The 576,716-nt window shown below is 42.2% G+C and overlaps 5 protein-coding genes across 5 annotated transcripts; 3 read left to right on the forward strand and 2 right to left on the reverse strand.

The window, feature by feature from the left end:
• Nucleotides 1-3,187: 3,187 nt before the first annotated feature.
• LOC126281227 (la-related protein 7) lies at nucleotides 3,188-83,076 on the forward strand. Its single transcript, XM_049979995.1, has 9 exons — nucleotides 3,188-3,270; nucleotides 4,811-4,994; nucleotides 21,271-21,452; nucleotides 21,572-21,736; nucleotides 34,618-35,134; nucleotides 49,501-49,660; nucleotides 53,021-53,276; nucleotides 65,840-65,981; nucleotides 82,796-83,076. Exons 1-9 carry the CDS (start codon nucleotides 3,268-3,270, stop codon nucleotides 82,942-82,944), a joined length of 1,758 nt encoding a protein of 585 aa, XP_049835952.1. The 5' UTR covers nucleotides 3,188-3,267; the 3' UTR covers nucleotides 82,945-83,076.
• Nucleotides 83,077-93,670: 10,594 nt separating this feature from the next.
• On the reverse strand, nucleotides 93,671-102,849 carry LOC126281232 (zinc finger protein 317-like). Its single transcript, XM_049980007.1, has 4 exons — nucleotides 102,287-102,849; nucleotides 101,988-102,202; nucleotides 94,779-94,899; nucleotides 93,671-94,685 (listed from the first exon to the last, which is right to left on the reverse strand). The coding sequence occupies exons 1-4, from the start codon at nucleotides 102,396-102,398 to the stop codon at nucleotides 93,970-93,972; spliced, it is 1,164 nt and encodes a 387-aa protein (XP_049835964.1). The 5' UTR covers nucleotides 102,399-102,849; the 3' UTR covers nucleotides 93,671-93,969.
• A 37,615-nt stretch (nucleotides 102,850-140,464) lies between these two features.
• On the reverse strand, nucleotides 140,465-174,662 carry LOC126281240 (uncharacterized). The gene is made up of 3 exons (XM_049980020.1): nucleotides 174,306-174,662; nucleotides 143,374-143,494; nucleotides 140,465-143,269 (listed from the first exon to the last, which is right to left on the reverse strand). Exons 1-3 carry the CDS (start codon nucleotides 174,504-174,506, stop codon nucleotides 142,542-142,544), a joined length of 1,050 nt encoding a protein of 349 aa, XP_049835977.1. The 5' UTR covers nucleotides 174,507-174,662; the 3' UTR covers nucleotides 140,465-142,541.
• Nucleotides 174,663-207,788: 33,126 nt separating this feature from the next.
• On the forward strand, nucleotides 207,789-282,679 carry LOC126281244 (U4/U6.U5 tri-snRNP-associated protein 2). The gene is made up of 11 exons (XM_049980034.1): nucleotides 207,789-208,172; nucleotides 235,189-235,344; nucleotides 235,587-235,700; nucleotides 235,785-235,960; nucleotides 253,541-253,766; nucleotides 255,988-256,274; nucleotides 257,261-257,389; nucleotides 264,101-264,162; nucleotides 274,648-274,783; nucleotides 280,642-280,728; nucleotides 281,480-282,679. The coding sequence occupies exons 1-11, from the start codon at nucleotides 207,983-207,985 to the stop codon at nucleotides 281,531-281,533; spliced, it is 1,617 nt and encodes a 538-aa protein (XP_049835991.1). The 5' UTR covers nucleotides 207,789-207,982; the 3' UTR covers nucleotides 281,534-282,679.
• Nucleotides 282,680-284,340: 1,661 nt separating this feature from the next.
• On the forward strand, nucleotides 284,341-475,079 carry LOC126287825 (gamma-aminobutyric acid receptor subunit pi-like). The gene is made up of 8 exons (XM_049984891.1): nucleotides 284,341-284,374; nucleotides 286,722-286,896; nucleotides 311,292-311,383; nucleotides 333,077-333,150; nucleotides 413,648-413,877; nucleotides 441,197-441,279; nucleotides 456,877-457,032; nucleotides 474,877-475,079. The coding sequence occupies exons 1-8, from the start codon at nucleotides 284,341-284,343 to the stop codon at nucleotides 475,077-475,079; spliced, it is 1,047 nt and encodes a 348-aa protein (XP_049840848.1).
• The last annotated feature ends 101,637 nt before the right edge of the window (nucleotides 475,080-576,716 follow it).

Here is a 576,716-nt window from a genome sequence, read left to right on the forward strand (position 1 = left end):
TACTGTACTGAGGTCATGTCTAGATTTGAACTGTGTTCCTTTTCTGATATAAATGCATGATCCTCCACCCCTTGAAGTAGTTCTGCAGTAAGAGTTTGCCCTTTCATACAATGATAATACTACATGTTGGATTTCTGTGTCTCTACACCAGTGCTCAGTAATACAAACTACTGTGCAGTTCAAAGATTGGAGCTCAACTTCTAATGCTTGTATTTTATTTTTTATTGATTGCATGTTTTGATGGAGGATTGTTAAGTCTGTGAAATGCCCCATGTTACTCTTTCCGATGGTTTGTTTTTCTTTGTGACATCTGGTATGTGTGATTTTTGAAGTGTTATAATCTGTCTTGTGAGTGATTGTTTCAGTATTTTTTGAACTGCTAGAGATACTCTTTAGGCAGGGGAACCTGTTGTCTGGATTTATCCTAAAAAAGACCTACTTTTCCTACCTATGACAACAGGTATTTGACCATGTGTGGCCCGAGATCCACCCCCTATACTTTCATGAATCAGCTGTACCAATCTTCCCTTCCCAATCCTGTTTAGGTGTAGGCCATGCCTAGTGAAACCCCATCTGTTGATAGTCCCGACGGGCACCAGAGAAACATGAGCAAAGTTGGCCGTCCTCAGAGCCATCTCCAGCCCCACATTGATTCGCCTCACAGCTCTATCAAGGCCTGGCTGATCATGACGCCGGAACAGCTCAACAAAGTGTACATTGGTGCCATGAGTCAGGGAAGCTATCTTGTCCAGGTCACCACCTATTTCATATGCCCCATCCCTGTCCAAACTGTTTCCCGCCCCACCCACTATCACTACATGGTCCTCTTTTGTAAAATCCTTACATAAAGACCCTAGGTCCTCTATCACATGACTTAGCCCTGCATTTGGTTTGAAGATACTGGTGGCCTGGTACGCTGCCCCTAAACTTTCCTGTAACTGAGGGCCTACACCTCGCCCATGGCTACTACTTAGCAGCAGCACTTTCTTCTTCCTAACACTTTGTACATTCCTAGGCTTCTTGGCCTCGGTTGAAGTGTGCTGCACATTTCCTGCTCCTCGTTCTACCTGAGGCTCTTCTCCACTTAACTCTGGCAGTGGCAGATACCTGTTTTTGGTGTTGTTGATAAAACTATCAGATCGCGTTCTCTTTCTTCCTATCCTCCTACCAGCTGCCAGTTCCCAACCACCCTCCTCCCCCCTATTTCCCTTGATCCTTATCAGTTCCTTCCTTGCTTCCTCCAACTGTGCCTGAAGGGCACAGATTTTCCTTTCCTGCTCCCCAATCAAAATGTTCCTACTGCATACTCTGCAGTTCCAGGAGAGAGCCTCTTCTGTTCTCCCAACATTCTCCCCACTGCATCCCCCCCAGTGAAAATATTTCCTACAAATCCCTCTACTCACTACCCTATAACAGCTCCCATATTTCTCACTCATGGTCAGTTTCGAAAGAATAGTTAAGTTTAAAGAATGTTTTAAATTTGTCAAGGTCGCGAGATTGTATGTCTGCAAGCAAAAAAAACGACACAAAGATCTTATGTGCGGTGGTTGTTGTTTTTCTACTGATTTAGAGATGCAAAAACAGAAGAATGAATTTGTAATTACTTTGCTTTTAGAGAATTTAAGTTATCAGGCGTGTTTGGTCAGGTTTTTAAACGTTTATAACTCGCAAAATTTAGACCTAGATCGCGTCTATCTAACTAGTAAACAATACGAAATGTATTAGTTAAATACGATTTAGAAATGTTTAATTACACTTTTATTGCGACAATAGACACTGATGAAACTAGTAGCTGTCTTTTTTAAACGATTTTTGCTCTATCAAGAAAACTTGAATAGAATTTGTTGTGTTTATGTCACGCAAAATTACGGGTTATGTCGCGATTATCGGGACCTCAGCTAAAGAACAAGTTTTTTCAAGAACAAGCTCTGCTTGGACGCTAATATTCAGTTGTGTGACAAGAACGGACACTACAGCAAGTAATAAAAACAAAGAATATTTAAACTTGGCACTATTTCCTCTTAAATAAGTTATTTTAGCGGACGAAGAAAATACCTGTGATCTCACTCGGCGGCCATCTTGGATTTCCTCCAAAGTTCTCTGCAAAGCTCGCATCAAGCCAATCTTTTGAAGCAATAACAAAACAAAACAAGTTCTACACTTATTGAAAGATGTGGTCGACAAGCTAAACACCGTAGGAGTACACGAAATTGATTGTGAATGTAGACTGGTGTATGTAGGTGAGATGAGGCGGCCAATCAGCACATGACTTGCAGAGCAATCTAAACACTGCACAAGTTTACGAAATTGGTTGAGAATGTGGACTGGTGTAAATAGGTGGAGTGAGGCGTCCGATCAGCACATGAGTCACAGAGCATGAAAGCTGTATCTGTCTGGGACGACGCACCAGATGAGCTGTGGCGTAATGCTAGGATGAGTGCGAACAAGAGACAATATTCCGTGGAACCCGCATACTGCCGAAACGGCCGTTTATAGCGAGGTGAAAGAGTAGATAGGCGATAGAAATAGCTAACAGCATGAACAGAAAGGACAGATGTAAGCTTCTCGGGTCCTGGTTGCCAACAGTGGCAACACTATGGGATGGCAGTGCACACAAACCAACTCACACAGGCGCGTGGGAGATTGCGGCAGTCGTACGTACCCAGAGTACTGGTACGCTGCAGCCCGCACCTGGCTACAAGTAAAGAGTACTACGGCACAGTTACCGCCTGTTTCTAATTCGCCTATATTCACCAAAGGCAAGAAATAATGTATACACCAATCAAGCGCTTCTTTATCCTCCAATGACAAGAAATAGTATGAAAGCCAATAAAGAACGCTCAACACCCTTCTCCCCGTCCTACATACCCTATCAAATTACGTAAACAGCTTCCTCCGCTACTAAATAAGATTTAAAGTCTGTCTCATTTACCTGTCAGGGCAGCACGAAGCCCTGAGGAAAGCCACTTGCTTATTCATAGACAATGCTGTCAACAGCCCAGAAGAATTTAATTGACAGTGTCAACGACCGCGAAAGCCTAGGCTCACATATCACTCAAGTTGTCAATCACTCGGGTATTATGCTAGAGGTGTGGATATACAAACTTGAGCAAATTTTCAATGTATATTGTTTTCGGCACCATGAATTCTAACATCTTTGGTCAGACCGACGTTTTAGCGGCAACTTCTTTGCTACTTGTTTTATGTTAGTAAACACTGTGCACCGTGTGGCGTAGTGTTGTTTCCCGGTATTGAGGAATCATAGTGATGGTATGTGTAATATAGTTCGTAGTGTTTTCTAATTTATTGTCCACTAGTCCATGCAAATTAAAGGACTTAGAGACCAAACTGCTATGTTCCCATGGGTTCAGCTATAATTATATGTCCTTAACGATGAGTAAAACATCGGGAAATTAACATGTTGTGTGAGATGTTGCTGAGCAAATTTTCTTCGTTTCTGATTCGTTGTGTGAAGAGGAGTATAACACTGGGCCTTGTATTGTATATGTGGTGTTCGTTGATAACATTCGGGATATGAAATGTTGTGCACAATGTGAGATTGCCCTGGTGTTCTTTAGAGACGCGGGAGAATGTAACGGCTGTAATATGAAAATCAGAAATTTCCATGATTGCGTCGAGGAGAGAAGTTTGGGCTCATCTCAACTGCTCAACTCCAGAATGTAGTTACAGTTCCCTGTACATTCTTTTGAAGCTGCCTGCGAAGTTGTCACGAAGTGACAAAGTAATAAACTTGCGTGTCCTGATATCATCTTGCATTAGCTGCTGAGAAAAAGAAATAGCGTTTTTAGTAATTAAATTGTGCTAAGCATCCGTTCGTTTGAGTAGTTGTCACTTCGCGAAAATGGTAATGAGTAGGCCTAGTCTTAACTTTTTAGATTACCTAACAATTATTGTATATTCTGTAGGCTTTCCTCCAGTTTCACGTCTCAAATTAAAATGCACTGTGTCGGGAAGAGAACATTACTTTTATGCAACTTATTTTGGTTTTGAATAAAAATATTTTGTCACTTTACAGCTTTAATAGTGAGTCAGGTTATTATGTTCCCAGGCAATAGCTGGCGGCTCACTAATACAAGTTAATATCATTGGCAACTAAATTCATTGCTTGCTCCTTAAGACTCCGCAAGCATAGGAACTTATTGTAACATTACATTTCCTGTACTGTCAAACACAGATTACATGACTAGATATATTGCTAAATATTGTTTCCACTAAATAAATTGTAAAAAATCAGCAGATCAAGAAAAGTAGTAATTCTGATGTGCAAATGTGACTGGTGGAGCATCAGAATCTTTATGTTGTTGTGGTTGTTGTTTAGCTTTCATGAAGTAGTCTTTCAGATCTGGCCTAAACAGTTTTAACTCCTGACTTTAAAAATGGAAGAGAAGCAAAGCACTATTTCTCCAAGTCTGTTTCCCTCCTTCCCTCTTTATTTTCTAGTAGTATCCTCTCAGTTTGGGTTGTGAAGAAGGAAAGTAAAGGCGTAGTAGAAGGGCGATGCCATTGAGAGTGAGATCACCACACATTACTTCTCTAAGGAAGTTCTGACAGAGCTTGATGGGTAATGTTATCCTGTTTGTGTTTTGCAGGCTTTGTTAATGCCTTACATTTAGTAGAGCGTTATTGATATCTTGGAAACTAACATTGGTGGTATTAATTATAACTGCCTTAGGCAATTATGATAGTTAATCATCAATAAACCCTACACAAACTTTTTGTGAAAGTTACTTATCTCCATTGCTGTGTATGTTGCAATGCTCTTCATCTTTGTTGTTTCTTTTGTCTGCAGGCAGACATAGATGATAACATGACAGTAACAGTTGAAGAAGAACACCGTCGGAAGCCTGAAGATGAAGTTCGACGCAGAAAGAAGCGTATATACAAAGCACTGAAGAACCAAATGGAATTTTATTTTGGTGATGCTAATTTAACAAAAGACAAGTTTCTCATTGATTTAATAGAAAAAGATAAATGTAAGCAATATGTATATTCACATTTCTATAGTACAAGTATAATTTAATACCACTATCATTTCTTGTTTACGTGTTTGTGTATGTTACCTTCTTTGATGAGCACATTGATGTCATCAGTGAACATACTCGGGTGGGGGGATACAGTGTGTGAAAAATGGTGAACAACTGTCAGGTATTATAGATGGTCACATTGATTGCATACGTGAAATAATTGACTTACACTGCTGTTCATCTTATCAGCATAGAGTTTCTCAGACCACTTAGATCCTAGGGTCCCATATTTTGTGAAGAAAAGTGGAGGCAAAGATAATATGGTGATTTTAGATGTACTCAGCACCTGGATTCAAACTAGACTACCTGATGATGAGAATGAAGTCAGTGATCAAAGTACTGTATTGAGACATGTAATAGCAGGCTTGAGGTACACCCAGGAATTTAACATCCTATAGAGATAATGCACTAACTGTGTTTATGGTGTACCAGTTGCTGTTTTGTGTACTACCATTGCAGTTTATCATCATTGGTCATAGCCAATTTGTCGTAATATGCAGCAGCCAGCAAGAGTTGCTCAATCTTGTATCATGGTTATAATAAACATTTGCTTTTTTTCTGATTATGTCAGTTTCTGAGGTTATGAGTTAGTTTGGACGTAATAGCACAGCTTAAATTGTTGCAAATGAAACGAGCACCAATGAAACACATATACAACTCCTGAATCCATGATGTTCAGTTGTGTGACCATCGAGCCATGGTGTGTTTGTTATGGAGTGGAGGTGAAATCTTGCTGTAGAGAGTGTGGTGTATGAAGTAGTGCCAGTTTAATGATGTGGTGACTATGTGTTTGAGGGGTATGTTTTTGTCATTTAGTGTGCTAAAGTCATCATGATGTGGAGTGTATGACATTACGGGGTGGAAGAATGGTATGTATTGTTTAGAATGTTGTCATATGAAACAGAATATGTCGTAAAATTTAAGCTATTTTCTTAGGTGCCTGCATAACCACTAAGTAAGTAGATCAGTGTTTTAATTAACTCATGGGAGAAGGTAGGTGGCTCAATGTTTGTTAATAGGCTATATCAGATGTGTGACTCTATTATTAATAAACATTGACCCACGTAACTTCTCTCATAATTTAAGGAAAAATCAGTGATCCAATTCAATAATTATCATAAACTCTTTTCTAATGGGTTCTGCCTTCTTGTTCTATCTGATTCATCATTCACCGCATACACAGTTGCCAACTGCACACATGCAACAGAAAAGTGCCAGTACGTTAAGTGCGCTTTTACTAGAGGGTTTAACTGTATATGTGTACTGGAGATTGAGATACCGGCGTTTGTAGTTGGGGGAGGGTGATATTGGTATCCTGGTCTAGGGTGGAGTACGTTGTTGATATGCAGATTGGCTACCAATTGTTTTAGTTGTTTGTGTGTGTGTGTGTGTGTGTGTGTGTGTGTGAGGGGGGGGGGGGGAGGGTTGAGGTGTATTGGTATCCTGGTCTAGGGTTGAGCTATGTAGGTTAATTGGAGATTTAGTGACCATGATATGATGTGTTTTGTATGGTTTTACTGTTATTTTTTGGCAGTTTTGAGTGTTGCGGAGTGTTGTGTCTTGAACAGTGTTGTTTTTATTGTTGAATTTTTAGTTTGACCCTGCCCAAAACTGCCCTTCTTCTCACAGTTGTCCCAGTAATTTCATTCAGTTTAATCATTGTATTGGTTCGCGCAGTATTTGTATTTTTGTGGGTGTTATGATCAATGTTTTGATCGGCATGTCGGGTATGCTGAAAACGGGTTTCAGCATGGTACTGACATTGGTCAAAGCAGACAGGTGATATCCCTACCTCCAGTAATCCGTATCCAAATGTTGATGATCAAGGAAGAAAACAAATCAGTTTAAACGCATTTCATGCATCCGTTCCTAATTATTCATTACATTTTATTTCTGTTTGGACAAAGAATAAAGTGGTAGATAACTGTAAGCTTGTCTGTATTAATGCCTTAATAGAGGAAAATATTGAAAAAACCGTCTAAAGGTTTAGATCTCTCACAACAAAATGTGGCACCAGTGCAGAAACGCATTTTCATTGTAAGTGCTGTGGACACCAGCCTGTTACTCAGAAGATGTGACTGCTGCAGTTGACTGTCATCTGTTGACCTGCCCACTTAGAACATAATATAAACCGCAAGTGTTCTCACATCATCGGTACGGTGAAAGTTCTTCATAATCAGACATGTTTGTTGATACACAGTGCCATTAAATTTTTGTTGAAAGAGGCAAATGAGGAAGCAAGAATCTCAATAAAACCTATACTCTAGAGAGCTGCAGTAACTGCTAGCTGCTCCAGTCACTTGGTACAGAGAATAAATAAGAAGGGGAGAAAACATGGCAACAGGTATTTCCCCAGGTCTTCACTACTTCGAAAAGGCGTGAAAGAACAACCAGAAAATTTTATTTTTAGGTAATACAGTATGCATACAGTTTCTGACACAAAACTCTGCAGAAACCTAAGTTCTGTTGTCTTAAGGTGGTCAATCAGTCAAGTAGACCATTTTAAATTCTTAGCACTGAAGTATCACGATCAAGGTGATGTGCAGAAACTAAATACTGCTATATACATTGTGAGACTGATCTCTGGTGTCACTGACAGGGAAACACAAAGGCTTACTTGCTATGGTTGCTTCCACTTTTATTATATCATTTGGTGTTTTATTTTGGGGCAGCTCTGTGCATTCATGAAGAATATGCTGAGAGCAGAAAATTGCAGTCATACTGATTTGATGTGTCACTTTGTTAATTTTGTGTATACTGTTGTTCAGATGTCTTGAAATTCTAACTCTGCCATCACTGTACATGAATTTGTTGCTGACTGTGTTGACTCACTCAGCGAACAATTGACAGAAAAACAATTTGCTCATGGATACCGCTTCCTTAACAAATCCTGGTCACTGTCCATAGAAATTACGGGTGCATTGTGATTTCCCTAACAGTCAGCACTTAAAGAATCTCTGAGCATGGGTTACCTGATAGTTACTTCATGATGCAGTATTACTGAGGGGTGACAGCTTGAAGTCAGTTGTTGATCGTTCTAGTACTTCAGAGAGCCCCAAGATGGATGGAAGTACTACGTAACTTGAGAAACATATTACAGGTATGATCTGTTCCCACACATTTGTTTTTGCAGTGTGCTGCAGTAATTGCCTTCTTCGGTACCTGTTTGAATTACAGCGATCGACAGTTTAACATCTGCGTGTCCTTGTAAGCTGCATAAGAGAAGTAGGCTTGTCTCAGCTTGATGGAATAATTTATTAACGAAACCCTGCAGCTGGAACAGACAGTAATACACTGCAACTGATAACTCGTGCGAAGGCATGAGAAAATATCAGTACAGTAAATTATTCCGTATCTAACACACTTGGATTCACGTTTTTTGCCACGGAGTAGAACATGGAACAGAAATCAACAATCAAAGAATATATCACAGAACAAATGTCGCATCCTTGGTGTCCAGCGGGAAAGTTTCACAGCGCTCTACTTTCAAACACCGTGCATGTCACGGCACTGGACGATGACAGAAGACGCCACATCAGCCCTCATGGTGGAAGCGAAGTGTCATTCCAAATTGCGTGCTGGAAAATTGACATGTCGCCCGTATCTTGTGGTGCGTGGTGGCGGGTCAACTGCGGCCCCCTGGCTGCGTCTGTGTCGGCAACGATGTTGACGGAGTGATTGTTGAGTGAGGCGGAAGTCGTGGTAGGTCAGGCGTCATTGCTTCCAGAAAGACGTACGCCGGTTATCGTGATCATTGGACACTGTAGTCGGTTTCCCATTGATCAATATGTCCACGGTCTTGCTTCCTCTGGTTATGACATTGTGTGGGCCGGAATATGGTAGTTGGAGCGAAGGTTTAATACCTTCCGTTCATAACATGACGTGTGTGCAGGAGGATAGGTCATGATGGACAAACATGGCAGGAGTCCCATGTTGGTGAGGTTGCTGTGGACGGAAGCGAGCCACATGTTGTCGCAGTTGGCGGACAAATTCCGGCTGGTCACCCGTAGGGTTCGGCAGATCGTCGATAGCCACGAATTCTCGCAGCAGGCGTAATGCTTCCCCATAAATTCGGATGGAGAAGCATCCAGGTCTGGCTTGAATGTGCTTGGGAGTCCCAAGTAATACCACAGGAAATGCTTTGGTCCATCCGGTGTCATGACACATTAGGGCAGCTTTTAGTTGACCTTGAACTGTGTCCTCACATGTGATATGCTTAATTGAAGTTGATTGGCTTGATGACAGTGAAAGTGCAGTTACAACAAATCTTCTGGAAGAAGGTGAAGCAGCACAGCTCCTATGAATTTCACAGGCCCTACATTGAAGGTGACTGCCATTAATTGAACATGTTTCATGCATACAAAAACTTGTAGTATCAGTGTCATTTATTTTGTGTCAGCAGGGACTGGTGGTAAAAGTCTAGTTCAGCCCCAGTGTTGTACTTAAAGGTTTTTTGTGCTGTAATGTTACCAGCACTGGCCACAAAATGTGATGGTAAGGAAAGAGGATGTGTCAGATGCTGGATGTATGCAGTCAGTGAGAGAGCAGCAGACAGATGACATGTTTGAAAGCAGCGCTGTTACATTCATATATCACTACCTCCAAAAATCGTAACACATTCAGAAGGAATGGGAGAATATTTTGACAACCCAGATTATTAATTTCAGCAGTAGTATTAGATCCCGGCCTAACCACAGCCATGTTATTTGTGAAATATTCAAAAGAAACATATATTGCAACAAGGATTATTAATTTAATTTTTGCGAGTGAAACTGAACTAAGCCTTGGGTTCATCTACAGATCAATCTGTTACTACAACCAGGTATTTTAGCTTTCGCATTTGTTGGCTTCGGCAACTCAAAACTAAACTTTCACCTTCTAACCTAACCACAACCTTGTAATTCATTATATAACTGGAATAAACATGCAACTATTTATGACAACAATGATTATAAATTTAACTGCTGCTCGTTTTACTCGCAGCAATTTAAGCTGTGTTATTAGACCCCAGCCTAACCACAACCTTGTAAGTCATGATATACTTGGTGCTAGATGTTCATTTTCTCACCTCTCATTTATGTGAAAATATCATCCCATTGGCTTCATGAAACTGATGTGTTGCCAGTCCATGAGCAGTACAGAATCCAGGACTGCAGCTGGTCAGCCGGCCGCGGTGGTCTCGCGGTTCTAGGCACGCAGTCCGGAACCGTGCGACTGCTACGGTCGCAGGTTCGAATCCTGCCTCGGGCATGGATGTGAGTGATGTCCTTAGGTTAGTTAGTTTTAAGTAGTTCTAAGTTCTAGGGGACTGATGACCACAGCTATGAAGTCCCATAGTGCTCAGAGCCATTTGCAGCTGGCCCTGTTCTAGGCTTTCCCAGAACTGGCAGTTGTCCCAGAACATAAATGTAATGTATTTTGCGTAAATAGGAAGAGAGATCCTATTGTTTGATTACACTTGTGGCTGAAAGCCCTGCACCGGGCAAGATGTGAGAGTTTTGTGATCTTGTTAACAAAGTCAGGTTTTAGTCATGTTTTTTTTTTTGTTTGTTTGTTTATCTTCTGATGCTGTAAACTTAGGTAGACCCAAGTTTTCCTGAGTCAGAAATGTTGGAAAAGTTGTTGCATGTACGCCAAATTTTTGTCAACATGTTTTTATGTATGTCAGTAATTTAATTGACTTATTCTTACTAAAGTATTATTTTACAATGAATGAAAAGTGCCTGATGTGCTGTAAAACTACCAGCGTATGTTGTGTTAGACTCATTACTTTTTCCCGTTGGGGTGACTGTAATGGCATGGGGATTGGGAAACAGGAGTGAGGGGAACAGGAGGGAAAATTGTTGCCCTTCAGGCTGAATTAGACAAGACAGGGAAAGACTTGGATGGAGAATTGTAGAGAGGGGTGGGAAGTGGCAACAGGTAACACAAGGAATTAGAAAATAAGTTTGATCAGTTGGTGAGCTGCAGGCAGGTGTAGATGTAGGCAAGGCACAAAGAACTTGCAACAGTAATCAGAAAAGTAAACTGATAAAGAAAAAGAAATGTTTGTTGTTTTGGTAGTTCTCTTGCTAGATAGTATTGACAAAGATCCTGGGTACAGTGTAGAATCTGACCTTGTAAAGATTGCATCAGCATCAAGACATGTCATTGTCGAGTTTTGCTATTAGATGCCATTACCTACCTCATTTAAACACTTCTGTGAGGAGAATTAATTTAAGAGTTGGAACAGCTGCTTATATCGGGTGCAGGATGAAGTGCGACGTGACATTCTTAGAGTGGCATGTCCCATTTTGAAGCTTCCGTGTTAATGAAATTAAGTAGTAGGTAAGTGTCAGGATATCCCACTGTGGGAGATATTATTATGATATGTGCAAACGGAAAAATGGATAGACCCCATCACTTCTGCAATGTGAGACAATGAATGTGTGTCTCCACCTACTGCGTGGGGTTGCTTGTTCCTTGGTGGGAGGCTTTGGAGGTGTTTAGAAGACAAGGAGAAAAACACATGGCTACAATAGATGCTGCAACAAATGAAAAACTTACTTCTTGTCTTCCATTTTTATATGTATAAGATGACCTGCCAGCCCACCAAGTATATGATATTGTGTTATTTTAAAAGGCAATGTGAATACAGAAAGTTTAAAGTTCAGTTTTATGTATCATTAAAGTAGCTTGGAGGACAAATAATGCTCTCTATCAGCACCAACCATGTACAGGGAGATGAAATTCCATTTGTATGTAAGGGCTGTCAGTGGCACCAAAGTTAGTTTCCAGTCCCGAGCGAGTGAGACAGAAACTGAAATTGAGGGTAGCAAAGCAAAAGCTGAAATGCTTAACTCTGTTTTTAGATGTTTCTTTACAAAAGAAAACCCAAGAGAATTGCCCCAATTTACTCCTCAGACCACTGAAAAGATGAATGAAATAAATAATAGTGTCAGTCTTGTTGAGAAACAGCTGAAATCGTTAAAATTGAACAAAGTTCCAGGCCCCAATGGAATCCCTGTCATACTCTATACAATATTTATGGCTAAGTTAGCTGCTCTTCTAACTATGATCTATCATAGATCCCTCAAACAAAAAATCATCCCCAGTTCTTGGAAAAAGGCACAGGTCACATCTGTCTACAAGAAGGGTAGTAGAAGTGATCCACAAAACTCCTGTCCAATATCCTTGACATTGATTTGTTGTAGAATCTTAAAACATATTCTGAGCTCAAACATAACAAGGTATTTAGAACAGAATCGCTTCCTCAGTGCCAGTCAGCATGGATTCTGAAACTATTGATCATGTAAAACCCAGCTCACAGTTTTCCCACATGACCTGCTGAACGTTTTGGATCATGGCAGCCGGGTAGATGCAGTATTTCTTGATTTCTGAAAAGCATTTGACTCTGTACCACACCTATGTGTTTTGTCAAAAGTAGGATCAGACGGGGTGTCAACTGAAATTTGTGACTGGATTGGGGACTTTTTGGTAGGGAGGACACAGTGTATTATCTGGGATGGGGAGTCATCATCAGGAAACTTAGTTGGGGCCCTTGCTGCTCATATTGTATATTAATACATTGCAGTCGGGCCGCAGGAACTTCTGCAATCCCTTAGAAGTCGTATACCTTTGCACCTTTTTGCATGGCTCCTGACCAAAAGATAATGAAGAAAAGCAATACCTTTCAACTGATGTTTTTGTTATGATCCTCAATCTCAACATTAGTTTAAATTTTTTTTGAAAGATGTCACATATTTACAGAATCATTATATTTTGAAAATTAGAAGATTCAGAGGTATAAAAAAAGTTTGTAATTGCAATAAATCAGAATGTATTGTAAAATAAATGTACAAAACTATTTCCTTGAATTTATACAACTCTTCATTGAGCAAAATTTGTCTTTGTGTATATTAAATAGAAAGAAACTTCCACATGGGAAAAATGTATTAAAAACAGAGATTCCAAGACTTACCAAGCGGGAAAGCGCCGGTGTGTGTGTGTGTGTGTGTGTGTGTGTGTGTGTGTGTGTGTGTGTGTGTGTGCGCGTGCGCGAGTGTATACCTGTCCTTTTTTCCCCCTAAGGTAAGTCTTTCCACTCCTGGGATTGGAATGACTCCTTACCCTCTCCCTTAAAACCCCCATCCTTTCATCTTTCCTTTTCCTTCCCTCTTTCCTGACGAAGCAGCCGCCGGTTGCGAAAGCTCAAATTCTGTGTGTGTGTTTGTGTGTTTTATTCATTGTGCCTATCTACCGGCGCTTTCCCGCTTGGTAAGTCTTGGAATCTTTGTTTTTAATATATCTTTGTGTATATTGCTTGAAATAGTCAGATAGACACAATCCTACGTTACATTATTGACACCACCATCTGGTTTCCCTTCTCACTCGTTTGCCAGTACTGCGTGCGCCCTTCAGAGAGCAAGCAGTGCAGTATCTTTATGCATACTTCTTGCTTGTTGTCGATGGGATGCGAGTGGGGAAATACCTTGCTGTTAACCTGTTTGTTACTGAACCCTGCTTTTCGTCTTTGTTGAAAGCTTCGCCTGATTTCTCGAGTATGTGTTTTCCCAGGTCCATCAAAAAAGTAATCAAGCTGGTTTGTTTGTGAGAGACAGGCTGAAGTTTCTTGTACAGAATGTAAGAATTGACCACACACGTCAAAAATACATGAAATAATATATTTTTCCACCATTTCATTGTTCGTCGTTGAAAATAATAGTAGGTCACTAGCTGATCTCCATGATCAATACTAGTTTTATTTTTATTATAATCAAGTATGAGATCAGGCTTCAGTTTTGCTACCATTCCAGCCTTGGATTTTGTCTTTGTAACACTACTTGTCATTGTTTAGTAACAACGGGCAAATACATCCCTAGTATCGGCAAATACATCCCTAGTATCTTTCCAGTGAAGTGCTAGCATGGAATTTTTTCTGTTGAATACTATTTCACCTCTTCTTAGCTTATTCTGTTTGAATTTCTGTAATTGGCCTCTTCAGCTTCTCGTTATTGTGGAAATAGCAGGTGTACACTCATCAAACAATCTTTCAAATAATTTTACAGAAGTATAAAACCATTCCATGTACAGTGTGTGACCCTTACATAGATAACTGTTGCACAAATGTAACACCACTGAATCTGCACTGTTGTCTTTTTCACCTACACCATTGTACACTTAACAGTTCAAAACACATCCTGGTGCGGAATCACTTAGTATGAAAAGTTTTATACCATACCTGCAATGAAAAATTTTATACCATACCTGCTCGGTTTGTTCTTGATATATACTTGAAATTGAATTCTCGCTTTAAATGGACATAAACCTTCATCAACTGTGAGATTCCCACCAGGATAAGAACGTTTCTTGCTTTTAAGTACAAAGTTATCATAAATAGGTCAGATTTTGTGTGTAGATCATGGTTTGGTTCACCCATTTGTACGTAAATATCATTGTCACTCACATGAAGCATAAAGTAAATTGACCTAAATCTGTCTCTCTTCATGATTTTTGCAGGTGAAGAGGAATTTAGTATTATCTTGTGGACATCATGTTTCGTAGGGTGGTAATAACACACTTTAGACATAGAATGTACATTTATTAGGCACAGAGGTAAGCGTATTCAACATGGCAGTACAGATGTAGTGTGCCAAGAGAACATAGACAAAGATAAATCAAAGATGATCGAGTCCAAAGATATGGCACCTAACACCAGAGGCACCACATGGCCCACTCCTTCTTGCTACGTTTTTCTTAGGTTTTCCCTTACTATCTTCTTCATGGAGGGGGGGCATCCTGTATGGCATAGCCTTAACCAGTATGTCATCCACCAACTCAGTGCCATATTCCAGCGTCTGTGTGCTCCCAGTTCTCTTGTAAACACAGCAGGAAATTTGGAACATAGAGCTTTAGTCTTTTTCCTGACAGAGATATTAAGTGATCTAATGGTTCGTCACTGATTCCCACTTCAATATGGTTCCTCTTTACCCACAGCTATGGTAACACCTTCACCTTGCTGGCAGAACCTTGAAGAGGATTTGTGGTTTAAATTTAAAATGACAACTCCCTCTATCCCAGTCTGGGATGAAACCCACTTTCTTTATAATAACAGCGATCATCAGATTTCTCACAATTTTCATATCAATTTTCTATGTAAAATCCCCAAAACCTCTTCCACTAGGTAGCGTCCTTTGACTGTTAAAGTAGATTTACCTGCTGTGATAAACAGCCCCCTGTCCACCGACAGTCTTTCCCATTTTGGTGAAACAGTCATAATTAATTGCTGACATAGTACTGCCTAAATCCAGTAATGCATAAACTGGTTCATTATTCAAGGTGATACCGCCAAACGGCACATATGAGCTTATCCTGTCCCCGGTACAGTAATTGTCATAACTCAGGTTGCAAGGTCTTCCCCATACAGTGTCTTTTTCATATGACCTGTTTATTACAATTACATCACTTCACTGCTGAGTTATGGTCTTTCAATGAGCTGGTCTCCTGTGTACTACCTGATCATACCCTTGCCTGCTCAGGTTTTTCGGAAGTGCAAGCGTTCTTAGTTTGCAAATTTTTCCCTGCATGTTTCTTGATCAACATACTGCCTAGCTTGAATCTGCCTTACAAGTTCATTTAGTTTCAAAATGTACCAGGTACCTGGCAAAATAATGCCCTCTGCCTATGTTCAAGATTCAATTTTTGTAACAGATGTCTTACAGCCTGTTCCTCCGTGTTATTAAGAGCCCATGCACTTACACTCCTTTTAGTACGATAAACATAATCAATTAAGGATTCTTTGAAAGCTTGCTCCATTTCATAGTGGTTATACATTACTTCCCTCAATGCTCGAGGTGGAATGACCTTAATTATTTGGAGCCTGCATTCCTACCAGGATTCCTTATGTTGAATGGCTTTCAAATTTTCCTCGCACATCCGATGTTTTACCATAATAGCTGGTAACCTAAATGCCTCCATAACACTTATTTCCATCGCTAAGACTTTCTGCTCAAATTCTAACAAAAATTCCACAATTGAATTGACTTAATCTAGCAAACTGCAAGCATACTGACCCACAACAGCTTCCAACGGATTTTGCAGCCTGTCCCTAATAGTTTGCTCCTTGCCCCCATCATGGACTACTACTTTACTATACGAATTCACACCTGTGATGCTATCATTTTTCTTAAACCATTCTTTAATCGTCGCACTATTATCCTGTATTTCCCTCGCCTGTTGCACATCAACACAAACCAAGTCATTCAGTCTGGGCCTGCACCCAATGCACGTGACTAGTGGAACAACTACTTTTGTTGTTGTTGTTGTTGTTGTGGTGATCTTCAGTCCTGAGACTGATTTGCTGCAGCCCTCCATGCTACCTGTGCAAGCTTCTTCATCTCCCAGTACTTACTGCAACCTACATCCTTCTGAATCTGCTTAGTGTATTCATCTCTTCGTCTTCCTCTGCAATTTTTACCCTTCACACTGCCCTCCAATACTAAATTGGTGATCCCTTGATGCCTCAGAACATGTCCTACCAACCGGTCCCTTCTTCTTGTCACGTTGTGCCACAAACTCCTCTTTTCACCAATTCTATTCAATACCTCCTCATTAGTTATGTGATCTATCCATCTAATTTTCAGCATTCTTCTGTAGCACCACATTTCGAAAGCTTCTATTCTCTTCTTGTCCAAACTATTTATCGTCCATGTTTCACTTCCATACATGGCTACACACCATACAAATACTTTCAGAAACGACTTCCTGACACTTAAATCTATACTCAATGTTAACAAATTTCTCTTCTTCAGAAATGCTTTCCATACCATTGCCAGTCTACATTTTATATCCTCACTACTTCAACCATCATCATTTATTTTGCTCCACAAATAGCAAAATTCCTTTACTACTTTAAGTGTCTCATTTCCTAATCTAATTCCCTCAGCATCATCCGACTTAATTTGACTAGATTCCATTATCCTTGTTTTGCTTTTGTTGATGTTCATCTTATATCCTTCTTTCAAGACACTGTCCATTCCGTTCAACTGAGCTTCCAAGTCCTTTGCTGTCTCTGACAGAGTTACAATGTCATCGGCGAACCTCAAAGCTTTTATTACTTCTCCTTGGATTTTAATACCTACTCTGAATTTTTCTTTTGTTTCATTTACTGATTGCTCAATATACAGATTGAATAACATCTGGGAGAGGCTACAACCCTGTCTCACTCCCTTCCCAACCACTGCTTCTCTTTCATTCCCCTCAACTCTTATAACTGCCGTCTGGTTTCTATACAAAATGTAAATAGCCTTTCGCTCCCTGTATTTTACCTCTGCCACCTTTAGAATTTGAAAGAGAGTATTCCAGTCAACATTGTTAAAAGCTTTCTCTAAGTCTACAAATGCTAGAAACGTAGGTTTGCCTTTCCTTAATCTTTCTTCTAAGATACGTCGTAAGGTCAGTATTGCCTCACGTGTTCCAATATTTCTACGGAATCCAAACTGATCTTTCCCGATGTCGGCTTCTACTAGTTTTTGTCTGTAAAGAATTCACATTAGTATTTTGCAGCTGTGACTTATTAAACTGATAGTTCGGTAATTTTCACATTTGTCAACACCTGCTTTCTTTGGGATTGGAATTATTCTATTCTTCTTGAAGTCTGAAGGTTTTTCGCCTGTCTCATACATCTTGCTCACCAGATGGTAGAGTTTTGTCAGGACTGGCTCTCCCAAGGCCGTCAGTAGTTCTAATGGAATGTTGTCTACTCCTGGGGCCTTGTTTCGACTCAGGTCTTTCAGTGCTCTGTCAAACTCTTCACGCAGTATCCTATCTCCAATTTCATCTTCATGTACATCCTTATCCATTTCCATAATATTGTCCTCAAGTACATCGTCCTTGTATAGACCTTCTATATACTCCTTCCACCTTTCTGCTTTCCCTTCTTTGCTTAGAACTGGGTTTCCATCTGCGCTCTTGCTATTCATACAACTGGTTCTCTTTTCTCCAAAGGTCTCTTTAATTTTCCTTTAGGCGGTATCTATCTTACCCCTAGTGAAGCCTCTACATCCTTACATTTATCCTCTAGCCATCCCTGCTTAGCCATTTTGCACTTCCTGTCGATCTCATTTTTGAGACGTTTGTATTCCTTTCTGCCTGCTTCATTTATTGCATTTTTACATTTTCTCCTTTCATCAATTAAATTCAATATTTCTTCTGTTAACCAAGGAGTTCTACTAGCCCTCGTCTTTTTACCTACTTGATCATCTGCTGCCTTCACTACTTCATCCCTCAGAGCTACCCATTCTTCTTCTACTGTATTTCTTTCCTACGTTCCTGTCAATTGTTCCCTTATGCTCTCTGAAACTGTGTACAACCTCTGGTTTAGTCAGTTTATCCAGGTCCCATCTCCTTAAATTCCCACCTTTTTGCAGTTTCTTCAGTTTAAATATATAGTTCATAACCAATAGATTGTGGTCAGAGTCCACATATGCCCCTGGAAATGTCTTACAATTTAAAACCTGGTTCCTGAATCTCTGTCTTACCATTATATAATCTATCTGATACCTTCTAGTATCTCCAGGATCTTCTATGTATACAACCTTCTTTTATGATTCTTGAACCAAGTGTTAGCTATGATTAAGTTATGCTCTGTGCAAAATTCTACCAGACGGGGTCCTCTTTCTTTACTTACCCCCAATCCATATTCACGTACTATGTTTCATTCTCTCCCTTTTCCTAATCTGAAATTCCAGTCGCCCATGACTATTAAATTTTCATTTCCCTTCACTACCTGAATGATTTCTGTTATCTCATCATACATTTTATCAATTTCTTCATCATCTGCAGAGCTAGTTGTCATATAAACTTGCACTACCGCAGTAGGCATGGGCTCCGTGTCTATCTTGGCCACAATAATGCATTCACTATGCTGTTTGTAGTAGCTTACCCACACTCCTATTTTTTTTTATTCATTATTAAACCTACCCCTGCATTACCCCTATTTGATTTTGTATTTATAACCCTGTATTCACCTGACCAAAAGTCTAAGCTATCCATTTCCCTTTTTAAATTTTCTAACCTACCTGCCTGATTAAGGGATCTGACATTCCACGCTCCAATCAGTAGAATGCCAGTTTTCTTTCTCCTGATAATGACGTTCTCTCAAGTAGTCCCCGCCCGGAGATCCGAATGGGGGACTATTTTACCCAAGAGGATGCCATCATCATTTAACCATACAGTAAAGCTGCATGCCCTCGGGAAATATTACAGCTGTAGTTTCCCCTTGCTTTCAGCCGTTCGCAGTACCAGCACAGCAAGGCCATTTGGTTAGTGTTACAAGGCCAGGATCAGTCAATCACCCAGACTGTTGCCCCTGCAACTACTGAAAAGGCTGCTGCCCCTCTTCAGGAATGACATGTTTGTCTGGCCTCTCAACAGAAACTGGTCCATTGTGGTTGCACCTATGGTATGGCCATCTGTATTGCTGAGGCACGCAAGCTTCCCCACCAATGGCAAGGTCCATGGTTCATATCCTGAATAATTTCTATGATTTCTACCAGTGCGTCATGAAGAGCAACGGCGGCCAAGCTTACCTCATTGGGTGTGGTCACTTTATGTACACCAGCAGATGACTGTGCAGGCATATTTATTCAGTTAACACCTGTACAGTAGCCTTTGGTTCTATCCTACATCACCTCAGTTCGTATACAAGCTCATCTTGACTGAGACAAACCGGATCCTCGACAACACCAGGCATTTTGGAAAACACAAAATAATAGGTATCCACTACTTAACATAGGCAGGCATTTTGGAAAATACAAAATAATAGGTATCCACTACTTAACATTAGAAATAACTGTCCCCCACTCAGTCAACAAACCATGTTCTGCTACCACAAAGTAACAGCAAGCTGGAAGTCAGGGGGCGGAATGATTGATTGAGCATTATGGGATCTTTACTTTTCATATACATTTATTTTAAAAAAAAAAAGACACTCCGTAAATTACATAAATTTATAAAATTCAACATGTAGTAATGTCTTAAATCAATCATTGACAAAAGTTATCCATAATTGTTGAAAAACACAACAGTAAACACATCTCTGTTAAACAATAGACTTGCAGCCCTTAGGCTCCTCTACATACACAAATGTTAAATAAGAAAATATCCCAACTATCAAGTGTAAACTGTTATTTCATGACAGATCGTCAGTTGGCAATAAGAAAATTTACGCGAAGTCCTCCCTGAAATGATTTGGCGACTTCTGTATAATCAAACGTAATAACAGTACAAAACATGACAGAGGAACAGCTTCTTATTCTAGAGTTACCCACTGTATGTCCGTTCAATGGCACCATTAACAGCATTACATGAAAGGCAGAATAGCTTATAAATGTGGTGCATTAAAATCAGTTCTTCAAGAGAAACAGTGTCATTAGCATTGAACAAAAGAAATCTTGCAAGTGGGCATATATATAAAGACAGTATTTTACAACGATTTATGAAATTAAGCAATGTGTCTTCCTGTCTATCAGTGTGTTGCTGTGGAATGAAATCCCTCTGTACAATGTCAATCTTTCTTCTTGGTTCTTGCATCTTTCATCAAAAATAACACTCACACACACCTACTTTAATGCTTGTGGAACAACATAGTGCAATAATATGTCACCTGTAACAAACTTGAGTTAATAACTTGCAGGGTCAATGTAAAAAGGTAGTCAGCTCTACAGCAATCCAAAAGGCCACTTCATTGGAAGCATGATAAGCATTATAAGTGGTTTACTATGAAACCACGACAATTCAAATCTCCGATATCAGAAACACTTAGCAACCTTGGTGGCAGTGCCTATTCCTTTGAACATAATCACAGCTTGGGCACGTAATCATCAGTGCATGTTCCAACCCAGTTGCTGTCAAATATGAACCGAGTTCCATGGCACCACGGTAACTGAGATTGAGGTGTACCATCTCACCACTCTCTTCCCTCGTTTCACGCTTTGTGCGCCACCTCAAATGTGCCAACAAGACTCCTGTCAGCAAATAGCTGCATCCCTCTTGGTGTCGGACACGAACCTGATGCCCTCTGAAGGTGAAGTAGCGAGCCGCAAGCAGTACCAGTGCTGACCTGGCATACTAATAACCCCCATCCTTATTTTCACTCACTGTCCTGTGATAGACTGATAAGTGCATTATTGTGAAAATATGATTTGAAATCTCTTAAAGCAGAACTGCTTTTTGTCTATAATTACAGATGTCGATCTTGCAATTTTTTTGCGCTTCAACAAGATACGATCATTAACTTCAAATATAGAAGATATTGCAAAAGCATTAAGAGACTCTGAGATTCTGTCCGTCACCGAGGATGGGACAAAAGTGTACCGTACAACACCAATACACATCAAGGAAAATGAGGAAGATTGTACCATATATGTGGTAAGCAATCAAGGATTCTGTGTTATTTGCTAAAGTTAAACAAATCTTGAAATTCAGGTCTTGTATAAAGAACAGTAATTTTTGCAAACAATGGTTTACTCATCGTCTGTCTTTTTCAGGAGCAGCTCCCACCTGATGCTGATCATGAGTGGCTCAAGAGAGTATTTTCGTCTTATGGTGAAGTAGTATATGTTTCAATACCGAAGTATAAACCAAGTAACAAAATAAAAGGTTTTGCATTTGTGGAATTTGACACCCCAGAGGCAGCCAACAAAACACTGGAGGTTTGTTGAACTCTCTCTCTCTCTCTCTCTCTCTCTCTCTCTCTCTCTCTCTCTCTCTCTCTCTGTGTGTGTGTGTGTGTGTGTGTGTGTGTGTGTGTGTGTGTGTGTGTACAAAAAGTCACTTTCATTCTAATAGCAGAATAGCAACATATCCTTTGCACGCCTAGATAACTGCTGTGATTCGACTTGGTGTGAATGAGTGACTCAATTCTTGATGTTGGAAACTTGGTTATGTGCATGCCTGCCAGATTGTGTAGATGCAGCACCTAACTTTTGACATATTCAGGCAGTTACAGAGTTTTTGATCACATTCAAGTTGACTACATTTGTGGGTCATTTGACAGCAATGGTTACTCCAGAGTTTTTACCATGGCAAGCAATCACAGTTTTAGCACAATCGACATGAAAACTGTCGTGTTAGAAAATATGAGTTGTAACATTACAGTCGGCATGAAGAAGACAGACAAATGGTGGAACATCTGTGTGAAGCCATACCTGTTATCTTAACCAAATATAGCATGTCTGGTGTCTCGTCACCTGCCATTACAGCTCAGGGATGAACTTTGGTCTCCAATAGATTACTTCAAACTCTGTGTCAAATGTCAATTTTATGGATTTCCATCCAGAGTGTATACAGAAAGTTTGTGAAGAAGCCATATTGATATTCTATGACAGTTTATGCTTCAGAGACTGGGATGGACAGCATGTTTGATGTGAATTTTTTGTAGATCATAACAGTATATGACAATATATTGGGAATATCTGCCACTGCCTGCATTTTATTACCCTTCGTATTGAACCTTTTAGTATCAACAGTTCTAGTATGTTGTGTTCCACTCCACTGATGAGCTCTGACATCATGTTCAATCACATCCCAGATGTGTTCGAGAGGTTCAGATCTGTTGAGTTGGGGAGCCAATATATCATTTGGAACTTGTCACTGTTTTCCTCAAACCACTCCATCACACTCCTGGCCTTGTGACATGGTGCATTATCTCGTTGAAAAATGCCACTGCTGTTGGGAAGCATGATCGTCATGAAGGGGTGTACATGGTCTGCAACCAGTGTGTGACACTCCATGGCTGCCATGGTGCCTTGCATGAGCTCCACCGATACCCACATGAAAGTTCCCCTCAGCATAAAGGAGCCGCCAAAAACTTGTATCCATCCCACATTGCAGGTGTCAAGGAGCTGTTCCCCTGGAAGAAGATGGATTTGTGCCCTCTCATTGGCATGATGAAGGAGGTATAAGTATTCGTGAGACCACTCAGTGTTCTGCCAATGCGACAATGTCCAGTCCTGATGGTCACATGCTCATTTCCATCATAGTTGCCAATGTTGTGGTGTTAACATTGGAACGTGCATGGGTCGGAGGCTGCGGAGGCCCACCATTAGGAGTGTTAGGTGCACTGTGCATTCAGACACACTTGAACACAGTCTGATGATAGTTCCGCCACAGTTTGCCACCAGTCCAGTTTTACCAGCCTATGATGTCTGACACCTGTAATAAGGTGTGGCCATCCAACCCCACGATGTCTGGACATGTTTCCACAATGGTTTTGCCAGATTTTGAACACACACCACAACACAGCACTCGTCAAAAACCCGAAAAATCATGCAGTTTCTGGAGTGTTCATACTGAGCGTCCGTGCCATCACAGTCTGCCCTCAGTCTAACTCGGATAGATCACACACGTTCCCCAATGTACACATCAGCAGCATGCTCAACGATACTACATTCAGTGTGCATGTGTCTGACTTGCAGTCATTCCTCTCCAGGTGATGCTGCTATCACCTGGACAGGTTTATATTGTCATAATATTCTGGCTAATCTGTGTATGTGTTTTTACAGTTTAAGTTTACATCAGTATGCATGTATTTATGAATTTAAAACATTGAACCCTCCTTATCGTTTCTTCTTGGTTTCTAGGTTAATAGGAGGTGGGATATTTTTCACAGAACAGAACTGAAAGATATAAGTATCTGGAAGTTGTTTCTTAAGTATTTCAATGGAGTGTACGGAAGTGAAACTTGGACGATAAATAGTTTAGACAAGAAGAGAATAGAAGCTTTTGAAATGTGGTGCTACAGAAAATGCTGAAGATTAGATGGGTAGATCACATAACTAATAAGGAGGTATTGAATAGAATTGGGGAGATTGTGGCACCCGAAACTTTCAAATCCACACCACTGTTATAACTGCACCAAACCATAGAACTGGAGTTGCCCATGTATTGTCATTGCCAGATTTATAAGTACAGTTCTGTTTGTTCATGTCATCTATTTCTGCTGGGATGAAACTTATGGTCCAATGTACCTTGAGCTGTCAGATGTTTGGAGTTGCCTGACTGACAATAGCTTCAAGGATGCATGGTTTCGTTAAGTCATAACCAAAATTTACTGTCAACACAAACACCAAAGTCATATGTTCTGAGATGTAATATAACTTCATAACTTTTATCACTGGACCTGCTGTAGGTCGTCTGTATCTTTTGAGTAAATTTTTTTGAGGGTAAGGGCAGGCAGAAACTGTATCTTGTTGCTCCCCTCCCCAGGCTTTGTAAGCAGGAGAGGTGTGACTAATAGGTTGTTGTGTACGCTATTCATTATCCACATATACAGAGTAAGTGAACCATCCTACTGTTTCAACCTAGTTTTATGCAGCCCATCATTTTTAGGTATACTATCAACATATACCATTCTTAAGAGAGCAAGGTAATACAAGATGAATGAGTTGAATCCAGGAAGATGCTACCTGTTTCACTCAGAATTCGCCATTGATATTTTTAGTTCTATGTTGGAAACAAAATGAACTCATAAAATTGTCACAAATTCAAATACCCTTTCATTACAACTGGAATATTGTATTATTGTGGTCTACCAGCTATTGACAAGGCTTACTAGAAGTTCAGATGGGAAGGTACATGTGAACAGGACTTGAGTATGGGAATGTCACTCACATAGATGACAATCCACATTCTTAAACATAAAAGTAACAGCTGTTGAATGTTATCCATCCAGATTACATTTTTATGCTGCACTACATATCAAAAACATGTTGTCTAGCTTCTCCATAGAGCAGTAACAGAACTATATATTAGTCGACCAAAATTTTATTGCATCTGGAAGTGACGGCTCTTTTTTGTGAGTGCGCATATTTGCGGTTGGTAATATATGCGCTTCTGACCTGAAAACATTGGCAGTGCTACATGGCCAACTGCAATAATATCATGGTTTCTGTCTTGTTTTCTGTCATTTGCACCAGTAACCAGCTACTCAAGGATGTAGCACAACTGGCACACCTCTTCCATTTGTATTCGTGGCTTATGAGGCATCTGCCCTGTGTGAAAGGTTAAGACCTTATCCAGCAAAAAAGCTTGACACCTCAAAAACAAATTTTCAATTACAAATTATCAAGAGCTAGACATTTTGTTGAACGTGCATTTGGCATTTTAGCAAATACTAAATTGTAGATTCTGCACCACCTATAGACATGAATGTTGTTGCAGACACCAATTATTGCAATGCAACAATGCAGATTTGATTCTGTTTCCACCCAAAAAGTTAATTTTCCAATGCAATCAACGTTTATCTCCACTGGTTTTTTTAGGGACCGACGATTTCAGCGGGAAGACCCCCTGTGGACGGTACTCGAACCCACGCCAGAGTCGAGCAACAGGGCTGACAGAACTTTGGACTCTACACAACAAGAGCAAGTCAGTAGTAACGTATGCAGCAACGAAGTGCAACAAACTGTTGATACAACACTGTCAACATGTCAAGTATGAGCCACAATCCAAATTGAGACCAAAGAGGAAAACTAATACCAAAGTGAAGTTTTTGATTGGTGGTCAGTAGTATGGTGGAGATAGTAATGAACAGTATCAGACAAAGTACATTACTGACTGTGCAGTTGAGGAGTGGCAGTATTTTTGCTGGCTGCCATGGGATGCTATTGGCCAGAGTATTCCCATAGTGAGATGGTTGTGCAGTCACTAATAGGCGAGTGCAGCACTGCAGCGACACTGATTCCTATCGCCCATCGAGTCCATTTGCTCTGTCAGGCATTCAGCTTCCGCACAGCATGATACCAGATCTCCTCCCTGAAACCAGAACATACGGGTGGGCGAAAATGCCCTGGACTGTTCTGTGAAAGGGGGAATGAAGCTACAGGCAAAGGTGTGGTCTTGTCAACTGTAGTCTGTGGAGAGGAATTACACTTCCAGTGTCCATTGCAACAGCGCTGGAGATGGGCGTGCCAGGGGAACCACTGATCCACAGGGAGCCAGCGGAGAGGACGTGCGCAACAATGGGACATCCATGGTACCCGCCAGGGATTCTGGGCATTGTGTCACATTGTCACCAGAAAGCAGTGGAAGAGGGGACTGTGGAGGGAATGCTTGTGTCTGCACCTGAACTGGTTTTATTGACAATGCTCGAGCTCCTTCTGTATTTGGACTGACGTAACTCACTGCCTGTGGGTTGACACTACTGGTATTGGCATCCAAGCCTCAGACGTGCACACCGCTATTCCAGGGGTGTAATTCTGGGAAGGATGCGAGCGAGGTTCCTATGGTGACAGTGTCAGCAAATGAAGCTAGGTCTGAGGCTGGTGACCATGGAGGAGCTGCATGCGGCTATGATTGTTAATCAATGTCATGCGGTAAGTGCTCAGAAACAACGTAAGGTCCACCACAGTGGTGGTGGATTCAATAGCCTTCCCCATCTGCTGCTTAAAACTCTTGACAGACGTTCAGCTTCATCATTGGAGGAAGGACGGAATGAAGGGCTGTAGATGTGTTTGGTGCCATTGGTGGCACAGAAATCCTTGAAGGTAGCAGTTGTGAGTTATGGGCCACAGTCAGAGACCAATGTGTGAAGGAGTAGGCCAGGGGCAATGGACAGAAGAGGCGCCAGCTGGTGCCAGGTGCATTTTGCACGACTACCGACCATCTTTCCGGTGTCACTGTTGATCCTGGGCCAATACATATAGCAGCGTGCCAATTTCTTCAAGTAAGACATGCCGTAACATATTTGATAACCAGCTACAATGGGGTGGCCGCCATGCTGTTCTAATTTGCGCTTGGCCTGTAGGAGGATGCTCTGAACAGCCAGTGTGGATGTGGGAGAGGAAAGATTGAGGACTTTTATTAATGAACACACCCGTCAACTCCTATCCTTAATAAAAGTCCTCAATCTTTCCTCTCCCACATCCGCACCAGCTGTTCAGAGCATCCTCCTACAGGCCAACCACAAATTAGAACAGCACGCCACCCTCCACCTCAAAAAACTATCCAGTCTCCTGGTTTCCCACCTCCGGAAAGGCAGCTCACTCACCCTTCACAACCTTTCCAGCAAACCTCAACCGACTCGCATTGCACACAGACTCAGTCTCTCCCATCTACTCAATCTCCCACTTCCAGCTCCACTCCCCCCCAAAACCTCAAAATTCGAATCAACACAATCTGGAACCACAACACCCTAATTCAGTTGTTAACCTTTCCTCCAAACCTCTCTCCCAATCTGAAACCTCTGTCCTATCCAAAGGCGTCACCTTCAGCCGTACTCCCAGATTCAACCAAATAGCCCTCATCAAAGATTTACTGCCCTAAACTCGTACTCTCTGCTGGAAATATCACTTTGCCACGAAGAAAAATGATCCTTATCCTACTCCTAATGATCCAACTCCCCAAGACACTATCCAAATTGAACCCTGCCTGGAACAGTTCCGTCCTCCGTCACAGCGGGACCCACCTCTTCTTCCTCAAAATCACCCTCTCCAAACCTTCCAGGAATTTCTAACCTCCAGCCTTGCCTCTCAATCCTTCTTAGAAAACCTTAATCCTACTCCCAACATCACCACTGCTGAAGCCCAGGCTATCCGTGATCTGAAGGCTGACCGATCCATTGTCATTCTTCTGGCGGACAAGGGTTCCACGACCGTGGTACTTGATCGTTGGGAGTATGTGGCTGAGGGACTGCACCCAGCTTTCAGACAACAATACATACAGAGTTTGCCAAGGTAATCCCATTCCTGATGTCCAGGTGGAGCTTCAAGGAGTCCTCAGAACCTTAGGCCCCCTACAAAACCTTTCACCTGACTCCATCAACCTCCTGACCCCACCGACACCCCGCACCCCTACCTTCTACCTACTTCCTAAAATTCACAAACCCAATCATCCCGGCCGCCCCATTGTAGCTGGTTACCAAGCCCCCACAGAACGTATCTCTGCCTATGTAGATCAACACCTTCAACCCATTACATGCAGTCTCCCATCCTTCATCAAAGACACCAACCAATTTCTTGAATGCCTGGAATCTTTACCCGATCTGTTACCCCCAGAAACCACCCTTGTAACCATTGATGCCACTTCCTTATACACAAATATTCCGCACGTCCAGGGCCTCGCTGCGATGGAGCACTTCCTTTCACGCCGATCACCTGCCACCCTACCTAAAACCTCTTTCCTCATTACCTTAGCCAACTTCATCCTGACTCACAAATTCTTTGCTTCCGAAGGCCAGACATACCAACAATTAAAGGGAACAGCCATGGGTACCAGGATGGCCCCCTTGTATGCCAACCTATTTGTGGGTCGCTTAGAGGAAGCCGCCTTGGTTACCCAGGCCTGCCAACCCACAGTTTGGTACAGATTTATTGATGACATCTTCATGATCTGGACTCACAGTGAAGAAGAACTCCAGAATTTCCTCTCCAACCTCAACTCCTTTGGTTCCATCAGATTCACCTGGTCCTACTCCAAATCCCATGCCACTTTCCTTGACGTTGACCTCCATCTGACCAATGGCCAGCTTCACACATCCGTCCACATCAAACCCACCAACAAGCAACAGTACCTCCAGTACGACAGCTGCCACCCATTCCACATCAAATGGTCCCTACCCTACAGCCTAGGTCTTCGTGGCAAACGAATCTGCTCCAGTCCGGAATCCATGAACCATTACACCAACAACCTGAAAACAGCTTTCGCATCCCGCAACTACCCTTCCTACCTGGTACAGAAGCAAATAACCAGAGCCACTTCCTCATCCCCTCAAACCCAATACCTCCCACAAAGAACTGCAAAAGTGCCCCACTTGTGACAGGATACTTTCCGGGACTGGATCAGACTCTGAATGTGGCTCTCCAGCAGGGATATGACTTCCTAAAATCCTGCCCTGAAACAAGATCCATCCTTCTTGAAATCCTCCCCACTCCACCAAGAGTGTCTTTCTGCTGTCCACCTAACCTTCGTAACCTCTTGGTTCATCCCTATGAAATCCCCAAACCACCTTCCCTACTCTCTGGCCCCTATCCTTGTAACCGCCCCCAGTGTAAAACCTGTCCCACCACCACCTCCTCCAGTCCTGTAACCCGGAAGGTGTACACGATCAAAGGCAGAGCCACGTGTGAAAGCACCCACGTGATTTACCAGCTGACCTGCCTACACTGTGAAGCCTTCTATGTGGGAATGACCAGCAACAAACTGTCCATTCGCATGAATGGACACAGGCAGACAGTGTTTGTTGGTAATGAGGATCACCTTGTGGCTAAACGTACCTCGGTGCATGGACAGCACATCTTGGCACAGTGTTACACCGTCCGGGTTATCTGGATACTTCCCACTAACACCAACCTGCCAGAACTCTGGAGATGGGAACTTGCCCTTCAGTATATCCTCTCTTCTCGTTACCCACCAGGCCTCAACCTCCGCTAATTTCAAGTTGCCGCTGCTCATACCTTACCTGTCATTCAACAACATCTTTGCCTCTGTAATTCGCCTCGACTGACATCTCTGCCCAAACTCTTTGCCTTTACAAATGTCTGCTTGTGTCTGTGTCCATGCGGATGGATATGTGTGTGTGTGTGTGTGTGTGTGTGTGTGTGTGTGTGTGTGTGTGTGTGTGTGTGTGTGTGTGTATACCTGTCCTTTTTTCCCCCTAAGGTAAGTCTTTCCGCTCCCCGGGATTGGAATGACTCCTTACCCTCTCCCTTAAAACCAACATCCATTCGTCTTTCCCTCTCCTTCCCTCTTTCCTGATGAAGCAACCGTTGGTTGTGAAAGCTTGAATTTTGTGTGTATGTTTGTGTTTGTTTGTGTGTCTATCAACATGCCAGCACTTTCGTTTGGTAAGTTACATCATCTTTGTTTTTAGATATATAACCATAATATGTTACATGTCATTTTGATAAACATTAGGATTGTATTCATTTAATTCTGTTTGTTAAGAAAAGTTCCCTTAGTTTTATTCTGCCACTATGGAAATGTTGCTTTCCATCTGAGATAAGAGTTTTTCAAATGAATTACCTGACAATTGACGATACTTAAAAAATTTGTACGGATATTCCTGTAGTTCCTTGTGTAGGAGAACAAACTTTTCCATCGTTGACCTGTCACTTAGTACAGAGTGGATCTGCCATTTCATCTACTTTCTTCCACAATGGCGACGACCATGTATGACTAACAAACACATTGTGAAAATTGAATTGTTATGTAAGGAAGCACTATCCATTTTTATTCACTTGACATTGCTTCTCTGGCATATGTACTTACTTGTCTGATGGACACTGCTCAACAGTTTTTCCTTCTCCGTGCAGCCACCACTCTTGCTGGAATTCCTGACTTGTTTTTTCCAGCTCAAATTCCACAGGAAAAAATAGGTATAGGGCAGTACCTGAAGTCATTAATTAGATGTAGGAAATCCACACAGGTGCAACTCCCACACACATGGCCGCTGTCGCCTCCAGGCCCTGTAGTGGTGTGGACCTAAAAAGGCAGCAGCAGAGTGCGTTCTGCGCAGAGAGAGCCAGAGAATATTTTGTGGTGGTGCCAGTGTGCTCTCTCTGTATACACCTCACCTCATGCTCCAGCTGTTACCTACCCTGGTTACTAGCAATGCAGGGGTGAGCACTACACCTGGCCACAGCCTCTGCTTCTGCTCATGACTCCACTTAGCAGAATTTATATGCTTGGAACGCTGTCATTGTCACTTCTTAACGTAATACTTGTTATGTGTGCTTTATTTCACCCATAATGAGCACTATAGTAGCTAAGTAACCTCACCATATCCAGAATAACATGAAAAATAATGCTAAATGGACACTGATGCACTTGCTGCAAACAGACATGACAGACTGACGCTATTTGGCTGGAGTTCTACATGGAACACTGGTCCTTGCCACTGCGAATCATGCACACTCACACTTCCTCTGTTCGCACCACTCTGAGGCCTGACTATGACTTACCTGAAGTGAGCAGCCATCTTTGTTGGAGTAGGTAATAGGGGTACAGAAGAGGCATGCGTTGGGCAGCAGGAGGTATAGCAGGTTAGGAATGAGGGAAGATACTATTGCTGCCTCTGGGACGTGGTGAGGACAGCATAGGGCTGCTAGGTGCAGAATTGTGAGGCTGTGCATGGAGATGGAAGGGCGGGGGGGGGGGGGGGGGGGGTTAATGAAAAAGAACAGTGGAGGTGGTTTGGCAGGATCAAAGGCACGTAGTGGGAGCAGGAAATGAGGTAGGCACCGGAGGGTAGGGACTAGTGAAGGATGAGGCCAGGTGGTATTACAGGATTGAAGGGTATTTTACAAGGAGAGTTCCGACGTGCATAATTCAGAAAAGTTGGTTTTGATGGCAAGAATATAGATGGCAGTCATTTGTTTCTACTCCAGTACTACACACCTTCTGTCTTTCCAGTGTACCTCCATAGTCCTTTTCCCCTCTATATCCCCCCTCCCCTCCTCCTGAAGAACAACCTCCTAATGCTGCACCAAGCAGCCCTGTTCTGTACCTACCATGTTCCTGCATGCTCCCACAGGCAGCACTAGTGTGTGTGTGTGTGTGTGTGTGTGTGTGTGTGTGTGTGTGTGTGTGTGTTTTGCCAAAGGAACAGAATGACATTCACTGTTACATATGTCTCAGAATAATCACACTGTATTCAAATACTTGCAACTGTACTACATTAACCATAACTAATTGGAACAGTGCCATCTACATAGGTTCGTTGTAATGCCAAGAAATTTGATTCTACTCTACAAGTTGCCATATTGAATGCAGTTTTAAGCACATAGTTATGTCAATGTATGTTTTATTAACTATTCAGATGTTTAATTACTGAAACAGTGGTGCTGTATGGCTCATGCCTGTACTCCATGACAGAGCAACCGATTTTAGTTTGGGATAAAATATTTCACATGGACAAAAATGTGACAGTTTTGTTTGGAATACTATATTCTCAATTACATTGCGTTTGGAATTACTGGTCAATTTACAAAACTGATTGGGGCCTAACTGAAGTATAGCAAGTTTTTTAGTATGTTGCCATAGCTGTTGGCACAAGAAGAGGCTTCTTTCAGCTTTGTCAGTGAGCAAATCCACACATGCTTAATAGCATTGAATTTCCTCAAGTAATACTATGACCATATTTCCCACAAATATAAATCATCCTCTTGATATTGCCCATTTCCAAGTGCTCAGCACTCTTGTCACATATCAGCTCACATTCCTCACTAGGCAGATTTCTACTTGCAGTGTGTGCATCACACATTGAACAGTTATTTCATAGCTGTTACAATGCCCTGTTGACCACTCACAAATATGTGTTGTTTACAGAAATTTTGCAGTGTAACAGCTTTCAATTATAAGATGACACATGATTCATGTGTATACACATTAAACAAATTCTGAATGTGACAACTTACAAAAACATAAACTTACGAAAAACTAAAACAAGTTAATAAACAGCCAATAGATGGCACTGTAAGTTTGTCAAGTGGCATCTGTGCACTGCAGCAAACATAGTTTGGAAGACATAAAATAATACAAATATTTATAGATTTAGTGTTACAAATTCATAGAGATACAAATGTATGTGTAATGAGGTGTTGATTTCGTTTTGATTGGTCATGCTTAATTTTTCCATTGTAAAGAAATATTACACTGGGGCATGGGCTTAGGACTTAAACTTGCCTAAGTACATCCTAGCCACACTTGCAACACTGACTGCAGTCCTACCAACTAGACTAAGAGAGACCTGGCAGTGAATGGACTGTTTTAGTTTTATGCACTACTTATTCCTGTTCTTTGTGCTCCTTCTGTTAGAACATAGTTTCTAGACATATCAGTGCTTACTTTACTGGTTCATACAGATTTTCAGAATTGAACTAATAGTGACATTGACTGTTTACACTCTATTTTAGCCCAAGAAATGCATATGCCTTTTTCAGATATGTGAAATAAGGTAAATGCAACCACTCACCTATAGCAGTTTGGTATTCGAGCCATAGACACACGTAACAGGAAATACTATTCATACTAGTTTCAAGCTCTGGCTCTTTTTCCAGTAAAAGTTTACATATTCGCTCACATAGCTACAGAGCCACCCAAACACACACTCCTGTAGCCACAGCGATTCATGGAGCGAGGTGGTGTGGAATGAAAGGGGGGCTGACAGCTAAGAGGAGAAGCAGCATGGGAGTAGGATGGGGATGTTTACCACTGGGCCAGCCCTCCTTGCTTCTCTCGACCATTCTGTCTGACACAACCAGTGACCCTAATCAGACTGTAGTGCCGAGACAATGTAGGCATACATGTGAACGTGGGTTGTTTAATAACTCTGAAGAAGGATGTTGCTGGACAGCTCATCAATGTTTTCAGTCCTATTTACACTGATGTGACACAAGTCATGGGATAGTTCCTGGTATCATGTCAGGCCTCCTTTTGCCCGGTGTAGTGCAGCAACTCAATGTGTCGTGGATTCGAGAAGTTGTTGGAAGCCCCCTGCAGAAACATTGAGCCACGCTGCCTCTATAGCCATCCATAATTGCAAAAGTCATGCCAGTGAAGGTTTTGTGCACGAACTGATGTCTGACTTACATCCCATAAATGTGCACTGGGATTCACATCAGAAGATCTCGATGGCCAAACCATTTGCTCAAATTGTCCAGAATGTTCAAACCAATCGTGAACAACTGTGGTGGTAACATGGCTCATTGTACATCTATGTAAATTCCATCATTGTTTGGTCCCCAAGTAGTTGAACATTACCATTTCCAGTCAATGATTGGTTCAGTTGGACCAAAGATCCCAGTCCATTCTTTGTAAACACAGCCCACACCACACAGTAGCTTGTTGGCAACCTGGATCCAGGAGTTTGTGGGGCCTGTGCCACTCTCGATCTCTCCCATCAGCTCTTGCCAAATGAAATCGGGGTTCATCTGACCAGGTCACGGTTTTCCAGTCATCTAGGGTCCAATTAATGTTGTCCCAAGCTCAGAAGAGGTGCCGCAAGTGATGTTGCTCTGTTAACAAAGGCACTCTCATCGGTTTTCTGCTGCCACAACCCATCAATGCCAGATTTTCCCACATTGTGCTAACAGATACATTCACTGTATGTTCCACATTGATTTCTGTGATTATTTCACACATTGCTGCTTGTCTGTTAGCATTGACACTCTATGCAAAGGCTGCTGCCCTCAGTTGTTAAGTGAAGGCCATTGGCAACTGCATTGTCCTGTTGAGAAGTCATGCCTGAAATTTGGTATTCTCAGCACACTCTTGACACTGTGGATCTCGGAATACTGAATTCCACCATTCCATGTTCAGAGTCTGTTAATTCCTGTTATGCGGCCATAGTCATATCGTAAACCTTTTCACTTGAGTCACCTGAGTACAAATGACAGCTCCACCCATGCACTGCCCTTTAAACCATCTGTAAGTGTGCATATTGCTATACCATACATGTTGACCATACAGTGTAAGATGAACAGTTACCTTTTCTCCTTCCATTCTTTGTATTCTGACATTGTTTCTCAACTGTACATACAGCTAAGTTGTGTAATAGTAGAAACACCAGATTGTACAACTTAAAATTATTTTATAGGCTTTTGGTGCCATGGGTTGTCGGTTACCAGCTCAGATGCCACCAGATAACCTTTGCAGCATAGCAACATTTGAGCAAACATCTGAGGAAGATAAAAATGGAGAGGAAACCACAATGACTACAGAAACTGCAGAGAAATCTGATTCTGAACAACCAACCAACCAGAAGAAAAGAAAACTGGAAAATGCAGATTCTAGCATCGATAGTGAAACCGGTGCAGATACTGGTCTGAGCAGAAAGAAAAAGAAGAAAAAGCAGAAGAACAATGAAGGCGAGTTGACTTCTCAAGAAGCTGAAAAAGAGGAGGTACCTCCATCAAAATCTACAGTGGAGAATGCTGGAAGTGGCAAGACTGTGAGGAAAAGGAAATCCAGAGACTCAAATCCACAAATGCACGATGCTGATACAGAAAATGAAACTAGCCATGCCGAAGTTGATAACGAGTCTGAAAGTGTGGCAACAGAAGAAGCAAAGTCAAAGAAACAAAGGCGGGAACAAGAAACAGAAGCTGACAGTGGTGAGTTAATATTATTTTTGTTGAGAGTAAATTGCGTATTGCAGTAAATTGTATATTGTAAACAGCATCACTACAGAAAATGGCAGATTCTTTCAAATGTTTCTGATCTGAGAATTAATCTAGTGGAAAGCTTGTTGTTTTGCAATTACATTTTTTTGTCCACAGCCAAGATGACTACAAGGAAGTATTAGAACACCTTAATTTTCATGAAGTAGTGGTGCATTTGCCAGACAATTTGTTCATACAATTTTTTTTTTATGTGAAAATCTTTTGGAATGGGGGCTTATTTTGTTAGTTTCTTCTTGTGATGCAGAAATCTGTAGGAATGAAGACTATTGATCATGATGGCCAGGCTTTCCACACTTCGCATGTAGTCGTGTGGGAATGCTACATGCAAAACACAAAAAGCTTGCTGCTATGGTGAGACAGGCCTGAAATTTAGAAGAATGTCAGTGCCAGCCAGGGCAGAGTGAACAGAAGGCTATGGGTAACCAATGAGTGACCAGTAAAGAGATAAGAAATTTTGAGTGCTTAAATTGAAAGCATCTGTACTCTTGTAGATTATGTGTAGTTACTTTGGATCATGAAAGATTGCCTTGAATTTGCCAGTGACACACCTTTTTTACAGGTGTTTCACGGTTCCTATTACATGCTACTAGGGGTTGCAGAGGGGACTTAATAGATAAAGTTTTGAGAGGGCATCCATATCTGGAAATGTAGTGTTTGGGTGTAAAATAAGTTTGAAAATTGGATCACTTTCAAATCTCCTGCTTCAAATATGCACAGTTCTGACCTTTGTGCTCTACTAGAGCTACTCTGTATGGCGACCCTGCGGTTCATAGCACAAGGCGTATCTGTGAAACATTCTTTCACACAGTCCACAAATCCTGATGCTCATTCATGGAGCACCACACTTCCTAGATACGATCATATCATTTTTTCTCAGCTGTTGTTGTAGGACAAAAATGATATGTGAGGGTCTGAGGCTATATTGAAAAAGTCTTCAATACATCCATTATGCAGCTCCACAATTATGTACAGGAAGGCGAATAAATAGATTAGAAAGTGATCTGATCTTCAAACTTATTTAATATCCAAACGGTACATATGCGGACATGGATCCTTTATCAAAACTTTATATACTAAGTCATCTGAGCAACATATAGAGGCCTGTAATAGGTGTTGTGAAACACCCTATATATATTTTGGAAGGAGTACTGTAGTGATCGACTGATTTGTGGCATGGCCCAAAGCCAACAAATGTGATCTGAGAATAAGATTGGCTACATTTATTGAGCAGTTCAAATTGTAATTTCAGCTGCATATCATGACAAAAAAACTATTTTTATTGTTATAGTGAATAATTACCTTACCTCCATGTTGTTCATTTTGTACTTGGATCAAGCAGAAGGAAACTAAAGAGAAAACAGCAAAAACTCAAGGAGAAGAGATAACAACATTAAGGTTTACTGGTGACATAATTTTGTCAGAGGTGGCAAAGAACTTGGAAGGTCTGTTGAATGGATTAGATACTGTCTTGAAAAGTTGGTTTAAGATGAATATCGATAAAAGTAAAACAAAGTTGAAGGAGTGTAGTCAAATTAAGTCAGGTGATGGTGGGGGTCTTAGATAAGCGATTGAGATACTAAAGGTAGTTGATGAATTTTGCTATTTGAAAGGCAAAATAACGGATAGTGGGATGAGTACAAGGAGTATAAAATGCAGACTGACAACAGCATTAAAGGTTTTAAGGTAAAAAGATATATTGTAACATCTAAATTAAATAGTTAAGAAGTCTTTTTCTGAAAGCATTAGTTTGGAGCGTACTTTAATATGGATGTAAAACATGGATAGTGAAGAGCACAGACAGTAAGAGAAACAAGGTGCTTCAGAAGAATGCTGAAGATTGTGTGGGGATATTGGATAAATAATGAAGAGGTAGTGAATGAAATTAACAAGAAAAGAAATTAATAGCTAAAATGGAATAAAAGAAGGGATTGGTTGCTAATACACAGCCTGAAGTATCAAAGAATTATCCGTTTTATCAAAGAATTACCAGTTTGGTAGGGAGGGAGATAGATAGAGAGAGAGAGAGAGAGAGAGAGAGAGAGAGAGAGAGAGAGGGGGGGAGAGGAGGAGGAGGAGGAGGAGGAGGAGGAGGAACGTTGGAAAACAGTGTTATGCACTTACACTGTTGTTGTTGTTGTTGTTGTTGTTGTTGTTGTTGTTGTGGTCTTCAGTCCTGAGACAGGTTTGAAGCAGCTCTCCATGCTGCTCTATCATGTGCAAGCTTCTTCATCTCCCAGTACCTACTGCAACCTACATCCTTCTGAATCTGTTTAGTGTATTCATCTCTTGGTCTTCCTCTACAATTTATACCCTCCACACTGCCCTCCATTACTAAATTGGTGATCCCTCGATGCCTCAGAATTTGTCCTACCAACTGATCCCTTCTTCTAGTCAACTTGTGCCACAAACCTCTCTTCTCCCCAATTCTATTCAGTACCTCCGCATTAGTTATGTGAGCTACTCATCTAATCATCAGCATTCTTCTGTAGCACCACATTTCGAAAGCTTCTATTCTCTTCTTGTCTAAACTATTTATCGTCCATGTTTCACTTCCATACATGGCTACACTCCATACAAATACTTTCAGAAATGACTTCCTGACGCTTAAGTCTATACTATGTGATCAAAAGTATCCGGATACCTGCTGAAAATTCTTAAAAGTTTGTGGTGCCCTCCATTGGTAATGCTGGAGTTCAGTATGGTGTTGACCCACTCTTAGCCTTGATGACAGCTTCCACTCTTGCAGGTGCTGGAATGTTTCTTGGGGAGTGACAGCCCATTATTCAGGGAGTGCTGCACTTAGGAGAGGTATTGATGTCGGTCGGTGAGGCCTGGCACGAAGTCGACGTTCCAAAACATCCCAAAGGTGTTCTATAGGATTCAGGTCAGGACTCTCCGCAGGCCAGTCCATTACAGGGATATTATTGTTGTGTGACCACTCCGCCACAGGGCGTGCATTATGAACAGGTGCTTGATCATGTTGAAAGATGCAATCACCATCCCTGAATCGCTCTTCAACAGTGGGAAGCAAAAAGTTGCTTAAAACATCAATGTCGGCCTGTGCTGTGATAGCACCATGCAAAACGACAAGAGGTGCAAGCCCCCTCCATGAAAAACATGACCACACTATAACAACACCACCTCCGAATTTTACTGTTGGCTCTACGCACTCTGTCAGATGACATTCACTAGGCAGTCACCATACCCATACCCTGCCATCGGATCGCCACATTATGTACCATGATTCTTCCCTCCACACAATGTTTTTCCACTGTTTAATTGTCCAATGTTTACGCTCCTTACAATAAGCGAGGCGTCGTTTGGCATTTACCAGCATGATGTGTGGTTTATGAGCAGCTCTCGACTGTGAAATCCAAGTTTTCTCACCTCAGATCTAATTGTCATAGTATTTGCAGTGGATCCTGATGCAGTTTGGAATTTCTGTCTGGTGGTCTGGATAGATGTCTGCCTATTACACATTACAACTCTCTTCAACTGTCAGCGGTCTCTGCCTGTCAGCAGATGAGGGCGGCCTGTAGGCTGAAATATGGCGAAGTTATAACTCAAACTTTCCTCCATGCTCGCTGTTGTCAGCATTCCTGAAAATGGTTCAAATTGTATAACTCTCACAAAAAACTGTGGGTGAAAGTTGGTAAGTGTCCTTTATTAAGCTGACAGTTATCATCAAACTGGGAACTAATTACATGTCGTGTCCCATGAGGTTCCACTTAGGGCCCTTACTTTCTCTTGTGTATGTCAATGACCTTTCATCAGTAACGTTACCAGATGCCATATTGGTTCTGTTTGCAGATGATATAAATATTGAAGTGCATAGCATATCAAGTACAGTCTCAGTTCAGAACTTGTGAGAGGTTTTCGCCCAATACATGCCTAACATACGATGACAAGCAGATATAAAAAGTATTTGGGATTACAGCTTCACAATAAATTCTACTAGGAGGGGCATATGACAGAACTGCTGAAGTGTCTAAACAAATCTCTGTATGAAGTGCAGATAATGTCAGACATTGATGATGTAAAAATAAAATTTCCATGATGTCGTACTGGATCATTTGGTGGAGTAACTCATAAAGCCAAACTTAAATTTTCAGAGTCCCAAAGAGTGTAATGTTAGTTATTTTTGGTGTGAACTCAAGAACATGCTGCAGGTGCCTGTTTGAGGAACTGGGACTACTAAATATTGCTTTCCCATTTTTTTTTTTTTTTTTTCTCTAACGAACTTTGTCATAAATGGCGACAACTTTAATTCACCCCCCTCAAACAAACTGGTCAGTTTGTGGAATGAGTGCTAGAAATAGAGTAGTATTCATAAAACTCAAAAGTCAAAAATGGAAATTCCTGTTTGGAAAAATGCATAAAATAGGGGAAAGGCAACCGCTTACCTATAGAGGATTGGTGCATGGCACACACAAACACGCAATAGAAAACAGTTAATATTAGGTTTCGAGCTCTTGCTCTTTTTGTAGCAAGAGCACACACATTCACTCACACAACCACACACTGTGTATGCGAATTTGTGTACTCTTACTAGAAAAGGAGCAAGAGCTGGAAAGCTCTTATTAACTGTTTTCTATGTGTGTTTCTGTGTGTCACACACCAGTCCTCCATAGATAAGCAGTTGCCTTTCCCTTATTTTACATCAAATTTAAAGTCACTTTTTTTGGCCCAGAAAGGTTTCCATTATTCAAGAACACACATCATGTGTATCATGGCTGCAGCCATAAATGGCTTTCAGCTAATAAAATCCCAAAGAATTTGCTGGTGGCCAGCTCCTCCTACTCCACCGACAAATTTCTTAGTGGAGGCATTTTTTGCATATATTATTAGTAATATCAAACAATGGACTGGTATGTAAAATCTGACTTCTGCACATCTCTAGTACACTAATATGGTCAGTATAAATAAGTGTTATAAGCTCGTTTCCTTTTGATGACTTTTGCTATAATAGCCTAAGAACAATTATGTGCACCTCAGTGCATTATTCATGTACATTTTTTGTGACAAGTTTGTTGTTACCTCATAGATGAAAATATGTTACAAATTTTTGTATAATTTCTTTCAGATCCATGAGAATTATTTCACTTAGAATCTGTGGAAGAAACACTAATGTATCTCCTTTAGTGTGTATGTATAATGTATGGTTTTTATAATTGTTTTATATACTTGATAATCTTCGTACTGTATTTTGTCTAAGAAACTACCTGCTCTTCATTTTTATCTGTAGTGCCTATTGTTGAATCCAGGACTGATCTATATTCATACATTATAAAGGCTCCAAAAAGTATCAGTATGTATAAAATTGAATTATATATAGATAGTGCTTTAAGTAAAAACTATGTTTGTGACTGGGAGCTGATTTTATTTCCCTTAAAACTTCTCTTCACTGAGAAGTTTATGGATATGTTTGAAGGTCATCTAATGTTTATTTAGTGAAGCTCAATACACTGAATGGCAGCTGACACTAGGAACAGAAACAATACAAAGTATACAAGCACAAATAGATCTCAGGCACTGACAGAAATATTGTTGAAGTTGCCCATGAATGATAACTACAAAACATGAACAAGAGCATGCTCTGGAGAAGTATGTGCAAGTAAGTCAATTAAGGGTGGAAAAGACACACAGTTTAATAACAAAATTCAGAAAATGCCGAGGAAAAAGATATTGCTGGACTCTCTCAGCAAAAGAGACTGTGGAAGTGTCAACAGGCAAATGTTGGGAGAGAAATCGTTGCACAAAGCATACAATTTCCACCATCATACCTTAGCAAAGAATCTTGCTGGGGAAAAAAAAATCTTGTACTACATAAAATCACAAATCGAGTTGAATGCTTCTATCCAGTCACTCACTGGTGTGACAATAGAAGATAGCCAATGAAAGCTGAAGTCTTAAATTTCACATTTAAAAAACCACTCACACAGGAGGACCATACAGACATGTGTATGGAGGGCATAGAAATAGACATCCCTGATGTTGAGAAACAACTGAAAGAGTAGAAAACAAATTAAGTCACAAGGTTTAGACAAAATCTCAGTTTGTTTGTACAGAGAGTGCTCTTCAGCATTGGCCACTTGCTTAGATTCCATTTATCATGAATCTGTTGCCAGTGCAGAGTCCCTGGCAATTGCAAAAAAAGGTAAAGGTAATTGCTATAAGAAGGGTAATATAACAGACCCACAAAATTGCAGACCAATATCTTTAACATCAGTTTACTACAAAATTCTTGCACACATTTTCAGTTCAAGTGTAGTAAATTTCGTTGGGATAGGAAAGTGTCTGTCCACAAATTAGCATTGATGTGGAGAGCAATACTCATGTGAAACTCAGCTTACCCTTTTCTCATTTGATATCCTGTGAACCAAGAATGAAGGGGCACAGGCAGAGTCCATATTCCTAGAGTTCCACAAACGGTTTGACACAGTGCTCTACTTCAGACCGAACAAAGTTCCAAACATATGGAACAGGTTCCCAGATATGTGAGTGGCTCAAAGGCTTCTTTAGTGATAGAACCCAGTACAATGTCCTGGACAGTGAGTGTTCATCAGAGGCAGGGGTATTGTCAGGAGTGCACCAGGGAAGCGTGATGGAACCACTCGTTTTCTGTCTACATACAAGGTTTGTCCGGAAAATATGTATAAATGTTGATTAATAACTTTATTTTACAATTATTCAGGTATTACAATATGGTCTCCTTCAAAGTACTCGCTCTGAGACGTGATACACTTCTGCCAACGCCGTTTCCACTGTTGATAACATTGCTGAAAGTCTTTAGTTGTGATGATGTTCAGTTGCCGTGTCGTTTCCACCTTGATGGCTTCCACATCTCCCAAATGCCGCCTCTGAAGCACCATTTTGCATTTTAGGAACATGAAGAAGTCACATGGGGCTAAATTGGGTGAATAAGGCGGGTGGTCTGTCACGGTGATTGAGCTTCGGGCCAAAAACTCGCACATAACGAGCGACGTGTGAGCGGGCGCATTGTCGTGATGAAGGATACACCAGCCCTCTTTTGCCAACTCTGGTCGAACTCAGGCCACACAAGCTCTGAGACGTGTCAGAACTTCAATGTAAAAATTTCCGTTCACTCTCTGGCCGGGAGGGACAAATTCCTTGTGAACAATGCCCCTAGAATCAAAGAAAACAATCAACGTTGTCTTCACATTGAACCTTGACTTTTCACAACTTTTTTGTTCTTGGTTGTCATGCTAGTTTCCATTCCTTGCTTTGAGTTTTGAGCTCCACATCGAATTCGTAAAACTAGGACTTGTCTCCAGTGATTGACTCGGTTGAGAAAGTCCCCTCGTTCCTCTGCTTCCAACCAATCCTCACAGCACTCAACCCTCTTTGCTTTCTGTTATGGTGTCCAGAGCTTTGGTATGATTTTTACGCACAATTGCTTCATTTCAAGTTTTCGTGTCAGGATTTTGTGAACGATTGTTTTGTGGATTGACAGCTTGTCAGCAATTATTCTGACTGTCAATCTACAGTCTTTAAGAACACAAGCCCAAATTCGTTCAACATTTGCATCGGAACTCAATGTCGACGGGCGACTTGGGCGAGGGTCATCGTTCACTTCTTCTCGGCCATCCCAGAACCTTTTTAACCACTTGTTCACAGTTGGTTCCTTCAGAGAATTGTCTCCGTAAACCTGTTTCAAACACTCAAAAATCTCACGGCCATTCTTGCCTAGCTTTGCAAGAAACTTGATGTTGACGCGCTGTTCCTCAATCAGAGAGAGCTCCATGCCGACGACAGGTGAAAAAGGGTAACTGTCAACAAGCTGCCACACACTCCCACCTTCACGCAGAGTGCTCTGACTCAAACTGAGCATTGATGGGATTGATTACAGCAGTAGTCCCACTTGGTGGTGACTGCAACCTGCAACCTGTAACATAAAGACATTATTCAACTTTTATACGCATTTTCCAGACAAACCTTGTAAATGACATGTCGGATAGAGTGAGCAGCAATCTATGACTGTTTAAGATGGTGCTGTAGTATATTGGAAGTATTGTCATTGAGTGACTCTAGAAAGATACAACAACAAGGATAATCAGCTATTGACTATATAATGTAAATGGATAGATAAAAAATCTGCTTGCCAAGTGGTGGCAGGAGCGCCCCCCCCCACACACACACAAAAGGTTCTACAAGCTCTCAGAGCTGTTGACTCCTCCTTTTCCCAGAAGAGAAGGGAAGGAAGAGCAATGAAGGAAAAGGACAGGGGAGGTTTAAGGAAAGGGGTACAGTTCAGAAAAGTGATCCAGAACCCCAGGTTTGGGGAGACTTGCTGAACAAGATGAGAAGTAACTTTTCCTTCTCACTCTGTCCACTAAATCTCCCCAGACCTGGAATTCTGGGCAACTTTTCTGAACTGTGCCCCCGTCTCTAAATCTCTCCAGTTGCTTTCCTTCACCCTGTCTTCCTTCCACTTCAACTCTTCTGCCAGAAGAAGGAGCTATTGGCACCAAATGCTTGCAAAAGTTAAATCTTTTTGTGTGTGTATTTACGTGTCTGTGCTTGGTCAGTAGATTTTTTATCTATCCATTTACATTATATAGAAAGATAGAGGATGACTTAAAATTTCTATTTGCTATGGTGAATGGCAGCTTGCTGAAAATGTAGAGAAATGTAAGTTAACACAGATGACTATGAAAAACAATTCTGTAATGTTTCATTACAGTATTAGTGGTGTCCTGATTGGCAAAGTTACATTGATTAAGTATCTAGATGTCATGTTGCAAAGCAATATAAAATGGAATGGGTGCAGAAGAGCAGTAGTAAGGAAGGTGAATAATTGACTTCGGGTTTTTGAGAGGGTTTCAGTGAAGCGTAGCTCATCTATAAAGGAATCATGCGTCTGTGGGAGGAGGAGTGGTTACGGTTGAGGAATAACAAGCTGTGGTTGATGATACCAACAACAACAACAACCATGTCTTTCCTCACCCTGAATGCTGTGACAGGAGGAAGTACTCTTAATGCACTTCCAGACAGGACACTGTCCTCTGACATGTGGCTTCCTCCTCCAGGAGGAGGATCCATCAGTACATGGTGCTTGTGATGTACAGGTATTTTAATAGAGCGAGCTTTTTACCAAGATTTGTAGGATGCAACCAACTTACCAGCTGGATTGAAGCTGGACTGCTGGAATTACTGCAATCTCATCTGAAATGTTCATCAAACATAAAGAACAAAGATCCATGTCCAAGTCATTCATTGTTATCTCAGTGAGCACCCACTCACAAAACTGGAGGTGCTGAGGAGCATCTTCTGGCCTTAATGCATTAGCAATAGACACTCAGTAGGGATGCATGTGCAGGTCCAAGTGGAGTATTAATCTGCATGATTGCCATGATGTGCTGATCTCTTGCAACAGGCATCTGGTTGATTTGGTAGCACACTGAAGTATTTTGTGCTGAACTGCAGCCACATTTTCTGGTGTGCAGGCAAATTTTGGAATTTATTTTGACTTGTTCGAAACAGATCTTGTCTGATGCCATTTTCGGACTAAGTGTTACATAGCACACTTTGCTGGCACTTTGACACTGTTAAACTTCTCAGCAGACAACTAACCATACCGTACCGTTTTCATGACTTTGTTGTCATGTAACTTTCCACAACAAACATCCACTGCTTCACTGTGAATACCATCACCCCCTTTGAACTGTTCCACTCACACTGACACAGGCCCCACTATGTTTTGTACAGATGTGGATCACAGGGTGAGCGGACACTTGATGTGCATGTCACAGGGTGTGGTTGTATGCATGCATTCACGTCCAATTGTATCCACTCGTCCTGGCCACTTTTATTTGCCCCACCCTGTGTCTTACATAGAAGATTTAAATGTGCTTCAATGGTGATTGCTTCATCTATTATTTACCCATTGTTCAACCAGGCACATTTTCCTGTTGTATTATTTAGATGTTGTGTAGTCGAAGTTTGGTATTTTAATCACAAACTGCCTTTAGGCATGAGTCTTTTGGTGTTCTCTGTGAAAGTGTGTATATGAATGAGTGAGAGTGTCCTAAGGTGGCTGTCGATTACATTTTATGTTTTTCCATTTTTGTGCATGCTTTCAAAAAACAAAACTCACCTTTTGTATCCAGTTAGTCAAGTAAGGTTGCTTGTGACCTCACTGTTGAGTGCCCTATACATACCACCACTACCACCTCCACAACAACTTGTGCAACCATTCTTGAGTACTGCTTAAGTGTTTGTGATCCCCACCAGGTCAGATGGAAGGAAGACATCGAAGTAATTCAGGAGCATGCAGCCAGATTTGTTACTGGTAGATTTGATCAAAACGCAAGTCTTATGGAGATGGTTCGATCGTTTGTGAACTCACATAGGAATCCCTAACGGGAAGACAACACTATTGAGAAAATTTAGAGAACATGCACTTGTGGCTGACAGCAGAATGATTCTACTGCCACCAAAGTACATTTAAAAGTAATAGCAGTAGTAGCAGCAGCAGCAGAAGAAGAAGACAGGAATGCCTAATGAGAGTGCTCAATACAGGAATGAGACTGGGCATCTAGGTAGTAATTAAGGCATCTTTATACCACCGGTTTAGACGGCGTGGCCCTGCATATTAGCTTTTGCAGTAACCCATTGTGCAATATGTTGCAATATTACTTCCGATAGAGCCACCCTCTGCAGGAATATCTGTGAAGGCCTAGTTGATGCCTTGGTGTCTGACTAAGGTTCAACAAAACCCCACCCACCCCTTCCTCCCACAAAAAAGTTACTATGTATGACCACAAACCCCTGCCCAAACTTTTTCTTTCTTCTGTGCAAATGCGAGGTTTCATCATTTTCTCACACAATATCCTGCAAAACGTGGACTAGGCAACACTAAAGATTCCATTGTCCTAGATTTCTGGGAAGCATATGACATAGTACAACACTGTAGACTTTTTAACAAAAGAGTGAGCCTGCAGAATAAGTTCTCAGATGTGTGAGTGGTTCATAGACTTTAAGTAATAGAAAACAATATGTTGCCCTGGACAGTGAGTGTATTGAAGACAAAGGTATTGCCAGGTGCGCCATGGGGAAGTGTGATAGGATTGATCTTCTTCTCTATTTACATAAATGATCTATATTAAAAACAAAGATTCCAAGACTTACCAAGCGGGAAAGCGCCGGCAGACAGCCACATGAACAAAACACACAAACACACACACAGAATTACGAGCTTTCGCAACTGGCAGTTGCTTCGTCAGGAAAGAGGGAAGGAGAGGGAAAAATGAAAGGATGTGGGTTTTAAGGGAGAGGGTAAGGAGTCATTCCAATCCCGGGAGCGGAAAGACTTCCCTTAGGGGAAAAAAAGGACAGGTGTACACTCGCGCGCACACACACACACACACACACACACACACACACACACACACACCACACACACACACACACACACACACACACATCCATCCGCACATACACAGACACATAGCAGATATATGTCTGCTTATGTCTGTGTATGTGCGGATGGATATGTGTGTGTGTGTGTGTGTGTGTGTGTGTGTGTGTGTGTGTGTGTGTGTGTGTGTGTGTGTACACCTGTCCTTTTTTTCCCCTAAGGGAAGTCTTTCCGCTCCCGGGATTGGAATGACTCCTTACCCTCTCCCTTAAAACCCACATCCTTTCATTTTTCCCTCTCCTTCCCTCTTTCCTGACGAAGCAACTGCCAGTTGCGAAAGCTCGTAATTCTGTGTGTGTGTTTGTGTGTTTTGTTCATGTGCCTGTCTGCCGGTGCTTTCCCGCTTGGTAAGTCTTGGAATCTTTGTTTTTAATATATTTTTCCCATGTGGAAGTTTCTTTCTATTTTATTTACATAAATGATCTGACAGAAAGGGTGAGCGGGAATCTGTTTCTGATGATGATGCTGTTGTGTAAGGGAAAGTGCTGTCTTGTAAAGACTGTAGGAGGATACTGAATAACTTGGATAGAATTTTTGTTTGATGTGATGAATGGCAGTGTGCTCTAATTTTTGGAAGATGTAAGTTAATAAAGATGAGTAGGGAAAACAATCATGTCATGTTTAAATACAATATTAGGGGTGTGTCCCTTGATGCAGTTGTGTTGATTAAATAACTAGGTGAACTTAGCAAAGTATCATAAACAGGAATGACCACATAAACTTGGTTGCAGGGAAGACCAATGATTGACTTTTGTTTATTTGATGAATTATAGGAAAGTGTGGTTTATCTCTACAGAAGACTTTGTACAGAAGACTTGCGCAACTCATTTTTGAGTAATGAATGCTCGAGTTCCATGCCAGATCAGATTAAATGGGAATTCTTGGAGAAAAGACATTCTTTTTGTGAAACAATATTGAGAAAGTTTAGAGCATTTGCAGCAGACTGCAGAACGATTGTACTGCCACCAACATACATCTTGCATAAGGACTTTGAAGACTCGATATAAGAAAACAGGGCTTGTACGGAAGCATGTAGACAGTCGTTTTTCACTTGCTCCATTTGTGAGTGGAACAAAAAAAAGGAATGACTAGCAGTGGTGCAAGGTACCCTCTGCTGTGCATCATACAGCAGCTTGCAGAGTATGTATGACAGATCAGTGGGTGACCAGATGCTAATGAATCAGAGTCCTGGTAAGACATTGTTGATGATGGTAGAAAGGTTGATGTGTCTGATCTGAGGCAGTGTCCTGATTGGAGATTAGTGTCTTCTCTAGAGAGATCATTAAAAAAGCATTTCTGGCTCATTTGAAGAAGGATGAGAGAACTAATAGCCCATTAGCATTCTTATGAAATGATATAGAGGAACCACAAAACTTGAATCAGACTAACCAGATGGGCCTTAGCACCCCAGTCATTATAAATACTAATCTACTGTCTATGTCAGTAAGTTTGAATGAAGCATAGAGCCTCTAACGTTTGTTCTGCTCAACTTCCAATGGTCCATCTACAGGTTGTTTCAATAAGAAATATTGATAGAGCATGTGCACATAATAGATAATTATTTCAGGAGATGGAAGCTAAAACCAAACCCACTTAATAAAGAAATTTCAGAATTCCATCTGAGCAACCAGTATGCTAACTACTGTCTGCAGGTAACATTCAGAGACAGTGTATTACAGTGCAACAGAAACCCTAGGTGTCACCTTGTAGTAATCACTTACGTATCGGCACCTTAGATAAAAAATGGCTGCAAAACAGAAGAGCGGTGATAATTTATTCCAGTAGCTAACTGAAGTTTATTGGAGAAGTGATGCAAACACTTTTAGAACAGTAGCACTGACTTTATTTTATTCATCACTGGAGTGCTATTCGGCTGTATGACTCAACAGATTCCACACCTACTTTGCAGATTTTCAGCTACGACATATCACATGGATTGTATGTGCCCGCTTGCCTAAGTCTGCTCAGTGGTGCCCGGTGCTAAGCAGAATCACTGCACCTCACATAAGAAAACTGCAAGTGCTCACTCAGTTATAGAGAAGAATACAGAAGAATCATTCTCTTCCCATGCATGGTATAATTCAGCAAGGTCCCACAGCCTGACTGAAATCTTGTCAACCAGTCTCGAGAACCATCACGAGACTTTTAGCCAATGATTTCAATCCTGTCACTGCTTGGAAATCTGAGTGGTCATCTTCATCCTAGCAAGGCTTCTTGCGATTTGAAAACCTAACTCTCCAACTCCCAGGCTGCAGTGTGTGTGGCACAAATGGAATCCAGTTAGTTGTGGGACAGAGAGAGAAGCTGTTTCTCTCTACAGCTATGAACAGCGAAACCCTTCACGCTGAGTGTAGTGTGGTGGTACAGTGTGTGCTACATCTGGAAAATGCTTTATCATATTTACCTCTTGTTTATTTAACTGGTTGCTTATAATATTTTTGTTTGTAATTAATCAAGACTTGTGATAGTCAAAGAACATCAAAAGCAAAATGAGTAAATCTAAGGATGGATGACAATATTGACTTAATGCTCATTGTTATCTCATGGTTCATGGAGATGCAGTAATTTACTGAAAATTATTCTTGTATTCTTCATTCGTGGCCTGTAAATATTTTCTCTCTATATGCTCCCCCATATTTGTAACCTGGTATTAACATTAGTAAACATGTATACTTGTTATTTATTTATTTTACATGTACTGTGAGTGTATAGCTGCATATTTCTACAAGTTTTTGAAGTAGAAATTTCCATTAGTAAAATATTTGGTACCTATGTACGACTGCTACACTAAGCAGGACATGCACAACGTTATTTATTGGGTAGTAGAAAACAAATGTCAAAATAGAAATTTTTGCAGGTGATGAATGTGAAATGAAGTCAGATGATGCTGCTGAAGAGAGCAAAGATAATAATACAGGTGAAGAAAGAAGAAAAAAGAAGAACAGGAACAGAAAGCGAAAGAAGAAAGTGAAACAAGAAAATGATCCGAGCAAACTTGGATTAAAGATTTTGTCCAAGTAAGTGTTATAAAACATGGAGTTCTTTTGGTGTAAGGAGGCACAAGAAACACCTGTGAGTGTAAGCTTGAATGTAAGACTAACTATTAAAAAGATGAAAAATATGGTACAGTACCAGAACATTGACGTGGCAGAATAGAATTTGGATTTGACTGTCATAAATTCCCCCCCTCCCCTCTCTAGAGACCAAGACTAGTTGTATTGGGAATAAAATTATTTTTTGTTGATGCATCTGAAGCAGATAAAATAAAGCAGAGCAGTGCGGTGCAGAAATTCATATCTGTTCACCAAGGTGGTGATAAAGCTTTATGACTACCCCTCATACATAGCCCAGGTCACAGAAACAAACTTGTGCAGTGGTACTTGACTCAGAGGTACCTGGTTCAAATCATGTTGCTGCTAGAGGCCACACTACTCACGTCTTCATGCTACTCAAGTGTACGCTATGTGCTGGGTCTGTGTTTCACTCCGGACAACCCCCACCACCCGCCTCCGCCGCACCCCCTCCCCTACACTCTCTCTCTCTCTCTCTCTCTCTCTCTCTCTCTCTCTCTCTCTCTCTCTCTCTCTCTCTTAGACACAACTCACATGCTTCATGGAAGGAAAGATGCCATTGTGCATGAAGAATGAGAAATATTTCCAATTAGATGGCTTAACCTATCCATTGGGGTCTCCCAGTCAAATGTGCCTTATGGCTGTACTTGGGTAGGTTAGAACAGGGCCAGTTCTTTTGGGACAGTGATGTATGGTGCTTGTATTCCTACCAGTGTTATTAATATGGGACTAATTGGACTATGACTTTTGACTGCCAGTGTGTAAAAACAACTTTCTTTTGAGATGTATTTGTATATTTAAATACCTGTGAACTATTCACTGTTACACAAATGCAGATAACTGGTAAAGAAGCATCTCTTACTGTGTTCGGTATACTTGCTGTATTGAATAAGTTTTATTTATGGTCATTTCAGTATAATAGATCTGAGCAAGTATTGTCGAGTGATATTATTTGAAAGTTGTTTGAAATTTGATAACTGACTTATGTACTTTTCAGCACTGATTTAAAAAATGCAATCCATTTTTTTCTATCACATCAGATTTTCTTTTAAAAAAAAGGGGAGTATTTTGGGGTATAAGAACAAAATTTAATTTAATTTATAAATCATGTTCTAAACTACATTTCCAGTACACTTCCATTTCTCTTTAAGCTCATAAGTCCTTATAATAACGCTTTCACTTTCTGTCGAAGCTTCTTGTATTGCTTTTGCGGGTGTGGACTCGTTGAGAATCATCTCTTTTTATCATCCAGCAGTAGTCTGCTATCATGTCGAAATTCCATCTTTCTTGATATCTTCTTTCCATTTCTGTGATGTCTTGGTGGAATCTTTTGCCCTGCTCTTCACTTACGTCACCAAGGTTTGTAGGGAAGTAGTCAAGATGTGAGTGGAGAAAATGAACTTTAATGCTCATGTTACAGCCCAGCTTCTTAAAGTTGTCAAGCATGTCTGCGATGATTGTCATGTAGTTTGGATCTCTTTTGTTTCCCAGGAAACAGTTAACAACTAATTTAAAAGATGTCCATGCTGCCTTTTCTTTTGTTTCCATTTTGCCCACAAAGTTTGGATATGTCATTAGTTTTATAATGTCTGGTCCAACAAAGATTCCTTCCTTTAGCTTTGCCTCAGATAAACCAGGAAACTGTCCACAAAGATATCTGAAACACTCCCCTTCTTTTGGCAATGCCTTAACAAATTGTTTCATCAGTCCCAACTTAATGTGAAGTGGTGGAAGTAACACCTTTTTGGGATACACAAGGCTTTTCCTCTCAACATTTTTAACACCTACCTGTAAGGTTTTTTCTCAAGGGACAAGCTTTTTTATGTAGTGTTGCTTTCTGTCTCTACTATTCACAGAGAAAGCAAGGGAACTTTGTATAGCCACTTTGTTGACCAAGCAGCATTGAAGTCACTTTTAAATCAGTGTCCATTTGCGGTCTGAATAGCAGAGTTTGCTTAAAACCAGTTCAAGGTTTTCGTAACATTCTTTTAAGTGAACCGAGTGTCCAGCTGGTATAGAAGAATACTTATTGCCATTTTGTAGAATTATTGCTTTAAGGTTTCTTTTTAAAGCATCAATAAAAAGTCTCTGCTCATCAGGAGCTTATTCTATTTTGAAATGTGCCATTAAGTCCAGGAACATCACTGCAGAACACCAGGTCACTTTCTTGAGAGAAGAAAGATACAAACTCCTTTTCCCTTGATTGATACCAAGAAAAGGATGTACCCGGAACCAACATACGTTTATCTCTCAATCTAGATCCTAAAACCTCTGCCGATTCTTTAGAAAGGCCTGGGTATCTAACTAAATTGTTCAGTTCAGATTGTGAGAATGGAATAGGATTGGTTGAGCCAGTATTGTAGCAGTCTCTGTCTTCCTCACTATCACCTTGCTAAGCCAATGGCTCGTGATCATCTATATCACCCAAAGAATCTGGAGGAGAGGTTATTGGTACTTCATGTCCATTAGGAACAGGGGCTAATGGCTGATTGAATGTTAGGGTAAGAGACATCCTTTTTGTTTTTAGAATTGAAACCTCGTACGTTGCAAGAACAAAAATAGCAGTCATCACTATGATTTTTGAGCTCACTCCAAACCATTGGTATTTCAAAATGTAAGGACTGCTTTTTACATTGAAACCATTGTCTCAGTTCTTCAAAAGACACTGAACAAACTTTGTGTGGGACCCAAGACTTATCTTGATAGCCTAACTTTATACCAAATTAGGCAAAATATACTTTTTCAACAAAATCGGAAATGTTTCTTTGTTGCTTTTTAATGGTATAGTTACCACAAATGTAGCATAAGCAATCTGGCGAGTTTATGCATCCTCTGGTAACCATTGTCCATAAAACAAATTCACAACACAAGAAAACAGTCACTACTTCAAAGCAGTAGTAACAACAACACGTGAACAGCACAGAGTGAAGAGGTACTGTGAACTGAAGGACAATAGCAGAAGCTCACTGCTTGGTGATGGTGGGGGAAGGGGTAGCGTGACAGACAGGCACTGACATGAAACTACTACTGGTTTCTCCTAATTACTTTTTATTTTACCTATATCTTGTATAAAAATAGGTAAGTAACAGTTTATGGAGATCCTAAAAACCAAAATTCAAACTGACTAGAGTGCTGAAATATAGAAAAAAGCTAAAACTAGACAAGCAGATTGTGAAATAACTGTACGTGATGGAATTTTTTCATTATTTTTCCCAAAAACAGCATTGAAAACAATATAAAAATCACTTAATAAATTTGAAACAATTTTTATGTTTAAGACCTTTGTAATTGGAATGTGTGTTGCAGGCGTGAATGGAAACGCCTCCGAAATAAATACCTGGACTTGCAGCGTAGCAAAATGAAGGCAGTGAAGCAGCATCTGGCGAGGGCGAGGTGGGCTTCTCAGACTCCCCGTGCATACAGTGAGGATGGTGAAAATCACCATGAAGTGGCACAGCAGCAAGCAGTTGTGTCTGCAGAACCTCCTCGAACTGTGTTTACTCCGGGCGTCATAGCACATGTTACACTTGACGAGCCTATCACTGATGTGGTGAAGTTCAAGGTAAATGTTGAGGAATCCTTACTGAATTGGTTAACAAATTAAGATACTGAATGTAGGTTCATATTGAATGTAGTCAGCCAAAAGCAATGGCAAGGTGCTATGGTTGTAAAGAGACAGTCTCATCAGTTAGTTTAGTTGCAGGGAGATCTACAGCAAAAACAAATTTTGGTTGCAACCCAAACGTATGTATAGTCATTAGTCATTAAAATGAAGAGGGTCGCTCACTTAGAAGTGAAAGAGCATACTTAACTGTGTAAAGTGACACCTCACTGCCAACTGGTCAGAGTTGTCTAAATCCAGGCTGGAAAGTAAACTGTTGTTGGGGGCTGAAGACTACCACATGTGTGAATATGATGAATTTGTGAGAAGTGTCCATAAGAGGTTTGTTGTTCATTGGACTTGAATTACAATTCTTCAGCACAAAGAATGCAGTGTCTTTATATTTGTTTGTTAGCAGAGTTTCATCACTAACTTTTGCTGAAAAAATTGTTTTCCTGAAGATTACTGTTACTTAAATCCAAGAAAATGCGCTTTTCCTGTCTTCTTGAACTGTACTAGTTTGGCATTCAGAATATCTCAGTTATTGAGTTTTATGCTACATTTACAATATTGTACAAATTTACAGGGTGTTTCAAAAATGACTGTTATATTTGAAACGGCAATACAAACTAAACAAGCAGCGATAGAAATACACCGTTTGTTGCAATATGCTTGGGACAACAGTACATTTTCAGGCAGACAAACTTTCGAAATTACAGTAGTTACAACTGTCAACAACAGATGGCACTGCGGTCTGGGAAACTCTATAGTACGATTTTTTCCACATATCCACCATGCGTAGCAATAATATGGCGTAGTCTCTGAATGAAATTACCCAAAACCTTTGACAACGTGTCTGGCGGAATGGCTTCACATGCAGATGAGATGTACTGCTTCAGCTGTTCAATTGTTTCTGGATTCTGGCGGTACACCTGGTCTTTCAAGTGTCCCCACAGAAAGAAGTCACAGGGGTTCATGTCTGGCGAATAGGGAGGCCAATCCACGCCGCCTCCTGTATGTTTCGGATAGCCCAAAGCAATCACACGCTCATCGAAATATTCATTCAGGAAATTAAAGACGTCGGCCGTGCGATGTGGCCGGGCACCATCTTGCATAAACCACGAGGTGTTCGCAGTGTTGTCAAGGCAGTTTGTACCGCCACGAATTCACGAAGAATGTCCAGATAGCGTGATGCAGTAATCGTTTCGGATCTGAAAAATGGGCCAATGATTCCTTTGGAAGAAATGGCGGCCCAGACCAGTACTTTTTGAGGATGCAGGGACGATGGGACTGCAACATGGGGCTTTTCGGTTGCCCATGTGCGCCAGTTCTGTTTATTGATGATGCCGTCCAGGTAAAAATAAGCTTCGTCAGTAAACCAAATGCTGCCCACATGCATATCGCCGTCATCAATCCTGTGCACTATATCGTTAGCGAATGTCTCTCTTGCAGCAATGGTAGCAGCGCTGAGGGGTTGCCGCGTTTGAATTTTGTATGGATAGAGGTTTAAACTCTGGCGCATGAGACGATACGTGGACGTTGGCGTCATTTGGACCGCAGCTGCAACACGGCGAACGGAAACCCGAGGCCGCTGTTGGATCACCTGCTGCACTAGCTGCGCGTTGCCCTCTGTGGTTGCTGTACACGGTCACCCTACCTTTCCAGCACGTTCATCCGTCACATTCCCAGTCCTTTGAAATTTTTCAAACAGATCCTTTATTGTATCGCTTCTCGGTCCTTTGGTTACATTAAACCTCCGTTGAAAACTTCGTCTTGTTGCAACAACACTGTGTTCTAGGCGGTGGAATTCCAACACCAGAAAAATCCTCTGTTCTAAGGAATGAACCATGTTGTCCACAGCACACTTGCACGTTGTGAACAGCATACGCTTACAGCAGAAAGACGATGTACAGAATGGCGCACCCACAGACTGCGTTGTCTTCTATACCTTTCACATCACTTGCAGCGCCATCTATTGTTGGAAATTGTAACTACTGTAATTTCGAAAGTTTGTCCACCTGAAAATGTACTGTTGTCCCAAGCATATTGCAACATACAGTGTATTTCTATCGCTGCTCGTTTAGTTTTTATTGCCATTTCAAATATACCGGTCATTCTTGAAACTCCCTGTAGTTATACAGTTCAATAGTTTTGTATATTATTGGAAATATAATTTTCACTTCACGCACAGCCCACTTTCAAATTATATATATACTTTTTGTTCTTAAAATTTTCTTAGACCCACATCGTAATTAGTAACTTCACTCTTAGTTTTCCAGGAGCCCTTTAACACATTCCTGTCACTACCAGTAGAAACTACGGGCGTGTTGTGATTCCCCCTAACAGTAAGCGAAGAATTACGTGTGTGCAGCTTTCCTGATTGTTTCTTCATGACGTATTATGTTGGAGCAGTGACTGCTTAAAGCCAGTTATTCGCTTTTTAGTATTTTGGAGTGCTACTAAATGGATGTTCCTGCTTCCATAAAGGGCTACGTGACTTGAAACACATGTTGCAGGCATAATCAGTTCCCTCACATTCGATGTTGCAGTGAGCTTCCATAGTTGTTTTGATCACAAAAGTTTATCATAAAATTCTGAGGCTGCTTGAAAAATCTGATTCTAAAATTGATGATAATGGTTTTGAAATCAATGACAGTTTTCCTGAAACACACAGTAATCTACTTTCCATTGTCTTATAAGCTGGAGCTGCATAAAAAGTTTCCGACTTTGTGGAACTGCAGCAGTCACTGTGGTGTGCCTGGAATGTGTTAAAATACCTCCATAGATCTTTTGCATCACAAACAGCTATAGTCCACATGCTTTACTTTGCATAAAAATTTGGTTTCATTTATAAGATAAGTCTTGAAAATCAGTTCTCTCTTGTTAATTTCTGTATTATCTCCTTTAGCCCTTCATAAGAGTACAACTGCCCATTTTCCATGTGGGAACTGGATTCTGCATTGTGTGGGGCTCGTGATACATCCCCTGGTCAGGATAGAATCCACTATAGCATCCTGCGGTACCTCACAGGGAGAAATAAAGAAATCCTCCTCCGACTTTTAAATCTTGTTTGGATGTCCAGTCACTTCCCCGACTTGTGGCGTGAAGCAATTTTAATTCCCTTTTAAAAACTGGGAAAGACCGCACGTGCCCAGGTAGTTACCGTAGTGTTGCCCTCACTAGCTTCATGGGAAAGACCTTGGAGCGGATGGTCAACCACCGCCTTGTCTGGATGTTAGAATCCAGACAACTCCTTAGTTGCTTTCAGTGTGGGTTCTGGAGGTATCGCTCCACCTTTGATAACCTGGCTCTCCTGGAGGCAGCTATACAACAGGCTTTCCTGCGCCAGCATCACCTCTTGGGAATATTTTTTGACATTGAAAAGGCATACGACACTACTTGGAGGCATCTTATCATCAGGCAACTCCACAAATGGGGTTTTCGTGGATGTCTTCCCAATTTTATTCGGTCCTTCCTGTCGCCACGTTATTTTCGGTACCGAGTCGGAGACGTACTGTCTAGTCGCTTTGAACAAGAGAACAGTGTCCCTCAAGGTAGTGTTTTAAGTGTGACAGTCTTTGCTATTGCTATTAATAGTATTACGTATGTTGTGAAAAGTCCTGTGCAGTGTTCCTTGTTTGTGGATGATTTCTTTGTATTTTGCTCTTCTTCAAGCCTTGCAATGACGACTCGTCAGTTGCAACTCACTCTGCGACGTTTGGATGAATGGGCACAGAAGAATGGTTTTAAGTTTTCACTGATAAGTCGGTGTGTGTTCTTTTTAACCGTTCTTGTTCAATTTTTGACTTGCCTGAGTTTAGGATGAGGCACACCGTTCTGAATTTTAAAGACACGGTGAAGTTTCTGGGCATCACTTTTGATTCTAAGCTTATGTGGCTGCCACACATTAAGGGGGGGGGGGGGGGGGGGGGAGCGGTCTCTTAAGGCGCTGTCTATTTTAAAATGTCTTAGTCACCACACATGGGGAGCAGACAGGACTTGTCAGTTCCGGTTTTACAGAGCTTTTGTGCGGTCCCGGCTTGATTATGGATGCACGGTGTATGGGTCTGCAAGACCCACTTATTTGAAGCTGTTGGATGTGGTGCACCATGAGGGGATTTGGTTGGCCGTTGGGGCATTCAGAACGAGCCCCATACTGAGCCTCTGTACAGAGGCAGGTGAACCACCACTTCACCTCCGGCGGCGTCTACTAATGGTGCGCCAGGCCTATCAAATCTTATTCACACCATACACACCTGCATACCACACTGGAAAGGCTTTTTCGCAACCGGCAACGAGCAACAAGCCCCTTTGGGATTCGTGCAAAGGATTGCATTTTAGAGATGGGTGTGACCGGTTTTAATGTTTCACGTCGAGGTTGGAGCAGATATCCACCTTGGCTCCTCTAGTGGCCCACACTGATTTTAAATTTTTGGCAAATTTTAAGAAAGACATTACATCATATTTTACTTTCAAATCTTTGTTTTTTAACATTTTAGTTAGGCATCATGATTTTACAGTAGTCTACACTGATGGATCCCAACAGGGGGATTTTCTTGACTGCTCAGTAGTGTTCCCCAAACGTGTCATCTGGATTTGCCTTCCCCAGGAATACACTGTTTTTTCTCCAGAACTTCACACGATCCTGAAGGCATTGGAGCAGATACAGTTTACTCAGGGCAAACACTTCCTAATTTGCTCTGACTCACTGAGTGCATAACAGTCACTGCAGAACCTGTACCCAGCGGAGTACAGGTTTTACGACCAACTGTACATCCTCCAACGACAGGGCAAGCAAGTGTTCTTTTGCTGGGTGCCAGGGCATGTGGGTATACAGGGAAATAAACAAGCTGATAGAGCTGCCAAGGACACCTGCAGATTACCGGAGGTGACACAATGTTCTATTCCTTTGCAAGGTGTCGTTTGTGTGGTGCGGCGGAAGTATATGCAATTGTGGGAGGAGGAATGGCTGGCGGTGAGGGAAAATAAGCTGCAGTTGGTGAAACCCACCATCCAGCCGTGGTGTTCCTCCTGCCGGTCACCTAGGCGTGACGAAGTGACCCTTACACTTCTTCGCATAGGGCACTGTCCTCTTACGCTTGCCTTCTTACTATGGCAAGAGGAACCCCCTCTGTCTGATGCCTGTGGCGTACGAATCACTGTACGCCACATTTTAGTTGAGTGTGATATATATCGTTCTGTCAGGGCGGAAGTTAATATTAGTGGGGATCTGCCCTCGATTTTAGCCGATGACGAGGTGAGTGTCAAGAAAGTTTTAAGGTACTGTGATGTTTCTAGGCTTCAGCCTAAAATTTTAGGTTGGAATATTTAGTTTGTTGCTGAGTGGCTTCCCCACTCCTTTTTATTCTTGTAATAGGTCAGTTCCAAATATGTGCTATGTGTTTCATTTTAACCCCTTCCCCTATGTTCTCTTGCAGTTCTCCTCTTTATGTGCTGCTTTCCACTTTGCTACTGTTGATGTGCAGACTGCCTATGTAGACTTTCACCTTTAATTTTAGTCCCATTTTTGCACTTGCTGCATTTTAGTGACACTTGTCCATTGTTGTTTCCGTTCGGGCGCTAAAGACTACACTGTTGAGTGTTTATAATGCCATATCCATCCATCCATTTAGCCCTTCATAATATCATTTTTGAGAGCTACAAGCTGAATTATCAAAATGTATGATAATATAAGGAGCATTCAAATGAAAAGGTACAATACATCATTAACCAGACCAGTTGAAATTTACACGCCACTTCGGGGTAACATAGTGAGACATCTAACGGCACGAAGGTAGTGTCGTCACTTCCCCCTAAAAGAGTCAAAGCTGTGCCCTCAGCAGTCAGGGTGATGCTCACTGTCTTTTTTTACATTCAGGGTCTGATAGTGATTGAATTCCTTGAACATGGAAAAACTGTTAACATTGATGTGTACTGTGAGACACTCCATAGCCTGTGCAGGTCCATCAAAAGCAAACGGCCTGTTCTGCTCATGGAGGGAGTGATTCTACTTAATGATAATTCATGTCCACATATCTCCAAAATAACACAATGTATAATGGCCAAGTTCGAGTGGGAGTAGTGAGATGTTACATGTCATTCATAGAAAGACATGTTCCACATCCTCGATATCCATTGGCCGACAAAAGATATTCGTGGATTAAGGTAGTTAGTAAGAGAGAGTTTTTGATGGTTTGTGCGGATCGGAATTGTGCCAATCCTGTGATGTCAGCCATGTGGGCCACAGTCTGGCAATTCTACATGCTTGGTGAGTCACTTGCTCTGTAGAGCCACAGTGGAAAGACAAGGAGTACATGTGACCTCCATAATGCCAAAGAAATCAACACAGCATCGCTGTTCAGATTTTATCACCCTATTGTTCGGAGACTTGCAGGTGATGGACACATGACAACATGTAGCTGGAATATAATGCATGTGTAGTCAATTCATTAAGAGAAGTTAGAGTTATACATGATAGGAAATACATTGAGTTTAACTTCCTTGGAACAAGAGAAGTGTCTTTCAGCATCTTGCACACAACAGATCAAAGTCTCCATCACAACAGATCAAAGTCCATGGAGAGATGCTGTGTCACAGTTCAAGGGTACTGAATAACAGGGCCATTTTGAAGCATTGGTATTGTATGGTGACCTCAAGAAAGAAGGAAGAGAGGCATGAAGTCTAGCAAGATACGGAAGTTACTGATCGATCACTGGACTTTTCAGCGGCCTATTCCTAATAGCCCAATTAGGGAAATAAAGCCTAAGGAAACATTCCAGCAGCTTGAGCATCTGTCCTACAGCCCAGACTTGTCATCCTGCAACTTCCGTGAGTTTGGTCTGCTAGAAAAACATCTCTGAGGGAAGCACTTCACTTCAGACAATGAAGTGAAGGGGACAGTGGACTGGCTTGTGCTATGGCCACAGGAATTCTGTGAAAAGGGAGTATTTCGACTCGTGAAACGTGAGATAGTTGTTCTCAGGACTCTGGTGATTACTTCTTAATAAAGACTCCAGTTATACCCACAGTATTGTTTTGTACCTTTTCTTTTGAACCTCCCTCATACATAAGTGTCACATTTTATTTTGCTCTTATAATACAGAATTATTTATGTTCTAATTAATGAAAAATCTCATATAAAGATGTGAAACAATTACTAACAAAGAGATAGAGGGGCTGGCCAGTACTTACCTCAGCTCAGTACAGCCGATAGAAACACAAAAAACAACCGAAAATTTAAGTTCCTAGCTTTCGGAATAAATGTTCCTTCATCAGGGAGGAGAGAGGGGAAAGAAAGGGAAGAAGGGAAAGTGGATTTAGTTACTCATAACTCAGGTTATGAAGCAACAGGGAAAGGAAAACAGGGAAGGTAGCAAGGATGGAGGCATGGTTTGTCAGAGGGAAGCCAAAGATATTCTACTGTAGGTACTGTGCCAGCTTCAAACCAAAGAGGATGCATACAGAAGTAAAGAGGTGTATAGTATAAAGATGTAGGATGAAAAGATGCATGAATGGCTAAAGAGGAAAGGGAAAGAGGAGAAGACTGAAAAGTAAATGGGAGTGAGGTTGTTTAACGTAGGTTCAGTCCAGGGGGATGGCGGGATGAAAGGATGTGCTGGAGTGCAAGTTCCAATCTCCGCAGTTCAGAGGGACTGGTGTTAGGTGGGAGAAGCCAAATGGCACATACGGTGTAGCAGGTTCCTAGGTCCCTAGAATTATGCTGGAGGGCATGCTCCGCTACTGGATATTGGACATCTCCTAGGCGGACAGTTCGTCTGTGTCCATTCATGCGCTCAGCCAGTTTAGTTGTTGTCATACCAATGTAAAAGGCTGTGCAGTGCAGGCATGTCAGCTGATAAATGACATGTGTAGTTTCACATGTGGCCCTGCCTTGAATTGTGTGTGTTTTACCAGTAGCGGGGCTGGAGTAGGTGGTTGTGGGGGATGCATGGGGCAGGTTTTGCAGCGGGGTTGGTTACAGGGGTAGGAACTGCTGGGTAGAGAAGGTAGTCTGGGAATATTGTAGGGTTTAACAAGGATGTTGCGGAGGTTAGGGGGACGACGAAAGGCAACTCTGGGTGGTGTGGGGAGAATTTTGTCTCATTTCAGGGGTTGACTTGAGAAAGTCATATCCCTGGCGGAGTAATTTATTGATGTATTCGAGGCCAGGATAATATTGGGTGACAAGGGGGATGCTTCTGTGTGGTCTGAGGGTAGGAATATTGTTGTTGGATGGGGAGGAATGTATTGCTCGGGAGATCTGTTTGTGGACAAGGTCTGCAGGATAGTTGCGGGAGAGGAAAGCACTGGTCAGGTTATTGGTGTAATTGTTGAGGGATTCGTCACTGGAGCAGATATGTTTGCCACGAATACCTAGGCTGTAGGGAAGGGAGCGTTTGATGTGGAATGGATGGCAGCTATCAAAGTGAAGGTACTGTTGTTTGCAAACCCACCAACAAACAACAGTACCTTCACTTTGATAGCTGCCATCCATTCCACATCAAACACTCCCTTCCCTACAGCCTAGGTATTCGTGGCAAACATATCTGCTCCAGTGACGAATCCCTCAACAATTACACCAATAACCTGACCAGTGCTTTCCTCTCCCGCAACTATCCTGCAGACCTTGTCCACAAACAGATCTCCCGAGCAATACATTCCTCCCCATCCAACAACAATATTCCTACCCTCAGACCACACAGAAGCATCCCCCTTGTCACCCAATGTTATCCTGGCCTCGAATACATCAATAAATTACTCCGCCAGGGATATGACTTTCTCAAGTCAACCCCTGAAATGAGATCATCCCTTGACAAAATTCTCCCCACACCACCCAGAGTTTTGTATGACATGACTACTGAATTGTTTGTTTGTTTATTTATTTATTTATTTGCATAGTTTATGCCCACATTGGAGGACTAAAATCAAACATAATACAACAGAGTCTACAATGATTAAGTTTAGGTCTTAGTAGTCAGCAATTTCTTCGTTCTCCAAAATTTCTTCGTTCGTTGTGATCTGGCTGCTCTTTCTTGTGCAGATATGACATACTTCTTCCATTCTGATGGTTTGAATGTCAGCAGTATGTATTTGTTTCTCTTCTCTGTGCTGAATTTGGAGTGTGGTGATGTCCAATTCATCCAGATCAATTTGTACTTCTTTAAACCAGTTGTTTTTGGTTTTACTGTTGCAGAAGTAGTCAAAAAGTTGCTTCAGGAATCTAGTATTTGGTAGGCCAGATGTGTGGCTGAAAAATGCAGTCCTTCTTTTCCGCATCATATCAATAATGAATTCACTTTCTTTCTACACTACTGATTTGGGCAGAAATCTCCATTGCCCATTAACTTGATGCTTTTTACGGATAATTGTTTGGAATATTCTTTTATCAACTTTCTGCAATTTGTCAGTTGTTGCTTGAGTATTTAGTTTTAATAGTGTTTCACTTGCACATGTTGCTTCTGGTTTAACGATGGAGGAGTAATGTCGAAATTTAGCATTTATTGAGAAAGATTGTTTTTTGTAGGTTGGCCATGTGATTCTCTGTGCTCCCTGTAGTTTCAATGTTCTACTCTCTATTAATGCTGTTTCCTTAGCATTACAGGTAATAATCTCACCAAGCTATTTAAACTTTTTTACTACTTTAATATTTTGATCATTATGGAGTATGACATAGGACGTATCAACTGTGAAGCTGGGCATAATTTCAGTTTTCTCAAATGAAATTTGCAATCCAACCTTTGCTGCTAATCATTCTAGTTGTCCTATCTGAACCTTAGCTTCATCAGTATTATTTGCTAGCATCGCCAAATCATCTGCAAATGCAAGGCAGTTAAGTCGAATCTTTTTTCCACTCTTAACAGATGGTGGGCATATTTTGTTCCATTCACGCATGATTTTCTCCGGCCCTAGAGTAAGTCTTTCCACTCCCGGGATTGGAATGACTCCTTACCCTCTCCCTTAAAACCCACATCCTTTTGTCTTTCCCTCTCCTTCCCTCTTTCCTGAAGAAGCAACCGTCGGTTGCGAAAGCTAGAAATTCTGTGTGTGTGTTTTATTTATTGTGCCTATCTACCGGCGCTTTCCCGCTTGGTAAGTCTTGGAATCTTTGTTTTTAATATATTTTTCCCATGTGGAAGTTTCTTTCTATTTTATTTATTCATGAATTCTGAAATACACAACCTTGGAAAAAATTTTATTACTAATATCCAGCAGGGATATAACCCTATAATTATTTGGATCTGATCTATCTCATTTTTTGTGTAGTGGATGGATTATCACAACATTCCATTCTTCTGGTAACTTCTCAGTATTCCTCACTTCTCAGTATTCCAAATGTCAATAAGGCGTTTACCTAAGCCCAGACTAGTTTGTACATTTTCATATTTCCAAAGTTCTGCCACTAGTTGGTTCTCACCAGCTGCTTTATACTTCCGAAGTGAGTTAATCGCTGCTTGTACTTCATCTGCATGTGGTAGTATAACTCTTTCTAAATGCTTTTTGTTTCTTGGCTAGGAGTCAAATTCCAAATGATGATCAGGTGCCCCACTGTTTGAAATATTTAGCTAATATCATTGAAGTGTCATAATTGTTACGTGCTACATTTCCGTTTGTATCCTTCATCATAAGAGTTTGGAGTGTGGAGTGTATTTTGACTGGTACTGTTTGAGTGTCTGATAGTAATCTCTTGTCTTGTGGCGATTGAAAGCATCCTCGATAGATTTTAGCGAATTCTTATGAAATTGCCTTTTGACCCTTCTAATTTCTTTGGCAGTTGACCATCTAGCATTTATTAATTCCTCCCTGGAGCTTTTGGTTCTCTTTTGTTGGTCATTTAATCAGGTTGTTGAATCGCTAAATCGCATTTCTCATTCCACCAAGCGTGTTTCTTGCATTTCTGTACAGGAGCTACTTTTTCAGCCAAGACTTATAATCTATTGACTGTGGCTTCTAGATTGTCACTTAAAGGTATTCTTGATTTCTCGTAATATCTCTGATTATTAATATTATAACTAGGGTCATATGTTCTCTTTGTATCTAAGATTTGAGGTTTGCTTTTTCTTTTAGTTGTCTGTTTGATTTTAGTTTTTGAAATGTAGTGGTCCAAATCAACACCAATGCCTCACAGCACTTTAACATTATAGATTTCCTTATGGAATTTCTGATCCATGGTCACATGATCTATCTGGAACTCTCCTAGCTTGACGTTAGGGCATTTCCATGTCATTAACTTATGTGGTCTTCTCTTAAACCTTGTTGTCTTCAAAACCAATCCATTTGTAGTACAAAATTCTATTAACCATTCCCCATTCTTGTTCGTAACGCTGACCATCGCCCCACCACATCTTGAAATTTCTTCTCTCGTCCTATCTTCGCATTACAGTCCCCAAGCAGAATTTTAATGTTAGTATCTTGTATGGTCCTTACTAGTTTATCAAGTTCATCCCAGAATTTTTCCATTAAGTCCTTGTCAGTTCTGTTTTTAACATGAATTGGAGCATGAAATGTATCAGTGTGTATCTTGTGTTTTCCATCTTAATTGTTAACAATGCCATTCTTGTGGAATTGGATGAAAAATCCTCAGTGGAATCCAATATTCTATTATGTACCATGAAACTTACACCAAATTGGGGAACATTTTCTATTACCCGTTCTCCTGGTGGGCCCTTATAAAGTCGATATCCTCCTGATTCAGTCGGGTCCTGGTCAATATTGCATAACTCTTGAAGGGCTGTGATAACTATGTTCTGTTGATCTAAGACATCTGTTAAATGTTTCAATTTACCAACTTTCATTGAAGAATTAATATTTACTGTTGTAAAATATGAAAATCTTCCTGGTTTGTTAAATTTTAGCACCTTCTTATGTGGGAAATGTTGCATGTTTGTTTGTCCATTCAGTGCATCAGTAGACGCCCCGTTACACCTTTGTCCTCTACGTAACATACCACCGTATCCGAATGGTGACTTTCCAAACTGGTGGATTCTTTCAGTAGAAGACTCCTCATATTTATTTGATTGTCTGATCAGTGATCAAGTATCTGACCAAGGTCTGGGTTAATTGTTTAATACAAAGCTTTACAATGTTTGTCATTTGTTCATTCTGAAAAACTTTTAATTTCATAAAGAAAGTATGTTTGTGCCACAAACCTGTCAAAGATACTGTGGCCAAATCTCCATATACATTTCAAAGATACACTGTGGCCAATCCTCATGTTAGCCACTATCTAAACCTCTCATTTCTCGTAATGTATTGGCACAAGTTGGGAAAAACCAAAGAATATATTAATACACCTGTGGAAAAAAACAGTTCTGCTTGAAAGCTGTGAGTTGAACAGCACACTCTACAGAGAAGTAAGTTTGTTTTGTATCCATACTTTCTTCTGAAACCTGCGGGGCAAAACCATGTCATGTTGCATAGTTATAATCATCAAAATTATGATAAAGCTTGATATTTCTTTATATATATATATATATATATATATATATATATATATATATATATATATATAATTTCTGTCTGAACAGAGTGATGTAAGAGGATATTCTGATGTGCAGTACGTTGACATCTTAGAAGGGACGAATGAAGCATATGTGAGATTCTCTTCACCATCATCTGCTGCACATTTTGTTCAAGAGAAGCCTTTTGGCAGTATGGAGATACTCTCTGGTAAGTGTTGCCTGTAATGATGTAACACAGAATTCCAGGTAAGATCTTTTTTCCTATTTGATATTAGATGTGTGGATAAAAAAGGAGCAATACTGTAAATTTAAAAGGGGTATCAGTAAGGAATTGTGTGCTACATTTAGTCACAGTATTACTTGTAATAATAAGATTGTCACTAAATTTGGTACAAAATTAGTGTCTGATTGTTGTATTTCTCCATTAAACATGTTAACCTTTATGCATGAACAGATTTGTCATCAAAATTAAACTGCAGTCAACAAAAATATTGTGTCTATCAAGGTTGTAAATCAATCTGTCTGTGAAGTTCCTTGGACTGGAGTACCCGGTCTAAATGAACTCAATGTAATCATCGGATGTTTATACCCACGAGCCGATTTCACTGTAACACTTGTAGGACCATTCAAAGAAAGTCTGCATGTACTAATGTGGATATACCCAGAACATGCAGTATTAGTTGCGGGTGACTTTAACTACTGAGTATAGATTGGGATGTCTATTAGATTCATTGTAGGTAGTACAGACATACAGACAGACAGACAGACAGTCTTGTGAAGTAGTTCTTAACACATTTTCTAAAAACTTTCTTGAACAACTAGTTAGACAATCCACACGCCGTGGTGGCAATATAAAAGGTGATCAAGTTTCTATTTGAGTGTGTTGCTTTAGTGTATGTACAACATAGTGCAGCTCCAATGTAGGTATAAAAGCGCATACATTTCAGAAAGGGGTTAATGTGGCATGTATATGGTAAATGCAGTAAATGCAGAAATGTGAACCGTGGCGACTTTATTATGAAATACTTCCAAACAGGCCGAATGTGCTGTTATTCCTTTCTAGGCTGCTGAAGGATAAATACTGGTAGACATCTGTCATAGAATGAAGAATGTGTATGGTGCAAATTGCCTGTTGAAAAGCACAGTTGTAGAATGGGTTGTCGAGTTTGGTGCTGGTTGCGATTAGACACAAAAGATGCCAGTCTGTCTGGGAGGCGAGCCTCAACTGGGAGACTCAAGTGGAAGATACCGAGCACCTGCCCTAGAGTCTTGATTTCCCCTCATACAGGGTGTTTCAAAAATGATCGGTATATTTGAAACGGCAATACAAACTAAACAAGCAGCGATAGAAATACACCGTTTGTTGCAATATGCTTGGACAACAGTACATTTTCAGGCAGACAAACTTTCGAAATTACAGTAGTTACAATTGTCAACAACAGATGGCGCTGCGGTCTGGGAAACTCTATAGTACGATTTTTTCCACATATCCACCATGCATAGCAATAATATGGCGTAGTCTCTGAATGAAATTACCCAAAACCTTTGACAACGTGTCTGGCGGAATGGCTTCACATGCAGATGAGATGTACTGCTTCAGCTGTTCAATTGTTTCTGGATTCTGGCGGTACACCTGGTCTTTCAAGTGTCCCCACAGAAAGAAGTCACAGGGGTTCATGTCTGGCGAACAGGGAGGCCAATCCACACCGCCTCCTGTATGTTTCGGATAGCCCAAAGCAATCACACGATCATCGAAATATTCATTCAGGAAATTAAAGACGTCGGCCGTGCGATGTGGCCGGGCACCATCTTGCATAAACCATGAGGTGTTCGCAGTGTTGTCTAAGGCAGTTTGTACTGCCACGAATTCACGAAGAATGTCCAGATAGCGTGAAGCAGTAATCGTTTCGGATCTGAAAAATGGGCCAATGATTCCTTTGGAAGAAATGGCGGCCCAGACCAGTACTTTTTGAGGATGCAGGGACGATGGGACTGCAACATGGGGCTTTTCGGTTGCCCATGTGCGCCAGTTCTGTTTATTGATGAAGCCGTCCAGGTGAAAATAAGCTTCGTCAGTAAACCAAATGCTGCCCACCTACATATCGCCGTCATCAATCCTGTGCACTATATCGTTAGCGAATGTCTCTCGTGCAGCAATGGTAGTGGCGCTGAGGGGTTGCCGCGTTTGAATTTTGTATGGATAGAGGTTTAAACTCTGGCGCATGAGACGATACGTGGACGTTGGCGTCATTTGGACTGCAGCTGCAACACGGCGAACGGAAACCCGAGGCCGCTGTTGGATCACCTGCTGCACTAGCTGCGCGTTGCCCTCTGTGGTTGCTGTACACGGTCGCCCTACCTTTCCAGCACGTTCATCCGTCACATTCCCAGTCCTTTGAAATTTTTCAAACAGATCCTTTATTGTATCGCTTTTCAGTCCTTTGGTTACATTAAACCTCCGTTGAAAACTTCGTCTTGTTGCAACAACACTGTGTTCTAGGCGGTGGAATTCCAACACCAGAAAAATCCTCTGTTCTAAGGAATGAACCATGTTGTCCACAGCACACTTGCACGTTGTGAACAGCACACGCTTACAGCAGAAAGACGACGTACAGAATGGCGCACCCACAGACTGCGTTGTCTTCTATACCTTTCACATCACTTGCAGTGCCATCTGTTGTTGAATATTGTAGCTACTGTAATTTCGAAAGTTTGTCCACCTGAAAATGTACTATTGTCCCAAGCATATTGCAACATACAGTGTATTTCTATTGCTGCTCGTTTAGTTTTTATTGGCGTTTCAAATATACTGGTCATTTTTGAAACACCCTGTATGACTCTCATGGCTTTGATCCCCTAAGAAAGGCCTTTAATGGTTGACAATTCCTCATACGAGGATGTGTAGCAGACAGTTACGGACTTCTTCACTCAGCAGGACATGGTGTTTTACCAAATGAGTATCTTCAACCAGCTACATCTGTGGGATCAGTACCTCAGTGCTCACAGCAATTTTGCCTGATTGACACACAGTTTCTGGACTGTATGGCCTTCGAACAGAAACTTTTTTACTGCCCCTTACATTTTAGATCTTGTAGCTATGAACAAGCCTGACCTTGACTCTTCAGTATAGAGATTAAGATTAGTGATCATGAAGTAATCTTTGTGATGATGGGTACTGAAGTTTATTAAGCCATCTAGAGGCTGGAAGAGTTTTTATGCTGGAAAAAAACCGATAAGCAGTTGTTGACAAATCTACTTACAAAGAAACATCACCAACTTGACCTCATATTTTATGGAGAAAAGAGCAAACTTGCAAGTAATCAGACCCACAAATCGATCCTGTGCTAAAATTTTGATACACAGTTATGACCTTCTGAAAGTACAGCTTTTAACTTCCGTGTGCACCAGTTGTTTGTCACTCATTCCACCTTACTGCTGTCACCTAATGCCTGAGCACCACGTACTGTGCAGTGGATGACAGAGCCCTCCTATTCATGGGATGTTGAAGGTGAGGGAATTGGAGGAGGGAAATTGGATACATCCACACACACACACACACACACACACACACACACACACACACACATATACCTTCAATATTATTTTAATAGTATTCTTGTATTGATATTCTGCAGCTGTATATATGCCTCAGTATCAGAATTAAGAAACCTAAGTAATTGAAGAATTATTATGAATTGAAGTTAATGATATTCACTTTACAGTTTAATCATTCCTATCACGTTGAAGAATAGCAGATCTCCTGCAAATGTCTTCTGCTTTAACAATGCCGAATATATAATCCAAAGAAAATAACAGAGATGTTGATAATTAAATAGTGCTGCGCTACCTCTTTATTGGCACACTGATTCATTTTATTCATTTAGATTGCAATTACAAATCTCAAAAAAAAAAAAAAAAAAAAATTTCGGAGCCAGGAGATCTCTGACATAACTACAGGTTAGAAACCATACACATTGATATGATAAACAGTGTGTGTTACCAAAATGGAAACAGTATTTCACAAACCTCTAACTCACTCCACTGTACAGCACTTTGCGCTCAGCATTAAGTGACCACAATGGTGCGGACGAGTGACAAACAATTGGTGGAAAAGTTAAGAAGCTATACCTTCAGAGGCTCGTAACTGCGTACTGTCAGAATCATTACCAAAGAAAGTACAGGGTCGATTGCTAGGGCTGATATCTCACAAGTGCGCTCTTTTCACTTTGAAATATGAGTTCAAGTTGGTGATATTTCCTGGTTAGACAATGAATGGCCTCCGTTTAGTTCCAGTATGATGGACGTAAAGGAATTATGGGCAAAGTTTAAACTGATTGTAAATCATGCCCTGAAGAAATGTGTGCTGAGTTAGTAAGTTGAGAAATGAAAGGTTCCACCTTGGTTTAATAATAAAATTTGGAAAATGCTGAGGAAGTAGAGATTGTTGTACTCTTGGATTGGAAAAAGAATTGGAAATCTCAGGAGGCAAAATTTGCAGAATGTGTGGAGCATGCAACTGCCACCACCATAAATTAACGAAGGATCTTGCCAATAATCTGAGAAAATTATGATCCCATAAAAAATAACTAAGTGGGTCAGCTCACTTCAGTCACTCATTGATAAGTCTGGTGTAGCAACAGAGAATAATAAAAGGAAAGCTGAAAGTTTAAATTTCAAATAAAAAAAAAAATCTTTCATGCATTAAAGTTGTACAGTCACACTATCATTGTCATGCATATTTCCTTATGGAGGACATATAAATAGGTATCCCTGGCATTGAGAAGCAACTGAAAAAGTTGAAAACAAGTAAGTTGCTACGTCTGGAATGAATTTCCACATCATCTTGGGAACCGTAGATGAAGGGTAACATGCAGAATCCATTTTTCTAAATTTCCAGAAAGAGTTTGACATTGTGCCCCACTGCAGAATGTTGATGAGATAGTTTCTAAGATTTGGTAGTGATTCGGAAACTTCTCAAGTAATAGAAACACGTACCTTGTCCTGGACAGTGAGTGTTCATCAGGGACAATGATATCTTCTGATGTGCATCACGGAAGTGTGGTAGGAGTGCTCATGTTCTTTGTGCACATAAACAATCTTATGGTTAGTGTGAGCAGCAAATTGCAACAGTTTGGGGATGACACTGTGTTGTACAAGAAAGTGTTTTGTTGTTGAGTGACTGTAGGTTGATACAGGATGACTTACAAGGGGACCATCAGAATTGTAAATAACTGATTTTGGAACCGCGTGATAGCTACGGTGGCAGGTTCGAATCCTGCCTCAGGCATGGGTATGTGTGATGTCCTTAGGTTAGTTAGGTTTAAGTAGTTCTAAGTTCTAGGGGACTGATGACCTCAGAAGTTAAGTCCCATAGCCATATGAAGCATAAGGGATTTTGATGGGTTGTGGATATGTTATAGAGGGGCATGTCCCAAGTGTGAGGCCCATTTTATTTTACAGAATATCAGCAAACAGTGTAAATTGTGTGGAATTATTAAAAAATATTCAGTTTGCATAGTAATTTAATTTTCACATCATTATTACAAAATAAGTCCCATAGTGCTCAGAGCCATTATTACAAAATCTTACGCGCTATTGCCTGCATCGCTTACTATGCCACAACAGAAATTCAGATGTTATTTGTTGTAAAAGCAAGCAAAACACAATGTTTTACAGCACTAAGCACATTTCATAAAAGCTACTGTCTTGCAGGCATATGGAGTTTTCAAGAGCGATACGGGAAAACATTATTCATTTACATTCAAAAAGATTTCTCTTTCATCTGTTAACTTTGATGCGAACCATGTGTATTTGATCATACTTGAATAAGCAGGTGCCCTGAATTGATGCAAAATTAATAAGTGTAGTTTTATGAATTGTCCCTGGACACAACTGCTGTGTTGGTCTTCAACAAATCGGGAGCATTCTGAATTTTCTTCATGAAAATTTTAACCTGTCAGTAAAAGTATACATCGCAAGGCTGCAAAGTGCAATACACTTTGGTGGAATAACTTTTATGGTGCAAGTGCACGCTTTCCTCTCGTCCACTAAGATGTGATCGTATTCAGTCAGATCAGGCTGCCCTCCACGTATCAATAATATACAGAAATTTTTCATGTCTGACGTATGGAAAATCAGGGATTTTAAAAAAGTCTTCATACACCAGTTTCTTGCACTTCCCTGATTTTGTGCAGGACACAATTACGGTTTTAAATATGAGGACTAATTCATTCACTTTTTTCTGAACGTTAGGGCCAAATTTTCCCACCAGTTACCGCATACATAAAACAATATACAGGATCATCTTTCCTGGTGCAGTTAGAGTGTACTGTGCTGTGTACAAATGACTTATCTTGTTTAAATCTTTTCTCTGCATGATAATGGTTCTAGCCCCCTTTCTCCGAGAGGGATCTATTCTATGTTGATCAATATTGACAGCCCATTTGATCAGTGCTGATTATGTAGCTGAGGTTAAAATTACCAATAAGTATTTTCATTTGTGTGCGGAATTCTTCCGCAGCTACTAATACTTCTTCCATCGCTGCACATTCTTTGGAGCTGATGAGCTTCACAATCTTCTTCTGCCTGATTTTATGCTTTTGTTTAAATCTTTTTACCCATGTCGAGCTGGGCACGAAGTTAAAGGTATCCAATAAAAGTGGAACAGCAGTGTTCATCACCCATTGCTATATTTCTGGTTGTCACATGCTCGCAGAAGAAATTATATTATTTTCACAAGCCAATCACTTTTTTATATTGTATTTGACATATGTTTTTTATATGATTTACCTGTTCCAAATTCTGTCTCGTTTCGATGTACCATTCATACATCTCATGATCAATACTGTTCCATTTATCACAACGAGTTCCACCTCATGTCACATCCTGTTTCCATCGATATAGCATTGATTTGTGTGTTAATCAAGAGACACTGTGGGACTGCAAACTCTTTAGGCTCCATTTTGAATGTAGGCTTACTACTGCAAGAGCGACTGCTCATTCTTTGTATGATAGAGGCACATAATCTGCTGGTTCATGTGTACATTCGTCGGCGACAAAATCGCCATCTCTCTCTACTCCTGTATACTGCAAAGTAAATAGCTTTATATTATGTTGATTCGTCCACAAGGAAGAGAACATCCACACAAAAGTGAAACTTACCGCCTCATATTACTGCACCTCGTCTTCTTCGTTGATGTTTATTAACTCATCGTCATTGATGATCCATCTCTTGGCCAACAGGTCTTGTATTGCAATAGATATCTCATTGCCCATTGCAATTGAATTAGCAGAGATTGTGCTGGGTGGTGTATTTGAAAGATTTAGATCACGAAACAACTTTTCGGCTTATTTGATGACGTTACAGATTTCACCTCTCGATTGTTCATTCAACTCCTCTACCTCTGATTTATTTCTTCTGGCTGCACTTCTGTAGACAGATTTGGGTCATCCATTTCACTGTATTCTTCGAAAACATACAGCACTAACGACAGACATTGAAGACAAATGGAAACTAGTGCTTTAGGAGCTAGGCCTTCATTGTTTATTTGACTATGATGATACATTTTCATAAAGCACAGAGGACTGTCCATGCAAACTCTGTGGATCATGAAATTATATTGCCATAGCCAAATATAAGGCGATGATCAGGATGATATACTGTCACAATACACAGAGTTCCCACGGGATGTCTGCACGGACAGTCTTTTTTCTGTTTGACTGAGCCTACACAGTTTAAAATTCTTAATAATGTCACACAATTTACACTGTTTGTTGGTAGTCTGTAAAATAAAATGGAAAAATGTCGAACTATTGTCTTTCTAAAAAAAAAAAAAATAAAATAAAAAACACCACACAACGGACACGACCCGAACGCAGTACCTCCAGCGTGTAAGCTGTAGACCTTAATCAGTGCACCATGCTCACTTGGTTGGGACATGGCTAACGTGACGCATAGTACAGTGCACAGTGACCTTCAAAATCAATTTTCTCAAAAACAAAGCTCATCACTAAAAAAGCGGATAGCCTCATACTCGGGCCATGTTCCTCTACAACATATCCGAGAACTATCAAAATCTTTTATTTACACTTCTGATGGTCCCCTTGTTAGACAGAATTTCTATTTGGTGTGAGAACAGCAGCAATGTAATTTTAACATATGAGTAGGAAATTCGAGTCTGTAATGTTTGAATATAGTATTAGTGATGTGCTGATTGATATGACTGAGCACATAAGATTGGTCATAGCAGAGGTATATTATTGACTTCAGTCTATTGGGAGAACTCTAGGATATTGTAGCTCAGCTATAAAGGAGACCATGTATAGAACACTACTGCCACCCATTCTTGAATACTGCTAGAACGGTTGGGGAGCCCCACTAGGTTGGATCACAAAAAGACATTAACACAATTCAGAGGTATGCTGCTTGATTTGTTACCAGTATGTTTCACATGCATGTGAGTATTATAGAAATGCTCTGTGCACTCAAATTGGAATCCCTTTTGGGAAGACGACATTTTTTTGTGAGAAAATTTACAGAATTAGTGTTTGTGGTTGACTGCAGAAAGATTCTAGTGCCACCGTTGTACATTGCATGTAAGGATCGTGACGACAGGATAAGAGAAATTAAGGTTCATATGGAAGCATATAGACAATAATTTTTCTCACTCCATTTGTGAGTGGGACGTGAAAAGGAATGGCAGATAGTGGTACAAGGTATGCTCCACCATGTACCATATAGTCCCCTACAGAGTTTGTATGCAATTATAGATGTTGATGAAAATAGAATGTAATACCTACAAAACAGATGTTTGCTTTTTTATTGCATGAGAAGCATGCACACACAGTCCCAAAATATTCTAGCTTTTATAACCAGGGACTCCATTTGTCAAATGAAAGGAAAAGGCTTTTGGGATCAAGACTAATATGGGTTGACAAGGAAAGTCAAGATAGGATTGCAGATTAAGGAAGCAGTAACAGGAAAACTCTAGAGGGAAGGGTGCAACAAAATACACTGACAAAAACAGTGAAGCACCCAGAAGACAGCACCCAGAAGACGTGGTCAACTGTCAGTGTAACTTCATACAAATACTATCAGTGGGTATGTTAGAGTTGCAATTTGCTGTATCCAACAAGGTGCATTAGTGTTGTTTGTGTTACGCGTTGTTACTTGGCCTGGTAGAATATATAAGGGACATGACAGCAATCAATGTTGAGGGGTCTCTGTGAAGAGCACAAGAGGTGCCACATAATTTTGTGGCACCGCATTATTAGTGCCTGAGAGAGTTAGAAAGTGGTCTCATTGCGGTTGATCCAGATTTGAGGGACATGCAGATGTGACAGTGGCCCGATGTTGGACTGCATGGGAACTTGGCAGGCATAAGCATAAGGTTCCAGCTGATTGTGTGTGACCACAAAAAGGAGGATCACCCTATTGTGCACCAAGCACATTGCAATCCTTTGACATATGCACCTCCTGTCGGAGAAAAAGTAATGGACTCCCTGCGATATCCTGTGTCATTCCACACCAGTGGTCATAGACTAGCAGCAGTTACCATCCCATGCGTAGAATGTCATTAACACAATAACAAAAGTGGCTGTGTTTGGAGTGGTGCAACTGGAAAGCATGGACTGATGTAAGGCACCGTATTATGTTCATTGACCACTAACGATTCTGCATTACTGTGGATGACCATCATCAGCGAGTATGTCGATAACCTGGGAAGAGGTCCAATTTTTCCAGTGTTTTGGATAAGCACCGTGGTGTTACTCTTGGCATCATGGTGTGAAAAGCCATTGGTTATAACTTCAGGCCATGGCTGGTAGTGATTGAGAGGAACTTTGAGAGTGCAGTGGTACCTCATGGGCAGCCTGTTTCCTCGTGTGTTCTTTTTTATGTGACAGTATTGTGGTGCCATTTTTCAACAGGACAGTGCTCATCCACACATAACAGATGTGTTTATGAACGGTTTGCATGACACTGAGGCACTCTTGTTGCCAGCAAAATCCCCAGATCTGCCCCTGATAGGGTGGGGCCAAGTTGAACGTCAACTCTATCCCAGTGCCAGTGTCCCGGATATCGAGGACCAAGTACAACAGTTGTGAGTTAGCTTGCCCCAGGGGAGGGAACAATGACTTTGACATCCTTCTGAAGCAAATCAGTGAATGCATCCAGGCAAGAGGATATGTACTGTCATATTGATAAGTGGGCTCATATTGCCATGTTTTTTGTAAATTTGATTCAGTTTTACAGTCATTGCTATAACGTCACTTAGCATCTCAACTCATGAAGTTTCACTTAGTTTCCTCTTGCTCTTCTGGGTGCTTCACATTTTCTGTCAGGGAGTATAGCTCATTTCTTGTTTGCTGCCCCAGTTGTCCTGTTTCGCCTTTAGACCAGAATCCTGGCTGGTTATCCTAGCTGAACCTTGATTAATTTCGTTTTTTGTGGTATCGCAAAGTACCTGATAACATATGTTTACCTTTCAATATGGTTCTGAAAAATTATGGAAGCAGTAAAAGTTATCACTCATCATATATTTTAGATATTGACAAGCAAATAAACAAAATTGCAAATATTGCTGAGTGTTCAAAACATGTTCCTTTTTAAAAATAAGCTTACAAGAAACATACACTTGTTTTTATTTCAGTTACAATCACATAATATGATAACAATCACACCCATACGTTGGCCATCTTCAGATACTCTACTAAACAGTATATTCAGTCTGATGATAGACATTGCGAAAGCTTTGATCACCAAATGATGTCTACAATGTATAGTACACTGTTGCAGTTTTGCAGTTCACGTATGCAAACAGATGCACCCGAGTGGGCACGGACATAGGCACAGGTCGGCAAACAGCTGATGTAGGGCGGTTCTGCAGCCAGGCCACAATATGGAGTACCATACTGATTGGACGAGTGCAAGCAAGTAGTGGTGGCAAAGCAGCTTGCGCATGTACAGAACGTGTGCTGTAGGGCTGCCTGGTGGATAGCTAACACTACCCACAGCTGTCTGTGAGCGTACTCCTTGGGGCAATATCAGAACAGTGTGATGGATCTAAATATGGCCAATGTGTGGTCAAGATCAGTTACGGTTATTATATGTTTGTATCGAAAATAAAAAAGAGTACCAAACAGCTGCATTAAAAAAGATTGCTAGATATTATTCTGCTATCGGACTTCGTTCTTCATCAGAATTAGCCAAAACAAAACTCCATTCACATTCACAACTCACATATGTGGCCTCTTGCAACTTCCCTCACCTCTGTCTTGCTATTCCTCCCTCTCCCTGTACCACCTCAGTACCCCCACTACCCACTCCTGCGAAGGTCATTTCCCACCTTAGATGCAGTCATGTCTTAGTGTCCAGAAATGCAGTGGACATACGTGTGGGATTTGTGAATCATGATAATTATGTTTTTTCTACATCTGATGAAGGTCTGCGTCCTTTAGGTGAATAATATCTAATCCTTTAGGTGAATAATATCTAGCAATCTTTTGCAATGTGTCTGCCTGCCCCCTTGTGTGTCCCCATCTGTGTTGTGAGTAGCAATCTATCCTTTTCATATTGTTGTTATTCCATTCCCGATTCTCCATTGTTTAATAAGATGTGTGCTGGAATGTAAGATCCATCTTCTGTAGCTGGTCAAAGCTAATACGGTGTGTTACTTCCACAAATTATCTGTCACCTTGATGATATGACACTAATTTTTACTATTATTATTTTCTTATGGCTGCCTTTTTGAAGTTCCTCGGTGCAGTGAGTCTGCTATGCAATGCCACTGATCCATGCCACTTCACTTCTCCATCTGTAAGAGAGCTCCGATCTGCGCAAGCTACAATATGACATATCAACCCTGGGTTCGATTCCCGGCGGGGTCAAGGATTTTCTCTACCTCGTGATGACTGGGTGTTGTGTGATGTCCTTAGGTTAGTTAGGTTTAAGTAGTTCTAAGTTCTAGGGGACTGATGACCATAGATGTTAAGTCCCATAGTGCTCAGAGCCATTTGACATATCAACTTTATAAATAACTCTTCTGTGTTTTGTTGCTTGTATATAACATTTACAATGTTGGGTAACCAGATTTCTTATTAATTCATAGATTAGAGCAGCAACTCCGAATAGAATCTTAGAACTTAATGATATGTTACAATATATCTCTTCAACTGTTTATCAGGCATTGACTTTATCACTTGCCCATCTGCTCCTTGATTTCCAAGACACTGCCAGGCTGTGAGGCTGTGGCGCCAAAGCCCAATCCAAGCAGGTGTAGACACTCAATTGCTGCCATGCCTTGGTGACGTTCTGTGCTGGCGCAACTTTCTCCAAATCTGCATGTATTGGCTTGGTGCGTAAGTTCGTAGCCATACATTTAATAAATAATAATAAAATAAAACACAACAGAATATATTCTTCTTCACTACTTACAACAGTCTGCCAGTGCTGGGGTAACTTTTCAATTTCATGACTAGAAATCACTTGGTTTTGATGCGAAGAACTGGCCGAGCCGTTTTCAGAGTGTATTTTCACCTGGAGAGGAAGTTCCTCGAAAGTTGTTCGATATATAGTGGAAATGTGAGGGTGCAAGATCAGGTGAATAAAGTGGGTGTGGAATGAATTCCCAACTCAATTTCTTTATAATGTAGCGTTTATCAGTCTAGCAGAATTCAGGTGGGTGCTATTGTGGAGTAGCAGCACTTAACGCAGTCTTCCTGGTCATTGTTCTTGGATTGTGCCTGCAATACATCTCAGTTGTTGACAATAAATGTCAGCAGTGATGGGTACACCTCGGAAAAGCAATTCGTAGTACACCACACCATCGCTGTTCCACCAGATGCATAACATTAACTTTGGTGGATGCGCACAGATCTTTGTGGGGGGAGTTGCTGCTTTGTTTGGGCTCAACCATTGTTTTCTTATGTTAGCATAATGCAGGGTGTATAAGCCCTGGGAAATCATGGAACAATCCAGGAGTTTTTTCATCTGGGAGAAAACTGGCAAAAACCCCTGGGAATTTTTCATTGTTTTAGTTTTCAGTTAAATTTTTGTAATTTTGGTTGGTAAGAACTGATAATCGAATGAAGATTTTCACTTTAGCCTGCTACTGCAGAATGATATTTAGCAATAAAACATAAACGAGAGAAAAACACCAAAATAAAACTTAAGTTGCAAAGAAACTGCTCCATTTACAGCAACAGAACACAGTGCTCAAACAAATGTCTGCTGTCAGCGAAATGTGTCAAAGGCTTTAGGACGAAGACTATGCAATACATAACAATAAACTGCTTTTGATGAGCATGACATCGCAACTGTTTACATTTCTAACAGGTCGTGGGAAAATATTGTGAATGATTGTCTGAGAAGTGTTACTTTCAAAGTAAATTTCCTTTTATGCAAGATGACTTATGCTTTGTGTGAGAATGTGCAATGAATTTCTTAAATCACAGAGTGTTTGAGTCTCATTCAGAACTTAACACTTTGAGGAGCCATAATACCAGACATTTACATCATTACTTAAAATTTTACTGGCACATTTGTGTTTGATATATCTTAGAGGATGCAAAACAAATATCGATATTATATGTGAAAGTGTAGCTTTTCTTATTGCTAGAATCTATATATATATATTAACTTTCCCTATTTGTGTGTTGACACTGTTTAACAGTGATGTTGTTATGGGCTGACTACATCATATGTCCTATGCTCTGAATATCAGCTGCGATTGGCTGACAAAAACACATTGCTAACTCGATCTCAGTGCTTCAGAAACTAACATGCTGTGTTTTGTAGAGTTCGTATTTATACATTCTTAATACGAAAAATGCAGTGTACATATTGCTATGGATCAAGGATCTTCCTAAAAAGCATCTTTTTTATGCTGAGTTGAGGTTTTTAAAGTGCCAGGACATTCTGCGCTGGTGTGTAAAACCTGGACCGATCAAAGAATTGACAATTTTCCCAGTTCCAAGGGAAGGTACTGTCACTTGAAATGGGAAATTATATTTTCACTCAGGAAAAAGTGTCTTTTTAATTGGGAAATCCAGGAAAGACCCAGGAATTTTTTTCCTTGTCCGCTTATACACCCTAACAGAGACACCATTCTCGTCATTAGCAAATACAGGATAGGAATGGTTTATGCTGTTCACGATCCAATTCACAACGAACAAGCATAGATAATTATATGGCCACCAACGGATTTTTGTGATTTTTGGCTTGGAACATGCAGTACCCATACACCTGATTTTTTAATGTTCCTCATTGCATGAAAATGTCGCATGATGTTGAAATGATCACAGTTCATCACATTTGCCAGCTGTTGAGTACGCTGATATGGATTATTGTTTAAACGATCTTTGTCAAACCCTGAAGGTCTTCCTGAAAGTGGAAAGTCACTAACATAAAAACAATCCTCCTTAAAACTAGAACACCATTTTCTTGTTCTACTCTGTCCAATGGCAGGAGCACATATTTCTGGCACTTCCCTGCTGTCTCCCCTCCACTGAATTCAAACAGAAGAATGTGTCGGAAATGTGATTTCTCCACTTAGCACTCCATTTCCTAGTGTCCACAGATCCACTCACTATTTCCAAATCATAAAATGACAATACATAAACTCAGATAGCAACAATGAACATAAAAATGACAGTTGATAAATAAACCAATGACAACAGAAAAGCAATATGGAAAAAAAATGATCTAATGTACCAACCTAATAAATACAGCAACCCTGTGCACTCACAGCGGGGAATTCTGTACAAACTGCGTATTAAATAACATTTTTACTTGAGCATCTTTCATTGGCTTGTGAGGAAGAAGTGAAATGTTATTCTGGATGAATATAATGTCCAACTGCAGTACTCACTCTTCTCCATAGAGAGAACACCCCCCCCCCCCTCTCTCTCTCTCTCTCTCTCTCTCTCTCTCTCTCTCTCTCTCTCTCTCTCTCTCTCGATACATTGTCCCTGCCAACTGCATTGTCTTGCTGTTGAACAGCTAACTTTCACACTAATTTATTTGCCTGGTGAGTATTCACTGTCAACTATTCATTAAATATTTACCTTTACTTTCCATTATATGGTAATCTTTCCAGACAGAAGTGTAATGTAGAAGATAATTTGTGTGTCCCATTTGCAAGCTTCCTCCATGGGCAAATCTGCACTTATCACATTTTTGGTAAGCTATACTGATGTTACTCTGGTGGATTAATTGCACAGGGAGCAGTTTGCCACTCCTTGTCCATTATAGATTTAGGGCTTAACAGCTGAAAATAATGTTTGTTGCATGAGGTTAATATTTGATGGTGAGTTATGATGCAGGTGACTCATATATTAAAAATGGATGTCATTAATTGATATTTACTTGAGGTAGCCAAATGCATGTCAAAACTTGTTCAGAACTCTCATTCCTTTGTGTACTCTGATCATTATGCTAACTACATATATAGTAAAAAATTCACTCATAATTTTAGTCCCATCTCTATTTTCAGTATCACCAATCTAATGGCACATAACATCAAAGTACACCAACAGAAAAAAATCACAGCACTAAAAAATAGTCAGTGTAGAGTAATGAAATTTCAGGAATACATTTGTCATATTTAAGTGATTAACAGTGCATGATCACAAGTTCATGTAAGCACGAGATAAATGTTTGGCACCGTGAAATGCTGGTACATTAAGAACTGCTGTATCTGCCAGGGTGTATATGCCAGAGTGTTGAATGCAAGCATGCAAAAATGCATGCATTGTGTTGTACTGGGCCAGATGTCAATTTGTGGAATGGAGTTCTATACCTGTTGCACTTGGTCGTCAATTTGTGGGATGGAGTTCTATACCTGTTGCACTTGGTCAGTCAATAAAGGGATGGTTAATGCTGTTTGTGGATGATGCTGGAGTTCTCGTCAGATGGCAGACCACATGTGCTCGATTTGAGACGGATTCTGATGATTGAGCAGCCCAAGGCAACATATTGACATTCTATAGAGCATGTTGGGTTACAACATTGATATGTAGGCAATAGTTATCCTGTTGGAAAATACCCCCTAGAATGCTGTTCATGAATGGCAGCACAACAGTTCGAATCACCATGACTGACACACAGTTTTGCAGTCAGGATGTGTTGATTAACCACAAGAGTGCTCCTGCTGTCATACAAAATGTTAGCCCTATTACACAACAAAGTTCAAACTCAATGAGGTGTTGATAGTGGCATCTTTGATGCCTTAAAGGCATTCTTGACTAACAGCAATTTACTATGTCCAGTCTTAAAGGTAACTAACATTCAAGATTGTTATAGTGTGTATTTAAAGCAAACTTGATTTGCATCTTCATAGTGGTGCAACTTGTGTCATTCTTATGCAACTGATGTGAAATTTGAATAGACATCAACTTTCAGATGTAGAAACATGCCTACCAGCTTTTGTTTATGTCACAACTCCTTTTTGGTGTAGTGATCCCCCCCTCTGTCAGTCAGTATATAATCACACTTTCATCATTAAGTAGTGACACTATTCTCAGACCAAACCCAAACCTTGGCTGGCCATATGGCATGCTAAATTTAAGTATTAGATTTTCAACAGTCTTCGTGCCGCCTTTTGACTGTTTCCAGCGCGACAACGTAAAGGCAATTATTTATAAAACTTTTATTTTTAATGTAATAAACAGTAGAATTAATAGAGGAAAGGGATCCCTTGGTCTGTATCTGTGGCACTCGCTTGTTTTGTTCAATATTTGTTATTAAAATATTCCTTTTCTGGCATTCGAAGTTACAGGTGACGTCTGTGTGTGGCTATCTGTGGAAAAGGCCTCTTACTGCCTCTCAGCTGCAGCCCTGCTCACATCTCATACCACAAAACTTTATAGTGCATGTCCAGGTTTAATATTACTTGCAATAAAATGATCAAAAAGCACTAATTGTCCAGTTTGTTATTATGGGAACCGTCACAAGTTCCATGATGTGATTTTTCATGCCAGTCACTGAAAAAAGTATCATTGGTAACACTCATGTAATTGTTTCAGGTGACGAGGAAATGAACTACTGGAATAAAATAAAACAGGACCGAGCAGAAAAATTCTCTCAGAAGATTAAAGTGAAACAGAGAGGAAGAGACAAATTACTGAAACGTGTCGAGAGAGAACTAGGAAAACACATAAGATTTGATGAATAGTTATTACCGTTGTTGGTCAAAACTGAAGCGTTGTGTGTATCTAAGAAAAACAAATCATGATCCATATTTGTACATTCATCATTGTAATTCATGAGAGAAGATAAAATTTTACCAATACAATAATTTATTTTATTTGAAAACTTTTTCTTTACTTAATATTTCATCAAATCCTTGTTGTTTCCATAAACAGAAAAATTTCGTATGACATTAGCATATATTGCAAATATTAAACGTTTTTTGGTAAGTATTATGCAGTGGTCGAATGTATTTTCTCGGTAAATTTATTTCATCATCATTTGCAGAGAGGATCTTCAGGGAGGCCATAGCTTCATTTCACTCCACACAGTGGCTTGCTGCTGTCTTACTATCCCCCTAAACAACTCACGACGATCAAGTTTAATGGTCGCATTAGCTATGTCATTGATGGCATAGCACTTAGAATGCTACTGAATGCTTATTGGCTTTTAGAGAATGCGTGATTGAGTTGTGCAGAACAAGCTTAAACTCGACCACCATTGTCCATGACTCAAAATATAACAGTAAGAAGGCTGATGTTTGCTGCTAGGACTCCACTACGTATGTTGCCAATGTCTGTTGGTACCTTTTGTCTTCCTCTTCCATCACCCCTCTGATTCACTCTGCTTCTGAGATTTGATCTCAGCTGGCCATTGTTGGTTGTGGTTGTACACTACCAGTACCATACGAAGGTGGGACAATGATGTGCTTCTTCCTCAGTACTGGGAGTGTTTCTGGTTGAAACTATATTTTCATGTTTGGCAATCTCTATTGCCTCTCTCAACAGCCCACCATAGTTAAGTACATCACTCTTCCACCATGGAACTGGGCACAAGAAAAAATCTATAAACAGTCTGATCAAATGCCTAAACTTGTGGCCCCATTCAGTCACACCCTACATGACCATATTCAAATGACTCAATTGATTGACTTAGCCAGAAAGTACATGTGATGTTTTTGCACTATGTCCGCTCTTTTTTCCCCTCATGGATTTGTGTAATGATGTCACAGGGACTACATTTGGCGGTGTGTAAAGAGACTTTTGGTCACCTTGTATATATAGGGTGTTTCAAAAAGAATGACTTAATTTCAAAACTCCACACTCGTTGATAAAAACTTGCTACAAACATGGCATAAATTGCAAACTACTCACAAACACTTAAAGTTTTAACTACACTATTACAGATGCTCTGTGGCTATCAGCAGCAGCAGCAGCATGAACAACATCTAGATGATAGCTAAATTCTTCTTAAACTTTATTCAATGTACCTGCTTGTACAGACGTTATGGTAGCTGTTAATCTGTTCTTCACTTCTTCTATGCCATGGGGTAAAGGGGAGATGAACACACTTTCCTTCACATATTCCCAAAAGAAAGAAAAAATCACATGGTGTTTTTTGTGACATTTCTTGTGAAAAAGCTTATGATCCCTTCTTTTTTGAGGAAAGCAGTGACTGGAATAAGCTATCTTCAAGTGATGCAGAATTGGCTTTTTGCACAACTTCAGGAGGACTCCGGTGGCTTCATTTTCCAATAGGATTGAGCTCCTCCATACTGGCATGGCAACATACATCAGTTTTTCAATGACACTCTACCTCGACACTTGACAGGGTGCGCAGGACCTCAAGACACTGTCCTACCTTCTTAGCTTCCAAGACCCCCAGATATGATCTATGATTTTTTTTCTTATGGACATATAAGAAGGAAAGTGCATTTATCTCCTATTTACCTCATGACATAGAAGAAGTAGAGAAGAGAACCACAGCTGACATAACTTCCATAAGTACGTATACATTGTGTAAAGTTTATGACAAATTTAGCTACAGTCTGCATGTTGTTCGTACTGCTGATGGACACACAAAACATCTATAATAGCTTAGCTAAAACTTTAAGATTTTGTGAGTATTTTGCAATCCATCCCGTGTTTGTAGTATGCTTTTGTCAATAACTATGGAGTTTTGAAATCAGGCCATTCTGTTTGAAACACTCTTTATTTGAGGGCTATCTGTTTTCATATAGTAAAGGAGGTAGTGTTGGAAACAGAAAAGTTGCTGCACGGATTTACACAATGCATTATTGTGCTTATAGCTGCGGTAGCCAGTGCTTCTCATTCACCTACTATGTTCAAAATTAGCGATGCGATTGAAAATTTCCATCAGATGTTAAATCTATTCTGTAATATAGTTATAATGGTGTAATATAGTTATAATGGCAAGAATTCTCAGAGTCATCAATGTTGTTCACAAAAATGTGTATGTGGACCAAACATGATGAGGGAAGGTGTTTGTACATCAATGGTGCCACTCGCAATACATCAACTGTTGGTTAACTTCGTAGAGACTACTTTCAGTGTTTTGCTTGACATTCTGACTCAACAATTAGCTTACCCCAGGTTCTGTGGTCATTGAGTTCCAAAACTTCTTTCTTCTCTGGACTTTTTTTTATTGCTATGTAGACAGGAAGATCCCCAGAACAAAATCATAAATACATGTTTTCTACACTAATGCAAACAGCAGTCAGTGATGTGGGCTCTTATCACATCCCCAGCAATTAAAGGAATTTTGTTTATGGATTTTATGTAATGTGGGAGGATGTTCATATCTGAAGCCTACTGTAAAACATTACTAAAACTGAGTAGAGCCACCCAAACCAAGTGATGTGCTCTCTTGACGACCAGTGTGATGATTTTGTCTGACAACTCTTGGCCCCACACTGCCTGACTAACACAAAAACTGATGTGTCAGTTGAAACTGTACATTTTAGGATGTACACTGGCAACCCAGCAAGACAATGCTATTTGACATAGCTGGAAGCAGTTGCAATAATACATTATCGTGGACACCATTGCTATTCTAATGAAGTGATTCACAACCACGTATATTTACTTTTTAAAACTAGCATTGGACTTTATTTAAATTTAAGTAAAGATGGGTTCTGTGTCAACTGTGCAATATGCACTGAAGGCAGCAATAACGGCAGCCAGTCAATTTCATCACTTTGTTAGTAGTGAACAATGTTAAATTTTGCAAGGCTGGAACAGGCTTGAAAGAACATGTAATTCCTTATGACAGGATCAAAATGGGTACTATGACATAACATTAACACATTTTTCAGTAAACTCAATAATTATTAAGAAATAATATACACTTTCACACACTGACATCATGGAGATGCCAGCACAGAGATCTCAGACATAAGCCTTACAGAACAGGAGAAATTAAGTTACTTTTCTTTTGTTTTAAACAGAAGCAGGGAATATGTTCCCTGCACTAACAATTTACAGTATCACTTTACATTATTTGTGCACTGCAGAGGTGTACAGTGCAGTGAATCTCTTTTATGGAGTTTCAATATGACATAAAATTAACCCAATAACAGAAACTATTAAGAATAGACTGATAATTAAGAGTTGGAGTAAAAGTACTAGGAAAATGGACTAGGTAGAAAATAGTTATGTCAGTTACAGCTAGACAAGAGAGAGAATAAGGTACGACAGCAAGGAACGAGAAAAAGGTTTAGTGGCTTAAAGGGTTTCAAATAAGAAAATATTAAAATGTCACTCTAGAAGAGACTAGAAGGAGAGGAAAGGATGGACACAGAATATTGGATGTGAATGAGAACTTCCAGAATAGTTGAACTATACAGATTAACATTGATCTTAAGAGGATGATAAGTATGCTAACGGAGAAATCAAAGGAAGTTAAGTGGTAAAAATGTAGTAGTGAAGGTGAAAGATGAAGTTATAGAGAAGAATAAGACAGAAAAGAGGATGGAAGTGAGGAATATAGAAAGTCTTGAAGAATTAAATAAAAAGAAAAAAATGAAAAAGTTGTAAAAGTATTGAAGAGTAAAAGAAGTAGAATAAAGTGTTAAGAAGAATAGAGAATTATGGAGTTACATTGAGAATATTCAGAAAATATGAGAAGATAATTACACTGCAGAAGTGAAATAAAAGGTAAAGGAATAAAGGTCACCAAAGAAAATGAAAAATGTGTTACAGACAATACCTTTCTGAACATAAGTCCAGTAAGAATAATAAAATTGGGAACCACGGAGGGTAAATTTATGGAAAATAACCACTGAAAAATAATCAATAACAGTATATGTTAACACAAAAAATGGGAAAATTGTAGCAGTAATATATTTAAATAAGCCCAGAGACCTACAAATATAATAATTGGAAATCATAAAATAACAACATGTGTCAATGTCTGAACAAGCAGTCCAAAACTCTAAGTAAGAGAAGTATTTTAACAATGGCTAACCCACAGTGCAGTCGATGTGCACGCCTACTTTAAATTTTGGCAAACATACTAAGATGTGGGAGGGGGGGGGGGGGGGGGGGAGAGGACTGCATATCTAACAGTTTCACTGAATAAAGACTGAAGTTAAATTTTATAATGGATATTAAAAATTTACTAATATGTCATACAAAAACTATGATGATCAAAAGTGTCACCATGACTCCAATTTGCTTTTAAAGTAAGGAGTCTGAAATGATCAGTGTTGATTTTGTGCGATCGAATGAAGATTTCAGTGTCTTCTACGTATGATCAGTCCTTATGGGGTTGCTTTTCAGGATATTGATTAGTGGGGGACAGTTCCTGATAGGTGTCCCATTAGCTGCTTAGTAACAACATTCCACACCAGTATATCTGTCCAGAAAAATGTTTTGTTTGTGCTCGAAGACCAACCCTGAAATCCAGTTACTTTTTTTCCTTGTTTGAACCTAAGAATGTATCAAGTGTAGATTTTTCAATGTTGCCAGCATGAAATGAGGCATTTCTTGTAAGTTCAAGAAGGTTCAACCCCATCTTTGGGAAGTAATCTAAATTTCAGAAGAGTGACAGAATAAATTAAATTAAGTACATACAAGTACCCAGTGAAGAGCAAAAAGTACCAGTTTTCATCCAGGCATCCACAGCTCATGGTCTATAGCTAAGTCAGTTTAAGATGATCCCTGATAGCTGCAGTGGGTGATGTGTGACAGCTTGGTGAGATTATTGTAACCAATAACACAATGTGATTCTGTAAATGCCTTTATGACAACGCCTCATTGTTGTCACAGGTCTGTAGATGGTTACTGTGTTTGCTTGCATTCATTAACGCACCACAGCTGAAAGCTTGCAACAGCACTGTGAGCTATCAGGGACTTCCTTGCACTATCTCGAGTATTGTGGTTAGCGTCATTGCCTCTAGACTTTGTGGTCCTGAGTTCGATTCCTGGCTGGGTCAGAGATTTTCTTCACTTGGGGATTGGGTGTTTGTATTGTCCAAATCATTTCATCTTGTCTTCATCAACCAGTAAGTCACCCAAGTGGCGTCAAATAGAAAGACTTGCAACAGGTGCCAAACTACTAATTAATACCCAGCTTTTTTATTTAATATTTGTTTTACCAAATAGTGTGGACCTAAATTATGATCAGTACTTTTATAGTTAAGTAATAGTGAGTTTTCTTTTTTGATAGGATTTCAAAAAATTAGAGAGTGCATTCTTGATGGATGAAGTTAGGATTCTTGGGTGAATTGCACTTAGTTAATATCAAACCATCAAGAAAAATCATCCTGTTGGAAAATAAGTTATTTCACACAAAACATCCATTACTTTGAGTGAATATCTTAAGGCTTATAATTAAGTTGGTTTGAAATTTTTGATTTAAAGAAAAAGGGGAAAAAATCTATGTTAGCAGATTGTATTACCTAACCTTAGTTCATTTCTTCTCATTATTATGTGAATAATAACATGAAGAAATGTGTGAACATATGTAACGATACCACTTCATTTGTTACTAAGTAATAATAATTTTTCTAGATTTGTTGTTCACAACAAACAATTGTGTAAGCTGCAATCATATAATACAATGTTTGTTGTCGGGACAAGGTTATCCGCGAATGGGAAAAGTAATTGAAGAATAAAAACTGGTAGAAACCTATAGAGATGGGGCGAGTCAAGGATGACATCAGAATTTCATGTTTAGCTTTTGCTGATGGCTTAATCTTACTAGCAGATGATAACAGCAATTGAACAGGTTGAAGACCTTAAATAACGTGCAGAGAAAGTTGGTCTGAAAATATGTTTCCTAAAGTCTGAGTTCATTACCACTTCAACTGACACCCAAAACGTAACTACAAAATATGGTCAGAGCAATAGAGTCCCATATTTTAAATACTTAGGTAAAGTCCTTGAACCTAGGGGTTAAGAGAAAATAACACAAAATGTTCACCTCCAGAAACTAAATAGAGCCTATGGAAGAACCTACAAGGTGTACAATTAAAAATGCTTGTCCAAAAACACTAAAATTAGGCACTATAATACAGTATTAAAACCTGAAGAACTGTATGCCAGTGAAAGCCTGACAGCCCACATAAAGGTGGCCTAGAAAACTTATTAAAGGGAGGACGTAAAATCATCAGAAAGATACTAGACCAAATAAAACGGAAGAGAGCTGTTTTGTCGAACAACTGAGAAATTCCAGAATGAGATTTTCACTCTGCAGTGGAGTGTGCGCTGATATGAAACTTCCTGGCAGATTAAAACTGTGTGCCCGACCGAGACTCGAACTCGGGACCTTTGCCTTTCGCGGGCAAGTGCTCTACCAACAAAATTCTTAAATACATAGAAGGACATAAAACTATATCCTGGTTAAAAGAGGTCAAAAAGGATAAATTATTCAGATATTTTGGACAGAACAGTATTTAAGTAGAAAGCTGACAGATGGGAAGCTAAGTCAGAGAACAAGCTCTGAAGAAAGCAGGAAGAAAATGGACAGAGGAAAGGAAGAGGGCCCATGCAGAAAAAATGAGAGCAGGTTGGACATAAAGGAAAAATAATCAAGAAGCTTTGTGTGATCGAACAGGGTCTAATTGCACATAATAATAATATCTTTTGAAAGAAAAGGTGAGAGAGAAAAAAGAAGCAATAAACAGCCAAAGGGCCTTGTCACGTTGCAAACGGAAGCATCGACAAGGTGTCTCGAAGGACTGGGATGGACCATGGTGAGTGTCAGCTTTGCTACCTCTTGAGTATGTGGAATAGAGTTGGGGCAAAAGATGTTTTAATATTCGTGACAATGATTGTGTGAATTAATCCTTGTATTGTAATTCATGAAAATGTGCAATATTAACTGTCATATACTAGTGGATAATGGTAAAGTGCACAGGAGGAGCAACAAAGTATAAGTTCGTAATGCATGCTCTGAGCCTGTGCAGCAAATGCAAAAACAATGGCTCTCCGAACATAAAATGGTTTCAGTGACTGGTTTAACAGGTGTGGTAGGTGGCAAACAATTATACAAAGGCATTCCTTGGAAACAATGTGCATCTGAGTTTGTCACAATGACCGACAGATATTGTTTTCATGTTAATGGGATCTGTACAACTGGAGCAAAATATTTAATTTTAGACAGTGAAACAAATTTTTACTAGATGTACAGGAGATGTTCATCTGGCATTGTTAATTCTCATGAGAATGCAAGTAAATGAGAGTGCACGGTGACAATGCCATTCCAGCTAGGTACAGATTACTAACATATGATACTAAAGTGACTGCTGAGTTAGCCATAATTGCAGACTGTAGTGCAGGCCAGCATGGGGAAGGTAGCATACGATGCAGGCCTATGGCTGAGAAAAATTATATGGATGTTCAAGGCAGCAAAAATAAAAGGCAGCCATAAAACAATCACTTGATTTATACTGTTCATAACATTTGTCAGTTTGCAATGTGGTCTATAGCAGCTTATGTGTTGTAATTGGAAAGAGCTTAGTTCTCTTGGCTGATTGAGAATTGTGATAAATGAAGTCCAGTTAGCAAAAATAAATAATGAAAATCTGAGAGGATGTCACACACCATGATATTGATCTATTAGTGGCAACTGCCTACATGTTGGCATTAAATATATTATTGTGTAAAATTTCTATATGTTTAAAGTATAAATACATTGAACTGGAGGACAGCTGTTGGTATTCTATTTGGATTTTGTTACTGTGACAGTTCATCATGTCAACTGACAAAACAGAAGTCATTTTCTGTGTCTCATGTTTTACAAAAAAAGGTACACATTTTATGTTGTTTCACACAACTCAATTTTCTTTATTCATATTATTGGTATTTATAAGCATCCATTGTAACAACTAAAAAGGGTCAATATTCAATAATGTTAATGTGTATTTCACAATACCCATGAGAACATATGAGGGCTATTCAGAAACTAAGGAACAATAGGTCGCTAAATGGAAACCACAGTGAAAATCAAAACTGTTTTATTTGCAATGGTTAGCTACACCTTCCAGCTACTTCTCTACACAATCGCCGCTCAGACTTAGACATCTGTCATAGAGTTGTACCAACTTTTCAATTCCCTCAATATAGAAAACTGCCAGTGCTTTTCAGCTATTTTCTGCTCTGGGCTGCAGCTCGTTCTCTGTGTCAAAATATTGTCTTCATATCCAGCGGTACATTTGAGCTGAGATGAACCTCAGGGGTAGCCAATTACAGGCTGTATTGTGGGTGATCAAACACTTCCCATTGAAAACACTGCAGGAGCATCATCATTGCCCGTGCAGTGTGTGGCAGAGAACTGTCATGTAGAACGAACCACATGACAGTTATGTTATGTGGATTGCATAGATTCAGGCAAAATCTTTCACCGGGCCCTCATACTTGGTGGGAGATGCTAATTTCTAACCATCTTTAAGTTCTCACTGTGAGTTCAGAACTGAAAAGAGCGACACGATGCGACTGACGGGTGTACTAGATACTGTGCCCAGCGCTTCTGTGTAAAGCTCCATCAGATTTCATTATTTTTTCCATTTCATGACCGGTCATTCCTTACTTTCCGAATAACCCTTGTACATGCCCATATTTGCGGGCAGTGGCCATGGCGGGAATGGTTGCTCCAAATTAATATATTTTTTGTTTTATTTCATAACAATTAATGCTAGACAAAATCTTTGTCATTTTGGAGGAAAAGAATTAGATTATAGATGCACATATCATATTACAGCCACACTGATCTAAGTTGTGAGTACTGCACTCCTGAAGATTAAGAGTATGAAATTAGTCATCTGATGAAAGTAATGAAGTAAATGAAGAAATGGATAATGTATGTTTTCCAGTAGATATGCAGTTAATAACTACCACCAAGCAAGGCTTCTGTAGACAGTGAGTCTACTATAATCACTTCTGACATTTGCTCTCAAAGATGGGTGCAAAAAATAAATCACAGCTGCCATCCAAGTGCTTGTGGAAGCAGGCCATTCCTTTGACTCCAGAATGTACATGGAACCAAAAACAATGGCTACAGAAAGACTTTTCTCTTTTACTATTATCTGAAATATTTTTTAATGAGGATGTTTGTTTCATTACTTCTTGTACTAAATTTTTGTAAAAGAAAATGTAAATGTGTAGGTGAGGTTACTGAAAGTGATACAAAAGTTTTCATTGGTATTTTGTTTCTTAGGGGTTATAATGCTATCTCCTGTAGAATGTATTTGGAAGGGTCCAGTAATTCTCATCCTCCAGGAGTCTCAAAAGTTTTAGCAGGAAGAAGTTTATGGATATTTTGAAATATTTACATGCCTGTGACAACTCTAGACTTGAATCAAATGAAAAGTTTGCCAAGATAAATCTTTGTGGTCCATGCTAAATGATTTTAATGCTTTCCTTCAGGATGCTAATTTGAGTAGTGATGAAAATATTGTTCCCCAATTTGCTCATCACAGTAAAAAACAGCATACACATGGCAAACCTGTGCATTTTGGCTATAAAGTTTGGAGTTTATGCACTCTTCTGGGATATGTGGCACATTTTATCAAGGTGTCTGTGCAGGTAACAACGCCATCATTAGGTGTAGGAAAATCAGATCATAATACTTTGATAATTTCTTTACCTCTCTCAGGTTTCTAGAAACCCTAAAAAATGGGAGGTCATGACTTAACAGGAACTGTTAGAGTGAAAAAGAGTAGATGGTGCTTCTATCCTTCCATGCAACTTCATGAAAAAAACGAGAATGTGTTTTTTTTTCCATCAGATAAATGATCTGAACTCAGAGATTACTATTGTACAGTATAATAACAATAATGTCGTTAATGTAGGTTAACATAAGCTGATGTTCAGCTAACAGATGGTCAAATGCAGATAAAAGTGAAATAACAGTACCACAACCAGTTCATATTACATCTTCTATTATGTAGATGGGAGGAGAGGATTGTCCCACTCAAGATGTTGATGCCTTTGCATAAGCATTAGGAATCAAATCGTATTGGCCATTACTAGAATATCTCTTAAACTGCAGCATGAAGTAAGAGTGGCTGTGTACAGACAGACTCGTAGATGCAAAGCAAGTGAACTTGGACTTTATATGCTGGGTTTCATCTGGGCTATCGTCAAAGTAATCTTAGAAGATTGTCCCCTGAAGAACCCAGAGAAGTCAAAAAGAAAGTGGAATGTGGCTGACGAATTGGTGTTACATGGAAAAAATCATGTACTGAACCGAAATTTGAGGTGCTTTTTCTTCAAATAATGTATGTAAAAAATGTGGTGTCGAGTGCTGTATTCATTGTTGCGAAAGCTTTCAGCGTGCAAAATGATGCAAGTGTATCTTATAATTTTTTAGTACTTGCACTTCATATTGGAATAACAACAATAATAATAATAATAATAATAATAATAATAATAATGACTGAAATTTGATCTCTTGTCCTTTAAAAGTATTATTTTATTTTATTTTATTTTATTTTTTTTTTTTTGGAAGAACAACAAGAAATGTTTAAGTGTTGTTTATCAGCAAACAGCACTGAATAAATATTTGAATTCAAATTAAGTATCATAAAAGCTGGTTATAACAAGAAATTATAACATATTCCCACTGCTCACATTCATTGTTGCTCTGTTCTGTGGGCATTATTTATCTAAATTTTATCTTAATAACAATTTTGTAGTTAATTAAGATAAGACAACAAAATAGTAAAAATTTTTTAAATCAGACAAAAATTGTTGTGGGTACTAATGGGTCAGACATACGTATGGTCATGTAGAGGTCCAGGGAGTTCTTGTCTACCACTAAAATTCTGTTTCTGAGATGCAATAGTTACACCGACTTGTCGTATTAGTCTGTCCAGTGACTCAATATAATGACCAATGTTTTCATTGCCAACACTTGCCATAATTTCTTTTAGCAGCTGACATCTGTTCTGTGCTGCAGTTTGCAAGTTCTCAATGTTTATAACTGATGATGGCTGTTCCACACTAACTACTTCTTTCCTATTTAAAGAAGTATCTAGTTTATACTGTTTTTTGATATTATAAATGTCTTTCCTTTTTAACATATGCACCCTTTTAAAGCAACTGTCATGGGCACCATCTCTTATTTTATTTAAAATTTCTGTGTCTGTTAGTCCACTTGCAATTAAGTCAGCGACCATTGCTCTATCAGCAGGAGTGAGGTGCAGTGAACCCACAGAGAAGTTGTGGCCTGTGTGTGTCGCATAGAACTGGACACTGACTTTTCCTGATGGCATCTTTGTCACTATCAAAGATGCAGGACACGTGCGGCCAATTTTGACTGACGGCCCCCTCAGCCTTAGACCCATACCTGATTTTATGACATTTCCTGAACGGTGGCAGAAATAATAAGTTTTAAACCTCTCTGGGTCTATTATCCCACCACCTTTCTTTACAAATGAGACACACTTTTCACCTTCCATCATTATTTTCCACTGAAGGAACTCTGAAAAAACAAATGTGGTTTTATTGACAGCAACAATTCTGCATGGGTATATTCTTTTCAAAAGAGATATTAGATATACCACTGTTTCCTTACGTTCCATAGATTCAAACTCCATTTCTTCTCTTTTAATCTTAATTCCATGTTGACATTCTAGATGGTTTCTTAGGTCTCGCATCGAACGGCACATAAAATCATTACACTCTGTGCACGATACCTTAAAGACAAAGAAAAGAGATTAAGTTCTTCAACAAAGAAACCATTACAGAACTTTAAATGTTTGTGTGTGTGCAGAAGGTTTGGAGAGAGGGGCCGGGAGCACATATACATAATTTAAGCAACAGCAAGCAGTGTTGCACACAAAGAAATTACACAGTATGAGTGATGCAGAATTAACTAACAGTTGGGTACAATTGATATATCAGTTTTGACTGTAATAATAATCACTGTATGTACGTATACATTTAAAGACATACAAAGTGTCCTAGTTGCCTGTCGAGGAACAATTATTTACTTAAAAACTGACAGCAGAACTTTGAGAATCATGTCTGTTATCCACTTGAAGTGAAGCTGCTGAAACTAACCTAAAAGGAGACTGTAAATGCAGGGTAAACACACAAGAAACAACCACATACAGAAGACAAGTGGAACACAAGTTCACAAACTACTACTACTACTAGTAGTAGTAGTAGTAGTAGTAGTATTCATTCATGGACCATTTTTACAAGGTTATTGGACATTTCATTTACTTAGTTTTAAAAAAATCATACAAGGTAGAAGCTTTAGTCTTCGACAGTGCTGCAGTGTTTGACACTTATCTCAGTTTTGTTACAATACCACAGTGATATTCCACCACCCACATAACTTTCTCTCCAACCACCTACCAACTCCCACATTTGCATCATCCGCCCACAAAAGGGCATTCTCCTCGTGACTCAGTACCACCCAGGACTGGAGCAACTGTATCACATTCTGCGTCAGTGTTCCAACTACCTCTCATTGTGCCCTGAAGAGAGGAATATTCTACCTGCTATCACATCCACCCCTCCCACAGTGATATTTGTCACCCACCAAACCTATGCAGTATCTTTGTCCATCCCTACTCTGACGCTGCTCCCAACCTATTGCCTCATAGTTCATGTCCCTGCAAGAGATCCAGAGACTCCATACACCCTACCAACACCATTCATTCGAGTCCAGTCATAGCATCACTTATTGCATCAAAGGCAGGGCTACCCGTGAAAGCAGTCGTGATCTACAAATTAAGCTGCAATTGCCGTGCTGCTTTCCACACAAGCATGACAACCAACAAGCTGTCTGTCTGCCTGAATGGCACCGACAAACTGTAGCCAAGAGACAGGTGAACCACCCTAACTAGTTGCTGAACATGCTGCCTACCACGTCCTTATTACCAACACCAGCTTTCCTGAACTGCATAGGTGGAAACTCTCCCTGCAACATATCCTGTGTTCCCCTTATCCTTAGCTAGTGCCGGATCTCCATTCACCTATCCCTTCCCTACTCCCACTCCAGCACTACAACAATCCTATTGTGTCCCACCACATCCCTATATGCTCCCAAAAGCAGCATTATACCTTCCACCACCTCTATCCTGCTATTCCTCCCCCTCCTCTCCCTAGCCACCTCCTTAACCACACCACCCACATATTGCTTCATCCATCAGGTGCAGTGGGCCATATACAGTCCAGCCTCAGAGGCTAGAGACAGTGGTCATGTGTGTGTGAGTTGTGCTTTTGTATATATAGATATACATGATATGTGTTTCTCTACTTTAGAAGAAGGCCTTTTGGCCAAAATCACAAATGTATTGCTGTCTTTTTGTGGTATATGGCCGCAATTCAGCATATCCTCTATACGGTGGGTAGCAATCTCTCCTTTTCACAGTCTGGCAACATTGTAGGTAAACATATCACAAATGCTCAGCTATTCTGGTGGGAAAAGAAATTGTAAAGTGATTGCTGATGCTCTGACAGCAGTTTTTCATGAAGACAAAGGCTCTTCTTTAATACATTATGTCTAACATTTGCTTGTTAAATTTAGTAATAGTATTATATTGGACTGATGCATGTTCCGGAGAACATTCAAGGCAGCAGTATGATAGAGCCTACTATTGCAACTGCAGGTCCACAAAACTGTAATCAAAATAATGTACCCATAGTTTTAGCTAGTGTAAATGTTGAATGTCTATGAACAAAATGTGACCCGTTGTCTATATTTATAGAAGATGCAAAGCCACATGTGAGCACTGGCTTGACAAGAGGGTGAAAATTACAGATGCACTGAATACCTAGAGATAGTGAGCTCATGGTATCGAGAAATTACCATTCTTGGAGATGTGTCTGTGTATGCCAATAAAAACCTCAACATTAGGGATGTGGACCTGAGAAATTACTGCTCAGATATGGATTTAGAACTGGCTGGCTTAGAACTAGTAGATATGAATATGATTATTGTTTCCATGTACTGTTCACCAAATGGAAATTTTGAATACTTTATTACTAACTTGGAAAGTTGTTTACATCGCATAACACACCTTAAACCAAAAATTGCACTGTGTGGCAATCTTAATGTACATATAGGTGCAAATAGTACAAAAGAGAAAGCATTCTTGAATTTAGTAAATAGTTATGGTCTCTTTATAGCAAACAGACTTCCAACTAGAGGTGATGCCTGCCTCGACACCATTATTACAAATATAGGTACCTGGAGTTACAAAATAAATGTAGATGATGCAATGATAGAAAACCACAGTGCATTAGTCATGAAACTACAAATGAAGACTCTGGGTAACTAACAAATACATGACAATCAAATTATGTGTTTCACAGAAGAATAGTGCCAAAACTAGACACTTTCAATGCATCACTGTCCAGTATAAACTGGCAGGAACTAATTATAGAAGCAAAACCCAATGATGCCTTAAATGTTCTTTTCCAGACACTAAAAACCAAATTTGATGAGATGTTCCACTGATACCAAAGAAAAGCCACACAGGTAAAGCACAAGGAAAACAGAAAATAGTAAATGCAAAAACATGGTACATACCTGAGCTAGCCAATCAAAAAAAAAAAAAAAAAAAAAAAAAAAAAAAAAAAAAAAAAAAAAAAAAAATGTCCTAATGTGGAAGACTGTGCCAAAGCAGCCACAGATCCAAATAGTAAACAATTGTTACACAGCAATTACTTAGGGGCCAAGAGATTTTACAGAAAAGCAGAAGAAGCTAAAAGGAGGGGGAATAATAGATTCAGAAGAGAAGCCTATAATCCGTGCAAAGCAGCCTGGACTCTATTAAATGAACATAGGAAGAAGCCTACTTCTCTTCTAATGCCTGCAGTCCTGATGACTTCAATAACTCCTTTATCAAAGTTCTATAAAACACTGCTGCTGGAATCCCAGACTCAGTTATAGAGCCTGCTGTTTACTTACCAAATAAAACTCACAGTAAATTTGAAACATGGAAAAAAGTACATGCAAATGACATAGTGAAAATAGTAAAAGCTTACAAAACTTCAGAGTGTCAATATATCTGTGGGATGTCCTGTACTGTCCTAAAGAAAATTATTGGAGAAATAGCACAGCCATTAGCAACAGCTATAAACAACTGCCTATCTGCAGGAGTTTTCCCAGATTTCTTGAAACTTGCAAGGACAGTACCAATTTACAAAAAATGAAACCCAGATAATGTGTCAAGTTTTAGGCCACTATCAATCATTCCTATACTAGCAAAAGTGATTGAATCCATCATGAAAGACCAGATCCTAACTTATTTTGAAGAAAACAATCTCTTCAAAGATGCACAACACAGGTTCCAGAAGAGAAAGTCCTGTACCACTGCAGCATTAGACTTACAAAGAAAAGTAATGCAGACACTTGAGGAGAGAGAGTTTGTGGTACTCACACTGTGCAACCTATGTAAAGCTTTCGACTGCATCCCCCACAAGATCTTGCTCAAAAAACTAAAACCCTATGGCATGGGAGGAACAGCCCTAGCTACACTTCAGCCTTACTTGGAAAACAGAAGGCGAATTATTTCAATCCAAGGAGCAACATCCCAGGAACAGAAGGTAGCACCTGGCGTGCACAAGGTTCGGCCATAGCTCCACTCCTCTTCCTCATTTTTATAAATGATCTAAGTGAAGTTGGTGAGACACTACAATTTACAGACGACACCACTCTTATTGTCAAAGGGGAAAATTCTGCCCAAGCAGTCATGAAGTCTGATGTACAGTTTGAAAATGCTAAAAAAAATGGTTCATCGCCAACAAGATGAAGAAAATAAATGAAGAAAAAACCCAGTATATGATATGCTGACTTGGAAAAAACACATACTCTGACCATATTGAATCAGTGAAACTGTAAGGTTTCACCTATACCATAAACTCTCATGGAATGGACCACTGTGCATGTATGCAAGAAACTCTCTCATGTAATATATCTCCTATGAAGATTAAAAGAAGTGATTACAGACCAGTTTCTGATAACTGCCTACTATGCTTTGTTCCATAGCCACATTTTGTATGGATTACAGCTATGGGGTCATTCGGCAGGCTGTGAGGATGTGCTGCTATTGCAAAAGAAGGCAATAAGAATTATTACATTGAGCAGCAGCAAGGAAAACTGCAGACCATTATTCAGAATATTGGGAATAATGACTGTTTATAGCCACTATGTATTATTGTCTCATCCACATAAGGGAAAACCTAGACATCTACAGCAAGAGGCATTACATCCATAAACATAATACCCGCAGCAAAGAAGACATAAATCTACCAACCTGCTGACTGTTCAAAACAAGAGACAGTTTTCCGGTGATCACTGTGAGGATGTTCAACAAACTACCTGCTGAATTGCAGACCCTGCCGCTGAACAACTTCAAGAAACAAATTGCTGGAGGCTTATAACAATGCCCACTATACTCAGTCCAAGAATTATTTGACTGTGAAGAAAGTGAATGGACACAATGAACATGACACAGTCTATATACATTACCTGTATAAAGTTTAGATATTATTCTGTAATTCATTGTATTGTAAATCACTTGATTGTAACTCTGAAGCAGTCTGCCCAGCCAGGGCTGGTGAATGACTAAGACCTGGTAATAAATGGTATTGTAGGGAATAAAGCTGCCCTGGAGAGAACCACAGGAACTTGGTCCAAACATCAGCAATTTAGTGTTTTAGTAGTTTACAATGACAGGACCCATACCCAAAATTACTTTATCCAAAATTAAAAAAAAAAAAAATCTATCCCACCTGTTAATTTCAAGGAAGATTATGTATGACTGGTGTACAGTTTTTTGTGACGTTCCAATCAGACGGCTCATCTCAAGGACTAGTACCATGGTTTTATTTTTACACAATTCAAAACATATCGGTGACCAAATTTAATTACATTAGGACTTCCTCTCATGAAATTTTACTTCTATGAATTAATGGAACAACTTGCAGTCAATAACTGGAGCATCAAGTTCCAGGTGTGGAGTCCAAGAGAAATTATAAGTCTGAACAAATAACAAAAGCTACAGAATTTGTCCATGCAGACATCTCTATGACTGCTGCAGCCAAAAATTTTGATGTGCCAAGAGTGACATTTCATTCCAAAGCAAATGGTGAAAGTCCCTAATCATGTAAGTTTTGTCCTCCGACAATACTGAATGCAGATGAAGAAAATATTCTAGTCCGATGGCTTTTTTCAACTGTAGGAGGGCGCTAAGCAGTCAAACAAAATGTTGGTGTACAGTTCAGCAAGCAATAAGTAATATAAAATGACAAAACTCATTTGCTAATGGAAAACTAAGGCAGAAAATGTTTACATCATTTGTGAAAGGACGTTCAGTTCCAAGTGAGATGTAATACAGAACTTGAAAACTTTCTGTGAAATGTCACTAAGCAACAAATTAGTAACAGGTTTGCAGAAATACGAGAGCATCTGACAGAACAAAACATTTTGGAAACAGCAAATGACAAGTAGAGGTTCCATATCAGATTAATGCGTTTATTTTTCCTTGCAGGAAAAAAAGTGATCCGATTTAAGTAGAAAAAAATTGTATACAGTGTTGGGAGTTATGAGAAACAAATTTCCATTTTATTTCAAAAGATCAGACACAGTATCTGATAACTATGAAGCAAAAACTTCAGCCTACCAAGGTGATTGCACTGCTTGATTTTTTTTTTGTACAGAACACTGTCCAAGGTTTTCTTTTGAAAACAGTCAAGCTACTGAGCTCACCAATATTTACTATTTTGTTGAAAATGATCAAGTACATTGCAAAAGTTTTGTGCAGTCAATGACAGCCTATAGCATGAAACAGAGTTTATGATTAACAGAGACCTTCTGAATTTACTAAAACAAAAAGCAACAAATCTGCAGAAAATCATGTGCGGCAATGGTCCTGCAGTACAGTACAAAACTTTTGCCAACCTGTACCAGCACCTCAAAGATTTTTATGTAGCCCGTTACTCTTGGACAAAAAGTCAAGCACAAAGGGTGTAAAGTTTTTGTAATTTATGTCCAAAATGTCACAAGCAACTGTGGATCCCCAAAGTAAGCAGTTTCAACACTAGCCGGTACGTTGCATACATGTATGACAGCAGCCACTGTGCTGCAAGGTTTGCAAACAGTCATATGAACCGAATGATGCACTGATAAATTTCATATATCTTCATGACCCTTGAAGACTCTTTCACTGGACAGCAGTGAGGCACGGATGCTAGATCCCTGGTCATCACAAATCTACTGGTGTCTTCTAAATCATTGGTTTAGCAGTACAGTTACTCACATGCACTGCTAATCCTAAATGAATGTGAATCTGTCACCTTTGAGTCATAAAATACCAAAACATGAGCCTTGGGAAACAAATTAAGCAACCAGCTAGTAGGCTTTTTAACTTGGAAAAATCCCCACATGTGGGTGGAACTGCCTGGCTGTTGAGTGTGTTATAGTTGTAGGCTTAAAAAGCAGCAATTGTGGGACCATACTTTACTGATTAAAACAACTTTTGAGATTGAAGTTAATGCAAGTGTGGTTCAAACATGACTTCCGAGATACAAGGAAGTAGAAGTCACAAATGTTAGCGAAAATTTTTGTCGGTCTACTTCACCCCCTTTAAATCAGGTCGCATCTATCCGAAAATGCAGATTTCATACACAGGGTAAATGGTGAAACGCTACAAATAGGGAGCTTCCTAAACCAGCACAAAGTTCAAAAGACTAATTACATCCTGGTGAGGTATGGATACAAACGTGTTGTAAACATCTGAATTTATTTTCACAACATACTTCTTACCTTTCTGCATGCTATACTGTGTATTCTGATGTGACGACGTAATGATGCGACGCTCGAAAACATTTTGCCACAAATCTTACACCTCTCTTTATCCTTATTATTTACATCGACATTGTGTCGTTTTCGCATATGTTTGTATAAATTCTTCCTGAACGTAAAAGTCTTACCACATACTTCACACAGTGCTTTTAGAGATTCCATTATTTCATAAAACTCTGAAATAAGGAAAATTATTAGACACCTGCTAAAGTTAGTTGACGGACCAAATATTTTGTCACAAATGTCACCAATTTCTTTACCCAGATTTAAATTTACGTCCATGTCGTGGCATTGTCTCATATGTTTGTACAAATTCTTCCTGAAGATAAAAGTTTTACCGCACACTTCGCACAGTGCTTTTTGTGATTCCATTATTTAGCAAAACTCTGGAACACAGAAGAAGTCGCCCCTGTGTGTAGATCAACGTTAAGTATTAAGTAGGAAACGAAAAACCTTACCACTGAAGATGCTTCAACATAAAGCGAAACGCTCATGGTATAAATAAGACTTTGATGACAGTCGCAAAAGACTGTATATATACATCATATATCAGCAATGTATATCTTTGAAGGGAGCCGAGCCCTTCAAGCCATACATATATATAACTAACGTCACGATGAAACTACGAAACGTGACTACTCTACGTTCAAAGATATATAAGCAAGCAAGGCAAGTCAATGTCGCAAACGCAGATCGAGACTGAACGGCTGCGTTGACTGATGGAAGTTCATCAAACTACATAGAACTTCAACAAAAAGCCTCCCTTCCATATGCACCACCGCAAAATCATGGAACCACATCGTACGAAAGGATGTCTTTCCACAAGTACTATATGATTTTCTACTTCCACTGTATTCAAGATGACGTCATCTGAAACAAGGCGTATAAATGCAAATGTGCAGATTTTCGGGCGATTCACACTTGATGGAACGCAACATCGCGCCACATGAGAACTTTCAACAAAGCATTTCAAATGGCGACATTCGCACAGGCCGTCAATTGCACGGAACAGAACGGTACTGGATGACACCGTCGAGTTTTCTCGTGAAGAAAATTTTGACGTTGACGCTTATGAGGGGAACTGTGTAGTCGTCTGATAACATCAGTAATTAATATTTTTGTCACGCACTCTCACGTTATAGCATTGGATTTTGTGCCATTGCATTTGTTAATCTTTATTTGTATTTGTTTTTTTTTGGTCCAATATATCTTCCACGTATTGTACAGCACATCAGTGCCAATATATCTTCATGTTTACATGATTTTGCTATGTATTAATGAAGCCATTTTTTTTACGCTCTGACTTATAATCAAACCTCTTTAACGAGAAAATTACAAATGAAAATATGAGTAAACTGTATATGCAGCAAGAAGATAATAATATTTACACAATATTTTCGTGAGTGATAAAGAATGTGGCTTTTACAGCTAACATTAATTTCTTTAGGCTCTCAAAGATTGTGGAGGCACTCTTCCAGATTATAGAAGCAATGCATTAATAGATATACAGGGAGAAAAGTATTTAAACCGACAAACTCTGGGAGGTTGTAGGGGACATCAAAACAAATATTTTTCCCTGATGTCATTCTTTCCTATGAGGAGTATTTAAATCGGTAGAAGAAGATTTCTCTGGCGGCAAATTAATTAAACCAACAAACGCTTTTCCATTTTTTATGACCAACAGAGAACACATTAACACAACCCAATTTCAATTACAGCAAATTTTCAAAAATGCCTCCATTGACACGTAAACAAAGGTTACACCGTCGGATCGTGTTCGGTCTGACACGGGCAGAAACCCCTGGAGTATCCTGAATTGTTCCTGCTGCTGCTACTATTCAGGCAACCAGACCCTCTTCTGATGCAACAGGAGTTGCGTAAACAAGGTTGTACATCTCTCCCCACACATAAAAGTCCAGAGGGGAGATATCTGGGGATCGAGCAGGCCATGGTACAGGACCACCTCTGCCAATCCACGTTTCTGGGAACCGTTGGTCCAGGAATCGACCCACACGACGACTGAAATGTGCCGGTAATCTGCTAAATGACCCGGTCTCATGCAGACGCTGGTACACAGCAGCAAAGGTCGTATGATGCGGGATACGGCGACTAGGATGTAGTAAACACCAACCATATCAATATACTCACTCCAGGTGTATCGCTTCATTAGTAAACAAAGACAATGCACTATTACACTGGTTGACGGCAGTTGCCTACAACTGAAGAGCGTAATACGCCCTCTAACAAGTGAATATCGTAATACGGCCTCTAACAACTGAAGAGTGTAATACGGCCTCCACCGCTTTAAATAATCCTCATAGGAAAAAATGAGATTAGGGAAAAACAACCTCCCAGAGTTTGTCGGTTTAAATACTTTTCACCCTGTACTTTTCATACTGTTTTCAGTTTTTTAGATCATTTATTACTTTTTTTGGAAATTTATTGTAAATGATTTTACTGTGGTGTAATGTTCCTTTTTGGCAGAAACTGATTTTAATTTGGAGCATGTGAAAGTTAGTTTTCTGTTCTGTGTTATGATCATGAAGTTTTTCATTTTTGAGGAGGACACTAGGATTTGTCATTGCATATTTCTTAATGAACATTGCACTTTCACAGATACAAACGCATGTAACAGAAAGTTTCTCCATCTTTTTAAATAGTGATCTGCAGGGTTTGTTCCTTTTTGTTCCAGCCATTATTCCCACTGTTCTTCTTTGTATCCTGAAGAGTTTTAAGCCGGATGGCGACTTACTCCGAAAGTGATCCTATACCTCAGAACACAATGTATATTGGAATGATAAACGATCATCAGACAGTGCTTGGGACAACAGTTTTCAAGCACTCTCATTATACATCGCATGGTACTTGGTTTCTTCAATATCCCATCAATGTGAGTATCCCATCTAAGGCTACCCTAGGGTCAGATCCCCAGAAACTTTGCATTAGCTACACTTGCAATATCTGTGTCTGACATCTGAATTTTTATATCCTCTTCACTTTCTCTCTTGACATTATTAAAGTTTAATGCTTCTGTTTCACTTTTATTTATTATTAGTATGTTTTGGTTGGACCAGTTTACATCATCATTTAATGTCTCAGATAGTGTTGTCTGTAACTATTATTTTATTTTGTTTTCATGACAAACTACAAATGTTCCTGAACAACTTGAATAAGTTTTCCATTGAGTGTTCTTCCATAAGAAAGGCCAGATAGCTGAAAGTGAAAACTGATTTAGGTTTTAGAATAACTGAACACTGTATGAATAAGATTGTAAATTGACGAAGCAATTTTTGTTAAATAACCTGTAGTCAGCTGCATTGAAGAAGAACAATTTTTATGACAATATTTGTTCTGTACGAAAAAAATAAAATGGACAAAGTAAATAGGCTCTATGTATTTCCTAATAAATATTGGTTGATGTGTTTCATTTGTATATCTGTATTAGCAAATAATGGTTGATGTTCTGAAACTGATGTGTAGTAAGACACTATTTCATCATGCGTTGCAATGGTTTCGCTGGCTCCTGGTCATTTGCTGTGTGTGTGTGTGTGTTTGTGTTTGTGTGTATATGTGCGTGTGTGTGTGTGTGCGTTTTTGTCTTAAATGTTGTTAATAAATAATGCATACCAGAACCCAAACATTTCTGGTGGCCACCAATGCTTTGAGCAGCACTGCTTCGTAAACTCAGAATGGAACAACACATCAACTGCACTGTGGCTTTTCCACATTATGAAACAGAACAGAATTATGTATAATGGAGGATCTGGCACCAACTGTTGATGTCCCTACAAATCCACTCATCAACCATATCATAGTCAAGACTGGATCTGGGAGTGGAGGGTAGGATGGGGGGGGGGGGGGAGGGCAAATGGGCATATCTGCCCCGGGTAGCAATTTCAGGGAGTACCAAATTCATATTCTTGAAGACAAAAACATTGTTTCAAAAGGCACCTAGCATTCAGCACATGTTAGTCTATCTGAAAAAATTCATATGATTTTGAAACGCATCTCTGTTGGCTTTTGAACATTTTCGAACACATCCTAAATTGATCTCTGAATGAGTCATAAGTTGATGTTTGAATGCTTGCACAGTGTATGTGATGTCTTTATCAGGGGAATCACTGTCACATCTAGAAATAAAAAAACTTTCCCACAGACAAAGGTGGGGCTATACAAAATGAGCCAAATAAACACGAATAGGTGAATGCCAATTACTGTTTGTTTGTGTGGTTGGTTGGAAATGTGAAAGATCAGCATTGTTATAATTATTAGTGAAATTCAGGAATTAAGACTGCCAAAGTGGAAATAAATGATTAACAGGAACAACAGGTAAGAAAGATTACACATTCTTTGTACTGTTCTCGGGTCTCAATCCGAGTGCAGTCGTTTTCAAACCACGATATTTCGACAGCATTCCTTGCTGTCATCTTCAGGTGATACCTGCAGACTGAGCCTCTCCGCACCGCACATATAACTGAGGGCTGTACCCTCTGCAGTTGGCGAAGTACTAGCGCAGCTAAGGCGCTTCTCCTTCTTACATGAAGGTTGGTGTGGGATGTCGTGATGGTTTGATGGTTGCTTGACTTTCGTGCTGTTTTTTTTTATATATAAATATTGAAAGAAAAGTCAGAGAGATAGTGGAAGAAATGGGAAAACGAACGGCCCAATTGTCTGGCCCCATTTTTTAAAAATAAAGGTTGAAAGAATAGTCAGAGAGATAGTGGATCATCATCATCATCATCATCATCATCATCATCATCATCATTTAAGACTGATTATGCCTTTCGGTGTTCAGTCTGGAGCATAGCTGCCTTATAAAATTCCTCCATGATCCCCTATTCAGTGCTAACATTGGTGCCTCTTCTGATGTTAAACCTATTACTTCAAAATCATTCTTAACCGAATCCAGGTACCTTCTCCTTGGTCTGCCCCAACTCCTCCTACCCTCTACTGCTGAACCCATGAGTCTCTTGGGTAACCTTGCTTCTCCCATGCGTGTAACATGACCCCACCATCTAAGCCTGTTCATCCTGACTGCTACATCTATAGAGTTCATTCCCAGTTTTTCTTTGATTTCCTCATTGTGGACACCCTCCTGCCACTGTTCCCATCTACTAGTACCTGCAATCATCCTAGCTACTTTCATATCCGTAACCTCAACCTTGTTGATAAGGTAACCTGAATCCACCCAGCTTTCACTCACATACAAGAAAGTTGGTCGAAAGATTGAACGGTGTACAGATAACTTAGTCTTGGTACTGACTTCCTTCTTGCAGAAGAGAGTAGATCGCAGCTGAGCGCTCACTGCATTAGCTTTGCTACACCTCGCTTCCAGTTCTTTTATTATGTTGCCATCCTGTGAGAATATGCATCCTAAGTACTTGAAACTGTCCACCTTTTCTAACTTTGTTCCTCCTATTTGGTCCTCAATCCATTTATATTTCTTTCCCACTGACATTACTTTCGTTTTGCAGATGCTAATCTTCATACCATATTCCTTACATTTCTGATCTAATTCTGAAATATTACTTTGCAAACTTTCAATCGAATCTGCCATCACAACTATGTCATCCGCATATGCAAGACTGCTTATTTTGTGTTCACATAACCTGATCTCACCCGGCCAGTCTATTGTTTTCAACATATGATCCATAAATAATATGAACAACAGTGGAGACAGGTTGCAGCCTTCTCTTACCCCTGAAACTACTCTGAACCGTGAACTCAATTTACCGTCAACTCTAACTGCTACCTGACTATCCATGAAAAGACCTTTAATTGCTTGCAAAAGTTTGCCTCCTATTCCACAATCTCGTAGAACAGACAATAAGTTTCCTCATAGGAACCCGGTCATATGCCTTTTCTAGATCTATAAAGCACAGATACAGTTCCCTGTTCCGCTCATAACACTACTCCATTATTTGCCGTAAGCTAAAGACCTGGGCCTGACAACCTCTAAGAGGGCTAAACCCACACTGATTTTCATACAACTGGTCCTCAACTAATACTTGCACTTTCCTTTCAACAATACCTGAGAAGATTTTACCCACAATGCTGATTAAAGAGATACCTCTGTAGTTGTTACAGTCTTTTCTGTTTCCATGTTTAAGGATTGGTGTGATTACTGCTTTTGTCCAGTCTGATGGAACCTGTCCCAACTCCCAGGCCATTTCAATTATCCTGTGTAGCCATTTAAGACTTGACATTCCACTGTATTTGGTGAGTTCCGACTTAATTTCATCCACCCCAGCAGCTTTATTGCACTGCAATCTATTGACCATTTTCTCCACTTCCTCAAATGTGATCCTATTTCCATCATCATTCCTATTCCATTCTACCTCGAAATCTGAAACATTGCTGATCGTATTTTCACCTACATTGAGCAACTCTTCAAAATATTCCCTCCATCTGCCCAAGGCATCCACAGGATTCAACAGCAGTTTTCCTGACCTGTCCAAAATACTTGCCATTTCCTTCTTACCTCCTTTTCGGAGACTACTAATTACACTCCAGAATGGTTTTCCAGTAGCTTCACCCATAGTCTCCAACCTGTTTCCAAAGTCTTCCCAAGATTTCTTCTTGGATGCTGCAATTATCTGTTTGGCTTTGTTTCTTTCTTCAACATAACTTTCTCTGTCTACCTGAGTTCTAGTATGCAGCCAATTTTTATACGCCTTCTTTTTCCTTTTGCAGGCTGCCTTGACTGTGTCATTCTACCAAGCTGTTTGCTTCATCCTACTTTTACACACTACTGTTCCAAGACATTCTTTAGCCACTTCTAGTACTGTGTCCCTGTACCTTGTCCATTCCTTTTCCAATGACTGTAACTGACTATATTCAATAACTGGTACCTTTCTGAGATCATTGTTATGTACTTGTGCCTGATTTCCTTATCCTGAAGTTTCTCCACTCTTATCCTCCTACCTATGGACCTGACCTCCTGCACTTTCGGCCTCACAATCCCAATTTCATTGCAGATTAAATAATGATCAGTGTCATCAAAGAATCCCCTGAATACACGTGTGTCCCTCACAGCCTTCCTGAATTCCTGATCTGTTATTATATAGTCAATGACAGATCTGGTTCCCCTGCCTTCCCAAGTATACTGGTGAATGTTCTTATGTTTAAAAAAGAAGTTTTTGATTACTAAGCCCATACTGGCACAGAAATCCAAGAGTTGTTTCCCTTTCCTGTTGGCCTCCATATCCTCTCCAAATTTACCCATAACCTTTTCATACCCTTCTGTTCGATTTCCAATCCTGGCATTAAAATCACCCATGAGCAGAACACTGTCCTTGTCCTTTACTCTAACAACTACATCACTGAGTGCCTCATAAAAACTATCCATCTTATCTTGATCTGCCCCTTCACAATGCGAATATACTGACACAATCCTAATTTTCTTGCTAGACACTGTCAAATCTATCCACATCAGTCGTTCGTTTACATACCTTACTGCAATTACGCTGGGTTCCATTTCTTTCCTGATGTAAAGCCCTACACCCCATTCCTGCTTTGACTCCTGACAGGTAGACCTTGTATTCTCCCACGTCCTCTTCTTTCTCACCCCTTACCCGAATGTCACTAACAGCTAAAACATCCAGCCCCATCTTACTTGCAGCCTCTGCCAGCTCTAACTTCTTCCCCGGGTAGCCCCCATTGATATTAATAGCTCCCCATCTGATTACCATTTGTTTGCCAAGTCGTATCTTAGGAGTCCCTGGTTTGTCAGTTAGAGGTGGGACTCTGTCACCTCCAAAGGTCCGAGGCATTTTGCTCTGATTGTTGCCAGCATCATATTTAAAATATCGGGGAAGAGGGTTGCTAGCCTTACTTGCCACGAGTCCCATTGAGTTTTACCCCTAAAGGTTGAGGGACTAACCGGTAGATTTGGTAGTCTTTGCCGTATGAGCACAAAGGTGACCACGACTCAGAATATGTCCGAGATGCCCAGCCTTTTTCCAAAGCAACTGGTATCCTGACTGTCGGGACCACTTATTTGGCCACTCATACGTTGCCCGTGGTTCATGAACTAGGACATGACTACAGGAACCCACACCATGAACCACAGAGAGATCCCGGGGATTATTATTAAATTACAGAATAAAGGAGAGAAGGAGGAATAGTGAGAGTTAGAAAACAACAGGCCACCATTATCCTGGCCTCTTTTTCATCATGGCGGCGTCTTGATGGTGGCAGACAATCTTGAAGTGGTGGGTTGGGCGAGGGGGGGGGGGGAGAGAAAGAAGTCAGAGGGTGACAGATGGAGAAGTGGAAAGTGGAAGGGCCTGTCATGATTAGGCCAACATTGGGGACAGTGTGGGTGGAAGGGGGGGCATGCTTGGTGGGTGGGGTGGATGACATGACATGATGGGGGATGATTGATGATGTGAAGGAGAGTAGTGGACATGAGATGAGGTGGCTTGTGCATGCGAAGTCATGGGGGGCGGAATAGGAGGTCAGGCCGTCGAGTGGTGGCTAGACGGTGAACACGGGTACCGAGGGAGAGGATTAAGGAATTAGGAGAGTGACGGGGTTTGTTGGTAAAAGGAATTGGCTGCGGAGAGGATGCGGGTACGAAGGAGCGGCACCTCAGCCAGGTTGTGAAGCTCTTGGGTTGGAAAGTCGAAGGGGAGGTGGAGGGCACGCCGGAGAGCCCGGTTCTGGACGGTTTGGAGTCGTCGGAGGTGGGTGGGGGCAGCATTGCCCCACACCACCGCCGCGTATTCAAGGATGGGACGAATAAGGGAGGTGTACAATCGAACAGCAAGGTGTGTGGGGCAATGAGAGGGTAGAGCAGGCATAGCCGCCCCATTGCCTTATGACGCACGTCATCGATGTGGGGGCGCCAGGTGAGGCGTTGGTCCAGGGTAACACCCAAGTACTTTGCAGTATGAGTCCAGGGGACTGGGCTACCAAGGACCGTCACCTGAGGGAGCCGAATGGGAACGTGGCGTCAGCAGATGATGAGGGCTTGAGTCTTGTAGGGATTAAATGCCAGACGCCTGGTCCTAGCCCAGTCGGTTAGGGAATCTGTAGCCCCCTGGAGCCGCTGTTGAAGACCTGCCGCACTCCGAGAACGAGAGAAGAGTGCAGTATCATCTGCGTAGAGAGCTAAATGTACCCTCGGCGCAGAGGGCAGATCGGCTGTGAAGAAGGAGTAGAGTAGCGGTCCAAGTACGCTGCCTTGTGGTACTCCTGCCCTAATGCGTCGTCGTGTAGATTTCCCGTCAGGGATCCTAACGTGGAAGGTGCGACCTTCCAGGTATGTGGCTATTAGTCATACATGGGACACTGGAAAGCCAAGGGAAAATAATCTGTAGAGCAACCCTTCATGCCAGACTGGGTCAAACACTCTGGACACGTCGAGGAGTATGGCCCCGAAGTACTCCCTATGTTCTATGGCGTCCAGTGCCTCTTCTACAAGGCGCAGGAGTTGGTGAGTGGTTGCATGTCCCTGCCTGAAGCCAAACTGCTCATCAGGGAGGACTATTTCTCGGGCAATGTGGATGAGCAGTCGTTTAAGGTACAGCCTCTCAAACACCTTGGAAATGGCGGACAAGAGGCTGATGGGGCAGTAGCTGGCAGGGGAACGAAGATCCTTCCCAGCCTTGGGGATGGCGACCACTTCAGCATGTTTCCAGGCAGTGGGATATTGCCTGGTTGTGAGGATGTTGTTGAAGGTGGCCGTCAGGTTGGGAATAGAAGCTGGGGGTAGCTGCTTGAGGAGGGCGTTCGTCAGCTTATCGGGGCCACAAGCTTTCTTGGATTTGAGGTACCGCAATTGCAGTTAAACCTCTTCTTCATTGATGGGGGTGATTTCATCCTCAGGGTCCTGAACGGCAAGGATTTGTGGGAGGCGTACCGTTACCAGGCGGATGTGGTCGGGGTCAATGGGGTCATTGACTGGGGTCAAGTTGTGCGCGAAGACATCTGCCAAGGCATTAGCCTTGGCGTCTGGTTCAGACACAAAATCATTGCCGACCTGGAGGGGGGGGGGGGGGAGGAATCCGTTGCTCTCGTCTCAGAAGGCTTTTTGTGAGCTGCCAAGCAGACGGGTCACTTAGGTCAATGGCAGAGATTTTATTCTCCCATGCCTGATTGCGGTGGTCTTGCTCTGCAGCCTTGATTTGGCGCTGTAATCTATTGATGAGGCTCTTAGTTGCCAGATTGCGAGTGAGCTGCCATTCTCAGATAGTCCGGTTTTTCTCTGTGATGAGAGCAAGGATGTGGGGGGGGGGGGGGGAGTGGACGCAGATGGTCTGGGGGCCAGTGTGGACGGTGAGGGATCGCTGCTGCTGCAGCATCTAGGGCTATGGTGGTGAGGTGAATGAGGGTGCGATCTGCGTCAGTTTGATCGGCAGCAGGGATTGTGGGTAGGGCTGCTTCGAGCCGTCGCTGGTAGGACTGCCAGTCAACACCGCGGATGTTCAGGCCTTCACTCGGCCCAGTCGTGGTTCCAATGAGATCGATAAAACAGATGACCAGCCGGTGGTCAGAGGCTAGAGCGATGTGGGTGGCAGCAGTGATGGGGTGGGGTAGACCTTTCACCACTGTGATGACTAAGACATCTGGGGGACGTTCTCCAGTGGGGTATATGGTGGGGTCGTGTGGGCCGATGGTGTGGGCATGGTGCCGCTCAGCGACCCGGAGAAGTCGACAACCAGAAGTGTTTGTTAATCTACTGTTCCAGGCAGTATGTTTGGCATTGAAGTCACCGCCAACGAAGACGACGTTGCCGAGCGACAACAATGCCTCACGTAGTCTGGTGTTTCAACAAGGCCTCGAGGTGGTCTATAAACAGCCACGAACGTGATGGGACCAATCACCGTGTGGATAACAACGCCAGTGGCTTCCACAGTGTTAAGTTGGGGGAGGGGAATGGGGTGGTGACGGAGATAGTTACGTGCGTACACCGCCGTGCCGCCATAGGCGGTGGGCCTGTCTGTCCTGTAGCAGGAGTAGTTTGCTACACCGACAAAAACACCAGGTTTGAGGTGCGTCTCAGCAACAAGGCAAATGTCAACTCTCTCATCAAGGAGGAACTGACGGAATGCGCCCTGCTGTTTGTGGAGGCCATTGGCATTCCAGATAATGGCTGTCAATCCGTGATGTCTAACAGCTATGACTGGTTGGAACGGGGCTGTTGGTGGGGGACGTGGATTGGGAGAGGGCAGAGAGGGATGGTTTGAAGGAGGGAGTTGAAAGCGGAGGAGATTGCCGATGTCAAGGCCTCAACAACATTGTTGATGAGGTCACCGAAAGGGGTGGGAATGGGAGAGAGGATGGGGAGAGGGAGTTGCTGTGATTGCGCTGGAGTGGGAGAGGGGGCAGCAGAGCTTAACGCCTGTTGCCGGGGTGGGTGAGGAACAGTGGAGCATGACGCCCACTGTGAGGAGGGGAGAGCAGTGCATGACGCCTGCTGGGAGGGGAGGAGAGGGAATGCTGTTGGGGGGAAGGGATAGGGATGGAGAGGAGGGGGGTGGATAGGAGCCCCGAGGGGCAGGATGGGAGCGAGACGCGGGGTGGGGTAAGTCCGTGACGCCGACCCACCCAGGGCACCAGTGTAGCTGGTGCCCGGATGAGCCGCCGCCGAGGGCCCTGAAATACGTTTTTGGATCTGATATGCCCTGAATGACTGGACTTTTGGGCAGCCCATGTAGCTGCCCGTATGATTCCCACCACAGCGGGTGCAAGTGGGGGGAGCGTCCCGGGGTTTGGAACACTCCGAGGAGGCGTGACCACCGGCACACTTAACGCAGCGCACATCGCAGGTGCAGTCACCCGCGAAGTGCGCCAATCCCTGGCAGCGATAGCATACCAGAGTCATCCTCCTGGAGTGGGGTTTCTCCATCGTCACTTTAACGTGGTCGAGGAGAGTGAGGGTTGGGAGGAGGCGGTTCTCCGGCGTGTCAGGAGCGGAGACGAAGAAGAGTGGGGTGGGACGGTGGGTGTGGGGGGAAATGATCCTGGAAACGACTGTGGGGGTAATGTGCAATGAGTTTAGGGCCACCCTCAGGTCATCACCAGAGTACTTCATGGGAAGCCCTCTGACGACGACCCGCAGGCGGCGGGACTTGGTGGGGTAGGAGAAGTATGTGATTTTGAGACTTTGAAGTGTGTGGAGAATTTTATAGAGATCCTTCGGGCACTGAACAGTAAGTCTATACTGGTCATTGAGATTTGATTTGATCTGGTAGGGGGAGGTGATAGCAGTGTTCAGGATATCTAGAAGTTCTTTGAGGGGCCCACTGTAATCAATGACAATGGGTGGGGGGGGAGGAGGGGTGTCTTTGGGTGGGGGTGGAGGGGGAGGTGGGGGAGCGGCGTCTGCAGCACCATCAATGGCCGCAAATTGGTTGTGGATGGGGACCTCTGTTGCCATCGTTGCAGATTGACAGCGAGGTGCCGTTTTGCGCGGTGCTTGGAAGCCTTCCGCGTCGGGAAAGGGTTTTTTCTTCTTGGTTTGCCCGCGTTCAGCGGGCTGTGTGGCCTCCGAGTCGGAGGAAGAGGCTAACTGCCGCTTCCGGCGTTCAGCGACTGGGCGCCGATGGTCGTCGTCGAACTCCATCGCGCTCCCGTCATCGCTGTGTCGGCTGCGGCAGTCATGTTGGGGTAGAGGAGGGGCTGAAGCCGAACACTGTCGACCTGCTGGCGCCCCTCCTCTGCCGCGTCATGGAGGGCAATCAGTTGCTCTTGAAGCCCCTCCTGAATGTCTGTGTCGGACATCAGTGACGATGCGAGTTCTTCTTCAGGTGCCAGAGCTGGTTGTGAGATGCATACAGTGTCTTCTATGTCCGGCAAGTCGAGTGGTGATCTGGGGGGGGGGGGGAGGGGGGAGTGGGATCTAGAGCGCGGCGCATGCGGGCTTGTCCCACGTGAAGGGGGCCCTGGTGTGCAGATTTCCCTATTCCTGGCCCTAGGTGCAGTTTCATTGATGGCTGCATCAATGAAGCTGTGACCGGGAGTGGCAGGGGTGGGGCAGATGACTGTGGATGTGATGGTTGTGGTGGTGATAGTGGAGGTGCAGATGGTGGTTATCGACAATGTAGTAACATCGCCGGCTGCGGCAGTCTTCGTCCTTTTTGTAGTCCCAATGGTGTCCATAGTCGTAAGTGGGGGGCCGGATGGGGCCGCCGACGAAGCAAGCCAAGCCGGACAGCGATCCGCCACACCCATCGCATCAGAACGCACATCCTTCACCCGTGGCATCCCAGCTCGGAATGAGCCTCTCCGCTGAATCTCCTCCCCTTTATACTCTGATCGCTCCCCACCCCTTCCCCCTAGTTCTGCCGCACGTGGCGCTGCGTGGAGGGGTGGTGGGGATGGGCTGGCTGCTGGATGTGAACTGTGGACCATCAGATGTACTGTGGGCTCCGTCGGGAAGCGGAAGTCGCTTTGGGTCGGCACTGTGCTTTTAGTTGGCTGAGTGGTGGGTCCCAGGCTTTGCTGAGGTTGAACCCAGCGTCTCTGTTGATCAGCCCATCAGCTACATGTATTTCAGTCGTTTCCTTCAGAACACAGCCCCAAAAAGACGAGGCCTGCAATAAAACTTCCGTTTTCGCGTACTCCATAGTATCTCCAGTATCCATGTAATGTTCCACAACCGCAGATTTTGTAGGCTGCTTCAGTTCAGTGTGCTTTCTGTGTTCCTGGCATCTTTTTTCGATTGTCTGTACAGTTTGCCCGATGATGCCTTCCTTCATTTACACGGAATATGGTAAACATCCGGTTTGCGGAGCTCCGGGTCATCTTTTACTGTACCTAGCAGGGCACGCGTTTTCAGAGGTGGGCGGAAGGCACATTTGATGTTACACCGTGCCAGAATTCTGCCGATTTTGTTGGATACTTTGCTGGCATAAGGCAGGTACTCTATTGTTTTCTCAGTGTCTTCGTTCTCTCTCTGCTGGGCTTATGCATTCTGCCTGAAAGCAGGTCGAATTTGACTCTCGTTATATCCGTTCTGCTTGTAAACGTCCTAAAGGTGATTAAGTTCTCGTTGTAGGCTTTCCTCATCCGATATTGCAAGGGCCCTGTGTACCAGTGTTTGCAGTACACACTCACGCTGTGAAGGATGATGGCAGCTGGTAGCGTGGAGATACAGATCAGTGTGGGTTTCTTTCCTGTATGCAGTGTGTCCCAAGGTGCCATCCACTTTCCGCTTGACTAGGACTGAAATATTTATTTTACCCATGGATAAAGGAAATGCCACTGTACATGGACATATTTTTGAAAATTAATTTAAAAAGAAATTGTGTTCCTATCTCAAACGTTCGAGGCGGGTTGGGGGTGGGAAGGGGGTCGCCAATATCAAGTTTTTGCCCCAGTTCGGAAATATCGTAGATTCGCGGCTGATCGTTGCTAGACCAGTACTGTTCTGGCAGAAAATACTGTTCTATGATTTGCACAACTTGAAGTCAGTTTCTATTAGCCCATATAACCTCCAAAGAAACCAAGTATAATTACTGCCACTGCATTCAATAAGGGCACAGCCATTACGCTGTCACTAAGAATGCTCTAGTAAGTCGCCTGCCACAGTATCTAAGCCAAACGATCAGAACAGTTGCTCCACACTAAAGTATTAGATGATCGCACTTCATCTCAATTGCTGTTATAGGCACAATGTAGTTAATAAAGATATCCTATTAAACATATGGTTGCCACACCTACCGCCTGATACACAGAAAATACATACTGTATGCACTGGCGACCTCGATGTTCTGCCACAAACAGTGGACCGTATTTAGCTGAAATGCATCTGTCCACATGTGTTGCAGCTGTATGCTGACAATCCCACAATGCCTTAGCCTCATTAAAAGCACAAATTGCTGAGTTTGCAACAACAGTCGCCGCTCTTTGAGCACAACATTCCAATCACCAGTCTCAGGGCCATCACTCACTGGACAGATGTTGTCATTCACTTCCAGTTGCAAAGATATGCTACACTACATACAATTTGGCTGAGATCCACAAATGTTGTTCCCCGTGTAAGGTGGGAAATGTACCTGGAAATCAGTAAGATACCAACTGGCTTCCCAGATGCCAGTTGTCGACTGTTTGCCATGGAACATAGCAGAAAATTGCAATTTTTAGTGGACGCAGGTGCCGATGTGTCAGTGCACCTATCTTCTCAACTACCTCGCTACAACAGTGATGACTGTTGCTTCTTTGCTGCCATTGGTTCCACAATTAATAGATATAGTCATGTGACACTCGCACTGAACTTAAGACATCCTTGTGAGTTTTTGTGGCAATTCATTATTGGAGCCTTTGTATACCCCATCCTTGGAGCAGACATTTTCTATTTTACAGTTTGTTAGTGGACCTTCACCACCACGACCTTCTTGATACACTTACTAACTTAGTTAGCTGTAGACACTTACACTGCCATGTGCATGATCACTGGTGATTCTCCATATTTAAAACTTTTTAAACTGTTCCCAGAGATCACTCAGCGCCTGTACAGCTCTCAGCAGTGCATTGTGTTCTAGCCATGACCGGACCACCAATTTACAATTGACTTTGTTGACTACCACCTGAGATAAAGACACAAAGCGAAGAAAGAACGTTCGTTTACGCTCACCCAAGAAATCTGTCATAAATCAAACAGCAGTTGGATGTCACCTCTTCAAATAGTTACAAAGAAGTCCAACAGACGACGCCCATGCGGCGATTACTGGCATGTTAAAGCCAGAACAATTCACGATCAGTATTCTGTTCCCCATATTGAAGAGTTCTCGTTCAGTACCCCAGTAAACACGTCTCAGTATGAACTTTCAACCAAATACCTATTGCTCCAGAAGACATACCTAAAACTGCTGTCTGTAATCTATTCAGCATATTCGAGTTCACATGTCTTCCAGCATTTTACGGAGGAAGGCACACATGACCTCGGCTTCTGATACATGTGTATTGGCGAAACGAAACATCTGGAACATTTATGGGAAGTCTTCATTCGCCTCTGTTCATATGGTTTACTCATCAGTCCATCAAAGTACGTGTTCGGAGCGTCAGAAGGTCAGTTCTTGGGTCATACCATTAACATCCAAGGAATTCGGTCGCCATTGGAGGAAAAGGTGGAAGGCGTTAACAACTTTCTGCACCCTGTGTCAGTTCACGAGTTGCGAAGTTTTCTTGGTCTTGCTAGCTTTTATCGATGTTTCATGTGCATTTATGGGCTCCTAGCTGCTCCACTAACGACTTCTTACGATGTTAGCCGAAACCAAGTGACAAATTACAGTAGACCAGCGAAGCAGAAATGGCCTTTAACAAGAAGACCATTATTTCGGACCTGCACTTTCAGCACACCCTGCCCTGCAAGATCCTCTCACTTTGCTGGTTCCAACTGCAACACGTACTGCACTTTAACAACGAAGTGACCAATATTGGTAGCCCTGGGCGTTCTTCTGTGAGATACTTTCTTGGTCCCAACACAGCTGGTCAACAAGCATCCGTGAATAATATAGATAATACAGGGTGTACATGAAGTACGGAAGCACTTTCAATTATTTATTGTACAAGAACCAAACATTGTACAAATATCATACATTATGTCATTTTGAAGAGAACCCCTGAAAGTTATTTTTCATGTATACCACCACAGCGTAGTTTGGTAATTTGCCGATAGTCAGTGCTAGTCGCAAACAACTGTTTCATGAAATGGCCTCCGCAATCACCAGACCTCCCCTGTGTGACTTTTTTTCTGTGGGGACACATGTAAGATCTGGTGTATGTACCGCCTCCACCACATGACGTAGCAGAGCTCCGGGAGAGAACACGGGAAGCAAGTGCCACAGTTGATGATGCCATGCTGGGACGGTTATGGCAAGAGTTCGATTATCGTATTGATGTCTGCCGGGTCACTTGTAGTTTGCATATCGAATGTTTGTTAAAAAAAACTTTCAGAGTTTCTCTTTCTAAATGCAATACGTATGGCATCTATATAATGTTTAGTTCTTTTACAAGAAATAATTGAAAGTGTTCCTGGACTTTACGTATATATATGTATATATAGAAATTCCACCATATGCTTGAAGGCCCTCAGTTTACGTTAACCACTGATCACATGTCACTCATTCATGCTTTTCGTCAGACACCAGACAAACCATCGCCACGTCAGCTGTGACACTTCGACTACAAAGTGCAATGGTCTTTCCGTGTAGACGTAGTTAGAAATGAAGTCGATTGTGAAGTACTCGCTTGGGCACAATAACACAGCAGTGAGCTGCAAGACTTACTTGCGCATCCAGTTGGCGTACAGCTTCGTTGCATACAGTTATCTCATTCAAAATAACGTTGTATTGTGATGTTTCTACAAAAAATGCATATCCGTTTGTGATAATGAACTTTCAAGTAAAGGTAGTCCTGTCAGTGTAGGGTTTCTCCCACCTGCGGTCCAGAGTACGACAAGGCTGGTTAAATGAGGTTTTTTTACAGCTGACTGCAAAGCTTTTGGTCACCAGTGTGTGGACTGTCAATGTAGTAAGATCACTTGTCACATCAGTGCACTCCAAAGCACTTTCGTTCCACCCAACCAATGAATCGAACAAGTGCCTGTAGACATTGGTGGATCAATAGTGTCTTTTGAAGGAAATTTTGGATATTTGTGATAAGGACTATGGGACCAAAGTGCTGAGGTCATCGGTCCCTAGGCTTACGCACTACTTAATCTAACCTATGCTAAGTACAACACACACACCCATGCCAGAGGGAGGACCGAACCTCTCAAGGGGGGAGCTGTGCGAACTATGACAAGATGCCTTAGACCGCATGGCTACCCCGCGCGACTCATTTGATGGTTACATCTAACGGTAATCAACTGCTTGACCTGCTGGTCTGGCGTTTTTCTTACAGTCAATGCCACCGCTGAAATAGTTTGAACTACATTCTTTCGCAGACAGATTCCTCGTTTTGGAGTGTCATTCCTTATCACTATTGACAAGACAGGTAACATGAATCTTGTCTGCTCAAATTACTCACTGGTTTGTTATACATGAAGTATTCGAGTTGCAGCTTCTCATCCAACAGAAGTGGCTCAAATGAGTGTTTGTATAAAAGTACCCCTACATTGCCATGCATCACGATATTGAACAGAAACCATGCCAGTTGCCGTACTGGATCTCCGTCCTTCCATCAAGGAAGATCTTAAGGAAAAGGAAAGTCATATTTAAGGCTGATTCATATTAGATGTCAGCAAAATGGAACAAAAGGTTAGGTGACGACAATATCAAATGATGGAAGGATTACACTACTGTCCATGTCATAATGACTGACCCCTGACTTTGAGCTCTTATTCGGGTTACATCGCGTCGTGAACATCGATGCACTGCGACATTATGGCTGTATTGCTTTCTATGATACGTTGATGACACCCTCCTGATATGGCCTCGTGGTGAAGATACACTATGGCAGTTCGTCGATCATATGAATGGTGACCATCCCAACATTAAATTTACTGTCGAGATGGAGAAGCATGGCAAGCTACCTTTCTTGGATGTTTTGGTTGAGCGGATGGCAGGAGGCCAGCTTGGTCATTCAGTATACCGGAAACTAACACACACTGATCGGTACTTGGACGCCATAGCTTTCACCATCCTGTACACAAGAAAGCTGTCCTGAACACGTTGGTTCATAGAGCCAAGATTATCTCTGACGATGACCACCTACAGTCTGAATTTGCAGAACTTAAAACGTGTATTTGGGGAAAATGGATACATCAAAAGAGACATCGCAAACACTTTCAAGGGCCGCCGACGAAAGACACCTGGTGAATCACTAGAAGAGGCCAAACGGACTGTATTCCTGCCATACTGTGGAGCAACTAGCAGCAAGTTAGGATGTCTGCTGCAGAAACATGGGCTAAGACCAGTGTTCCGACCCGCCCCCAAAATACGAGATATGTTGCGCCCTGTTAAAGACGACATTGCTCTTCGAGCGTCCAGTTTGTATGGTGTACCCTGTGAATGTGGCAGCATGTATATCGGACAAACAATTCGCACGGTTGCGGAGCGTTGTACTGCGCACAAGCGCCACATAAAACAAAGGGAGATTGGTAAGTCTGCCATAGTGGAGCATTGCCTAGAAAACGGACATAAAATACAGTTCGAAAATACAAAAGTGTTGGCTCACGCGTCTACATATTGGGACTCCATTATAAAGGAAGCGGCCGAGATTCGTTTAAATAACAACAATTTCAACAGAGACCAGGGATACACACTCAGCAGAACATGGGGGCGGGCGTTGGACATCGAAAGAAAGCAAAGACAGATGCGCGACGCTGGAGCGGCAGTTTCAAACGTGGAGCCTGCCCCTGGCGCTGCGAGAGTAAGCATGATTTTTCGGACATTGTTTGGTGGGTATCAACTTTCAGGAGTTATAGAAGTTGTATCGTAATTAAGAAGAAAATTTCCTTTACACGGTTTAAAGATACAGACTCACTCTATTTGAATGCGTATTTTCGGTATTTTTTGGTCAACTGTTTCGTCGTTACAATTACGAAAGCAACATGCTGCGGTTGACCTTACTATTGTGGTTATTGTGACGTAGAAAGTACAGGTATAATGCTTGAACTTTTGTGGGTTACATCGTATGTCTTTACTAGTGGTTACTCCTTTGGATGATCCGTTAAGAGTCTGTAAGCAGTTGCGTTAATAACTGCAATGTGTGCGAGACTGTGGTGGAGTGTGGTTGTCATAGCCGCGTGTTACCATCGTTGTAATGCGCGATTATAAAATTTTCCAGAAAAGACTGATGAAAGGAATAAAACCTACCTTAATCACTTTCATTACTGCCTGGGGTCTCGCTGATGCTACTGTGATCGCCTGCTTGCATCGGCAAAGGTTTTATTTCCACGTCAATATAGCGAGTTCTTTGTGTATAAGTTTTCAAGTTTCTGTACTTGACTCACTGAATTCCTCCAGACACTCAGGGGAACACATTTGCAGAGTGGGGCCGCACAACTGTAAGGTATCGTTTAATCTTACAGTTCTTGTTCTCCTTTGTTACCTTGTTCTTGACAAATACCCAAATATGTTCAATGGCGTTGAATTTGCAGTGTGTCACAGGCTATCACAGAAGATTAACTTCTTATACCACTGAGCGCAGTACACTTCCCAAAAGGAGTTCTTGTGATCTGAAGTGCGGTCGCGTATGCTCTAGTGGGCCAGCTTTAGTAAATTCCTCGTATGATGTGGCATTTGATGGAAGGTCTACATTATTTCATTCCAGCCGTTCAGTAACATAATCCTTTCTCAATTTCATAGATGGATTTCGTGACACTGGATTTATCATTGTGTGTTATGGATCATGATCTAAAACAATGACAGATTTGTATGGTAATTTTTAGGACAGGCTCTTGAGCAACTCATTGTAGCGTCTGACATTCATCTCAGAATGATAATCTGCACCTCGTTTTGCCAGCATTTGGCACGAAATTATCTTCATTCCCAATGTGACCCACTACAATTCTTTTTCCAGAATCGGACGATGTTTTAATTCCTCCTTTGCAGTCATCCAGCTCTTGAACACTTCCTCTGTGATAATCGTATACGTTTTCTGATGCACAACGCATTTTTTGCTCCTGCCATCCAAACTTTATGGAATCACTTGAGCCACATCAACTCTCATCAGTGTAATAAATGATCCATCCAGTGTTTTGCAAGTGTATTATTTCCCCCAAGAACTGTTCTCTTTCTCCTGCTACTCCATTATTTTTCATCAGCATAGGTTTTCTTGTTGAATTTTTGGTATCCAGTTCCCGAATATCATGCCAAGAGGTTGTTTCATGCAAGTCTTCTGTTAAATCCAGCCTAGTCGTCGATTATGGGGTGTCTAGGAACACTGCTTTCTCGGATCGCTAGACAACATTCAAACAAATCGTATTAATGAGTTTTACTACATATGAAAAGAATACAGTACTCAACTCTGTGTTACACAGATGTGTAGCAAACAAAGAGCGACAGACCAAAAAAAAAAAAAATCTCTTCAGTATAACAATTACCAAGTCCGTGTTACATAGTACAAGCAAGTGATTAGAGTTCACTTCTATCCAAGTTGATAGTCTTAAAGCTCCAGTAGAACTGTGTCACGACCAGTTGGGTGTGGTGGTTATGACCTCTTCACATAGGGGCTACTGCTGTCACGTTGTCCTCCTGGAGAGGGCCCAGTCAGCGTACGATTGGCTGACGTCTTCTCACAGCCATCTCGTCTCTGTCGTTCCCAACTGGCGTGCCGGCGCTTGACTTTACGCCTTAACATTTCGACTTTTCTAATATGGCTGCTACTGAGGGAAACTGCCTTTCCACAAAGAAGTTGTGTATTTTACATCTTACAGCGCCCTGTTCAAACTCATCCAATGTCACATACCAGAACTTTTTTTTGATGATGCAAGACATGAAATTTCTCTGTATTATTACGAAACTCGCTTCACTGTACTTTCACTAACACTGAGGCATTCAGAATTTTCTTTACTAGCCGTGATATGGAACTGTTCTTTTTCCACCTGAAAGTAAGCACGTACACTGATCACTGCAGATCTTTCACAATTCTGTAAACGGTGCATGGTTTCACAAATGTACAAGGCAGATAATTATTTTACGAGGACTGTCTCACCCGAGTAAGCAACCACGAATGGGAGCACGATTTTTCCTGTGTGATGGAAAGCTCCGATGTAAACAATACAACAATGAACAATGAAGTGGAAATACTGTTCAGAGGTCTCGCTGCATAGCATATGTGAGCAGGTGGAGCGTGAAGACGCAAAAGCAAATAAATTAAAGATGTAATGTCAGCGCTTTATGTAGATTTATGTGTATCAAAAATGCAACAACTGTGAAAGGCAACAACAAAGCTTGGATTTACGCTTCTTGTCTTGTTAATACGCATCAGTACTAAGTGAACTGCAACAATTTACATGCACCATTCTTAGAACAAAACGGCTAATCGTTAAGCAATGAAAATTCTGCTGTAAATGGAAGAAGATTGCATTTTTAAATTGTAAAAAGAGATATTTCTCCGACTTCCACGAATCCTCAAAGTTGACAGATATCGAAATATGCTCTGAAAACTACTCTTTCTATTCAATATTCCGGCGTTTGACGTCCTCATTTCAACTAAAACGTAGTATTCCAGCACTAGATAAAAGTAGACTTCCACGATTCTGCCAAGGTACAACACATCGATGTTCGTCATTCGGAGTAACCAGAATATTATCTCAAATTCAAGGGTGAGTCATTATGAAATTGGTAATAGATGGAGGAATCACACTAGATGGAACTGGTTTAATGTCGGCCAACTCGATTTCCAGTGAATTATTCGGCATCAGACTTTGTTCAAAATTACGTTCGCCAACTATATCTAGTCACATTAAGGAACAGTAACACTGCCATTTCATTTTCGCTGATCTCTGGAAATGCATCGAAGTTTTTGTTGGACATGACGCTGTGCAAAAGCCACCATATGATGGACCATATACCGTCCTTACTTGAAATTAGAAGACAATTAGGATCGATGTTAATGGTGCTTGAACTAACATTTCTATCAATCGCCTTAAACATGCTTTCTGCACGTCCAACGCTGGTACCTGAGTACTGCAAAAGCCACAGTGGATGCCAGACAAAATGCCTGATGGATCTACTGCAGACTTGGCATAATTGGCCACCCCTCCACCCATCATCGCAGACAAGATGCGTCATATGCCAGACAAAACGCCCAGCCAACCGACATGGCAGGAGTGCCTGCCCCTCCTCTGTCGTCACCAAATTTGTGGACCATGTGCGTTTCAACAGAAAACACCGTTCGCACTTGGGGGAAGGGGTGGGGAAGTTGAGTGATAAAGTGTGATGAACGCTTGGTTCCAATAAGTGTTGCTGTTTTTCGACTGACTCCTGTTTATTCTCTGTCCTCGTATTTAGGTCTTTGTTTTTTATGTTACGTTCTGGCTCTTGAGTTGTTCACACTTTCACATGTGTGCGTGTGAATAAAATGTTGTTAATAAAGTATTCATGCTGAAGCTGCAACAAAATGTTGTTTCCCTTCTCAGCAATTTACCACATAAAGTTATCAAGAACATACATTATTAAGTTTGTTTTGGCCATTAATAAACTTTGTGGTTGTTAATTTCGATATTGTACTCGAGTTTTTATACTAAAGTTGGAATTGCATAACTTCAGTTTCACCGTTACATGCTGGACTAACTGAACTGACATTTTATTGACATTAGGACTAGTGAGAACCATCAAGGATTTGACAATGGCGTCACCTGACGGTCCATCTGATCTTTTGGCATCTAGCATGAATCGACCTTTTAATTTAAGAGTTTACAAAAAAGATAAAGAAAAAAAAGTGGTCCCACAAATCATCTCAGGGCATCAACCAGTTAATAACTAGTGCTGTCAAGAGATGATGAAGTGTCGTTCAAAAAGTAAATGAATTATCAAAATTACTTCTGCATTCTTGGCGAATTTAATCTTATGGGCTTTAAACTGCAGTGTAACATACGTTTCCATGCCTAAAGCGACATCTTATTTGCAAGATGACATGACAGGTATTGTTAAGTTAAAAGTAATGATGAGATGCCAGGCAACTGAAGACATTAGATTCACTGTATTGCGCTAACTGCATTCCTCAAAGCCCAGTAAGTTGTTATATGGTATCATCGCTATACACGTCAAATGGCAGCAGTCACACAGTCTATGAATAACACAGACTGGGACGTACCTATCACGATTTCTTGGGAAGAAAGTTTTGATGTTGACTTTGGTGGGGAGGAACTGTATTGTCGTCTGCGAACATCAAAAGTTAACCTGTTTTCGCAATGCTCACTCAAATAGTAGTGGTTGAATTCTCATATTGAGTCTTCTTAATCTGTATTTTAGTGTTTTGTTTCGTTTTCGTGATAAATTACATACGTTGCATGACTACTTGGATACTTTTTCCATTTATTACTCTTGTATAGGAGATGCCCGATAGCTGAAATGAAAACTCGGTTAAATTTTACAGTAACTGAATAGCGCTGACACTTACACTGTGTATAAATAAGAGCATAAGTTGATGAAGCAGGTTTCATTAAATAACCTTTTATTAAGCGGAAAAAAAAATCAACTCTATTGGAGGAGAAAAGTACAGTCGTTTGTAATGGTATTTGCTATATAGTAAAAACAACATAACATGTAAATAGGCGCTACATTTCCTTATAAATTTTGTTTGTTGTTTTTGTACATATATATTTTCGCTAGCAAATAAATGTTAATGTTTTTAACTTTTGTTTCACTCCTCAACAATTTACAATGCAAAATTAAACAAGAATATCCATTATCAAGTTTGCTTTGAACATCAACAATTTGTTTCATTGCTGGTTTCTTAATTTCAATACTATTCTACGTTCACTACTTGGTAGTGGCTTAAGTGAAGTAATGTTTTGTTGGTGTTCTGTCAAGTCTGATCCCTCCATCATTTTATACTGACAGCATCTGACATTCTGTTCCATTTTGTTGGTGTCTAATGCAAATCAGCCTTAAATATAATTTTTCTTTTACATATTTTTGTTTCCTAACTTTGTACTACTGTACAGAATCACCAATCATTTGCTTTCAATTTGTGAATGAACACACAAATTTTCTGTTTTCAATTTATTTTAATGTCTACATTCAGTGACTAAAGTAAAAACTTATTAGTATTATGTTGGACTCAACTATGCATCCTACAGTTAAGCAAACCTCACCAAATCCATATCATCATGTACAGTACTGTTGGAATACACCGTGTTTCTGAAAAATACCCTTTGTTATGTGAAAAAACATACTTTGTTACTTTAATACACGCAAGTAGTTATAATGAATTGATGAGGAAGGCAATATGATTCCCATCAAAAGACTTCAGTATTTTTTGCCAGTTTACAAAATATTTAATTGCTTGGTTGAATATAAATCTCAGTTTCTTTGCCATGAACTAACTATTTACGTACACAAACGACTGAAGACTTGTGCTATCAAACAAACAAAAGCAGAATAAGTGCAGATCCACCTACTGGCAGTTGCTGAACTTGTTGGATGATGGTGGAAAAAGGTGCACAAGATCAGTAAGTTGAATGGTAAATGTACTCAGATTGTACAGTTAATGTCTCACAAAATTCGAGTCAGCAACTTTCTCCTACAAATGTGAAAATATTTTGACACTGACCTACATAGAGAGGAACGATCACCACGATAAAATATGGGAAATCAGAGCTCGTACACAAAGATATAAGTGTTTATTATTTCGGGTACGAGATTGGAATAATAAAGAATTGTGAAGGTGGTTCGATGAACCCTCTGCCAAGCACTTAAATGTGATTTGCAGAGAATCCATGTAGATGTATATGTAGATGTTTTGAACAGAACTTGGTTATTAGTGTGCCCCGCAACAGCATGCATACCTAATATTACCAAAACACACACTTAAAATGGGATTTTCCAGTGCTCATACCTCAGGTGCTATTGGTGATAAAAGGCAGGGTCAAGACCATTCGTATACACAACAGAAAATTCTTTTCCTCCTCCTTAGGTAAGTTGAGCAAATCAGTTCATTCTTTTTACACTTGGTGTGGTCTATTGAGGGCTTGATGGGACTTATGAAGACACCATTAGTTCATGGGTGATCCCTCCGAAAACCCACAATAATGGTTTTTTACCACATTTGCGCCGTCACCAGCAGACCAAAACCCTGCCGAGGATACCAAGAAGGCTATGCACAGGCAATGGCTTAGATTTTTACGATATTTTCCTAAGATCCCGATCTCAAAGAGCTTTGAAGGATTTTCTTAGTATCTTTATCTGTCTCCAGGAGACAGAAATTCACATTTACCCAACTTCTACACATAAAATCTGATATGAGACGAAATATAAATAATAAATAACTGCAGAATATTCTCAAATTTTAATGGTATTTATCCAGAAGAGCCATCTCTCCATTTTCAAACATCTTTATCCGTTAACGAGAAATAAATAAAAAAACTGGCTTTTGTGGGTACCAATACCCAGCCACAGATTCCGAAACCACTATGTGAAACAAATGACTGTTATTTTTATAGTGGATTACTGAGATCCCAATCTCGAACGATCTTGAAAATTTTCTTCATATCCTTATTGTTTCTGAGATACAGGTGTTCAAAGTTACCATACTCGTACCCATAGAATCTGATGTGAGGCGAAAGTGTAGTTTATGAAGTGACTTAACCCTGAGGAATATACTGTAAAGCATCTCTCTTATCATCTGGGAACCCCATGTTGCAGTACTGAAGCACATGCACAATGTTTTTTCATGTAAAATCCGGCCTGATGTGTAAAATTAGTTTGCATTATTTTAATTTCACATAAGTACACTATCTAAATTTTACTCAATACATTTGTCTTCATGTACGTTACATGCCCTGTTGCAGCAAGGAACAGAAGGGAACCAGCGGATAAATGCTCCTATTGGAACACAAAAAATGCGAATATATTCCAGTTTATTTACAAGATTGTAACAGTTCATTTTACCTTCCTCATCAGCTTTAAAAATTTTCCCATACATTTTGGCATGCCAACATATTAGCGCTTCTTTATGCTGAGAGAGAAGACAGTGGCAGTGGCAAAGAGACAGAAAATTAATAAATACTGGAAGATAGTGGAAAGAAGTAGATAATAAAAGTGTGAGAGAAAGGGAGGGGGGACAGTGACAGTGGAACATAGTAGACAAAGACAGAACCACGATAGAAAAAGAGTGAAACGAGATAGTGCCTCAGGTGGGATAGGGTGAGAAGCAATAAAGAGAAAATGAGTAAGAGCCATTGATAATGAGAGACAGAGAATATGACAATGACAACACAGAAATACTGACAATGAGAAGACAGCAGCAGTAGAAAGGAAGGACTGAGATATTAGCCATAAGAGAGGGCAAGCAGAAGACAATGACAGTGAGAGGAGACTATAATAGCAGGACAAAATGAATGGGATTGTGGCTGAGACACTGCAAACAGTAACACAGATAAACAGAGAGATAACAATAACTGCGTGTTGGGGTCATTACAGCGATGGACTAATGGATGTGAATGAGCTACAGTTAGGGGACCTTGTGGGAGCTTGATGTGAGTTGCATTCTTTTTTTTTTTTTTTAAAAGAAAATATATATTTATTTGAATGCCAAATTTGTTGCGATAATTTTTAATGGTGCTGATGAAGGTAGAATGAGGCAGCTGGTACTGCACTTCTCAGTCAGAGTGTTTAAACAAACAGGAACATGACGAAAGAGTTCATGGATGAACAGCTGAATGCTAGTGTCTAATGGGCACAATATTTCGTCCAGCGACCACGTTGCCATAGTCAAGTGTACAGATGAACTGACTGCTGAGGTGCCAGCGCCGGGCTTTTATCTCATCTCATCTCCTCTCCCCTCCAGGTGTTCCGAACGCGGCCCGCGCCCAGACGCGGAACGTTCAGCATCCGTTCCTTTCGCAGTCCACGCACAGGGGCATGTGCTGGCAGTGTCTTCTTTGTTGGAGGTGATTAATGCCCAGCACCGGTGTATAGGTGGTCAGTTCACCAGGGCACCAGATAGTGACAAAGTGGTCACTTTTCAAAGTATTCAGCTGTTCACCTGTGAATTCTTTCATCATGAAGTACACAGGGAGAAACTGAAGAATCACAATCAAAACCATATTCCTGTTTTTTTGTGCTTCGATGGGAGCATTTTTCTCCTGGTTACTCTTATGATCCTTTTCCACAGTTTGAAAATCATATTCACCTTTGGTCCATTTGTTCCCTCAAACTACTACTACTACTACTACTACTACTACGTGATCAGGCCCAGTGGACCGCACGCATCTACAAGTTTCCTCCTCCACTGTATTCTGTCCATTGCTGCTATCCGCTATTCGTCCACATCTATTGACATTTGTTTTAAATCTTCATGGAGTCCATCCCTCCAACGCTTCTTGGGTCTCCCTGGCGGTCTCTTTCCTGTAGGTGTGAAATCCAGGAGCTTCCGAGGCCATGCGTGATCCTCCATCCGGGCTACATGGCCGGCCCACTGCATTCGTTTGGCTTTCACAGCTCCTACTATGTTGGGCTGCTGGTATAGTTCCTCAAGCTCTTGGTTGTATGTGATCCTCCATTCCCCTGTATCTGCATCCAGAACTGGGCCGAAGATCTTCCGAAGCACTTTTCTCTCAAAGACAAGGAGCTTATGGAAGTCCTGTTTCCGGATACTCCATGTCTCACAGCCTTATAGAACAACAGGTTGGATCAGGGTTTTGTATAGTCGAATCTTGAACTGCCTGGAGAGAGATTTGGACCGAAGCAGTTGTGCTAGGCTGTAGTAAGATCGGTTTCCTGCTTGTATTCTGGCGTTGATCTCTGTTTCACATGACGAGTTCTCAGTGAAAAGTGCCCCTAGGTATTTGAATTCTTGCACTCTCTTGTAGGAATGGTCCCCAACCTGCAGTGATTGTAGATGATCAGCAGTCTGACAATGACCACGCGTCATAACGAGGTACTCTGTCTTAGCTTTGTTTATGTTTAGCCCAAATTTGCTGGCAGCCTCCTTTAGTGCTTTGGTCATTTGCTCCAACTCCTCTTCCGACCTAGAGAGTAAACAGATGTCGTCTGCATAGGCTAAGTATGCCAGTCTCTTTCCTTCGATTTCAATCCCTTCGTTCTCTTGGAAGGTCTCGCGTATGATCTTCTCGAGGGCAAAGTTGAACAGGATAGGGGACTACCCATCTCCTTGCCGGAGTCCTGTCACAATTTCAAATTCCTCGGTTATGCGATTTCCCATCTTCACCTTTGCATGTGTTTCGTTCAGACAGATCTTTATCAGATTGTGCCAAACTCCCTTAAACAGTTGAGGAGGCTGTTGTGATGTATGCAATCACAGGCCTTCTTAAAATCAACGAATAAAATATACAAATCTTTACTATATTCACCCAGTTTTTCAGTGAGCTGCCAGAGACTGAAGATGTGATCTACTGTTGACCGTCCTGGCCGGAAACCTCCCTGGTACTCCCCAATCACCGATTCTGCCACTGGCTGAATTCTATGTATGAGGCAATTGGACAGGATCTTATAGCAGACGTTAAGCAGGGCGATTCCTCGATAGTTGTCACATTTCAGTTTGTCGCCCTTCTTATGTATTGGACAAATCAGAGCTGTTTTCAATTCTCCTGGTAGTTCTTCTTTGGTCCATATTGCCTGTATCAGTCGGGTGTATTTTTTCTGCAATTTTCTCTCCTCCTGTCAGGATCATTTCAGCCTGTATTCCATCTTCACCTGGACTCTTATTCTGTTTAAGGAGTCTGATTCTGGTTTTTATCTCATCCAGGGTAGGTGGGGGTTAGCCTGCATCGGCTGTAATTGGGTACTGGAAATAAAACTGCAGTTCGGGTTCATCACAATTTAGCAGCTGTCAAAAGTACTATTTCCATCTCTTAGCTATGTCCCTATGATTCGTCAGGATCTTATCACGGGAATCTTTGACAAATTTCTGCTTGGCCTGATGACCTTTGCAGAGGTACTTCACTCTCAGAAACATTTCCCTCGTCTTTTGTCCTCTGAAGTCTGTTTCTGCTTCAGTGATGATATTCCTTATGTATTTCCTCTTTGCTCTTCTCAGAATTGCTTGTGTAGTCTTTCGGACCTCCTCAAATTGTGCTTTGGCCTATGCCAGATTTGTCCCCTTCAGCCATTTGTTCCTGGCTTCCTTTCTCCTTTCCAGGGCATCTGCACATTCCTTTCCAAATCAGATCATCTTGCCCACTGGGTTTCCTGTGAGTGTTTCCTTTGCTGTATCCCTAACTGAGCTCTGGATGTTTCCCCACATTAGTTCGAGGTCCTGATTCGCGTCCACTTCACTGAGTGCTTCAAAGCGGTTACTAAGTTGCAACTGGTATCTGGTCTTCATTGCCTCATCTTTCAGTTTCTCCACATGGTACCTTTCCACTCTTTTTAACTTGAGGCCCTGTTCTTCCTATACACTGTATGTTTAAATGCCCTCTGACCAGGAAATGATCACTCCCACCTTCGGCACCCCGCACTGTCTTAATGTCTAACACCCATCTCTTGGCTCTGAGATCAACGGCAACATGGTCTATTTGATTTACAGTTCTCCCATCTGGTGATACCCAGGTTCCTTTATGTATGTTTTTCTCCTGGTTACTCTTATGATCCTTTTCTACAGTTTAAAAATCATATTCACCTTTGGTCCATTTGTTCCCTCAAAAGGAATGTCAATTAAGAATTAAGTGTACATGTGAATAATATGTAACTACTAGAAACTGCCTGTTACATACTGATCACAGGAATTTAAGGGCATAATATGCTGATCATATTCTGTTTGTAAGTATCATCATGCGTGCATTCACACCACTTCGACTTAGGATCAATATTCACACCTAGAAATTTTGCATCTATCATACAGTCTATAGTGGTGCCAGGCACATTTCATTTAACAGTGCTATTTTCTGCCTTAAAATTGAAATTCATGGCATTAGTCTTCTTTATGTCCATTACCGCTTAATTCCTTATTGATCAATTGTAAACTTCCATGAGGACTGTGTCTGCTTCTCTTGTTCTCTCAGTGATTGTATCACATCAGAACCAATACTGCTCCTGACGGAAATCAGAGGGTACTTTTCGTCATGGGGAAAAGAATCTCTTTGCTGATTACAGCAAAAGCAATCACTGATTTTACTGATTGTTTTGCTGTAATCAGCAAAGAGATTATTTTCCCCATGACGAAAACCACCCTCTGATTTCCGTCAGTAACAGTATTGGTCATGATATGATAGAATGAGGAACCCCTTTATTAATGTATTTTGCTTCAGATAACTGTTTCACAAAAAGTTTAGAATCACTTGAGGTATGTGTTATCTTTGGTCTTGTACCTCGTCTGTCAAGTGTGTCAGAATGAGTCATTGGTAATCCCTCTCATTCCTAATTCTTCTAGCTTATTTAGTAGAAACTTATGGTCAACAGTATGAAAATCCGTAGAAAGATCTAAAAATGTAACTTCCTATCAGATTAAAATTGTGTGCCAGACTGAGACTTGAACTCAGGACCTTTGCCACCATTGTATTTGTTCGGGCCGAATGTCCTATGACACTTGTTGAAGTTCATCGTTGATACATGAACTCAGTTTTTTTTTTTTTTTATTTATTACAGAGGACAGCTAACCCTCTGACCGAACATGCTGAGCTACTGTGCTGGCCATCTGAGCTGCCCGAGCATACCTCATGCCCCGTCCTCACAGCTTCACTTCCTCCGGTACCTCGTCTCCTACCTTCCAAACTTCACAGAAGCTCTCCTGCAAGGAGATTGCTAGTTCTGCAGCATAGCAGGAGAGCTTCTGAGAAGTTTGGAAGGTAGGAGATGAGGCACCAGCGAAAGTGAAGCTGTGAGGACGGGGTGAGAGTCGTGCTTGGGTAGCTCAGATGGTAGTGTGTTTCCTGCTAAAGGTATAGGTCCCAAGTTCAAGTCTCAACCGGCACACAGTTTTAATCTACCAGGAAGTTTCATATCTGTGGACGCTCTGCTGCAGAGTGAAACTTTCATTCTGGATCTAAAAATGTTCCTGTGATACACTTATCTTTGTCAAGAGCATTAAGTGCCACCTTTGTGAATTCTATTATGGCCAACTTCATAGTTCTATGACTTTGGAGACCAAATTATAATTAGTTCGCAGCCCGTGGTCTTGCAGTCTTGTTCTCACTTCCCGAGCACGGGGTCCTGAGTTCGATTCCCGGCGGGTTCAGGGATTTTTCACCTACCTCAAGATGACTAGGTGTCTGTGTTGTCCTGATCATTTCATCACTCATAAAAGTGGAGAGATTGGACAGAGCAAAGGTTGGGAATTTGTACAGGTGCTGATAACCGTGCAGTTGAGAGCTTCACAAACCTAACATCATCATCATCATCATCATCAAATTATAATTAACTTAAAAGGATGTTTTTATTCAAGTAATTTGTTAATATGTACTTCATAATTGATTCTATTATTTGGAGAATGGTGTGGTAATTTTCTATGTCTTCTGCATTACCTTCCTTTAGCAGAGGTACTACTCTCGCCTGTATTAAATTTTTTCCCTGATGTGAAAAGTTTGTTTACTATGTTTGTTAAGGGAGCATGTATACTCTCGACGCTTTGTTTTATTCAGTATACACACTGGTACTTTTTGTGCAGTTTAATTGACTTCATGTTCCATCATGTGTAGTGATCTACACACAGCAAGTATTGCATCATTACAAATGATGATGTATTTGAACTGTACTTTGACCATGCACATCATTAGGTCTTCAGATATTTGATAGTTTTCAGGTACACCTTTTTCAAGATAGGATGGGGCGATAAAGGTTTGTGGCGTCTCTGGCATAAAGGGCCCTATCTTTTTACTCGATCATCTTTGATTTATCTTTGTCTAATGTCTATTTAGTCTTGGCTCACTACATTTGTACTGCCATGTTGTATTCGCTTGCTCCAGTGCTAAATATATGTATATTCGATGTCTAAAGTGTGTTATTACCGCCATACTACACGTAATAGCCACAGGTTAATACTTCTGGTTAAAATTTGTCTGAAATAGCAGTTTATTTGTTGACTGTCTGTATAGCTTAGAAAACCAATGATAAAGCCTAACATGGCACTCCAATGAATTAACTGAGTCTCTGGGTTTTGTGCTATTACACAAATATGAAACAAAATATTTTCCACCCTAATGTACTTTGTGGTACAGTCACATAAAATAACTTTTATTCACGTTCATCAATACTACATTATCCAAATTTGAAGAAAATGTTCAGAGTTATGTTACTCATATTCTAGGTGTAGCCAACAAACTGCAAAACATGGGCAAAACAGTTTATGATCGATTAATTGCCCTCATTATTCTTGGAGGTATACCAAAAGTATACTGGATGGGTATACAGTCCAGTAGAACGGATGAAAATTTCACATCACAAAACATCAAAGCAAAGTTACTAAATGAAAGGGTGGAAGAATACCTCAAGTTGGACAAACATGGCAGTGGTAGTGCCCTATTCACAAAGCATTTTAAGAAATCACAGTAGGGTTTCTCCAAAGACAAGCAAGAAAAGAAGAAAACAAAATGTTTGATTTGTTGTAAATATGGTCACTTCAAGTCCGGCTGCCCCTAGGAGCAAGAATTGTCAAAAAGAGGATTCCAAGTGAGCAAAAATTCATTGTTTTGTGGCACTTGATATGTCTGATTTCAACCAGAATGAGTGGATCACTTATTCCAGATCATCATCACACATGACTTCAAGAAAGAAATGGTTTCAGAATTTTGTACCAGAAACCTGCAAACAAAAAATTATGAAGTGTGCTGATAATGTTGAATTACTAAGTGAAAGGAAAGGAGGCACTGCTGTCAATTCACCAGATATATCTTCCATCAGAAATGTTACTATTGTCCCTGGCTTAGCCACTAATTTTATTGTAAGTTTTTGTTTGGTTCAGAAAACTCTTGTATGGCCTTGACACTCATGATTTTGTGTTCAGCTGCCAGCATCTTCAGAACCCATCATGCATTATGATATCCTAGTCAATCACTCACTATTTCATAAAAAATGGTCTGAGAAACTTCAGGACACAGTCCACGCAGATTATCAATGGCCATAAGATGACCAGAATTAATATGCTTTTCAAGCTTTTGCACCAGTTCCTCAGTCACAGGCATCCACTTCTCTCCAATGTGAAATTCAATTCATTTGAAAGTGAAATTCTGTACCCATTTTGTCATTCATTGATGTGACAATCTTCTCCCCACACACTGGCATGATTTCAGATGAATTGTGGCAGCACTCATGTCCTTGGCGTTCAGGTAGTGTATCACAGCATAAACTTTGCAAGAGATGGCATGAGAGTGCTCATCTTTAATCATCACTAAGAGAGTCGACATCCCCCCATGAACCATGGACCTTGCCGTTGGTGGGGAGGCTTGCGTGCCTCAGCGATACAGATAGCCGTACCGTAGGTGCAACCACAACAGAGGGGTATCTGTTGAGAGGCCAGACAAACGTGTGGTTCCTAAAGAGGGGCAGCAGCCTTTTCAGTAGTTGCAGGGGCAACAGTCTGGATGATTGACTGATCTGGCCTTGTAACAATAACCAAAACGGCCTTGCTCTGCTGGTACTGCGAATGGCTGAAAGCAAGGGGAAACTACGGCCGTAATTTTTCCCGAGGACATGCAGCTTTACTGTATGATTAAATGATGATGGCGTCCTCTTGGGTAAAATATTCCGGAGGTAAAATAGTCCCCCATTCGGATCTCCGGGCGGGGACTACTCAAGAGGATGTCGTTATCAGCAGAAAGAAAACTGGCGTTCTACGGATCGGAGCGTGGAATGTCAGATCCCTTAATCGGGCAGGTAGGTTAGAAAATTTAAAAAGGGAAATGGATAGGTTAAAGTTAGACATAGTGGGAATTAGTGAAGTTCGGTGGCAGGAGGAACAAGACTTCTGGTCAGGTCACTACAGGGTTATAAACACAAAATAAAATAGGGGTAATGCAGGAGTAGGTTTAATAATGAATAGGAAAATAGGAATGCGGGTAAGCTACTACAAACAGCATAGTGAACGCATTATTGTGGCCAAGATAGATACGAAGCCCACACCTACTACAGTAGTACAAGTTTATATGCCAACTAGCTCTGCAGATGGCGAAGAAATTGAAGAAATGTATGATGAAATAAAAAAAATTATTCAGATAGTGAAGGGTGATGAAAATTTAATAGTCATGGGTGACTGGAATTCGGCAGTAGGAAAAGGGAGAGAAGGAAACGTAGTAGGTGAATATGGATTGGGGCTAAGAAATAAAAGAAGAAGCCGCATGGTAGAATTTTTCACAGAGCACAACTTAATCATAGCTAATACTTGGTTTAAGAATCATGAAAGAAGGTTGTATACATGGAAGAACCCTGGAGATACTAAAAGGTATCAGATAGATTATATAATGGTAAGACAGAGATTTAGGAATCAGGTTTTAAATAGTAAGAAATTTCCAGGGGCAGATGTGGACTCTGACCACAATCTATTGGTTATGAATTGTAAATTAAAACTGAAGAAACTGCAAAAAGGAGGGAACTTAAGGAGATGGGACCTGGATAAACTGAAAGAACCTGAGGTTTACAGAGTTTCAGGGAGAGCATAAGGGAACAATTGACAGGAATGGGGGAAACAAATACAGTAGAAGAAGAATGGGTAGCTTTGAGGGATGAAGTAGTGAAGGCAGCTGATAATCAAGTAGGTAAAAAGAAATATTGAATTTAATTGATGAAAGGAGAAAATATAAAAATGCAGTAAATGAAGCAGGCAAAAAGGAATACAAACGTCTCAAAAATGAGGTCGACAGGAAGTGCAAAATGGCTAAGCAGGGATGGCTAGAGGACAAATGTAAGGATGTAGAGGCTTATCTCACTAGGGTTAAGATAGATACTGCCTACAGGAAAATTAGAGAGACCTTTGGAGATAAGAGAACCACTTGTATGAACATCAAGAGCTCCGAAGGAAACCCAGTTATAAGCAAAGAAGGGAAAGCAGAACAGTGGAAGGAGTATATAGAGGGTCTATACAAGGGCGATGTACTTGAGGACAATATTATGGAAATGGAAGAGGATGTGGATGAAGATAAAATGGGAGATACGATACTGCGTGAAGAGTTTGACAGAGCACTGAAAGACCTGAGTCGAAACAAGGCCCCCGGAGTAGACAACATTCCATTGGAACTACAGACGGCCTTGGGAGAACCAGTCCTGTCAAAACTCTACCATCTGGTGAAAAAGATGTATGAAACAGGCAAAATACCCACAGACTTCAAGAAGAATACAATAATTCCAATCCCAAAGAAAGCAGGTGTTGACAGATGTGAAAATTACCGAACAATCAGTTTAATAAGCCACAGCTGCAAAATACTAACACAAATTCTTTAGAGACGAATGGAAAAACTAGTAGAAGACGACCTCAGGGAAGATCAGTTTGGATTCCGTAGAAATGTTGGAACACATGAGGCAATACTGACCTTACGACTTATCTTAGAAGAAAGATTAAGGAAAGGCAACCCTACGTTTCTAGCATTCGTAGACTTAGAGAAAGCTTTTGACAATGTTGACTGGAATACGCTCTTTCAAATTCTAAAGGTGGCAGGGGTAAAATACAGGGAGCAAAAGGCTATTTACAATTTGTACAGAAACCAGATGGCAGTTATAAGAGTCGAGGGACATGAAAGGGAAGCAGTGGTTGGGAAGGGAGTGAGACAGGGTTGTAGCCTCTCCCCGATGTTATTCAATCTGTATATTGAGCAAGCAGTAAAGGAAACAAAAGAAAAATTCGGGGTAGGTATTAAAATCCATGGAGAAAAAATAAAAACTTTGAGGTTTGCCGATGACATTGTCATTCTGTCAGAGACAGCAAGGGACTTGGAAGAGCAGTTGGACTTAATGGACAGTGTCATGAAAGGAGGATATAAGATGAACATCAGCAAAAGCAAAACTAGGATAATGGAATGTAGTCGAATTAAGTCGGGTGCTGCTGAGGGAATTACGATTAGGAAATGACACTTAAAGTAGTAAAGGAGTTTTGCTATTTGGGGAGCAAAATAGCTGATGATGGTTGAAGTAGAGAGGATATAAAATGTAGACTGGCAATGGCAAGGAAAGCGATTCTGAAGAAGAGAAATTTGTTAACATCGAGTATAGATTTAAGTGTCAGGAAGTCATTTCTGAAAGTATTTGTATGGAGTATAGCCATGTATGGAAGTGAAACATGGACGATAAATAGTTTGGACAAGAAGAGAATAGAAGCTTTCGAAATGTGGTGCTACAGAAGAATGCTGAAGATTAGATGGGTAGATCACATAACTAATGAGGAAGTAATGAATAGGATTGGGGAGAAGAGAAGTTTGTGGACCAACTTGACCAGAAGAAGGGATCAGTTGGTAGGACATGTTCTGAGGCACCAAGGGATCACCAATTTAGTATTGGAGGGCAGTGTGGAGGGTACAAATCGTAGAGGGAGACCAAGAGATGAATACACTAAGCAGATTCAGAAGGATGTAGGTTGCAGTAGATACTGGGAGATGAAGAAGCTTGCACAGGATAAAGTAGCATGGAAAGCTGCATCAAACCAGTCTCAGGACTGAAGACCACAACAACAACAACAACAACAACAAGAGAGTTGAGACGCTCCTGATGAATGTTGCCACACATTTGTTTCAGTGTGTGCAACCATACTCAACTGTGGTAACAACTTTAAAAAACTATTCCCTGGTAGAGCTATGGGCCTTGTAGCCCTTGTTTCCAGATATCCCTCATACTTTGACTCGTCTGACATTTCATGTTAACAGGAAGAAATGACCCACTATTTTGGCAACAGCCAGGTTTCTACAATTTACGATACTACCGTACAAAATCTGTGTACGAAATGAGCGCAAAACTTTCAACATTTGTTATCACATCCTGGATAGGCAGTCATTTTATAAATATTGAACACTGTCCTTGAGGAACCTCTATTATGATACTGCACTACGACTGGTGTGCATGCATACAGTATCCAGCAGTGCCTGTATGTGGCAAATTAGCAGTTATTACAAAACAAGAGTCTGTATGTGAGCAATGGGCTGGATTATTAACCCTATTTCAGTTCCAATAGTTATAGCCTTGGATGGATGTGTACAGGTTTCTGACAGATTTGCTCCACATAAAGACACCTGGAGGCAAAAACAACATGAGAGAGACATCTGTAGAACCCAAAGAATTGGTGTTAGTTGTTCCACACTTCAACGTAACAGGCAAGATCAAGCCTTACCTAGGTTTATTTAAAATTGTAACACAGTGCTGACAAAGTCTAATTTGTGAACTGATTATTTAACATACAACGTTATTAACTTACCCTGGGCTTTAGTAATGAATTGACCAATATCTCATATACTTCTACTCCTATTAACTTTTGTCATGAGCTGTATTAATGTTGAAAGTATTTATGTGTAGGGAAACCAAAAATTTAAAGATACCTATGCTGTTTCACAGCTTGGAAGAAAATCACCTTCCTGAAGTAAGTGCATAATATAGCATTACCAAACTTATAGCTGCCTAGGGTCATCTGCAACATTCATAAGCTGTAATTGTTTAAAGTTGATAAATTATATTAATGATCTTATTAAACACTTTAAATTATTTTTTCAAAGTGTGTTCTCTGTGCTTCTGCTTCATAAGAGATTTTAAAATATCATTTTTGGTAAAGGCAGATACAATTCTTTTCTAAATCAAAAGGCATTAACGTTCCAGTTTTTGAAAAGGAGTGTGTCGAAAATTGTTACTTCAGGTGTAAATTCTAAAGGAAAATAGTGAATTCAGTTTCATCACACAGGCACTGGACTTCAGTGATATTATATAGAGTTATTTGAAACATGGGTCCGGAAATGCATAGTTACAGATTTATTCGATCTTCGGTTCCTACAAAATGCACTGTACATCTGTAATTACAGGTGCTACATTCTGGTTACTTATCACAGGAAATGTTCAAAGTGACCTCTTCCTGATGGAATACAGCCACTTCATTGAATTCCACACACAATAAAAAATTCCTGGTATTGTTCGTACTGAAGGAAACACTGTCAAGTGCATGCAATAGAGAGTAGGTTCATCCACAACAATGGTCCAATGCACAAGAAAATGTGTGTCTGTACAGATGAAAGTCCAGGTGTTTTAAGTTAGGTGAAGGAGTTGGCCAAGCAACTGATCCACCTCTACCTATCACATGATCAGGAAAATGTGCATTCAGGTGCCTCCAGGCAGACAAACAAATGTGTTAGAGCATCATTGGGCATGAAATACAGTCATCAATGGGATGCAACAAATGGCATGTATTCTAAGTACTCAGGCAATGCAGTAAGCGAGGAATCTTTGTAGTTCTGTTCTATAAGTCTCCCGGGAAGAACATATGGTCTCAACAAGCAATCACCAACAGTGATGGCCCAGATGTTAATGGAGAACCTCTGATAATGAGACAACTGGATAGCTGCCTGGGGATTTGTGTCTGCCCACACATGCTGGTTATACAAATTCTGGGTTCCGTCCCTTTTGAAGAGACAACAGCTGCAAAGTTCCGCATCATAACAAAATGCGGCAGGAACCACTGGCAGAATGTTACTCTTAAGACGATAATCCACAGGAGACAAAGCTTAGACACACTGTAGATGGTATGAATACAGACATTTTTACGTAACTGTCTCCAGATCACCACATTTGGCACATTCCTCTGTGAGTCAAACTGCCTTGTGCTGATTCAAGGACTTTCCTCCACAGCTTTGAGTAGATCTTTCTCGTCCTCTTGTGTTGCACGTCCTGGCCGGCCCACAGCTCCCAGAAGGATGTGTGAACTCTCGTATTCACAGAGAAAGCAATGAATTCCTTCAAATGTCTTTCGGTCTGGTAATCTGCAAAATGGGTAGCGTTTCTGGTACAAGCAACATGCCTCCAATGCACTGCCGTCCACCAAACTGTATATAGAATGCATGGTCGCAAACTTTTAGTTGGTGTACATTTCCAGACTGCAAACCATAGGCACAGGCACCACCCGACACAAATCTTTGCTAATAATCATGGACACATTTAATGTTCCTAGTACTTATGGATCATTTCAAAGCTGATTGCACACCACAGTTACTAACAATGGATATGCCAAGAACCACTTATTTAACTGGCAATCAGTGTACTTCATCTGCACGTGCTGAAGATTGTTCAGGCCCATATCACACCGATCCACAATTGTATTAATTGTGTAACACTTGTAACTGGCGTCGAAATTTTCTTCCAGGAAGCAGCACTTGTCTGTGTGCACTGTGTAACAGTAAAATGCTTGAATAACTCTGTAACTACTTCTACACCCATGTTGACATATCCTGTTTTTCATGTTGTTATGAGAGGAATCCATTCCTCACGTTTCGCCATGATGTTTCAAACCAGTCTGTACAATGTGGAAAGTAACCAGTACTCGGGTAAGAAGTGATACCCGGCGAAGCACTCCAGGACCAGCCAGAAAGTCAATATGGTGTAATAACTTCACAAAAGATAGCCTTTCTATGAACATTCATTTATTTATGATAGGCTATGCTTAAGATGCACTGACACTCTGTAACAGGGAGCACAAACTGGTTTGATAAGGTATCTGCATCAGCTTAGAGCAAATATAAATGTTAAAGCCACATTATGCAAAGAAACACATTAAGTTCTAAACTTCAGTACACAAGACAACTGCTGAAAGTAAACTTCTCTCTTGTTTTGCATGCCTAGTGAGTTACTAAATAATAACTTAAATGAACATAATCAGGAAAACTGAATACAGACACTGTGAATGTTGTGTTTCTATGTTTTTAAATATTTTGGTGACAGTATCAAATTGAATTCGTGTTGACAACTGGCTGGGCATAGAAAGGGAAGGAAAAAAATTTAAAACTTCCTTTCAAATACATGTACTATTAACATTTCAGCAAAAGCATTAAATATAAATGATTGCCATTACATGGCCATGTTTAGGATCAATATATTCTTGTCTGCCAATAGAGTCCTCTTCCTGTGATGCAACAGTTACACTGGCTTCCTCTATTAGTCTGTCCAATGACTCGATATACTGACTAATATTTTCATCATCAACACTTGCCATCATTTCTTTTAACAGCTCACACCTGTCCTGTGCTGCAGCTTGCAAGTTATCAGTGTTGACAACCGATGACTCCTGTTTCACATTAACTGCTACATTCTTATCTGAAGCGATGTTCAATTTATATTGTTTTTTGATATTATAAATGTCTTTCCTTTTTAACATGTGTACCCTTTTTAAGCTGCTTTCATGTGCACTATCTCTTATTTTCTTTAAAATTTCAGCATCTGATAGACCACTTGCAATTAAGTCAGCAACCATTGCTCTGTCGGTAGGAGTGAGATGCAGAGAACCCATAGAGAAGCTGTGGCCTGTGTGTGTGGCATAGAACTGGACACTGACTTTGCCTGATGGCATCTTCGTCGCTATCAAAGAGGCAGGACATGTGCGACCAATTTTGACCGAGGGACCAGCCAACCTTTGCCCCAAACCCACTGTTTTGAAATTTCCTGAACGGTGGCATAAATAATAAATTTTAGACTTCTGCGTGTTTAGTGTGCCACCACGTTGCTTTATGAATGAAACTCTTTTTTCACCTTCCATCTTTTCTTTCCACTGAAGGAACTCTGGAAAAAAATATTATTTTATTGGCAGCAACAACTCAGCATTGACAGCAACAGCTCAGAATTGATACATTCTTTTGAAAAGTGATATATTACTGTTTCCTTACGTTCCATGGAATCAAACTCCATTTCTTCTCTTTCAATCTTAATTCCATGCTGACATTCTAGATGGCTTCTTAAGTCTCGCATGAAACGGCATTTAAAATCATTGCATTCTGTGCATGCCACCTTAAAAACAAAGAAAAGAGATCAAGCAAGCATTTCAACAAGGAAACCACTAAACAACTAGATGTTAATGTAAGCAGATGGGAGGGTGACCTTGGGAGCACATTTATGTAAGGAAGACTGTGGTCATACAGAAGTTACATAGTGCAAGGTATGTAGAATTAACTAACACAATTAACTAACAGCTGGTAAGAGGTGATATTTTGGCTTTAAATTCTCTCTCTCTCTCTCTCTCTCTCTCTCTCTCTCTCTCTCTCTCTCTCTCTCTCTCTCTCTCTCTCTCTGTGTGTGTGTGTGTGTGTGTGTGTGTGTGTGTGTGTCAAAAATTTGGAGGAATACATTGATTGTGCCAATGTTCCTGTTTAGAAACAATTATTTACTTAAAAAGTAACTGCAGAACTTTGTTAAACATGTTTATTATGCTCTTGAAGATTGCAGACGTGAGAGACAAACATACTCAATCTACTCTATACGGTCTGATAAATATCGTGGAAACAGGAGAGTACCCCAAGAAAGAGATCCAAGCTTTCATTATAACAACTCCTACACAGAGGGAGAAGACAGTGGCATTGAGGAACAAGTGTCATCTGTTGACCCAATGCAAGAAAATTAAACTGCTAGTAGCATCTATCACACACTGAGCTCTAGTGGCTCAACTGATAACTCTCGCAAACAGCATTCGGATCACAACACAATATTATACGAGAAAATGACAGAAAAACCATGCAGAAGTTAAGCCTTATGATGGAGGCTTCCACAATCAGTGTAATAAGTTTTGTAAAGGATGAAATTGAAAGTACATGATGAAAGGTACCAAAACCACACCAAAGACCCAACACAGAGCAAGTAACAAAAAATGTGTTTCACATAATGAATGAAGCTCAAACACTTGCAAAAACAGATATGACACAAAATCAAGAAACAGAAATAAAAGTAAACAAAGAACAATGGATGACAGTAATCTGCAGAAGAGAGAAATGACCGGCTAGACACACGAGTCACTGACATACGCTAGACCAAGAGAGAGAATCCTACAAGCCGCAGATAAGAGGGCTTGGTTCTGCGTAACCCGAGACAATACCAGACCCAATAAAACAATTCCTAAATAAAAAGGCAATCAAAGAAAGGACTCGCACAGAACTGGCAAATAATGCTGAATTCTGGTGAAACAGAGATTACTGTCAGGAACTTTCACTTTCCGCTTTTTTTCTGGGACAGTGGAGAGGTGTTCCTCGAATAAGACACAAGGGGAGACCCACAAGTCCATTGCTGTTTACCCTTGCAGTAGAAGAAATTATAAGAATACCTCAAAGAGGGGGGTTTAAGCTCTTATGCCTTTACAGATGGCATTGTAATAGGCTCAAAATATATTAGAAAGCAACAGGAAACAATAAATGTGACAAAAACAGAAATGGGGGAAAAGCACCTGCATCGGCAGAGATCTTCATACAGCAGAGAAAACTAAAGATTGTAGCAGACTTCAAATATGTCAGCATCACTAAACAAAAAAAGCACAAAATATTTTACAAAACCTGTAACAGAGAAGACAATGTAAGCAATAATGGCCACTCACAAAACAGAACATATCAGATCCCTCAGCCTGGAGACAGTAATAGCACTATTCAGAGCAAAAATCTTACAAATATTATCGTAAGACATAAAAATCATCAGATCACATCTCACAGCGAAAAACCTAAAACCACTAGGAAGAGTAAAGGCAACATACACAAAGAAAGCATTTGGAGTGTCCAAAACTACACAACCCAGACTAGTATACTTGCTAGTGAGGCAATTCTTCCACACTGAAGACCTATGGACAGATCTGATGCTACCAAACACAAGTGCTTTGGAAAGCCTTTTATGCACACTGCAAGAGAAAAAGGAAGACACACTTACAGAATTTTATGGCACAGGAGCCAAGACTGACCGAACATGGACTAAAGAAAGCTTCGAGTTGAGACAAATGATCACCAGAATGGTAGCCCACAGTTTCCATCACCTTATCTACAATACCAACACACCATGAACTAAACACAAAGTATGAGTATAAACTGTTTAACTGAATATGCCAATGTTACCATATAGGATTCTGCTTTAAAAGGAAACATTACCATATAGGATTCTGCTTTAAAAGGAAACAGCCAATAAGTGACTATGCAAACCATGATCTGTAAAATGTCTATTTTCTTATATTATTTCAATCATATTTTGAGCTTGTGCACCTATTTGGCTGCAATAACTGTATTATTATTATTATTATACTACAACTATTATTACACACTTTAAACAAAACTAACTAAAACAGTCAAGACATTAAGGGACAAATTAAGACTGAACATACATACGGGATGTCCAGGCTAGGGGTATACACAAACAAATCCTTATAATGAAAGAACTTGACATTTTATGTTGTTGAGTAAATACGCAATTTATAGAGACACACTCCAAGGTGTGATTCTCAACGTTTCATATACAGCACTGAGTCATGTGGTGAATGCTTGCCAGTAACAGGGCACACCCATCTCCCTATGCTGGCAAACTACGCAGTTCCAGAGATGCCTACAGATGTTTTCCAGGCAGGATGTTGGACAAATAAAGTTATAAACCTTAATAGTACTGAAATATAAACATGTGTTTTGTACACCTCTAGCACAGACACCCTGTAGATAGTGTGATAAATAAGTAATGAGACTGATTTTTTCCCAGGAATATTTTCAAGATACATGCCAAATGTGGTTACCATTGTGATGAACACATAGGGCTTCAATCATGTTGATGAATCAGTCGATACACTCTCAACTGCTGTCAAAGTAACACAGTGCAAATAGCAGTGGCCCAACATACAGAGTCTTGGGTCAATATATAGAAGAGATGCTGAGTCACAGATAGGCACAACAAAAAGACTCTTGCAATTAAAGCTTTTGGCCTTTAAGGCCTTCATCAACAAGACACACATACACATACACACCCAAATGCAACTCACACACACGACTGCAGGCTCAGTCAACTGAAACCACACTGCCTTTTCAGGATTTTCCACTGTTTGGTCAGAGTCATGAGTCAAAGGGCTATGATAAAATTTTACTGTAAATTAGGAAAAATGATGTCAGAAATTTACAAAGACTTGTAAGATGTTTGGGGAGATTATCGTCTTTGTTCTATGCAATTGTTCTGCTTGTCTTCAGTGTTTAAAAAATGGAAGAGAATCCTTTCAGGATAAACTGCATGACCGATGTCCTATGTTTCTCGAGTGGATCAGTATGTGAAAATAAAGCAAGGAAACTGCTGCCAGTCAAAGACAAATTACCATCATAACACTTGCATTGGAAGTTGGTGTCAGTATGGAAAAGGTCAGGTCCAGTTACATCTCCACTGTTGATGAGGATCCTTATGTACTGAAACAAATTGTAACTGGGGACAAAAGTGTTCCATATCATATACCAGCTCTGTTGTAATTTTGGCATAACATTTTTTGTGTGAATGACCACCAACTATCCATCCATCCAAACAAATGGCCACTGCCAAATTGTGGCTGAGAGCAAAGACACTTTGTATTGGAACATGCTACTGAGCACAACATCCTCTATTTTGGTGACCACTTCACTTCAAAGATTGTACCACTTGGATCCTTCCTTCGCCTATAACACTCAAGTTATATTTTGTCAAAATTGTAGACTGGAATAGAAAAAGCAGCTTCAATTTTGTTTATGGCTGTGGCTAATGGATAATAAATATCTGCTTGGAAAGGGAGATGTTACAAAAATATTATAAGACTGTCCGCTAATACTGGGCTAAGTTTAGGTTCAAAATGGTTCAAATGGCTCTGAGCACTACGGGACTAAACATCTGTGGTCATCAGTCCTCTAGAATGTAGAACTACTTAAACCTAACTAACCTAAGGACATCACACACATCCATACCCGAGGCAGGATTCGAACCTGCGACCGTAGCGGTCACGCAGTTCCAGAGTGAAGTGCCTAGAACTGCACTGCCACACCGGCCGGCTAAGTTTAGGTTCCATTGTTGTAAAACTCACTGCTGAGTTTTAACATAAATGTCTTCTGTTTCACAAATTAATAATAATTAATCTCAACATGACAAAATTCAGACATTAACTATTGCACACCATCCTAATGACACATACATATTCACACACTACATGTCACAACAAAATGCGATTCAATAATGACTGACATTGCCCTAATGTTCATTGATTTACTATCCACACAATTCTCCTTTACATCCATTCTTCCTACAAGTATAATTCCCACTTAATTACTGTTATTATGGCTATTATTAACAGTCTGCCTGAGGTAAGAGGGATGTACTCAACTACTATTTTTGAAGACCACAACACTTCCACCTCTGTCCTTAGGTCATTATGTAAAACATAATTCAAATGTGTTATATCGACAGCTGTAATAAACATATGTGACACACTGGTGGCTCCTCTTGATGTGAGAGAAAGCCATGTGCACATGGGCAATGACCCACTAAACTTTGTAAGGGCTACTTCTTCAGCTTTTCATGGTCGGAAGAAAGTAAGCCAAGGTCGCATGTAGGTTTCATTGAACACAACTTATTATTTCTCATTTTCTGCCTTTTCAAGAGAAGGTGAGCGTCCTGCACTTCTTGCACCATCCAATCTGCAGCATACATCTGACCAACAGCAAAAAGGGCACTTTGGGATTCTGAGCAGATGAGAAATTTCTTGTCACCTAGATATCTTATCTGTTCCAGTGTCCACAGGATAGCAAATGATTCTGCAAAATAAATGTGGAACTGCTCTGGATGCCCTATCCTGAGGACATTGTTAGGGAGCACAATGGAGCAACTGATAAAACCCCCTTGCTTAGATCCATCTCTGTAAATATTAATAAAACCCGAGAGGCGATTTACAATCTCCTTAAATTTAAATATATAGTCTTGGGTACAATCCTTACGGTATGCAGTTAATTTCAAAAGTAATCTGGGCTACTTTAGAAGCCAGAGAAATCGCTTACTGCACCTGGCTCTGGACCCTCCACTGTAGGAATCCAAGGCTCTCCCTTGCACAGATTCCAAATGGCCTTGTTGACTGCAGACAGTTACAGAATAAACATTCCAGTGGCAGTTGGGTAATGGAGATGGCAATTTTGTAACAGACAAGGTCCTGTGTGCTTGACATTCAGGTCTCATATGGGAGACATCAAATACAGTGGAGGCCCACCAGCCTCTGCACACAGGCTAGTGACTGGACTCGTGCTATAAACCTCTGATGACAGCCTAATACCTTCACAGTGAATGACGTCCAGCTTCTGAGGTACAAAGGCCTTGCAGATCCATAAACCTGGCATCCATATTAAAGCCAGAGTCACATGAAGGCTTTATAGTGTTAGAGCAGATGTGTCCTGTCAGCTCTTCAAAAACCTGTGATTAATGCATTTGAGGATGTCCAAAGCCTTGAGGCATCTTGTCTTCAGTCATTTATGGTGTGGCAGCTATGTTAAACTGTTGTCAGAAGTCAGCCCAGATACCCAACCATTTCCTTAAGTCAGAACAGTTTGCTCTAGATAAAAAAAAAGTTAATTAAAAAGAGCGCGAGCAATTAAAAGCAACAAAAACCGTTTTCTCAAAAGCAAATTTAGAGCCTGTGCTGCTCGGCCATTCCTCCAGCTGCCTGGTCATCAAAGTTCAGTTGCTGAGTAGCTGTTGCAAGGCTGGAAGAGGGCAAATGCCACGACACTTGTGTCCCTTGAAGGACACCATTCTCCTGCTTAAAATGGTCAGACAGGGCATTTCCAACCTTGTATCTAAAACACCTGTCCAAGAAGAAGGATCATATGAAAGTGGGTGGACGTCCACCAAACCTCACTGATAGAGCCGCAACAAAATATTATACCTCCAGGCAGCATTGTAGGCCTTTTCCAAATCAAACAACACACTGATAATGTGTCACAGAGGAAAGCTTGTTGAATTGCTGCTTCGAGCAGGGTCAGGTTATCGACTGTAGAGCGGTACCCCACAATGGGAGCGACTTACAAGTTAGTAGAGACCTAACTATAGAGGTTAATCTGATCCTTTCCCACTTTTAAAATTGGGATTAAAGTTGATTTTTTCCATGAACTGGGAAGTTTTCAGTCATCCATTTAATTTAAAACCTCCTTCGACAGCGAGTCCAGCTGTTTCAACATGCTGTATATTATCAGGTCATCAACGAGCGCATCACCATAAGCTACTGACAGTGCAGAATCCAATTGTATGACATAGAGAAAGGCTTGTTGTATTCTTCGATGTTGGTGGAATGGAAATCAAAATTAACCTTCCCTTGTGCCTCCCAATAATGAAGGAAAGCTGGATCCTGACGAGAAGCAGCCATAATGATATTCTATGATTGAGTCATTGACCAAGCAATGTCTCTTGGCAATAATAGGAGAGAGACCTTTTCTCGTACAGCTGCTATTAGCATTATTGAGTTCTGCCTCAAGATCTTCTGATGGCTTCTCACACTTTGCTTGCAGATGTGGATCTGACGGACTTCAGGAGCTCTTGCAAAGAGCTCTGCTTACTCTCAAATTGTTCTCCTTACCTTTGTCCTTGCCATTCAAAAGATTGCAAGATCAGCATCTGTAGGGCACTAATTGAATCTTCATATAGCTGCCCTCATGTCTCTGATTACAGAATGATATTCATTTTTCTACCAAGGCACAGGCTGCCTTCGAGGTGTTCCCTTGGATTTTGAGATGGATGCATCAGTAGTGCAGTGGATCATGGCTGTGATGTGATCTACCCAGTCCTGGAGATTTTCATGCTGCTTAAAAACAGCTCACTGCCTGTAAAGCATCCAGTTAGCCTTTTTTGAACAACCATCTTGGAAACTGGTCTCTATCATTATGAGGCAGTGTCTGTGAGGGTAAGCGAGTAGGAGGAGAGGACTATGGCCGTAGACAAACCTATAGTGGTGCTAAAAAGCTTACGTTAACCCATGTTCATAAATATTATGTCTGCAGTTTGTGTCAGATTCTCAAAATCCTACCTGTGAGGCAAATGCTTTTAAGATTCCCGCAGTGCACTGTGTGTACTAAAGTCTCCTAAAAGGAGAAAGTGGTGGTGTAGTTCATGAAGAAGATATGTGAGGGTCTCACTATCAACAAGCTCATGGGGCGGCAAATACAAAGAGCACACTGTTACAGAATGTGGGCCACTAACCAAACAGCAATCGCTTATTAGTGGAGTAATTACGGGCATAGGTGAGGAGCTCTTGATGAACACTGCAACTCCACCTTTCGCCCTATCAATAGTAAGGTCGTCTTTTCTGTGGAAGTACATCAATACAGGTTCATCAGTCTGTTTAAAATGAGGCTCTTGTATGAGTAGCTTCAGTTCTATCAGGTACGTCCTGTAACCATTCATATTCCACTGGAGTAAAGGAGCCATTTAAGGAGTGTATGTTTGATATTCCTTATCCTTGTACCGTGGTGGTGAGGCACTTGTAGAATGAGGGGGCGTGGCGGGGCTGCCTGGATCCAGTCATGAGATTTTAAAGGCCATGATGTCCTCATCATCAGTCAGTCAGATGTGGCAGAAAGCCATCTGATGGTGCATGAAACAGCTTTCGATCTGAATAGCGTGACCAATTCCCTGTACCCTTTCCTTTTGATGATGATGGTGAAAGGGGGGCGAGAGGCACTCTGCTTTCGGGGAAGGGGGGGGGGGGGGGGGTGTCTTCTCGATGTTCACTGCGAATATGTTAGTGGTCTCTTCTGTTGTAGCTGCCTGGATTGCTATGTCTTTACTCATTGGCATGTACAGGTGCTGATGGTGAATAATGGTACACTGGATGGCATTTGTGCCGAGATGTCTATTTTGAGAACAGGTTCCTAAACCAATGAAGCATAAAAGCAGCAAAAACAGGGTTTTGAGTCGCAGATAGGCACAACAAAAAGACTCTCTCAATTAAAGCTTTCGACCATTAAGGCCTTCGTCAAGTCGCACGAGACTGCAGTCGTGTGCGAGTTTTGTTTGCATGAATGTGTGCAAGTGCGTGTTTTGTTGATGAAGGCCTTAATGACAAAGCTTTAATTATGACAGTCTTTTTGTTGTGCCTAAAAACAGGATCTTCTCACCTTAGATTCCTTTTGGGCTTCTTTGTAGGGGATTCGCTTGGTCACTTATTTCCTGAATTTTGCATCCCTCAGAATAGAAAGGGCAGTTATGACTCCAGATTGGGTGGCTCCCAGAGCAGTTTATGCGGACTGCTGGAGACAGGCAGGCTTCATGGGTGCCTTTCCACATTTCCCACTGGTCGCTTCACCTCCACACATCAGCATGTATGGCCAACATGCTGGCATCTGTAGCACTGCAAAGTGTTAGGTAGATAAAGCCTAACCCTAGGTCGTAGAAACCCTGCCATGATGTGTTCAGACAGCATTGGATAACTGAAGGTCATAATGAAGATGGTGGTCTTCTCAAGTTGTCCAGTATTTGTTCGTCTCCTTTGATCTATATTCACTACCCCCTGTGATGCTCATTCTCGTATGAGTTCTGTGATGTCTAAGTCCATAATACCATGGCACATGACCACACCCTTGCCTGAGTTGAAGGAATTACACAACTCAACAATTATGTAATCGTCCCCCAATTTTGGTAACTTCCTACAAAGTTCCACCTGCTGTGCCCTGTTAGTCTCAACCAAAAAGAACCATTGCTTAAGCTCTTAATACACTTTAAAGTACAAGAAACCTAGCCTTTTGAATACAGAAGGGGGAAACTTCTTCGAATGTCTTCTCCTTCCTACTGATCACAACAAACACATTCTGATTTATAACTCCCCGAGTGCAATTACTAAATACAATTTGATCATCAGGATGACTAGCCTCTATCATTCGTTTGAATGAATTGGTGTGACAAGACAGTACACCCATCATGCTGAAAGTTGATAAGCTTAAGTTCGTGGGTTCCACCTTGGTCCCACGAACAGCTAGGGAAATAAGAGTCTACTTAGACAGTGCCCTGCCTGTCTGAACAAGCCTTATGCAACTGAGGTGCAGCAAGTTCCTCCTCAGAGATTGCCTGTCAACAACTGTTCTGCCTCAACAGCCAAGTGACTCATCAGCATGTAGCACACCTTCAGACTGAGGTTTTTTTGATAGGTGTTTTGACCAAACTCACAATCTGAGTAGTACCGCCTACCAGCCCCACGGTGCAATGAAATGATACCCAGCAATTGAGTGCTAAGCTCCATGAGGTGCTCACCATTTACCATGGTCCAGGGGGTACCTGTGCTGTATCAAATGCCATGCCTGTTGCAAGCATTGCCCTGCACCTGAAGCCAGCAAGGCCCCACAGTGCCTACATTCCTATCCTGTGCTGCCTCTCCCTCACAGCCCTCGTCCACTTTTCCCCAACCTTCCCTGTCACTCTTCAAGACATTATCCTTCTTATCCCCTTTACTTGACACATCCCCTCCTCCCGTCAAACCACTATGCTGGCAGAATGTAATTAGCATGAACAATGGAAGCCATTTAGGTGTTACTGTGTATGTATATGTACTCCACAGCTCTGAAAAGGGTTTGTCTGAAAGCTAATGAAATACTTTCTCATTTATGTGCCTATCAACAACTCAGCATCTCAACTATTCAGTGAGTTATCACCTTTTCTCTTTAAATTATTTGTATTCCACCAAGGAGTACCATGTATTTAAATCAGCCAAAAATGTGGGGCACAAACTGTACAAGAAGTAATCACATACAATAAAAGTGTAGAATAAATTGCATACACTTAAAAAAAAAAAACATGATCAGAGTTACCCTACCTGTGTAGGCAAAAAGAATATTTAGAAACCAGTTATTAGGTAAACATTTTCCAAAGATGAAATGCTTCAAATTAAGCTCCAAATGGCACTCAACATTTCTCCAAAAATGAAGTTACTTTATCTCTTTATGTAATTGGTTTAGGAAGCTCCAATAGTGAACTTTTGGTTAGTACATCATTTGTAAAATCTGCCCTTTTATCACTTTTGGATTCATAGTTTTGAGGTCGGTGGATTGAACTAATTCAATGAAAATTTGCTGCAAAAATAATGGACTACTTTCAGTACTAAATGCATGCACAAACCTACCATGCCTTGAATGAAATATGCGGGCAACAACAAAAAAAAAAAAAAAACCTGTTTAACAGGTGCTTACTATTAGGGTTATTAGTGTACTGAATTGTAATAAGATGACAGAAAAGCCACATCATCCTCCATTTTTTGTCTACTTGACACTCAATATTTTAAAAATTACAGTGTTTAGTGATGTGTGTGTGTGTGTGTGTGTGTGTGTGTGTGTGTGTGTGTGTGTGTGTGTGTGTGTGTGTGTGTGTGTGTGTGAGCGAGCGCGCGGGCGCGCACGCGAGTGTACACCTGTCCTTTTTTTCCCCCTAAGCGAAGTCTTTCCGTTCCCGTGATTGGAATGACTCCTTACCCTCTCCCTTAAAACCTTTCGTCTTTCCCTCTCCTTCCTGAAGAAGCAACCATCGGTTGCGAAAGCTAGTAATTCTGTGTGTGTGTTTGTGTGTTTTGTTCATTGTGCCTGTCTGCCGGCGCTTTCCCGCTTGGTAAGTCTTGGAATCTTTGTTTTTAATATATTTTTCCCATGTGGAAGTTTCTTTCTATTTTATTTACATAATTATATATTTAACATTCTATTGTAATTAATAATTAACAGCTGAAATTTCAGTGGGGGTGGTTCTGCTGGCTAGAACATATCATAACTATTATGCCACCTCTTTGATTCTTCTTTAGTATTATCAGAAGCGCAATCAAAATAGTGTGTGTTGGTTCTGACATTCAAAAATGATATTTGATTAAAACTATACATAAAACTGTGCGTGAGAGGCACGCTTTGAGGGAGCTGCTAAGTTGTTACAAAAGAAAAAGATCCATATTATATTTCTCATGCGCCCAACATGCTGGAAATGCACAAGAAATTAAGCTGTTTGACGAGCCTCAAGACTGAATTTTTGAAAAATAAACTTGATTTTATCCCTGTAACCTTTCTTTTAAACTATCGAAGTTCTGCCTGATTTTGTCTTGAGTTCAAAGCCATAACAAACTGACCTCATTTCACCATAATTCACCTAAAACTTTGGCAGTCTTGTCTGTATGTCCTACAGATTCACCAAAATCTGCAGGAGACTATGCTTATGTTTCAATTTGAGTAGTAAGTTGTGCAATTCCTCACCCCCCCCCCCCCCCCCAAATCACCAAATCACGGAGTGACATTTCTTAATTAAAACATTTTTGCAATGAACTTTATTACTTGCAGATTGCTGTTAATTATTTTAAGCTAATTTTGCATACTCTTTGCTATAGTGTACAACATAGCAGTTTACAGCCGACAAAATAGAAAGCACTGCTTTAGCATTAAGCTCATCCCACATATATCTGGGCACACAAGACTTCAACTGATCTTACTTTACCTCCTTTAACGATGCTTAGCAACTATTCGCAAATCACAAGAGATAAATTCCATTTGATACTCTACAATTGAAAAATACACCTGTCAAATTTCTAGATCTGGAAGACTTCGTGCAAATGATGATCTGCCTTTTCCCCTTTATGTATTAAAATCCACAATGTACCTGAACTAACTTCAGAGACTTCCTTAACATGAACAAAATAAACTGTTACTTCAGGAAAAAATCACATTCCCCTGGGACCATCACATGTTGGATGTACTGCAATAAAGTTGTAACAGCTTATGATACACAGGTTTTATTTCTTGAATAAATGGGCACTAAAATACACAAGACTTGCAGTTAACACGGGTAATATGAAAAAGAGTATGCAATTGAATAAAAAATTGTGTACTTTCGAATACATTATGGGAGTAGCAGTGATCAATGAGTTACAAATATTTACTATTAAAAACAGTCTTGATCACGATTTATTTATTAAGGTGACCGGTTTCGACCACTACTGTGGTCACCCTAATAAATAAATCATGATCAAGACTGTTTTTAATAGTAAAAAAAAAAGTGTGATTTTACATTTCCCCAGCTTAGGAAAATCTCAACATATCTTTGGTATACAGCTAGGAGGCATCTTCCAGAAGGCACAATATTTCACCAAGCTAACTTTTTATCATCTTATTCTCCTACTTAAAAAGGTCAGACAGGGTGTTTCCAACCTTGTATCTAAAATACCTGTCTGAGAGGAAAGACCATATGGAAATGGGTATATGCCCACAGAACCCGCACTGAGAGAGATGCAAAAAGTATTATGCCCCCAGGTCGTAATGTAGGCCTTTCTCAAATCGAAGATGTCACTTAAGAGAAAACTTGTTGAATTGCTGCTTCAGGCATTGTCATGTTATCCAGTGTAGAGTGATACCCCCTGGACCTATACTGGGAGTGACTTACAAGTTAACAAGGACCTGGTTTTAAGAATACACACTAGGTGCTGGTTGACATTAAGCTTTAGTGTCTTTGCCACGCAGTTTGCGAAACTAATGCTACAATAACTACAGGGGTTAATCCAATCCCTCCTTGGTTTTAAAATTGGTATTAAAATAAGTCTTTCCATGAACTCTCAATGAACTCCAGTCATCCAAATTTCATTAAAGAGGTTAAGGAGAACCTCCTTCAATCACGACTCCAACTGTTTCCACATGTTGTATGTTACCGTGTCGTGACCAGGCACAGTATCACAATCTACTGACAGTGCAGAATCCAATTTCTATAGAGAGAAGGGCTTGTTCCATTCCTCAATGTTGGTGGAAGAGCAACCAAAGCTAACCTCTCTCTGTTTTTCCCTACAATGGCAGAAAACTGAATCTTGATTAGAATTGGCTGTTATAGTCTTTTATGAATGAGCCATTGTCTGAGCAATATCCCTCAATGATGTTAGAAGTCACCCCTGCACTCTTACAGTTGCTATTGGTGGTTGAGCTTGAGGTCCTTCTGAGGGTTTCCCCACACACTACTTGCAGATGTGGATTTACTGATGGAGTTCAGGAGGTCTTGTCAAGACCTCTGCTCAGTCTCTTAATGCAAAAAAATTTAAAAAAAATGTGTGTTGCTTTCAGTGGGATAAGAAAATTTCAAATCTGTGTCATCCAGAAGGCACGTTATTTCAGAAAGCCAACTATTTGCCATCTTCAGGCATTCCTGATGACCAATTAATTTCTGCTGGGTGCTGCCGTTTACAAATGCGGAGTTGGCAGATGCCCGTTTGGTGTATGGATTAGCACACAGATTTTCTGTGAACGTTTGGGCAGGCATTGTTGGTGATGTCTTGATTGGGCCCCATGTTCTTCGTGCTCGTATTGTGGACGGCTGTGATACATTATGCCTTTCTCCAGGGCTGCATCAGCGCATCAGAGATTCCATGCGACAGAGGGTGGATGCATGTATCCTCACTAACGGAGGACATTCTGAACATTTCGTGTAACAAAGTGTTTGAAGTCACGCTGGTACGTTCTGTTGCTGTGTGTTTCCATTCCATGATTAATGTGATTTGAAGAGAAGTAATAAAATGAGCTCTAACATGGAAAGTAAGCGTTTCTGGACACATTTCCACATAACATATTTTCTTTCTTTGTGTGTGAGGAATGTTTCCTGAAAGTTTGGCTGTACCTTTTAGTAACACCCTGTATACTTTGCCCCCTCCCACAGCTTCCAGCCAGCTGACTCATGGTGCTATCCTGGTGCGGTGGTAGGGGAAGTGCAACATCATGGGTCAATTCAGTGTTCCTAGTAGCAGTGCAGTCAGTGTCTGACATAGGTCTCTGCGACATGGTGACAATGCATTTTCATCATCTTCAGCTGTTATGATTGGAATGGGTTTCTATGTAGACTGCCGCTGTGCTTTAATCAGGCTCAACGCTGAGTCCCAGACCTTGTCGGGAACATATCAGCAAAAATTGTAAAAATACTCTGGAGACACAACATCCAGTGTGTGTTCCACTCACAAGCCAAGACGAAAACCTAACTGGAACCTTAAGGATGACCTAAGATTCTGGAAACCTTGTGTTTACCACATCCCTCACCAGTGTGGAAAAAAATATGTAGCCCAACTATCATGGAAATAGGTGAGATGCACTGAACACAAATGCCACAAATAACTAATGTGGCAGAGAACTGCATCTCCCACGGACATGCCATGAGGTACAATGGCACCGTGTTGTTGCAACAGTCCATCATCTTCTGGGATTGTATTCACAATGAGGCTTTACAGATCAGACTATGAAATAAAAGACAGCAGCTTCAAGGGCTGGGACTCGGCATAGAGCATGACCAAAGAACCAGGGAAATCTACGTCGATATCCACTCCTGTCATTACAACAGAAGAAAATGAGGACATATTGTCACCTTGCCGGGAGGGACCCATATCTGATCCTCAACACTTACGAAACCACTGCAGCAGGTCTGTGCCTAATGGCAGTTGGGCTGTAGGCTTTGGGAGGGGAGTATGATATTAAGGTGGTACACAGCACAAATCAACCAGTTATCATAAATGCTACATAGTGGCTTGCTGAAATATCGCACCTTCTGGATGACACCACACTGCTGAAAAGCTGAGAAATGTTCACGATTTTCCTAAAATCACATTTCAAGTGCCTGAGGAAATGCACAGCAAAAATAAGAAGCCTGACAAGCTTCGGAAAGGAAGGAGCACCTTTTAGTTTCCCTTGTCATGCCACCGAGATGCCGAGCAGACCAAAGCATACAAACTTTTGCGAAGGTCATTCATCGGGTCAGAACTCCAGCCATGAAGCAGATCAGCCAGAAGAACTGCTTTGCCCTGGTCAGGAGGCATGGTCTGGTACACACAACACAAATTCGATGAGTTGTTCTTGATGCACCTGTAGTTGACATCGACTCTCTCCCCACATTTTTGTAAGTGGATAGATGCAGTCAGCTGGTCTCAAGCCAACAGGACATGGTGGTCAGCCACCGGCAGACAAACTGCTAAATATCAATGCCTTGCGGCTAAAGCATCACAAGAAGAACCTCTGAGAACTGTCACCAATTATACAAAGAAAATAACTGACAATGCTACATTATTTGTACTATGGGGCACTGGCACCAACGACTCTACCAAAAGCGGAATTTATGAGTGGCGTGGATCAAAGTTGGTCTTAGTCTTCCATGGGATGCTGTGGAGGAAATATGATGTGAAACATGCTGTACACTTACCAGGGCTGCTCCACCAAAGCCAGATACCTCCAAGAAAGAGAGGGGAGTCCTTAAGCTGCTCCAAAAGATTCTGAGACAAAGGGAATTATACACTCCTGCTACCATGTCAAGTACATGACCAGAAAATGTACGACCTACAACATCTACATGAGAACTGAATTAGATCTTACCAACCAAGTGAAGAGGAAGATCATCAAGCTTCTCCAGCACACATTCCGAGATAAGGAGACAGTCAAAAAAATCTGTCCACAAGCAGCTGTGTCAGCTAGACATCATGAGCAACCTAAGTCCATAAGGAAGGAATGCCACACTATCCAACTGTTTAGCCACACTGGCACATCAAAATGTTAATTGGCAAAACCCATTTGTGATCAAATGCCAGCACCACATGTGGAATTCAGCACGTTTCATCCAGCAGCTCAAAAACTTCCAACTGGGCTAATAACATCTCTTGGTGGAAATTACTACGAACAAACAGATGCAGTAGTGATGGGACACCAGTGATGGGCAATATGTTTTCTTGAAGAAGAAGCCCTGGCACTGACAGTCTAAAAGCCCTTATTCTTTTTTTTCACTATGTAGATGATACATTTGTAATCTAGTCACACTGACAACATCTCCTGCAAAATTTCCAGCAACACCGGTATTCACTGCACCACAATATCTAATGAATGATGGAGATAGAATAAAACTATGGACCTCTTTTTCTGAATGTGCTCATCAATCGCAGACCAGATGGTTGGTTCATTGGTTGGTTGGTTGGTTGGTTGGTGGGGAGGGGACCAAACAACGAGGTCATCAATCCCAGGATCTAATGTGATAGAAACCAAGGGAGGAACAACACAAAACAGCACAGTCTAGTCAAGAGGAAGGGGAAAACGGGCAAAGAGAGATGTAAAAGGAATGTCGAAGCAGCAGGAAGAGGAAACAGCAGCATGGGAGTGGGGGGAAATGGAGAGAGCTGGGGTGCCCCAGAAACACTACATGCGTTGGGGAATTAGTAATTCAATCGAACTGTTCTGGTAGCCAAAGCATAACAGCAGGGGAGTGGGGGGAAATAGAGAGAGCTGGGGTGCCCCAGAAATGCTACATGCGTTGGGGCATCAGTAATGCAATCTAACCGTTCTGGTAGCCACAGCATAACATGATCACGACAACTGGGACAACACAAGGGGAAGAAGACTCAAGAACAGGGAAAACAAAGCTGAACAAAAGATCAGACCAAATATAAAGCAAAAGGCAGGGACAAAATGGCCAATGGAGGAAGCAATGATAAGGCCTCCATAAACAACACTAACTGAGGGACTCCAATTCCAGAGGAAAATTCAAGAACTTAAACCTTTGAGAACAAATCACTTTTGTGAAGAGAACCGAGGACAGATGTAACTGTGTGAGGGCCATCCGCTAATGCCTGGGACAAGGAAGGTGGGAGGACTGACTTAGTGTGAAGGGTCAAAATGTGGGGGCAGTCCAGCAAAATATGGATCACCATGAAGGAAGCTCCGCAACTACAAAGGGGAGCAGAAGAGGGACAGCAGCTCATTGCAGACCATGGGTCTACCTAGTACGGCATATACAAAGACAGCGGGGGATGATAAGATTCCTGCCGTGAGAGGCAGAATGAAGCACACCACAAATAGTTGACTCACAAATGAGCAAAAAGGGATTTGACATAAAGCCGCAAATCCACCCTCGGAGGGGGCTTGGTGGTGGTGAATGTGTCCCCATTAGGCCTAGTGCAGAACAGGTAGCGGGGAAAGTGTTTCACCTCACGTTTGGGAGTCTGGCCCTCTTCCCATGCATATAGCCATGTAAGGGTAGGCCTCAGGATCATAAGAAGCAGCATTAAATGATCTGTTACCACCTGAACATGCACCTATAGAAGAACAGCCAGTTTTTTTTGGAGCTCAATATGTTCATGCACCAAGCATCAGCCCTGATACCATCCACTCGGGTGAGGGGCCACCCAGCCATAGCAAGGGTCGTCCAGCACAGTGACCACTACCGAGAGTTCCGATGCCTCAGAATGACACACAACCACTCCTTGACATACACGAGGAGGCAACAGCTAAATCAGAATTGTGATCTCTGTGTTGTTAGGGTGCTAAACCAGATTACATTAAATGTAAAGTCAGTCAGTCACAAAGCTCAATACGTGTCAACTGCATCTGCTAGTGATTTTCAAGCTGAGGAGTTACAGCAAACAGCAGAGCCTGGTTCAAATGAGAGAGTAGATTACAAGCACTCTTCTGATTATATTCAGCTGTTGTCAAGTCTCCAACAAACAATGCACTCTTCCACAAGTGCTGAGACAATTTCAATTTTCATACTGGCAAAAAGGCATTGGCCTATAAAAAGATCTATACACTGTAACAAGTTTGGCCACTAAAAAGGTTTTTCTATATTCTGTGAACTCAGGGAAAAAATTGTGTTTCATCTTTGGTGTCTGAGGTTTACATTAGATCACAATTCATCAAACTCTCAAGCATTAACTTATGAGAACTGCAGAGGTTTGATGAGTCTGACACTGGACCTGAACATTCACCGGTTTGTTTCAAAAATTAACATACTATTTCAAAGCTGTAAAACAAGACCTTAAGCCCATTAAAGTGATTGTACTGCTTGATTTTTGCTGTACAGGATGCTGTACTTCAAAAATATCCATGCTCCTGTGCTTACCAGTATCGTGCATTTTGCTGAAAATGATCAAATCTACATAATATACACCACAAACTGCTGTACAGTGCATGGTGGAGGGTATATCACACTAATATTATCGATTTTCTTTCCTATTCTATTTGTGTATGAACAAAGGAAAACTGACTATTTATGTACCTCTGTATATGCATTAATCTCTGGTCTTACTCGCATAATCCCTACACAAGACATATGTTGATGGTAGCATAATGGTCACACAGCCTTCACTGAATACTGTACAGGTTCTGTAATATCACCCAACAGGGCTTTGTGAGAATTACACTGCCCTATTCCAAACATTCTTGTTCAAGTTTCCAAAGCATTTCTGCTAAACTTTCATATGGGCTATACAGACCTGTTACAACCTTAGCAGCACATCTATGAAGTCATTGTAGATACTCCAAAAACTGGAAATATACTCAAGAAATGTTCATCTTTTATGCAAGTTAGTTTAAAAATTCTCTGCATTTTCCCAGAAACTTCCAACAAGTTCTATTCACCTTTCTTCATACTGATTTTAAGTGACCATACCATTTCATATTATCTTAAATAGTTAATGTGACAAGCTCAAGATGTCCATCAAAAATCTTTTAATCAGGTATTACTGCATTCATTTTCTTCATTCAAGGCGTTATCATTTTTACCCCCATGTAAAGAGAGCAGCCATTTAATACATTAGGTTGAAATTTTCTCAAAGTCTTAATGCAATTCCTTATGGTCGTCCAATGACAATACTTTCCTGTAGACCTATACATCATCATCATCGTCATCACCATCATCTCACCTGTGAACAATCTGCTGCTGCTGACTTAAAAGAGAAGGGGGGAGAGGGGAAGGACCAACCTCTGACTGCACGTATTGGTAGTGCTGTACATTTGGTGCAGTTTTGGGTTAGCATGCAGGAGGGCGAGGGTTCAATCCTAGGTTGGAGTGCATTTTTTTATTTGCTGATTTCATTCTGACATTTATACTGTTATACAGATAGTTTCTTAGGTCACATATACCATAAATTTACAACATTTTGTAACACTGAACATAACAAATACTGGGTAGACAAATAAGAAACAAATAGTTGAAACAAATAGGACAGAATAACTACAAAAACAATATCAATTTCCAGATACTAAAAGAGATAGCACACTACAAAAACACAACATCTACTTGTCATTTATACTACATGTAATATGAGCACTCAGATATCACGCATTAGCAACAAGTGACAGCAATAATGTTCTTCAGAACAGAATATGTTGTCCTCAGAACAACAAATGCTCAAAGTGATCTCCCTGCATGTCCAAACATTGCGCAACCCGCCGAATCATACAGATCTGGACTCTACGCAGCAGAGCTACATCCACAGTAACAAGAGCAGCATGAACAAGCGCTACCGATTCTTCCACACTCATTGGCAAAGTAGAGTACATGTGCTCCTTCAGCTGTTCGCACAGGAAGAAATCCAGGGGATATAGGTCAGGTGAATGTGGTGACCATACAACTGGACCTCCACATCTGAGCCATTTCCCTGAAAATTTCTACCTAAATACTGTTGCACATTACTTCTTGAGTGTGGAGGTGCACCATCATGTTGGAACCATATCCTCAGCTGAACATGTAATCAAACATCTTCCAGCACATCAGGCAGATAATTTGAGAGGAATGCATGATACCTTCATGCAATCAACTGGTTAGGCAACATGTAGGGCCCAAAAACCTGATACCGAAGCGAACTTGATATTCCCAGTCGCTGATTATGTGCAGGTCGACACAACATCAATGTGAGCATTGTGCATATTGAAGACACCCTCAAGAGTGAACACCGCTTCATCCAACCACGTTACGGTGTTCACGAAGTTATCGTTGGTTTGCTGCTGTTGTTGTTGTTGTTGTTGGAACCATTCACAGAATTGATCTGCCGATGACGATCTGCAGGATGTAGGTGTTGCATGAAAGCATAATGATAGGGGTGCAGTCCATGCTCGTGCAGCACGTTAACAACCGTGCCTTGCTATGCTACTTGCACTTTGCTGAGGTTCTTGGTGCATGACCTCCAGACTAGCTTCCTCAGTAGCCGGATTACAGCAAGTCCGTGGACGACCTCTGTCATGCGATGGTGGAAGGATGATGATGGGTTTGTGGGGTGCTCAACTGTGGGGTTATCAGCACCCATACAAATTCCCAACCTTTGCTCAGTCCAATCTCGCCACTTTCATGAATGATGATGAAATGATGAGGACAACACAAACACCCAGTCATCATGGTGGAGGGAGAGAACCTGACTCCCGAAGCCACAGCTCCAGATGATGAAACACATTTTTGTCTGGTTGGGGTCAACGAGAATATCTAGCAGCATATTCATGAGCGGCAACACCAGCCCGGTTATCAGATGCACCAAGGGCCAGAAGCAAATCCACATATTCATCGTATGTGTATGCCATACATCTGCCACACTGGTTTAGAGGATTACGATGAGAAAATTCGTTATGTGTATGCATGTACATTGGAGTCTGTCTCGGGCGCATTACTCTGCTCGCAACTAGTCGCAGTCTGGTGGACAGTGCATACAGTATAAACAAGCTGTTAGTCCTGCTCACCCAACACACATTACCCCTCTTACGGATATTGTTCTGCATGATTCATCCCGACACTGCTAATTGTGAAATGTTCAGTTTCGAATTACACTGTTTCCCTAACGGTAATAAAGATGTGATATTACCACAATCCCATTGATAGAATAATAATAATAATAATAATAATAATAATAATAATAATAATAATAATAATAATAATTCATTTACATACGTACTAAACAGCATGCTGTTACCAGACTCAACGCTGAAAGGCATAATTAGTGGGACCATGTTGATAACACATATTAATAAGAACCGAGTTTGGACATTATTCGCAAAGCATGTTGCCAGTCCTACTGATAATGTAAGGCCCTAACGAAATGTAATGGACCTGAACGAGGCAAGAATAGTAGTTGGTACTAATCTATGGGACCATTGGAGGAGGGTACAAAGAAAAAAGGTTTCGCATCTAGTAGATGAAGTGGTGCGAATAAATTCATGACCACGGCATGGAAAGGGCTTCTTTCAGAGCTGACCAGTCTTCGATTTCTAAGACTGTAGTATGTCAGTGCAAATGTTTTCTGGAGCACTCGCTGCAATCGCTGTTGATGATTAAGATGCCAGATACTGTGCCACGTGGAGTACCAAATAAAAAAAACATATGCCTCAACTGAGGCTCAAACCATTGACCTCCTGCAAGCTAACGCAAAACTCTATCCACTGCACCAAATGTACATCGCTACTTAGATGTGCTGGCAGAGAGGTCTTTACCATATATGTGGTTACAGTGTTGCCATATTGCCACTCTTTAACGTCCTTTTTCTGCCAGATGTACTCACCGGATGAAATTTTGTGAGACATTTGTTTATCGTTGGAATGTGAGGAGCCGCGCAGCAAAGCCCGAGTGCACGAATTTCACTTCACCCTGTACAAAGTATAGCGGGCCTTTGAGTGGGAAGGGAGAGATGTTATTGTTAACATCAATGAGTCATTCTGGCAAAACAAGTACAACCGGGGGGAACCTGCGGTGGGGTATGGGTTTTGTGGGCTGTAATTTCAGGTTCAGAATGTGACGTAGTTTTTAAAGTAGTTCCTGATCAAATGATGTAAGTGTTGCTGAAATTAATTGAAGATCATGTTGCAGAGGTTCTGTAGTTATTTCAGACTGTTTTCCTTTATATAGGGATTAGGGGACTAGGGGTTTTCAGCATCTTGTCAACAATCGTAATACTGAATTATGATCTTCATCAACTAGGGCTTGTACCAGTAATACAGAAGTATCAACCATGAAATCTGTTGTACGGAGGGCGAAATGATACATTTCGGTACTACAGAGCCATTTAGATGAATATTCATGGAAGTGTTGTGTACCCGACACATATGTGTGTTTTTTGTTGTGTGTTTTTCGTGCACACGGGTATGTGATTTTTCTTGACGTCTTTCAAAGCGAGCTTTGTTTTTTTGCAGATGAGTTTGCGTATGGTAAGTTAAGATTTTTATTTTTACATTGTACTGCATTTGTCTATTTTGATGTATTTCTTCGTCGTATTATATTGTTCTGCATTAAGTATAAGTTTGTCAGCTGCAGTACTGAATATAAATTTTGCAGTTGTTGCTCTTTTCCCTCTCCTACTACTAGCATCACTACGATTTCTTTGAGCCTATACTACCACTACTGAAAGCGAAAAGACCGACACACGTAAAATTTGTATTCTATACTTCAGTTGATGTATACAGGTCAACTGAAGTACAAGATAATCGTGCTAGCTAGAGGAAAAAAGCAACATACGACATTGATGTTACTTACCTATATCGGTCAATTGAAGAACAGCATACAAATGTTATGTATGTTGCTATTTTTTGCCTTTGCTAGCACTAGTGTCCTAAAGTATACGATACGCATGTTATAAATGTCATTATTTCCCATTCGCTAGTACTAGCATCCTATTCTTCAGTTGACCTGTATAGCTCAACTAACGAATGGGATAAAAGTTTTACTGCAGCTGGTTTTTTTATTGTAGCTAGCAGGACTATAATGATATTCAGTCGATACTATTAGTATCAGAAAAAATAAAACCTGTATCCCATATTTCAGTTGACCTATATAGGTCAAGCGAAGCGTGTCTTTTTTCCGCCTTTGTCTAGTTGAACTGAGGTAAGCCTACAGGATACCAGTGTTACATATGTCAATTACTTTTGTTTTCGTTAGCAATAGCATCCTATTCTTCGTTTGACCTATATAGGTCAACTGGAGTATGGGATACAAATATTAGGTATGTAGGTCTTTTCGCCTTCGCCAGTAATACTACCTACGCAAGAACAGAACACTAGTAGTAGCAAAGGCAAAGGAAACAACACCTGTAAAATTTGAATCCCATACTTCAGCTGACCTATAAACGCAATTAACTTATACAGATCACCTGAAGTTTCAGATAAAACTTATATACAGGGTGAGTCACCTAACATTACCGCTGGATATATTTCGTAAACCACATCAAATACTGACGAATCGATTATACAGACCGAACGTGAGGAGAGGGGCTAGTGTAAATTGGTTAATACAAACCATAAAAAAATGCACGGAAGTATGTTTTTTAACACAAACCTACGTTTTTTTAAATGGAACCCCGTTAGTTTTGTTAGCACATCTGAACATATAAACAAATACGTAATCAGTGCTGTTTGTTGCATTGTAAAATGTTAATTACATCTGGAGATATTGTAACCTAAAGTTGACGCTTGAGTACCACTCCTCCGTGCTGTTCAATTGTGTGTATCAGAGAGCACCGAATTACGTAGGGATCTAAAGGGAATGGTGATGGACCTTAGGTACAGAAGAGACTGGAACAGCACATTACGTCCACATGCTAACACCTTTTTATTGGTCTTTTTCACTGACGCACATGTACATTACCATGAGGGGTGAGGTACACGTACACACGTGGTTTCTGTTTTCAATTACGGAGTGGAATAGCCAGTAGATGTTCAATGTGGTGGCCATCATTTGCTGCACACAATTGCAATCTGGCGTAATGAATGTTGTACACGTCGCAGTACATCTGGTGTAATGTCGCCGCAGGCTGCCACAATAGGTTGTTTCATATCCTCTGGGGTTGTAGGCACATCATGGTACACATTCTCCTTTAACGTAACCCCCCCCCCCCCCCCCCCAGAAAAAAGTCCAGAGGTGTAAGATCAGGAGAACGGGCTGGCCAATTTATGCATCCTCCTATGAAACGCCCGTCGAACATCCTGTCAAGTTTCAGCCTAGTGTTAATTGCGGAATGCACAGGTGCACCATCATGCTGATACCACATACGTCGAGGCGTTTCCAGTGGGACATTTTCGAGCAACGTTGGCAGATCATTCTGTAGAAACGCGATGTATGTTGCAGCTGTTTGGGCCCCTGCAGTGAAGTGAGGACCAATGAGGTGGTCGCTAATGATTCCGCACCATACATTTACAGTCCACGGTCGCTGTCGCTCTACCTGTCTGAGCCAGCGAGGATTGTCCACAGACCAGTAATGCATGTTCCGTAGATTCACTGCCCCGTGGTTTGTGAAACCCGCTTCATCGGTAAACAATGCATTCTCTGTTAATGCCCATTGACAGAATTGCACTCGATGATTAAAGTCATCACCATGTAATTGCTGATGTAGCGAGACATGAAACGGGTGAAAGCGGTGACGATGCAGTATGCGCATGACACTACTTTGACTCAGTCCACCGGCTCTCGCAACGTCCATTTACTCACGTGTGGGTTCATGGCAACAGCAGCTAACACACCAACTGCACCCGCTTCTCCTGTGATGGGCCTGTTACGGACCCGTTTGCGTGCTACGACCATACCTATTGCATACAGTTGGGGGTAGATGTTTTGCAATGTGTGGCACGTTGGATGCTCTGTCCGGGTACCGTTCTGCATACACCCTTCAGGCTTCAGCTGCATTTCATCGGCACTCGCCATAGATTAGATTTTCAGAGTTCGAAAACACCACAGTCACAGTTCCTACAACACTACAATATCACAGACGTCTGGTAACACAGTGTACTACAGTTGGTCTGCGGGTGGAGACGAATGCAGAATAACAATAGCAGCAAGCGCTACATGCGAACACTGCGACAGCTAGACCAAACCACAACAGCCACACTCGTAAACACGGCCGTCATCGTAAACATGTCCCTGCAGATGCTGCTCGCCGACCGTGGCCCATGTTCGTTACAACATGCAACTGAACATTGGAGGTTTCAAGTGTCAAATTTAGGTTACAATATCTCCGGACATAATTAACATTTTACAATGCAACAAACGGCACTGATTATGTATTTGTTTATATGTTCAGATGTGCTAACAAAACTAACGTGGTTCCATGAAAAAAAAATGTAGGTTTGTGTTAAAAAACATACTTCCATGAATTTTTTTATGGTTTGCATTAACCAATTACACTAGCCCCTCTCCTCATGTTCGGTCTGTGGAATCGATTCATCAGTATTTGATGTGGTTTACGAAATATATCCAGTGGTAATGTTAGGTGACTCACCCTGTACATCTCAACTGAGGTACTCAATGCTACCATTACCTCTATCCCTTCTTTTTCTTTATTTTTTACATAAGTACTAGGACTCAAAAAGCAATATTCTTAACATTATGTTCGAAATATTACTGGATGCGATATATGTATACCATCTGTTCTCTCTCCTGCATTCCTTCGTTTATGAACCCTAGTCTTTGCTGTTAAATCTGTGTCATAAATCATGTCTGGCAAATTCTCACACATTTGTCAAAGCCAATGGGTTGTATCCAGTTCTTCGTTTTCGTACACGATACAGTTGGAACTTATGTTTTTCTCAGAAAACTTACATATTTGCTAAAATAAAGAGTGATAAATCTACAGAAAATTTTATTTTAGCAATGAGCCTACAGACCCATATGAAAATTTCACCGATCTGTACTATCACTTCACTTCAAAGATCTTGGCACAACTGCTGAGTGGAAACTCATGAAATATTTGCATGTGATGGAACTGAGATTACTGCAAAACAAGCTGCACAAGCTAGCTTAGAGCAACCACTGAAAAACCAAATCCTCACATCATCAGCGGAAATGCCAAGTTTGGAAAGAATCAGTCAGTAATGGTGACAAGAGAATAGGGCTGAGGGAGGGAGAAGGTGGCCCGGGCCCCGGAATTTTTTTTTATTTTTTATTTTTTAAACTAAGTATAAAAATCTTGAACTGAAGCCTAATTGTAACACTTGAAAATTAAAAATTTTACCCCCTAACAAGACAGAGATGAAATGATGCTGGAAATTTCAAAATTAGTTATAAAAGCTTTGTGTTTTGAAATATAAAATACAAACGTTATCTTAAAGCAAAATGTTAGAGGAGTGTGAAATAAGATCAGTTGTCGAAGGACAAAACTGTTAGAAACATTCTATAATGATAATTATAGTAAATGGAATTTTCAACTACAGACTAAACTTTAAGCATTGCTCTTGCATTAATAAAATATATCTCCTGAACTCCTAATTACTCAAAGAATTTCCAGGCTATGTTAAAATGTAACATACAAACAAAACTTGGGTCAATGGAAGCATCCAATTCCACCCCTCAGCTTTGGCCTGTGACATAAGGCTGTTGTGGTGTGTGACACCACAATGGCACAGAGTTGAGTTTGTGAGTGTGCCGTGTTTATAGGTCTTGTTTTGATGCGGATGGTGGTGCCCTCTGGTGGTATGTTTATGGGTTACGTGTTATGTGGTGTAGTGGATTTAGTTTGCGAGTGTGGAGTGTTTATAGTTGACGTTTTGATGCGGTTGGTGGTGCTCTCTGGTGGTGTGTTTATGGGTTGCATGTTATGTGGTGTATTGGGTTCAGTTGCGTGTTACTTCCTGATGCGTTCGGTATTGTTTGTTGGCGTGTGTGGTGACAGGGATTGGTTTCAGAGAGTTAACGATTTAGTTTTTGTTGTGTCTAAGTTATTGTAGTGCTGTTTGCTGTGCGTCGTATGTGATTTTTTTTTTAATTAATTTGTTTATGCCTTTGTTAAGTATGAATATAACCGATAAATTGAATAGTATGCGTTTGCGTATGCAATGTGTGACAGTGCTTTGTCCCTCATCACGTTTCTAAAAGTTTTTGGGCTGTTGGCCCAAGGTGTTAAGTGCAGTGTTTGTCGGGAGGATATGCGATTGATGAAAGTTCCGGCGTCTTGGACCAGGGATGGCTACACGTGGCGGTGCTGTAGGGATAACCTATGGAGCTTCGTAAGGCGAAGTTCCTGGTTTGAGAAGTCTAGGTTGGGCACGCGAGAGATTGTGTTGATGACTTATTATTTTTGTTATAGAGCCTCTCACAGTTTCTGTGCGCATGAGATTGGTGCGAGTGAAAGGACAGTGCTTGATTGGTTTTCATTTTGTCGTGAAGTGTGTTCTGAATATATTAAGTACTGCGGTAAGTTGGGTGGGCCTGGGATGGTGGTGGAAGTTGACGAGTTGCAGTTTGGGAAGAGGAAGTATGGGAGGACTAATCTTTGGTTGGTGTATGGGTGTGGGAGGCTGTTGTATCGGGGTGAGGTTTTTTCAGATGTGTATTTAGGGTTTTGGAGGGGTGGACTAAAAGGGCATTAGTGGGATTAATTGAGGAGCTCATAGAAGACGAAAGTACCATATTTTCAGACGCATTTTCATCTTACACGGGTCGAGTCATTTAGTAGTTAATCATAGTGTTGAGTTCAAAAATTATGAGACCAGGGCTTGTACAAATACCAGAGAGGGGTTTTGGGGAGCCGTCCAGTCTCATTTAGAAGGGTACTGTTGGTGGAAGAGCGTCCCTGAGGGCTATTGTACTTTTAGGACTTTTTTAAGGGCACTTAGTAAGATGTATAGGCCGAAGGTTGTTGGTTAGGAAGGTGGTGTGTGGATGTGGCTTGGGAGGGGGGGGGGGGAGGTTAGTTATTGGTAATGTTTGTGGAGGTAGGTGGGTGGGGGATGGTCGTCGTTTAGTGATTTTGTTGTGGACGATCTGTTTTGTTGCAGTTGTTGCTGTGTGTGAATGAGATTTTTTTGGTTTTTATTTGTTTACGGGTCTTTGATTTTGGGATGAGAGGGGGGGGGGGGGGGAGGAGGTTGTGGATGGGTTGGGAATTTCTTTTCATTTTTGTTGTTGTTGGTGTGCGAGAGAGAGAGAGAGAGAGAGAGAGAGAGAGAGAGAGAGAGAGAGAGAGAGAGAGAGAGAGAGAGAGAGAGAGAGAGAGAGAGAGGAGGGGGGGGGGGGGGTTGGTGACCTACAGCGCAGTGCCAGAACTGTTGTTCTTTTCGATTTTTGCCTGTTGTGATGGTTGGTGGGGTATTTGTGAGTTGTTTGGTTGTAGGTGATTTGGTGTCATGAGTTGCTGTTTACCTATATAGGTCAGGGGTAGTGTTCGATTCCAATGTGTGTTTATAGGTACGGCGTTTTGGTATCATGAGCTGCTGTTGAGCTATATAGGTCAAGGGAAGAGACTGATTCCAGAGCATATTGTGTATGATGTATTTTCGATCAATTTTTGCGTTTGTTGTCATGTTTACGTAATGATGTCATGGGCGCGATATGGGGGTCGTCGTGAATGGTCGTTTCTGTTATATTAGTGATGTCATGGGTCAAATCAGACGGGTGGAATCTGACGCTTCCGTATTCCACAAAACTTTTTCATAAAAAAAGAAAAGAACTGTTGTTAAACAACTAAAATATATCAATTAATGCAATTTTTTCCTGGGCTACCACAAGACCATAATTGTGGTCTAGTAATCACGATAATTACAGACAAATCTTAATATCTGGCATGTCTGCTTCACCTTTGCCCACACTGTGCAAGCAAAACTATATAGGTCGTAGTGCTGCATCCTGAATTTTAGCTGACACCCAAACCTCTAGTTGTAGACACTCAGCTTCCTGCCAAACATTGTACATCAATAAGTATCATCCAAAACACCGATTTACTTCATGCCATGTGCTGTCATCCAGTAGAACATGCGTAAACAGTAATTAAAAGTAACACCAGAACTACGGAGCATGGGAAAAGCATATCTCTGGATAAATTGCAGAACACTCATGGATGAGTTGGTGGTGTTTGAGGTCATTGTGCCAAAGGTCACACATTCAAACCCAACTGATGACACTTTTCTTATGCGTGAAACTGTACGTGAGATCATTTTCCTGATTTGTAAAAGGACTTTTCAGAGCTTGTAGCAATGTGCAACAGAACACCATCCTATCTATACAAATGTATTCTACAGGTTTGCTACTGAAGCGAAAGCAGACTGCTGAAAGAACACTGCTACAAAATTCGGAAGGTCCTTTTACAAGTGTGGAAAATTTCCCCACATAACGCTTCCATACATAAACACAAAAAAAGTCATCAGTTGGGTGTGAATGCAGGAACTTTGGTACAACAACCTCACACTCATCCACGCATGTTCTACGATTTGATTATTCACAGGTATGTTTTTCATCTGCTCCGTAGTTTTGGTGTTATTTTTAATTACCGTTTACGCATGCTATACTGGATGACACAACATACTACAAACTAAATCGATGTTTTAGTTGATACTCTACTGACATACAACATTTGGTACCAATCTGAGTGTCTGACGTCTGGAGCTTTGGGTGTGAGAAGGTCCAAATGAATTATCGAGAGATTATTTATGAAAAATAAATAATTCTTCAGCTTCATAAATTGTTGGGACAAGATGGAAAAACAGTTCATTCCAATTTCATTTTGTGTGTGTGCTCGCCTATACAGGCATTCTAACAAATCACCTCCACCCCACCTTACTACACCACGAAAACAGATAAAACGGTAACGAATGAACCAATTTTAAGTATAAAAACTATACAATAAAAGAGGATAACACCTCTCAGGAACACGTGAGGCAATACTGACCTTACGACTTATCTTAGAAGAAAGATTAAGGAAAGGAAAACCTACGTTTCTATCATTTGTAGACTTAGAGAAAACTTTTGAGAATGTTAACTGGAATACTCTCTTTCAAATTCTGAAGGTGGCAGGGGTAAAATACAGGGAGCGAAAGGCTATTTACAATTTGTACAGAAACCAGATGGCAGTTATAAAAGTCGAGGGACATGAAAGGGAAGCAGTGGTTGGGAAGGGAGTAAGGCAGGGTTGTAGCCTCTCCCCGATTTTATTCTATCTGTATATTGAGCAAGCAGTAAAGGAAACAAAAGAAAAATTAGGAGTAGGTATTAAAATCCAGGGAGAAGAAATAAATACTTTGAGGTTCGCCGATGACTTTGTAATTCTGTCAGAGACAGCAAAGGACTTCGAAGAGCAGTTGAATGGAATGGACAGTGTCTTGAGAGGAGGGTATAAGATGAACATCAACAAAAGCAAAACGAGGATAATGGAATGTATTCGAATTAAGTCAGGTGATGCTGAGGGAATTAGATTAGGAAATGAGACACTTAAAGTAGTAAAGGAGTTTTGCTATTTGGGGAGAAGATATAAAATGTAGACTGGCAATGGCAAGGAAAGCGTTTCTGAAGAAGAGAAATTTGTTAACATCGAGTATAGATTTAAGTGTCAGGAAGTCATTTCTGAAAGTATTTGTATGGAGTGTAGCTATGTATGGAAGTGAAACATGGACGATAAATAGTTTGGACAATATGAGAATAGAAGCTTTCGAAATGTGGTGCTACAAAGAATGCTGAAGATTAGTTGGGTAGATCACATAACTAATGAGGAGCTATTGAATAGGATTGGGGAGAAGAGAAGTTTGTGGCACAACTTGACTAGAAGAAGGGATCGGTTGGTAGAACATGTTCTGAAGCATCAACGGATCACCAATTCAGTATTGGAGGGCACTGTGGAGGGTAAAAATCGTAGAGGGAGACCAAGAGATGAATACACTTAGCAGATTCAGAAGGATGTATGTTGCAGTAGGTACTGGGAGATGAAGAAGCTTGCACAGGATAGAATGGCATGGAGAGCTGCATGAAACCCGTCTCAGGACTGAAGACCACAACAACAACAAAAAGAATGACATAATAACCGAAACACACTCACTACCATTTAGTCCCAAGTAACTAACTCCGGACCTGTACATATATCATTCATAAGCCCGCGGAATACAAATAAGAACACCTCTCAGGAACATACTCTCTTCATCAGTGCTCATGACGTTAACGTTGCACATTGGGAAAGCGATTAATATGACGATGATTTCGATACCGCTCGTGACCAATACCGTCGTCACAATTTGACGGGCGGTGTCGTAAGTATCGCCCCAGCCTATAATCCAGCATGACAATATCTGTCCTATATATAGAATTCCGTCATAAAAATTTATGGTGCTAGCTTTCAACAACACAAAGTTTCACTCTGGAAATATACCTTTCCGAATGATGTATTGTGCGTCCTGAAGTGGCGATCTCGTGCTGCCACATTCCAAAAATTCCTGTGACAAATGTTACAAGTCTCTTTACCCTGATTTCTTTTTACATCCATGTGAAATTTCACTATATGTCTGTATAAGCTCTTCCTGTGCTTAAAAGTTCCACCACACAATTCACATAATCCCCTTCGGGATTCCATATGTCTATAAAACTCTGAAACAAACCCCAATGAGACAGAAAGTGCTAGAAAAACAATTGCAAATTACGATTAAACACAGCGCTATACACCAACACTAATATGAACATTCAATTGTTAGTATTAACTATCCAAGGAGGTTCACTCCTGACTGTAAAGACTAAAGAGGTACACAGTCAGTGTTGCCAACTCTTCAGCCGGGTTCACACATGCAATGATAGTTGACAACAGCTACTGGCATACCGCAGTTGCGATGCGTGATTTTTCCACTTGTCAGGGGCGCAACTTAACAGAAGAAACTTTTGAAACGCAACAAGAAATTCACCTTCGTGGAACTTTATTATGCCAGTTTCCTTCCACCACAGATCGCTGGTAGCCGTATTTGGAAACACGAGCATCCAGTCGTAGTTATCGTGCTGCTGTGCTGTGGTCCATTCGGTTTCGAAGGGTTTTCATTTTATTACTGAAAGAAGCCAAAATGTAGCCGGCAAGTACACCTTCACGGCTTCTGGAACTACAAGAATAACAATTTATGTTTAATTTATGTAGTGGGCGCTCGCGTGTGTGTTTGCAAAGCAATGATGTAGGTCTGTCGTATAATCTCGAAAGATATTTCGAATATTTGGATCAATAAATTAATGAACCCCCCCCATGAACCATGGACCTTGCCGTTGGTGGGGAGGCTTGCGTGCCTCAGCGATACAGATAGCCATACCGTAGGTGCAACCACAACGGAGGGGTATCTGTTGAGAGGCCAGACAAACGTGTGGGTCCTGAAGAGGAGCAGCAGCGTTTTCAGTAGTAGCAGAGGCAACAGTCTGGATGATTGATTGATCTGGCCTTGCAACATTAACCAAAACGGCCTTGCTGTGCTGGTACTGCGAACGGCTGAAAGCAAGGGGAAACTAAGGCCGTAATCTTTCCTGAGGGCATGCATCTTTATTGTATGATTAAATGATGATGGTGTCTTCTTGGGTAAAATATTCCGGAGGTAAAATAGTCCCCCATTCGGATCTCTGGGCGGGGACTACTCAAGAGGAGGTCGTTATCACCAGAAAGAAAACTGGTGTTCTACGGATCGGAGCGTGGAATGTCAGATTCCTTAATCGGGAAGGTAGGTTAGAAAATTTAAAAAGGGAAATGGATAGGTTAAAGTTAGATATAGTGGGAATTAGTTCAGTTCGGTGGAAGGAGGAACAAGACTTCTGGTCAGGTGACTACTGGGTTATAAACACAAAATCAAATAGGGGTAATGCAGGAGTAGGTTTAATAATGAATAGGAAAATAGGAATGCGGGTAAGCTACTACAAACAGCATAGTGAACGCATTATTGTGGCCAAGATAGATACGTAGCCCACACCTACTACAGTAGTACAAGTTTATATGCCAACTAGCTCTGCAGATGACGAAGAAATTGAAGAAATGTACGATGAAATAAAAGAAATTATTCAGATAGTGAAGGGAACGAAAATTTAATAGTAATGGGTGACTGGAATTCGAGTGTAGGAAAAGGGAGAGAAGGAAACATAGTAGGTGCATATGGATTGGGGCTAAGAAATGAAAGAGGAAGCCGCCTAGTAGAATTTTGCACAGAGCACAACTTAATCATAGCTAATACTTGGTTTAAGAATCATGAAAGAAGGTTCTATACATGGAAGAACCCTGGAGATACTAAAAGGTATCAGATAGATTATATAATGGTAAGACAGAGATTTAGGAACCAGGTTTTAAGTTGTAAGACATTTCCAGGGCCATATGTCGACTCTGACCACAATCTATTGGTTATGACCTGTAGATAAAAACTGAAGAAACTACAAAAATGTGGGAAATTAAGCAGATGGGACCTGGATAAACTAAAAGAACTAGAGGTTGTACAGAGTTTCAGGGAGAGCATAAGGGAACAATTGACAGGTATGGGGGAAAGAAATACAGTAGAAGAAGAATGGGTAGCTTTGAGGAGGTTGTACAGAGTTTCAGGGAGAGCATAAGGGAACAATTGACAGGTATGAGGGAAAGAAATACAGTAGAAGAAGAATGGGTAGCTTTGAGGAGGTTGTACAGAGTTTCAGGGAGAGCATAAGGGAACAATTGACAGGTATGGGGGAAAGAAATACAGTAGAAGAAGAATGGGTAGCCTTGAGGGATGAAGTAGTGAAGGCAGCAGAGGATAAAGTAGGTAAGAAGACGAGGGCTGCTAGAAGTCCTTGGGTAACAGAAGAAATATTGAATTTAATTCATGAAAGGAGAAAATATAAAAATGCAGTAAATGAAGCAGGCAAAAAGGAATACAAACGTCTCAAAAATGAGATCGACGGGAACTGCAAAATGGCTAAGCAGGAATGGCTAGAGGACAAATGTAAGGATGTAGAAGCTTATCTCACTAGGGGTAAGATAGATACTGCCTACAGGAAAATTAAAGAGACCTTTGGAGAGAAGAGAACCATGTGTATGAATATCAAGAGCTCAGATGGCAACCCAGTTCTAAGCAAAGAAGGGAAGGCAGAAAGGTGGAAGGAGTATATAGAAGGTTTATACAAGAGCGATGTACTTGAGGACAATATTATGGAAATGGAAGAGGATGTAGATGAAGACGAAATGGCAGATACGATACTGCGTGAAGAGTTTGACAGAGCACTGAAAGACCTGAGTCGAAACAAGGCCCCCGGAGTAGACAAAATTCCTGTTAGAACTACTGACGGCCTTGGGAGAGCCAGTCATGACAAAACTCTACCAGCTGGTGAGCAAGATGTATGAGACAGGCGAAATACCCTCAGACTTCAATAAGAATACAATAATTCCAATCCCAAAGAAAGCAGGTGCTGACAGATGTGAAAATTACCGAACTATCAGTTTAATAAGTCACAGCTGCAAAATACTAACGCGAATTCTTTACAGACGAATGGAAAAACTGGTAGATGCGGACCTCGGGAAGGATCAGTTTGGATTCCGTAGAAATGTTGGAACACGTGAGGCAATACTGACCTGAAGACTTATCTTAGAAGAAAGATTAAGAAAAGGCAAACCTATGTTTCTAGCATTTGTAGACTTAGAAAAAGCTTTTGACAATGTTGACTGGAATACTCTTTTTCAAATTCTAAAGGTGGCAGGGGTAAAATACAGCGAGTGAATGGCTATTTACAATTTGTACAGAAACCAGATGGCAGTCATAAGAGTCGAGGGGCATGAAAGGGAGGCAGTGGTTGGGAAGGGAGTGAGACAGGGTTGTAGCCTCTCCTCGATGTTATTGAATCTGTATATTGAGCAAGCAGTAAAGAAAACAAAAGAAAAATTTGGAGTAGGTATTAAAATTCATGGAGAAGAAGTAAAAACTTTGAGGTTCGCCGATGACATTGTAATTCTGTCAGAGACGGCAAAGGACTTGGAAGAGCAGTTGAACGGAATGGACAGTGTCTTGAAAGGAGGGTATAAGATGGACATCAACAAAAGCAAAACGAGGATAATGGAATGTAGTCAAATTAAATCGGGTGACGCTGAGGGAATTAGATTAGGAAATGAGACACTTAAAGTAGTAAAGGAGTTTTGCTATTTAGGAAGTAAAATAACTTTGGGGAGCAAAATAACTGATGATGGTCGAAGTAGAGAGGATATAAAACGTAGACTGGCAATGGCAAGGAAAGCGTTTCTGAAGAAGAGAAATTTGTTAACATCGAGTATAGATTTAAGTGTCAGGAAGTCATTTCTGAAAGTATTTGTATGGAGTGTAGCTATGTATGGAAGTGAAATATGGACGATAAATAGTTTGGACAATATGAGAATAGAAGCTTTCGAAATGTGGTGCTACAAAGAATGCTGAAGATTAGTTGGGTATATCACATAACTAATGAGGAGGTATTGAATAGGATTGGGGAGAAGAGAAGTTTGTGGCACAACTTGTCTAGAAGAAGGGATCGGTTGGTAGGACTTGTTTTGAGGCATCAAGGGATCACAAATTTAGCATTGGAGGGCAGTGTGGAGGGTAAAACTCGTAGAGGGAGACCGAGAGATGAGTACACTAAGCAGATTCAGAAGGATGTAGGTTGCAGTAGGTACTGGGAGATGAAGAAGCTTGCACAGGATAGAGTAGCATGGAGAGCTGCATCAAACCAGTCTCAGAACTGAGGACAACAACAACAACAACAACAAATTAATGAAATTAATAAGTTACCAAAAAAAGCGACTCGTATAAACTTCATGATTTGTGAGACCAAGCACTGTGTAAATTGTGCGTTGTATGCGGGAAATAACCCAGGAGGGTGATGAAGCAGCTGTGAAACTAAAAATTAGTTATTATAAATGTCCATATTAATTAATACAATAACATTCTTGGAAGAGTGGCGTGCCTGCAGATGATATTTAGTGCACGCCTGTTACAGCTCTGATAACGTAACATCTGCTCATATGTTTTCAGTTGAAAGTTGTGCAACTGTGTAGAATTTGTGGAGTCCTCTGTGACTTCCAGAAGGCTTTAGATACAGTTCCGCACTGTCGCCTGATAAACAAAGTAAGAGCCTACGGAATATCAGACCAGCTGTGTGGCTGGGTTGAAGAGTTTTTAGCAAACAGAACACAGCATGTTGTTATCAATTGTGAGACGTCTACAGACGTTACGTTAACCTCTGGCGTGCCACAGGGGAGTGTTATGGGACCATGCTTTTCACAATATACTGGGTGTTACAAAAAGGTACGGCCAAACTTTCAGGAAACATTCCTCACACACAAAGAAAGGAAATATGTTATGTGGACATTTGTCCGGAAACGCTTACTTTCCATGTTAGAGTTCATTTTAATACTTCTCTTCAAATCACATTAATCATGAAATGGAAACACACAGAAACAGAACGTACCAGCCTGACTTCAAACACTTTGTTACAGGAAATGTTCAAAATGTCCTCCGTTAGCGAGGGTACATGCATCCACCCTCCGTCGCATGAAATCCCTGATGCGCTGATGCAGCCCTGGAGAATGGCGTATTGTATCACAGCCGTCCGCAGTACGAGCACGAAGAGTCTCTACATTTGGTACCGGGGTGGCGTAGACAAGAGTTTTCAAATGCCCCCATAAATGGAAGTCAAGAGGGTTGAGGTCAGGGAGCATGGAGGCCACGGAATTGGTCCGCCTCTACCAATCCATCGGTCACCGAATCTATTGTTGAGAAGTGTACGAACACTTTGACTGAAATGTGCAGGAGCTCCATCGTGCATGAACCACATGATGTGTCGCACTTGTAAAGGCACATGTTCTAGCAGCACAGGTAGAGTATCCCGTATGAAATCATGATAACGTGCTCCATTGAGCGTAGGTGGAAGAACGAAACTAAAATGAGCTCTAACATGGAAGTTAAACGTTTCCGGACACATGTTCACATAACTTCTTTTCTTTATTTGTGTGTGAGGAATGTTTCCTGAACGTTTGGCCTTACCTTTTTGTAACACCCTGTATATAAATGACCTAGTAGATAGTGTCGGAAGTTCCATGCGTCTTTTTGCGGATGATGCTGTAGTATACAGAGAAGTTGCAGCATTAGAAAATTGTAGCGAAATGCAGGAAAATCTGCAGCTGATAGGCACTTGGTGCAGGGAGTGACAACTGACTCTTAACATAGACAAATGTAATGTATTGCGAATACATAGAAAGAAGGATCCTTTATTGTATGATTATATGATAGCGGAACAAACACTGGTAGCAGTTACTTCTGTAAAATATCTGGGAGTATGCGTGCAGAACGATTTGAAGTGGAATGATCATATAAAATTAATTTTTGGTAAGGCGGGTACCAGGTTGAGATTCATTGGGAGAGTCCTTAGAAAATGTAGTCCATCAACCAAGGAGGTGTCTTAAAAAACACTCGTTCGACCTATACTTGAGTATTGCTCATCAGTGTGGGATCTGTACCAGATCAGGTTGATGGAGGAGATAGAGAAGATCCAAAGAAGAGGGGCGCATTTCGTCACAGGTTTATTTGATAACTGTGATAGCGTTACAGAGATGTTTAGCAAACTCAAGTGGCAGACTCTGCAAGAGAGGCGCTCTGCATCACGGTGTACCTTGCTCGCCAGGTTTCGAGAGGGTGCGTTTCTGGATGAGGTATCGAATATATTGTTTTTCCCTTCTTATACCTCCCGAGGAGATCACGAATGTAAAATTAGAGAGATTCGAGCGCGCACGGAGGCTTTCAGACAGTCGTTCTTCCGCGAACCATATGTAGCTGGAACAGAAAAGGGAGGTAATGACAGTGGCACGTAAAGTGCCCTCCGCCACACACCGTTGGGTGGCTTGCGGAGCATAAATGTAGATGTAGATGAAAGGTAGCTCACTATTCTGGTACAAAAAGTCACAAGCTTGGTATTACTTTAATTGCGTGTGTGAATCCTACTTTACTCTCAAATAACGGCTACATGGCATCTTAAAAAAGGCTGTGAGTGCTACAATCCCAGAATCCATTAAAATATTCCGTAACTTTATTTTTTTATTTTACTACATTCAAAATCTCGATAACTCTGAGAAATGAACACACATTAAAAAAACTCCAAGCAAATTGCACAAAATTACTAAATTATAAGATAACAAATATTCTCTTTTTTTGTCTGCCACCTAGGTCCACAGATATTCTACAACACTACTTGCTCTCTTGCTTACATCATCAAATAGTCCTCCTCCTGTAGAGGGAACTCTTTATATATAGGGATACTCAAGTCGAATCATGTGTGTGACACGGTTCAGGTGCCATTGCATGCTGATCTTCACCAAACATAGTTGGTTCTGAAGGCGTGTGTATGTCTGTGGTAACTGACTCCATTAACGCTGTTGGTGGAGTAGTAGTTGACATTACTGGCATAGAGGTTGATGCAGCTGGAAATGGCCTGACTGCAGTTGTTGGCTGACAGAGTGGTTGTTTGTGTACTGTCTTTTCTGTTGGCGGTAGGTGGGATGTCCAAGGGCTCTCAGAATGTCTCATAAACCCTTTTGCAATTAACTCCTCATATTCCATCTATGTAGCCACATATCATTCAGGTGCTAACTAACATGCCTTGCAAGCTACTCGCGGCCCTGGCATCGTAGCTATATAGTGAACGGTATTATGCCGTACCTGAACTTGTGTTACGGTAGTCGTCAACACTAAAGCATTTTGCAGCGTCTTTGAATGTCCATCATTGTCCACCTGCAACATAGTGTCTCATATAGATATGGTGATAATAGTAAAGGTAATCAGCTTCGAGAATGGTTCAGTGACATCATCAATCAGGAAAATCCATCTTCATTTTCGTGGAAAACTTACAGTTGCCACTTGTTGCCATATGTAGGAATCTTCAATTCAGTTGCTGCTGCTAGCCATGATTGTATGGAAAAAAATTAATTGTCGTTGCTGGAAGGATGCTGTCATCCAAGTCTGTGTCAACTAAATACATGAGTTCATTGTACGTATGTTTGACAAAAGTTGGTGTTATGTAGAGACAGTGTGAATTCGAAAGTGCTTGTTAGTCCACATCTAGACAGATACATCGCCAACGTTAGGTAGCACGTGATTATGGCTTCATGATGCAGTATTATCACATGTCAGGTTATCTAGGCACTGTCCACTAGAGTGAGCAGCTGTGCCTAAGTACCGTCGCTGTACCCATTTGGTTAAGCATATGACTGATTCCATTTGTGTGGCCGCTGCAAAAAGTGTACATGTTGGCTAATGTCAGCAAGTATTCTACGTCATTTTAGCTTTCGTCCTATTGGAAGTGTTTTAAACTGCACAGATTTTCCACTGGACAGCGTCGAAGTTGTACTGTAGCACTCTCACCTGTTGCCCAAACGAGAGTTGTTGACTTTTATCCTCAACGTCTGCGTTTATGCTCCCTAAGCTGCGCTGTTCGATTTGTGAAACTTCTCTTGAGTCTGAGAACGCCAGTGCATCATAAAGCGGTGTGCAATTCGTAGTTGCAAGTCTAGCGAAGAGGAGGCGTCAGAAATCACTGCATTCTTAACTGCAAAAGGTAAATGACCCATCCAAACTTGCTTAAGTGTAGCGTCAGAAACGTTAGTTGCAGAAACCAGCGATCGATAGTGTTGCCAAAATACCAAAAGAATATTGTCACCCATTGTTTCTCTTTGAAGCGCTTGCTGAATTCGAAAGTCCACCAGTTTGTGCACTCATTGGGGTACATTGGTTTGGACATGTGTATATTTCTTTCCAGGGTATAATGCAACATGTCCCCTAGTAACATAGTTGTAAGTGGGTATTCTGAGCGCACTGGGCATGTTTTAATGCTCATCCTCTTTTTATGAATTAGTAAATAAATTATATTATGTTAAATAATTTATTTAATTCATAAAAAAGGTTGCTCATTACAAAAAGTTTAAACTGTGGAACTCGATTAAAAGATATGAGAAAAAATTATTTACAAACGTTGTACGACTCGAAACATGTGGTATGTGTTAACATATTGAATTGAATTTTAACCATAAAGACAATGACAATAAATCACCAAATAGTAAGAAAACAAAGTTTAAACCATTAATATCAGCTAAGAATAGGCTAAATGTGGTTAAAAACCCTCATATTGAACATCGTTACACTCTAACATCTAGCAATCAGAATTTGAAACACTTCCTTGTGTGCCAGTGCGATCAATATAACTGTGTGAAGAGAAAGGGCTATTGTATGGCCAAAACAGCGTAACGAGCAGAGCGAATCGGAGGGCATGGCACACATATTCTTCTCAACTGTGCTTACCTCACACACCTGAGAGATTTGCCAGAGGACAGAGTAAGTTTTTGTTCTTATGTAAACACCTCAGAAAGTGCTTACAGAAGTTATATGCTTGTGGATGCAAGCCTTTTGTAACACTTCACATCAAAAGGCAGCTTGACGTTGGTAGAGCTTGGTGAACAAATGAATCTCTTTCAAGTAGTGCCTATTCTCTCCATTTCTAGCAACACTAGCGAAATTGTCAAATTATCATGGCCAAACAATATTGCCGTCCAAAGTGGCCGTGCTGTTCTAGGCGCTACAGTCTGGAACCACGCTGCTGCTATGGTAACAAGTCGAATCCTGCCTCAGGCATGGATGTGTGTGATGTCCTTAGGTTTGTTAGGTTTAAATAGTTCTAAGTTCTAGGGGACTGATGACCTTAGAAGTTAAGTCCCAAAGTGCTCAGAGCCATTTGAACCATTTGAACCAAACAATATTGAAAAGAAATGTGAAGCTAAGAATACTGTATTTCAAACTAATCCGTTATATGAAACTTCCTGGCAGATTAAAACTGTGTGCCCGACCGAGACTCGAACTCGGGACCTTTGCCTTTCGCGGGCAAGTGCTCTACCAACTGAGATACCAAAGCACGACTTACGCCCGGTACGTGCAGCTTTACTTCTACCAGTATCTGTCTCCCACCTTCCAAACTTTACAGAGGCTCTTCTGCGAACCTTGCAGAACTAGCACTCCTGAAAGAAAGGATACTGCGGAGACATGGCTTAGCCACAGCCTGGGGGATGTTTCCAGAATGAGATTTTCACTCTGCAGCGGAGTGTGCGCTGATATGAAACTTCCTGGCAGATTAAAACTGTGTGCCCGACCGAGACTCGAACTCGGGACCTTTGCCTTTCGCGGACAAGTGCTCCACCAACTGAGCTACCGAAGCACGACTCACGCCCAGTACTCGCAGCTTTACTTCTACCAGTATCCGTCTCCTACCTTCCAAACTTTACAGAAGCTCTTCTGCGAACCTTGCAGAACTAGCACTCCTGAAAGAAAGGATACTGCAGAGACATGGCTTAGCCACAGCCTGGGGGATGTTTCCAGAATGAGATTTTCACTCTGCAGCGCACACTCCACTGCAGAGTGAAAATCTTATCCTAATCCGTTATATGTTGGTATTTTGCTCAGTGGGTCAGAACCTAAAGCAGATGATAACATTCAGGCACACTTTAATATTTTTCTTGTATGATTAAAAATGTTGTACATCTAATGTTCTTCCAACACTATTATAGGATGCAGCTACTGTAGACAGTGTCAGAAAGTAGAAAAATTTAGTGTCTGAGATAAAATCAGAATAGGAGTCCACAGGTTTCAATTTAGGTTCTATACTATTCCTTATATGTATGAATGATCTGACACTTAACATTCAACAACAAGCAAAATTGTTACTTTTTCAGATGATACTAGTGTTAAGGCGTGTGTCCACTAGCAAGTAAACTTCCACAAGTCGTTTGTAGAAGCTACTTCTGCAAGGTCTTTGCATGTGGAAACACCCACAGCAAGTTGACTTCCCCAAGTTTCGTCAACTTGGAGAAGTAGCTTCCGCAAGCTAGTGTAAACAGTTCTCCGTAGCTTGGTGGAATTACTTGCTGGATTTGCCAGTTGTGAGAAGTTTTTTGGAACTTGCGGAAGTGTACATTGTGTAGCGCTGTTCTTGGGCGGCAAAAAGAAAAAGAATTGTTATTTTATATTTTTTTTGAATAAATGTTGAAAAAGTTAATATTTTGGTGGGCCACTTGGCAACAGAATCAGGGATTGATTACACTATTATAATAACATATGTTGAGCATTAAATGACTGAATAAGAGAAACATTGTCATTTCTGTGCATTTTTATATTCACGAAGTAGTCATACCTGGAACAACACTAAGGGACCAGAAGATTTATAGACTTTAAAAGAAATGCAACACTACACAATTAAAATAAGTCGGTTCAGAAATAATAGGAAAACGATAATGTTCCTTCTGCCTCATGCTGCGTTCGGCCCATCAGCGTGATCGTAATTTCTGGTGATGAACTAACACAAAATAATTATCAATTAACTAAATGAGGAGATGGAAATCATCAAAGTTAATTTCTTTACATAAGCACAGTTATCTTTAACACGCTTTTTTAATGCTATGTACATTTTCATATTAAATTACAATAGATGACCATTGTGGTTAAATACTTTATACATAACAGTGAAAATGTGCTCTTGATGCTGTCTGTTCGTAATCAGTTACAAGAAACTACCTGTTTTCTGATTAAAAAAAAAAAACAATTAGCATATTCATTCAATATTTTCACATGAAATATAAAATACCGTTGCAGAACGCAGCTAGTCCACATCCGCCTTTTTATATCATTAATCGATACATGTGCATAGAGATTTACAGGCACCGCTCAAGAATGGCAAAGATAAAGTATAATAGATTCTGTCGCCACTATGTGATGTTTCATTTCTTTTACTTACAATTGTTCAATACCTTTCAGCCATCAAACGTGTACTGTTGAGTGTATATTAATGTTTGTGAGGCGAAAGTTACTAATATTACGATAGTACGAACTGTCAGTCTTGAAGTTCGTGTGGACGAGTGAAAAAACACAATGGCATATTCAGTGAGTGGAGTGTTTTCCCGTGTTTTGGGACATACAACAATGCACATTAAAAATCTGTTGAAAAAACAAGACGCATGGGAAATTATTGCGTCAGAATTCGTCAGTACAGCACCAGAAATACGGGAAAAAATCCACAATTTGCGCATGCAGTATGAACAAGAACTAAATAAATCGCAGAAAAGAGAAAGTGGACAAAGTTAAGAACGACTTATATAAAAGTAAATGGGAATTCTTTGATTCCATGAAATTATGTTTCGTTTCTACACCGGTGATGTTATGGTAAGTGAAACAAATTTAATGGTTCATATGGCTCTGAGCACTATGGGACTCAACTGCTATGGTCATCAGTCCCCTAGAACTTAGAACTACTTAAATCTAACACATCCATGCCCGAGGCAGGATTCGAACCTGCGACCGCAAATTTAATGTTCTGCATATAGTATTTATTAATTTTATTGAAGATGTATTTATGTTTACTCTCTCATCAGAAATCAATTGAAATTTAAAGGCATCTGTATTGCCAGGCTACTTCTCCTTCTAGTGAAACAAAGTAATTTGTGAATTCATTTCTGACTTCCTTGACTATCTGTGACCAATTATGTATGTTTATTGGTTCCAGCAGTATATTCGTTTCTGTCCTTATGTCTTTGCACCATTCTCCTTGCGTCTGTAAATTTTGAGAATCAAATGTGCAAGGTGGGGCATAAACGGAATTTCTATATCTTCTGTGAGTAAGGAGTTCTGAAGAACACAAATCGCTTTGACAACTTGCCTCGATTTCTCTGGGTTTAGAAGAATTTGCGTTCGTAATACTCGAAAATGTGTGCATACAAACCTAGAAACGTTTTCAGAAACATTTCTTGCTCTAGAGAGTCGATAGTTAAACAAATGATTTTGTACTGGTTTCCTCTAAAAGGGTAGGGCTTCATAAATTAATTTTTTAGAGCAAATGCGTCATCTGCAACAATGACATAATGTATCTGCACTGTTTCACCAGGTAAATTTCGAGGAATTTGTACATTCAAAGAATTAGACACAAGACATTCTGACAATTATTAAGAACTCCACCATGAGATATTCTACCATCACTGCCCACATCTAAGTATATACCTCTGTAGTCAGGTCCAATCAGTGCCATTAACGCTATACTGTGGTTCCCTTTATAATTAAAGTACACATTGCCTTCTTCCTTTGGAGTCTATATGACTATATGTTTTGCATCCATAGCGCCAATACAGTTTGGAAAATCACATCTATTCTTAGAAACAGTAGCGATTTGTAACCATTCTTCTTCTGTTGAAGATACTTAAAATTATAAAAAACAAAATTATATCTGAAATTTATCCCTTTGAAGATAATGATACATTGCAATGTTTATTTTAGTGATCAGAAAACGCCAGGGAAGATAATGAGTATGTGACAGATACAGTCCAGGAAAAAACACAGGAAAAAAGAATTTTGAAAAGAAAAAAAAATACCGACGCAAATTCAGACACTATTCTAAACAAGGCAATAGAAGCAATGCACAAACCTGTTGTGGAACATCAGGTGTTTGGAGACTATGTGGCATCGGAATTAAGGTTATTAACACAAATGTCAAGTCATAAAAAATTAAGGAGGATAATACAAAAGGCAATACTCGAAGTATCTGAGGAAGATGAAACTATAACTAATTCTTGGATGACAGGTGAAAGCAACTTCATATGCACACCATCAGAGAAAGTAATTATTATTTTTGATACTGCTCAGGTTCATCATTCACAAGGTAACTGTTTCGTAAATTTTCTGCCTAAGCGCCTTATTTGTGTGAGCTATGAAATATCAAAATACTATCCTTCAAATATTCTCTTTTCAAACATTCATATAGAGCCACACAGCAGTCCATAACAACTTAAGAGATTGTGCAAATGGGTACTCACAAAAGATACATCAAAGAGTGAAAACTGTAGCCGAAAAATTTAAAAACAGTAATTCAGTGAAATAAATATAAATGTATGATTATTGACAATAAATATTTCTTTGACACTTACGTGTTTTATTCTCTTACCTGTGAGTAAAAATCAAAGAGTAATTAAAACACGATCTCTTGGTGATATAGCTTGCCACATATTTGTACCCTGTTTACGAGTATTTGATTCTACAATTGACAAGAGGTGTCCAAAAGTTGCAAAAGACATTATCAGAAAATTTGTAATCTCAGAAAAGTCCTCAGATTTCAGTTCGTTCACTAGTGTTTCTTGGAAACTTTAGCATGAACGCCTCTGTATCTATTTCTTTACCCAAACACTTCTGCTTTTCTTAACTTTTCGGTTTTCATCATGCTTCTTCTTTAACAATAACAATACAACAACACTGGCGGCTGCTCTGGTTTGTGCACACGACATTGTAATCTACAACTTGCCTGTCTCACAATGCGAACTATAGTGGATACACTGCCGCAAGTACTTGCAGCAAGCTCGTGAAATTAACTTACCAAAGCGACTTGGAGGAGTCAACTTCGGTGAGTTTTGTACTAATGTAAACGTCTCACCAAGTCCTTGCAGAAGTTACTTGCTAGTGGACACGCGTCTTTATAATAAATATCGTTAAAGAGAAAGCAACAGAAGAGTTAGTAAATGATATTTTCCTAGGAATTATTAAATGGTTCTCTGAAAATGGACTCTCACGTTTTGAAAATCACACTACATTCAGTTCTGTAAAACAAATAGAGCAATACCACAATTGATGTAGGACATGAGCAGGAGTCAGTAAGTAGGATAGAATGTTCCAATTCATATTGATGAAAACTTGAATTGGAAGAAGCATACTACTGATCTTCTCAAACAATTAAGTTCAGCTGCTTTTGATCTTCGTGTAATTGTTAGCCTTGGAAACAAATGTTTCAGCCTCCTGACGTATTTAGCATATTTCCTCTCAATCAAGTCGTAGTGAATAATTTTCTGAGGAAACTCATCGCTTAGAAAGAAAGTATTGATTGCACGAAAGCCAGCAGTAAAAATAATATATGGTGTTCACCACCAAGTGTCATGTAGTCACCTTTCCAAGGAGCCAGGCATTTTAACTGTGCCATCATAGTACATATTTTCCCTAATGAAATCCATCATTAAAAAATCGGAAAACGACTTGTTAACGCTATCAGTGGCTCAAGGGGGAGTTCAGTATGCAGCAATAAAAATATTTGGTCATTTGCCCAATAACATAAAATGTCTGACAAGTACCGAAGCAAGTTTTAAATTTAATGTAATATCATTTCTCTCAGACAACTCTTTCTATTCAACTGACAAATTTCTACTTAAAAACTTATAATCAGTAAAAAACTTATTTTAACTGGCTGCTTTCAGGAGGGTCTCGGAACAGCGCGAGAAATGCATTGTACGAACCTCAAATAACGCCTTACAAGGAAATAAACTCGAGAGGCAATTTCTGGCCAATTAGCGAGCTAAACCAGGGAATAAGTTTTCAAGATAGCGGGGTGAAATATACTGATATGGATGACCAGATTTTGGCTGAAACTATCGTGAGAATGAGGAAGGAAAAGAAAAAGGGGCGACGCCGATTCCGAATTTATATCCGGTTTTTCTCATCAAAGGAAGCCGTAATACGTCTTGTGAAACTGGATCATTTGAGCAGGGAGGTCATTTCCCTGATTTCTTAAGTAATATGCATTCGATTTCAGTACTTCATGAATTCCGTTGTATTATTTATGTAGATCAGGATAATGAAAATGAGGATCCGTACAAAAATAGTCTCGTTTAGCTGACATGTCTTACATTTGCTGCTGTAACGAAAAGGACTGTTTCTTTTTATTTCACAGACAGTGCCATGGTAGACTTAACCAAGTCAGAAAACCACACCAGTTATTTGTTATATTTGTATTAACAGCGTTTTCTGTTTTTGATGAAACATGGATTTTTCTTGTTGCAAAACGTTTTGATAAAACAGTAGTGTCCCAATTCCATGAATAGTAGAAAATATTGTTCACTGTTTTCTATTGGGAATGCCTCTTTTTGTTAATAGCACAGCAGTGTCACAACAACTTCCTGCCTTTTAGTGGAAATATTTGGATCACAGGCCCATTAATGCTTCAGAACATCAACATTGTCTTCCACCTACCATTATTCACTGAAACCAGTAAACTGTTTGTTCTTATTCAGGCTAAGTTTGACACATAAAGATTAAGAGGAAAGTTAGTTTTTATAAAAAAAAAGCAGGTGATTCTTCTGCAGCTATTGAATATAGCTGTTGTTTCTCAGTTATTAGCCTTATCCACAAAAAGCCCACCCATATTTATCATGAAATAACGGCTACATTTATATATGACACGAGCACAAAAGAAATCTGGTTATTGAATCTGCATAGTTGTAGTATGTGGAAAGAGTGCATGGAATGCTACATTTTTAACTTTCCTTGAATATCAAGCTATTTTCAGCCTTTGTGCCATATTGAAGGTAACTTAAATTGGAATACCTTATATTGCACTTGTGTGGAGGACAATTTTCCTGAAATTGGTGGCCAGCCGATGTGGCCAAGAGATTCTAGGCGCTTCGGTCTGGAACCGCGCGACCACTACGGTCGCAGGTTCGAATCCTGCCTCGGCCATGGCTGTGTGTGCAGTCCTTAGGTTAGTTAGGTTTAAGTAGTTCTAAGTCTAGGGGACTGATGACCTCAGATGTTAAGTCACATAGTGCTTAGAGCCATTTGAAACATTTGAATTTGAAATTGATGATTTATTATGATCGGTTAATGTGACAAAAAGTTTTATAGAGCACTAATGTCCCTAGTTCACTCTGCCAAATCTATAGCAGGAAAGATTGTTCACTCCCACTGGAAGAAAGCTTTCCATCTTTTAGTGAATACTTTGGAGTAGTAAAATTGTCTACCACCGAGCATTATTTCCACAAACATGTAGATTATTTGTATTTACTCAGCTAAATTTAACACAGTAAAATTAATAGGACAGTCGGATTTTTTTGAAGAAAAGTATAGCAGATAGCTGTCGTATTTCTCAGTTATTAGTATCAGCCACATAACCACATCTCATGAAGTAATTATCTCTGTTTATAACAGACGAACAGATTGCTGATCTCATACATTTGTTGTCATTGTTAGAAAAATATAACTACTTCGGTTTAATGGCAAACTGTATAAACAACTTGTCGGCCTAGCAATGGGTAATCTGCTAGCAGGAATTTTAGCTGACGTTTTCATCAATTCGCTCAAAGAAAAATTCTTCAGTAGTACGACTCTGCAGAATTAGGTATTTTATCCTATTTGCGATATGTAGATGATATGTTGATTATATACAACTGCACTAATGAAGGAGTAGATCAACTGTTCAATTTGTTCAATAACCTCCATGAAAAAATTAGTTTCACGTGAGAGTTACAAAATGAACGCCGCAAATTAAATTTCCTAGATCTGAAGTTAGCGATAATAGACAATAAAACACTCTCAATCGCATAAGAAAGCTTTCTTTCATTCAGAACTTCACCGTGCCATGTTTACTCCCTTATCACCAGAAAAACTGCAGAAAGAAATTGATGTCCCAGAAATTGATGTAATTAGGACAATAGCATTTAGTAATGGATATGAACCCCCACTAGTGGAAAACATCCTTAAAGGAAAAACTAAAGAAAGAGTCACCACTTTAGGTACTGGTCAAACTAATAATAATGATAAAAAGTACATCTCAATATCATTTTTAGGTAACATAACGTCTATTAACTAAAAAATATGGCTGCAAAGTTGCTTTGTCCACACATAATAGTTTACAAAAAAATTTAATTCATACTCTAAAAGCGTCAAACGAACTTTTACGTGGCTCAGGGGTATATAAAATTTCCTGTAAGACATGTCCAGTATTTTAAATTGGACAGACAGGCAGAGCTTTCAACGTAAGATACAAGTAACATCCTTCAGGCAAAAAGGCACTTATGTCCACAATTTAACATTTGCAGAACGTCTTTTCATAAAAGGGCATAACCCCAAAGAATTAAACGAAATGACAATTCTGCCTAAAGAAAAGAAAGGGAGAAAACTTTAGTCTTGGAAGAACTTGAAATTTTCAGGCACACACCAAATAAAGATGACATCTTGAATGAAGAAGTACAGTTGAAAAATGCTTTTAAACCAGTGCTCTCAGTTTTATGATACTTATAATCCAGGTTCTCTCCTCCTTTTCAGAAACATTATTTTACCTCCGTAAAGTACACTCATTACTAACATATCAGATGACCTCTGTGCCCTAGTTATGCAAGCTTTCTTTTCAAATTTTGTGTCATATAATGAACTGATGTTCTTCATTAGGTAATTCCAGTCGTATTTAACTCTGGTTCTACCTGTGCTACGTAAAATGTAGCGAACTTTGTTCTATTTTATCCCATTTGAAGCTCATTTATAAATGTTACTCAATAATTTGTAAAATTAATTTTTGTTAAAACCTATATTGGTTATACGTATGATTTATAATATACAAAATTATTTTGCTCATGTTACTAGTGGCCTGCTTGTGGCGCGCCCTACTTTACATTTACTTGGCAGTGTAACTAGTTGCCACACAGTCAGTCTCCTCACACCACACCGGTGTTACTTATGTTTTAATGTTTGACTTTTTGAAGAACGTTATGTCTTATATTTTAATGTATGAGTTGAGCAACTCAGCTCTTAAATCACTGTACATCTTTGATGATATGTTCTTCATGTAAGTACTATTTGTTTTACACTCGTTTACATTAATGTAAACTTTTATTAGATAAGATATTTAATGTGACATATTCATTTTAGGTAATTACCTTACCTTCTGATGAAGTCACCCTTAGTGGTGACAAAACCTGGTCAAGGTATATAGAAAATCTATGCAACCAGTTGGCTGATTTTAACATATTTTTCAAATTTGTGTATACAGTTCCTGCAAACATCAGCCATGTTCAAAGTTGTAATTATTTCTGTATTACAAGAACATAGGTACTTTTCATTCATTTAACAGGAAAATCTTTAGTTACTGAATTATGTTTTTAAATTTCTCTTGAATTGTCCCAGGTCATTCTTTTCTTTCTTCCAGAAATGACTCTGTTCCACCAATCAACTAGTTACTACAGACATTCAAATATTTTGCCTCTGGTGATTTCTTCTGTCCATTGAACACTTCATTGGTATTGGCTAGGGGACAGCCAGCGCAATTATTAAAAGAATGTGTATGACATTGGACAACATGAATAAGAACACAATTGTTTTAATTACTTAAGTTGTCTGATGTAAATAAAACAAAATAAAATAAACTCTCCTACATAGATTAATACACTTTTATTCTGAAATTATTGGGTTTAATTTTTATTTTCTGGTCCTAATTTGGAGATTTGTGATCCTTTTTTAACCAATACAGTTCATTCTTCCTTCTCTGGCTCTTGTCAAGATACTTTTGAAGTACCACTGCCACTAACTCTGATAATCTTTTCACATTTGGGAACAGGTATTATTAACCGAAAAACAAAACTCATAGTTCTTAGGTGAGAAGACAAGAAAAGAAGGAAGAACTTCATGTAGTTGTCATGCCTCCGGTTACTTTGTCTTCCACTTCCAGATTATGTACAGCTGCTAGAGATTATTGCACAAGCCAAAATTATCAATGAAATAGTTAGTGTTCCTAAAAAAACCTAGCATGAGATACAACAGCCTCCACTTTGATATGTGCCATAGATACATTTCTACCCCAGGATTATAAAACAAAATTATGGTCACGTATTGTAAATCTTGGCATCTTAGTCTTCATATATAGTCAATATACTTAATAATCACCATATGATAGAAACAGAATTTATGTGTGCCCAAGAACTGCAAAAGTAGATGCACAAATAGTGTTCAGTAATGCAGTAGGGGTATATTCTGTAGTACACCCATTGCTGTTGTAATGAATTAATCATTCTAAGACGTAAATATAACAGCAAGCTGGCCAGTAACAGTTCTCAGAATTTTCAATCAATTCAATCTCCATGATGTCTGTGTTGTCACAGTTTCTTGGAGGGACTGAAAAGACTAACTATTTCACAAAGCAGATCACATTTAATAGTTGCTTCTATTTATGTCCCTACTTATAATTCACCATCTTTCATACAGCTACATTTGACACCTTACTATCATCTGCAGAAATGTTGCATCTGAATCGAAATGACTGCGGAGTCCTTCTGTCGACAACTGTATCAAATCGTGTATTTTGTTATCCTCAATTTGGAACTTACATTCCACATCTGTAGCATCTGCTACCTTTTTGTGCATAATTTTTGCGTGTTTCCTTCTTTAAAATAATAATAATCATGCATATTGTGTAGTTGCTCTGCCGATCAATGTGAAGTTGTTCCTGAATATAAACTGTTACATATTTTTTTCCTATACTTTATTGGGAAATATAGAAAGATCTCTTATTGGTAAAATAACAAATACCTAATCATTTAACTAATTTTAAGATAGCTCGTTATACATATAAGTATCCTACCATTTAAGTTAAATGTTTTGCACTAATATTTTCACTGAATGAATCTGGAGCAGGTTTTGTGATTTCTAGTACACTCCAACTCATTTGAAGTATCTAACAGCCTCAAAGTATCTTCAAGCAAAAACTTTTGCTTTCTATCACTAATATTTGACATGCTATTTCTACAAATGACGACTAAATAAATATGAAGTGTCGTACTCGAAAATACCCAGAGTACTCTTCAGTCGTTTCCTACTTAACTGGGCATGTAGGCTGTTCTGGGAATAACTTACCGAGGAATAAAATGGCTGCATGCAACTCGCACTCCAAGTTACCTGTGTTTAGCGTATTCCTCGGTTAGGTAGCCCTGGATTTATCCTGAGATTGTACAAGTGGCCCATAGTCAGAACAGATTCAGAAAATTTCATTCTTGTGAAAGACAATTGATCTTCCATTCACTCAAAGTAATGAGAACTATCGACAGTGAATGTCAAGTTGAATCCATATCTCTAGATCTCTGGAAGGGTTTTGACACCATTCCTCACTCATAATTGCGTACCTGTGGAGGACTGCATCAGATGTTGTCAATGGGTTTGTGATTTCCTGTCAGAAAGTACACAATCTGTAGTAATTGACAGGAAGTTGTCGAACGAAGAAAAAGTGATATCGCCATTCCCAAGGGAAGTGTTGCAGTCGCTCTGCTGCTTCTAATCTATTGAAACTATTTGGAGACAATGTGAGCAGTCCTAAGCAATTCTTTGCAAACGATGCTCTCATTTACTGCCCAATAAAATCACCAGTAAATCATAAATAATACAAAATGTTTTAGACAAGATGTCTCTGACGGTGGGAAAAGTGGTACTGATCCTGGACAGGACTACTAAAAAGAATCAGCTAAATTTCTGTTACACAATAAATAATACAAATTCAGAGTTTGTCAATTCAGCTAAATACCTAGGGACTACAATTACGAACAACTTAAGTTGTAACCATCATATACACAATGTTGTGGGGGAAGATAATCAAAGAGTGCATTTTATTGGCAGAAGATTTAGAAGATGCAACAAATCTGCTAATGAGATGGACTATGCTACGCTTGTTCATCGGCTGCTAGAGATTTGTTGCATGGCATGGAATCCTTATAGATGGAATAGGTGGACAATTTCGAGCAGAGATGGAAATTGTGAAAACAAATGAGTTACTCGTCATTTTAAAATTCACTAATTAAAATCACCAATTTTCTCTTTTAAATTCAAAAATATGTTTTGAGAAATGACCATCATATTAAAATAGGACAAATCAGAGATCGTATAGAAAGATTTAGGTGTTCATTTCTCCCACATGCTATTTGAGAGTGAAAGGGTCAATAAATAGCCTAAAAGTAGTTCGGTGAACCTTCTGGCAAGTACTTCATTATGGATGGTGATATGATGCAGATGTAAATGTTGATCTAGATGTGCATACTTCTAGTATGCAAACTGTCCTAGTTATCTTGTACCCAATATTTAGTCTGAAAAATCACTATCAATCCAATTTGAATTCATCTTTACACTTCATGGTCACTCCGTCTTGTATATTTTGTGCTTTGCGAAACTATTTGTACTGTGTCTTGTTGTTGAGAAACAGTGAAAGCTTGTTTGATCGGAACCAATTTAGAATCCCTTCATAAATAGATATGCAAGTGCTCTTTCAATTGTTAATGGTTCAGCAGTTGTAATGGTCATGTCATTGAAGAAATAGAATAATGTGTGCTTTCTGATTTGTTCAGGTAGGAAGATAGTTTATACAAATAAGTAAAAGAAAGGGGGGCCAACATGGAGCCTTGTGAAGCTGCACAGATCCTGGTGACTCAGTCAGAGGATACTGATATTCTATCTGCATTATTTTGACTTACCTTCTGATTCTTGTAATTTTAATATGACCCACTCTGCATCGCTGCAGAACGGAGACAGGTATCTGAAACCACAAAATTATTTAGGTTTCACAATACCTGAACAAAGAAGATGCCTATATTTTGTATTAATAAGAACATAAGCTGATGAAGCAATTTTGATTAAATAACGTGAAAACGTCGGCTTTAATGAAGAAGGAAAACGCAAATGTTTTTTAACATGACTATTTTTGATGTATTTGTACTTATATATTTTCACCATATAATAAATATGAATGTTTTAAAGTTTTTGGACAACAGTTTTTCTGTCATTTAACTTCTCAGTAACTTAGTATACAAACTTTATCAAGAGTATATGTTCTGACGTTTGCCTTGGCCACTATCACACCTTATCTTCGGTAATTTCTTGGTTCGAATAATTTATTCCGTCCTTTTTATTCAATGGATGATATCCCATTATCTCGATTTCGCCTGTTGGGGATGGGCTAATCAAAATAACATTGAGTTGACATTCAGTCTAGCGCAAATACACTGTCATTTGATAGTGATGTTGCTTACTCTTTCATTCCATTGAGTCTAGTGTGAATCAGCCTTTATTCTGTCAAAAGCACTACTTTTCCTGTCAAAAGTCGTTTTAACCCTGTAGTTATCCATTTTTACATGGATGTTTAATGTGTTTCTGTTCAGTTGATGAGTAAAGATGTTTTCAAATAATGCTGTGAATTCATCAAAGGATAGGCCAATTTTTATGCCAACATTTGGCTCACTATAAATTTCATTCTCTTTTATACTTTTCTTAAAAATCTTTGTCTTAGAGTCATTAATTATTCTGATTTCCACTGAAAGGAATTTATACTGTAAGGCACTACCTTATTTATTCATACTAACTATTTCCCATTATCAGAAAGATCATTTGTGACTGGATATAGATTTATTTTCTTGGTCTAAGTGTCACCAAAGAAAATATTGTCAATCAGAGTTCTACTATCTTCATCCATGCTGGTTAGAAAGTCAGTTATTGAGATCAAATTGTAGGATCGAAATAAATTTTTCAGACCATTTTTCCTATCAGACTCTTTTAGGAAATTTTTATTGAAGTCACTGCAATCTCTTTACTGGTTGTTGTTATCTGATAGAAAGTATGGTAAGGAATCTATATGCTTCATAAACAAGTTGATCCTCAGGATAAAGGACATGATTACAACGAATATTGGCACAATCCTGACACTCTGTAGAACAAGCTCTACTAATGCTATGAGAATACACAAACAAACATCTGAACATAGTAAAGTCATCAGACCTACTACCTGTCTAGGAGTCTGTTGCACTGGATTCAAGTCCACTGCCAGCATTCTTAGTTCACAAAGCAATGTACCCACAGTCTCTCCCCTCTTCCTCTCCCTTCCATTGTGAGGGAGGTTGCATGGAGAGCCAAGGTGGTTATATGATGCAGAAGTAGGTTGTGCTCCGGGGTGCATGTCATCTGCAGCATTGAAGACATCAGGTGGTGAGGTACAAGGGATACAGACGAAAATCGTGGAGGTTTCCTAGCATATGGTGCAGCCAGTCAAAGCGTGAGTGTGTAGGGGCGTCGGGAGTAGGGGGCGCAGCTGGTGTATTGTTAGGTTGGGCAGTGCCAATAATGCAGTGGTGCCCAACGAAAGGAAGTGTGGTGCATTCCCATGAGGTGTAGGGGGAAGCGAGGATGTCTGCGTCAACAATAACATGACAATGTGGATGATCTTAAGAAGTGTCCCACTACAGAGCCATCTGCAGTTTGGTGGTCTGCCTGTTGCCCTTCGAGGAGGAGGTCGTTGTTTATAAGTTTGATGGTGAGATCCTCAGAAAGGAAGTCATTGATTTCTAGGCGGAATTCGAAGGAAGTCTAGCACTGATAGTGTGAGGGTCACTGGGCATCAGATGGCATATGTCGTCATGTGATGAAGTATCATTTAATGTCCTTGTAGGTTTGGGTTGGTTTGTTTTGGTGGAGGAGACCAAACAGTGAGGTCACTGGTCTCATTGGATTAGGCAAGGATGGGAAGGAAGTCGGCCATACCCTTTTCAAAGGAACCATCCTAACATTTGCCTGAAGCAATTTAGGGAAATCACAGAAAACCTAAATCAGTATGACTGGACGCGGTATTGAACAGCCGTCGTCTGAATGCGGGTCCAGTGTGCCCTTGCACGTTTCGGCCTGTTAATGAACATGGTTGTTGTCTCATCAAAGCGCTTGGTGAGTACCTGTGAGGGAGTGTTGTAATGCAGGTTGTACTGTGTCGTCTTCCAACATGGTGGAGTCACAGAGCTATGTGGATGAACACTTTTGATACAGAGTGTGGAAGAGGTGGCCGCATTTGGAGGTGTGCAAAGTATTTTTAACACTGGTGACTAGGTTCAGTAGATCAGAGGGCATGACTGTCGGCTCTTGAAATACAGGAGCTCAGCCAGCGGTGCTCCGAGGTCTTGGGAGGATCCAAGGGAGCACTTCTGACCAAAGTTCCAAATGGAATGTGACGATCACTTTTAATATGCTTTGTAATCATTCGACCATCCATTACTTTGGATGTAGTATGATGCAGTTCCCGAGGCACCAGTCAAATTACATAGTTCGAAGAAGAGTGCTGACTCAAACTGTCTGTTCTGGCCAGTTGTGATTGATGGAGCAGCTGAATCTTGATTTCCAAGTTTCAACTATTGCTTTGGTGGTGGCTTTGGCTGTAATTTCTTTAAGTGGTGTTGCCTCAACCCATCATGTGACAAGATCGATAGTCGATAGGATATAGTGATAGCCATCGATCGATATGAATGAGCTGGAAGTGTCCTTTTGGTATAATGAAACGGCTTAGCGGTTGTTATGCATGGCACAAAAATTTACTTTTTTCATATAGTATACATGAGCGAAGTCAAAGGGTGAGATTTTTTTTAATATTAGGCCAAATGAACTTTTTTTCATTGGGGCGATTTTAGTGGCGTGGGAATTGAGCGTTACTCATCAGTGGTTCTGTAGGCTATTCAGTAGAGATAGAAATATTGTGGAACAGGAGGGGAAAATTGCTGCCCTCCAGGCTGAGTTAGATGAGGCTAGGCGAGAACTGGACAGGTTAAGGGGGGAGAAGGGTAAAAAGGGGTGGGAAGTGGCAACAGGCATAAGGAACAGGCCAAGAAATTCTTCTGACAGCTTTGTTATTAATGTAGAAAATAGGTTTGACCTGTTGCCTCAGTCAGAAACTAATGAAACTCTCACAGAAGTAGATGTAGACAGGGCTCAACAAGCTTTCAGCAGCAAATTGAATAAGAATGTAGGGAAGTCTGCAAAGAGAAAGAAAGTCTTGTTGCTAGGTAGTTCGCATGCTAGGGGTGTGGGCCAACTTCCGCAAGATGAATTAGGTTCAGAATACCAGGTCACAAGTTTTTTCAAACCTAGTGCTGGACTGGGGCAGGTTACAGAGGATTTAGGTTCACTATGTAGACGCTTTACTAAGGAAGATACCATGGTTATTGTGGGTGGCCGGGCAACAGTATTGACAGAGATCTGGGGTACAGCATAGAGTGTGACCTGGCAAAGATTGTATCAACATCGAGTCATACCAGTGTTGGGTTTGTGTCGGTTCTGGAGCGCCATGACTGACCTCATTTGAGCTCTTCTGTCAGGAGGGTTAATTTGGAGTTGGAACGGCTACTTGGATGTGGTGCAGGGTCACACATTGGTGTGGTTCCTGTTGATTCACTCTGTAGGTGGGACTATACTAGACATGGCCTACACCTCAACAAGAAAGGGAAGGATGAACTGGCTGGGCTGATAGCAGGAAATTTAAAGGGGGGAGGAACTACATCTCATGGTGGAAACTCTTTTTTAGTGTAAGATCAGTGTGCAGTGGGATACTCAGCCAGCCAAGTACTAAAAACGTTAAAAAAGTTCACAAAATAAAGTGAAAAATAATCTTAGTATATTTCATCAAAATATTGGGGGATTGAAGAATAAAATTGATGAGCTTCTGCTTTGTTTAGAAGATATAGAAACTGAGAATGTAATAGATGTACTATGTCTGTCTGAGCATCACATTGTCACTGATATGCAAAAGGTTAGCATCAATGGGTACAAATTAGCTGCACATGTAAGTAGAGATAATATGATAAGAGGAGGAGTTGCCATATATGTCAAAAGCTTCCAGTGTAAAAAATTTAGAAACTAAAAATTTTTGTGTAGAGCAACATATAGTAGCATGTACCACTGAACTAAAACTAAATGATGGCACTTTCATAATTGGAAAAGTGTATAGGTCCCCCTCAAGGAATTTACAGCTATTTCTAGAAAACTTGGATGCTCTGTTGTGCTATCTGTCAGACAGGGGGAAGCAAATTATCATTGTGGGGATTTCAATGTTGATTCCCTGAAAGAGTGTAATAGGAAGAATGACCTTGTAGTATTACTTAGTTCTTTCAATTTGAGCTCCATCATTGATTTTCCTACTCGGATAACAAAGAACAGCAGGACATTGATAGATAACTTTTTTATAGACCAAGATAAGTTTAAGGACATAAATGCTTATCTTGTTGAAAATGGTCTTTCAGACCATGGTGCACAGCTAGTTGCAGTACATGACATAGCTCCATGCAGTATATTAAATCAGAATTTCAAAGCAGTGCGTTCAATTAACAATATAAATATGGCAAACTTTAGGGAAAGCCTACAGCAGCTAGACTGGAATGAAGTGTATAAGGAACCCGATGCAAACTTGAAATATAACTTATTTCACGATACATTTTTAAGGGTATTTGAAAATTGTTTTCCCAAGAAAATAGTTAAACATAATTCCAAGAAAACATATAAAAAAATCTTGGTTAACTAAAGGAATAAGAATATCTTGCAACTGTAAAAGAGAACTGTATCTAACAGCAAGAGGGAGTACTGACCCCAAAATTGTTCAATATTATGAAAACTACTGTGAGGTACTAAGAAAAGTTATCAAAAAGTCAAGAAGCGTGTGTATCATGTCTGAGATCAGTAACTCTGATAAAAAAATTAAAGCAATTTGGAATATTATTAAAAGGGAAACAGGGCAACCAAGAGCACAGGAAGACTTTAGTGCCATAAAACTGAAGTGAACTAATGAACAATCAGAAAAAGAAAATATTTTCAATAATCATTTTTTAAATGTTGTGGAGAAAATAGGATCTAGATCTTCACTAGAAGAGGCAAGGCTACTAATAGAAGAGGCCATACCCGTGCAGTTTGAAACAACTGTATTTCCACCAACCTCTCCCTCTGAAATCAGTAAAATAATAAACTCACTGAAAAGTAAAAGCTCTTGCGGAACTGATGGCATTTCCAGCAAGATACTTAAAGCTTGTTCCCCACTGATAAGTAGGATTCTCAGCCACGTATGTAATAGCTCTTTGGAGCTGGGTGATTTCCCCGATAGACTGAAATATGCCATTGCATAAAAAGGGGGATACGTTGGATGTCAACAACTACCGCCCAATCTCTCTTCTGACAGCTCTATCAAAAATTTTTTAGAAAGTAATATATTCAAGAGTAGCCTCCCATTTTTTAAAAAAGAAAGTACTAACAAAATGGCAGTTTGGTTTTCAGAAAGGCTTTTCAACAGAAAATGCTATATACGCTTTCACTGATCAAATATTAAATTCTCTGACATCACCTAGTGGTATTTTTTGTGATCTCTCATAGGCCTTTGATTGTGTAAATCGTGGTATTCTTTTAGATAAGCTAAATCATTATGATCTGATGGGGGCAGTGCACAAATGGTTTAATTCATACTTAACTGGAAGAATGCAGAAAGTTGAAATAAGTGGTTCATGTAATGTTAAAACAACAGCTGATTACTGAAACTGGGGGGGGGGGGGGGGGCTATCACGTACAGGGTCCCACAGGGTTCGGTCTTAGGTCCTTTACTGTTCTTGATCTACATTAATGACTTACCATTCCACATTGTTGAAGATGCAAAGTTAGTTCTTTTTGCTGATGATACAAGTATACTAATAACATCCAAAAACCAAGAACTAAGTGATGTAATCGTAAATGATGGCTCTCTTTAAATTTTGATAAAACACAGTGTACACAGTACCGTACAGTAAATGGCGCATCTCCAGTAAAAAATATAGACTTTGAACAGAAGTCTGTAGCTAAGGTAGAATTTTCAAAATTTTTAGGTGTGTCCATTGATGAAAGGTTACACTGGAAGCAACACATTGATGGTCTGCTGAAACATCTGAGTTCAGCTACGTATGCTATTAGGGTTATTTCAAATTTTGGAGATAAGAATCTCAATAAATTAGCTTACTATGCCTACTTTCATGCAATGCTTTCGTATGGCATCATATTCTGGGGTAGTTAATCGTTGAGTAGAAAAGTATTCACTGCTCAAAAACGTGTAATCAGAATAATTGCTGGAGTCCACCCACGGTCATCCTGCAGACATCTATATAAGGACCTAGGAATCCTCACAGTAACCTTACAGTATATATATTCACTTATGAAATTTGTTGTTAATAATCCAACACAGTTCAAAAGTAATAGCAGTGTGCATAGCTATAACACCAGGAGAAAGGATGATCTTCACTATGCATGGTTAAATCTGACTTTGGCACAGAAAGGGGTAAATTATGCTGCCACATTAGTCTTTGGTCACCTACCAAACTTCATCGAAAGCCTGACATATAGCCAACCAACATTTAAAAATAAATTACTAGAATTTCTAGATGACAACTCCTACTCATTGGCTGAAGTTTTAAATATAAATTAAGGGAGGGAAAAAAACAGCTTAAACATTAGTGTCATGCAATATTTTGTGTAATGTAATATCTTGTACAGACGTCTTTTATTAACCTGACACATTCCACATCATTATGAAGAACAAGTATTAATCTAATCTAATCTAATCTGTCACTAGACGAGTGATAGAGTGAATGTTGGGGTGTGTCAGAGTGTAAAGCTGTTCAAAGATTGTTCGATAGGAGTGTTGATGTATGAGTGGATGTATCCTATTTTGAGAAGTAACACATGGTATGAGGTGGCTCATGACTGAGATTCATAGCTTTCCTGTCTGGATCATGAGTGAGGGCTCGTGACTGTTGGCGTTTTTTTGCACCTCAGCGAACTGATAATCGATGGTAGATGAGAAAGTGTTGTTGTGTGAGAAATAGTCCGCTACAACATTCTCTGTGTTTCTGAAGTTGTAGATGTCCTTGGTAAACTGGGTTACATAGTCCAAATATTGATACTGTTGAGAGCACGGTGCTTTGATTGGGTTGAGAGTAGAATCTGTGAGGGGGGCAATTATAGTAAATAATCAGATTACGTCATACTACCTCATAGAGCAGCAAGAGTGAGCTGTTATATATAGACCACGTACTGTGGGATGGAGTGAATTAGTGAGAGAAGAAATGGAGTGAATGTGGGATGCCCTTTGCTTCTCGTTGTAACACAGCACCGATAGCAGAGCCGCTCGTTTCTCGTGTTATGACGAGCTGTTTATCAAGGATTGGGTGTGCCAGGGTGATGCTCTGGTGAGGTAGTCTTTGTTGTGTTGAAATCACACCCGCATATGGTTCATCTACATAATTTTGTATTTGCCAGCAGTATGTTTCGCCAGCCAGGGCTTGTGTTAAGAGGTGCTTGCAAAGATGCTGCTTTTGGATGATGTCTTCTGTAAAATCGCGTCTAGGAATGTGCATAATTCTTGGAAGTCTTGTGGTGGAGGCAATAGTTCAACGATTTCGACATATTTTGGCGTCGGCCTTATTCCTGATCGATTTACAATGTGTCAGGCTGTCGAAAACGTCTTTGAGGTGTTTCATGTGGAATACCTCATCAGATGAGAAAATTATGATGTCATCCAGGTAAGCATAAGAAAATGATGACTTGAAGAGTAACCCACTGATGAAGCGTTTTTGTGCTCTTGCTGTGTATTTAAGTCCATACAACATAAACACAAATTTGAATAGAGAAAACAGAATCATTACAGCTGTTTTGGGAATGCCATCTGGGCACACAGATATTTGTAATTACCCCACTTTACAATCGACGATAGTAAAAATAGAGGCGTTTGCCAAATAATGGGTGAAGTTCTGTATGTTTGTAATTGGATAGTTGTCCACGATGGTAAGATTCTATAGTCGCTACACAATCTGACAGATCCATCTACCTTGATGAACAATTTTATGGGTGAAGCCCAGGAAATGTCAGAGGGGCAGATTATGCTTTGTTGTAAGAGTTTGTCCACTGACATGTTGGCAGTCTGTAGTAGGTCTAGCTGTAGTCGACGTGACCTGTGACGCACCAGGGTGCCAGATGTGGAGATGATTTTATGGACTGTTCCATTCTTAATGGCGCACTCTCTGAAAAGTACCTGCAGAGAGTCACTCAAAAACTAAGAGAAAGCCGTGCGGGCAAGTGATGCCATACTATCCATTGAAGTACTTACTGGGAGCAATGTGATGGCTATCTATGTGCGTTGCAATAGAGGAGACAAATCGGCGTGTTGTAAGTCTGTTGTCAAGGAGAAGGTGATGAGTGGAAGAGGCTGGCATAGTCGACTGATGTACTGCCATGTCTCCAGGAGTGCATGTTCGATGTCTTGAACCTTGCCTCTGATGGTGTTGTTTTTGTGGAGTAAATAAATGTTCACTTCCCACATGTCAGAATAAAATTGTTCGTGTTGCAACTGATTGATTGTGCAGAGGCACTCCTGAAGGAGCTGATGCCCGTCAGATTTGTCTGTGGCTGATGGGGGTCAGGGTGCTGGGGTGTTGTGTCATTATGCTGAGCTGTGGAAATGGTGTGACCACAGACCCCAGTGGTGGGGCGTCTATTGGTTGTATATATCAGGTCTGGGACCAAGTTGAAGTGTCAGAGAAAGTGTCACCAATAACAGGCTCTTTCAGATTTGCAACAATAAATATCTTGGTTAATTGTTCAGTGAGACCGACATCGACTGTATGTATCTGTGAGCTATAGACACGATTTGTCAAAATTTTCGCCACACAGAGATGGATGGGTATGAGGATGGGTGTTGGACTTAGTGAAGAGGACGGTAAAGCAGTGACACAGTGACCTTGCAGCCTGTGTTGATAAGGTACAGTCATCTGGTGGTGTATCGACACCCATAAAGTCTGTTATCATGAAGTAAGCACAATAGATGCAACCTGTCATTGTCTCTATGAGTGTCTAGGCGGCTTACAATCCAGCACAGTCTGGTGCACTTCCAGCGAACTGTGCATTTCATTTGGGAAATCATGTGGTGATAAGCAGTTGTGAGTGGTGGCAGCATTTGTTGCATAATATCTGCTGAAGCGGATCTGCTCAGGAGCAGTTCATTCAGGCGTGTGTTGTGATTGTGTGGATACAAGTTGGTTGTCAGTCTTCTACACAAATGTGGTTCAGTGAGTTTAGTGGCATATCGCAGCTATGTGGGTGCAATGCATTTGGCTGTGTTCTATATATGCATGGCATGAATGCAGTGTAGGTGACAGATTTGGGGGTTGGGGTGGGGTGGGGGGTGTTTACTGGTGTCATGTGAAGGTCATCACTCTGATCAGAAGGGGTTATGTCAGAGTGGAATGAAATGAGCTAGCCTTACTTTTCTGTGGGACAACGGCCTTGCTGGAGTGGATGCACCGGGTCCTGTGAGATCACCGAAGTTAAGCGCTGTCGGGCGTGGTCAGCATTTGGATGGGTGACCATCCAGGCCGCCATGCGCTGTTGCCATTTTTCGGGGTGCACTCAGCCTTGTGATGCCAATTGAGGAGCTACTCGACTGAATAGTAGCGGCTTCGGTCAGGAATACCATCATAACGACCGGGAGAGCGGTGTGCTGACCCCAAGCCCCTCCTATCCGCCACTGAGGATGACACAGCGGTCTCATGGTCCCGGTAGGCCACTCGTGGCCTGAAGATGGAGTGCTTTTTTTACTTTTCTGTGAGTACTTAAGGTTATTGTAGTTCTCTGTGTTCCATAACAGGGTGTCTGAATCATGACTCCATCCTAAAAAAGGTACCCCTCTGACACCAGTAACGACAGGGATCTTGCTTTGTGTGATGGTGGCTCCTCATACATTTTCTGCAAGAAGCTCAGCCAGTTTTTCTTTCCTTTTTTTATTCCATTATGTTTAGTATATCCACAAATCTGAAATTGTAGCAACGGGCACAGGACTCATGTGAGATTTCATTTCAGTTACCAGCAGCCTGCTAAACCAAGTGATAACATGGTTCACAGAAGTGTTAAGCCAGGGGCGGTCGTGATACTGCAAAACCACCACTAGACTCACACTTCAGTGTGCAGTTGCTACTCTTATTCCATACAGGTCACCCCATATGCTGTAATTTCTGTCCTCAGTAAGGCTGTTTCTTGCTCTGCCTACTATAATCACCTAATCCTGTTTGTCGAAATCCTTACACATTTTCCTTTATCCTCTGTCATGTAGCTAAATGTAAGACTCATACTCCACCTGGTATCCTGTTACTAATTTGTCCTACACCCCTCACATTGCTACTACCTAGCAGCAAGGTCTCTTTTGTTACTGATTTATACTTAGTTTCCTTGCTAGCAGTCTGCTGCTCCATATTGTGACCTGCTGGTGCATGAGGTTCTTCCCCACCTACGTCACACAAAAAATAAACTTTATTAAACACTGGTAGCTCAAATGTTTTACTTTTGCCTTTATCCACTTCCCACTGTCTTTCCCCCTTCATTGTATCTGTTTCAAATGTCACAAACTGTAAACTAATTCAGCCTCAAGAACAGTTTCTCACTACAGTCCCCCCAATTGAACTCCTACGCAGAAACTTCGCATATTCGCATACCATTCGGACTACCTTATGGCAACGTCCACACTTACTGCGCATTGTAACACAAATTTAATACTGAAAAAGAAGTTGGGCTGTATTGTCTCCACGCAACTTCGTTATACTTCTAGTAATGTCCATGTGAATTTCGTAGCTAATCTTAAATTCACTCTTATTATTAACCATGAGTACCATTGGAGAGTAAATGTATTGGCGTGTAGGAGAGTAAGAACCTACAATGACTTATGAGGCTTTTGCAATATACTTGTTTATCACATTTACGGAATTTTCTTACTGCAAGTTTTTGTAGGATAAATGCCTATTTTACCTAGGCTTTGTTGCTCCACAAGGCAAATCAATGTACCGAGAAAAATTTCGAAATACAAAGCAGGCTCAATACAGTGACTTTTTGGTGTGTTATGACAGCAAATCAGAGAACTGAGTATGAGAATCCTATATTCATTCAGTTGCCATATAAGGACTTTATGCACAATACCAATAGCTATAGTCATCAATGATGACTCAATGACTCGTTTACTCTTGTAGAATGATCACTTTCTCAATTAGAATGTGATCGGAGTGGGGTCCACACCCAACAAACTTGCGCTGAATCATCTTCTCAAAATCTCTTTATTTTCAATAAAAGCAGAATTCAGAACAATGCGTGGAACTATTTATGTCAATGAAGCTCACCAAACTTAAGCCATCGACAACAGTCCTGGATATTTTATTAAAGTTTGTGGTCGCCATGTGTTCAGCAGTATAGCTGTATCTATTCGAAACGGAATTTTATATGTCGCAAACAATATTGGTCAGTAATATGCTGCTAAAATTACCTTGTAATGGCTGAGCCGTCAATAATAAAATAATAGCAAAATAATCGAAATTACAATTACTGAGAACAAAACCGTCTTTATTAACTTCTTTGATTAACAGACGCTACCACAAGTAAGCAGAAGGTAATATTTATGTTTTCGAATGTAAACATGGCAGGAGAGTCGGTAGGGAGTGAAGAGAACGATGGTTCTGTTCAAAATGCAAATGTCAGGAAAAACAGAAGAGACTCTGGTAAAACTGCTAATGACAAGCCTGGTGCTCCAAAGTCCATTAAAAGGAAGCGCGATTCATTAGAAGTGATCGACGACGATGTGGATATCAGTAAGTCTTTGTTTACATTACAGTAACTGTTCAGTTGCCAGTAGTGATTGCCTGTAAAGTCAAACATGCGTAACTTTCTAGCCACTATTGCGTCTCGAGCTCATCACTGTGAATATAGTTACCGATTATTTGCGTTATGATTTCTGGCATTTGTTAATTTTGAACAGGGAGACTGTAATATTTGTAGCGACTTCTTCCTCTCTCAGTTAAAAATGTGATCTCATTGAGTCACTTTGCTGCGTAAATGTTTCTCAGTACAATCAAGATGTAGGCTAATTCAAACAGAGTAATAAGCCTAGAGTTCATTAAACTAACTTTCTCCTTTACTGACTTTTAACTCCAAATAATTATTCAGCTCTCAGTGCTTCTAATAAGTAATTTACGTCGTTGTATTACATGATTCTGCATTTGGCTAGGAGCACTATTTTCTCCCACTGTACACACATTGAGGAGATACATGAAGCACCTGATGTGAGGATGAAGGGAGACAACGGGTGGGTCTCTCTCATCCTGGGAGTTGAGTGACTCGTTCTTACATTGTAATCTTCCCCAACGCATCCCTAGCTTCTACCTTCCGAAACCTATACCAATTTCTTGGACGTCCATAAATGTTTATCAGTAATACTAATAATTTCGTCTCCTGAAGGTAACTGATAGGGAACCTGTAGTATTTTGATATGTACCAATAGAATAGGGGGGATTTGTGTTGAGTATAATTTTGTAGGAGATCATATTTTCAGATGTTCACAGTAGGATGTTAAATGTAGAACTGCTATTTTATTCATTTACTTTTATCAATTAAGGACTCTCATGGTAGTATAGGACCTGTCATGTTAATGCAATGCAAATTAATAGTTCAGAATATAGATATGTGTTGAATACATAAGTATGTCTTGCAAACAAGGTCGGTGGTTGGCCATGACCTTGATTAAAGAAGCATCCCAGAACCTGCCTAGTGATTTAGGAAAAAATAAGTGAGGTAGGCCACACAGGGCAGCTCTTCCTCCTGTATATGAAGCCAATGTCTGAACAGCTGCACTGCCTCATTCAGTTGTACATATTGTACAATGTTCTTTGATTAGCACACAATTTGCTCCGGTATAAAACACAGTTTTGCTATTCATCACTGCACACACTATGGGCACACTCTGGTGATGTGGGCCATGAAGATGCTGCTATGCCCTTGTGCTATACACAGCATGTTTGGGAAACTGATTCCAGGCCCAGAAACATTTAACTATTCTCCATGTGTGTCTTCCTGTTCTTCCCTATGTCCGACTGAAAAGAACTGAGTCGGCATCCCTTCGAGGATATATATGTGAGATGTTAAACCTAGGAGAATAACAAAACATTACTACCACGTACCTCTCTCTCTCTCTCTCTCTCTCTCTCTTTCTTTCTGTTATACCCGTATATTGTGCTGACTGCATACAATGCCATCTCTTCAGATCGGCCAGGTGGTCTGGGGGAGATGAGGGTTGGATCAGTTAGGGTTGGTAGAGGGAGAGAGTGGTGGGAGGCACATAGAGGAGTTGGGGTTGGTGGCTAACAGCTCAGAGGGAAGCAGCCGGTTTGCCTCTAATCCTTCTGGGCTGGTTGAGATTTGTTGATGATATCTTCATGATCTTGACACATGGCCGAGACATTCTATCCTCAAACCTTCTCTCCCAACTGATTTACCTGGTTCTCCTCATTCCAATGTGCCTCCTTACTGAACATTTATTACCACTTCTCTAATGATCCGTCCACACCTCTGTCCACATTAAATCGACTAACCATCAACAGTACCTGCATTTCAACAGCTACCATTCCTTCCACATCTCAGAATCCCTCCCATACAGCCTGGCCACCTATGGAGGTCATACCTACAGTGACGGGACTCACCTGTTAAATAAGTTGAAAGTCACATGAAGGCTTAGTCTGCAAACAGATTTCATGCGCCATACCCATGTATACCTCCAATCTTCCTACCACCCTCAAGAATAAGCTACAAAGGAATGTTCTTATCATCACCCAATATTATCCCGGACTGGAACACCTGAACCACGTCCTTTGCCAGGGCTTCGATTATCTATCATCATACCTTGAAATGGGGGACATCCTACCCAGGATCATTTCCATCCCTCCTAAAGTGGTGTTCCCTCACCTACCTTACTTACAACATCCTAGTCTGTCCCTGTGGCACTCCCACTCTCATGCACTTGCTACAAGTAGCATATCCCAGGTGCAAAACATGTCTTATGCACCTGCCCAGCACTTCCTACTCCAGTCCTGTCATGTTTATCCTACCACACCAGAGGCCAGAACACCTGTGAAAGTAGCTATGACACATACCAACTCTGCTGCAAACCTTTCAGAGTTTTTTTAACAACCAGCTGTCTACCAGGATGAAGGACCATTGCCAAACTGTTGCTAAGAACAAAATTGACCATCTGGTGCCACTACACATAGCTGAGCACAACACACTCAGTTTCAGTGGCTGCTTCGCAACCTGCACCATCTGGACTCTTACTTCCAACACCAGTTCCTATGAACAATACAGATAGATCCTCGTAGCACAGCCTTCTCTCCCATAATCGTCCTGGCCTCAATCTCTGTCCTCACATCCTCCTCTCGACAGTTTCCCATTCCTCTGCCCTATCACACTCTCCCAATTCAAGTCCCTACATCACTGTCAGCATTTACCAATCCCCACTTGCCCTGACACCCATGCATCACATGCCTATCCTGGGCACATGCCACCCCTCCCTCCTGCATTCCTAGATGGCAAACGGACTATCTCTTAACAAGTTGATAGCCACTCTCCCCTAACCCTCTGCCTGCCTCCCACCTCTCTCTGTCCCCCTCACATGACTCATTCCCCAGCCAACCAAGTCCACCTGCTGAACTACAATATTGGCTTTATGTGTCCAGTTTGGGGCCAGTATACTGTTTATGCCCTGCTTCATAATAGAGACTGGAACCCCACCTGTGCCTGCTGACTTCTCATTTTTTAATTTTTGTCTTCAAGTTCGGCGTCAGTGACAAGAGATGATAGTATTGTGTGCGAGAGAGTTGTGCTTGTGTGAGTGTGTTTTTTACTTTAAAAGAGGACCTTTTCGGCAACTTCTCAAGTGTATAGCAGCCTTTTTGTTGTGGTTGTCTGTGACTCAACATCTCCTGTATATGGTGTATGGCAACCTATCCTCTCATATGATTGCTGTTATTCCATCCTGGATTTTCTATTGTTTGACTTTAACTTCAAGCTGTGTTGTGACAAACATCATCATTGTGTGTGCTGTGTAAGCTATTGTGGGTACTATATGTGTTTTAGGAAGATTTTACAGTAAGTAGCAGTTTCTCTTTTTCTACTTCGTTGCTATTCCAATCTAGAGTTTCCATAGGCCTATAGCAAGATGCGAAATGCACTATAGTAATGTCTTCTCACTCTTCTGAGTTCAACATCTCACTCATCAAGGGGCAATGCTGACTCAGTTTTCCACGTGTGCTGCGGGAAGGGTAAGAAGACATTCATGAAGCGTAATGAATGTTGGTGGGCATGGAAACATCTTTCCGATAAGGTTGGAGTTAGTCTAAGTGGTATAGCAGTACTTTGACAGTCAAGGAGCCAGCAGCAGGTGTCTTTAGTGTGTCCAGCATTGAAGATTAGATTAGTTTTTCGTTCCATAGATCCGTGTGGAGGAGATCCTCATGGATGTGGAACATGTCACCTTTTTTTTTTTTTTTTTTTTAAGCTGAAATAACAATACTAATAGTATAAATTTATACAACACATCATTTGTTTCTATTAAAAAATCTGTCAATGGAGTAGAAGGAGTTGGCCACTAGTAAGTCTTTCAGGCTCCTTTTAAACTGATCTCTATTTGTAACTAAATTTTTTATGTTTGCTGGCAAATTATTGAAGATGAGTGTTCCTGAGTAGTGGACCCCTTTTTGAACTAAAGTAAGTGCTTTTAAGTCCTTGTGCAGATCATTTTTGTTCCGGGTATTGTATGTATGAACTGAACTGTTTGTTGGAAAAAGAGATATATTATTTAGGACAAATTTCATTAAGGAGTAAATATACTGAGAGGCAGTAGTTAATATACCCAGTTCTTTGAAGAGGTTTCTACAAGACGTCCATGAGTTTACTCCACTAATAATACGTATTACGTGCTTTTGGACTCTGAAAACTTTTGTTTGACTTGAAGAGTTACCCCATAATATTATACCATATGACATTATGGAATGAAAGTTGGCGAAGTATGCTAGCTTTTTCACTTTTATGTCGCCTATGTCTGCTAACACTCGAATTGCAAATACAAATTTGTTAAGGCGTTACTGCAGTTCTGTGGTGTGCTCCTCCCAACTGAATTTATTATCAAGTTGTAATCCCAGGAATTTTCGTACTTTATGCATATGCTGGGTGGAAAGCTCTTACAGGTTCTGAATTGCATATAGTGAGTCATTTCGAAGTTTAATGTCAGTGAGTTGGCTTTAAACCATTTATTAATATCCATGAAAATATCATTAGCAGATCTTTCTAGAACTACCATCGACATACTATTTATTGCAATACTTGTGTCATCTGCAAACAAAACAAACTCTGATTCTGGCAGTGTAACTGATGAGAGATCATTAACGTACACAAGAAAAAGCAATGGCCCTAAGATTGATCCTTGTGGGACACCACATGTAATTTATTCCCATTCTGATGACTGATGACTTAATTCACTAGTCCCTTGCACTGACTCCCTTTGTTTCCTATTAGTGAGGTATGACTTGAACCATTTTGCAGCACTGCCCGTGACACCATAGAATTCTAATTTATTTAAAAGGATGTTGTGGTTTACACAATCGAATGCCTTTGACAAATCACAGAAAATACCTGCTGCTTGTAACTTGTTATTTAATGAATTAAGCACATTTTCACTGTAGGTGTAAATAGCCTTTTCGATAACAGAACCCTTCAGAAATCCAAACTGTGTTCTTGATAATATGTTATTTTTGGTCAGATGGCTGAGAAGCTGCCTGTATATGACTTTTTCTAAAATTTTTGAGAATGCTGGCAAAAATGAAATCGGTCTGTAGTTTGATGGCATCTCTTTATCCCCTTTCTTGAATAGAGGCTTAACATCTGCATATTTCAGCCAGTCAGGAAATGTCCCAGTTATAATTCACTGGTTACACAAGTAACTTAGAATTGTACTAAACTCACAAGAACATGCCTTAATTAACTTTGTTGATATTTCATCGTAACCACTAGAATGCTTTGTTTTTAAAGATTTCATTATGGAAGTTATTTCTTTTGGTGATGTGAGTGTCATATTCATATACCTGAAGCTATTTGTAAAGGCTAGTTTCAGATATTCAAGGGCATTATTTACTGATCCTGACAATGCCATTCTGTCAGTAACGGATATAAAGTACTTGTTAAATAGATTTGCCACACTATGCCCATCGGTTACTAATGTGTCATCTACCCTTGGTGCTATTTGCTCCTGTTCCTTTCTGGTTCTACAAGTCTTCTCTTTCACTATATCCCATATTGTTTTTATTTTGTTCCTTGACATTGCTATCTTCTTCTCGTAGTGTATTTGTTGAGATGCCTGAATTACTTTTTTTAAATATTTTACAGTATTCCTTGTATTTAGCTAAATCATCAGCATTGGAGCTATTCTTGGTTGACAGATACATTTTCCTTTCTGTCTTACAGGAAATCTTTATTCCTTGGGTGATCCATGGTTTTATTATAGACTTCTTTTTAATTTGAGTAACTTTTAGAGGAAAACAGTTTTCAAACATGGTACTGACATTGTTCATGAATGTGTTATATTTTTCATTCATGTCATGAGCACTATAAACATCTTTCCAGTTTGTATCTTTGAGCAGTTTTCTAAAACACTCAATTTTTGGTTGATTGTATACTCTCCTGTACTCAGATTTAGCAGTCTTGATAATCTGCTTAGAATTTACATCTAAGCCGCATTTCATGATCTGATAGTCCATTTATTACAGGTTTTATGATATGATTTTGTTCCTTTGATTTGTCTATAAAAATGTTATCAATGGCTGTCCTTGAGGATTTAGTGATCCTAGTTGGAAAGTTTACAGTGTGAGTTAGATTGAAAGACAACATTACTGACTGCCGTAAATGTTTACTGGAAGATTGAATTAGAAAATCTGTATTAAAGTCACCAGCAATCAAAATTTCTTTGTTTCTTACTGTTAAATATCCCAAAAGAGCTTCTAGATGATTTATGAATAGATTATGATTTCCTGCAGGTGCTCGATAAATAGTTACTATTACGTAGGATCTGTTACAGAACTCTACTTCTGTTGCACATGCTTCTAGATGCTGCTCTAAACAGAATTTATTAATGTCAATGTTCTTGAATTTATGGCAGTTTTTAATAAATGTGGCAACTCCTCCTCCCTCCATATCTACTCTGCAGAAGTAGGAAGCTAGCTTAAATCCTGAAATGTCTAACATATCTATACCAGTGGTCACTTGATGTTCAGAGAGGCAGATTATGTCAATTTCGTTAGATGAATTCATTTCATCGATACAAATGAGTAGTTCATCAACTTTAATTCTGAGTCCCGGAATGTTCTGGTGTAATAAAGATAACTGATACTGCATACTAATGCGATTATAACTGCTTTGGTGAAGATGAACTGGCTGTTTCTAATTACTTTCTGTTAAACATTGTTTAAATGGAGGCTGTATGCTAAAATCTGACTCCTGTTCATCTATTTTCTCAAACTGAGTCTGTCTGCCAGTCTCTCTTAAAACTCGTTTTCTATCCCCCTTCCCTATCCTAAAAAATGCATCCCTCTGACACCTGTGACCTCTGATATTTTACCCCCCTTAAGTTTTCTGCAATCAAGCCAGACAGTTTTCCCTTCCCTTTCCTATTGAGGTGAAGGCTGTTTTATATTATGAGTTACCTTCAACAAATAGTGTGTAATCAAGGAGCATTGTGCAGTAGGGAGCAATTGAATGAGGGAGTACAGCCTTTAAGAAACAGACATCATATTTGGGGGCTGGAGTCACTGTCTGGCCAACCTGATTTGACTATTTGTGGTTTTTCTAAATCACTCAGGCAAATGCTGGGATGGCTCCTTAATCAAGGCCATGGCTGATCACCTCTCCTATGCTCATAGAGCACCTATCCTATCCTTTTTAAGCATGTTATGTATTCTGTGAGTTGTACTTTTTGGTGAGCTGATTTGCATTGTATTGGGAATTACCTTGACAAATCCTACATCATTGCGAGATGACCCTTGGATAAGAAAAATAAGTAAATAAATAGAAAATTAATTTTGTTAGCTGGCCAAAGAGATTAAGCAAAGCTACTGACTTTTCCACACACCCAACATTAATAGATTCATCCTCCACAGATTTTCATCAGTATACACGCTCAGAAATTTAAAACTGCTAGTTTCTGTTGCCAAGATATTACGCATATATTTTATGTTGGTTTGGTGATAACTATATTTTTACATGCCACCTTGATGCTGTGATTATTGAAATACATAGTTAATTTCATTAAAACATTAGTAGGAAAAGCCTTCAGTCCTTGGTGTCTCTACAGTAGAATAACATTGAACAGTGGGAAATTCACCTATGTAACTCACAAACATATTGCCACTATAGTCTCTAGGTGCTAAGGCTTTACTGTCATTGTGTATATCTGAGAAAAGACTTAGTCCAATAGCTGATAATATCGCAAAACCTTCCCCCCCCCCCCCCCCCTCTCTCTCTCTCTCTCCAGTGTGCCTGCCCGTCACTTGACACCCTCCATCACCTGATATGTTGTGAGCAGCAATCTATCCATTTCATATTGTTGTTATTGAAGATGATGAGGGTGTTATCTGCACAGCTTGTTATGTGGCAGTTAATGAATTGTGCAGTATTATGAACACACATGAGGAAGAGAAAAGAAATTTGTTTTAATGGAATATGTATCCATTACCCTAGTGTCTGAGATTAAAAGATTATGTGACCTTAAGATGTCAATGAGTCTCATGTTTACTCCACGATGTATTTGAATTTGCATCTATAAAGCACCACATATAGTAAGGTGATTAGGACCAGCCTGTGCAACTCCACTATTGATCAATCCTTGAAGCACATTACATCAGTAGTTGGTGAGCAATACAGGTACTGTAATCATGTTATTCTTCATTACTTGGAATACAACCACCCATCATTTCAGTTGTTTACACGTTGGGAGTTCACAGTTTTCTATGTCACTCTGAGCAATGGTCTTTAGAGAGGTATCTAACTCTAAATGTCCATTATATGCAGTTCTCTCTGCAGTGTTCTTTTTCATGCTGAAACTGGTTGAGATGGATTTGCCTTCACTAACAGTAACAATCCATGACAGATTTGAAACCTACTGCCACTGACAAGGTTTGACATCATCTCACTGTCTGTGTTGATACACTGACAACTATGGGCAACTTTATTCATGATGTGCAGTTGCATGATTGCCCTATACTAGTTCTACACCGTCAATGGGAATCCAAAATAACCATTGTGCCCTTCTAAGGGAGTGACTAACCCTTAGTATTGGGAAATTAGCATGTGTTGTCACACAGACTGTATTTAATTTATAAAGTTAGGAGAAAAGTTGCTGATTTGAATAAAAAGGAACACAGCTCCTTTGCAAGTTAAGCAAAATTGATACATTTGTTTCCTACTCATCATCATCTTCATCACCACCACCACCACCACCATCATCATCACAGTCAGCCTCAGGCTGGATCTGTTTGGAATGTAAGCCTCACTATTCAGTCCTGTTTTCCCATCATCATTCTGTGTTCACTCTGGTCCAGTCTTTACTTCCTTTTTTCAACAGGCTCCTCCATACCTTTCAGCCATCTGTCCCCTGGTCTTCCTCTTGGTTCCTTCCCTTGCATCTCCATTTCATGTATCTTCGTGGGAATCTTCTTGTTATCCATTGTCTGTAAGTGCCTGTACCATCTTAGCTGTGATGTTTCTATCCTTCACTGCAAGGCTTGCTCATTCACTTTTTCCCTTATCCTTTCATTTTGTATCCTATTTCTCCTTGTTAATCCTATCCTACTTCTGAGGGACTTCGTTTCACAAGCCTGTAATCTGCTTACGTCTCTTTTCTCCATTACCCATGTTTCAGATGCATAGGTCAGTATTGGGATATAGTGACTTATCTACATTACTTCTCTGTTTTTTTTTTTTTTTATGGGACATCTTTAGTCCAAACCAGGCTCCTAACACATCATAGGAATGCTTCTGCCTGTCTGCCGCATTCAGTGATCTCTTTCTCATTTCTTCCATTTTCCTCTTTCACATGTGCCAAGTACTGAATACTTTCCACCTTACTCAATTGATCACCTCCAAACCTTATTAAAGCTAGTTGATCTACCTTTCTTTCTAATTGTATCCAGGATCTCACATTTGTTTACATTAAATTTGATTCCATACTGTCTCGCAGTTTCTTCACAAGCATCCAGCTGTTTTTGAATCTCCTCCCCCTGTTTCCCCAGATCATCAAGTAATCCTCAAACACCATTGCTTTCATCTTGTCTTCTTCAGTTTTTGCTGCTACTGTAGTCATTATCTCACAGAAGACCACAATGAAGAGGAGAGGTGACAGTGCACTGTGCTGTTTCACACCACTTGTTTGCTGGAACCAACCTGTCCTTTTGTTTCTCATTTTCACAAAGCTCAGACTTCCACAGTATATATTGTCTGGACTGCTTGTTGTATCTTTTTTCACTCCCTTCTTTTCTAGTGCTTCCTAGACCTATTTCTTTTTAAGCAGACACTCTCAAATGCCTTTTCTACACCGAGAAAGGCCGTCACAAGGTCTTTCCCCAATTTCATAGTGGTGCTTCTGGAGCTACCTTACTGCAAATGTGAGGTCAGCAGTTGACCTCGTCATCTGAAGCATATTTTGATCTTCTCTGTTTGTTCTACACCCTTGTTCGGATCCTGCTGTCCAGGATCTTTCCATTAACATTGGCACAGTGTGACTCCTCTGTAGTTTCTACAACCCTTCCTACTTCCTTCTTGAATATATGGACAATTAATGCTCTCTTCCAATCTTCTGGAGTCTTCTCATTCCACACCTACCTCATGACATGATTCAGCCACTGTTTCCCAACCTCCCCTGCTGCTTTATCCATTTTGACATTTACTTCATGAATTTCTGGTACCTTTCCTCCTTTCATCTTGTCCTGTACCATTTCCATTTCTTTCCATGCCAATATCCTATCACTTATCCTCTTTATCTCTTCTTTTAGACCATCCCCACTCCCTTTTGTTTTCCTTCTTCATTTCCACTTGAATACAATTTGTAACCTTTTCTCAGATCTCTACTGTTTTCTCCTTTCTATCTTGTCACTTCCATGCCTAAAATATCTGGCTTATTCTTTTCCATCATATCCACATTCTCCTTTACCTTTCCTGTCAGTGTTCAGAGTTTCAATTCACAATCCGTTTGCCTTTGCAGGGTTGTTATCTTTTATAACCATCATTTCTTTGGCTGCTAATAACTTAATATTTATTTTTACATGTAGCTTTTAAGAATATTTGAAAAAATATATTCCTCTTAAAAACATTTACCAGTGCCACACAAGAAATAATTTTAATTTTCTTTTGTGTTTGCAGTGTTTCCCAATTTTATAGTTTATGTCTAAATGGATATTGTTGAACATTTTTGAAGGAGAATACAGTGTTTCAGTGACACTCTTTCTCAAAACCATTTGACTTTCAATATGCTCCTGTGGCAGAGATACCAGTGAGTAATGACATACATTATGTGATCAAAAGTATCTGGACATCCCCAAAAACATGTGTTTTTCATGTTAGGTGCAGTGTGCTGCACCTACTATCAAGTACTCCATATCAGTGACCTCAGTAGTCATTAGACATTGTGAGAGAGCAGAATGGGGCGCTCTGTTGAACTCACGGACTTCGAACATGATCAGGTGATAGGGTGTCACTTATGTCATATGTCTGTATGTGAGATTTCCACACTCCTAAACATCCCTAGGTCCATTATTTCAAATGTGATAGTGAAGTGGAAACATGAGGGGACATGTACAGCACAAAAGTGTACAGACTGGCCTCATCTGTTGACTGACAGAGATCACTCACAGTTGTTTTGAGGGTTGTAATGTGTAATAGGCAGACATATATCCAGACCATCACACAAGAATTCCCAACTGCATCAGGATCCACTTGTAAGTACTATGACAGTTAGGCAGGAGGTGAGAAAACTTGGATTTCGTGCCCGAGTGGCTGCTCATAAGCCACACATCACACAGGTAAATGCCAAACAACATCTCGCTTGGGTTAAGGAGTGTAAACATTGGACAGTTGAACTGTGGAAAAAAAATGTGTGGAGTGACAAATCATGGTACACAATGTGGCGATCCGATGGCAGGGTATGGGTATGGTGAATGCCCAGTGAATGTCATCTGCCAGTGGGTGTAGTGTCAACAGTAAAATTCGGAGGTGGTGGTTGTATTTTTCATGGAGGGGGCTTGCGCCTATTGTTGTTTTGCATGGCACTATTACAGCACAGGCTTACAATGATGTTTTAAGCACCTTCTCGGCTTCCCACTGTTGAAGAGCAATTTGGGGATAGCGATTGCATCTTTCAACATGATCGAGCAACTGTTCATAATGCATGGCTGCAACAGAGTGGTTAGACAACAATAACATCGCTGTAATGAACTGATCTTCATGGAGTCCTGACCTGAAATCCGTAGAACACTTTTGGGATATTTTGGAATGCCGACTTTGTGCCAGGCCTCACCGACTGGCACCAATACCTCTCCTCAGTGCAGCACTCCGTGCAGAATGGACTGCTGTTCCCAAAGAAACCTTCCAGCACCGGATTGAATGTGGGCCTGTGAGAGTGGAAGCTGTCATCAAGGCTAAGGGTGGACCAACATGAAATTGAATTCCAACATTACCGATGGAGAATAGTCAATTTCATCTAGGTTTCCGGATACTTTTGATCACTTAGTGTATCAAAGGATCAATACATGTATCTTTTAAATCACACTGTAGGAAACTGAAAGTTTCCGCATGATCATACAATTTTTATACAGAAAACCACAGATAATGGTCATTATAAAAATGGTCCTCAGTTTGAGTCTGTACAACTCATAACAGAAGCAGAGAAGTGAGAACTGCTAAGTCTGAATAATGACAAGGTGACATTAAGCTACTGGAGATGGGCCTTCAGGGCATTATACCTAGTATGTGGCCTTTTTTTGGCCACTGTTGTTTTTAGCGCAATACCCACATCCGACCAGTATTCTGAAGCCACTCCTCCTTTGGAGGCTGTTAATGTGCCTCACTAGTACATCATATGTTTTGGACACTGTACTGATTACAAAAAATTTGTTGATAGGCCAAATTCAAGCAGGCATCACCAGGGGCATCATCATCACTCATAGGCAGCACACACAGCAGCAATGGTGGAACCACAGTTGAGGGAACTGTCTTGCATCTTCAGGTCATGTGTCCATTGAGCACATGTGGATATTCCTCTGCCTACTGTGTATTTGTGGCGCAACCTCCAGCAGGCAGTTCTTCACTCATCTCTGTGCTAAGTGCAGGCCAAGTCCTGCAGCCCATTTGTTGGAGCTTTCCAACTAGTCTACATGGCTCAACAACATACTGGACCACAATGCTGCTCTAGCATATTTCAGGGGTGACAATCAACATCTATCGGCCAGCAGTCCTTGTCGAAGCCTCCCACTTTCTCTGACTCTAACCTTCCCAGGACTCCAAGCCTCTGTAGTAGTAGTGGTACTGTGAAATGTCGACTGTGTACATGTGCTCATGTGAATCATTAGATCGATGTCACTACAAACTGTGATTATGTTATTCATATTTGATCGAGGACTATCTTTTCAGTTGTCACTCAAACTATGTTTTATGTGGAACCTAATTTATGTTGTGAAGCTGTAATAAAAGTGTACTTGACTGTGGTGTTTGATGATCACTCATCAGTCATGTGCATGCAGTTTACAGCAAAGGTAAAAGTAGCATTTCCCATTGTAGGCATCTTGTGCCTCTTCTTCCATGTAACTTGCACAAAGTGCTGTTTTTCTCAACTGCCTTGGTACTTCTTCATTTCTTTTCATTCCTGCAAGTGTAGATTTTTCTCGTGCGCTTGCACACACTTCTTTTGTTGCATTTCATTCCTGCTGTGTAGATTCTTTCATGCTCATGTGCACAGTGTCTTTCTTTCTTCTGGGCTTCATAGTGTTTTTTTCCTCCTTTCATGCCCTGCATCAGTTCCTTTATGCTCAGTAGCACTAATCATTCTGTATCTTTTTTTCCATGTTTTTGGGCCTTTTGAGTTTCTAGTTCTCATTGTCCCCTGCACTCCCACCACCTGGCCCCAGCTCCACCCTCTGGGTGTGTCTTTTTCATTTTGTTCACTGTTTTCAGGCATTTCTTTTGTGGTGATCACTGCCCCACTGGCTGATCACTGCCCCACTGGCTATTGTATCCTTGTGTTTCTGGCAGTTGATTTGATTGAATTCCATCTCCCAGTATTACCAGCATGACACTTTCCATTGGCACTGTTAAATTCCTAGTGGCTGCTTTGTTCAAGCGCTGTCTCCCAGTGCTGCCAGGTGCCGAATTTTTTAATCATTTCTGCCAATGTGTGCATGACACTGGTTGGCTCCAGTTGGTCACTGGTTTTGTTTCCATGAAGCACTGGCTGGTCATCTCTAGCCCTGCAGTTGGTTTTTCTGGGATCATTCCACCATTGGCTGCCCACCACCTCTGTGGACATTGCTTCACAACCTTGGGTCTGGGGGTCAGAGTCACAGCTACCAATAGCTTCCCTGACCCTTGGGTATCCTCTGCATTGACTCAGGGGAGGCACCCCTTCTGCTGGACTCCTCCTGGCACTGTGATTTCCTTTGTTTGGCCCCGCCATACTCAGTCCAAGAGATGGTTTGCAGGATCTTTTGGCTTGTTACAAAATGGCACTGCCATCTTTTCCTTACGAGGGAAGAGAGGTCTAGTATCAGGCTATTCATCAACCACTCTTGTTTCTGGACCTTTCTTGATTATGGGAACTTTGCATATGGTTCAGCATTACCCTCACTGTTATGGATACTTTACCTCATTCATTACTGTGGGGTCAGACTTGTGACAGGAGCCTTCCTAACTAGCCCTGCAAACAGCCAACTAGTTGAGGCTGGAGTCCCTCCATTACCTATCAGGCATCAACAACAGCTGCAGAATTACGCTGAACACATTCGTAGCTTCTCTGAACATCCCAACTACCGTATCCTTTTGCCTGGAAGGGAGCTGCATCTCTCACAACAGCAACCTAGAACTGTGTGTACAATTGCTGAACACCTCCAGCATCTCTGTTTGGAACTGCAAATTCCTCCACTCGCACCTCTGATTAGAGAGATATCGCATCTGCCCCATTGGCTTGTGCCCTGACCTCTTATTTGTCCAAAGTCCCCTTTGGTCAAAAAGATTCCATTTTTTGCTGGCTGTTCTTGAAACGAATCCAGGTTTGGAAGTGGTATTCACAGATGGCTCAGTAGTCAATGGATGAACAACCTTTGCAGGCACACAAGCACAGTGCAGTGAACTCCACTCTCTGCTAAGTGGCTGCAATGTCTTCACTGCTGGATTAAAATTAATCACCATTAAACGAGACTTCAGCCATGTTCAGTCTCACACTTGCAAAAATATCCTAATCTGTAGTGATTTCTGTCACAGCCTTCAGGCTACAGACTATTGCTTCTCTTCTCACCCACTGGTTACTTCTATCCAGGATCTTGTCTCTGACCTCCATCAAGCTGGGAGGCCAGTCATTTTTGTTTGGACCCCTGGTCATCTTGGGATTTAAGAAAATGAATGAGCTGACCAGTTGGCCAAGCTGTTTACCAGGATGCCGATTCTGGAAATGGAGGTTCTAGAACTAGACCTTTAGTCATGTACATGCCATCAATAGCTGGAAGTCTGGAACTGAGAGTGGTCTGCCCTGATCTTCCAAAACAAAATGAGGCCAATCACGGAGACCACGACCCATTGGCAGTCTTTCCATGTATGCTTCTTGCAGAGAATCGACTGTCCTATGTTGACTTTGCATTGGCTACACTTGGCTGACCCACGATTGCATTCTCTGACATGAGGAACCTCCTTACTGCCGCCTTATGGTGATGCGCACTTACTCACAGGCTGCCCTAATTTGGCTGCTTTGAGACAGCGTCTTAATCTCTCTGACAAGCTAACGAGGTACCTCTGGTGGTAGAAGGCGATGCCAAAACTGCTGATCTGATGTTACATTCTGCCCATGAAGCTGGTTTTTATTCATCCCTTTAAGTTAGAGCTTTTGGTCTCATTGACTACCTGAGGGTTGGTGGGGCACCCCATCTCCTGCTCGCTTGCACCTCCCTCTCTCCCCCCCCCCCCCCCCCCCTCCCCTCCCCCAGTTGTCCCTTGTTGGCCCTTGTTCGGTGGCCAAGCCTGTTCTGTGCCCTTTCCACCTTTTTATTCTATTTATTCTTTTTCATTTCTTGACTTCAATGCCTTGTCTTAACTGATCCTTTAACGACTTGTCTTCTGTCTTTTTTTGGGTTTTTGTCTGTTTTTTATTGTATTAGTTACACTTAGACTTTCCAGGATTTGCCTTTCGCCTTCTTCCATCAAGAGGCACTCCTGGTTTGCCAGTTAATGATTGAAGGGACTGATGACCTTGCTGTTTAGTCCCTTTCACTCCAAATCACCCAACTAACCAGCCTTGTTTCTGGCACAACATCCATGACAAGTAGTTGGTCTGCTCCGGGGTCACAGCACTCCTTCAGATGTTGTTTATGCACCTGCTAGTACATTGTATTGATTACAGACCAACTGTTGGCAGGCTAAATGCTAGCAGGCACATCAAGGGGTACAACCATTGCTAATAGGCATGCACACAGCATAAGTGGTGGCACTACAGTTGGGGAACTAGCCTGAATCTGCAAACCACATATCCATTAAAAGCTCACGAATATTCCTCTGGCTGTTGTGTATTTAAGTCGCAGCTCAACCTCCAGCAGGCAGCTCTTCATTCAGCTCTGGGCCAAGTACACACTACGTCGTGCAGCCCATCTGTTGGAGATTTCCATCGAGCCTACACCACACTGCAGCATGACAGTGCTCCAGCAGCTACCAGAGATGACACTCCACATTGAGCAGTCAGCAATCTTTGTTGGAACCTCCCACTCCCTTTGACCCTGGCCATTCCAGGACACTGGTTATTCTACTGTGAAATGTTGACTGAGTACTAGTGCTATTGTGATCATTTTATTTTTATTTTTTTATTTATTGTTCCGTGGGACTAAATTAAGGAGAAGTCTCCATGGTCATGGAATGAGTCAATACATGAAATTATAACACGATAGTAGAAACAGATAAAATGAAATATAAGAAACATATTCAGGTGACAATTCGTAAGTTTAAATAAAGAAAATCAACAATACAACACTGGAATTTGCTTAATTTTTTCACTCTTCCAGGAGCTCCTCGACATATTAGAAGGAGTGAGCCAAGCGGAAACTCTTCAGTTTAGACTTAAAAGTGTTTGGGCTACTGCTAAGATTTTTGAGTTCTTGTGGTAGCTTATAGAAAATGGATGTAGCAGAATACTGCACTCCTTTCTGCACAAGAGTCAAGGAAGTGCATTCCACATGCAGATTTGATTTCTGCCTAATGTTAACTGAGTGAAAGCTGCTAACTCTTGGGAATAAGCTAATATTGCTAACAACAAATGACATTAAAGAAAATATATACTGTGAGGGCAATGTCAGAATTCCCAGACTATTGAATAGGGGTCGACAAGAGGTTCTCGAACTTACACCTCACATAACTGAAACAGCCGATTTTTGAGCCAAAAATACCCTTTTTGAATCAGAAGAATTACCCCAAAAAATAATACCGTATGACATAAGCATGTGAAAATAAGCGAAGTAGACTACTTTTCGCGTTGAACTGTCACTTATTTCAGATACTGTTCTAATGGTAAATAAAGCAGCATTTAGTTTCTGAACAAGATCCTGAACATGGGCTTTCCACAACAGCTTACTATCTATCTGAACGCCTAGGGACTTGAACTGATCCGTCTCGCTTATAATATGCCCATTCTGTCTGATCAAAATATCAGTTTCTGTTGAACTGTGAGTTAGAAACTGTAAAAACTGAGTCTTACTGTGATATAGCATCAAATTATTTTCCACAAGCCACGAAATTATTTCATGAACTACTTTATTTGATACTCTTTCAATACCCCCTGCGGGTTCGGGGGTTAGAATAGGCCCACGGTATTCCTGCCTATCATAAGAGGCGACTAAAACGAGTCTCAAACTTTTTGGCCTTATGTGATGGTCCCCTGTTGGGTTTGACCTCCATCTCTCAAAATTTTCCGAAGAGTGAGCCGATTGGGGAAGGGCGCCTTACTTGGTGCATTGTGTCCATCTTGCGATCAGACCTTTCGCCAGCTTATATGCCGTTGAATTGCAGTCCTGCCCGCTCTCCATCTCTTGGGCATGACTCCGTTTCTTTGTGCAGATTACACCTTGCACTGTGCAGTGCCTCTTTCTGCACCGATGGCGACCATGGACCACATGTTACCTAACATCCAGCATGGTAGCCAGTCCGTTGTGGTGAGGCCGCCATGTACCCTGTTGGTTGTAGCCCCCTGACAACACAGGGATCGCTCTACTGATGCCTGCGCCGTTAACTCTCCACGTATGCCAAGGGGTAGATGCCTATCCTCCTGGGGTATCGGGACTCCCGGCAACGGCCATCCTGCCAGGTGGCTCTTGCTGCGGCTGGGTGGCGCCCGTGGGGAGGGCCCTTGGTCAGAGTAGGTGGCATCAGGGCGGATGACCCACAATGAAATGTGGTACATCGTCTCTCGCTGGTGGCCAGCCGCCAGCAGTCTCTAAGCATTCTCGGGCTCGGTTTAACGCTCAGAAGTACGATCCGAAAACGTTCCGCTCCCTGGCCACACCGTGGGAGGAGCGTAAGTCTCAGGATGGGAGTAGCAGTTATTCGCTCCGATTCTTAGTTTGTACAAGAGCTGATGGGGAGTCTTTTCTCTCCACAAAGCCTCAGTTCTTCGTCGAGCATTTAGAGGACAAGTTTGGGTAGGTGGAGGGCTTGTCGAAAATGCGCTATGGGTCAGTCCTGATACAAACGACATCCTCTGCCCAGTCACGACGGTTACTCGCTTGTGACAAGTTGGGGGATGTTGCCGTTACGATCACACCCCATAAGAGTTTAAATGTGGTCCAGGGAGTTATTTACCATAGGGATCTTCTTTTTCAGTCTGATGATGAGCTGCGCGCCAATTTAGAGTGCCGAGGTGTATATTTCGTCCGGCGCGTTCATCGGGGTCCAAAGGAAAATCAGATTGCTATCGGTGCCTTCATCTTGGCCTTCGAAGGGGATACATTACCGGAAAAGGTCAAGGTGATGGTCTACCGATGTGACGTTAAGCCCTATATCCCTCCCCCGATGCAGTGCTTTAAGTGCTGGAAGTTCAGCCATATGTCTTCTCGCTGCACTTCCAGCCTCCCATGTCGAGGTTGCAGACGTCCATCACATCCCAATACTCCATGTGCCCCACATCCCATCTGTGTAAACTGCGGGGAGCACCATTCACCTTGCTCGCCAGACTGCTGAATCTTCCAGAAAGAGCGTAAAATCATGGAATACAAGACCCTGGACTGACTGACCTATACTGAGGCCAAAAGGAAATATGACCGACTCCATCCTGTGAGAATGACATCTTTCTACGCTGCTGCTCCGTTTCTCGAATTGCGGCCGGATCGACGAGTAGTACAACTCCTCCTGCCCCCTCGCCAGTGGGGGGCTCTACCCACCGGGTTGCTCCGCGCCACCTACCTCAGGATCAACACCATCCCACCCATCGGGGACATAAGTCCCCACTTATAAGCCGGAGAAGTGTCCAACTTCTTCGGCTTCTCACGCTCGCAAGGGGTCCCTTGGGTCCCTCCCTACCCAGGTTTCCACCAGCGGGAAGGCTGACGACCGACAGTGGTGTAAGTGCCCACAATCATCTGGTCTTAGGGCTTCAAGATCCTCCTCTGTCCCGGAGACTGAATCGGTGAAGCCCTCCTAGCCAGTGCGATCCAAGGAACGACGTGAGAAAGCCAAGAAGAAGAGCTCTAAGCCCAAGGAACTCGCGATGGCAGCCACCCCACCGCAACCTTCCAGCTCTGCATACAAGGTGGAGATTCTGGCGTCCGCTGAGGACCTTGAACTTGCCGGTCCCTCAGACACCATGGGTAGCACTAGCACAGGTGCTCAATCGGAGACGGCAGGTGATACAGCGATGTAATCTGCCTTCCAAGTCCCGTCACGCCTTTCTCAGACATGGACAATACCATCCTCCAGTGGAACTGCAGTGGTTTTTTCCAACATCTAGCTGAGCTCCGCCAACTTATCAGCCTTCACCCTTTCTTCTGCATTGCTCTACAGGAAACGTGGTTTCCAGCAATGCAAACCCCCGCCCTCCGTGGCTATCGTGGTTATTATAAGAACCGGGCAGCTTATGAAAGGGTGTCTGGTGGCGTCTGCATATATGTCCTTAACTCTCTTCACAGCGAGTCTGTCCCTCTACAAACACCTTTAGACGCTGTCGCTGTTACCGTCTGCAGTCTTTACCTTCCACCGGATGGTGATGTTGCGCAGCATGTCCTGGCTGCGCTGATAGCCCAATTGCCGCCACCTTTCTTGTTACTGGGTGACTTCAACGCCCATAACCCTCTGTGGGGTGGGTCGGTGGTGACATGTCGAGGCGCCACCATTGAGCATTTATTGGCACAGCTCGATCTTTCGCTTTTAAATAACGGTTCCTTCACACACTTCAGCGTGGCGCATGGCATGTACTCCGCCATCGACCTTTCCATCTGCAGCCCTAGCCTCTTACCGTCTGTCCAATGGAGAGTGCATGACGATCTGTGTGGTAGTGACCACTTTCCGATCTTTCTGTCACTGCCACAGTGTCAGTCTTCTGGGTGCCCTAGCAGATGGGCTATGAATAAGACTGACTGGGACTTGTTCTCCTCCAATGCCGCTATTGACCCTCTCCCTAATGATGACATTGATGCAGTGGTTCAATCGGTCACCACCGGCATCGTTACTGCCGCCAAATCTGCCATTCCCCATTCTTCTGGGTCCCCTCGGCAGCGGACTGTGCCTTGGTGGCCGCGTGCGATCGCTGAAGCGATTAAAGATCGCCGGCAGGCGCTCCAGCATCACAAGCACCATCCCTCCATAGACCATCTTATCGCCTTCAAACGGCTGCGTGCGCGAGCCCGCCTCCTTATCCGCCGAAGCAAGCAGGAGTGCTGGGAGTGGTATGTGTTCACCATTGGCCTCCATGTCACTCCATCTCAGGTCTGGGCTAAGATTTGACACGTCTACGGCTATCGGACCCCTGTCAGCATACCTGCGCTCTCAATGAATGGAGCAGTTTGTACTGACTTCAACGTCATTGCAAACTGCTTGGCAGAGCATTTTGCAATGAGTTCCGCTTCTGCGAATTACCCCCTCACCTTCCGCTCCATTAAAGAGTGGACAGAACGTCGAAGCCTTTCGTTTTACACCCAGTGCCCTAGCCGCTTGCCCTGATACCACTCCTGGGCCAGATAGCATCCACTGTCAGATGCTGAAACACCTTTCAGTGGACTGCCAGCGACAGCTCCTCGACCTTTACAACCGTATTTGAGTCGAGGGTGCATTCCCGTCGCAATGGCGGGAAAGTATTATTGTCCCGATTCTGAAACCAGGGAAGAACCCTTTGGAGGTGGACAGCTACCATCCCATTAGCCTCACCAACGTTCTTTGCAAGTTTCTTGAACGGATGGTGAGCCGGTGCTTGAATTGGGTACTGGAGTCTTGGGGCCTTCTGGCTCCATCTCAGGGTGGGTTCCATAAAGGCCACTTCGCCGCCGACAATATGGTGAGCCTGGAGTCGGCCATCCATACTGCCTTTGCCCGCCGTCAGCACCTGGTCGCTGTCTTTTTCGACATGTGGAAGGCGTATGATACGACATGGTGTCATCACATCCTTTCTACGCTTCATGGATGGGGTATTCGGGGCCCTCTGCCGATCTTTATCCGCAATTTTCTGTCGTATCGTACTTTCCGTGTGCACGTCGCGGCCTCATATAGTTCCTCCCAAGTCCAGGAGAACAGTGTGCCACAGGGTTCTGTTTTCAGTGTCTGCCTGTTTTTAATAGCCATTAATGGGCTTGCTGCGGCCGTGGGAAATTCTGTCTCCGATTCCCTGTATGCTGACCACTTCTGCCTTTACTACAGCTCTATTGGCATTGCAGCTGCTGAACGTCAGTTACAGGGCGCAATGCGCAAGGCACAGTCTTGGGCTGTAGTGCATGGTTTTCAGTTTTCAGCTGTCAAGACCTGCGTTATGCATTTCTGCCAGCGACGCACTGTTCACCCGGAGCCAGGGCTTTATCTTGATGGTGAGCTTCTTACAGTGGTGGAGTCACGTAGGTTTTTGGGGATGGTTTTTGATGCCCGGTTGACTTGGCTGCCTCATATTCGCCAGCTTTAACAGGTGTGTTGGTGGCATCTAAATGCTCTGCGATGCCTGAGCCACACCAGGTGGGGCGCCAACCGATCTACTCTCCTACAGCTTTACCAGGCGTTAATCCAGTCCCGTCTGGACTATAGGAGTCTGGCTTATGGCTCAGCATTCCCATCTGCGTTTGCGGGTGCTGGACCCAATATTACACAGCGGGATACGACTTGCCACTGGTGCCATCCGGACCAGCCCTGTGAACAGCATACTAGTGGAGGCAGGTGTCCCTCCACTGCGGTTACGATGCCAACAATTACTGGCTGCTTATGCTGCCCATGTTTTTAGCTTGCCTGGGCATCCAAGTTATCGTGTCCTGTACCTGCAGTCAGTCGTCCATCTGGCAGAACGTCGGCCCCGGTCGGGTTGTCCGATCGCCGTACGTGTCAGAGAGCTTCTCTCCGGGCTTGGGTTTTTCCCTGTTCCACCTCCTTTCCGGGCCCCTCTGCATACACCCCCATGGTGTGTGCCTTGCCCCTGCCTTTGGCTTGACTTGGCACAGAGCCCGAAGGACTCAGTCCCTCCAGAGGCCTTCCGCCGCCGCTTTTATTCCATCTTAGCCACGTATAAGGGCTCTGGCGTTGTCTGCACTGACGGTTCGGTGGTTGCTGGTCGTGTCAGTTATGCGCTAACTCTAGGGGAACATCGTGAACAACGTTCATTGCCGGCTGGCTGCAGTGTTTACACTGCTGAGCTGGTCGCCATCTTTCGAGCCCTAGAGTATATCCGCTCCTGCTCAGGTGAGTCCTTCGTTATCTGTAGCGATTCCCTGAGCGGTTTATGAGCTCTCGACCAGTGTTTCCCTCGTTCTCGTCTGGTGATGGCTATCCAGGTGTCCCTGCATACTCTTGCCCATTGCGGCAGATCTGTGGTCTTTGTTTGGACTCCAGGCCATGTTGGGATACCCGGCAATGAAACTGTTGACCGCCTGGCAAAAGAGGCCACCAGTGCACCATCTCTGGACATTGGCCTCCTGGCGACTGATTTGCGGGCACTATTACGCCGCAAAGTTTTTGATTTATGGGACACTGATTGGCGCAACCTGCCCGTGCCAAACAAATTCGTCGTATCAAGGAGACGACGACTGTGTGGTGGTCATCCATGCGAGCCAATCGCAGGGACTCAGTCATCCTTTGTCGGCTCCGCATTGGCCACACCCGACTGACGCACAGTTATTTACTGTGTCGTGAGGATCCACCTCTTTGTCGTTGTGGGGCGTCCTTGACGGTGGTCCATATTCTGTTGGAGTGCGCCCTTTTAACTGTGCTCAGGCGGACTTTTGCGCTGCCTGATATGCTACCTACACTTTTAACTGACGACTCTTCCATAGCGGACTTACTTTTGCGTTTTATTCGGGCAGGGGGATTTTATCGCTTAATGTAAGTGTGTGTGTTTTTGTGTTGATTCTGGCCTATGGCCTACAATTTGTCTGATTTTTTTTTTTTTCATGTGTTTCTCGGTGGTTGGCTTTTCCCTTTTTGTTTCTATGGTCGGCCAACCACCATCACACTCTGTGTGATTTTAGTTCGTCCTGTCTGGTCTTTGTCTACGTTTCTCTTGTTCTGTGTCGTCTGTCTTCTCGTCTGTTGATCATTTTTATTCTCTGTGGGTGTTTTTAGTATTTGGAAAAAGGGACCGTGAATCACCTGTAATACTAGAAGGCATATCATTTATATAAATAAGAAACAGCAGTGGCCCCAGCACCGACCCTTGGGAAACGACCCACTTAACAGAGCCCCATTGGGACTGAACATCACTACCACTATAAATATTGCGGAGAATTGCCTTCTGCTTTCTGTTCTTAAAGTAAGAGGTGAACCAATTGTAAGCTACTCCCCTTACTCCATAATGCTCCAACTTCTGCTGTAATATTTTGTGGTCAACACAGTCAAAAGACTTCGTTAAATCAAAGAAAACACTTAACGTTCACAACCTTTTATTTAATCCATTTAAACCTCACAGAGAAAAGAAAATATAGCATTTTCTGTTGTTAAGCCATTTCTAAAACCAAACTGTACATTTGACAGCAAATTATGTGAATTTAAATGCTCCAGTAACCTTGTATATACAATCCTCTCAATAACTTTAGCAAACACCGATGGCATAGAAATAGGTCTATAATTGTCAACATTTTCCCTGTCTCCCTTTTTATAAACTGGCTTCACTACCGAGTACTTTAATCGGTCAGGAAACCGACCACTCCTAAAGGAAAATTTACAGATATGGCTAAGTACTGGGCTATCATACATAGAACAATACTTCAGTATTCTGCTAGATACCCCATCATATCCAAGAGAGTTCTTGGTCTTTAGCAATTTAATTATTAACTAAATCTCCCTCTTGTCAGTATCAAGGAGGAGCATTTCAGGTAACAGTCGCAGAACACTTTTTTCTAAGAGCGCTATATGATTACCTGTTGGGACTAGGTTTCTATTTAGTTCACCTGCTATATTCAGAAAGTAATTATTAAATACTTTACATATATGCGACTTATCAGTAACACGGATGTTCCCACTACGCACTGATTCTATATCCTCGACCTGTCTCTGCAGACCAACAACTTGCTTTACGATTGACCATATGGTTTATTAAAAACAAAGATTCCAAGACTTACCAAGCGGGAAAGCGCCCGTAGACAGGCACAAAAAAAAAGAAAAAACCACACAAACACACACACAAAATTTCGGGCTTTCGCAACCGGTGGTTGCTTCGTCAGGAAAGAGGGAAGGAGAAGGAAAGATGAAAGGTTAATTTTATCCTGAGACTTAGCTATTCTATCTGCATACCACATACTTTTTGCCTTCCTAATAACTTTTTTAAGCACCTTACAATACTGTTTGTAATGGGCTGCTGCATTTAGATTGTGACTGTTTCTAACGTTTTGATGTGATTGCCACTTTGTTCTACAAGATATTCTTATCCCTTTAGTCAGCCACCCAGGCTGTCTGTGCTAGTACCCTGTTTTGAACGTTCTAATGGAAAGCAACTTTCAAAGAGCACGAGAAAAGTCTTGAGGATAGCATTATATTTATGGTCTACTGTATCAGCACTATAAACGTCTTGCCACTCTTGTTCCTTGATAAGGTTTACAAAGATCTCTACAGCAACTGGATCAGCTTTCCTAAAAAGTTGATAACTATATTTAACATGTGTTGCAGCACAAAAATCTTTTAGAGTTAAAATTTGTGCATCATGATCTGAAAGGCCATTCACCTTTTTACTAACAGAATGCCTTCCTAGTAATGAGGAATGAACAAAAATGTTGTCCATGGTTGTTCTACTGTTCCCTTGCACTCTCATTGGAAAGAATACGGTTTGCATAAGATTATATGAATTAAGGAGGTCAACCAGCATCCTTTTCCTTGCATAGTCACTAGCTTTTTGTATTTCCTATAAAGTGAACCAAGAATCTCCTCTAGCTTTAGCAAAAGTGTTGTGAAATCGGAGTCTGGGGATCTATAAATAACAACAGTAAGAAGTTTAGCGCCACTAAATTGAACCACACCTGCACAACATTCAAACATCTTTTCAGTGCAGTACTTTGAGACATCAATTGACTCAAATTGGATACCATTTTTCACATACATGGCTACTCCCCCACACTGCAAAGAGCTCCTAGAAAAGCTGCCAGCCAACCTGTATCCTGGTAAAGGAAGCCTCTGAATTATCTCCTTATTTAAGAAGTGTTTAGATATACCAATAATTTCAGAGTCAACATATATAAACAGTTCACTAACTTTATCTCTAATACCTTGTATATTTTGATGAAATATACTAATTCCCTCATTAATCGGATACCTAAGCTTTGTTGAAAGTGGTTTCTTTGTTAGAGAGACTTCCCTTAAGCAGGAATCACTGTCACTGAAGACTTTGATGCTGTTACTCACAGCTGATTGATGTCGGTCACTGCAATTGTTAGTCAAACTGTTTCTTATGTGGAACTTAACTTCTGTTGTGATGCTGTAATAAAAGTATACTTAAATGCGACCTAGGATCATCACTCATCAGTCGTCGTGCAGTGTCAACAAAGAATACAAAACCTTTAAATAAATACTATGATTGTAACTGAAGCAGATGTTTTTACTTTATATATTATGAATGTAATACACAACTATGAGATTTATGAAGTGACAGTGTAGCTTTTAACACACTTATATGGTTTTTTACAACAAGTTAACCCACTGCAGTAGCGTGCAAAGTATATACAAGTATGCAGATGTAGAACCCTGTCTCTGTGACTGATGCATTTTAAGTTCTTTTGGTAGCTGCTTAACAGCAAACACAAGCAGCAAAACATGAAACAACATTTTTTATCAGGGAATAAAATTGTGTAACAAATTTCCCAAGAAAAGACAGCTGAAACTTAACTTCATTTTTAATGCATCCTGCACATTTAAAAGTTACTAGGAGAACTCAGAATAGGGGTTAATAAAGGAAGAAAGCAACTACAACACCATGTCACATTACAGTAGATAACCACAGTGAAATGCTTTTAGAGGGAAATCTGCCAAGATCTGTAGTGCTCTAGCTCAACATCCCTCTTATCAAGTGGGTTGCTGACATGATATTCAAGACAGATTGAAGGGATGATATGGAGATGTACATGTTCATAGTCCTGGAGTTATCAGCAGGTGTCTGTAGTGTATGCAATGGTGCAGTGCAAAACTGTGTTTTTATTATAACATATTTGATGCAAATTGTGTGTGATTAAGAGAACATTGTGCAGCAGGGACCATTTGAATGAAGCATCACAGTCATAAGACACTGACATCATATTCGGAAGGATAGAGTTTGCTCTGTTGTGCCATTCAGATTTACGTTTTCCATGGTTTTCTAAAATCATTCCAGGAAAATGCTAGTATGGTTCCTTGAGCAAGGCTACACTTGACCACCTACCCTATCCTATTAAATGTACTTACATATTTCATGTGTACAGACACTAGACTTATTTATTTTCATTATATTTATGATTGTATGTCCTTGTGAAATGATCACACAACGAATGAATGAATGAATGAATGAATAAATAAATAAATTACTGTTTGGAGGATGAGTGTGTTTGTGTTGCTGTCAGACAATAGTTACTGCCAGACTTTGCTGTACCATGTCACTGCTTATCAAGGTACAGGACTTTTGGACCATAATTACTCTTCCAAAAAAAAGGGACAGTTTCGATAAAGACTTTTGTGAAGGTTATTCATAAAGTGTGTAATGGCTGTGCTGATGGAATATGTGCATGAAGTATTTTATAATTTTCGAGAGGAAAAGTATTATTAAAATAATTGCATATACTGAATACACTACTTGAAAGCAAGTTAACTACAAATAGCAATAGTTTGCATGACAATATTATGACTAATATATACTACCTTTTGCAGAACCTTCCAAAGATCAACTACGAACTCATCGCCTATGTCCATACTTAGACACAATAAACCGACAAGTTCTGGATTTTGACTTTGAAAAATTATGCTCTGTATCCCTCTCAAGGATCAATGTCTATGCTTGCCTGGTGTGCGGGAAATATTTTCAAGGTGAAGTAGCTGAACAAATTGGGTTTTGTGTGTGTGACACTTAAAAGCTCTGTGATAATTATACACTCATTATTATTTTATACAAATTAATATCCAGAAGCATATCACTTTCAGTGCTGTAGAATAATGCAAATAAAATTCCACTCTCCCTCATCATTTGGGTGAAGGGGAATTAGCAGCAATTCAATGTTTTTAATTATTTTATTGAAAATTAATTTTTTTTTAACGAATAACCTTCCTAGGCAGAGGTACAAACACACACGCATATACACATAGTGTCGCTGAAAGCCATCATGTATTTCTCAACCTTCATACTTTGAAGTTTTACTGTCTACCAGACAACTATGAAATTATAGGTAAGTATTGCTAATAACATTTGACAAATGTCAATTTCTATTTGCTGTGGAAATGCTGAATATTTTCAATTTCACTTTCTACAGATTCCTCACTTGATGATATAAAATATGTCCTCAATCCAACATTTACTTCAGAACAGATTAGTGCCATGGACACTAGTGACAAATTATCAAGAGCAATTGATGGAACAATGTACATTCCAGGGATTGTAGGACTTAACAATATAAAAGCTAATGACTATTGCAACGTTATTTTGCAGGTGAATCGAATTTATTTGAATCCTTTAATAACTTTGTGTTTTACATGATCTTTTTTGAAATGTTGCTATAATTCTTTGGTATTTTCTGTTGTTCCCATAATGCATCCTCTCCCTCCCTCATCTCATTTAAGTTTTCATTTAAGGAAATATTCAAATTTCTCTATATTGATTTTTCCTTTTCAGTGTTAATTTGTAACACTACTATAAAGACATTTGTGTCAGTGCTACCTTACTCCTCTCCACATCCATTTCACCAATCGGTCATTCATACATAAGGATTTAATGGGTTAATGATGGATCACAAATTGAATTATTTATTATTGTAATTGTTTCTTCTTCAAAAAAACTACACTTTGATTTAGAAAAATCCTGTATGTCACAACACGTGATTAACTTCTCCTCACCAAAAGTTCAGACACAATAGAAAAATGAATAATTAGAATCAATCTGTTCGAGGTAGGTGCAATTTTATCCCAATAATATTGAAACAAACATGTGTAAATATATCTGTATCTCGAGAACATTTCCTTCCAACTAGGCTGACTGAAATTGACTGATATATTACACCTAGTGCATGTTTGTGTCATAACAATAATTCAGAAAATGTAATCAGCCAGCAAAGATTATTCCTTACTGCTGGATATGGTTTTATCAGCTGTTGCTCTATGACTGTTGATACTCAAAATAATAAATATTGTGATGTGTGAGGATATAGTATCCTCATACATCATTGGACTTCAAAAATAATTTTGCCAGGAAGATTGGGGCAATAGAAAGTTTCAGCGTGAAATCAAAGAAAAAAAAAGGGTTTCAGTAGATAAGAGGAGAACAATAGCTTAAGACTACGTAATGAGAAGAGCAACATACACATAAAGAAAATATGCCCACTTGACAAATATTGTTTCATACAAACACAGCTTAATTTCAAACTGCACATTGATTTAGAAAATTTCTTTGTGCTACAAGACATAATTAACTTCTTCACTCTGAAACTTCAGACGCAGTAGAAACATGGCACAAATACCTAGAATGAACACATGCTCAAGTTGGATGCAATTTTATCCCAGTTATATCAAAACACACACACATGTGTTAATGCATTTGTATCCAACTGGTCTGGCTTGAATATTACATCTAACATGTACACTATGTGATCAAAAGTATCCAGACAGCTGACTGAAAATGACGTACAAGTTCGTGGTGCCCTCCATTGGTAATGCTGGAATTCTATATGGTGTTGGCTCACCCTTAGCCTTGATGACAGCTTCCACTCTCACAGGCATACGTTCAATCAGATGCTGGAAGTTTTCTTGGGGAATGGCAGCCCATTCTTCATGGAGTGCAGTACGGAGGAGAGATATTGATGTCAGTCGGTGAGGCCTGGCACAAAGTCGGTGTTCCAAAACATCCCAAAAGTGTTCTGTATGATTCAGGCCAGGACTGTGTGCAGGCCCATCCATTACAGGGATGTTATTGTTGTCTAACAACTCCACAACAGGCTGTGAATTATGGACAGGTGCTCGATTGTTTTGAAAGATGCAATCACCATCCTCGAATTGTTCTTCAACAGTGGAAGCAAGAACGTGCTTAAAACATCGGTGTAGGCCTATGCTGTAATAGTGCCATGCAAAATAACAAGGGGTGCAAGCCCCCTCTATGAAAAACACGACCACACTATAACACCACCACCTCCGGATTTTGCTGTTGGCGCAACACACGCTGGCAGATGACATTCACCAGGTATTCACCATACCCTCACACTGCCATTGGATTGCCACATTGTGTACCATGATTCGTCACTCCACACAATGTTTTTCTACAGTTCAATTGTCCAATGTTTACACTCCTTAAACCAAGCGATACGTTGTTTGGCATTTACCGGCATGATGTGTGGCTTATGAGCAGTCGCTCGAGCGTTTTCTCACCTCCCATACACATAAAAAATTTTGTGGGATGGTCTGGATACATGTCTGCCTATTACACATTACAACCCTCTTCAACTGTCGGTGGTCTCTGTCAGTCAACAGACGAGATCGTCATGTACACTTTAGTGCTGTATGTGTCCCTACGCATTTCCACTTCACTATTACATCGGAAACCGTGGACCTACAGATGTTTAGGGGCGTGGAAATCTCGTGTACAGACATATGATACAAGTGACACCCAATCACTGACCATGTTCGAAGTCTGTGAATTCTGCAGAGCACCCATTCTGCTCTCTCATAATGTCTAATGACTACTGAAATTGCTGATATGGAGTACCTGGCAGTAGGTGGCAGTACAAAGTACTTGATATGAAAAACATATGTTTTGGGGATGTCCAGATACTTCTGATCACACAGTGTATGTGACATAACCATAGTAATTATTTAGAAAACATTGTCAGCAGATAAAGATTATTTCATACTGCTGAATATAGCTTAAACCAGCTATTGCTGCATGACTATTGATATTCAGTACACAGTGAAACTGAACAAGCTCAGAAAATGCTAAAAAAGTAGTAAATACGGGATCTGTTCAAAAAATTCAGGAGCATTTGTAACCCCGCACCAATGGTGTGTTGGAGCAAAATGCAGTTGGTATCCCTGCACATGCCCGTGTTCAATGTATAACTACTGGAAGTTCATTGTAGTATGTATGTTAGTAATTGTTCAGAGCTGTATTGAGTAGAACATTGTGTCACAAAGTTTGCAAATTTCGAGATGCCAGTCTTAGAGGAGCAATGTGTCTGCATTACATTTTGTGTAAAACTCCATTACATTTTGTGTAAAACTCCAGGAAACCTTTATGGAGACACTCAAAATGATGCAGGAAGCCTACAGTGATGAGTGCTTAAGCCGTACTCGGTGTTACAAATGGTTCACATGGTTTAAAAATGGCTGGACGGAAGTTGAAGAGTACCCTCTTTCAGAGTAATATTTCAGTTGGATCATGTCATGAAATTCTGACACATCATCTTGGAATGCATTGTGTTGCTGCCAGATTTGTTCCCATGGCTCATGAGTCAAGGCCAGAAAGACCTTTGCCTTGCAATCTGCGAAGAGCTTTTGGATTGCACAAATGAGAATGGAAAGTTCCTTAAGAGAGGCATAGCTGGTGATGAGATGTGGGTCTGTGGTTGTGATGTCGAGACAGACCAAGGTACAGTCTTCACAATGGGTCAGTAAGGGTTCTCCAAGACCAAAAAAAGCTCGTCAGGTCAGGTCAAATATGAAAGCAATGCCGATAGTTTTTCTTTTTAAATTTGAAGGATAAGTTCATCATGAATTTGTGTCACATGGACAATCTGTTAATCGATGGTGCTATCAGGAGATATTGTGATGCCTGCAAGAAAAAATGTGAGATGGAAATGGCCTGAAATATGTCGAAAGAATTCATGGCTCTTGCATCATGATAACACATTAACACATTCATCCCTGTTGGTGCTTGACTATTGCACAAAGAATGAAATCACTGTACTGCCTCATCCTCCGTATTCTCCAGACCTGGCCCATGCAGACTTTTTCAATTTCCAAAGTTGATAACCATGTTGAAAGGACAAAGATTTGAAATTATTGGTGAAGTAAAAGAAAATTCACAGATGGTGCTTCGTGTGATCCAGCAAGAGGTGTACCAAGACTGCTTCCAGAAATAGAGATGGCATTAGGAGCGGTGTATAAATTGTGGAAGAGATTATTTAGTAGGAGATCATGCACATTAAGTAAAAGATAAGTGTAGAAAAATTTTGTGTACAAAGTTGTGGAAGTTTTTGAACAGTCCTCCTATTATGACATGTAAGTTTATAGGAGTCTCACAAGTTGATGGTGAATCTAAAGCGTCATATGGCTGTGGTTCATGAAACTTTCTCATTCCCGGTATTCCATTCAGAGCTGCATTGGACATGTTCTCAAAAGTGAAAATGACCATAGTAACTCTAGATGAAACAAAAAAGTTTCATAGATCATGACCATATGACCTTGAAGATTCACCAGTAACTAAGACAACCAGTTGTGAAAGCCCTCATTGAATGATGTTTTCATGGTTCTTGGTCCACCACATCCATTTGCGACCTCTTCCAGCAATACCCCTCACACAGTGGGTGTACTGCTCGAGTGATAGTGTTCACAGAAATCCACTCATGTGGGCAGCTATCCACGAGCCACAGACAGCATGTTGATGAAACGAGACCACAGTGATAATCAGGCAACAGATAACTTATTCAAATACTCTGAGAATCATTAATAATGAGGATAAGATGCAACTCACTGTAAAGATGATTGTTGAGCTGCAGACAAGCATGTAGAAAAGACAATAACACTCTCACAACCAAATTTTCAGCCATAGCTTTTGTCAGAAAACAAGAGTACACACACGTCCACACGGTCACTGAGACACAACTCATGCACACATGACCGCCGTCTCTGGCCAGTGCATCTACAGTCTCTGAGAATCATATCCAAACAAATCACTCCTCATACCTCCCTGCCTCTCGCCGGCAGCTGCTAGGCTAGTTGTAAGAAAAGGTGGCAGCACAGACTGCAAGCTGAGGAGGTTGGTAGGAAGGAGGGAAGCAGTAGTAATGAGGAAGTAGGGAAGCAGCGCCCGTGCTCAGCCGCATCCAGCCTACAACACTGCATGACACCTCAGTAAACACACCATTTCATCTACTGAGACAATGATGTCATCTCTCAGCAGTGTGATTGTCCGTGTCTTAGAGTCAGAACCATGCTACTATGGTCTGAAGAGCCAGTGAACTCATGCTGATGTGTGAGTGACCAAATTTGCTTGATGTAAATCCTATGGAACCCATCTAGATTGGTCGGCCGGTGTGGCCTAGCGGTTCTAGGCACTTCAGTCTGGAACCGCGCGACCGCTACGGTCGCAGGTTCGAATCCTGCCTCGGACATGGATGTGTGTGATGTCCTTAGGTTAGTTAGGTTTAAGTAGTTCTAAGTTCTAGGGCACTGATGACCTCAGATGTTAAGTCCCATAGTGCTCACAGCTATTTGAACCACCTAGATAGGTATCAAGCACCATCACCGTGTATGTAAATCAGTGACCTCTTAGTAATGTGAAATACATGGCCTGTGCATAGACATCTATTGCCACATACCTCCACAAACCTACTGACAAACTGTCAGACCTTTAATGCACAGTATCAGTGATGTATTTTGTTCCAAAGATGGACAAACAAGCTATTAAGCAGATGGTCATAATATTTTGGTTCATCATTGTAATTGTTAGTGTAAAATATAATATTGAACACTGTTTAAATTATTCTCCATAAATGTAGGACATGATTAAATAATATTTAAGAAGGCGTGTTAATTACTGAGGAGCCAAGGAAATATGCATCCGTTATATTATGTTTATAACTCAATTTTGTCAGCATGAACTGTGTGAAATGAGCCTATTTAAATAATTTTGAAGTATTGGGATAAATATCCTCCAATTTAGAAAGTTATGGATGCATATATAACTGTGAGGCAAGGTGGAGAAGAAGTGGGTGTTGTTAAGCAATATTATTATTAACAAGTAAAGCTTTGTGTTTGAGGTGTTGTCTTTCAGCATTGAGCCAGTGGGACTCACTTCCCTGTTTTGGCAAACCTGTTTTGTATGCTGTCAAGAGGGTATGTTAATTGTCAGCAGTTCAAACATACAGCAAATGATGGTACTCTGTAACAGTAGGAAAGGACACCAGATGCACTCAGTGTGAATGCCTGGGGGCCTCATCCAACATGTTCAACAGGCTGTTCTGGGAGCCATTGAGGCAACAGGGTGCAAGCAACTGCAGATTGTGGCACATGTTGGAACAAATGATGCATGTCGTCTGGACTCCAAGGCTATACTTGGACCATTCCAGGGACTGTCAGAGGAGGGTGCCAAGATGAGCCTTGCACGTGGAGTTCCAACAAAGGTCACAATTTGCAGCATTGTCCCCAGAACTGATTGTGGTCCCTTGGTTCTGAGTTGAGCAGAAGGACTGAACCAGAGACATTGGAATTTCTGCAACAAGTTAGGGTGCGACTTCCTGGACTTGCACAATAGGGTTGAAACTGTAGGGTGCCCCTAAATGGGTCAGGCGTGCACTACTTATCATAGGCTACTACCAAGATAGCTGACTGTGTGTGGGATGCACACAAGGATTTCTTAGGTTAGGTGACTCTCCATCCAGTTCAGATAATGATAGTTGTAGGAAACCCAAAAGTATCAGTGTAAGATCGAAAGAAATGCTTTCCATAGGTAAGAGAATTAAAATCATAGTCGTTAACTGCCAAAGCATTCGCAGCAAAGTGCCAGAGTTCGAAGTGTTCTTGAGAAGCAGTGAAGCTCACATAACACTAGGTACAGAAAGTTGGTTGATACCTGACATTGGTAGTAGTGAGATTTTCGGGGAAAAAGGATAGACTAATGGAAAATGGAGTTGGTGTATTTGTTGCAGTAGACAAGAAATTCAAATCCACCAAGATAGAAATAGTAAAAATGGCAGCATTAAGTCTTTGATCAAGATCCTGAATGTGACTTTCCACGAAAGTTTAATATTTATCTGAACACCATCTGGTGAGCAAGATGTATGAGACAGGCGAAATACCCTCAGACTTCAAGAAGAATATAATAATTCCAATCCAAAAGGAAGCAGGTGTTGACAGAGGTGAAAATTATCGAACTATCAGTTTGATAAGTCACAGCTGCAAAATACTAACGCGAATTCTTTACAGATGAATGGAAAAACTAGTGGAAGCCAACCTTGGGGAAGATCGGTTTGGATTCCGTAGAAATGTTGGAACACGTGAGGCAATACTGACCCTACGACTTATCTTAGAAGCTAGATTAAGGAAGGGAAAACCTAAGTTTCTAGCATTTGTAGACTTAGAGAAAGCTTTTAACAATGTTGACTGGAATACTCTCTTTCAAATTCTGAAGGCGGCAGGGGTAAAATACAGGGAGCGAAAGGCTATTTACAATTTGTACAGAAACCAGATGGCAGTTATAAGAGTCGAGGGACATGAAAGGGAAGCAGTGGATGGGAAGGGAGTGAGACAGGGTTGTAGCCTCTCCCCGATGTTATTCAATATGTATATTGAGCAAGCAGTGAAGGAAACAAAAGAAAAATTCGGAGTAGGTATTAAAATCCATGGAGAAGAAATAAAAACTTTGAGGTTCGCCGATGACATTGTAATTCTGTCAGAGACAGCAAAGGACTTGGAAGAGCAGTTTAATGGAATGGACAGTGTCTTGAAAGGAGGGTATAAGATGGACATCAACAAAAGCAAAACGAGGATAATGGAATGTAATCGAATTAAGTCGGGTGATGCTGAGGGAATTAGATTAGGAAATGAGACACTTAAAGTAGTAAAGGAGTTTTGCTATTTGGGGAGCAAAATAAATGATGATGGTCGAAGTAGAGAGGATATAAAACGTAGACTGGCAATGGCAAGGAAAGCGTTTCTGAAGAAGAGAAATTTGTTAACATCGAGTATAGATTTAAGTGTCAGGAAGTCATTTCTGAAAGTATTTGTATGGAGTGTAGCCTTGTATGGAAGCGAAACATGGACGATAAATAGTTTGGACAAGAAGATAATTGAAGCTTTCGAAATGTGGTGCTACAGAAGAATGCTGAAGATTTGATGGGTAGATCACATAACTAATGAGGAAGTATTGAATCGGATTGGGGAGAAGAGAAGTTTGTGGCACAACTTGACCAGAAGAAGGCATTGGTTGGTAGGACATGTTCTGAGGCATCAAGGGATCACCAATTTAGTATTGGAGGGCAGCGTGGAGGGTAAAAATTGTAGAGGGAGACCAAGAGATGAATACACTAAGCAGATTCAGAAGGATGTAGGTTGCAATAGGTACTGGGAGATGAAGAAGCTTGCACAGGATAGAGTAGCATGGAGAGCTGCATCAAACCAGTCTCAGGACTGAAGACCACAACAACAACAACAACAACAGTTTCAGTAATCATATGCCCATTCTGTTAAATTAAAGTGTTGGGTTTTGTTGCATCGTGTATTAGAAACTGTAAAAACTAAGTCTTACTGTGATTTATTATTAGTTTATTTTCTACAAGCCATGAACTTATCTCATGAGCTGCACTGTTTAAAACTGAGCCAATGTTGCACAAAACATCCTTTACTACCAAGCTAGTGTCATCAACACACACATCTGCACATACACAGACACAAGCAGACATATTTAAAGGCAAAGAGTTTGGGCAGAGATGTCAGTCGAGGCGGAAGTGTGGAGGCAAAGATGATGTTGAATGACAGGTGAGGTATGAGTGGCAGCAACTTGAAATTAGCGGAGATTGAGGCCTGGTGGATAATGAGAAGAGAGGATATATTGAAGGGCAAGTTCCCATCTCCGGAGTTCGGATAGGTTGGTGTTGGTGGGAAGTATCCAGATAACTCGGACGGTGTAACACTGTGCCAAGATGTGCTGGCCGTGTACCAAGGCATGTTTAGCCACAGGGTGATCCTCATTACCAACAAACACTGTCTGCCTGTGTCCACTCATGCGAATGGACAGTTTGTTGCTGGTCATTCCCACATAGAAAGTGTCACAGTGTAGGCAGGTCAGTTGGTAAATCACGTGGGTGCATTCACAAGTGGCTCTGCCTTTGATCGTGTACAACTTCCGGGTTACAGGACTGGAGTAGGTGGTGGTGGGAGGGTGCATAGGACAGGTTTTATACCGGGGGCGGTTACAGGGGTAGGAGCCAGAGGGTAGGGAAGGTGGTTTGGGGATTTCATGGGGATGAACCAAGAGGTTACGAAGGTTAGGTGGACAGCGGAAAGACACTCTTGGTGGAGTGGGGAGGATTTCATGAAGGATGGATCTCATTTCGGGGCAGGTTTTTAGGAAGTCGTATCCCTGCTGGAGAGCCACATTCAGAGTCTGATCCAGTCCCGGGAAGTATCCTGTCACAAGTGGGGCACTTTTGGGGTTCTTCTGTGAGAGGTTCTGGGTTTGAGGGGATGAGGAAGTGGCTCTGGTTATTTGCTTCTGTACCAGGTCGGGAGGGTAGTTGCGGGATGCGAAAGCTATTTTCAGGTTGTTGGTGTAATGGTCCAGGGATTCAGGACTGGAGCAGATTCGTTTGCCACGAAGGCTTAGGCTGTAGGGAAGGGACCGTTTGATATGGAATGGGTGGCAGCTGTCATAATGGAGGTACTGTTACTTGTTGGTGGGTTTGATGTGGACGGATGTGTGAAGCTGGCCATTGGATAGATGGAGGTCAACGTCAAGGAAAGTGGCATGGGATTTGGAGTAGGACCAGGTGAATCTGATGGAACCAAAGGAGTTGAGGTTGGAGAGGAAATTCTGGAGTTGTTCTTCATTGTGAGTCCAGATCATGAAGATGTCGTCAATAAATCTGTACCAAACTTTGTGTTGGCTGGCTTGGGTAACCAAGAAGGCTTCCTCCAAGCCACCCATAAATAGGTTGGCATACGAGGGGGCCATCCTGATACCTATGGCTGTTCCCTTTAATTGTTGGTATGTCTGACCTTCAAAAGTGAAGAAGTCGTGGGTCAGGATGAAGCTGGCTAAGGTGATGAGGAAAGACGTTTTAGGTAGGGTGGCGGGTGATCGGCGTGAAAGGAAGTGCTCCATTGCAGCGAGGCCCTGGACGTGCGGGATATTTGTGTATAGGGAAGTGGCATCAATGGTTACAAGGATGGTTTCCGGGGGTAACAGACTGGGTAAGGACTCCAGGCATTCGAGAAAGTGGTTGGTGTCTTTGAAAAAGGATGGGAGACTGCATGTAATGGGTTGAAGGTGTTGATCTACATAGGCAGAGATACGTTCTGTGGGGGCTTGGTAACCAGCTACAATGGGGCGGCCAGGATGTTTGGGTTTGACCAGCAACAAACTGTCCATTCGCATGAGTGGACACAGGCAGACAGTGTTTGTTGGTAATGAGGATCACCCTGTGGCTAAACATGCCTTGGTGCTCGGCCAGCACATCTTGGCACAGTGTTACACCGTCCGAGTTATCTGGATACTTCCCACCAACACCAACCTATCCGAACTCCGGAGATGGGAACTTGCCCTTCAATATATCCTCTCTTCTCGTTATCCACCAGGCCTCAATCTCCGCTAATTTCAAGTTTCCGCCACTCATACCTCACCTGTCATTCAACATCATCTTTGCCTCCACACTTCCGCCTCGACTGACATCTCTGCCCAAACTCTTTGCCTTTAAATATGTCTGCTTGTGTCTGTGGATGTATGGATGGATGTGTGTGTGTGTGTGTGTGTGTGTGTGTGTGTGTGTGTGCGCGCGCGAGTATATACCTATCCTTTTACCCCCCTAAGGGAAATGACTCCTTACCCTCTCCCTTAAAACCCACATCCTTTCATCTTTCCTTTTCCTTCCCTCTTTCGTGACGAAGCAGCCACCGGTTGCGAAAGATCGAAATTTTGTGTGTGTGTGTTTGTGTGTTATTTTATTGTGCCTGTCTACCAGCGCTTTCCCGCTTGGTAAGTCTTTTAATAAATTTTTTCCCATGTGGAAGTTTCTTTCTATTTGGAACAGGAGTGGCCCCAACACTGCTTCGTGGGGCACCCTCCATTTGACCATACCCCACTCCGACCCCACATCAGAGCCATTCTCAATGCTGTGAATTATGGCCTTTTGCTGTCTGGTGCTAAAATAAGAGGTGAACCAATTGTGAGCTTCTCCCCGTATTCCGTATTGGGCCAACTTCTGGAGCAATATTTTGTGATCAACACAATCAAATGCCTTAGTTAAGTCAAAAACTCTGCCTAGCATTCGAAACCTTTTGTTTAATCCATCCAGTACCTCACAAAGAAAAGAAAATATTGCAGGGTAGCCACAGGTTCTGAAAATCAGGGAATTTTCCTTTGCAAAGGAAAACCCGGGAGAATTTCCGCAATTTGATCCTCGTACTGCTGAAAAGATGGGTGAAATCACTAGTAGTGTCAGTGGTGTTGAGAAATGACTGAAATTGTTAATTTGAATAAAGCTACAGGGTGTTATGAAATCCCTATCAGATTCTAAATTTAATTTGTGGCTGAGTTGGCCCCTTTTCTAACTATAATTGATCATAGTTGCCTCGAACAAAAAACCATGCCCAGTAGTTGGAAGAAATCATGGGTAACATCCAACTACAAGAAGGGTAGTAGAAGTGATACACAAAACTGACACCCAGTATCTTTGACATTGATTTGTTGTAGAATCTTATAACATATTCTGAGCTCAAACAAAATAAGTTATCTTGAGCAGAATGACCTTCCCATTCTGCCAACCAGCATGGATTCTGAAAACACCAATCAAGTGAAACCGAACTTGCAATTTCCTCACATGACGTACTGGAAACTGTAGATCAAGTTAGTCATGTAGATGTAGTGTTTCTTGATTTCTGAAAAGCATTTGACTCAGTGCCACACCTAAGCATATTGTAAAAAGTTAGATCATAGAAGGTACCAAGTGAAATTTGTGACTAGATTGAGGACTTTTTGGAGGGAGGACACAGAATGTTATCTTGGATGGAGATTCATCATCAGAATGTAGAAGTAGCTGTGGGTACGCCCCAGGGAAGTGTATTAGGACCCTTGTTTTCACTGTGCACATTAATGAGCTGTGGACATTGTTAATAGGAATCTCAGACTTTTTGGAGATAATGCAGTTATCTATAATCAAGTACTGTCTGAAAGAAGGTGCTTAAATATTCAGTCAGGTTTCAAATTTGTGCAAAGATTGGCACCTTGCTTTAAATGTTCAGAAATGTAAAACTGTGTACATCAAAATGAAAAAAAAAAAAAAACAGTATCCTATGACTATAATGTTGGTGAGTCACAGTTGGAATCAGCCAAGTCACACAAATACCTGGGAGTAAAGTTTTAGGGATATGAAATGGAATGATCACCTAGGCTCTGTCATGGGTAAAACAGGTGGTAGATTTTGGTTTGTTATGAGAATACCAGGGAAACACAATCAGCCTACAAAAGAGATTGCTTGCAAATCACTCGTGCAACTCATTCTAGAATATTTGCTGGAGGGTGTGGGACCCATACCAGATCAGACTTATGGGGGACACTGAATATATACACATAAGGGCTGCATGAATCATCACAGGTTTGTTTGACCCAACACAGAGAGTTACAGTGATGCTGAAGCCACTGAACTGGCAGACTCTTGAAGGTAGACTATCCCAAGAAGAACTGGTGTTAAATGATAACTCTAAGAACATACTACAACCCCATTTATCACTTATATAGGGATCGTGAGACAAGATTGAAACAATGAAGCAGCACGCACAGAGGCATTCAAACAATTGTTCTCCTACACTCCACACATGAATGGAACAGGAACAAACCATAATGAATAATACAATGGAATGTACCTTTACCCTGCACTTCACAATGATTTGCTTATTTATCTAGTATACCGGTAACTGAACGAGTAAATATTTCTATTTGTTTTAGTTGCCCTTTGTACTATAGGTATAATTGTTGCTACATCTGCCTGACAATCACTGATATTTGTTTCAGAGTGGACATCCTCAAAAAAGTAATGGCTATTAGTTGCCATTAGATCTCATATATTTCTGTCATGAGTGGGTTTGCAAAGTATTTCTTCTAAATAATTTTCAAACTAAGTATTTAGTATTTTTTGTGGACTGTCTTGTCACCCCTCCCCTCCTTCTACTAAATTGTAATTATCCTAATGGATTATTAGATGTTTAAAATCTCCTTGAATGATACAGTAAACAGGGACACTTATGTGCTACTGAGCTGAGGTTTGCTCTAAAGTTTTCAATTACATGTGCCCAAACAATTTCATACATGGTTTCAAACAATAAAAAGTCCAGATTGGAAAATCAGCATTAGATTACTATGAACCATGGACCTTGCCATTGGTGGGGAGGCTTGCATTCCTCAACAATACAGATAGCCGTACTGTAGGTGCAACCACAACGGAGGGGTATCTGTTAAGAGGCCAGACAAATGTGTGGTTCCTGAAGAGGGGCAGCAGCCTTTTCTGTGGTTGCAGGGGCAACAGTGTGGATGATTGACTGATCTTGCCTTGTAACACTAACCAAAATGGCCTTGCTGTTCTGGTACTGTGAACAGCTGAAAGCAAGGGGAAACTACAGCCGCAATTTTTCCCGAGGGCATGCAGCTTTACTGTATTGCATGGAGAGCTGCATCAAACCAGTCTCAGGACTGAAGACCACCACCACCACCACCACCACCACCACCACAACAACAACAACAACAACAATAACAGGTCTAGGGGAGGATGATTTCAGGACCAGAGAATTTGTTGTCAGGATAACTGCCATATGGGCAATTCAGAAAAGCTTGTGGTGGAGGGGAGGATCCAGATTGCAGCCATTGAAATCAAACATGTTTTGTTCAGCTGCATGTTGTGCCACAGTGTGATCCACTTTGGTCTTGGCCACAGCTTGGTGGTGGCCATTCGTTCTCACACCCCCTACCCAAGTTTCTGCTTCATCTGTCCTACCACCTCCTCCCAATTCATGTCTCCTCACCGTCATTGTGTACGACTCTTTGCCAGTGCATCCACAAGTCATTTCCCCTTCTCTGCTTCTCTTCTTTTCTGCTCCTTGTTCCCCTACCCTCCTCCCTCCATTACAGCCTCCTGACAATGCATATGGAAGCCTTGTCCTGCCACTATCTAGTCCCTGCATGCTCTGACAGGCTGTGCTGACTTCTGTCCCACCATCTGTATGCTTCTATCCCTCCATCTTCCCTGCCCCAATCTGGACTGCTGCTTCACAACGTGACAGGGTTCCATTTTGGCCAGAGCAGCTGGAGATAGCAGTCTGGTATGCATGATATGTGCTTGCTTTTGTGAATGTGTGTGTTTTCCTTTATGAAGAAGGCTTTGGCCAAAAGCTCAATGTGTAACAGTCTTTCCGTTGTACCTGTGTGCAATTCACTGCACCATCTTTGCGCTGAGTAGCAATCCATCCTTTTCACAATGTTGTTAATATGCAATTTCAATTTCTGTTTTGGTGAATTTGAGGTCTTATGTACGGTTATGGATACACACCTCCATGTCCCGTTAGCCAATACAATTGGTATAGACTGATATCCATCCCAAATTTTTGCAAGTATCAGTTTTTGCATTCAACTAGCTTTCTGTACCTTGTGAGCTCTGCTGCTTTTATGTAGAGCTGAAAAATGTGGCACTTTGTTGTGAATGGTTCTGCAGTTGATCACAAAGATTTTAATACTCTCATCAGTGCTGGGCATTTCTTTGGTGCTTGCACTATGACTTTGTTGCATCCTACAACTGTGCCCTGGATAAGATGGAGAGTTACTGAAATGAAACTCCGTGAGCGAATATGGTGTTTCCAACTTTGTCTGCAAGTTACTGAAATGATAAATACACCAAAAGCTCCCGCTGGTTGCACCGCCTTCCCTCGGTGGTTGTCAGTCAAGCTTCTTCAACATTTTGAATGAAGCCATCCCTTGCTGCTATTTCCCTAATATTATTCAGCATGTGTTCAAACTGATGAGAAATAATAGACCAGTACCCCTTTGCCAACTTGCTCTGCAGATGATGAAGAAACTGATGAAATGTGTGATGAGATAAAAGAAATACAGGTAGTGAAGGGAGACGAAAATTTAATAGTCATGGATGACTGGAATTTGAGAGTAGGAAAAGGGTGAGATGGAAACATGGTAGGTGAATATGAATTGGGGGTAAGAAATGAAAGAGGAAGCCGTCTGGTAGAATTTTGCACAGAGCATAACCTAATCATAGCTAACACTTGGTTCAAGAATCATAAAAGAAGGTTGTATACATGGAAGAATCCTGGAGGTACTAGAAGGTATCAGACAGATTATGTAATGGTAAGACAGAGATTTAGGAACCAGGTTTTAAATTTTAAGACATTTCCAGGGGCAGATGCGGACTCTGACTGCAATCTATTGGTTATGAACTGTAGATTAAATCTGAAGAAACTGCAAAAAAAGGGAATTTAAGGAGCTGGAACCTGGATGGACTGAAAGAACCAGAGGTTGTACAGAGTTTCAGGGAGAGCATAAGGGAACAATTGACAGGAATGGGGGAAAGAAATACAGTAGAAGAAGAATGGGTAGCTTTGAGGGATGAAGTAGTGAAGACAGCAGAAGATCAAGTAGGTAAAAAGATGAGGGCTAGTAGATATCCTTGGGTAACAGAAGAAATATTGAATTTAATTGATGAAAGGAGAAAATATAAAAATGCAGTAAACGAAGCAGGCAAAAAGGAATACAAACGTCTCAAAAATGAGATCGACAGGGATGGCTAGAGGACAAATGTAAGGATGTAGAGGCTTATCTCACAAGGGGTAAGATCGATACTGACTACAGGAAAATTAAAGTGACCTTTGGAGAAAAGAGAACCACTTGTATGAATATCAAGAGCTCAGATGGGAACCCAGTTCTAAGCAAAGAAGGGAAAGCAGAAAGGTGTAAGGAGTATATAGAGGGTCTATACAAGGGTGATGTACTTGAGGACAATATTATGGAAATGGAAGAGGATGTAGACGAAGATGAAATGGGAGATACGATACTGTGTGAAGAGTTTGACAGAGCACTGAAAGACCTGAGTCGAAACAAGGCCCCCGGAGTAGACAACATTCCATTAGAACTACTGATGGCCTTGGGAGAGCCAGTTCTGACAAAACTCTACCATGTGGTGAGCAAGATGTGTGAGACAGGTGAAATACCCTCAGACTTTAAGACGAATATAATAATTCCAATGCCAAAGAAAGCAGATGTTAACAGATGTGAAAATTACCGATCTATGAGTTCAATAAGTCACAGCTGCAAAATACTAACATGAATTCTTTACAGATGAATGGAAATACTGGTAGTAGCCAACCTTGGGGAAGATCAGTTTGGATTCCATAGAAATGTTTGAACACATGAGGCAATATTGACCCTATGACTTATCTTAGAAAATAGATTAAGGAAAGGCAAACCTACATTTCTAGCATTTGTAGACTTAGAAAAAGCTTTTAACAATGTTTACTGGAATACTCTCTTTCAAATTCGAAAAGTGGCAGGGATAAAATACAGGGAGCAAAAGGCTATTTACAATTTGTACAGAAACCAGATGGCAGTTATAAGGGTCGAAGGGCATGAAAGTGAAGCAGTGGTTGGGAAGGGAGTGAGACAGGGTTGTAGCCTCTCCCTGATGTTATTCAAGTTGTATATTGGGCAAGCAGTAAAGGAAACAAAAGAAAAATTCAGAGTAGGTATTAAAATCCATGGAGAAGAAATAAAAACTTTGAGGTTCGCCGATGACATTGTAAATCTGTCAGAGACAGCAAAGGACTAGCAAGAGCAGCTGAACGGAATGGACAGGATCTTGAAAGGAGGATATAATATGAACACCAACAAAAGCAAAATGTAAATAATGGAATGTAGTAGAATTAAGTCGGGTGATGCCGAGGGAATTAGATTAGGAAATGAGACACTTAAAGTAGTAAAGGAGTTTTGCTATTTGGGGAGCAAAATAACTGATGATGGTCGAAGTAGAGAGGATATAAAATGTAGACTGGCAATGGCAAGGAAAGCGTTTCTGAAGAAGAGAAATTTGTTAACATCGAGTATAGATTTAAGTGTCAGGAAGTCATTTTTGAAAGTATTTGTATGGAGTGTAGCCATGTATGGAAGTGAAACATGGACTATAAATAGTTTGGACAAGAAGAGAATAGAAGCTTTCGAAATGTGGTGCTACAGAAGAATGCTAAAGATTAGATGGGTAGATCACATAACTGATGAAGACATTGGGGAGAAGAGGACTTTGTGGCACATCTTGACAAGAAGAAGGGACCGGTTGGTAGGACATGTTCTGAGGCATCAAGGGATCACAAATTTAGCATTGGAGGGCAGCTTGGAGGGGAAAAATCGTAGGTACTGGGAGATGAAGAAGCTTCCACAGGATAGGGGAGCATGGAGAGGTGCATCAAACCAGTCTCAGGACTGAAGACAACAACAACAACAACGTGCTTCCATCTAAAAAAGGGTACAGTAGGTTTCTCCAACAGGTGAAGTGATTCTCTCTGACCAAGTTTCAGTGGACAACAACACATTGAATTTGTTGGATATGGATATGGTTGTATTACTCTGAGCTCTCTGTGGTCCCCATCTACCCTTTACCAGGCCTGTATCTACCATTGACACACCACTTACAATCAAGTTGATGACGTGATAAGTTCTGTATTACTCATAGAAGAGACAGTGTCTGAAGTAGAGGATAGTACTTGTGTCCTTTTTTAACCTTGGTAAGTGTCTCTTGGTAATCCATGCACAGCTACCAATAGCTTTACAGTAGTTAGGGCTTTGTTTTGTTTTTGCAAAATGATATTTACAATTTTTAACCAAAAATTTGAATCCAGCTTGATATGTATTGTTCACCATCTTGTACAAAAAATCGCTGTCGAGATGCCTTTTCCTGTAATTAGTGAGTGAGTTATAAATGTATGTTTTTTCGTTCTTTTTTTTAACACATTCATGTAACCATATGCCCTCCCACTCTCCCCACTCCACATACATGAGCAGTTACTGTGTACATTTATCTCCACCTGACATTGTATAATTATCTTTCAGGCATTGTGTCATGTAACACCACTAAGAAATTATTTTCTACGTGAAATTAATTATGCTCGTATAAAGAGACCACCAGGAGACAGTTCATTCTTACTGGTACAGAGGTTTGGAGAGCTTATGCGAAAGCTTTGGAACCCTCGTAACTTTAAGGCACATGTTTCTCCCCATGAAATGCTTCAAGCTGTTGTCCTGTGGAGTAAAAAGAAATTTCAGTTTATTGAACAAGGTAAGAGACTATACTGATCTATACCTTGTGAAATGCTTACTTTCATGCAGAACTGAACAAACAGGCATGTAGCCAACAGTTACAGTTCATTAGGCTTAGTGATTTTTATTTTATTGTTAATCTCTTGTTTGTAATTTCATCATATGTAGTTATTTTAGACCTCAAATGATGATGTTACCCTTGTGGAAGTCCATTGTCTTGGTTATTATTACAGATATATTTCAAGTTAAAATTTTGGCTATGTTATCCAGCTTATTTGATACTAATTGCAGCTGAAAATAACCAGGTCATCTACTGATAAAATTTCTTCTTCTTCTTCTTTTTTTGTTCCTTTTCTTGCATCAGCACAGTGTTAGCATTGTTGTTAACAGCTTTGGCGTGGCTAATCTAAAGGGCAGCCACATGCTCTTCCTGTCATCATATCTGCTATTAAAACTGTATTTGAAATAACATTGTTCCCTTCAGAATTGTTTATCAGAGTACATTGTTACTCTTGTGTCTGTGTACATATTACATAATACACTCCTGGAAATTGAAATAAGAACACCGTGAATTCATTGTCCCAGGAAGGGGAAACTTTATTGACACATTCCTGGGGTCAGATACATCACATGATCACACTGACAGGACCACAGGCACATAGACACAGGCAACAGAGCATGCACAATGTCGGCACTAGTACAGTGTATATCCATCTTTCGCAGCAATGCAGGCTGCTATTCTCCCATGGAGACGATCGTAGAGATGCTGGATGTAGTCCTGTGGAACGGCTTGCCATGCCATTTCCAACTGGCGCCTCAGTTGGACCAGCGTTCGTGCTGGACGTGCAGACCGCGTGAGATGACGCTTCATCCAGTCCCAAACATGCTCAATGGGGGACAGATCCGGAGATCTTGCTGGCCAGGGTAGTTGACTTACACCTTCTAGAGCACGTTGGGTGGCACGGGATACATGCGGACGTGCATTGTCCTGTTGGAACAGCAAGTTCCCTTGCCGGTCTAGGAATGGTAGAACGATGGGTTTGATGACGGTTTGGATGTACCGTGCACTATTCAGTGTCCCCGCGACGATCACCAGAGGTGTACGGCCAGTGTAGGAGATCGCTCCCCACACCATGATGCCGGGTGTTGGCCCTGTGTGCCTCGGTCGTATGCAGTCCTGATTGTGGCGCTCACCTGCACGGCGCCAAACACGCATATGACCATCATTGGCACCAAGGCAGAAGCGACTCTCATCGCTGAAGACGACACGTCTCCATTTGTCCCTCCGTTCACGCCTGTCGCGACACCACTGGAGGTGGGCTGCATGATGTTGGGTCGTGAGCGGAAGACGGCCTAACGGTGTGCGGGACCGTACCCAGCTTCATGGAGACGGTTGCGAATGGTCCTCGCCGATACCCCAGGAGCAACAGTGTCCCTAATTTGCTGGGAAGTGGCGGTGCGGTCTCCTATGGCACTGCGTAGGATCCTACGGTCTTAGCGTGCATCCGTGCGTCGCTGCAGTCCGGTCCCAGGTCGACGGGCATGTGCACCTTCCGCCGACCACTGGCGACAATATCGATGTACTGTGGAGACCTCACGCCCCACGTGTTGAGCAATTCGGTGGTACGTCCACCCGGCCTCCCGCATGCCCACTATACGCCCTCGCTCAAAGTCCGTCAACTGCACATATGGTTCACGTCCATGCTGTCGCGGCATGCTACCAGTGTTAAAGACTGCGATGGAGCTCCGTATGCCACGTCAAACTGGCTGACACTGACGGCGGCGGTGCACAAATGCTGCGCAGCTAGCGCCATTCGACGGCCAACACCGCGGTTCCTGGTGTGTCCGCTGTGCCGTGCGTGTGATCATTGCTTGTACAGCCCTCTCACAGTGTCCGGAGCAAGTATGGTGGGTCTGACACACCGGTGTCAATGTGTTCTTTTTTCCATTTCCAGGAGTGTATTTGTGACTTCGGACAATCATGTTTTATTTCCTGCTTTATTACCTTTTTGTTCTTGCTAGTAATAAGGCAGGCCCAACCTTTAGTGCAAATTCCTGTATAAGCTTAAAATTATTTTAATCTAATGTTTGGAATGTCCAATTTATGTTATTTCACTTAATTAACTCATCATCCCACAGAAGAGAATTCTTATCATCAGGTAATGTTATTTCAATTTTATTGTGTTTTTATTATATCTGATAAGATTTATTTATGCACGAAAGTTCTGGTTTATTTCTAGGTGACCCTATAGACTTTATGTCCTGGTTTCTAAATGCATTACACTTAGCTCTGAATGGTACAAAGAAGCCTGATTCTTCCATTGTGTATCGCTCCTTTCTGGGATCGATGAGAATTTACACCCGCAAGATTCCACCCATAGAGTTGGAAGAGGAGCAGAAGAGTGCTCTACTGCTTACGGATGAATATCAAGAGAAGGTGACAGATTCACCATTTCTTTATCTGACATGCGACCTACCACCTCCACCTCTGTTCAAAGATGAATTTCGGGAGAACATTATTCCACAGGTATTACAATAAAACATCAAATGCATAATTTCTTATTTCCGTTGTTTGTTGAAAATGCAGCTTCTTTTGTAGTGCTTGCAAAGTTGATGTTGTATTTTACTCATTGTTAGTATTTTACAATAAAAATAAAGAAAATTTCCGTTCAGTAATAAGCCAGTGTGAGAGTGGTGGTTAATTAATTTAAAGAGAATTAATTTCATCATTGTATTGTAACAAAAAATGTATAAAAGGCTCTTGGTAACATAGCTGTGTCATTCATTCTTGAAACTCATTTCACTGAAAACTTCCATTTTGACTAGTAACGTTGCTATATGTGCAACCGTATGTTTTTTAACTTGGAGCTAATCTGAGTACAATATCACAAGTGTTTGATTCACAGATTCCAGCATGGTTAATCCAAAGCATGTTCGTGATAATCAAAACTGTTAGCCATTTCCCCCCTCCCTATGACATGATCACTGAAGACACAATTTACATAATTATTGTTGTATAAAATAAAAATTGGCCTTTGCAAAGGAAAATAACTTTTTCAAGAACCATTTAAAACTTCAGCTTCAATTGAATTTTTTTAATTTTCATGTCTTTGGCAGTTGTACTGCAGTCTTTATTTTTTGACAGGCTGGCAGGTAGAAATATTTCATCATTTTTCAAACGTGCACATCAGAGATATCTCAGATGCACTGCCAAAAGACAATAGAAGAAAATACTTGTATTTTGTTAGTAATGGTAATACTTTTTCATTAGTCATGTCCTCTATCATAACTGCACCCATATCCAAGGTAGCATGGAGACAAGGTTAAATTGATCTCATTGTCTCTCTGGCTATTTCATGTTTCCACACTTTCAAGATTTTATATTTATAATGGTTTCAGTGTTCCCTTTCAGTTCTGCCAAACAAAAATCTCTCCTAATGAGAATTAAAGTACTAAAATAAGTTCTTAAATATGCTAAAACTTTCTTTTTCTCTCATTTTATGTTTCTTCCAGGTGAACTTGTATACATTGCTCCAGAAATTCAATGCACAAACTGAGAAAGAGTATAAGACATACAAAGAGAATTTTATGAAGAGGTTTGAAATTACTAAGCTGCCACCATACCTCATATTATATATCAAGGTGAGTGTTATGTTATTTTCAGATGTTATTTTTGTTTGTACAGCAAAATTATTAATTGTGAATGGCATGTTCAAGTGATTAAATCTCTTAATGTTATTCTGATAAATTGCTGACCCTGAGAAATAGAAATTTCTGATGCTTCTCATTGTAGCTGCCACTAGAAATGGCCATAATTATTGACAAGTCTGTAATTCCAGTTCAGTGTGCTCCTTTTTGTGAGTGTAATTTTGTTTCATGATTGAAAAATATAATCCATTATGGCAACTTATGAAAAGGAATGAACATTCTTGTTTGTCAGTATTTTGTGCCAAATTGTCATTTGTGCAGCTTTATCATTTAAGTCACCCAGCATTTAGACATACAATGATCCATGAGTGATATGAAGTTAATAAGGGCAAAAGCCATTAAAAAGTGAGGCAGAAGCCACTCCACTCTGAGGTTAAATAGAATTGGATGTCATATTTCCACAAGGTGGTGTGAATGGTGGGTGCATGTCCATGTTGCTGTTCATGTGGTGCTCCCGGCTGCTGTGTATGGCTGTCTGTGCCCAGGTCGTGATGAACTGGTGGAGGGCTGGAAATGAGATTGGAGGAGGACGAGCAAGGTGCACTATCATTTGGGAACAGAATAAGTTGAAAACTCGTTGAAGGTGGGAGTGAGGAAGGTGTGCCTGGAGACAGCAGAGGCTGGTCCATCACTTGGTGACAGAGTTGATTGTGGTAGCAGCTCACCAGCCTGTCTTCTGTCTGCAGTTTGAAGATGTGCTGATAGTGCTGGCTGCATATGACTGCAGGAACAAAATTCTCACGGCAACCAAACATGTGAGCCCAAACTTGAGGATCCAGGCATGTAGCACATTGTTGTGGGCCCTAGGAGGCAGGGAGCAGTAGATTCAGCACCAAGTGTTGCTGGCAGCTGTGCAGTAGTTCTGCTGGACTTTTCTTGCCAGTGGGCATGGGCCTGTAGGAACTAAGAAAGCATGTCCATCCGTGTGGGTGTCGCCAATATACTTCATCATTTGCTTCTGAAATTGCATAAGAGGCAGTCTGCCTCCCTGATAAGTTGAGAGTGGGACAAGGGTGTGTGAACACAGTGAATTTCGTGATGTACAAAAATTGTGAAAAGTCTGAGAGATGATTTGCAGACTGTTATCAGTTAACCAGGGTGCAGGACAGGCCTTCGGTGTAAAAAGATCTGAATAAGAGCTCGCACTGTTGTGTCCACTGTGGTGGAATGACATTTGACAGCATATGGAAAGTGGGAGTGGTCATTGATGACAATCAGTCAATACATATCCAAGAAGTGCCCAGCTCCCAACACTGTGACAACTCAGGTCATAGTGAATAACATTGCCGTAGAGAGACATTGTGAGTAGCACATTTCGAACAAACACTGATTCAATGTTCAGACTCATGGTAAATTTGAGGCCAATAGACATGGTGGCAAGCCAGCATCTGTGTGTGCAAGGTATTCTAAATGACCGTACTGCAGAAAATGTAATGTCAGAAAGCTGACAGAACGACTACCTGGTAATAGTGTTTTCTATGGACAACAAAATGGCAGCATCAACGAGTGTGGGTCTGCAGCTTAACAGAAAATAATTGCAGATGGGATCTGATGCACAAGCTGGAGGTTGCTTTGCCCAAACTTACGAAATATATCGTCTCACTTGGCAAAGAACAGGATTGGTGGTGACAGCTTGAGCCACGCGAGAACTGGTAATGTGGAATTCGTCTGCTGTCTGTCAAGTTCCTCATTTAGGTAAAAATAAAGTACTTCATCTGGATTGAAGTAAGGGGTCAGATCCCACCAATAAAAATGAAAGACCTGTGTTTGAATGCTACGCTATGGTATGGAAAAGGCTCTCATAATTATACTTACTAAGGTACAGGGCCTACAGTTGAAGTCTATTTGCTGTTTTATTTGGCAAGTGTGCTGCAAGACTAAAGAGAGAGACTAACATCTTGTGAACAGTCACCAAATACAACGTAACACCATATAGAAAAACATGAAATTTCTTGAGCATAAATAATAGCAAGAGCCCCCTTCTCTGTTTGAGAGTAATTCTTCTGTGCATTGTCTTCGCCACAAAGACGATGGGCTCTACAGAACCATCACTATGACATTGAGACACACGGCCCACACGCCATACTGCAAGACATCCATTTCAATCACAAGCTGAAGCCCAAGCTGATAGGTGGTCAAGGACAGGGTAGAAACCACACCATCTTTCAATGTCTTGAATGTGTGGGCGCAGGCAGGTGTCCATTCAAATGCTGCACCTTTCCAAAGCAGTTGAATTAGAAGATATGAAACCATAGCTGCCTGCAGAATGAACTTATGGTAATATGCGACTTAGCCTAAGAAAGCTTTTAGCTCCTTGACATTCATATAGGTTATGGAAGGGATGCAATAGCTGCGTTGTGACTTTTGGTTGGTTGAATCCCATTGATGAGAAATAACATGTCTCAAGTGTTCTGTAGAGGGTTAGGAGGAATCTAACTTATCCGAGTTGCATATAATACCTGTGTCACACAATGTGCGAAACAAAAAACAAAGGTGAAAGTGGTTATTGCTGGTGGAACTGGTAAAAACAGTGTCATCAAGGTAATTGATACCACAAGGAATTCATTCAGTAAGCTGCTCAAAATGACATTGAAAAATGGTTGGCATGCTTGATGTGCCGAAAGTCAATCAGTTGTACCTGTAGAGACTATACGACATGTTGACAACAAGAAGCTGAAGTGATTATTTATCAAGTTGCAGCTTCCAACAAATCTAGCTTAAAAAAATACTGTCCATCCACCAGTTTCATCACAAGTTAGTCCAAGTGAGGAGTGGAGTATGTATTGACCATGGACGGTGAATTAACCGTCACCTTAAATTCACCACAAACACGGAGTTTGACCATCAGCTTCTTACTAATGACTAATAGTGTAGCCAGTTGATTGGTCGAAATGGGTTTCATGATGCCTAAAGCTGCCAATCTGTCTAATTCTTCCTTCCCTTGAGTGCGAAGTGTGAATGATAGAGGACTGATACAGAAAAAAAAGTGTTGTGCTGTTGATTTGAGAGTGATGTGCACTACATAATCAGTAGCCTTGCTGAGTCCTGGCAACAGACAGGTAGAATTTTCCTCGCACAAATCATTCAATTCTTGATAGGACTAGATCCGACACTAAATGAATTGAATACCAGAAATTATCCAAATCAAACTAATTATGAAACTTCCTGGCAGATTAAAACTGTGTGCTGGACTGAGACTCGAACTCGGGACCTTTGCCTTTCGTGGGCAAGTGCTCTACCGTGTGAGCTACCCAAGCACTTCTCACACCCCCTCCTCACAGCTTTACTTCTGCCAGTACCTCGTCTACTACTTTCCAAACTTTACAGAAGCTCTCCTGCGAACCTTGCAGAACTAGCACTCCTGAAAGATAGGATATTGTGGGGACATGGCTTAGTCACAGCCTGGGGGATGTTTCCAGAATGAGTTTTTCATTCTGCAGCAGAGTGTGTGCTGATATGGAACTTCCTGGCAGATTAAAACTGTGTGCCATACAAAGACTCAAACTCGGGACCTTTGCCTTTGCAGGCAAGTGCTCTACCGACAAACAAATTTTGTGTAAATGGATTACCAGAAATATTATTGTCTGAACCACTGCCTTATATGTTATTTCTACAGTAAACTGGCAAAGAATAGGAATCTGCTGTCTACTGTAACTGACAAGACAACTTGAAGTAGCCGTCAGCTGGGGAAACAAAGTTGATAGTAAGCATTAGAGTGCAGAAATGAGCTGCTGTACCCTAGTCCACTTGGAGGTGTAGGGGAGTACTGTTAGTATGCACATTGATGAACAGTGTGTTAGAAACATGTGCAATATCTCCACGAGCACGAATAATGACATTAATGTCCTGGGTTGAGATGGAAGTGTACAGCGGAAGCTTACCAAATGTTGCACACAGTTGCATTGTGACCTATCCTATGATGTAGAAGATACAACAACACACAATGTTGCAGATAAGTTGGCCAGTCATGTTGAATAAAACAAACAGGTCAGGAGGGCTGGGGCGTGTAGAAATTTTTTTTGGCGGTCTTGTTTGTGTGGAGTGCAGCAGCCAGTTGTACTGTACTGCCACAACCTCCCCTAATGAAGGCTTACTACAATGTGTGCCTGATGCTGTCTGAGTTGACAGTGGCAGTTAAAGAATCTAATTGACAGCCAGTGACACGAGAAATTTCAGATACTTGCACTATCTTGACTACTTCCTCTAAGGAGGGATCTTCAAACAACCACTCCCTTTGGCTAACTTCCTCTTTGGGTGCTGCCCATATGATAGCATCTCCAACTGAGATTTAGCAGTAACAAAATGGTTGCAGTTCCACAGCCCGAGTGCAATAGGAATTGATGGAGTGGCTTTCTGCACTGACAAAACTCCTCTCTTGTCTAAATCACGTGAGTATTCTCGCAGTAATAGAAATTCAGCAAACAACACATTGCATCAGACAACAGAGATGCAGGACTTTTACAGTGTGGGAGGGGGGGAGGAGATCCGTGACAGAAAGAGAGCTTTGATGAACTCAGCATTCATTGCTTTGAAGGCTGTGTGGTGTCATCATAAGTGTATTTCGTATGAGTCCCAGTCTTTGACCACATCATTGCAGGCGGGGGACAGAGGTGGATAGGACAGCAAAGTTTGAGGTGTCATTAACAGACCTGTGAACACTTTGGTTAACTTGGAAGCATGTTCCTGTTACTGCATTTCTAAGCAGTGCTGGTTTTCCAATTGCTGCTGTAGAAAAACTCTATAGAGTGGCTTCCAAGAATGCACTTCCTGACATTGCCATGTAGCTGCACGAAACATGTGAGGAATGAACCTTAGTCATTCCCATTTTTGCAGTAACTCACTTAACTGAGAACTCCAATAAAAATGAAATCACTGTAATTCTGAAATCTTGTGCATAGCTGGGTTGAAACCAGTTTGACATACAGTGATCCATTATAGAAAGAGGCAGAAGCCACTCCACTTCAGGGTTAATTACAACGCATTTATGCATGATGGCACTGGTGCACACCACTCTTGATGCACGGGTGTCAGCACTGTCTGAAAGTGCTCCCTCCTGGTGGCCGAGTGTAGTCATCATGTGTCAGGATAGGATTGAATAACATATGATGGGATGGCACCTTGCTGCATCCAACCAAACTTTGACGGATAGCGAGGTGCCAATGCAGTTGACGTGTTGACTGGGTTACCACATATACCATATTTACCTGATCATAAGACAAGGTTTTTTTCCCAAATTCGTCATTTGAAAAATACGAGGTTGTGTCCTATTCACAGATTAAACTATTGCTCCTGAGGTCACAATTTTTTACATTGTTTCGTAGAATGTATAGGGGTAGTCTTAACATTTAGAGATGAAGGTTTGGCTGTTGAGATCACAAGCAGATTTATTTTGAAGAATTCAGAAGGGCAGGGCTCGGAAAGCAATACTCGCATTCCAACAGGTTTGCGATTTGACCTTCTGCCAAATCACTTGATACAGTATTGAAGTTGCTCGGACAATCACTTGACATAAACCTGTGTGGTGCTGCAAGAGATACACGAGAAACTAGGAACTACTGTATATAGCCACAACAATCTATTGCTCGTACCAAAATTTGATAATTTTGTGAAACACAAGAAGAAATATCATTAAATTCTATCATCCTACAAACTTTCATTGAATCTGAAAAGGTTTGCGATGAAAGTTCTCATACCCGTATGGAAAACGTATAAAAAAAATTAATGCCACTTTTTAAGTAAAGGTAACATACAAGAACAGAAATGTTGTCCATAAAAAACATTAGTTGATTCAGAACCCAAACCAATATTATGTTTGGTTGTGATGTATTGTAATGATTTACTAAGTGGAATGCAAATGAGAAATTCGGTCGCTGTTCACATATTAGAATACCGACTAAAAATGTTACCAGCTTTTAATCATCTTTAAGACATGATGGTGACATTCAGTTGAAACAAGAAAGAAAATTAATCCAGAGTGAAATGTCTAACAAAGGAAATTTGTCATTTTGAATGAGTGTAATTGTTACGCCGAGAATAAATTACAGTGACAATATCTGTTAGGGGTTTGGCTGAATCCGTTTGTACTCCGAATTGAACTAACTTTAAAAGTGAACAAATACTCAACAATGATATTCATTTCTGCAAGAGACAGCAGAAGTCTGGATAGAGGCCTGTGGCATACTTAACATGTTTCTTGCTGCTATGTTGGTGATATTCATGTGAGCTGGTTCTGCACAACCAATGAGAGAGCAGCGTGCAGGCGATATGTGTTGTGACATTCTCACATCAGAATGGAAGAAAAATCCAATATGTATTCATAAAAAACAGCTGTGTTCTTAGGTCCCACTATAAAGACCTCATTTCTCCTTTCCTATTTTGCCTCTGTACCAAGACACAGTATTTTCTTGCCAGCTGGTTTAAAAAAATCTGTCATTATGCTTTAGTAATTTTTCATGTAATGAGTTGGCATTATTCAAGTAACTGTTTTGAGTCTGCACTATACTAAATTTATATACACTGTCTGATCTTTATTTATCAATAAGAGCATGTAGGAATTATTTGTTTTGGAAATTTAATAACAGTGTGTTAAAAATGTATTAAATTATCATAATAAACTGTTTCATAATTGTGATCTTTACTTTTCAGAGGTTTACGAAAAACACATTCTTCGTTGAAAAAAATCCAACCATTGTGAATTTTCCAGTCAAGTAAGTTCTTCTGTTTATTGTTGTTTTTACCAGGTAGCTCTCTACATTGCTTTAGTTCCAATCTCTCTCTCTCTCTCTCTCTCTCTCTCTCTCTCTCTCTCTCTCTCTCTCTCTCTCTCTTTTTCTTTCAGGTGGATGCGCAGACAAAAGTGAAAAGAGGAGGGAAAAGAAAGAGTGACGGGGGGGTGGGGGGGGGGGGGGGGTATTCTTATCTGTGTTTACAGATTCGTGCGGCACTGCATGTGTAACTTTGATTGTTGATTGTGCTTAGGATTCTGTTAGATGTTATCTTTGACCATTTGGTTGATTGTAGCATATTGCTAATACTGAGAAATTTTCGATGGATGAGTTTTTCTGATTCCTGTTGTACACACGGTGTGGTATTGGTACATCTATGAAAATTAAGGGAAAGCATATAAAATACCAAAGGAAATCAAAAGTTATCTTACCAGATCAAATCTTAAATGGCCTATTGATACTTTTCTGAATCCCACAAAATACCTATATTTTTCATAAAATGGTTATATTTCAAAGTATTCAGGGAGCTATTTGCGAAGTAAGATACATTGCTCACAAAACATTGGCAAATTATGAATGAGACAAAAGTGTGCTACAACTTTGGAAACGGGGGACAACATTGCGGTGTGACTTTTAAGTGCTGTGTGGTGTATCTGCCCTTCCTGTCCCTCTGCAGGAGCCAGTATAAGAGAGAGCAGCAGCACTGAAGAAGCATCTGTACAGAGGGACAGATACTTTGTAGAATAGAGGGTGGGGAAAAATTCGCCTCACGAGCTTTGTCCTGGCACGAGTGCCATAGCAATGAGCCTTGCTGCAAATTTGGCCCACCACCATGTCATGCTGTCTGAGTGCTAGGAGGAGAAAGAGTGGGAAGCTGCAAATGCACCACATTTAAATGGCAGTGCAGTTGCACTTCGTTCATATTAGTTTTATATTTCAACAATGGAAAATCTGGGGTGGAAGGCAACAGTATTATGAGAAGGATAATTGCTCCTCAGCATACCAGCATACAGTGGAGATGCTGAGTTGCAGGTAGGCACAACAAAAAGACTGTAAGAAAGCCAGCTTTTGGCCAGCAAGGCCTCAGCAGCCAGAAAGTGCAGTCGTGTGTGTGAGTTGCATTTGTGTATGTGTGGGTATGTATATCTGATGAAGGCCTTGTTGGCCGAAAGCTTACTTTCTGACCATCTTTTTGTTGTGCCTATCTGCAACTCAGCATCTCCACTATATGGGGTGTAGCAACTATCCTTTTCATAATATTGTTAGTTTTATATTTCACTTTTTGTGACTAAATGGATTACAAACAAAACTAATTTTCAGTATTATTAAATTGTTTTTAGCGTGCTGAAGACCTAATACAATTTTTATCTGCTATAAAATGTTGGCATACAGACAGGCACAGACAGTTAAATCGATTTTTACATCCAGGTTGCCACATAATCATGACTTATTTAGTTACATAATAAAAAAAGTATTTCACACAAATTTGTCAATGAAAATATTATAGCAATTTTGCAACCTCATTACAGAGATGTTGAAACTCTACCTAAGGAAAACAACACAGATATCCTGGCAGCTGTAACATAAAAGGATTTGTCATTAAAACAGTAATTACCTTGCAGGTTAGTAATTTACATCTGCACTTGCACAGGGGAACTTTCAATCAAAATGGTGAATGCTCTTAAAAACAGCTCAGAAACAGATGTAAGATTGACATTGTCCTCAAAACATTTAGGAAACTATCAGTGAATTTCTTTCAGTACCACAGTGAATTCTTCAGACTTCGCATTTTCTTTAATGACAGTGTGCTTAGTGAGTTTGACAGAGTGTTTCCCTTCTATAACACAGTTTTCTTTTTAGATTCAGCCCTATCAAATCAGAAAGAATTCGTTTATCACCTTGCAATGGCTTATTGTGGGCAGTGTGCAATCAAGTCCACTTAAAATATGAAGTCTGCTATCCATTCTGGATGTTACAGTTCTAATTCCTGCACTCCTTTATTCAACAGTAGCAAGTTTTAAATTAAAAAATTATTTCACACATGCCTCTTGACTTAACCAGTGTACTGTCCAGTAATGAATAAAGTTGCCATACTCTTCGGTCAGTTCTGGCGGAAACTGTTACAACTGCAAGTGGACTAATGCATCCAATTTCTGAAATTTTACTATTCATACCATCAGTTCCCTCATGTGCTGCACGCCTGCAAATTTAGCTTCTTGATGTAGATAACAATGAATTCCATCTGTTGATAGTTGTAATTTTTTACTCTTTTGTTCTCAACAACTGGGATCTCAAGCTGATTACATATTTGTATATTTTCAGAATGCTTTTGACACTTTTCCTCACAATCACCTTCTAATCAAATTGCCTGCCTATGGGGTATTGCCTCGTGTTTGCAATTGGATTTTGATTCCCAGCCAGAAAGGTTACATTTCACAGTAATGGGAATACATCGAGTACAAAAGAAATGGTATATAGTGTTCTTCAAGGAAGTGTTATAGGCTTTCCACTGTTCCTAATGTTTATAAACGATTTAGGAGAGTAACCTCCTTAGATTGTTTGTAGATGAGCAGTCATTTACCGTCTAGTGAAGGAATCAGAAGATCAAAACAAATTCTAAAAGGAAAACTTATGAAAAGAATAACTTGCTACTCACCGTAAAATGGCACATTGAGTTCCCGACAAGCACAATGAAAAGATTGTCACACACCAAGCTTTCAGCCAAAGCCCTCTGCAGAGCAGAAAAGAAAACAATCACACATTCACACAAGCAGGTAGATCTCGTGCATGTGTGGCCACTACTCCGGCTGCTCTGGACGAACTCTCAAATGTTGTGTTAAATGAAAGCAGCAATCTGAAGTGGGGCAGGGAAGGGAGAATGATAGCTGAATACAGGTGGGGGGAGAGAACCGTGCTGTCTGACAGGGTGTGCAGGGACTAGATGGTGTCAGGACAATGTTGCCAGAGGGAGTGTTGGGTTGCTGTAGAGGAGGCATGTGGGAGCAGAAAAGGAGGGGAGCAGAGAGGGAAAAAGACTGCTAATTGCATTGACGGAGAGCGGCACATAATGAAGGTGAGGCAGCTTGAAGTGGAAGGAGATTATAGGGCAGAGGGGGTGGGGGGTGTGGGGACAGTAAGCTTTAATAGGTTGAGGCTGAGATAATTTCAGAGCAGAGAATGTGTTGTAAGGATAACTCCCATCTGCACCGTTCAGAAAACCTGGTAGTGGAGGGTAGGATCCAGATGGTCAGATTTGTGAAGCAGCCATTAAAATAAAGCATGTTATGTCTAGCTGCATGTTGTGCCACAGGTCGATCCACTTTGCTCTTGGGCACAGTTTGGTGGTGGCCATTTATCCTAAGATGACAGCTATTTGGAAGTTATATCAATATAAAAAGTTGTGCAGTGATAGCAGCAGATCTGGTATATGACACAGCTGCTTTGACAGGTAATCCAGCCTCTGATGGATTAGGATAAGCCTGGCACAGGACTGGAAGATGAAGTGCTGGGTGGATGGATAAGGCAGGCCTTGCACAGGGATATGGGATATAATGATGGACTAGGATGTTGTTGAGGTTGGGTGGGCAATGGAACAAAACTTTTAGAGGAGTGGGAAGAATTTCAGGGGATGATAATAGATACAAGACCTGATGAAGGATGTGGTTCAGTTGTTCCAGTCCAGGGTGGTGTTGGGTGGCGAAGGGGTTTTCCTTTGTTGCTGGTTCTTGGGGATGGGGGGATGCAGCAAGGAAAATCTGTTTGCATACTAGGTCTGGGACATAGTGTCTGTGTATGAAGGCCTTTTCGAGGATGAAGTTAATAAGGTATCTGAGGAATGAGATAGTGGGTTTGGAGTCTGAAGGTTGTTGGAAGAGTTAGTATTCAGTACTGGGAAGACCATGGTCATGAGTGATAATAGTGTATGGGAAAGTAGCATCAATAGGAATGAGTAGTGATCAGGGAGGCAAAGGGGATCAGTGAAGGAACTGGTGGTGTCTTTGATGTGGGCTGCTAGATTTTAAGCAATTGGTTGGAGGGTGTTTGTCAGTGAATACCAAAATTCTATCAGTGGTGACACAATAACCAGCTACAATGGAGTGTCAAGGATTGCTGGTCTGTGGATTATTTTGGGGAGCATGTAGAAGGTGGGTGTGTAAAGTGTCACATGAGGGGGGGGGGGGGGGTGAGGAGGAAAATGTATTCAGGGGAGAGGTTCGGGGAAGGGCCTAAGGCTAAGAAGCATGTAGGACTTTTGGAATGGGATCACTCTGACAGATTTTATAGGCAGAGAAAATTGATAGAGGCTTTCCACCAGGTAGTCACTTTTCTGCAGGTAAGATGATTGGATGAGGATTTATTTTGAGGCTGTGTATGGCTGTCCTTCCTTCTACTGAAAGGTTGGTATTCTTATAAAGGAACTTGGGGATGGATTGTGAGGCCTAGTTGGAGGTAAGCAATTCCTGGAAGGTGACCAGGGGGTGGTTAGGTGGGGGAGGGGCGGGGCTGGAGGATCATGATTGAATGCTGATGTGAACTGGGAGAGGCAGGGTTCAATGTTGGGAATAAGTTGGCTTTGGGTGGAGGGGTTGGTGGCAAAGAAGTGTTTTCATTGCAGAGATCGGGAGAAGAGGAGCGGGTATTTGAGAAGTCCAACATGGTTAAATTTGGGTGTAGGGCTGAAATGAGTGAGGTTTTTTGATAGGGTTGGAACTTCTGGGGGGCTGGAGATTTTGGTGGAAAGATTAACAACAGTGTTCCATGATTGTTTCAGCTCTGAGTTTGGGTGGCAGAGTGTTGGTAGAGTGTTTTGAGGGATGTGACAAGTTGAGGTCAGGCATGCATGGTCTGCACGCTAAGAGGGGTTGGCAATCAGGAACACTGAGGATAGGATAGGAGTTGAATAGTGAAAGGAGGCAATAGGATGTCAGCAAGTTGGATAATAGTGGTGGTGTCTGAAATGCTTTTCCAGGAGCTGAAGAGCAAGGGATTGAGTTTCAGAGATGTGATGTATGTACAGGGTGGCACAGGGGAACGGGAAATTTTGAACATTACAGTTGGCAGCACTGTAGCGCCGGCGGATGTTCGAAACTTTGCACAATTGATGTGAACGCGTTGCCATTTAGTAATCATGGAGAATTGGACTGGTGTGGAACGTGCAGTAGCTGTGACAGCGTTTTACAAAAATGGTGATAGTGCGACTGCCGCGCAGAGAACATTTCGACAGCATTACCAGCTTGGACATCATGGATGTGTCCAATCTGCACATGCGATTACTACATGGATGCGTAATTGTCAAGAAACAGGATCTGCCTTGAAAAAGAAACTTCCAGGTGGCATTCCAACGGTACGTACCCCAGAAATCATTGCAGCTGCTAGACCTGCAATCGAGAGAAGTCCTCGCCATCCCGTTCGACAGCATGCATCTTCGCTAGGGATTAAGCGATGAAGCTTACAAAGAATACTGCACGAATTAGACTTCCATCCCTATAAGTTGCAGATTGTGCAACACTTACATGAACAACACCCAGCGTCACGTATGGAGTTTAGTAGCCAGATATTGGCTAAAATCAACGAGGACGTGAATTTCCTTGATAACTTATGGATATCAGACGAAGCCCATTTCCACCTGAACGGATTCGTGAACAAACAGAATTTTCGTTATTGGGCACAGGACAATTCTTGTGAGTTTCACCAGCGACCACTACATAGAGCCAAGGTCACAATATGGTGTGCTGTATCATGTCATGGTGTTATCGGCCTTTATTTTTTTGAACGTGAGGATGGTAGTGCAGTGACAGTAACATCTGCTCGATATGTTGAAATGCTTCAAACATTCTTTACACTGAGACTGTACGAGCTTAATCTTAACGTCGAAAACATGTGGTTTCAGCAGGATGGGGCCACGTCATACACTGCTCTACAATCAATGGCAGCAGTTCGTCAGTTGTTTGGAAGACCCATTATTTCACGTAATGGTGACATTGCTTGGCCTGCGAGATCCCCTGATAAGATCAGTGTGTGCGACTTCTTAAAGGCAAGATGTACCGTACACGTCCTGCAACAATCCATGAACTGTAGGAGAACATTGAAAACGAAATCACTGCCATTCCCCAAGATTTTATGGACTGTGCAGATCAGACTTATCCTTACAATACATTCTTTGCCACCAAAATCCTCCTGGCTTCAACTTATGATAACATACTGTACCCACAGCCTCCACCAAACAATTTATGCTTCCTCTGCGGCAGGGGTAAAATACAGGGAGCGAAAGGCTATTTACAATTTGTACAGAAACCAGATGGCAGTTATAAGAGTCGAGGGACATGAAAGGGAAGCAGTGGTGGGGAAGGGAGTGAGACAGGGCTGTAGTCTATCCCCGATGTTATTCAATCTGTATATTGAGCAAGCAGTGAAGGAAACAAAAGAAAAATTCGGAGTGGGTATTAAAGTCCATGGAGAAGAAATAAAAACTTTGAGGTTCACCGATGACATCGTAATTCTGTCAGAGACAGCAAAGGACTTGGAAGAGCAGTTGAACGGAATGGATAGTGTCTTGAAAGGAGGATATAAGATGACCATCAACAAAAGCAAAACGAGGATAATGGAATGTAGTCGAATTAAGTCGGGTGATGCTGAGGGAATTAGATTAGGAAGTGAGCCACTTAAAGTAGTAAAGGAGTTTTGCTATTTGGGGAGCAAAATAACTGATGATGGTCGAAGTAGAGAGGATATAAAATGCAGACTGGCAATGGCAAGAAAAGCGTTTCTGAAGAAGAGAAGTTTGTTAACATCGAGTATAGATTTAAGTGTCAGAAAGTCGTTTCTGAAAGTATTCGTAAGGAGTGTAGCTATGTATGTGAAACATGGACTATAAATAGTTTGGACAAGAAGAGAATAGAAGCTTTCGAAATGTGGTGCTACAGAAGAATGCTGAAGATTAGATGGGTAGATCACATAACTAATGAGGAAGTATTGAATCGGATTGGGGAGAAGAGAAGTTTGTGGCACAACTTGACCAGAAGAAGGCATTGGTTGGTAGGACATGTTCTGAGGCATCAAGGGATCACCAATTTAGTATTAGAGGGCAGCGTGGAGGGTAAAAATCGTAGAGGGAGACCAAGAGATGACTACACTAAGCAGATTCAGAAGGATGTAGGTTGCAGTAGGTACTGGGAGATGAAGAAGCTTGCACAGGATAGAGTAGCATGGAGAGCTGCATCAAAGCAGTTTCATGACTGAAGACCACAACAACAACAACAACTGTGAGATAACCTCCTACTAATTCATGTCCCCTAACCCTCATTGTGATGCTCTCCTCCAAAGCACCTACCAGTCTTTTCCCCTCTCTGCTACTCTCCTTTTCTGTTCCATGCCCTCCACCCTTCCTCCTCACAGCCTCCTAAGACTGCCACTACAGCCTTGTCCTGCTGCTTTCCAGTCCCTGCACCCTCTGCCAGTCAGTGCGGTTCGTGGTTTGCTGTCCCTCCATTTCCCCAACCCTACCCATTCACTGCAATCCCTTCCCCTTCCCTGCCCCACTCCCACTTGATGCTTTCATTGAACCCAACAGTTGCAGTCTGGCCAGAGTGGCCAGGGATAGTGGTCATGTAAATGTGAAGTGTGCTTGCTTACGTGAATGTACGTGTGTGTTTTACTTTCTTTTCTGAAGGAAGCTTGGTGTACAATAGACTTTTTGTTTTGCGTGTCTACAAATCATCATATCCTCTTTAGGGTGAGTAGCAGTACATCCTTTTCATAATTGTTGAAATTCCAACCAGGACTTTCCATTGCTTAAATTCTAAAACAAACCAGCCACAGGACTAGCACTCCGAGGGTTCTGTATGAACTTAATTGTGTATATAGATAGCTCATCTATAGGTTTCGATGAGAGAGTTTGCAAGTATCAAAATGTGTGACATAAATGGCAGTATCTTTTTATTGCACTAGAGTAGATACTTAAATTTTTTACACTGCCAACATAAATTTTAACTTGATATCTTCCTGAGAAAAGAGGTCTTCACAGATAGACAGACAGACAGACAGACAGACAGATGGACAACAAAGTGATCCTACAATGGTTCAGTATTTACCGATTGATCTGTGGAACCCTAAAAAGTATTAAAAGGAATTCATTACATTTTGGTTACAGATGACTCACACAAACTTAATGATTGTTGAATCAGCTAAATACCTAGGAATTACAGTTACGAAAACTTTAATTGGAACCACCATGTATAAAATCTTGTGTAGAAATTGAACCAAAGACTGTGTTTTATTGGCAGTGTATTTAGAAGATACAGCAAAACTATTAAAGGGAATGCCTACATCGTGCTTGTCCATCCTCTTCTAGTGCACTGCTGTGGGGTATGGGGTCCTTACTAGATAGGATGGACAGCAGACATGTGAAAATAATTGGTTGACTACCATCTGCTTAAGGAGAGATGACCGCTGTAATTGAATAAGAGAAATCATAGTTTGCACGGAAAGATTTAGGTGTTAACCTTCCCCACATGCTGTTTGAGAGTGGAACAGTCAAGAAGTAGTCTGAGAGTGGTTTGCCAAGCATTTAAATTTGAATTGCAGGGTAGCCAAGTGGATGTAGAACACTCATTGGTGTGAGCAACATTTGGGAAGGAATTGCTCTTGTCTTTTTCAAATGAAATGTCCATGCATTTGCTGTAAGAGGTTTAGGAAAACTGTGGATAGCCAGATGAGGTAATGGACCATCATTCTCCTAAATGTGAGTCCTGTATCTTCATTAATCTGTGGACATTCACACATTCTTGATAGTCCAAGAGCACAAGTTATTGAATATGTTGTTTGTGGTATAGAAGGTACTGGTTTCCTTAAGAATGTGATGAACAATACACATCTGGCCTCCATACCTCATTAGGAATATTTTTAATGTTAATGAGGGAACTTTCTCTACCACAAATGACATGCTCTTCTTTCCTCTAATTAACTGGAACATAGTCCCCCTGTCCACTCCCAAGTGACATGATGAAATTCCACCTCTCAGTGTCTTATTGGAGATCTTAACCACCCATATTAACTTTTACTTTTAAGGGACAAGATGATTCTCTTTTTTTCATAAGGGGATGTAAGATGAATTTTTATTTCATTACATGACTTTTGTTTCACTCATTTGGTCTATGATTTTGCTTTCACTTCTGAACTATTTGCACCAATTTTTGAAAGAGTAATAGCTGCTACACATGAATTGTCTTTTACAATTCTTTCATTTCTTTAACAGAGACAGTGCTATCTTCTTTATGAAAATATGTGCATACTCCTAGACTTTTTTTTACAAATGTTCTTAATATGTTTCAATACTGTTTATGGTATGAAAGTATTTGTGCATACTGTAATTACTTTTTGTGGCTGTCACTTTTTAGATGTGAAGATACTTTTATACCTGTTGTGATATAAGATATGTTTAATGAGTTCCCACTATTACTCTTAGTTATCTTTTTAGCAGACCAACTTTAAAAAATGGATTCACACTCATTAAGCAATATGTTGAAATAAGAGCTAGCATTAGGTTAATTGTAAACTTCACCCCAATGAATAATTTTAAAGCTTTCTTTAAAATCTTCAGTAGTTTTGTCATTAGTTAGCCTTACTGTTTTCTTTGAATGTTTCTGAACCTTCCATGGAACAAAGTTTTGTATTATGACTAAGTGGGCTGTGTGAACTGACAATCCATTTACCACGGAATAGGCATTTGCTTCTTTAACTTCTTCTGACTGTACAAATACATTATTTATAGGGCTACTACTATCTCGAGGAACTTATATTGGAAAATTTATGACTGATACTGCATTATAAGTGGCCAGCACTTGTGGATAACTTTTTCTGTTAGATTCTGTGAAGAAATTTACATCAGAATCACTGCAAATTAATAATCCTATCTTTCGTTTAAAATGTTTCATGAAAATTTCCCAGAAAACTCAGTGGAGACCTGTATACTTTAACAATCACAAGTATTACATTTCCCAGTGTTAACACTCAAGCAAGTGCTTCCATATCCTGACTACACAATGTTTACATATTTCTACATTTTTATATTTATGTTGTAATAAGTTAAAAGCATGTTCTGTACTAATGCAAGCAGAAATTAAACTTGGAAACCCATCTTTTATGGGTTGTGCTTTTTCTGTTTGAGTGTTCCTTGTGAAAAGGAACTAATGCCAGTTTCAACTAATGAGATTTGCATTAAATTCCTGGCCTCAGCAAAATGCAGATGTCTGTGTCTGAATCCAGTGGGGAATGTGGTTTTAACTTGTGACAAATAATTATCACAAGGAATACTTTGCTGGAGGTCAAGATATTTTATCTTAATTATATATTTCAAAGTAAAATAATTGTAATTTGTTGAAACATTTTTCCTTTGTTTTATGTGATGTGATTGTTGGTGCACGATATATACACATTTTTTTTATGATTATTGAAATGGTGTGTTTCCAGGAATGTTGATTTTGGAGATATTCTTACTCCAGAAGTCAAGGAGAAGTATAACAACACAATATATGATCTGGTGGCAAATATTGTGCATGATGGTGAACCAGGCAAAGGCACATACAGAGTACATGTGCTGCACAAGGTATGTAAGGATTGTTTTAGAGGTACAATATGTTTACAGTTACTTCCATTGTGTAATTATTGTTTTTTATCTTCTTAAATCAACATATAAATTTGGGAAAAATCTTTCCATTTAATTACAAAATGAAAACAAAGTTTTCTAGCTATCCACTGGCTTTCACCCACCTAAACACCAACAAGTAGCAACTGCAAATACATTCCAAATAGGGCTTGGTATACTATTTAGAGAAAAAGTAATTTTTTCCGTAAAAACACGTTACATGTACCAGAAATATGAATAGATGTAAGGATTCAGGATGGTTTACTGAAACACTTGATCACTGGTAATAAAACTCTGTGTCATAGCTGCTTTCATGTCATTATTACTATTGGCAAAAATGCAAACAAAAGATAGTTTCAAATAACTAAAGATGTAAGGAGTGTTGAATATTACGCCACAAAAATCTACAGGTAGCTATTTGAATGGAATCACCTACTATACTAGTTCTGAAATCCTTTTTTGTGTGTGTTCCCCTGCCGCTGCTTGGTAAGTAGAGTTTTTATCTGTCCATTTACATTACATTATCAATAACTGGTTATTTTCATTGTTATAATGTAGATTGTTTTTTATTAAAAACTCAGTTTAAAAGGTGTCACTGTATTTTTAATGAAGAGTGGAATCAGTTTGGGATGTTTATAATCAAAAGTCAAAATTGTTATTAGAATTTTTAGTACCTCTTAATATGGGTGCTTTTGTAAAGATGGTTTACACACGTGAGAGTGCAAAGGTTCCAAAAATATTTTCTAACTTTTTGATTGCCACCTGCGTGGTTGTCTTAAGAGGGGCAACCATGAAATAAAACTACTGAATGCATATAAACACATATTTCCCATCTTTGATCTAGGCGATGGCCCTACGAAGTCAACATACGTTTCAATGGTCTTAAGACACAAGACCCTGTTTTGCTGACTTGGCTTGTTAAGGGGACGTACTTGTCAACTTGCTACTCTTTTACTTATTTTGCTATTCATCTGTGATCAAATAAGCTGCCATCTAATTTTTACTCTTGTTTTTCAAAACCCTGTAAATGACTCCCCCCCCCCCCCCCTCCAAGAGACTCATTAAAATACTTAAAAAAGATAGGAACCATTTCTCTGGGTACTACAGTCTTAAGCTCCCCATTCCCCCAGGCCTTACAGCAAATACCCTGTCCTTTGAAACATATGGTTGAACAGATGCCCCTTTCTAGAATCTTCCTTTGATCTCCCTAATGTACTCATTGCTTTCCTGGAACCAGATATATTATGGAAAAGTTGAAATATCTGAGCCCTATGGAAGTTACCGGCCAATTTGTGCTCACTCCTTGCCCATGATTATCATCTCCTTCCATCCCCTCTTGCTCACTGAACATCCAACTCAACCGATCCACTATCGCTGATGACCGCACAAAAGTTTCTCTTTAGATTTGCCTGCAATTATTTGTAACAGTATTAAACATTGAAACAATAACTATTTTCAGAAGCAATTTCTTTTTTTTTTTAAAAAAAAAACAATATTATAATTCTGAAACAAACCTTAGAAAGGACTCAACCACATTTTCATTAAATCAATGAACTTCACAATTTACTAAAGCAACCATAACTTTTATCTTACAAAAAATTTCAGTGGTGTTTACTTAACACATTTATTAAGTTAGTTCCTCTCTTACCCTGACTTATGAGGCCTACATAAACATAGAACAAGTCAGTATCAAGTTAACAGTTTCACACTTTAGAAGAGAAACTATAGCACTATATGTTAATGGTTGCTGAGTAGTACATAATCCAAGCTGGAACATAACTTCTCTTTTTTATAAATGGCTTGGCATGCCCTGGGGCATTAGTCCATGTCAGTCCACAGAAATACAATACTCTCTCGGCTCCTACACCTGTAGCAAATATTGAATCAACACAACAGCTGAATTTCAATTCAGGCATGCGTCTTCCAGGGACACTTTATATGCATGCTGTCTACCATAAGCCACTGTGTCTCCCATGCGAGCCACTGACTGATCTGACCAGCCCTTAGTAAACAGACAGTGGTAGTCTAAACCTGCACCCCGCTTGTGTTAACCAGTGTACTGTCTTCCGTGTTGTCAGAAAAACTGTTACATATGCTGCTACCAACTTCTTTCTCTTTCCCAAAGCTCACTCGTTCATGCAGATAAATCAGTTTGAATCAGAGTTGTTCCCCTACATTGGGACAAGGAAATCTTGCCAACTTGGTTCGGCTGTTGCCAACCTAGATAAAAATGCACTGATAAAAATACCGTACATGGCACACCACAAACAAGGGTGGCACAAAAGATGTACCTGTAACATTTGCTAATGCTTTCATGGCCTGTAATGTTGCTGCCATTTGCTTTTGACAACCCTGCTAGGTTTGTGTTAGCAGTTGCTGCATGGTTGAAGACTCACACGCTTGACTAATCACAAAATGTTCAAAGTCTGATTTGCAAATGACACAGGTCATAAGTAGTTCTTAGAGATAACAAATGAGCTCTGTAAACTTACTTTAAACTCACCTGCTAGGTCCTATGATATCATCTCTGAACTTACCATCTCTGTATACTTGGAAACTCGTCGTGCCAATCTCTGCTGCTGCCCATGTAACTGTCAACACAACACTTGAGTCTGTTGCCAGGTATAAGTGTACTATACCAGCATGGAAAAGAGAGACATACAAGAGTTTTGTGGGTATAACCGAAGACTCTTGGCATTACTACTACACACACAACAGTTGGGCATGACAATTATTCTACATATTACAACTTAGGATCCCACACCGCAGTTTTCTGTCTGTATGTGAAAGCTAATCTCAGGAACTAGTGTAGGGGCTGTGATATTCTTTCAGCTACAGACTAATTCACAAAGAAGATTTGTGTATATACTTTACCACCACTATGCCAGACAAATTGTCTGGCCATCGATATTTAGTGCCACCCATGCAAATCCAGGGCAGCTTGCTGGTTGTTTACTAATACTGTAGATCCTGTAGACACACACAAACAAACACTCTCTCTCTCTCTCTCTCTCTCTCTCTCTCTCTCTCTCTCTCTCTCTCTCTCTACAGCAATCTGTCTGGTTTTACATATGTGGCCAAATGACTTGTCTTGTGTAACGGTAATATATAGGGTGATTACGTGATGGTGTTACAAAAAAATCCAGTAAATAAAGGCTATAAAATACATATGCTGAGAGCTATGGGCTCTTGTCCAGTAGAAGAGATGCATTTCACAGTAGTGAAGATGAACAAATGCCTGCTGCTCTTAAGGTGTAGGTTTTAGAGCTCATAGCTACTAGGCATTTTGTCTTCTTTTGGTCTGTACTGTCTCTTCCAAAAATATGTAAATCAAAGACAGTACAGTTGAAGAAATGTGTTTCATAATATTGAAGATGAACAGGTGCTCAGGCTCACACACACACACACACACACACACACACACACGTACACGTGTTTGTGTCCATGTGCACATAGGGGTACCACATGTGCTGGGTTGTGTGCGGGTTTGGGGACAGACGGACAGGAGCATATGTGCGCACGTGCTTTTGTTGTGTGTGTGTGTGTGTGTGTGTGTGTGTGTGTGTGTGTGTGTGTGTGTGTGTGTAATCTTATGGGACTTAACTGCTAAGGTCATCAGTCCCTTTTGTTGTTGTTGTTGTTGTTTTGTGTGTGTGTGTGTGTGTGTGTGTGTGTGTGTGTGTGTGTGTGTGTGTGTGTGTGTGTGTGTGTGTGGGCACACGCACGCAAAGAGAGTCTAACAATTATGTTGACAAACAAACACCTTCAACAAGTTACCGAATCTGTAATGACAGTACAAGAAAACAGGATACAAGGACGAGATGGTTTCTCTGAATGGTGGCTAAATATTAAAATAAATTTACAGTGATCTTCAAAAAATTACAGAAATCAACAATATGCTACATAACCCACTATTAGCATATAAACACAAGTTACCACTACAAAAAAAAAAAAAAAAAATTACACAAATTGAAGGAATTGACTTATTTGTATGTACTGGAAGTCTCATTCCATTAATATTTTAGATAGCATTCTACCTTGCGCAACCAGAGAGATTTCTTTAAAATGCTTGTTCCTAGCTACATGGCTTAAAAGCCAACCCAGCATCATTACAAGTAATGCAACAATGCTGTGTAGTTGGTTATCACAACTTTAAGAAATTGCTGAGAGATGATGGTCCGCCAACTACACATATCTAGGAGGCAGTTGGAAATAATGATTAAATTTAAATAACATTATGTCATAATATTATACATCTGAATAGTATCAAAATGAAGTAATATACATCACAAGTATTTAATAGATAATAGTCGCTTTGAACCAATTAAATGTCATCCACAAGCTATAGGTCCAGTTGACTGTGACACTTCATTAGAAACAAACCAGCAGCACAGAAGCTGCTCTCAGCAGATCCACTTGAGGCTTCTTAGATACACTTGCTTGGGAAGGTACTGTGTTTTTATGTTCTTTCTACTGTCTCTGCATCTTTATTGGTAGCTGGGACTGAGAAGTATGACAATAGCCTGCATCGTCCAGACTTCTTACATACCTCTGGAACTTCAATGGATGCTGCAGTTTTGATGGGCCTGACATATTTTCGTATGAACCATGAGTAACTAGATAGAATGGAGATTGCAGTTTGTAGCAACATTCACTTGTAATCATATTCCAACAGCTTAGAATTGTAGGCATATATAGTTGCCCAATCACCTGAAATATTTACCCACCTCTCTGAAAACATTATCTTTGTCTTCAGTGCTGAGCATCAAAACAAAATGATATAAGGGACACAAAAAAATTGCATTCTTATGGTACAAGTGCAGTTTAATCTTGTCAGTCCTTCTACCCGTGTAACTTTTGCATCTTAATTTAAGTATTGCCATGGCATCACTATCTAATTCATTAAGGCTCAAGTGCTCATCCAGAAGTTTACATTGCCAGAAAAATACCATATGTGGAGCTGGATAGTTGGGTCAAGTGTTCATCCAGAAGTTTACATTGCCAGAAAAATACCAAATGTAGAGCCGGATAGTTGCCTCATTCTAGATCATTACTAGCTTCCTTGAATGGCTTGAGGAATATGATAAGCTCATTTAGTGTCTGCTCATCTATATTCTGAAGTCTACTTAACTCTTTTTTTGGCATCTAGTTCTTATTGTTGATCAGAGTATCACATACTGAAACCAGCTTGTCTAACAGTATGTTCCATTAGACTTGGACCCCTTGTTTGAGTGATTTTGTGAGTCTCTTTGAAAGACACTCTCTTGCAATGTTCCACAAGTCAAACAATGGAAACTTCAGGTAGGAATATCAACAATGTAGGGACGATAGATGGCTACTTACCATAGAGAAGACAGGCACAATTAAAAGACACTTACACGAAGCTGTCAGTCACAGCCTGCATCACCAAAAGAGAAACACACACCATTCATACACACAAGGAAGCACTCCTCATGCACACATGGCTGCCGACTTTGGCAACTTGCGGCCTGAGCTGGTGGTGGCGGTCGTGTGTGCATGGGGTGTGCTTGCTTGTGCGCATATTTATTTTTTTCGCTGTGGCCGAAAGCTAATGTGTAAGTGTCATTTAGCTGTGCCTGTCTGCAACTTAAATGTGTCGTCTTCACGGTTAGTAATACTCTATCTTTTCCATACATTATTGATATATCAACTTGGAGTTTAAAGTACTGCGATGACAAGAACCATCTGAGTAGTGGTGTCACAGTGGTCGACAGTAATTTTGCCCCGTCTTCTCGGTTTTCATAATGATGATGGGTGGCAGCAGTACAGTCTCTCATGTATTTATGTTATCATTCCAGGGAAGTGGCAAGTGGTATGAGATGCAGGATCTTCATGTCACCGACATACTTCCACAGATGATCACATTGACCGAGGCATATATTCAGGTATTATGTCGTTTATTACAAGATCTGTTAACACTTTGGAGACTGTCCACTTAGAAGAATATTGAGCCTAGGAAACTTGCCATTTATGCTGTTATTTTCAGTGTTATTGGCACATATGTAATTGATGTATTTAAAGCATAATACACACTAAAATGGCTGAGCTTCAACATCTATTTTTAATATTTACTGTAACTCTTTGCTAGATTACAAACTGTAAAATAATCCTGACAGCAAATATAATCATCCTCCCAAGAAAAATGTGCGAGGTCAATTATTGAGCCATTTCTATTGTATTGAGCTTCCAAAATTTCCTGCTCACTCAACAAACATACCATATTTGTAGCAGAATTACAATAAACTGCAAAACCTAATGAGTACCAGCACAAAATTCAATCATTTTGGCTTAGCCATTCATGGCAGTAGTTGTTATGTTTGTTAATGTTTCTTTCGAAATAATTCTAAAAATTGGCAACAAAAGGTAGTACCAGCCAGTGGCAGGTCAGGAGCTGTCTGTATGTTGTTCTCATATGAAGTAAGTACAGTTTTTGAGCACTAGGCGGCTTGTGTCTCAAGCAAATTGCAGTCCAACCCAACATATACTCAGGCACGGTCATTTTTAAATAAAGTTGTGGCTCAAGCTATTCTTGGGCTTGGTTTCCAAAGTGTTAACAATGTTTCATTCCTAATGCTATGAGGTATTTACATTTATCTCACTCATACTCATTATGTAATTGATTTATTTTCATTTCAGATATATGAGCTCAGGAAGGATTTTAAAGATGATATGAAGATGGAGGTTGTATGACATAAGGCATCAAACACTGGCACATTTCATAAGTTTCCCAAGCAAGTACCTTACTGAAGAATTCTTAATGAGAGGAAAATGGCATGCAACAATTGTTCATTGAAATGCCAGAGTGACTTATGTAAATATTGTATTTATAACCTGACTGAAAAGTCCCTACTCCTCTACTACAAAAACTGTATACTGTGCAGCAAATGTCTGTTTGCACCGTCATTCTCTACCTTGTCTCTTGCCCGTGGGTAGGCTGGCAAGTGAAACTACTCATGTGGCACATCACCTCCAGTGCAGACACTCAAATGATGCCATCAAAAGACCACTGTATTAAAATTAAATATTTTAATGAAATTAATTTTCTAATTTATCACTTGTTTTTCATTTCCAAATTGGCCATTTGCTTTCCATTTTTTCTGTTCATTCTGATTCAGTGATTAAATGTCTCTGACCGATCTATAAATCCACGTATCCAGAGGTTGATCTGCATTTGTTATCAGAGTTTTTGTTGCCACTGGAATGCTTTGTGTATGTAAAAAATACTAAGTTGAAGTATGGTTCAGGTTACATATCTACTGTAACCAACTGCTGTCTTGTGGAAAAGAATGGCCCTATAAGAGGGCCATGCACAATGTCTTATGGCATCATATTGTGAGGTAACTTGTTACTGAGGAAAAAGAATGTTTATTGCACAGTGGTGTGCAATAAGGACAATGTGTGCCGTAAGTATAATATGTGCTATTTGGGCTATAATCTTATGAAGACTGTTCTTTAAAGAGTTAGTGATATTAAAAACAGCCTGATATTACATTTACTCCCTTATAAAGTTCATTGTCAATAGTCTATCTCAGTTTGAAAGCAACAGTAACATCCATAACTGTGATATTAGAAACAGAAATGATCTTCACTATCCTTCATTTAGCCTTAACATACAACAGAAAGGAGTGCTTATCTATCAAATGAGATAAAGAATGTAACAGATAATAAAATTAAGTAAATATGCAAATTAAAATCATATCTACTTGATAACTGATACTCTATAGAAATATTTGTGAATGTGTAATAATATTTAGTGTGAGAGGAGGGGGGATTGAAGACTGTTATGTAGAAATCAATGTATGTTAATTTATATTAAAAAATCATAGCTTAATACAATCATGTTGCCATAGTCCTTACTCAGAAAGTGTACTACTATTGTAAAACTGACCCATTCTGCATCATAGCTAGAAGTTGCAATTATGACCCATGGATATGCAGATAACTACCTACCAGAAACTGTGCTGTGGGTGTGACAGGTAATCAACTATCTACTTGCATGAATGGCCACTGTCAAACTGCAAACTTTACAGTCCATTTGCTGAACATGCTGCACACCACAACACAAATGACTTGAGTAGTTGCTTCTCTACACGTGCCATTCAGATGCTCCCTTCAAGCGAAAGTTTCTCTGAACTGCGCAGGTGGGAATTGATTCTCCAGCATATCCTGCATTCTCGGAATCCCCTCTCTCTCATATGCTTTAGCCATAAGAACTCCTTTCATCTAGTTGTGCAGCTCTTGTGTCCTTTGTCTTTCCCACTCTTGCCTCACACTATCCCATCTTTGCCTCATGTGCCTTTCCCTATTCTACCCTACACCAAACACTCAGGCAACTGCATTCTAATAATCAGTGTTGCCATGACTGTGCTAATGTGCTCTTTAGTGTGTGTGTGTGTGTGTGTGTGTGTGTGTGTGTGTGTGTGACATTCTTCCAGGAGAAGAGCCAGGGCTTGAAAAGTAGTTGCGGACTGGGGGATTGGCCATGTACTTAAAAAACAGTATTCAGTTTGAGTCAACAGACGTATCATGGCACTGCACTGAACAGATATTTGAATGTTGTGCAGGGGCAGTTGAATTTAGTGAAACTAAACATCTGATTCTTGTTGTTTATTGGTCCCCTAACTCTGACTTCTGAGCATTTCTGCTCAAGATAAGAGGTTTGTCGATTCACTTTATAGGAGGTATCAGAAATTAGTTATATGTGGTGACTTCAATCTTAATTTTGTATATTATGGTGCAAGAAAAAGGATTTTGGTAAATTTCCTGAATTCATATGCTCTGATGCAGACTGTGTTTTTTCCAACTAGGTTGCAGGGGAACAGTAGCACAGCCATAGACAATATTTTTATTCATTCTTCTTTACTAGTTAATAAAAGGATAAAAGGGTCAATGGCCTTTCAGACCATGATGCACCAATTTTAATATTAAAAGGCTTTTGTACTCAAATAAATGTCACATATAATTGCGAACTATGTAGGAAAGTTAATCCAACAGCATAGAGAGGTTTTTAAACCTCATCAAGGAACAAGAGTGGCAGGATGTTTATAGTGCTGATACCATAGATGACAAATATAATGATTTCCTTAACATATTTCTCATGCTCTTTGAGAGTTGCTTTCCATTAGAATGTTCTAAATGAGGTATTCTCCTCAGAGGGTCACACCTAGTGATTACGTGGCTGGCGACCACAGGGCCCTGAGCTGAGTCCTGGCATTGCTTCCACTTACTTATGCCAGGCTCCTCACTTTTATCTTTCCTATCTGGCCACCCTCAACCAGCTCTTGTTCTTTTCCGACCCTGACGCTATTAGGTTTCAAGGGCTAGGCGTCTTTCATTTTCCAACCTATACTTCTCATGCAGTGTCTGACCCGGAGCGGGCGGCTGCAAAAGGCGTCTGTATCCCATGTTAGGAGCGGCCTCCAGAACTGTGGAAGGCAACAGAATACCACCACAGATTATCTTCCCTGCATAATGCAGTCTCCATTTTATGCACAAAAATGGCTTCCTCTCATGTTAAATCAGTGTCCGGAGGTAAAGTTTACTTTACTTTTTCGTGTCCGGAGATTTGTTTCAAAGCCTTTCAGTCCAATGTAGGGCCAAGTCCAATGTTTCTTTCTTCTCAAGCCATAGTTCGTCAAGGGTACACCTTGTGGGGCAGATGGAACACTGTAGAAGGTGTTCCATATCCTGAACTTCACCACAGTCGCATTTGTGCTCTCCTTCATCCTTGAAGTCCCATTTGACTAGGTTTGCTTTAACTGGTGCTACACCTGTTCTGATGTGGTTCAGTGTTCTCCAAATCTTCCAGCTTGATGTACGGCTGCTGGGTATTTCTCGTGAGGCAGGGTAGTCCTTCGGAAGCTCATTCAATTCACTAGTGAGGAATCTCTTGCAGGATTTAAGTCTGCTACGTCCACATGAAGAACCATGCAGTGGGTGGCGCTCATCGAAAATCTGTTTAAATTTTTCTGTATGTTCGTGCGCAATTCTTCGGGATTCAGGAGATGAGAATCCAGCTGCTTTGTATATTTTCCCAAGTGGAGTGGGTTTCATGCATCCTGTAGTTAGCCTGCATGTTTCATTAAGGACTGTAGTGACTTTTTTGGCATGTGTGGAATGGGACCATACAGGGCATGCATATTCTGCCGTGGAGAAGCAAAGTGCTTGAGCAGTTGTTTGTAATACACTCGGGCTAGCTCCCCATTTACTATTTGTCAGTTTTCTTAAAATATTGTTCCTGGCAGCAACTTTTTGGCAGGTTTTTCACAGTGATATCTGTACGTCAGTGATCTATCCAACACGACACCAAGGTATGTTGGTTTGTCCGTATGGTCCAGTTTGTTGGCATTCCAGGTGACATTCAGCTTCCTGTTTGCCTGTTTTGTGTGGAGGTGGAAAGCGCTAACCTGTGTCTTACATGGATTTGGTTTGAGGGAGTTCTCTTTATAGTATTCAGACATTACGTGTAGCGAGCTTTCTAATTTCGCTTCTACTTCCTCGAAGCTATTTCATTGCGCTGTAATGGCCACATCATCGGCATACAAGAAATTGGTAGTACGTTCTGGTGTTGGTTGATCATTGGTGTATAGGTTAAATAGTAGGGGGGCCAGCACACTGCTCTGGGTGTGACTGTTCTTTTGTCTACGCCATCGGCTTTTCCAGCATTACATAGAACTGTCTGTTTTGCAGCAGAGATTCAATGATTTTTGTAAACTGATGATCCTTAAATGTACAGTACAGTTTTTCCATGAGTGTTCTGTGGTTGACGGTGTCATATACAGAAATTAAGTCCACCAATGCTACACCTGTTATTTGTTTGTTTTCAAACCCTTCCTCTATGTGTTCTGTGAGTGCTAGGATTTGACTGGTACACGATTTCCCGGGTCTGAAACCAGCCTGTTGGGGAATGAGCTTTTGGTCTGCGATATTTGTATGCGGTTTAGGATTATTCGTTCGTACAGTTCGTACAGTTTGTACAGATGGCACAGGAGTGCTATTGGGCGGTAGTTGACCTGCGTCTTTCCCAGGTTTTAGTAGCGCCACTACCTTCGATTTCCTCCACATCTTTGGGATCTTACACGTTTTTAAGCAATGATTAAAGAGCTGCAGGATCAATTGCTTGGCACTAGGTCTGAACTGTTTTATCTGTTCCACACATATATCGTCAACTCCCGCTGCTTTCCCGTTTTTCATTGAGTTCATTCTATGATTAAGATCTTTCATGGTAAATGGTATTTCGAACATGCTTGACTCTTGACTCTGAATTCTGCTGATTTTTTTTTTCTGACATTTCTTGTTGGGTTTTCCATTTAGTAGGAGCTGATGGGCAATTTGATTGGGTGTTACTGAAGAGCATTGTTTAGCTGTCCCAGAGTCACAATTAAGTTTTTTTTTTTAAGTACCAAGCGACTTTGCTACTGTGGGTCATATCCATTCTGTCCAGAGTTTCGACCCATTTCACTAATCATTTCCATTAGTGTTTCTCCACATTGGACTACTACTTCGCTAAAGGGGTCCTGTTCGTAAAGCATTTAGTACTCCCTCAGGATGTTCTTTGATTCGTCAGAGAGATCATTATTCAGGTCAGAGAGACCTTTATTCAGTAATTTTACTCATTATTTTACACGAGTTGGTGAAAGATGGCCACGGACTCCCTAGAAAGAGCCGGCGGACCACACGTTGGGAAGCACTGCAGTAGAGTACTCTCTGTAAAACCGACTTGGAATCCCGTCAGGACCTGGCGATTTATTTATTTTCAACCCATTCAGCTGCTTCACAACCCCAGGGATGTCTATCACTATGTCCTCCATACGGGAATCTGTACGAGACTCGCCTCAGTGTAAAGGCGTGCGCTTTCCGTACGTATCTGTTGTCTAAGTGCGGCAGCGTGACGTCAGGGAGGTGCCGCGCAGCCGCGCCCGGGGCCAGGGTCGCGCGCTGTGGCAGTCGCAGAGTGGCGGAGGCGGCGGTGGCAGCAGCGGCCGAGCCACGGGCGGCAGCAGCATGAGGCGCGCTCCGGACGGCGCCGTGTGCGCGCTGGCGCTGGCGCTCGCGTGAGTGTGTGCGCTGCTCCTACTGCGCCAGTCACAGGCTAGCGCGGCTCAACTACGGACAGGGAAAACCGATACCGGTATTTTAGTTCTGACTAACCCGTTGTACATCCCACACTGATTTCTGCGGTTATTTTATGCAATGTAGCTTGTCTGTCGGCGCTGACACTCTGAGCAAATGCCGCTGTTCTTGGTCGTTCATCTATATCTACATTTATACTCCGCAAGCCACCCAACGGTGTGTGGCGGAGGGCGCTTTACGTGCCACTGTCATTACCTCCCTTTCCTGTTCCAGTCGCGTATGGTTTGCGGGAGGAACGATTGCCGGAAAGCCTCCGTGCGCGCTCGAATCTCTTTATTTTACGTTCGTGATCTCCTCTTGAGGTATAAGTAGGGGGAAGCAATATATTCGATACCTCATCCAGAAACGCATCATCTCGAAACTTGGCCAGCAAGCTACACAGGGATGCAGAGCGCCTCTCTTGCAGAGTCTGCCACTTGAGTTGGCTAAACATCTCCGTAACGCTATCACGCTTACTAAATTACCCTGTGATGAAACGCGCCGCTCTTTGGATCTTCTCTATTTCCTCCATCAAACCGACCTGGTACTGATCCCACACTGACGAGCAATACTTAAGTATAGGTCGAACGAGTGTTTTGTAAGCCACCTCCTTTGTTGATGGACTACATTTTCTAAGGACTCTCCCAATGAATCTCAACCTGGCTCCCGCCTTACCAACAATTAATTTTACATGATCATTCCACTTCAAATCGTTCCGCACGCATACTCCCAGATATTTTACAGAAGTAACTGCTACCAGCGTTTGTTCCGCTATCATATAAACATATAATAAAGGATCCTTCTTTCTATATATTCGCAATACATTACATTTGTTTATGTTAAGGGTCAGTTGCCACTCCCTGCACTAAGTGCCTATCCGCTGCAGATCCTCCTGTATTTCGCTGCAATTTTCTAATGCTGCAACTTCTCTGTATACTACAGCATTATCCGCGAAAAGCTGCATGCATTAAGTGAAGGCCTTCGGCCCCTACGTCGACGCGGTGAGAGGTAATGCCTGGAATTTGGTATTATCGGCGGTATTTGTTTCGTCTCCATTATAACGGGTGTTTCTCATTTTTTACTAATAACTGAGTAACAAACCTAAATATTAATTAGCCATTGCAGCAAGGCTAAAATTTTTTGTTTTTAGATAAATCCTTGCTAAAAAGAAAGCGTAATTTTTCGTATATTTGCATCGGTTTGAAGTATTGATTTATTATAGAAAAAGGGGAAAAGCGATCAGTACTATTTTAATAACAAGCCAACAGAAACGGCAACAAATACATTCCATAAGAATTGGTACAGTATTGCTAAGATAATGACTTTGTTGACGTGTGTAGTTGCTTAAGGTATGTGTGGACGGTGCAATGTGCAGGACTTGCCCCTACCTGGTCTGTACGGTACTTTTCTCGCCGTTGTCGCTGGACATCTGTTGTACTGCAGAATGGCACCCACCCTATTCTGGAAATATTTTTCCGAAGTGACATAGCAGTGAAGTACAAAGCTTAAGATTTATGGGCCTTTTCTATGGAATAAAAAGAGAGGAATGAAATTTCGATACGGGTGACAAATCAAAAGCTTAAGAACCATTCGTTCATAGTGTACAATAAAAATAGAGTAGCTGATCTACTGCCTGCGTCTACATACAGTAGTATGCCATTATCTGCTTGTAACTGTTGAGAACGGGTTCTACAGCCTCAGTTTCGCCCTTCAGCACAGACAATTCGTAATGACGAAACAATTGTATGATCTCCGATTATAACATAATTTTTGAGCAGAGATTCAAAAAATTACAATGAATAGGATAATTCTGGTGATTTTTTTGGTAGTATTCAATCAGTTATCGCTTTTGTGCCCTCTCCCCGATGTTATTCAATCTGTATATTGAGCAAGCGGTAAAGGAAACAAAAGAAAAATTTGGAGTAGGAATTAAAATCCATGGAGAAGGAACAGAAACTTTGAGGTTCGCCGATGACGTAAATCTGTCAGAGACAGCAAAGGACTAGTAAGAGCAGCTGAACGGAATGGACAGGGTCTTAAAAGGAGGATATAATATGAACATCAACAAAAGCAAAACGAGGATAATGGAATGTATTCGAATTAAGTCAGGTGATGCTGAGGGAATTAGATTAGGAAATGAGACACCGAAAGTAGTAAAGGAGTTTTGATATTTGGGGAGCAAAATAACTGATGATGGTCGAAGTAGAGAGGATATAAAATGTAGACTGGCAATGGCAAGGAAAGCATTTCTGAAGAAGAGAAATTTGTTAACCTCGAGTATAGATTTAAGTGACAGGTAGTCGTTTCTGATAGTATTTGTGTGGAGTGTAGCCATGTATGAAAGGGAAACGTGGACTATAAATAGTATAGACAAGAAGAGAACAGAAGCTTTCGAAATGTGGTGCTGAAGATTAGATGGGTAGATCACATAACTAACAAGGAGGTATTGAATCGAATTGGGCAGAAGAGGAGTTTGTGGCACAACTTGACTAGAAGAAGTGATCGGTTGGTTAGGCATATTCTGAGGCATCAAGGGATGGAGGGCAGCGTGGAGGGTAAAAATCGTAGAGGGAGACCAAGAGATGAACACATTAAACAGATTCAGAAGGATGTAGGTTGCAGTAGGTACTGGGAGATGAAGAATCTTGCAAAGGATAGAGTAGCATGGAGAGCTGCATCAAACCAGTCTCTGGACTGAAGACCACAACAACAACTACAACAACAACAACAACATCACTTTTCGAGAAAAGCACCAAACGGTTGATGGACTAAGTTTCCTTTTATCTGTCAGTTTAATTTAATGTATGCATTCTATGTATTTTGTAACTGTTAAAGTTTTTCAGTCTTTGCTTGATTTCTACGTTCATTACAGAAAATAATGGGAATAAAAAACCCCGATCGGTTATTTCAGAAACCAGTTATTTTGAACCGTTTTAACAGTGAGGCTGAACTGGCTACAAAATAAAAACAGGTATAACCGAAAACCGGTTGTTTCAGCGATAGCCGCCATCCCTAGGCTGAACGGTTTCTGACCAGGGCTATCCCCATGTAGGCGGAATCGTTCCGGTTTGCTTGCTGAAAATCCGACTTGCAACTCAATGTCGATCCACGCTGGGCGTCGGCGTAACGGAAGGGTATGGAATCGTCAAATTGTGTACTCACACGCGACGTCGCTTCACTCAGACCAGCACTGAAGGGTGGAATTCAGGTTATGGGCTACCGTACGACGTGATACAAAAGTGGGGATGGATTATCATAAACAATAAGCTAAAAGTGATATAGTTTATTGATGGACGAAGAAAAATTCATAACAGATGTTCTTGACAAAGTTTATATGAGAAACTGCTGAGAAGTGAAGCAAGAGGAGTGTCTTGCAAATATTTCACAACATCTGCGTTTATCTGATAGCGGAAATACGAGTGGAGTTCTATAACTAATACGATACACTTTTTGCTCGGACAATTTCTGTTGAAAAAAGAGGAATTTCTTGTGGGATATCGTGGGATATTCCCTCTTCAGCCCCTATGGTTTCATGAAGTTCCGATACGTGGCGACACTATACGTAGCCTTCAAATTGGCGTCGGTTACGAAGTTATGTTCCATGAAGAGAATTGTCATTCAGTTTCTTTTTGTACAAAACAAAGGCGTCGCAGGTATTCATGGTCTCCGTCATGGTGCAACGGTCAACTCTGAAGTGTAATGTTTTACCCTCAGGAAGTTGAAGAAACGACTTCAGCGTGTCCGTCGCCACGAAAATGCAAACGAATTTCTTCTCTATAACAACGCACGGCCTAAAACGAGTCTGCGCATCCCGGAGGAGCTCGCGAAATTTCATTGGGCTGTTCTCCTTCATCTACCCTACAGGCTGGATCTCGCACCTTCTGATTTGCATATGTTTGGCTCAATGAAGGATGCACTCCGAGGGAAGCAGTGCATGGATGATGGGGCGGTTGTTGATGCAGCAAGTTGTTGGCTCCAACGGGCATAGAGGCCCTCCCCGTAAGGTGGAATAAAGCTGTCCTATCGAAAGGAGATTATGTAGAAAAATAGGATTTTTTAGCCAAAAGAGTGGGAAAAATATAGTTTATAGGAATCCTGAATAAAATCAACCTGCTTTAACGAAAACCAGTATTGCTTTACTTGCTGAACGCCCCTCGTATATACACATAAAACATATTTGGATGTCATTAAACAGAACCTTCTCAAATTCCAGAATGAGATTTTCACTCTGCAGCGGAGTGTGCGCTGATATGAAACTTCCTGGCAGATTAAAATTGTGTGCCCGACCGAGACTCGAGCTCGGGACCTTTGCCCGCGAAAGGCAAAGGTCCCGAGTTCGAGTCTCGGTCGGGCACACAGTTTTAATCTGCCAGGAAGTTTCATATCAGCGCACACTCCGCTGCAGAGTGAAAATCTTATTCTGGAAACATCCCCCAGGCTGTGGCTAAGCCATGTCTCCGCAATATCCTTTTTTTCAGGAGTGCTAGTTCTGCAAGTTTCGCAGGAGAGCTTCTGTAAAGTTTGGAAGGTAGGAGACGGATACTGGCAGAAGTAAAGCTGTGAGTACCGGGCGTGAATCGTGCTTCGGTAGCTCAGATGGTAGAGCACTTGCCCGCGAAAGGCAAAGTTCAAAAAATGGCTCTGAGCACTATGGGACTCAACTGCTGTGGTCATCAGTCCCCTAGAACTTAGAACTACTTAAACCTAACTAACCTAAGGACATCACACACATCCATGCCCGAGGCAGGATTCGAACCTGCGACCGTAGCAGTCGCACGGTTCCGGACTGCGCGCCTAGAACCGCGAGACCACCGCGGCCGCGAAAGGCAAAGGTCCCGAGTTCGAGTCTCGGTCGGGCACACAGTTTTAATCTGCCAGGAAGTTTCATATCAGCGCACACTCCGCTGCAGAGTGAAAATCTCATTCTGGAAACATCCCCCAGGCTGTGGCTAAGCCATGTCTCCGCAATATCCTTTTTTTCAGGAGTGCTAGTTCTGCAAGTTTCGCAGGAGAGCTTCTGTAAAGTTTGGAAGGTAGGAGACGGATACTGGCAGAAGTAAAGCTGTGAGTACCGGGCGTGAATCGTGCTTCGGTAGCTCAGATGGTAGAGCACTTGCCCGCGAAAGGCAAAGGTCCCGAGTTCGAGTCTCGGTCGGGCACACAGTTTTAATCTGCCAGGAAGTTTCATATCAGCGCACACTCCGCTGCAGAGTGAAAATCTCATTCTGGAAACATCCCCCAGGCTGTGGCTAAGCCATGTCTCCGCAATATCCTTTCTTTCAGGAGTGCTAGTTCTGCAAGTTTCGCAGGAGAGCTTCTGTAAAGTTTGGAAGGTAGGAGACGGATACAGGCAGAAGTAAAGCTGTGAGTACCGGGCGTGAATCGTGCTTCGGTAGCTCAGATGGTAGAGCACTTGCCCGCGAAAGGCAAAGGTCCCGAGTTCGAGTCTCGGTCGGGCACACAGTTTTAATCTGCCAGGAAGTTTCCTTCTTAAATTATTCACCACACTTCGTTCTAAGCGCCAAAGCCGGTCGCTGTGACAGAGCGGTTCTACGCGCATCAGTCTGGAACCGCGCGACCGCTACGGTCTCAGGCTCGAATCCTGCCTCGGGCATGGATGTATGTGATGTCCGTAGGTTAGTTAGGTGTAAGTAGTTCTAAGTCTAGGGGACTGATGACCTCAGATGTTAAGTCCCGTAGTACTCAGAGCCATTTGATCCATTTTTAAGCGCTTAATACAATCAACCACAACTCTTCGCCTGGAACAGAACTGACTTTTCACTATTAAGAAAATTTCTTTAATAAATTTTTTTTCACCAATTTATATTCTTATTTCTGCACAATGTAGGCCTTTTCTCTGTCTAGATGCCGCAAAATCTAAATCATTTTATGCCTTCAGGTTTCTGACCTCTTTTGTGGAAGTCATGGTGGAAGCTTTCCAGCTTGTGTAGGTCACAAAGTAAACAATAAAATAAAGGAAAAGAAGGTATAAAACCACTACGAGTGAACGTGGCGTAACAGTTTAACTAGCGATGTAACCAGACGACGCCAGTGTCGCCCTACCAACGTACACCTTGAAATCTACTTCCACAGAAACCTTGACGTTGACGTTCCAGTACGTTGATGCCCTATGTGAATGCCCCAATTTGAAATTCATCGCGAAATCTTTTCACCTTCCGTTCCGTTCTGTGAAGTGTGTGTCGCCATCAATCTCACCTGAATACGTAAAAATACGGTTTGCACCAAAACGGAAATGTGATCTTCTGATTAGGTGAGTGTTTAAACCATAAGAGAGAGCCTTATAAATGAACCTACCATTAAAAATACAGATTCTAGTTCGAAGACAGCTAAGTTGGCAGACCTGCACTCAACAGCCGTTACATCTATCTTACTTGTATTGAGTAAAAATTGGATGTTTTAAAGGACATTTTACTATTCGTGAGGATGTTCTACGAATGGATCCGTTGTCACACAGAGAAATTAAAGAATTTCCAGTGCAAAATAAGCAAAGCAGACGGGGCAAACGGTACCGACCGGCCGCCATGTTGTCCACAGCGATGGCGTCATTTGGACTCGATATGGAGGGGCGTGTGGTCAACACACCGCTCTCCCGGCCGTTATCGGCTTTGCTGATCTTGGAGCCGCTATTTCTCATTCAAGTAGCTGAGCGGACCTCGTGGCCATCCTCAACTAAAAAAACATCTCTGCCAGAAAAGGGAAATTGAATCCAGGCCCTCCGCACGGCGGTCAGACACTCTGACCATTCACCTACGGAGATGGACAGTACCAAAGAAGCAAGAGTTAAAATTGATATTCAAGTTAAATAACAAATGGTGTAAAGTTGACTGATGGTTTAACACAGGTAAAGAAGATTGTGATGCTTGATATATTGTGTCCGCCTCCCACATTAACGTGTCTGACAGAGGCAAAAACGATGTCAATCAATACTCATAAAAAATCCCGACTTCGTTCAGTTTAGATGTGTCAGTTCCGCAAAAATTTCCAACTTTGTTTAGAAAAAAACATGCCATCTTTGCTCCTGGCGGCGGAGGGCATTTCATTACTAGAGTTGGGCTCGCAAGGGCAGGAGAGTTAGCGGTGTGGCATGCTTGATGATCGAAGTATGTGACAGGGTAAATGGGTGCTCATTCATGTTTTTAAAAACGGCGAGGACGCCATTGAGATGTGCCATTACTGTTCTTTCAAAAATCTGTTATTACTAAAACAGTGGCAGCTCAAAAATTGCCCGTGTAGATTGTTTTGTAGGGTTTAGGAAAGCAGTGTTAAGGGTAAAAAACGCGGAACTTCACGTGAAGGTTTCGTTGGATTAGTTTTGATGATTTTCATAAAAGCTAAAGGCAACAAATAGGCCCCAAATAGCTTCGTTCAACTTTTCGGTAATCAATCACATTCAGGGAAGACTGATTACAATAATTGCATTGGAGAATTTCGTCGTTGATCACTTCCGTCAGCGATGAATTTCGTGAAGGTCGATAATAATCGGTTGCTTTTTCAAAAACATAGATGTTATGCGCGATATGTGTGCACACGAAGGGAATATGACTTACTGTGAGATGGAGGCGTACTTAAATACAGTATGTCGATGAGCGCATTACACCCGGCTGTGTGAAAAAGCTCAGTTCGTGACGGATTCTTCACAATTTTATCGAAGCTCAAAAACAATCGTGTGCCATTTGGTGTAGTGAAATACTAAAGAAATTCGACCTTGGAAATGAAAAATTCGTATACAACAGCATAACAAGAGACGGAACTTGGATATACCTGAACGAGCGGGAAGCTAAGCAGCAGTCAGTTGTTTATGCGTTCCAGGATTAACTGAAACCAACGAAAGTGTTTTCTTCGCGAAATGCTACCAAGAAAATTGGCGCTTATTTCTTTGATTACACTACGCATGCGGCGACCAGTTCTTTAGGGGACCGAAGAAGATTTAATGCTGAATGGTATACAACAATTTGTTTGCCACGAGTTGTCGATCAAGTCAGGAGAAAGAATCGGAAATGCCGCGTAGGTGACAATACCTGCTGTCACACAGCCCATCGATTATTTGACGGAAAAACACCGCATTATGGTATTTCACCTAATTTATTGCTTAACCACTCCTTTCCTTTTCTTTTGTAAAACATAAAGCAAGTAGACAGCAATTTTGTTCACCTCGAGAAGCTATCGAATCATTCCAAAACAATACTTTTGAAGAACGTACACCAGAAAGCAAAAAACTGGTTCCAAGGCAAGGCAAAAGTATAAATAACTAAAGCTGTCATCAACCCAAAGATTGGTGTGAACACGACAGTGCTTTTCTAGGCATGCTCCTACTGTAGGTGATAGGCCACTGGATTCTTCTGACTTTTGAACTAACTGCCTCCTTACAAGGAGACATACACTTTAAGGTGGATTTCGTATCACGGTGCAGCTAGGCATTTTTCACATTAATATTTGACTCTGATATATTGCAATTAGTTCTAAGTCGATTAGTTCGATCATAGTTAATAAAAACGTAATTGCCACACTTGCACAGTTTTAGAGTATTGTTAATGGCGTCTAATAGTTGTTAATAACAAAAGGGCGCATCATTCTTGTAGGAAATTACTTCCCTCTTTCTGCCAGAACAGTCATTTTCCTAATTCTCTGCATTTTAATTGTCAGCCCATCTTATAAAACATATATTATGTGTCTGCACCCGCTCAATTCATGGAATCAACACTAGAAATAAGAATAATCTTCACAAGGATTTAAGCCACTTACTCTCGTACAAAAAGGTGTGCATTATTCAGGAACACACATTTTCAGTAACCTGCCAGCAGCCATAAAAAGCATAACAACCAATGAAATTCAGTTTAAGAGAAGCCTGAAGGATTTATTGGTGGCCAACTCCTTCTACTCCATTGATGAATGGTAGGTTTACACTCCATATGAACATCTCGATGAATTGTTAGGCGCGCATACCGAGTACGATGTCATGTATTCCCAAGAAACAGACTATGTGCTGGTACCCGTGATCAGTAGCTTTCTTGTCTCTTTCAGTAACGATAAAAGAAAATATCTGATACTGTTTGATTAACCCATCGCTGATCAATCACTGCCAGCAATCACGCCCGAAAAAAATGCTGGAAAAAGTGGAGACTGTGACAAAACATTTTTAGATTGGACAGTGACATAACGAACAATGCGTCAGACTACATAATCAACATGATGTATGTAAGTCATGTCTTTGCTCGTATTTTGTACGGTAGATGAAACTTTCATTACGGGAAACCGAGCGAGGTGGCGCAGTGGTTAGAACACTGGACTCGCATTCGGGAGGACGACGGTTCAATCCCGCGTCCGGGCATCCTGATTTAGATTATCCGTGATTTCCCTAAATCGTTCCAGGCAAATGCCGGGATGGTTCCTTTGAAAGGGCACGGCTGACTTCTTTCCCTAATCCGATGAGACCGATGACCTCGCTGTTTGGTCTCCTTTAAAAAAAAAAAAAAACAACAACAACAACAACTAAGATGCTCAGTCACAGCGAGATATTTGCGGAAGAGAACGATTCGAATATCGTAAAATCTCTATACTCGAACTGAAGACCATAATTTACAGAATACAAACTATATAAAAAAAGATGTTCTAAAACAATCGAAGTTAGCATCTTAAAATAAACTTTAACTATACTTGTTTACTTGAAGTGGAAGGTTCGATACACATTACGAATATATGTATGTATAAGGAGAAAATCGATGCTGCTATACAAAAAGCAATTGCTTCCCATATTATTGACAGAGAGCACCAGTGAGCATTTAACTAGTAACCAGAAAATTTATTTCCGTCGATGTTAATGTAAATTATTTAAGAACTTTACCATTTCCCTAACATCAGTCATTATCAATAACTTCTAAATGTTTCTCGGCCGATGGCTGTGTCAAAGCATTCTAGTAATCGACATATTTTCATTGAGGCTCCTGGAGGAATGAGTGCATGCTGAAAAATAATGCCTCCTAATTGTTTTTTTGAAAACTATTATAGCTTTTTAAATAAAATAAACGTTATTAACATTCCTCATATTTATTTTTCATGTCTGCATATTTATTTCTCAACATAGTCACCCTGGCGACGAACAGATTGAAGAATCCTTGACGTTGTTGACGGAGCTAGAACCTTACCTCTGCTTGCACGGCTTTATCACTATAAAAGTAACATCCCCTGACGTGTTCTTTAAATTTTGGAAACACATGAAAATAACACGGGGCCAAGTCGGGACACTATGGAGGATGCTCGATGACTGTGCTGTTTCTCACGCATGGGTTCAAATGGCTCTGAGCATTATGGGACTTAACTTCTGAGGTCATCAGTCCCCTAGGACATAGAACTACTTAAACCTAACTAACCTATGAACATCACACACACCCATGCCCAAGGCAGGATTCGAACCTGCGACCGTAGCGGTAGCGCGGTTCCAGACTATAGCGCCTAGAACCGCTCAGCCACCCAGGCCAGCTCACGCATGGACGTAGTTACTTTACACACCACCATGTTACACGCTGCATTTCAGAGCCCACTAGCGGCAAGTGGCTGCAAATTCGTAGACATGAACAGTAAAGATGTAGAATGTTGATAACATTTATTTTATTCGAAAAACTTGAAGGCTTTTAACATAATACTTTTGGATGCATTACTTTTCAGAACGCCCTCCTATAGAGTGGAGGCGTTTTATCACGCTGGAGTTACATTGCGTTACAACGCAGTGCCATCCAGTTTTTCAAGGAAAATTTCTTCTAGATGAATGCAAATACACTGATGAAAAAAACATCGCAACATCTAGAAAGAGTTATGCGACATTAACAAAAGTTGCTAAGCGATTTACTAACCTGAAAGATGATTTCCATTCAAATTTCGTGACAGTCTCATAAGAGTGGCACTAGTAGCCCCTCTGAGATGCAAATCAAGTTTGCTTCAAATACGCCTCCCCAAACGCTGCTTCCCTTCCTTGCCCCTCGACTCTTATAACTGCCATCTGGTTTCTGTACAAATTGTAAATAGCTTTTCGCTGCCTGTATTTTACCCCTGCCACCTTCAGAATTTGAAAGAGAGAGTTCCAGTCAACATTGCCAAAAGCTTTCCCTAAGTCTACAAATGCTAGAAATGTATGTTTGCCTTTCCTTAATCTATTTTCTAAGATAAGTCGTAGGGGCAGTATTGCCTCACGTGTTCCAACATTGCTACGGAATCCAAACTGATCTTCCTCCGAGGTCGGCTTCTACCAGTTTTTCCATTCGTTTCTAAAGAATTCGTGTTAGTGTTTTGCAGCCGTGACTTATTAAACTGATAGTTCGGTAATTTTCACATCTGTCAACACCTGCAATCTTTTGGATTGGAGTTATTATATTCTTCTTGAAGTCTGAGGGTATTTTGCCTGTTTCATACATCTTGCTCACCAGATGGTAGACTTTTGTCAGGACTGTCTCTCCCAAGGCCGTCAGTAGTTCTAAAGGAATGTTGTCTACTCCCGGCTCCTTGTTTCGACTTACGTCTTTCAGTGCTCTGTCAAACTCTTCACGCAGTATCATATTTCCTATTTTCTCTTTATCTACATTCTCTTCCATTTCTATAATATTGTCCTCAAGAACATTGCCCTTGTATAGACCCTCTATATACTCCTTCCACCTTTCTGCTTTCCCTTCTTTGCTTAGAACTGGGTTTCCATGTGAGCTCTTGATATTCATACAAGTGGTTCTCTGTTCTCCAAAGGTCTCTTTAATTTTCCTGTAGGCAGTATCTATCTTCCCCCTAGTGATATGTGCCTCTACATCCTTACATTTGTCCTCTAGCCATCCCTGCTTAGCCACTTTGCACTTCCTGCCGATCACATTTTTGAGACGTTTCTATTCCTTTTTGCCTGCTTAATTTACTGCATTTTTATATTTTCTCCTTTCATCAATAAAATTCAATATATCTTCTGTTACCCAAGGACTTCTATTATTCCTCGTCTTTTTACCTACTTGATCCTCTGATGCTTAAAGTAGTAAATTAGTTTTGCTATTTGGGGAGCAAAATAGCTGATGATGGCCGAAGTAGAGAGGATATAAAATGTTGACTCGCAATTGCAAGGAAAGCGTTTCTGAGGAAGCGAAATTTGTTAACTTCGAGTATAGATTTAAGTTTCACAAAGTCGTTTCTGAAAGTATTTGTATGGAGTGTATGGAAGTGAAACATAGGAGATAAATAGTTTAGACAAGAAAAGATTAGAAGCTTTCGAAATGTGGTGCTACAGAAGAATGCTGAAGGTTAGATGGGTAGATCACATAACTAATGAGGAGGTATTGAATAGAATTGGAAAGAAGAGAAATTTGTGGTACAACTTGACTACAAGAAGGGATCGTTTGGTGGGACATATTCTGAGGCACCAAGGGATCACAAATTTAGCGTTGGAGGGCAGTGTGGAGGGTAAAAATCGCAGAGGGAGACCAAGAGATGAATACACTAAGCAGATTGAGAAGGATGTAGGTTGCAGTAGATACTGGGAGATGAAGAACCTTACACAGGATATAGTAGCATGGAGAGCTGCATCAAACCAGTCTCTGGACTGAAGACCACAACAACAACAACAACAACAACAACAACGCACTGTAATGGTGATGAGCGTTAGTTACCTTTGAGATTGGACGTGGTGAGTAGACGCTAATCAATAATGCCTTTAAGGTGACAAAGACGCCATTATCAACACTTCAGTGAGTTTGAACGAGCTTCTGTACATGATTGCTGGCAGCAGTGGTCACGAGGTTGTGCGGTCTCTTGAAGACCGGGCCCCGGATGGCCACGTGGCTCTGCCGAGAGGGAAGACCATCGTGTTCGGCGTATGGATCTGTCGCATTGCACTGTACCTGCAGCAGCAATTTGAGCAGCAGCTGGCGTCAAAGTGACACAACGAACTGTTACAAATCTGTTGCTTCTAGGACAGTTCCTAGCCAGACGCCCTGTAGCGCGCATTTTCCTGACCCAAAGCACCGCCATTTGTTACCTCAGGGCGTCAAGCGAGAGCTCATGCGAGGGCGGAGTGGACGTCTGTTGTGTTTTCTCGTGAAAGCTGGTGCTGCCTCGGTATCAGTGATTCCCCTGTGTTGGTTAGGAGGAGGCCAATTGAGGGCCTACAATCAACTTGTCTGCACACTGGATCTACACATGGAGTTATGGTCTGGTGTGCATGCACCCTGACTGCAAATTGAAACGCCAATCTGGTCATTCGCTCTGTTGTGCTGCCATTCACGAACAGCATTCCAGGGAGTGTTTTCCAACAGGGTAACACTAGCCCACATATCGCTGTTGTGACCCAAAATGCTCTACAGAGTGTCGACATGTTGCCTTGCCTCCTCGATCACCAGATCTGTCTCCAATCGAGGACATATGGAACGTCATCGGACGATAACTCTAGCATCATCCACAAACAGCATTAACCGTCACTGTTTTGACCGACCAAGTACCACAGGCATGGCATTCTGCCCCACAAAGTGACATCTCGCACCTGTACAAGAAAATGCATAAATGTTTGCATGCTTGCATTCAACATCTGACGATTACACCGGTTATTAATGTACCAACACAGGTCAGTGTGGGCGAGCGGTTCTAGGCGCTTCAGTCTGGAACCGCGCGAACGCTACGGTCGCAGGTTCGAATCCTGACTCGTGCATGGATGTGTGTAATGTCCTTAGTTAGGTTTAAGTAGTTCTGAGTTCTAGGGGACTGATGACCTCAGATGTTAAGTCGCATAGTGCTCAGCGCCATTTGAAACAATGTACCAATATTTCACTTTTGCAATGGCTTATCTCGCGCTTACATTAACCAGTGATCTTGCAATGTTAATCACTTAAATATGTTACCTAGACAAATGTACTCCCAAAATTTCATTGCTCTAAATTAATTATTTTTTGGTGCTGCTAGTTTTTTTTCCATCAGTGTATTTTTGTTCTGTCATTAGTTCCTCCCAAAAAACGAGTACTAGTAACGAAAATATAATGCTCAAGGACTACGTTTTCAGTTGATAGGGTTCAGAATAGAACATACGCTGTCTGATGAAAAATATGCGGACATCTGTTAGTGAACATTAATATGGCGTGTGTTCACCATTCACCTATATGACGGCTTGAACTCCACTGGGGACACTTTCAGTAAGGTGTCTGAGTGGCAGCCCATTTTTCCTCAGGACTCCGGACTTGAGAAGGCAGTGATGTTGGACACTGGACACTGCGGCCTGGAGCGAATTTGACGTTCTAACACATCCCAAAGATCTTGGTAATCAGCAAGTTCAGGTAGTGGCTCTAGGCAGGCCATTTCATTTCAGGAATATCATTGGCCACAAACAACTTCCTCACATCCTCCGTACTTCACTGATGTCACAACACATGATCGCAGGTAAAGTTTTTCCAGGCACCTCCAAACCCAAACCCCTCCCTCGGATTACCACAGGATACCTATGATTCCTCACCTGAAATCACTCGTTTCCAGTCAGCAACTATGCAGTGGCATCACTATTTACAGCACGCCAAGCTTATGAGCAGCTGCTCTACCGTCGCGCCCCGTTCTTTTTAACTTCCTATGCACAACCACTGAGCTAGCTGGACCGCCTGGTAGCACTTTGGAAGTCACGAATTATTGCTTCCGCTGATTTCACGTGATTTTTTACGACCACCTTCCGTAGTGCTCCGGTCCCTGTCGGTTAGTACATGAAATCTGGCTGGTCTTGGTTTAGTCGCGGTTGTTCTTCGCATATCCACTTCACTGTCATTTCACCAACAATCGACTCGGCAGCTTTAGAAGCGCTGAAATGTCCCTAATCGATTTGTTACTCAGGTTCCACCCAATGACTAGTGCACTTTTGAAGTCACTGAACTCTCCTGACCGTCATTATGAGCCGGCCGCGTGTAGCCGATCGGTTCTAGGCGCTTCAGTCCGGAACTGCGCTGCTGCTACAGTCGCAGGTTCGAATCCTGACTCGGGAATGGATGTGTACGATGTCCTTAGGTTTTAGTAGTTCTAGCTCTAGGGGGCTGATGACCTCAGATGCTAAGTCCCATAGTGCTCAGAGCCATATGAACCATTTGAAGTCATTCTTATGCTACTGCTTCTCTACTGAAATACCCTCGCCTCATTTTATAGTGGTGCTTCTACCTCTCGTAACATCTGTTTGTCAATTCCGCATTACATACGGGTGTCCGGGTACTTTTGATCTGATAGCGTGTGCCCATACGCTTAGTTTGCTTCAAACGACAATTTCTTTCAGTTCTTGGAATATTGGCCTTTCCTCCAAAAAACGGACTGTGCGTCTGCTTCAGCTGCACGCATCTTTTTCTTCTATAATACGTTTTCCTTCCGCAGGGGGCTCAGTTTCAGACCTTCTTCGCATCTATCCCACCAACCGCAGGTAGCCAATAGGGTCTAGTTTTCTTCTAGACGACTTGCCATGAGAAACGCTGAGCGGCGACAGTTGTTCCTCTCAAGCGAGTTGCGTGGCCACACAGTACAGTCTTATCCATTGTTGTCCCCAGTAACACTCTGTTTGGACGTAACTTGGACGGTGTCTCCCCTGACCTTCCGTCACGTGTAAGCAGACCTCGCCCCTGCACGCTTTCCTACCGCAGTCTTTCTCTGAACGAGATGCTTCCGAACATGACAAGCATTTTACAGTATATCCTAGATTGAAACAGTACCGCATCAATATTTTGCACATTCAGTCATAGGTAAACGAAATTTTATTTAAAATAAAAAATACTTAGGAATATATGAAGATAGTAACTTCTCGAAAGAACAGACACCATTGATTACCGTGTAGCTTCTCTAGAATAAATAACAGTAAACTGAAAATCTCCGCTGCCGACACGTTTTGTTGATATACCTCGATGGGGACAGCTTAAAATGTGTGCCTCGGCCGGGACTCGAACCCGGGACCTCCTGCTTACATGGAAGACGCTCTATCCATCTTTTTTTTCATTTTTGGTCGATGTAGTTCGTTGCGTTTGGTCTGGGCGGACGTTTACAGGACATCCGTTCAAGTTGATCGTTGATGCCTTGACTTAGTTTTTTTACTTTTATTTTTTTTTTTATTATTACAGAGAGCACGCAGCCCTCTGACCGAACACGCTGAGCTATCGCGCCGACATTTAAGTTCTTCGTTTTTTTTATTGCAGAGGGAAGCTAACCCTCCGGCCGAGCACCCTGAGCTACCGTGCCGGCAATCCATCTAAGCCACCAAGGACACAGCGCGACTGCAGGGACTTATCCCCTGCACGCCTCCTGTGAGACTCACATTCCCAACATGGATGGGCAAATATCTATTAGGTACATTACGTATGTAGATTGTGGACAGTTGGGAATGTGGGTCTCACGGGAAGTGTGCAAGGAATAAGTCACTGCAGTTGCGCTATTCGTCTGTGTACTCGATGGCTAGAGCGTCTGCCGTGTAAGCAGGAAATTCCGGGTTCGAGTCCCGGTCGGAGCACACATTTTGAGCTGTCCCCATCGAGGTATATCAACAACACCTGTCGTCAGCTGAGGGTTTCAATTAATTATTATACTTCGGAATATTACGTTGCAATAATTTAAAAATTACAGCATACACTGATCAGCCAGGACATTGTGACCACCGTCCTACTATCGATATAAACCCGTCCAGGAGATAGCAGCGTCACCTAGCGAGGTATAACTGCTAGTCAGACACACGCACGTTGTGTGTAGCATCAGTGAGCGTGCCGTACGTGTGTGGAATCGGGAACGCGTGCGATCTGTCTCAGTTTAACCGAGGTAAGATTGTCACGAGCATTTCGGAAACAGCACGACTTGTCACGTGTTCGATGAGTTCTATGAAAAGTGTGGAGAAACCAAGGTGAAACCACGTCCAAGCGTCGTGGGACTGGCCGGCCACCCCTACCATACCAAGAGTCATCACTTCGAACACCTTCTGTAAATGGAAGTTGATGCCACCTTTTTGACCTACGTTGACCTTCAAAGACCTTACTGTTACACATCATTGGATTCGCCTCGACATCCGCTATCAGAAAATAAGTACCAAACTAAAGTATCCCACGAACAAAAAATGAAGTTGACCTTCATGTCTCTGACGCGACCACACCTAGCAACAAAAAATCAACGTCATATTATGGCCCCCGTTGTCCCATGCAATATTTGTCCCACAAACTTCTCAGCTCGTATCATACTTTCAGAGTTATTCCAGGTGGCAATAGTTAGTGACTCACTCTGTATACGCACATACCGAGATAACAAGTACAAAACATGAGTTGTGCGCCGAGTACCATTGCACTGCTGCGCTGATTGGAGAAATCATTATGCTCTCTCCAACCGAACACAGTACTGATTACATAAGAGAGAGGGCCAGCCACCTCTTACCACGGACAATTAAATAGCCCCGTCTGATCGTACAATCGAACAGGCTACATTGCTGCCTACAAAGTTGCTAAGTGGGAACAGGCCTGACAGAGAGAGTTAAAGCAAACTGCCTCCGACCACAACCGTTCGGCCAGCCCACTCTTCATAACGCCAGCCAACTGCAATACGGCTGCCCATGCATGGAGTTATCTCCATACGACCCACTTCTCTGGCGGTGTCCCCAGTTCCTTCTCAACGTTTGTAGTTCTGGCAACTCCACAGCTGTCCCCGCACTCACACTAGCGGGTCCAACCTGTTGCCTCGCGGCTGCGCCTATGTTGAGGCGCGCCCGAGGCCCCACAATCCCTTAAAGTGGTCTACTGTGAATAGCGGACAATTGGAAAGGTGACCATTGTGTTGGAAAAGCAGGGCTTTGGCTATAACACATCTGCTTTTGCATAAACATAACGTCTCATTTAAATATATAACTACAAGATAACAACTAATTTATGAACATACAGCAACCAGTCACGGTTTACCGATACTTCTTTTATGTACTATAAGAAATTTTACGAGAAGCAACAGGCTCAGCCCCCTTAACCGTATTAGAATTATAAACAGTTCACTGATCATCCATCCAGCTAATCTTTACATAATGGTCGAGTAAAAGGAACTGCGTTTAAAGCACAAAATATCTAAAGTATGGTAAAATAACAACAACAGCACACGACAGTTCCTTAAACACCATGGTAAATTATAGTCAACTGAAGTTAAGGTATTTCTTAACGGCCGAAAGAAACTTGAATATTAAAACGTGGGCAAATTACTAATGTCAAATCACTTAGTCCAACCAGCTGTTTCATAACGTACACGCTCAGTAGTTCAATCCAGTCATAGAACAGTTTATAATAGCATAACTGTACTGTACTTATACTGTAACTAGACTGCCGGCCGGAGTGGCCGAGCGGTTGTAGGCGCTACAGTCGGGAACCGCGCAACCGCTACTGTCGCAGGTTCGAATCCTGCCTCGGGCATGGATGTTTGTGATGTCCTCAGGTTAGTTAGGTTTAAGTAGTTCTAAGTTCTAGGGGACTGATGACCTCAGCAGTTAAGTCCCATAGTGATCAGAGCCATTTGAACCATTTGTAACTAGGCTGTGGGACACAGTAGAGCTTTAAAGAGCCTTTTAGCCACCAAACCAATCAAACTAACAAACAACATCTTCTGTTTGTGAGCACAAGTGAAAATTGGCCCCTCAGACTCTAGCACGGTACTCCCATCTTACTCAGCGACCACGCTGGCTCCACGCAGTCACAGCGAGCAAAACACGCCCCTCACTGCACTGCCCGATCGCTCTGCAACTCTCCCAACAGCTGCTTGCCCGCCACCTCACTGAGTATCTTCGCACCACGGCGGAACCAAACATGAAGGATTCGAGAGCAACTGACATGCCGCGCATGCTTAAATAGTCCTCCAGTGAAAGACCATCAGACCAATGTCTCTGATTGGAAGGCTAAACCACAAACGATCATCGATAACCAGAGAGGCCCCACTGTGGCCTGTGCACACGGCTCAGTAAACACATTGTCAGATGGCATATTGAATGAATGACAGTTTCGCACCTTACATGAGAGATTTTATACATCATAACAAGAAGCTGAATATGTCACCTGGCATACTTCGGCGGTAATGAGCAGATTTGCCTATCAAAATGTACAGTATGTAAAGCAAATGTATGACACTCAGTTCGTCGGTATTAACACACCCGACCCAAATCTTGCATGTCGATGAGCCAAAGCCGAAAAAAGCTGCTGGAGGAAACGTTTTAGTTTGGGGGCAGACGCGAGTTGCACTGTCACGGCTGAAGTAGAATGGTACGCTTTTAAAAAGGGGTTAGCAACCCGTGGCGAGAGGGACAAGGAACGCATTGGGCGATACATACAGAGAGCATGTAGTCGGCCAGCGCTGCTTGCTATGGCCAACTTCTTTAGAAAACTGTGTTGGGGAATTTCCAGATGGATACGGACAGACAAATAACGCAGTTGATCACTTGAAATGCTCGTGCTACGATTGTGATGTATGTGTGTAACTTTTAGGCGTCATGAACAAGCAAAAAATGTCCGATTGGCGGGAATAAACTAGGAAGGAATAAAAATGGCGATATTTCGACACAGTTTAAAGGTAGGCTCTTTGCAATTGGCTGAGGTAGTTTCCACAAGATGAAAGGAATGCTTCCATTGGTCTGAAGAAGCCATGACATGAAGCAGGAAAGGACGCAGGTGGGGACGGTTTTCTATGAAAGACACAAGACTTTGGGGACTCTCTTCTGAACCAGCCTCAAGTGCAGAACAGGGCGTATCACGCTCTGCACGACGCCAAAAGAGGAATTTTGTGTGAACACTGCGTTCACGTTGGCTGACATTCAGCTAGAAATAAGCTGAAGAGTTGTTTTTGCGAGAACTGAGAGGGCATCGTAGTATACAAGCTGCTCCATCTATGCACGTGTATATCACCATAATTTCCAGACTAGGGATGAGTGCATGTTTTCTCGCCTAACGAGAAACATACGACAGTTTCTGCTGATAAAGTCAGTAAAGATTTTGATTAACTTTTATAGGATTTTCAGAGGGCGAGAGCAGCCATGCAGGTGACAGCTCATTGCAGCTAAGGTAAATGCTACAAGCAGACGCATAAACTTGTTGATTGACCAACTTGTATCTACTGTGAACTCGAACAACCTTGAGTGATCTCTTGCTCAGCTTGTCACAAAAACTAACCGTCCTCCATGGACTTGATTGTAATCCTAAATAGTACCGAACTTAGAACCGGAATCAGATGATCTGTCGTAATATTAGCCAACTTAACGGTGTAGTAGTAAAAATAGTTTAGTAGAGAACCTTCTATTTAAATTTGATATTGTTGTGTTCAGCGTTATTTCAACTAAACAAGACGTAATGCATTATATTGACAACCCTCCTGTAAGTGTCAGGTAATGTCACAATCTACGTAAATTCGTGTACTTCTTTGACAATAATTCTGAAATTAAGCAAATTGTGTGCAGCTAAGCACCAATGTGCTCTGTCCTGGAATAGGGGTCCACTCCTAACGACACTCACTGATTCTAGGGACGATAACGCACTCACTGTGTGTTTTTGCTGCCTGACAAACGTGAAAAGGAGTGGAGTGTCAGAACCTTCATTGTAAGATACAAATTCTTACTTTTTAGTTGTGGATGACTGCTTTCTATCTACTACAGAGATCATCGTAAGATCTACATTCCTCAGCGACAGTAGGAATTCCTCTTGACCCAACCAAGCCGTCTTTCATTCATAGAATACTGCATCCTTTATTTGAATGTTTCAGAGAACGATGACAAGACTGTCATAGCACGTTAAAACAACGAGTAACGACTGAAGGTGTGATAATTAAAAACGCCCGTCACGTTATCGGAAGATCGGGCGAAAAGGAAAAGGTAAAATTACATTCTGTTGCTTAAGGAGCGGGACCGATTCTATCTCGGACATACACTGATAATCCAAAAAATGGCATCCGCGTGCTTAACAGGGTGCTGATCCACATTTGGAACACAACACAGCAATTTCCGGCAGTATATGGCACCAGGTGCCTAAGCACATGTCACGCGATTTCCGTAAATTACGGACTGGTGTTTCGTAGACGCGGAACTGGCGCCCGATAACATCCCAGATGTGTTCCATCAGTTTCAGATCATGAGAATTTGGTGGCCAAGGTATCAACGTAAATTCACTATCAAGCTCCTCGAACAACTGTTACGTGGTCCAGGCTTTGAAACGCGGCAGTTTTCCTGCTGCAAGACACCATCGCCCTCCGGAAAGACATCAAGCGTGAATGGATGCAGGTGGTCCATCACATTGTTCACATAGTGCACAGCCGTCACAGTTACTTTTATTACTACCACAGATCCCTTAGGAAGCCCAGGTGAGTATCTACCATAGGCTAGTGTTGCCACCACCAGACAACGCCCGTTGTGCGGTGCATGTTTCGAGCAGCCATTTACCAGAATAACGACCTATCCAGCCACAACCATCGACCAGGTGTAAGAAGAAACGTGATTCGTCCGAAGATGCGATACATTTCCATGGACCCACAATCCAATATCGATGATTCCGTGCCCGCTGCAATCGTAACTGACGATTTTGTGATAACAATAGAAGGTGTAGGGATCGTCTGCTCTCGTGCCCTGTATTCAACAGTAAGCGTTCGACGGTCTGTTCTGAAGCACTCACTCTTGCACCAACACTGTCGTGAAATCTGCCACAGTCCGCTCTTATCATGCTTTGCAGAGCGGGCAAGCGTCCGACTTCCATGCTCCGTGACGAGGCCTGCACGTCCAACACCTCTCGCCTACTCGTGGACTCACCGTCCTTCAGCCGCTAAGCACAGACACTAACGACAATAGCACGCCAACAACAGACCAGCTTCGCCGTTTCCAAGACCCTCGTTCCCAGTCGCTGGGCCATAACAATCTGCCACTTGTCAGACTCGCTTATAGACAAGTTACAGATTGGTTTTCAATTAATTCTCTTCCAGTTAATATTAAAAAAAACTAATTTTATGCAGTTCCACACAAAAAATAAAACTCTAGAAAATATAGTAATTGCTCATGACAACCAGGAACTAGAGCAGGTGCACTCGACTAAATTCCTGGGGGTTCACATTGACAGTAGGCTCAACTGGGAACAGCATGTGTCCCTTACTCTAAAAAGGCTTTCATCAGCAACTTTTGCTCTAAGAATCATTACCCATTTTGGGGACATCAACATTTTAAAATCAGCTTACTTTGGGTACCTTCACTCATTAATGAGTTACGGAATAATATTTTGCGGTAATTCACCAGCCTCAAAAAATAAACCTTAACTGCTCAGAAGAGATCGGTCAGAATGATGTGTGGGGCTCCTCCACGAACCTCACGTAGAAAACTTTTCACACAGTTAGGTATTCTGACCACAACATATCAGTACATATACTCTCTGATGAATGTAGTTAATAAAGACTATGCTCAGTATCAAACAAATTGTTCATACAATAACTACAATACCAGAGGTAAAGATGATCTACATGTTGAACTAAAAAAATTATCACTTGTACAGAAGGCAGTAAAGTATGCTGCTATAAATACTTGTAATGCATTGCCTAATTATATTAAATGTACAAGAGAAAATGAAACGCTGTTCAAAGGTACGTTAAAGAATACCTGCTTGACCATCCATTGTACTCCTTAGATGAATTCTTTCCCAGAAGTAATGCACTCCCTTAATAATAGACGTATTTAGTCTCTTAGTTATTAGATGGACAATACAATATTATGTTAATGTTATAGTGTTAATGTTATAGTGTGAATTGCTACACTAGTTAAATGACAGCTTGTAAATGAGAAAAAGTGATAGTTATTAATATCTATATCATTGTATTACATTACTATTCTGTAGCATTAATTGTATTTGTACAATTGTATTGACACGTTCCACATCCAGGCGAATCACTCGCATGTACGGATCCATGGAATACGCATACCAAATAAAAATAAAATCAGCGGATTTGCCCATTTGATGCTCGTATAATAGTCGCTAGAATCTTTCCCTATACGTCTCTGCTCCACTTACATACTTTCCTCGCCGCGTAACGCGTCATTGTCGTCACCAGGTGGCATTAAGCCTTAAGGCCGTCAAAACCGCGCGTCAGCGACGTGGTTGCCATCGAAACGGCGTCAGCGGCAGACGCGGCGGTCTCTGCGTCGCGGTTTGACCATGTCGAACCGCTTCCGCGCACCGCGCCGCCAATCACAGAACGCGCTGAGCGTGACGTCAGGTACGGAACCCCGGGCAACACGAACTTTCGCCGAACCGGTGGCGCGGACGCGGCTGCAGCTATGAAATACTTATCATCCGATTCCGAGGAAACTATTCGGTAAAAAACTTGATTCTTGGGCATGTTACAGCCTGATATCTTCTCTCGATAAAGGACCGAGTTTCTTTTCGTTATTCGTCGTGGTTACTTGCTGTATCGCATTTACGTAAACCTTTACACGAAATTTTAATGAGTGTGCAGAGGTAAAAACGCATTGCGTGGACTTTGCGTACAGTTCATTTTAGGTAATACATTATTGCGTATGAAATTTAGTCAACATATCGAAATTGTTTTTAAAGCTGAGAGCAGAACGATAGCTATCACCGTTCTCGAGATATTGAATGATACGTCGGCGGATGGGCTGCGCGGTGACCGCGCGCAGGTCGCTCGCGACGCGACCGATACTTCGTCCTGCTCGTCGTAAACCATGTTGTTGTATCAACTGCATATTTCGTGAACGGTTCAAGAAATCTAAAAGTGTTTTTTTGCAAACGTTAACTTGTAAAAAGCCATGTTTTTCGTCACATGATAAATGTCCTAAATCTGTTTATCTACCGAGATATGAAAGAAACTACAGTTTTTCGGGAGGAATAGATGAATTTTTTTTAAACGGCATTTAATAGCATGTGGAATGAGAAGTTAAACCGAGACTAATTTACTGGTATGCCATAAGATGTAATTTACTAAGTATCTACAGCTATTGATTATTTCCTTTGGAAGTAACAAACGTTTTTTTCTTTATCCAGTGTATTTTATTGGTTCAAGACGCGTTTCGCCTTTTACTTTAAGGCATCTTCGGTGGAATCTAGAATGATTCAGTTTTGTTTTGACATGTGATACTTGCAGTTCACATCTTTTTTTCCGTGAATAACTGATTACTTACAGCGGAAACGCTTGCCGCTTCCGTTACCGCAAGACGAGCTGCCCCGCTCTAGTGGGAACCGGCCTTTATAGTGGGCAGTGGTCACACTGTTTTTGGGTCGTCATTGTACTGTGTTGCTTATTTTACAGCGCGCAGTGCGTGGCGGCGCCGCGCTGTCCACAGCTGCTGCTCCAGTTCCGTCCGTGGCTGTTTCAGGCTGGCGTGTGCCCGGCCGGCCGGTCCCGCCTTCAGCGGCTACTCGCTGCCACAGGACTACGACCGTAGCCAGTCACCTGCCGCCTTCACTAGTGAATACCGTTCACTGGCTACAGTCTGCTGTGTGTCGCTGGTACCCACGTCGTCACTTCGTTTGCAAAACCAGTGTTTCGGCCTTCTTCAGGGTGGTGATGCATTAGTTGATACATTAGCTCCATACTTGACAATCACATACAACCGTTCGCTCGACGAAAGACCCATTGAGGCGTAGCGCCGTATACCGATCCTGCCTTTGAGGCGGTTAAGTGGGAGATGTGTCTCAGAGCTGGAGAGTGACAGGTGGTGACGCGAGACTGGACGCGCACTTAGTGTATGTATCAGCCGATATAGGACAATATTGGATAGGGGGACTGTGATTTTAGTTTCGATTGTGCCCACTAGAGTGCACTAAAGTAATAGAATGTTTTTCATAAACTGTTCCAGTATTTTCATAAAGTGTTATTATTTCTTATTGTGTATGTAAAATATTATAAATGTGTTTTAACAGTATGAATTATGCGTGAGTGTGGTTTAAGGTTAATATGAAGATAATTGTTTAACGAGTTATGTAGTAGGATTTGATGTGGGAACATTTCGAAGCAGTATGGATATGGACGAAGGGGATTTTTGTAGAATAGATTTGTAAAGTAAGTTTATCGTAAAGGGCAAGTTAATTCAGGTATAAATAACAATAGTAAAACAAAGCTTCAGCGTATTAGATAATTACGTTGGCAAAAAGTACAGTCGTTAGGTTTACTATTTTGCGATTGGTTATTGATGAAAAGCGCAGACTGACGCGGGAGAATGTTGTTTTGCTATTGGCTGTTGAGTAAACTGACCAATGGTAAAGCAATATTCTTCGCGCGCCTTTCTCTGCTGGTAGCGAAGACTTAGAGTATTCTAAAGAAGAGTGGGAGCCTAGCCATGAAACAGTTCGGTCGCGTGTAGTAGTAGTTCCGATGGAAACGATAAGTTGCCGGATCTAGCAGTGTTTAATACATCAAAAGTGTGGTAAAGTGACGGCATAATTATTCCGATGGGAGTGTAGAAATTTTCCTAAATTTTGAGTGAATGTTGTGACGAAAAAAGACATATATTCCGCGTGGCGTATTGAGCAGGTCGGTGGCTAAAAAAAAACTGTGACTGCATTTGGTACCGACAGACTTAATATTTGTCGAGCATTCTCAATCAAAAACAATCAGTATTTTTGTAGCTATTACGTTTTCGGGAAATGCAACACCATAAACTTGCTAACGTCAGTGAAAGGGATTATGAGCGACTGTGTTAAGACTAGCACGGGCTTGGCAGTGATACTTGTTCACCTAAGCTTCAGAATATATTAATTGAGTACAAAATTTCCAATCTTTCATTTCGTGTTTCTCCCGAAACGTAGATTAGTGACTTTAATTGCAGCCTGGTTCACGTCGGAGTACAGTAGGTTTCGCTCGGCTTCCCTACTGATGATCTGCTGAGACAATGTTCACAGGTAGGTGCAGGTTCGTCGTAAAGGGACGGAAAGAACCGCTCCGCGTAACCGTACCGAAAGACTGGATAGTTGCACAGGTCACACCAATATTCAAGAAAGGTAGTAGGAGTAATCCACTAAATTAGAGGTCCATATCGTCAACGTCGATATGCAGCAGGATTTTAGAACATATATTGTGTTCGAACATTATGAATTACCTCGAAGGAAACGGTCAATTGACACATAGTCGACATGGGTTTAGAAATCATCGTTCCTGTGAAACACAACTAGCTCTTTATGCACATGAAGCGCTGAGTGCTATTGACAAGGGATTTCAGACCGATTCCGTATTCCTGGATTTCCGGAAGGCTTTTGACACTGTACCACACAAGCGGCTCGTAGTGAAATTGCGTGCTTATGCAATATCCTCTCGGTTATGTGACTGGATTTGCGATTTCCTGTCAGAGAGGTTACAGTTCGCAGTAATTGACGGAAAGTCATCGAGTAAAACAGAAGTGATTTCAGGGGTTGCCCAAGGTAGTGTTATAGGCCCTTTGCTGTTCCTTACCTATATAAACGATTTGGGAGACAATCTGAGTAGCCGTCTTCGGTTGTTTGCAGATGACGCTGTCGTTTATCGACTACTAAAGTCATCAGAAGATCAAAACAAACTGCAAAACGATTTAGAAAAAATATCAGAATGGTGCGAAACGTGGCAGTTGACCCTAAATAACGAAAAGTGTGAGGTCATCCACATGACTGCTAAAAGGAGTCCTTTAAACTTCGGTTACACGATAAATCAGTCTAATCTAAAAGCTGTAAATGCAACTAAATGCCTTGGTATTAAAATTACGAACAACTTAAATTGGAAAGAACACATAGGAAATGTTGTAGGGAAGGCTAACCAAAGGCTGCATTTTATTGGCAGGACACTTAGAGAATGTAACAGACTTACTAAGGAGACTGCCTATACTACGCTTGTCCGTCCTCTTTTACACTCCTGGAAATGGAAAAAAGAACACATTGACACCGGTGTGTCAGACCCACCATACTTGCTCCGGACACTGCGAGAGGGCTGTACAAGCAATGATCACACGCACGGCACAGCGGACACACCAGGAACCGCGGTGTTGGCCGTCGAATGGCGCTAGCTGCGCAGCATTTGTGCACCGCCGCCGTCAGTGTCAGCCAGTTTGCCGTGGCATACGGAGCTCCATCGCAGTCTTTAACACTGGTAGCATGCCGCGACAGCGTGGACGCGAACCGTATGTGCAGTTGACGGACTTTGAGCGAGGGCGTATAGTGGGCATACGGGAGGCCGGGTGGACGTACCGCCGAATTGCTCAACACGTGGGGCGTGAGGTCTCCACAGTACATCGATGTTGTCGCCAGTGGTCGGCGGAAGGTGCACGTGCCCGTCGACCTGGGACCGGACCGCAGCGACGCACGGATGCACGCCAAGACCGTAGTATCCTACGCAGTGCCGTAGTGGACCGCACCGCCACTTCCCAGCAAATTAGGGACACTGTTGCTCCTGGGGTATCGGCGAGGACCATTCGCAACCGTCTCTATGAAGCTGGGCTACGGTCCCGCACACCGTTAGGCCGTCTTCCGCTCACGCCCCAACATCGTGCAGCCCGCCTCCAGTGGTGTCGCGACAGGCGTGAATGGAGGGACGAATGGAGACGTGTCGTCTTCAGCGATGAGAGTCGCTTCTGCCTTGGTGCCAATGATGGTCGTATGCGTGTTTGGCGCCGTGCAGGCGAGCGCCACAATCAGGACTGCATACGACCGAGGCACACAGGGCCAACACCCGACATCATGGTGTGGGGAGCGATCTCCTACACTGGCCGTACACCTCTGGTGATCGTCGAGGGGACACCGAATAGTGCACGGTACATCCAAACCGTCATCGAACCCATCGTTCTACCATTCCTAGACCGGCATGGGAACTTGCTGTTCCAACAGGACAATGCACGTCCGCATGTATCCCGTGCCATCCAACGTGCTCTAGGAGGTGTAAGTCAACTACCCTGGCCAGCAAGATCTCCGGATCTGTCCCCCATTGAGCATGTTTGGGACTGGATGAAGCGTTGTCTCACGCGGTCTGCACGTCCAGCACGAACGCTGATCCAACTGAGGCGCCAAGTGGAAATGGCATGGCAAGCCGTTCCACAGGACTACATCCAGCATCTCTACGATTGTCTCCATGGGAGAATAGCAGCCTGCATTGCTGCGAAAGGTGGATATACACTGTACTAGTGCCGACATTGTGCATGCTCTGTTGCCTGTGTCTATGTGCCTGTGGTTCTGTCAGTGTGATCATGTGATGTATCTGACCCCAGGAATGTGCCAATAAAGTTTCCCCTTCCTGGGACAATGAATTCACGGTGTTCTTATTTCAGTTTTCAGGAGTGTAGAATACTGCTGCGTGTGAGGGATCCTTACTAGGTAAGACTAACGGAGTACATCGAAAAAGTTCAAAGAAATGCAGCACGTTTTGTATTATCGCGAAATATGGTGAGTGTCACAGAAATTATACAGGATTTAGGCTGGAAATAATTAAAAGAAAGGCGTTTTTCATTGCGACTGAATCTTCTCACGAAATTCCGATCACCAACTTTCTCCTCCGAATGCGAAAATATTTTGTTGACGCCGAGCTACATAGGGAGGAACGATCACCACGATAAAATATGGGAAATCAGAGCTCGTACGGAAAGGTATAGGTGTTCATTCTTTCCGCGCGCTATACGAGATTGGAATAATAGAGAATTGTGAAGGTGGTTCGATTAACCCTCTGCCAGGGACTTAAATTTCATTTGCAGAGTATCCATGTAGATGTAGATGTACACTGCCTGACAAAAAAGGTGAAGCACCCAAGAGATATGGCTGGTTGTCAGTGTAACTTCGTACATGTGCAGACCATCGACGGCTATGTAAATGATTACAGTTGCAGTTCTCTCTGAGAGATACAGGGTGACAATTATTGAGCTATTAGTTACAGACTGTGGCGTGCACATACTTTATTCAACATGTAAACGTCACTACAGATATTCGGGTTTAGGTTGTGACTTTATCGATGCGCCTGCCATCATTGGCGATGATGTTTCGCAAATGAATAGCGAATTTCTGGATGACCTGGTGAAGTGCCGGAACATCGATGCTGTCGACGACCTCCTGAATGGCTCTTTTCATCTCAGAAATAGTTTTGGGGTTATTCCTGTACACCTTGTCTTTAATATAGCCCCACAGAAAGGAGTCGCATGTGTTGAGATGCGAAGAACATGACGGCCTATCGAGGCCCATGCCAGAGGGATGTGGGTACTACACAGCCAGAATGCGGTCCCCAAAGTGCTCCTACAGGACATCAAACACTCTCCTGCTTCGATGGGGTCGAGCTCCGCATTGCATGAACCAATCGAGTCGAAATCTGGGGCACTTTGGATAATGGGGATGAAATCATCTTCCAAAACCTTTACGTACCTTTCGGTAGTCACCGTGCAACCAGAAATATCGCACCGATTATTCCGTGACTGGACATTGCATACTACATAGTCACCTGTTGAGGGTCAAGAGATTTCTCGATCGCGAAATGCGGATTCTCTGTCTCCTAAAAGCGCAAATTTTGCTTATTGACGAACCAATTCAAATGAAATTGAACTTCGTCGCTAAACCAAACCAAATAACTCCCATCATGCCCAGCAGTCAACCGTGGAGTTTCAACGTCATAACGCAAACCATTCAGGATTTATGACGATTTCATTTGATATAGTTTAATAATTCTCGCCCTGTCTAATGGTCATCAGAAAGCATAGTATTGTTCGCGTTTACTGTTATTAACAGTCATGGGGCGTCAACAACGTCGGATTTTCAGTGATCACTATGAAGGACATGGAGATGTTGCTTACCCGTGTAAGACAGCCTTATCAGCGCCTGACAGAGTTTGAAAGGGGTCTTATTGTGTGCCTCCCTTTGACCAGCTAGTCGAATCGTGCAAATATCCAGATTTTGGGACACGTGGACGCGACAGAGGCTCAATGCTGGACTGCGTGGGAGCATGAGGGCAAGAATATTCGACTTAAAGGTCCCGGTCGATCCCCACGAGAGTGGATCACCAAATTGTGCACCATGCACATCATAACTCCTTCATATATACACCTGCCATTCGAGAACAAGTAATGGACTCCCTCTGACATTCTAAATCGTCCTGCACCATGAGTCGGAGACCAGCAGTAGCTGGACTCATTACCATCTCACGTGTAGGCTGCTGTTAACACCACAGCGCAAAAGGCAGCGTTTGGAATGGTGTTATGACTGGAAATCATGGAATGCTGATGACTAACATCCCTTTGTGTTCTGCAACGAATTATGGTTGTATGCTAGCACTGGCGACCATAATCGGCGAATATGATGGCGACCTGGGGAGAGGTCACGTTCTTTCAATGTTTAGGAGGGGTACATCAGTGTTACAACTGAAGTCATGGTGCGGGGAGCCATCAGGTATGACTTCAAGTCACGGCTGCTAATGACTGCGAAAACTATGACTGCACAACAATATGTCACCGACATCTTGTAACGTCATGTGTTACTTTTCACACGACAGCATCCTGGTGTCATTTTTCACAGGACAATGCTCACACACACATGGCATGTGTCTCTATGAACTGTCTGCGTGATGTTGCAAAGTTTCTCCCGTAGGCAGCAAGATCACGAAATTTATCCCCAATAGAACATGTGAGTGATCACCTCTGGCGTCACCGAGCGAGGTGGCGCAGTGGTTAGCACACTGGACTCGCATTCGGGAGGACGACGGTTCAATCCCGTCTCCGGCCATCCTGATTTAGGTTTTCCGTGATTTCCCTAAATCGCTTCAGGCACATGCCGGGATGGTTCCTTTGAAAGGGCACGGCCGATTTCCTTCCCAATCCTTCCCTAACCCGAGCTTTCGCTCCTCTCTAATGACCTCGTTGTCGACGGGACGACACTAACCACCACCACCACCTCTGGCGTCAACTCCACCCCAGCGCCATTATACGGGTGTCAAGAATCTTGGCTTAGGAGAGGATGCAGCAGATTTGATACACCCTTACCAATCGATTCGGTGTATGCATGCAGGTCGGAGGGGGTGCAGCGTCAACTGATAAGTTAGCCCATACTTTCATGTCCTTTGTAAATCTCACTCGAATACATTTCGTTTCCTTGTCCCCTTCTGTGTTTTTCACTTTTTATCAAACAGCGTATTTTGTGATAAAGTGCACTTGCACTGGTGACCGAAACATTGGTCTTATAAAGAACTGACGACGTGAGCACTGTGGAGGAAGCGGTTCTCAGGAGTGTGTTTCACGAGACTGTGGATCGTGCATTTATACGAGGTTTTGTTAGCAATAACCTAACTGAGTTATGTCTGATTATTTCTTCCCAGAAGAACTCGTTTTACTTCCGAAATGTGTAGTTGTGGAGAATGCCGTTCACCCTAGTCACTAAATTAAATAAATCACGCACAGTTCTGTTACTAATCCCCTAAACACTATAAGGGTAGACGATACATCCATTCACTTCTGTCTGTAATCAATAGCAACCAGGTTGTTGCTCGTGAAAGTGTGGTAACATGACACCAAGTACAATGTAAGCACAGTCTGCATGGTTTGACGGTTGCTACATGCAGTTTCCCCTCGCTGGGATGCTTAGACCAACAGCGAATTAGCATCTTTAATTCCGTTCGTCGGTGCACAGAAAGGAATGGCGGACGCCGTGATTTACTTCTCAATAGGCACATAAAACATGCAACTGCAGCAACAATTATGTAATAGAACGAAGTACTTCAAGCAGAAGAATACTTATAACTAACTAATGCTGGTTCAACAAAGCCACATTGAATGTTAGTAGTTCATCTCAAGCAGTCTTATTTACGTAGCAAAAATTAAGAAAGAAAAAGAAAGAAATTAGTTTTATAATGAAACAAACGATTTACAATATGAATTGCGAAATTCCGTTAAGTCGATTATAATTATCCGGGCTGTTATGCCGTGGTCGGTTGATGAATTCTGTGTTAATTCCGAAAGTTTCGTCCCGGTCTGTCAGTAGCGAGCCAGTGGGTGTGTTGGAACTTCCATCGAGCTACAGACCCCCTTGAAGATGTCTCCCGCAGACGGGGACGAAACTTTGGGAATTAACACAGAATTCATCAACTGACCACGACATAACAGTCCGGATAATTATAATGGACATGACATTTCCGGCCGTGGAAGTCTACATTTTAGTATTAGAAATTCCGTTAAGTCTTTAACTAGTGAGAGCGCATGGCACTGCACCTTGGTTGTTCGTTGAGATGGGCGGTGGCGTGTTGAGCTGACGGCGGCGGCTTCTGATGTCGCAGTCGAAATTATTACTGCAGCTCTTTTTGTCGTATTTCCACGGGGAAGTATGTTAATGAAGTCTCTTGTCGGTTAGCTGTAAAGTCATTCGCAGTGGAGTTTAACAGGGCTATGGCTGAATAGAAGTAATTTTTGGTGGTACTCTACAGGTTTAGCATCTACACGTTTATCACTCGTTATACACGCTGTGGTCCCGTTTTTACACTGTTCGTGATAATTCCCGACCCCGACATAACTGTTCATCACGTTTACATATAATTAACACGTTTGCGAACTCACAGTCAATAAAAGCGTTCTTGCACCTGATCCACAATTATTGTAATTATGTTCACCGCTACAGTTACGGATTCAAACACTCGGCTGCTCATTAAAAAGACAAATACAACAGGCGTTTTATGGAACCTTGGCTCTCGCGACGCTGTTTCACTCGCAAGGTAGCAATAACTGTAATGTCTACTCTTGTAAGCATTGTGAGTGTCAGCTGAGACACAATCCACTGAGTGATACTCATACCTTTCGATCTTTCTGTTCATAATGATCATTTCATCTTTCATTACGCACTGCGACGGTAATCCCAATCGTCAGTCTTTTAAGTTCCACGATTCACTGTCTCAGCAGGTTTTTGCATCTCAAATCAACTATGCACGTCTCGCCTTACTGCCACACACACACACACACACACACACACACACACACACACACACACACACACGCTGTCTCTCCCTCACCGTGTATCGCTGCACCGCTGTGATCTCAATACTGCTCTTCGTGCTTTCATGTCTACGATTTATACAGCAGGTCTTCACATCACAGTTAATATTACAAATGCAGATAAATTAAACAAAAGAATTTAAGGTCTTTCATATTCAAGTAATATTACGAAAACATATTTATCCGTTGTTGTTGTTGTTGTGGTCTTCAGTCCTGGAACTGGTTTGATGCAGCTCTCCATGCTACTCTACCCTGTGCAAGCTTCTTCATCTCCCAGTACCTACTGCAACCTACATCCTTCTGAATCTGCTTAGTGTAGTCTTCTCTTGGTCTCCCTCTACGATTTTTACCCTCCACGCTGCCCTCCAATACTAAATAGGTGATCCCTTGATGCCTCAGAACATGTCCTACCAACCGATCCCTTCTTCTGGTCAAGTTGTGCCACAAACTTCTCTTCTCCCCAATCCGATTCAATACTTCCTCATTAGTTATGTGATCTACCCATCTAATCTTCAGCATTCTTCTGTAGCACCACATTTCGAAAGCTTCTACTCTCTTCTTGTCCAAACTACTTATCGTCCATGATTCACTTCCATACATGGCTACACTCCATACAAATACTTTCAGAAATGACTTCCTGACACTTAAATCTATACTCGATGTTAACAAACTTCTCTTCTTCAGAAACGCTTTTCTTGCCATTGCCAGTCTACATTTGGTATCCTCTCTACTTCGACCATCATCAGTTATTTTGCTCCCCAAATAGCAAAACTCCTTTACTACTTTAAGTGGCTCACTTCCTAATCTAATTCCCTCAGCATCACCCGACTTAATTCGACTACATTCCATTATCCTCGTTTTGCTTTTGTTGATGGTCATCTTATATCCTCCTTTCAAGACACTATCCATTCCGTTCAACTGCTCTTCCAAGTCCTTTGCTGTCTCTGACAGAATTACAAAGTCATCGGCGAACCTCAAAGTTTTTATTTCTTCTCCATGGATTTTAATACCTATTCCGAATATTTCTTTTGTTTCCTTCACTGCTTGCTCAATATACAGATTGAATAACATCGGGGAGAGGCTACAACCCTATCTCACTCCCTTCCCAACCACTGCTTCCCTTTCATGTCCCTCGACTCTTATAACTGCTATCTGGTTTCTGTACAAATTGTAAATAGCCTTTCGCTCCCTGTATTTTACCCCTGCCGCCTTCAGAATTTGAAAGAGAGTATTCCAGTCAACATTGTTAAAAGCTTTCTCTAAGTCTACAAATGCTAGAAACGTAGGTTTTCCCTTCCTTAATCTAGCTTCAAAGATAAGTCGTAGGGTCAGTATTGCCTCACGTGTTCCAACATTTCTACGGAATCCAAAAGGATCTTCCCCGAGGCCGGTTTCTACTAGTTTTTCTATTCGTCTGTAAAGAACTCGCGTTAGTATTTTGCAGCTGTGACTTATTAAACTGATAGTTCGGTAATTTTCACATCTGTCAACACCTGCTTTCTTTGGGATTGGAATTATTATATTCTTCTTGAAGTCTGAGGGTATTTCGCCTGTCTCATACATCTTGCTCACCATATGGTAGAGTTTTGTCAGGACTGGCTCTCCCAAGACCGTCAGTAGTTCCAATGGAATGTTGTCGACTCCGGGGGCCTTGTTTCGACTCAGGTCTTTCAGTGCTCTGTCAAACTCTTCACGCAGTATCGTATCTCCCATTTCATCTTCATCTACATCCTCTTCCATTTCCATAATATTATCCTCAAGTACATCGCCCTTGTATAGACCCTCTATATACTCCTTCCACCTTTCTGCTTTCCCTTGTTTGGTTAGAACTGGGTTTCCATCTGAGCTCTTAATATTCATACAAGTGGTCCTCTTATCTCCAAAGGTCTCTTTAATTTTCCTGTAGGCAGTATCTATCTTACCTCTAGTGAGATAAGCCTCTACATCCTTACATTTGTCTTCTAGCCATCCCTGCTTAACAATTTTGCACTTCCTGTCGATCTCATTTTTGAGACGTTTGTATTCCTTTTTGCCTGCTTCATTTACCGCATTTTTATATTTTCTCCTTTCATCAATTAAATTCAATATTTCTTCTGTTACCCAAAGATTTCTACTAGCCCTAGTCTTTTTAACAACTTGATCCTCTGCTGCCTTCACTACTTCATCCCTCAAAGCTACCCATTCTTCTTCTATTGTATTTCTTTCCCCCATTCCTGTCAATTGCTCCCTTATGCTCTCCTTGAGACTCCGTACAACCTCTGGTTCTTTTAGTTTATCCAGGTCCCATCTCCTTAATTTCCCACATTTTTGCAGTTTCTTCAGTTTTAATCTACAGGTCATAACCAATAGATTGTGGTCAGAGTCCACATCTGCCCCTGGAAATGTCTTACAATTTAAAACCTGGTTCCTAAATCTCTGTCGTACCATTATATAATCTATCTGAAACCTGTCAGTATCTCCAGGCTTCTTCCATGTATACAGCCTTCTTTTATGATTCTTGAACCAAGTGTTACCTATGATTAAGTTGTGCTCTGTGAAAAATTCTACCAGGCGGCTTCCTCTTCCATTTCTTTGCCCCAGTCCATATTCACCTACTACTTTTCCTTCTCTCCCTTTTCCTACTACCGAATTCCAGTCACCCATGACTATTAAATTTTCGTCACCCTTCACTATCTGAATAATATCTTTTATTTGATCATACATTTCTTCAATTTCTTCGTCATCTGCAGAGCTAGTTGGCATATAAACTTGTACTACTGTAGTAGGTGTGGGCTTCGTATCTATCTTGGACACAATAATGCGTTCACTATGTTGTTTGTAGTAGCTTATCCGCATTCCTATTTTCCTATTCATTATTAAACCTACTCCTGCATTACCCCTATTTGATTTTGTGTTTATAACCCTGTAGTCACCTGACCAGAAGTCTTGTTCCTCCTGCCACCGAACTTCACTAATTCCCACTATATCTAACATTAACCTATCCATTTCCCTTTTTAAATTTTCTAACCTACCTGCCCGATTAAGGGATCTGACTTTCCACGCTCCGACCCGTAGGACGCCAGTTTTCTTTCTCCTGATAACGACATCCTCTTGAGTAGTCCCCGCCCGGAGATCCGAATGGGGGACTATTTTACCTCCGGAATATTTTACCCAAGAGGATGTCATCATCATTTAACCATACAGTGAAGCTGCATGCCCTCGGGAAAAATTACGGCTGTAGTTTCCCCTTGCTTTCAGCCGTTCGCAGTACCAGCACAGCAAGGCTGTTTTGGCTATTGTTACAAGGCCAGATCAGTCAATCATCCAGACTGTTGCCCCTGCAACTACTGAAAAGGCTGCTGCCCCTCTTCAGGAACCACACGTTTGTCTGGCCTCTCAACAGATACCCCTCCGTTGTGGTTGCACCTACGGTACGGCTATCTGTATCGCTGAGGCACGCAAGCCTCCCCATGAGCGGCAAGGTCCATGGTTCATGGGGCGGGGGATTTATCCGTTAGGGAAAACGAAATAAACTGCAGTTACGTTTTAACATTATTAGCAAATACAGCTGTGATACACCATCATAGATATGAATACTTAGTCTAAGAAAGCAAAAGAAGTGACTGAAAAAGGAGAAAAAATTTATCTATCCCCAATGGCTATGTCTTCAAAGCATCCACCCCAGATTGTTTTGTTGCGGAATTTGCTACGTTACTCATCCTTTTGTAATTGCTTTTATGTGAGCTGCTACCTGGACTCCTGTGACCGACTAGGCAATTATGAAATCATCGTCCACAGACATTTCTTCCTCGACAGCTGTTAATTGTCTCGACTTTCTGAAACCAGAGACAGTCCGTTATATTCCTTGACTTTTAACAACTTTTAGTGTGAGCAAAAGTGAGAACACAAGACGCCATGGGGAGCAATTAAAGGGTAGTCATACAAGCAACCTTTGATCCTTGATGAAGGGAGAAGTGAACCCTGGGAACTGATTGTGGTTTTTAAATACTATGGTGAAATTTAACAGATCCTGGAGTGGTAGATAACTGTGATATACTGGGAGGAAGTAAGAGGTTTGCACGAGCGGAGCAGCTTCCGGAACTAACGGAATAAAATTTTACCTCTGACCAGTGGCACAATATTGACAAAACTGCCGACCCAGGAGGTCAGGTGTGGCAAGACAGAGCAAAGACCTTAATCTTATCATCTACTCTGTGTCCCTCATCTGTAATCTGCCCAGACGGCCCTACGCAAAATCGCCCACTCGCATGTCATGCTCTGAGGATATGCACCTCAACGAGATGCGCAGTGCTTTGCAAGACACTGCTTCATACCTGAGAGAGCTGCTTAGTGCGTCAGTGGGGAAAACCGAACTTTGTGATGTGTCGATATATGAACAGAGGAGAGGAAGCATTAAACAACGACAGTCCAGGCGTTTTCCCGAGAGTCACGGTAAGTGCAGAACAGCTCTCCGGCTGCGGTTTCATCTGTAGGCCAACGATAGAGTACAATGAAAAAGCCAGGCCGTAGACCTTTCAAATTAAGATCCATCAGGAAACGGAGTTCTGAGATTCTGAAGTCTGCTCAACCACTTTATAGATGTGTAGCTAGCAGAAAAGTTTGTGGTGGGTGGTACTCTCATGTTTCTTTAGCAGTTTCTTTAGAGGGAAACTGTCCCTCTAAGAAACATCCACTGCTGCACAATAGATAAAAAAAGAAACAGAGGAATGTAGACTCTGAGATGCTGAGGAAAACGAATTTTCCTGTCGGAAGGGGACAGAAGTCCCTTAACGACTAACGTAGCAAAATCTTATCGAAAGATCTATAACAAAATCAAAAGAAATTCTAATCGTATGTGAGGGCTTTGTGTGGCATCAAATATAATGTACAGACACTCGTAGATGGCACTTGTAATGAAACTGAAAGCTGCGAATCATTCAAATATTCCTGTATAAAAAGAACATCCAGGAGTACTGCTCGATTTCAGTACAGAGATGAGTGGTACAGATATTAGAGTCGGTGTGGGAGGATAGCGAGGCCATTTCAGCAATTAAGCTAGTGCAGAAACTGTTATACGTTATAGCTGGATTGACTGATGTGCCACAGCTCTCCCTAACCAAGGGACGAGTGGACGCTGAGTATTATCAGTGGGTGCAATTTCACTTGGCGAGTGGTCGTGGCACAGGGGGAGGAACGCGGTTGGCGCCCTATGTTTTGTTGCTAGGAAAATGTTTAAATTTGATGATGTGGTGGGTGCCAGTGTAATAATAAGTCGGCAGTACTAGAGCGTGCTGAAAAGTAATGCCTCCGAATTTTTATGTAAGAACTCTCAAAGCTTATTGAATAAAACAGCCGTTATTAACTTTCTGCGTCTTTATTCTTCATGTCTAAGTATTTAATTCTCAACATAGCCACCTACCAACGAACACTTCTCTCCCAAATGAAATTTGTGATTTGTTTGAGGATTTTTTGTTAGGGTGGCTCCAGCACATTATCTTATATGGAGAGTTGTCGAGAGGTACAAAAATATACCATCAGACCTTGAGAAGATTACAAAGACGTGCAAACTTTGGAAACGTGGTTTGAATGTTCAAAAATTTAAGTTTGTGCACTTCAAAAAACACAAAAACAGTAAATCCTTTGACTACAGTATAAATGTGGCAATTACAATCAGTCAGTTGGAACAAGTGGGAGCATCAGTTTGTAGGGACGTGAAATGGAATGATCACATGGGCTCAGTCGTAACTAAAGCAAGTAGCGGACTTGGGCTCATTGTTACAATACTGCGAAAATCAGTCTGCAAAGGAGATTGCTTATAAAACACTCATGCACCCTGAAGTGTTGTTCAGGTGTGTGGTACACATACCAAATGGAGTTACACGTATACAAGACTTGCAAAGAACAGCTTGAATGATAACGTTTTCATCAGATCCTTTTGGGAGAGTGTCGTAAAGATGCTCGCAGACACCAACTATCCCCGGGAAGACTACATATAAAGTTTCAAGAGCCAGACTTTAGTGACAGAACTAGGAATATTCTGCAGCTCCCACCTACTGTTTGCACAGGGACCACGAAGACGAGACACAGTAAATACAACGCTCTTGGAAGGATTTAAGCTATCATTCTTCCCGCTCTTCGTGGACGAAAGGAAGGAGGACGAACATTAATTCTAGTGCGATGGGAAATATCCTCTGTCATGAAACTTTCTGGCAAATTAAAACTGTGTGCCGGACCGTAACTCGAACAGAAGTGCAACCATCCGCGAGCAGTGCTCTTATCGACAGATCTTCTCCCCCCCCCCCTCCCCTTTCCCCGCACTGCCCTTGCAATTGTGTCACCTTATAACATATTTTTCAAAGTGAACTGAAGTTCTCATCCATACCCTACATACAAGTCATACCTTTACGAAAAGATATTGCGCACGAAAGCCTTAACAACAGCGTAGGGGTACACTTCGCTGCAGAGTGGCGTATTTACTCTGGAATCCCCTTCCTATGCACATCACAGTGGTTGCAGGGTGGTTAACTACTAATGAAATAAAACGGAAGAGTCTGTTAAATTTTACTACTTCTTCCATACAAAATGAGTGTAGCTACACTGCCTGAAAGAAAAATGAACCATCCAGAATACATGGTCGGACATCATTGTAACTTCGTACATGTACACACCGTTGGCGGGTATGCAAACGATTAGAGTTGCCTTTCTTTGCGACAGCTAGAATGGCCCCCAGAGTGCGTTGTTGTTCGTGTTGAACGTTCTTACCATGCCTGGCAAGTACACTCATGCTCATAAATTAAGGATAATGCAGATACATGGTGAAACAACGCTCTGTTGGGCGGTTTGCGGGTTTAAATCACCTCGGGGTATGACAATGCGGTGCATTTGACCTGCGGTCGTCGCGCGTTGGCGCTGGCAGCAGTCAACATACGCAGCGGTGTGTTGGTGCAGGTCACAGTACGGTGCAGCGTGTAAGTGTGTAGACGTTTCCAGACGTGGTAATGGTGACTGTGTGTTGAAAACGGCTCAAAGAACACATATTGATGACGTTATGAGAGATAGAATACTAGGGCGACTGGAGGCTGGTCAAACACTGCAGGTCGCAGCACGGGCCCTCAGCAGACAGGAAACGTGTCCAGGTGCTACAGTACGGGTCGTTCACAGTGTACAACACCACAAGAAGACCGTTGTCTCACCATCAGTGCCCGCAGACGGCAACGGAGTGCCGAAGGTAGATTTTCTCGGGACCTTACCGCAGCCACTGGAACAGTTGTCTCCAGACACACAGTCGACAGACGACTGAACAGACATGGTTTATTCGCCCGGAGACCTGCAAGGTGCATTCCACTGACCCCTGGTCACAGGAGAGCCGCAAAGTCTGGTGTCAATCACACAATACATAGTCATTGGAACAGTGTTCTCAGGTTATGTTCGCAGACGAGTCCACGTATAGTCTGAAAAGTGATTCTCGCTGGGTTTTCATCTGGCGTGAACCAGGAACCACGTACCAACACCTTAATGTCCTTGGAAGGAAACTGTAATGGGGTCGTGGTTTGATGGTGTGGGGTGGGATTATGATTGGTGCACGTACACCCCTGCATGTCTTTGACAGAGGAACTGTAACATGTCAGGTCTGCCATACGGTTCTAAAACTTTACGTGCTTCCAGTCTTCCTGGTTGGTTGATTGAAGGTTTGAAGTCGTCGATCGAGGAAGTGGCGACAATCACTCATTGTCGGCGGTAGCTGTTGCAGAAGCTGGATGTTGGCGCGCCTTCTTCTCGACACTGTCACCAGGCGAAACGGGCTCTTGATGTGCGCCAGCTAATGCTTCCCGTCCACGACACGGTGTCAGAAACTGTCATAGCAAGTCGAGCGCAATTACATGCTGCCAAACCCCGAAAGCGTGGCAACTCGCGGGAGCGTCACACAACACACCTGCTCCACCGCCCTACTCCCGCTCTGTCTGTGCTCCACGCAGCAGAGTTAACACTACCAAAGAGCCTAAACACTTTGGTTCTCCACACGACCTATCTATGTAATCGTTCTATAGCATAATTTTCCCTAGGCAAGACCCAACGTAAAAATACAAATAATATTTAGAAAAGAAACCAATTATACATCGACATAAATGCATAAACATATATACAGAAATTGTAAAACAATTACAATATATAAAGACACAGAAATTTCATATCTTTAGGTAACAAAATAAGGAAAAATTTATAGTACAATAGATGGAAATAGGAGGATATGCATTTCCGGCAGTACAACTTACAGATCTGTGTCGTGTGTTTCCCTATGTGCCTCTGCTATTAGCGCCAGTTTTGCGCAGTGCCACGTTGTGTGGCACCACATTCTGCAAATATCCTTAATTTATGATCGTGTGTGTACATAATGGGCGTGAACAGCAACTGACGTTGAGCGACGACTGTGAGGCACACGGAGATGCTGCATTATATCGGCAAGAGGCCTTATTATGTGCCTCCAGTTGGCCGGCTGGTCGAATCGTGCAATATGTAGATCTGTGGGGCATTCGGATTTGACGGTGACCCGAGGCTGGAATGCATGGGAACATGAGGGCCTGCATACACGTGCTAAGAATCTGGTCGACCACGTCTGACCACCGCAAGCAAGGATCGCTGTACTGTGCACTGAGTGCATCGTAACACCTTCACATCCGTACCTATCATCCACAAACAAGTAACAGACTTCGTGCAAAATTCTATCATCCCACACTATTGTAGCCTGACTAGGGCATAACTGTCCTTCTCGTAGGCTACTGTTAACACCACAAGACAAACGGCTGCGTTTGGAGTGGTGCCGTGAACAGGAATTGCTAAATGATAGCTTCATACTGTATTCAGCTATGAATCGCGGTTCTGCTCCACCCCGGATGACCATCGTTGATGAGTATGGCAGCGACCTGGGAGAGGTCCCATTCTTCCAATGTTTTGGAGAGGCACAGCGGTCATATTATGGAGAGCTATTGGGTATGACCTCAGGCCACCGCTGTTAGCGACTGAGGAAATTACGATGGCACAACGGTACATCACGGACATCCTGATCCCTCATGTGTTACCGCTCATGCAACAGTATCGTGGCACCACTTTTCAACAGGACGCTACGAACATCGACCATTGCAGGTCTGAATGACGTCTGGTGGCACTGCACGCACGTGACATGTCACGGAAAGTATGTGAACGGTGAACGGTGTAGAAACGAATGACGACTTATTTTAGAGACGGTAGGGACTGCAAATGGGGAAGTCCTCTGATACGACTGACCTTGACAAAGGGCAGATTGTTATGGCTTCCATCGGACCTGTAGTAGAAATCGAAGGTATCAGACAGCTGATGAGCACATGAACATTATTGCAGAACTACATTATTCCCTTCATGCTTAATGTCTTCCCCAATTGGGATGGCACCTTCCAGCATGATAGCTATCCACCTTTCAGGGCCTAAGTTGTTATGCTACAATGATTTGAGAATCATGATTGTGAGCTCACGTTAAAGTCTTGGGCACGAAGTCCACCATGTCTGAATCTGATGGAAAACATCTGACAAGGGGAGGCCACGACGTTTGGAATGCGGATTTACTGCAAACTTAGTACACTCGTAGTACTTCATTAAGACAACAAAATGTGTAAGCAGTTCGGCGTACTTCTCAAGCATTATTGAGAAAATCGCAAGATAATTTAGGTCGTCAAATACACTCCTGGAAATTGAAATAAGAACACCGTGAATTCATTGTCCCAGGAAGAGGAAACTTAATTGACACATTGTTGGGGTCAGATACATCACATGATCACACTGACAGAACCACAGGCACATAGACACAGGCAACAGAGCATGCACAATGTCGGCACTAGTACAGTGTATATCCACCTTTCGCAGCAATGCAGGCTGCTATTCTCCCATGGAGACGATCGTAGAGATGCTGGATGTAGTCCTGTGGAACGGCTTGCCATGCCATTTCCACCTGGCGCCTCAGTTGGACCAGCGTTCGTGCTGGACGTGCAGACCGCGTCAGACGACGCTTCATCCAGTCCCAAACATGCTCAATGGGGGACACATCCAGAGATCTTGCTGGCCAGGGTAGTTGACTTACACCTTCTAGAGCACGTTGGGTGGCACGGGATACATGCGGACGTGCATTGTCCTGTTGGAACAGCAAGTTCCCTTGCCGGTCTAGGAATGGTAGAACGATGAGTTCGATGACGGTTTGGATGTACCGTGCACTATTCAGTGTCCCCTCGACGATCACCAGAGGTGTACGGCCAGTGTAGGAGATCGCTCCCCACACCATGATGCCGGGTGTTGGCCCTGTGTGCCTCGGTCGTATGCAGTCCTGATTGTGGCGCTCACCTGCACGGCGCCAAACACGCATACGACCATCATTGGCACCAAGGCAGAAGCGACTCTCATCGCTGAAGACGACACGGCTCCATTCGTCCCTCCATTCACGCCTGTCGCGACACTACTGGAGGCGGGCTGCACGATGTTGGGGCGTGAGCGGAAGACGGCCTAACGGTGTGCGGGACCGTAGCCCAGCTTCATGGAGACGGTTGCGAATGGTCCTCGCCGATACCCCAGGAGCAACAGTGTCCCTAATTTGCTGGGAAGTGGCGGTGCGGTCCCCTACGGCACTGCGTAGGATTCTACGGTCTTGGCGTGCATCCGTGCGTCGCTGCGGTCCGGTCCCAGGTCGACGGGCACGTGCACCTTCCGCCGACCACTGGCGACAACATCGATGTACTGTGGAGACCTCACGCCCCACGTGTTGAGCAATTCGGCGGTACGTCCACCCGGCCTCCCGCATGCCAACTATACGCCTTCGCTCAAAGTCCGTCAACTGCACATACGGTTCACGTGCACGCTGTCGCGGCATGCTACCAGTGTTAAAGACTGCGATGGAGCTCCGTATGCCATGGCAAACTGGCTGACACTGACGGCGGCGGTGCACAAATGCTGCGCACGCCCCACGTGTTGAGCAATTCGGCGGTACGTCCACCCGGCCTCCCGCATGCCAACTATACGCCCTCGCTCAAAGTCCGTCAACTGCACATACGGTTCACGTGCACGCTGTCGCGGCATGCTACCAGTGTTAAAGACTGCGATGGAGCTCCGTATGCCATGGCAAACTGGCTGACACTGACGGCGGCGATGCACAAATGCTGCGCAGCTAGCGCCATTCGACGGCCAACACCGCGGTTCCTGGTGTGTCCGCTGTGCCGTGCGTGTGATCATTGCTTGTACAGCCCTCTCGTAGTGTCCGGAGCAAGTATGGTGGGTCTGACACACCGGTGTCAATGTGTTCTTTTTTCCATTTCCAGGAGTGTATATACTTGTGCCTGCCCGTTTATACGAGGAAGTGGCGGCAGCCGAGTGGGTAGCGTTCAAGCCCCGTAATCGCTGGATCGCTGGATCGTGTCCCGTTCGTCAGTTTTTTTATTTTTAACACAGTCATTTTCTTTACTATTTATGTTACAATTGATATAATGAGAAAAGTACGTGTAATCGGATGAACTTTTATTAAATTTACTATGTTATTTGGTAGTGTACAAATTTTTATTATCACAAATAATATAATATTCATAACTATCGACTAGTAAACAACCAAACGCATGAAGTTATACTGAAAATGTATGCTTGTCCATGATCTGGGAAATCCCTTACACCTGGAAGGAGCCCGAAACTACTTGTTACCTCCCAAATTTTGACCGGCACAAACGGCTTTCGAAAGATGTACAATTAATTGTCGCTTTCGACATTACGAGTACAATGGCAGGATGATATTTTTCGTAAAAACATGGAAAACATAAAGTTAAACGGCGCCAGCTGCATTGATTAAATGCTGTTTCCGCGTACGCAAGGTCTTTTGAGATTTTCCGTGGAATAACAAACCTCGTTAACATTTTCAAAAACCTCCCTTTCAGCCGATAATTTGGAAGCAAACCATGCATACCGCAGCATTTCCTCAGATATCGGCTCTGATAATTGATCATGCAATATCGAGTGTATTTTAATAGCGCCTTCACGAGAAGCAATTTCTCGTTCTTTTTCGATTAAATACAAACAGTTTTGAAGACACGGACAAGTATACATTTTCAGTATCACTTTATGCGTTTGGTCGTTTACTAGTCGATAGTTATGAATATTATATTATTTGTGGTAATAAAATTTGTATACTGTCAAATAACATTGAAAATTTAATAAAAGTTCATCCGATTACACGTAGTTTTCCCATTATATCAATTGTAATATAAATAGTAAAGAAAATGACTGTGTTGGAAATTAAAAAATAACTGACGAACGGGACTCGATCCCATGATCCAGCGATTACGGGGCTTGAACGCTACCCACTTTTTTTTATTTTTTTTTATTTTAAGAAAAGCTGATTTTGTTCGCTATTGTTCGTTGCATCTGCTCGGGGCGGACGCCGTTTGACATCCGTTTAAGTTCGCTGTTTGATCGATTAACTCAGGTTTTTTTTGTTTTTGTTTTTGCAGAAGGCAGCTAACCCTCTGACCGAACACGCTGAGCTACCATGCCGGCATATAAATGTTTCAAATGTCTCTGAGCATTATGGGACTTAACATCTGAGGTCATCAGTCCCCTAGAACTTAGAACTACTTAAACCTAACTAACCTAAGAACATCACACACATCCATGCCCGATGCAGGATTCGAACCTGCGACCGTAGCAGTTGCGTGGTTCCAGACTGTAGCGCCTAGAACTGCTCGGCCACAACGGCCCCCATAACCAGCAGCAGATACTACAAATCTGACTCGCAAAGAGATTACAGCCATCATGTCTTGGACGACATAGGAAACTCCTCCGTGATGTCCAAAAATACAACAGAGCGTTGTGGCTAAGGCGGAAATCAGCGTACACTCTCTTTCTTCAGTGACTAACTTCTGTGCGAGTTTTCATCCAAACCCATAACTTACAATAGGTGGGGTCACCCTTGTATATTTCATCGAACTGGATAAAGTTGTTTTATATTATTTTTCATTAATTCATGGAATGTAGAGTCTTTAGATATAGATGCAGATAATTTCATTGTGTGGACATTAGTGTCTATCATGTATGAGCAATTCGTGTATCAGATTTTTTCAGTTTAGCTTTCACTTCTTGTACTCGAAGATATTGATTTCGTAATATAGTTGCGTTCGAGGTAAGTGGCTGGGCTGAACTAGTGTTGTCTTTCTGTCCAGAGGCCGGACCGCCGCTGGAGGTGAAACTACGAGCCCGCGTCGTCGACGTCTTGACCATCAACGAGTTCCAGTCGGTGAGTGCGACGCGCTAAGACTGCACTGTGTGTCAACAAGCTCAGATGAACATTTTCCTTTAAAACTTAAGAAGGTGGAAAAACAAGCATTTCTAGCCACGTACGTTCAACTGAGCGCTATGAATAAATTTATCTGCGTAGTTCACCATATCCGTTCAAGTAAACTAGAATATTATGAAGCCACAGGAAATTCCGCAAAATGATTGAAGTCATATTATTCTCACAGGAAAAGATTCCCAGTAGGAAATAGTCGTGTGTTAATGTACAGGTCTTCATCAGAATGAGAAATAATTATGTATGGTGTCCCACAGGGTGATTTCTTAGCGCCATTACTTTTTCTTTGTAATAATATTTCAACAGTAACATTACCACATGCTACTTTTGTTTCGCTTGCAGATGATGAAACCATTATGATAAATGACAAATGAAATGTAGTCTTACAAATAATCGTTAAAGGTAGTTTCATGGTCATTAATAAATGGTTTCTAGACAATTCAAAGTCTTTAAACTTTGAAAAACTCATTTTATGCCGTTTAGAATCCAAAAATGTATCTATAGAATTCTTGTGATTACAGACTGATAATAGGATCACCTGGGAGGAGCATAGAATAGAACTTCCAAAACGTCTAAACGTACCGTGTACTGTTACTTTTTGGAGTAACTTGTCAAGTCAAACGAAGTTTTCTAGGTCGAAAAGCATGTAATATTATAATATTTATGATGTAGATGAGACGCAGAAAGTAATAAATACATTTTGATAATGATGTGAAAAATACCTGACGATGGTACAAGTGAAGAGGATATGAAAAGCGCACTGTCACTAGCAAGAGAAGCTTTTCGGGAAAAGACGAGAATGCTCGCACGGAATGAAAATTTAAGTATTACGAAGCGTTTTCTGAAAGTAACAGTTCACAGTCTAACCTTCTATGTCAGTGAAACATGCACGATCAACAGTACAGGCAAGACGAAAATAGTTGTTTTAAGTAGGGTAATACGGAAGAATGGTGAAGAGTAGATGGGTGTATCGGATTACATCCTCCTTCCCTGTACCATTAGCGAACGGTGCGTTGGAAGCATGATTGTTGGTAAGCCTCTGTATTACACTGAAGAGCCAAAGAAACTGGTGCGTCTGCCTGATATCGTGTAGGTACCCAGCGAGCACACAGAAGTACCGCAATACGACGTGGCATCGACTCGACTAATGTCTGAGGTAGAACTGGAGGAAACTGACACCATGAATCCTGTAGAGCTATCCATAAATACGTGAGAGTACGAGGAGGTGGAGATCTCTTCTGAACAGCACGTTGCAAGGCATCCCAGATGTGCTCAATAATGCTCATGTCTGGGGAGTTTGGTAGCCAGAGGGAGTGTTTAAACTCAGAAGCGTGTTACTGGAGCCACACTGTAGTAATTTTTGACATTTGGGGTGTCGCATTGTCCTGCTGGAATTTCCCAAGTCCGTCGGAATGCACAATGGAAATGAATAGATGCAGGTGATCAGACAGAATGCTTACGTACATGTCACTTGTCAGAGTCGTATCTAGACATATCAGGGGACCCATATCCAACATGCACACGCCCGAACCATTACAGAGCCTGCACCAGCTTGACCAGTCCCCTGCTAACATACAGGGTGCATGGATTCATGAGGTTGTCTCCATACCCGTACACGTCCATCCGCTTAATACAGTTCGAAACGAGACTCGTACGAGCAGGCAACATGTTTCCAGTCATCAAAGTCCAATGTCGGTGTTGACGGGCCCACTCGAGGCGTAAACCTTTATGACATGCAGTCATCAAGGGTATACGGGTGGACATTCGGTTCCGAAAGCCCGTGTCGATTATATTTCGTTGAATGGATCTCACATTGACACTTGTTGATGGTCCAGAACTGAATCTGCAGCAATTTGCGTAAAGGTTGCACTTCTGTCACGTTGAACGATTCTCTGCACTCGTCGTTCTTCCTAACTGGAAGAGTGCGAAAGCTGAAATAAGCAGTTCACATAATATTTAAAAAACTGGTGATTTCCCAAACTGGGGAACAATCAAGAATGAGGTGCCGCAAGGTTCGGTCTTGGGTCCTCTGCTGTCCTTAATATATATTAATGACTTGCCATTCTATATTCACGAAGATGAAACGCTGGTACTTTTTGCCGATGATACAAGATACAAAAAAGAATGACCTGGTGAAATTGTAAACGATGTTTTTCAGAAAATCATTAAGTGGTTCTCTGCAAATGGGCTCTCATTAAACTTTGACAAAACACAGTACATACACTTCCACACAGTAAATGGAATGACATCATTAATAAATATAGAATTCGATCAGAAATCGGTACCTAAGGTAGAATATTCAAAATTTCTAGGTGTATGCATTGATGAGGTGTTGAACTGGGAAAAACACACTGAGGATCTGCTGAAACGTTTGAGTACAGCTACTTTTGCTATTAGGCTCATTGCAAATTTTGGCGATATACATATGAGTAAATTAGCTTACCACACCTATTTTCATTCTCTGCTTTCGTATGACATCATATTCTGGAGTAATCCATCACTGAGTAAAAGAGTGTTCATTGCACAAAAGCGTGTAATAAGAATAATTGCTGATGCTCATCCAAGATCATCCTGCAGACACTTATTTAAAGAGCTAGAGATCTTCACTGTAGCCTCACAATATATATATATATATTCACTTATGAAATTTTTTTATTAACAATCCGAACGAATTCAAAAGTAATAGCAGTGTAAGTGGTTACAACACTAGGAGAAAGGAAGATCTTCACTACTTAAGGTTAAATCTAACTGTGGCTCAGAAGGGAGTAAATTATGCTGCCACAAAAGTCGTTGGTCACTTACCTAATAGCATCAAAAGTCTGACAGATAGCCATATAGCATTTAAAAGGAAATTAAAAGAATTTCTGAATGGCAACTTCTTCTGCTCATTAGATGAATTTTTGGATATAGTAAGTGGGTAATTACCCGAATGCCCACAAAATAATTATTTAAAATATTAAGTGTCATGTAATATTTTGTGTAATTTAATATCTTGTATAGACACCTTTTATTAACCTGACACGTTCCACATCATTACGAAGTGCCGTATTCATGATCTAAGGAACAAGTAATAATCTAATCTAATCTAATCGGTTTTCTCGTTGTGCTCACTTCGTGAGACGCATGTGGGAGGACATAATATGTTATCGAACTCTACCTAGAACGTACTCTCTCGGAATTTCAATAGTAAATAGTGACGCACAACGCCTCTCTTGTAGTGTCTGCCTCCGGAGTCTTTTGAGCATCTCTTTAAGGCTCTCGCACTGACTAAACGATTCCGTGACCAAGGACGTCGCTTTTCGGTGAACCTTCTCTATCTCTTCTGGTAGTCCTACTTGGTAAGGGTCCCAAGTGATGAAAATCGGTCGAACAAGTGTTTTATAACCCACTTCTATGGTGGATGAGCTACATTTCCTTACTATTCTTCCTGTGAATCTCAGTCCATACCTGAATTTCCTGCTTTTCGTGTGTCTGAGGATTTCACTTACGGTCGGTGATAGATACTTTACGATACATATTGTTTCCAGCACTTTGTCATCAACGATGTAGTTACACAGTAGTGGATTTCTTCCCCTATGTTGTTACATTTGCAGATTGCTGCAGCCCTCTGGCGTTGCTATCTCCTTGTAGACAGGGGCATAATCCTCGAATAGCCTTATAAAGTTTCAGACATTTTCTACTAGATCATTTACATACATTGTAAACAATAACGATCTCATCACATTCGCCTGCGGTGCTCCCGAAATTACCGTGACATCTTTCTCTTTTGTTTCGTTAAGAGATGCGTGTTGAGCCCTCTCTGCAAGGACGTCTTCAATCCAGTTACAACTCTGGTCCGATTCTTGGTAAGTTCGTGTTTTTTTTTTTCACTAAACGGCAGGGTGGGATGGTGTCAAATGTCTTCCTGAAGTCTAGGAACGCAACATCAACTGAGCTGAGTTTCGCAAGCCCTCTGTTCGTGGAATTCACGTTGATCTTTGTGGAGGTGATTTCCGTTCTCCAAAAACGGAGTAAAACCTGAGTATAAAACATGTTTCTTAATTATCCAACCGAGTGACGTACTGATAACTAAAAATGTAAATGTCGTGTGACTGGGGCCTCCCGTCGGGTAGACCGTTCGCCGGGGCTAGTCTTCCGATTTGACGCCATTTCTGCAACTTGCGCGTCGATGGGGGTGAAGTGATGAGGATTAGGGCAACACAATACCCAGTTCCAGGGAGGAGAAAAATCTCTGAGCTAGCTGGGAATCGAACCTGGGGCCTTAGGATTGACACTCTGTCGCGCTGACCACTCAGCTACCGGGGGCGGACGATATACCGATATAGACCTATAGTTATGTGCATCTGTACTACGAGTCTTCTCGAAAACTGGAATAACGTGCGCTTTTTACAGTCGCGAGGTACCTTTCTATGCTCCAGCGACCTACGATAAACTGCTTCAAGTAGGGGAGCTAATTCTTTCGTATAATCGCTGTAGACTCTCACAGGCATCTCATCTAGTCCTGGTGCCTTTCCTCTGCTAAGCATTTGTACTTGGGTTTCTATTCCGCAATCGGTAGTCTGAATACCAACTGGTTCGGCTGGTGAGACCAAGGTGAGGGGAGGCAGCTGGGTTGTCAGTGTAAGCCACACAGTTGCCAGACAACCGAGCGCCCAGCGACAGGTAATCGACAGTTTTCCCCAGACCGCAGGGCTTGAGGACGGCAGTTAGCCATCTGAACAGCATGTCTTAATGTAAGTGGCTTCAAAGATGGCGGCATTGGCAAATGAGAGAGAACAAATCAACTTTGTGATATTTCGAAATTCAGTAGTAATTCACAATTTCATCGCAGCACAAAACTAATCACATCAGTATATTCACGGCACTGAGATTCGTGTACTGATATGTTAATATTATGAATATCGTGAAAACTACAGAAGTTAGGTAGTCACAATAAATGAATAATCTTACAAAAATCAACGAAAATTAATCCTTGCTGAGCCCTTCATGTGATCTTAACAAACTAGGTACTGAATGGTAGCTTAGTACTCTAGCTATCATTCCTAGTAACGACTTATTTATATATATTTTATTTATTGAGATACTTTTTCGTATCTTTTTAATTGTGTGAATGTATAAGATCATTGTATTCTCCACAGGCGTGTGGCAAATAAATGCAGCATGACAATCCTTATACCTACCCCTTTTTAAAATTATTACTTGATTTCTAATTTATTTGATCGAATCTTAACACGGTCTTTTTACAGACACCTATCATTTGAAAGTTGTAACTTGCATATAAGATTTGATACCACCCTGAGCAGAGCATAAAAAGACTCATCTATTGAGCAGGCAAACATCTTTTTTGCTTGTTTTAACAATTTTTTTCTTTGCTATTTGTCATTAACATTCATGACCAATTTTCATGTTTTATTTCCTTGTTTTTTGTCTGCTGTGGTTTTTGATTCCCTGTCAGTATGAACAAATTTCTATTTAAGTACAAAACGTGGTATTTCTAATGTATCACGCAGTTCTAAAAACGCAGGAGGTTACTTGAATTTCGGCTTTACGTGTACTACTGGTGAAAATGAAGAACGACCGTAGTGTGTCATTTGTTTCAAACACCTGAATTTGGCTCTGATTTTATTTTTATGCATGAAACCGTGCGACCGCATCAGACTGCAGAGTTGGAGGAGCTCTTTGAGCGAGTGGATGTACGCCGAATGGAATGGCTTGCCCGCTCCGCCGATCACGATAGGACGCATTCGGGCCATGTATTGCGGGACGTCCGCACTTACCAACGACCATCCAGCAGGTGTAAGCCGTACTGATGAGGAATGGGACGCACTGCCACCAGCTCCTTGTCGGCCTGATGCAAATGATGCATAGCGATCACACACCCTGTTCAGAACCACTTCACGCCTTCCGTAATCTCCAGAGGGCCTTCATGAATCGTATTGGCTCGATTGTAATTACTATTTTTGAGTAAAAATGGTTCAAATGGCTCTGAGCACTATGGGACCAAACATCTATGGTCATCAGTCCCCTAGAACGTAGAACTGCTTAAACCTAACTAACCTAAGGACAGCACACAACACCCAGTCACCACGAGGCAGAGAAAATCCCTGACCCCGCCGATAATCGAACCCGGGAACCCGGGCGGGGGAAGCGAGAACGCTACCGCACGACCACGAGCTGCGGAATTTTGAGTAAAAGTGTCATGTCTGTTCGTCTCACTGCGCATTTCTTTTAGCTACCTTCTGTGGTATACTGTATCAAGTTTCATCCACCTGTGCTTCTTGGTGGTGACGTTTCATGAGAAAGTTAGTTTCGTCCTTAAGTTTTGCACGCCAGTGTTTGGTTCAAATGGCTCTGAGCACTATGGGACTTAACATGTGTGGTCATCAGTCCCCTAGAACTTAGAACTACTTAAACCTAACTAACCTAAGGACATCACACATATCCATGCCCGAGGCAGGATTCGAACCTCCGACCGTAGCTGTCGCGCGGTTCCAGACTGTAGCGCCTAGAACCGCTCGGCCACTCCGGCCGGCCACGCTAGTGTGTTAAGCATCTTACGGAATACAAGGCACAAAGGCAATTCGACTTTTTCAAGAAACAAGAATTGTTCTCTTCAACAAAGATAAAATGGCAATGAGCCGCGCTCCGGCTCACGTTGGTGCTATTTGTAGCTTTCCGCCCTCTGTCGGAGGCCAGACGGTATTGTTTAGTTGCCATGGTTGCGGTTGTTTGCCTTCTTCTCGTGTTGACTGGGGCCACTCGGTTTCGCAAGCGTTGCCTGTCCGCTAGTGGCAGCAGCGGCGGTTATAGATATGCAGTAACTGTTGCCCTATCTTTGGGGCGACGTCGTCGTTTTCTGGGTCCTGTGAGTGGGCCAGTTCGGCTGGCGACTGAGGAGGAGCCAGGTCCGCGCAGTGCCAGAACACGCCGGGATCACTTGCGGCACTCGTGGACTGCCGGATGGAAGGGCTGTGGTCACGAGGGTGCACGACCTCGTCGTAAACCGGATCCAGCAAGCTTTAAGATGAGTGCATTTCAACCCAAGTAGAGAAACGTGCACCATTGTGATATGTCGCGATTCTCCAGTCACTTGGGTTCGTGTTGCTACTCGTAGAGTCGCCGAGGCGAAGAGCAGCGAGTGGAGCGCTTATGAAAGGCGGATCTGATTCCTCGACTTCTTATTACTATTTCCTGCGTTCAACTTGTTATAATTTGTTAAGTTCAACCAGCGATAATTTTTCTTGCTTGGTGGCTGCTAACGCTCCAGTTACCTGCCCTGGGGGTTAGTGTATGTAACGGCAGTGTACGATTCCTCGCCTTGCCGCTGCTGTCCGGTAAGGCTTGTAGTTTTAACAGATTTCTTGAGTGTAGGCCGGCTTGTGATTCTTCTACTCTTGTGGTAGTGATTCCTTTCTCGTTCCGGGTGCTCTTAACACAGTTTTATGAGGAGGGGCGGCGGGGTATGTCTACTGCGCTAGAGGGCGGTTACGGCACCTTCTCGCGCACGCGTTGTGGGTCTTCTGCGGCCTATATAGAGGCCGCCGCTTGCGCTGGGAAGTCAGTTCTGGCGAGATCGTGCACCAGCACTCTCACCTGAAGATGGCGGCCAGTTGGACCGCGGAAATATTGTGTCTTGAAGACGTTACGATCCGGCTGCATACCCGAGAAGAATATTATCAAGTCACGACTAAATTGGCAGGCGCTTCAGTCTGGAACCGCGCGACCGCTACGGTCGCAGGATCGAATCCTGCCTCGGGCATGGACGTGTGTGATGTCCTTAAGTTAATTAGGTTTAGGTAGTTCTAAGTTCTAGGGGCTGATGACCTCAGATGTTAAATACCATAATGCTCAGAGCCATTTGAACGATTAAATTGAACTATTAATTGGACCTGCAGCTCTCCAGAATGAATCGCTACGCCACGTCTCGATAGGAGGTGGTAAGAAAATGGAAAAGTCGCTGTGTGTTCCAGCAGCGGAACGACGGTCCATATCGGCCAGCGGATAGAACGGGCCACTTTTCGTTTCTAGTGTTTGGCTTTAGACAGCGAACGCATACTGTGCTTGGAATAAAACGCAGACATCACTTGCTTTAACTTGAGAGATGTTGCTGTTGAATGGGTGTCACAAACTGTATTTGTTTTTTGTGTCGAAGCTGGTGAACAGTGTAATTTTCAGCATTGATTTGTAGTGTTGAAGGTACAATTAATTTTACCTTTCTAGTATTTGTATTTCAGTAGTCTAATGCAGATTGTACTTCAATAATGAAATCCGGTTCAGTGAGGCCGGGTTATGTTTCCAACAAGTTTCACTGTGCAGTTTCAGGTGGGCAGCATGGACCGTAACAAAAGTCGGCTGCTATGGGCCATAAAAGTAAATCTTTTTTCTTGTTGGACAGGACACCAAGATCCAAGACGAAACCTGCTGGTGAGGATCGAGGGAGTGTTCTGAGACTGCAACGAAGCAAGCGCTTTCAAGTCTTACAGAAGGCGAAATGACTGAATGAGTTGCTGTCGATTGTTATAATATTCCTAGAAATACAAAGTCCACTCAATAAATTCTTGGAAAGGTTGTATATTAATATACAGGGTGGTCCATTGATCGTGATCGGGCCAAATATCTCACGAAATAAGAATCAAACGAAAAAACTACAAAGAGCGAAACTCGTCTAGCTTGAAGGGGGAAACCAGATGGCGCTATGGTTGGCCCCCTAGACGGCGCTGCCATAGTTCCAAACGGATATTAACTGCATTTTTTAAAATAGGAATCCCCATTTTTATGACATATTCGCGTAGTACGTAAAGAAATATGAATGATTTAGTTGGACCACTTTTCGCTTTGTGATGGATGGCGCTGTAATAGTCACAAACGTATAAGTACTTATAAGTACGGACGGTATTTGCTTCGTGATGCATTACCCGTGTTAAAATGGACCGTTTACCAATTGCAGAAAATGGCGATATCGTGTTGTTGTATGGCTATTGTGATCAAAACGCCCAACGGGCGTGTGTTATGTATGCTGCTCGGTATCCTGGACGACATCATTCAAGTATCCAGACCGATCGCCGGATAGTTACGTTATTTAACGAAACAAGAAGTGTTCAGCCACATGTGAAACGTCAACCACGACCTGCGACAAATGATGATGCCCAAGTAGGTGTTTTAGCTGCTGTCGCGGCTAATCCGCACATCAGTAGCCGACAAATTGCGCGAGGATCGGGAATCTCAAAAACGTCGGTGTTGAGAATGCTACATAAACATCGATTGCGCTGCACCAGGAACTGCATTTGAACGTCCTGTACAGCTCTGCCACTGGGCACAAGAGAAATTACGGGCCGATGACAGATTTTTTGCAGTCGTTCTATTTAGCGACAAAGCTTCATTCACCAAGAGCGGTAACGTAAACCGGCTTAATATGCACTATTGAGCAACGGAAAATCCATGATGGCTGCGATAAGTGGAAGATCAGCGACCTTGGCGGGTTAATGCATGGTGCGGCATTATGGGAGGAAGGATAATTGGCCCCCATTTTATCGATGTCAATCTAAATGGTGCAATGTATGCTGATTTCCTACGTAATGTTCTACCGATGTTACTACAAGATGTTTCAATACATGACAGAATGGCGATGTACTTCCAATATGATGGATATCTCGCGTGCAGTCGAAGCGGTATTGAATAGTATATTTCATGACAGGTGGAGTGGTCGTCGTAGCACCATACCATGGCCCGCACGTTCATCGGATCTGACGTCACCGGATTTCTTTCTGTGAGGAAAGTTGAAGGATACTTGCTATCGTGATCCATCGACAACGCCTGACAACATGCGTCAGCGCATTGTCAATGTATGTGCGAACATTACGGAAGGCGAACTACTCGCTGTTGAGAGGAATGTCGTTACACGTATTGCCCAATGCACTGAGGTTGACGGACATAATTTTGAGCATTTATTGCATTAATGTGGTATTTACAGGTAATCACGCTGTAACAGCATGCGTTCTCAGAAATGATAAGTTACAAAGGTACATGTATCACATTGAAACGACCGAAAAAATAATCAAACGTACCTATGTTCTGTTTTTTGATTTAAGAAATCTACCTGTTACCAACTGTTCGTCTAAAATTGTGAGCCATATGTTTGTGACTATTTCAGCGCCATCTATCACAAAGCGAAGAAAGTGGTCCAACTATAACACTCATATTTCTTTACGTACTACACGATTGGGTAATAAAAAGGGGGTTCCTATTTAAAAAAGCACTGTTGATATCCGTTTCATCTATGGCAGCGCCATCTAGCGGGCCAACCATAGCGCCATCTGGTTTCCCCCTTCATGCTAGGCAAGTGTCGTTCTTTGTGACTTTTTCATTTGACGCTTATTTCGTGAAATATTTGGGCCAGTCACGATTAATGGACCACCCCATATATATTTCGCCAAAGCTTGTGCTTCTTTTTTTATTCTTTGGCGGGTCCTGGAACTATTGTCAGGTGGGTTTGGCACCCCTGCCTCGCGAACGATATGTTGGGAATCAGTGAAACAAGATGGCGGCACCCTTGCAGGTTTGCACCGAAGCCGAGTAGCGGCTGTTACCCGAACTGCTGAAACCAATCGAAATTCACCGTGAAATGGCATTGCAATATCGTGAAAGTTGTTTGAGTCGAAAATAAATATGCGAATGGGCAGATAAGTTCGATCAGGGTGTAACAATGGTTGAAGATTATCCACGTCCAGGACGCTCTACCTATGCAGTCACGGAGAACAACGTTATGACAGTTGATGTGTTGATATGGGAAAACAGGCGTATTATCGTGAATGATATAGCTGTAACAATGAACGTTAGTCCAATATGACAAACAGCCAAAAAACAAAAAAAACCCGAAACTAGTCATCATCAAGTAACAAAGAGAGCTATTTTGCAACTTTGGCTGATTGCGATACTGAAATGGATTCATACGTTGCTGACCCTTCAACATCCCAGCATGCTGGACATCCGATGAACATTAGACTACTATACTGTTTCTGACTTACTGATGATGTTCAAGAAAGTGTGTACGAAATGGGTTCCAAAACATTTGACATCAGAAACGAAATAAAGGTACATGGATGAGTGCAGGGAGCTTTTACAACAGTACGAGGCTAAAGGGCAGGCATTTATTCACTTTCTTCGCCGTATTCTAACGGGAGATGAAAGCTGGTTGCATTTTTAACCAACCGAAAGAAGCTCTTAATGGCTCAAGGTTCGCTGATGATGAGGAAGTCCAGGCAGCAGTGCATAAGTAGTTACGGACACGACCCCAAAAATTCTTTGCACGTGGAACAGAGCACCTTGTACAGCTCTAGCATAAGTGCATAGAACTAGAAGCGGGATTACGTTGGAAAGTAAGTGTTGTATTACATACTCGTAATAGATCCTTTAAAAATTTTAAGTTTTTTTATTGAATCACTCTTGTACGCTGAAAAGATGTTTAAAATCAGTTGTAGGGAATTAGCAGACTTCTACGACTCCTCAGATGAGGTTTTTTAAACCAACGTTTTTCGTGGAGAATATTTTGAACAAAACTGGATCCAGTGTGAAAGATGTGAGTGCTGGACTCATGAACTTTCTGTGATCATTGAGGATTCGTTGTATTATAAAGAAAACAGTTATTTTGTATTTTCAACTCAGAAAATTAGAGAAGTATTGTTTTCCTAACTTATGTCGTGTGATAAAACCAAAATATTATTTTCCATAGTAGAATTTGCGTCTCTGTTGAAAATGTTTTCTGTACTTTTCTGATACATTGTATTTTTGATATATAAACAGCTTACTGTTTTTTTAGACACGAAGACACTTTTTTATTTAAAAGCCTCTATTTTGTTATATGTCCCAAATTGCCCGACATTTTCATCAACATCTTGAAATTTAAATCATTCATATCTTTATATGCTGTGTGTCATTTTGATTAGAACGCTTTTTTTCATCATTCACAACAAAGCAAATTTTCAACTAAAGGTTTATGTGATTATACCTCAGTTCAAAACAACAATAAAAGTGGCCCGCTGTTCCCCTATCCTACTTTCCACGCAACGTAAAGTTATGTTTTCTCTGAGAATCAAAGTGCGTTTATACCAAGTGTGGACTGTTTTCTTTTCCTTAATCGGTAATGATCCTTATTTCCTCCACGTCAATGTTAACAACACTGTTTTTACAGATTTTCACTCTGCAGCGGAGTGTGCGCTGATATGAAACTTCCTGGCAGATTAAAACTGTATGCTCGACCGAGACTCGAACTCAGGACCTTTGCCTTTCGCGGGCAAGTGCTCTACCATCTGGGCTACCGAAGCACGACTCACGTCCGGCACTCACAGCTTTACTTCTGCCAGTATCCGTCTCCTACCTTCCAAACTTTACAGAAGCTCTCCTGCGAACCTTGCAGAACTAGCACTCCTGAAAGAAAGGATATTGCGGAGACATGGCTTAGCCATAGCCTGGGGATGTTTCCAGAATGAGATTTTCACTCTGCAGCGGAGTGTGCGCTGATATGAAACTTCCTGGCAGATTAAAACTGTGTGCCCGACCGAGACTCGAACTCGGGACCTTTGCCTTTCGCGGGCAAGTGCTCTACCATCTGAGCTACCGAAGCACGACTCACGCCCGGTTCGCAGAAGAGCTTCTGTAAAGTTTGGAAGGTAGGAGACGAATACTGGCAGAAGTAAAGCTGTGAGTGCCGGGCGTAAGTCGTGCTTCGGTAGCTCAGATGGTAGAGCACTTGCCCGCGAAAGGCAAAGGTCCCGAGTTCGAGTCTCGGTCGGGCACACAGTTTTAATCTGCCAGGAAGTTTCACACTGTTTTTAGTTTAGATTCAGTCACGATGAACAGGTCTTTCCATGCCCTTCCAGCACTTTCACCGTCTTTCACAACAAAATCCGCTTATGTCCATCCTACTATACAGGATGTGTGAGAAGTTCCTGTACCCAATTTTAACTTCTAAAATTGGGAAGAACATTGTTTCGTTACTATCCCTGCTTTGACGACTTGCATTGTGATCAATATTGTTTTGTTTCCGTATTGCATTGTTTCGGTTGTGAAGTCATGGCCGATGCGACGTGGATGCAGTTACACTGTTCATTAGCAATTAGTGGCGTGTTTTTGTGCTTATGTGTGTGTGTGTGTGTGTGTGTGTGTGTGTGTGTGTGTGTGTGTGCCCACGAACATTCATAGACAGTGCAAACAGTGAGGGACTCAACTCGTGAAACAACACTACATGATTGAGAGAAACGTGCTTTTATTTCAGGCAGTGCCGAAGAAGTTCATGTAGGAAAATGTGAAAGGAAAGGTGTGCCATTGTGCCATCGTCGCTCGATCAGGTCAACAGTCTCCAAAGCAATCCAATCACAAAAGAGCAGCGAAGTTCACATATCGCTATCAGCAGTGCCTGACCACAATGTTTGCGAATGAATTATCCAAAGTGGATTTTAGAACATATATTGTGTTCGAACATTATGAATTACCTCGATTACCTTGATCTTCTGATGACTTAATTAGTCGTCTGCAAACAACGGAAGACGGCTGCTCAGACGCAATGACGCAACGTGCCGTGATTTGTTCGGACATTTTTCAGATGGCGTGGCTCATTCGAGAATGTTATTTTCTGATAAATGTGAGCGATATCTCAGGTCACCAAGGAGAAATGCGAATTTCTATTTGAAGGAAAATCCTCATTTTGGGCATGATTTGGCAAGCAGCCCATCTCGTGTTATAATATGGACTTGGTTGCCATCACAGTGCCTGTTCGAACCATATTTTTTGAAGAGTATGTGAGAGAATGTTCTTATTTTGACATGATGTGAACGTGATTAATAAGTCTGAGAATGGAATTATGGATTATATCCGATTACAGTAGGATGGAGATCCAACAAACTTTCTTGTTCATATGATTGTGTGAGTTCCTTGACGAACAATTTACAGGCTGCTGGATTGGGTTTTATTAAGTAACTTCTCCAACCCCCTTGTAATTGCCACCATGAAGCTTAGGCCGTATCACACGAGAGAACTCATTCTACGTCTACATCTACATCTACAGCTACATGGATACTCTGCAAATCACATTTAAGTTCCGGGCAGAGGGTTCATGGAACCACCTTCACAATTCTCCATTACTCCAATCTCATTTAGCACACGGAAAGAATGAACACCTAAATCTTTCCGTACGAGCTCTGATTTCCCTTATTTTATCTTGGTGATCGTTCCTCCCTATGTAGGTCGGTGTCAACAAAATATATTCGTATTCGGAGGATAAAGTTGGTGATTGAAATTTCGAGAGAAGATTACGTCGCAACGAAAAATGTTTTTCTTTTAATGATGTCCAGCCTAAATCCTGTATCATTTCTGGGACACTCTCTCCCATTTTTCCCGATAGTAAAAAACGTGCTGCCTTTGTTTCAACTTTTTCTATGTACTCCGTCAGTCCTATCTGGTAAGGATCCCATATCGCGCAGCAGTATTCTAAAAGAGGACGGACATGCGTGGTGTAGGCAGTCTCCTTAGTAAGTCTGTTACATTTTCTAAGTGTACTGCCAGTAAAACGCAGTCTTTGGGTAGCCTTCCCCACAACATTTTCTGTGTGTTCCTTCCAATTTGTGTTGTTTGTAATTGTCATACCTAGGTATTTAGTTGAATTTACGGCTTTTGGATTAGACTGATTTTATCGGGTAACCGAAGTTTCACAACCTCCTTTTAGCACTCATGTGGATGACCTCACACTTTTCGTTATTTCGGGTCAACTGCTACTTTTCGCACCATTCAATTATATTTCCTAAATCCTTTTGCAATTTGTTTTGGTGTCCTGATGACTTTATTAGTCGATAAACGACAGCGTCATCTGCAAAGAACCTAAGACGGCTGCTCAGACTGTCTCCCAAATCGTTTATATAGATAAGGAGAAGCAAAAGGCCTATAACACTACCTTGTGGAACGCCAGAAATGACTTCTGTTTTACTCGATCACTTTCCGCCAATTACTACGAACTGTGACCTCTTTGACAGAAAATCACAAATCCAGTCACATAACTGAGACGATATTCCATAAGCACGCAATTTCACTACGAGCCGCTTGTGTGCCACAGTGTTAAAAGCCTTCCGCAAATCCAGAAATACGGAAACGATCTGAAATCTCTTATCAATAGCACTCAACACTTCATGTGAATAGAGAGATAGTTGTGTTTCAGAGGAACGATGTTTTCTAAACCCATGTTGAATGTGTGTCAAGAGATCGTTTTCTTCGAGGTAATTCATAATGTTCGAACACAATATATGTTTTAAAATCCAGTTGCATATCGACGTTAACGATATGGGCCTGTAATTTAGTGGATTACTCCTACTACCTTTCTTGAATATTGGTGTGCCCTGTGCAACTTTCCAGTCTTTGGGTACGGATCATTCGTCGAGCGTACGGTTGTGTATGGTTGTTAAGTATGGAGCTATTGCATCAGCATGATCCGAAAGGAACCTAATTGGTATACAGTTTGGAACAGGAGACTTGCTTTTATTAAGTGATTTAAGTTGTTTCATTACTACGAGGATATTTACTTCTACGTTACTCATGTTGGCAGCTGTTCTCCATTCGAATTCTGGAATATTTACTTCGTCTTCTTTTGTGAAGGCATTTCGTAAGGCTGCGTTTAGTAGCTCTGCTTTGGCAGCACTGTCTTCGATAGTATCTCCATTGCTATCGTGCAGAGAAGGCATATATTGTTTCTTGCCGCTAACATATTTCATATACGACCCGAATCTCTTTGGATTTTCTGCCAGGTTTCGAGAGAAAGTTTCGTTGTGGAATGCATCTCGCATTGAAGTCCGCTCTAAATTTCGAGCTTCAGTGGATCGCCGATCCTGGGGATTTTGCGTTTGTTTGAATTCGGCACGTATGTTTCGTTGTTTCTGCAACAGTGTTCTAACCCGTTTTGTGTACCAAGGAGGATCAGCTCCGTCGTTTGTAAATTTATTTGGCATAAAGAAATAAAGGGGAGTAATGAGTCACATGTGGTTCAACGTCAGATAATGAAGTCTGATGCTAAATGTGTTGAGCAAACCTTTGAAAGTGTTACTCCTTAGATGCTCCGCAAGATGTCAAGGAGGGCATGGAGACACTTAGGCCTCTGAGGACGGCACGATCGTCCCTTTCAGAGCATTTGGCTACGTAGTTTTCGCAGGCAGCTACTCAAATACAAAATATGCCATTTCGACTTAGGGGTACAGAGACTTCTCAGCCACGCTGTATACCAAATGGTTGTTGTACAGGATTCACTGTCATGTATTTGGATATTCTGTTTTTATGTGTTCAAAAGAAAACAGCAGACACTGAACAATTTTCTTCTTCTCTACATTTGTAATCCATCTGATGCCCGCATACATACGAATATCTTTGAAGATTTTTGCATGCAAAAGCATCGAAGGCTTCTGCCGGAAACACAAGGCAGTCAGTTCAGTGCAACAGTTTGTATCTCCATCCTTCTTGTTCAACTGGACGAAGTCGAATACTTCCACTGCAATGGCGCCTCCGGATAAACATCACCGCGGTCAGCACTAGAAGGACTCATCTTGGCATTTGGCTGAATTATTTTAGAGAAGACGTAGCGCTCTAAGCCTGCCTGGTCAAACAGTAGTTTTATGTCCTGCTACTTTTGTATACATGCCAAATGTAGATATTTATTGAGGAGATGTTCAATGGGCAGTACGATGAGCAATGTGTCCAATGCTGTTCTCTGATAGACATATGGCGAAACTTGATACAAGCCAAAAAACCCTACATGAAAACGCTTTATTATTGCAACTGATTTCAACTGTTAGACTACAGAAAAATAGCTAGTTTAATCTACATTAACCACGGATAAAGTAAAATCATCGACTTCACGGGCAACAATTGTTGGTGCCGACGACTATCGCAAATCTCAGAAGGTCTTTAGTATCTTATATGTCTGCACTCACATAGAATTAAAACAGAAACTCATCTTTCTTAATTACACCTTGTAGGAGGGTCAGATAGCAAGTATTAGCACTTTAATTCTAATTGTCTTTAGAAAGGCAGTACGGCTTAGTGTATTAGCCAGCTGCTAGATGGCACTGTTCTATTAGCTTTTTATGATAGGTTGCAGTGTTGTCACACTAGTTCGGTTTCCGGTCTTACGAAATAACCATCGATGTGCCACTCTCCATTTACACCAATAAAGAATAGCATTCTGTAAACAGCATTCTGTCTCAAAATCCACAGAAATCGATAATCCTGTGCAGTTGTCGAACGTGAATAGCCTGTGTAGTCTCAATCGTCAACACTACTTCTCGAAAGTAACTGAGTACTGTTGTGTATGACTTTGTACGCACTAAGAAGGAGAGGTGGGCTTTAGATTGGTGCGGCAGCTATAGTCGAAGGAGAGTTGGACAGGAGCAGAAATGTTTAGCGGACAAGTTAACACAGCAAAAAAAAGAGTGTTTTAAAACGAATATGCGTATTTCGAATGCATATATTTATTAAACTTTGAGACATATTGACATCCTTCGTCACTGATGTCATGGCAGTACGGATTCGGTTCTTCAACTCTTCCAGGTTCTGTGAGAATGGTGGTACATAAACGTTATCCTTAACGTAACTTCACACGAAGGAGTCAGAGGGTGTCGAATCCGGTGACCGTGGAACCCAGCTGAGACATGCTGACCCGCCAGCTCCTTGACGACCAATCCAACGGTGCGGTAGAGTTTCATTCCGATATTCATGCATTTGGCGACTCCAGTGAGGGGGTACCCCGTCTTGTGCAGCCTCGGAAACAACCAGTTTTGTAACATAGCGAGATACTACTGACCGTTAACCGTGTTTCCATCAAAGAAGAATGGGCCGTAAACAGATGATCGGGATATCGCACAAAACACATTGACTTTGTGTTTGATTATCTGACCACTAACACGGAAAGTCGCTTCATCACTGAACACGATGCGAAAGTGTTATCATTGTCAGTAGCATCAAGAATGTCGTTACAAAATGCCACACGTTTGCGTTTGTCATCAGGACGCAGATCTTGTAACACGTGTAACTTGTACGACTTCATAACCAACACACATCTCAAAACACCCCAAATTGTTGTTGTAGGCAGTTGGAACTCCCGAGTGGCATGACGAGTTGATTTTGTAGGACTACGTTGGAAAGCAGTTTGAATTCGTGCAATATTTCCTTCAGGAACACGAGGGCGGCCAGAACTCTTTCCTTTACATACACATCCTGTATCTAGAAACCGTCGATACCATCTACGAATGTTCCACCCATTCGGAGGATCAATTTGGTACCTCAACCTGAAACATCTTTGCACTGTAATAACGTAATTGCAATTCACAAACTCGAGAACACAAAATGATTTCTGTTGTGGTGTAGCCATTTTAAACATATGACGGTTACCAAGCAAAACAGAAGACAACTGACATCTAGCGGCTATTAATATAAACTAGACTATGACTTCGTTTCTCCAATAGCCGTGCCGAGGAGCAGCGATCGATAGTTTGGACAAAATAATATACTACTAAAAATTGCTACACCACGAAGATAACTTGCTACAGATGCGAAATTCAACCGACAGGAAGAAGACGCTATGATATGCAAAATGATTAGCTTTCCAGAGCATTCACACAAGGTTGGCGCCGGTGGCGACACCTGCAACGTGCTGACATAAGGAAAGTTTCCAACCGATCTCCCATACACAAACAACAGTTGACCGGCGTTGCCTGGTGAAACGTTGTTCTGATGCCTCTTGTAAGGAGGAGAAATGCGTACCATCACGTTTCCGACTTTGATAAAGGTCGTATTGTAGCCTATCGCGATTGCGGTATATCGTATCGTGACATTGCTGCTCGCGTTAGTCGAGATCCAATGGCTGTTAGCAGAACATGGAATCGGTGGGTTCAGGAGGGTAATACGGAACGCCGTGCTGGATCCCAACGGCCTCGTGTCACTAGCAGTCGAGATGACAGGCATCTTATCCGCATGGCTGTAACGGATCGTGCAGCCACTTCTCGATCCCTGAGTCAACAGATGGGGATGTTTGCAAGACAACAACCATCTGCACGGACAGTTCGACGGCGTTTGCAGCAGCATCGACTATCAGCTCGGAGACCATGGCTGCGGTTACCCGTGACGCTGCATCACAGACAGGAGCTCCTGCGATGGTGTACTCAACGACGAACCTGGGTGCACGAATGGCAGAACGTCATTTTTTTCGGATGAATCCAGGTTCTGTTTACAGCTTCATGATGGGCGCATCCGTTTTTGGCGACATAGCGGTGAAAGCACATTGGAAGCGTGTATTCGTCATCGCCATACTGGCGTATCACCCGGCTTGATGGTATGGGGTGCCATTGGTTACACGTCTCGGTCGCCTCTTGTTCGCGTTGAAGGTACTTTGAACAGTGGACGTTACTTTTCAGATGTGTTACGACCCGTGGCTCTACCCTTTATTCGATCCCTGCAAAACCCTACATTTCAGTGGGATAATGCACGACTGCATGTTGCAGGTCCTGTACGGGCCTTTCTAGATACAGAAAATATTCGACTGCTGCCCTGGCCAGCACATTCTCCAGATCTCTTACCAATTGAAAACGCCTGGACAATGGTGGCCGAGCAACTGGCTCGTGACAATGCGCCAGTCAGTACTCTTGAGGAATTGTAGTATCGTGTTGAAGCTGCATGGACAGCTGTACCTGTACACGCCATCCAAGCTCTCTTTGACTCAATGCCCAGGCGTATCAAGGCCTTTATTACGGCCAGAGGTGGTTGTTCTGGGTACTGATTTCTCAGGATCTATGCACCCAAATTGCGTGAAAATGTAATCACATGTCAGTTCCAGTATAATATATTTGACCAATGAATACCCTTTTATCATCTGCATTTCTTCTTGGTATATCAGTTTTAATGGCCAGTAGTGTACTTTGTAATACGTATATTCTTTTTGAAAGACTCTGTACTTAGCTTGTATTCCTCCAAGCATACGAAGACTGATTACAAATAATGCAGCATGAAAAGCCCAGCTATTACAACACCAACAAGAATGAGGCTCTCTGTACTAAAGCACAATTGATGGTGTCGGAGCCGCAACTAGGCGGTGTTTGCATATCGTCACGTAGTGAAGAGGATCCAAGTGCTAATGGGCTGTCTGGCTGCCGCCTGCTGTCCTACATTGTGTCGGTAGAGGAAGATCTTGGTGCAGAGCTGCTGGAGGTGTGGCTCAGCGAGCGTGCTCCATTGGGTCACTCGGATCGCACACGTTTGCTATCGGTGACTGATGGAAATTTGCAACTTCATTACCAACTTTAAGACGCCAGTATGGTCGTATCAAAGCGTGATGCCACAATTCTGTGTCCACATATTGCTTTGACTCCTGTCCACATTCTGAGCGACTTCCCTGGTTGATGATACTTTTGCGTTTAACATGAAGATGCGGACCTGATCATTGGTCATTATTGTCCTTCGTGTCATGATGCAAGTATACTCCACTGTTCCACAGACAGCTCTAATGCGTGCCTACTGGTGCTTTACTGTCAACTGAAATGATGCAGTCCATTTGAGTGCGGCGTTCTAACGTAGGTAGCGTTCATAGTAACTGTTTACAATCAACGCCAGGGATGATCTTCCAACTGTATAACCCCAGACAAAGTTCTTCCACTTCGAGTTCTCAGCGTGGACAGAGGTAGAGAAAGAGTGAACTGCTAAGGCCGATGTTAAATCTGCCACAATTTCGTAAAATGAAAAAATTTGATTAGTTGCATAGTGTCTCATGTTAGCCATAACTTCCACTACTTAGTTTTGTGTTTCTGGCGCCAACCAAGTATCGATTCACACTGCCATATCTTCGGTTCTGGTACGTAGTTCTTCCTTTCATCGAGAGAACTCATGATACACTCCTGGAAATTGAAATAAGAGCACCGTGAATTCATTGTCCCAGGAAGGGGAAACTTTATTGACACATTCCTGGGGTCAGATACATCACATGATCACACTGACAGAACCACAGGCACATAGACACAGGCAACAGAGCATGCACAATGTCGGCACTAGTACAATGTATATCCACCTTTCGCAGCAATGCAGGCTGCTATTCTCCCATGGAGACGATCGTAGAGATGCTGGATGTAGTCCTGTAGAACGGCGTGCCATGCCATTTCCACCTGGCGCCTCAGTTGGACCAGCGTTCGTGCTGGACGTGCAGACCACGTGAGACGACGCTTCATCCAGTCCCAAACATGCTCAATGGGGGACAGATTCGGAGATCTTGCTGGCCAGGGTAGTTGACTTACACCTTCTAGAGCACGTTGGGTGGCACGGGATACATGCGGACGTGCATTGTCCTGTTGGAACAGCAAGTTCCCTTGCCGGTATACGAATGGTAGAACGATGGCTTCGATGACGGTTTGGATGTACCGTGCACTATTCAGTGTCCCCTCGACGATCACCAGAGGTGTACGGCCAGTGTAGGAGATCGCTCCCCACACCATGATGCCGGGTGTTGGCCCTGTGTGCCTCGGTCGTATGCAGTCCTGATTGTGGCGCTCACCTGCACGGCGCCAAACACGCATACGACCATCATTGGCACCAAGGCAGAAGCGACTGTCATCGCTGAAGACGACACGTCTCCATTCGTCCCTCCATTCACGCCTGTCGCGACACCACTGGAGGCGGGCTGCACGATGTTGGGGCGTGAGCGGAAGACGGCCTAACAGTGTGCGGGACCGTAGCCCAGCTTCATGGAGACGGTTGCGAATGGTCCTCGCCGATACCCCAGGAGCAATGGTGTCCCTAATTTGCTGGGAAGTGGCGGTGCGGTCCCCTACGGCACTGCGTAGGATCCTACGGTCTTGGCGTGCATCCGTGCGTCGCTGCGGTCCGGTACCATGTCGACGGGCACGTGCACCTTCCGCCGACCACTGGCGACAACATCGATGTACTGTGGAGACCTCACGCCCCACGTGTTGAGCAATTCGGCGGTACGTCTACCCGGCCTCCCGCATGCCCACTATACGCCCTCGCTCAGAGTCCGTCAACTGCACATACGGTTCACGTCCACGCTGTCGCGGCATGCTACCAGTGTTGAAGACTGTGATGGAGCTCCGTATGCCACGGCAAACTGGCTGACATTGACGGCGGCGGTGCACAAATGCTGCGCAGCTAACGCCATTCGACGGCCAACACCGCGGTTCCTGGTGTGTCCGCTGTGCCGTGCGTGTGATAATTGCTTGTACAGCCCTCTCGCAGTGTCCGGAGCAAGTATGGTGGGTCTGACACTCCGGTATCAATGTGTTCTTTTTTCCATTTCCAGGAGTGTATTTCCAGTAATGGTTTCATGACCTCCTTGTGCGTTTCCTCTTCGATCCTGCAACGAGGGGGAACCGATATAGGCTAGTAAAACTGTTCTAGCTTTCTCTTCGTTCGCCGCTCGGGATTAGCCAAGCGGTCTGAGACTCTGCAGTCACGGACTGTGCGGCTGGTCCCGGCGAAGGTTCGAGTCCTCCCTCGGGCATGGGTGTTTGTGTTTGTCCTTAGGATAATTTAGGTTAAGTAGTGTGTAAGCTTAGGGACTGACGACCTTAGCAGTTAAGTCTAATAAGATTTCGCACACATTTGAACATTTTTCTCCTTGTTGTCCAGAAGATGTCAAGCTAGTTGATTGGTGGCAGGCGTGTCATTTGCATGTCGCTAAATATTTGCGACAGATTCTCGTTGAAAAAGACTCTTCTCGTGTATTTTGAACTTTTCTGTAGGTTCTTTCTCTTACAGAAACTTTCCACTACGAAAGCAGTTTCTGTTTTATGGTCTTCTGCTGCTCATTATGTGGAAAGAGCTACGGCAGTCATAACAGAGATAGCTGCCATCGTTTCTTCACAATGTTGCCACGGATAAGATACAAACCATTCCGATTTACAGTATCTTCCATTCCCTCACGGAAATTTATGACAAGACAACGGAGAATGCAGTTGGAATTACAAGACTTTTAACATTGACTGACAGGTAGTAGCTTCAATGATGCAACCGTTTTATTTAGTTATAAGCGCCATTGGCTTCAATCACCCTTGATATAGCATGGGAAAGTGAGCAGGCAAAATCTAAACCGTGGTGCGAGACACAGGGAGACTCATGTTCGACCGGTGGACACATCGACCGCAAAGCTGTAGCACGTGATAATCACCTGTCACGCCAAGGATCGTTTGCGCCAGATATGTAAATAAGAGCTCAATGGAGTCCGGTATAGCATGTTATTGCCTCCCAGCTTTTGTGAAAATAACCTGACATTTTCGTCCCAAGTACATCAGAATTTGTGACATGTACTGAAATCAGCACTCTGACTTTCCGTAATATACCACAAAATTCGAGCTTTTTTTTAAAAAAAATCTACGTATCGAGCAACTAGGATCACATGATAACAACTCTTCTTCTTCTTTTTTGTTGTTTCCTATTTCTACAGTACTCCTTTACCTTATCTCCATGTTGTCTTTTCCTTTATTATACCATGTTGTTCCTTCCCTTCTTGTTCTTCTTTTGTCATGAAAGCTTTCTAAATTTAGTATCTTCTTCTAAGAAAGTTTTTTTTCTGTTATTCAGATTATATGATGTTGTCTCTTTCTAATTCTTTTCTTATTTCTGTAATGCACGCTATTGTTGACTTCTTTTTCCTGACATACAAGAATATTTGCTTCATTATCCTGTTCCCCTTAATTCAGTAGAGTTGTCCAACCAAGGTTAACGTTCCCTTCCCCATTACGTCTGATTTTCCCTACATGTCATGGCAGGTCTTCTCATTCTTCTCATTTTCCAAACATTTGTAGTTTGTATTACATGTACTTTTTACTGTTTTCTTAATAATTCGTATTCCAGATATAGCTTTTTTTCAGCTTATAGTTTATCGAATTTTCTTATGTTCAGAAAACAGTAGGAACGATCTGTTTCACTGGGTAAAAACTTTCTAAGGCCAAGATCGCATAAATATTTCTTTATTTACACCAACCGGTTTCCAGAGACTTTGCTGTCATCTTCGGATATCCAAATCTTCAATTTTTTTAAAATTTTGTTATAAAACGTGTTCATCTTGAGCTGGAGCTTCACGACAATTTGTCATGTTAGTGGACAAAAGGTAGTACATCATACAAAGGTTTGTCGTAAATAAAACAATTAATATCAAAAAGCACATGGTGCACTTGTCCATATACAGGGTGTTTCACTAAAAGTGTTTGCCTCTGTAAGCTACGAAGTAATAGGCGACGGAAATATTTATTGCGGTAGGTCACCCTAAGAAACGTTACACTGTCTGCGGAGCTATGAACATAGTTTGTTGTGTTATTATCCAAAGAGTCACAACATAGTTTGTTGTGTTATTATCCAAAGAGTCACAACAACTACCCTCCATTTTTAAATGGAGCAATTAGTTGTTTCTATAATGCGCTGGAATCAGTAACTCCAGCAGTGTATACATCAATTTACATTACATTCCTATCACTTTTAGTTTTGGAGCTGCAACCCTTCAAAGTTTCAGGGGCAGATACCACACAGGCTGCGCATAATGCAATGCGTCTTCTAAATTTGGTGTGGCCGAGTTGTAACTTCGCCGGTGTCACGGAGCGAGAAGCTTCCTCGATGTGCTGTTGGATTGCCGACTGTCGCTGCACACGGCCGTATACCCGACAGTTCTAGCCACACAAACAAACGGGGCTCAATACACCACAGTTACTGACATCGAAAACGAGTACGTTGACATGTTGCTGATGCCCGGCTAGTGCCGACACGATGCCACCGAAGCAGCCATGGCGTACGCCGTGAGATATCCTAGGCGAAGAGCTCCGGCAGCCATTACGTTCTTACGTGCCGATTTACGACTTCAGGAAACAGGCAGCTTGGTAATGCGCCGCAGTAACAGACGAAGAACTACAAGAAGTGAGGAGGCGGAGGTGTTTGTTTTAGCTACAGTACACAACGATCCTGATAGCTTACGAGCCGTTGCTACAGTCGCTGGTGTCAGCCTCACACCTGTGCGGCTCTCACATGTGTGGCGTATAGTACACGGCCACAGGTTTCACCCGTACCGCCTGTCACTGACCCAGGAGCTGCATGGGAACGATTTCTGTGCGAGAGCTACATTCTGTGTATGGGCCATGCGTAATTTCACGCCGGAGTCTTTACAGGGTGTTATGTTCTCTGATGAGGCCACGTTCACAAACTGTGGTGCAGTGAATCACCATTTCGTGCGCTACTGGGCTGCAGACAATTCTCGGTTGGAACGACCTGTCGACCGTCAACATGGGTGGTCTATTAATGTATGGTGTGGAATCCTTGGGTATGAAATAATTGGTCCACACTACTTCCCAGGTACACTGACAGGTGAGTTATATCGCGCAGTTATAGTCGACAGTTTGGGTTGTCTCCTTGAACATGTGTGTCTACAAATGAGAGTCCATATCTGGATGCAGCACAATGGTCACTCTGCTGTTGTGGAAGAACTAAACAACAGTTTTGCAGGAAGGTGGTTGGGGCACCATGGTCCTCAATCGCGGCCCGCAAGGTCGCCCGTCTTAACACGATTAGATTTCTTTTTTGGGGGATATCCAAAGGATCGTGTTTATGTCACTGAGCCCACATCGCCAGATGATCTATAACGGCGCATCGGGGGCTCATGTTGCTCTGTGATACCGGCGATGTTACATCTCGTCCGCAGATCCTTTAGAAGGCGCATAGCATTGTGCATTCAGAAACATGGGCACGCATTTGAACATCTCATTTAAATCAACTTCCCACCGCCAGAACATCCATCTCCCACCACACAGCCATATATTATGTACAGCGTGTAGTATCTGCCCCTGAAACTTTGATGCGTTGTAGCTCCCACACTGAAAGTGATAGGAATGTTCCTTCGTTGTCATGTACGCACAGATGGTGTTGCTGATTCCAGTGCATGATTGAAACAACTATTGTTCCATTTAAAAATTGTATCTTTTTGCTGTAACTCTTTGGATAATAACACAATAAACTATGTTCATAGCGCCGCAGACAGAGTAACGTTTCTTATGATCACCTATCGCGATAAATATTTCCGTCGTCTATTACTTCGTAACTCATAGAGGCAAACACATTTAATGAAGCACCCTGTATGTGGAGCATTAAAATCACAGTACACATTAAAGATCACAGTAGCACATCTGTTTATGTTAGCTGGACGTGTTCCAATCAATGGCCGGCCGCAGTGGCCGAGCGGTTCTAGGCACTTCAGTCTGAAACCGCGCTGCTGCTACGGTCCCAGGTTCGAATCCTGCCTCGAGCATGGCTCTGTGTGATGTCCTTATGTTAGTTAAGTTTAAGTAGTTCTAAGTCTAGGGGACTGATGACTTCCGATGTTAAGCCCCATAGTGCTTAGAGACATTTGAACCATTTTTTTGTCCAAATCAATGAAGATCCATTTCAATAATTCCACAGTAATTGATTCTTTAACAGTTCCTTTGTTGTCATTGAGTGTTTTGATGTTCTATAGCAATGTTCTATAGCAATTCTTTCCAGAAGATTTATTTGAGTAACTGCTTCTGTCTGATTTTCTAAAAGTATTACAAATCATCTACAGAAGCCAGACAGTTTAACTGAGTTCGGTTTCCTTCCCGGAGTTGTGCATTCAATGTGATTTTTAGCTCAAAATCCAGGTCCTTTTTTTCTAAAACACACGGATTTATTCCATATGGTTGAAATATTTCAGTCATATATTTTACTTTAGATTTCGTATTTTTTGCGTTTCATGAATTTTGTTTGTTAATTCTGCTTTAAGATCTAATTAGCTAATCATTTTATCTATTATTTCTCTGTCTACATGCTGTCTTGAAATTAATAAATGAGACAGTTACATGTTTGCTGGTAAAAATTCTGTTGCAAATTATCGACTTAAGTTCTCTGTAGGATATTTTCTTTCGCGAAACAACTTGATATTCTCACAGTTTAAGTTTCTTCAGCTCTGGTCAGCAAATTTTTTGATAAAATTTTGTATGCTACTGGTAGAAGTGACATTCAAGTGTAATTGGTGACATTTTGTTTGTCTCCATCTTTAAGTTGTGGTTGAATTAATGCCATTTTCCACGTTCTTCAGGATTTTACCGTTTTCCAAATGTCCTCAAAAATAAATGTGTATCTCTTGTTATCTTTGATTTTGACTATTTCAATAATTCCACTGTAACTGATTCTTTAACACTTGAATTGTTGTTTTTGAGTGTTTTGACGACTTCATCAATTTCTAATCTTCTTGGTTGAAGTCTGCCTCAAGATTTTCTGGTACTGCTACAAATTCTAATTTAGTTGTTGGAACGAGCCAGTTTGTTAGTATTGCACAACTTTTTTGTTGTTTAATGCATGTTTACAGCGCTGTAGCTTGTTTTTCACTGGCGCTCACGTGTATTTTCCATTTATATAACATATAGCTTCTACCAAGTTCACCACTTCACTACGATTCTTGATACAACACACTCACAGTTTCAAACATGCATGCTTGCACCTAATTAGCTGGGAATTTGACAGAAGAGAACAATGGCTCTCCGATGAGCCGGATCTCAAACCATCCGCTGTACTCCTTGGAGTAGGTAACGCAAAGTGCTCCTAAAACGTACAGCAAATAAAAACCAAATTGCAGCGAGTCTAGGATTTGTATTCCTAAAATATATACCTAGCATCTCGTGCCTTACACGAGGCTTTGTACTACTTCTAGACCTTGCCTTTTTTCGAAGTCATCCCTCTGCCGCCTTCACTGTTCCGTATCTCAGAACAACCTACTCGCTCTCTGTTCTGTTCCTTTCCCATGTTTCAGTTAGTCATTGTCTAACTGTCTCTTTGGAACTCTCAACAACTTACGGTTGTTATAAATTGTCCAGGTTCCTTGTACTTATTTTCCTAGCTTTCTTTAATTTCTCTAGTTTTAATCTGATTTCCATAAACAATTCTTTATGGTCAGAGTCAACATCTGTTCCTTGAAATGTTCTGCAGTTTAAAAATATATTGTCGAAATCTCTGCCTTGTTATTGTTGTGCGCCACAGTCCGAAGATGGGTTTGACGTTTCCTTGATGCCTCAGGATGTGTCCTGTCAAAAGTTCTGTAGTTTTAATCTGTCTTGCCATTATGCGAGGGTTATTCGGAAGTAAGGGATAATGGCTCATGAAGAGGCAACCACAGTGAAAATCGGACGAAGCTATGCATAGATGCGTTGTACAGTGTCTCTGGTATGGATAGTGTGAGGTATCTATTCTCGGTTTTGAGCGCAAAGTGAGCTCGTAAAGACGCCAAGAAAATAGTATCTCCCACCAGTGTGGGTGCCTTCCGAGAGATTTCGCCTGATTTTATGCAATCCTACGTAACGAAACTGTCATGCATTTTCTTCTTCATGACAGTTCTCATCTGCACACTCCAGGGGCAATGAGGAGGCTCCTGCGGCGTTTTCGATGAGAAGTATTTGATAACCCACCATACAGCCCGAACTTGGTTTCCTCTGATTTTCATCTCTGCTCAAGTGAACTGCTGGCTTATGAAGACAACAGCAGACAACTAGCTGCAATCAAGCGGTGAACATTATCGGAAAGCACACGTGGCTGCCTTCTACGACGAGGTTATTGCAGAGTTGGTACAATGCTTTGACAGAAGTCTAAGTCGAAGTGGTGACTACGTAGAGAAGTAGCTGGAAGGTATAACTGATATTGCAGTTAAAAACGTTTTGATTTTCACTGTGGTTTCGATTTCATGATCGATCGTTTCGTACTTTCCGAATAACCCTCGCATAATCGATCTAGAACCTTACGATATCTGCTGGTTTCTTTCACATAGACAAACTTCTTTTACAATTCTCAAACCAAGTGTTAGCAGTGATGCAATTGTGCTCTGTACGAAATTATTCCAAGTAGTATCACATTGCATTACTTTTCCCCATCCACTTCTCTCATCTCCTTCTCTTCCTATTATAAAATTCCATTCACCAAACCATTTTATTTTACTTTCCCCTTAAGGTACTAAATTATTTCTTTTATCTCATCACATTTTTTCCCACTCTGTTCATCTGTAGAGTTAGTACACATATATACTTGCACTATTGTACTGGGCTGCATCCAGTCTTTAGTCCTGCTGAATCATTAATCGAGTTATCCATGTTTGCTTGCATAAGATGCCTGTGTAACATTTTCTTGTCTGATCACGTCAGTCCTTCCTATGTTAAGTTGGACTGGATGTGATCGTATACTTCTTCTTGTCGTGGGCTTCATACAGCTGTCGCCACATCTGGTATCTCTGTCGAAAAACCGCCTCGATCTAGCTATTTTTCCTCATACCCTTCAATTCCTCTTCTCCTCATTGTTTCCTGGAAACTCTTAAGCCACCCTTTTTGTGGTTCTCCTCTTCTTTTTCTTCTAGGAGGGTCCCATGAGAGAGCTCTCTTTGCTCATCTGTCTTCTTCCATTCTTTTGACTTGTCCTAACCATCCTAGCTGTCTTTCTTCTGTTCTGTCGTTAATGCTATAATGAGCCTGCGTCCTTTCTCTGATTTCCTAATTTCTCACGGGATCAAGTCGGTAAATTCTATATGCTCAACCTCAAGTGGTCTATTTCTAAGGCTCTATCTTTCTCTTTATTTCTTTGAGTAAGTACCCAACACAGTCTCCCACTACTTATTACTGGTTCCACTATCGATCTGTGTAATCGGATTTTAAACTTTAAACTCATTTTTGACAACCAAAGTACAGGATTTAATTTTTGGATTCTCTGTCACATTTTCCAACATGTGATAGAATACTATCTAGATACTTAATTAAACTCTTTACAGGCTTTTATCTGATGTCCGCCATTTTCCAAGTTACTTCCCCCCCTCTCCGCAACGACCTGATGAACAGCATAGAATTGTGTGTACAAACACTGTTTCCCTACTTCAATCCGATTCTCATGCACCTTCTACGCCAGAGAACCAGTGGCTTCTGCACATATGTATTAAAGGGTGTGGAAGACGGACAACATCCTGATTTCAGTCCTTTAGTTATTCTCAAGGCCTCACTGGGAATTTCTTTCCCCACTTTAATGAAAAATTCTGTCGAATTGGAGAGATTTGTGACACTCCTTACACAAATATTTGTCAGTGCTCACGACCACAGCACGTTGAACAAAATCTTTAGTACCACTGTGTCAACTGCTTTGTCAACATCTATGAAGGCCCTATGGCCGCTCAGATTACTTTCCAATCTCTTCTCCATGATCTGTCTTAGGATAAACATTTGATATATACATGACCCGCCTCTTCAAAAGCCACTTTGCTGTTCCGCATCAGTTATGATCTTTCCCATTCTTGACTATAAAATCCGCATCAGTTATGATCTTTCCCATTCTTGATTATAAAATCCTCCTGCATAGCCTGCTAATTGAACTTGTGACACTTCTGCCACGATAACTGCCACACGTTTTCTTGCTTCATTTTTCTCTGTGTAGGGCTTAGACACACTAAGTTCTACTCTACTAGAGTTTCCTCGCCACATCATACACAGTTGTTAAATAACTTGTTTAATATTCGTACAGAATACTTGGAGATACATCACTACCTATGCAGATACATTTCCAGGTCCTGATAATTTCTCCATTTTTATCTGTGTAGCCGCCTTCTGTATCTCTTTCATGGTTATTTTCTCTCCCTCTTCACCATCCTGGTTCTCTCTCATTTTATTTCCTTGACTTTATCCTGTCTGCTGTTACCATGCTTTTAAAATGCTTCCCTCGCTCTGTCAGACTGATAATCGGTATGTTTACTCTTTATTTTACCTCTGTCCTCAACCCTACAAGTATTTTCAATGCTGCCGCCATGTAGCCTCATTTTTTCTTTTGTAAGTGTTCTTTTTCACTTCTGTACCTTTTCTTGAATACTTCGAGTCTACCATCGTGGGGGGGGAGGGGGGGGGGCAGCTTTACCTGTTGTTTTCGCTGACCCAGTGTTTCAAACGCTGCTTCATGTACTCACTTTGACCGATGACCTCGCTGTGTGGTTCCTTCCCGAAACAACCATCCATGTCCGAGGCAGGATCTTTCATATGATCATATTGCTTCAGTGGTTCAGTTGTTATTAGTTTTTATGATCAAGAGTAATGAAAAAGTTTCACCTTTCATATATTTACCCTAGAACTGCGGTTGAAGTTGCAGTGAATTCGTCTCATTAGCAATATTTCTCTGGTGCGCTCAGTTTTTCTGTACCATGGGTTTACGGTTTATAATGCAGTTTCATTGAAATATCATATTTATCTGTCATTTTATCCACCTTAGCCATCACTGAGTGGACGCTATCCTTCAGACAGCACCCACGCCCTGGAATCGGGAAAAATCTAACATCGATCGCTCAGTCATCAGATTATAGTTCGCGCAGAACGCCAAGCCGTGGCCGGTAGGTGCGCAGAGAGCAAAGCACACTTGGGGAGAGCGGTAATGGTGAGGGTTATGGGAAGGGGTTCTAGGAGAAATACCGAGCGCTGGAGGGGAAGTGCTATTCTATGTTGAAGCCTACGCACACATTTTTTACAAATATTAATTGGAGCCCCTCTACGCCCAATTTTGCCTGGTCGCCGTCCAAGATCATATACTGTTACCTCTGTTTTCATTAGTGTTGTTGTTGTTGTTGTTGTTGTTGTTGTTGTTGTTGTTGAGGTCTTCAGTCCTGAGACTGGTTTGATGCAGCTCTCCATGCTACTCTATCCTGTGCAAGCTTCTTCATCTCCCAGTACCTACCGCAACCTACATCCTTCTGAGTCTGCTTAGTGTATTCATCTCTTGGTCTCCCTCTACGATTGTTACCCTCCACGCTGCCCTCCAATACTAAACTGGTGATCCCTCGATGTCTCAGAATGCGTCCTACTAACCGATCCCTTCTTCTAGTCAAGTTGTGCCACAAGCTCCTCTTCTCCCCAGTTTTATTCAGTACCTCCTCATTAATTATGTGATCTACCCATCTAATTTTCAGCATTCTTCTGTAGCACCACATTTCGAAACCTTCTATTCTCTTCTTGTCTAAACTATTTATTGTCCACGTTTCACTTCCGTACATGGCTACACTCCATACAAATACTTTCAGAAATAACTTCCTGACACTTAAATCTATACTCGATGTTAACAAATTCTTCTTCTTCAGAAACGCTTTCCTTGCCATTGCCAGTCTACATTTTATATCCTCTCTACTTCGACCATCATCAGTTATTTTGCTCCCCAAATAGCAAAACTCCTTTACTACTTTAAGTGTCTCATTTCCTAATCTAATTCCCTCAGCATCACTTGCTTAATTCGACTACATTCCATTATCCTCGTTTTGCTTTTGTTGATGTTCATCTTATATCCTCCATTCAAGACACTGTCCATTCCATTCAACTACTAGTCCAAGTCCTTTGCTGTCTCTGACAAAATTATAATGCCATCGGCGAACCTCAAAGTTTTTATTTCTTCTCCATGGATTTTAATACCTCCTCCGAATTTTTCTTTTGTTTTCTTTACTGCTTGCTCAATATACAGATTGAATAACATCGGGGAGAGGCTACAACCATGTCTTACTCCCTTGCCAACAACTGCTTCCCTTTCATGTCCCTCGACTCTTATAACTGCCATCTGGTTTCTGTACAAATTGTAAATAGCCTTTCGCTCCCTGTATTTTACCCCTGCCACCTTTAGAATTTGAAAGAGAGTATTCCAGTCAACATTGTTAAAAGCTTTCTCTAAGTCAACAAATTCTAGAAACGTAGGTTTGCCTTTCCTTAATCTTTCTTGTAAGATAAGTCGTAAGGTCAGTATTGCCTCACGTGTTCCAACATTTCTACGGAATCCAAACTGATCTTTCCCGAGGACGGCTTCTACTAGTTTTTCCATTCGTCTGTAAAGAATTCGTGTGGCTTATTAAACTGATTGTTCGGTAATTTTCACATCTGTCAACACCTGTTTTCTCTGGGATTGGAATTATTATATTCTTCTTGAAGTCTGAGGGTATTTCGCCTGTCTCATACATCTTGCTCACCAGATGGTAGAGTTTTGTCGGGACTGGTTCTCCCAAGGCGGTCAGTAGTTCTATTGGAATGTTGCCTACCCCGGGGGCCTTGTTTCGACTCAGGTCTTTCAGTGCTCTGTCAAACTCTTCACGCAGTATCGTATCTCCCATTTCATCTTCATCTACATCCTCTTCCATTTCCATAATATTGTCCTCAAGTACATCGCCCTTGTATAGACCCTCTATATACTCCTTCCACCTTTCTGCTTTCCCTTCTTTGCTTAGAACTGGGTTTCAATCTGAGCTCTTGATGTTCATACAAGTGGTTCTCTTATCTCCAAAGGTCTCTTTAATTTTCCTGTAGGCAGTATCTATCTTACCCCTAGTGAGATTAGCCTCTACATCCTTACATTTGTCCACTAGCCATCCCTGCTTAGCCATTTTGCACTTCGTGTCAATCTCATTTTTGAGACGTTTGTATTCCTTTTTGCCTGCTTCATTTAGAACATTTTTATATTTTCTCCTTTCATCAATTAAATTCAATATTTCTTCTGTTACCCAAGGATTTCTACTAGCTCTCGTCTTTTTACCTACTTTATCCTCTGCTGCTTTCACTACTTCATCCCTCAAAGCTACCGATTCTTCTTCTACTGTATTTGTTTCCCCCATTCCTGTCAATTGTTCCCTTATGCTCTCCCTGAAACTCTGTACAACCTCTGGTTCCTTCAGTTTATCCAGGTCCCATCTCCTTAAATTCCCACCATTTTTGCAGTTTCTTCAGTTTTAATCTATAGGTCATAACCAATAGATTGTGGTCAGAGTCCACATCAGCCCCTGGAAATGTCTTACAATTTAAAACCTGGTTCCTAAATCTCTGTCTTACCATTATATAATCTATCTGATACCTTTTAGTATCTCCAGGGTTCTTCCCTGTATACAACATTCTTTCATGATTCTTAAACCAAGTGTTAGCTATGATTAAGTTTTGCTCTGTGCAAAACTCTACCAGGCGGCTTCCTCTTTCATTTCTTAGCCCCAATCCATATCCACCTACTATTTTTCCTTCTCTCCCTTTTCCTACACTCGAATTCCAGTCAGCCATGACTATTAATTTTTGTTTCCCTTCACTATCTGGATAATTTATTTTATTTCATCATACATTTCTTCAATTTCCTCGTCATCTGCAGAGCTAGTTGGCATATAAACTTCTACTACTGTAATAGGCGTGGGCTTCGTATCTATCTTGGCCACAATAATGCGTTCAGTATGCTGTTTGTAGTAGCTTACCCGCATACGTATTAGTATCTAAAAAGAATCCCGTCGAAAATACAGCGATTTATTTTCGCCTGGCTTGTTAACCATTTGTAACTTTCAGAGAAGCACCATGAGTGGCGAATTTTGAGTAAAACCTACGCATTTCCCTGGTTGGTATGTTAAAATTTGCCTCTTTTGCAAATCCATAGCGGAGTTATACAGTCTCACTTCTCTAAGGTGCTGTGCAGACACAGTTGCGAGGGAATTCTAAAACAGTGGTCTATTAAGTGAGGAACTGAGGAAAACTAAGGTCACTAGCTTATGAAAGACCACGTCCTCGGTACACCAAATGTGTTATGTAATGACTTTCACTTATGTTACTCCAAAACCCATAGCATTTCTCGTTTCACAAGCCATCGATGACCATTAAAAATTACATTCTTTCATAGAAAAAGTCTGTAGTTATTGGAATAACATCGTAGTTATTCATAATAACGATATCGTAAAATAATTTCTTCTTTGTGTGCTATCATTTGCCAAAATCGCAATTCGATGTCTGAGACTGTTTATGAAATATGAGGAATGTTGTAGATATTTCACCCCGGATTTCTGCCTGGCGCGACGCGTTCGCGAACGACTGTGCTACATCACATCAGTTGCTTTGAGATTAGTGACAGATAGATACCTATACCCAAGTCTAAACAAACATTCAATACGTTACAAAATTTCACAAGCAACAAACATATTGTGTAAATGCATCAAACTCAAAATCATAAAAAAAAGGTTCAAATGGCCCTGAGCACTATGGGACTTAACTTCTGAGGTCATCAGTCCCCTAGAACTTAGAACTACTTAAACCTAACTAACCTAAGGATATCACACACATCCATGCCCGATGCAGGATTCGAACCTGCGACTGTAGCGCCTAGAGCCGTCAAAATCATAGCGATATCTATTTTTGATTGCACACTTTTCTAAATTTCGGCCAGTGTCTTACTTCCACGTGAACATCACAACAACTATGACCATTAACGAAATGATGAACACATCATACTGAACCTGACATATAAAGCTATAAGTAAAGCAAAAACGATTTTTTTTTTTTTTTTTACAGAATAGTTTCTGTATAATGGTTTGAGCAAGAGTGCAGGACGTGCGCCTTGATTCTGTCATCGTTGACTGGGTGAAAGGTGGGAAACAATTGTCGCCCCCCCCCCCCCTTACGAACAAATGAATGAATTCATACAGAGCTTTGGACGAAAACTGCTCACTGCGCACTGGGCTATACCTGCATTTCGCGCTCAGTCGGCTAGCCGTTGCGAGCTATCAAAATACAACAGTCTTTCTCTCCACTAAATGGCTACTCATAATGTCACGTCACTCATCCCTATTTATTTAGTGTTTTATTCCACTTCCAATTCATCAACAACCTTGGACCTACTATTTCTCATTTTTATTACTCGACTCGTTCAGTTTCTTTTCCAAATTTGATTTCCTCTGTATTTTTGCTGTGCAACTTCGGTAAGTACGTCGTTGCTCTTTCTCGACAGTAACATTGTGTCATGAACAAATTTCATAAAACCACAAGGTTTAAGAGACTGACATTAATGTATCAATAAATTCGTTGGGATAGCAACTGATACTATTATTATCGAGATGAAAGACAGCAGTAAACACAGATTAGGAGATCACTGCGCCGTATTTCGTATTTTATTGCCGTTCACACAGTTTCCAAATGCCTAACACTCAGTGGTGTTGTGACGTGTGATGCTCAGAGATCGAAGCAAACACGCTTTTTGTAGTTGCCAGGTGGCTATATTATGGATACCAGAGGTTTACAAGTACTCCTTTAGATCTTTTGACACTACACACACTGTGCCAAGAAGCACTGGGGCCAGTCGTACTGGTTTACGCAAGAGCCGCTCAAGTCCACTTTTCAGGTATTGACATCTTGTAAACTTTTGCAGTAATTGTTTTTGTCGATCGTCCTACTGTCTCCCGGAATAGGAGTGGCGACAATGCATATTTCCTCATTATCCACGATTTTGATGTCTGGATTATTTTGTTCTAATGATCGCCCAGTATGAAGCTCCACACCGGTTCGGTTTGTTCATTTTCGACCACTTATTCTGTTTTATGGTCACACAAGTTCTTTGCCACCGGTAGCTGGTGTAATGTTATCAGTTTTGTTATAACAAATGCACGACGACATTGTGTCTCTGTTGCATGATCTTTTGGCAATAGCTCAGTATGAGGTCGACTGTGTCACCAGATTCTTTGCAAAGTCTGCACATCACATCTTCTGCTGATCTCTCAATCCCGCTTTTGCAGCATTCGTTCTGATTACTAGTCCCTGTGCTAATAAAATCATTTCTTCTGTCTGCTTTTTCAGCATTCCACTGGCCAGTCACAATCAAATCTTCTTCTTCTTCTCACTACTATTGTTACTATTATTATTATTATTATGTGTTGCTCCTTTATTATGTGCATTGCGGTGTTACCATTCTAAGAATCTCTAATTAGATGTAAGAGGGGGCCTGGAACCTATAATCTTGTCGGGTCAAAGAAATGTTTCTTGTTGTTGATGTTGTGGTCTTCAGTCTGAAGAACGATTTGATGCAGCTCCCCAAACTAGTCTATACTGTAGAAATCTCTTCGTAATTTCAACCTAATTTCTTTGATCTCATACTCCCCCCCTTCACTCCCCCCATTACGAAATTAACCGTTTCTTAATTCCTCAGATTGTCTCCTATCAACATATCCCTTCCTTTAGCTAAGTTGTACCATGAATTTCTTTTCTCCGTGATTACATTTAGTATCCCTTCATAAGTTATCTAATCTACCCATCTAGTATAAAGCTTTCTTCTGTAGCACCATATTTCAAAAGATTCTATTATCTTCTTGTTTGTACCCTTCACTGTTCGTGTTTTCTTCCGTACAAGGCTATAGTGCAGACCAATACTTTCAGAAAACATTTCTAAGACTTAAATTTATGTTAGATTTTAAATCATTTCTCTTATTCATACACGCTTTTGTTGCTGTTGCCAGTCTGCATTTTTTCTCCCTCTGCTTATACCATTGTCAGCTATTTTACTACCAAAACAGCAAAACTCGTCTGCTATTGTCAATGTTTCATTTTCTAACATAGACCCTTAGCATCACCTAATACAGGGTGGGGCAATTAAAAGTGGCCCAAAGAACAGAATTCCAGGGCGCAAAGAAAAAACAGCAGAGGAAAAGAAATACCGTACTATCCTGACTGTAGCAGATGTTGAAAGTGACCATCATTCATCCGGTCCTTGTCAGCAAGTTGCTGAAGGCGGATAGAAGCTGGACTGCTGGAATTGCTTCAGTCTCATCCGATAAGTTCTGCTGCAGTTCTTGAAGACTATGAGGGCTGATGCGATACACCTTTAGACTCGAGGGCTCCCCACACATGCTGCACGAACAACAGACTCCCGGTAGGGATGCATGTGCAGGTCCAGGTGGAGTACTCGTCAGCATGATCGACGTGACGTGCTGGTCCCTTCCGGCAGGCGTCGGATTGATCTAGGAGGACTCTGAAGCATTTTCTGGTGAACTGCAGCGATATTTTCTGGTGTTCAGGCACGTTTCGCAATGTTTATTTTCCTTGTTCGGAACAGATTCTGTCTGCCGCCATTGCACGTGCAGTGCATGGCACTCTTTGCTGGCACTTTGACACCATTAAAAGTCTCAGCAAACAACCGATCACACAGTTTCCACGTCTTAGTTGTCACATAACTTTCCACAATCAAATCCGGCTGCTCCACTGTGAATTCCATCGTCCCCTTTTCACCGCTCCACTCACACTGACATAGTCCGCACTACGCTCTGAACCGGTGTAGATTACGTGGCGGGCGCACGTGTGGTGTGCGCATCGCGGGATGTTTTTCTATGCATACATTCTCGTCCAATCGTATCTACCCGTACGGGACACCTTCATTTGCCCCGCACTGTACAATGCGGCTACATTCTATCCCGTTTGTTTTAATATGTTTACATTAATATCATAAACACTTCCCAATATACTATCGTCCCATTTAACAGAGCTTCCGAGTCTTTTGCTGTCTCTGACACAATCACAATGTCTTCGGTAGATCTCAAAGTTATTATTTTTCCCATGAACTTTAATTCCCTTTCCTTCACTCCTTGCTTAACGTGTGGTAGATTGAATTAGCACTGGGGATAGGCTACTACCCTGCTTCGCCCCCCCCCCCCCCCCCCAATGCTCCTTCTCAGTCATGCCCTTCTACTTTCATAACGTCAATCTGGTTTGTGTATAAACTGTGGATAACCTTCCGCTCGCTGTATTTTATCCTTGCTATCTTCTGAATTTCAACAATATCAAAAGCTTTCTCTAAAATCTCCAAATGCTATAAATGTAGGCATGACCTTATTCAGTCTATCTTCTAAGGTGAGTCATAGGGTCAATATTTCATATTCGTAGATTTCTACGAAACCCATGGTCAGCGCGTTGGAATGACACGCACGGGGGCCTGGGTTCGATTCCCGGCTGGGGTAGAGATTTTCTCCCGTCAGGGACTGGGCGTTGTTCTGTCTTAATAAGATTTCCCGGGTTGGGGCCTCCAGGCCAACGAAGCCATACGCTCATTTCGTCCCCATTGTCGACGAGCAAGACGGTCCTCCCGCCTGGGAATTCCCGGCCACTGACGCCATACGCTCATTTCCATTTCTACGAAACCCGAACTGATCTTCACCGAGGTCGGCTTCTACGGGTTTTTCCATTCTTCCGAAAATAATTCGTGTGTTTTGCATCCCTGACTTATCACACTGATGGTTCGGTAATACGAGTGTAGTAATATAAATGCATGAATAATAAATTCTCGTCACCCCGTATTTCAAGTTGTCTAAACTGGATACAACAAGATTGCCCACGTCCTTTTGTGTGTGTGTGTTAACGCGCTTGCGATGGCTTAGTGGCCCAGTTCCAGCAGAGGTAGAGTGCCGAAGCGTGTTTTCCCTGCAGCTGTCCCTGGAGGCTTTTAACTGTGACTGATGGCATCTCTGTACGCGTTGTGCTTCCCACGTCCTGCTCTGTGTTACTACAGTGCGCTAAAACACGCTCCACTACATGGCCGGCTACCGATTGCTAGTTACAGCAGTAGTCTGTTTCGCAGAGTCCCCTAAAAACGTACGTCACCGTCAGTTAACTCTGCCGGGCTTACAAACATGGTCCGCACACTAAATTTCGTGCTCTCTGTTTCGAATTTACAGAACATTTGCTGGTGAGCATAGTGCTGTGCGATCTGACAAGCTTCTGACAAGCTGGTCCGCCTGTTAAGGTGGGTGGTAACGTGCTCGCCTCCCATGCTAGCGGGCCCGGGTTCGGTTCCCGGCCGGGTTGTAGATTTTCTCCGCTCGGGGACTGAGTGCTGTGTTGTCTTCACCATCGTTTCCTCCCCATCATTGGCGCGCAAATCTCCCAATGTGGCGTCGACTGAAATAAGATTTGCACTGGGCGGCCAAACTTCCCCGGATGGGGCCTCGAGACCAACGATGCTCATTCCAATTGAACTGCGCTCCTAAGGGACTGGATTCGAGATTTCCTGTCAGAGATTTCCCAGTAAGCCCTATGTAGGAGCAGACAGGAACTCGTCTATCGAAACCCGAGTTATACGATTGGAACTTTAATAGTGGCAACTATTTATTTACCGCTCGTACAAAATACGTATTTCAAAGTTTTAATGATCTTCAAAGTAGTCACCAGCATTGCGTATAACCTGTTGCCAGCGATGTGGAAGTCATAGGATACTCTACCAATTGTGCTGACAGTCTAAGGCGCTGCAGTCATGGACAGAGGCTGGTCCCGGCGGAGGTTCGAGTCCTCCCTCGGACATCGGTGTGTGTGTATTTGTCCTTAGGACAATTTAGGCTAAGTAGTGTGTAAGCTTATGGACTGATCACCTTGGCAGTTAAGTCCCATAAGATTTCACACACATTTGAATATTTTGTTGACAGTTCGAGCAGCGCGGTCTACAAAATGGCTCTGAGCACTATGGGACTCAACATCTTAGGTCATAAGTCCCCAAGAATTTAGAACTACTTAAACCTAAATAACCTAAGGACATCACACACACCCATGCCCGAGGCAGGATTCGAGCCTGCGACCGTAGCAGTCCCGCGGTTCCAGACTGCAGCGCCAGAACCGCACGGCCACCGCGGCCGGCAGCGCGGTCTATTGCCCCACAAATTTGTAGCAGGTCTGAAGTGATTGCCGTGAAGTGTTTCATCCAATTTAGAAATCGAGTTGAACTCACGAAGGCTTAAGTCAGGGGAGTGCAGTAGATGGTATAGCACTTAGCAGCCCCATCAGTCAAACAAATCAGTAACAGCTTGCACTGTACATGCTTGAGTTTTGTAATGCAGAATGATGGTCAGGTCCTGCAGAAAGCGTCATCACTCTATGCAGTTGATTTTTGGAACACAACCTACGAGTAGGTTAGAACTGATGACACTTTCTGCAGGACCTGACCATCATTTTGCAGGACAATGCTCAAGCACGTACAGTGCAAGCTGTTACTGATTTGTTGGACTGATGGGGCTGCTAAGTGCTATACCACCTACTGTACTCCCCAGACTTAAGCGCCCGTGAGTTCAACTCGATTTCTAAAATGATGAAACACTTCACGGCATTCGATACAGATCTGCTACAAATTCGTCGGGCAATAGATCGTGCCGCTCGAACTGGCAAAACAACTTTCACTGCTAAGGGTATCCTGCGACTTCCACATCACTGGCAACGAGTTATACGCAATTCTGGTACTACTTTGAAGGTCAGTAAAACTTTGAAACTCGTATCTATTTTTTGCGAGCTATAAATAAATAGTTGCCACTATTAAAGTTCCAACTCTCGTATTTGCCGTCACCATCGAAGTGTGATAGTTCCTTTACTGCTTTTGATCCGTGTAAAAGTAAGAGAATGAGATGATCTGAGCAGTCCTCTTATATTGTTTGTAGATGATGCCGTCGTTTCACCGTCTATTGAAATTAACATACACCAATAAGCGAGAACATTATGACCACCGACCTGCTATCGGTATTAACCCGTCCAGGTGATAGTAGCGTGACCTGACGAGGAATGACTGCTAGTCTGACAGACCCACAAGGCATGTAATATCAGTGAGCATGTTGTCCGTGAGTAGAATGTGCACACGATCTATCTGAGTCTGACTGAGGACAGATATGATGGCGCTGAGGCTAGGTGCGAGCATTCCGGAAACTGAACGATTGTCGGGTGTTCAAGGAGAGCGTGGGTGAGTGTCTTCGACACATGGCGAGATCAATGTGAAGCTACTTCCAGACGTCGTGGGATTGGGCGGCACACCTCAATGAAGATGTAGGACATCGTAGGCTGGGCAGACCGCTAAAAAGCGACGGTAATCCCAAAAGTAAGGTCTCCTATTATTTTATAAGTACAGAACACTGTTTGTGTGGCAGTTGATCACACTGTTATGAAAAGTGCTTCATGCGCTGTGTGTAAACATGCGCACAGTCTTAGCAGCCATTGAGAATGGAGTTCCCGTTGGATGTTACCGCCAAGTGCGAATTGCGCGCAGTTATTCGGTTCTTGAACGCAAAGGGCACTGCGCCGATTGAAATCCACCGCCGATTGACGGAAGTGTATGGTGAGTCGTGCATGGATGTCAAAAATGTTCGTAAGTGGTGTAGAGAGTTTGCAGCTGGTCGGACCGAAATTTACGACGAACAAAGAAGCGGGAGACCGTCAATTTCTGAGGAGACAGTGTTTAAGGTTCAGCAAAGCATGCGTGAAGATCGGCGGATCACCCTAGATGATCTCTGCACGTTGGTTCCTGAGGTTTCCCGAAGCTCCACTAACAGAATTTTAACGGAAGCATTGAACTACCGGAAGGTGTGCGCAAGATGGGTGCCACGCAAGCTGATTGAGGACCACATGCGGCAACGAGTTGGTGCTTCCCGCGCATTTCTTCGCCGCCTTGCTGCCGAACAGGACAACTTTCGGGACTCAATTGTCTCGGGTGACGAAACCTGGGCAAATCACTTTAAACCTGAGACCAAGCAACAATCACGCCAGGGGCGGCATTATTCTTCGCCAAAGCAACGGAAATTCAAACAAACACAGTCTGCCGGTAAAGTCATGGCAACCGTTTTTTGGGATCGGAAAGAGGTGTTGGTGGTCGACGTTATGCCCACTGAGACTCTGAAAAAACTCAAAAGGGCAATTTAGAACTGGAGAAGAGGAATGTTGAGCAAGGGCGTACATATTCTCCATGACAACGATCACCCACGCATCGCTCGGAAAACCGTTGCCCTGCTGCAACAGTTTCAGAGGAACATAATCACCCACCCACCCTATAGTCGTCACTTGGCGCCCAGTGACTATCACCTGTTTCCTAAGTTAAAAGAACATTTGGCAGGAAAGCTATTCAGCTCCGACGACGAGGTGAAAAAAGAAGTTCATAACTTTCTGAACAGCATGGCGGCGAGCTGGTATGGCATGGGCATACAAAAACTGCCAGAGCGTCTACAAAAATGCATCGATAGAAATGGTGATTATGTCGAAAAATAGCTAAATGTTCAAGCTGTAAACTGCTGTAAACCATTGTAGAAATCAACAGGTCTATATACTTATAAAAAATAGGAGATCTTACTTTTGGGATTACCCTCGTAGGACAGGCGGTGAACTGTGGCGGAACTAACATCAGATTTTAATGATGGGCAGAGTACAAGCGTGTCTCATAACACACAGTGTACCGACCGCAGCCATCGGCATTGGACATTGGCGCAGTGACAGAGCATTGCATGGTCTGATGAATCCCGTTACCTTCGTCATCATGCCAACGGGAGGGTGGGAATCTGTCGTCTTCCAGGGGAACAGCTCCATCACAACTGTGCTGCAGGACGAAGACAAACCGGGGGCGGCTCCATTACGCTCTGGGGAACATTCACCTGGGCATCCATGAGCCCAGCGCAGCTCGTGCAAGGCGTCATGAGGGCCGAGGAGTATCGTACACAGGTTGCAGACTACGTACAACCCTTCATGACAATCATATTTCCCGACGGCAGTGGCATTTTCAAGAAGATAATGTGCCATTTCACAAGGCAAGGAGGGTGATGGAGTCGTTCGAGGAACGCAGTGGCGAGTTCCAGTTGATGTGCTAGCCCTCCAACTTGCCAGATCTGAACCCTATCAAACACATCTGGGGTGTGATTGAACGTGCAGTAAGAGCTCATCGTCCCCCTCTTCGGAATTTACAGGAATTTGACGACTTGTGTGTGCAGATGTGGTGCCAACTCCCTCCAGCGACGTACCAAGGCCTCACTGTTTCCATGTCACGACGTTTCGCCATTGTAATCCGTGCCAGTGGACATACCGGCTATTAGGTGGGTGGTCATAATGTTCCGGCTGATAAATGTATAACTTTAAAGTAATGCTCGACTGCTCTCTACGAGTAATAAAGAGCATGAAACAACCGACAAAAAAGTAAAGCTGAAAGGAACATTATCAAATTGTTGTCTCGAGCAAGCTGGAGTGCACTAGCAGATACTTTTAGTACAGCTTCAGAATCGCTGCTGTGTACGTTGCTGTCGATTACTGCGCTCCTGTAAGGGCTGGAAAAGCAGTCTCTCAACAAGTATGTACCCAGGTAAATGCACAATGGAAACTGTCACTGGAACGCTAAAAGTGTGAGAAATCTTATGGGACTTAACTGCTACGGTCATCAGTCCCTAAGCTTACACACTACTTAACCTAAATTATCCTAAGGACAAACACACACACCCATGCCCGAGGGTGGACTCGAACCGCCGCCGGGACCAGCCGCACAGTCCATGACTGCAGCGCCCCAGACCGCTCGGCTAATCCCACACGGCACCGGCACGCTAAAATTTCTAACATTTCTCTTGTGTCTTGTCTAATATAGACTATCTGATCTAAAGTACCCAGAGACCCCTATGTAACTCACCACCATATATCAGGTGTGGCGGATCAGCTGGTATAAAAGGGGGCGGAAAGTATTCTGTTGACCATGGAGAAGCAATAACAACAAAATGGGTCGGTAAAGAGAGATCATTGGCTTCGAAAGTGGACTAGAAACTGGATGTCATTCGAGTAACAGATCAATGAGGAACATTTCAATCCTTTTAAAGCTACGCAGTCAACTGTTAGTGATGTGATTGTCAAGTGGAAATACGAGGCAACAACCATAGATCATGATAGAATGAAGGGTTTCACGACTGGATGACATTGCTGCTGATAAACCTTTCGGGGAGGCCCCCCGGAGGAGCAACACCTCTGAAGACGTCCTGTGCATTTTTGGACGAAACGTAAGGAACAGAAGAGTTTCGTGGACCACGACCTTATACCGCGAAAGGCTACCAGCGGCAATCACAGCAGTTGATCAAAGACCAGGCATACCTCATGTAAACACGGACTGGAACCATTGAACATTGTGGACTATAGTTGTCAGAAAATTGCAGTAGTTCAGCAGAAAGAATCACACGTGAGTTCCAAAGTGCTACAAGGAGTCCGGCTGACACAGTGACTGTTAGTAGGAAGCTAAAGAGAATGGGATACAATGAGCGAGCAGCTCCTCATAACCCAAACGTTTCTGTAGTCAATGCTAAGTGACTCTTGAGCGTCGCCTCTGGACTATGGAGGATTGGGAACGGGTGATTTGGAGTGACGAATGGCGTATATCTTTTGGAATCCGATGGTAGGGTCTGGATTTTACGAATGACTGCAGAACGTTAGCTACCATCTTGTGTAGTGACAACCGTGATGTACAGAGGAGGTTGGGTTACGGTATGAGGATGTTTTTCGTGGTTAGGATGTGGTACAGGTGTTGCACTTAAGAAAACGCTAAATACAGGAGGATATGAACACTTTTTATAGCACTGTGTGCTGCGTACAGCACTGCCAGTATTTGGTCGGTAAGGACAGGAGAGATGGTGCCGTAAAGTACCTGATCACCAGACTTTGCGCCAACTTCTTTTAAATGCCACACCTCTCCGCAGAGCCTCATTTAGTGAGGGCTTGTGACAGTGTTGATGGTGATGCGTCCGTCGGATGGGGACGTTAGGCATGGCGGTCTCCTTGGTGCTACTCGCGAGGAGTAGGTTATGTGCAGGCACCGATTTCACCCCATCATTATCATACAACACAAACATTTGCACTGCACTACACACGCACACACACACACACACACACACACACACACACACACACACAAATAAACAAACACAGACAAAATACATTTATGTAGTATTACAAATACTGTGTAATGGAGCATGTTGTTTGTAAACAAATAAACTCTCGAGGTACCTGTGTCACTGTCTCTGTCTATTACGGTGTGCCTATATGATAGGTGTTCTCTCAATCTGCTGCTGCCACACTTCATATAATGAACAAATTATTGGCAGCGTATGATGATAGTCAGATGTGAAAATTACCGAACAATCAGTTTAATAAGCCACAGCTGCAAAATACTAACGCGCATTCTTTACAGACGAATGGAAAAACTAGTAGAAGCCGACCTCGGGGAAGATCAGTTTGGATTCCGTAGAAATACTGGAACACGTGAGGCAATACTGACCTTACGACTTATCTAACAAGAAAGATTAAGGAAAGGCAAACCTACGTTTCTATCACTTGTAGACTTAGAGAAAGCTTTTGACAATGTTGATTGGAATACTCTCTTTCAATTGCTAATGGCGGCAGGGGTAAAATACAAGGAGCGAAAGGCTATTTATAATTTGTACAGAAACCAGATGGCAGTTATAAGAATCGAGGGACATGAAAGGGAAGCAGTTGTTGGGAAGGGAGTAAGACGGGGTTGTAGCCTCTCCCCGATGTTATTCAATCTGTATATTGAGCAAGCAGTAAAGGAAACAAAAGAAAAATTCGGGGTAGGTATTAAAATCCATGGAGAAGAAATAAAAACTTTGAGGTTCGCCGATGACATTGTAATTCTGTCAGAGACAGCAAATGACTTGGAAGAGCAGTCGAATGGAATGGATAGCGTCTTGAAAGTAGGATATAAGATGAACATCAACAAAAGCAAAACGAGGATAATGGAATGTAGTCGAATTAAGTCGAGTGGTGCTGAGGGAATTAGACACTTAAATGAGACACTTAAAGTAGTAAACGAGTTTTGCTATTTGGGGAGCAAAATAACTGATGATGGTCGAAGTAGAGAGGATATAAAATGTAGACTGGCAATGCCAAGGAAAGCGTTTCTGAAGAAGAGAAATTTGTTAACATCGAGTATAGATTTAAGTGTCAGGAAGTTATTTCTGAAAGTATTTGCATGGAGTGTAGCCATGTACGGAAGTGAAACATGGACGATAAATAGTTTGGACAGGAAGAGAATAGAAGGTTTCGAAATGTGGTGCTACAGAAGAATGCTAAAGATTAGATGGGTAGATCGCATAACTAATGAGGAAGTATTGAATATGATTGGGGAGAAGAGAAGTTTGTGGCACAACTTGATCAGAAGAAGGGATCGGTTGGTAGAACATGTTCTGAGGCATCAAGGGATCACCAATTTAGTGTTGGAGGGCAGCGTAGAGGGTAAATATCGTAGAGGGAGACCAAGAAATGAATACACTAAGCAGATTCGGAAGGATGTAGGTTGCAGTAAGTACTGGAAGATGAAGAAGCTTGCACAGGATAGAGTAGCATGGAGAGCTGCATCAAACCAGTCTCAGGACTGAAGATCACAACAACAACAACATCATGATAGTCGGTCGTGGCTTTAATTTACCTTCGATTTGTTGCCGAAAATAAATGTTTAATTCCGGAGGTACGCATAAAATATCATCCGAAATTGTGCTAAACGCAATCTCTGAAAATTATTTCGAGCAGCGAGTTCATGAGCGCACGCAAATACTAAACGGTAGTGAAAACGCACTTGAGCTCTTAGCAACAACTAATCCTGAGTTAATAACCAGCATCAAAACCGATACAGGGATTGGTGAAGACAGGATTGTCGTAGCGAGACTGAATGTTGTAATACTCAAATCCTCCAAAAATAAGAGAAAAGTATGCAACCGTTCGCTTGACGAAAGATCCGTACCGAAAGACTGGAAAGTTGCACTGGTCACACCAATATTCAAGAAAGGTAGTAGAAGTAATCCACTAAATTACAGGCACATGTCGTGAACGTGGATATGCAGCAGGATTATGAAACATATATTGTGTTCAAACATTATGATTCACCTCGAAGAAAACTGTCTATCGACACACAGTCAACATCCGCTTAGAAAACATCATTCCTGTGAAACAAAACTAGCTCTTTATTCACATGAAGTGTTGAGTGCTATTGACAAGGGATTTCAGATCGATTCCGTATTTCGAGATTTGCTGAAGTCTTTTGACACTCTACCAAACAAGCGGCTTGTAGTGAAATTGCGTGCTTATGGTTATCGTCTCAGTTATGTGACTGGATTTGTGATTTCCTGTCAGAGAGGTCACACTTCGTAGTAATTGACGGAAAGTCATCGAGTAAAACAGAAGTGATTTCTGGCGTTCCCCAAGGTAGTATTATAGGCCCTTTGCTGTTCCTTATCTATATAAACGATTTGGGAGACAATCTGAGAAGCCGTTTTAGGCTGTTTGCAGATGACGCTGTCTTTTATCGACTAATAAAGTCATCAGAAGATCGAAATAAATTGCAAAACTATTTAGGAAAGATATCTGAATGATTTGGAAACTGGCACATGACCCTAAATAACGAAAAGTGTAAGGTCATCCACATGAGTGCTAAAAGGAATCCGTTAACTTCGGTTACACGATAAATCAATCTAATCTAAAAGCCGTAAATTCAACTAAGTAGCCAGGAATTACAATTACGAACAACTTAAATTGGAAGGAATACATAGAAAATATTGTGGGGAAGGCTAACCAAAGACTGCGTTTTGTTGGCAGGACACTGACAATGTAACAGATCTACTAAGGACACTGCCTATACTAGGCTTGTCCGTCCTCTTTTAGAATACTGCTGCGCGGTGTGGGATCTTACCAGATAGGACTGACGGCGTACATCGAAAAAGTTCAAAGAAGGGCAGTACGTTTTGTATTATCGCGAAATATGGGAGAGAGTGTCACAGAAATGATACAGCATTTGGGCTGGACATCATTAAAAGAAAGGCATCTTTCGTTGCGACGGAATCTCCTCACGTAATTCCAATCACCAACTTTCTCCTCGGAATGAAAAAAATATTTTGGTGACACGATAAAGTAAGGGGAGTCAAAGCTCGTACGGAAAAATATAGATCTTCGTTCTTTCTGCGCGCTATACGAGACTGGAATAATAGAGAATTGTGAAGGTGGTTAGATGAACCCTTCGCCAGTAACTTAAATGTGATTTGCAGAGTATCCATGTAGATGTAGATGTAGCGGTATCATTATAAACAATCTACTGCTACTGTATAGAGTATATCGCTAGAAAGATTTACGTGGCAAAAGTGTTCCTGGTTCACACAGCTGCCACCTGCACAGATCGCTCATGTTCAACCCCGGAGATCATGCTGCTATTGCTCTATTGTCTGCGAGCATGCACTGAAGGTAATATTCTCTTTGAACGAAGGCTTCCGATTTTTGCCGGCTGAGGACTGCAACGAGACGCGACGGTGGAGGACGCAAGCAAAAAACGGGTAAGGGGGGGGGGGGGACATGCAAATAACTGACCCTCAAGCAATATTTTTGGGGCCTCGGTTGGTGCGATTCGCAGTGTAAATAAAAAAAAAAAATTATACAGTAAATCTTCTGTGGCTGGTTTGTAATATAATGGTAATTGTTAGCCATTGTGCCTGTATACAACTATAATAGTTCATAATTTTCCTTTTATTTCTGATTTTTATTCACTATTATTGCACCATTAATAATTTAAGCCGAACAAATAAAATCTGTTCTGTACCATATGGCATACTACAAGGAATGTTCATTAGGTGTCAAAAATAGTAATATATTACTCTGTTTTATTTTCAATTTGTTTTAGAAAATGTATGCAATCCGTTATTTACTTACTACTATGCTATGTGTAATATGTTGTGTGCAATATTTTTCACCAATATAGTCATTTAAAGAGAAATTACATTCTGCAACTTGGACTTTTTTTTTTAAAAAAATGTTTATTTCACGTCTTTGAAGTGCTTACTTTATACCCCAAAATGATTTGACTGTATTCGAATTTCAAGAACGTCTAAGAAATGTTTGAAATATGGACTGTGCGAGAGGCCGTGGGACACTGCTGCCAGAGTGGTCAAGATAGTACCTGTCTATTGGAGCCGTGCCTCTGATGCACTAATGATAAGTTGCGCTGACGGTAAGACGGAGAATGCAGACTAAACTTTATGCAATGTCATAAACTTGCAGACTTGCCGACTTGCAGAAGCTGTTTCTCAGTTCAGCATGAAATGTTTTAACACTGAAGAAAACAGGAGCCAAAGCACTCCTTTATCACCTTTCCAGAACAAGATCTGTTTATCTAGAGATCGACGACGGGTCAGGCAGTCCATAAGATGCTGCGTCGAGAAGGAAAATTTCAAGAAAAATGATACCTGGTTTTGAAATTACAAGAAGAAGAAGAAGCGTTACTCGATTAGGAAGGGAAAACAGACATGCTGGTGAATTTTAATGGGTATGTGTCATGTACTAGCATTCGATTTTAATATAATTTTAAAATCCATTTTCATGTAAGTTTGTTTTTCTAACTGTAGTAGCAACTTTTTTATTCTAAATATTAACTAACATCAATAAATTTTTGCAGAAAGTATTCTTGAGGTACTTGCATGCTTCTGTGTATTAATGTTATAGAAAATTTAGTTTGTATATTTTGCTATCACAAATATGAGTAGAGCCCGCCGCCCCTTAAGTAATAATACTTATCTTTTTTTAAACCTACGCATAAAATAATATAATTTGCTAAAAATAAATTCAAAAAATTTGCAGAAATGTAGTTTTACGGGATACAAGGGGGAGGGAGGGGGGGCGGTAGTTGAGGGTTCACTTCGGTACGTGTCTGCATAGAGAACGTGCGAATTACATAAAGCAGATAAGAGATCGTACTGAGGCAACTAAACAACCCTTCGATGAATGGAACGTGAAGAAACCTGAATATACTCTTATTTACAATAGAAAGTACCCTTCGCTGTGCACTGCACAGTGATTCGCGGAGGAATCACGTTGCCGTAGAAAACACGGCAGAGCATCTGTTGGGACACTGCGCTAATGACTGTGTCGATTTACGTTAGGGTGCGTGCATTGCACGGGAATTAATCCATCTTGCCCTTTCTGCCGCACGGGTTATTAACGCGTCGACTGCAGGAGAGTCTGTAATTTGTCTTAATGTGGTGCCCGAGCTGAGTGTTTCCATGTACCTATAAATACCTGGAAGTGGCCTGCGACCAGCAAATCTCATTTTGCTTATTACGATCAGGTCAAGAGTACCCTCCCTCATGCACGGTACTCTGGCTTGCGTTTTATGATTGTAGATGTAGGACATTAACAATATATGATGGTAAGGGGGATAACATATGCACGCAATAAATCGTGCTCATCTCAAGTGTAACTGCACATTTTTTTACAACGATTCTTCTGCGAGTGTATATTGGTAGTTGTACTATGTGGTATTCCTCCCCGTATTGCTCCTTGCCAAATTAGTTATTTCTCCATAATGAATTAAATATAGAAGATTCTCATACAGGAAAACTAATATTTAGTCTAGTTTTATCTACATTTTGCAACTGTAGACGTGACTGTATTCCATTACAGCCTACTGAATAGTAACACCTTCGGTTGTAAATTTTCATGTTTTATTGAACCACACGATGCATTTCGGACCCTGTGGGTTCATCATCAGGAGCATCTGCTCTTGAGCGACGTGATGGGAGCTTTACGTTTTTGATGAGAGAAGGTTATATGTTAAGTTTCGAAAAACTGGAAATTTGCGGTAAGGACTATGGGACCAAACTGCTGAGGTTATCGGTCCGTAGGCTTACGCACTACGTAATCTAACTTGAACTAACTTACGCAGAACAACACACAAACACATGCCCGTGGGAGGACTCGAAACTCCGTCGGGGGCAGCCGCGCGAACCGTGACAAGACGCCCAAGACCGCATGGCTAGCCCGCGCGGCCTAAGTTTCGAAATTCGCGGATCGAATAGCGGAAAATTAAATAAAAAACTTATCAAAAGAACCAGGAAGAACTTTTTAACGCGTGAATGTCAGAAAACATCTAACCATCTCACAACAGGAACACACATTTCGCATCACCTAACTCAACGGAAGAGGTAATGTAGTAAGACAATTTGCGCCTAATGACATCGTCTGATTCGTGCAAACACGAAAATATGTTGCTGAAGGCGTTGTTATTTATACTTCCTGTGTAGTGATATTTTGATTCACGAACGGTAATTTATTAATTTTATTTATCATTTAGCGCCTCGCCAAGGTGCACAAGAAAGCACAATAAACTGCACGCTATTAAGTACCGCTAAGTCTTTTCTCACTGAAATTCTAGATCGCATGTCTGTTCCCGACATGGATGCGCAACTTAAATTTTCAGTCCAGTTCTCTTAAGCTCTATTGAGATATTAATAGAATCATCGGATAACGTTTTTCCACAAGTGCACAACGGAGTGTACGGCCCTGGACAATTCTCCCGTATTTCCCGGGATCTCCCGCATTTGAACATATTTTTTCATAATCTCCCGGATCTTGTATTTTCAGGCTCATTAGGCGTTTTTCTCAAGTTTTTAACTTTTTTTTTACATGCGTACAAATATTTTTCAAGCATTCAAATTTTGCGAGCATTGTCAGTAGTCGTTGAAATGTTGGACAGCAGAGACAACTGGTTCCATATCGAAATTATGTATATCGATTATCTTAGAAATGGTCAACTGACGCTTGGCGGTTAGACGTGATTCATTTCAGTGAAAGTGCTGACCGTGAACTGTTGTTCAAGGTTTTATGATGGGGAGCGAGGACGAAGCTAAAAGGCCACTAAGTATTTGTGTACATACCTTAACGAAGTAGGAAGCTTTGTCTTCCTGGATTGGACCAGCACAGTCAAATGCTTATAAAGCAAACTGCTCAAGGTAGGTTGTGTGAATGAAAATGAATTTTATGAAGAATTTTATAATTCTAACGATGCAGTTAAATGTGCTGTCTCTTTAGAGGGTAGCGTTAGCCAGAAATGGATAAAAGTTTTAACAACTTTAAAATCAAATAATGTGAATTTTGAAAACTTGGGTAAGCTGGTAAGTTATTTCATGAATATGCCAGGAAGTAATGCTCACATCGAGTGGGTATTTATTCTTATGCATAATAAGTGGACAGATGTAAGGAATAGAAGTAGTGCAAACCTAATCAAATGTGAAATGCAAGTTGCCATGACTTTTCCTTATTCATGCAGTGAAGTCTTTGAATTTTGATATAAAACTATCGACCGAGGCAAAATCTGTTGCAAAATATGTGTAAGTATTTGCCATTAAATAGTTTCCTTTTACAAATACTGCTTTCATTTTTCACGAAATTTCACTGTTCTCTTGATTTCCATTATTTTTGTCAAGGATATAAGTACATCCCTTACTTTCTTTTAAAAATGTCGGTCACACTAGTTCTAGCACTCTTTTCGGAGAGGTCGGAAGAAATATATGTATTCACGTGATATATTTTAAAGACAGTATTTCAAAACCAAGAATCAATATTTATTTTAAGTGCTTATGACTGAGCAGTTTTATCGGTGCAATATGTAGAACTTCTTCTCATGCAGCTAAAACATATTTTGGTAAAGAAAATTTTTAATGAGGCAATTCATGCTTAACTTGACAACGTTATATTGTGCGCAGTGACATTGATGTATGGTAATTGATAACAGAAGAAAGTTGTTTCTGAAGCTGTGGGTACCGGTTTTTTTTTGCGATCTTTCTATTAAGGTTATGGTAATTTCAGTTTATTACTGTTTTGTACTTCATAAAAAATGTTCGTACTTCATAATAGAACGGACAATAGCACTTCAGCTTTGGCTGAGAGGCGAGACACCAGTGAGAAAGTGGGAGTATAGGTAAAGAAAAGGCTTATCTGCACGCCTGTCATTGCTACTTGGAATGTGACACACCTCATTAAAAAGACCGACTCTTATTATATCTCAGAATATCGCCTGCAACACGAATAATACGCACGTGGCCAGCGGGTTGCAGAAGTTCTAGCTCGCACCGACAACATAACCTCGTCAGGACTGCACGAAAACAACATTTGGGCCGGCCACAAGAGGCCAGTTGTTATCACGTTGTTATGAGGAAGTCTGCGGAGAAGAAAGAGTGGGGTCCGTTTCGCCAACAGGCAGCGTGGGCCAATCATGTCTCCACCAAGCACTGAAGCGGTGTCTGTCAGCCAGGCAAGTATTTAAGAGGGCGCCAAGCCGCTAGCAGGCACTTCAGTTCGCTGGTACAGGCTGTTCGGTCGTAGAGCTACATCTGCATCTAAACTATGCGACAACGGTTTCAGCTATCACACCAAGCTTGGAAGTTACACCTCTGCAGCCACAACGAGCATCATCTATGAACCTCCAACTCTCTGCCATTAGCCTCCGCCGATTATTACTGATTTTTGTGATTGTGTTCGAGGACTGTCGTGCCAAATTGGATTCATTTTATATCCTCTTTACTTCGACCATCATCAGTTACTTTGCTCCCCAAATAGCAAAACTCCTTTACTACTTTAAGTGTCTCATTTCCTAATCTAATTCCCTCAGCATCACTCGACTTAATTCGACTACATTCCATTATCCTCGTTTAGCTTTTGTTGATGTTCATCTTATATCCTCCTTTCAAGACACTGTCCATTCCGTTCAACTGCTCTTCCAAGTCCTTTACTGTCTCTGACAGAATTACAATGTCATCGGCGAACCTCAAAGTTTTTATTTCTTCTCCATAGATTTTAATACCTACTCCGAATTTTTCTTTTGTTTCCTTTACTGCTTGCTCAATATACAGATTGAATAACATCGGGGAGAGACTACAACCATGTCTCACTCCCTTCCCAACCACTGCTTCCCTTTCATGTCCCTCGACTCTTATAACTGCCATCTGGTTTCTGTACAAATTGTGAATAGCCTTTCGCTCCTTGTATTTTTCCCCTGCCACCTTCAGACTTTGAAAAAGAGTATTCCAGTCAAATTGTCAAAAGGTTTCTCTAAGTCTACAAATGCTAGAAACGTAGGTTTGCCCTTCCTTAATCTAGCTTCTAAGATAAGTCGTAGGGTCAGTATTGCCTCACGTGTTCCAATGTTCCAACATTTCTACGGAATCCAAACTGATCTTCCCGAGGTCGGCTTCTACTAGTTTTTCCATTCGTCTGTAAAGAATACGCGTTAGTATTTTTCAGCTGTGACTTATTAAACTGATTGTTCGGTAATTTTCACATCTGTCAACACCTGCTTTCTTTGGGATTGGAATTATTATATTCTTCTTGAAGTCTGAGGGTATTTCGCCTGTTTCATACATCTTACTCACCAGATGGTAGAGTTTTGTCAGGACTGGCTCTCCCAAGGCCGTCAGTAGTTCCAATGGAATGGTGTCTACTCCGGGGGCCTTGTTTCGACTCAGGTCTTTCAATGCTCTGTCAAACTCTTCACGCAGTATCGTATCTCCCATTTCATCTTCATCTACATCCTCTTCCATTTCCATAATATTGTCCTCAAGTACATCGCCCTTGTGTAGACCCTCTATATACTCCTTCCACCTTTCTGCTTTCCCTTCTTTGCTTAGAACTGGGTTTCCATCCGAGCTCTTGATGTTCATACAAGTGGTTCTCTTATCTCCAAAGGTCTCTTTAATTTTCCTCTAGGCAGTATCTATCTTACCCCTAGTGAGATAAGCCTCTACATCCTTACATTTGTCGTCTAGCCAAGCCTGCTTAGCCATTGTGCACTTCCTGTCGATCTCATGTTTGAGACGTTTGTATTCCTTTTTGCCTACTTCATTTGCTGCAATTTTATATTTTCTCCTTTCATCAATTAAATTCAATATTTCTTCTGTTACCCAAGGATTTCTACTAGCCCTCGTCTTTTTACCTACTTGATCCTCTGCTGCCTCCACTACTTCATCCCTCAAAGTTACCCATCTTCTTCTATTGTATTTCTTTCCCCCATTCCTGTCAATTGTTCCCTTATGCTCTCCCTGAAACTCCGTACAACCTCTGGTTCTTTTAGTTTATCCAGGTCCCATCTCCTTAAATTCCCACCTTTTTGCAGTTTCTTCAGTTTTAATCTACAGGTCATAACCAATAGATTGTGGTCAGAGTCCACATCTGCCCCTTCCATGTATACAGCCTTCTTTTATGATTCTTGAACCAAGTGTTAGCTATGATTAAGTTTTGCTCTGTGCAAAATTCTACCAGGCGGCTTCCTCTTTCATTTCTTAGCCCCAACCCATATTCACCTACTACGTTTCCTTCTCTCCCTTTTCCTACTACCGAATTCCAGTCACCCATGACTATTAAATTTTCGTCACCCTTTACTATCTGAATAATTTCTTTTATCTCATCATACATTTCTTCAATTTCTTCGTCATCTGCAGAGCTAGTTGGCATATAAACTTGTACTACTGTAGTAGGTGTGGGCTTCGTATCTATCTTGGCCACAATAATGCGTTCACTATGCTGTTTGTAGTAGCTTACCCGCATTCCTATTTTCCTATTCATTATTAAACCTATTCCTGCATTACCCCTATTTGATTTTGTATTTATAAATCTGTATTCACCTGACCAGAAGCCTTCATCCTCCTGCCACCGAACTTCACTAATTCCCACTATGTTTAACTTTAACCTATCCCTTTCCCTTTTTAAATTTTCTAACCTACCTGCCCTATTAAGGGATCTGACATTCCACGCTCCGATCCGTAGAACGCCAGTTTTCTTTCTCCTGATAACGACGTCCTCCTGAGTAGTCCCCGCCCGGAGATCCGAATGGGGGACTATTTTACCTCTGGAATATTTTACCCAAGAGGACGCCATCATCATTTAATCATACAGTAAAGCTGCATGCCCTCGGGAAAAATTAAGGCCGTAGTTTCCCCTTGCTTTCAGCCGTTCGCAGTACCAGCACAGCAAGGCCCTTTTGGTTATTGTTACAAGGCCAGATCAGACAATCATCCAAACTGTTGCCCCTGCAACTACTGAAAAGGCTGCTGCCCCTCTTCAGGAACCACACGTTTGTCTGGCCTCTCATCAGATACCCCTCCGTTGTGGTTGCACCTGCGGTAAGGCTATCTGTATCGCTGAGGCACGCAAGCCTCCCCACCAACGGCAAGGTCCATGGTTCAAGGGGGAGGACTGTCGTGCCACATTGGGTTCGTCTGGACTTAGACTTGTATTGTTAGACATTTTCCATTGTCAAACCCAGACATATATACATCAAGTGTTAGTGTAACTGACACACGCTATAGGAAACAATTATTCATTATCAATCATCGACGAAGAAGGTCATTTATTTATGTTCAGCTAGTCCTGCTATACTCTGCCTTCGCGACCCTTGGTTGTGAATCATTAAATTTACGCTCATTAAAATAAAATGTTTATGATTATATCTCTGCCTGGTAATCTTCTCTGGTTTTGTAAACCCATATAAGGTTACCACAGAATCTTCTTGGATTGGCTACCAAATTTCTGTTGCGCCTTTCGGTGTATTCATGCTCGTAGGAATTAATATTGCACACACCTGCTAATTTACGCTGTTCTGTGTATGTATCTAAGTGGAGTTTTATTTTTATCCTTGTTGAGAATTTATTGTTGCCTTTAAAAATCGTTATTTGTGTAAGACGTCCATTGTGTCTTATGTTACTAGTAGTGCAACTAGTTATTAAAAAGTACAGTTCTCGATTCACTTTTGCCAGCCTTAACATTTCTTTTACGACCAACTAACTTTTCATTTTTTTTAGGATACTGTAGCATAGTCGGTACAAACGGAACTGTCATAGGATCACTTAGTTGGCCGTCTATCTCTCTGTCCGACTGTGATAAGCCCTTTTTGTCATTTGTAATTTGAAATTTGTCAATATCGAAGTCTGTAATCCCTTGAAGCTTCTAAGTCAATGCAACGAAAAGATAAGGCCATTTATGTAGTGTTTTTTAATGCTCGTAAACTCAGTCATCAAAATCTACAGGGTACTCCGTTGATCAAGAATCACAAAATTTGAATCACAAAATTTGACGGAAAGTAAGGTTTTACACTACAACCAAAGGAAAACATCAGTAAATTGTCAATTTATCATTATATCACACGAAAAACGTTTTTTCCTCTTTTGTTATCACGTTGTCTGCCAGTCCGTCTGTTAAGACCCCTCTTCCTCAGCATCAAGTTGAAATTTATGTCACATATTAATGCCAGTGGTACCCTGGCTGTATAATGAACGTTAGCTTCTAAGTCAATGCAATCAAAAGATACGGCCATTTGCGTCACATATTTTGATACTCGCAAACCCATTTATCAAAATCTACAGCGCACTTCCCATTGACCCAGAACCATGAAATTTACCAATAAGCAACGTTTCATACTACAATCATAGAAAAAAAGTCCGAAAATTATTAATTTATAATGATATCACACGAATTTTTTTTTTATCATTTGTTATCGGACTACCTGTCTCTCCATCTGTCTGTTACGGCTCTTTTTCTCAGGAACAGACAGGTACATCATGTCGAAATTTATATCACATACTGAGAGGTTAGCTTCTACGTCAATGCAATCAAAAGATGAAGCCATTTTCGTCACATATTTTGATACTGGCAATCTCACTTATCAATACCTATAAGCCGGCCGCGGTGGCCGTGCGGTTCTAGGCGCTGCAGTCCGGAACCGCAGGACTGCTACGGTCGCAGGTTCGAATCCTGCCTCGGGCATGGATGTTAGTTAGGTTTAAGTAGTTCTAAGTTGTAGGAGACTGCTGACCTCAGAAGTTAAATCCCATAGTGCTCAGAGCCATTTTCAGCCAAACACACACACCCATGCCCGAGGGAGGACTCGAACCTCAGCCGGGACCAGCCTCATATCAAAACCTATAAGGGTACTTTCCATTAGTCTAGAATCATGAAATATGGCAAGAAAGAAGTTACTACTATACAAGTAAAGTAAAAATCCTAGTTTTTTACACAACACGAAAAAAATATTATTTCTTTCGTCATTTTTTATGCCGCTTCAAACTTGAAATTAAAACATTCTCCGCCTCCTCTACCTCTCACCTCTTCGTCGACTAACTGATTAAAAGTCAGCCTGAAAACACACATTCTGGCAAAAAGCGGTCGGATACCAATACTTCACGGCTAATGAGTCTGCGGAACGAGATACGAGTGCGAGGGTGGCTCAGAAAGTTAAGAACACAGCTAAATAAAATCGAAAGTTATCAGCGCAAAACATTATTTACGAAGCTACGGTACCTCACTCTATTTTTCTATGCAGTCGCCATAACTGTCAAGGCACTTATTGCATCATGGCACAAATTTAGCAATTCCAGTGTTGTACTTTTCTACCGCCAAACATTTGAGCTAGGATCTCACCGCTTGTTTGAGGTCTTCATCGTTTCTGAACTGTTTTCCACCAAAGAATTCCTTAAGTTTCGGGTATAAATGAAAATCATTTGATGCCAAGTCAGGGCTGTAAGGATGATGACAAACATTTCCCACTGAGGCGTTGGTATTCTTGCTGTGTGACACTGATGTATCAGGTCGCGCACTGTCATGAAACAAAAATACCTTTGCCAACAACGTTCCATGTCAGTTAAAACTTGTTCACTGCACCATCCCAATAAACATTCTTTATTTTGACAGGCCAGAACTTTTTGTGCATAGCTAAAACGATTGCAACTAGATAACGCTCGCCCACATACCGCTGTTGTAACCCAAAATGCTCAACAGAGCGTCGACATGTTGCCTTGGCCCACTCGATCACCAGATCTGTCTCCACTCGAGCTAATCATTTGCATATCACAGCATCTTCTTCCTGTCGGTTAAATTTCGCGTCTGTGGCACTTCCTCTTCGTGGTGTAGCAATTTAAATGGCCAGTAGTGTAATATATTGGTTGCTGTTAACATACTAATTTATGTAGGTTACTAATTAATAATAAGATCGGTTCCTATGCTGCTCGACGTGCCACCCCACAGTGTTAGTATTGGCTTTTGACTAAAACAGTTTGACGTTATCGTCCTACGTTATTATTTCTTACAGATGTAGTTTTTATGCGGTTTCCCATATTCGACTGAACGAACACCGGGCTGGTACCAACGTCTCGCCCGCGTTACATTTAGAAAATGTCCACACTCTTCCACATGGTACAGCATTAGACTCAGATACTCGGGATACACAAATTCCGTGCTGGATTGGTGGGGGGGGGGGGGGGGGGGACAGGAAGGGCATCCGGCCACCCGTATCTACGTTATAAATACCAATAAAAATAAGACGTTAGCATGATGCCTCCTGGGAAAGGCCAATTTTTTCTGTGATGTGCTTAGTTCCTTAGTTGTGCAAGCATTCTCGATGTTTTTGTCACTATACCAATGTGAAAAAAATTCATTCGTTCGGGACCTTTCCTTCAATGTTATCATTTTTCGGTTTCAAACAAATTTGCAATGAGTGAGCTAAATTTTTGTCATCATGTGTACGTTCTACAAAAGATATACGGAAAATTTTGGAAACCACAGCTGTGACAGTATTGAACAGCTCAATTTCCTATGCAGTGGTCTTCCAGAGAGCTTCTTTTGTGACGGCTTACAAGGAACGCTCAGAATTCCACGTTTCTGAGGATGAACGAGCGTCTCGCGTGACAGCTGACCGCATTCATAACTCGTGTGCGGCGGGTAGCGTACCTGCAGTGGCCACGCAACACGCCCTAATGCGCGGCTCCGGCCATCGGCAGTAGTAGTCCAGTAGTACACGGCAATCAGCTCTACCTGTTTGCCTGAATTACTGTTGCATTTGTGCGTCACGCTGTTTTTCTGACTCGCACACTGTCGATGTAATCCTAGGAGGTCAGCCTGCAATTCTGCAGTAAGAACCACTGTAAGAAATAATAACGTAGGACGATAACGTCAAACTTTTTTAGTCAAAAGCCAATACTAACACTGTGGGGTGGCACGTCGAGCAGCATGTGAAACGATCTTATTATTAATTTGTAACATAAATAAATAACTATGTTAAGAGCAACCAATATATTACACTACTGGTCATTAAAATTGCTACACCACGAAGCTGACGTGCTACACACGCGAAATATAACCGACAGGAGGAAGATGCTGTGATATGCAAATGATTAGCTTTTCAGACCATTCATACAAGGTTGGCACCGGTGGCGATACCTACAACGTGCTGACATGAGGAAAGTTTCCAATCGATTTCTCATACACAAGCAGCAGTAACCCGGCGTTGCCTGGTGAAACGTTGTTGTGATGCCTCGTGTAAGGAGGAGAAATGCGTACCATCATGTTTCCGACTTTGATAAAGGTCGGATTGTAGTCTATCGCGATTGCAGTTTATCGTATCGCAACATTGCTGCTCGCGTTGGTCGGGATCCAATGACTGTTAGCAGAATATGGAATCGGTGAGATCAGGAGGGTAATACGGAACGCCGTGCTGGATCCCAACGGCCTCGTATCACCAGCAGTCGAGATGACAGGCATCTTATCCGCATGGCTGTAACGGAACAAGCAGCCACGTCTCGATCCCTGAGTCAACAGATGGGGACGTTTGCAAGACAACAACCATCTGCACGAACAGTTCGACGACGTATGCAGCAGCATGGACTATCAGCTCGGAGACCGTGGCTGCGGTTACCCTTCACGCTGCATCACAGACAGGAGCGCCTGAGATGGTGTACTCAACGACGAACCTCGGTGCACAAGTGGCAAAACGTAATTTTTCGGATGAATCCATGTTCTGTTTACAGCATCATGCTGCTCCCATTCCTTTTTGGCGACATTTCTGTAAACGTACATTGGAAGCGTGTATTCGTCATCGCCATACTGGCGTATCACCCGGCGTGATGGTCACCTCTTGTTCACATTGACGGCATTTTGAACAGTGGACGTTACATTTGATATGTGTTACGACCCGTGGCTCTACCCTCGATTCGATTCCTGCGAAACTCTACATTTCAGCAGGATAATGCACGGCCGCATGTTGCAGATCCTGTACGGGCCTTTCTGGATACAGAAAATGTTTGACTGCTGCCCTGGCCAGCACATTCTCCAGATCTCTCACCAATTGAAAACGTCTGCTCAATGGTGGCCGAGCAACTGGCTCATCACAATACGCCAGTCACTACTCTTGATGAACTGTGGTATCGTGTTGAAGCTGCATGGGCAGCTGTATCTGTACACGCCATCCAAGCTCTGTTTGACTCAATGCTCAGGCGTATCAAGGCCGTTATTGCGGCCAGAGTTGGTTGTTCTGGGTAGTGGTTTCTCAGGATCTATGAACCCAAATTGCGTGAAAATGTAATCACATGTCATTTCTAGTATAACATATTGGTCCAATGAATACCCGTTTATGATCTGCATTTCTTCTTGGTGTAGCAGTTTTAACGGCCAGTAGTGTAGCTATAGCAGGGGGAATGGCTGATTACCTGATTAACAACAGTAGTTGTATTTATACACTGACGGAAAAAATCGCAACACCAAAAAATAATTAGTGTAGAGTAATGAAATTTCTGGAATACGTTTGTCTAAGTAACATATTTAAGTGATTAACATTGCAAGATCGCAGGTTAATGTGGGCGCGAAGTAAGCCATCGCTAATGTAAAATGCTGTTACATTAATAACCTGTGCAACCGCCAGAATGTTGGATGCAAGCACGCAAGCGTGCATGCATTGTGTTGTACAGCTGCCGGACGTCAGTTTTTGGGATGGAGTTCCATGCATGTTGCAATTGGTCGATCAACACAGGTATGGTTAATGCTGATTGTGGATGACGCTGAAGTAGTCATCCGATGATTTCCCATATGTGCTCCATTGGAGACAGATCTGGTGATTGAGCAGGCCAAGGGAACATGTCGAAGCTCTGTAGAGCCTGTTGGGTTACAACAGTGGGCGAGCGTTATCTAGTTGGAAAAACATCCCCTGTAATACTATTCATGAATGCAGCACAACAGGTCGAATCTCCAGATTGACGCATAAATTTGCAGTCAGGGCGCGCGGGATAACCACGTGAACGGTCCTGCTGTGATACGAAATCGCACCCCAGACAGTAACTCCAAGTGTAGGTCCAGTGTGTCTAGGAAACAGGTTGGTTTCAGGCCCTTAACTGGCCTCCATCTAAGCAACACATGGCCTTCACTGGCACCGAGGCAGAATTAGCTTCCATCAGACCTCCATCCTCCTATCCAATGAGTACTCGTTTGACACCACTGAAGTCGCAAATGCCGGTGGTTTGGGAGTCAGTGTAATGCACACTACAGGGTGTCTGGGCTCTCCGGAGTAGCCGAACGGTTCTAGGTACTACAGTCTGGAACCGCGCGACCGCTACGGTCTAAGGTTCCAATCCTGCCTTGGTCATGGATGTGTGTGATGTCCTTAGGTTAGTTAGGTTTAATGATTTCTAAGTTCTAGGGGACTGATGACCTCAGAAATTAAGTCCCATAATGCTCAGAGCCATTAGATCCAGGGTGTCTGGCTCGGAACTGTTCTCGAAGTAACTGATTTGTAATAGTTCGTTGTGTTACTGTGATGCCAGCTGCTGCTCAGATTGCCGCTGCAGATTCAATACGATGCGCCAGAGCCACAAGCCAAACACGTTGGTCTTTCCTCTCGGTAGTGGTGTTCAGAGCCCTGTCTTCTTGTGACCGTACACTCACGTGACCACCACTGCCAGCAATCATGTACAATGGCTAGATTCCTGCTAATATTTCTGCAATATCGTGGAAGAAACATCTTGCTTATCTTTATTACACGACCTCAGCAAGGCGTTGATAATTACGTCTTTGTCGCCTTAAAGGCGTGCTTCACTATCATCAGCTCGCCACATCCGATCTCAGAGGTAACTAACACTAAAGACTGTTATAGTGTTAATGTAGAAGTGACCAGTATTTCAGCACACGGGCCATGCCCGCGCCCAAGTGTCAAAGCACTCAGTCTCGCTACACATTTATACTCCTCCCCCCCCCCCCCCACCTCCCCTCCCCCTACCCCTGCCACGCAGCGCTGTATGAGCATGAGGCGTGGGGAGAGGGGAAAACAGTGCACACGCCGTATTGAAATGGCACTACAGTATGTGACTTGATCTTTTGTTTCCCATTTCTCAACAACAGCCGGCTGATGTGGCAGAGCGGTTCCAGGCGCTTCAGTCTGGAACCGCGCGACCGCTACGGTCGCAGGTTCTAATCCTGCTTCGGGCATGGATGTGTGTGATGTCCTTAGGTTAGTTACGTTTAAGTAGTTCTTCTGGGGGACTGATGACCTCAGAAGTTAAGTCCCATAGTGCTCAGAGCCATTTGGACCACTTCCTCAACAACATAGGCCACGAACAAAAGAAGTGTTCACTATTAATTAATTATTTTTGGCTTCCTGAAACATAATATAACTTTCACCCGGTACAAATTGTTGGCATACGGACAGACGAAGACAATTTCACAGAGTTTTGCAGTCAAGTTGCGACGTAATTGTGACTTATTTTGTTTCGTAATCGAAGAAAGGTCTTTCACAGAAATATGTCGACCAAAGTATTGCAGCATTTTCAAACCTCGTTATGCAGACTTGGAGCACCTACCTGAGAAAAGGAATGTTGACGCCTTGGACGATTTAACGGAAAAAATTTGTAATTGAACCTGGAATTACCTTGCAAGTCAGTCAGTTACATCAGCACATGCTTTGAATTGAAACAGAAAAATGTCTCGAAAACAGGTGTAAGATTAACTGTGTCCTCAAAACCTTTATAAATCTAGTAATACCTACAAGGCCGCAATGAGCACTTCAAACCTCGTGCTTTCTTCAAAGCCAGTGATTTTAAGGAACTGTATTGGCTTTGTCAGCGTGCGTCACTTCTACAATGCGATTTTCTTTTTAAATGCATCCCCATCAAATCAGAAAGAAGTTACCTTGCAATGTCTCACTGTGGGCAGTGTACTGCCAAATCCACTTAAAATACAAAGTCTGCTGTCCTTTCCGGATGTTCTAATTTTGGTTCCTGCACTCCTTTTTCTCCTTTAAAAAGCCAACAATAGCGAGATTTAAATGGGAAAAATCGTTCCAGGTTATCCCCTTGACTTGACCAATGCACTTAACAAGAATACACTATATGAAGTCTCCAAACTCTTCTTCATTTCATTTGAAAACTGGTGCAACTGGAAACGGAGTAATAGATGCGACGTCAGAAATTTTATTCTTCATACCACAAATTTCTTCAAGTGCTCGATGCCTGCAAATTTAGCACAAAGTGCTTATAGATGTACAGAAAAATGATTCCTGTCTGCCGATTACTATAATTTTTTGCCCTTTCTCATCTATAAGTTTAAATTTTTTCTGCGTGGTACTATAATATCGTTTCGTGGCAAATAACTGAGAATTCATATCCCTCTCTTCTGTCATTTCATTCATTTTAAAGGACTGTGACCAACGATCGGTAGACTGCCTTTTTTTAATGCAAACAGCTGTTGGATCTTTGAACTTCCTTCACAGCACGGACAAACAGCAAAGGTTAAACAGGGTTAAATCGGGTGATGCGGAGGGAATTAGATTAGGAAATGAGATACTTAAAGTAGTGAAGGATTTTTGCTATTTCTGAAAAAGATAAATTTGTTAACATCGAGTATAGATTTAACTATCAGGAAGTCGTTTCTGAAAGTATTTGTATGGAGTGTAGCCATGTATGGAAGTGAAACATGGACGATAAATAGTTTGGACAAGAAGAGAATAGAAGCTTTCGAAATGTGGTGCTACAGAAGAATGCTGAAGATTTGATGGGTAGATCACGTAACTAATGAGGAAGTATTGAATAGAATTGGGGAGAAGAAAAGTTTGTGGCACAACTTGACTAGAAGAAGGGATCGGTTGGTCGGACATGTTCTGAGGCATCAAGGGGTCACCAATTTAGTATTGGAAGGCAGCGTGGAGGTTAAAAATCGTAGATGGAGACCAAGAGATGAATACACTAAACAGATTCAGAAGGAGGTAGGCTGCAGTAGGTACTGGGAGATGAAGAAGCTTGAACAGGATAGAGTAGCATGGAGAGCTGCATCAAACCAGTCTCAGGACTGAAGACCACAACAACAATAACAAACAGCACTGACATAACGATTCTGCCAAACTCAGAGAACAGTGCTGGCCGCAAAATGCCGCTCCGCAGTGCTAAATGAAATGTCGGGAACTTCCGAGAAGGACCGAGAGAAGGCGAGTGACAGGCCGGGCCGTGATGCTTTTCATGCCGTGTCCGACTCTGATGTAAAGCTAACTTGATTTGCATTCCCATAGTGACGCTCATAGCGCCACTGTTACACAACTGACGCGAAATTTTAATTAACATCTTTCAGATGTAGAAAGACGCCTACCAACCTTCGTTTATGTCGAACATCTCCTTGGTGCTGCGAATTTTTTTCCTGTCCGTATATCTAAATGCATTTGCAACGTGAGACTTGATCACAAATGTTAACTAAATCATTTAAAGAAGCCAGTTTACTTCTATTCATTTGTGAGCCGTGCTCGACTCGTGTTCAAACCGTTTATTGCTTGGCATATTGTTATTGCGGTTTGGCATCTCCTTTCTTATTCGATTTACTGGCGCCGCTAAGCTGCTGGCTTGCATGCTCCTGGGTGGCGGCAGCAGCGCTTATCGGCACGAGTACTGTGTTACTATCTTTGGAGGGTCGTGTTGTGTGGAGTGAGTGGCGAACGGATCAGGTCGGTTTGGGGCGCAGCAGCGAGCTGGTCCGTGCAGCGCGTGGGCAAGCTGGGGCTGCTGACGGCGTGCTGCCACTGCCGGATCGAGGAGGGGTAGCTGCAAGAGCGGCGACTTCGTTGCACACCGTACCCTGGACGTTTAAGTTGAGTGAAGAGTTAACTGCTAATGCAACCTCGACTATTCTGAGATCTCGCCTTTGGTCGGTGGGTTGTTGCTCCATGGGCCGCAGAGCCTGGCGGCAACAAGTGAAGGTTTCGAGGCGGTGAAATATTCCGGCCGTCTTTCTCTATTTGTTAGCCATCATTGAATTTAGTATTATCCTTATCAGTGAAGCGCAACTAGCAGTATTTTCTGCCATGTGGCCGCTAAGCCCCAGTTACCTGCCCTGAGGTTAGCATACTTTTCCGGCAGTGTACCTTTCCTCGTCGTGGTGATGCTGTCCGACACGGCGTGTAGTTCGACAGCCTCTTGTATTGTACAGTGCACATTTTTTTGGGAGCTCTACCTTGGTTCTAGTGTTTCCATCGGCCTTGGGTGTTTTCTGAAGACGTAGTGCTGTCTGTCTCTTCGCCCTTGCCTAAAAATATTCCATCGCTGTCCCGGTGATCAGACTTTAGGCGGATTTGTTAGTCGGTCGTCGGCACTTAAGCTGCCCCTAGTTTGTGTTGCCGTCCCGTTACGTGAGTACAGCTCTTGGTTGCCTGTCTCACCTTACCTCATGTTTGAGTTACCTTCCCAGGCCGACCCTTGGTACACTTGCTGAGAACCGCTTGTTCTGATTCCTTAGACTGTGATGTTTCTTTTAAGGATACTTGTAATTTCCTAATTATTGTTGGTGTGGCCTTCAGCTGGGCAATGAGTTCACTTCTTTGGTGATAAAAGCTTTCAGCCGTGTTACAGTAAGTTTTTTTAAGGAAACTTGTTTGAAAAAGGAAAGGATTTATTTTAAAAGTGTTATTTGGAATTGTTTTCCTGACTTCTAATTCAGGCCTTCATCCGTTTGTTATTTGAAATTGATTGTGGCCTTTAGCCGAGTAATAATTTAATTTCTTTTATAATAAGGCCCTCAGCCGTGTTACAGTTTCTTTTAAAACGAATTATTTATCTTAATATGTGCAATTTGAAATTGTTCTTCTGACTTCTAATTCAGGCCTTCAAAAAAATGGCTCTGAGCACTATGGGACTTAACTTCTGAGGTCATCAGTCCCCTAGAACTCAGAACTACTTAAACCTAACTAACCTAAGGACATCACACACATCCATGGCCGAGGCAGGATTCGAACCTGCTTCCGTTGCGGTCGCGCGGTTCCAGACTGTAGCGCCTAGAACCGCTCGTCCACTCTGGCCGGTAATTCAGGCCTTCAGTCGTTTGTTGTTTGAGGTTATTGTTGGTGGCCTTCGGCCCTAAAATTTTTTTCTGTGATAAGGCCTTCAGCCGTCGTACATTCAATTGTGATTTTTTTAAGAGATTGTTTTAATTTCTTTAAATAAAGTTCACGTATTTGTTGTGTAACCGAGAGTAACTGATTACGGCCCCATCCACAATCATAACCTTATCCTGCCTCATCCTGAGAAAACAGCTCTCAATTTGCTTTATTACAACGGCCTTAATTTAATTTGAAATTCCTTGTTACAAATATATGAAGATTACTCTCTCTGGAATGTACATTCACGAATCCACATTACTTCCGTATCAAAATTTATACCATATCAGTCAATCATTAAATGCCACTTGGGCTCTTGAGTTGTCAGTGCCGGAAAACAAACAACAAAACATTCTCCCTGACACATCCTCTAATCCCGCAATGGCAGCGCTATTTACTTCTTTGTCTCTGAGATATTAGCACACTGGACTCGCATTCGGGAGGACGACGGTTCAATCCCGTCTCCGGCCATCCTGTTAGGTTTTCCGTGATTTCCCTAAATCGCTTCAGGCAAATGCCGGGATGGTTCCTTTGAAAGGGCACGGCCGATTTTCTTCCCCATCCTTCCCTAACCCGAGCTTGCGCTCCATCTCTAATGACCTCGTTGTCGACGGGACGTTAAACACCAACCACCACCACCACCACCATCTCTGAGATAAGTGGCCACTTTTTCTTATTTCACGTCCGAATTCACCAACGTCAATCAAAATTAAGATCATTTTAAAATATTACTGTCCCTGTAAGTATTTTTGTTTCTTACTGACAAGGAGAACAGCAATCTTAAGGAACTTTTAACGTTAGTGGAGGTTTTTGGATTTGGCTGTTTATTGCTCGATGTATTCAGGGTGTTCGAAAATTCCCGTTATAAACTTCTAGGAATTGTGGAGGTGAGTGAGTACATAATATTTTGAACAGAAACCCATGCCCAGAAATGTACCGTTTTCGTTCTACAACGGTTTCAGTTCGGATGTGTAGTGCGTCCACGTCTGCTGATGGAAAGAGAATAGTGTCAGAGATGCTTGTCCTGGTGTGCCATAGGGTAGACAGGATGACGTGTATTACATCAGACACTCACCTGATGTTCAAAAAATGGTTCAAATGGCTCTGAGTACTACGGGACTTAACATCTGTGGTCATCAGTCCCCTAGAACTTAGAACAACTTAAACCTAACTAACCTAAAGACATCACACACATCCATGCCCGAGGCAGGATTCGAACCTGCGACCGTAGCAGTCGCGCAGTTCCGGACTGAGCGCCTAGATCACCTGATGTCACTTAGCGTCTACCTTGCTGCGAGACCAATGCTAGTGCGTTTCCGATACAGTTAACGTAATATTTAAGTGTTAAGACAAACAAATGTCCTTAAATGATGAATGGGTGTTACGTTATGTTTCCATTCTGTTGTGTACATAGTTCCGCGTAGTCAGCGCGTACACAACTTTCCCACTAGAACGCGCCCCGCTAAGCACAACAGCGCAGGCGTAGCGCTCGTCCGTCTCCGCACTACGAGATGGCGCTGCCATAGAGACGGACCAAATTCTGCTTCCGCCGATCCGCGTATTAATATGTAACACAGCCAATGAGATTGCTGCTAACGTAAAACCTTTTCTCCTCGCAGATCACACTCGCGCAATGATACCTGAACGCGCGAGATATTATAACGAGTGTACAGACCTCCGATTAGTCAGTCTGCAGTCAAGTTTCAGTCTGCGCCTAAGAAGATTATCATATTCCTGTACATAGCCATGAAGAGAAACGTATAGACACTTTGTCAAGTATCAGAGACCAAAGGAACTTCAGATTGTCAATTGTAAATAGCATCCAGAATCAAGTTACGTAAGGCTTATGATTGTTATTATTTTAATAAATGTGTGTGAAAATTAATCAAGTTCTGTTTAAAGTTGGTCACCGTCAATCTGCTACTCTCAGCATGCAAAGTGGCATTTCTATCGTCTGACCTAACGGCAGAAGGCAAACACGCCACGATAAGACCACGAGACATATTGCTGACACTCGCCTACTTCGCTAGAGCGACAAGTCAAATAATCTGATGGTGTTTGTACCAAAGGTCTTACAGTACGCACACCACACATTTGTTACCAAATACTTGTACCACGTCACGCCTAATTCAATTTCTCAACCAGAAGTGGATGAGCTAAACGCGCCGGCCGATGAGGCCGAGTGGTTCTAGGCGCTTCAGCCGGGAAACGCGCGACTGCTACAGTCGCAGGTTCGTATCCTGTCTCGGGCATGGATGTGTGTGATGTCCTTAAATTAGTTAGGTTTAAGTAGTTCTAAGTTCTAGGGGACTGATGAACTCAGATGTTAAGTCCCATAGTGCTGAGAGCCATTTGAACCATTTTGAAGAGCTAAACATCTGAACTGAAACCGTCGTGGAATGGAAACGGTACGTTCCCGGATACTGGCTCCTACACAGAATGTTATGTACCCACTCCCTTATACAAGTCCTAGAAGTTTGCAACGGGAATTTGAGAACACATTATACTAACTACAAAATAGGCCTGAGATCCATGGGCCGTACGAACAGTTGATTCGGGCCACACGCAGCCCGCGGGCCGTGGATTGATTATTCATCTAGCCGAATAATCGCTCTGAGCAGGTCGACGAAATCTGGGTAGTTTCTTTAGACTCCGTATCGCACCGGCACCTCTTAAAGAAAACACTTCAAATAATCACGTCTCCAGCTCGACTGAAAAATCATTGACAAGCAAAACGTCTCTTGTTAACAAGGACGCAGAGTATTCGAGCTCGACCGTCGTACTGAAAGTTATGACAAACCGACTGTCAAGGATATTAATTTTAAATTATTGAACAAACCACGAACACGTTCTTAATTTAAGGCTCTTTTTGTCACTTTATAATACAGCCTTCATTTGTTTTCGATCAGGCTGTGATACCGAGCCCTCACGGGATAGCGATAGCAAGTATGTTTTCAATTAACACTTAGAATTAACTAGAGGAAGTGATCAAAGCTGACGCTGAATTAAACTACGATAATAACTGAGGCGTTGGCATGGGGAAGGGAGTAACTCGTGCAAATCGAATTTGATAGCAGAAGCAAGAAACGGTTTTGTCACTACGAAATACGAATTTGTGTTTACAAAATGGTTACAGAAACTCCAAATTACCTTTTGCAAAAAAGTAGATTTACAGAAAGCTGTCCCATTTGTAAAAGAAATATAATTTTAGTGGACAAACATTGCGGTAAAGTGCGTGGTATTTGATGTCCATGTAGTCCATCATCGCCAAGAAGCCTTCTATCCAGCTGGTCATAGAGAATAGATTTACCTTTTCGTGCACTCTCCATGGTTCCATTTCACTGAGTGAATCTTCTATTTCGATGGGCAGCTAATGCCTCACAATCCAAGAAGCAGAACTAATCTTCACTGGTGATGTATGCAGTAATTTATCGCAAACCGAGATAAAATCATATCAACCTTATTACGTCGTCTTTACAGCACTGAGTGATTGCACATTCTTTGTTTCTCTAATCATATCAGCTATTTCCTCAGGAGTCATTGGTTGTGAAACCATTCGCCTTTTCTGTTGTGCCGAAATCTCGGCCACAATGCGTGTACGAATGCCCCGACACTACAAAATTCTAACTGACATTATTAACTGTGTAGGTTACGCCTATAAGAGAACCCGATTTTTATTTTTACTGGTGCAGTTGTCACACCACGCATTCAGAGTCAGTGACAGATACTTGTATTCTGATCAAAGCATGATCGTCGATTTTACGCAGATTTCTCTGTCCTATCTGGACTACGTTGATTAAACCATAAATAAAATTACCTTGATTTACGAAACTTTGGTTCCAAGGCTTTGAGTGCAGCTGCTGTGCGTCATTATCTTCAGAACTATGGTAGTTATATTTGCGTTTCCAAGTAGCTTACACAAAGGAAGTGTACAAATCGGTTAGACCATAATAAAACACAAAAGTAGGTGTTACCACTGAATGTAATCAAGCAAATTTCGTTGCAGACGGAAAGTAAGACTTACCAGTTTGTATGGAAGTGGTTTCGGAGGCGCTGTGTCATACTGAAAACTCCTTACTAGGTTACTACCTTTTCGATAAAAAGCTGGAAAAAGATTTGTTTTTACTTACTGCCTTTCCCATGTCACTGCCTCAATTGCTAAGCACATAAATTTCAATATTAATTTTATGTATGTTATAGGAGCGACCGAGAGACAACGATAATGTTATGACGTTCCCGGCGTACAGAGGCACTTTTCTCCGATTTTTGTGCCTCAATGAATATTGGCATCAATAACTTACAAATCATCGTCCAGAGACCTATACCCGTAAAACGGAGTCTTTGTGAGCAAGAGTGCAGGGAAATTCCTTCAAGATGAAATCTGTAGTAAAATCCACCAGAACCAGGCAGCCTAACATCACAGCTACAGCTACAAGGAATCATTCCGATATTTTGTCACTCGCGAGTAGCCACAATTCTTCCATTAATTTAGTAGTTCACCCATGTCCAGGGGTAGCGTGATTGCGTACTAATCAAAACGTCGTGGAACCCGTATTCGAACTTCGCCACTGTTTAAACTTGGAATAAAAATCATCATAAATGGTGGCCGAAGACTTCCGGCATAAGAAGTCACACTCGTTCTTCCAATGGCCTTGTCAAAGAGGGTGGAGGAGCGGGAAGAAGTTCAGAGCACTCTCTTACCCTTGAGGTGGAAAACTGCACATAAAAGAGGGAAGAATCAGCAATGATCACCGGATTGAGGATGCAGAAGGCAATGGGAACTACACACCAAAGACATATAATGTTTATCCACAGGACATGTGATCTGTAACTGAAAAAAGGTGTCATCATGACCTCTCCAATGGCAAATGATTCGGGACTAGTGCCCCGTTCTGAGCCCTGGGTGGCGACTGTCAATGGGGAGGCGACCACGAGAAAAAGACTGAATAACCAACGAGAGGATAATGTTCTACGAGTCGGGGCATGAAATGGCAGAAGTTTGTACGTGGTAGGGAAACTAGAAAATCTGAAAAGGGAGATGTAAGACTCAGTCTAGGTATAGCGGGGTCAGTGAGTGAAAAAAAAAGGAATGATCGTATGGCATTGTTGGCCAGGATGTCCCAGTCGGGTCGACCTCCAAATGAAAGTCTTATTTTATACGGCGCCACACTGGGTGACTTACGGCCGGTGATGAGTATAAAACGAGGAGGGGGACAACACAACACCGAACCCCGAAGGGAGAAAATCTCCAACCCGGTCGTGAATCGAACCAGTGTCCATTGCATTGGAGGCAAGCACGTTACCACCCAGCTAACCAGGCGGACAGTGAAGTGAAATGGAAAGAAGGTATGGATTTCTGGTCAAATTAAATCAGGTAGAGAGAGAAAATGGTAGGAGTAGGATTCGTTATGAATAGGAAGATAGCGCAGAAAGTCAGTTACAGTGAACAGTTCATTCATAGGATTGTTCAGATCAGAATCGACAACAAATCAACACCGACAACATTAGAACATGTCTACATGCCGATGTCGCAAGCAGAGGATGAAGAGATAAGGTATATGAGGAGAGTGAACGGGTAATTTAGTACGTGAAGGAAGACGAATGTAATAGTCACGGGGATTAGAATTCGGTTGTAGGGGAGGGTGCAGAAGAAAGGGTTACGGGAGAATATGAGCTTGATAGCAGGAAGGAAAGAGGGGAAAGGTTAACTGAGTTCTGCAATAAATATTAGTTAATAATAGCGAATACTGTCTTCAAGAATCACAAGAGGAGGAGGTATACATGGAAAAGCCAAGAGGTTCCGAATGATTTCAGTTAGGTTACATCATAGTCCGGCAGATCTTCTGAAATCAGATATTGGATTATAAGCAGCAGATAAAAACTAAGATCACAATTTAGTAATGATGAAAAGTAGACTGAAGTTTAAGAGACTAGTCAGGAAGAATCAATGCGCAAAGAAGTGTGTAGCGGAACTTTTAAGGAATGAAGAGATACGCTTGAACTTCTCTGAGGCTATAGATTCTGCGATAGTAACTAGCTCAGTACGTAGTTTAGCTGAAGAGGAATGGACATCTTTAGAAAGGACAGTCGCAGAAGTTGGAAAGAAAGTCGCAGACAAGGAAGGTAGCAGAGTAGACATCAGAAGAAATACTTCAACTGATCGACAGAACAGGGAAGTACAAATTGTTCAGGGAATTCGGGAATACAGAAATAGAAGCCACTCAGGAATGAAACAAATAGGAAGTGTAAGGAAGCTTAAGCGAAATCGCCTGCATGAAAAATGTGAAGGAATTGAAAGACAAAGGCCTGTCGGAAGGACTGATTCAGCGTATAGAAAAGTCAAAAAAACTTTAGGTGAAACTAAAATATTGGTTGTAACATGAAGAGTGTAATGGAAATTCCACTGCTACATGCGGAGGAGAGAGCGGGTAGGTGGACAGGGTATACTGAAGGCCTCTGTGAGGTGGAGGACTTGTCTGCTAACGTGACAGAAGAAGAAGCAAGAGTCGACAGTGAAGACATGAAGGATCTAGTATTGGAATCAGAATTTAAAAGTGCTTTGGACGAATTAAGATGAAATAAGGCAGAAGGGATAGATAAAATTCCATCAGAATTTCTAAAATCAATCGTGGGAGTCGCAACAAAATGACTGTTCAAGTTGGTTTGAAGAATGTATGTGGCTGGTTATATAAAATCAAACTTTTGGATAAACATCATCCAGTTCAAAGACAGCATGAGCCGATAAGTGTAAGAATTATCTCACAATCAGTTTAACAGCTCATGCATTCAAGATTTTGACAAAAATAATATAGAGGAGAATGGGAAGGAAATCTGAGGATCTGTTGGATGACGATCAGTTTGGGCTAAGGAAAGGTGAGGCACCGGGGACGTAGTTCTGACGTTGCGGTTCATAATGGAAACAAGACTGAAGAAAAACAGACCCAGGTGATTTCAATGAGACTCTAAAGAAACAAACATGGGCCAAACGATATCCTGGTCGTCTTTGATGTTGTTTCTTTGTTTACCAACGTACCACTCAGTGATTCTCTGGAGTATTTCGGTTCCATTTCCCGCAAGAGTAAGCAAGCTCTTTCATGAATGCCTGAACACGAGCTATTTAGTGTAAAATGGAACTTCTACGAACAGCTGGAAGGCATCGCCATGGGTAATCCACATAGTTCAATTGTGGCCAACTTCTTCATATAGTATTTCGAAAATCAGGCGATGTGCTTGACACCTTCAAACCCAAGATATGGTACAAAACGTGACGATACGATGTGCAGCCAAGGTGAGAAAATGAGGAACAGCTCAGCGACTTCTTAATACACCTGGACAGTCTCCATGGCAACATAACATTTACCATGGAAGTAGAAGATAACCAGCAGCTATCTCTTATAGATATGCTTGCTGGTCACGAGAGATGTATCGAAAACTATCACGCACGGACCGATATCTGCACAAACTCTCAAACCACCACCCGAGCCGAAAAGAGAGTCATGATTTACAGGCTCGTAACGGGAGCAAGGAGAATATGTGAACCACAGCACCTCAGACGCGAGATGCACCACCTGAGCAGCAATGGGTACTCTACCCACAGAATCAAATATTCGGCGAAGTGACACATTGGAAAAGAAGATCTTGGGTACGGTCTTTCTACCACACACACTTAGCGTGGACGGCAGAATCGGCCATATACTGCGCAAACACGGCGTAAACGCTATTTATAAACCGACAAAGAAGATCATAGAGTGTCTCAGACCAGGAAAGCAGAAAAGGGGCCCGCTTGCAATGTCGAGAACGTACCATATACCCTCTACATGTGAAAGAGTTTGTTTTGGAATGAGTGGACGATCAGTCAACACCAGCATCACAGAACATAAGCGGCATTGCAGTGTGAGGCAGATAGAGGAATTGGTCATGGCGGAGCACTCTCTGTGTGGGACCGACAGCATAGTGAAATTTGCCAACACGGTTGTTGTTGCTGTAAAGAAGAGCTATTACACCCGCTTGCTCAGGGAAGCTGTAGAAATACACCAACATGACAATTGTTTCAATAAAAAAGAAGAAAGCCTCAAGATGAACAGATCTTGGATTCCCGCGGTGCAGAGAACGACCGTTACAGCAGGTAGTTAGGTGGAGAACCGCGACGGTAATGAACAAGGAAAAGCATTTGGACCTTGGTGCCCCAAGTATATACACACTGAGGTGACGAAAGTCTTGGGATGCATCCTAATACGGCGTCAGGTCTCACTTTTCCTGGCCTAGTGCAGCAGCTCGACGTGTCATGACCTCAAGAAGTCGTTGGAAGTCCCTTGCAGAAATATACACCCATACTGCGTCTATACCCGTACATAATTACGAAAGTGTTGCCGGTGCAGGAATTTGTGCACGAACTGACCTCCTGATTATATACCATCAATGTTAGATAAGATTCACATCAGGCAATCTGGGTGGCCAAATCGTTCGTCGAATTGTCCAAAATGTTTTTCAAACCAATCGCTAACAATTGTGACCCTGTGACATGACATCGTCGTTTCGGAACACGAAGTCCATGAATGGCTGCGAATAGTCCCCAAGTAGCCCAACATAACCGTTTCCAGTTAATGCTCGGCTCATCTACACCAGAGCACATGGTTCCATTTAAACACAGCCCACACCATTACGGAACCACCATCAGCTTGCACAGTGCCCTAGTGACTACTTGGGTCCACAGCTTCACGGGGCCTGCGCCACACTCGAACCTTGCCATCAGCTCCTACAACTGAAACCGGAACTCATCTGACCAGGCCAGTCGTTTAGGGCCCAACCGACACGGTCACAGGCCCAGGAGAGGCGCTGCAGGCGACGTCATAGTGTTAGCAAAGGAACACGCGTCGCCGTCGGTCGTCTGCTGCCATAGTCCAAATTTCGCCACACTGTCCTAATGGATACGTTCGTGGTGCGCCGAACATTGACTTCTCGGATCATTTCACGCAGAGTAGCTTTTCTTGTAGCACTGACAACTCTACACAATCGTCGGTACTCTCGGTCGCTAAGTGAAGGTCGTCGGCACTGCGTTGTCCGAAATGTGCCATTCTCGTCGCCGTCGGTCGTCTGCTGCCATAGTCCAAATTTCGCCACACTGTCCTAATGGATACGTTCGTGGTGCGCCGAACATTGACTTCTCGGATCATTTCACGCAGAGTAGCTTTTCTTGTAGCACTGACAACTCTACACAATCGTCGGTACTCTCGGTCGCTAAGTGAAGGTCGTCGGCACTGCGTTGTCCGAAATGTGCCATTCTCTACACGCTCTTGACACTTTGGATCTTGGAATATTGAATTCCCAAACGAGAATGGAATGTCCCATGAGTCTAGTTCCAACTGCAGTCCCAATTTCAAAGTCTGTAAAATCCCGTCGTGCGATCATAACCACATCGAATCTCTTTTCACATGAATGACTTGAGTATAAATGACAGCGCCGCCAATGGAGTGGCCTTTTACACCTTTTGTATATGTATACTATCGCCACCTATATATGTGCACATCGCTATGCCATGACTATCGTCAGCACAATGTACGAGCGTAATCTGTCTCCGCTAGATCGACTCCGTCCACTACCAGCAATGGAAGGTGAAGTTTTGACAATGCCAGCCACTCGTGCTGGCGAAGCGTCAGAAAATTAGCAAACAAACTTCGCCCAAAGAACACAAGACAGAATCCAGCAGGCAACTGTTGCAAACTTTAGTTATTCCGGTCAAAAAATAAAAGTCATGAAAGTAAAGAAGTAAATACATTAACGTAATCAGTTGTGATTTTCTGTAAGCAACAAATAGCACCATAACTGAATAAGCCTTTTGCTGATTTTATTGCTTCTTCCTCCACATCCATGAGTATCAATGCCACATTTTTATTGTTTATTTTTATTGGGGTCCAGCAGTACTTTCTCAGACGTGCTGACGTGTTTCTATTTCAGATTTTTAATCTCCAGTTTTAACATAACACGGATATATGAATGATCTTTTGTGAATATTTTATAGATTTATTTCAAAACTCGGTGGATATCTTTGATTCAGTCGTATGAGAATGAAATTTCGTTGAGCCAAAGAGATATTAAATAACGCGAGACTTTTTACTTTCCATAAACTATTTAAATTTGTGTAGCAGTTTAGTAGAAAAGTAATTTACCTTAAAAATATAAGTAAACAACTATAGGGGACAGTCAAACGAAAACGAGGCAGACGGGCAAAAAGTTAGTAAATTATTTATCATTTCAAAGGTATCACCATAAGTATGCCACTGTGAGACAAGACTGTGCCTCGATGGAAAATTGTTTATCGTTGCCTGCAGAACCACAATTGTACCCAGGCCTGCACCTTTTTTTTCGCAACAAATCGACAGCCACAAATGTCTACCATCAGGACCTTGCCTAGAGAAAGCGCGGGACTGTATAAAGTCTTTGCAGGGAAATCTCTGCACCGTAGTTGAAACGATCTTGGCAGCATGTCTGGTCTCCTGACCATATTGCGTTAGATGTCTAGGTTCTATGCGTATACCTGTCTGCTCTGCAGTGGGCATCGAGGTCCAATACTAATGCCTTTCTACCCACTGAGTCTTATTCTGTTGAACATAGAGGTCCAATGTTTATTCTTAAGCGCTCATTGGCTGCCAGTGTATAGTGCATCCACATACCTGCTTTCCTGACCTTATTCCATTGTCCATCACGGTCCATTGCCAAAGCCTTATCTCCAGACATTCCACTGAGCGTCGAGATCCAGTGCACACATTACCTGCTCTCCTTAGCTTATCCCCATGCATTACCTACGCCTACTTGCTCTTGTGATCTTCTTCTATTAGATTCTTCGTTATGGGGTACTTAGACACTGTGATGCACACTACACTGGTTAATGAGATAAAAAGACTGGTTGGTATTCTGCATCCTTTTCAACAGTCTGGGAGGGCTCAGACATCAAAGTATTGCAAACTGTTAAGATCAGCAAGAGTTCTCGTATGATTAATTTGTTGAATTTACACAACAGACTCCTTTTCAAGAAGGGTCGTCGAGCAGATGCGCAAAACTATAGGCCTATATGTCTGACATCGATCTGTTGTCGAATTTTAGAACATGGTTTTTGCTCGCGTATCATGTCATTTCTGGAAACCCAGAATCTACTCTGTAGGAATCACCATGGATTCTGGAAACAGCGATCTTGTGACCCAACTCGCTTTATTTGTTCATGAGACCCAGAAAATATTAGATACAGTCTCCCAGGTAGATGCCACTTTCCATGACTTCTGGAAGGCGTTCGATACAGTTCTGCACTGTCGCCTGATAAACAAAGTAAGAGCCTACGGAACATCGGACCAGGTGTGTGGCTGGATTGAAGAGTTTTTAGCAAACAGAACACAACATGTTGTTCTCAATGGAGAGACGTGTATAGACGTTAAAGTAACCTCTGGAGTGCTACAGGGGAGTGTTATGGGACCACTGCCTTCCAAAATATATATAAATGGCCTAGTAGATAGTGTCGGAAGTTCCATGCGGCTTTTCGCGGATGATGCTGTAGTATACAGAGAGAAAATTGGAGCGAAATGCAGGTAGATCTGCAGCGGATAGGCACTTGGTGCAGGGAGTGGCAACTAACCCTTAACATAGACAAATGTAATGTATTGCGAATACATAGAAAGAAGGATCCTTTATTGTATGATTACATGATAGCGGAACAAACACTGGTAGCAGTTACATCTGTAAAATATCTGGGAGTATGCGTACGGAACGATTTGAAGTGGAATGATCATATAAAATTAATTGTTGGTAAGGCGAGTGCCAGGTTGAGATTCATTGGGATAGTCGATTAACAAAGGAGGTGGGTACAAAACACTCGTTCAACCTATACTTGAGTACTTTTAACCAGCGTGGGATCCGTATCAGGTCGTGTTGACAGAGGAGAGAGATAAGATCCAAAGAAGAGCGGCGCGCTTCGTCACAGGGTTATTTGGTAAGCGTGATAGCGTTACGGAGATGTTTAGCAAACTCAAGTGGCAGACTCTGCAAGAGAGATGCTCTGCATCGCGGTGTAGCTTGCTGTCCAGGTTTCGAGAGCGTGCGTTTCTGGATGAGGTATCGAATATATTGCTTCCCCCTACTTATACCTCCCGAGGAGATCACGAATGTAAAATTATAGAGATTCGAGCCCGCACGGACGCTACGCTTCCCTGCAGTCGTTCTTCCCGCGAACCATACGCGACTGGAACAGGAAAGGTAGGTAATGACAGTGGCACGTTAAGTGCCCTCCACCACACACCGTTGGGTGTCTTGCGGAGTATAAATATAGATGCAGATGTAGAACTTTATTATTCGATGAGACACACTGCCCAACTGCAAGCATTTTACAAACAGCGCATTCAGCTACACTGACAAAGATAATATATTATGAGCGTCGGAACCACAGTTCAAATGGTTCAAATGGCTCTGAGCACGATGGGACTTAACATCTATGGTCATCAGTCCCCTAGAACTCAGAACTACTTAAACCTAACTAACCTAAGGACAACACCCAGCCATCACGAGGCAGAGAAAAAATCCCTGACCCCGGGAACCACAGTAATCTCTCCAGTGGCAGCTCACAGATAGCACACAGATATGTATTCATCACACACGGTCCCCTCTAGTACGAGCCCATCAGGTGGGTGCTAAGTTGGGATCGGTACAGTACTCGAGTCCTTGTATTTGTTTTGTAAGGTACAGCTGCAAACTTGGAAAGTAGTGTTCAAATGATGCCTTCAGCCACAGTATCTTCGAACAGTGTTTGCTTTCCCGTGCTACTGGCTGGTGCCCCCTTGGCAGCAGTACTGGAGGATGAGTACTACTTACTGTGTTCCAGGACCTCAGCGTGGACATGGTGCTGTACCGGCGCTGGCTGGAGCCCCGCGTGAGCCTCCAGCAGCCTCTGGAGCCGGGCCGCTACTATGCCCTGGAGCCGCGCGACTCTGCCCTCCTGTGGACGCCCGACCTTTACGTGATGGGCGTGCGGCACTTCTCCAGCAGGGACGACGAGATGGCGGTCCGCCACCTGCGCCTGCTGTACGGCGGGTACCTGGAGCACATCATCAGGTACTCGTCTGTACCTTTGTTTCGTCAGGAAACCCACAGCGTGAAACTGCCCCCTGTTTCTTACTTCTTAGCATATCTCCCATCTTGACACAGGGACCACATGCCTGATTGGCTCTGAGCACTATGGGACTCAACTGCTGTGGTCATCAGTCCCCTAGAACTTACAACTACGTAAACCTAACTAACCTAAGGACATCACACACATCCATGCCCGAGGCAGGTTTCGAACCTGCGACCGTAGCAGTTGCACGGTTCCGGACTGCGCGCCTAGAACCGCGAGACCACCGCGGCCGGCACATGCTTGATTGCATTTGCTAAATTTCCAGTTCCAAACCCAGTGCCCCATCTTGCACGTAATGGAGGAGGGGGTGGAAAGAAGGTGGGGAGGCAGAAGTGGCACCGTCGTACAAAACCCTGTGCCCACAAGGCTCTAATGGTAGCAGTGAGGGACCTGTCTTGGGTTACAGATGAAGCCTGACAACAGTGGGCGACCTATATTGGCCGGCCAGTGTGGCCGAGCGGTTCTAGGCGCTTCTGTCTGGAACCGCGCCAACGCTACGGTAGCAGGTTCGAATCCTGCCTCGGGCATGGATGTGTGTGATGTTCTTAGGTTAGTCGTAAGTAGTTCTAAGTTCTAGGGGACTGATGACCTCATATGTTAAGTCCCATAGTGCTCAGAGCCATTGGAACCATTGGAACCTATATTGAGTTACAGATAAAGCCTGGCCGGTAGATCTCGAAGATGGAATAGGAACCGGCATTTCCAACGGCAGAGAGAGCAGAAGAGCCTAGTGATTCATCGAAACAAACAGGCCGCATATGTTGCTTTTACTGTGGTCTTCAGTCCGCAGACTGGTCTGATGCAGCTGCTCATGCTTCTCTATCCTGTGGAAGCCTCTTAATTTCGAAATAACAACTGCAAAGTACATCCCTTTGAAACTGCGTATCTGTTCATCTTTTGGTCTCCCCCTCTACAGTTCTGACTCCGCCCCCACACATCCCTCCAGTACTAAATTCACGATTCCTTGATGTCCCAGAATGTGCCCTATCAACTACTCCCTTCTTTTAGTCATGTTGTGACAAAGTTCCTTTCTCCCTAATTCCGTTCAGTGCCTCTTCATCAGTTACGCGATCAGTATTAGAAACAAGTCTAACAATACACCAGCTGAGGCGGCTGTTTTATGTTCACTCAGAATGGATCCTGATATTGTTATTTTACCTGCGGATAAGAGAAATGCCTCGGTTTTATTGAACAAGCACGATTACATTCAAAAGATACAGTGTCTACTTCGGCGTATCGCAAAATCGGTGCTGACCCTACTAAGTGTGTTGAGGGAAAGATTAATAACCTCCTGAAGAAAATTTCTTTGTCACGGGAGACTATCAAGGGTCTTAATTCTTACTGTGCTGTACCACCTAGATTATATGGCCTCCCTAATGTCCATAAAGAGGCTGTCCCGTTGAGGCTTATTGTTTCTAATATTGGTGCTCCGACATATCGTGTAGCTAAACGTCTTGCTAGTTTGTTGAGCCCACTAGTAGGTAGGTGTGAACACCACATTAAGAACTCTGCAGATTTCTTACGTCGATTTCAGGGATTACGTTTGAATGACTCTGATATTTTGGTCAGTTTTGATGTGGTTTCTCTTTTCACTTGCGTTCCTCTCTCTGATTTGTTGCAGCTAATTAAGGTTAAGTTTGGAGTCCAGCTAACAAATTTTGTTTCGGCATGTGCTGACTTCCACTTACTTTTTATTCAATGGTCAGTACTACGAACAGACTGATGGAGTTGCAATGGGAAGCCCGTTGTCGCCTATTGTGGCCAGTTTGTTTATGGAGGACTTTGAGGAACGTGCATTGGAGTCAGCGACCTTGAAACATGCGTGTTTTTTCAGATATGTAGACGATAGTGACCTACGTTTGTTGTTTGGCCTCACGGTAGTGAGAATTTAAACCGCTTTTGAAACATCTGAATTCAATCCACCCGAATATTCAGTTCACTATGGAGGTGGAAAAAAATGTATGCCTTCCCTTCCTTGATGTGTTGGTCAGAAGGAAGACTGATGGTACGTTGGGACATTCTGTTTATATGAAGCCTACTCATTATGACTTGTATCTGCGAGCTGATAGTTGACACCATCCAGCTCAGCGTGAAGGAGTACTTCGTACCTTCGTTCACAGGGCCCACGTTATCTCAGACCCTGAAAGTTTGGGAGCTGAGCTATCACATCTCAAAGTCACCTATTGTCAGAATAGTTACAGTGAGAGGCAGATCAAGCGTGTGTTGCGCTATCAGCCTTCTGTGCAACGGGTGAGTGGCGATAGCATTTCCAACAGGATTGGCCGTATTTTGCGGAAACGTGATGTGAAATGTGTTTTTCGACCACCTTCTAAGATTAAGGCCCTGTTGGCGTCCGTAAAAGATTATCTTGGTTTGCGTAAGGCTTGTCTCTATCGTATTCCTTGCAGTTGTGGCATGTCATCACTTCCGAGAAAGGCACATTTAACTGGTAATGAGCATTTGAACTAGTTGTAACTCAAGGATCCACAGATAATAAACATTTGTACTAGTGGTAACTCAAGGACCCACAGACGTTTGTGCTTTACCGGATCTTAGCACGTGCAAATGCTTGATTTTTCGCGCTTGACTAACTTAAATGCTAAATAACTCGGAAACGGTGCAACGTATCAATTTTTTTGTCAACAACATCCTTACAAGCATTTCAGGCTGTTTGTCTCTACCCTGTTCGCACTTGCTGTCGCGAGTGGGGAGCGTCGGTCCTATACGGTGTCCAATCGTTCACGCACCTTTCTTGTCAGTTTAAAAACTGTGTCAGCACCTGTCTTCGTAGTACTCTGCTGATGCTATCTGCGCCCATTTTTACGAGTTACAGGAAAACTTTCCTTTTAGTTGGTTCTTTTTCACTACGATATCCACATCATTTAGCACATAGGTCCTATTCGTCTCTTTTTGGAGAGAAGCCTTTTCTTATGGGAGTACAACGGTGATTCTTAAGCGATGGAGCTCTTCCTCCAAGTACTTTAGTTCGATGCACCAGTGGTCAACTTTCTGAGCTTGTATAAGATTGAAAGTTGCTATCTGGGTCATTATAGTCTCTGATGATGTCCCCGACATTAGGAGGCGAAGCGTTAGGCACAGAAATCTGCCTTGGTTATAGCCCAATAACAATGTAACAAAACTCACTAAGGACGCAAGTACCGAGCGTGAAAGCCTATATTGTGCGTTAAATCTATGTATATTTATCTTAAAAATCAGGACGCCATCTTATGTACTAGTTGCTATGCAAAAAGAAAGTGCGAATTGGCTGTCTCCATACTCTTAATTTTAATACAGAGGATGTCGTGACAGCCCGGGAATATCTTGATGTGCCAAGTCAGGTTGATGGTCTGCGCGCACGCAATGTTTTGTGTGTTTCCATTTATCCCAGAGTCTGAAAAAATCGGAAAAATATTTCCTGACGTTGTTTGTGTCGGAGCTCAAACCACGGTGACATTCGCTGGTCTTTTCTGATTGATTTCTGTAACGCTGAGATAAATGCCATGCGCCTACAGAAACATGAATTTTATCCCAGACTGCTGCACTACTACAGTTTCTCTAATAGGTTTACGTAGTAGTTGTCCCATTAATTTCTACGCCGACCTTTCCAATTAGCTCTTACAGATGTGGCCTCTTTAGTCCAAACAGAAAAGGCCATTATGATCTGCACACAAATAATGGATGCAACGCGATTTATCTATTTTTCTTTCCTCATTTTCGTATTAAATGTCTTGTAGATAGTATAATGCACCCGCAAATGACTTCTCGCTAATACAAAATCATAATAACAGTTTCTGATTCATTACTACAGCAAGGTGCAAGCCACTGTACAGTGGATGACGGAGAGAATATCGTACCAGTATTAGAGATTTTGTGTAGGCTCTGCACCACAGCTCATAAATGCTTCGAATAAATCGTACTTCAAAACCGCCAAGAGCTGTTCATCAAACAATTATTTACTAAGTACAGATCTAAAGTTATTTACAACACACTTACTGTAGCGTCAAGTAAATCCTCCTTCACGCCGTAAACAGTAGCAAATGTTATACAGTCAACAATAACACGTACAAACACAGTCAATCAATCTTAGCTTACTGTCATCATTGAGTTTTCTTTGGTGTGTAGTCTGCATATCACCTGTGCTTGCAGCGTGCTGCTTCCTTATCACATTCAGGAATTATGGTATTTCAAATTTCAATTAAAAATCAGATCTGATATTGGCTGCCACGCAAGATTATACGGTGCATGGCTCTTCATCTACGAATAACTACTGCAACCAGCATCCAGTTGAACCTGCTTACTCTATTCATCCTTTGGTCTCTACGCGTCCTTCTATTAACAAATTTACAATTCTCTGATGCTGTGAAAAGTGTTATATCAACCGATCCCCACTTTTAGCCAAATTGTGCCATAAACTTCTTTCTTCCTCACTTATATTCCGTACCTTTTCATTAGATACATGACCTACTCTCATAATCTTCAGCATTATTCTGTAGAACCACATTACAAAAGCTTCTGTTCACTTCTTGGCTGAACGGGTTATCGTCCACGTTTCACTTCCGTACAAGGTGTTAATCCAGGAAAATATCTTCAGAAAAGACTTCTCAGCATTTAATTCTACGTCAAATGTTAACAAATTTATCTTTTCCGGAAACGCTTTTTTTTTTGCAACGGCCAGTGTGCATTTTGTATTTCTGATTTAACTGATTACATTCTATTACCAATGTTTTACTTTTGTTGATGCTTATCTCGTAACAGCTTTTCAAGAAACTGTCTATTGCGTCACACCAATATACAGGAAAGGAAATAGACGTAATCCGCTGAATTATAGCCCCATATCAATAGCATCAATTTCCAGGAGTATTTTGATACATATGCTACGTTCTAACATTACGAAATACCCCAAAGAAAATGATATGCCACATTGTTGTTGTTGTTGTGGTCTTCAGTCCTGAGACTGGTTTGATGCAGCTCTCCATGCTACCCTATCCTGTGCAACCTTCTTCATATCCCAGTACTTACTGCAGCCTACATCCTTCTGAATCTGCTTCGTTTATTCATCTCTTGGTCTCCCTCTACGATTTTTACCCTCCACGCTGCCCTCCAATGCTAAATTGGTGATCCCTTGATGCCTCAGAACATGTCCTACCAACCGGTCCCTTCTTCTAGTCAAGTTGTGCCACAAACTTCTCTTCTCCCCAATCCTATTCAATACCTCCTCACTAGTTATGTTATCTACCCATCTAATCTTCAGCATTCTTATGTAGCACCACATTTCGAAAGCTTCTATTCTCTTCTTGTCCAAACTATTTATTGTCCATGTTTCACTTCCATGCATGGCTACACTCCATACAAATACTTTCAGAAACGTCTTCCTGACACTTAAATCTATACTCTATGTTAACAAATTTCTCTTCTTCAGAAACGCTTTCCTTGCCCTTGCCAGTCTACATTTTATATCATCTCTACTCCGACCATCATCAATTATCTTGCTCCCCAAATAGCAAAACTCCTTTACTACTTTAAGTGTCTCACTTCCTAATCTAATTCCATTAGCATCACCCGACTTTATTCGACTACATTCCATTATCCTCCTTTTGCTTTTGTTGACGTTCATCTTATATCCTCTTTTCAAAACACTGTCCACTCCGTTCAACTGCTCTTCCAAGTCCTTTGCTGTCTCTGACAGAATTACAATGTCATCGGCGAACCTTAAAGTTTTTATTTCTTCTCCATGGATTTTAATACCTACTCCGAACATTTCTTTTGTTTCCTTTACTGCTTGCTCAATATACAGATTAAATAACATTGGGGATAGGCTACAACCCTGTCTCACTCCCTTCCCAACCACTGCTTCCCTTTCATGTCCCTCGACTCTTATAACTGCCATCTGGTTTCTGTACAAATTGTAAATAGCCACATAATCAACTTGGATTTAGAAAATGTCGTTCTCGTGAAACACAACCGGCTCTTTATCCACACGAAGTAGAGTGCTCTCAACCGGGAATGTCTAATTGCTTCCATATTTCTAGATTTCCAGAAACCTTTTGACACCATCCCTCACAAGCAGCAGTTAATAGCATTGTCTCAGTTGTGCTACTGGATTTGTGATGTCCTGTCAGAAAGATCACAGTTCATAGTAACCAATGGGAAATCACTGCGGGGAGAAGGGATCTCCCCACGGAAGTGTTATATGCCCTCTGCTGTTTATAATCTATACAAAGATTTACAAGACAATCTCAGCAGCCTTCTATGGCGCGCCGACACCGCAACAATAAACTGTGTCGCGAGGCATGTGTGTTTGTATGCGGGGGGGGGGGGGGGGGAGGGGGGGGGAGGGGGGGCAGGGGGGGGGGCAACAAGAAGGGCTTCTGACCAGCCTCTACCATTATCGTTGCCAAAGCCAATAAATAAAACGCCGACCTCGTGAAGATACGAGTGAAAGCATAAGAAAAAAGTAGAAGAAAGAAGTTGTGCACGGTGCAAAAAGTGGCAATTGACCCTAAACAAAAAACGTATGAGTTGCTCCACACGAGCACTGAAAAAGATTGTTAAATTTTTGTTACAAGATAGTCTAGTGAATTGCTGCGCGGTGTGGTGTCCGTACCAAATAGAAGTGAAAGAGGATATCGAGAAAGTTCAATGAAGCAAGGAAAGATAGTCACTGATATGATTCGCGCTTTGTAGTGACAATCATTAAAACAAAGACGTTTTCGGCTGCAGCGAGTTGTTTTTGGGAATTTTTCCCTCCGAATGCTAAAATATTTTTCTACTCCTAGCCACATACGGAGAAATAACCGTCGTGAAAAAATAAGACAAATCAGAGGTTGCACGGAAAGATTTTGTGTGTTCATTTTATCCACATGCAATCCGGGAGTGGAATGGTCGAGAAATAGTCTACAAATAGTTATATGAACCCCCTCCCAAGCAACTTAATGTGAACCACGAACTAGCGATGAAGATGCATATGTAGCTCCGACAGGGGAGAAGAAAGGAAATAGGAGTAACCCACTGAATTACAGACCCGTATCATTGACCTCAATTTGCAGTAGGAGTCTGAAGCATATACTGTACTCGAATATTATGAATCACCTTGAAGAAAATGAGTTATTGATACATAACCAACACGGATTCAGAAAATATCGTTCTTGTGCAACACAGCTAGCTCTTTATTCCCATGAAGTAATGAGTGCTGTCGTCCATATTCCTAGATTTCCAGAAGGCTTTTGATCCCGTTCCTCACAAGCGACTATAAATCAAATTTCGTGCATGTGGAGTATTGTCTCAGTTGTGTGACTGGATTCGTGATTTCCTCTTACAGAAGTCACAGTTCGTAATGATAGACGGTAAACCATCGAGTAGAACAGAAGTGATATCTGGCGTTCCGCAAGGTAGTGCTATAGGCTCTCTGCTGTTCCTGATTTACCTAAATGATCTACGTGATAATCTGAACAGCCCCCTTAGATTGTTTGCAGATGACGCTGTAGTTTACGGTCTAGTAAAATCATCAGACGATCAATTCCAATTACAAAATGATCTAGAGAGAATTTCTGTATGGTGCGAAAAGTGGCAATTGGCACTAAACAAAGAAAAGTGGGAGGTTTTTCCACATTGGTACTAAAAGAAATACGAGAAATTTTGCGTATACGATAAATCGCACATATCTAAGAGCTGTCAATTCGACTAAATACGTAGGAATTACAGTTACGAGCAACTTAAATTGGAAAGACTACATAGATAATATTGTGGGGAAGGCGAAACAAAGACTGCGGTTTGTTGGCAGAACACTTAGAAGACGCGACAAATCCACTAAAGAGACAGCCTAGATTACACTTGTCCGTCCTCTGCTGGAATATTGCTGCGCGCTGTGGGATCCTTACCAGGTAGGACAGACGGAGGGCATTGAAAAGGTGCAAAGAAGGGCAGCTCGTTTCGTGTTATAGCGCAATAAGGGTGAGAGTGTCACTGATATGGTACGCTAGTTTAGGTGCCAGTCACTGCGGCGAGATCTACACTCCTGGAAATGGAAAAAAGAACACATTGACACCGGTGTGTCAGACCCACCATACTTGCTCCGGACACTGCGAGAGGGCTGTACAAGCAATGATCACACGCACGGCACAGCGGACACACCAGGAACCGCGGTGTTGGCCGTCGAATGGCGCTAGCTGCGCAGCATTTGTGCACCGCCGCCGACAGTGTCAGCCAGTTTGCCGTGACATACGGAGCTCCATTGCAGTCTTTAACACTGGTAGCATGCCGCGACAGCGTGGACGTGAACCGTATGTGCAGTTGACGGACTTTGAGCGAGGGCGTATAGTGGGCATGCGGGAGGCCGGGTGGACGTACCGCCGAATTGCTCAACACGTGGGGCGTGAGGTCTCCACAGTACATCGATGTTGTCGCCAGTGGTCGGCGGAAGGTGCACGTGCCCGTCGACCTGGGACCGGACCGCAGCGACGCACGGATGCACGCCAAGACCGTGGGATCCTACGCAGTGCCGTAGGGGACCGCACCGCCACTTCCCAGCAAATTCGGGACACTGTTGCTCCTGGGGTATCAGCGAGGACCAATCGCAACCGTCTCCATGAAGCTGGACTATGGTCCCGCACACCGTTAGGCCGTCTTCCGCTCACGCCCCAACATCGTGCAGCCCGCCTCCAGTGGTGTCGCGACAGGCGTGAATGGAGGGACGAATGGAGACGTGTCGTCTTCAGCGATGAGAGTCGCTTCTGCCTTGATGCCAATGATGGTCGTATGCGTGTTTGGCGCCGTGCAGGTGAGCGCCACAATAAGGACTGCATACGACCGAGGCACACAGGGCCAACACCCGGCATCATGGTGTGGGGAGCGATCTCCTACACTGGCCGTACACCTCTGGTGATCGTCGAGGGGACACTGAATAGTGCACGGTACATCCAAACCGCCATCGAACCCATCGTTCTACCATTCCTAGACCGGCAAGGGAACTTGCTGTTCCAACAGGACAATGCACGTCCGCATGTATCCCGTGCCACCCAACGCGCTCTAGAAGGTGTAAGTCAACTACCCTGGCCAGCAGGATCTCCGGATCTGTCCCCGACTGAGCATGTTTGGGACTGGATGAAGCGTCGTCTCACGCGGTCTGCACGTCCAGCACGAACGCTGGTCCAACTGAGGCGCCAGGTGGAAATGGCATGGCAAGCCGTTCCACAGGACTACATCCAGCATCTCTACAATCGTCTCCATGGGAGAATAGCAGCCTGCATTGCTGCGAAAGGTGGATATACACTGTACTAGTGCCGACATTGTGCATGCTCTGTTGCCTGTGTCTATGTGCCTGTGGTTCTGTCAGTGTGATGATGTGATGTATCTGACCCCAGGAACGTGTCAATAAAGTTTCCCCTTCCTTGGGACAATGAATTTACGGTGTTCTTATTTCAATTTCCAGGAGTGTATTTAGGAAATTTAAATCGCCAACTTTTTCTTCCGAATGCGAAAATATTTTGTTGACAGCCACCTACGTAGGGAGAAATGATCATCATAATAAAATAAGAGAAATTAGAGCTCGAACGGAAAGATTTAGGTATTCCTTTTTCCCACGCGCTATTCGAGAGTGGAATGGTAGAGAAGTAGTATGAAAATGGTTTGATGAACCCTCTGCCCGGCACTTAAAAAAGTGTGAATTGCAGAGTAACGATGTTGATGTAGATTTAGAAATGCAAGGAAGAGTAGGGCAATTCTTCAAGGGATTGTTTAGTCATCACGAGGGTGTCGCATAAATGTTGAAGAATTGTGTTGGTAGACGCTAAAACAGTGATTCCCAACATTACTGAGACCATTACCCCAAAAAATGTAGTCAGGTATTGGCTGATACCCCTCATGTCTCCCGCATGTGTTTACATCATCATCAACATTAGCAACTGAAACGTCCCCTTAGAAAAATTTATACAAGACTGTGCTTAAACTGACACACAATAGTTTTTAGCGCAACGCAATCTGACTTTCAAAAATCCCTACGAAAGAATGGCCCTGACTAACATTAACCTATATGTTACTCGAACTACTGCAATACAGCGAGCGCCACTACTGCCAGCTAACTAAAAGATTCAAACTACGGAAGTCACTAACTACTGATAGGCACAGTTAGCAAATGAAAGATTTTAATAGAGAACAAACAATGTATTTACCTTAATAGTCATAATATATATAGCAGTTCATGACACCAATTCCTACAAATTTCAAAACTCCTCCATCTCTCTCCCCACGTCCACCACTGCTGGCGGCTCACCTCCAACTGCGCAACGCTACGCGCTGTTAGCATCCAGCTGCCGCTGCCCGACACTACAATGGCAGACAACAATGCAAACTAGCCACAGACTGCGCACAGCACAGCCAGTGATTTTTCATACAGAGCGCTATGTGGCGTTACCAATAAGAAAACCTAAACTGCCTACTTATACAACTAACTAAACTTTAGAATAAAAAGTAATTTTCTCTGAACATTTTTGCTTTAAAAGGGACGAATGATACATACATAATATTTAGTTTTGCAGGTGTTTCATTAAACCGAAAACTAATGAGGCAATGCAAGAATTGTCACTGTTTATTTAAAACAACTTTCTTGCTGAATGATGACGTAATACTCAGTGGATCGCAAGTGCTACCTACTCATCTCAGGGAAGAAAGCTGACTAAGCACGTGGCAGGTAGACACTTATTACAAAACTTGCTTTCTCTGCACCTTTCCTTTCCCTAGTGACACATGCTTGACCGTACCATGCACTCTCATTTAAAATCAACCAAATTAAAATGTGTGCACTCCATTTAATGTTTGTAAATCTTTTGATTGCTGGGATCCTTGTTTCTGAACTGACAAAAATTGGAAAATTTCAGGCAGCCAATGTTTTGTGTCTGACCAACGCCATTAACAATAACAATAATAATAATAATAATAATAATAATAATAATAATAATGGAGTGTGTAGGCCCTAGAGAGGTGTAGTACTCATTACATAGTGACTGCTCTGCAAGTTAGTTAGTTTATTTGTTGCAAAGTGAATAATGGAGCAATATTTGGTCCATTGCGAGAATTACCTACAACTGGGAGAAGGCATTTTTATTAGATACTTAAGCAAATGCGATATTCATATACCACATTTTACTGTCATAGATGCGTAGTACAAAGTATGTGTGTAGTTGATAGACCATGTAAGGAAGATGTTGCTCATATGTTCGTTTCACTTGCTATACCCTGCACCACATTGTGTCATGCGTTAATGCTGGGATTTGGAAAAGTAACACAATTACTGGTACTCGTGTAATCAGTATTACAGGTTCTGAAATACTTACAATATTAACGATAATATAAAAATAATTTTATTTCGTGACTGAAACAAAATCTAACTCTTCTGTTTTTACCCCTCAGAAAATTTCATTTTACTCCTAAGGGGGTGATTACTTCTAGGTTGGGAACAACGGCGCTAAATGAATGCGTCGTGCATCACGGAGGGCCACACTCACGTAAATCCAACAGCCCACGTTCCAAAACGCGTCATGAGACACCGTGCTTCCTACAACGCGCAATTCATTTAACGACTACGACGCAAAAGCTAAAGAAAATCGGGTCATGCAGAAGCGTGACTGAGTGTCTGTCTCCTCCTGTATTTTCTCGAATGCAATAGGGAGGGGAATAAAGTGAGACTGCCATCCGACACACACCATATACTGGCTTCTGAAGTGCAGATGTAGATGTGAACGCCAAGGCTTAAAAACAATCTTCGATGTACGTGTTATTCCATTTGAAATATGAATACTACTTTAATAACTGGAATCTGTTAACTCGTACGACTACTTGCAAGTAATAATTTGTAAGGGTTTGAAGTGCAGTGGTCATATAGGGTCATCCGAAGGTAAATCAGATTTCGTTCGTTGGTAAGATACCTGGAAAATGCAGTCTACAAAAGAGTCTGCTTATAAAACTCCTGTATGTCCGATTTTGGAATATTGTCCAAGTGTGTGGCAGTCATACCAAACGGGACTATGAAGAGGTATTGAATGTACTTATGCGGTCCGAAAACAAAAGAAGTAGGTTACAGTACACTTGTTCGGCCACTGCTTGAATACTGCTCACCAGTGTGGGGTCCGTACTAGATAGGGTTGATAGAAGAGATAGAGAAGATCCAACGGAGAGCAGCGCGCTTCGTTACGGGATCATTTAGTAATCGCGAAAGCGTTACGGTGAAGTAGAGAGGATATAAAATGTAGTCTGGCAATTGCAAGGAAAGCGTTTCTGAAGAAGAAAAATTTGTTAACATCGAGTATAGATTTAAATGTCAGGAAGTCGTTTCTGAAAGTATTTGTATGGAACTTTCTGGTATTTTTATGGAGTGTAGAAATGTATGGAAGTGAAACATGGACGATAAATAGTTTGGACAAGAAGAGAATAGAAGCTTTCGAAATGTGGTGCTACAGAAGAACGCTGAAGATTAGATGGGTAGATCACATAACTAATGAGGAGGTATTGAGTAGAATTGGGGAGAAGAGGAGTTTGTGGCACAACTTGACTAGAAGAAGGAATCGGTTGGTAAGACATATTCTGGGGCATAAAGGGATCACCAGTTTAGTATTGGAGGGCAGCGTGGCGGGTAAAAATCATAGAGGGAGACCAAGAGGTGAATACTCTAAGCAGGTTCAGTAGGATGTAGGTTGCAGTAAGTACTGGAAGATGAAGAAGCTGTCACGGGATAGAGTAGCATGGAAAGCTGCATCAAACCAGCCTCAGGACAGAAAACCACAACAACACCTTCACCTAAGAGTCAAGCAATATATTGTTTCCTCCTACGTATACTCGCGAAGACCATGAGGATAAAATCAGAGAAATTAGAGCCTACACAGAGACATACCGACAATCTTTCTTTCCACGAACAATACGAGATTGGAATAGAAGGGAGAACCGATAGAGGTACTCAAAGTACCCTCCGCCACACACCGTCAGGTGGCTTGCGGAGTATGGATGTAGATGTAGAAAGAAGGACAACACGAACGGTCACAGTGTGATATCAGACTCTACGGGCGGCGAACAACTCTTGCCACATCTGGATTTGGTTGATTACAGCGTCTGAGGCTATCTAAGATATTTAATACTGACTGTAACTTATTTGTGGTTTATGTGTGTAGCGAAGACGGACGAGAGATACCAAACAGGCAGTGATGATGCCAGAGAAGAGAAGTTTTGTCCATAAATTTTGATGGTCACGATTGCTATTAATTCAGAGGCTGGTAATTTTCATTAAGTTCGTTTTGTTGTTGTTGTTGGAACGGAGCCTTTTATGGCTAGTCTGGACGGTCCTCTGCATAGAGATGAGCCAGAGGGGTAGTATAGAAGCGGGCCCGACTGTTAGAGCACGGCAGTGCTAGCTAGCCTAACGTTGTAGCCATTGATTGCAAGTGAGTACTGTTAGGTTGGTTACGAAAAGTACAGCCTCCCGCTCAGTCAGCCGTTTTCTGGGAAACCCGAGGTGTTAAATAACCCCTGCAGAAAGAAGACGGCGTCATTCGGATCCAACTTTTCTAGCAGTCTAGAAGCGTTTTCGTGGCTGGTACAGTTACCCTACTGATCACACGACCCTAATGTTTTGGTGTCTTGGGGAAGATAGCTCAGGTGGTAGAGTCACCCTGTGGTCGATGTAATATTATCGTTTAGTCGGAAACATAGTCTTGCCTCCTGCAGGTTGCGAAAATTTAACCATCTGGAATTACGATGTCCATTTGTAATTACGACCGCTGTCTGGCAACTAATGCCTCCATGGCGCCGCTAAGGTAATCGGTCTCTATCTGTTGCCGTGTGCCATGATTAGATAATTTCTCTCGCTCGCTGTGACGTTCAAAGTGTTTCATTTATTCCGTTTTTAAGTGTTCTCTAATAAATCTTGTGTGTAGTTTTTCTTGACTGACCGGGCGTTCTCTCCCAGTTCTATAATCATTATTTTGTTCATAGGTAACTTTGTCACCTATTTCAATGGCCTCGCGTGAATTTCTGCATCGATGTAATTGTGTTTTTTTTCTTTAATCTGAAGTCGATTATTATTTCCTCCTGCCCCTTATCTATCATCACGGTATGTCTGCTCCCCTCTGGTCATGTAGAAGAGATCGAATGGCACCTGTACTAAGAAATGAATACAATACTTTAGATCCAGTCAGGACAGAGAAGAGGTAGTAGGTGCTTGCTTCCAAGCTGCACAGCTGGAAATGAAGAACATGTTTTCACAACAAATTTGTTTGAAATGACGAAAAACCTGAATACCCAGACACTTGACGGTGAATGGCAATTACCCTAGGAAAGCGTACTTACGTTGCAAGACTACACTGGTCTTGCAGTATGATTTGAAAGGCTACAGTTGACTCTGAGTTTACGGCTGACAGCAATCACTTTAACTAGTAAGCCATCCACTTGACCCATGCATCTGCTAAATTGATTTTGCCCTTTGACAGTGATTGTTTTGTTAGTCGGCATTAGATATTATAATTTTTTACAGAATTGAAATAAAATTGAATGCTGAAATAATTTAAGGAAATGGCGGTCCTGTCATTATTGTACTCAATTACTGATGGGTCATTAATATAACAAGACAGAATTAACTTCTTTTAAAAAAGCTTATGGCAAACATTTATTGATCACAAAATAGGACAAACAACACAAGTTATGGAAAATAACAAATAAATCGTAAACTGTTGGTAGCACAGACACATGAAGAAACAAATAGTCGACAGTCTACTTGGTGGTGATTGGTTGCCAAAGACTAAGGTATGTCTGATCAAACTATTTACTCTGACTCAAAACATGGGTAATACAATCTGAAAATACCTAACGCTGAACAGACTTCGATGGATTTATTCTACACAGAAGGTGGTGCACCGAGAGCAAGTGGCGAAACTGTGATTGTGTTTGCACTAACAAGTTGGAGCAGCAATACTGTGCCCCTTTCTCGATGTGTAGCACTGTCTCAGGTGGCGGTCGTAGGGCAAGCGTTGCAGACTACTGATGCGCGCCACTTTTAATTCGTTATCGTGGGCACTAAATGTGCAAAGTCCGGCTGGCGCTCTGTTAGACGGTTTGCAATTACTCTCTAATGGAGACCTGAAATCTCGCCAAATTCCAACTTGTGACACTCCCACTAGCCGATCATATCGTGGACGAATTTCACTGACTAGTACGGCAATGCGCACAAGGATATCAAACGTGAAGGCAATAGACCTGACACAAATAAGATGGCCCTCAGCACAGCGAATTGTCTGAGTGATTGAGGTCTAAACTGTCCTTACAGCTATGTCCTCAGCACAGGCTCCCCAGTCAAGACGAATGCCAGTGCAAAGTCACGCCCAGGACGATTGTCCTAAGAGCAACCCACGCATAGCAAGAATCAAGACCAGGATCTCTTCAGGTGGGAGTCTGAAGTAGAAGACCTAGTTTCTCCACTCCTCCCTTTCCATCAAACCTTCGTCAACTCTCAAAGAGGATTTACGCAATTGCCCCACAAGGGTTTCGTGCCAATCACAAGACTCCCTCCTCTAACTTTTCTCCTCTACCCATCGGCCAATACCAATAAAAGTTAATAATATTCTTCTCTTTACTGAAGAACCAGCAAATCTCCGACTCATTAATTCCGATGCAGAGAGAAGAAGACATTGTGCTCCTGACTTGTTTTCTTCCCACAACCGCCGGCCGCTGTGGCCCAGCGGTTCTAGGTTCTTCAGTCCGGAACCACGCTGCTTCTACGGTCGCAGGTTCGAATCCTGCCTCGGGCATGGATGTGTGTGATGTCCTTAGGTTAGTTAGGTTTAAGTATTTCTAAGTCAAGGGGACTGATGACCTCAGATGTTAAGTCCCATAGTGCTTAGAGCCATTTGAACCATTTTCTTCCCTGAACCACTTTAGGCAGTGCATTTTGAGTTTACTTTAGGCCTAACATATTTAATTTTTCCCTCGTGAACGGAATATACCCCACTGCATGGAAAAGAAGCATAATTCGACCCATCCCTAAGATCGAAAACCCGCAACTGCCTAGTGATTACCGACCAATTAGCATACTGCCTGCTGTTTCCAAAGCACTTGAATATATTGTTCATGACCAAATCACTGAACACTTGCATGAATTCAGTCTATATGACAAATTTCAATCCGGTTTCCGTAAACATCACAGCACAAACACTTCTCTAATTAAAGTAACTGATGACCTGAAATATGCCATCGACAATCGAAAGGCAACAATATTGACGCTACTGGACTTCAGCAAAGCTTTTGACACTGTTAACTTTGACATATTACTGAGAAAAATGCAACAGCTTAATTTCTCTGATAGTGCAATGAGATGGTTTGAAAGCAACTTAAAAGACAGACAGCAATGTGTTGTCTGCGCAAATGTAAAATCTTCCTGGAAACATGTTTCTTCGGGAGTGCCACAAGGATCAGTCTTAGGACCACTTTTGTTTTCTTTATATGTCAACGATATTTCGTCGGTTTTGTCCTCCTGTAAACATCATTTCTATGCCGACGACCTCCAGCTCTACCTAAGCGTCAGACCTGAAGACATAAACACTGCAATCGCTCTGATGAATGATGATCTGTCTTCAGTAGTGACATGGGCGAAAAACCTGGGGCTTAAATTAAATGCAAAAAAGACGCAAGTAATCTTAATAGCCCATCAGAAATTAATAAGTTCAGATTTCCGCGAACGGCTACCTCCTATTCTGGTCGAAGGTACTCCAATACCATATCAGAAAACAGTGAAGAACTTGGGTGTAACTTTGGACGAGCATCTCAACTGGGCGGAGAATACAGTCGCAGTGTACCGAAAGACGTCTGCTTGTCTCTATTCTCTCAAAAAGTTTCGGAACATATTCCCACAGGACTTGAAACGCCAGCTCGTGCAAGCACTCGTTCTACCGAACCTCCACTATTGTGATGTGATTCAACAAGGCACGAGTAGTGAAAACAAAAGACGGCTAGAGCTAACCATGAATGCCTGTGTGCGTTACACCTGCAACATTCGCCGATATGATCATGTTAGTGCTTCATACTCCGAGCTAGGGTGGCTGCGGCCGGACAAACTGCGTGACTACCGCACTCTATGTCTACTTCACCGACTCCTCGTCGCGCAAGCACCCCAGTACCTAGCTTCAGAGATTAAAAACCTGTCATGCCATCATAATCGAAACACGAGGTCACTCTTATCTGGTATCCTAACTGTGCCCACTCACAAAACAAAAACTTTTGCAAACTCCTTCTCAGTTGCTGCTGTCCGCCTCTGGAACAAACTGCCCCTTACCTTGAGGAAAATTCAATCTCCTGTTGCTTTTAAGAAGAAGTTGAAACATTTCCTACTATCATCCGCATAAAATTCTCCACAAAATTAATGTGCAAGGCCAATCCTCTCATCTGTCAAATAGCAAAGCTAGCGTCTCCTATCTTGCTCCTGAGATGCCTTCCACTTCATCTATCTCTATTAGCCACGCAGTCTTCTTTTCCTTTATATTTTCCTTAACTATGTTTCATCATGTCTCTCTATTCTTCTCCTCCCTTCACCATGAGTCTCCCTCTTACTCCCTGCTGCCAGCACTCCTATCTAAAATCTTTCTCTTCAATAATGTATTTTTCGAGGTGTACCTTTCTAATTGTTTATCTCACTTTCTGTATTAGATGTAGTTTAACATGCCTACTAAAACATATGACTGTAAAATAAGTAGAATGCCTGGTTAGATGTAAGAGAGGGCCCGAGGGCCCTAATCTTGCCAGGTTAAATAAATAAATAAATAAATAAATAAATAAATAAAGTGAACAACACATTTACCATAGAGATCATTAACTCGATGGGCCGAAAGTTACAGGGTGTCCGAAAAGGGGCCTCAGCTAAACTAGGTGAAGTGCTTTTGTGTTCCAACATATACCATTCAGAGCAGCCATAAATGTTGCATTTTGTTCTAAAATTCTCTCGAAGGCCTGAGGCTCTCCAAAAGACTCAGCAAGCAGAGGAATGACACCACCTGATGGCTTCCTGGATAGTATCTGGTCCACAGTGAACACGGAAACTCACGAATTTTTACGGTCACCATTCCATTTCACTAAGTGCGTTTACGATTTTGTCGAAACACGTTAGCCATGCGACTTTCATTTGTCTTATTTCCCAGCCCCTACCGTAGCGAGAGGCGCCTAACAGGTAGATCCAGGTAGTCAGTTTTTACATCTGGTTGACCGAAAGCATTGTTTGCACCAACTGCACGTGGTTTCGAAGCCCCAGACGTCCACTGCTAGATTTACTGTTAAGTGACCAAACTGCCTGCTTGTTCTCAACTCCAGAAAATACTATTCGAAGGAGAGCCGCCGTAAATATTCCACAAGCATGAACTATGTACATGTTCCCATCAATGCCTGCCCTTGTTGATAACTTCCTGTCGTCTCACAAAAATGATGTCTTGGGTGTAAGATCATCATTAAAGAGTAGGCTTGAATATGAAAAATAGTGAGGCGGTGACTCGTCTTCTCTGAACATCATTGGAGAACCAGTATTAATTGAAAAATCTACAAATACACAGTACTTCAGTCCCTTGCGAATCGCTCCAGTATGGACTATAAGGACCAGATTATCATAAAATTCTGAAGGGTGCGGTTTGAGGGTGGGATCAAAGTCCCCAGTGAAACACTGTTGACAACGAACCACATCGTCATTAACTTTGGTACGTATTGCTATCTGGCTCCCTCAGGCAAACACGCCTGTCGTTGTTGACGGCAGTGACGTATGGGCGGCGTCCAACGGGAATGCTGTATCGGCGCCCACCAAGAACTTAGCGCCTAAGGCGGCGAGTGCACTCCGGACTCGAACCCAAGGCTGCTGCTGGTGGATGCTTCGTCGTCCCACAGCTTAGCTCTGCCCCGGCGTCGTGGTGATACTGCAGAACTCGGCGGCGATACGGAGAAGACGACCGGATGACGAGTCAATGATGAATCTGCCCTGCCCCAAAATACAGCACTTACTCGTTCCTCTGTCTGTTTCCCTAACTCGTGGCTAGTCATGTCGTTTGTAACAGAGACCAGCCTTGGCGTGGTGACATCGCGTCACCCATATCGGCGGCTATTGCGCACTATGTTGTTCCATGCGGCGATTGTGTGCCCTCTCTATGCAATTCGCTTGCCTGCCTGTTTATTCTGTCTTACATGTCGCCACACGGGCGGCTTCTAGCCAGTGGTGACTAATTCAGTCCTTCTTGTGCCTAACTTATGACTTCTTATTACTTGTTCAATAAAGCTTATACCGTGGCGTTACAAACTTAACATGTGAACATCGAAAACTAAAGTACCGAATATTAATATTAATTATACGAGTAGGCCGATAATACTTTATTCGAAAGGTACTTTTCCACAGACGTGCATAAAAAATTTGTGTGTACGTAGCCGTTAAGAGGGTTAAATGAAAGTAGATCTACGCACATGAGAAAAGTTTTCCTGTGTCTCCCACACTGCCACGAACTTCTGCCCGATACAGATCACGTGCTCTGGTAGAAATGACACACGGAACTAACAACGTTTCCTGAGATCGCATTATAGGTACAGTCATTTTTAAATCTCGCAAATGGTTCATTTGCAATAACACACACTCATACCGAGCAGTTGCAATGCTACAACAGCTAGGTCGTTGACGTTGTCATCAGTGGTAAACAAAACATGGCAGTGACAAAGCCTTCGGGGGCAACACAGACTGAAGGTAACGTTGTTTATTAGAGTCGTTTTTCCGCTTACTTTTGTCTAAAGGTAAAAGGAAATAATTTTGTGTTCATTTACCGACATTAACGCAAACTTTCTCTTCACACTTCGCCTCGAAGGACATTTAATTGCCCGCAGCTCTTGGTCGTGCGGTAGCGTTCTTGCTTCCCACGCCCGGGTTCCCGGTTCAATTCCCGGCGGGGTCAGTGATTTTCTCTGCCTCGTGATAGATGGGTGTTGTGTGCTGTCCTTAGTTTAGTTAGGTTTAAGTAGATCTAAGTTCTAGGGGACTGATGACCATAGATGTTAAGTCCCATAGTGCTCAGAGTCATTTTTGACATTTAATAGGGTCGGTCTGAAAGACGAAGAGTTTGAAAAGCACGAGTAATGTGGACACTGATAACGGTATTTCTGTTATTGTTTTGAAGGATACATTTAAATGTTCACTGGACGTAATTAAAATAATTATGAGGGCTGTAATTGTGGTTTGACGAATCTACAGTGACGATTTTGCGCCGCAGAAGGAAAATTAATTTGTCACCATTAACAAAATATTTATTTTTCAACGCTCTGTACCAAGGACGCACTTCAAATAGCCGGCCGTTGTGAGCGAGCGGTTCTAGGCGCTTCAGTCCGGAACCGCGCTGCTGCTACGGTCGCAGGTTCGAATCTGCCTCGGGCATGGATATGTGTGATGTCTTTCGGTTAGTTAGGTTTAAGACGTTCTAAGTCTAGGGGACTGATGACCTCGGATGTTAAGTCCCATAGTGCTCAGAGCCATTTGAACAATTTTTTTGCATTTCAAATGATCCAACAATTAAATAGAAAGAATTATTTCAATAATAGTTGTAGCTCAATGCAGTATTTATGAGGATAAAATGTCAGACAAAGTTTTTTATTCCTCTTTTCCTCATAACTTTCAGATAAGAACTAAAAATCTACAGAATCTGCTTACGATCAAATTCCAGTCAATTAGGTTCTATATAAAAAATTACTTTCATTGCTTTATAAACACAACTGGTCGAATTTCTACCACAGGCTATACCAGTACTAATTACAGCGAGCACAGAGGCATTTGAGCACGCGTTCTTCCTGTACGACTGAAACGGGAAAAAACACTAGCATGTGTCACCGTGCTAACGGAGATGAAGAAATAATTAAAAGAACGTATACCAGGGTCCATTTGAGAGCGTTTCCAAGTGAATTTGTGTTGTAACTGGTATATTATCTCTGTAGACAACAATAACATACAGGAATTCTTTAATGCCTTAAATTAGACCTTTGCTGAACATCATTCGACTTGCATATACAAGCGGTTAATGCGAATTCTAAATGATACCGTCGTCAATAGCGATACCCTAGTACCTCCGCAGTCTTAGTGGCACCTGTGCGTTTGTTGGACATTAATCATCGGCACTCGTTCATTGTATGCTGGCTCGATATTGATTATTTTACTCGCAGGCCTTGTGGTCAACATCGGGACATTTTTCGTGCTTCATCCATGTACATCGAGGACCTGTCATTGGTGTGAGTGGTACGCTTCGAAGGGGGGGAGGGGGGGGGGGAAGGAGAGCAGTCTGCAGAGACATGACGTGCCAGGTGTGAGAAACTAAGTTCTAGAGACAATCGATTTGTCAACATTTACGACCTCATCCCACAACTGTTACATTCCCAAGAGCGTCTGTAATTCAATGTGCGCGCCGGGAATTTTCTTCGTTCAAATGGTTCAAATGGCTCTGAGCACTATGGGACTTAACATCTGAGGTCATCAGTCCCCTAGAACGTAGAACTACTTAAACCTAACTAACCTAAAGACATCTCACACATCCATGCCCGAGGCAGAATTCGATTTTCTTCATCTCTAGTAAAACACATTATAATGACAAATGTCGGAGATGTTATCATTTATATAAGAATATAGGCTGTGAAGAGGGCTTATCTCATTCACAGTTCTGCCTCTCTCTCTTCGAGAGTGTCGCCAGCCACGATAATTAGTATGCTATAAACATCTTTTTTTTTCATTTCATCTTTATCAGTCTCATGGATTATAGGATGATTGCCAGCAGTACATACTACAGATTCCCTTCTGCCCATTGGTTTCATATAAAACGTAACAGGAATTGTTATAAAATACAGGCGTTTTCAAAAACTTTGAATACTGATCACTTACACGAGGTGTATGAGAAAAGTAATAATATTGATAACACTGCGAGCGATCTGGCAGCGTTCTTCTACTTGTGCAGACTAGTGTGTTCATCTCTGCCAAATGACCAGTCCGAGTTTCAGCTCCGTATAGCCATTATGTGATTTTTGAAAGCGCCACCAGTGAAGTTGTGTTTTTGTAGTGTATTTCGAAAATGGAAAAGCGGAATTTGGAGGAACGCCAGGCCATCAAGTTTTGTGTTAAACTTCGAGAATCCGTGAGGGTGACCTTTGCAAAGTTGAAGCAGGCCTATGGGAAACATTCCTTATCAAGAGCACAAGTTTTTCGTTGGCGCAAATCGTATTTGGAAGGCCGAGAACAAGATGAAGATGTACCTCGCTCAGGAAGACCTTCAAAATCAAAAACCGACTGAAACCTGGATCCTGTGCATGCTCTTGTGAGATCGAACCGATGTTTAACATTAATGATGATGTATGAGCTGATAAAGTTAAACACTTTCACCGCACATAAAAGTTTGACGGAACGAATTTGTTCCTCCAGAAAAATCTGTCAACCGAGTGTTTTGTGAAGATTTCCTTGAAAGGCTCAGGAAATGGGAGAATCGAGTGAGACCGGACAATTCGGACAAATGGATGCTGCATCACGACAACGTTCCCTGTCACACGATCATTTCCATCAAGGAATTTTTTTTTTACCTCAGAAATCATTCCTACTGTTCCACAGCTGCTCTGCTCACCTGATACGAGTCCTTGTGACTTTTTTCTTTTCGAGAAATTGAAAAATGTCTTAAAAGCACGTCATTTTGGGACTCTGGAGAACGTGATCGACATGTTAAAGGCAGTAGCAGTTGAAGCCTTTCGGCGCTGCTATCGAGATGGGAAGCAGGACTACACCTGTGTATAGCTGGAACTACTTTGAAGAGGACAATACTGTTGTCTGAAAAAAAATCTTTGGTAGTCTCATTACTTTTCTCACACACTTCGTGTTATTCCTTCAGAAGTTAATGAGCTGATTTGGCATGTGTTAAGAAATGGCGCTGTTGTGGATGATGCAATTTAAGGTGTAAATGATAATTGTTTACAACGTACCACAGTGATGTTGGGGAAGTCCAGACGAAAAATTTGATACAGGGCGCTTGCGGCCTGTCAAGCTGGTTAAGTCGCCTAAGTTGCAGCGCATGCGCGGCACGAGGTTTTCAGTACCCTCTCGTACTCTTACGATCCCAGTTTAGCTGGTTATTTCGTTACCGTTATTAATTTAAACTTTGCCATTATGGTAATGAAAGGAAAGACATTTTTAAACGTTATGTAACAATTAATTACTTTTACAGTACCATCTAAATGTAACGCTTACAAGCGCAGTAGTTTCATAGTAACAAGACCAAACAAACGAAACGATTTAATTGTTAATTTTACGCTGCTAAAATTCACAATAGTCTCAGTTAAAATTTGCCCAAACATCACTCTTACGTTTTGTACGTGGAAGAACAAGGAATTTTCAACATTAGAGAACGACTTTAGCCAAATCTCGTGTCGCGCATACGCCGTAGCTTAGTTTGCTTTTATAGGACAATTTCAGGCTGTTCTGCGGCTTGATACACCACAAACGTCCCATATCAATTTGTTCGTCTCGACTACTGCTACACCACTACGGTACGATGTAAACAGTTGTATAAGGTAAGGTGCAATATAAATCTGTTAAGACAAAATAATGAAAAAAGAAGTTTTAAGAAAACAAAACAAAATTACTTTATAACACAATGGTTAACATACCAAGGGTACAGCAACTAATCACAGAGATAAAACAGCACATGCTGTTGCTGCAAAATTTCTTAAAAGTTTGCGAATTTGGGGGGGGTGGGAGGGGGGAGAGCGTGAATTAGAAATACTTAAGCATGATAAGAAACGTGATGAAAAATATTTCTGTAGTAGATCTGTGCGGATTATAGGTTAAGTACAGCAACGATGTAAATAGTAACGTTTAGTCATTGCCGGTTTTTGGTATTTAAAAATCCATTGGCTGATGGGACTTTCGAGGATTCAGGCTGATGACACAGAAACATACATCATGTAACTTATCATCATATTATTAGTTAATTATGATTAAGAACATTTCCTGAATGATTTTTCAAATTAAAAATCTGACCCATATGTTTATTGAATTTTAAACGAAAACTTGTGACACCATATAATTAACGAGCTCAAATCGAGATTCGACATGAAAGCTCGTGTAAGACCCATCTCTCGATGGATTTAAAAAAAAATCGTTACTGTTAATGGTGAAATGTGAAAAAACCTTTTATGCTGTACGTGTGGCTGTTTTCTGTATTCAGGCTACAATCCTTAATAATGATCATAAGTACATTTTGAAAGTAATACCACGTGATGTGCCTAACAACAGAAGACAGAAAAGACATAAGAAAATGCACACTCGACAGCCTTCTCTCAGAAATGTACTAAATATTCTAAAATCACTAACCGCTTGTAAGAAACGCTGGATTTTAATCAAAGGCAGAGTCAACTTTACAAGTAGATATAGTACAATGGACCATCTGCAAGTTGTGAACGATTTCGCAGAATAGGACACTGAATATGAAATATCAGTTACCCTCGCATTCGTAGGTTTTGAGGAAGCATTTTGCGTGCTTTGCAAACACTGGATTCTCTATTCGTTACTTCAAGATCTTGACAGAGGGCCAAAAATAATCGTTTTCAGTATGAGGTAATGTTGTCCCGCGCGACATATTTGTCCCATATGACCCTAATGCAAAAGTATTTTTCGTGTAAAGTGGAAACGATATCTTGAATCAAGAGGCTTGTTTGAACACATTTGCTCCTTGATGTCAGAAATTTCCAGTTTTCTTGCCTCTTAGTCTTTTTTTGGAAAGTGTCGGTATGAGAGTAAGGTCCATGATTGATAAGAAAAAGTCACATCGTTTAATATTAAGAGTTTGTTCAAGTGTTTTAGATATGTTAGACGACGGTGAGATTGAACATTCTTTTCATTCGTCTTTGTTGAAGATTTAGCGCATCATTCACAGTGAGTTCATTACAGATACAGTACCGATTTCTTTTTGTTAGATAGTCGTGGGTGTAAGAGTTTGCTTAGTTATTTTTGGATGTATTAGAAGATGATGGAATTAAACTTTCTCTTCCTCCGTCTTTCTTGAAGACTTAGAATATCATTTACAGTGAGTTCATTAGAGGTCTAGCATCGACTTCGTTTTGTTAGTTAATTGTTTATTTATCCATAGATCATTTACGGACTGGTAGTAGGCATGTCATGTGAACTGAAAAAGGAAACAGTCTTTTAAAAGATTAACTAGTTCATGCATACACTAATCATATTTTACCAAAAAACTTGCAGTACTCATCTGCGTCACATCGCTGGTCACTGTCCACATTGCACACATTACATTTGTATTTTTTTTTTTCAAAATGAAAGTTTCTCTATTATGGTTAGGTCTGGCCAATGAAGAGTGACAATGACTTTTGTCCTAATTTAATTGAGTATCGAAGTGACTTCGTCTTCATCTCCGAGAATGGCGGAACGCATTGTATACGAAAAGAGCATTAATGAAAACTTTGGATTCAGTGACATCGATTAAATGTGTGGCAAAATATTACCATTCGAAGTGCAACGTAACAATCGCAGTTAGGGTGGATTCCCGAGTGAGTATACAGATGTCAGATGATGGGCCTTCCGGAATTGGCAGACAGGTTGGTCATACTGCAGACGAGAGGGAGAACATGAGTAAAGAAACTGCCGTTTTGGAGAAATATGAGCTCCACGATTGCCACCAAGCAACGAAACGTAACTGTAGCGCTAAAAAGAGTGATTTTTCTAATAGTAATGTGAAAGCCAGGTTTCCGTGAAATCTTTCTTCGTGTGAGTTCGGTTCGTCGTGTTTTTTTAAATTAATCACAAATTTATCTCCAGCATGCTAATGCATACTACGCTAATGATAAAACAGGCGTGACTAACGTTTGTAGAGCATGGCCTCGGTCGATGCTTTTAATTTTATCTTTGAGCCAACCGTAACAGCTGCCCCATGTGTCAAGATCATATGACTCTACATTATAAAATTCTGTCTTTATAGTCTATCCACGTGCTCACAGCAGGATCACGCCGCTGGATGTGAAGACTATGGTATAGACATAGGCCTAATCATCGCTAAATCCCAAAAGGCAGAACTAATGATAAGTTTCTGTGAGATCCCAAATAAAGACAAAATACATTTTCCGATAACTACAATAAATAGTGAAATATGAATAGCATATGGGTGTTAGGATACAATTTCAAGGTCTCAAGGTCTTCAAGGCTGGAATCCCTGTGGGCTAATCTCCCAGTTCCGCTCGTGATGTAATAGAACCAGTTCTCCAACCAGACAGTGTGGTGGGGGGGGGGGGGGGGGGAGTTGGGGGGGGGGGGGGAGGGGAGTGGGGGGGGGGGGTTATTGAGCAACGTAATCAAAACAGTGCCCCATACTAGACATTGACCTACTATCGCTAGTAAGATCATAGGGAAATGCGGTCTTAAACGGTCAAAACCGAACACTAGGATTGCTTTATTAAGTAATAGTGTAGCTACAGATTAAATTACAAATGCAATTCGGTAGATGGCTGCCGTGTAGCCGTACTTTCAGTGAATGTATGAACAGTATCTGAAAACGTACTGGCGCTTGCCACATCGTAGCGATTTTACCCTAATATGAGCTTGCAAATAGCCAAAATCCAAACTAAAATAGAAAAATGGTCTTCGAGCGTTGGAATGACACATACTCAAAAAGTAGCCGGTAATTGCTTGGATAGACTAAGAAATTGTTTCTAATGCTATAAAAGCCCATCTGCATGCAGTACCAATTTTTAAAGGTTCTGTCCCATGACTCATGACTACGCAAATGATTTGATTTTGACCACTTTCCCATTGCTGAACAGATCTTAACATACTTTGTTTCTTTGAAATCAAGAAAGAACCAGGTAAAACACTCGCTTATAATCAATATTTACCATATTATCACGCCACTAAGCTTGATATTGAATAAAATGAGTAAAAAGTAACAGCACAATACCTTTCAAGTTAAATCACCACTGTGGGAAAAACACAGCGAAACGAGATTTAAGCCTACCAAAGAAACGACTGCAGGGCTGTTATCACCCACTTACGCGACAAGTTTACAATCACGAACAATGAACGATATCAGTTTGCACGTTTAATATTCAGTGATCTTTTGAACTAATATGTATGTATTAATCATTATTTCCTCAGTATAAACTTAAAGAGACTGATGAAGAGTGCAGTTGTGTAGCTGCATCTAAAATCTGTACTGTATGTGTATAGTATAAATATCCGCTGTGTTCCAGGGCTACCATCGTCATGAAATGCAGCTTTGATTTCCGGCCCTATCCATTCGACGTGCAGGAGTGCAACATGGACTTCATGTCTCGTAAGTAAATGTTTCATAAAATGTACTTCTGGCTGACGTACGTTAGTGGTGAGTAGTTCACACGTTTGAACAAAATGGTATCAATTAGCTCTTGTATGGTTAGAGAAATTGCATGTAGAGCAATACTCCGCAAGGGATATTTCGGTGTGTGGCACTTCCAATAGCACTGTTGTTTACCCCCTCTCCCGTTCCAATTTGGAATTGTATTTCGGAAGAGTGATGTGCCAATTAGACATCGAAAGAGCTCGGATTTCTGTGACTTTCCTGGCATGCTCCTTTAACGTGATGTAGAAGTGATATGTTGTCGAACTCTTCTTGGGGCTCAAACTGTTGTAATTTTAACAGAAACCACACCGTTATGCACGACGCCTCTCTTCTAGCGTCTGCTGGTGGAGCTGGATGAGCACCTCCGTAATGCTCTCGCATTTATGTAACGAACCCGTGAACACAAAGACCCGCTGTCATTTCGATCTCCTCCATTTCCATTTCAATTATTAATAAAGCGTGATGGATGATGCCCTGTACTGAGGGGCAGTTCTCAGTAACTGATCGAACGAGTGTTTCCCAAACTTGTTCTTTGTTGGATGAATTACAATTTCTTACGATTCTTCCAACTAATATGAGTGTGGAATTTGCTTTCCCTAGCACTTTTCGACTATTCGATACGCATCATCACATGCGAAAAGTTCCACGGAATTTTCTGCGTTGGTCACCAGATCTTCCGTACATATCGTGGACAGTAACAGTTCTACAAAACTGCTTTGACGTGCCCTTTGCTGTCAAGAACGACTTGTTGACAAGAAGTGCTAAATCCAGTCACAAATATAGTACCTCTTCAAGTTCTGACTTGCCAGAATAGTGCAGCTTATATCATGTGTTCAATTTTTATTTATTCTTCACAATTTCAGCCTACTATCAGGGAAGTTATCATAGTACCTAAAGCTCACATTTCGGTGGATAATGAAAAGTGAGACAAAAAAAGTTAAGCATTCAGAAGGATAGGAGGAAACGAAACTTTGGAGGTTGACAGGGTATGTGATGTTACTTCAGTGTTTACAAAATGGAGTCAAAGTTACAAAGCATTTGACAATATGAGTCCACTTATCAGTATGACGTTGGACTCGTTATGGTCTGGATCCACTGAGAAGGGCGTCACAGAGCCATTGGATCCTCTCCTGAGACAAGCTAGCTCACAACTGTTGTAACTTGTCCTTGATGTCCGAGATGCTGGCACTGGGACACAGTTGACGTCCAAGCTTGTCCCGCACAGGCGTAGATATGAAGGGGTTACACTGTTCTCGGTGCTCAATATGGCGATCATCCATTGCGGTGTTCGGACTTGATCGACTGGAATCATGACGACAAGTACACACTAAGGCAAAAACCGACGCACCACGAAGGAAATATCCGAATGGGGCGGCAATGACCAGATGGGATGTACATGAGCAGACAGATAAATGATTACAATTTCACAAAAATTGGTTGATTCATTCAAGAGAGAACGCTTCACAAATTGAACAAGTCAGTAACGAGCCGGTCCACCTCTGGCCCCGATGGAAGCAGTTATTCAGCTTGGCATGCATTCATTTGTTGTATGTTATGCTGAGGGATATCGTGCCAAATTCTGCCCAACTGATGCGCTAAGTCTTGAAAATCTGTAGGTGGTTGGAGGGCCCTGCCCATAATGCTCCAATTTCTGAGATTCAGTTACTCTGTTGGCCAAGGTAGGGTTTGGCAAGCACGAAGACAAGCAGTACAAACTATTGCAGTGCGTGGGGGGGCATTATCTTCCTGAAATTTAGGCCCAGGATGGCTTGCCTTGAGGGGCAACAAAACGGGGCGCAAAATATTGTCGACGTACTCTGTGTTATAAGGGCCCCTCGGATGACAAACAAAGGGTTCCTGCAACGACAAAAAATGGCAGCCCAGACCATGACTCGTGGTAGTCGGGCTGTATGACTGGTGACAGTCAGGTTGGTACTGCACTGCTGTCCAGGGCGTCGCCAGACACGTCTATGCTGGTCATCGGACTTCATATCCAGATGGATCTCATCACTGAAGATTGTCCTACTCCAGCCAATTAGATTCCGGGCTGAATGTACCCGACACCACTGCAAAGAGGCTTGTTGGTTTACAGAGGTCAATGGTAGTCCCTTTCTGAGAGACACCTATTAACGGCGCTGAGTTCCTTTCTGACGAATACTCGGTCCAGACTTTCAGTCCTCTCTCTAGGCAGCCGCTTCCTTCTCGACGCTGTGTTCGGCCACAATGCACCCAGTCCTTGACGACGAGCACGCCGGCCTGACCCCAGGTTCTTATGCAGTCCAGTATCAGGCCACTGCTACACCCAAGTCCTCCATTAAAATGCATACTGCACGATAAGACGAGGTCGCCAAATGGAGACCTACAATGGCTTTCAAACTCTGTCACGTCCTGATAACGCTGCTCACACGAACACACAGCCAAAATCCTTCACAGCGATCACTCAATATCTGACCATGTTTGCGCCCCATATATACCCAACCTGTTCTGGTAACAACTCAGAACACAAACTGCCAGAAAAAAATTAGTAGACCTGGAAAGACGACGTAGGTTTTGTTATGATGACGGCATATGTCACCTGGGGGATTGGCACTGCTACTAGAGCGCCGTCTGTGTCTACCCTCTAATAGGGAACGCTCACAGACAGAAAGCTCAGTGTGATGCAAATGTGCGAAGAAAGAAGGCAACTACACCGTGAAGACGTAATTGTGCTTTCTACAGCCAACTGAGCGAATTCGAAAGAGGTGAAATTGTGGTCTTCCGAGCGGCTGGACTGTTGTAAGTAGGCTGCTTAGGTTTTTATGTTGGTAACGCCACGTAGCGCTCTGTATGAAAATCACTAACTGTACTGTGTGCAGTCTGTGGCTGGTTTGCATTGTTGGAATATTTGCGATTGTAGTGTTGGGCAGTTGGATGTGAACAGCGCGTAGCGTTGGGCAGTTGGAGGTGAGCCGCCAGCAGTGGTGGATGTGGGGAGAGAGATGGCGGAATTTTGAGAGCGGACGATCTGGACGTGTGTCCGTCAGAAAATGGAAATTTGTAAGACTGGGTGTCATGAACTGCTGTACATACTATGACTTTTGAACACTGTTAAGGTAAATACATTGTTTGTTCTCCATCAAAATCTTTCATTTGCTTACTATACCTATCAGTAGTTAGTGCCTTCAGAAGTTAGAATCTTTTATTTAGCTGGCAGTATTGGCGCTCGCTATATTGCAGTAGTTCGAGTAACGAAGATTTTTGTGAGGTAAGTGATTCATGAAAGGTATAAGTTATTGTTAGCTTTGTGGTTGGCAGGAAAGCCAACAACGTTACTAGAGGAGGCCGAAAGGCACGTGATTTAGCTCACACAGGCTGGCGTGAGGACTGGAACAGGACAAGGAAATTAGAATTTAGAAACAACGGACGTAGCTGGTGGAATACTTAACTTTAATCAATTAATGATGAACGTCGGTTTTGACGGTACATAGTTCACAATATCAATAGTAACTGATAATGGCGCCTTGCTAGGTCGTAGCAAATGACGTAGCTGAAGGCTATGCTAAACTATCTTCTCGGCAAATGAGAACGTAAGTAGGCAGTGAACCGTCGCTAGCAAAGTCGGCTGTACAACTGGGGCGAGTGCTAGGAAGTCTCTCTAGACCTGCCGTGTGGCGGCGCTCGGTCTGCAATCATTGATAGTGGCGACACGCGGGTCCGATGTATACTACCGGACCGCGGCCGATTTGAAGGCTACCACGTAGCAAGTATGGTGTCTGGCGGTGACACCACATTCCTCTACCTCAAATCGGCGTACGGTTGAGACATAAAGCTACCGCCCGCCGTCGGGAGGACCCCATGTTGACGTATGGGAGGAGGTGGGGAGCCTAACAACAGGCGAGGCTGTGCCACCCGCACCCTGACATTCGGACCGCGGGGAGCTAGGAAACGTCTGAAAACCTGCTCCAGGGTGCACGCCAACATGCGGTGTATGCGCCCGTAGAGAGACAGGAGGGGCCGAAGGGTCGACCTCCATCGTGCCGGGGCACCCGGCGGGAGAAGACGACATATGGTCTGGAGAGGGGAAGAGTTCCATGTCGGAGGACAACTGGTCACGGGAAGCGATCGGCGGCGCGTGACCCATGGAGGCGCCCGGCGGTTGCAGCGACGCGTCCACTGCGGGCGTCGTCGGCGGGAGAACAGGCGGCAGCGGTGGCGGCGGCGCGTCGCCATGGGGCAAAATGGATGGCAGCGTCGGTAACACCTGGGGCTGATGCGAGCCAGTAGATGGGTCCTCGGGGCGCTGACCGGACGGCACCGTCGCTGAAAGCAGACGGCGAGCGGCAGATCGCGTGCGACGACAGAGGCGCAGCTGATTGAGATGCCGTCGCACCCCACCAGAAGCCCCCAAAACCAGATACATAGCGCTGCCGAGGCAGTGAAGAATGCGCCCTTCTAGCCAACGCCGTGAGCCTCGATAGTGGCGATAGTAGACAACGTCGCCAGGAGCAAAAGCAGGTGTCTGCCGCTGCACAGGAACTTGATGCGGCGGACGTAGCAAAGACAAGAAGGTCCGATGATGACGACCGTGGAGCAACTCAGCCGGCGAGCGACCATCTCGGGGCTGAGAGCGATACGAGGACAAAAGGAGCAATAACGCGTCCTCCCGAGAATGCGACTCTTTCAACTTCAACATCTGTGACTTGAAAGTCCTGACCAATCGTTCAGCGGCACCGTTTGACTGTGGCGAAAACGGCGCGGACGTCAGATGTTGAATACCATTGGTCTTGCAGAATGACTGAAATTCTGCGGACATGAATTGTGGGCCATTGTCGGAAACAGTAGTCTGTGGAAGACCTTCAATGCAAAAGATAGCGGATAACGCTTGGATGGTGGCAGATGACGTCGTGGAAGACATCCGGACAACAAAAGGAAAATTACTGAATGAATCTACCACAACCAACCATCGAACATTCCAGAATGGACCAGCAAAATCGATGTGTAAGCGTTGCCAAGGGGAACTGGCTTTTGGCCATGCAAAAAATTTCCGCGGTGGTGCTGATTGTTGTTCGGCATACACCATGCAAGAAGAGCAGATATTCGTAATCGCGACATCGATTCCGAACCAAGTACAGTGCTGACCAGTAAGTTGTTTCGTTCTCACTATACCCCTATGTCCTTGGTGGAGAAGCTGTAAGACAGAGGACTGTAACGAACTTGGCACCACGACCCTGGACTGATCATTATCAGAACGCAACAGCAAAACACCACGTCGTACAAAGTCTCTCCTTGTGAGCAAAAAATCTGCGAACCAACGGATCCCCGATCCGTGACTTTGACAAGGACCATTGCGTAGCAACAAAATGGAGAACGGGAGAAAGGATAGGGTCGGGAGCTGTGGCTGTAGCTACACGACGAAAATCAATCGGAAACGATTCGACCACGTCATCGGTTTCCGCATCAATGAACATGCAAGCAAGTTCGAAGGAATCTAATGCCCTATCCTCAGCAAAAGGCAAGCGGGACAACGCCTCAGCGTTTCCGTGCTTAGCAGTGGACCGATAGGAGATATCGTAGCGGTACTGCGAGAGGAAAATAGACCAGCGAATGAATTTCTGCGCTCTACGTGGAGGTACAGGCTTGGTCGGATGAAAAAGCGATGTCAAAGGTTTGTGGTCTGTGATTATGGTAAAGTGACGACCATACAAGAAATCATGAAACTTTGTAACACCAAATACGAGAGCCAATGCTTCTTTGTCGACCTGTGAATAATTTCTTTGAGCAGACGAGAGCAATTTGGACGCAAAGGCAATGGGGCGATCGTGCGATCCATCTTTGTGTGCAAGCACAGCACCGATCCCGAAATCCGATGCATCCACCATCAGCAAGAGGGGCTTGTAGGGATCGCATGGCGTAAGGCAAGTATTCGAAAGCAACGCCGATTTCAACCGGCGAAAGGCGCGTTCGCATTCCGTCGTCCAGACGAACGGAGCACCCACCCTTACGGCGTAAGCGATGAAGCGGAGCTGAAATGGAAGAGGCATGCGGCACATAGCGGTGGTAGTAATTTATTTTTCCCAGCACACTCTGTAGCTGCTTCAAATTCTGCGGCGAAGGCAAGTCTTGCATGGCACGAAGGTGCGTGGGACTGGGATGGATGCCTTGGGCATTGAGTACATGTCCCAAGTATGGCAAGTCACGAGCAAAAAACACACATTTGCCCTTCCGCAAGCGAAGACCATTTTGTCGCAAGACCTGAAATAATGTTCTGAGATTGGCCAAATGCTCTTCTTCCGTCTTTCCGGAGATCAAAATATCGTCCAGATAATTTGCTGCAGTAGGGACCGACGCACAAACAGTTTGTAGATATTGCTGAAACAATGCAGGGGCGGATGCACACCCGAATGGCAGTCGTTTGAATTTATACGACCCAAGATGCGTGTTAACCACCAAAATGCGCTGGATTCTTTGTTCACCGGTATTTGCAAGTACGCATCTGCGAGGTCCAACGTCGAAAAATATTTACCCGGGCACAATTTGTCAAAAAGATCGTAAGGAAAAGTTGCAATCACTAGTTGTGGATTCACTGTTGTATTGAAGTCCACACAAAGTCTCAACTTGCCAGAAGGTTTTGGCAAAATTACTAAGGGTGATGCCCAGAGAGAAGCCTGCACACGTTCAATTACACCTTGTGATTCCAAATCGTGTCACGTTTTTGCGACCTCATCACGCAATGCGTGGGGAACATTGCGCACTCTGAAAAATTTCGGTTGCGCGTTTACTTTCAGTTCCAAATGTGCTTTATAGTTCTTAGCGCAACCGAGGCCCGGTGCAAAATGTCTGCAAATTCTTCACTTAGACGAGAAACACTGTCTGAAGGCACCGTCTGGTTCACTGATAGGACCTGATTTACTATTGACAAGTGAAACAACTGAAATAAATCGAAACCAAACAAGTTCACTGCAGAAGAAGAACGAAGGACGTAAAATGACACAAGTTTTGTTTGTGCTTTGTACGTTGCAAGAAGGCTGCAGTGCTAGGAAGTCTCTCTAGACCTGCCGTGTGGCGGCGCTCGGTCTGCAATCATTGATAGTGGTGACACGCGGGTCCGACGTATACTACCGGACCGCGGCCGATTTAAAGGCTACCACGTAGCAAGTGTGGTGTCTGGCGCTGACACCAGTTAGTCAGGGCCATTCTTTTGTAGGGATTATTGAAAGTCAGATTGCGTTGCGGTAAAAATATTGTGCGTCAGTTTAGTGTTGATCAGAATAAGTAAAGAGAGAAATGTCTGAGTACGTTCAGTTTGGCTCAGCTGTTTGAAAATCAAATAACGTAGAGGTTTTCCAGCACTGTCATTCATAATTTTTTTCTAACGAGATGATTTTTCATTGTCCTTTCGCAGAATGCCACACAAGTTGGACGTGCTGCGTCACCCGTGCAACGTGAAAATTCTCTTATCCATACACGTGGTTCTGCACGTCCACGCAGCACAGACACACGTCAGGACAGTCGTATTGTAAGGGCATGAGTGGTAGATCGTACAGCTACCACATCACAGATAAGAGGGCTAGTGAGCCCAGACATGTCAACACAGACCGCTGCAAACTGGTTATTAACAGTTGTACTACGCTCACTCATACCTCTAGCCTTTCTGTGAATCACACCAGAGCACCAACGTGCACTGCTCGTGCCGTCAGAGGATCGTTGGGGGATGCAATGGTGCGCTGTGGAATAACATATCCCAGGACAATATCCACCATATGTACGATGGACTGAATGCAAGATTTAGCGCCGGCATTGCCACCCAGGGCGGCAGTATGGGTCGATTGGTACCTCAGAACCGCTTGTACTACTCAGCTGTAAATGTAATCATTTCACGTACTCCATATGCACTGTTGCAACATTAAATATTGAGTGAATTGTAAACCTCTAAATAGGTGCACCATTTTTTTCGGCGCTTATTTACGTCAATATTAATACTTCAACAATACTAAAAAAAATACCGAATATTACAACAGGGAAACAATACAGGAAAAAGTTACTTTCCACCATTAAGAAGCTATAAACCTGTAAGTAGGCTGTTTAGTTTTTTTTATTGGTAACGCCACATAGCGCTCTGTATGAAAATCACTGGCTGTGCTGTGTGCAGTCTGTGGCTAGTTTGCATTGTTGTCCGCCAATGTAGTGTTGGGCGCGTAGCGTTGCGCAGTTGGAGGTGAGCCGCCATCAGTGGTGGATGTGAGGACAGAGATGGCGGAGTTTTGAAATTTGTAAGACTGGATGTCATGAAGTGCTATATACATTATGACTTTTGAACACTAGTAAGGTAAATACATTGTTTGTCCTCTATTAAAACCTTTCATTTGCTAACTATGCCTATCAGTAGTTAGTGACTTCCGTAGTTTGAATCTTTTATTTAGCTGGCAGTAGTGGCGCTCGCTGTATTGCAGTAGTTCGAGTAACGAAGATTTTTGTGAGGTAAGTGATTTGTGAAAGGTATAGGTTAATGTTAGTCAGGGCCATTCTTTTGTAGGGATTATTGAAACTGAGATTGCGTTGCGCTAAAAAATATTTTGTGTCAGTTTAAGCAGCCATGTATAATTTTTCTAAGTGGACGTTTCATACCCTTAAGCTGCTATGTAGCTTTTTTTAGACAACATAGTTCTATGGAGATGAACAGCGATTAATTTACTTATAATCAATTATTCAAAATGACAGTCACAATCGCATTATTTATTTTGCTGCCAACCGGTTTCAAACCGCGATGTGGTCATCTTCAGGGCGATTTACACCATTTGGTTGCTCGCTGGAGCCGTCACCCTCCCTGTGCACTGTTGGTAACTATGCAACAATGCGCAGGCAGGATGACGACTCCAGCGAGAGACCAAATGGTGTAAATTGCCCTGGAGATGACCCCATCGCGGATTGAAACCGGTTGGTGACAAAATAAATAATGCGATTGTGACAGTCTTTTTGAATAATTGAGCTCTGTATCTACTACTACTATGGTCATTCGATAAGTAAAGCAATACATTCTTTCTGAAAGCAGGTTGGTTTTATTCAAGATTCCAGAACGCCGTATTATTCTCCATTCTTTTGGCTCCGAAACCCTGTTTTTCAACATGATGTCCGTACAAAGTGATGGCCTTACGCCACCATACTAGGAGGGACTGTACACCCACATGCTACCACTCCACTGGTCGACGTCTTGCTACATCAGTAACCTCCGAACCATTCATGCACTGCTTCCTGAGGAATGCACCTTTCATTGGGCCAAACAGATGGGAGTCCGAAGATGCGAGATGCGGCCTGTAGGGCGGATGAGGAAGAACACTCCAATGAAGTTTTGTGAGCTCCTCTCGGGCGCGCAAGCTTGTCAGCCGTTGGGTTTTCTTGAAGAAGGTGAAGCTCGTTTGCTTTTTGGTGGTAAAGAACACGCTGAAATCCGCACGTTACAACATTGCATGAGTCACAGCTGCGTGCGGCCGGCCGCTTCGCGGGAGATCGCACTGGTATGCGCGAGCTTCTGGCGACGATAACCGACGCCTCGAACAACAACTCGCCGTGCTTTTGTTCACTGGCAGGTCTCCGTAGACATTCTGCAAGCGCCTGTGAATATCTGCGATGCTCAGATTTTTTGACAACATAAGCTCAATGACAGCCCACTGCTTCGAATGCCCTCCCCTTACAGACGCCATTTTCGAAGTCTACGTATATCGTCGCCACGTATCGGAACTTAATGAAACTGTAGGGACTGAAGCGGAAATACTCCACGATATCTCATAAGAAATTTTTCAGTTTTGAACACAAATTGTCCGAGAAAACAATGTGTTGCATTACCTACTTAACGCCCGTCGTAACACTTTCGGTACTACAGACTCTATGAGTAAAATCGGCAAAGTTCTGTTTTTGTTCCTTTATTAGACTACACATTAGGTTGGTGCATAAGTTCGTAGAGATTTTGTTTTGTATGTTGGTATTCCTGCTTCTAAGCCATTAAAATTGCTACACCACGAAGATGACGTCCTACAGACGCGAAATGTAACCGACAGGAAGAAGATGCTGTGATATGCAAATGATTAGCTTTTCAGAGCATTCACACAAGGTTGGCGCCGGTGGCGACACCTACAACGTCCTGGCATGAGGAAAGTTTCCAACCGATTTCTCATACACAAACAGCAGTTGACCGGCGTTGCCTGGTGAAACGTTGTTGTGATGCCTCGTGTGAGTAGGAGAAATGCGTACCATCACGTTCCCGACTTTGACAAAGGTCGGATTGTAGCCTATCGCGACTGCGGTTTATCGTATAGCGACGTTGCTGTTCGCTTTGGTAGAGATCCAATGAGTGTTAGCAGAATATGGAATCGGTGGGTTCAGGAGGGTAATACGGAACGCCGTGCTGGATCCCAACGGCCTCGTATCACTAGCAGTCGAAATGACAGGCATCTTATCCGCATGGCTGTAACGGATCGTGCAGCCACGTTTCGATCCCCGAGTCAACAGATGGGGACGTTTGCAAGACAACAACCATCTGCACGAACAGTTCAACGACGTTTGCAGCAGCATGGACTATCAGCTCGGATACCATGGCTGTTGTCGCCCCTCTACTGAACTAGGAATTGTTCCTATTTCTCCTCTTGGAACTCCATTTTATAGTGTCCACAGCTCTACGCGCCACCTCCCAAAGACAAAGTGACAATATATAAACTCAAACGGCAACAGTGAACTACAAATAAAAAATTACACTACTGGCCATTAAAATTGCCACACTAAGAAGGAATGCAGATGATAAACGGGTATTTATTGGGCAAATACACTCCTGGAAATTGAAATAAGAGCACCGTGAATTCATTGTCCCAGGAAGGGGAAACTTTATTGACACATTCCTGGGGTCAGATACATCACATGATGACACTGACAGAACCACAGGCACATAGACACAGGCAACAGAGCATGCACAATGTCGGCACTAGTACAGTGTATATCCACCTTTCGCAGCAATGCAGGCTGCTATTCTCCCGTGGAGACGATCGTAGAGATGCTGGATGTAGTCCTGTGGAACGGCTTGCCATGCCATTTCCACCTGGCGCCTCAGTTGGACCAGCGTTCGTGCTGGACGTGCAGACCGCATGAGACGACGCTTCATCCAGTCCCAAACATGCTCAATGGGGGACAGATCCGGAGATCTTGCTGGCCAGGGTATTTGACTTACACCTTCTAGAGCACGTTGGGTGGCACGGGATACATGCGGACGTGCATTGTCCTGTTGGAACAGCAAGTTCCCTTGTCGGTCTAGGAATGGTAGAACGATGGGTTCGATGACGGTTTGGATGTAGCGTGCACTATTCAGTGTCCCCTCGACGATCACCAGAGGTGTACGGCCAGTGTAGGAGATCGCTCCCCACACCCTGATGCCGGGTGTTTGCCCTGTGTGCCTCGGTCGTATGCAGTCCTGATTGTGGCGCTCACCTGCACGGCGCCAAACACGCATACGACCATCATTGGCACCAAGGCAGAAGCGACTCTCATCGCTGAAGACAACACGTCTCCATTCGTCCCTCCATTCACGCCTGTCGCGACACCACTGGAGGCGGGCTGCACGATGTTGGGGCGTGAGCGGAAGACGGCCTAGCAGTGTGCGGGACCGTAGCCAAGCTTCATGGTGACGGTTGCGAATGGTCCTCGCCGATACCCCAGGAGCAACAGTGTCCCTAATTTGCTGGGAAGTGGCGGTGCGGTCCCCTACTGCACTGCGTAGGATCCTACGGTCTTGGCGTGCATCCGTGCGTCGCTGCGGTCCGGTTCCAGGTCGACGGGCACGTGCACCTTCCGCCGACCACTGGCGACAACATCGATGTACTATGGAGACCACGTGTTGAGCAATTCGGCGGTACGTCCATCCGGCCTACCGCATGCCCACTATACGCCCTCGCTCAAAGTCTGTCAACTGCACATACGGTTCACGTCCACGCTGTCGCGGCATGCTACCAGTGTTAAAGACTGCGATGGAGCTCCGTATGCCACGGCAAACTGGCTGACACTGACGGCGGCGGTGCACAAATGCTGCGCAGCTAGCGCCATTCGACGGCCAACACCGCGGTTCCTGGTGTGTCCGCTGTGCCGTGCGTGTGATCATTGCTTGCACAGCCCGCTCGCAGTGTCCGGAGCAAGTATGGTGGGTCTGACACACCGATGTCAATGTGTTCTTTTTTCCTTTTCCAGGAGTGTATATTATACTAGAACTAACATGTTATTACATTTTCACGCAATTTGGTACGACAACAGCCGAGGCATCCGGAAACATTTGTGTCGCGTACACGGATAACACCACTAAACAGAGCACGGCAAGAAAATGGTTTTCCCTTTTAAGGAAGATCGTTTTGATATTAGTGGCTCTCCACATTTAAGAAGACCTGCAGGATTTGATGAAGATCGTTTAAACGTATTAATCCACAGTGATCCACGTCAGTGTACTCGATAACTAGGAAATGTCATGGAGTATGATCTTTGCACCAGCCAACGACATTTGCATGCAATGGGAAAGGTTCAAAAATCGTGTGTGTTGGTATAGCATTATCTAAGCCATAATCACAAAAGTCAGCGGGTGACTGTGTTTGGTAGTCATCAATTGGCTCTTGAACAACGCCCAAAGCAGCATCTCCCAATACAAAAGCCTGCGTGCATCCACAAAAGATCACGTTATTCATCTTGGGGAATAGTGAGGTGTGGTGTACTACGAATCGCTTCCCCGATTGCTGACTGTTATTGTCTTGCAGCCGCAATCCAAGAACAACCACCAGGGAGACTGCGTGAAGTGATGCTATTCTACGGTAGCGGCCGCCCGAATGACTGACTGAGAAATAAACGTATATAGGAGTTGGGTGGGAAAACATGCCATACGCACTTTATTCACCTGATTCGCACCCTCAGATTTTCGCTTTCTCCGCTCTCTATCGAATAACCTTAAGGAACTTCCTTTCCGCATGCACATGAACTCCGAACGTGTCTCGATAGGTACTTCACCTCAGGACCACGTGATTTATACAGTCGTGGAATTGAAAAATTACCCCAGTGTTGGCAGACTGCTGTAAATAGTGAAGGAGAATATATTATTGACGACTAAAGTCTCCTTTGTGATTATCTGTTGCATTTATTAAACTTATGAACTTATGCACCAATCCAGTATAAGCTCTAGATGGTTGCATCCGCTCCCTCCTCAGGCTATCCCGGCCAACAACCATTGTCTGCCGGATTCCTGGGGGATACTGCAGGTCGTCAGCGGCGTTTCCGCTGTAGCAGTCGATTCCACGATTCACTGTAACGTCTTACAATCCACGTACCCGTAATCACTTGCACTTACGTAATTGAAAGTCTTGGAAACCCTTTTATTTGGTGATCGCCAACGTCAGATGCGTTCTCTGCATACCGAGCGAGGTGGCCCAGTGATTAGTACACTGCACTTGCATTCCGTTCAAACCCACGTCCAGCCATACAGGTTTAGATTTCCCGTGACTTCTCTAAATCGCTTAAACCATATGCCGGGATGGTTCCTTTGAAAGGGGCCGGCCGATTGCCTTCTCTGTCTTTTCCAAACCAGGACGTTAAACACTAATATCCTCCTCTTTCTGTCCATTTGTACAGTATGGTAGTATGCTGACATATGGTCGAATGCTTTCGTGAAGTCGCCCTTGGCCTTCCTTGATGCTGCAAGTGCAGTATTGCCCACGACGCGTCTGGTCTACTCGTTGCCCATTGCTGCTTCTACAGTGAAGCGCCAAAGAAACTGTGAAACGTCCCCTTGGAAAAATTATACATAACTGTGCTTAAACTGACACATAATATTTTTTAGCGCAACGCAATCTGACTTTTAAAAATCCCTACGAAAGAATGGCCCTGACTAACATTAACCTATACGTTTCACAAATCACTTACCTCACAAAAATCTTCGTTACTCAAGCTACTGCAATACAGCGAGCGCCACTACTGCCAGCTAAATAAAAGATTCAAACTACGGAAGGCACTAACTACTGATAGGCATAGTTAGCGAATGAAAGATTTTAATAGAGAACAAACAATGTATTTACCTTAATAGTCATAATATATATAGCAGTTCATGACATCCAGTCTTACAAATTTCAAAACTCCGCCATCTCTCTCCCCACGTCCACCACTGCTGGCGGCTCACCTCCAACTGCGCAACGCTACGCGCTGTTCACATCCAGCTGCCGCTGCCCAACACTACAACGGCAGACAACAATGCAAACCAGCCACAGACTGCACACAGCACAGCCAGTGATTTTCATATAGAGCGCTACATGGCGGCGGCGTTACCAATATAAGAACCTAAATAGCCTACTTACAACTGCTATAGGGATGCGTATTCAAATACAGAGATATGTAAACAGGCAGAATACGGCGATGTGCTCGACAACGCCTATATAAGACAAGTGTCTGGCGCAGTTAGAGCGGTTACTGCTGCCACAATGGCAGGTTATTAGGATTTAAGTGAGTTTGAAAATGGTGTTATAGTCGGCACACGAGCGATGGGACACAGCATCTCCGAGGTAGCGAAGTGGAGATTTTCCTGTACGACCAGTTCACTAGTGTACCGTGAATATCAGGAATCCGGTAAAACATCAAATTCCCAACTTCGCTGCGGCCGGAAAAAGGTCCTAGGACCAACGACGACTGAAGGGAATCGTCCAACGTGACAGAAGTGCAACCCTTCCGCAGATCGCTGCAGATTTCAATTCTGGGTCATCAACAAGTGTCAGCGTGCAAACCATTCAACGAAACATTATCGATATGGGCTTTTGGAGCCGAAGGCCACTTGTGTATCCTTGGTGACTGCACGACACAACACCGACATTGGGCTGTTGATGACTAGAAACATGTTGCCTGGTCGGACGAGTCTCGTTTCAAATTGTATTGAGAGGATGGGCGCGTACGGGTATGGAGACAACCTCATGAACCCACTGACCCCGCATGCCAGCAGGGGGAGACTTCAGGCTGGTGGAGGCCCTATAATTGTATGGGGCGTGCGCAGCTGGAGTGATATGGGACCCCTGATACGTCTAGATACGACTCTCACATGTACGTAAGCATCCTGTCAGATCACCAGTATCCATATATGTCCATTGTGCAGTCTAACGGATATGGGCAATTGCAGCAGGACAATGCGACACCCCACACTTCCAAAATTGCTACAGAGTGGCTCCAGGAACACTCTTCTGAGTTTAAACACTTCCGCTGGCCACCGAGCTCCCCAGACATGAACAGTACCGACCATATCTGGGATACCTTGCAACGTTCTGTTCAGAAGAGATCTCCACCTCTTCGTACTTTTACGGATCTATGGACAGCCTGTACGATCCATGGTGTCAGTTCCCTCCAACACTACTTCAGGAGTCCATGGCACGTCGTGTTGCGGCACTTCTGCGTGATCGCGGCGACCCTACACGTTATCAGACAGGTGTACCAGTTGCTCTGGCTTTTCGGTCTGTAACGCGTATGTAAAGTGGTTGTGGAGCCCACAGCGTGCTGCAGCTGGCGCCGCTGCTGCTGTGCCCCCAGCGCTGCAGACGACGGAGGAGCAGCGGCTCTCGTGGTACGACGAGGCGCGGCCGGTGGGCTTCTACGGCAGGCCGCAGGCCGCGTCCCAGCTGCTGCCGCAGTACGAGGTCGTGCTCACGCACTGCCCCGCCGCCTTCACCACCCCACACGTCTCCGGTAAGTGCCCGCTCTAGGTTATACAGGGTGTTCAAAAGGATTCACCCGACTTCACAGGGGTACAATATCTTCTACTAGCTCGCATCTCGTGGTCGTGCGGTAGCGTTCTCGCTTCCCACGCCCGGGTTCCCGGGTTCGATTCCCGGCGGGGTCAGGGATTTTCTCTGCCTCGTGATGGCTGGGTATTGTGTGATGTCCTTAGGTTAGTTAGGTTTAAGTAGTTCTAGGAAACTAATGACCATAGATGTTAAGTCCCATAGTGCTCAGAGCCATTTTTTTATCTTCTACTATGAAGTTCGCAGAGGTACAATATCTTCTACTATGAAGATTCAAACTTGAGGTAAATTTTATGTGACCCATAGGACTACAAAATTTCAAAAGCACCATCTGATTTTACAGAGATATATCTACACACTCAAGCACATACAAACGAGGGGTGATTTTAAAATTTCCTTTGAGAATCAAGATTCCATTCGCCTTTCACAAATGTTTAATGTGTTCTCCACTCGACGCATATTATGAGTCCAGATGATTCTCAGACCCGTCCAATTGTTTTCGTGCATGTCCAGTATTACTGCAATCTTTCTCAAAACCTCCCAAAAAACCAAACAAAAAACCTGCATAGTGTGAGAACAGGAGACCTTGAAAGATTTTTTTTATGGCCATCCTTGTGGCTGATGGTCCGTGGAACTTCGACTGCTCACTTACGTAAAAAAACACCGGGAGCCTTCGTTTCGATGTGTGTTTTTTTTTTATTATGTGTCAACCAGTTTCGACGACTCACTAACCATCTTCCGGCCTTAGCTCAAGCTGGGAAGGTGAACTCCGATCATACACACGATCAGTGACCAACATGTATGAATTGGCTTTCGTAGAATACTGTAGCAGCGATGTTGTGTCTACAACCATCAACTAACGCGGGGCGGGTATGCGAGCGGATAGCTGAAGGAGGAGTGCACAAGCGGTCCGGATTTCTTTGCCTACTTGTTGGCGAGGCCCCTTTCTCATACTTTTTATGGTAGTGGATTTGCTATTTGCCGTGACAGGCAAGGGATAGGTCATCTCCTTCCTTCAGTAGTTACTCAATCCAAAAATGTATTTATAAGAGAACTATCGATCCGGCAGCGGTAGTATTATCTACTGCTAGACGACTTGACTGGCGTAGTGTACTGTGTTCGGGGCAACGAAAAACGTTGAGTAGGTTAAAATTATCACCTTCACACAACTTAAGCGATATAAGCAGCGGACGCCAGGAAAGTTATCTGGAGGCATAAACGGTACGTGTTCCACAAAAAATTGGCGCTTGGAGTGACAACTCAGATCAGTGACAGCAGCATATCGTGAGGTAAGTAGTAAGTTCGCAATCGATATAAAGATTGTAAGCGAATCGTGGGTGAATGTGTGTGAGTGATTCAATATATACGTCGAAAGCTGACTGACCTGGCATAAATAAAAGGAAAAATAAGAAGAAAACGGACACGATCTACATGTTTAGTTCGTGTTACGGAAATCCTGTTGTGAAGCTTATAGTGTGCTGTGATGCACTGCTGAAACTCATTGCCAGAATTCTTTGTCGTGAACTGTTTGTGGCGGGCTTCTTCGCGTGACACTCTAAGAATAATCGTGTCCACATGTGTGTTTGATTCAAGGAAATTTGCGTCATTTGCTACGTAGTGTGTGTAAACACTACAAAGTTGTTGAATTACTTTTACACTAGTTCTTTTCCTAAAGCATAAAAAATAAAACACCAGCATGTTTTTTCGCTATGCAGTTGTCCTCAAACGATTTCAAGGAAACAATTGGTTAAAAATATATGATTATTTCAAATGTAAGTCTCACATCACAGCCTCATGATTATGTGGTTATCTTTACGTTATTGGTAATATTTGTTACGATACTTCAAAGATGAGTAACGCACTGCCCATTGTTAGAAGAATTTGCAGTGAATTAAGAGTGCGAAATGGTGCGAAATGCGACTGGTCAACTGAGGGAAGCAGAAAACTGTGATCATATTTCAAAGTAAGTCCTGAATCATCTCGAGAAGTGTTTCGAAATCTTGTGTATTCATCTACCATTAATTTGTGAATTACAATGAAGAAGATCGTGTTAATGCCTTTATGCACTTTAAAAAGGCCTTAATCTCTATCTCGCCAGCGGAAATTCGTTTACCTATCTTCTGTATAATCTGGAACTGTCCAAATACACATTACGTAGCTTTTGACCCACCACTCGGAGAATCGTGTTCCCATCTATGTTTGACTCAAGGAATGCAGGAAGCTTAAAGCTGAGTCATCTGCTACGCAGCTGGAAAAGTTTTTTTTATACAAACGATATAAAGCTGCAGCCCACGCGGCTTTTTACTCTATATAAATTGTATAGTATTGTGTTGTGTGGAACCGGGGACCCAGAAACGACGGAGAGGCCTCGCCCCACAACAGGCTGCAGCACTCCACCCACCCCACCGCCGCCCCACACCGAACCCAGAGTTATTTGTGCGGTTCGACACCCAGTGGACCCCGCCGGGAACGTCTCACAGCAGACGAGTGTAACCCCAACGTTTGCTTCGTGGAGTAATTGTGGTATACGCGTACGTGGAGATAGTGTTTGCGCAGCAATCGCCGACATAGTGTAACTGAGGCGGAATAAGGGGAACCAGCCCGGAATCGCCCAGGCAGATGGAAAACCGCCTTAAAAACCATCCACAGACTGGCCGGCACATTGGACCTCGGCACTAATCCGCCGGGCGGATACGAGCCGGTGACCGGTATGCCTTCCGCCCGGAAAGCAGTGCGTTAGTTCGCACGGCTAACCGAGCAGGCTGTGTATAAATAATTGAAGAGCACAGTTTTTGGACTCGCATGTTTTTTCGCTGTGCAGCTGTTCTAAAACGATTGTAGTAAACTGGATGTCTGACGACTTTCATGTGGCTCTGAAGTTGTCACATAGCGAAAGACGAGCTACAGTGTGACGTGCAATCTGTTAAGTTTTGTTTCTGGCGAATATACAAATCATTGAGAGATGAGTGTTAGATTTAAATGCAGAGTGAAAAAAAAAATTGACCCAGGCGGGATAGGATCGTTCAACCATGCGGCTTCTACCCGTCACATAACACCCCTTCAAGTTCACCATTCAACACTCAGTTTACAGAGGACAGGCAGCCCTCTGACCGAACACGCTGAGCTACCACTAGAATGTAACTCCTGATACGGATTAGTTTTCGCTTTCTGCGAACTCAAACCACTGCTGCTCTCTCGAATTAATCGCGGTTGTTTTGTAGATGTGAGAGGAATCGTTTAGATTACTTAACTGTAATCCACTGCCGTTCAGACAATTTGTACGAAATGTTCATAAATTATATAGAAAAACCTTATTCGTGAATGAGTGTATCTATCACTGAAAATCGGATCAAAATGCGTACAACAGTTCCTGAGATCATCCCATAAAAACAGACCGGCGCTAGGAGGAGAGAGACAGAGAGAGAGAGAGAGAGAGAGAGAGAGAGAGAGAGAGAGACAGACAGAGAGAACAAACAAAAGGTGTTTAATGATGCCTATAGTTTGAGAAAATAGTGAAAATTGACCCATCGGAATCGTGTTCATTAGTGTAAAGTTAGCACTTAAGTGTTGGCGTTGGATGTCAACGAACTAAGTGGAACATTGGTCGTAAATTGTAGCGCACACACACACACTCACACGAGACAGTTTCACGTAATAGAAAATGTGCTCACATGTTGGCGCGGCGGCGTCGGTCGAGGAAGACTACTTAACGTATCTTTTAACAACGAGACTCTGGCGACGTTACAGCTTCGCCGTTGAAATTTGTGCGTTGAGTGCCTTGTTCGTCATCTGACACAGGATACCAACTCAAGTGGTGGTGACCTGAAAGATCCACACCCGACTGTTGCCTTGCGCAGGACTAGGGCAATCATCCCAAATAGCTGGCAAGATTTGGTGACATAGTGCTGCTTTGTATTTTGTTCAGAGGCAAACTAATGAGTGAACACGGTCCATGTTTGGTTATTCCGTCTCCCAACAATTCTTTTCCGACTTCGCTGTTCCAGCCGTTGAATCTCTTGAAAATTAGTGAATAAATACGCACACATGTCAAAGTTTGAGAAAAGAAAAGTTATTCTTTAAATGATAATAATAAAGTAAATTACATATTGAACCTTAATCTTAATTTAAGGTCAGTGCAAAATTACATGCACAACATTCACGCAGCAGACTGTATCTAATCTGTAGCGCAGAAGATCGAAGTTCAAACAGAAGAGAGCTACTACTCAAGAAACATCCGAAGTATGACCCCCTCTATTGTTCTTGCCAAGAAATACTCATAACACAGATCTCTGGTATCTTTGTCAAAATATGCGTTTCAGCAATAACGATTTGAATGAACTTTATGTTTACTTAGTTAAGGAAAGGAGATGCTCATACACATTACAGCTTCGTTCTACTCTTGGCATCAATGAGAAAAAAATGTATATTTTCCAAAGAAACATTTCAATATCATTCCGATTTCGTGTTTTCCTAAGCGCAGTAAGGGACCACAATCTAACTACGAGAAACACGCTCCTAGCTGTATACCACCTCCTCCATACTTCGCTGCTGGCACTACACATGATGGCAGGTAACGTTCTCAGGCATTCGCCAAACCTAAACCATTCCATCCGATTGCCACGAAATATAGCATGATTCATCACTCCAAATGATTCGTTCCCATTCATTCTGTGTCCAGTGACGTTGCTTAGATGTGACTACAGAAATATTTGGGTTATAAGGACCTTTCTTTCCCGAGGGCATGAAGCTTTACTGTATGATTAAATGATGATGGCGTCCTCTTGTGTAAAATATTCCGGAGGTAAAATAGTCCCCCATTCGGATCTCCGGGCGTGGACTACTCAAGAGGATGTCGTTATCAGGATAAAGAAAACTGGCGTTCTACGGATCGGAGCGTGAAATGTCAGATCCCTTAATCGGGCAGGTAGGTTGGAAAATTTAAAAAGGGGAAATGGATAGGTTAAAATTAGATATAGTGGGAATTAGTGAAGTGCTGTGGCAGGAGGAACAAGACTTTTGGTCAGGTGACTACAGGGTTATAAACACAAAATCAAATAGGGGTAATGCAGGAGTAGGTTTAATAATGAATAGGAAAATAGGAATGCGGGTAAGCTACTACAAACAGCATAGTGAACGCATTATTGTGGCCAAGATAGATACGAAGCCCACACCTACTACAGTAGTACAAGTTTATATGCCAACTAGCTCTGCAGATGACGAAGAAATTGAAGAAATGTATGATGAAATAAAAGAAATTATTCAGATAGTGAAGGGTGACGAAAATTTAATAGTCATGGGTGACTGGAATTCGGTAGTAGGAAAAGGGAGAGAATGAAACGTAGTAGGTGAATATGGACTGGGGCAAAGCAATGAAAGAGGAAGCCGCCTGGTAGAATTTTGCACAGAGCACAACTTAATCATAGGTAACACTTGGTTCAAGAACCATAAAAGAAGACTGTATACATGGAAGAAGCCTGGAGATACTGACAGGTTTCAGATAGATTATATAATGGTACGACAGAGATTTAGGAACCAGGTTTTAAATTGTAAGACATTTCCAGGGGCAGATGTGGATTCTGACCACAATCTATTGGTTATGACCTGTAGATTAAAACTAAAGAAACTACAAAAAGGTGGGAATTTAAGGAGATGGGAGCTGGATAAACTGACTAAACCAGAGGTTTTACAGAGTTTCGGGGAGAGCATAAGGGAACAATTGACAGGAATGGGGGAAAGAAATACAATAGAAGAAGATGGGTAACTTTGAGGGATGAAGTAGTGGAGGCAGCAGAGGATCAAGTAGGTAAAAAGACGAGGGATAGTAGAAATCTTTGGGTAACAGAAGAAATATTGAATTTAATTGATGAAAGGAGAAAATATAAAATTGCAGCAAATGAAGTAGGCAAAAAGGAATACAAACGTCTCAAAAATGAGATCGACAGGAAGTGCAAAATGGCTAAGCAGGGATGGCTAGAGGACAAATGTAAGGATGTAGAGGCTTATCTCACTAGGGGTAAGACAGATACTGCATACAGGAAAATTAAAGAGACCTTTGGAGATAAGAGAACCACTTGTATGAACATCAAGAGCTCAGATGGAAACCCAGTTCTAAGCAAAGAAGGGAAAACAGGAAGGTGGAGGAAGAATATAGAGGGTATATACAAGGGTGGTGTACTTGAGGACAATATTATGGTAGTGGAAGAGTATGTAGATGAAGATGAAATGGGAGATACGATACTGCGTGAAGAGTTTGACAGAGCACTGAAAGACCTGAGTCGAAACAAGGCCCCTGGAGTAGACAACATTCCATTGGAACTACTGACGGCCTTGGGAGAGCCAGTTCTGACAAAACTACCATCTGGTGAGCAAGATGTATGAGACAGGCGAAATTCCCTCAGACTTCAAGAAGAATATAATAATTACAATGCCAAAGAAATCAGATGTTGACAGATATGAAAATTACCGAACTATCAGTTTAATAACTCACAGCTGCAAAATACTAACGCGAATTCTTTACAGACGAATGGAAATACTAGTAGAAGCTGACCTGGGGGAAGATCATTTTGGATTTCGTAGAAATGTTGGAACACGTGAGGAATACTGACCCTAGATTAAGGAAGATCAAACCTACGTTTCTAGCATTTGTGGACTTAGAGAAAGCTTTTGACAATGTTGATTGCAAATACTCTCTTTCGAATTCTGAAGGTAGCAGGGGTAAAATACAGGGAGCGAAAGGCTATTTACAATTTGTACAGAAACCAGATGGCAGTTATAAGAGTTGAGGGACATGAAAGGGAAGCAGTGGTTGCGAAGGGAGTGAGACAGAGTTGCAGTCTCTCCCCGATGTTATTCAATCTGTATATTGAGCAAGCAGTGAAGGAAACAAAAGAAAAAATTCGACGATCACCAGAGGTGTACGGCCAGTGTAGGAGATCGCTCCCCACACCATGGTGCCGGGTGTTGGCCCTGTGTGCCTCGGTCGTATGCAGTCCTGATTGTGGCGCTCACCTGCACGGCGCCAAACACGCATACGACCATCATTGGCACCAAGGCAGAAGCGACTCATCGCTGAAGACGACACGTCTCCATTCGTCCCTCCATTCACGCCTGTCGCGACACTACTGGAGGCGGGCTGCACGATGTTGGGGCGTGAGCGGAAGACGGCCTAACGGTGTGCGGGACCGTAGCCCAGCTTCATGGAGACGGTTGCGAATGGTCCTCGCCGATACCCCAGGAGCAACAGTGTCCCTAATTTGCTGGGAAGTGGCGGTGCGGTCCCCTACGGTACTGCGTAGGATCCTACGGTCTTGGCGTGCATCCGTGCGTCGCTGCGGTCCGGTCCCAGGTCGACGGGCACGTGCACCTTCCGCCGACCACTGGCGACAACATCGATGTACTGTGGAGACCTCACGCCCCACGTGTTGAGCAATTCGGCGGTACGTCCACCCGGCCTCCCGCATGCCCACTATACGCCCTCGCTCAAAGTCCGTCAACTGCACATACGGTTCACGTCCACGCTGTCGCGGCATGCTACCAGTATTAAAGACTGCGATGGAGCTCCGTATGCCACGGCAAACTGGCTGACACTGACGGCGGCGGTGCACAAATGCTGCGCAGCTAGCGCCATTCGACGGCCAACACCGCGGTTCCTGGTGTGTCCGCTGTGCCGTGCGTGTGATCATTGCTTGTACAGCCCTCTCGCAGCGTCCGGAGCAAGTATGGTGGGTCTGACACCGGTGTCAATGTATTCTTTTTTCCATTTCCAGGAGTGTAGAATTGAAATTTGACATACTTCTCACATACACACTCATATTCACTCTCATTTACTCTTACTCTAGCACAAAATATAAATATTAACTTTTGAACTATTATTTTCATTAGGAAAGAAAAATTATCGCAAGTTTAGAATTGAAAATATTTATAAAATAAATCGGCAAACAGATAGTGCTATCACTGTTTTCAAATAACGAAAGAAATATAAACTTTTATTATTCCTATCGGAATTTACTTTCTTAAGTGTTGGTTAAGTACTGGGTGAACAGAAAGTCAGTATAAATTTGAAAACTGAACAAATCACGGAATAATGTAGATAGAGAGGTAAAAATTGACACACCTGCTTGGAATGACATGGGGTTTTATTAGATCCAAAAAAAATACAAACGTTCAATAAATGACCGACAGATGGAGCTTCATCTGATCAGAATACCAATAATTAGCATAACAAAGTAAGACAAAGCAAAGACAATGTTCTTTACAGGAAATGCTCAATACGTCCACCATCATTCCTTAACAATAGCTGTAGTCGAGGAATAATATTGTGAACAGCACTGTAAAGCATGGCGTCGGATGTTGTCTTTCGGCATCCCTAGAGATGTCGATCGATCACGATACACTTGCAATTTCAGGTAACCCCAAAGCCAATAATCGCACGGACTGAGGTCTGGGGACCAGGGAGGCCAAGCATGACGAAAGTGGCGGCTGAGCACACGATCACCATCAAAAGAGGCGCGCAAAAGATCTTTCCCGAGTCTAGCAATACTTTTTTTGTTCTAATAAAACCCCATGTAATTCTAAGCATGTGTGTCAATTTTTACGTCTCTATCTACATTATCCCGTGGTTTATTAAGTTTTGAAATTAGTACTGACTTTTTGATCACCCAGTAGTTTTTTAATGGTTTTTTTTATATCCCCTAAATTATTATAGGTAGTGGTATCAAATTTTGACAGAAGGTTCGTCTGAATAACAAAAGGTCATGTACCAAATTTGGAATAAAACAGATAATATTTAACATAGTCATTTAGTTTCTTAAGTGAGGTGAATAAGTCATTTTAGTACATGCCACAGCGAGCATTCTTACGGTCTGCTTTACCGACAGGTGTGGTGGCTATGACACATACTGCTGGCCACAAGTTGGCCGCCGCCGAATGCTACTATACTGCAGGCTTCCAAAACAGCTTGCCATAACGTAACAAAACTTACTGCAAAACCTGCACTAGCGTAATAACTGCGACGCTACACTGTGGTTGTTCCTTCACTATTCCACTTAATAATCATACCACCAGCAGTTGACTTGTGCAGCTGTAGAAGGGTTGAAATGTCCCTCTTGGAGTTGTCACTCAGGTGACATCTGACGACGTGTCCACGTTTGAAACCACAAAGCTCTCCTGACCAAACCATTCTGATGTTACTGCTTCATTGCTGCCAACACAATACTTCCCGCCTCCTTTTATCCCAGCTGGTCCGCCTTGTGTGACATCCAGTGGTCAGTTATGTACTAAATGGGGATGTCCCGATACTTTTTATCAGATAGTGTATAAAGATTTAAAATGCTGTGTTTTCTACTTGACATTCAAACATATACTCATGAATGCTTGGCCTATAGTCGGTAGGCTCTCCTGTCTTCACAGTAAACCTAACAATTCAGTATGTGACGTGACTGGGCTGTGGTCAGACGTCGTGCTGGTCACCGGCGCGGCAGATGAGCTCGAGGAGGACAATCTGTACGAAACAGGCAGATGACACTGAGGCCAAACGGTGCACGCTTCATCTTCTGACACTTCACCTCCCAGATCGCGAAGGCACTGGGCTTCTCAGGCAGCGCTATGTGAAAAGTCTATGGAGAGGACAAGGAATTTGGTGGAAGTCATCACCGGCACAGATGGCAATGTTGTCGAACGAAATGTTACCATTACAGGCACACCGTACTTCCCATAGGTGATACAATACATATTGTCTTACGACAAATGTCTCAACAATGCAACACTCTTCAGGATTTGTACTTCATTCTACAGTAAAGTGAATTTTCTGTTGTATCGTTACTGGCGATACACAGGTAAGACAAAGTAAGTTTTATTAGCCTCTGGTCTTGGGCCATTGAAACGGAAGAGGAAACGGAATAGCGGTGGGGCGTTGTTTGGGCCGGTTAGGAACGTAGCGGCCTGTGCACTCCCGGGCAGAGAGACCCAGTGGTAGATATCCAGGTCTGGATTTGCAGAGTTCGGATGTATATGTAGGTCCTTAAGATTGATTGATTCATGTGTGTTAGATTAAGTGGCCTCATTTTGTTGTGCACGCACTTCATACCAATAACGAAGGCCTCAGCCCATTCTTGATGGTTTCATGTATATTACAGAGCACTCCAAATGTACCCTCATCATATGACAGCTGGGTATTTTTAAGCCCTCCATATAGAAATAATGCGGAGAGTAATGAATAATTTTTAATGATATTCACTTCAAACTGCTATATTTAATGTTGTTGAGACTCGCTATCTTTAACGATCCATGCCGATGAAATTGTGTACTTCGCTTTGCACAGTACACTGAAGTGACAAATTCATGGGACAGCGATATGCACATATACAAATGGCCATGGTATTGCGTGCAAAGGTATAAAAGAGTTGAACATTTGCGGAACTGTGATTTGTACTCAGGTGATTAATGTGAAAAGGTTTCCGGTGTGATTGCGGTCGCACAACGGCAATTAACAGACTTTGAAATCAGAATGGTAGTTGTAGCTATACGCGGAGTGCATATCATTTCGTAAATCGTCCCGGAATTAAAAATTCTGTTAGGACAGTGCGGCGAAATTTGGCGCTAATGGGCTGTGGTAGCAGACGAGCGATACGAGTGCCTTTGGTAACAGCCCGACACCGTCTGCAGCGCCTCTCTTGGGTTCGTGACCATTTCGGTTGGACCGTACACGACTGGAAAACCCTGGCCTGGTCAGATGATTCCCAATAGTTGGTAAGAGCTGATGGTTAGGTTCGAGTGTGGCGCAGACCCCACGAAGCCATGGGGCAAAATTGTCAACAAGGCACTGTGCAAGCTGATGTTGACTCCATAATGGTTGGGCTGTGTTTACGTGGAATGGATTGTGTCCTCCGATCCAACTGAACCGATTATTGATTGGAAATGGCTATTTTCGGTTACTTGGAGATCTTTTGTAGCCATTTCTGCACTTCTTGTTCCCAGACAATGGTGTAAATTTTATGGACGACAATGCAACATGTCACAGGGCCATAATTGTTCGCAATTGGTTTGAAGAACATTTTGGACAATTCTGGACATTTAGAGCAAATGATTTGACCACCTCGATCGTCCGATGTAAATCTCATCATTCATTTTTGGGGCATAATCGAGACGTCAGTTCGTGCACAAAATCCTGCACCAGCAACACCATCGCATTTATGAACGGCTGTAGAGGCAGCTTGGCTCAGTATCTCTGCTGGAGACTTCCATCGACTTGTTGGGTCCATGGCACGTCGAGATGCTGCACTACGCCGGGCAAACGTCGGTCCGACACGATATTAGGAGGTGTCTCGCAACTTTTTTCACGTCAGTGTTTGCTGGAGATCATGGCGTGTGAATGACAATGATGCCCCTAGCGTTCAGAAGTAATAGCGATTAAGGAAAAACGATAAATGAAATCTTGTGAAACTGACGTCGTAGTAAAGAAATATCATCATTCTCCGTAATATGTGCTTGTCAGCTGGCATCCCAAGTTACTTCTGTGAAGATGGAAGGTGTAATACTCGACCTATAAAGTCGATTCAGATGTGGATAGCTTTCGAGATACGCCTTCTGGAGCTGAGCCGGTAGAAGACCTATATAAGCATGTACTGGAGACGCCTTCGACATATCTGTAGATCATGTTCGTTGATCATCACCCATTGCAAATTGCCCAGTTATCTCGAAGAGAGATGGCTAAAGAGATGGTTTTGTCGAAAATAGATCGTTTCTGGACAATGTCTATGGCTCTGAAATAAAGAGATGTGGTAACTGGAGAAAGAAACGTTAGTGCTGTGTCCGATGACACGACGCCATTGGACATGAGGATGTGGAGGGATAGATAGAAGCATGGTTACTAAATAATAAGGTTGGGCAGTAAGCGCTCTGCTCTGCCATTGGCTGGCCTAGTGACGTCAGCTTGGAAGCAAGCGCTCACAAGCAAACGACACGGCATGCGCGTTTACGTCAAGCTTTTGGCGGAAGATTTTGTTTATACCAGAATTGAGATGTCTAAACTGCTTTTCTGCTGCTAAAATATTACAGTTAAAACTGATGAGTTATATTCTTTCTTAGCTTATGCCTCACACATCGGCAAAATATCAGATCACAACCACACTGACACATACTTGAAATTCGAAACCTCGGCTGAAATAAATCATAAACTATTCATTTAATCGAAGTGAAATGAATTTACTTAAGAGCTCGAAGTTGCACACACTTGTTTGTAAGAACAGCATTCCTTCTTACTAAAGCCACTATAGTATTCATCAAAGTAACTTAATCTGTGCCTGAAAAAAAAACTGTCGTCTGTACATGTGCTCTTATTATGATGTTTCTTATTTGGCGACAGCTTTTCCAGAGTTTCCAGAGATTTCTTATGTAGTTCTCGTTTCTTATACCGTTTGGTCCTGTCTTCTGTTGCGGGTGACACATTGACAGTCGCACTACTGCACGACAAATTGCACGATGGAACTGCATCTGGCTTGAGCATTCTTTTTCGGGGCAAATTAAGCAATTGAGACTGTAAATCCCTTAAGTAATCTGTTTCTGCGAAATGGCGAGAATATATTCGTGCATGCGCAACATTTACACTGTCTTTCTTACAACATTTCGACAACCACAGTTTTTGTAATGTTTCATTACGCGGGTAACTGTGATACATTACGTCAGTTCGCTTTGTGCTCCAGAAAAACAGCCCGTAACAGCACAGCCTGGCATTGTAAAAATTAATTTTCTCACTCACTTGTAGATTCTCCAATAAGAATTTCACAAGACGAACCATAAACTATAGATAGAGCTGGCGAACACAATGTTGATCCCGCTGTCCACTATCGCTAACTATTTCAGTTCCGAATAAAATATCAATTACAGCAAAAACCGTTAACACTCCAGAATTCCGAATGTTTCCGCTGTTGACTGAGTACCTCAGAAGAAAGCACTCAATCAAAATACTCCTTCAAACACAAAACAACACAAGAAAAACAATCACACACAATTCGAACTGTGTCCTGTTTGGCACAGTTGCTTCCACCGTGATGTCATGCGCACAACTGAGAAAACACGTTGCTTTCTGCGAATAGCTTTCTGCGCCCCCCTGGATAGAAGGATGGAAATTTGTTAACAGTCCTCCTGTGGGTAATGGTATGCAGGGATCTGAAAGCTCGATCAACATCTACGTACACACATATCCAATAATAATGTAACAAACGGAAATTTTGCAAGGTTGCTTTTATTTTGCCACGATGCAATATAAACGTAAAAACACAAACGTGAACAACTGCAACGTACGTAACAGTAGACGCAAACGTTTTTCTCTTTTTCCAACTTATCAGATTTGCACACACATTGCGACAACTGGTTAATGTGCTCACTATGGGATATGAGCACCTCTAGCAATAATACAGGCCTGGCAGGGACGGAGCTTGCTGTGCATAACGTCACCAATGTCATGTTGAGCCAATAACGCCCATTTTTCCTGCGGAGCTTCTCGCAAGCCTTGGAGACTGATTGGTGGATGCTGATGTGTTGCAACCAATCTCCCTAGTGCATCCCAGACATGGTCTAAGAGGTTAAAATCGAGAGAGCGAGCAGGCCACATCATGCATGCAGTATCTTCTCGTTCCAACAAAATATCTGTCACTAATTCTCTATGAAGGCGAGCACTATCGTCCATCAGTTCGAAATCTGGGCACACAGCACCTCGCAACAACCGCATACGAACTCTCAAGACCTTGTCACGATACCTGAAAACAGTTGAACCTTTCCGACTCATTCATATAATTTCATGAACAGGTGTTCGAATGCTCAACATAACCCCTGCCCACACCATTAGTGATTCTCCTCCAAATCGGTGACTTTCCACAGTGTTCGGGTCTCGAAATCGTGTTATACATTCCCTTCAGAAGCGAATTCGTCGAGAAATACTCTCCAGACCAAATCGGGATTCATCTGTCAAGACAACATTGGTCCAATCTTCACCTGTCCTGGTGGCGTGTTGACGACTCCACTCTAGATTTTCCCTTCTGTGAAGACGCATCAGAGGCACACATACAGCAGGTTTCCGACAATAGAAGCCGCCCCTGTTGAAGCCTTCTCTAGACCGTCTACCTCAGTACAACACGTGCAGTGGATGCTGGGGGGTCAGATGCCAGTTGCTGCGCAGTGCAAAGGCGATATCGTTGTGCCCTTACAGCTAAATAACGGTCCTCTCTTTTTGATATCTCACTGGTTGGCCCTGCCCTGTGGTTCGGGTCTGTATAAAGTGTCACCGCATCCGAGAAACAACAGAACTCCAGAATAAGACTTTCACTCTACAGCAGAGTGTGCGCTGATATGAAACAACAGAACTCTTCACTTTAAGCCATCAGACCATATTAGCTTGCGACTGTCCTGCTCCCATTCTTCCTATGGCCCTCCACCGTAGAGAGTCTGGTAGGCGTCTTCTCTGTGCAACATTGCACAGTCTGTGACTGTGTACACAGTGATTGTGGATGTGGGGCTAACCACAAACACCACTCCGTTTGATAGACGCTCTGATGTCATCGTTGGCGTGGTTTCCGTTGACCGAAATTCCATCTCCCGTGCAGAACACTGTCATACGGACATCCATTGACAGTTTGTATAACTAGAGACAGGTCAGGGAAATAGCGGTTTGTTAATTTAATTTTGGACACCAGGGTAAAGGGTGGTCATTTGATAGTGACCTGGCCAAATATCTCACGAAATAAGCATCAAACGAAAAATCTACAAAGAACGAAACTCGTCTACCTTGAAGGCGGAAACCAGATGGAGCTGTGGTTGGCCCGCTAGATGGCGCTGCCATAGATCAAACGGATATCAACTGCGTTTTTTTAAATTGGAACTCCCATTTTTATTACATATTCGTGTAGTACGCAAAGAAATATGAATGTTTTAGTCCGACCACTTTTTTCGCTTTGGGATAGATGGCGCTGTAATAGTCATAAACGTATAAGTACGTGGTATCACGTAACATTCCGCCAGTGCGGGCGGTATTTGCTTCGTGATACATTACCCGTGTTAAAATGGACCGTTTACCAATTGCGTCGATATCGTGTTGATGTATGGCTATTGTGATCAAAATGCCCAACAGGCGTGTGCTGTGTATGCTGCTCGATATCCTGGCCGACTTCATCGAAGTGTCAGACCGTTCGCTGGATAGTTACGTTATTTAAGGAAACAGGAACTGTTCAGCCACATTTGAAACGTCAACCACGACCTGCAACAAATGATGATGCCCAAGTAGCTGTTTTAGCTGCTGTCGCGGCTAATCCGCACATCAATAGTAGACAAATTGCGCGAGAATCGGGAATCTCAAAAACGTCGGTTTTGAGAGTGCTACATGAACATCGATTGCACCCGTACCATACTTCTATGCGCCAGGAATTGCATGGCGACGACTTTGAACGTCGTGTATAGTTTTGCCACTGGGCACAAGAGAAATTACGGGACGATGACAGATTTTTTGCACAGGTTCTATTTAGCGTCGAAGGATCATTCACCATCAGCGGTAACGTAAATCGGCATAATATGCACTATTGGGTGCATAATATGCACTATGGCTGCGACAAGTGGAACATCAACGACTTTGGCGAGTTAATGTGTGGTGCGGCATTATGGGAGGAAGGATAATTTGGCCCCATTTTGTAGATGGGAATCTAAATGGTGCAATGTGTGATGATTTCCTATGTAATTTTCTACCGATGTTACTACAAGATGTTTCACTGCATGACAGAATGGCGATGTACTTCCAAGATGATGAATGTCCGGCACATAGCTCGCGTGCAGTTGGAGCGGTATTGAGTAACATATTTCATGACAGGTGGATTGGTCGTCGAAGCACCATACCAAGGCCCACACGTTCACCGGATCTGGCGTCCCCGGATTTCTTTCTGTGGGGAAAGTTGAAGGATATTTGCTATTGTGATCCACCGACAACGCGTGTCCACATGCGTCAGCGCATTGTCAATGCATGTACGAACATTACGGAAGGCGAACTACTCGCTGTTCAGAGGACTGTCGTTACACGTATTGCCAAAAGCATTGAGGTTGACGGACATCACTTTGAGCATTTATTGCATTAATGTGGTCTTTACTAGTAATCACGCTGTAACAGCATGCGTTCTCACAAATGATGAGTTCACAAAGGTACATGTATCACATTGAAACAACCGAAATAAAATGTTCAAACGTACCTACGTTCTGTATTTTAGTTTAAAAAACCTACCTGTTACCAACTGTTACTCTAAATTTGTAAGCCATATGTTTGTGACTATTTCAGCGCCATCTATCACAAAGCGAAGAAAGTGGTGTAACTAAAACATTCATATTTCTTTACATACTACACGAATATGTAATAAAAATGGGGGTTCCTATTTTCAAATACGCAGTTGATATCCATTTGTCCTATGGCAGCGTCATCTAGCGGGCCAACCATAACGCCATCTGGTTTTGCCCCTTCAAGCTAGACAAGTTTCGTTCCTCGTAGTTTTTTCGTTTGACACATATTTCGTTAGGTATCTGGCCCGGTCGTGATCAATGAGCCACCCTGTATATATCCGAAAGGAACATTTTGACCGTGTCTGCTGACTTGAAGATATACTAAAGAGATGAGATGGCACGGAATGTGTTGGCACTGTGACCTAAGTGGCAGTGGATGTGAATGTTGGCTGGAGGAATGGTGATGATATAACTGGGAATAATTTGGATGGTGACTGGGCAGGGAGCAGGTGGTGGCGCGGCAGGCAGTGTGGTGGGTGAGCAGAGTGTGTGGTGTGGCAGGCAACGTCTTGTCGCTGCGGCTGTGGCCGCTGCTGCAGCGCGAATTGCGCGCGCCGCTGCTGGAGCTGTAGCTGCCCACCGGGCTGTTCGTGTGCATGTCGTGGGGCAGCTTCCTGGTGCGGCAGGCAGTGCGGTGGGTGGGTGAGCAGAGTGTGTGGTGTGGCAGGCAACGTGTCGGCGCTGCGGCTGTTGCTGCTGCTGCTGCGGCGCGACGTGCGCGCGCCGCTGCTTGAGCTGTAGCTGCCCCCCGGGCTGTTCGTGTGCATGTCGTGGGGCAGCTTCCTGGTGCGGCAGGCAACGTGGTGGGTGAGCAGAGTGTGTGGTGTTGCAGGCAACGTGTCGTCGCTGCGGCTGTGGCTGCTGCTGCGGCGCGACGTGCGCGCGCCGCTGCTGGAGCTGTACCTGCCCACCGGGCTGTTCGTGTGCATGTCGTGGGGCAGCTTCCTGGTGCGGCAGGCAACGTGGTGGGTGAGCAGAGTGTGTGGTGTTGCAGGCAACGTGTCGTCGCTGCGGCTGTGGCTGCTGCTGCGGCGCGACGTGCGCGCGCCGCTGCTGGAGCTGTACCTGCCCACCGGGCTGTTCGTGTGCATGTCGTGGGGCAGCTTCCTGGTGCGGCAGGCAACGTGGTGGGTGAGCAGAGTGTGTGGTGTTGCAGGCAACGTGTCGTCGCTGCGGCTGTGGCTGCTGCTGCGGCGCGACGTGCGCGCGCCGCTGCTGGAGCTGTACCTGCCCACCGGGCTGTTCGTGTGCATGTCGTGGGGCAGCTTCCTGGTGCGGCAGGCAACGTGGTGGGTGAGCAGAGTGTGTGGTGTTGCAGGCAACGTGTCGTCGCTGCGGCTGTGGCTGCTGCTGCGGCGCGACGTGCGCGCGCCGCTGCTGGAGCTGTACCTGCCCACCGGGCTGTTCGTGTGCATGTCGTGGGGCAGATTCCTGGTGCGGCAGGCAACGTGGTGGGTGAGCAGAGTGTGTGGTGTTGCAGGCAACGTGTCGTCGCTGCGGCTGTGGCTGCTGCTGCGGCGCGACGTGCGCGCGCCGCTGCTGGAGCTGTACCTGCCAACCGGGCTGTTCGTGTGTATGTCGTGGGGCAGCTTCCTGGTGCGGCCCGCCATGGTGCCCGGCCGCATGGTGCTGCTCGTCACCACCCTGCTCTCGCTCGTCACGCTCTTCGAGTCCTCCAGGTGAGCCGCAGTCCTACTCAGCTCTCCTGTCCTCCACATTTCACATCATCAAGAAGTGACGTCAAATGTTTTCCAGCGCCACATGTCCATTTAACAAGTTAGTTAGTAAAACCAAAGACCTTTGCCTTTCACTAGCAAATGGTCTACCATCTGAGCTACCCGAGCGCGACTCACGCCCCGTCCTCACAGCTCACTTCTGCCAGTACCTCGACTCCTACCTTCCAAACTTTGCAGAAGCTCTCCTGCGAACCTTGGAGAACTAGCACTCCTGGAAGAAAGGATATTGCGGAGAAATGGCTTAGCCACAGCGTGGGGTTGTTTCCAGAATGAGATTGTCACTCTGTAACGGAGTGTGCGCTGATATGAAACTTCCTGTCACATTAAATCTGTGTGCCGGACCGAGACTCGAACTCGGGACCTTTGACTTTCGCGGGCAAGTGCTCTACCATCTGAGGTTCGCAGGAGAGCTTGTGTAAAGTTGGAAGGTAGGAGGCGAGGTACTGGCAGAAGTGAAAGTGTGAGGACGGGGCGCGAATCATGCTTGGGTAGCTCAGATATTGGAGCACTTGCCCGCTAAATGCAAAGGTCCCGAGTTCGAGTCTCGGTCCGGCATAGAGTTTTAATCTGCCAGGAAGTTTCATATCAGCGCACACTCGGCTGCAGAGTGAAAATCTCATTCAAATGTAATACTGTTCGTTCTCACCTCATCACTAGCCACAGCTTACGCATCCTTGAGGCTGATGAATTTCCCATGACCGTAACCCTGCCTTTGTATTACATTCTACATCCCTTGCAACTTGTCGCTGTTGTTAATTTGTTTACCTTCACCCTGTAATGGAGATGTTAAGCTCGGGGAAATGAAAAGAGCTAACCGTAGTGGCCGAGCGGTTATAGGCGGTACGGTCTGCAACGGCGCGACCGCTACGGTCGCAGGTTCGAAACCTGCCTCGGGTATGGATGTGTGTGATTTCCTTAGGTTAGTTAGGTTTAAGTAGTTCTGAATTCTAGGGGACTGATAACTTCAGAAGTTCAGTCCCATAGTGCTCAGAGCAATTTTTTGAAATAAAAAGATGTTAGTACTTACTACCCATCAACTGTCTCGGGCATACAGTTATCCATTGTCATGCCACACACTCATTCATTCGTTCATTTGGTCAATGTGGATCTAACCATGGTACAGATTAACAAATGACAAGCGAATAACTTTTTAAAACGGTACTGGAAAACGTCAGCGATGTATAGATAGTTAAAATTCTAACAAGTCTTGATTAAAAGCATTTATTAAAATTAATAATCACACGTCCAAATGATAAGCGGTTTCAGTTTTATCAAAAATATCTTCAAATCATCTCTCGTCAGATGTTGGACAGAGACGCCGGTTTGAGCATTGGTAAGCGTATAAATACGCCACTGGTAACTGCTATTTAAAAAAATGCTTTTAGATAGTTGATCTACACTCTGTATTAACAGTACACTGTAACTACACTTCTTAACGCTACTCGTGCTTACACGACCAAATTAACCTAGTAATTTCGAAGGAAAGCCATTACTCTGAATGAAAGTATATTTTAGGTATAGAGGTGTATTGATACTCATTTCTGTTATGATTTCACTAATCCTTGCTTACTATCATCTAAATAATAGATTACTGTATTATTTATGAGGATACTTTAATTGACTTTTTAATATGTTCGTTCTGTTACCTTTTTAATCTCAGTGTACGAGCCTAGATCAAAAAGTAATGCCTCAAAAGCTTTAATTGTTGTTGTTGTTGTTCTGGTCTCCAGTCCAGAGATTGATTTGATGAACTCTCCATGCTGCTCTATCCTGTACAAGCCTCTTCATCTCCGAATAACTACTGCAACTTATATCCTTCAGAATATGCTTAGTGTATTCATCTCGTGGCCTCGCTCTACGATTTTTACCCTCCACGTCTCCCACCAACACTAAATTAATGATCCCCGATGCCTCAGAACGTGTCCTACCAACTGATTCCTTCAAGTTGTGCCACAAATCCCTCTTCTCCCCAATTCTAGTCAATACCTCCTCATTAGTTACGTGATCTACCCATCTAATCTTTAGCATTCTTCTATACCACAACATTTCGAAAGCATCTATTCTCTTCTTGTCTAAACCTATCATTGTCCATGTTTGATTTCCATACATGGCTACATTCCATACAAATACTTACAGGAAATACTTCCTGACACTTAAGCCTATACTTGATATTAACAAATTTCTCTTTTTCAGAAACGCTTTCCTTACCACACCCAGTCTACGTTTTATATCCTCGACAGTCATCATTTATTTTGATTCCCAAATAGGAAAACTCATTTACTACTTTAAGTGTCTCATTTCCTTATCTAATTCCTTAAGCATCGCCTGATTTAATTCGACTTCATTCCATTATTCTCGCTTTCCTTTTGTGATGTTCATCTTATATTCTCCTTTCAAGACACTGTCCATTCCGTTCAGCTGCTCTTCCAGGTCCTTTTCTGTCTCTGAGAGAATTACAATGACGTCAGAAAACCTCAAAGTTTTTATTTTTTCTCCATGAATTTTAATTCCTATTCCAAATTGTTCTTTTGTTTCCTTTACTGCTTGCACAATGTACAGATTGAATAACATCGTAATAGGCTATAACCCTGTCTCACTCCCTTCTCTACCACTGTTTCCCTTTCGTGCCCCTTGACTCTCTTAACTGCCATCTGGTTTCTGGACAAATTGTAAATAGCCTTTCGCTCCCTGTATTTTACGCCTGCCACCTTTAGAATTTGAAAGAGTATTACAGTCACATTGTCAAAAGCTTTATCTAAGTCTACAAATACTAGAAAAGTAGGTTTTCCTTTCCTTAATCCATCTTCTATGATAAGTCGTAAGATCAGTATTGCCTCGCGTTTGCCAACGTTTAGTTTAGTACTGAACATATGACAGCGGAATTACTACAGACCATAACCAGAACTGTCGATTACAGAATACTACATTTCAACAGAGTCACCATGCTTTTGAACACATTTACGTCATCCTTTAACACAGGCATCAAAAGCATTTTGGAAACATTCACAATTTCGCTCCTTGGCCATGATTTTAAAGCCGTTTTAATTTCACCCATAAAGAGAATATATGGGGACGCTATAGTGGACATCAGCATGTACGGCATTGGATGAAGAAGTTTAGTAATGCTGAAACGGTCACTGCAAACAAACCGCGCATTTGCCAGCCGACATCTGCCACAGACACAAATTGTTGACGTGCTGTTGCAGTGATTCGAGGAGAAACATACATTAGAGTTCACAATCAACAGCGAAACTTACGCAATCACACTTAAAAACGTAAGTATGTAATAATGCACACCTAAGCAGGCCATTTTTCACAACACATGCGATTGGAAAAATAGGATGGTCAGTGGTACCTCAAGCATCATATTCGGCCCTGACTGTTTGGACCTATGAAAGGCAAACTATGTGGTTACAGATCCAAGGACTTGGATTAAACAAAAACAGCTTAAACTCATGGGCCAGCAAACAAAACAAATTGGTTTTCATGCCTGGATTCAACAATGGCACAAATGTATGGTGACTTTGTTAAAGGTAGTGTTGTGTAGAGGACATTTCAAGCTACGACATGCAATAATTCCATTATTACATATTCACTATAAAAATTTTCGTGACACAGGAGGCTTTAATTTTTGATCGATCCTCGTATATTTTGATTTAAAGGCGGAAAATCATATTTTCATATTATTGTGTTTTGTTCGCAAATGTAAGTTAAGTTTAGATCTTGTTCCATTATCATTTATAGAGCTCTTACTGTAATATTTAATAACATTTTTCAGAACGTACTTGTTGGATTTCTAAGTGCACTAAGGAGAGAGCACCTAGAACCCCAACTGTTTAAATGCTTTCTATAATTAGTTCACATCGAATTCTTTTTTTCTTATAAACCTTTTTTCTGGAACTTAAAAACTATGTACATGTTTTGTGCATTTGATCCAGAAGTATTAGTGGCATACAAATGGACGAAGTGCACATGAGAAATGTGTATAACTGTGGGCCACTTCGCAGTTCACAATGATACCAGAAAGTAAAGTCGAGCTGACATTCTCTTTTTACCTTGATATACACATTCCATTTCAACTGACATTAAATATTAATGAGACGTGGGACATATGCTCAAGGATACTTCAACTCAATAAAGACAAGGCAATAATTACCAATCAGACACAAACTTTGGCTTGTAATTTCCAACAGATTTTATTTAACAATTGCGTGCCCGTAGCAAACTGCCGTTACCCCAGAATAATATACATAATTGCCCTAGAATTTGAAACATTACTAAACAGACAAAATGTCTAAAGGCGTAAAAGCTCACCCCAAACAATAAATAATTTTAAAACCCTGTTTACATAAATCTTAAGAATCATCTCCTACCTTGCAAAGGTTGTTGTGTTTTCTGTCTGCAATTGAATTTACAGTTGCCGCATTGTTCAGCAGCTGTAAAAATCCAAATATATCGGCTGAGCTACTCAAGGACGACTCACGACCCTCCTCACAGCTGTACTTCCGCCAGTACCTCGTCTTCCACCTTCCAAACTTCACAGAAGCTTTCTGTGGACCTTACAGAACTACACAACTGGCCGTTAAACTTGCTACACCAAGAAGAAATGCAGATGATAAACGGGTATTCATTTGACAAATATATTATACTACAACTGACATATGATCACATTTTGACGCAACTTGGCAGCATAGATCCTGAGAAATAAGTACCCAGAACAACCACCTCTGTCCGTAATAACGGCATTGATACGCCCGGGAATTGCGTCAATCAGAGCTTGGATGACGTGTACAGGTACAGCTGCCCATGCTGCTTCAACACGATACCACAGTTCATCAAGAGTAGTGACTGGCGTATTGTTACGAGTCAGTTGCTCGGCCACCATTGGCCAGACGTTTTCAATTGGTGAGAGATCTAGAGAATTTGCTGGCCAGGGCAGCACTCGAACATTTTCTGTATCCAGAAAGGCCCGTACAGGACCTGCAATATGTGTTCGTGCATTATCCTGCTGAAATGTGGGGTTTCGCAGGGATCGAATGAAGGCTAGAGCCAAGGGTCGTCACACATCTGAAATGTAACGTCCACTGTTCAAAATGCAGTCAATGTGAACAAGAGGTGACCGAGACGTGTAACTAATGGCACCCCATACCATCACGCCGGGTGATACGCCAGTATGGCGATGACGAATACACACTTCCAATGTGCGCTCACCGCGATGTCACCAAACACGGATGCGACCATCATGATGCTGTAAACAGAACCTGGATTCATCCGAAAACATGATTTTATGCCATTCGTGCACCCAGTTTCGTCGTTGAGTACACCATCGCAGGCGCTCCTGTCTGTGATGCAGCGTCAAGGGTAACCGCAACCATGGTCTCCGAGCTGATAGTCCATGCTGCTGTAAACGTCGTCGAACTGTTCGTGCAGATGGTTGTTGTCTTGCAAACGTCCCCATCTGTTGACTCAAGGTTCGAGACGTGGCTGCGCGATCCGTTACAGCGATGCGGATAAAATGCCTGTCATCTCGACTGCTAGTGATACGAGGCCGTTGAGATCCAGCACGGCTTTCCGTATTACACTCCTGAACCCACCGATTCCATATTCTGCTAACAGTCATTGGATCTCGACGAACGCGAACAGGAATGCCACGATACGATAAACCGCAATCGCGATAGGTTATAATCCGACCTTTATTAAAGTCGGAAACGTGATGGTACGCATTTCTCCTCCTTACACGAGGCATCACAACAACGTTTCACCAGGCAACGCCGGTCAACTGCTGTTTGTGTATGAGGAATAGGTTGGAAACTTTCCTCATGTCAGCACGTTGTATGTGTCGCCACCGGCAGCAACCTTGTGTGAATACTCTGAAAAGCTAATCATTTGCATGTCACAGCATCTTCTTCCTGTCGGTTAAATTTCGCGTCTTTAGCACGTCATCTTCATGGTGTAGCAATTTTAATGGCCTGTAGTGTTACCGACGCGACTCCTGGAAGAAAGAATATTGCGGAGTCATGGCTTAGCCATAGCCTGAGGAACGTTTCTAGAATGAAATGTTGCTCTGCAACGGAGTGTGCACTGATATGAAACTTCCTGACACATTGAAATTGTGTGTTGGACGGAGATTCGAACTCGGGACCTTTGCCTTTAGCATATAAGTGCTGTAGCGACTAACATACCCAAGCACAAAACTCGAACCGTCCTCACAGCTTTACATCCGCCGGTATCTCATCTCCTACCTTGCAAAGATAGGAGATTGTCACCAGGTGCAAAAAGCCAAATCTGAAGGGTATTTATGATGGTTCCACTGACTGAATGTATCATGGTTGTATTTACATTTATTTCTCCACACAATGTTTGATTGATTAAATTAATTTATTAAAAATATATGTCTACCACAACTGGGTGGCCTATTGCATTTTTGTGTCTCACGTTCTCCGGCCGACGTTTGTCCGACGATGTTCCTGGCGTTTGGCTAATATGACTGGCTAACATCGTCGGAGATTCACTCTCCATTGCTGGTGGCCGTCACCAGGAACGAAGGTTGACTGTTTGAAAATGTTAGCTGCTCGTGTTGCCGAAACGCCAGGAAAATCGTCAAACAAACTCGACGAAGCAACCTGAGACGCCAAAAAACTTTAATGCGTTAATAAGTGGCCCCAAAAGCATCAACAATTTTTGCAATACTGTGTGATCAGATCACGCGAAGAACGTTAAATTTTCTGTAAATTCCGGTCTCTACAAAGTCAGGGGCTGATAACTGAAATTGTTTGTTTTCACATACTGTCATTATGTCATGCTTTATTCTAGACTATGTTTATTTTCGTATAAAAATGCATGGTCCTCTACAAAAAATATATGCTTATCTTAATCAGTGAGTTTACGCTTTGAAGCTATAGCCTCCACTAGGCGCAAAAATCTGTGCATTTTACTGTGTTATGTTGGATGATTATAATAAATCTTTCGAATCAAAGAGCTTATTTCGTTTAGTACCTGCTGTGATCTCTTGGTTTGTTGCTCAATGTTTGTCTGGTATAGTTTCACTACTGATGAACTTGGACACAGTACTGAAGAATCGTGTTTTAGCACCATGTATTGTCTGTGCGAACGCCTCTGCCACCAGAACTCTTTGTCGACATCCAACGCCATTACAACTATCACATGTCTTGAAGAAGCTGCCCAGCAACATGCTTGCAATCTCGATTTGAGATGAGCATCATCAGGTAGCAGAAACCAGACGTATTTCCCACTTTTTTCCTTTTTTTGACGGATTATTGCAAGTCTGTCTCAGACAGATATACCTAACAATATGAAAGCTCTTGAAAACTAGCTTTTGTTTCTGTACAGAACATCAGCAGCACAATCAGTCCATAAGAGCATGATCATCTACTAGTATTGTACCCTGTCTTCGTAGTTTTCTCATAACATCTATATCTACGTGATTACTCTGCCTGGCAGAGGTTCAATGAACCACCTTCAAGCTGTCTCTCTACCGTTCCAACCTCGAACAGGGCGAGCGCGAAAAACGAGCACTTAAATTTTTCTGTGCGAGCCTTGATTTCTTCTATTTTATCGTGATGATCATTTCTTGCTATGTAGATGGGTGCCAACAGAATGTTTTCGCAATCGGAATAGAAAACTGGTGATTGAAATTTCATGAGAAGATCCCGTCGCAACGTAAAACGCCTTTGTTTTAATGATTGCCACTCCAATTCACGTATGATGTCTGTGGCACTATCTCCTATATTTCGCGATAATACAAAACGAGCCGCCCTTCTTTGAACTTTTTTCAATAGCATCCGTCACTCCCATCTGATACAGATCTCACGCCGCACAGCAATACTTCAGAATAGGGCGGACAAGTGTAGTGTAAGCAGTCGTTGTAGTAGATCTGTTGCACTGTCTGAGTGCTCTGCCAATGAATCGCAGTCTTTGGTTTGCTCTACCCACAACATTATCTATGTGATTGCTCCAACTTAGGTTATTTGTAATTGTAATGCCTAAGTATTTAGTTGAATTTACAGTCTTCATATTTGTGTGACTTATCGCGTAATCGAAAGTTAGGAGATTTCTTTTAGAACTCATGTGAATGACTTCGCACTTTTCTTTATTCAGGGTCAATTGCCACTTTTCGCACCACAGATATGTTATATAAATCATTTTGCAATTCATTTTGGTCATAAGATGACTTTACAAGGCGGTTAATGAGAGCATAATCAGCAGACAATCTAAGAGGACTACTCAGATTGTCTCCTATGTCGTTAATGTAGATCAGGAACAATATTGGGCCTATAACACTTCCTTGGGGAACGCCGGATATTACTTCTGTTTTACTCGATGACTTTCTGTCTATTACTACGAACTGAGGCCTTTCTGACGGGAAATCACGAATCCAGTCGCACAACTGAGGCGATATTCCGTAGGCACACAGTTTGTTAGAAGACGGTTGTGAGGAACGGTGTTGAGATGGATACACCACCAAGCTTTACAAACTGAGTACTCCTATTAGAATGTATCCATATCATGCTCTGGTGCAGGTCGACTGCACCCCCGTCGCAAGGAGTGAAGAGCCTGGACGTGTGGCAGCTGTCGTGCATCGTGTTCGTGTTCCTGGCGCTGGTGGAGTACGCCGCCATCTTGTACTGCCTTCGCGGCCCCTTCCGGCAGCATCGCCACGCCTGGGCCTCCACCGTCCGCGTAGTTCCAAGCTCAGCCACCACCCACCGTACGAGCGCTACTCCCAAGCCAAAGGTACGGAATCCCAATAATAAAGTATACAGTTATAATTTGTATAGATGGTTAGTTTAAAGGAGAGACTAAACAGAAAGTACATACACTCTAAGACAAAAAAAAGTTGCACCATGAAGGAGTTGCACAAACAGATCACAAACTGATTTCCACATAAGTATCGACGGAAAATACGAAATTGTAAATTTGGCAGCCTATGGAAGAATGTGTGGCGCTGTAGAGCAATTTCACCTCAGAGCCGGGAATATGTCCATACCGGGGAATAAAGTCTTTGCAAAATTCTTTGTGTGTACTGAATTGGAAAGTAACTATGTCTCGCAGACAGGCGCTTGAGCAATATACACTGATGACAGTCATCTGAGACAGATTGTGTAGTTGCGGTACAAGAAACCAGTTGCAGTAAACGGCGAATCGCTTGACAGTTGAACACCATTCGACGATGTTGGCAGGACTGGGTGAACTATGGCCGAACACAGTGTCAAGAAGGAAGTGGTCAACCTACAGAGATGACAGAATGAGATGACCGAGCAATTGTTAGAGAGGCACTCAGAGCCCCAGATTCAGCATTGTCATCGATCCGAAGTGCAGGTGGTGCTTCAGCTGAGCTCAGGGCGCCTCTTGCGCCACTGCCTATGACCTTCTTACACCAACAAACCCGTTTGCAGTGGTGTCGAGTATATTCGAAATGCAATTCCATTGACAGGACTATGCCTTTAGTGGTGAGTCCCACTTCGAACTGAGATCTGCTGTCCAGCAAACATGTGTCTGGAGATGACCCAGGCAGTGGTGGGACACATACCCCAAATTGTCATCCACTATACTGTAATGTAAATCATGGAATACTTATAGGTAAGCTTAAGGACTGTGGTATGAATGGGACAGTGCTCAAATGGTTTAAATCATACCAAACTGGAAGAGTGCAGAAAGTTGAAATAAACAGTTCACATAACATGCAAAATACTGGTGATTTCTCAAACTGCAGAACAATCAAGAATGAGGTGCTCCAAGGTTCGGTCTTGGGTCCTCTGCTGTTCTTAATACACTCCTGGAAATGGAAAAAAGAACACATTGACACCGGTGTGTCAGACCCACCATTCTTGCTCCGGACACTGCGAGAGGGCTGTACAAGCAATGATCACACGCATGGCAAAGCGGACACACCAGGAACCGCGGTGTTGGCCGTCGAATGGCGCTAGCTGCGCAGCATTTGTGCACCGCCGCCGTCAGTGTCAGCCAGTTTGCCGTGCCATACGAGGCTCCATCGCAATCTTTAACACTGGTAGCATGCCGCGACAGCGTGGACGTGAACCGTATGTGCAGTTGACGGACTTTGAGCGAGGGCGTATAGTGGGCATGCGGGAGGCCGGGTGGACGTACCGCAGAATTGCTCAACACGTGGGGCGTGAGGTCTCCACAGTACATCGATGTTGTCGCCAGTGGTCGGCGGAAGGTGCACGTGCCCGTCGACCTGGGACCGAACCGCAGCGACGCACGGATGCACGCCAAGACTGTAGGATCCTACGCAGTGCCGTAGGGGACCGCACCACCACTTCCCAGCAAATTAGGGACACTGTTGCTCCTGGGGTATCGTCGAGGACCATTCGCAACCGTATCCATGAAGCTGGGCTACGGTCCCGCACACCGTTAGGCCGTCTTCCGCTCACGCCCCAACATCGTGCAGCTCGCCTCCAGTGGTGTCGCGACAGGCGTGAATGGAGGGACGAATGGAGACGTGTCGTCTTCAGCGATGAGAGTCGCTTCTGCCTTGGTGCCAATGATGGTCGTATGCGTGTTTGGCGCCGTGCAGGTGAGCGCCACAATCAGGACTGCATACGACCGAGGCACACAGGGCCAACACCCGGCATCATGGTGTGGGGAGCGATCTTCTTCACTGACCGTACACCTCTGGTGATCGTCGAGGGGACACTGAATAGTGCACGGTACATCCAAACCGTCATCGAACCCATCGTTCTACCATTCTTAGACCGGCAACGGAACTTGCTGTTCCAACAGGACAATGCACGTCCGCATGAATCCCATGCCACCCAACGTGCTGTAGAATTTGTAAGTCAACTACCGTGGCCAGCAAGATCTCCGGATCTGTCCCCCATTGAGCATGTTTGGGACTGGATGAAGCGTCGTCTCACGCGGTCTGCACGTCCAGCACGAACGCTGGTCCAACTGAGGCGCCAGGTGGAAATGGCATGGCAAGCCGTTCCACAGGACTACATCCAGCATCTCTACGATCGTCTCCATGGGAGAATAGCAGCCTGCATTGCTGCGAAAGGTGGATATACACTGTACTAGTGCCGACATTGTGCATGCTCTGTTGCCTGTGTCTATGAGCCTGTGGTTCTGTCAGTGTGATCATGTGATGTATCTGACCCCAGGAATGAGTCAATAAAGTTTCCCCTTCCTGGGACAATGAATTCACGGTGTTCTTATTTCAATTTCCAGGAGTGTATATATTAATGACTTGCCATTCTATATTCACGAAGATGCAAAGCTGGTACTTTTTTCCAATGATACAAGTATAGCTATCACACCCAACAGACAAGAATTAACTGGTGACATTGTAAACGATGTTTTTCAGAAAATCATTAAGTGGTTCTCTGCAAATGGGCTCTCATTAAACTTTGACAAAACACAGTATATACAGTTCCACACAGTAAATGGAATGACACCATTAATAAATAGAGACTTTGATAAGAAATCGGTAGCCAAGGTAGAATATTCAAAAGTTCTATTTGTATGCATTGATGAGGGGTTGACCTGGAAAAAACACACTGAAGATCTACTGAAACGTTTGAATTCAGCTACTTATGCTATTAGGGTCATTGCAAATTTTGGCGATATACATCTCAGTAAATTAGCTTTCCACGCCTGTTTTCGTTCTCTGCTTTCGTATGGCATCATATTCTGGGGTAACTCATCATTGAGTAAAAGAGTGTTCATTGCACAAAACCGTGTAATCAGAATAATTGCTGGAGCTTACCCTAGATCATCCTGCAGACATCTATTTAACGAGCTAGAGATCTTCAGTGTAGCCTCACAATATATATTTTCACTTATGAAATTTGTTATTAATAATCCGAACGAATTCAAAAGTAATAGCAGAGTACATGCTACAACACTAGGAAAAAGGATGATCTTCACTGCTCAAGGTTAAATCTAACTTTGGCTCAGAAGGGGGTAAGTTATGCTGCCACAAAAGTCTTTGGTCACTTACCTAACAGCATCAAAAGTCTGACAGATAGCCATATAGCATTTAAAAGAGAATTAAAAGAATTTCTTAATTGCAGCTCCTACTCATTAGATGAATTTTTGGATATAGTAAGTGTGTAATTTCCCAACCACCAACAAAAAAAATTGAGTGTTATGAAATATTTTGTGTAATGTAATATCTTGTATAGACACCTTTTATTAACCTGACACATTCCACATCACTACGAAGTGTTGTATTCATGATCTATGGAACACGTACTAATCTAATCTAATCTCTATAGATGGCCCAACAACCAACAATGGTGGTTCATATCAGGATCTCCTTGGTTGTCATCCGTGGCACCTATAGGTCGCAGTGGAATGTCGACAGTATTTTACCTTCCCTTCTGTTATCTCTCATGGCACCCCATCCTGAGCTTACATTTCAGCCAGATAATGCCCACTCTTCACATGGCGAGAGTTTCTAGCGCTTATTTCATGCTTGCCAAATCCTGCTCTGGCCTGCAGGGTCGCCAGATCTCTTCCCAGTTGAGGCTGGGTCCTCGGAGCAGCTTGCGATTTTGACGATATAAAGCACCAGTTGGACAGAATTTGGCACGATATCCCTCAGGGGAACACCCAATAACACTATCAATCAGTGCTAAGTCAAATAACTGCTTGCATAAAGGCCAAAGGTACACCAATGTGTTGTTGACATGCTCAATTTTTGAAATACTTTCTCTTGAATAAATCATCCAATTTTTCCGAAAGTGTAATCATTTGTTTGTCTGTACATGTTCATCACGAGTGTATATCAGTGAGTGGTATGTTTAATTAAGAACTGACATACTAAATCGTGTAAAATCTCACATCCGCAAGACACGTAATGATAGGATTCTCAAAAATTGTATCATGCTTCTTTTCATTCCCGCTCATCGTGTTTGCAGTTTATTACTACTGTTTTGTAACTACTAGTTGGTGTGTTGTTTTAGTGTAAAAGACATGTTTTGCACGTTTTTCTGATTATAAGTATAGACAATATATTTCAAAAAAAAAGTTTTGCTAGAATGTGTAATTTGCACTGGAAGTAGACCAGTCCCATCACAGTGACCCTTCTGTCTTTTCTTATATTGTAGAGTAATTTGCTTTTAATTCTCATCATATACTACAGAAGATATGTGTTATGTTCATCAGCTGGTGAATATTAATTAATTACGACATTCAATTCTTCCCTGTAGTTCATAGCTCTGCACCCTGAATGACAAAATCAGACTGATGTATTCATCAGTCTAACTGTATTTTCTTAATCGATTTTTTCTGTCTACATAATCCACGGGCGTAAAATCATACATTTTCTTCTTTTTTGCATTAAAATTACCTCGATTACTTAACATTACTTCTACTCTCACATAAAATTCGTTTTGAGCAAGTAACAGTATGACTCAAAATCGAAATCTTGAACCTGAGTTCCAATACAAATCTTAAAATCGCAAAATGTATTATGTTAACATTCAAGTCACGAAGGTAAAGTAACCCAAAGGTTGGTTGCAATACCACTCTACCTTACAATGCATGGTGCTAATGGAGGTAGTAAGTCTTAGCTGTCCTCCACTGTTTCAGTTGACCTACCTGGTCAGGCCATTTATATGGGGACCCATAATTTAATGGGGCTTCTTCTGCCTTTTTTGGATACAGAAATCATTGCTAAAGATAACAATGGCAATAGCTGACATAAAACATCCTGTAACTGACTGGGGACTGAAACAGTAAAGTACATATCTTTTAGTGGTTCTTTAGTACTTCCTGTATGTTTGCATCTGTTGGTAACTCAGGGAAGGATATTTCATAAATTTGGAACTCTTCTAGACGTTTCAGATACACTTACATCTAAGTGGAAGATACGTTTCCACTTAAATTCCTCAGGTATATTCACAATAAGATAATGCTGTTACATGGCTGATAACATAAGAATACTTGTTACTTCTATTCTACAGTCTTGTGTTAATAAACATGTAATTAGCTCCTTACTCAATTAAATCGTATATTTTGCGACTGAACATCTTGCTGAGAAATAAGCGTAACATTACTTAATTGTATTTACTTGTGTTTTCAGAAACATGTTCAATGACTGCCCAAAATTCTTACGAATTTGTATTGGTGTACACGAAATTCTGAAGCATTTCTGAAAATTTGTAAAAGGTTCAATTTAATACATTTTCTGACTGCCCATTGTGCATACATTTTCATGTTTCTATGTAAAATAGGTATTTGTACAGCCTTTGAAAGCATATGAATGTAGACTACGACAGTCGAAAAATGTATAAAAAGAAATATTGCATGTGACCACACCCACATACCTAAAGAACTCAACGAAAAGGGTTTTGTTGATTTTATAGCCTACAGAATTTGTTTCAGTGCTGTGAAGTTTAAATGAATTGACTTAAAGTTAATGTTAACAACTGTACGTTATACACTCCTGGAAATTGAAATAAGAACACCGTGAATTCATTGTCCCAGGAAGGGGAAACTTTATTGACACATTCCTGGGGTCAGATACATCACATGATCACACCGACAGAACCACAGGCACATAGACACAGGCAACAGAGCATACACAAAGTCGGCACTAGTACAGTGTATATCCACCTTTCGCAGCAATGCAGGCTGCTATTCTCCCATGGAGACGATTGTAGAGATGCTGGATGTAGTCCTGTGGAACGGCTTGCCATGCCATTTCCACCTGGCGCCTCAGTTGGACCAGCGTTCGTGCTGGACGTGCAGACCGCGTGAGACGACGCTTCATCCAGTCCCAAACATGCTCAATGGGGAACAGATCCGGAGATCTTGCTGGCCAGGGTAGTTGACTTACACCTTCTAGAGCACGTTGGGTGGCACGGGATACATGCGGACGTGCATTGTCCTGTTGGAACAGCAAGTTCCCTTGCCGGTCTAGGAATGGTAGAACGATGGGTTCGATGACGGTTTGGATGTACCGTGCACTATTCAGTGTCCCCTCGACGATCACCAGAGGTGTACGGCCAGTGTAGGAGATCGCTCCCCACACCATGATGCCTCGGTCGTATGCAGTCCTGATTGTGGCGCTCACCTGCACGGCGCCAAACACGCATACGACCATCATTGGCACCTAGGCAGAAGCGACTCTCATCGCTGAAGACGACACGTCTCCATTCGTCCCACCTATCACGCCTGTCGCGACACCACTGGAGGCGGGCTGCACGATGTTGGGGCGTGAGCGGAAGACGGCCTAACGGTGTGCGGGACCGTAGCCCAGCTTCATGGAGACGGTTGCGAATGGTCCTCGCCGATACCCCAGGAGCAACAGTGTCCCTAATTTGCTGGGAAGTGGCGGTGCAGTCCCCTACGGCACTGCGTAGGATCCTACGGTCTTGGCGTGCATCCGTGCGTCGCTGCGGTTCGGTCCCAGGTCGACGGGCACGTGCACCTTCCGCCGACCACTGGCGACAACATCGATGTACTGTGGAGACCTCACGCCCCACGTGTTGAGCAATTCGGCGGTACGTCCACCCGGCCTACCGCATGCCCACTATACGCCCTCGCTCAAAGTCCGTCAACTGCACATACGGTTCACGTCCACGCTGTCGCGGCATGCTACCAGTGTTAAAGACTGCGATGGAGCTCCATATGCCACGGCACACTGGCTGACACTGACGGCGGCGGTGCACAAATGCTGCGCAGCTAGCGCCATTCGACGGCCAACACCGCGGTTCCTGGTGTGTTCGCTGTGCCGTGCGTGTGATCATTGCTTGTACAGCCCTCTCGCAGTGTCCGGAGCAAGTATGGTGGGTCTGACACACCGGTGTCAATGTGTTCTTTTTTCCATTTCCAGGAGTGTATTTGATAAAGGGCTACAATAATTTATTTTGTAAAGTTATGCTTGTCAGATATGTCCAATCAATTGTAGAAATATTATTTGAATTCTAGTATAATTTTTAGTTGCCTTGTACAAAAAAGTATGTGGATCTACACTGTTGGTTTCAAAGGGGTCAGAGGCCTCTTGTTCTTGAGGCTTTTACATAAAATGTTCACTATTTAGGTGGGTTCCACACTTTAGGAAAATGAAGGGCGACTTGATGATGAGGGAAATTGACGATAGCACTTTCTACTTGCAATGAAAGGTAACATCTTATTTTCCAAATTCAGAAATTTAGTGCATCTAACAAGAGCATGGCATCTAATATCCTGAAGAACATTTGAACAAATTATAGTCTACATTGAGAAAAAGGACACAGGTGTGCGACAGTGCATATTTAAATAAAACGAAACTAAAATTAATGAATGCCACTGAGCCATGCATGACTTTAGATTATGTCTGTTGTACAGTACTGCGTTACACAATTCCAAAAGCAGAAAATGCACAGTGTTGCACTGGTAAGTAGTGTCTACATCTAAATTTATACACCGCAAGCCACCCAACGGTGTGTGGCGGAGGGCACTTTACGTGTCATTGTCATTCCCTCTCTTTCCTGTTCCAGTCTCGTATGGTTCGCGGGAAGAACGACTGTCTGAAAGCCTCCGTGCGCGCTCGAATCTCTTTATTTTACATTCGTGGTCTCCTCTTGAGGTATAAGTAGGGGGAAGCAATATATTCGATACCTCATCCAGAAACGCACCCTCTCGAAACCTGGCGAGCAAGCTACACCGCGATGCAGAGCGCCTCTCTTGCAGAGTTTGCCACTTGAGTTTGTTAAACATCTCCGTAACGCTGTCACGGTTACCAAATAACCCTGTGACGAAATGCGCCGCTCTTCTTTGGATGTTCTCTATCTCCTCCGTCAACCCAGTCTGGTACGGATCCCACACTGATGAGCAATACTCAAGTATAGGTCGAACGAGTGTTTTGTAAGCCACCTCCTTTGTTGATGGACTACATTTTTTAAGGACACTCCCAATGAATCTCAACCTGGTACCCGCCTTACCAACAATTAATTTTATATGATCATTCCACTTGAAATCGTTTCTCACGCATACGCCCAGATATTTTACAGAAGTAACTGCTACCAGTGTTTGTTCCGCTATCATATAATCATACAATAAAGGATCCTTCTTTCTATGTATTCGCAATACATTACATTTGTCTATGTTAAAGGTCAGTTGCCACTCCCTGCACCAAGTGCCTATCCGCTGCAGATCTTCCTGCATTTCGCTACAATTTTCTAATGCTGCAACTTCTCTGTATACTACAGCATCATCCGCGAAAAGCCGCATGGAACTTCCGACACTATCTACTAGGTCATTTATATATATTGTGAAAAGGAATGGTCCCATAACACTCTCCTGTGGCACACCAGAGGTTACTTTAACGTCTGTAGACGTCTCTCCATTGATAACAACATGCTGTGTTCTGTTTGCTAAAAACTCTTCAATCCAGCCACACAGCCGGTCTGATATTCCGTAGGCTCTTACTTTGTTTATCAGGCGACAGTGCGGAACTGTATCGAACGCCTTCCGGAAGTCAAGAGAAATAGCATTTACCTGGGAGCCTGTATCTAATATTTTCTGGGTCTCATGCACAAATAAAGCGAGTTGGGTCTCACACGATCACTGTTTCCGGAATCCATGTTGATTCCTACAGAGTAGATTCTGGGTTTCCAAAAAGGACATGATTCTCGAGCAAAAAACATGTTCTAAAATTCTACAATAGATCGACGTCAGAGATATAGGTCTATAGTTTTGCGCATTTCCTCGACGACCCTTCTTGAAGACTGGGACTACCTGTACTCTTTTCCAGTTATTTGGAACCTTCCGTTCCTCTGGAGACTTGCGGTACACGGCTGTTAGAAGGGGGGCAAGTTCTTTCGCGTACTCTGTGTAGAATCGAATTGGTATCCCGTCAGGTCCAGTGGACTTTCCTCTGTTGAGTGATTCCAGTTGCTTTTCTATTCCTTGGACACTTATTGCGATGTCAGCCATTTTTTCGTTTGTGCGAGTATTTAGAGAAGGAACTGCAGTGCGGTCTTCCTCTGAGAAACAGCTTTCGAAAAAGGAATTTAGTATTTCAGCTTCCTCTGTTTCAATGCCATCATCATCCCGGAGTGTCTGGATATGCTGTTTCGAGCCACTTACTGATTTAACGTAAGACCAGAACTTCCTAAGATTTTCTGTCAAGTCGGTGCATTGGATTTTACTTTCGAATTCACTGAACGCTTTACGCATAGCCATCCTTACGCTAACTTTGACATCATTTAGGTTCTGTGTGTCTGAGAGGTTTTGGCTGCGTTTAAACTTGCAGTGAAGCTCTCTTTGCTTTCGCAGTAGTTTCCTAACTTTGTTGTTGTACCACGGTGGGTGTTTCCCGTCCCTCACAGTTTTACTCGGCACGTACCTGTCTAAAACGCATTTTACGATTGCCTTGAACTTTTTCCATAAACAGTCAACATTTTCAGTGTCGGAACAGAAATTTTCGTTTTGATCTGTTAGGTAGTCTGAAATCTGCCTTCTATTACTCTTGCTAAACAGATAAACCTTCCTCCCTTTTTTTTATATTCCTATTAACTTTCATATTCAGGGATGCTGCAACGGCCTTATGATTAACCTAGTTCGGTTGTTGGTGTAACCTCCACCCATAATAATTCACAGGAACTATCCACTTCTACTTCACTACAGGATAAACTAACCTTCATTACTATTGCCAATCCTTCTCATGTTTGTCATTATTATTTGATTTTTTTTACTTTTATTATTATTGCTCATTATTGCTTTTATCATAATCTGTATGTATAGCACCTGCTGTAAAAATACTGCCAGCATTTAATTTATTAGGTCTTAGTCATGTTTATCATTACATTTTTTTACTGTTATTATTATTGCTTTTATCGTAATCTGTATGTATAGCACCTGTTGTAAAAATACTGCCGCATTTACTTTATTAGGTCTTAGTCACTACTCTTTACTCGTATTGTCACTAGAGTAAGCTAATATTCTCATTTAAACTATGGTCATGATGTAACTCTGATGTGTGAAATGCTGCATGTGTGGAACACTGGTCCGATGTAAGAGAGGGCCTGATGGCCCTAACCTGATCAGGTTAAATAAATAAATAAATAAATAAAATACTAACAGAGAGGAACACTCCACCACCGGTTGCATGCAATTTATCCTTTCTAAACACCTTCTGTACCTTTGTAAAAATTACGGCAGAATTTATCTTTGGCTTCAGCCAGCTTTCTGTACCTATAGTGATTTCAGCTTCGGTGCTTTCTATCAGCGCTTGAAGTTCCGGTACTTTACCAACGCAGCTTCGACAGTTTACAATTACAATACCGATTGCTGCTTGGTCCCCGCATGTCCTGACTTTGTCCCACACCCGTTGAGGCTGTTGCCCGTTCTGTACTTGTCCGAGGCCATCTAACCTAAAAATCCGCCCAGCCCACGCCACACAACCCCTGCTACCCGTGTAGCCGCTTGTTGCGTGTAGTGGACTCCTGACCTATCCAGTGGAACCCGAAACCCCACCACCCTATGGCGCAAGTTGAGGAATCTGCAGCCCACACGGTCGCAGAACCGTCTCAGCCTCTGATTCAGACCCTCCACTCGGCTCTGTACCAAAGGTCTGCAGTCAGTCCTGTCGACGATGCTGCAGATGGTGAGCTCTGCTTCCATCCCGCTAGCGAGACTGGCAGCCTTCACCAAATCAGGTAGCCGCCGGAAGCCAGAGAGGATTTCCTCCCATCCATAGCGACACACATCATTGGTGCCGACATGAGCGACCACCTGCAGATGGGTGCACCCTGTACCCTTCATGGCATCCGGAAGGACCCTTTCCACATCTGGAATGACTCCCTCCGGTATGCACACAGAGTGCACATTGGTTTTCTTCCCCTCTCTTGCTGCCATATCCTTAAGGGGCCCCATTACGAGCCTGACGTTGGAGCTCCCAACTACCAGTAAGCCCACCCTGTTTGTGTAGGTTTAATCTATCAAGTTGCGCAATGGATTGATCCTACAAGTACCCTTTGGCTTCTGCAAGAAACCATTTCCACCTCACACTACTACAGAGGTCAGACAGATGCTCCTAATGTACCAACAAGAACTGCTTGAAAAACATTCAACAACAAATTTCTTCTGGAATCATCCACTGTAGGACAAAGACACAAAAAGAGCGACAACGGAATGGCTCCTTTTTCAGGAAAAGCTGCAAGGGTATATCATTTGCTGTCTTCCCTCACTCCTCTGGCTCTTTGTGTCAGAAATATTCCGCCAATCATTGTTGCTCTTTTAAATGGGAGAATGACGTTTCGTTTAAGTCGATCAATGCCGAAATATGTAGCATCTCCTTTAGGCATATACTGCCCTCCTGTGAGAACTCCCACACAACGTAGCGGAATTTGTTGTTAAGTCGAACACAGGGATCGTTGTCCCTTCACTCTGGCAAAAGCTGTCTTCTCCCTGGGGGTCGTAGCAGCCGAAGTAGGTGTGCGCCGACCCACTGCTCTGAAGGGACGGGCCTCTCAGCGGGCCAGCCGCCTCCCTAGAACGAAAATCCCTGTGGCCGTCATGTTGTGTATGCCAGCCTCGACTTTTTCAACCTCGGTGCGCACTTGCGATTTACTTATTAGATTTGCATGAATTCATCCAAAATTGAATCTACCTTATCGAGTTTGGGTTTGAATGAAGCGTCTTGAATACGATTCTGAGCATGGAATATGTAAGAAATGAAGGTCAGTAGACTACGCCACCTTACAGTAGTACCTAGATATATCTTTAACCGTTTGGTGCATACTGCTCTGCAGTACGCATCTAGTAGGTCATCAACTACAGTTCTGGATGTTTCTGGCAAATGCCATTTCATCGCCAGCTGATGAAGGCATTTTCTTGTCCGTGATGGGGTTGTACAGCTGTTGCTGCATCTTGCATCTTGGTCGCCAAACGCCTCGATCCCGCCAATCTTCCTCATTCTCGTCTGTACCTCCTCTCTCATCGCTTCTTGGAGACCCTGTGGCCTACCTTTTCGTCACCTTCCTCTTCTTCTCCTTCCAGGAGGTTGCCATGAAAGTGCTCTCTTTGGGCATCCGTCTTTTATTCTTTTGGCATGCTGTAACACATCTAGCTATCTTTCTTCCATTCTGTCTGTAATACTACAATGGGCGTCTAACCTTTCTGTTATTTCCTTATTTGTTATGCGGTCAGGTCGGGAAGTTCTACGTGCTCTTCTCATGTGGTCGTTTCTTCTGTGAATTCTCAACATCCATTGCCATAACTTGCTATCAGCGGCACGATGGATTTGTTTAGTCATATTTTTACCTTTAACCTGGTTTTTGAGGGTCAAAGTATCATATGAAGCAATTGTATGACAAATACTTTTTCGTGTGTTTTACTAGTGCAAATTATGTTGACCAGATTTCAAAGAGGACATACTGGGATACTTGTGTTTATAATTCCTCATTAACTTTATTGCAACACTTATGCTTGCCTTTCTTGACAATTATTGTAATATTTTGAAAACAATAATAGGCCTATGACAATGCTGCAGCTGAAAAACCCATAGCAAGAATGCATGCTTATTTTGTGAACTGGAAAGGAAAATTTAGCTACATTATACACAACCAAAATTCTTTCCTTCAGGAATAAAATGACAGATATACAATTTTTATTGTTATAAACTGGACATATTTTCTGCTATGTTTACTTACTAACTGTTTTAAATATTAACAGTTTGTTAACCATAAAAACTATGTAATATTACTAATCAATAATCAGATACACATTATATATTTCATCCTAAGATTTATCTCCACTATTTTCATGAGAAGGATGAATTCATTCTAACAGTTTCTTGTTACAAAGAAGATAATCGTAAAATTCTGTGCAACATACATTGGAATAAGTTTTCACAGTAACAATAGCTGCCTTTTTTCCTTTAATATTTCATCAAACGAACATATCTGCCCGGGTATTTTCATCAGACACCACCCTTTCCGAGTTAAATGTCCACATTCCCTGACTAATGTAGGTAGTAACTTTGTCCGCACAGTTGATTGATCATATGATGAGTTTCACATCTAAGTCAGAACTGTTGTCAGTTGTTCCAGCTATCGGTAGACTTGAAGTATTGTCATTGTGTGAGTGAAACCAGGCAACAATGCGCCGCCCTTTTGTTTGACTGCAGACTGTTAGGAAAAGCATGCACACATGTCGAAAAATATTCAATAAGCAATGCTAACACACACTGCGTAACCCACATTCTTCATCAAACTGATTTCCATAAGGCTACTGCCCCGTCAGCAAAGATGGTTTAAGTGATGCCTTTTTACAACTGTTTTGGCTTTGGTTTCACTTGTCTCGAAGTCCATGAAATGGAAGGTCGGCAAGTTGGGGGTGGGGTAGGGAATACCTGCTTTTCTTATCAACATGTCTCTTATTGTTTCTTCAGGCATAAGTACAGTTAAGCCAAATGCGCTATATATTGTTCACATATACCGGGTGATCAAAAAGTCAGTATAAATTTGAAAACTGAATAAATCACAGAATAATGCATAGAGAGGTACAAATTGACACACATGCTGGGAATGACCTGGGTTTTTATTAGAACCAAAAAAATACAACAGTTCAAAAAATGTCCAACAGAGGGCGGTTCATCTGATAGCAATAATTAGCATAACAAAGTAAAACAAAGCAAAGACGATGTTCTTTACAGGAAATGCTCAATATGTCCAACATCATTCTTCAACAATAGCTGTAGTCGAGGAATAATGTTGTGAACAGCACTGTGAAGCATGTCCAGAGTTATGGTGAGGCATTGGCGTCGGATGTTGTCTTTCGGCATGCCTACAGATGTCGGATGATAACGATACACTTGCGACTTCAGATAACCCTAAAGCCAATAATCGCACAGACTGAGGTCTGGAGACCTGGGAGGCCAAGCATGACGAAAGTGGCGGCTCAGCACATGATCATCGCCAAACGACGCGCGCAAGAGATCTTTTCCACATTTATCAATATGGGGTGGAGCGCCATCCTGCATAAACATCGTACGTTCCAGCACGTATTTTTTTCAGCCAGTTTTGGGATGATGCGATTCTGTAACATATCAGCATACCTGTCACCCCTCTCGGTAGCAGATACAAAACCAGAATCATGCATTTCCTCGAAGAGAAAAGGCCCCATAAGGGTAGATGTGGTAAATCCAACCCATACCGTGTCTTTCTCGTCGTGCAGTGGAGTTTCCACAACAGTTCTAGGATTTTCGGTAGCGCAAATTCTGCAGTTGAAGGTGTTGACAGACCCTCGGAGCGTGAAATGAGCTTCGTCGGTCCACAGCACGTTACTCAACCAATTGTCATCTTCCGCCATTTTATGAAACGCTCACACCACAAATGCCCTCTGCTTCACTAAGTCGCCAGGTAACAGTTAATGACGCCGATGGATTTTGTACGGATAGCATCAGAGGGTACGCCTAAGTTCCAACCAAACAGTGGTGCATGGAATGCCGGTGCGATGTGCGACTGCACGAGCGCTGTGCATAGACGAACACGCTCCAGTCTCCATTTCGTCCTGAACTGTCTCGGCAGCATTACGCCTTGTGCTCGGTCGGCCACTACGGGGTCTATCGTCTAAACAACCCGTGGCTTCGAACTTCGAAATCATTCTCGCCACAGCTGCATTTGTCAACGGACCTTTACCCGTTCGAATCCCCTTCCTATGGCGATAGGATCGTAACGCTGAACTAGCACATTCCCCATTCTGATAATACAGCTTCACTAAAATCGCCTTTTAAGGTAATGTCAACATGCTGCGACTGCTGGCGCATCTGATTCTCTCTCTCATTACAGCTCCTTTTATATACGATTGTCATGCGCAGTCACTGACGTTTTGCTGTCCAGCGCTATCTGTCGGCCATTTTGTGAACTGTGTTTTTTTGTTCTACTAAAACCCCATGTCATTCCAAGCAAGTGAGTCAATTTTTACCTCTCTATCTATATTAATCCGTGGTTTATTAAATTTTCAAATGTATACTGACTTTTTCATCACTCGGTATATTTCTATAACGTGCTACTTCTAGGAAATTTGTTTTCCACAATATTTAATTAAATAAGGAATGTTATTAACTGCATTTTGATTTTCTCCGGACACAGGGACACTTGTGTGAAAACCAGGATTGTCCCAGCAAAACCGGGACGTGTGGTCAGCCGAGTGTAAACAAACACTGTTGGTGTGGACACTAAGAGAACAAAATTTCATCTCTTCAGATGACCCGGCGTCCGTGTTTTGTTTTAGAGCGGCAGCGCCAACGGCAGAGCGCGGAAGCTGTCGTGGCGCGTGCGCAGTGCGGCCCGCCGTCTGCACTGGTGTCTGCGCGTGCGCAGTACGACGCCCACCCCTGGAGTGGCTGAGGCTGGCGGCGGCGGCAGTGCAGGGGACAGTGGCGGCTGGTGCCTGCAGGACCGCGTGGCGCTCGTCGCCTTCCCCGTCTGCTTCCTCGTCTTCAACGTGGCCTACTGGAGCGCACACCTCTCCATCCACCAGAAGGAGCACATCGCCTGCAAGCCCGCCACCTGAACACATCGGGCAGCACCAAGGAGTCCCTGTTCCTGGGGCAGTGTTCCAGACGATATAAGAATGAAAAGACTGAAATTAATGCCACTAGTCGCCTAGAATAAGATGTCTCTCTAATTTCTGTCTGTATATGGATCCCAGAACTTCTCAACAAAATGTAGTAGTGTGAAGTGAGTGCTTGTTGATGGTGGAAGCACCAGTTGCAGTTTTCTTTGAAGGGAAAACCCCAGAATGAACGGAGAATAGACCACTAACATTAGCATCTCTGTAGTCATTATCAACCTTTCCATAGAAGGAAAAAAATAAAAGCAATAAACTTATCCGAGAAATTCTACATCTGAAGTTCGAAATATGTCACACCCTCTTCGAGAACAATACATTGTTAAGGCGCCTCTCACAGGTCGTGTAAACCTACAGGGAGTCCCGAAAAGGACTCCCTGATTTCAAAATTAAATATCTGGACAACGAAGATCGGTAGAGGAATCCAGTAAACGGTATGTTTATTGTGAAAGCTGTAAGAAGTTTATACAGCAGTTTGAAATAATAGTTACAGAAGCTGCTAACAGATGGCGCTGTAATCGCCATACGTAATGCCTAGTATAAATAGTAATCTGAAGCCCAGAGCGATGAGTTCCACTGTTGAAACGTGAAAGGAGGTTAGCGTACCGAAGGAAGAGATTAAAACCATGTACTCCATTGAACAACGCGTTTTTCTGGTGCTGGAGTATCACAGGTTAGAAGAGAGTCCTACGGCAACAAGGCTAAGTTTTCAAGCACGATTTAATGTTCCAAAAGGACCCGATGCGAAATCCATTCGTAAGCTCTCGCAAAATTTCAACGAACAGGCACCGTAACTGATTATGTTTGTGGGCATGTTGGCCGCAAGCAAATCGCAGTTACGCCTGAAAATATCGCCACAGTTTTTGGAATTATTCAGCAAAATCCAATGTCATCCGTCCGTAGAATTGTATCTGAGACTGGTTTGAAGCGTTCCAGCACGCAGAAAATACTGAGAAAGAGCCTACACATGTATCCATTCAAAATTCAAACGCACCAGGCCATCCATACCCGTACGAGCTGTGCAACAGAGGGTTGCCTTTGCTAATCAGATGCTCACAATGTTTGACAGTGAAGGATTTGATGTTGGCTGCATCTGGTTTACAGATGAAGCACACTTCCACCTGAATGGATACGTGAATAAGCAGAACTGGCGATTTTGGGGTTCCGAAAAGCCATATTGGTGTGAAGCGAAACCCCTGTATTCTCCTAAAGTTACTGTGTGGGCTGCAGTATGCAGCAGAGGCATTATTGGCCCGTTTTTCATTCGAGAAACGATCACTGGTGCACGTTACGAGGCAATTTTGGAACAATTTGTCGCCACACAGCAAGCGTTCGGGTACTGAATGGTTTATGCAAGATGGAGACCAAACCGAACAAGTGTTTCGTTTTCTTGAGGAATACTTCGGGAATCGAGTCATTGCTTTGGAATATACCAAATTTACTGGTGCAGGCATGGGTTGGCCTCCATATTCACCGGATTTGACTCCCTATGACTTTTTTTTGTGGGGCACAGTGAAAGACATGGTCTACCCGAAGCATCCCGCCACGCTGGACGAGCTTGAATCGGCGATCTCTGTGGTATGTGAATCCATTTCGGTTGAGACACTACGAAATGTGATGGCGAATTTCATTCTTCGTTTGCGCCACCTCTGTAATGCCAATGGTGAACATTTTGAAAACATTGTGATGTGATTGTTAACAAAGATTGTTTTCATACGATTATTTCACTTATGTATGCTGATATGAGCTGTACAGCTTACAGCGCCATCTGTTAGCAGCTTTTGTAAGTATTATTTCAAACTGCTGTATCAACTTCTTACAGCTTTCACAGTAAACATACCGTTTACTGCATTCCTCTATCGATCTTTGTTTTCGAGATATTTAATTTTGATATCAGGGAGTCCTTTTCTGGACACCCTGTATGTGGACGAGGATGTGGTGACTTCGACCATAGAATTCCTCGTCCCACTACACTGCAGAGCTTGAAATGAAGAATCTTACCATCTCATATTGTTGCCTCATGGAGAGGGACGTGGCCAATGAGATGTGGCATCGGTCTGCATCATAAGCAGAACGTAGAGCCGCTATATTGTATGGAGATAAATTCCTTATTTCGTGTTTTTTTCCTATAGAGTACGTGGTATGAGTATAAGCTGTTTCAGCATACTGACAATCTCTCGAAATCGTGTCGTTTTAGGTAAGTTTTGTTATAATAAAACTGACAGGAAACTGCATATCAGTAGCTAAAGGCTTCCCGTATTCGATGGTTTTTGGTGTATTGGGTAGTGTTTTATGAAAGTATACCGTTTCAGTGCTACAGCACAATTATGATCTATCATAAGCGCGTCGTTTTGAGTACAATTTGTCACAGTTAAAAATCATAATGACATTTTTACATACAGGGTGGTCCAAAAGTCTGGAAACACCCTCATAAAATTCAAATGGAGTAGCAAACAAGGAAACAGAGTTCCTACACACGAGGAACGTGGAGGGGGAAACTTTATAGGCTATGCCACCAACATGACGGCCAACTTGAAAGCCGCCATCTTGGATTCAACTCCAAAATTTCAAATGGGAATGTGCTCGTGTGACATATCAAACAGATAGAGAATTTCACCAGAAAAACAATGCCGTTGTTATTTTAAGCATAGCTTTATTCATTCTCGGGTTATAGCAAATTACGTGCGGCAGCAGTGGGACGCTCGGCAGCGTGAGTATTACGTACTGAGAAGTCAAAATGGAGACTGATACGGTGGATAGTGAGTATCCCATGCCTGATATGTTACATGTGTTTAACTGTTAGGTATCATTTACTCATGTTAACGTTTCAATCATTGCTCCCTTATTTACAGGTTACAAAACGTCCTTAACACATGAAGAACGCATTGAAATCATCTTGATATCAGGAGAAAGAAGCACATGGGATGAGGATTTCAACAGTCGTCACCCAACCAGACAGCCCATCACTCACAGCGCAGTTGCCGAGCTTTTGGCCAAATTCCGAGCAACAGGTTCTGTCGGAGATAAACCAAAATCCACCACCGATTAAGCAACAACAATGAGCGTGTTGGCATCATTTAGCAAGAGTCCGCAACGGAGTACTCGTCGCCTGTCACAAGAATGAGTGGTTAGCCATACCTCCATACTGACCGAGCGAGGTGGCGCAGTGGTTAGCACACTGGACTCGCATTCGGGAGGACGACGGTTCAATCCCGTCTCCGGCCATCCTGATTTAGGTTTTCCGTGATTTCCCTAAATCGCTTCGGTCAAATGCCGTAATGGTTCCTGTGAAAGGGCACGGCCGATTTCCTTCCCAATCCTTCCCTAACCCGAGCTTGCGCTCCGTCTCTAATGACCTCGTTGTCGACGGGACGTTAAACACTAACCACCACCTCCATACTGCGAATTTTATCGCAGCACAAATGGCACCCGTACAAAATTCAGCTGCTCCAACACCTGAACGAGGAAGGGCCAGACCGTCGGGTACAGTTCGCAGAATGGGTGATGCAGCAGCTGCAGATAAACCCACGTTTCCCCTATCAGGTGCTGTTCAGTGATGGAGCCAATTTCTTTATAATGGTGAAGTGAACAAGCAAAATCACAGATACTGGGCCGACACAAACTCGTACTGGACTGATGCTTCCAAAACGGTCGACTCACAAAAAGTCATGGTCTGGTGTGGTGTGTGGGGTACCAAAGTCGTTGGACCTTTTTTTATTGATGGTACGTTAACAGCCAACGGTTATCTGAGGCTATTGCATGAAGAAGTGTTTCCCTCTTTGTTAACGGAAAACGGGACATTTCCGGCATTCTTCGAGCATGATGGAGCCCCACCACATTACGGGCACAATGTGCGAGGATATCTGGATGTGCAGTTCCCTCAAAAGTGGACTGGTCGTAGGGGTGCTGTGGAGTGGCCACCACCTTCAGCAGATTTGACTCCTTTCGATTTTTCTCTTTGGGCTCATGGCAAAGCACTGGTTTATTCTGTGAAAATACGGGTTTTGCATGATCTAAAGCAGCGCATTGTTGGTGCGTGTGGTCAAATTCAGCCAGATGTGTTAGTCAAAGTTCATGAGGACTGGGTTCCGAGGATAGCCTTAACAATCCAACATAATGGACAACATATTGGCCCATTCCTATGACTGTTGGTGGTCTCTCGGGACTGTGTAACATCGGTTTAATGTCTCTTCGGCGCATAACACACATGCTGCCGAGCGTCCCACCGCTGCCACGTGTAATTGGCTATACCCAGAGCATGAATAAAGCTATGCTTGGAATAATATTTGGATGTTATCAGGGTGTTTCCGGACTTTTGGACCACCCTGTATATTCGGTATACAGTGAGGGTTGCAGCAGAAGATAGCATCTTGAAATCTCAAGAGAAAAGTAGCAGGTTCGCGTCTAGCTACTTCCGATTTCGTTTTCCGCCTCTTGTTTTCTAAAAGCTTTAGGGTAATTCTTATTAATTTAATAGAGGCATTACCTGCAGTTGGTGGATGTTACTTATTGTAAATAATGTATTTGCTGCAACTCTTGTTTTATAGGCCAACGACTGAAACATTTTCCGGACGTTGGGGCCGAGCGGTTCTAGGCGTTTGAGTCTGGAACCGAGCGACCGCTACCGTCGCAGGTTCGAATCCTGCCTCGGGCATGGATGTGTGTAATGTGCTTAGGTTAGTTAGGTTTAAGTAGTTCTAAGTTTTAGGGCACAGATGACCTGAGAAGTTAATTCCCATAGTGCTCAGAGCCATTTTAACTATTTGACTGAAACATTTCCCTACTGGCAACAAATCGTAATGTGACTGTTGGTTTGTCAGAAAGTAAGCTCAACTTACATCCTGGAACTTTTTGGCATTATAAAATTTTGTGGTGGTCCAAAAGTCTTCTCTTCCATTCGATTGAAATTATGAAACGAATCCCGATCTTGCAACCTACGTGAAGTACGTTGTTTCAGAGTGATTTTAACATACAGCATCGTTCATATGAGTATTATGCATGCCAGAACTGACATCAGACTCTATAGTTTAACTATATTCAATTTAAAAGCGAAAATGAGATGGAGACTCAGCTGAGTTAACGAATAATTCTACTAGAGCGTATCTTCGGTCGATGTATAGCATTGTGTAATGATTCTTTCTATCAGCAATTCGCTGTTCAAGCCATCAACTAGTACAGAATCTTCTTCGCGATTTTATACACACTTCTTTGACAATCGCTAACAATTAACGCAGCTGGGACACGCGCGTTCCTTTTTGTAAAGGAACTGTGTCATATGTGCACCGCATGCAGGCAAGAACTGCCATTGGAGAGCGCTGCAGTCGCAAATCACGATGAGGAGTACATTACGTTCCGTGAGATGCAGCAGGTCGTAACCTAGCAGGCAGCAACCACAACGGACACTACGTCTGGCGTGCTTCACGATGAGAAACATGTCCCGCGTGAGGACAGCTTTACTGTTGTGAAACAATTCTAGCCGCCCGCAGTGGCCGAGCGGTTCTAGGCGCTTCAGTTCGGAACCGCATTGCTGCTACGCTCGCAGGTTCAAATCCTGTCTCGGGCATGGATGTGTGTTATGCCTTTGGGTTAGTTAGTTAGTCAGATGTTAAGTCCCATAGTGCTTAGAGCCATTTGAATTTTAAAACAATTCTATAGTTTAATGATACCCCATGTACTCGTATGTATCATCGGCAAATATTCATATTTTTGACGAACTTTTTCTGGTTGTTTATGGAGCGTATGGGATGCAAGCACTATCCAGCATATAGAATTCTGAGGAGAGAGGAATGTTGCGAGCAACAAGCTCTGAATACCCTACGCTGTGCTGCTGTCACACAAATGCTGTGTGTTTCCTACATACGCAGAAGTAACAGATTAGAGATTAGATTAGAACTTGTTCCATAGATCATGAATCCGACTCTAAAGTAATGATGTGGAACGTTTCAGGTTAATATAAGGTGTCTATACAAGATATTACATTACACAAAATATTACATAACACTTAATATTTTTTGGGGTGGGGGGCAAGGGGGGGGGGGGGAAATTACCCACTTACTGTATCCGGAGTTGCCATTAAGAAATTCTTTTAATTTCCTTTTAAATACTATATGGGTATCTGTCAGACTTTTGATGCTGTTAGGTAAGTGACCAAAGACTTTTGTGGCAGCATAATTTACCCCCTTCTGAGCCAAAGTTGGATTTAACCTTGAGTAGTGAAGATCATCCTTTCTCCTAGTGTTGTAGTCATGTACACTGCTATTACTTTTTAATTCGTTCGGATTCTTAATAACAAATTTCATAAGTGAATATATAGGGTGATTCAAAAATGCATGTAAATATTTTAAGGGTGTATTTGTGAGGTAAATATAAGACAAAAATGTTCTATACAATTTTTGCTATACTTGGCTTATTACAGAGTTATGAACAAAACATGATAATACATTCAATACAACGTAAAGTATTTACTTCCCAGAGTTCACAGTTTAATTACAGTGCATTTGGACTAAAAACGCAAACTGGTAAATAAACGTGACGTAACAAACTGAAACAATTCCTCGCGAATACTGTATTACTTTAGTTCTTGTTGATTGAACTAAATCAATGCAAAATAACTAAGGAAAATACGTGAAGAATTTACAGACTGTACTGTACTGTATTTGCACAAATATTAATGCAATGCATGTTCAAAATGCTGTCCCTGAACTTGCAGACAGACCCGTGCTCGTCGCCACAATGATCTCTGCACATTACACAGTCCGTTCAACTCTCCACGAATAATTTCACAACCACCTTCAATTCTTTGTTGTAGCACTTCTCTGTTCGGTACTGCAGAAGAATACACCAATGTCTTTAGTCGGCCCCATAAATAAAAGTCTAAAGGGTTCAGGTCAGGTGATCTGGCTGGCCAAGCAATTGGTCCTCCGCGACCTATCCATCGATGTGGATACGCATCATTGAGGTACGCCCTTACGTTGCGGCTGTAATGGGCAGGAGCACCATCGTGCATAAACCACAAGGTGGCTCGTGTTGCAAGAGGGACATCCTGTAACAATCCAGGCAATTCCCCCTCCAAAAATTCGCGGTAAGCGTGCCCAGTCAACCTTGGAGGTAGAACATGAGGTCCGAGTAAGTCATTCCCCACAATACCACACCAAATGTTTATGGAGAATTGATGTTGATATCCACGCACAATTCTCGCGCCAGGATTCTCGACAGCCCACTGGTGCATATTATGCGAATTGATTACACCCGCACGAGTAAACATGGCCTCATCTGTGAATAATATGCGCCGAATGAACATTGGATCATTCAAATGACGCTCTTGTAACCACTGGCAGAATTTCTGACGGCGAGGATAGTCTGCAGGTGTCAAATCGTGCACTTTGTGCAGGTGAAATGGATGCAACTGTTGTCTCCGAAGCAGCCGCCATACAGTAGATTGTGGAAGTCGTACAGCTGCACTAATTTGTCTCGTACTGATGGCTGGATCTTGGTCTACCAGGTCCAAAACGTGTTCCTCGACGTTCACTGCATGCTCAAGTGGTCGACCTGAATGTGGCCCAGGACGAATGCCATACTCCCGCATACGTCTGTCCACAGATACAAACGTCTGATGACTTGGTAACCGTCGTCTTGGAAACAGCTCACTGTACCTTCGTCTTGCTGCAAGTGCGTTTCCATCTGCTGCACCATACACAAGTTGCATATCAGCATACTCACTTTTTGAGTACATCATGTGCACGAAACCTGTAGCCTTCCGACGATGAATGAACGACAGGAAGTACGTTTCCGTTACCAACAACATCAGCGCCATCTTCTGTACAGTAGGAGTAAACAGCAATTGCAAACACAAACAAACACTATTCATGCAGTTTCGAATCAACTGTTGGGAGATACGTATGTGCATTACGTACCAGAATATGGCATCCTGCTGCTTGCACTGACGTCGTTTTGATACGGACATGACTTTCGTATTTTAACGATAACTCTGGAATTAAACGTTTATGGAAAAACATTTATAGAACATTTTTGTCTTATATTTACCTCACAAATATACCCTTAAAATATTTACATGCATTTCTGAATCACCCTGTATACACTCCTGGAAATTGAAATAAGAACACCGTGAATTCATTGTCCCAGGAAGGGGAAACTTTATTGACACATTCCTGGGGTCAGATACATCACATGATCACACTGACAGAACCAAAGGCACATAGACACAGGCAACAGAGCATGCATAATGTCGGCACTAGTACAGTGTATATCCACCTTTCGCAGCAATGCAGGCTGCTATTCTCCCATGGAGACGATCGTAGAGATGATGGATGTAGTCCTGTGGAACGGCTTGCCATGCCATTTCCACCTGGCGCATCAGTTGGACCAGCGTTCGTGCTGGACGTGCAGACCGCGTGAGACGACGCTTCATCCAGTCCCAAACATGCTCAATGGGGGACAGATCCGGAGATCTTGCTGGCCAGGGTAGTTGACTTACACCTTCTAGAGCACGTTGGGTGGCACGGGACACATGCGGACGTGCATTGTCCTGTTGGAACAGCAAGTTCCCTTGCCGGTCTACGAATGGTAGAACGATGGGTTCGATGACGGTTTGGATGTACCGTGCACTATTCAGTGTCCCCTCGACGATCACCAGAGGTGTACGGCCAGTGTAGGAGATCGCTCCCCACACCATGATGTCGGGTGTTGGCCCTGTGTGCCTCGGTCGTATGCAGTCCTGATTGTGGCGCTCACCTGCATGGCGCCAAACACGCATACGACCATCATTGGCACCAAGGCAGAAGCGACTCTCATCGCTGAAGACGACACGTCTCCATTCGTCCCTCCATTCACGCCTGTCGCGACACCACTGGAGGCGGGCTGCACGATGTTGGGGCGTGAGCGGAAGACGGCCTAACGGTGTGCGGGACCGTAGCCCAGCTTCATGGAGACGGTTGCGAATGGTCCTCGCCGATACCCCAGGAGCAACAGTGTCCCTAATTTGCTGGGAAGTGGCGGTGCGGTCCCCTACGGCACTACGTAGAATCCTACGGTCTTGGCGTGCATCCGTGCGTCGCTGCGGTCCGGTCCCAGGTCGACGGGCACGTGCACCTTCCGCCGACCACTGGCGACAACATCGATGTACTGTGGAGACCTCACGCCCCACGTGTTGAGCAATTCGGCGGTACGTCCACCCGGCCTCCCGCATGCCCAATATACGCCCTCGCTCAAAGTCCGTCAACTGCACATACGGTTCACGTCCACGCTGTCGCGGCATGCTACCAGTGTTAAAGACTGCGATGGAGCTCCGTATGGCACGGCAAACTGGCTGACACTGACGGCGGCGGTGCACAAATGCTGCGCAGCTAGCGCCATTCGACGGCCAACACCGCGGTTCCTGGTGTGTCCGCTGTGCCGTGCGGGTGATCATTGCTTGTACAGCCCTCTCGCAGTGTCCGGAGCAAGTATGGTGGGTCTGACACACCGGTGTCAATGTGTTCTTTTTTTCATTTCCAGGAGTGTATATTGGGAGGCTACAGTGAAGATCCCAAGCTCTTTAAATAAGTGTCTGCAGGATAATCTTGGATGAGCTCCAGCAATTATTCTTATCACACTCTATTGTACAATGACCACTGTTTCACTCAATGATGAGTTACCCCAGAATATGATGCCATAAGAAAGCAGATAATGAAAATAGGCATGGTGAGCTAATTTCAAAAATGGTTCAAATGGCTCCGAGCACTATGGGACTTCACATCTATGGTCATCAGTCCCCTAGAACTTAGAACTACTTAAACCTAACTAACGTAAGGACAACACACAACACACAACACCCAGTCATCACGAGGCAGAGAAAGTCCCTGACCCCGCCTGAGCCAATTTACTGAGATGTATATCCCCAAAGTTTGCAATGACTAATAGCGTAAGCAGCTGAACTCAAACGTTTCAGCAGATCTTCAGTGTGTTTTTTCCAGTTCAATCCCTCATCAATGCATACACCTAGAAATTTTGAATATACCTTAGCTACCGATTTCTGATCGAATTCTATATTTATTAATGGTGTCATTCCATTTACTGTGTAAACTGTGTTTTGTCAAAGTTTAATGAGAGCCCAGTTGCAGATAATCACTTAATGATTTTCTGAAAAACATCATTTACAATGTCACCAGTTAATTCTTGCCTGTTTTGTGTGATAGCTATACTTGTATCATCGGCAAAAAGTACCAGCTTTGCATCTTCGTGAATGTAGAACGGGAAGTCATTAATATGTATTAAGAACAGCAGAGGACTCAAGACCGAAGCTTGCGGCACCGCATTCTTGATTGTCCCCAGTTTGCGAAATCACCAGTATTTTGCAGATTACGTGAACTGCTTATTTCAACTTTCTGCACTCTTCCAGTTAGGTATGATTTAAACCATTTGAGCGCTGTCCCACTCATACCACAGTACTTGAGCTTATCTAAAAGTATTCCAGGATTTTCACAATCAAAAGCCTTTGAGAGATCACAAAAAATCTCAACAGGTGACTTCCGGTTACTCAGAGCATTTAATATTTCATTAGTGAAAGTATATATAGCCTTTTCTGTTGAAAAACCTTTCTGGAAACCAAACTGACATTTTGTTAAAACTTTATTTTTACTAAGGTGGGAAGCTACTGTACAATGAATTACTTTTTCAATAATTTTGTATAAGGCAGTCAGAAGAGAGATTGAGCACTAGTTGAAGTAATGAACATTACAATATTTTGAGAAAAAAGTCTAATTGGCACGTTTGTTTACAACAATGGCACTAATTGTGACGATAGTCTACAGCACATAATGACATTCACTGTGTATGTGTACTGTAGTAATGGATAGTATACTATCAAAACGTGACTGTTTGTTGGATACCTAAGATTGGAAGTGGCCATACACAAGGAGCCCAAAGCATTCTTCATACTATCTGTTTCATCTACTAAGAACTAGGAGGACTAGTTCCATTAAGAGTAGTTTCCACAGTTAATATACTTACCTTATTATTCAGAACAGTTGTCTTACGCAGAAGTAAAGCTCCTTGCATTCACTGATGTTTTCTGTACACGTGAGAAGAGCAGTGCAGCTTCAGAAGATTGGCAAGCGTGAGAGATGCTAGAAACTTACTCGAAGTACTAGGAGAGAGGTGAACAGTCTCATTAATTTTAAAGGCCCTACCTCCTAATTCAGCTGAATACCGAAACTTCAAGTCAGAGTTGCGTATATTAAATTTTTGATGGGTTGTTGTTAATGTGAAAACATTATTTAAGGATCATAAGTTAAGAAATACTGGAGAGAAAAGAAAATGAATGAATGACTCACACTTTAAGCAAGAAGCCAGTGTCAAAGGGTGGAAAAGTGTTGGATGGAACAGGAATCGATACACGAGTCAGACAAGGATGTTTCATTTCACCTACTTTGTTTAAAATCTACCTGGAAGAGACCATAGTTGGAACAAGAGGAATATTTGTGGGAAGCAAAACGATCCAGTATATGCAATTCGTTGGTGACATTGTGAAGTTGATAGAATCGAAGAAGGTGCTTCACGAAATTGCTGAAGAATAAATAGCAAATGCAAGGAACTGGTAACGAAAATAGAAAAGAAACAGACAAAAACTATGACACTGCAATGAAAAGGAGAGAAGGTCAAAATCATGATAGTGCCACAACACTGTAGCAGATTGTAAAGTTCAAGAACTTGGCAAGTACTATAATGGAAAACCTAAACTTTATAAGGCAAGTAAGATCAAGTATAGCGACAGCCAAGAAAGATTCAACAGAAAGAGGAAACACTGAACAAATAACCCGAGGTAAATATTGCCCAAATGGAGCATAGAGTTGCATTCCTAATGTGGGGTTTGCAAGAGATTGAGCTACAAGGGTTCATGCTAAAAGGAATTCACCTTATTAACTAAAGTCAGAGAGGAACTTGGTTGTCTGCAATCTCCTACTAGGATTATAGGACTGGAGGATGATAAGGAGAATAAGAAACTCAGAGCATACAATTAACTACTAAGGATACTCTGAATCTCAATTACAAAAACGTCTTCCATTGGAGGCATGCTTCTACATTAGTACCCAATCCTTCCACAGACACAGCAATTGTTTATCATCCTCCTCTCTGCTTAAGGGAACTCACATGTGAATAAGTGTTAGAAGTTGAATTTTAAATTTTTGTATTAAAATTCTCTGCAGTTTTCTGACCAAGGAAAAGTCTATTTTGATGAACACTTCACGAAAGGAAGTTCCAAAACTAAAGAAATTTAAAAGTGGCTACACACATAATAACGCATTCATTCATGGAAACACCTCTGTTTAAAACGGAACTTGGTTCTCAGTTGCTTTTTTTTAATCTTTTATCTCTAATGTTGGTTAACGTGTGAAAGCATCATGGCTGCTTCACTTTTGTGTACACAGAGATTTCAGTAATTGTTTTGACATTAACACATGCATAATTGCGTAGCCTTCCGCGGCCAGAGTCAGTCGACATAAAAGTTGTCTGAGTAGGATACCGCGTAGCTAGAACGCACCAGAAGACCCAAAAGAAGGCCGCTGCAACCGTGACCGAAACGTTGGCTTTCTCCAGCAGTAGTTTTATACAATATGACGCGTTACCACAACCAGAAAAATTTATGTCGATTAATACATCTGTGTACAGTGATGTAATGGAATTAGTTGTGTAAGCCCTTACCAAAAACTACAAAAAGATTATATGTATTTTAATAGTAATAAAAATCTTTTAAAATATCTCAAATTAAATTTTATGAGCACTCCGTCTTCAGGCCACAAGTGGCCCATCGGGACCATCCAATCGCTGTGTGATCCTCAGTTGAGGATGCGGATAGGAAGAGCTTGTGGTCAGCACACCGCTCTCCCGGTCGTTATGTAGGTTTTCTATAACCGAAGCGCTACTATTCGGTCGAGCAGCTCCTCAACTGGCATCACGAGGCTGAGTGCATCCCAAAAAATGGCAGCAGCGCATGGTGGCCTAGATGGTCACCCATCCAAGTGCCCGCCACGCCCGACAGCGCTTAACTTTGGTGATACGACAGGAAACGGTGTATCCACTGCGGCAAGGCCGTTCCTGATATTCTATGAGAAAGTCAGCATAGGAAACCTTCTTTCATAAAACATCCATAGGTGAAAACCCAAGTCACGCTGTCTGCCTACTTGGCAGTGATGGGACCTACAACCACCTGTATTCTTTGCCATTTGCTATAATGGAAGTTGTAAAACCTATTTTTAGGGACCTTAGTGACACAGCCAATAGAGAGGGGTTTACATGGTACACTTAAAAACCAAATGAGAATTTTAAACCGCTGTATATGGGAATAGATACCAAAAACAGTCCTGGTGAAACTAAGTATTTTGAAAATAGGTGTGCTAGAAGCTCTGCTCTGTTCCAGTGGCGGTTCATTGTCAAGGTATAAGGTTGAACTGATGGAGGTGTCTGGAAGACTGTATACTGCCACTGTCGTTAGGTATCCCTTTGAAGCAGAGAAATCAGCGTTGGAAGCTACCAAAGAAGTAATTAATTCTAAAAAAAGGAAAAGAAGGAACAACTGCATCATAAACAAGATGAATACCAAGTTAGGGTGTATTAAGTGTTATGGATTTTAGATATACAAACAGTGTGATTAGAATTTCTTGAAGATTCATATTTGCAAGTTATGGCACACATTCGTTAAAAACTATTAAAAATAGAGAGCTGACGTTTTCTATAATGTTTCATATTTTATGTAAATAAAATGTAGGTCATTCTTATGACTAAGTTGAAAATTAAAGACTTTTTAAAAAATAACTATGAGTGTTTTAAAATTTTTATGTATGAATGCTTGCTGTCTCTTCTTTTGGACACCAAGCATTCATATATATGTAACTGATTCACCTTGATAGGCAAGGAAGGGCCAGCCTTCAGTGCGGCTGCACAGTTACGTTTGACCTCCTGTGGGAAACTAAGTAGCGAGCATGGGTGACATGGGAAGCGTCTGCGGAGATGTGACTGTAGGTGGGAGTGCTGGTCGGCCGACAGGAGTACCGATGTGTTCCACGCAGTTGCGATAAACACTGTATCTGCGTGGCGCAGAGGATCTCGGGTTCGAATCCCAGTCCAGTACACATTTTTCACTCATCGCTGGCGATTCCGCGTCAAGCCCAAACGCTGCTGACATCAACATTTCCTTCCCTTTCTTTTCCTTTAATTTCTCTCCCCTCGACTTTCACGCCACTGAAATGTTTAATAAACATAATTAAAAATTTGTTTGAAACAGCAACCCTTTTTAAAGGCTTAATTGAAAGGTAATGGCGTGAAGAACTAGAAGAAAAACATGAAGCTTCCTCTTTTTTTTATTTCTAGATATCTACTTTTGCTGTACACAAAACATAAATAAAAACAAAGTTTATTTCACTTACAACACAAAATTCAGAAAAAAAGTGTGTGACCGAAAGCTAACATCAAAATGTTCCCAAAAGAGCTGTTAAAAGACAGTAAGCGGTATATGGACTTACAGCTCTTATTCTTCGAGCTACAATATTCAGAAACCTAGCAAATTTTTCAAGATTTGCGTTTGTGTTCATGTACCAGTCCTCTTAATGAAAACCTCACATGAAATCTAAGATCAGCAGAGGACTGTAGCTAACTAATTTGTTCCCAGTGACTCATTTGTTCCGAACTGCCTCTCACTGGCTCCGACATCTAATCCCTTTACTGACTATCTACTGACTGCTGGTAGCTAACTGCCTTTGAATGACTCACCTGTCCCAGACATAACATAATCTTGAAGGGCTTCACATCGCCCCATTAGTTACCCTGGTGTGTTGGTCTTGAGCAGTTCTTCAGAGGCTGATTGGAAGAGATAGGGAGGCTTTGCCTATATAGTCTCGAACTATACCCTAGGCCATTATTGGCTTCTCGTGATGTAGAGTATTCTCCAACATGAGCCCTCTCTCTGTCTTTCTCGCAGCTTCCGCTCTGTCTCATTTCTTACCCCTTTATTGTTCAAAGATCTTCCTTGATTAATTCTGTCACATCCCTTACGTCTTTACTTCCTAACGATCTTGTCTCATTGATTATGTCAGCCTGTGCATTCCTTTATCATCTAAGGACCTTTTCTCATAAATTCTGTCACATTACTCATTTCTGTATGGCCAAGGACCTTCCATCATTAATTACTTATTTGACATGCCCCTTGTCACGCTTCTGGCCCGACTGAGTAACTTGATGTCATGCCTAGCTCTGTCTTTACTTTAGTTGCTCTCAGTACTTTTTCAGGGCCTGGCTTTTCGCTAAGCACATGACAATAGTTTTACGTGGGCATGGACTTGGACATTACTAAGAGATGAGGAATTAAGGCCAGATGCACTGGAAATATGGGTGTGGGGAAAACTAGAAAGTGTGAGCAGGGAATACAGGGTGCGGAACAAAGAGATGTTGAGAAGAGCTGACGAGAACTAAAACCTCTTAGACGCCACAGAAAAAAAGGCAAGTTGGGTAGGCCACAGACTGAGAAGTAAGTGCTAAGAGATGGTAAAGAGAAAGAGTGGGATAGGAGGAAGAAGACACCAACCAACGGACAATGTCAGGAAGGAAAACGAAAATTACGTGAAAGTAAAGAGAACAGCATAAGAAGTGGTGGCCTGGACTCTCCACAAGACAGAATAACCCTATAATGAGCAGCGAAATAGTATGGGACAGTACATTGACATGTACATAACATCAACGGACAGGTTACTGACAGGTCTGCTTCAGTATTGATAAATAGTTAATCTGACGCTGGAAGGAGCACTATTTGGTAGAAATATTAAGGGCGGTCCAAGACTAGAATATGCGAAACAGGTTATGGAAGAAGGAAGTTACATTTACATAGAGACGGAAAGATAGCAGAAGAGAGCAAAAAGTGGAGGTCAGCAGAAATAAGGGTCGAAAGACTGACGACTTTAAAAAATATCGGAATAAACTGACACTTCATTTATAACATTTTATAGAAACCAAAATTACTGTAGTTTGTGTTGCCAATACCAACTCCAAAATACAGTTCATTCTATCCAAAACATTGATGAAATACTGAAAAACTGCTGTGCGTCCATAAAATAAATTAACAAAAAAATTGTATGACGTACACTGGAGCACTTTACTGGTCTGTGGAAATTACATTATGTCAGACTGGAAAGAGGCATTATGAGGCACATACAAAGAAGGGTCTTTGAAATGGGCATAGATCCTTCACCCCACAGGGCGTACAATTAAATTGCTGATAAATATAATCTTCTAGACAACTGACAGAGGATAGTTAGTGTGTAACGAAAAATCATTTACAAAAATTTGAAAACTAGTTTTCGATTTAGGCCTCTTCATATCATTCCACAGATACCTTGAAAATAAAATTTCGTTTATAATAGCTGACATTGAGATGTACAGTTAACTGTTCTCTGCCGCCCAGGATTAGCCAAGCGGTCTTATGGCGCTGCAGTCATGGAATGTGCGGCTGGTCCCGGCGGAGGTTCGAGTCCTCCCTCGGGCACGGGTATGTGTGTTTGTCCTGAGGATAATTTAGGTTAAGTAGTGTCTAAGCTTAGGGACCGAGGACCCCAGCAGATAAGTCACATAAGATTTTACACAAATTTGAACATTTTTGGACAGTTCTCTTCTCATTCGAGCTGTAAATGCAGCCACAAGAGAACTTGCCTTATATTGCATTAAAAATATTTTGTCGGTAATAAACAGAACATGCAGTGTTTTGACATCTGTGATTCGTTGGTAAGACGCCATCCCACGAAGTATTCGAGTAAAGAAACAGTAAGTCATCTGGTGAGGCTCCACCTCCACGCTGTGGCGGCAGCACCGGCGGCGCTGGCAGCGCCACGTGGAAGCTGCCGGCTGCCGATCGTCAATTCGTAATGCCTCGCGCGGCCGCCACGTGGCGCGGTCTGCGGTGGATTATTTACAGAGGTCGTGAAGCCGCCCCCATCCTATGGATGCACGTGTGCTGGCATCAGCTGGAGTCTTGCAGCAACGACCTGCTCTCCCAACAAGTTTACGCACTTCTCCAGTTTCCTCAAACGTTTGCGTGTTAAATAACAGCATCTTAATAAGGAATTGTGGTTCTCCCTTGAGCAAACACTGTTTTTCTAGTATTGCTCCTCATAAATACATTACTGGCCATTAAAATTGCTACAACACGAAGATGACATGCTACACACCCGAAATTTAACCGACGGGAAGATGCTGTGATATGCAAATGATTAGCTTTTCGGAGCATTCACACAATGTTGGCGCCGGTGGCCACACTTACAACGTGCTGACATGAGGAAAGTTTCCTACCGACTTCTCGTGCACAAACAGCAGTTGACCGGCGTTGCCTGGTGAAACGTTGTTGTGATGCCTCGTGTAAGGAGGAGAAATGCGTTGTAACCTCCCCGTCACTTATCGACCTCAGTGACAGTGAAAAATTAAACCGTGTGCACCAAATGGAAATTTGGGGAAAGCAATCGTCACCAAAGTTAATTTGTCTTTAAAGAGGGAGGAAAGGGTTACATCTAAATGAAAGGAAAAATGCAAATGAAATCAGTGGAAATTAATTTTGAGAAAAGGGTAAAATTAATAAAGAAAGTAAATGTGCGGTCGTTATTTTAACAATTAATTGGCGTTAATTAGATATTTGAGATTTGGGGAAAATTACGGTCGCCAGTCCTATGGACAACTACTATAATAACTCAAAATGAAAGATTAATGCACATATTATTAGCACTAAAAGCGTGGCAACTGAAGGTTGACACGTGTTGTGTGAAAACTGAATGTTTGCCAGAAGTAATAAATTTCGTTACACTCTGACTTAATTTAGAAAAGAATTAATAAAACCGGAAAATTGAAAGTTAATTTAGTGACTGACATTAATAGTCAACTTTGTTTCTAAAGCACTACGAAATTCAATAAAATAAGGTTAGTCTTGCGCTACATCAACACTCATTTCAAAACCTACTTGAATCTACGCAATTTAGAAATAAGAGATTTAACTTTGAACTTGAATTAAATGATTCTGAACAATTGACAATAGTAAAATTTAGTACGTACCAAGCTGAGCTGCAGTCTCAGGTAATCTAAAATACGGTAACAAAACTCGCACTCCTAATTTGTGCTTGTGTAATCTAAATATTGTAGCCAGCTATGAATACCTTAACTGAACTTCGAATTTAAAGCAGTGAAATGGAACGATATTACTTTAATACTATCGTTTGAATTTCAACGACACTCGGGTCCATTCCGGAAAAGGAAGGGACCCTGCTTGGTAATGCAATTGCGACAATGAGCAACAAATATTCGTGCTAAGTTGCGGTAATTATAGTTACGAAAATGGAACAGTTTGAAAAGCTGAGGTTTGCCATACAGTTCTAAAACTTTACGTGCTTCCAGTCTTCCTTGTTGGTTGATTGAAGGTTTGCAGTCGCCGATCAGGGTGGTGGCAACAGTCACTCATTGTCGGCCGTCGCTGTTGCAGAAGCTGGATGTTGGCGCGCTTTCTTCTCGACACGGTCTCCAGCCGAAACGGGCTCTTGACGTGTGCCAGCTAGCGCTCCCGTCCGCGACACCGTGTCAGAAACCATCATAGCAAGTCGAGCGCAATTACATGCTGCCAAACCCCGAAAGCGCGGCAACTCGCGGGAGCGTGACACAGCACACCTGCTCCACCGCCCTACTCCAGCCAGACTCCCCTCTGCCCGCGCTCCACGCGGCAGAGTTAACAATACCAAAGAGCCTAACCACTTTGGTTCTCCAAAAGACCTATCGATGTATTCGTTCGATAGCATAGTTTTCCCTAGGCAAGACCTAGGATTGGAAAAGGGCACAGGTCATCACCGTTTTCAAGAAGGGACGTCGAACAGATGTGAACAACTATAGACCTATTTCTCTAACGTCGATCAGTTGTAGAATTTTGGAACACGTATTACGTTCGAGTGTAATGACTTTTCTGGAGACTAGAAATCTACTCTGTAGGAATCAGCATGGGTTTCGAAAGAGACGGTCGCGTGAACCAAGCTCGCGCTATTCGTCCACGAGATTCAGAGGGCCATAGACACGGGTTCACAGGTAGATGCCGTGTTTCTTGACTTCCGCAAGGCGTTTGACACAGTTCCCCACAGTCGTTTAATGAACAAAGTAAGAGCATACGGACTATCAGACCAATTGTGTGATTGGATTGAGGAGTTGCTAGATAACAGAACGCAGCACGTCATTCTCAATGGAGAGAAGTCTTCCGAAGTAAGAGTGATTTCAGGTGTGCCGCAGGGGAGTGTCATAGGACCGTTGCTATTCACAATATACATAAATGACCTGGTGGATGACATCGGAAGTTCACTGAGGCTTTTTGCAGGTGATGCTGTGGTGTATCGAGAGGTTGCAACAATGAAAAATTGTACTGAAATGCAGGAGGATCTGCAGCGAATTGACGCATGGTGCAGGGAATGGCAATTGAATCTCAATGTAGACAAGTGTAATGTGCTGCGAATACATAGATATATAGATCCCTTATCATTTAGCTACAAAATACCAGGTCAGCAACTGGAAGCAGTTAATTCCATAAATTATCTGGGAGTACGCATTAGGAGTGATTTAAAATGGAATGATCATATTAAGTTGATCGTCGGAAAAGCAGATGCCAGACTGAGATTCATTGGAAGAATCCTAAGGAAATGCAATCCGAAAACAAAGGAAGTAGGTTACAGTACGCTTATTCGCCCACTGCTTGAATACTGCTCAACAGTGTGGGATCCGTACCAGATAGGGTTGATAGAAGAGATAGAGAAGATCCAACGGAGAGCACCGCGCTTCGTTACAGGATCATTTAGTAATCGCGAAAGCGTTACGCAGATGATAGATAAACTCTAGTGGAAGACTCTGCAGGAGACGCGCTCAGTCGCTCGGTACGGGCTTTTGTTAAAGTTTCGAGAACATACTGAAACGTCCCCTTTTAAAAATTGTACACGACTGTGCTTAAACTGACACACAATATTTTTTAGCCCAACGCAATCTGACTTTCAATAATCCCTACAAAAGAATGGCCCTGACTAACATTAACCTATATGTTTCACGAATCACTTACCTCACAAAAATCTAGGTTACTCTAACTACTGCAATACAGCGAGCGCCACTACTGACAGCTAAATAAAAGATTCAAACTACGGAAGGCACTAACTACTGATAGGCATAGTTAGCAAATGAAAGATTTTAATACGGAACAAACAATGTATTTACCTTAATAGTCATAATATATATAGCAGTTCATTACATCCAGTCTTACAAATTACAAAACTCCGCCATCTCTCTCCCCACGTCCACCACTGCTGGCGGCTCACCTCCAACTGCGCAACGCTACGCGCTGTTAGCATCCAGCTGCCGCTGCTCAACACTACAATGGCAAACAACAATGCAAACCAGCCACAGACTGCACATGGCACAGCCAGGGATTTTTATACAGAGCGCTACGTCGCGGCGGCGTTACCAATAAAAAAAACCTAAACAGCCTTCTTACAATACCTTCACCGAAGAGTCAAGCAGTGTATTGCTCCCTCCTACATATATCTCGCGAAGAGACCATGAGGATAAAATCAGAGAGATTAGAGTCCACACAGAAGCATACCGTCAATCCTTCTTTCCACGAACAATACGAGACTGGAATAGAAGGGAGAACCGATAGAGGTACTCAGGGTACCCTCCGCCACACACGGTCACGTGGCTTGCGGAGTATGGATGTAGATGTATATGTATATGAAGACCTAGCGTAAAAACACAAATAGAATTTACAAAACAAACCAGTTATACATCGACATAAATGCATAAATATATATAAACAAATAGTAAAACAATTACAACATATAAAGACACAGAAATATCTTTAAGTAAACAAAATTAGGAAAAAAATAGTACAATAGATGGAAATAGGAGGATATGCATTTCCGGCGTTACAGCGTACCATCACGTTTCCAACTTTGATATAGGTCGGATTGTAGCCTATCGCGATTGCAGTTTATCGTATCGCGACATTGCTGCTCGCGTTGGTCGACATCCAATGACTGTTAGCAGAATATGGAATCGGTGTGTTCAGGAGGGTAATACGGAACGCCGTGCTGGACCCCAACGGCCTCGGAGCACTAGCAGTCGAGATTGCGGGTTTCTTATCCACATGGCTGTAACGGATCGTGCAACCACGTCTCGATCCCTGAGTCAACAGATGTGGACGTTTGCAAGACAACAACCATCTGCACGAACAGTTCGACGACGTTTGCAGCAGCATGGACTATCAGCTCGGAGACCATGGCCGCGGTTACCCTTGACGCTGCATCACAGACAGGAGCACCTGCGATGGTGTACTCAACGACGAACCTGGGTGCACGAATGGCAAAACCTCGTTTTTTTCGGATGAATCCAGGTTATGTTTACAGCAGCATGATGGTCGTGTAAGGTGTCAGGCAAATCCAACACCTTACATGAAAACCCTGACATGATAAGCAAATCCAGTAGTATGTCACATAGCTCCGAATAAATCGTGACATTAAATTAACCAAAGTAATACGAGTAACGAGTGAGCAAATGGAATACCACTAACACAAGAATGCCTAAATGCATGTCGTACCTTCCCACCGTGAGCCAGACGCAGTTCCGAGGGGAGAAACGAGGACAGAAAGCGAGAGCAGAACCGTGTTAAGTTAGAAGGCCCTACGATAAGGGAGGGGCTGGACACCCACGCCGCCAGACTACCTGTACGACTACACAACCCGCACGTTTTAGCGTGAGACTGTTTCGTGTCTCAGATACGTCAAGGACAACCCCCAGCCCATGTTAAAAGCTAGAGCCCTCCAGAAAAGCAGTATAGATCTTACGATAACACAAAAAGGGCCACTACCACCCGCAAGTTTTAGCGTGAGACTTTTTCGCGTGTCTGTTACATTAGGACAATCCTCCAGCTCATGTTAAAAGATAGAGCCCTCCAGAAGAACAGTATAGATCTCACGATAACGCTAAAAGGACCACACCAGCTGCAGGTTTTAGCGTGAGACTTTTTAGCGTCTCTGTTACGTTGCAAACTTTAAAAAACATTGCCCCACCACGAAAAGTATAACGTTTCTCATTGGATAGACAGAATTTTTGTAGGCGGAGCTTAAGGTTAACATTGAGACCCTGATTGGTCAGATTAAAACACAGCCAGATAGTTTTTTTAAACCAACTTCGGTAAATTGTAGTAACGAGAAGTTAGAGTAGAGTTAGTGCCGAGACGGCGAGCTGGATGGCTGCTGCGCCGGCCGCTGCCGCCCAGACGCTGCTTAAACACCGACAAGGTAATGAACGCACGCGATGCCGCATTTTTGAGCGCATAAGGCTTCACTCAGAACTGCAGAAGTCTCATCTTTTAACCCCTTTTTGCGTAATACTAGTGTCGATCGTTAATTAAAACTCATGGTGTTCACATTTGCCACTTGAAGAACAGATCTGAAACGCGATGATTTTTTCTTTTATATAGTTATTGAGAAGCCACATCAGCCACTGTAATTTACGACAAATTAAATAAGTAATTAAAGATAATTGAGGGTCACTGTAGACCATTTTGATAGTTTTCTCTTTTGTGAAACTTAAATTAAACTTAGATTATAGATGTGATATGGCATAGGTCATCCTTCGATCGATTGTAGAACTTGGAAACCCATTCAGGAAATATTCGTTCACATTTTTGTTGAACGCAGTTGGTTTTTACCATCCTGTATTAAAACATTTCCTTTTATCAATAGTGCAATTTATAAACGATGTTTTGTGAGTAGAATAAAATTTCCAATGGTAAACTTAATTGGTTTTTAGACGTTATTTTACCAGCTAACTAAAAATAGGAAAGCCTTGAACCCTTTTTACTAAATTTAGTTAGTATTAAGATTCTTTTACAGGGAGTGCAGTGGAGCTGACGCTGAGATCATTTCGTATTTGGTTATATCATCGCTAGTCTCACTGAACTCTTCTGAATTCTACATGTCATGTGTGGTCTGGCGTCTCCTTACCAGCAACAGGTCCCAGGTTCAAACTAGTTAATTCCCTAAAAAACACGCTCAGAGCGTCGTTGCGCGAAAGTGGTAGGGAGACACGATATAGAACAAACAGACACCACCATAAATGTTTAGAGTCGCATACGTGTTCGGCGACATCGCGGTGAACGCACATTGGAAGTGTGTACTCGTCATCGCCATTCTGGCGTATCGCCCGGCGTGATGGTATGGGGTGCCATTGGTTACACGTCTCGGCCACCTCTTGTTCGCGTTGACAGCACTTTGAACAGTGGACGTTAGATTTCAGTTGTGTTACGACCCGTGGCTCTAGCATTCATTCGATCCCTGCGAAATCCTACATTTCAGCAGGATAATACACGACCGCATGTTGCAGGTTCTGTACGGGCCTTTCTGGATACAGAAAATGCTCGACTGCTGCCCTGGCCAGCACATTCTCTAGATCTCTCACCAATTGAAAACGTCTGGTCAATGGTGGCCGAGCAACTGGCTCATCAAAATACGCCAGTCACTACTCGTGATGAACTGTGGTATCTGTTGAAGCTACGTGGGCAGTTGTACCTGTACACGCCATCGAAACTCTGTTTGACTCAATGCCCAGGCGTATCAAGGCCGTTATTGCGGCCAGAGGTGGTTGTTCTGGGTACTGATTTCTCAGGATCTATGCACCCAAATTGCGTGACAATGTAGTCACATGTCAGTTCTAGTATAATATATTTGTCCATTGAATACCCGTTTATCATCTGCATTTATTCTTGGTGTAGCAATTTTAATGACCAGTAGTGTATTTCGGAGAAGTTTCTGCATCTTCAGTGGTTTTATTTAGTATCTTATTATTCCATATTGGTGACAAGTATGTTTGATATATCTACGCAGGTACAATTATTGCCTTCGAGTATGTCATTCTTGTAGATCTCGCGTTTTCGTGTTTCTACAGAGTTTTTGAGTGAAGCTTCCTCACACGCACTGTTTGTGTGAAATAGCGACCATCACACAAACAGTGAAACAGAGTGTGTTAGGAAGCTTCACTCAAACACCCACCGGAAGCACGAAAACTCGAGCTCTACCAAAAATGACATACTGGAAGGCAATAATTGTAACTGTGCTACAAACACCAGACAGACTTGTCCCCAGTATGTAATAATAATATAATTAATAATATAATTTACACAATTACAGTTGCTGGTGACTTCAATCTTCGATATGTTGGCGAAAATACACGTTTAAAGTCATTAGTAGGTACAAAACAACGTCAAAAATCTTTCTGGATGCGTCCTCATCAAATTATTTTGAACAACTAGTTCAGGAGCCCATTCGAAGTGTAAACGGCTGTGAAAATATACTTGACCTCTTAGCCACAAATAATCGTGAGTAAATAGGGAGCATCATGACAGGCACAGGGATTACTGACCACAAGGTTGTTGGAGCTAGAATGAAACCGACCAAAAATAAACTCAAAATACTTCTATTTAAAAAAAGGCGGATTAACATTCGCTTAATGCATTCCTATGACACTCACCACTCCTTCCAATCTACAATGTGGTTTAAACCCAGAGAAATAGCAGTTGAGAGACATACAGTCACCAAATAAATTAAAAAGAGATGGTACTGATAGCCCTTGGTACACAAAACAGGTCAGAGCGCTGTTGCACAAGCATCTAATAAAGCATGACAAATTTCAAAGAATTCAACCCTTCTCACTCCCACCCCGCCTACCCCTGCCCAAGATGGCAAATTTTTACAAAAGTTCGAAAGTTAGTGGGAACTTCAATGCAAGAAGCTTTTAATAGTTTCCACAACGAAACTGCCTCGAAGTCTGGCAGAAAATCCAAAGAGACACAATCAATACCTTCACTGCGCGATAACAATGGTGATGTCACTGACGACAGTGTCACTAAAGCAGAGTTAGTAAATATGGTTTTCCGAAACTCCTTCACCAAAGAAGACGAAGTACTCCAAAATTCTATTCAAGAACAACTGACAACGTGAGTCACTTAGAAGTAGAGATCCTCATTGTAGCGAAGTGGCTTATATCACTAAAGAAAGGCAAGGCCTCTGGTCCAGATTGTATACCAGTGAGGTTCCTTTCACAATATGCTGGTGCAATAGCTCCGAAACATCAGTGCCTAAAGACAGGATAGTTGCACAAGTCACACCAATTTCCATGAAGAAAAGGGATAATTCGTTGAATTACAGATCCGCACCGTTAACGTCGATTTGCAGTAGGACTTTGGAACATGTAGTGTGTTCGAACATTATGAATTACGTAGAAAAAATCGATTTATTGACAAACAGCCAACACGGATTGAGAAAATATCGTTCTTGTGCAGATCTTTATGGATGCTATTGACAGGGAATGCCAAAATGATTTCATATTTCTAGACTTGCAGAAAGTTTTTGACACCGTTCCTCACAAGCGACCTCTAATCAAATTGCGTGCCTGTTGAGTATCGTCTCAGATGTGCGGCTGGTCTCGAGATTTCCTATGTTAAAGGTCACAGTTCATAGTAGTTGATGGAACGTCATCAAGTAAAATAGAAGCAATAACTGGCGTTCCGCAAGGAGGTCTTAAGGGCCTCTGCTGTTCCTGATCTACATAAAGAATTTCTGAGGCAATCTGAATAGCCCTCTTAGATTTCTTGTCATTTGCATTATAAAAGTTATATTCTCCTCAATTAAGCCAAACAGTTTATATAGAACCATTTTAACAATTGTTAAGAATTCAATTTTTTGTGAGGTTGGGGAAAATTTTATTTATTATGTTCTTTACCTCATTTCAAACAGCGTTAACAACTGCATACCAATAAGAATGCAATAATAAGTAGTCTTTGCCGTTAGATTTAGAAGCATCTGACCCATCTTAAAATTCAAGGCAGTTGGTTACTTTGTACTGTTAATGAACTAAATAAATGAAATAAATATTTCCAAGTGATGCTGTCATTTACCGTCTTATAAAGTCAACAGATGATCAAAATAAATTGCAAAATGATTCAGAGAAGATATCTGCGTAGTGCGAAAAGTGGCAATTGACTCTAAATCATGAAAAGTGTGAAGTCATCAAGTCAGTACGAAAACTAATCCGTTAAATTTCGGTTACACGATCAGTTACACAAATCTAAAGGCTGTAAATTCAAGTAAATAGTTAGGGACTACAATTACGAATAACTCAATCTGGAATGATCATATATATAACGATGTGGGTTATTGGCAGAACACTTAGAAAATTGAACAAGGCTACTAAAGAGTCTGCTTACACTACTCTTGTCCGCCCTCTTCGTTGCGGCAGAATATTCTCATGAAATTTGAATCACGAACTTTCTTCTCAGAGTATAAAAATGTTTTGTTGGCGCCCACCTACTTAGGAAGGAAAGATCATAGTAATAAAATAAGATAAATCTGAGTTCGGACGGAAATATCTAAGTGTTTGTAATTCTCGCACGCTGTTCGATAGTGGAACAGCAGAGAAATAGCTTGAAGGTGGTTCGATGAGCCCTTTAATCTACAGTTCATAACCAATAGATTGAGGTCAGAGTCCACATCTGCCCCTGGATATGTCTTAAAATTTAAAATCTGGTTCCTAAATCTCTGTCTTACCATTATATAATCTACCTGAAACCTTCTAGTATCTCCAGGATTCTTCCATGTATACAACCTTCTTTAATGATTCTTGGTTTCTTAGATTTGTCAATTGCAGGTGTCAATTTATGGCCACCACTCGCGTCGCTACATGTTGTAATGGTCAGGCTGTCCTTCGCTAAAGATGTACCTGTGACTGTTTCATTCTTTCAGGCAAGGGTTTTTTGAGGGAGCATTTTATAGTTTATCTCAGTACCGTTAATGTCGTCTCTGGTACCTTTTTCTGACACTCTTTTAATAATTTTGGAAAAATTCCCTACCTGCGTCATCATCATGAGCCGCAGAAAGTTTTGCAAGTGAAATAGCAACTTGCCTCACACCGTGACGATTTTTCAACCGGTGAGGCCAAACTCCGCTTGCATGTAATTCGTGACAGGAGTAGCGTCGATTGTTAACGCTGGCGCACTGCTCGGGGCGGAACGAACACCGATGGTCGGACACATGACGGGATAATCCGAGGAGTCGGTTAATCGAGCTTCTGCTGTACGTAGCTTTATCTGCCCACGTGAGCACTAGGCATAGTTCTGACTCCGTATCTTTTCTGTACGAGATTCAGATGAGATCAGGAATTTAGAAACTTCATCTCTGGACTATTGAAACTGTAAACAGATAAAAAATGGGGCTCACTTCGAAGAATACCTCCGTCCATCTTACAATCACACTCAAACTACTCACAACAAAGCACTTTCCAGACACTGGTTCGTTGGAGAACGTGGATATTATCGACCCACTCCCAGAGAATGAGATCTGCCCCGATATATACGCAACCTGCCAACTATAACTCTTCACATATCCCACTCCACATCCCTCTTCCTATCCACCTCTCCCTGTCCCGTCCCCTCTTGATATGATGGCCCTGCCCACCGACTAGACTCCTTCTCTCCTACTATTTTCGCAATATCCACCCCAACATCTACCTTCATCTCCATTGTTTCGCACCTTCCAGACCTCTACATCTTTCTGCCCAAAACCCTCAACGCTAAGGAACACGCTTTCTCCTCCCCAAATACTTTTCCCCCCGGTGCAGATCATTCAGCTATTAAGTGAAAGTGCAGTGCCATTTCTTAAACGAGTGCCATCTTCCTGTGAAGTGTGTTTAAATATACACAATTTTTTTTAACTTTTAGTCATTGGATTTTAATTTCTTGAAAACGATAACAGTGTTATGGATTTTATGTAAACCCCAACCAAATGCAATCTTTTTATAGTTTTTAAAAACAACTGTAGATTTCTTGCCTCTTATTAATATTTTTTACTCTTGGTTATACTTTTTTACAAGCTCTTTCCTCAGCAGTGGGATGTTGTACCACTAATAGTCAATTCTCCACCCATACGCGAAAAACGGTGGAAACATCAACATTTTTAGGTCTCCATATTGATGAGAATTTAACCTGGAAAAATCACACTTTGGAACTCCTAAAACAACTTAGTAGAACCACATTTTCATTTGGAGTCATTGTAAACCTTGGGGATAGACAAATCAGCAAGTGATATATTTTGTATATCTACATTCAGCAATGCCATACGTAATACTGTTCTGAGGCAACTCATCTTTAAGAAAGAAACTCTTTATTGGTCAAAAACGTAATGTCAGTGCAATATATGGTGCTCATCCATAGTCATCCCGTAGAGATCTATTTCAAAATTTGGGCTTCCCATTATATTTATTCTTTCATGAAGTTTATTGTAAATAATCCATTGCAGTTCAAAAGTAACAAAGATGTACGTACATAATTACAATTCGAGACGAACAAATGACAGTGATTAATCCACATTAACGTTGCCTTTAGCACAAAAAGGGATGCACAATGCTGCGACCAAAATTTTTGATCACTTATGCAGGGATATAAAATGTCTGACAGACAGCAAAGTAAAACTTGAAAGCAAACTGAAAATGTGTCTCCTCGACTTTTCCTTCTGTTGTATAATGTGTAAAAGCTGCTAGGTGGAAATTACTGGCTCACAGCTGTATGGCTGAGAGAGAAAAAAAAAAAGATTTTCATTATGAAACAATATTTACAAACTACGATTTGATGCGAATGAGAAATTACTGGTTCCATACCGTTATGATTTATAGCTGACTACTCCAGAGGGGGCGCGCGGGGTAGCCGTGCTGTCTAGGGCTCTTCGCCACGGTCCGCGCGGCATCACCCGTCGGAGGTTCGAGTCCTCCCTCGGGCATGGGTGTGTGTGTGCCGTCCTTAGGATAATTTGGGTTAAGTAGTGCGTAAGCCTAGGGACCAATGACCTCAGCAATTAGGTCCCATAGGAACTTACCCATTAACATTAACCAACAAAGAAAATAAGTCAAGTACTACGATCTGTGAAGGATAAACGCCCTCCTCTGTCGACATGTGGTGTGTATAAAATTCCATGTACCTGTGGGAAAGTTTATATTGGTACTACCAAAAGAAGCGTAAATACGCGACTGAAAGAGCATAAAAGTCTTTGTCGACTTGGAAAAATAGAAAAATCAGCTGTAGCGGAGCATGCTCTTCAACCAGGAAACCACCAAGTGAAGTTTTCGGATACCGAAGTTTTATCTACAACGTTAAATTACTATCCACAGAGAAGGTATTGAAATTTATAAACATCACGATAATTTTAATAGGAAAGAGGAGGCTATGAAACTCAGCGATATATGGACAGTGGCTCTACAAAATTGCTAACAATTTTTATCTTGACAAGGTGGTAATCGATAGTCAACCTTATCTTTGCTATGGATTATCACTGCTCATCACGTGTCACCTGAACCACGCCCCCCTTTCTCACAATATATAAGTCGCTCTCAGACATCCGACCAGTCAGTCGGCAAGACTCAGCGCAGCAGCGCCTCTGAGGAAGTCCAGTGCAGTCCTGGACGAAACGTAAGGAGCAGAAAAAGTTCTTGGACCACGACCTCACATCCCGGAAAGTATATCAACAGACATTAACATTATCTTCAGAAGGAACTGTAACGGTGGTGAGCAGGACTAGCGCCGAATTCATTGATTTCGGTGCAGTATCAAAGACACACGGCAAAATTCACCGATTTCGACATAAAATCAAGTAACTGCTATATACAGGGTGGTCCATTGTTCGTGACCGGACCAAATATCTCACGAAATAAGCATCAAACGAAAAAACTACAAAGAACAAAACTTGTCTAGCTTGAAGGGGGAAACCAGATGGTGCTTTCGTTGGCCCCCCTAGATGGCACTGCCATATGTCAAACGGATATCAACTGCGTATTTTTAAAATACGAACCCCCATTTTTTATTACATATGCGTGTAGTACGTAAAGAAATATGAATGTTTTAGTTGGACCACTTTTTTCACTTTGTGATAGATGGCGCTGTAATAGTCACAAACGTATAAGTACTTGGTATCACGTAACATTCCGCCAGTGCGGACGGTATTTGCTTCGTTATACATTACCCGCACGTTCACCGAAATTTCTTCTGTGGGGAAAGTTGAAGATATTTGCTAACGTGATCCGCCGACAACGCCTGACAACATGCGACAGCGCATTGTCAATGCATGTGCGAACATTACGGAAAGCGAACTACTCTCTGTTGAGAGGAATGTCGTTATACGTATTGTCAAATGGATTGAGTTTGACGGAAATCATTTTGAGCATGTATTGTTTAATGTGGTATTTACAGGTAATCAAGCTGTAACAGCATGCGTTCTCAGAAATGATAAGTTCACAAAGGTACATGTATGACATTGGCACAACCGAAATAAAATGTTCAAACGTACCTGCGTTCTGTATTTTAATTTAAAAAACCTACCTGTTACCAGCTGTTGGCCTAAAATTGTGAGCCATATGTTTGTGACTATTACAGCTCCATCTATCACAAAGCGAAAAAAGTGGTCCAACTAAAACATTCATATTTCTTTACGTACTACACGAAAATGTATTTTTTGAAAAAAAGCAGTTGTTATCTGTTTGACCTATAGCTGTGCCATCTAGCGGGCCAACCATAGCGCCATCTGGTTTCCCCCTTCAAGCTAGACGAGTTTCGTTCTAACTGCCAGCAAATAGAAGTAAGCTCCAGGCCAGTCACTTACGGGCATGAAAAGCTTCCGCAAATCAGAAGCTTCCGATCGACACTGTGAGCTGCCATATGTCCTGGTACACGCTGTCTGTCTCAGCCCACACCGCGCTGGCTGGACCAAATGACGTATACCTCAGGATTTAAGTGTGTTTCTTGTATTTTCAAGTTTCCCCGCCATTTTACCTTAGATCACATGGGCGGTGACTGCAGCGCCATTTTAAATACAATGCTAGCGGTGAGAATCTGAACCACTATTCTGAAATTTGTGTTTGGGAGCCGAATCGGACCCTTCCCATCAAAATCATATGTCCCTCAAATTCTTGAACGTCATACACTTCATCTCGTTAGGCGCAACCGTTTAACTTCCCCATGTGGATTCTCTACCATCTCATCAAATACGCACCCCTCCTTGCCTGCATCAAAGACCTCCGCATATCCTACACTATCCGCAAATTATATCCAATATCCCTACTGCTTGCTCCTGTGATCATCAGTCCCGGTATGCTGCTGTGACTTTAAAGACACATCCTACTGTTCGTACACCTACACACACTCCACAGCCTACCCTGGTGCAATTTCAACTGACTCCCTCTCCCAGACAATGAGGCCTCCGCCAATATCTATCCGACCCATCCCACCATATCAGGGATCCCCTTCGTTCTTTCCTATTCACATCCCGTCCCCTGCCCACCAATCAGAAACTTCCTAATACAGGCTCAATAGCTACCTTCACTCTATAGTTTTCCTGCCTTACAGACCCCTATACACTGAGATGACAAAATTCATGCGATACCCCTTAACATCGTGTCGGACCTCCTTTTGCCCGGCGTAGTGCAGTGTCACGACGTGACATGGACTCAACAAGTCGCTGGAAGTCTATTGCAGAAACAAGGAGCCATGGTGCCTCTGTAGTCGTCCATAATCTCGATCGTGTTGCCGGCGCAGGATTTTGTGCACGAACTGACCTCTCGATTACGTCCCTTGAACATTCTATGGGATTCATGTCATGCGATCTGGGTGGCTATTGTCCAGATTGTTCGTCAAAACAAATCGCGAACAATTGTGGCCCACTGAAATAGCGCATTGCCATTCATAGAAATTCTTCAAACCAATCGTGTTCAGCTGTGGCGCAGTGATGATGGCGCATTTTCATTCATAAAAGTTTCGTCATTGTTTGGGAACATGAAGTCCACGAATGCCTGAAGATAGTCAATGATCGGTTCAGTTGGACCAGAGGACCCAATCCATGCCACGTAAGCACAGCGCACACCATTATGGAGCCACCACCAGTTTTCTCAGTGCCTTGTACACAGCTTGGGTCCACTGCTCTGCGACGCAGTCGAACCCTACCATCAACTCTTACCAACTAACACCGTACTCATATGACCAGGCCACGGTTTTCCAGTCGTCTATGGTCGAAACAATATCGTCACGAGCTTATTAGAATCGCTACAGGCGATGTAGTGCTGTTAGCAAAGGCACTTGCTTCGGTCGTTTGCTGCCATAGCCCATCAACGACAAGTTTCGCCGCAGTGTCCTAACCGATACGTTCGTCGTATGTCCCACATTGTTTTCTGCGGTTATTTCACAAAGTGTTGCTTCTCCGTTAGCAGTTACAACACTACGCCAACGCCGCTCTCTCAGTTGTTAAGTTAAAGCTGCTCTGTTCGTACTGAGAGGAAATGCCTGAAATTTGCTATTCTCGCCGTACTCTTGAAACTTAGGATCTCGGAATATTGAATTCCCTAACGATTTCTGAAATGGAATTTCCACCACATGCGTCTAGCTACAACTACCATTCTGCGTTCAATGTCTCTTAATTCCCGTCATGCGGCCATAATGGCATCGGAAACCCCTTCATATGAAAAAAAAAAAAAAAGGTTCAAATGGCTCTGAGCACTATGTGACTTAACTTCTGAGGTCATCAGTCGTCTAGAACTTAGAACTAATTAAACCTAACTAACCTAAGGACATCACACACATCCATGCCCGAGGAAGGATTCGAACGTGCGACCGTAGCGGTCGCTCGGTTCCAGACTGTAGCGCCTAGAACCGCACGGCCACTCCGGCCGGCTTTTCATATGAATCACCTGAGTACAAATGTCAACTCCGCCAATGCACTGCCCTTTTGCACCTTGTGTACTCAATACTACCGCCATCTATGTACGCATATCGCTGTCACAAGACTTCTGTCAGCTCAATTTATAATATCTAACCACAACCTCCAACGCATTCTCTCCTAGCCAAATCCTTTTCACCAATTGCAGATCCTTCAGAAGTAATACTGTAGTGCTGCTTCTTAAAGGAAAGTTACCTCTCTGCAATACATATTTAAATGAATATATTTTGTGTTTTTTCTAAGTTTTAGTCCTTTGATTTTAACCCCCAAAAAAGTCAGCAGTCCTACGTTTTTTAAGCAAACGACGAAATTCAATCCTTTTCGTAGTTTTAAAGCTCCACTTAAAATTTCCGCCTCTTAATAATATTTGGTTTTTTTTTTTGTCTGTGTTATAATTTTGTTAAAACTCTTGGCTGAAGACCGACTGTTGTATCGTTTGCAGCTCTTGCCCCATCCCGATGAGATTTCAATAAAGAAAAAGAAAAAAACGAATCACTAATAAGCGACGAGAGGGCTGAAGGCTGTTGCTCTGTCAGTGGTGGGGCGGACCCAACCCACTGGCGGGGTGCCTCCAGTGAGTGGTCGTCGGAGCTCGCAGCCTCACCTTTCCAGTGGTGGCAGTGGCGCAGATGACTCGGCTGCACTTGCCACGTTGTGAGGCCAGGGGGCCCTCCATGATGTTGCGTTTGTTTAAAGGCGCAGTTTTACTGCACTATCCTAACAACGGCGATGTCTGCTTAAACATTAATTACGACCATAGCACTAGTGGTCTTGTTGTTGTGGTCTTCAGTCCTGAGACTGGTTTGATGCAGCTCTCCATGCTACTCTCTCCTGTGCAAGCTTCTTCATCTCCCAGTACTTACTGCAACCTACATCTTTCTGAATCTGCTAAGTGTATTCATCTCTTGGTTTCCCTATACGATTTTTACCCTCCACGCTGCCCTCCAATACTAAATTGGTAATCTCTTGATGCCTCAGAACATGTCCTACCAGCCGATCCCTTCTTCTAGTCAAGTTGTGCCACAAACTTCTCTTCTCTCCAATTATATTCAATACCTCCTCATTAGTTATATGATCCACCCATCTAATCTTCAGCATTCTTCTGTAGCACCACATTTCGAGAGCTTCTATTCTCTTCTTGTCCAAACTAGTTATCGTCCATGTTTCACTTCTATACATGGCTACACTGCATACAAATACTTTCAGAAACTACTTCCTGACATTTAAATCTATACTCGATGTTAACAAATTTCTCTTCTTCATAAATGCTTTCCTTGCCATTGCCAGTCTACATTTTATATCCTCTCTACTTCGACCATCATCAGTTATTTTGCTCCCCAAACAGCAAAAATCACTTACTATTTTAAGTGTCTCATTTCCTAATCTAATTCCCTCAGCATCACCCGACTTAATTCGACTACATTCCATTATCCTCGTTTTGTTTTTGTTGATGTTCATCTTATACCCTCCTTTCATGACACTGTCCATTCCATTCAACTGCTCTTCCAAGTCCTTTGCTGTCTCTGACAGAATTACAATGTCATCGGCGAACCTCAAAGTTTTTATTTCTTCTCCATGGATTTTAATACCTACTCCGAAGTTTTCGTTTGTTTCCTTCACTGCTAGCTTAGTATACAGATTGAATAATATCGGGGAACTTCAGTTTTTAATTTGTTTGAAAATACGAGGGTTGGAACTTGAATAGTGGCAACTATTTATTCACAACCTATACAAGAGAGTTACATGTTTGCACCTGTTACTGTCCTTCAAAGTAGTCATCAGCGTTGTGTAGAACCTGTTGCCAGCGATGTGGAAGGCTAAGTATACCGTTAGCAGAGCCTGTTCTGTTGACGGTGCGAATGGAGCGATCTAAAATTATGGTGATTCTTGTGTACGACTGTAATGGTTTTATCTTAACGCATTACGTTCCTCCACGGCAGAATGTCAAAACATAGTATTACTATTCGTTTTTGGAGCATCACCTGCGACCAGCTTTGCGAAAGAAGCGGCAACACTTTCTGCTCAACCCACCCATCATTTTGCACGACAATGCGTGGGCGCATACAGCGGAAGCTGTGGCTGCTCTGTTCGGTCGATGGGACTGGAAAGTACTGTTACCATCCGCCATACTCCCCGGACTTAAACCCTTGTGGCTTTGATTTCAGCCCGAAGATGAAGGAACCACTTCGTGGCATTCGCTTCAGAATAGTTCCGGAGATTCGACTGGTAGTAGACCGCTCCATTCGCTCCGTCAACAGAACAGGCTCTGCTAACGGTATACTACGCCTTCCACATCGCTGGCAACGGGTTCTACACAATGCTGGTGACTACTTTGAAGGCCAGTTACAGGTGCAAACATGTAACTCTTTTGTATCGGTTGTGAATAAATAGTTGCACTGTTTAAGTTCCAATCCTCGTAAAGCACTACGGGTTTCAAACTTAGCACAAGTGAACTGTAACATCATGAAAAACAGATGAAGTTTGAGTTGCCCGCTATTTTACATTTAGGATAGGATTCTGAACTTACGAGGAGAACACGGAAAATGCCATAACCCTATTTCCCAGAAACGTCTCTCAGTGGGAGTCAAAATTAGCAAACACGTGTCTCCTATTATCCTTAGATCCCCGACCGTTTCCGAGAAAACTCAAAGTTCTCGACAAACTTTAGGATCTTTTTAACACGCGGTAATCTCAGCCGAAATGGTGGCACAATATCTAGGATCACTGTCTGTCACTTTTTCGCCTCGTGTTCGAAACGTGATTATTGTTTTAATTTATTTTATTTTTCCATTTATCTACCCATGTCTGTGGCAGAATAGTTTTCTTCTTTTCCCGTTTGTCACGTTAGAGTATACAAGGGTGTTATATTAATTTTAAATTGCAACTGGTCTTCACGATAAGTTTCATACCCTGGTATTTGCAGGGGTTACAATTTTCTTACATTTTCATATTCTTATATTTCATTCTTATTTCAGTTCTTATATTTTATTCTTATATTTATTCTTCAGTGATGTTTATTGCATTCCCTTGGATGATCCGATCATAGAAACACTTGAAACATAGAAATTCCGAACACCATGAGCGAAGGCAATTTTGACACAGTGACATTTGCTCGTACGAATCTTATTCCAGAAAGAAACGTCTTTAGCATTGGCGACGATCTCACGTGTTGGCAATAATTTCGTGGCAAACCACGCATAAGGAATCGCTTTACCGAAAACTGGAGCTTGCAATCGACTATGAATCGAGGAACACTACAGGAATTTCACTGCATTCAATTTAAAATAATTTTATCATTCATTAATTATTCTTTTTTCTTTTAAATCATTCACCAAACATACAATTAGTAGAGGAAGAACAACATTATGTCAATAAACAGTGGACACCACTCCTGTAGTAATCTTCTACAGACATGGGTAGATAAACGGGAAACAAAAGAATAAATAAATAAAAATAACAATCGGGTTTTGAACACAGGGCACAGAAATGTAGAGCTGTGACATTACCAACTGCGGCACCATTTCGATTGAACTGCAGACTCTTTGAAAGACACATAAAGTCCCTCGATGAGCTTGACCATAGTTTTCTCAGAAACAATCGAGCACCTACAAATAAGCTGAGACACTTGTCTGCTTCCACTAAGCAAAGTTACTAGGATATCGACTCATGGCACTTGCTGTGGTCACCTCTTCATGTATATTAAATCCTACAACATTGCAAGCTGAGCCAGTATCTCATGGTCCAACACCCTAGATTCTGCTGTCACAGGGCTGGAGAAATCTGGCAACTATTCTAGCCGTACCAGTATCCCTGTGTCTGCCATCTAGAATTTTGCCATCATAGAGCTGAGAGAAATCTGTACACCGTGAAAGTTCGGCCAATATTTACTAGTTCTCGATCTTATTTTCTGATGTCAAAGGACTGGGGAAATCTGACAAACCTGCAGATAGTGCCTGTGTCCTGGGTCCACCATCTTGGATCCAGACATAAAAGGGCTGTGGAAAATTTGACAACCATCCAGGCTGGCCTGCTATCCCTGTGTTCGCTATCTCGGATCACCATTTTGCCTTTTTTAATTTCACACCAACAGAACATTGCCCCATCTTGTTTTTTTTTTTTTTAATTTCTCGCCGATTTACAAGTAGCAGAGCTGTTCTACTTTCATCGTGATGTCAGAGGCGCAGGGAAAACCCTCTAGCACAAAAGGGCTATTTTGGAATTCCTGCCCATTTTTGAATGTCCTGCCATTTTATACACAGACATATCTCAGAAGTTGGGGGGGGGGGGGCGAAGGAGGGGTGCAGAAATCTGGCAACAGCACTCATCATCATAGGGGATGGGGAGGGGGAGGTGGGAAATATGGCAACCGTGCAGAGTTGGTCAGAACCTCCTTAGCCACACTAATCACACGTTTGTTATTTCTGATTAAATCTTTATTAAATCATGTGACATTCTGAGAATTCAAAAATAGCTGGAGGATAAATTGAGGTGGTAGGATAAAATTGCATAATTTATTGTTTTTTATACATATTTTCCGAATAACGCATGGTTTCCAGCAAGAAAATACACTTCTGAGTGGGACAGTTGATGAGTTATGTATTTTCTATAACCTTCATATTTATAAAATGAAAAAAAATGTAAGATCCATTCTTTCAATAGGCTTATCGCTTCAATTGGTCTGAGAATTGTTTCGAATACTGATTCTGAACAGATTAGCTGGGAAACTACCGTAACAGAATCTAATTCCTGTCAGACTTGTTTCAGTATGTTTGCTGTTCTTTGTCCAATTTGTCGCTTAATAATTCAGATTCTAAATACCTTACCTCCCAATTTCAAGTTGCAATAAATTGCTTCTATCTTTCTCAAATGGGAGTTGTTTGACGTTTCAAAAGGAATTCCGATTTCTAATTGCTGACCACTTGTGCATTTATGAATTATTCTACCGTTGTAAGTTGTGAAGATGCTAGTTTTCGATACATACTGAGGCAGTTGTTTGGGTGTAAGGAATCGAATTTTTGCAGCATTTCAAACACTTTTGTTCCAACTCTTGGAAGTTTCTTAGAAGTAGCCATCGGGTGAAAACTTCATTGGAATTAATAATGGCAATCCATTAGTTCTGTACTAAAGAGTTTTGTAGTGCTGGTATGCACCACTACAAGAAATATTTTTAGTTATCCGAATTGGGACCTACCTCGTTTGAACAGTGTCTTTCTCGAAACAATCAGACAGAAGTTTTACTACCGATCGAAGTATGAAGTTCAACGAGTACTAGACTGAGCTTTCCACCAATTACCAGCTATTTTTACCTTAACGATTTGTTTACTATACATTCATTGTGACTGCTCTATGTGGTACACAAATCAGAAATCTCGTCCAAGAATTTTACTTTCTCCCTGACTGGGAATCACTTGTCTCCTAGACGTATATAATGTTCTGAATGTGGTATGAAAAGGACTTTTAAATGAAATTTTCATCATCGCTAAGAATATCCTTTGGTGTTGTTGTTGTCGCCTTCGGTCCAGAGAGAGGTTTGATGCGGATCTCCACGGTACTGTATACTGTGCAAGCCTCCTCATCTTCGAATAGCTGCCGGAACCAATGTTCACTAGAACCTGCTTACATCCTTTGGTAAATCCGATAAATTTCTACAAAATAGTGAGATATTTCGTTAAGTGGCACGGCTGGGGCTCTTCCTCAAATGTTTCAACAGACAAAATGTGCACTTAGTTTGGAGCTGGAATCTTAAATTTAATTTAAATTCATTGTTTACCCACTTCAGGTTTCGTGAGACAACATGAGCCTAATCTCCTTACTCATGGATCGAATCACCACACAAATGGCACAAAGTTGATAAAACAACTTTAAAAGATAAAAAAGAGAATATAAAAAAAACAAAAAGACGATTTGCAATAATATACGGGGTGTGCAAATACGTAAGATAGCAAAAACGTTCCAGTAAACGTTTGTCCGAAAGTGAACCATTTTGTAGATAACTGCGAATGAATGGTTGCAAGCTGCCACTGAGATAATTACTTAGTCAGTACAAATGTACGTGAAATGTAAACTGAAAGGTGCTGCATACCAAAGGACTACCAGTACATTTTGCTGCTGACGTATGACAACACTAACGCGCCAATATCGATAGAGTGAGCGAGGCCTGTACCTTGGCCTACATGATTATCTGATCTGAGTCCAGACTGCTGCAATCTCGGTATTATATAATAAATATTGAATCATTGTTACTAACAACGTATTCTAGGAAGAGCAAATGTAATACTGTTCCTTTACAAGAGCTGTAGCGCTTAAACTAACTTCTTATACCTATCATAAGGCGTTGTGACTAATCTATGTTTTATGCCACTATCCAAAGCAAAAATAGATTATTGGATGAGGAAGTTGACGCAATAAAAAAAATCAATTTAATGCAGTACTTTTACTCAAAAACGGAGATTTTCTGCTTTAAGATATAAGCAGAACGGCAGAAATTACATAATAGCTGTGTTTCTAGAAGTAGTACCTCATTCGAGTGTTTCAGGCAATTTCAGTGGGGTGAAAGCCTCAGTCCACTTACATCCGCATTTGACCTGCTTCGTTAGTCCGCTTTCAATACAAATAACAGAAAATTACTGGCAGAGAATAGAATCGACGTGTGGTGTTAGCGTAGCACGGTTCGCTGTGTGGCGACTGCCTCACCCTAATGCCCCCCCACCCCGTGCTGTATTGACTTTGTAATCGAAACTGCTGCGCGAAGCTGTGAAGCGGCCGCCGCCACCGCCACTTCCCTGATTGCCAAACCAAACAAGCACTGGAAGGGGGGAGGGGGGGAGGGGGGGAGGGGAGGAGGGGGGGTGGGGGGAGGGGGCGGAGCCGGCGCTGGACTGCCCCGTGTAATGTCTCCTGGGCACTGGCTCTGTCCTCTCCTGCTAGCCGTACGCTCGATTCTCGCTTGTTTACAGTGAAGTAGGAGTAGTTGAAAAATATTCCTTATCACACTAAACCAGAGTAATTTTCCCAAGTATGGTAAGGTTGCTCAAGTATTACTCCTTAAGGCAGACTTGCTGTATCTACATCTACATCTACATGATTACTGTGCAATTCACATTTAAGTGCCTGGCAGAGGGTTCATCGAACCACAATCGTACTATCTCGCTGCCATTTCACTCCCGATCAGCGCGCGGGAAAAACGAACACCTAAACCTTTCTGTTCGAGCTTTGATTTCTCTTACTTTATTTTGATGATCATTCCTACCTATGTAGGGTGGGCTCAACAAAATATTTTCGCATTCGGAAGACAAAGTTGGTGACTGAAATTTCGTAAATAGATCTCGGCGCGACGAAAAACGTCTTTGCTTTAACGACTTCCATCCCAACTCGAATATCATATCTGCACACTCTCTCCCCTATTACGTGATAATACAAAACGAGCTGCGCTTTTTTGCACCCTTTCGATGTCCTTCGTCAATCCCACCTGGTAAGGATCCCACACCGCGCAGCTATATTCTAACAGAGGACGAACGAGTGTAGTGTAAACTGTCTCTTTAGTGGGCTTGTTGCATCTTCTAAGTGTCCTGCCTTCCCCACAATATGATCTATGTGGTCTTTCCAACTGAAGTTGTTCGTAATTTTTACACCCAGGTACTTAGTTGAATTGACAGCCTTGAGAATTGTACTATTCATCGAGTAATCGAATTCCAACGGATTTCTTTTTGAACTCATGTGGATCACCTCACACTTTTCGTTATTTAGCGTCAACTGCCACCTGCCACACCATACAGCAATCTTTTCTAAATCGCTTCGCAACTGATACTTATCTTCGGATGACCTTACTATACGGTAAATTACAGCATCATCTGCGAACAACCTAAGAGAACTGCCCAGATTGTCACCCGGGTAATTTATATCACACAATCTGTTTTGCGCCCGCTGAATTCTGTTTTTTAAGCTATCAAAATACTTTTGTTAAAATGAGTTTTCAAATATTTTTAAATCGTAGCTTACCTGATTTCCTTATCCGTACCCCTTATAGCCTGAGTCGTACTTAGGATAAGCTGTCAACGTCGACATAATAAATCCACGGAATAATGTAATAAAACGCCACAATAACAAACTGCAAACTAGAAAGTAAGGTTACCTCCGTAGTTACACGTAATGAAATTACACACCGGAAACAAATATAAATTCTTAACAAATTAAAATCCTTAAACTGGCGTTCGAAAATCGGTTGGTACGAAGGCAGACACCACAGAAATATTTCTTAACTTTACCTTCCACGCCAGCGGATAGGTCATGTACCAAACATTTAGTTTCTATACGCTGAATCCCTCTCGATCTTCCTTAAATAGTTGACGTAACCATTTCACCCAGTCCTCAATTTTCTAATTCTTGTCAAAATTTTGATCTATCTGTCTCTTTGCCATGCGCTTTTGTACAGGATTCTTCTTTTTATTTGCCTTTTTTCTTTGGCTTTTATTTCCTTTCTGTGACAACTTGACGTTAATTGCATTTATAGTTTGGGTCTTTTCGTATTTTTCTTGATAAATTTTGTTATACATGAGATAAATGAAGACTTGAAGTAAGACTTTATTTGCTGATGGTAATTTTATTAGCTGTTCCATATCCTTTTCGGTTCGACATTCTCGAGATACCGTAAGGATCTAGACTGATCATTAAATGGTGTTGCAAATTTAGGCGGCTTTCCAGCTTTTCACATTGTTGCTTTAGGTCCATCAGCCAGTTCTCCGTCTGACTGATCAACAAGACGTACAGTCGTAGCTAAAAAGTCCTGTTCTTTGACGACTTTTCTATCACACAGCCACAAGCCTGTTACCTGAGAGTCTTTTACTGCTGTGTCCTTAAAAGCTGATCTGGGGTGTGCATTACCCAGGAGTTCTGCAGTGTTACCTTGTTTCATGACACTGCTAGGACCTGGACGCAGCCATGAAGTTGCCTCTTCGTTTTAGCTGGTTTTTCAAGTTCTAAAGGAAGATCTGTCCAATGGCAGTGTGCGATTAGTCGTATGAGCAAGAAATGATAGGATTATAACATAATCTCAAGCCAGCTGAACTGCCTTTAAATTTTAGGTGTGTGTGATGTGTCTACCCAGTAAAAGCAAAATTTGTTTCTGGTACCTTTTTTCTACTTTTGTACGTTTTATGAAATGTCCTAGCGGTTGGACAAACAGTTTTGTTGTTATCCAACAATTTGTCAAGCATCCATGTGCTGTGTTTGGCGGAGTTCCACCTTTTAAGACATCGTTCAGTATGCTGTGCTTAAATGTTAACATTGGAATGTATGACTTCGACTACTGCATTCATTGCACATACACATGTCGTCATAAGACCCCTTTCTCCGCTTGTGATTGCTCCCACTTGGTGTGTCCCTTTTCGGGAAATTGCTTTAGACGTTTTGTGAACTGTGGATAACATGGTTTCATCCACGTTACATATCTGCTTAGCAGAAAACTCATGTTCGTCTAGAATTTCCCCATATTTATCAAAAAAACTCATTAACACGCTTTTTAATAAACCCTTTGTATTGTGCCATCGATATTGCTTCGGGAATTTCCAAGGACAAAGTGGAATGATCTTCCATAAACCTGTAATACCATTTATTACCGAATATCTGTTTTTTTCTTTACTGAAACGAGGTGGTAGCTGATATTTCTCAGCAACTTGGTAGTCAGATTTATTTAATTCGTTAATAGTTACTCTGTAAATTATCTATGCGCTATGTTAATTCATCTTCCATCTCTACTGCCATATCATTACGTCTTCCAGATTTCGATATTTTATTTAATTGCTTCAAATGACGACGCAGTGCAGACTTTTGATATATCGTTGCGTCTTCTACTTGCTTCATTAAATCCAATTTCACCATTCCGCTTCGCCCGTATCCTCTTGGTTCCACTTATTGTACGCTCTCTTCGTAATGTTGGTGATATTGAAACACACAATTTTTAATTGGTACTTAATTTCCATCAACGCGGAAGTCGTACCGGTACAAATAACGAATTCTCCACAGGTACGACGTAGGCAGTGCGAACTCTATGGATTCTAACCAGAACAACAGATATAACCTCAAAGTTTTGTGCAGTTTGATTATGCTCAAATAAACGGCAAAGTACCACGAAAATATCCATAACAGAAAATAACTACCTTATTATGTTTTTCTCTGAAATTGCTTACAAATGAGTGAGTAAATGTAATAGAAACAGTCAAACAAACTTACCCGTTAATTCTTTTTCTGCTACGACAGCCAGCGTATAGCTGAGTTGTTTTTGCTTACTCGCACGACTGTTCATTTCAGTTTTATATCATTTTATGTCCCAGTTTGTAAATATGGAATAGAATATTACTGGAGTGCGACTTGGGCTGTAGTACGATTGACGCAACTTTACCCTTTGTGATACGCTCTAAGAGTTTCTTTGCTCATGCAAGGATACTTGATGGGGAGTGTCCATCCTAAGTAGGAGCAGAAGGACTCTGAAACCGTGTGAAACTGTTCGCTGACTAAGGTATAGGGAACTATCGTTGGATAGGAAGATGTGTGTTTCCGCCCCGGACTTGACAGCCGCCTGGATTGCGTTAGAATGTCAGTCCACAAGGTTGTTGAGGTACGTCGCATCGAGGTTAAGCCAAACGCTGAGGAGCTGATCGCTCAATTTCACCGAACTGCGGGATCCTAATGTCGGCGTTTTACCCGCTGCTTCATGTCCCACATATTTTCCATCAGGTTCAATTCAGGTGATTTTCCAGCCCATTCTAAATATAGAGGTCTAATAGGTAACCAGTCACATATTCTTCCAGCCCGATGAACTTTGCTGTTGACGTCTTTATGCAAGTGTGAGCAATGGCCTCTTGCGAGATGACCGACCACAAATGTTCATTTCATGTAGTTCGCGTCGAAAGTTCTCTCGCTAACGGGTGAGAAGGGACCTTCATTGACTGCCTGCAACAATTCCTGTCGAGTTTGGAAGCGACTTTGACTCGCAAGCCATGAAACGCGTCTCCGGTCCTTCTCGCTCAAGACTTTTTCCAACTACAATTCTAACGTCGTGTTTCGTGGCCACTTGCGTTACATCAGTGCTTGCAGACACGTTGAACAGACCGTCGCGAAACACAAACAAATCCAGCAACTACACACACCATATGGCCATGGTTACGGTCAAACACCCTTGCTCCTTTTTGCCACTCTGTCACGTTCTAGTATTTACGCACATTTCGTACAATGTCCGCGTGAAACATCAATGTCTAACTGATCATCATTACCTTATGCTCACGTAGAGGCAGGACGGAAGTGGCTGAGCACATGACTCAGTCGCTGTTCCATCTGTAAAGGCTTAATGATTCATCTATGCGCACACACTGGGCTAACTAACTTTTGTGCGGTAATCTTACTTTTTTACATAGATCTACAGATAGGAGATCCTCGAGGACGCAGAACATGCCATAGTGACAAAAAAACGTAGCACATACTAAACATTTGATATGCTAACGATGCTTCCACAGATCCAGAGTGAAATGGGTGTGAACTTACAATTAATCAAAACCCTAAACATTTTATCGTAAAGGTAATATCATACTCGTCATAAACGTACGAGGGTTGGAACTTAAATAGTGGCAACTATTAATTCACAACCGATACAAAAGAGTTACATGTTTGGACCTGCTACTGTCCTTCAAAGTAGTCACCAGCGTTGTGTACAACCGGTTGCCAGCGATGCGGAAGGCTTAGTATACCGTTAGCAGAGCCTGTTCTGTTGACGGTGCGAATGGAGCGATCTAAAATTATGGTGATTCTCGTGTACGACTGTAATGGTTTTATCTTAACGCATTACGTTCCTCCACGGCAGAATGTCAAAACATAGTATTACTATTCGTTTTTGGAGCATCACCTGCGACCAGCTTTGCGAAAGAAGCGGCGACACTTTCTGCTCAACCCACCCATCATTTTGCACGACAATGCGTGGGCGCATACAGTGGAAGCTGTGGCTGCTCTGTTCGGTCGATGGGGCTGGGAAGTACTGTTACCATCCGCCATACTCCCCAGACTTAAACCCTTGTGGCTTTGATTTCAGCCCGAAGATGAAGGAACCACTTCGTGGCATTCGCTTCAGAACTGTTCCAGAGATTCGACAGGCAGTAGACCGCTCCATTCGCTCCATCAGCAGAACAGGCTCTGCTAACGGTATACTACGCCTTCCACATCTCTGGCAACAGGTTCAACACAACGCTTGTGACTACTTTGAAGGACAGCAGCAGGTGCAAACATGTAACTCTTTTGTATCGGTTGTGAATAAATAGTTGCCACTATTCAAGTTCCAATCCTCGTATAAATGTGGATACACTAAAGTGTATAAGATAATTCTTAGGCTGTTTTCTCCACAGATCGTCATACAGAACACAGTTTAGAACAATTAACTTACGCATATTGCATTACTGCACCGAAGATGTGCTAGATGTCTGATTTTACATAACATTCAAGTTATTTGAGATTAATAAAACTATGACCATCAGTTGGTTCCAGTAAGAAGTTCGTCTGTAATATATCGACTCCTCAACTCATAAATGAGGTGTGTAACAGCCGTAAGAACAGGACAGAGCCATGTGTGTAACTGAATCATTGCTTATGTGGAGTGCGTGTGATGAGGCCACATTGCAATTTAAAACCTCTGTACTCATTACTATTTAGTGTATTTATTTATAACGACACTACTTTCAAATGTCTCGCCCCCTGCAGCTATAAATAATAATTAGTGCATCGATTTAGAATGGATAGGAGAAATACACCAAAAAGAAGCCGCCAGCACAGGTTCGATGTCTGCATCCATAAGTGGAGGAATAACAGGGATACATGAAGACTACCTACTGGTTCTGAGCACTGGAGCTCTATCCGCACGTTCTCTACCTGTTAAAGCCGACCTGCCATTATCTGGGCTGCAGTCATTCTTACGTTGCACCCCAAGCTGTGTAGCATAGATACTGTCTGCATTAACCCAACACAACTAGCGAAGAGCGTTGTACACAATAAAACAAATAACACGCAACGCTGTCAAAAACACACTAAATTGTTGAGACCCTACGTTGTCCCATTCGTTTGGGGTGCAGTAGTAACAAGACACGTGTAAAGATATGACTGCCATGCACCACAATTCTCAGGGCCTTCACGATAGCCGCTAATTCCTATTGACAAGAAACACTTAAATTAACTCTATAACGACTCTCACCTGATATCAAAAAAATACTACTGTCACGCTGAACTTTGAAAAGGAAACATCAGGCTAGTTCTGTATCTGCTGGGCAACTACGCACTCCACGGTCCAAGACAGTAAAAACGGATACACACACTCGACCGAAATGGTTTACTACTGGATTATAAACGTCATCCTACATCCCATCACCAAGATGAAAGCTGACTTAACAACGCTATATAAGCTTCTTTCATGTAAGCTATCAACATCTAATGCTGTAGGTATTGTCACAGTCAAAAATATCACTCGAAACATCAGTTAAAATCACTTACTACGCTTTGCCAACGTAAGATGAACTGCCAAAAGGCTTATTGCGTCAGTGAACTGGAACTGCCATCAGGTACACGTACGTTGTCAACATCCAGAACATTCTGCCTCCAATAAAGACCTGGGACCCTTATACGTCACTTTTTATCCGTTTGTGACGTGAGTCGTCACTTTCCCTAAGATATAGAATTTTGATACGATAATGCTACACGCCAGTTCTCATAGTAACAACTCTCTAGTAACACTGCTTGAATCAAATTTACAATTGCGCACAAGTTTTGCTCCAGCACCCTTGAGAGTGTGAGTTGTCTCCAGTGACCTGTTGTTGCTAAGGAGTGTCTGCTCCAGTACGTTTCGTTTTTTTCCGGTAATATCCCAGCACTACGACTCCAGAACCCTCCTAAGCTTCGCTCCTTCGCCGCTATGAGTGGCTTCCATGTTTACCGGATTTCCAGCATTCCTCAGCACTACAATGGTCGGATCCGGCCGTCACGCACTACAAAGAATTCTGATGGGCACGATTTGTGAAAAATCAAGCATCTAGCGATCTAAAGGTCGGATTAAGGTGCGATTTCCACCGATCAACGTTATGTTAAACGCTGCACGTACTGAGGATACAGGTATGTTCCACTATTATCTCTTCTCTTACTCTACTGACAAGGTTACTTAACTTTAGCGTCAGTGAGATAAATAACTGCCACGTCTCAAGGTGCACAAGTGAATTTGTCAGAGCCACCTGTGTGCCAATTACAGGAACTCTGCAGATGACTGAAGCTAGGCAGAAAAATTTGTGTTCAGATGTAAAGGGCAGCAGTCAGTCGCAGAAATCCGTAATTAATTGCAGATCTAAAAGTCGACTGTAACATAGTCATCATCGATGCAACGAGCCCGGGAAGTTGAAATCTCGATCTGCAATAAATTACGGGTTTTTGTGATTGACTACTGTCATCCCTTACATTTGAATATTCAACGGTACCCAATGGATTCCAATTTACTTGCGTTCTTTATTAACGTATCAAGTTAAACAGCCTCCAGAAATGACATATTTATGTATATGCACAAATAATTATTCTACGTTTTGTGGCAGTAAAATGTTAGGTCAGTACTTACATTTTGCATACTGTTCTGAGAAAGTTGCCCATCACAGAGGACAGTTTTCATCCTTTACTATTTTTCGCTTTTTGTAACTCGCGAGCACATTTAACATATTCGGTGCCCCGTAATCGATGTCTGAAGTGAGGACAGTTTGTGGCTAGTTGTGAAGGGAAATCAAGGTCTCGTTCTTTTGAGAGCAGAACGTCGATCAATGAGGGCCTTATGCAGTCCCGTGCCAGAATCCATGGACAGTTTGTAAATAGGATAAAGGTAAACAGGAGAGACCTGCTCTTGTTTCTTATTCAGGGCTGGTTGCATAGCTCTGCGTGTGCAGCCCTATGCTGACACGTTCTTAGTGGATGAGATCGATGTGCATACTCAGTATCGATTCGCGTGGGCCAAAAATCGATTTCTTTGAAGCACATGCAAATCGAAAGCAAGCTAAATGCTCTGCCGGAAAGGAAAAATGTAACACCCACAAGCACGAGGTCATTTTATTGACAAGTGACGTCACTGGTAGTTCATCATTGAACGAGTACATCATAACAAATCCGCACCAAATGAAACGCACGTCACATTAAAGAGTGCCCAAACATTTGGATCAATGTATAGTTTATCTCCATCTGGCAGAAACGTAGGCATGTACTCTCGCATACGACGATCATAAATCTGCCGAATGGCATCCTGCGATAAACTGTCCCAAGCACCTTCTGTTCCAGTGCGGGAATGGTTCGTGGAGGCACCAGAAAACGAATAAGTTCCCGCTTCACCATGTCCCACACGTGTTCGATTCGCCAGGGATCTGGTGATCTTGCCGGCCAGGGTAGTTGTTGTACACCACGAAGAGAACATTAATTCATAGCAGCCGGATGTGGAATTGAATTGTCCTCCTGGAAAAGCACATCATCTTCCTGTCGAAAAACTGGTAGTAAACAACTTGCGCAATTTAATGGTCACTGGTAGAAATGCCAGATGTGCCCGCGAATTGTAAGTGATGGTCCTTCACACCATGAAGCGTGGTACAGGAGCTGTGTGTCGTGGAAACTGCAGTTCGGAATAGGCCGCCGTGTACGTGTACGTCCATCACTTGATCCAGTCAGAACCTACACTCATCACTGAACACAACAGAGAGCCATGCCGCTCTCCAGCCGACTCTTTCAAGACACCAGAGCAGTTGTGCTTGGTGGTGTCGTGGAGTGGCTGGTAGCTCGCCCAGAGGCACACGCGACCTTTATCCTACTGCAAGAAGAAGGTTTCCAATGGACCCTGATGACACGGCAGGTGCGACTTGTACTCGGGTTTCGTCCCCGGATGACGTTCGGCCACCGCTGCTCGCACTATGCTTCGATCTCGACGTCCGTCTGCACTGCACAGAACCTGGTCCAGAGGTGTGGGAGTGTTCCACAGACCACTACTGAAAGCAACGACACACTACCAATACACTGTGCCCAACATGGGCAGCAGTCCGATGATACGTCCATCCAGCTTCATGCAGGCCCACAACGTGACCCCATTCAAATGACTAAAGCTGTTCAACAGGACTAAGTACTCGTCTGCGGGATATTGTTGTACCCTAGTATGGATGTTCCAAACACTGTTCACCTCTAAACTCACACAGTTACTGGCTCCAGAGTGAAACCAGAGGGCGCCATCTGACTGCCTATGACAATCGCAAATGGATCACTAACATTACAAGCTCTCGCTACCCATACATCATACCATGGAATCACTGAACCCTTGAGGATGTTGCATTTTTCTGGCAGTGTGAATCACGCATTTAGCTATTGTCGATAATTTGGTAGCTTTCTTGAACAATTTGTGGGTAATTTCTTTGTAATGTGATAGTAAAGAATGCCACGTGGTTCACGTATGCATAATTATGTTTTTCCTTCCACTATGAGTTGTTTCTGGAGTTGAAAAAGATCATTAACTTGAATATAATCTCTCTGAGTTTGTGTACATTTCCTGGCCGCTGTTTAGTTGGTAGTTGAAGCATTAGGATTCTAAGCAGCATGGCATGCGTTCGTACAGTTTGCAGTCAAGCTGCAGCAGAGGTTCTACAATGATCGTCTGCCTTCAGCAATCATGTTCAGTCATACGAGCTGCTTTCCCAATCAGCATTTATTTCTTCAGCAGAACTATTAGTTCAACTTTTTCTGCATGATCTTTTACCTGCAAATATAAAAGTACTCTGTATTAAACATACATAAAGGGAAGGAAGTAAAAGCTGCGGCGAAAGGAAGAGGGAGGGAGAGAGGGAGAGAGAGAGAGAGAGAGAGATAGATAGATAGAGAGAGAGAGAGAATTCTGATGTCGTGATAAATTTAATACAGTAACTGACAAACTAGGATTTGATTCCTGTGACAGAAATTAACAACCTGTTCACAAGTTATTTCTGTCACACTGAAAGAAAGTTATAAGTTTCCATATCCCGGTTCGATTAACGAGGATAACACCTTGACAGAAAGTGAAGCCGGCCGCGGTGGTCTCGCATTTCTAGGCGCTCAGTCAGGAACCGCGCGACTGCTACGGTCGCAGGTTCGAATCCTGCCTCGGGCATGGATGTGTGTGCTATCCTTTGGTTAGTTAGGTTTAAGTAGTTCTAAGTTCTAGGGGACTGATGACCACAGATGTTAAGTCCCATAGTGCTCAGAGCCATTTGAACCATTTGAACAGAAAGTGAAAGTGTAGTTATATACTTGATTTGAAAAGTAAGTGTTCTTAAATATTTACACTACTTTTACTCACTTAACAATATGTTGCATTGTGGTTCTTCTCTGCTGAAGGTATATTGTGTGGAAATCATTGTGCCAAAGTAAACCTTGTAACGACAGAATTGGTTTTAATAATAAGTTTTCATTTCGTGTATTGAGATATTACTCTACATAGAAGGTAGGCAAATATGCCGACTATGGTATTAGATTTAGTGACTGTTTAAGAAATTTACCAAACCGCTCAGATGCGAATGATATTTGGTCCATACAAATTTATTGCAGGGTGCTACACTTTTTATCACTGCTTTATAGTAATTTCTACTATCATGAGAAAATGTGCACTTTGTTTTTAATGATATTACAGTTTAACATCAATACACAGTTCCAAACCTTTCAAATCCCTAACCATTAGGCTAAACGCAATTTGTTAATATCACTGGTAGATTTATTTTTAAAATGGCTACATTTCAGTTAACAAATGAAAACTGGAAAGCTTTCTCTTGCATTCTGAGGAAGTTCCATGTGCGCAATTCAAGTTCAAAGAGTAATATTCAGGTGACCAGTTAGTCACAGTGATCTATTTGTTTTTGTTACAAATTAACTTCGGCAACAACTATAACAACAAATTATTTGCACGGAGTAGATACTATTACAAATCGAAATATTTCGTCACCAATAAATTCTTAACCTCTTTTTAAACTGTTTTCATTAGTAGCTATACGTATTATGGCACCTGATAACTTACTGAAAATTTATGTTCCTGAACAATGGATATTTTTCTGGACTAAAGTAAGTGATTTAAATTCTTTATGTAGATCATTCTTATTTGTGGCTCAGATTCCACGCAGTGATCTTGATTTATAAATGATTTATATTATTTATGATAAATTTTATTAAAGAATAAACATAGTGGGAAGATTTAATTAGTATTCACAGTTCCTTTAACAGACCTCTGCATGTCGTTCTTGAAACCGCAAACAAACAGATGTATTACCCGCATTTTGACTCAGAAAACTTTAGTTTGGGTTATTTATGTGCCCCAAAATATGATTCCATACGACTGAGAATAACGGTAAGCAATGCAGAACTCCTTAGTGTTGGCGTGATGAATGGCAACTCTCATAAGAAGAAAATAACTGGAATATAATATCAACAACACGGAGAGAGAACTTGAAAACGTACAGTTACGCTATTTATAAATGAGGAAACAGGGTATACGATAATTTTATAAATCATTTATTTATTGCTATTTCTCACAGTTTTGCTTCCACCATTACCTCGTCTCCTACCTTCCAACCTCCACAGAAGCGTTCCTGTGAAACTTGCAAGACTAGCATTCCTGGAAGAAAGAATATTGCCAAGACCTGGCTTAGCCATAGCCTGTGGGATGTTTCAAATCAGCGCACACTCCACTGCAGAGTGAAAATTTCTTTCTCAAACATTCCACAGGCTGTGGCAAAGTCATTTCCCCACAATATCCACTCTTCCAGGAGGGCTAGTCGTTCAACTTTCACAAATTCAAATGGCTCCAAGCCCTATGGGACTTAACATCTGAGGTCATCGGTCCCCTAGACTTAGAACTACTTAAACTTAAATAACCTAAGGACATCACACACATCCATGCCCGAGGCAGGATTCGAACCTGCGACCGTAGCAGCAGTGGTGTTCCGGACTGAAGCGCCTAGAACCGCTCGTCCACAGTGGCCGGCGCACAGCGCGAAGAGGTATTTTATAATATGCAGTGTTGGTGCAAGCTCTCATGTCCATAACCTAGACTACCCTCTGCAAAAATGTCACAATGTGCGCCGAAATATTTTTTTTTCTCATCGACGAACACACCTGGATAGCTTCATACATTATTTCTTTTTATTGAAATGCCATGCTACCTAACAGCATGGCTTTTGGTTACAGCGAGGCTACCTGTAAACCGCGGGTAAGTAACTTTTTCAGCTATTCGTAATTTATTGTCCACAAACCATTGTTTCATCTGCGTGAAAGTCTAATTTGCTCTCTCCGCTCTGGAGTCAGCAGACACTACAAAAAGAAAACGTAACCATTTCAGAAATCTGTTTTGTCGACTGAATTAACTCCATTTAATAAACCAAAGATAGGTTCTATCGTTTGGTCGCAGAATACATGTACGCAGATTACTCCTAAAAACAACATTTTGTGCGTGTCTTGATTACCTTAAGCTTACGCCGTAAAGTTAGAGATTTAATTGTTCTGCCTCTTACGACGATCCATCCACGTGACAAAACGCTATCAACTGAGTGTGATGTAAATTAATATTCAGTGCAAATACGTTTTTGCGGATATCTCCCCTGTATTATCACAGTCTGTATGAAACTGTCCCTCTGTTACCACAGATTGCAAGTAACTGCTTCTGTGTTCCCATAGATTGCATGTAAGTGTCTACTTGTAGTGGAACAGAAGGACGTGTGAGGGCGTATTTGTGCCAGGCTGCATCGAACCAAAATACTGAACTCCTGAAGTGCCTTCAAGTGATGATCTCGTCCCTGCAGACAAGCAGCACTTAGTTGATGCGTCTGTTGTTCTTTCAGTGACGCTGTAAATTAATTACTAGTCAACTAGCTAAGGCTCACTACGCTATTAAATCAAAATACAAAGTTTATCGAGATTCCAATGGCTTTTTTAATGACACTTTCATCAGGGTGAGCCACAAACTAATCAAAAAAGTAATAGTTCATACACAGAGTTCAGGAAAATACTTGTCGTACGTTTTAAACATTGTAGGAATTGCGGTCACAAATTAAATTACACTTCTTAAGCTCTATTCCTGCCTACCTTGCTCGCAGAGTCATGACTTCTGATGCGCATCGACATCTATTCGAACTATATGACGTGTAGGTATCACGGAGCCATTGTAGTGACTGGACTGTGGAACAGCACTACCAAATTACAGTACAATGTACATTAACATTCATTTATTGCAACATAGACAAAAAATAACACCCAATTTAAGTTGGGCATTAAAGTGGATCTTTCCAGGATGAGACCACTACGCAATATAGTCACTTTCCAGAAGTAAGCGCCTACCAGAATTAAGTCTGTTACTGACGTCGCTGAGAGCTAATAGCTGCGGCGGCTGCTATCCTCGTGGACTGCGTACTGTAGACTGCTCACTCCTCATTGACAATTCCTATCTTCAGGCTGCTGCTAGCACTCCTACTTCGTACGTAACACTCACAGACTGGCTACGAACTGCAGCTAACTCATTGGGACACAAGTCAAATAGCGGCGCGAATTGACACTAGGAATCCGCGCGATTGGGTATTGGCGTTGCGCGATAAAGCATGTCCCATTCGTTGGCTCGCCAGACGTGGCGATGTTGTCCCTCCTCCGGACTGGTGAATGTGATGAGGTATGCAAAGCACGCGGCCCCCATTGGTGGCAACTGTGGAAGACCGCTGAAGTACAAGCAGCGCTGGCTTTGCCTTGATGTGGGCAAAGCCTGCAAGCCGGCATGATGGATGAGCAGGCTTCTCGTCAGGGGTAGTGGCGTGGGACACAACACTGTCATGTATGGCACCTCGTCTAGAATTTATTGTACAGCCCTTGTCTAGAAATGCACTGGACAGCCCGAATCATTTTGCTGGGCGTATATTCAGAGGGAATCTGAAGACACATGAAAGGAATTGTCTGCACTACGTTATTCAAATGTTATTAAAATATATATTAAAATTAAATCTGATCTGAACAGAGATTAGCTTGACATCTCGTAAAATCGGGTGTACTGCCGGTGGTCCGCGTCTTCCCAACACGATATTTCGACGTCGTAACTCGGCGTCTTCATCAGGTGTTCCCTGAGACTGGTTGGCGAGCTGACCTCGTCCCATATTTATGCCAGGGCGGTGTGTGGCGCTCCCTATGCCGTCCGCGCCGGCTTTGGCCATTTCTGTCGGTGGTATCAGTCTCTAGGCGCTTCCTCTTCGGTCCGCGCCCGTTGCGGCTCTCTTCTGAGGTATCGGACGTCCCAAGGCGTTCCCTATTGGGTCCGCGCCCGATAGGCGCTATCCTAGCACTATCATGGCTCTGCTGAAGCTCCTTATGCTGTCCGACCGCGGCGAGTTTCTCTCGTGGCCGAGCCATTGTCCTGGCCTTCTGAACCCGGTATGCGCCTGTGAGGTGCGCTTCCTGTGGCATCCGGCTGTTGTTGGAGCTGCATATTATGATGGCCATCCTCCAAGGAGCTTGCTGCCGCCTGGTGTCGCGTATGCCTTTCTGTCCCGTTACTTATACCCTTAGACGTCTGTAGTTCATTCCTGGAGGATGGAACTTCCGTTGTTTCTGTAGTAGTTCCAAAGCAGGATTCCACGCAGTACTAAGCTGATATCATTAATGACACTAGCCCAGAATCGGGGGGTCTGAGCCAGGATCCTAGTTGTGCTCAAGGTCAAGGCAATGTTCTGCTATTGCAGATTTAGTTACCTGTCGTAACCTGGTGTGTCTCTGGTGTTCTTTACATCTTATTTCAACTGTTCTTGTGGTTTGACCGATGTAAGCCATCCCGCATTCACACGGTATATGGTAGACACCAGGTTTCCTTAACCCCAAATCATCCTTGACAGTTCCAAGGAGCGTCCTGATCTTGTTAGGTGGGCAGAACACACTCTTGATATAGTGTTTCTTCAGGATTCTGCTGATCTTGACAGATATAGGCCCCGCATATGGTAGAAAGGCTACTTTCCTGGTCTCTTCTTCCTGCTCCTCTTCTGTTGCCTCAGGTCGTCTGGTGGGACGGAGCGCTTTGCGGATGTCCCTGGTGGAGTATCCATTGTCTGTGAACACTCTTTGTAGATGTTCTAATTCCGCTGTCAGGCTGTCTGTGTCAGAGAGTGTTTTGGCTCGGTGCACGAGTGTTCTCAGCACTCCATGCTTCTGTGCTGGGTGATGGCAGCTGTCAGCCTGTAGATATAAGTCAGTGTGTGTTGGGTTTCTGTACACACTGTGGCCTAAGGTGCCGTCTGCCTTCCTCTTTACCAGGACATCGAGGAATGGGAGCTGACCATCACTCTCTAGTTCCATGGTGAACTTGATGTTGGGTGTCTTGTGCTCAGATGGTCCAGGAACTTATCCAGTCTTCTCTTGCCATGTGGCCAGATGACGAATGTATCATCAACGTATCTGAAGAAACACGTCGGCTGGTAGGCAGCAGTTGTAAGTGCCTCATCCTCGAATTTCTCCATAAACAGATTCATCACTACCGGAGATAAGGGGCTGCCCATGGCCACTCCCTCAGTCTGCTCATAGAATTGGCCTCCACAAAGGAAGTACGTCGATGTCAAAATATGCTTGAAGAGATCCAGCAAGGCTCCGTCAAATTTCTCACTAATAATATCGAGTGTGTCCTGAAGTGGTACCCTGGTGAACAGAGACACCACATCAAAACTGACCATGATGTCTGTGTCCGAGATCCGTAGGTTGTTGAGACGTTCCACAAAGTCCGAGGAGTTGCCGACCACCGGCAGTACACCCGATTTTACGAGATATCAACAAATCGCCGGGAAAGTCTTAGAAATTACAGAGATTAGCTTATTATGGGAGGGTTTTACTTATGATTACTAACGAAATATGAATCACACTTTAACAAAGATTAATGAATGAAAATGTACTTTTGGCTGGGTGGCCCTGCAACATGCTGTCGTGCATTATCCTGTTGAAATGTAGGGTTTCGCAGGGATCAAATGGAGGGTAGAGCCACTGGTCGTAAAACATCTGAAATGTAACGTCCACTGTTCAAAGTGCCGTCAGTGCGAACAAGAGGTGACCGAGACGTGTAACCAATGGCACCCCATACCATCAAACCAGGTGATACGCCAGTATGGCGATGACGAATACACGCTTCCAATGTGCGTTCACCGCGACGTCGCCAAACACGGATGCGACCATCATGATGCTATAAACAGAACCCATCTGTTGACTGAGGGATCGAGACGTGGCTGCACGATCCGTTACAGCCATGGGGATAAGATGCCTGTCATCTCGACTGCTAGTGATACGAGGCCGTTGGGATCCAGCACGGCGTTCCGTATTACCCTTCTGAAACCACCGCTTCCATATTCTGCTAACAGTCATTGGATCTCGACCAACGCGAGCAGCAATGTCGGGATACGATAAACCGCAATCGCGATAGACTACAATCCGACCTTTATCAAAGTCGGAAACGTTATGGTACGCATTTCTCCTCCTTACACGAGGCATCACAACAACGTTTCACCAGGCAACGCCCGTCAACTGCAATTTGTGTATGAGAAATCGGCTGAAAACTTTCCTCATGTCAGCAGGTTGTAGGTGTCGCCACCGGTGCCAACCTTGTGTGAATGCTCTGAAAAGCTAATCATTTTCATATCATAGTATCTTCTTCCTGCCGGTTAAATTTCGCGTGTGTAGCACGTCATCCTCGTGATGTAGCAATGTTAATGGCCAGTAGTGTATATTTTCTCTCAACTAAGAAGTGAAGTGTGGGGCTTACTTTTCTGGCTCCCATGAGATGTTACGGTCTGCAAAGTCTTCAAAGGTATTGTACAGTGATTCAGAAATCCAGAGAACTTTGTAGAATGAAGGCTTTCACGACCGGGTGACATGGCTGTTGCAGTCCTGGACGAAACGTAAGGAGCAGAAAAGTTCTTGGACCACGACCTCACATCCCGGAAAGTACATCAACAGCCAGAGAACTTTATAAACTTGTGTACATTGCAGAATACTATTTAAGGTGTTCGAAAACTATTCGTTCAAATTGATACTAAAGGTAGAGAACATCAAAACAAACTCATTTAGTTATGGTATATATAGTTCCCGGTGGCAATTCCTGATGCTACGGACGATTTACACGGAAGGTAGTTTAGCATGATAATGAAAGCAGTAACATTCACAGAAAGCGCACGAAAGCGCCCCCATTTGCCTGTTTGCACGGACTACATCGTCTGAGCAGCGATTGTCGTATTGTTCGAAATTAATGGCATGCCTCCAATGGTACCAGCAACGACGCCAATTCTAGCGACGAGGTGTTCTTCAGTTTCCACAACGGTTTCATACTCCATATGTTTCATATGTCCACAGAGCAATAAATCGAGACACATGAAGTCAGATGATTTGTGTGGCCACGTCACGTGGCCACCTCGGCCGATCCATCGATTCCGAAAGGTTGCTCTCAGACGATTCCTCACGGCAATGCTGAAATGGGCTGGTGTCCCATAGTACTGGAAGTAAATGCTTTGTCTAAATTCAGGGGTACATCCTCTAACAGTTTTAAGAACTTATGTTGCACGAAGATGCGATTTATCCGTCTATTGAGTTGGAATGTAAGAATGTATGGTCCATTCAACCTATCACCAAGAATGCTGTCTCAGATATTAACCTCTATGTACTTGGAGAAATGCATGATACACACTGTGCTACCTTAGAATATATTTATTCACTACCGGTTTTGAGCATGGACAATATTCACAATGCTTGCACGAAAATAGAAATAAGAGTGAAGACTGTGATATCAACACAAATTACATTTTTATCAGAATTGCTACTCGGAAAAATTAAATGTACTTTCGAAAAATTCCTATTGTGACAACTTCACATGTCACACATGCTACTTAAACAGAAAAGTATACTCCATTATTGACATGAAAACGTTAAAATCATACTTAACGCCATATTACCGGCTCAAGCAAACAGAAAACACTGAAGACAAGAGAACATGTAACAGCGGTAAATACACAGCACCATTGCTCGGGCACAACAACACCGAGTGGGTCAACACACAAGTGTTGATCAAAGAAGGTACAAGCCAAGTTCAAACACTAGATCAAAGAACAAGTTCACAATCACAGAGAGATACATATGCACCCACATTACAATAAACCAAATACAATTAAAGAAGATACAAATGTGAAAAACTATATTTTTCTTCAGTACATTGTCTTTTCTTTTTCATCTTTTTTTAAAAAATAATTGGTTTCCTTATAATAAGGATTATTTTCCTATTTTATTCTTCGCTTCTATTCAATACAATATTATATATTGTCACATGATACTATTACAATGTTACATGATACAATGTCACACGATAAAACAAACCAACAATTTAGAGAAAACCACCAGATACAAAAACGTACGAGCATGTATACTATAATATGGAATACAACAGTCACGTGATATTGTAACATGGTACTACAACTCCACTTGATAAAAACGAACTGGCCATTTGGTAAGAATTACATCATATGGAAATGTACATAGTTATGTGATACTGAATAGTTATATTAGGCAATCCATCCCTATCATGACTCATTTAGACTGGCAGTAGCAAAACAACTCAAACTCAAAATCATATCAGAAGTCTGATGATACAAATAGTGTAACCAAATGAAGAACAGCATTCTGTATACAGTATTATGTAATACAGTAATCGTATGATACTATTAAAAAATCCAGTTATGTTACAATATGTTTAGAAATCAACGATTTGGTGAGAACACCAAATAAAAAATTAGCATATACATGCAATGCTGAAACATTATAAGACGCAAGACCACTAAAAACAGAGAACATAAAAACCAAACAACAACCTAAGCAATCCCAAAGTCAAGTCCATATCAGACGTTCAGGGATAAACACAGTGTAAACAACTGGGGCAACCAAGACTACAATCACTTGTAATAGTGTCATACAAAACTGTAATTATTCATATTATTACATCATGTATGACCTACTGTTCATCACTAACCAATTTTATTAAACTAATTTACCAGTAATTTGAACCTGGTATATGCCTAATAGACCTTATATTATCCGCCAGCATCGTTATCATATCCAAACGACCCAACTGTGAAATTATTCCTACTTCATATAACTCTAAGAGTTTAAAAAGAAGGGGAAGGGGTCAGAGATATCAGTAGAGTATACTCTATATCTCCATGGCCTATCCCACAGCATATATATTACTTAATATTTATATTATGTGTGTGGATACATTATTTTTGTAGGAGGTTCATAACGGCTAATTCAAGATACATATTAAAAGTAGCTAAACATTTCTTCATCATGGCATTGTAAAATTGTAAAAAGGGTGGTAGAGATGTGAGACGTATAAAACCCATGTATCAAAGGCGTCAGAAACAGAATATATCATTGGGGGTGGGGGGATGTCTATGTCTATGGTTTGAGACGTTAAGAACACAACTAGGAACTATCGTTTAACCACATTAAGTAACTTAAAAACACTGTATACAGATAGGTAATCATTACACTCTGGTGTCCAAAATCAAAGCAACAAATGGAATTTTGAAAGGTTGCGTTTATTTTGCCGCAAAACGGTATAAACAGAGGATAGTAAAGTAGAAACAATGCAATTCAGAACGTAAACAACTGCAACACGCATAGCGGTAGACAAAATTGTTCTTCTTTTTTTCCAACTTTGTACACTCATTCCGACAACTGGTTAATGTGCTCAATATGGGGGGTGACCACCTGTGGCAGCAATACAGGCCTGACAGCGAGGATGAATACTGTGAATGGTGTCATCAATTTCTTTTTGAGGCAATAACGCCCATTCTTCCTATAGATCTGCTCGCAGTCTTGGAGAGTGATTAGTGGATGCTGATGAGATGCAAGCCATCTCCCTAGTGCGTCCCAGATATGCTCTATGGGATTCAAATCGGGAGAGCAAGCAGGCCACACCATGTGTGCAGTATCTTCCGTTTCCCAGAAAACATCAACCACCAGTGCTCTATAAGGTCGAGCATTATCTTCCATCAATACGAAGTCTGGGACCACTGCATCCCGCTACAATCGCAAACGAGATATAAGAACATGTCACGATACCAGACAGCACTTAAACCTTCTCGAGTCACACGTACAGTTTCATGAATAGAGGTTAGATTGGCAAACATAATCCCTGCCCATATCATTAGGAATCCTCCACGATCTCGGTCTCTTTCCACAATGCCTGGGACCTGAAATTGTGTTCTACGTTCCCTACAGATGCGGATCCATCGAGAATCACTCTACAGGCTAAATCGGGACTCATCTGAGGATACAACATTGGCCCACTGTTCGACTGGACAGGTGGAATGTTGGTGACTCCACTCAACACGTTCCCTTCTCTGAAGACGCGTCAGAGGTATACAGTAGGTCTCCGGCAGTAAAGGCCACCCTGTCGAAACTTCTGGGCACCGTTTGCCTCGATACAACACGTCCAGTCGATGCTGCGAGCTCACATGCTAGTTTTTAAGCAGTACTAAGGCGGTACTGTCGTGCCCTTACAGCCAATGACGGTCCTCTCTTCTGAAGCCACACGTGGTCAGGCCTGCCTTGGTCTTCGGGATCCGGTTTTGGTCTCTATAAACTGACGCCACATCCGAGAATCAACAGAGCGATTCACACTAAGCCATCGGACCACATCAGTTTGTGACTGCTTCCGTTATTTCTACATTTGGAAATTTGTGGTAAGTTCCTATGGGACCGAACTGCTAAGGTCATCGGTACATAGGAATACACACTACTTAATCTAACTTAAACTACCTTACGCTAACGACAACACACACACCCATGCCCAAGGGAGAACTCGAACCTCCGATGGGGGAGCCGCGCGAACCGTGGCAAGGCGCCCAAAACCGCAGGGCTACCACGAGTGGCCTCCGTTCTTTCTATGGCCTTCCACCACAGAGAGTCTCGTGTACTTGAACCGTGTATTTTGGGTATGCCCACGCTATAATTAGTTATGGCATATCCTTCTGGGGATCAACAGAGCAGAACAGTCAAACAACGTTTAAGTTGCAAAAAAGGGCCGAAAAGTAGCAATAGATCCCACCTCATAGAGTTATTCAAAGCTCTGGGTATATTGACAGTTCCGTGTGAATACATTTTGCAGACAGTAATATACATAAAAATACACATTGACCATTTTCCGATAAACAGTTCCAAACATACTCATGAAACCAGACACACACAACACTTACACCTCTATCGAGAAAACAAATCAAAAACTCGAAGTAGCATGTTATATAATGTAATTAAATTGTACAACAATCTTCCACAAGGGATCAAAGACATAAGCGAAATAGATAACTTCAGGAAATGACTAAAAAAATATATCTTGGAAAAGTGTTTTTGTACTGTCAAGGATTACTTGGAAAAACGTAAATATAATATATATATAAAAATTATCACTTGTGTTATTAAGTAGTTTAACAGTGTATATTTATGTTACAATAGTCATGAATTACGATTTTGATAATTATAAATTTCTGTACCTATCGTATATACTTATGTTGACAACATAAATATCCTGATTGTCGACGAATAGATAAATAAATAAAATAAATGAATATTCTCTGTGCCTTACTTCACCATCTGCAACTCAGTACACAGTGATTGTGGGTGTGGGACTAGCCGGCAAACTACCTCGTCTTAAAGGTGCCCTGACATCATCAATGGCATGGTTGTCCATTGACTGGATTGCCATCTTCCATGCAGAAAAAGGCTGTATGGATATCTGGTTGACAGCTTGTATGATTATATCGTGAATTAGACACAGGACGGGGAAACAACCGTTTGTTGCTTTAATTTTGGACACCAGTCCAATTTTGCCAATTGAAACACCATAAAAAAACGTTGGATGACAACAATAAAATACATATCATTAATATGAGGTACTACTTACATTACTCATTAATAGCTATTTATGCAAAGATACACTGCCCAAACTATTTTGATCAAAACATACATAGAGGATGAAAGAGTGGGAGGGGGGAATGTAAATTGAAATTAAACTTATATTTGCGTCAATGTCTTACCCTAGCCAGTCATAAGTAAACTTTTGAATAAATCGAATCAGTTTGTTAATTAAGAAATCAAGTTTCTAACAGGTTCATGTTACCACCTTTATCTACTCTGTTTAATAATGCTATTTGCTCTGCATTGTTCCCAAAAGTGTGTTTGTTTTCTCTCAAGTGGGTGCCTGTTATCTGTTGGAAATGATACAATTATATTTATTCTTTTAAAAAACTGTTTAATATTCTCAGAGACCCAACCAAAATAAGGATGAACTGCATATTTTGGGTTTGCTTCTCATTTGCTTTTCCCAAGGTAATTTCAAAGTAATCAGTCTTTCCCTTCTCTTTTAATTTGTTATTGTATAAGCTCATTACAGTCTGTGGATCAAATTCAGTTCTATCAAGTATATATTTCAATGTGATATGTCCTTTTCCAAATTTGTGTTCTGATAGAATAACCTAATCATCCTGTAGAGCACTGAATGGAAAAAAGCATGCTTGTACTTTTCTGGGTAACAAGAGTTATTAATGATATCATCTGTAGTAGTGGGCTTTTTGTAAATACTGAAGTTATGTTCAGCCCCATTTTTTTCCACCCTAAGGTCCAAAATATTTATTCCCCGACTTTGTTCAGTTTCTACAGCGTACTTTAGGAAGAGGTGCTTGACATCCAATAATTGATGTAATGTATGTCCATCATTCGTGTCACTATCTATCAAAATGATGGTGTCATCTACATAATTTAGATAGTAAATTATTTTTTAACAGCTTCAGAACTGATATTGAAAATGTTATATCCAGTATTGTCAAGGAAGATATTGACAAAGGTGCTGGTAAGACAACACCCCAATGGTAAGGCCATTAGGCTGTTCAAAGAAATTTGCATTAAAACAGAAATAACTATGTGATAGCACTAGGAACAACAGTTCAATTAATTCCATAATCTGGGGAACATCAGATTTTTTATGTCGCAGAAGGTTTTGCATTAGTAGCTCAATGGACTCATCTAGTGGGATATTTGTGTATAGATTCACAACACCAAAATAAAACAAGGTGGCACTCTCAGGCATATGGATCTCAATCAGATATCTAACAATTCTTTTTTACTCTTGATTGTACATTCCTCATAGTTATTATTAATGATGTAGTTGAGCTTATGACAAAATAAATAACCTGGACTGTTGCTATAATTGAAAATCCATCTGAATGGTATTCGACTCTTGCACATTGTCTGTTGGGTCCTAGGTCTAGGTGACTTTGGGTTCATTAGAGTTATATTCTGTTTTTGAAGATCATGGAGTAAGATTGAACCATACCTACTTTATCTTTCAGGGCTTTTTGGAAAGAGTCAATGGGATCCTATTCTAATGGAGTGATGTTATTAGAATGCCAATGTTCGCTAATGTACTCATTAACATATAAAACAACGAAGGAATTACTTTTGTCTGCTTTTACCACTAAGGCCTGTGCTTCGACAAAGTTTTTGTTAACAATTTTTACAGTATGATATTCAGACTTATTGAGTTGATTTCTTTTATTCTCATGGATATATTGTTTGATAAGTTTAGCTACCTTACAGGACAAGAAGTTTTTCTTTACCACTGTACCTCCAGCCTGATCAATTCAAATTTTTGTCCTTGGAATGAATCTTTAAATGTTTTGATCACTGATTGATAGATATATGTTATATTTTAAAACCTTTTCTAACATTTTTACCTCTACATCAGAGAAAACAGTATTTGTAAGGTGTACTACTGTGTCATAAAATTCAAATTATGATTCAGTATTAGTGTATGAACACTGTCTAAGAAACAAATTTTCAATTGTCTTTTTATGTCTATCACTCACAACTTGTATCTCTAATTTAGTATACTCATCAACAACTTCAAACGATGACTGGTGATGTGCATCGTTTATCACTTTATCTAATAACAGATGAAGCATGTACACCTTCTTCATTTAACTATTCTTTCAACCACTTCCTTTCAGAACACTCTTTCACCTTCTTAGATACAACATATCTTACCTTTATTTTTACATAAGCGAAAGTAGGTGTCATATTTGCTGCAAGACACTGTTTGTTAAAGCTAACTGCAGCCTTACACTTCATTAGTTTCACAATTGTAGCTGTGTTGTTATTGCCTGTTGTGCTGTATCGTGTGACTATTATATTAGTACGGAAAAATCTTCTGCGACATAAAGAATTAGATGTTCCCCAGATTATGGAATCAACTGAATTGTTGTCCCTAGTGCTATCCCATAGTTGCTTCTGCTTTAACGCGAAATTCTTTAAAAAGCCTAATGGCCTTGCCATAGTGTGTTGTTTTGTCAGCGCCCATTCCAATATCTTCCTTCACAATACTGAATATAAAATTTTAAATATCAGTTCTGAAGTTGTTAAAAAAATAATTTACTATTACAGACATGCAGATGACAGTATCATTTAGATAGATGGTAGCACCAGTGATGTACATACATTACATCAATTATTTGATGGTATGCACCTCTTCCTAAAATTCACTGTAGAAACTGAAAAAAATAGGGGAATAAATATCTTAGACCTTAGTGGTGGAAAAATATGATGGTGGACATCACACCAATATTTACCTGCTGCAGATAATATACTATATGACCCTGAGACAACAAGTAAAAAAGTGTATTCACCACCGCCATCATCGGCAAAGTGATGCGAATTTTACGGGACTGCCGTTGTGCGGTTCTAGCAACTGATGTCCGTACATGGCAAACCGTTACACGAGTGTATTACCGCAATCTTCGCATACAGCTACTTGGGTCTGTCAAGGCGAAGCCTTGCGGGAAGCTGTTGGAGTGTTTTGCTCCACAGCAACGCCACAGATCATTAAGGAGAGAACACCAGGACACAGTGACACATGCAGCTCCTTGGGGCTATCAGAATTTGAATTCTCTCGCCCTCTGCCCTCTCCCCTATATTGTCCTGACATGACACCCAGTGTTTTCTTCCGCTTTCTTCGGGTGAAGAAATTACTGATTGTGAATTCTTCCGCTTTCTTCGGGTGAAGAAATTACTGATCGGTAGGCATTTCTAGAACGTTGAAGAGTGATTTTCGAGGCGGAACGTTTCCAGAATCTAGTCAGTCTTCTACAACGAAGGCCTCCGGCAAGGCACCCATCCTTGCGAAAAATGTGCCACTTTGAACGGTGAATATTTAGCGAATGACTAACACCATTAAGTTACAAGGTCGCAGCTTGGCTTTTTCGAAGTAATAAAGCTTCGTGACTACTCCAAGTAGTAGTTTCCATACACATGGCTATTGATAACACTTGAAAGGCCTTATCTTGACACTGTCATGACTACTCCTGTTGATTTTTCTTCTGCAGCGGTCATTAAACTTTGCTGCTCTGTCGTTCCTATCCATTCATTTTCTTTACTTCTCTCTTGACATTATTGCTGAAAGCTTGTGTTTTGATAGTCATGTAATTTAGATGGATAAAGATAAATATAACCCGCTTTAAAACATCTGATGAGATCCAAGTGAATCAGGGAAGTAATAGGGGTGGGGTTGGGGGTATACAAGGATGTACTTGACTCCTCGCACTTCTTAATACACACAGTAGTTGACAAAGGAAGTGAAGCAGCCCGAAGACATGTTTGGATATCACTTTAACTTCGTAAATGGACGCACCGTCGGAGGGTAATTGAAAAGATTAGAGTTGCAACTCGCTATGAGAGGTAGAACTGCCACGAGAGTAGCTCTATTCATGGTTGGTCGTTGGTCGTTTGGGGAAGGAGACCAGACAGCGAGGTCATCGGTCTCGTTGGAGTAGGGAAGGATGGGGAATGAAGGCGGCCGTGCCCTTTCAGAGGAACCATCCGGGCATTTGCCTGGAGAGATTTTGGAAAATCACGGAAAACCTAAATCAGGATGGCCGGACGCGGGATTGAACGCTCTATTCATGTTTGGTGTTGTTGCGAGGTCTGTTAATCTGTATAAGGGGCGTGAAATCGTCAAACGTTGATTGATTACGCTAAGACACATGCAGATGCTGCATAATGGTATGAGGCAGCTTTATCAGCATCTGAAAGGGCCTCATTGAAAGGGGCCTTATTGTTGGTCTCCAAATTGTGCAATATCTAGACTTGTGGGACTGGCGTGATGCCGTCTCCGGGAAGCACGGACCGCTTATGAATTTCGTCTCCACTGCTCTCGATGTCCATCGCCGACCGGTATAGCGGCGACCTGCGAGGACGTCTCATTGTTCCAATGTTTTGAAGAGGCAAAGCGGTGTTACTCCTGACCTCTTACTGTCAGGAGGTATAAGGTGTGATTCTACGTTAAGGCAGGTAGTGACTGAAATCTGGTGTCACTAATAGTCTGCGTGGTCACGTGTCATCTCTCATAGAAAAGAATCATGATGTCATTTTTTAGCAGGACAATAATCCAGAGTGAGATTTTCACTCTGTAGCGGAGTGTGCACTGATATGAAACTTCCTGGGAGATTAAAACTGTATGCTGGATCGAGACTCGAACTCGGGACCGAGCTCGAATCTCGGTCTGGCACCCAGTTTTAATCTTCCAGGAAGTCTTATATCATAGCACACTCCGTTGCAGAGTGAAAATCTCATTCTAGAAACATCCCCAGGCTGTGGCTAAGCTATGTCTCCGCAATATCCTTTCTTTCAGGAGTCCTAGTCCGGCAAGGTTCGCAGGAGAGCTTCTGTGAAGTTTGGAAGGTAGGAGACGAGGTACTGGCGGAAGTTAAGCTGTGAGGACGGGGCGTGGGTTGTGCTTAGGTGCCTCGGCTGGTAGAGCACTTGCCCGCGAAAGGCAAGGTCCCGAGCTCGAGTCTCGGTCCGGCACACAGTTTTAATCTGCCAGGAAGTTTCAGGACAATACTGTCCACACATGGCGCATGCACTGTCTGTTTGATGTTGAGGTACTCCGGTGCCCAGAAAGATCCCCAGATCACTCCCCATTAGAAAAATTGTGGCAACACCTAGACCCAACCTTCCTAATATCGTGTAAGACCCCCGCGAGCATGCAGAAGTGCCGCAACACGACATGGCACGGACACGACTAATGTCTGGCGTAGCGCTAGAGGGAACTGACACCACGAATTCTGCCAGGCTGTCCATAAATCCGTAAGAGTACGTGGGGGTGGAGATCTCTTTTGAACAGCACGTTGCAAAGCATACCAGATATACTCAATAATGTTCAAATCTGGGGAGTTTCACGGCCAGAGGAAGTGTTTATACTCAGAAGAATGTTCCTGGAGGCACTCTTTAGCAATTCTGGAAGTGTGATATGCCGCATTGTCCTTCTGGAATTAACCAAGTCTGTCACAATGCACACTGGACAAGAATGGATTCAGGTGGTTATATAGGATGCTTATATATGTGGCATCTGTCAGAGTCGTATCTAGAAGTATCAGGGGTCCCATATCACTCCAACTCCACACACCTCACACCATTACAGAGCCTCCACCAGCTTGAACAGTCCCCTGCTGGCATGCATGGTCCATGGTTTCATCAGGTTGTCTGCATACCCATACACGTCCACCAGGTCGATACAATTTCAAACGGGACTCGTCCGACCAGGCAATATGTTTCCAATCATCACCAGTCCAATGTCGGTGTTGAAGGACCCTGGCGAGGAGTAAAGGTTTGCGTCGTGCAATCATCAGTGTACACGAGTGGTCCTTCACCTCCGAAAGCCCATATCGATGACGTTTCGTTAAATGGTTCGCACCCTGATACTTGTTGATGGCTCAGCATTGAAATCTGCAGCAATTTGCGAAAGCGTTGCACTTCTATCACGTTGAACGATTCTCTACAGTCGCTGTTGGCCCCGTTCTTGCAGTATCTTTATCCGGCCGGAGCGATATCAGAGATTTGATGTTTTACGGGATTTCTGACATTCACGGTACACTCGTGAAATAGTCGTATGGGTAAATTCCCATTTCATTGCTGCCTCAGAGGTGCTGTGTCTTATCGCTAGTGCGCCTACAGTAACACCACGTTCAAACTCGCTTAAATATTGATAACCTACTAATCCAGCAGCAGTAACCGATCTAACAACTGCGTCAGACACTTTTTGTCTTATATAAGCGTTGCCGATAAAAAAAAATGGCTCTGAGCACTATGGAACTTAACATCGATGGTCATCAGTCCCCAAGAACTTAGAACTACTTAAACCTAACTAACCTAAGGACATTACACAACACCCAGCCATCACGAGGCAGAGAAAATCCCTGACCCCGCCGGAAATCGAACCCGTGAACCCGGGCGTGGGAAGCGAGAACGCTACCGCACGACCACGAGATGCGGGCGCGTTGCCGATAGCAGCGCCGTATTTTACCTGTTTACATATCTCAAAATATCTTTGACGCTCCAACGTACGACATCAATGACTAGCTTGTCTCAAGATAGCATGTCACTGCTTTATGATATCCTTTCCAACCTAATTTGTCCTGGAATTCGAGCCAGAGAGGGTGCAAAGCCATACTGATAAGTGGCCTCTTGTTGCCAAGTAATTAGTAAATTTCACTACATTTTGTAATCACTGAAATAACATCACGTGCCTTCTCAACCCATGAAGTTTAACTTCGTTTCCTCCATCGACTTTTTGTCAGGGAGTGTATACTGATCACTTCTTGACAAGTGGAAGTTCTTTGTTCACTGTGATTTAAAAATACTGCACAAAACACAAATAAATTCTTGGTTTTCCGTTGACGAACAGATTATCACCATTTTCTTAGGGCCTTTGTCTCACTTCAATGCGGGGTCGGCGTTGTTACTATGGATTTCCGATGTTAGTGGCGAAGGGTGGCCGGATCTCCCCCCCCCCCCCCCCCCCCCTCCTGGGGTGGAATTTTTGTACCCTAGCTGTCTGCGTTTCGTGGAAGCCTTGAAATAGTGTGAAAGTTTTCCATTGTCTGCGAGGCGTGTAACTGAGGTGGGACGTGGGAACCAGCCCAGAATTCACCTAGAGGGATGTGGAAAACAACCTAAAAGCCACATCCGGGCTGGCCAGCACACCGGCCCTCGTCCTTCATTCGCCAGGCAAATTCGATCTGGGGCCGGCACGCCTATCCGAGTCTCAGAAGCAACGCATTAGTGACCTCGGCTAACCTGGCGGGTTCACTGGTGAAGAGATAATTCTACATAATGTTGAAAGTAAACCGCAAACCTGAACTTATTGTGACAAGAATATAAATGAATATCTATACTGTTGTTGTTGTGGTCTTCAGTACTGAGACTGGTTTGATGCATCTCTCCATGCTACTCTATCCTGTGCAAGCTTCTTCATCTCCCAGTACTTACTGCAACCTACATCCTTCTGAATCTGCTTAGTATATTCATCTCTTGGTCTCTCTCTACGATTTTTACCCACCACGCTGCCCTCCAATGCTAAATTTGTGATCCCTTGATGCCTCAGAACATGTCCTACCAACCGATCCCTTCTTCTAGTCAAGTTGTGCCACAAACTTCTCTTCTCCCCAATCCTATTCAATACCTCTTCATTAGTTATATGATCTACCCATCTAATCTTCAGCGTTCTTCTGTAGCACCACATTTCGAAAGCTTCTATTGTCTTCTTGTCTAAACTAGTTATCGTCCATGTTTCACTTCCATACATAGCTACACTCCATACAAATACTTTCAGAAACGACTTCCTGACATTCCTCTTTTCTCCGAAGGTCTCTTTGATTTTCCTGTACGCAGTATCTACACTCCTGGAAATTGAAATAAGAACACCGTGAATTCATTGTCCCAGGAAGGGGAAACTTTATTGACACATTCCTGGGGTCAGATACATCACATGATCACACTGACAGAACCACAGGCACATAGACACAGGCAACAGAGCATGCACAATGTCGGCACTAGTACAGTCTATATCCACCTTTCGCAGCAATGCAGGCTGCTATTCTCCCATGGAGACGATTGTAGAGATGCTGGATGTAGTCCTGTGGAACGGCTTGCCATGCCATTTCCACCTGGCGCCTCAGTTGGACCAGCGTTCGTGCTGGACGTGCAGACCGCGTGAGACGACGCTTCATCCAGTCCCAAACATGCTCAATGGGGGACAGATCCGCAGATCTTGCTGGCCAGGGTAGTTGACTTACACCTTCTAGAGCATGTTGGGTGGCACGGGATACATGCGGACGTGCATTGTCCTGTTGGAACAGCAAGTTCCCTTGCCGGTCTAGGAATGGTAGAACGATGGGTTCGATGACGGTTTGGATGTACCGTGCACTATTCAGTGTCCCCTCGACGATCACCAGAGGTGTACTGCCAGTGTAGGAGATCGCTCCCCACACCATGATGCTGGGTGTTGGCCCTGTGTGCCTCGGTCGTATGCAGTCCTGATTGTGGCGCTCACCTGCACGGCGCCAAACACGCATACGACCATCATTGGCACCAAGGCAGAAGCGACTCTCATCGCTGAAGACGACACGTCTCCATTCGTCCCTCCACTCACGCCTGTCGCGACACCACTGGAGGCGCGCTGCACGATGTTGGGGCGTGAGCGGAAGACGGCCTAACGGTGTGCGGGACCGTAGCCCAGCTTCATGGAGACGGTTGCGAATGGTCCTCGCCGATACCCCAGGAGCAACAGTGTCTCTAATTTGCTGGGAAGTGGCGGTGCGGTCCCCTACGGCACTGCGTAGGATCCTACGGTCTTGGCGCGCATCCGTGCGTCGCTGCGGTCCGGTCCCAGGTCGACGGGCGCGTGCACCTTCCGCCGACCACTGGCGACAACATCGATGTACTGTGGGGACCTCACGCCCCACGTGTTGAGCAATTCGGCAGTACGTCCACCCGGCCTCCCGCATGCCCACTATACGCTCTCGCTCAAAGTCCGTCAACTGCACATACGGTTCATGTCCACACTGTCGCGGCATGCTACCAGTGTTAAAGACTGCGATGGAGCTCCGTATGCCACGGCAAACTGGCTGACACTGACGGCGGCGGTGCACAAATGCTGCGCAGCTAGCGCCATTCGACGGCCAACACGGTGGTTCCTGGTCTGTCCGCTGTGCCGTGCGTGTGATCATTGCTTGTACAGCCCTCTCGCAGTGTCCGGAGCAAGTATGGTGGGTCTGACACACCGGTGTCAATGTCTTTTTTTTCCATTTCCAGGAGTGCATCTTACCCCTAGTGAGATAAGCCTCTACATCCTTACATTTGTCCTCTAGCCATCCCTGCTTAGCCATTTTGCACTTCCTGTCGATCTCATTTACAGACGTTTGTATTCCTTTTTGCCTGCTTCATTTACTGCATTTTTATACTTTCTCCTTTCATCAATTAAATTCAATATTTCGTCTGTTATCCAAGGATTTGTACTACCCCTCGTCTTTTTACCTACTTGATCCTCTGCTGCCTTCACTACTTCATCCCTCAGAGCTACCCATTCTTCTTCTACTGTATTTCTTTCCCCAATTCCTGTCAATTGTTCCCTTAGGCTCTCCCTGAAACTCTGCACAACCTGTGGTTTAATCAGTTTATCCAGGTCCCATCTCCTTAAATTCCCACCTTTTTGCAGTTTCTTCAGTTTTAATCTACAGTTCATAACCAATAGATTGTGGTCCGAGTCCACATCTGCCCCTGGAAATGTCTTACAATTTAAAACCTGGTTCCTAAATCTCTGTCTTACCATTATATAATCTACCTGATACCTTTTAGTATCTCCAGGATTCTTCCATGTATACAACCTGCTTTTATGATTCTTGCACGAAATGTTAGCTATGATTCAGTTATGGTCTGTGCAAAATTCTACCAGACGGCTTCCTCTTTCATTTCTTACCCCCAATGCATATTCACCTACTTTGTTTCCTTACCTCCCTTTTCCTACTACCGAATTCCAGTCACCCATGACTATTAAATTTTCGCCTCCCTTCACTACCTGAATAATTTCTTTTATCTCATGATACATTTCTTCAATTTCTTCATCATCTGCAGAGCTAGTTGGCATATAAACTTTTACAACCGTAGTAGGCGCGAGCTTCGTGTCTATCTTGGCCACAATAATGCATTCACTATGCTGTTTGTAGTAGCTTACCCGCAATCCTATTTTTTCATTCATTATTAAACCTACTCCTGCATTACCCCTATTTGATTTTGTATTTATAACCCTGTATACACCTGACCAAAAGTCTTGTTCCTGCTGCCACCGAACTTCACTAATCCCCACTATATCTAACTTTAACCTATTCATTTCCCTTTTTAAATTTTGTAACCTACCTACCCGATTAAGTGATCTGACATTCCACGCTCCGATCCGTAGAACGTCAGTTTTCTTTCTCCTGATTACGACGTCCTCCTGAGTAGTCCCCTCCCGGAGATCCGAATGGGGGACTATTTTACCTCCAGAATATTTTACCCGAGAGGACGCCATCATCATTTAACCATACAGTAAAGCTGCATGCCCTTGGTAAAAATTACGACTGTAGTGTCCCTTGATTTCAGCCGTTCGCAGTAGCAGCACAGCAAGACCATTTTGTTTATTGTTACAAGTCCAGATCAGTAAATCATCCAGACTGTTGCCCCTGCAACTACTGAAAAGGCTGCTGCCCCTCTTCAGGAACCACACGTTTGTCTGTCCTCTCAACAGATACCCCACCGTTGTGGTTGTACCAACGGTACGGCTATCTGTATCGCTGAGGCACGCAAGCCTCCCCACCAACGGCAAGGTCCATGGTTCATGGAGGGGGGGGGGAGGGCGGTTTTATACTGACAAGTCATTAGTAATAGCATTTAGAACAGTCAGTCATGATCAAAAGCTTGATTTATGACAAGATAGTAGAAGATGAAAAAGTTTTAATCGTCTTGGGTATCAATAGTTTATCTCGAAGATCAACACAAAGATAAAAAGCTTGTAAAATTCCAATGCAATTAGATCTGGATCGAAACAGAAAGACAGAGAAATAGATTCATGCATTTGAATAGAGTTTCCTATCAGCTGTGGAAGGATGTAGAAAATTACATAAAATGAAAGTCCGAGATATTAGAAAAGAGTTAAAAGTCGAATAAACGATATAATGGATGAATTAAAACAAATCAACTGAAGTACCACCCGGGAAGAATGCCAGTGCGGCGATTAGCATTACAAGTCGCGAAATGTGTATCATGCGGAACTAGAACTCTTGGAAGAACCAGTTAGAGACGGTGCGAATGAAACTGAGACACGAAGACGCGACAGATGTCACGCCTAATCCCTGAAAGTGAAGAAGATGGCTGTGTCCCAGTTTGGTTTTCACTACGTTGTTCCCTAATCAAGAGATTACCACTTTTTCTCGTCACGGCTTGCGACATACACAGCATCACTTATTATGTCCACTCCTCGTACAAAATAGGTATATTTTCCAAACTCAAACAAAATATGTTCAGGCGTACCAGTCAACAATTGCCTACCCGTCATCTTTCTAATTGTACGTAATATGTAGGATAAGTATCATCTGCAGTCCAACATTATACAATTAATTTTGTAAAATTTATATATTTTTGTTGTAGTGCTTCACGGATGATTGGGGAAATCCCGCTCATCCGCCTTGCTGTACTTCTCGCGTCCCAACAACGTTGCCATTCAGTAAGCATCCATTACGCTAGTGTTTCTTGTCAGCGATGTTCTGGTCAGTAACGTTTCGCGCTTCTGATAAAATGCTGGTACACACCCAAAGAGAAGCTCCTATGTACCATATTTCTATCTCGATTTGTTGTAGTAGTAACAGCACACTCCGCCAACTGCGTGGGTAAGTGAAGTAGTAATGGTGTGAGTGGCAGGAGGGTGCTAAACTTGGCGGAAGCCAATCTGCGTCTGGGAATTTCGTGTCCACTTGGGCGAAAAGTTGGCGTTCCCAGCTGGAAATGATACAAGATGGAGCCCCCAGGCGAGAGTGTGGGAGGGAGGCAAAAGAGATACGCAACGGCGGGACAGCCAATCACAACTGAACCCCAACCCCAAACACGTCAGCTGCATGTCAGCTACCGGTGGAGAGTGCAGAGCCGGGCCGTATTAAGGTCTCCATCCTTTTAGCTTTCCAGAAACGCGCCCTCGTCTTGCTGAGGGGATGTATATATTTGCTCCTCACGGCGGAATTGGATTCATCCAACAAGATTACCGGTGGCGAAATTCGGAAAATACGTCAGCAACACAGAACAGCCTGACTGCAAAATACAGAGTGGTAGATCTTGTAACTCCGGCATCCCTTACGGTGACAATAATCTGAGAGTTAAGAAAAATCCGGATGAGTGATTGTAGGATTCGCGCAAAGTTAATTACGTATGTAGATAGTCCATCAACCTCGGGAATCGAGAATTTCGACGATTTTTGCCTGTTAGTGACACAGATACTGGCAAGATATCAAAATCTATGACATTAATGGCTGTATCTTTCAAGTGCGTTGATGGAGAAGGGAACTGATACGTCAACCCGTTCCTGAGGAAAAGGGGTTTTAACAGACAGACAGGCAGTTAACAAATGGCAACAAAAAATATTTTTCCTTGTGTTATAATTGCAAATTAACAACTGTCGGACATTTTCCTTTACTTGTGCTGTGGAACCTTGCTTCTTGCCAAATTATGTGACTCAAGCTGAACGGGAAGAACCATATTAATGGGTGAATTTTCGAGCATTAAAATATGTGGCCGAATATTTTGATTGTTTTGACTTAGAACGCTAAATGTGTTACATCGTAAACATATCTTAGTAAGTGACATAAAATTCATTTTGATACGTCTCAACAGACGGACAGATAACAGATGGCAATATTTTTTTCTTCGTACGATATAACAACAAATTAAAATTTTCGCCATTTTCGCGTTTCCTCTTACTGTGAAACCTTGATTCTTGTCAAATTTCATGATTCTAGGCCAAGGGGCGGGGGGCGGGGGGGTATCGCATAGGTTTTGATGACTGAATTTCCGAGTATCAAAATATGTGACAGGAATTTCCGTAGCCGACCGCTGTGGCCGAGCGGTACTAGGTGCTTCAGTCCGGAACCGCGCGACTGCTACGGTCGCTGGTTCGAATCCTTCCTCGGGCATGGATGTGTGTGATGTCCTTAGGTTAGTTAGGTTTAAGTACACTACTGACCATTAAAAATGGAGATGATAAACGGGTATTCATTGGACAAATATATTATGCTAGAACTGACATGCGATTACATTTTCACGCAATTTGGGTGCATAGATCCTGAGAAATCAGTATCCAGAACAACCACCTCTGGCCGTAATAACGGCCTTGATACGCCTGGGCATCGAGCAAACAGAGCTTGGATGCCGTGTACAGGTACAGCTGCCCATGCAGCTTCAACACGATACCTCAGTTCATCAAGAGTAGTGTGACTGGCGTATTGTGACGAGCCAGTTGCTCGGCCTCCATTGACCAGGCGTTTTCAATTGGTGAGAGATCTAGAGAATGTGCTGGCCAGGGCAGCAGTCGAACATTTTCTGTATCTAGAACCTGTATCTAGGACCTGCAACATGGGGTCGTGCATTATCCAGCTGAAATATAAGGTTTCGCAGGGATCGAATGAAGGGAAGAGCCACGAGTCGTAACACATCTGAAATGTAACGTCCACTGTTCAGAGTGCCGTCAATGCGAAGAAGAGGTGGCCGAGACGTGTACCAATAGCACCCCACACCACCATGCTGGGTGATACGTCAATATGGTGATGTTGAATACACGCTTCCATTGTGCATTCACCGCCATGTCACCAGACACGGATGCGACCATCATGATGCTGTAAACAGGACCTGGATTCATCCGAAAAAATGACGTTTTGCCATTCGTGCACCCAGGTTCGTCGTTGAGTACACCATCGCAGGCGCTCCTGTCTGTGATGCAGCGTCAAGGGTAACCGCAGGCATGGTCTCCGAGCAAATAGTCCATGCTGTTGCAAACGTCGTCGAACTATTCGTGCAGGTGGCTGTTATCTTGCAAACGTCCCCATCTGTTGACTCAGGGATCGAGACGTGGCTGCACGATGCGTTACATCTATGCGGATAAGATGCCTGCCATCTCGACTGCTAGTGATACGAGGCCGTTGGGATCCAGCACGGCGTTCCGTTTACCCTACTGAACGCACCCACTCCATATTCTTCTAACAGTCATTGGATCTCGACCAACGCGAGCAGCAATGTCGCGATACGGTAAACCGCAATCGCGATAGGCTACAATCCGACCTTAACGCATTTCTCCTCCTTACACGAGGCAACACAACAACGTTTCACTAAAGAACGCCTGTCAACTGCTGGTCGTGTATGAGAATTCGGTTAGAACTTTCCTCGTGTCAGCACGTTGTAGGTGTCGCCACCGGCACCAAACATGTGTGAATGCTCTGAATAGCTAATCATTTGCACATTACACCATCTTCTTCCTGTCGGTTAAATTTCGCATCTGTCGCACGTCGTTTTCGTGGTGTAGCAATTTTTGACTGATGACCTCAGATGTCAAGTCCCATAGTGCTCAGAGTCATCTGAACCATTTGAAGTGTCGTATCTTTAGACTGCACTGACTTACAAGCTTACGTTTTTTACAATGCCATGGGACTAAAGATCTCAACATGCTTCATAAATTTCAACTTGGCAGTCAATCGGTTCCTAAGGAAAAATGGTCTTAAGAGACGGGTGGAAGGACAGTCAAACAACAAATGAAAAAAAATTTATTTTCGTGTAATGTAATTAGAGATTAACAATTTTCAGATTTTTTTCTTTGCTTGTACTGTGAAACCTTGTTTCCTGACAAATTTCATTAATCTAGGTCAACAGGAAATAGCCTACACGTTTCGATGAGTGAGTTTTCGAGTATCAAAATAAGTGAGAAAACAAGTCACATCTTTTGATTGCACTGACTTACAACCGTCAATTTTTTACACCACCGAGGGACTGTAGACCTTACCGATTGAGATACGGAACCCCAAACTGCCTAATTTCAGAGCAACCATTTCCTTCTGCATACCAGTCGAAGTTCAGTACGATGACTTCACGTCACGGAAGGAACTGGTCCAGGATTAGGTCTGCATGTTAATCAAAAATGGATGACACAAAAATAAGGCACAATTTTGATTAACTGCATTTTACCTCTTCTA

The sequence above is a fragment of the Schistocerca gregaria genome, chromosome 1, assembly GCF_023897955.1.
Source record: "Schistocerca gregaria isolate iqSchGreg1 chromosome 1, iqSchGreg1.2, whole genome shotgun sequence".
NCBI classification, from domain to species: domain Eukaryota; kingdom Metazoa; phylum Arthropoda; class Insecta; order Orthoptera; family Acrididae; genus Schistocerca; species Schistocerca gregaria.

What these genes read in the sequence shown, in the direction of transcription:
- LOC126281227 (XM_049979995.1), top strand. An exon ending in GGATTAAAGATTTTGTCCAA is followed by an intron (nt 49,661 to 53,020) that starts GTAAGTGTTATA and finishes TGTGTGTTGCAG; the next exon opens with GCGTGAATGGAAACGCCTCC. An exon ending in CAGTATGGAGATACTCTCTG is followed by an intron (nt 65,982 to 82,795) that starts GTAAGTGTTGCC and finishes TAATTGTTTCAG; the next exon opens with GTGACGAGGAAATGAACTAC.
- LOC126281232 (XM_049980007.1), bottom strand. Translation starts at nt 102,398, where the DNA reads ATGGAATCACAAAAAGCACTGTGCGAAGTGTGCGGTAAAACTTTTATC. An exon ending in GGACGTAAATTTAAATCTGG is followed by an intron (nt 102,203 to 102,286) that starts GTAAAGAAATTG and finishes TCCTTATTTCAG; the next exon opens with AGTTTTATGAAATAATGGAA. An exon ending in GGAGTTTGAATCTATGGAAC is followed by an intron (nt 94,686 to 94,778) that starts GTAAGGAAACAG and finishes TTGTTTTTTCAG; the next exon opens with AGTTCCTTCAGTGGAAAATA.
- LOC126281240 (XM_049980020.1), bottom strand. Translation starts at nt 174,506, where the DNA reads ATGGAATCCCGAAGGGGATTATGTGAATTGTGTGGTGGAACTTTTAAG. An exon ending in ACAATACATCATTCGGAAAG is followed by an intron (nt 143,495 to 174,305) that starts GTATATTTCCAG and finishes TTTGTTTTTAAG; the next exon opens with GTGGCATGCACAGAATGCAA. An exon ending in GGAGTTTGATTCCATGGAAC is followed by an intron (nt 143,270 to 143,373) that starts GTAAGGAAACAG and finishes ATTTTTTTCCAG; the next exon opens with AGTTCCTTCAGTGGAAAGAA.
- LOC126281244 (XM_049980034.1), top strand. Translation starts at nt 207,983, where the DNA reads ATGTTTTCGAATGTAAACATGGCAGGAGAGTCGGTAGGGAGTGAAGAG. An exon ending in CGACGACGATGTGGATATCA is followed by an intron (nt 208,173 to 235,188) that starts GTAAGTCTTTGT and finishes TACCTTTTGCAG; the next exon opens with AACCTTCCAAAGATCAACTA. An exon ending in ATTGCAACGTTATTTTGCAG is followed by an intron (nt 235,961 to 253,540) that starts GTGAATCGAATT and finishes ATTATCTTTCAG; the next exon opens with GCATTGTGTCATGTAACACC.
- LOC126287825 (XM_049984891.1), top strand. Translation starts at nt 284,341, where the DNA reads ATGGCTTCCTCTCATGTTAAATCAGTGTCCGGAG. An exon ending in GTCACCTGCCGCCTTCACTA is followed by an intron (nt 311,384 to 333,076) that starts GTGAATACCGTT and finishes CTTTCTGTCCAG; the next exon opens with AGGCCGGACCGCCGCTGGAG. An exon ending in CCATCAACGAGTTCCAGTCG is followed by an intron (nt 333,151 to 413,647) that starts GTGAGTGCGACG and finishes ACTGTGTTCCAG; the next exon opens with GACCTCAGCGTGGACATGGT.